This window comes from Eumetopias jubatus, unplaced genomic scaffold (assembly GCF_037043125.1).
Source record: "Eumetopias jubatus isolate StellerSeaLion01/CBP00866 unplaced genomic scaffold, mEumJub1_p1.0 scaffold_1, whole genome shotgun sequence".
In the NCBI taxonomy this organism is placed as follows: domain Eukaryota; kingdom Metazoa; phylum Chordata; class Mammalia; order Carnivora; family Otariidae; genus Eumetopias; species Eumetopias jubatus.
The window spans coordinates 138,598,075-139,109,876 of record NW_028274807.1 but is presented as its reverse complement, the minus strand read 5'-3'; the positions used below and the strand labels follow the sequence as shown (position 1 = coordinate 139,109,876).

Here is a 511,802-nt window from a genome sequence, read left to right as displayed (position 1 = left end):
AATATTGGCAATAGTACAGAAGTTACAGAGCAAAACAATTCTCGGTAACGTATAAAGCTAAGTGACGGTAAACTGGTAAAGCCAAAGGAACAGGCAAAGAGGGGCTGATCGGGCAGACCCCCCTCACAGTGGCACTAATATCAGAGCTCAGCTTATGTAGCAGTCCTTTAGGATCTTCTCACTTAGGAGTACATGGTGCCTTGTGCCTAGAGTGAATGCCAGAGCACTGAGGGCGTAACTGCACCACCTTCTGGAAACAGGCTCTGTCTGGTTGAGCAGCTTTCTACTGCCGTTGCTCATTGTTCCAAAAAGGCTTTCTATTCTGGCTTCAGGTCAAGTCCCATCATGATGGTTTTACAGTCTGCTTTTGGTTACAGTGAGTTTGGTGGAGGGCGGTTTAAAAAAGTACTTGTGCTGGAATTCACATTCTCAAGATGAACAAGAAGCTACAACTGAGAAAATTGTGAGTTTTATCAGTTTACAAGGAAAAGTGCCTCACGTTAAAGGAGGGTTAGAGCAGTTTATCGTGGACTTTTGGAATAGGAAAGGTTGTTGGTGATCATCTCACCCAGACTTCTCACTTTTCACTGAGGAAACTCAAACCCAGAGAAGTTAAATGACCTGTCTAAACAATGAGTTGCTGTTTTAGTGGGTGTTTCATGAATATAGATACTTCGATAGGAATGTTCAAGTTGAGATGTTAAAACTGATATTAGAATCAGTGATTTTTCTACCTATAAGCTTTCCTGGAGAACAAATTTATTGTAATTTGATGACAGATTGTTCTAGATATGGATGCTTTGGTGTTTGAAAATTTTTTTAATAATTTTTTTCCTCTGTAACAATAAATTGTATGTTGATTTTATAGTCCAAGTGAATACGCTCTTCTAAGCTAATAACTGACTCAGGTGACATTCCTTCCTTAAACACTCTTGGGGGAAAAAGAATAAGAATAAACCAACACAAGTCATGATTGGTTTTATTCCACTTAGCGTGTATTACCGTCACATTTTTATATGGCCCAAAACAGTGCTTTATTCCTGATAAGAGGTTTAGAATGGACCTAAACTAATAATGGTCACCTTTGTAGTGTCTAATGAGTGCCCATGACTTCGGTGTCTCTTTCGATCATAGCGGCATCGTTTGCTAGGCCTAGTGACATTGTATGTATTTTGAAACTGAGAGGCTAAGAGGAGCCAGCAGCATTTTAATGTCATTCCCTATCATTACAACACCACAATGAATACAGACTTAGAAGGTGAGACCTTGCTCTCTTAATTTTCTAAAGACTTGCTCTGACAGCAACACAATTGCAGCAGCAACTAGAAATCTACAAGTAAGCCAGAAAGGGCCTCTGAAGAGCTAAAATAAGTATCATAAAGTCTAACCACTGAAGCCCATATTCTTTATTGGGAGAGAGAATTTTGGGTTGTCAAAGTCTGTTATTTACTGATTTTAAATGTTTAAATTGTTAAAGCCGTTTTTGTTAAAAAAATTTCAAAAAAGACAATAAAGTAAAAGTGCTCCCCACACTACACCATTTACAGAAGTCACTGCCAAAAATGTTTACATGTGTTTTTCCAGAGCTTTCCTGGAGATTTTTGTATTCATACATGTACACATACACACAAAATCAGTTTTCATGTATTGGGTCTTTGTCTTTTTATGTAAGTAGAAGTGTATTTTCTTTGCTTGTGTTCTTAACATGTCTAAAGAAATCTTTACATGGTTGGCCATAGATCTGCCACATTCTTCTTAACTCCTTTATTCCCTTATTTACAGATATTTAAGTTTTTCCCTTTTTTGTTATTTCAAACACTGCAGTGAACCTATTTCTTTCACACAATATATGCAAAGATATGTGCATTTTTAATCTTAACCTGTCTACCGTCCCATCATTTTCTAAAGGAGGTACATCAATTTACACACTTCAGTGAGAGTGCTTGAGAGCACCCATTTCCTCCCATTCTTGCCAAAACCACATACTGCAGTTGTGGTAGCCAACTCTCAATGAGCGTTGCCTCCATGTGTTTGTGTTGTCCCTTGCACGCTAAATTAGAGCTGGCCTGTGTGCCCAATAGAATATGGTAAAAGTGACCATGTGGGATTTCTGACGCTTTATCATAAACAACCTTGCTTGCTAATATTGCTTACTCTGGAGGAAATCCATTGCCATGCCCTAACGCCACTCTATGGGGACGACCAGAGGCTCCCTCCAACCTCTAGCACCAACCTTCCAGCTGTAGAAGTAGATTCTCCAGCCTTCAGTGACTAGCTTCATGAGAATGAGATGCCTCGAGATGGAAATGCCAACCCAACCACTACTGAATTCCTAATGCCCAGAAAACCATTATAGCTAATTGATTTTTATAAAAAGACACTTTGGGAGTGATTTGTTTATACAGCATTAGATTACTGTTATGGACTAAGTATTTGTGTCCCCCCTCTCCACTCCCCCTACCAAGGCCTATGTTGAAATCCTAAGCCCCAATGTGGTAGTATTAGCTGGGGAGGCCTTTGGGAAATAGGTTATGAAAGTGGAGCCCTCATGAATGGGATGAGTGCCCCTAAGAGCGCTTGCTTCTCTCTGCTTCCCACCCTGTGAGGACACAAGAGGTCTATCTATAAACCCAGAAGAGGGGAGGGCCTTCACCCAGAACCCAACCCGATTTCAGACTTCCAGCTTCCACAATTGTGAGAAATAAAGGTTTGTTGGTTAACCCTCTTGGTCTATGGTAATTTGTTATTGCAGCCTAAACTAATACAATTAGTAAAATAGCAATGTTGTATTTGCCCATCTCATGGATGAAAAATATCTAGTTTTAAGTTACATTTCCTTGATTAGTTGTGAGGTTAAACAATTTTTCACGTGTTTATTAGCCATTTTTGTTTCTTAAGTTTTCTATATACAGGCATACCTTGTTTCATTGCACTCTATTATGCTTTGCAGACATTGCATTTTTTACAAACTGAAGGTTTGTGGCAACCTTGCTTCCAGCAAGTCCATCAGCACCATTTTTCAACAGCATTTGCTCACTCTGTGTCTCTGTGTCACCTTTAAGTAATCCTGGCAATGTTTCAAGCTTTTTCATTATTATATTTGTTACGGTGATCTGTGATCAATGATCTTTGATGTTACTGTTGTAATTATTTTGGGGTGCTATGAATGGCACCCGTAGAGAAGACAGCAACCTAACAAATGTGTGTGTTCTGACTGCTCTACCAACCAGCTGTTCCCTTGCCTCTCCCTCTTCTTGGGCCTCCCTGTCCCCTGAAACACAATATTGAAATTAGGCCAATGAATAACCCTGCAACGGCCTCTGAGGTGTTCATGTGAAAGGAAAAGGTGCACGTCTCTCACCTTAAATCAAAAGCTAAAAATGATTCAGCTTAGTGAGGAAGGCATGTCAAAAGCAAGGATGGGCCAAAAGCTTGGCCTCTTATACCAAACAGCCAAGTTGTGAATGCAAAGAAAATTTCTTGAAGGAAATTAAAAATTCTAATGAACACACAAATAATAAGAAAGCAAAACAACCTTGTTGCTGATATGCAGAAAGTCTGACTGGTCTGGATAGAAAATCAAAGCAGCCACACATTCCTTTAAGCCGAAGTCTAATCCAGAGCAAGTCCTAGCTCTCTTCAATTCTGTGAAGGCTGACAGAGGTGAGGAAGCTGCAGAAGAAAAGTTTGAAGCCAGCAGAGATTGGTTCATGAGGGGTAAGGAAAGAAGCTGGCTCCATAACATAAAAGTGCAAGGGGAAGCAGCAAGTGGTAGAAGCTGCCGCAAGTTATCCAGAAGACTTAGCTAAGACCATTAACAAGGGTGGCTACACTAAACAACAGATTTTCAGTGTAGACCACACAGCCTTCTACTGAAAGAAGATACCATCTAGGACGTTCATAGCTAGAGAGGAGAAAGCCTGGCTTTCAAGCTGACTCTTAGGGACAAATGCAGCTGGTGACTTCAGGTTGAAACCAATGTTCCTTGACAATTCTGAAAATCCTAGGGCCCTTAAGAACTATGCTATATCTACTCTGCCTATACTGTATATATGGAACAAAGCCTGGATGACAGCACATCTGTTTACATCATGGTTTGCTAAATATTATAAGCCCACTGTTGAGACCTGCTCAGGAAAAAAAAAAGATTCCTTTCAAAATATTACTGCTCATTGACAATGCACCTGGTCCCCCAAGAGCTCTGATGGAGATGCACAAGATTAAGGTTCTTGTGCCTGCTAACATCCATTCCGCAGTCCAGGGATCAAGGAGTCATTTGGACTTTCAAGTCTTATTATTTAAGAAACACATATTTTAGGGGCGCCTGGGTGGCTCAGTTGGTTAAGCGACTGCCTTCGGCTCAGGTCATGATCCTGGAGTCCCGGGATCGAGTCCCGCATCGGGCTCCCTGCTCGGCAGGGAGTCTGCCTCTCCCTCTGACCCTCTTCCCTCTTGTGCTCTCTGTCTCTCATTCTCTCCCTCTCAAATAAATAAATAAAATCTATAAAAAAAAAAAAGAAACACATATTTTAGGCTATAGCTGCCATAGATAACGATTTCTCTGATGGATCTGGGCAAAGGAAATTGAAACCTCCTGGAAAGGATTCACCATTCTAGATGCCATTAACATTTGTGATTCATGGGAAAAGGTCAAAATATCAACATTTAACAAGAGGTTGGAAGAAGTTGATTCCAACTGTCGTGGATGACTTTGAGAGTTTAAGACTTTGGTGGAGGAAGTCACTGCAGATGTGGTGGAAATAGCAAGAGAACTGGAATTAGAAGTGGAGCCTGAAGATGGGACTGAATTGCTGCAGTCTCATAAAATTTGAATGGATGAGGAGTTGCTTCTCATGAATGAGCAAAGGAAATGGTTTCTTGAGATGGAATCTACTCCTGGTGAAGATGCTGGGAAGATTGTTGAAATGGCAACAAGGATTTAGAATATTTCATAAATTGAGTTGATAAAGCAGTGGCAGGGTTTGAGCTGAATTGACTCCAATTTTGAAAAGAAGTTCTATTATGGGTAAAATGCTATCAAACATCATCATATGCTACAGAGAAATCGATTGTTCATGAAAGGAAGAGTCAGCTGATGTGGAAAACTTCATTGTTGTCTTATTTTCAGAAATTGCCATAGCCGCCCCAGCCTTCAGCAATCACTACCTGATCAGTCAGCAGCCATCAATCTTCAAGAGAAACCCTCCACCAGAAAGAGTTTATGACTCGCTGAAAGCTTAAATGATGGCTAACATTTTTTAGCAATAAAGTATTTTTTAATTAAGGTGTGTATCTTGTATTTTTAGACATAATGCTATTACACACTTAATAGACTATGATATATTGTAAAGACAACTTTTATACGCACTGGGAAACCAAAAATTCATTTGACTAGCTTTATTGCAATATTCACTTTATATCTCAACCAAACCCTCAATATCTTTGAGGTATTCCTGAGTAGATTCTTTGATAATCATTGTTATATCCAACTACTCTTTATGATTGCTTTCCTTCATATCATCTTGTGCTTGCTTAATGATTGTAATATTCTATTTCTATAAGATTACTAATTATAAATTTTCTAGAAGTCTCTTTTGTTAAATAACTATCTCTATTTTCTTCTGGATCATATATTGTTCATTTTGGTTTCTCTTTCACGCTATTTGTTTTCTTTAAATGTTTGTTCTGCCATATTTATGATTAAGGACTAAGCTGATAAGAGGTAGCTGGTTTGGCTTTTCTCAATGTGGAGGGTATTTCTTCACCAGGTCCCTCCCCTGGTTGGGAGGGCTGATTGCAGAACTGTCTAAGTGTTGGGTGTGGCAGACCAACAGTGAGCTTCCCTACTGGGTGTCTAGGCATCAAGCAAGCGGACGTGTTGGAGACTCTCATACCCAGTCCCTCCCTGCTCAGTATTCACAGGCTCATTTGTTTCAGGGATTTTCTTTTTTTTCTTTAGGATCTAATATGTTTTTCTTAGATTGAACATCTACATAATTCCAAAGTCAAAACTATACAACAAGTTGGAGTCACGGAAGTCTTGCTTATATCCCTGTTCTCTTCTCCTACCCAACCCACGCTCACAGGTAGCCATATTTACTTATTTGGGTTTATTCTTTTTCTTTACTTTTCTTTTCTTTTCTTTTTTTTTTAGATTTTACTTATTTGACAGAGAGAGCATAAGCAGGGAGAGCTGCAGGCAGAGGGAGAAGCAGTCTCCCCACTGAGCAAGGAGCCCGATGGGGCCTCGATCCCAGGACCCTGGGATCATGACCTGAGCCAAAGGCAAACACTTAACTAACTGACTGAGCCACCCAGGCATCCTAAGTCTATTTTTTTTTTCTTTTTGAAAATATAAGCAAAAAAACCCAAAAAAACAAAACAAAACAAAACAAAAACTCCCCCTTCCCATCACGATAGACACTCAACTATTCTACAGACACTGTTTTGCACCTTGTCTTTTTTTACTTGATGTATCATGGAGATCACTCTATATCGGTACCTTAAGGGCTTCCTCATCCTTTTTACAGGTGCATAATATTCCTCTGAGTGCGTGATAGTTCACATTTTGGGCTTTCTCCAGCCTTTTACAACCAATTTAAAATTATGTGAGTAGACTTAATAAAAAAAAAATCTGGATTCCAGCTTATATTGTAAATTCAATGACACAACAACAATGTGTCCATAATGGCAGCACTTAGCTGAGGCTGACTAGTAGCTGTGCTTCCTTTAAGACAGGACCTGCATTCCCCATTATGGGGGTTTTAGGGACCCATATCCCCTGCCCCCAGTTCCAATGCTAAAACCCAGTAGTAGTCACCATTTACTGTAACACTTGCACTACTGTTCTTAAAAAAATATCGCTCTCTTGTCATGTCTGCCAGGACTGTAAAATCAAAGACTAAGCGGGTTGCATGGTTTTATTTCTTCACTAATTCATTTTTACCTACAGTCACTTATAAAAGTTATCTGCCTGTACATGTTATGGTATGTGATTGCTCTAAAGAGATGCACTATTTTATTTGTTCATATTTCAGTCAAATTTAAAGTAATTACTTCATATTACAAGTTGCTTAAAGCAAGATAATTGGCAAATTGAATAGCTTTGAGGAAGGTTGTTGACTTTGAATTTTCAGGAACTTCAAATTCATCAGTAAGTTACTTAAGATTGTAGAAATCATTCCTGTGATCAAAAACCAAATGTAGGAAATGTACCAATTTTTATATCTTTATTTCTATAATTTGTACCTTTCCCCACTTCTTTTAATTTTCTGTGAGGCAAATACCTTCACTGCTTGTAGTTGTCTTTGGATCCTTGGAATTAATACTCAGAATGCTTCATAAATTCTACCATTTGCATTTTAGGAAAGTGGTTCTGCTGAGTGGCCAGCCCCACCACAGCACTCTCACGGTTTCAAAGGATTATCATGGGTACCTGCAGTGTTTTTTCTCCAGTTAAGCCTCCCCCCACCATTACTTGTTAATGTTTTGGTTGTAAAAATTTTTTAAAAATACACAGAAGTGCAAAGAACAATATGACAAAATCAGTGTACTCTCCATTCAAAAGTGAAATACATTAACATTTTAATTTATTTGCTTTATCTTCTAATGAAAATCAAAACAGCACTTACAAAGTTGAAGTCCCCTATAGACCCCTCTCTCAGTCCCAATCCCCCTTTCTCCTTCCCCAGAGACAACTATAATCAGAATGTAAAAAACAAATTAGAGTTTATCTTATTATTTTTTCCTTTTACTATATTATTTATTAATTATATTGATTTGTACAGTTTTAAGTCATTATAAATAACACATAATGTTCTACAATTTGCTTTTTCCATTACTTTCTTTATCCACGTTGATACATATAGACCTTAACTATCTTAACTGTGCATAGATTCCATCACTTAACAGTACCGCAATTGATTTCTCCCTTACCAGCTTGATGGGTATTTAGTTGATGCTCAGTGTTTATGACAAGCAGTTATTATTACTATTACAACCAATGCTATCTAGATCTCCTTGTGGGTAAGTGCAGTTTCTCTAGGATATATTCTTAGAAATAAAACTCCTGAGTCATAGACTATGCACATTTTCAAATTTATTGCCAATTGTTTTCCAAGATGTTAACTGCCAACAGTGCTATTGGCGATTTACCCAATTTCTGCTTTTCTACATCCTGGCCTGCACATAGTATTATTAAGTTTTATAATTTTTACCATTACGATCTGTGTGAAATAGTATTTTGTTGCTTCACTTTGTATTTTCCCAATTACTGGTGAGCTTGAGTTTTCTTTCACATTTATTGATCATTTGGGTTCCCTATTCTGTCAATGCCTATTCATATATTTTGCTCCCTTTTTTATTGGGTTCTTTGTCCTTTTCTTACTGCCTTTTAGGTCTTTATGTATTTGGAACAGTAATCATTTGTCTTATGTGTTTCCCTCTATATGTGATCCATCTTTTAAATTTGTTGATGATCTTTTATTAGACAGAAACAACATAATACAGCAAAAAGCCATCTTCTCAACAAGATCTACTTAGGAAGATAACAATCTTTGACTTAAATCTTCTTATAAGCCCTGCAGCCAGTCTTATTAGGCACAGGCCTTTGTGCAAAGTAACGGGACAAAGCAGTAACCTGGTGGCAGTATAGAATGATGGTGTGTTATATTCCTGGCGTTCTCGAAATGTAACACTGAATGGAATTCCGTGTGTGATGGCAGCATGCTTATAATTTGGAGAACATTTAGGCTTAGAAAGAGGCAAATGCTTGAAAATGAAGGCATTCTTTGGTGGAAAGAAAGACTGTCATCTGAAATATTATGTCATCCCTCACAGATGTAAAAGACTAAAAAAAGCAAAGAGGGCCTTTGATCTTCATTTAATAAATATGGACTCATCAAAGCTCTTGTACTTCTAGTAAACTTAAATATGAAACAGATTAAATGCTGAGGGAGAAAGATGGTGGGAGAACTCTGTAAAGTGAATCATGAAGTAGTTGAATTTCAAAGATCCACGGTTGAAGAAATGAGCGCTGTAATTTCAGCTGGATTCAAATCCCCTCACGGGATAAGGAGAGTCAGCACTGAACGGCCATGCCATGAAGTCAGCCATCTTTGCCGTTAAGGAAAAATACTGTCGACCTGAAAAAGCTGGGTGGGAGGGCAGCTGCACAAAAGATACAGAACCTGGCTGCCATTTCCCCCTTATCCAGATGTATGGGAATGTATGTCTCCACGGAGGTGTCACCAAGTTCCTGTTCTGCCTGAGCCGCCAGCCAAGAGTGGGTGCTTCGCCTCCTGCTCTCCTTCCACTTCTCCATGGAATATTTCCACGCCAGTCCCTGGATCACAGAGGAGCTGCGGGAATGCCTGCTAACACATAGGCGTGCGTATTAAACGCTCAACTACTCCTAAAGCCTGTTTGCAGTGAGAGAATGGAAATATTCTACATCTGACTTCTCAGATGCTACTCTCCATATCATAAATCCTAAATCATGCTTTTTGGGGGAAACTTTTCATTTTGCTCTGTGAGTGCAAGTTAATTATTGTTCTTAGTTTGCACTGTTATGTTTAAGCCACATTTTCTGATAAAAGCATAATTTTGATTTCACTCACTGCAGAATGAATTGCATGCAGATTAAATTATACCACTTATGAAATAACTCCTGAAGGATTTGTGAATGTATTATGATGGGAATACATAAATAGAAATGGGAAGAAAAGAAATTACAAGATGTGTATCTAATATTTCTCCTAGTTCCCTTTTGTAATGGTGATGCCTCACACAGAGTATCATTCCAGTAGGATCACTCAGGATTTTTCAGGTTATTTCAGGCAGTGTTCCCCAGAGCGCGGACTCTCTCACACCATCTGCGTGGTTTTAAAATGCAGATTCCTGGTCCTCTTGCAGGGAATTCTGAATCAAAACGCTTAGGGTGAGGCTAGTGAATTAGGTTTATTAACAATTCCAATTCTTAAATGAACAAACATTTGAAAACTACTGTTCTAACCTAATGCTCTTATTTTCATGATAAGGAAATTGAAGGTCAGAGAGATTAAGACACCGCCCCCCCCAAAAAAAAGACACAGGCCCAAGGCCACACAAGTTAGCAACATTGTGTTGTTTGTTGTTTTGTTATTTCTTTGCATGGTTATGTGCTAGCTGCTTTTTTTTTTTTTTTTTTAATGGAAAAGGATTAGAATCTTTTTCTGGGTCTTTTCTCTCAAGTCTTAGAGCAGACCAAGGTAACCTCCATAGGCAGAGGATGAGAAAGGAAAGGAAGAGAAAGAACAATCATGTTCTAGATTAACTGAGCCCATTTCTTCACGTCTTATTTCACTTTGAACACACTGCAGTTTGTCGTTCTGTACTCCGCTGAAAACAGAAGATGGCAAGCCCCTTAATGCCAGCAACCATGCCCTGTTGTATTTTTTGTTGTCCCTACTATACCTAGGACAGTACCCAAAAGGGATCTACAGTTGACCCTTCAACAACATGAGGGCTCAGGGGCACCGACCTCTCACGTGGTCAAAAATTCCTGTACAACTTCACTGTTAACCGCCTACTGTTGACCAAGAGCCTTACTGATAACATAGTCAATTGACACATATTTTGTATCTTACATGTATTGAATCCTGTATTCATTCTTGCAATAGAGTCAGCTAGAGAAAGAAAATGTTATTAAGAAAATCATAAGAAAGAGAAAGTACATTTATAGTACTGTACAGCAATTACCCAAAAAAATGCACATATAAATGGACCCATGCAGTTCAAACTTGTGTCTTTCAAAGGTTAACTACAGTAAGAGGCAGCAAAGGATAAGCAGATAAACTACAGCATAAAAGGAACCCAAAGCAGCTTCCCTGCCTCCCCAGAGGACTGCTACTCTTTGGGGGTATGTTTAGCGGTTTTGCCCCAGGACATATTTTTAAAATTTTGCACCCACTGTGATTCTTGTAGAAACTTGTGAAGTGTCATTGAAGATCTGCTGCTCAATTCTTCTTTACCTTTCTTGTTAGGTAGTAGTCTGAGATACATAGGTATCTTTTCATTTTTCTTTAGTCACTGGGACCTGCTCTCTCTCAACCCACATCCTGGTTCTTTTTCTTGATTGTATCTATCAGCATGATATACACTGACTTCCTGTTACCCTAATCAGTTCAACAAGTCATATATTAAAATTGATATATTTAAATTAAAATTTATGGTTAAAATAAAATCACTGGGACACCGTAACAGCTAGTGGCACATACCACATCTTTCTTACAACAGGGTTTGTCATGGTCAGTCTTGTCCTTTCATTTCTTTGCCAAAGAAGTCCTTAACCAAAGCTCCGTTTGAGTCTTCTTTCCAATGCATGATCTCTCTTATAGAAGTGAACATATCTCATGGTGTCTCTGATCAACATAACCACAGACGACTGCCACAGTTGAGCCTCATGCTGAACCTCTCAGAGATGTCTAGGTTCCATGTCTCCAGCCACCCGGCGTCCATTTCCATAGATATCCCATTGCCATTCTCAATCACAGCCCCGCCTCCACAGTGGCAACCTTCTGGTTAACAACTGCATATGTGCCATCTTGATGTTCATGACATAGCCGACTCAGTTATTCAATAAATATTATTGGCATCGTATTCTGTGTTACAGGTTGTTTTAGCTACAGAGAATACAACAACAAATAAGAGAGGAAACTCCCTGCCCTCATGGAATATATACTGTGGAAAAGGAGATGGATTTTAACCAAAATTCACACATATATATATTTTTTAAGTTTTATTTATTTAAGTAATCTCAACACCCAACGTAGGGCTCGAACTCACGACCCCAAGATCAAGAGTCACATGCTCTTCCGACTGAACCACCCAGGCACCCTTCACACATGTATTTAGATAGCAATAAATATGTAGATAGGTATTTAGATAGTGATAAATTACAAAGAGAAAAAGATGTGTGATTATTATTTTGCCAAAACAAAATTAGGCTGATGAAGCAGGAGTGACCTGCTTAGCACATGAACCTAGCCGACTGTCTAGCCTCTGAGTAGAATGACTGGAATTTTGGTGTGGCTTTATTGCTTACACTCACCTCTGCTTGACAGATTATGACTACAAAGAACCCACTAGCATCCTACCGTGATTCTTGTGTATCTCTCACTGCAAGCACTGAATAACTTATACAGGCTGTGGATTTTGCACAGTTCCTTGAGCTGACATCCCCCTTTCTTTGATGCTCGGTTGCCCACACATTACCTTTGTGGTAATGCACCTTTTCTGCCATACGAAATGCTTTGCTCTCCTACCTGTTGTGTTAAGTGATGTTAATTGTGGCCTTACCTGTAAAAGAACCAGCCATTGGCCTAGTGGTGTTGGACAAATATTGATTAGGAGGAACATGGCAGTGAAACCTGGTGCTTATCAACATCTCTCCAACTCTACCTGGATCAAATTTGCACTCTTGCTTTGGTCTCCCGATATCTTGTCAACTCTAGTGCAGTAACCTTATTAAATAGTGTGTAGCTTTAAGTAACTTCCTTCTGTGTTATTATGCAATACATAGGGATAATGATTCCAACCTTTCAAGAATGCAAAGCATAAGCATAATGCTTGAATATAATAGGACTCAATGCACATTAGTGGTCATTATGATTGATCTTCCCTCTCCCTAGAGGGCCAGACCTGACCAAACTGTACCTTCTTCCAGAATTTTGGCTTTGGCCATTACTGTTCACATATTTTTCTCCTCATTCATAATTTTGCTTCACTTTTCACATCTTTTTGTAAATTTGTAGTTCTTATTTTCAAAAATGTAGCAAGAATATTAGAGATTTGAAGACATTTAATAGCATGCAGTAATATTTTATTAACTCGAAAGCAATTAAATTTTTGGATTTTTTTTCTTATTTTTGTAGTTTTTATTTTAATTCCAGTTAGTTAACATATAGTGATAACACTGTATGTTTCAGGTGTACAATATAGTGATTCAACAATTCCATATAACACCTGAAGCTCAGTAAGTGCCCTCCTGAATCCCCATCACTTATTTCACCAATTCCCCCCCACCAAGTAACCATCAGTTTGTTCTCTATAATTAAGAGTCTGTTTCTTGATTTGTCTCTCTCTCTCTCCCCTTTGCTCATTTGTTTTGTTTTTTAATTCCACATATGAGTGAAATCATATGGTATTTGTCTTTCTCTGACTGACTTATTTCTCTTAGCATTATACCATACTCTAGGTCTATCCATGTCCTTGCAAATGGCAAGATTTCATTCTTTCTTATGGCCGAATAATATTGCATTATATATAAATACCATATCTTCTTTATCCATTCATCAATTGATGGACACTTGAGCTAACTTTTTCTTATGGTAAATACATTCATTACAGAAAAAATTAAAATACAGATAAAAAAAATTAAAAATTACCTATAATCCCATTGCTCCAAGATAACCACTGTTAGATTCTGGTATTTGTCTTTGTATAAATAAGTATACATATTTTAAAGTGTATATATATATCTCTCTTTTTTCAAAAAAGAAGTGATCCATATATAATGTTCTATAATTTAAATATGTGTGTGACTCATAATGTGCTTTGCATCACTTTTTATGATTGCACAGTAGTCATTTATACAATGGAATGTAATTAAAGCATACCAGGCTTTTGTTGGATTTTTAGTGATTTAATTAGTTTATTGTTTTGTTGTGGGGTTTTTTTGCCAGTTTTTTTAAGGGAAGAGGGAAATGAAAAGAAAAGGCAGCTCTCAGCAAATATTTCAGAAAAAACATATCAAATACCCGGAACATGTCTTGAGATGATATAGACTCAGTCTAGTTTCCCACACTTTGTTTAGTAACATCTTAGAGACTTTACCAGTTCACTGTGACCATTACCAAGGCACTTAACTCCTTCCTTCTTCCTTCTGTCACCACTGGATACCTCCTATATACCTCATATATGACATATATGTCAAGTACTATAGTGGGAACTGAGGATACCAGCCCAGCCTTCAGGGAGCTTCTTGACTCCTCAGCCTAGGACTAATACTTTTGGGGGAGGAAATACTTAGACAAGCTTTTCTTTTGTTTTTAATATATACACATTATATATTTTTAAATTAATTTTATTTATTTATTATTTTAATTGAAGTACTGTTGACACAATATTGTGTCAGTTTCAGGTGTACAACATAGTGATTTGATAGCTCTATATGTTACCCTGTGCTCACCTCAAGTGTAGCTACCATCTGTCACCACACAAAGTTATTACAATACCATTGACTATATTCCCTATTCCGTACCTCTCATCCCCATGACTTACTTATTCCATAATTGGAAGCCTGTACCTCCCACTCCCCTTCACCCATTTTGCCAATCCCCGCACACCCTTCCCTCTGGCAACCAGTTTGTTCTCCGTATTGGGTCTGTTTCTGTTGACAAGTGTCTTAAGAAGACATTTTTGGTTTATTCTAATATAAGTTAAATCAGCCAGATTTTGTGGTCCATTCATAAGTGGTACAGAGATGTTCTTTAAATTTGAATCTCAAATTTATTAACTAGTCTAAATACATAGACTATCAAATATACCATTTCCTAGTCTTATCTCTTATCACGTGCTCAAAAAACAAAACACAGTCATACTGCTTATTCTCATGTAACATAAAAATTAGCTGAATATCACAAGAGTTGATAAGGACTCCATAATCAGTGGCAGATATGTTTGGCATTGCAGAATGACAGTAATTTTGAAGAGGAAGTGAGATTAAAATAGAGCCTGATGGCTAAGTATAGGCCTGGGGTCCTGGAGCTGTAGCCTGTTTACAAGAAACCGTAGATGTGAAGGCTCCAATTTTTTGGAATTCAGAGATCACATTACATACACTGGCCTCTGTGAGCTGTTTTAAAGTTAATGGCAAGCTATGACTAACTCTGTATTATCCAAGACAGGTGTAGCCCCCCAATCTCCTGCCAAGCAGCCAACATGGGCAAAGTTTGAAACTGTTGACTGTATATTGATAAGATGTAGACAGTGTTCATTGTAGAAGAAAGTATGGTTTCAAAAATACAGTTAAATCTCAGCTTTCTGCAGTAGAGGTTATATGTGACTAGTATTAGTCAATAGAAGATAAATGTGTAAAAATATAACTAATAGATTGCTTTTTTTCAAAATGAATCATTGTATAAATTATGGTAGGCACCATTGGGAATAAATTACACATAGTGTGGATTCTTATAGTCAACGAAACTGATCCAGCAACCATTTAGATGAGCCACCATCATTTTAAATTGAAGGTATTCTATACCAACCCCAAATGCAACTCCTTATCTCCAAGTGATTCCATTTCCCGTCTTTCCTCTATCAATAATGCCACATAAAACTATCGAGTCCTTTTTGTTGATTATTCCTTTAAAATATTTCTATCTTCCACCTATTCCTTTCTAATCCCCGAACACAATCCAGGCCCTCATCCCCACCTAACTGTTTTCCATGCCTCCGGTATCTCCCTTCCAAGATATTCCACATACCATGGCTACCACGGTATGTGATCTTTCTAAATCATTCATTTCATCAGATCAATCCCCAGTTCAAACTCGCCCTTGATTTCCCACAAGTTGAATTCCTGGCACATAGTAGTTTTTTAAGAAATGTTGAATGCCTCATGAACTAACTCATTGGTTGGTTTCCAAAATGTTGGGTTAAGTTTTGTTTAGCTTAAACATGTGATTCACTGAGCTTGAATTCATAACTATGGTACTACGCTTCTTTCAGGTTATTTTCATTTACAACTAATAAATGCACTGTGGCATTGTAAAATGATTGTTGACAGTGAAATAAACTAAGGAGATTAAAGCTTTAAGTACACTTCAATCTTGTGAAATAATTTGGAGTCTCAATCTAACTTGTGCTTGATTAAAACTTGAATCATTCACAATGTGTGTCTTTAAGGTGAAGATACTGATTTCCATAATCCTCACTTGCAAATCAGCCTCATTATTTTCTCTGTCTCTGGGTATGTTCAACCCTTTTTTCCCATTCTTTTATTTTTAGACCTAGCCAACTTGCCAATCATCTGTCTATGAGCTGCTCTTGAGCAAGACCATCACTAAACAGAATTGTAACGTTAGGGTTTTGGGCTGCCGCATAAATGTTTGTAAATCAGTTGAATACATTGAGCATGTGGAGTTTAATTATTTTATATTGAAGAGAAGTTTTACATGAAATGTTAAATGTTTGCCTTTGGAGTGGAAGTGCTTTCTCCTCCTCCCCATTCCCCCATTTCAGATTTCCAAAGGTTGTGATAATTTAACTTCAAGCAAGATTTGGTACGAACTTTAGATTAATCACATAGCCCAGCTATAAATGATACCTACAATCAAAGTTCACAAACGGAACAAGACCAATGAGTTGGTTGAAATAATTCATAGGGTGATTATGGCGGATTGTTTCCTCTCAACCACCCCAGTAGATAACCATTGCTCTTCTTTATCAGAACTAGGTTTTAGAGCCCTAAATATCGGCTGACGGGAGAGTTTCCTTTTTTCTCGGGTTAGTTTTGATCACTACTTCTGAAAGATGTACAACTTGCTGACCCGTGACTGAAAATGAGGGAGAGGAAGTCGATTAGCCAGATCATTTCTAGCTAATATTGAGTGATTCTGGATAATTTGCTCCTGAATAATTGACTGGAATATGCATATTTCTTTGGTTCACAGTTATAAGCTCTTTTAGCTCTTTTGATTGCACACTCCAAACTTTCTAATTGTAGGCTGAGTGTCAAGTTGCCCATGTTCCAAGCAGACTGGGGAGAAATGTGGGAATTTAGCTTATGTTTCAAAGTTATTTAAAACATGTATCATTCTTTGAAGCTGACTTAGACTCTTCTTGCCAATAAGCTAAGTTTAACATTTCTCTCAATGTGCCCGGATGATGTTGCTACTGCAAATTGCTATTGTGTAGATTGGAACTGTAGAAAGTAATTATATGTTCAGAGGGCTGTAAGCCAAGTTCTACTACATGTTTCTTGACAATTTTGCCTCCAGCCAGTGTGATAACACTAGAAGAAGTTACGCATTTTTAAGTACAAGACAACGTCTGTAGCCGATTCTGAAAAGACCCACCAGTGTCCACTAAACAAGTTATTCCCTGCTGAAGTGGAAATCAGCAGGAATAGATCATGTAATACAGGAAAGATGCAGGGAGTTCCTTTGTAGGTCTGATGGTGGGCATTATTTTGTAAATCCTTCAAAATGCACCTGGGGAGCATTGTCTTCTTCACAGCACCTTTCTAGTTTATTTTAGTATTTTCAAGGCTGTTTTGTTCTTTGAATTAGAAAATGTTCAAAAAGTGTATATTGTTGATTTGATTCAGTTTGCACCAAACAATGAAGAGCATTGAGTATGGTGATTGGAGGCACTGCAAATATTTTTGGAAAAGTTGCATATTACAAGGGGTTCTTTTCCTCTTTTTTAAATGAATCAATTGTTCTGATGTTCATAAGTACAGTCTCTAGTTTACCAATGGGTTTTGTCCATAAGTATGTTTTAAAGTCAATCAGTCAAGGGGCACCTGGGTGGCTCAGTCGGTTAAGCATCTGACTTAAGCTCAGGTCATGATCTCAGGGTCCTGGGATCAAGCCCCCCACATCAGGCTCCCTGCTCAACATGGAGTCTCCTTATCCCTCTGCCCTTCCCCCCCTGCTCCTCCTACTCTCCCCCTCCTTCTCCTCCTCCCCCTTGCTCATGTCCATTTTTTCTCTCTCTCACAAATAAATAAATAAATAAATAAATAAATAAATAATATATAAATAAAGTCCATATAGTGGAAAGACCAAGGACTTTTAAGTAAGTCAGGCCTGGTCAAATCTTGATTCTATTTTGTATTGGCTGGATGAATTCCCTTAACCTTTCAGAAGCTCTTTTTACACATATAGAAGAGGAATATCTTCCCCACTGAGTTGGTAGAAAGCTTAAAGAGAATACATATCAAATGCAAAGCATAGAGCCTGGGACGTAGTATTCAATTATTAACGTAATAGACTAGCAGTAATAGACAGAGCTCCAGTCTGTTGTCAGAATTTAGGATTGACAGCAGGATCACAGGTTACTACACTGTGCACTAAAATGAGTTTTTGTAGAATAGCCTAGAAATCCCATCTTACTTAAAACCAAGGTGAACATGTTTTCTAAGATTCAATTCTGAAAAAACAAAGACATTGCAGACCATATTTTTTCTAAAATTTCATAATGAAATTATGAAATTTAACCTAGGGGGGAAAATATGTCATTTTACAAGCCAAAGAAACTTTTTGATCAGAAGAAAGTCATTGAGAATACTGGCAGTGTTTTTGACACTGAAAGTTTAATATCTGCCAGTATCTGAGAAGAAGAAAAACAGAGGCAACTCTAATTCTTCATCCTTTCATGCACAGAGAACTTCAGAGTTCATAGATTCATTCACGGGCATTATCTTAGGGGTCATCCCCACTTTACAGATGGAAAAACTGAAGCTCAAGAAGACTCACTTGCCTGAAGTCACACAGTAAGTTAACAGCAAAACGGCAATTAGAATTAGTTCACTTTAGGACGCCTGGGTGGCTCAGTCGTTAAGCGTCTGCCTTCAGCTCAGGTCATGGTCCCAGGGTCCTGGGATGGAGCCCCGCATCGGGCTCCCTGCTCCGCGGGAAGCCTACTTCTCCCTCTCCCACTCCCCCTGCTCGTGTTCCCTCTCTCGCTGTGTCTTTCTCTGTCAAATAAATAAATAAAAATCTTTTTTAAAAAAGAAGAATAGTTCACTTCGTTTATGGAAATGTTTGCCAAGTATATACCAATCCTAGGGATATGGAAATCACTATATCCCCCACCCTGACCCCCTCTCCCGACACCGACCTTCCCCTCCAGGAATTTCCTCTCCGCATGGACCAGGTCAGGCCCCCTCCTTGCCTCAGTCTGTTTGCTGCTATAACAAAGATCACAAACTGGATATTTTACAAGCAACAGAAATATATTGCTCACGATCCACGAGCCCTCATGATAGCAGGGCCAGGTGAGGGCCCTCACTGGATTGCAGATATTTCCGTTGTGTCCTCGTATGGTGGAAGGGGCCAGAGATCTCTCTGTAGCCTCTTTTATAAAAGCACTAATCCTCGCCCTCATTCGCATGACTTCAGAACCTCCCAAAGTCCCCATCTCCCAATACCATCACATTAGGTATTAGGATTTCAATATAGGAATTTTGGAGGGACACACACATTCAGATCATAGCCCTCTCCCTACCAGTCTATGCAGATCCCAGAAGGCCGCAGAAATGGAGAGGTTTCTTGTTACCCCAACACAGAGCGGTGCCGAGAGTTCCAGAAACTCCTATTTGTATTCTTAACTACATAATAGTTGACCACGAACAAGCGGCTGGTCTGGTCAACTTCTTGAAACACCAAAAGTCAAGGCGTCTTTTTTTCTACAATTCGGCAACATTCTATGATTATTGTTCTCTTTACAAAGGTTTTTTAAGGGCTTTAAAAGTAAAAAAAAAAAAAAAAAAGCCACACAAACTTTGCACTCCAGTTTTGGAGAGCTCTAGCACAAGGTTGAAACAACATGTTTAGGGTAGATGTCTTCGTTTTTAAGAGCAGAAAGTATGGCTTCCTTTCCCCCCTTCTGTAGCGTTCACGGCATTTTAAGAACAGAATCTATGATTAAATAAATTGGGGGTTTTGAGGTTTTCAGGATTCAGATCATGAGTGGGCTTTATTACTTTTCGCCAAAGCATAATATATTACTGGGTTTCTCTTCCAATACCCAAACAGCTAATAGCTTTGTTCAACTGTGTTCTCTTCCCCACAAAGGAAATTCTAATTAACTCAAGCACTTTGATTCACCCTCTGAGCAATTTAAAGATGGGGGTTGTGTTACAGTTGGTCTTAGTTTTTTTCTAATGTCCTTTGTTAGCCTCATAAAAACGTCTATGGATACGAATCTTAATAGATTTCAGTTCTGTTCTATTTTCACATTCCTGCTTGTCCTGAGGGAGTAGTATAGTTTGGTTATTGTTGGTCTGGCATGCAGCTGGAGGAAGAATGTGGAGTTTATGGGAGCAAGGGGCCTCTCTGCTTGTTGGGGCTGCCAGAAATGTGTATCTTGCAACTCCTAGGCTTTGTACAAGACATGTTCTAAAAGGAACCATGCGCCTTGATGGGTGGAAGTGAGCCCGCTGAGGCCGGACTTACTTGTGTGTAACTTTCTTTGTCAGGGATTGCGGGGCCGGGGGTGGGGGGGGGGCACAGGGTGGAGATGGAAACATTATCCATATTCTGGAATATCTTCTCTCCTTTTCCCTCCTCCCATTCTTTTCAAATGGCCTGACTTCTACCCTTAGAGAGAGTTACTGGTTTGGGTTCAGGCACCGTTTTTTGAGGAGTCCTCTTAACTGTTGTTGATCAGAGAGCTTATTTGTCATCTCAAAGAGCAGACGCTAGAACCTTGGCCCAGTTGCACATGGGACATGCACATGAGGAGAGGGATGTTAAGTGCCAAGTTCAAGGTTACACAGCTGGTAGCTACAACCAGTTCTCTTCCTTTTCTCCAAGACTTTCCCCTTGCTCATGGCTTTGCTTCCTTTGATTCCTTTTTTTTTCAGCTTCTTCCTCACTTTCTCCACTCTCCGTCATCCTTCAACCTGTCCCACCCTTCCCTGCATTACCTGCAGTTTGTCGGGGCCGCTGGTGAAACTCATGGCATCAGGCGGATCATCCCGCCTTCCAGCCTCTTCCCACTTTGCATATGCTCTTTCTGGACGGGTGCATCTACCTTCACAGTTTCACCCAGTAGACCTGTGCAGGCATGTTGCAACACTGTATCTGAAACGTTTATACTCTGGGCAGTTCCAGACTCATCTCCTCGCAGCTACTGGGGATATTCACTCACACGTCTCAGACAGAATTCATCTCTCCCAAATCTGCCTCTCCTCGTATTGTCAGGACCTAAGATCCTTGGAGGGGAAGGAAAAAAGACAACAAATCAAAAGCCACGAAACTAAAGTCCTTTGCCTTTTCCTCTCATCCAAAGCTAATTAGAGCCTAGTTCATCAAAAGTGAGGCTGGTGGTGCTTCATGCCTTCATCAGTACCATGATCTAAGGCATTGTGTGCACAAGTTCAGGGTTTCAGGATGGGACATGTTCAATCATTTATTAGGCATCATTAATGATGCCAGATACGGGCTGGGGATAAGGAGTTATTTAGATAAATAATGCCTGGGTGTGCTGTTTTCTTTATATGCACTGGGATATCTTAAACATTTCTTGAATAACTAGTCTCTCTGGGCTATCCACACTCCTTCTAAGTCTGTACACTGACTACCTCCCCTCCTACTGTGTGAGTGATTTGTATTTAAAGCATCATCCTGGGGCGCCTGGGTGGCTCAGCCGTTAAGGGTCTGCCTTCAGCTCAGGTCATGGTCCCGGGGTCCTGGAATCGAGCCCCGCATCGGGCTCCCTGCTCAGCGGGAAGCCTGCTTCTCCCTCTCCCACTCCCCCTGCTTGTGTTCCTGCTCTCACTCTCTCACTCTCTTTCTCTCTCTCTGTGTCAAATAAATAAATAAAATCTTTTAAAAAAATATGTAAAGCATTACCCTGAAGGAATACTTTTTGAAAAGGGGGCCACAAGGAAAACCATCGATTTCCTTTGTGATTGATATAACATAAATGCCGTATTGAATACGGGAAAATCGTATGCTTTAGCCGGAAAAGAACTGTAGGAATAGGTATGATGAAACCTTGCCTAAGGGCTGAGAGGTTTGAGAAGGTTTGGAGTCGTGGGGCAGGTTCCATGTTGTGATTTGACTGTCCCGATTGCTTAGACTTATACCCTTCTCCCGGTGTTCCCAAGGACCTTTGAGCACACTTGCCCTCATCTCTGCAGTTAACATGCCGTGCCATTCTCTCTCAAAAAGAACAACATAATGATTTGGTTTTTGCTTCTTAACAAACATTGTCAAAAAATAAAGGTGCACCTGTTGCAGCTTGGGCTTTTCTGCAGGGACACGTTAAAGTGGAAAGAGCAAGGAACCAGGAGACAGTTTGTGTTCCCATGAACTGTGCAGTGCGAACCAGGTCACCCTGTTTCCCCCGCTTGGGTCTCCTCCTCTGTTACATGTTCTTTTCTGTACTTCATGGCAACATCTTCTGGGATCTCGAACCGAACACTTAGGAAATTCACTGCTCTGTGATAAATACGTTTTCATAAGACAGAAACCTGACTTCAGGTTTCTGTTATTCTAATGCTAAGGTAATTCGTGTGGTTTCTTCTTTTCAGACAGTCCTTAGATTCGAAGTACTTGTATTACTTGCTGGATTTGGAAAATTCATTTTAAAACTATGGTATGGCGTTATAAATTGCGAGCTCTACGCAACCAAGACCTCTTATACCGAATAATGGTATATTTGAAATGGGAGTATTTTACTGGGGGGGCCTCTGGACCTTAAGAAAGAGAATGAGAACTGGAGGAGTGCAGATGATGGAAGGGCCTCTCCCTGGGATGGAGAACATGGAGAAGCGCAGGGTGGGGGAGGGAGAGCGCTGGAGTCTGGGTGGCTAGGAATCATGTCAGAACATGCCTCTCTGTTGCTCAAGTAAGTGTAAAAGAGAAGTCCTTCCCACAGCTTTCTGAACTCTGTACGATGTGGCCCAGCTTCTCCAGCTCACCTCCCACCTCCTTCTCTTTCATCCTCTTGCGCCAGCCTGGCTGTTTCTGGAACACACTTCCACCCCTGGGCCTCAGCACCTGCCCCTCCCTAATCCTGGAATTCTCTCCCCCACCTCGTGACTCATTGCCTCCCTTTCTTCAGGTTCTACTCAAATGCCAGCATATCTGAGGGGCCTTTCCTGAGCACCACAAAGGAAGGAACACACCTCCTCCCGTTCAGCATCCTTTCTCTCCTTTAGCTGCCTTGGGTTTCCTCATACCCTTACTACCTCTTGGTTCACAACCGTCCCGGGAGCTTCTCAAGTGACATCTGCAACTGGCCCTGTACATGGAGGGCGGGGAGAGGCGGAAGAAAGCGGCCGGCCACTCCAGGTAGGCAGCTGGTGGGTCTAACAGCAACGGAACTTCCCTATGAAGCCGGTCTTGGATGGCAGCAATGCGAATGGATCTCCACAGCCACCCGCCAAACTTGAGTGGTTCATAGAGAGGCCTCAACCGGGTTCAGTCACATATACCATGCAGGTGTTCTGAACACTACTTTGCTGTCTTGAGGCTGTGTCCTTGGAGCAGCCTCTGGGAGTGGGAAATGCCAGCAGAACCCACATTCCAAGGACAGGGGTGGGGGTAAGAGCCGCCGAGTGCCTGGGTCCAGCTCATGGGTCAATCAGCTACCACGTCCTCTCAGTGGTCTTCCCAACACCAGCACCCAGTGTCTCTTTACGTCCGTATGTTCCCCTCATGGAAACTTCAGACAGAGAGGAGAGGATACGCCTCATCAGTACTCTGTCTCCAGCACCTAGAATTGGCTCATGGTAGACGCTCCATCCGCAGTTCTTGCATGAACAAATGAAATCAGTTTGAGACATGCTGAATTAGATCGTTTACATGTCGGCGGGGGTCCCCACAAGCAGATGGATCATACGGGTTCATTAGGGAAGTCTGGGCTGTAGATTGGGAATCAGCAGCATATGGCGTGAAATGGATGAGACCAGGCAGCGAGGAAGGAGAGAACACCTGAGAACACCAATCTTGAGGTCCAGGTAAAGGAGAATGGATCTAAGAAGGGACTACCTTAGAAAGAGTAGTGAGATACTGAAAATCAAAGCTGGGGAGGAGAGGCATCCTGGAAGTGAGCTCCAGAGGGTGTCCCAGTGAGGGAATGGCAGTGTCAGAGGCTGCCGAGTGAGACTGGGTCCTTGGAGCAGGGTCCTCAGAATGGTGAGGGGAGAAGCCAGATGGCAAGGAGCTGAGGACTGAATTGGAGGTGAGATGGGGACAGTAGAAGCGGGAGTGAAAGAACAGAGTTAGTTGAGGAGTAACAGAAGCCTATTTGAATGAAGATGGCGGATTGAATTCGTCTGTTGATGGAGTGAAACCCAGGAAGTGAAGGGAGAAGACGGATTTGAGGCTGAAGATGGAGATCTGACCACAGTAGGTGGGAAAGCACCTCTTCTATTGTTGAGGACAGGAAGAAGGAGTAGGCACGGAGGTAAGCAACACTGAGGTGGGATTTAGGCAGTGGGGCAACAATGGAGGACTTCCCGCCTGAGAAGCATGCTCTGTCTCTGTCTCTCTCAGTAAAAGAAGAGGTAATGTGACCTGCTGACTAAAGGGAGAAAGTGATGGGTGGATTTCTAAAGAGACTATCGCGTTTGAAATCCCAGCTCCAGGGCATGGGATGGCATGGTGCCTAGGGAAATCTTCCGAGGGTGTCTGGAGGTGGCCAAGGCCAGCTGGGACTAGAGACCACGATTTTTTTTTTTAAGATTTTATTTATTCATCAGAGAGCGAAAGAGGGAGAACACAAGCAGGGGAAATGGCAGGCAGAGGAAGAGGGAGAAGCAGACTCCCCGCAGAGTAGGGGATGCCTGATGTGGGGCTCGATGCCAGGACCCTGGGATCATGACCTGAGCCGCAGACAGTCACTTAACCAGCTGAGCCCCCCAGGTGCCCTGGAGACCACGATTCTTGTAACAAGACCAGTGTTTTGTATTGATGCTTCCCAGTCTTGATATGCATAGGAATCACCTGGGGACCTTGTTAAACTACAGATTTGGACTCAGTGGGCCTGGGGCAGGGCTGACATTCTGCAGTTCCCACAAGCACCCAGGTGAGGCTGATGCTGAGGACCTTTTTTTTTTTTTAAAGATTTTATTTATTTGACAGAGAGAGACACAGTGAGAGAGGGAACACAAGCAGGGGGAGCGGGAGAGGGAGAAGCAGGCTTCCCATGGAGCAGGGAGCCCGATGCGGGGTTCGATCCCAGGAACCTGGAATCACGACCCGAGCCGAAGGCAGGCACTTAACGACTGAGCACCCAGGTGCCTCTGATGCCGAGGACCTTTGAGTGAAAGGTGGTTGGGGACTTTTTTTTCCAGCCACGCTCAGCAGCCCCAGGGTCACAGAGGACCGGTGGAGAGTGGAAGCCTGGGCTGGAGCTCTGCTAGGTGAGCTCCATAGAAGGAAAAGGGGGAAAGGAAAGCTGAGGAGGTTAAGAGGAGCCTTCAGCCAGGGGCTACACGTCCAACGTGAGAGAGAAGGACTCTGAAGAAGGAAGCAGGCATCTGAGGGGTGGAGGTAAAGAGCTCACAGAACTGAAAGTAGCTCGAGTTGTTAGATTTTCTCGGCAAGACAGATAAAAAACAAGTGATGTAGTTTCCAGAGGCTGATATACGAGTGCACCTAACATTGCCATACACTGGAGGAAAAATAATACTACCCACAATCAGTTCATAGTACTCTCTAAACACACAAAAGTTAAACTGAATGCATTAAAAAATCCTATCCTCTTTCCTTTTAAATAAATGTCTCCTCTTTCCCTGTTATCTTTGCTCTGGATTTTACATTTCTACTAGGCAGATTTTACCTGGGGATTTACATTTACACAGCCCAACATTGCAGAGGGAGCTTGGCCAATCGACATATTCAAATACTTTAGTTCTGGGCAAGAACATGGACTTAAATGATCCGTGAATCTAATCATTCTTCATCAGGAAAACCTGTTACCAGCTTTCTCTGTAAAACAGCATAATTCCATTATTTCACAGTTTATATTCCTTTGGAATAGGGCATCACCTACATTCTTAGAAATCTGACTCTGTTCAGTAAAAGGCTGAAATAATGTGGCAAGCCCACAGCCTAAGTGTCACACTGTCCAACTATACTGTTTTTTAATAAAAAGGACCTTTCATACTTGAATGACATTATTAACAATCTTTAGGTGCTGCATGATGGGAATGAAAAGGTATAATGTACGCCTCCCTTCCCTTGGCTCTATTCAGAGACTGAAATACACGTATGTAACAGTCTTTCGAGCAACAGCAGGCAGCATGCTCATTATGTATCACAATGAATGAAGTGAAGAGTTCATAAGGAACCCACCTTGAAAGGAAAGGTAAATCCAAGTCATTCAAAGCAAAAAGGAGTTACCAGATTATTTTGGCTTTAGGATAATTCGAAAGCAGCTTTTCCAATTAGTGTTAATCCTAATTCTGCCCTCGGTGCTGTATTTCTTTTTCGAAACCTGAAATTTATACTATGAGCCGTTGTTGGTTACCAACCAACACTCATACTGAACAATTTAATTACTGCTTTAAAATCATCATAAATTACTTCAGACATATAAAAAGGCATAAAGAATAATATACAAAATATTCTTTCATACTCCATCAGCTTTGTAGATACTCAGTTTGTTGAATGAATAAATGATTCTCATTTATTATTAAATGCCTTGTCTCCATATTTATAGTATCCTTGGAGTCAAGGACAATGTTTTAAATTTGTCTTCTTTTTCATGATGCCTATATACTGATGGTTACATGGTTGGTATTCAATAAATACTTGTAAGTTGGTTGATTATGAAAGGCTTAGTTTTCCTATGTCTGTAGCGGTCTTTAAATTTGAATTGTTATTTTGTTATGTGCTAACGTCGTTTATTAATACATCCTATTTTTAATGTTTGAATTAAAAATAGGGACTTGTTTAAAATCCCGATTTATAATTAGAGTAAGTCAAAAGCTAATATTGCAAAATGGTTAAGGATAGAGTTTTCTGATTAAAAAACCGACTCCGCCTCAATTTTAAGAGCCCTCCCATGACTACTAGGGATTTCATGAAATCCCGGAAAGTATTCCTACACTGCCCTGTGCATTTATTTTCTGCTTCTGCCTCTACTTCACTGTTTCAACATGGAGCTCAAGGACTGCTTGCATTAGAATTATCTGGAGTGCTTGCTGTATGGATTCCTCACCCTCACCTCAGGTTCCTCTGCATCCCAACCAGGGCAGTGGGGATGGGGGGGGACGCGGCTTGGCACTCACATCTTTCAGCTCTGCAGATGTTTCGTAAAGAAGCTTAAGTTTGAATAAATTGTTGTTGCTGTTGCCTTAGGTCTGGTTCTCTTGTTCAGCTTCCCCTCTTTTATCTTTAGATTTCTGTACCTATTCTTTCTCTTCCACTGATCCCTTCCATACCCTACCCTGCTCCCAACTCCGGCCCTTCCTTAATTCGTCTCTCTTCTTCCTCATGGCTTCTGTGATCCATCTGCCTGCCAGAATGGAAACTTTGGAATAGTCCCTCTTACAGTTCCTCTTGCCTTCCTCACTTCTATCTCGAGAGCCAGAGTCACTGGAAATCCTTCTCTTTAAGATGAGGTGCTGTAAGTCAGGGCTACCCAATGGAGCCTGCCTGCAAGAGAAGCAGCTTGTGCTTGGATAATCAATGCACTAATTCCTTTTTGATAAAGTATTGCTACAATTTTATATTCTGGTGCAAGCTCCTTAACTCTTCACGGACCAACAACAAATGGTTTGTGGAAGGCACTATTCCACCAACCACATTTGCTTATCTATGCTACTGATACATTTTTAAAGCTTTATTGAGGCATTATCCATCCATTTAAGTACACAAAAAGTATATTCAGTGTTGTGCAAACTTTACCACAACCTATTTTATTTTATTTTTTTTAAAGATTTTATTTATTTATTTGACAGAGAGAGACACAGTGAGAGAGGGAACACAAGCAGGGGGAGTGGGAGAGGGAGAAGCAGACTCTCCACTGAGCGGGGAGCCCGATGTGGGGCTCGATCCCAGGACCCTGGGATCATGACCTGAGCCGAAGACAGACGCTTAACGACTGAGCCACCCAGGCACCCCTATTTTATTTTATTTAAAGATTTGTTTATTTATTTGCCAGAGAGAGAGACACTGAGAGAGCACAAGCAGGGGGAGAGAGAGAGAGGGGGAGGGAGAAGCAGACTCCCCGCTGAGAAGGGAGCCCCACGGAGGGCTTGATCCCAGGACATGGAGATCATGACCCAAGCTGAAAGCAGATGCTTAACCATCTGAACCACCCAGGTGCCCATACCACAACCAATTTTAGAACATTTCTTCACCTCAAAAAGAAACTCAATGCTTTGGCTACCACCCATCAGTCTGCCCCACCCCCCTTCCCCCGCCCCCAGCAGATCACGAATCTACTTTCTATCTCTGTATATTTTCCTGTTCTGGATATTTTATATGAATGAAATCATGTAACATGTGATCTTTTGTGACTGGCTTCTTTCACTTTGCATAATATTTTTAAAGTTGATCCATGTTGTAGCATGTGTTAGTACTTCATGCCTTTTATGGTCAAATAATATTTCATTGTATGGATGTATTTTATTTATTCATTTATCAATTGATGGACCTATGAGTAGTTTCTATCTTTTGGATATTGTGAATAATGCTGCTATGAACATTCCTGTACAAGCTCTTGTGAGGGTGTATGTTTTGAATTCTCTTGGGTGTACACCAAGGAGTGGAATTGCTGAGTCAAATAGTAATTCTATGTTTAATCATTGAGGAGCTGTTAGACTGTTTTCCAAAGCAGATGGACCATTTTATGTTTCTATCAACAGAGTATGAGGATTCTGATTTCTCCACATTCTGTCAACACTTACTGTTACCTGACTTTTTGATTACAGCCATCCTGCTGGGTCTGAAGTGGTATCTCATTGTGATTTTAATTTGCATTTCTTTGATGACTAATGAAGATGAACATCTTTTCATTTGCTTATTGACTATCTTTGGAGAAATGTCAATTCAGATCCTTTACCCCTTTAAAAATTGAGTTATTTGTCTTTTTATTATTGGGAATTATCAGAGTTCTTTATATATTCTGGAGACAAGTCACTTATTAGATATATGATTTGCAAAGATTTTCTCCTCTGGTTTGTCTCTTCAGTTTTGATAGTATCTTTGGCAGCACAAAAGTTAATTTTGATGAAGTCCAAATTGTCTATTTTTCTGCTGATGTTCATGCTTTTGGTATTACATTTAAGAATTCCCTCCAGGGGCACCTGGCTGGCTCAGCCGATTAAGTGTCTGCCTTTGACTCAGGTCACGGTCCCAGAGTCCTGGGACTGAGCCCCGCATCGGGCTCCCTACTCATCGGGGAGTCTGCTTCTCTCTCTCCCCATCACCCCACTTGTGCTCGCTCTCTCACTCTGTCTCTCTCTCAAATAAATAAATAAAATTAAAAAAAAATTCCTTCCAGGGGCACCTGGCTGGATCAGTTGGTAAAGCATGTGACTCTTGATCTTGGGATTGTGAGTTGGAGCCCCACATTGGGTATAGAAATTACTTGAAAATAAAACCTTAAAAAAAATTCCTTCCAAATCCAGGGTCATAAAGAATTACCCCATGATTTTGTCTAAGAGTTTTATAGTTTTGATTCTGCCATTTAGGTCTTTGATCCACTTTTTAGTTTATTATTGTATACGGTATGACATCATATTATTGTATATGGTCCAGCTTCAGTTTTTTGTATGTGGCTTTCCAGTTGTTCCCGTACTATCTATTGACAAGACAATTCTTTCCCTACTGAAAAATCTTGGTACCATAGTTTAAAAATCAATTGACTACAGATATAAGGATTTATTTCTGGACTTTCAACTCTATTCCATTGGCCAATAATGTTCATACCTATGCCAGTTCAATACTGTCTTTTTAAAAATTCATTAATGTTTTAATTCCAGTGTAATTAACATACAGTGTCATGTTAGTTTTAGGTGTACAATATAGTGATTCAACAATTCTATACATTACTCAGTGCTCATCATGATAAATATACTCTTAATCCCCTTCACCTATTTTGCCCACCCCCCCATCTTCCCTCTGGTAACCACCAGTTTGTTCTTTATATTTAAGAGTGGGGTTTTTTTTTGTTTGTCTCTTTTTTCTTCATTTGTTTTATTTCTTAAATTCCACATATGAGTGAAATTATATGGTTTTTGTCTTTCTCTATTTCACTTAGCATTATACCTCTAGAGCCATCCATGTTGTTGCAAATAGCAAGATTTCATTCTTTTTTATGGCTGAGTGATATTCCTCTGTGTGTGTGTGTGTGTGTGTGTGTGTGTGTTTACACACCATATCTTCTTTATCCGTTCATCTATCAAAGATCACTTGGGTTGCTTCCATAATTTGGCTATTGTAAATAATGCTGAGTGGCACCAGGATGACTCCATTGGTTAAGTGTCCAACTCTTGATTTCAGCTTAGGTCATGATCTCAGGGTTGTGAGATGGTGCCCCACCCACATGGGCTCTGCACTGGCTATAGAGCCTGCTTGAGATTCTCTCCCTCTCCCTTTACCCCTCCCCCCTTCTAAAAAAATAATAAAATAAAATAATGTTGCAATAAACATAGGGGTGTATATATCTTTTTGAATAAGTGTTATTGTATTCTTGGAGTAAATACACAGTAGTGGAATTACTGATTCTGTTTTTAATTTTTTGAGGAATCTCCATACTGTTTTCCACAATGACTGTACCAGTTTTCATTCCCACCAACAGTGCTGAGGGTTCATATTATCTTGATTACTGTTGCTTTGTAGTAACTTTTGAAATTGGAATCAGGGGTCTTACAACTCTTCTATTTCAAGATTATTGTAGCTATTCCGAGCCCCTTAAATTTCATATGAATTCTAGATTCAGCTTGTCAATTCATACAAAGAAGTGAGCTAGGGTTCCGCTAAGGATTGCATTGAATCTGTAGATCAATTTGGGGATTATTATCATCTTAACAATATGAAGTCCTCCAACCCATGAACGTGAGATGTCTTTCCATTTATTTAGATCTTAAGGTCCTTCAAAAATGTTTTATAGTGGGACGCCTGGGTGGCTAAGTCAGTTAAGTGTCTGCCATCGGCTGAGCCCATGATCCCAGGGTCCTGAGATCTAGTACAGCATCGGACTCCTTGCTCAGCGGGAAGCCTGCTTCTCCCTCTTCCGGCTACTCCCCCTGCTTGTGCTTGCTCTGTCTCTCTCTCTCTCTAACAAATGGATAAATCAAATCTTTAAAAAAATGTCTTATAGTGTTCAGAGTATAAGTTTGGAAGTTTTATTCAATTTATTCCAAACTCTATTCGTGTTGATTCTATTATAAATGGAATTGTTTTCTTAATTTCATTCTTGAATCATTCATTTATAGTTTTTTACTTATCAGGGACACAGAGGAAAATTCAACTGTTGTGGTTGCAGGGAAAACTTGGCTGATAGCCTGTGAGTGAGCATTTCTCAAAATGCACTCCTTCCAAAGCATCAAGTGTTCTGTGTCAAATAATTTTGGAAAATGTTATCCTTCTTAAAGCCTTGTGATACCTATAAACATATAGAAGGGTCTGTGAAGCCAGGCAGCACGTTAAAGCTTTAAATCCTGTAAAAAGAAAAGCTCTTTTGTCTCTTTTGAAGTACATAAACATGAATGCAAATGATTTTTTTATGATGTGAGAAGATACAGAATTTATGTGGCTGAGGTCTTGAAAGACAAAACCAAGCTATTTCATAATTTTGCCTAGAGTAATCATTAATGGTTGGTCATGATATTTGTTGTAAAATGCATTAAGTGCCAGTGAAAATATTTCTTTTTGAATGTGATACTTAACTTCAGCCAGTAAAATTCTGCCCTTTTGTTGAATTTTTTTCCCTTGGATTACATTTTCTAAATAGGTTTCCTAACTAAATGTTAATATCAATACCTGATAATAAGAGTAGGATACTTAAGACTGGAGGAATGGGGCCTTCCTTGGGGAACAATTAGATGCATAAGAGGCACACAGTAATTTTAAATTTAGGAAGGTAAGGTATAAAAAAGCAACATAGCCTGAGGAGTTGGACATGCTCTTGTTTGATTCTTAGATCCACATGTATTATTTGAGAGATAGTGGACCTATCTAATGGCTTCCCTGAATTTCATTAAAATGGTCTTAATAGCTATATCACTTTATCAAATGCATAGTATGGTACATACATAACTCAAATGAAAAGTAGCTTTGTTTCCTAAAGTAGGGATATAGTATTTATTATTCCATTTTTGCATATATATATGTCTTTTTGGATCCTTCCAGTTTGGGTCTGATTTGAAGGAAAACTGGAGTTTGAACTCCAGGACCTGTAAAAAGCCTTGCTTAAAGAGTGGGTCCAAGCATTCCACTCATCTGAACTATACTCAAAGCTGGCCCCGGTAAAATTTGGAACTGGGACTCTTCTTTCCAACTGCTTTCCCTGTAACTCATTCCCTCCCTTCCTCTGAAATACCAGTCTGTCCTGACAAAATCAACTTTCTGGAAAAAGTAATGTGTCAGTCTGTCTGAGCTGCTATAACAAAATTCCAGAGCCTGAATGAGTTATACACAGCAAACATTTATTTCTCACCGTTCTAGAGTCTGGTAAACCCAGGATGATGGCAATGGCAGATTCGGTGTCTAGTGAAAGCTCTCTTCTGGGTTGCAGACAGCCAGCTTCTTGCTGTGTGCTCACATAGTGGTGGGGGCTAGCGAGCTCTGGCAGGCCTCTTTTTTTTTTTTAATTCTTGTTAATTTCCTTTAGCATCTAGTTTATTTCTGAGGAAAGTCAATGAACCTTGGCAATCACCACCCAATCTCATTGTCCTTATAGTTATTCTTGTGTTCCATAGTTTCAATTGCCTGATATACTGACTATGCCAGTGGATACTGTGAGACAATTTGTATATTGTTTTTCTTCTTTTAAGTGTTTCAAATTTTTATTTAAATTCTAATTAGTTAAGGGGCGCCTGGGTGGCTCAGTTGGGTAAGCATCTGCCTTCAGCTCAGGTCATGATTCCAGGGTCCTGGGATCAAGCCCCGCATCAGGCTCCCGGCTCAGTGGGGAGTCTGCCTCTCCCCCAGCACATGCTCTTTCACTCTCAATCTCTCTCTCAAATAAATAAATAAATAAAATCTTTAAATAAATAAATAAATTCTAGTTAGTTAACATATAATGTAATCATGGTTTCAGGAGTAGAATTTAGTGATTCTATTATCTTCTTATCATAAACATACATATTAATATTATAGTTTTGTAGATTGTTTTCCCCTGGTTTGCAACTTCCTCAGGGGCCATATTCAGTTTTTATGAGGGCATTAATTTCACTTCTCCCAAGGCATTAATCCCATTCAGGAGGGCTCCACCCTCTTGGCCTAACCATTTCCCAAAGGCCCCACCTCCTAACACCATCACATTGGACATTAGGATTTCAATATGAATTTTGGGAGGGTACTCACTTTCAAACCATAGCATAATGTAAAATTGGGCCAACAAGTTACCTGTAGCAGTGATGTTCCCAATTTTTCTGTTCCCTCTATGGACTGAAAGGCATTATTTCTAGATAAGGAAATGTTGGAACTTTTGTCATGGAGGCCATGAGAAGGTCTGAGTTCTGTTTTGAATAGGTAATTCTTTCCAAATGTTGCTGGTTTTATTATGTTTGCTTGATGACCAATTCCATTATACCTCCTCTACTTGGTTCCCAATCACCACCGTTCCGGGAGCGGAAAGTATCAAGCTTGGGTTTTTGATGCTTTCTTGGCCTTATGTCTGATGCTAGGAAGTTGGGGTAGGAGGAAGACAGAGAACAGTTAGCTGCAAGGAGAGTAAGTAGACAGATGGAAAATATCAATAGAGTTCAGACCTAACAGTAAAGCCTAACTAGGTGGCTGCTAGTCTTTGTTATTACAATCTCCAATTTTTTTTTGTACTAGAAATAACAATTCTCTAAGAAAATCTGTTGACATGAAAATAGAATTACAGCAAGTTACTGGGGGCTATGGTATTGATTTTTTTCTTTTATTCTTGACTTTCCTGCAATTTAGGTCTATTAGCAAACGATTTTGTGACTTGTCTTAAGCTGATGATTAAAATTTAACATAAAAAAATCAGTCAAGGAATAGAACAAGGGAGCTTCAGGAATGAGAACAAATCAATTCAACAAAAATTTCCCTGGTCCATGGGGTGGTCTTTAAGGAAGAGGGAAAATGTAGGTGGCTTTTTCTGAGGAGAAGTGAAATGAATGGTCAGCTCATTCAGGGCCCAAACAGCCCTAATGCTAAGCTATTTCTTTTGTGGGGACTCAAGGCTCAACTCTCACCAGTGGAAAAAGAAGTTGGATGATGAGATTAGGTGAAACTATGTTTCCCAGAATCATGACTTCCCCCTCACCATGACCTCTGAAGAGGACACTTTAATAAAAGGGTAAGATACCAAAATAACTTTTTAAACAGCAAGGGCATTTTTTTAAAAGATTTTATTTATTTATTTGAGAGAGAGAATGAGAGAGAGAGAGAGAGCCAGCACATGAGAGGGGGGAGGGTCAGAGGGAGAAGCAGACTCCCTGCTGAGCAGGGAGCCTGATGCGGGACTCGATCCCGGGACTCCAGGATTATGACCTGAGCTGAAGGCAATCGCTTAACCAACTGAGCCACCCAGGCGCCCCAAGCAAGGGCATTTTTGATATTGCCAAAGCCAGGCACAAAATGGATCTAGTCACAGGTCTTTCTCCTAATTGTTATACTAGGATATTTTATTTTTTTGATCCTCACTGGCAAACAATGGATGCTCTCATTCAGTGCTGTTGAAAGAAGTCTGGCTGCATTCATTCTTTCAGACGCCAACAGTGTAGGCAAAATATGAAATGTTTAGTATCAAGTTACAGAAAAGAAAGTTCCCTAAAGCTGTGAAAGGGAGAATGTAACTCATTGGTCATATTTCTCAAATTACTACTCTACATTTGAATAATGGTAAGAGTCAAATCCTAGAAATATTTAGCTACAAGGAGGAATTGAATCCAAATTCCTTACATTTTACAGATGAAGAAACTAGAAACCCAGGGAAATTACACTTCAGAACAAATGATTTAACGAATAAAACCTGTAAAAGTGACGCCAGGGCCTCCAAAACAGCTGTGAAAAACATCGTTTGAGATCAGTTCCTGGAGACGATTGAACAAACAAGAAATCTGAAAAAGTGAAAAGTGGGAGAGAGCTTAATTAAAAAAGCAAGAATGTGGCAGTGTGTTAAATTCCTGCGAGAAATTCAAAACCAAGGTACTCGCCAAACACTTCAGGCTTTGGCTCTTCTGTATTATCAGATCCCCATAAGTAGGTGAAGCATTCGTTACATGGTTGTCAGAGGTCCTCTGGGAAGGGTCAGCTCAGCTACTAGGGAGATTACTTCACCACCAGTAACCGAAGAAAGCAGGGAATTTATGGATGAAGTGTTCAGAGAGACAGATTTTTAAAATGACAACCCATAAATGATGCTTGCCTGGACTTAATATTAGAATCACTGGGATTTTTTTTTTTTCTTTCTGTTCTTAGAACTCTACTAGCAATCACTCTTGATTCATCATGTTATTCTCCATCAGGTTATTTATCAGAAGGAAAGTTCTCATTCTACAGATAAGAAAATTAAGAACAAAATAGAAGGAGAGAATCAACAGTAACATGTCCTCTGTTAAGCTTCCAAGGCCTTGATTCATTGTTTAACCAGAGGTCCCATAATCCTCAATAAGGGGAAAATTTCAAGGCCAAGACTGTGAAGGAGTCATTACTTGTTAGTAAGAGGGAGACAATAATAACCCTGACCCATTTTATCTCATTTTTCTGGGAATGAAAGAATGTACTGTAGTGTAGTAGGCAAGTTATTACAATTTCCAAGACATGGTCTCTAAAACCCTTTTCTGTAAGAATGAGCTAATACTAATTCTATTTAGAGCAAATACAATAGGAAACTCCAAATGGGATCATGACACTCCACAGCTTAAAACCCCTTCAGTGTTTTTCATGGACTTTTCAGGGCCAAAGATAAAAATCCCTAACATGTACTAATAGACCCTGCTTGATCTGACTCTGGCCATAGTCTGCTCTCACTTCCTCAACTCTACTTCGATCCATCCTACCTGGCAGTTTCACACATGCTATTGCTAGACTTAGGGCTCAACCTCCTTTCTTGGGAAAACCTTCCCTAGTCCCCACCCTCATGATGTTTTCCCCCACTAATCACAGTTATTTAAGGAACATGCTTAATGTCCTTCACATGCTTTCATAGAGGCATGCTCTATGCCTCCCGTTTACTCCTATATCTATGGCACCTGGCATCCCAGCTAGTACATGGTAGGTGTTCAAATAATTGTGGAATGAAAGGTGACAACAGCTGATTTAAATACCTGATACAAAGTAAATACTCAATATTAACAGCTATGTTAATTTTGAATTTGTTTTACTTTCCCTCTGTTGCTTCATTTGCCTTGTTATCAGTTGTTTGGTGTTACAAGATGTCCACCCAGCACTTGGGGAGGAAATCCGGAGTGCAGGGGACTAACAGTGTGCTACCATATGCGATAGGAGCTTGATACACATCTGTACTCATTGACGATGATGATGGCAAAGCGGCCTGGCTCAGAAAGATCTAGAACCCCGACTTTGGGCCTACTACCCATATAAACTAGGTTAGCTCTCATTAACTATGGTGATACTATATTAGCTATCTGTTTAAAAATTCCTGAAGTTTTCTTAGTTTAAGTGTTTATTACAAATGACTTATTCTGCTATGGACAACTTTAGAAAGCAGAGAAGTTTTTAACTCCTGGTTCTGTCAAAAGAAGCTGAAGAATGTTTATCAGAAATAAGATATTTTTAATACCTAGTCTCAACAAATAGTGATATTCACTGTTCTGACTATCTCCTTTAGAGTGGGCCCTAAAACAACCTCCTGGGTAGTAAACTGATAGTAGGATAGGGAAGGAGATTAAAATCACAAACTCTGGAGGAGACAGAATTGGGTTCATATCTTTACGACTTACAGCAGCATGATATATCATCCTTGGGCATATCAACCTTCCTAGCCTCCATTTGCTCATCTGTAGAATGTGGTTTATAATAAGCAATACCAACGTTTGATGAATCCATCTGACATTGTTGAAAATAACAACATAAATATCCTATTCTAGCAGTGTTTTTCGACAGTGGTAGGAAGGAAGGATTTTGTCTTCCAGGGGATAAAATGTCTGGAGACATTTTTGTTCCAGTGGGGGTGGGTGGGTGGATGGGTTGCGGAGAGGTGGGATGCTACTGACTTCTAATGGGTAGAGACCAGGAAGGCTGGTAAACATCTCAAAATGCGTATGACAGGTCTTCAAAGGATTATCCAGTTCAAAAAGTCAATAGTATTCCTGGCTGAGAGCCTGTTTATAACGAGGCTGCAAAACCCTGTTTATAGTGAAATGGTTAAATAATCAGGACAGTCATTAGAAGAATGAGATGATCTAGGGACAGACATAAAAAGATTGCCAGGACATAAAGTAAAGCAACTCACAGAGTTGTATTTATAATATAATGCCATTAATAACTGACCTCTCTTCTGTGTGCCTGTGTGGGTTTCCACATACATATAAAAGATCTGGAAGGATACATACCAGCTTGTTAATCAGTGACATTTATGGGGGAAAAGGCATGTTGAGGACTGTTTGCATTCCTTAATCGACACACTTTTTAATGGATTTTTACAACCAGAAGGTATTACATTTATAATTTTGCTAACTTTTATTTTTTTATATTTTCAAAAATATTTTGTCAGACAGAGAGAGAGAGAACACAAGCAGGGAGAGTGGCAGGCAGAGGGAGAAGCAGGCTCCCCGCTGAGCAAGGAGCCCGATGCAGGACTCAAAACCAGGACTCTGAGATCATAACCTGAGCCGAAGGCAGACGCTTAACCCACTGAACCACCCCAGCATCCCTAATTTTGATAACTTCTTAAAAAATATTCCGAGCTCATGCAAGTCTCATGAGGACTAATGCAAGTAGATAATGAAAGTGATATGTTGGCCAAGTGCCAACATACAGTAAGTGCCAAAAAATAATAGTTACAGTTATTGTTTTGTTATTAGAAAAAGTCTATTTCTTTTTCTTGAAAATTGAGGGAGTTAGTTCAGGAAGTGAAGGTATGCAGGCAAATATAGTAATTAGGGAATTTCATTAATGATTTTGTAGAACTTCAGATGTGGCAGCGTTTGTTTTTTTAAAATTATGTAAATTTCATTTTGTGCTTATTGAAAGAACTCTTCAATCTTACGCATTTTGTGCACATAGAAAAGGGAAAACACTCATGAAATAAATAAGGCTATCCCTATCACTTCACATTCAGAGTACAAATCTTCTAATCACTAATGACCTCCAAGGCATCGATGTGGTCTTTCCACACACGTTTCTTTCTTGTCAAGTGTTCGTGATACAGTGTTTTTTTAAAGTAAATTTTCAAATCAAAGCATAATATCCATATAGAAAAGTGTACAGCTGGATGACTTTTCAAAATGAACAGAATCCTGTATTCACCACCTAGTTCAAAGAATAGATATTACCAGCACCCAGAATCCTCCTCCCACAGGTAACCACATCCTGACTTCTAGCATCATAGGTTAGTTTTACTTCTTTCTAAACTTTATAGAAAGGGAATCACAAAGTACATAGTCTTTTCTGTTTGACTTCTTTAACTTTACATTATATTGGAGAAATTCCTACATGTTAGGTGTAGCAGATCACTCATTTTCATTGCTAAACAGTAGTCCATTGTATGCATACACAATGTAGCCATTCTATCATTGATGGACATTTGGATTTTCTAGTTTGAGGCTACTACTATGAACAGTGTTGCTCTGTACATTCTTATATATGTCTTTGGTATATATAAGTATGAATTTCTATCTGGACGTAACTAGGAGCAGACTTTTTGGTTCATTACTCTATGTGAGTGCTCAGCTTTAGCAGCAGCTACTAAACAGTGTTCTAAGGTGGTTTTTTACTAAGCTATGTATTACCAGCAGTATATGAGCTTTTCTGTTGCTCCACCTCCTCACCAACAGTTGGTATTTTACTTTTAGCTATTCAGGTGGGATAGAACTCATTTTTAAATTTTAAGTAACTTACTAGAGCCTATTGCTCCCTTAAAAAAAAAAAGTATATGTTTTTGAGTGTATATATTTGTTTTGGTCGAAAACTATTCACCAAATTTTAATAGTAATTATTTGGGTGGTGGAACAATGGGTCATTTTGTTTCTTTGCTTTATATTTATTTCTACTTTTTAAATTTGTAAAAATAAACGTGTTGTGATAACAGAAATAATATAAAAAGTGGCAGTATTTCCCAAAGTCTTTTCATTAAAACATAAATTCCAACGGTGCTAATAGAGATTCCTGAAGATAGTTTCAAGGCTAAGTATGACTTGTTCACTGCAAGATTGCTCACACTTAAAAATGCTAACGTGTTTTCTGAATCCCATATGCATGTGTACTGTATAATAGTGTGCATGGTCTCTGGGACTTATAATTTCCAAAATACCCTTTTCTACCTCAGGGAACTGAGGTACTAACAAACTTTATTTGCAAAATGTTAAAATGGGAGGTCCAAAAATGTAACACATAAAAATAGATCACAATAAAGCAAATAATCCTTATAACAGGAAGTGTCCACAAACAAGTCTTGCCTGTGGGAGTGAACATTTTGAGAATTTTTATGCTGCTTTCAGTGAATTTGAAGTTATCCAAAATATCAATCCAAGAGTCTAGTTCCATGGTACTTTTCTGGTTTTCCTCCTGTATTGGAAAGTTAGCTACTTTGAGTGTTATGATTATCACTCAAAGTAGCTAACTTTATGGGTTATGGCTTTAGATTATAAGGTTTAAAATCCTATAGATAGAAGTCACAGGACCCACAGCATCTTTGGCCTCAGGTTTTCTTTGATGATGGATCCTTTGGACTCCAATAACCAACTTATTTTATAACAAGGTAAGACAAAGCAGATTTAGGCTGGTTTCAAAGAGAACTTCTAGTTGGTCATGCAAATTGCAGATACTTGTCACCATAGTCCAACAATAAAATCTATCAACCAAAGGGTTTTACTGAGGGCCAGAATTATTCACCAGTATTGCCAAGTTCCTAACACGTTGCCAGATATGCTATATTGCCAAGTGTGTTAGCCAACTTGGCAGCATTACAAAAGTGTATGGTTTGGAGTAAGAGACTTGGGTTTGAATTTCAGTTCTACCACTGACTCCGTTCGGTGACTTTCTATGACATTTAGTTTCCTTGACTATGAAATAAGAATGAGAATACCTCTCTCTTAGGTTGCTGACAGTTAATTAAGCTTATATGTGTGAAAGTGCCTGCCCTGTACCAAAGATAGCAGGGTTCTCAATGAATGGGGTTTCCTTCTTTGATGAAATGAAGTGTAAGCATTGGCAAAACGGCTGATCTAATTCCATAACCAAAATGTATTTATTTCTCCAGTTTCACACAATTGGAAATTCATACAATTTCACACATTTGTTATCGCTCTGACCTCCCCCACCTCCACTTCTTTCTCCTGGTACCATAATCTCTTCTTTCTCTCCTCATACCATCCTGTTTTTCATTCTCCAAAAGGAACAATGCTTCAACCAATTCTTGATAACGTTAACGATAAAGTTTAAGGTACTTTACCCTCTCTGTTATTCAAGCAAGAACACTTGAAAAAGCAAAAGACTTAAGGAACCTGACCACGTTTTAGGGCCATCCTTGCTGGTGATGTTTCACTTCGGCGAACTTCTGGCTATGCCTCAAATTGATTCTTTGAGTAATTATTGAACACCTACTACACGCTAGGTAGTTTCTAAGCTTGGCTAGCACTGTGTAGTAGACCCTTTACTGAACAGGCTGGTCTTGTCCTTTTAGTTTTCTCAAAGACTATTTTAACTAGAAATCTGTTTTTTGAAGAGTCAGCGTTCTTGGGCCTTCTAGTTCTTTCCATATTCAGACAGCACTCTCAAAGCAAAGAAGAAAACTAACAAAGATATCATCTGGGCTAATCTGTGCTTAAGTATTTTGGAAATAGGTAACAATTGCATTTTTACTGTTAATTGGTACACTAAGATCTTTTTAAAGTTCTGAATTTTAGTTATCACCTTAGATAACTTGCAGGTACCTCTTTTATTCTATTTCAGAAACCCCTCTAACTTGTAGGCTTTATATCTTAGAGTCTTCAGGTGTAGAAATTCCTTACACTTCCTGGGTTCCCCTCACCCATGACCATTAAGTTTTTAAATATACTACAGAAAGAAAACAACTTGGCAACTCTAGCCTTAGAGTTCCCAGCTCTTCTGAAACAGAAACAGTTGAGTTAGGAAAGCCACTTTTATCTTCTTTCTTTAGATCTGAGTCTTATAAACCTACTGAGTAACTGAATCAGATGCCTCTGGGCAACCAGATTTTAAATGCAACTTAGCAATACACATTTGCTAGGATCATATAATATTCTGTTGGTGAAGATTATGTGAGTGATAGCAGCATCTAATGTCCTCTAAAGCAAGGTTTTCTTAGAATAAAATGCTTCTTTGAAAGACCCAATTTTTCAAATAACTTTTAAAGGCCAAGAACAGCTTTTTTAACTAAGGCACATGCTAATTATATTCTCCATATTATATAATTCAGTAGAGTAGTTAAGAGCCTTGAATTATTGCTGACCTACATCATGTAAAATAACTGAAAATGTCCCTTCTGTCTAAGTAATTAGAGACCTCACCAGAGGATCAGCATAGCTTACTTGGCCAAAACCAATCAAAACAAACTCCTCCAAACCAAAAAAAAGTCAAACAAAACAAACATCCCATACTTATTATAGGGAGAAATTGGAGACCTTTAGCCTTTATCTGTCTTCCCAGTGGTGATAATACTCAGGAATGTGGTGATCACTGATATCTTCATCCATCCATAAACATTACCGTTGGTCCTTAAGTACCTTTTATTTATTTTTTTAAGATTTGAGAGAGAGAGAGAGAGAGAGAGAGAGAGAGAATGAGCAGGAGGGGCAGAAGGAGAGAGACAATCTCAAGCAGACTCCCCATTTAGTGCAGAGCCCAATACAGGGCTCAATCTCACAATCCTGAGTTCATGACCTGGGCAGAAACCAGGAGTCCAGCACTTAACTGATTGCCACCCAGGCACCCCTTAAGTACCATTTTAAAAGTAAAAATATAAAATATTTGGAGCAGTCAAATACTTTTGAAAATCAGTTAATAATCTATTATATTTACTATAGAAATGTTGAAAACCTAAAAGCTGCATTGATGGTAGCTTCCTTCTTTACTTTAAGTTCACTTCTAAGGAAATACAACACATTAAATTACATTTACAACATTTAATACCTGGACAATATTACCTGGACAACCATTTATTGGGTTTACTGTAGGCCAGATATGAATTTTTCTTGTTCTCTGCCTAGCTACTTTGTATATATAAAGGATCCATAAAAACCAATACAGTGGGAGATGCCTGGGTGGCTCATTTAAGAATCACCTTTGGCTCAGGTCATGATCCCGGGGTTGCAGGAATTGAGCCCCACATTGTCAGGCTCCCTGCTCAGTGGGAGAATCTGCTTCTCCTTCTCCCTCTGTGGGTCCCCATCTCATGCTCCCTATCTCTATCTTGAGCTCATGTGTGTGCGCTCCCTCTCAAATATAATCTTTAAAAAGAAAAAACTAATATAATGAGATGGAGAGGTCAAATTGCAGATGTTGAATCTTGAATTCAAACATTAACTTACTTAAATGTTTAGTAGGTTAAAGATTCGTTACCCAACCTCCCAACTGAATCTCAGTGTTGGAACAATACATGATTTAAATGGAAACTCTTTCGAAATTTTGCCGGGTATCTAGAAGTAGAGTTTTGAATTACAATCTTCTTAATTTATTTATTGATTAAATTACATGCTGTGTATAATGTGCAATGATAGGTGTGACTCATCAGGTAAACTGTAAATTAAAGGGCAAATGAATAAATATCAAATTGCTTTTGACTTAAAAGATTAGCTCAAAACTTTGTAACACAAGGTGTGAACTCAAGGCAGAGACCACATCTTCACTGCATTTTGTATTCCCAGGTCCTGAGTACTTAACACACAATAGACATTTAATAAATACATTTTTTTTATTGCTATCATAGGAAAACATAAAATCTAAAAATAAAAGTTCTTAAGTAGTTAGGATAAGCGCCCATGGAAGCTACTAAAAAAGCTTGGTTAAAGGCCTTTATTTTTACAGTTTATAGAACTGACTTTGATTTCTACAATTTTTTATTTTGGCTGGTGTTTGCTATGAGACGGAAATTAAGTCTTTAAATGTAATACGCACATATGAATAGCGTAGTATTCCAAACAAGACAAACCTGATATAGATTTTTAATGTGGCAATTATTACTATAATTTGTATATAAATGAAAAGTATTTGAAAAAGCCCTAGATGGGAAAGCTGTGCTCAAGTTGGGCATAACCAATTTTATTAAAAAGATAATAAATGTTAAGTCTATTGCACACAGTTAAAAAAAATGAAACAAAACAGTTCTTCAGGAGCTGAGATACTTTTGATCTAGATGCTTTCTCCCATTCCTCATGAATTTCTGCCTTAAGCTGTTGATTTGCATGTATATTCAACTACTTTATTTGTGTTTCTTTCGGTAAGTCAGTATTTTCATAATAAGTTACATTTACTACAGTGTCTTCACACTTAGAAGGCAAAAGGCTCAGTGGTTTACATATGAGGCGAGTGAAAAGATAAACATGAAGTTCCATTAATTAACCTGAGTTTTGAATATATTGTTTTAGTCATTCAAAATCTGAGGCTGAAGAGCTTTGAAAACTGAAGTTTGAAAAGGAAACGTTATATATTTTATAGCTTGGCTTCTACTTAATGCATATATCTTTATAAAAAAACCTCACAAACTTTAAAATTATTTACCCCTTTCAAACTTATAAAATATATGTACTTTGAAGTGTAAAGTCACAGTAAGCACAAGAGCAAAAACTCTCATTTTAACAAGGCATAGACAGGCTCAGGGAAGTCAAATAACAAGGCACAAATACTTAGTTGGTCAGGTTCAGAGCCCAGATTAGCCCTGGTCTGCTTGATTTACAAGCTTGCACCTCAAGTTCAAGGTAAAGAAAGGCTTCACTGTTCTAAACCAAAGTCCCAAATATGCCAGAATTACATGGCCACTAGAGAGCTAATTAAGAAAAACTGTTTAAATTATTTCCATGTTTCAGAGTTCTCCACCTCTCTGGACTCAGCAGGCAGTTAAAATATGTGACCTGAGACATTTTTGTTTTCCCTTGAGAGGAAATGCACAGTAGAAGTTCACAAAAACACCTTTTCCACAAAGCAGCAATACGGCTTTTATCTTTTTAAAAAGCTCTCTTGTCACAGCCATTTGGTGGCAATTCATGCCCTCAAATACTCATTTTAGTGATAGTTAACTCCCTTTTAGTCCGTCTCACAAGCCAGCTGATAAATGACTTGAAATTGGGGGCCCTGTTTTTATTTTGAACCCATCACAGAGCCTGGCACAGAGTGGCAGAGTGTGCATCCAATCAATACTTGTTGAATGGAATTACACTGAAAAGCAGGGTGAGCTAAAGCCTTCTTCCATCTGCCAAAGACTTTGGTGCGGCTATACGGGTAATTTTCTTTCTTAGAAAGCTTTAACGTGAATGAAATTATTCCTTAGTGGGCATTTGAAAATTCCACTGAAAGCAGTTTAAAAAATTAAATATGCCCTCGTAGACGTAGCTGGAGAAATGAGAACGAAAAGTGACAGTGGCAAATCCGCATTGTTCAGAGAAGAGAGAAAGGTCAACAAAGAGTAGAAACGGAACCCTCAACCCACCCTGCATTCTTTCCCTGGAACGTTCTCTGTGCATCCCTTATCATTCAAATTCTTTAAATGCAGTTTCCCTGAAAGTGACCGTATCCCATTGAGGGTGAGGGGAGGACAGGAGAGGGAGGGAAAGAGATGGAGGAGGGGAAGGTCTGAGCAGAGGATTCTTTCGACAGCAGCGTCCACTTGGAGCCTTGGGGAGGCCGGGGTCACGGGGCCCTCCTTGCACCAGTGATCTACAACGTCTTGCCTGCGGTTTACAACCGCTCTTTAAAAATACTTTCCCTTTGGGACTGCCCTCGGCTTCTTCCTGCCACCCCCCTTCTCCCCCTCCTCCCCCCACAGCGGCCCCAAGCAAAGAAATGCCTTGGCTTCGCCGGCAGGTCTTAGAGTAAACAGCACGCTCGGAGGATTACAATCGACCCGAGGCCAATTCGACCCTTTCCTTTTGCCGCCCTCAAATGACCCTTGACAGCAGCCCCTGCTCTCCCCTCAAATGGAAAACCCACAGACACACACACAAACAAAAAACCCCAAGTCTTCCCTTCGGTTGCTACCCGCAATGACGTTTCCCCCTCGGGTCCCGCCCCTCCGGGGGCTTGGAATTTTGGGATTGGTCGAGGGGTTGCGGCGAAAAGGCCCCGATTGGGCGCCAAAAGGCTGACTGACAGCGAGGCGGCCACCGCGCCCACCCTCCCTCCCGCCCTCCCTGGTGTGCGAATGTGTGTGTGCGGTGTTATGCCGGACAAGAGGGAGGCGACCGCGGTGGCGGTGGCTCTGTTTATTGTCCTTCTCGGTGTGTGGATGTGAGGAAGTCGGGGTTGCAGCGCGGCCGACAAAGGCGGCCTTTGAGGCGGCGGCAGCGGCGACTCCGGCAACCCGAGCGGCCGGCCTTAGCTGAGTGTGAGGAAGGACAAGGCGCCTTTGCGTCCCCGCCACGTCTGGACGCCCCGGGCTCTCCGGCTGCGCTCGCCGCGCGCACCTCCGGGCCTCGGCCCGGTTTGCTGCGGCGCCCGCCGGCGGGCGAGGAGGAGGCACCGCGGCTCAGGCGCCGCCGTCCTCCCGCTTCCTTCTCCACCTCTTCCTCAGCGGCTGCCCTAGGCCCGGGCGACGCGGCCGCCGCGCCTCGAGTTTGAGAGCGCCGGGCGGCGCGGCCTCCTCCGCGGGCTCGGCCGGGCGTCCGTCCCGGGTCTCGGCGATGGGGCGCGGGGGGCGGCGCCGCTAGGAGCACGGCGAGCGGAGCGGTCGGTGCGGAGCAGAGGGGCCCGGCGGCCGGCAGGGAGGCGGGAGCGGCGGCCGCGGCCTCGGGGCCTGTGAGCTGAGGCACCCGCCATGGCCAAGGCCGGCGGCGGCGCGGGAGCCGGCGGCAACGGGGCACTGACCTGGGTGGTGAGTGGCGGACGACGGGGGGTGCAGGGCGGGGGTCCCGTACGCGGCATTGTTCCCGGCCAGCGGCAGCGGTGGAATTCCGCCGGGCTGTCCCGGGGTGGGGGGGGGAGGGGAGGGAAGGGAAGGGAAAAGAGGGAAATCCGGCGTCCCGAACGGGCGTCCCGTCGGGGCTTCTGCCCGCAGAATCCCCTGCTCCCCGCCCCTTTTCTTTCTTTACCTCTACGGAGGCTCCGGCTGCGGGAGCCTAATGTGCACTTGAAACTTAGGGTGACAAACCATGAACCTGACATGAAGCCCTCGCTTCATCTTTTTTCCTCTTTCTCAGTCTTCCGGGGCAGTCGGGCATAAGATGATGGGTATTGGCAGTAATGCTTGTGTTTCTGTAGGTCAGCACTTTTATCTAAATGTGGCTTAAGAAAATTCCGGAGAAAGGTGTGTGTGTGTCTGTGTGTGTGTATTGTAAATGCAAATGAAACCACTTCTGATGCTCTAACCTCTCAAAGAAGAAAGGATTTTGTGGGGAATTAGTCTAAGGCAATTTACACTTCAGAGTCTCATACGATTGAAATCACATTCGGGATGGCTGTTTCACAGCAGTTAATATGCTGTAGATCGTCCATCTGTCAGGGTGGGATTATTAAAAGAAGCGTTCACCTGCGTCAGCATCGCAGGTGAAACGGAGTGGGGGCCGAATGGAGAGTGCTGGAGAGGTGACTGAAGTGCTTAGTCCTGGAGTTAAAGGATTTCGGCACTCTGTTCCTGCTGGGAAGTAGTAGAGGAGGGAAGACCTAGAGAGAGACGATTCCCACGGCCGATCGATAATTCACCAGCATTTCACTTGCTCAGCATAGAGTTCAGAGCAGGGTCATTTCCTACACAAAAAAGCCCAGCTCAGCCAACTGGCTTGGTTTCCAGGAGAAACATTTAAAAAGCGTTACATTTAACAGGGACTTTCGATGGATCCTCCCTTTTTTCAGAACACCCGAGGAAACTTTCATATTGGCGTTTTTATTATTCTTCATTTTCTCTTTGGGCGAGGTTTAGGGGAGTTGAGTAGCAGTTCTGTTATATTAACAAGTCCTCCTTGTAAAAAAGCATGTTACTGACAGCAGGAAAACATTTTAACCATTTATGTTTGGGTGCCAAGGTGCTTTGCAAAATAACTTGCCAGGCTCTTAATTGTTGAATTTTCTGAATTTTGTATGTTACTCCAATAATGTAGTGTGAACAGACCAGAGCCAGGAGAGAGAAAATGCCAGATTATAAATTAGTGGTCCATGTGGACCATTCCGGGAGGGGGGAATGCATAAATAAATGCAAGATAATGATTTTTAAAAATGGGCGGCCCTTATCTCTGTTTTAGTAAAATCAACCAACTTCTGAAAATTGAGTTAGCCAGATGGTTCTCATTCACTATTTGGAAGTGCCGAGGCCTGATTTTTGTTTCTGAGGACCCCTGATTCTGTAATGGTAAACATTTTGCTCCAAGATTGAATTGGTTGGCATTTGACATTTGATAGCAGTATTTGAATTTACTGTTGCTTAACTTTGTGGGTAAATGACCACTTTTTCTTTCAAGCTCGGTAGGCAACTCATTTACATAAAAAATTCATGAAACTTAGAGGGTCTCATTCAGTATCAGAAAAATTCATTTGATAATAAAATTGACTTATTTATTAAAGATGTTTTCATTATAAAACGAATATGGGAAATAAAGTAAAAAATCACTTATTCTTTTATTTACAGATTATATCCTTTTGTTGAATTAGAAGTTTATAAAAAGATAATCACTCCATTAAGTCCACTTTATGATTTGATTCTTGCTTTAAATTTGTCAGGTTATATGAGCATCTTTATGTCCATAATATACATTATTGATCATAGACTATTTTAATTTTATGGGAGGCAATATAGTGAAGTGGTTATGAGCATGGACTTTTATGTCAGATTGATGTAGATTCAGATCCTTTCTCCAACACATATTGCAAAAGGGGCCTAACCTTTCAAAGCCTGTTTTCTCATCTATAAAATAAGGTTGCATTGAGAATTAAATAACATATGTAGCTGGTGCTGGGCTTAGTAATGTTTTTTGTTGGTGGTGGTGAAGTTCAAGAAATGTACATTCAGAATAAGGAAGTTGGCTTTTACATGAAGTGCTTTTAAACCAGGATGAAAGCGAATTCCTTTGAAAGAATTCAGGGATTTGTTTCAGTGGTCATCTATTCCTGCAGAGGGGTAACTTTGCCTGCTTGTTGAAACTGGTGTTATGTTGCCACCTGCTTGTGGGTAACAGGAAGAAATAAAAGTGGAAATAGTCTCTGATATTCTTTTGGGAGGGGGATGGGTAATGCCATGTGTTGCTGGTATTAACTTCTGTTGGGATGCTTGCCAGCATGTAGTAGTAATATTGTCACTGCATGAAAGTTTACATTTTAATACCTGAAACCACAAAGCAAAGTGGTTTAAGATTGACATTAACTTCTCCTTTTAATAATGTATTTGGTTTGTGTTTGATTTGCAGGGTCTTAAGCAGATTTTTAAAAATCTTAAAAAAGTGAAAAAGATAAATATAGTAAACTATTTGAGTTAACATTGACAGCAGCTATGAAGGCTTCCTGAACCAAGCAGAGTTTCTTGAGTTAACTTTTAGTTCGTGAAGCTTTGATTGGTAGACCCTGTGGTCTGTTTCATTAAGTCATTTATAATTTTTAAATGGTTGTAAAAATTTCTGTGGAAGTACTAGAATATAGTTAATCACTATGTGAATATTGATCTTTTTTCTAGAATACTCTAATTTGGTAGATTAAAAGATATTAAAAATATTAAGCATATAAAAGTGGTGGCCAGAATAATATAAGAAGCCTTCCTCCGTTTATCACATTTCAACAATTACCAACTCAGGGTCACCCACTTCACCTATAAATAAGTATTTATCTCTAAAACATAAGTTTCTTTAAAAAATAAAACCACAATTAACATTGTAGTTTTTTAAAAAGTAAAAGTCAATGGAATATAAAACATACTTTTTTTACTTTATATTTCTAATTCAAAACATAATTGTATATTTAAATATTGTTTAAAGATTTGTATTAAGAACCTTGCTTTAGTGGCTCATTATTCCAAGTCCGAACTCCTCAACTAGACTTTCAAGCCAATTCTTTCATAAACTATGTGCCCTCTCAATTGAAATTTATTTTGTATAGTCTTCATAGTTAAATTTATCTCTTCACTGTCTCTTGAACATCATGGTTGTGGGTTTTTTTTTTTTTTGTAAGATTTTTATTTATTTGAGAGACTGAGGCAGAAAGAGCTAAGAGCGCGAGAGTGGGGAGGAGAGGGAGAAGAGCTAAGAGCGCGAGAGTGGGAAGGTTGAGCAGGGAGCCTGATGTGGGGCTCAGTCCCAGATCCCACGCCTACCCGAATGAGCCAGTGAGCCACCCAGCGCCCCCCTCATGGTGGTTTTTGTCACGTTGCTATGCATGCTTACCTTCCATCGGGAATGCCTCTTTCTCTTTACCGGTCTAAATCTTACTCTTCAAGGCTAGCTCAGAGTCTCACCAAACTTTCATCCTCCAGTTTACACTCATCTTTTTCTGTTACCCTTATGGGCCAAAAAACATAAATGTCTTTTTATGTAACTTTCATGCATGGTAATTTTGTCTTAACAATTAGATTATAAGCTCCTAAAGCCAGAGACCGCGTATTGTACCTACTTGTATCCTTATACTGTTTAGAAAAGAGCTGGTTTCATAATCCAACCTCAGTTATCTTAACAAATTGGATAATTGACATACTAACTTCCTGAAAAGTCTATCATTATTATTTTTTGAAAGATTTATTCATTTGAAAGAGAGAGGGAGGGAGAGAGAGAGAGGCAGGGGGAGGTAGGTAGGGGCAAAGGAGAGAGAATCCTCAGGCAGACTCCCCGCTGAGCACAGAGCCCATTGTGGGTTTGTGCGGGCTCGATCCTAGGACAAAGGTGCCCCCAAAAGTCTATCATTAATAAGACAAGTGATCAGGTAGCGGTGTTCTTTAGATACATTCTCAAGTTACATAATAGCAGTACTTAGCAACTGTAATTATAATTGGTGCTAACTTTTCTGAAGGGAAGTGAGTGTTCACTTGTAGTTTTATATCTATTAATTACTTAGGTCTCAGTAGTTACATTTTACCAAGGACGTTAAAAAAAAAACTCTTTGAGTTTTTTAAAAATAGGACCCCCTTTAGAGAAAAGGTGAGATCAGTATAATTATTTTCATTTGCAGAGAAGGAAACCGGTTTAGAGATTAGGTAACTGTTAATCACCTGGCTAAGGCAGAGATGGGATTGAAACCAGGTTTATCTTTTTAGCCATGATTTATATAGCCCCTAGCCCCCCACTTCAAAAACATTGAAAACCAAAAAACCTGAGGTGCCTGGATGGCTCAGTAAATTAAGCCTCTGACTCTTGGTTTTAGTGCAGGTGATGATCTCTGGGTCATGAGATCTGCTCTCAGTAGGCAGTCTGGTGGAGATTCTCTCTCCCTTTCCGTCTCACTTTACCCCCCCCCCCCGTTTGCGCCTGCACATGTGCGTGGTCTTCTCTCAAATAAATCTTTAAAAAAAAAAAAAACCAAAAAACCTCATCTTTTATACCTGATGTGACAAGATTACAAAAAAGCCTTCTGGGATATCCTTGGTATCTCTTTGTAATAACCTTTCTTTTACTTCCACACAAAAAGCTAGGAAATATCCTTTCCAGGGTATATGTATCTTGTTTAACAACGCTTTTTTAAGATTATGGGCTATGAAATCAGATCACATGGTTTCATAATTCAGCTTCTTCAAAGTACTAGCTTTGTTAGCTTTGGGAAAACACTTCTTCAGACTTCCATTTCCTCATCTGTAGAAAGGGAATCATGATAGCGATGTCTACTTCATGGAGCTCTTATGAGGGATTGAGATTATCCATATACTTCCCATAATGCTGCCACATAATAAGCCCTCAGGGGGGTACACATACATGTGTCTTTTTTTCAAATCATTTGAAAAGAATTTTCCTATCTTTTGCCTCAGAGTGAGTGTTTTTTTTTTTAATGTGAAATCACCACAATAAGTCAACATTCATCACCACACAATTACAATTTTTTTTTCTTGTGTTGGGGACTTTTATTTATTCTCCTAGCAACTTTTAAATACACAGTGCAGTATTGTTTACCGTAGTCACCATGCTGTACATTACATTCCCAGGACTTCTTATTTTATAACTGGAAGTTTGTACCTATTGGTCACCTTCAACCGTGTTGCTCCCTCTAGCCCCGAATTCAGGGTTTTTGTTTGTTTTTAGAGTCCACGTATAAGTAAGATCATACACGATTTGTCTTTCTCTCTTTGACTTATTTCATTTAGCATAATGCTCTCAAGGTTCACTCATGTCGCAAATGGCAAAAAGTTCCTTTTTTTTTTTTAAAAAAAAGATTTATTTGACAGAGACATAGCTAGAGAAGGAACACAAGCAGGGGGAGTAGGAGAGGGAGAAGCAGGCTTCCCCACAGAGCAGGGAGCCCATGTGAGGCTCGATCCCAGGACCCTGGGGTCACGACCTGAGCCGAAGGCAGACACTTAACGACTGAGCCACCCAGGCGCCCCAAAGTTCCTTCTTTTTTTATGATATTCCTGTGTGTGTGTGTGTGTGTGTGTGTGTGTATTACATTTTCTTTATCCATTTATCACTGGGTGCTTAGGTTGCTTGTGTGTCTTGGCTCTTGTAAATAATGCTACAGTGAACATGGGGATGCAAATATCTTTCCAAATAAGTGTTTTTGTTTTCTTCGGATAAATGCCCAGAAATGGAATTGCTGGATCATGTGGTAATTCTGTTTATAATTTTTTTGAGGAAACTCCATACTGTTTTCCATAGTGGCTACACCAATTTATATTCCCACCAACAGTGCACGAGGGGTCTCTTTTTTCCACATTCTTGTCAACACTTGTTATTTCTTGTCCTTTTGATAATAGCCGTCCTGGCAAGTGTGAGGTAGTATCTTATTGGGGTTTTGATTTGCATTTCCCTGATGATTAGTGATGTTTCATGTCTTTTCATGTGCCTGTTGGCCATCTGTATGTCTTCTTTGGAAAAATATTTATTCAGATCCTCTGCCCATTTTTTTAAATAGTTTTTTAAAGATTTTATTTATTTGAGAGAGCGAGAATGAGAGAGAGCACATGAGAGGGGGGAGGGTCAGAGAGAGAAGCAGATTCCCTGCTGAGCAGGGAGCCCGATGCGGGACTCAATCCAGGGACTCCAGGAACATGACCTGAGCTGAAGGCAGTCGCTTAACCAATTGAGCCACCCAGGCGCCCCCTCTGCCCATTTTTTAATCAGATTTTTTCTTGCTATTGAGTCGTTGGAGTTCTTTATATATTTTGGATATTAACCCCTTATCGGATTTATCATTTGCAAGTATTTTCTCCTATTCAGTAGGTTGCCTTTTTGTTCTGTTTGTGGTTTCCTTTGCAGTGCAGAAGCTTTTTAGCGTGATGTAGTCTTACTTATTTTTGCTTTTGTTGCCTTTGCTTTTTGTGTCAGTTTCAAAAAAAAATCATTGTCAAGACCTACATCAAGGAGCTTCTGTACAAGTCTTTAATTCATTTTGAGTTAATTTTTGTGTATAGATAAGATAGGGGTCCAATTTCATGCATGCATGTGTCTGTCCAGTTGTGGCTGTGCCAACACCATTTATTTATTGAAGAGACTGTCCTTTCCCCATTTTATATTATTGGCTCTTTTATCATAAATTAATTGACCATGTATGTGTGGGTTTATTTCTGGGCTCTCTGTTCATTTGGTCTTTGTGTCTGTTTTTATGCCAGTACCATACTGTTTTGATTACTGTGGCTTTTAATGTAGTTTGAAACTGGTGACGGGGATGCCTCTAGCTCTTTTCTTTTTCAAGATTGCTTTGGCTGTTTAGGGCCTTTGTGGTTCCATACAAATTTTAAGACTGTTTTGCTTCTGTGAAAAATGCTGTTGGAATTTTTATAGGGATAAGGACTTTTATTTTTTACTTTTTATTTATCTATTTTTTTAAGACAGAATGAGAGTGGGGAGGGGCAGAGGGAGAAGGAGAGAGAGAATCTTAAGCAGGCTCCATGCTCAGCTCAGAGCCTATTGCTGGGCTCAATCTCATGACCCTGAGATCATGACCTGAGCCAAAATCAAGCATTGGACACTCAACGAACTGAGCCACCCAGGCTCCCCTGTAGTAGGGACTTTTAAACAATATTAATTATTCCAGTCCATGGGCATGGAATGTCTTTCCATTATTTCTGTCTTCAGTTTCTTTTCATCAGTGTCTTAGTTTTTAGTGTATGGGTCTTTCACCTCCCTGGTTAAATTTATTCCTAAGTATTCTTTTTGATTCAGTTGTAAATGGGACTGTTAATTCCTCTTTCTGATAGTTTATTATTGTACAGAAACACAACAGTTATGTGTATTGATTTTGTATTCTGCAACTTTACTGCATTGGTTTGTTTTAATAGTTTTTTTGTGGAGTCCTAAGGTTTTTATTTTATATGTCATCTGCAAATAATGACAATTTTATTTCTTGCTTTCCAATTTGGATGCCTTTTAGAGAAAGTGTACTTTTTATTTTCACAGTGGACATTTTTTAAACATTCCTTATGATCTTAAGTATCTCTCACCTTCTGTCTCTTTCCTTGTCCTTTGGTGTGGGAGGGCATTTCTTGAAGAGCATAGATGGAAGACAAAGTGTTGGTTTTGTTTTCATTAATGGTGGATAGATAGCCTGGCCCTCTCTATTGTTTCGTGGGTGAAATATGAGTGAAAGGAACATCAAAGCATGGCCGACTTGAGGGAGTTTCAGAAAGGGAGGAGATGAAACAAAAGGGTAATGTGAAGTCTGAGGGGGTCGTTTATAGAAGATAGGAGAAGAGGCTTGTTGCCAAGATTTTGCTAGTGCCACTCTTGTTGGCTTGGTGATGGTGAGATTTCTGTGCCGATTATGTGAATGAGTGGCTCAGTTCCTTTTTAGCACCAACTGGCAAACCATCTCCTTTCCCCTCTTTGGCAGCAATTCATTCTCTCACAGAAAAACAGGAACTGGGTGATTGCCCCAAATTGCTGTATCTCACGTGACAACTCTGCATGGAAGAACCTTTTTTTTCTTTTCTTGACAGGATGGTCTTGGTACATATTCAATCTGAAATAAAAAATTTGTTTTATTGCAATGCTTTTCTTTTTCTGGTGGTTGAGAAGTATTTTTTTTTTTAAGAAGTATTCTTGATAAAGGTTGAGTTTTGGATAAAAGTATTAGATCTATATTCTTTCACTAGGAGTTAGCAATATTGCAAAAGTGCTTAAAATAGATTAATATTTTAATACGGATTTTAGGTATTATTTTGATGTTTTTGTTATAACTAAGAAATTCCCAACAATGCATTATTTTGGCAGCCAGCTTTTGAACTTCAGAAAAAGTCAGTTATGGATGGCATCAGATGTGTAAACCACAAGGAAGAGAATTAAAATGTTTTTAAGATTTGTGGAGGATATTTTCATATGGGGTTATTTTACATTTTTATTGTCTTTAGTTTTATGTGGGAATGAAAATGTTGATCTGATTTCTTATATTCTAGTGTTATTAGATGCTGGAATTATTTATTACTATAAATAGCTTGGTGTTTTGTCCACACAAATTTAGGCAGTAAAATAAATTACGAAAAACTTAAATTGTAAGTTTTCAGTTTTAGCAAACCTTAAAATTTATTTAGAATGATTTTGGTAATTGATTATTTTTAAGGGCATATTGTGAATTTTTATTTAATGTGGACTACTTAGTCAATCACTGTAGTACAAGATATTTTACTATTATGAACATAATAAGAAAAGGTTAAATCATTATTTTGAATCAAAAGACCCCTTCTTTTCAATGTTTAAAATGAGCATAATTCAAAAAATTGAAAAGCATTAAAAAAATTAGTGAAACAAGTACTTGAAAAACAAAAAAACTAATACAGCAGCAACAAAAACAAATTTAAAAATCAAACCTGTGTGCCAACATATACTTGTCTCAATTAAACATGAGGATGAGAAGATTATTACAATTCAAGAATAATTTTTCAGCTTCTCAAGTAGAGCTAATAACAATGGGAAAACTGGTGGATTTACAAGTAAACCAAATAATGAAAACCTGAATGTACTGACATTAATGTGTAAAGTTTAGCTCCCCCACCCCCAAAATGAACATAATTCTTTTAGCCTACAGATAACAGATATATATCAGTCTCCTTTATCGTTTGTGGGATTGAGAGTACTTTTGTAAATGTGTAGATAGGAGTTTGCTGATCTGTTTGTGTTCAAGCTAATTTCATGATCTCTCTTCTGAATATTATTAGTAACAGTGTTAAAACTGAAGAACTACTCTGGGTGATCTTTCTTTCCTTTTTCTTTTCTAATCTTTCTTTTCTTTTTTCTTTATTCTTCTTTCTTCTTTCCTAGAGATAGTGACAATAAGAGCTGTAGGGAAGATGATCAATAGATTTTTCTCATTTTACTTAGTTTTCAGGCCCAAGGTGTTTGTATTTATACTTATTCTAGGGATGGGGCCATCCCACTGAGGGGGTGGTGTAATTGCTCTCTCTGTCCCTTCATCCCCATATTTTGATTTTTAGTGGCCTGGACATTATTCAGGGGGCAACTTTCTGCTAATAAAGAGGAGCTAAAAGAGATCATTATTTTAGGTTTCTGTGAGAAAAACTTACCTCTCAGGAGAGAACCTCCTCTTTCTGTTTGCTGCTAGTGAGCCAGTGAGCAGTGCAAACTACCATTTATTGAGAATGGGAAAGTAAAAAGACAAATCTGACTGCAATGTTAATTTCTGTTTTCTACTCTGCCAAACTTGCCAGCCTTACTTGTTTATTTTGGTTTCACTTACCTTTTTGCCTAAATTCTAGTGAGAAAGTTGGGAATGCAGAAATAATAGGTAGGTATTAACAGTGCCACTAGAAAAAAGAAACCTTCAGTTTTATTCTAGTGTAATTATGTTTTCACATACATGGGCTAATGAGCTTTTAAAGTACTTCTATATGTGTTCATTGTAGAAAATTAGAAAATGTGTATCAGAAAAAATGAAAACTTCTATTTCTACTTCTTACAGATAATTTTGATTGATATTCTGTTGGGTATATTTTATATTTTTTCCTCTGTGTGTATATATTATATAGATTTTTTCTGATGAAAATGGGCTCATTTTTTATATACCCTTGCAGTTTTGTTCACCAGTTAAGTTTTAATAAGCTACTAATTTAAAAATACTTGATTACATAATATCTTTACATAAAAGATATAGCAATAGAAGTTTATATAGTCAACACAAATAATTTTTGGTAAAAGTAACTAAAAATATTTACTCAATGAAATATCCAGGTTTAAAGGTATATATGCAAGTTTTAGAAATTATTTAGTATAAACTGGAGTTGAAATATTGACAAAGATCTCAAAACATCTGTTTTATTATATTCTATAAATAATATGTTCCTTAATGCTTTTCATTACTTTAAATAAAATGGTTCCTTTTTTTCTTTCCTTAACATGTGTCATATATTTGGGAAAAAACATTTTGACATAAAATACTTTAAGTATATTGTCAAACTTACTCTATTCCTAGAGAAAATTACAAATAGTAATCTTGTCTGACAAAGCCAACTACATCTCACTTGTTCTCTGATTTTTGAGACATTATCCTAGCAAGAATGACAACTTTTGAACTTGATAGGGATGTGTTAGGTGCAAGCCAAGCATTCCTTATTCTCAAGTATCCATTTGGGAGGAAGAAGTGATTGGTAGTGAGGGAATATGGGAGAAGTTGTAAATTCTTGAAAAAGGAGTGATAAGGGACTTTATCCTTATTTTCCCTACTTGTTGCCCTTTTAGTTAAGTGTAATTCATCAGGGCCAAACACAGAAGCCCCAATTGGGTAAACTGAGTCCTTGATTAAGTCTAATCTTGAAGATGTTTTCTTTGTTGTGGAATTTGGAGTAGTAGCCTGGGATCAGAGAGCTTTTACTTGCATGGTTATTATAAGTTCCTGACCTTTATGCCAATGATTGCAAACAGTTCTGAGTTAAATGGTAAGGAGTTACCTCCCTTTGACTCCATAGCATTTATAGTCTTTAAACACTGCTAAGAGTGTGATCTTAGTCCTTATTATTCTGATGACCCATTATACAAAATCAGTTGTGTTTTTACTTTTGGATTTGTTTCTATAAATTAATTAGCTGTCTCATGATAAAACAAGGAACATGATTAGAAATTTGGAAACTGGTTGTTTTAAAATGTAGTATATTTCTGGCTAGTTCACCATCTAACTCTTGACAGTAATAGACTATGAAGATTTTATGAAACACTTTTCTTTTGTCCAAAGCTATTTTTAATTGACTCAGAGCAGTGTTAATGGGTAACCTTATAAATGAAAGAATGTATAAGAATATAGTTTAAAATATAGAAAATGAGTTGTTTATAATACTTTTTTTTGCAATATTAAGTCTTTAATTTTATTTAAAATTTATGGTACTGGAAGATTATAATTGTTTGAATTTCCATATTACAGTTCTTGTCCTGGTTTAGACTGCTCGAGGTTATGTATTTGATTTTCATTTTTTAAGATTTTATTTATTCAAGAGGGAGAGAGAGAGAGAGCAACAGACGGGGGAGCGTCAGAGGGAGAAGCAGACTCCCTGCTGAGCAGGGAGCCCCCCCATGCAGGACTCGATCCCTGGACTCCAGGATAATGACCTGAGCCAAAGGCAGTCGCTTAACCATCTGAGCCACCCAGGCGCCCATGTATTTGATTTTTAAACATACATTTTTTAAATGTAGACTATGTAATGACTTTTTTCAAATATTAACTTTAAAGATAATGGTATGGCTATGTGTAGGACCTGAATTAAAGTGGTTTATTGCTTGTTCAAATTCATAAAATCTCTTCTATTTGTCTTCTGACTACTTCATTTCTGCTTAAGTTCAAAGACTTGTGAAGATATCTCAGTTTTCATTGTGTCTAATATGTGAATTATTTTTTGACTGTGAAAAAACATACCATTATAGCCATTTTAGTGGCATGTCTTATTTGTCAAAAATTAGGGAATTCTAGAAGGAGAGAGTGTGTTCTCTGCTATTAAGAAGACAGGGTCATTGGGGAGGGAGGGTATGTGCTATGGTGAGCGCTGTGAATTGTGTAAGACTGTTGAAATCACAGACCTGTATCTCTGAAACTAATAATACATTATATGTTAAAAAAAAAAGTAGGAAGGGAAAAATGAAGGGGGGGAATCAGAGGGGGAGACGAACCATGAGAGACTATGGACTCTGAGAAACAAACTGAAGGTTCTAGAGGGGAAGGGAGTGGGGGGATGGGTTAGCCTGGTGATGGGTATTAAAGAGGGCACGTACTGAATGGAGCACTGGGTGTTATATGCAAACAATGAATCATGGAATACTACATCAAAAACTAATGATGTAATGTATGGTGATTAACATAACCTAATAAAAAATAAAAGGGAAAAAAAAAAGACAGGGAAATCTCCAGACCTTGGGAGTTTGAGTTTGTGATCCTTATCTACTATAGGAATGGTTAGAATTAGGATCACCAACCTCTGTTTCCTTGGACCTGGCACAAAAACTAGAATCAGTGGGTGCCTCAGTATGGGGCACCTAGCACTGATTTATAAGGAATTATTGGCATGACCTATAAATGTGTGAAATTTGAGATTTCATAAGCCATGCTTAGTATTTTTAGCCATATCAGTGTATATTAGCTACATTTGTCACTATTTTGTGTAGGTTACTTTTGCCCACCACTGATAATGTAGAAGATTTGAGGACTCCTGCAGGTAGCCAGGTTCAGTTATTGTGAACCTATAACCTGGCCAGAACTCGTATTTCTTGGAAAGTTTTGAGGGCTATAAAAATTAACTTGATAACTTATAGAATTGGGAAATGTTTGTACTTCTGGATTGAATAGATGTAGGCATTTCTAGCTATTCTGGTGACTATACCTTAGTCAAAACTGCAGTTTTACACTGTACTATAAAAAGAACTGGACGGTCAGTAAATAGACCTGTGTTCTCTTTGAGACTTAAAAATCAACCTGAGAGATAATTTTGTCATTAAAAAGAAAATCTATGGTATATGTCCATATACATTTTAGTTTACCCCTTGGTAGGTTATTTAAATTTGATTTTTTGGTTAATTTTAGACTCTTTTTGATCAGAACAATGCTGCAAAAAAAGAAGAGTCAGAAACTGCAAACAAAAATGATTCTTCAAAGAAGTTGTCTGTTGAGAGAGTGTATCAGAAAAAGACACAACTTGAACATATTCTCCTTCGTCCTGATACATATATTGGGTCAGTGGAACCATTGACACAGGTAATTATTTGTTAAATTTTGAGATTAGGAGATGTGTATATGTACTTTTTAGTAAATTTTTTGTGATTGTGTGCTTTGTAAGTACATTATTTCATGTGTCTGCTCATAGGGTAGGGAGAGAGGTGTAAGAGAGGTAGAAATGTCTTCATTTTCTGCTAAAGATAAAACTAGGAGATATAAACTATCAGAGGTAAGAAGGATAGAATAAAATGGTAGTGTGTGAACTTTTTAAAAGTCCTTACATTTATGCGTGGTTTGCTTCAAATTCTAGAATGTGTACATATACACTAATGACTAATGCTTACTATGGACTTGGCTTGCACATATTATCTTGTCTGATTCTAACAATTTTAGAAAGTAAGTCCTGTTATCCCCATTTTATAGGTGAGGAAACTGAAGGTTTTTTTTTTTTTAAGATTGATTTATTTGACAGAGAGAGACACAGTGAGAGAGGGAACACAAGCAGGGTGAGTGAGAGAGGGAGAAGCAGGCTTACCGCTGAGCAGGGAGCCCGCTCCTGTCCTGGGATCAGGACCTGAGCCAAGGCAGATGCTTAAGGACTGAGCCACTGAGCCACCCAGGCGCCCCTGAAGTTTAAATAAATTTAAATAACTTGTTCAGATCCCTCAACTAGTAAGAGCTGGGGTTTAAAGCTAGATCTTTGGCTCCAAAGTCATGCTGTGTTCATACTATTTTTCTCTGTGTTCCTTATAGAAAAATACAAAACATGAAGTAAAAGTGTAAAGTTAAGATTTTTTCCGTTTTATTTAAATATCATTTCTAACAATTCTTGGTGCCTTATATTAATAAGCTGACTTTATAAATAAGAATACAGACTCAATACAAAATGAATAATATCTCAGTTTTGAAGTTATTTCAATTGAATATGCGTATAGTGAAGTTGAGTGTAACTGAAGTAGTGTATGTTTTTCTCTTTGAAGATCTAAGTAATGACAGATGTGGGCTTATACTATGTAAAACTGATGTTAAATGCTTTTTTTACCCCGTAAGTCCTTTTGAATTTTTCTTATAATGCAGCTAATGTGGGTGTATGATGAAGATGTAGGAATGAATTGCAGAGAGGTTACCTTTGTGCCAGGTTTATACAAGATCTTTGATGAAATTTTGGGTGAGTATTTGCCTAAGATTTAACTCCTCTGTGTCCTTTGGTGTGTATGTGTGTATATAAAGCCAGACTTACTGTATAAATTTTAAAGGCATATCTCTGGCTTCTATGATGAATATAAATGTTCTTCAGAAAATTTTGTACTCACTGTAATATTTTCATATCTGTACACATCATATCTTTGTGTTTATCTGTAAAGTGAATGTGTTGTATTTGGTCAGTAATCCAGTTGGTTTATAATCTTGTAAGTGTAGTCGTTTGAAGATTGCATTCGTACCAGTCACCGCGGGGGCATGTTAAAAATAGAGATTACAGGGCCTGATCCTTGCAGATTTGGTGAGTTTGCTATGAGACATGTAAAATTGGGGTTTTCCACCAACAAATCAGGAATTTCTGTTGGGCAGCCAAGTTTAACAACCATTGCTCTGAATGATCTCTGTTTTTTTCCAAATCACATGATGAAATCACAATGAAGTGTGGATGCTTAATTGATTCCTAGGGAATGCTTGCACTTTGGAAATATTTTTAGCCAAGCACTTTCTAGAGACTCTGGGCTCTGCCACCTTATCAATGCCACTTGAAGTTTCCTAGACAGCTGGGTTGTGTGGGTCTCTCTGAGCTTGTTCTGGTCCTTCTTTGGGGAAAGGATAGGGGAATAAAACTGGTTTCTTGTATTTTATACTTTTCACTCTTGCTTCCCAGCTATCCACTTGATTTTACTTTTATGTTACATAGTGTTTATCAGGAACATATTTTTTTCTATGATGTTGAATTTGACAGCTAACTTGTGTTAAAATTTGTGTAGTCATGTGTCTAACCACAGCAGTGGTTAATGTATGCCAATATATTATCAATTATAGTGCCTAGGATTTAGAATTTTGATTTCTAAGGTTGCTGAAGACTGTCTTTCTAATTTAAAAATAACTGATTTTAGCTCAGTCTGTCTATAAAACCACAAGTTTTTTGAAGATCAGGAGAAAGTAGTTGTTTCCAAGATAAAATATAATTAAACTCATTTTTTTTTTCTTTTAGATCTAACCTGGATTAGGGCATTGTAACCTGCAGATGTTTGTTTTTATTTTTATATATCACAAAATCTGCCCTTCCCCTCCCCCCATTTTGCAGTAGAAGACATAACAGTAATTTAGTGTGATATAAAATTTAAGAATATTATTTAGAAAATAAAGTTTTTATTAGAAGTTAGCAGTAATTTTAATAACTATTACCATATATAAATGTTTATATTAAGTAGGGATATACATACAGTTGTCATATATTTATTTATATAACTTTATATATTTTATTACTCATCAAAATATTTAATTTGTAGTTAATGCAGCTGACAATAAACAGAGGGATAAGAATATGACCTGTATTAAAGTTTCTATTGATCCGTAAGTATATTTCAAGTTTAACTTTTTTATGCTAAGTTGTTTTATTCTGAAAGTCCCCAAATACTCCTCAAATGAATACTGTATACAATTAGTACTCCTAAAGTTGCCCTGTTGCTTGAGATCTTGTTATTTTTGCCTCTTTTAGCCAGAATATACTATACTTTTATAGTTTCCTCTGTCATTCATGATCTTTTACTCCAAAATACTTCCTTATGGGAACACTTGGAAACCCATTTTCTCCCTCTTTGATGCTGTGGATATTGTTGAAGGTGTTTACAGTAGTCACTCAGTCTTTCCTTCTTGCCTTTGCTTTGAGAGTCAAGGTTAAGTGCTATTGCTAGTACTAGTCCCAGTTATATTATGGATTAAATTTATTTGTTAGGACCAGTATTTGGGCTTTTCCATTATTTATAACATCATTTGTAAATTAGGAACTGCTGATATTATAGAATATATACCAGGCGTTCAGCTAATTAGATCTCTCTATGGTGATTTGTTTTGGAGAACTGAAGGGGAGTGAAAATAATACCATTTTAACTTAGAAATACTACTCTTACATTGACCCTATTTTTAATAGCATGCCTTTTGTAAAATATTGCATTACATTTACATTTATAATTTTATTAGTAATTTAGAATGATAAGAATTTTCTCTAACATGAAAAATTAACCAATTCAGGTATAGTCTTACTGTCACTAATCTAATTTTAGATGGTATGGTTAAGATTAATGTATATTTATATATGAAAATATAACTTATATTTGGTTATACCATGAAGATAGCTGTATATTAAAATATTACCACATAACTACTACATAACTATGAAGTTCCAGATTTTCTTTTTCTTTCATTTTTTCCCCCCATTTGGATCCTTTCTAGAACGAATACATTCTTGAGGATTTATGTGGTTAGATGCACAGGACATTTATAAATTGTAATTTATGCAGAAGTTTAAAATAGTTTTAAGGAAATTTTAGCTTCAAGATTCCCTTTCTTCTATATTTAGAAAATTGTCAGTTAAAAACAATATATCATTTATTATGTTTTAGGAGAGCTAGCTAGTGAGTAGTAATAGATGTTGAATGTTAGATATCTTTAAGCTATTTATTTATTTATAAAGATTTTATTTATTTATTTGACAGAGAGAGACACAGCAAGAGAGGGAACACAAGCAGGGGGAGTGGGAGAGGGAGAAGCAGGCTTCCCGCCAAGCAGGGAGCCCGATGTGGGACTCGATCCCAGGACGCTGGGATCACGACCCGAGCTGAAGGCAGACGCTTAACAACTGAGCCACCCAGGCGCCCCTCTTTAAGCTTTTTAAAATTCAGAATGGAAAGACTCTGAAAACTAAGGAAGAAGGGGCTCTCTCTTAAATACATTCTTGATGAACATGGTTACAGTTACAGTTGGTTCTTTTTATCTTAATTATTTTGGCCACATTAATCCAACAACATGGACTTAAACAGCTTACATAGAATCCCATCATGACAAAGTGATCAAGAAGTGAGCTATAAAACAACTCTGTAGACTGAATAGTGGCTCTTGGTGCTGTGCCTTACCTTTAAATTTATTACAGATTCTGGACAGAGTAATTCTATGTAACTAATGCCTTTAGTGATTTCTTTCTCCCTTTTCAGTCAATAGCATTTTTGTTGTGACATAGATTATAACTAAATTTATTTGGTTCTTAATGACAATCAGATACCAGTTTTTCTAATTTCTCTCTGTTATTTTAATTAGTTCTGCTAGAAAGTTCTTTTATTTCAATATAAGACAAAAATTCATAGCTACTTCCAAGGAAGAAGGTGTGAATTTTATGTTTTTGTTTATAAATCATTGGTGAGAGACTATTGAATCTTTTTCCTGCTTTTAATTGAAATATATAGTATATATTTTAATATATGTTTGAAATATTAAAATATATATTTACAATTGGCAGTAGACAGGCATTTTGGGAGATGTTGCTGATCCTTATATTTTGTTATTTATTTAATTGTGTTTCTGAATTTTAACCATAACATTTTGTCTTTTGTGAATTTCTTCCCATAAGCTCATTCCTTTTTTCTTTTACTATGTATTAACACAGAATTAATGCTATTTTTATAAAAATGAATTTTATTTCAGAGACAATTTTAGATTTCTTATTTAAGAAGTTATTTAAAAGCAGAATTGAAATGGGAAAACATGCTATTCTGCAGTTTATTTCTTTGACCCAGTTTTTTTTGCTGTCCATTTTTGATATCCTCTGTTTCATTCTTTTTAACATTTTGTATAGGAGATTTAAAATTTTTCTTTGTGCATGTGTGTACATGAACTCTGTGTAAAGGACAGGTTAGATTTTGATAGTTAATGGGTTAAGTGTGGAGGCTATACAGCACAGCTTACCTCTTACTCTTTCAATAGTACTCTGTAATATGGGGATAAAATTTTAATAATAACCATGGTTGTAAAAGGCATAAGAATACATTAGCAAGGGGTACCATGCAGAATTTGGACAGCTCTTTTAGAAAATTAGAGAAATTGGCGCAACTTTTTACAAAGGAGCTTAAAACTCTTTATACGATGGTTAGTATTTGCTGGTGTCTATCTGATTAAAAACAAATGTGGAAAACACATTAACCAGAGTTCTAACAGTCCTTCTAGTTTAACTATTCTTGTTTATGTAAGGTTAAAAATCTTAAATCTGTAGCTTTAAAAAAATAGTACACACTCATATTGAAATATGTATACAGATACATTTTTATTTTTTTAAAAAGTAGGATTATATACTTTTTCTATTTTTATTTGACATATTGTGGACAGCCTTTGTTATTAACTTATATAGATTTACTTATCGTTGTTTAACCTATTACTAGTTATTTTATTATGTCGATATATCATAATTTAACCTCTTAACAGTTAATATTAGATATTTAGATTATTTCCCAGGTTTCTTTTTAGCTTTAAATATTTCAAAACTTTATTTGTAGCTTATTCAAACAGAGTATTCTTTTTCCTAGTATTTCTGTGAAGATTATTGATGGAGCAAAGAATATAGTTATAGAACTCTGAATCATTGTTTAGAGCTTACAGAACTAAATGCCAGATCTGGGAAGAGATTATAGATTGAAATTTTTCAACAGAGAGAGGTGACTTTGATAGAAAGTTCAAATTTCATACTCATATAGACTTATTGAATATGGGAGATGTCAAGCCTTATTTTTTGTAAACTGTGATAAAGATAATGAATTTACAAAATACCTATCTTAATTATAGTACCACATATGCTATGCTAAATTGATGAAAACAATTTTAAAGGTTTACTCATGAGTGTATTAGCTTTGTTTCATTCTGAGATACTTAAGATCTGTAATTTTCCATTCATTGCCTTTCTTTATTTCCTTTAGAATTCTTCTTTATTAATTTTAAGCCTAACGCTGGGAACTATTTGGAAGTCTAAAAAAGTAGTGTAGTATCTGGCCCTTGTTTCTACGGTCCACTGTCTTTAGGAGGCACAAGTGAAAGTATATAGTAGGCAATTTGAAACTGTCACATACTTAAACATTCAGCTGTGTATTCTGTAGAGAGTGTGTATCCACAAGCAATATAATCTAATCATCACCTGGGGTACCCAATCAATAATTTAGTTTTTTTTTTTTTTTTTCCCTGGCTAGTCTTGGTATATAAGGAAGGCTGGGAAACATTGTTATAGGCTGGGTAAAAGACTTAATGGAGAACTGAAAGTCACAAACTGACTCTCAAAGTTAGGGTAAATTTTGGCTAGGCAAAGAGTAAAAAGACATTAAGGAAGGGAAAGACCACTAAACAAAGAAATGGAAGAACTGGGAATGAACATTCAGGACAAGTAATAAACTGACTTGAAGGAAAAGTAGGATACATGTTGCAAAATAGTGGGAATTAAATTTGGCGATAATTAAGGATCTGGATAATGGGCTGTGAACATGCAGTAGAGGGACTTTTAAGTTTGATTTACAGTATTTAAGGTGATATCAGTCTAGACTGGTAAATTGTCATTTGGGATAAAGAAAGGACTGAATACTGATAATAAAAGAACCTAAGGACAAACTAGTAAGTCTTGATGACTAAGGACTCTAGAGAATGATCAGGAGATCTGAATAAAAAAATGCTATCAAAATTTGAGCCTTAGGACATTTGAAGAGTTGAACCTGTATTGGACAGTGAGGGAAGGAAAAGTTTGGTTGCTGATTAGGGAAAGAAGATGTGCTAAAAGTTATTTGTTAGCTTGCTTTCTTCCTTCCTCCCTCCCTCCCTCCTTCCCTCCTTCCTTCCTACTTAATTTGATTTAATTAATTGATTTCCCCCTGGGTATATGGTTTTAATTTTGGCTTTTATAACAAGTTTTTTAGTTGTGATAACTAATTCTAATACCTCTTCAGAGATTAAGGTGTGTATGTGTGAGTGAACCTGTATATCTAACTATGAATCAGATTGTCAAATGGTAACTTTTTAAACCAATTCTTAGTGTTGGTTATGAAGCTGTGTTTCTTTGTAAATTTGGCTTTTAAATGGGTAAAGGCATTATAGTATATACTACTCAGAATGATAGTATATACTACTCAAAATTTTCCATCAGGACTACTGCCTGTGTCAAGTTGCTTTAGCTACAGGAGCCTCTACTGCATACCATTCAGGGTTTAAATGGATGGTTTTGTGATAGGAAAACCTAAAAAACCTAAAATAGGTAAAATCTAGATATTTTAAAAATATTAAAATTAGTTTATGACAGTGATTGCCATAATGCAAACAACCCTGTAATATTTAGGGTGAGAATGGAATACATTTCACGCTGTTTGTCCTTTTCCATATGTACTGCAGCAATAGTTAGGGAATGAAAATGGCAATGGCTCCTGGCTCTGCAGAGCTTGTGGTTTACAGGTGGTGTAATGGTAGAATGAAGCAGGAAGATCCTGGCTAATACAGATGAAAGGAAAACAATCTGGAGCTGACTTCTGGTAAAAGCTTCACTGCTTTTACTGTTTTCTGGGAGGTTGAGAAGAGTTTCTTTTCCTAAGAAATTTTTCAGCATTACCTGTAGGTCTTAGTGGCCCTAATTTGAATTATGACTCGGGTAGAAAAGTGTGTCCTCAGCAAATATTTTCTTGAAAGATGAGTGTCTTCCAATTAGTAATGGGTGGAGTTTTGTTTATAATTACTCAGGTTTGTTCTGGATTACTTTACTTTTTATGGAAGTTAATATGCCTTTAAACCATGGTAAGCTCTAAACTCTGCTTGTTTATTTACAGTGAATCAAATATTATAAGCATTTGGAATAATGGGAAAGGCATTCCAGTAGTAGAACACAAAGTAGAGAAAGTTTATGTTCCAGCGTTAATTTTTGGACAGCTTTTAACATCCAGTAACTATGATGATGATGAGAAAAAAGTAACAGGTAAAGTCTAAATAGCTGATCAGAATTTTTTTTTATACTTCCAACATAAAATTTAACTATTCCTTTATGAAATGTTATAGAAAAGGAAACCTGTGTAGCTTTATTGTGAGAAAATTCTTTTCAGAATTAGTATCTATAAAAAACTATCATGTGTAAGTATTATCTTGATTATAGTCTGACAGAGATATTTTAAAAGCTTAATTGATAGTACTTTGCCTTATGCTACAACTCCTAGAACTCTAACCTGGCTAACAGTTTTGAGTTTCGAATTAGGGTGCTGATGAAAATCAAATGTATGATTCCTATATATGTGAATTTCTTATTGCATAAGAGAACCATGTCTTTTGGTATCAATTCAATTACTTCTAAACTGTTTCACAAGGGTCAAGATTGCAAATCTAGGTTTTGTAAATAGAGTTGAAGTGCTTTGATCAAAACCAGTGTTTTTCTACGTATTTCCATTGCTCAAGTGGGTTGATGGTTTTTATTTATTTTTTAAAGCCAGAGCTTTAGGAAGTGATGTAGATTAAATTTTTGTAATAGAGAAATAACTTTGATAGAAAGGTCAGATTTCATACTCACACAGATTTACTCGATTATAGGAGATAGCAAGCTTAATTTTTTTTGAAATTGTGATGAAGTTAATCTACAAAATGCATGTTACTTATATTACTGTATGTGCTAAATCTTAATTGTATTTTTCTTTAAATGAAAAAATCTAAATATACTCTGAAATATTCAATTGGTGATTGTTAAAATAATGCAGTAAGTGGAACTATCTTGCAACAGACCTGTCCCATGGTAGTTAACAAAGTTCCTAAAATCCTTTTCATTAAATCTTTCACATTTGATTTTTCCTACAGGTGGTCGCAATGGTTATGGTGCAAAACTTTGTAATATTTTCAGTACAAAGTTTACAGTAGAAACTGCTTGCAAAGAATACAAACATAGTTTTAAGCAGGTATGATAGAAATGTGTCTAATTTGTGTGTGTGTGTGTGTGTGCTGTGTTGCTTTGCTAAGATAATAGAACCTTAGGTAAACAGCAATGATGCCTGTATCACTTTTTTTTTTTTTTTAAAGCATTAAGCATGTCAGTAGAGTAAAAAGACTTGAGAATGCCTAGGAGATTTTACATAAATCTTTCTCCTGTTCCTTGAAAATGAAGAGCTTTATTTAATAGACTTTTCCTTTAACCTAGTTAAGCACTACTGGTAATGTCTTGAACCTTACAGACTAATTGAAATGTATCCACTTAGCATATTTGAAAAATTCCTCATTGATTCATCAAGTTCATATTTCAAAATTCTGTCTTATTTTACACTGGTAGGCCTTTGAAAATAGTTTGAAATTTTACATAAGGTAAAGTAATTTGGTCAGGGAAAGCATAATATTTATTTATGTAAAATTCTAAATGATTATGTTGAATTTCAGTTATTTTACTAATAGTATATAAAGTTGTGTGGTTCATTTTGCTTATTTTCAAATGAGGTTATTATGATAGTGTTCTCCCCACCGCCATCTGTGGTTTCACTTTCCATGGTTTTAGTTACCCGCGGCCAACCGCGGTTCAGAAGCAAATGATCCTCCTTCTGACATACCATTGGAAGGTTAGTAGTAGCCTAATACTCTGTCACAGAGCCTACATCACCTCACTTCATCTCGTCATGTAGGCATTTTATCATCTCACATCATCCAAGAAGGTTGAGTACAGTACAATAAGGTATTTTGAGAGAGAAAGACCACATTCATATAACTTTTATTAAGTATAATTGTTCTATTTTATTATTATTAACCTCTTACTGTGCCTAATTTATAAAGTAAGCTTTATCATAGGTGTGTATGGAAAAAACAGTTTATATAGGGTTTGGTAGTCTCCATGGTTTCTGGTTTTGGAACATAGATAAGGAGGGACAACTGTAGTAGTTTTTAAATTTTTTTCATCTCTAATATCAATTTCAAGGATTTGTTTGGTTTGTTGTAAAGCTGGAAATGGATATAGTTGTGGTAAATGAATGTATTTCATGAGTTGAGTCTTTATGTATAATAAAATAGAAGCATTATAGAAATATTTGAGTATTTTTTCTTTTAAAGACATGGATGAATAACATGATGAAGACTTCTGAAGCCAAAATTAAGCATTTTGATGGTGAAGATTACACATGCATAACATTCCAACCAGATCTGTCTAAATTTAAGATGGATAAGCTTGACAAGGATATTGTGGCCCTCATGACCAGAAGAGCTTATGATTTGGCTGGTTCATGCAAGGGGGTCAAGGTCATGTTTAATGGAAAGAAATTGCCTGTAAGTGTCTTCTAAAATAGTAAATGCTTTGTTATTTTCTGGGCAGCTTACAGTTAAATCTAACTACTTTAAGCAACCAGTTATCTTTTAGAACAATTAAAAATACAACACAGGATTCTATTTTACTTTCATTTATTCCATTTCCAGTGCTCCTAATTTCTTGGTATAGATCTAAGTTTCTGATATTAATCATATTTCTTCTGCTTGGAAATCTTTAATTTCTTATAGGTAGGTCTGGCAATAAATGCCCTCAGTCTGTTTGAGAGAGTAATTTCCTTTACTTTCAAAAGATACAGAATTTCCCTGGATATAGAATTACGGGTTTACAGTATTTTTCTTTTAATGTCATCCAGTTGTCTTCTTGTTTGCATGGTTTCTGCTGTAGTTCATATCCTTCTTCCTCTGTTGGTAAGGTGCTTATTTTTCCCTTTGGCTGCTTTGAAGATTTTCTCTTTGTTTTTTTGTTTTGTTTTGTTTTGTTTGAGTATGGTATTCTTAGGTGTTTATATGGGGGTTTGGCTTTGTTTTTTGATGTGTATTTTTTTCATTCTATTTTCTGAGCTTGGATCTGTTTGGTGTCTGTCACTAATTCTGGAAAAATTTTGGCCATTTCTCAAATATTTCTTTTCTGTTCTTTCCTTCTGGCATTCCAGTTATGCACATGTTATATAGTTTGGAATTGTCCTAAGCTCCTGAATGTTTTGCTCTGCTTTAGTCACTATTTTCTCTTTGTGTTTTTCTCTTTGTGTTTTAGTTTGTTTAATTTCTCCTTCCCTATTTTTAAGTTCACTAATTTTTTCCTTTAATATGTCATGTCTGTTGATGAGTCTGCTGATGGCATTCTTCATATCTTCTCTTGTGCCTTTGATTCCTAGCATTTCCATTTGATTCTTTCTTAAAGCTTCCATCTCTCTGCTGAAGTTGTATATTGTGTACCTTTTACATTAGAGCCTTGAACATAGTAATCAGTTATTTTAAATGCCTTATATGATAGTTAAAACATCTGTGACATATCTGAGTCTGGTTCTGATGATTGCTTTGTCTTTTCAGTCTGTTTTTTCTTGCCTTTTGGCATGCCTTGTATGCTTTTGTTGACAGTCAGCCCCGTTGTATAGGATAGTAGATACGGAGTAAATAGGCTTTAGTATCAGGATTTATATTTAATCCGTACAGGAAATGGCTGCGTTTGCAGTTTATTGTTTTTGTACTTAACTAGCACTAAGGTTTGTTGTTGCTTTTGGCACCAGAAACTTAAAATTCTTCCTTGTTTTTGTCTTTTGTTTTTGGGCCTTGCCTTGGAGCTGCCCCTCCAGGAGGGTCTGTCTCTGCAGCCCAACCTGCTGAAATCCACAGTTATTATTGGAGGTCTGTTAACATGGTGGTAGGTTGTAGGATACTTATGTCTGACTGAGTCTCAAGACTTTGGAGTACATTCTGGCCCTCTGTCTCAGGGATTTGGCCTTCACAAGTGTTTCTATCTCTCTTCTAGAAGTAGAGATTTTTCCACTGCCCTTTATTTTTTTCCCCTAACTGCAGCATGTATCCACCAGTATTCTCATTTAGTATTCTTCAGGATCCCTGCTCCTTAAAATAAACTTTTTTTTTTTTCTTAAATGAGTTGGGAGTGGGATGAGGTAGGGCTGGAATTATTTTATTCCAGCTATAGTGATATTTTACCAATACTCTTTATCAGTATCTTTCCCCCTGCAAATTAAGGTTTTTGTTTTCTTTGGTTTTTGTGGATGGGATGGGTAAGGGAGAGGAGTCCAGGTGGAATTCCCAATGGCTGCTATTATTCTCTCCCCTCAACCAGCAGCACCGTGGTGGGGAGCTTTTTCTAGAGTTTCCCTGACCTTCCCTGTAAGAACCTGCTGGAGTTTCTGGAGAAAAAGCCTGTAAGTGTAGGAACCCCTTATGATGACAATCCTCAGGTACTTCACATACCCATACTGTCCACATTTGTCCTACAGCAACTTGTCAAAATTCCTGGTTTAATGTTCCTTTTGGCTTATATGACATTAGGCAGCTTCTGCCTCACTTAAGCAAATTGGTTAGTATTCTGTGTCTCCTTATAGACACCTGTTTCTCTTCAGACTCAGGATGGCCAGCTGTCCTGTGAATTCAGTTTTTTTTTTTTTGAGGGTTCTTGAAAAATCAGTTTGCTGTCTGACCAGCTGTTTTCTTGTAAGGGCAGAAGCTTCTTTTCTTTTTTTTCTTTAAGCCTTCTATATGTCTGAACTCAAACTAGATGTCTACTTTGTCATTTTAAAACTTAAACTCTTGAAAGAGTTTATAATTTACCTGTCCTGGGTGGGGGGATGGGTTAGCCTGGTGATGGGTATTAAAGAGGGCACGTTCTGCGTGGAGCACTGGGTGTTATGCACAAACAATGAATCATGGAACACTACATCAAAAACTAATGATGTGTGTGTGGTGATTAACATAACAATAAAAAAATAAAATAATTTACCTGTCCTTCATAACCTCTCTTTATCAGATACATATAGAAATGAATTCCTTTTTAAAGGGCAGGAATCAAGGAATACAGTGGGGGAAGTCATGAAGGTTTGGATCTGAGGAGTAAGAGCTGTTGTGAATGAGGGAAAATGAAACTGTAAGAGTACCTGATGGCATTCACCTAGTTGAGCTGCCAATATAAGATTGTTTATTGGTTTTGGTTTTCTAATTAATAGGTAAATGGATTTCGCAGTTATGTAGATCTTTATGTGAAAGACAAGTTGGATGAAACTGGAGTGGCACTGAAAGTTATTCATGAACTTGCAAATGAAAGATGGGATGTTTGTCTCACACTGAGTGAAAAGGGATTCCAGCAAATCAGCTTTGTAAATAGTATTGCAACAACAAAAGTAAGTGTGCTAATTCTTTGTTGCCATGTCAGTGATAAAACAATCCTTCATTAAAAACAAAATAAAAAACAATAACAACCCCAAATCTGCTTTTGTGAAATCAAAATTGGCTTATGAAAATGAGAGCTTATTTTCCATGAAAATCACTCATGGTTTATATAAACATTCACTGAGCATTGAGTTTATATGATTAGTGTTTATAGTTGAATACATTTATATTTTATGAATTTAGAATGTTAACACATTCCTTAGTCTGTTCTGAGTTTAGAGTGTATAAAAGAAGGAGTAATAGAGGAGTCTGTTTCGGGGTCAGATTGTGGAACGTGTTATATGCCATTCAAAAGAGTTTGAACACTCTCCTGTAGGCTTTTGGATTTCAAAAGTGAGTGAAATTTTTCTCGTCTAAAAACATTTGTCCATTGATCATAATAAAGTCTTAGGTAATACAAGCATGTATTCTAGAATAATCTAAAGCAGTGATTTGATAATTTGTCACTCTTCAAGTTTTAACTTATTTTTTTAATACTCTTTTTTTTATAACCTAGCATCACTTTCTCAAGTCAACAAATTTTGCATCAGTTATGATTGCATTTTGTAATATGTAATAGAAAGCTAATGTACAATGGCATAAAGATGTAAAGGTTTTATTTTTTCTTCTTATAATTGGGGCCTGGGAGAAGGCAGTCTTAGTTTGGCACTGTGACTCTATCATCAGGGACCAGGCTCTTCCTCTCTTTCTTTTCTGCCATCCTTAGCATGTGGCTTTCATTCTCATGCCTTTAAGATACCTGCTGTCTTCTCTATGCCTCAATTCCAAGTTTTAGGGAGAGAGAAAGGAGCTGGGCAAATGAGTATACCAACTAAATCACTCCCTTTTTATCAGGAATACAGTAGTTTTCCTGGAAATCCCATCCAGTGTATCTCACTAACATCTCTGGCTAGAACTGAGTCAGGTAGCTACCTCTAGCTGCAAGGGAGTCTAGACTGGTTAATATTTTAACCCAACTGGGCATGTTGCCAAGTAAAAAGAAATTTAGGTTTTTTTAATAAAGGGGGGAATGGACATTGGATGGCCAACTGGCAATGGCTGCCACATTTCCTAAGTTTAAATCTTGTGTCTGCTAGTATTCGTTCTCATTTCCATGTTTTTTTATTTGATTGTTTTTACTTTGTGTATAGTTCTATACGGTTGGCTAATTGGACCTAGAGCCAAAAAGACCTTATTTTTAATTTTTTAAAATTATTTTTATTTTTTTAAAAGATTTTTAAAATTTATTTGACAGAGAGAGACACAGCAAGAGAGGGAACACAAGCAGGGGGAATGGGAGAGGGAGAAGCAGGCTTCTCACCGAGCAGGGAGCCTGATGTGGGGCTCGATCCCAGGACCCTGGGATCATGACCTGAGCCAAAGACAGATGCTTAATGACTGAGCCACCCAGGTGCCCCAAGACCTTATTTTTTAAATCCAGCTCTGCAATTCTGAGATTCATATTATGCCTCTGCATAATTGGGCTAATAATATTGACTTCACAAAGTTGTGAAGATTAAATGCTCATTTAAGAAAAAAAAGAATATGTAAGTATTTTGCTACCCTAGCTATAGAAAATCTTATATTCTATTTTTTTGTTCCTCTTTAGGGTGGACGTCATGTGGATTATGTAGTAGATCAAGTTGTTGGTAAACTGATTGAAGTAGTTAAGAAAAAGAACAAAGCTGGTGTATCAGTAAAACCATTTCAAGTAAGTGGTGCTTTATATATACTGTTGAATTATTAAATGATATAAGTTCTGATGTTGACTTTTTTTTTGGGGTATGTTTTCAACAGGTAAAAAACCATATATGGGTTTTTATTAATTGCCTTATTGAAAATCCAACTTTTGATTCTCAGACTAAGGAAAACATGACTCTGCAACCCAAAAGTTTTGGGTCCAAATGCCAACTGTCAGAAAAATTTTTTAAAGCAGTGAGTAAAATTTTTATTATTTCTCAGTGTTTTTATTGAGAGTTGATTTAAGTAGTTTTGACTTATTTATTCTCTTTGTGATTAGTTTCTCATATTAACTGTGAGCATAGGCACCTATACTATAATAATTAGTTGATTTATTTTAATTAATTCTGAAAACTACTAAGGATAGACTTTGTTTTGTAAAACAGTGGATTGTTTTGCCAAGAAAGTAGGGATTCATGTAACTGATTGTGTTTTTAGCTTTTTATTGGCCATTATTCAGCTAGATTTTCCTCTCACAAATGTACACGTCCTTATAGGACTCCTGATTTCATCTTTTGTACTCCTTTCAACTTCATCTATTGATTTTTACCTTTGTATAGTTCTTTTTTGGAATTTTGATAATCTATGCATAATATAAAATTTATCATATTCTACATATTTTAAAATTTCATTTTACTTTGCACGTATTTGGACTGTTTAAACCTTTCTGAAATGAGGTGAGAGTACAAATAAATAATCTTAGGTTTATAACTGAGCCTTGAAGTTAATAATTTCTCATAATCTGTTGTATATAAGCAAGGTTTACTTCACTTCCCTTGTTCAGCAGTACCATCAGTAAACTATATTAAATAAGCATATGTAAAGTGCCTTTAAATATATTTGCACTGGGAATGTAAAGATGAATAAGTCACAGCCCCTCTTTGGAAGTTTATAGTTTGGTGGAGGAGTGTTTTGTAATTGCCATAGAAATAACTTACTTATCATATTCTGGTATTGTAAATTCAAAGGTATGCCCTCACAAACAAAAGTTGTTTTTTAGGTTCTCAGCTTAAAGCCTATAGAGATAGTACTTTTGCATCTAATGAGGAGTTCTGAATACAAAAGACCCTACATTAATGCTTTTGCAAATTTCTGCCGTCATAGCATTCATGATGAAGTGATTTGATTTTAGATTTTATACTTTTTCATTTTGAGTGGATTAAGTTTAGATTTGGCAACATAGTCCACCTCTTTTTATATCTCACGTTGCAGAAAACTATTTCTTACACCTAAAATCAAACTACCCAGTTTAATGAAAAATAAATAGCTCCAACTTGGAGATTCTTCACTCTTCTTTTTGGGTTAACATCTCGTCACACATTGGCTCACTGCATGGGGGGACACAATATATAATGTTGAAATTCTCATGACCAAACTTTAAAGAATAAGGATGATTCATAAGTTCTTGATTATCCTAATGTTTCCTATATATTACTAGTTTTTGTCATAGCAAATTCAAGATTTGTGTTTTTGAGGAATATAAGAAATGTCAGTGTCTAGAATTTCCCAGCTAGTAAATTCATGGGTGGATCAGCTTTTACCATGTTAATTTTAACAAAATTAACTTACAACAAAAGCTATGTATATTTTTCATGGGGTTTATTATAATAGAGTGTTTTTCATATTTCGGTAAGTTGCCCTTTATTCAAATCTGTTTGTATTTCTGTACAGTAGGTTATTGTGTATAGCTGCCTGAGTTAGCTTTACTGTAGTTAGAGTAAAATTTACTAGCATGTATCATTATCATGACCGTTAGTGTTTCTCCATATAACTGCACAGATTCCAAGTATTACATTAATTTTAGCTAAGTGTATGAACTTCTGGCTTGTTTGTATATCATCATTCTTTGATTTTTAGGCTTCTAACTGTGGCATTGTAGAAAGTATTCTGAATTGGGTGAAATTTAAGGCTCAGACTCAGCTGAACAAGAAGTGTTCATCAGTAAAGTATAGTAAAATCAAAGGTATTCCCAAACTGGATGATGCTAATGATGCTGGTAAGATTCAGATTTTTTTCAAGATTTTAAGTGTTTATTTATATGGTTATAGAAAATACTCATTTTCCAGACTATACAATTTTTATGTGTGGAGTATAATTTTACTTCATTAAAATTGCACATGCACTACATATTACCAATTTTTGGGGGATAGGAATTCAGTAAAATATACTTAACATTTAAACTATGCTGAGCATAATGTTACTCTTACAACCTTTTACTGTCATCATTGTGATTATTAATTTTTCTCGCTTCATTTTTCTCATTGGTAAAATTGAGGAATTTGGAGTATATGTCATTTTTAATATCTCTCAGGTGGCAAACATTCCCTGGAGTGTACACTGATATTGACAGAGGGAGACTCTGCCAAATCGTTGGCTGTGTCTGGATTAGGTGTGATTGGGCGAGACAGATATGGAGTCTTTCCACTTAGGGGAAAAATTCTTAACGTACGGGAAGCTTCTCATAAACAGGTATCTTTCATATCTCCACATATATGTGACATTTTAATACTTTATTAAAATTGCTGAGTTTTTACAAGTAAATTCTGACTCACTTTTTATATATTTCAACACTTAAAAAAAAAAAGATTTTATTTTTAAGTACTTTCTACACCCAGTGTTGGGCTTGAATTTACAACCCTGAGACCAACAGTCACATACTCTACTGACTAAGCCAGCCAAGCACTCCTCAACACTTTTAACATACTTTGAATTATTTTTCTTTTTGCACAGATCATGGAAAATGCAGAAATAAACAATATTATCAAAATAGTTGGTCTACAGTACAAGAAAAGTTATGATGATGCAGAATCTCTGAAAACTTTACGCTATGGGAAGATTATGATTATGACTGATCAGGTTGGTTTAAAGGTTGCCACATATTTAAAACTTATCTTTTTCAGAGTGCCCTTTTGATATTTGTTTCATGAGACTTTCTCCAAGAAAGTAAAAGGGAAAATGATTGTACATCAAAGTGGGGAGAAGAAAACATTCAATGGCATTGTTTGTGTGAGGCACATTTTATGCAGCCATCTTTTTGGTTATTTTAAAAATGTTTTTAAATGAAATAAATATGAGAAGAGTAGAACACATGGTAGTGTTGTGGGGTTGAAGCCTACCTATAAGTTGAAAGGAAATGATGAAATTTATAAGCAACAAAGATTAATCAATAGGATGATGGATAATGTTTGTATATGATGGCATAATTTGAGGTGTGCAAAAACTAGGACTTGAATAGTAAAATGACAGTAATTAGGAAAGAACTGGAAAACCAAAAAGGAAGAATTTCATATGCATCCAACTGCATGTCTCATGTACTCTAATTAAAAGCATTTGTAGAGAAAATCTTCCACTGAAAAAGCTGCTATGTAGTTTTAAGCAGAAATTTAGCAGTTTTTATATCAAGATAAGACTTGTGAATACCTGTACTCCATGGATTACTCCTTCCCTTGTTCAGTGAAGTGGCATTATAACCATGTTTTATGTATTTTCATCCTTAAATCATTGTTTTAGTGAAATCTATATAAAACATAAAATGATAGACTAAATCTTCCTATAATTACAAAATATACTATCACTAGCTATATTCATTACTTGAATTTTAAGAAAAAATTCTTTACTGTGTACATCTAAAGGATAATCTTCACTGGTTTTTAAAGTGCAGTTCCAAAATTTGGAATTTTGCCTGTGCTACATTCATACATTTTAAAATTTGGTTATATAAATAATTATGTTTCATAAAATTATTATAGCACTCTTTACTAACATTTATTTAGGATCAAGATGGTTCTCACATTAAAGGCCTGCTTATTAATTTCATCCATCACAATTGGCCATCACTTTTGAAGCATGGCTTTCTTGAAGAGTTCATTACTCCTATTGTGAAGGTACTATTTACATTAATATACTTTTATACTGTTGCTTAAAGAATAGCAGAAAACTAATTTTTTTTTTTTTATTAATTTAAGGCTAGCAAAAATAAGCAGGAACTTTCCTTCTATAGTATTCCTGAATTTGATGAGTGGAAAAAACATATAGAAAACCAGAAAGCCTGGAAAATAAAATACTACAAAGGTTTGTATTTTAAAATACTTAAATTTTGTGAAATTACCACTGACATAAATTTGTTTTTGAGATCATTATAAAATATTTTGAAAGTTTGTTTTAGACTACAAAAGTAGCTATGGCTGATTTTTAAAGAATTTACGGAAAATTTTATAGAAGTAGAGAGTGGTATGATGGGCTTCCCATGCACTCTAATAATCACCATTTCACTGCCAATCCTGTTTATCAAAACTCTTCTCATCTCCTCCCCATTCATTTGAAATAACTTCTAGATTTTATATTATTTCCATAATAGTATGTATCTCTAAAAGAATGTTTAAAGAATGTTCATAATTTATCATACCTTTCTTTAATAACCTTAAATAGTCATTGTTAAAATTCTTCTGATTATAATAAAAATGTTTGTTTTGTTTTGTTTTGTTTTGAGTTCGGATCCAGTCAGGGTCCACACATTGCATTCAGTTTGATAAATCTATTAAATCGTAATATATTGTTTCTCTTTTCATATTTTTTTCCTTGTAATTTATTTGTTCAAAATGTTGGATTGTTTGTCCTGTATAATTTAACACATTCTGGATTTTGCTGATTATCCCTGTAATTTCATTAAGTATATAGTATGTTCCTCTGCCTCTTATTTTCTGTTAACTGGTAGTTAAATTGGAGGCTTGATACAGATTTGGATTAGATTTATGTGGCAAAAACATTTAACAGATGGTATTGTATATTTACATCAGGAGGCATGTAATGTCTGGTTTTTCTTTGTCTATTAAAATTGATCCATTGGTACAGGTGTTGCCAGCTTGATCTGTCAGCTTTTAATGGTTTTAAACAACCATTAATGTTCATAATTTTTGGAAATTTTTTCAGCTTTTTTGAAGAGGAATTGACAAAATTATACATATCTAAAGTGTACAACATGTTTTGATACATGCATGTGTTGTAAACTGATTACCACAATCAAGTTAATTAACATATCACCTCACATAGTTAATTTTTTGTGTGTATGGAAGGAACATTTAAGATCTCTCAGCAATTTTCAAGTATACAATATAGTAGTATTAACTGTAGGCACCATGCTATACATTAAATCCCCAGAACTTACTCACCTTGTAACTGAAAGTTTGTACTCTTTGATTGACATTTCCCCATTTCCCCCTCTCCCCAGTCCCTGGCAACCACCATTTTACTCTTTTAATGAGTTAGAAATTTTAGATTCTACATGTAAGTGAGCTCACGTAGTATTTGTCATTCTCTGGATTTTTTTCAATTTTATTTTTTATATTGTGCAGGGTTGGGTACCAGTACAGCTAAAGAAGCAAAGGAATATTTTGCTGATATGGAAAGGCACCGCATCTTGTTTAGATATGCTGGTCCTGAAGACGATGCTGCCATTACCTTGGTAATCAAGTTAATTAAAAAATTCTTTTCGTGATATCCATCCCCCTTCCTGCCATACCTTTCTTCCCAGTCTTGGTTTTCTGTAAGTCTCTCTTGAACTCTAATGTCCAAACTAGTTAATCTTAGTGTTTCTTCACCCCAGTCTCGCACACAGATTATGCTCTGCTTTCAAAGTTCTTTAATTGAAAGACTTCTGTTCAAGTATATTTTTGACAAAAGCCTATTGGAAAAAAAAAACTCAATTTCTGAGAAATTAATAATTAGTTATTTGCCTTTTGTATAATGAAAGTCATTTAATTTTTAATGTGTGAAATTGTTACCTGGAATCTTTCAGGCATTCAGTAAAAAGAAGATTGATGACAGAAAAGAATGGTTAACCAATTTTATGGAAGACCGAAGACAGCGTAGGTTACATGGCTTACCAGAGGTTAGTCATAAAGAGTGGTGGTCTGGGGGATGAAAGAGACTAAAATTCATGCAGGAATAATGACAGTGTTGCTATATAACTTTTCTCTTAGCAATTTTTGTATGGTACAGCAACAAAGCATTTGACTTACAATGATTTCATCAACAAGGAATTGATTCTCTTCTCAAACTCAGACAATGAAAGATCTATACCATCTCTTGTTGATGGTAAGTAGCTTTTGTTTCTCACTTTTGTATGTAGTTATTGAGAGTATATTTTAATTTCATGTACTCTAAGCTATTCTTATAGTAAAATTTAAAATTCCGAATTTGTTTTTGAGATCTTTTGGTAGGACTGAAATCTTTCATATTCCTTAATTTGAATCTCTTAAACTCTTTTTAAGCTTTTCAGGAAAATTAACCTTAAAGCCAGTTTTTAAAGGTTTTGCCCCAGGTTGATTGCAGACTTTTTAAAATAAAATATAAAATGGGATTTTTATAAATTCTAAAATAGTTATCCAAGACTAAATTTTAAAAACATCTTTATGCCTTAGTATCCAAAACCTAACTTATCGAACTTGCCAAAAAAATATTTGGAAACTGGTACCTGGTAGAGCAGTTTTTTTTCTTCTTTCTGGAAATACTTAATTTTCATTTTATAACTTTTAGCAAGTTGATCTTTGTGTTGCTTGGGTTTTCAGCTAATAGCAGATGGTTCTACCCATCCATCTAAATCAGCTTTAAGTTATATCCCTTCTATGAAGTCTTCTCTAACAATTGCAGTCTAAATTGGTTTCAGATGCCTAAACTTCTCTTCCAGTACTGTGTGCCTCTTATTTTACTTGTGTCAATTTTGCCTCCTTAATTAGATTATAAAATTCTCAAGGAAAGTGGCCATATTTTGTCATCTTGTTTCTACCATGCTCTGAGCCCACGATGATGATGATAGCTAGCATATACTGAAAAGTTTATTACTGTGCTCATTGGCCTAGAGCAAGAAGAATGATAAGGAAGCAGAATGCTTTGCTTGCATTATCTCATGTAATCCTTATGATCACCCTGTTAGGAAGGTAATTATTTCTATTACACTGATGAGGACGCTGAGACTATTGGTTTAGTAATTTGCAAAAAGTCAAATGGTAAATGGCCAAGTTGAGAAGAGTATCCAGATCAGTGAGATTCTAAAGCCTGCATTCTTAACTGCCACAACACATCTCTTCTTTATAAGGGTTTTCTGATTTGGGATACTCTAGTAATATACTTTTTAGACTTATTGATGGTTTGCTGCTACTTTAGTTACAACTGACATTTTGTGTGTATGAATGTTCGGCAACTCGGCAACTCCTGTGAAAGGGATTTGGTGCCATTGAGCAGTTCTTTAAGACCAGAAGGGGTGGTCTTTTACGCGGCACCTCACTTTTGGAATAGACTGAGATGGTATAAAAACATGTTACTATGTACTTACTGTGTTACAGAATCTCAAGTAACAATTTTAGTTATTTTTCAAAAGCAAACTATACCTTTGTTTTTTTCTCCTGAATATATAGAACACTGTAGTCATTAAAAGAAACATTGCAACTATATCTGGAGTAGTATTTTTTAAAAGAGGGTTGTTCTTTTTAAAAATAGGTTTTAAACCAGGACAACGAAAAGTTTTATTTACCTGTTTCAAGAGGAATGATAAACGTGAAGTAAAAGTTGCCCAGTTGGCTGGATCTGTTGCTGAGATGTCTGCTTATCATCATGGAGAAGTAAGCATTAAGATTGAAATCAATTGAAAACTATATTTACTGGCATGAAGAATGATAATTAAGCATAATAAAGTATTTTTTCTTTTATAAGGTCTTTGGAAATGTAAGAGAATCAAGAATTTGGATTTTAATAAAAATTAGGGAATATGTATAGAAAATTTAGAATATTAATATTATATTCTGTTTCTATGCTGTAGCAAGCATTGATGATGACTATTGTGAATTTGGCTCAGAACTTTGTGGGAAGCAACAACATTAACTTGCTTCAGCCTATTGGTCAGTTTGGAACTCGGCTTCATGGTGGCAAAGATGCTGCAAGCCCTCGTTATATTTTCACAATGTTAAGGTAACAGTTTGCTGATACAGTGATATAAAGTTCTACTTGAAGTATATTGGAACTAACTAAATGTTTAATAGAATTGTAAGTATGGAGAGATGATTGGGTGTTCTGTTGAGCGTGAATGCTCCAAAGTACTTGATTGCAAATAGAGTGAAGTTTGTTGATCTCAGTGTTTGTGAATTATTGGTGAAACAGGTCCTAATTAATGTAAGGATTTTTTCTGATCCAACTACTTTTTAGGCTGAAGAAGGGTTTGGGGGTTTAGTCAGAGTAAGAGGAAGTCCATAAAACATGATTTACCAATACTAAGAAATTAGGTGGACTAGTAAGTAATAAGCATGTAAGTAAAATAGGGCTATTTTATTCTGGCTTTCTGCCTGAGAGAAATGTATTTGGTTATAAGTTTAGGTAAATTGTATTGTTAAGTACATGGAATCAAAATTTTAAAAAGCATTTTTCTTGATTTTTGAAATGTAAAGTCTTTATAAAGTTTAATTTTCTAAAACAGGACATTTTTCCATATTTTTTCCCGTTCATTAGCTCTTTATCAAGACTGCTTTTTCCTGCTGTGGATGACAACCTGCTCAAATTCCTTTATGATGATAATCAACGCGTTGAGCCTGAGTGGTATATTCCTATAATTCCCATGGTTTTAATAAATGGTGCTGAGGGCATTGGTACTGGATGGGCTTGTAAACTACCCAACTATGATGCTAGGGAAATTGTGAACAATGTCAGACGAATGCTAGATGGCTTGGATCCTCATCCTATGGTAATTATTTAGAACTTACTGCTTATATTGTTTATTTAACAAATGATAATGTACTACTAACTACAGAGTCCAGTCATTTTAGAAAAGTAATGGAAGCATTTGCATTTTGGAACATATTGTGGACAATAAAGACCTTAGTAGTATGTAACTTGATATGTGCTTATAGTAAAAGATACAAGCTTTGGGAAAAGCCTGGAGATAAGGATTATGGGGAAAAACTTTTTTGAAAATAAAAAATACTTCATATTTCAGGTTTTCAAATATCTAAATTATAAAGAGAATAATGTTTTTACGACAAAATTATATGCAGCTTTGTTTTTGTTCTCAAACTAAGTCGTATTGGAGTTGTAAGGAATCTTAAAAACAATTGTATATATTTTAATGTATCCCCATTTTTTTTTATTTTTGCCCTTATATCATCCACTGTGCTTGTTTTTGCCCCAAACTACCTCCAAGAAAAACTTCTCAAAAAAGTGTCCTCCCTTTTCTATGTGATTTAGGATCATCTGGAAATTTCCTTTTATCATGATACACTTAAAGTGTATTTGTATTACAAAAATGGTAGTGCTCATTATAGAAAATATAAGCAAAGAGGAAAAAAACTTGATAAAACCAGCATATAGAAACAAACTTCATATTTTTATGTATTTCTCTCCAAGTTTTATTTCATTCTTGTATTTTAAAATAAAACACTAGTATGAAAATTGATTGAAGTTAATTTCATTTTTTATGAAAATCTGTTTTTCTCCTTAAATACTTTAAAGTACTTAAGGTTTTTCTAATAGAAGCATAAAATGCTTTATGATTATAGTGTTTTAATCCTTTCAGATATATTTTAGAATATTAAGACAATCTGGTCAATACATGCTTTTCATGTGCTCAGTGTATATATATATATGGGTAGATACATATACATATATATGTAAGAATATTCAAAATATTCAAGCAGGGTATGGAAGGCAAATCATTGGAGAAAAGTTAGAAAGTTAGATTGGGTCCAGACTGTGGAAGACTTTCAATATAACATGCAAGGAGTTTGATTTTAAAGGATTATTAGTCTAGGGGAGAAGGAGGTATAGAGGCAATAGGCTGAAAAAAATATTCTAAGACTAAGAAAGATGAAGTTAAGGTTTTTTGTTTTTGTTTTTAAAGATTATTTATTTGAGACAGAGCGCAAGAGCAGGGGGCAGGAGCAGAAAGAGAAGCAGACTCCCCACTGAGCAGGGAGTCCAAGGCAGGGTGGTATCCCAGGACTCTGAGATCATGACCTGACCCAAAGGCAGACACTTAACAGACTGAGCCACCCGGGCGCCCAAAGCTAAGGTTTTGAGATTGGGAGATGCTGAGATTATATTAACAAAAGCTATGAATTCAAGAATGAGTGATTATTTGGAGACAGACTATTAAGGATGAGGAACTTAGTTTCAGTCATGTTAATCTGTTAGTAGCAGTAGATGGGGCATTCAAATATTGTACTGGCAGTTAGAGAAGTCAGGGCCTTAAGTTATTTTTATTTTTCTCTGCAGCTTCCGAATTACAAAAACTTTAAAGGAACCATCCAAGAGCTTGGTCAAAACCAGTATGCAGTCAGTGGTGAAATATTTGTGGTGGATAGAAACACAGTAGAGATTACAGAGCTTCCAGTTAGAACTTGGACACAGGTTAGTAGAAGTATTTTCGCTGCCTGTCAGGAGGGCAGTGGAATGCTTTCTGGTAAGAATATGATTCCATCATTGTTTGTTCTAAGTCTGTATAGTGTTTAAAAATTCCTGTATACATTTTTGACCCATCCAGTTGAATTTGTGCTTTGAGTATTCAAATAGTAATTTAAAAGTTTAATTTCTCTAAATGTAGAATGACTTAAGCTAGCTTGGAACCCTTATAAATATGGTTAACAAATTCATGTCAGTGTCAGCTATTACAGATCTAAAAGTATGCATGTCATCTCTTGTCAGATGTAGTTGATGTCATCCTCTTCATACTCAGCCTTTTCCTTGCCCTTTGGTGTAGAAGCAACTCAGAACCGTTACGTTGTATATCTTCTTTCACCATTGAGACCCCTGTATATTGTCCTCTGTACTGACTGGGCAGATGATAGGGAGGTTTTTCTTTTTTTCCCACCAGAGTAGGGAATATTTAAAAAATTGCATGACTTGTAGTATGAGAATGTGAGTGTGTGTCAGGAAAAGAATTACTTTTTTAAAAATCTTTTATAGGTATACAAAGAACAGGTTTTAGAACCTATGCTAAATGGAACAGATAAAACACCGGCATTAATTTCTGATTATAAAGAATATCATACTGATACAACTGTGAAATTTGTGGTGAAAATGACTGAAGAGAAGCTAGCACAAGCAGAAGCTGCTGGATTGCACAAAGTTTTTAAACTTCAAACTACTCTTACTTGTAATTCCATGGTAATTGATTAGATTTACTATTAATTTAATGTTTCTTCCATGCCATAAGTAGAACTTTTATAATTGGTTTCATGATGGTTGTGGCTGTAGTAAGTCTGAATGGTTTTCCCCCTGTATATTTGATGAAGAATCTAAAGGTGCATTCCTTTAGATTATTATCCACTACTCTTAATCCCAACTCTGCATTTGTGCATCTGGGCTTGAGCACATGGGATACACACCCTGACCAAAAGTTATGGGAGTGATTGGTGCAGGATTTTCATGTTCCTTATGCTTGTCTCTATTAGCATTTTAATTGTGGAGTAGTCATCTCCCCATAATTCTAATCTATTTATTAAACTTGTATATTTATGTTTGTATATAATTGGAGAGAAAGGTAGAAAGTGAACATGTATGATTACCCTCATTCCATTCCAAATTAGCTTTTAGACGTAAAGAAAAACTCCAGTAGCACAGTGGCTGAGACAAACTGCCATCATCTGCTAAGAAAGAAAGAAAAAAGGAGAAAAAGGATAGAGAAGAAGTAAAATTTTCCTCCAAATTGAGAAAGTTTGAATTATAGCATAATTATAAACAAACAAAAAGAGACAAATACACATCTATTGAGTATGTGGGGGAGAGAGAACTTTAACATTCGTAAACTTAGAATGCTTTTAGTTTGAAAAAAAATTTCTTAGATGGTTTTATAGCCGTTTTGAATTAGAACCTTTTTTTAAAGGATCTATTTTTATTTTCAAAATTATCTTAAATATTTTCATAGTTTTGAGAATTTATCAGTTTCTTGGAGTCACCAAAAGAATATTTACCGAAATGTACTTAATAGTTTTGGTTCTGTTTAACAGCTTTTAGGGGTGGTGTATGTTCATTTAAGTGTGTTATAGTTATTTTACATACTGTAGATGTCCCACAAGTTAAAAATACCAATACAGATTTATGTCATCTTCAAAAACTTTGTGTTTTTCTTAGGTACTCTTTGATCATATGGGATGTCTCAAGAAGTATGAAACCGTGCAAGACATTTTGAAAGAATTCTTTGATTTACGATTAAGTTATTATGGTTTACGTAGGGAGTGGCTTGTAGGAATGTTGGGAGCAGAGTCTACAAAGCTTAACAATCAAGCCCGTTTCATTTTAGAGAAGATACAAGGAAAAATTACTATAGGTAAGATGCAACCTTTAAAAATTTAAACATTAGTTAAAATGGAAAAAAAAATCTTTATTAATAGAAGACATTTTTATCAGTAGAATATAAACAAATACAAATTGAATCTCTTTTCTTGATCCTAACTTTATTTTTCCCTCACATAGAGAATAGGTCAAAGAAAGATTTGATTCAAATGTTAGTCCAGAGAGGTTATGAATCTGACCCAGTGAAAGCCTGGAAAGAAGCACAAGAAAAGGTAATCATTTGCAGAACAAGACATTCAGAGAAGCTTTTAAAAGCAAATTCCAAAACAAACAACCCAATCCCTAAATTTTAAATTCAGTACTGCTATAAAGGTGCCGAGTTGTCTGTTTGGAGACTGAAGTCTTCTGTTTATCCACAGAACAGATACAGTACAGGAATTTGCAGTGCACACCCACCACAAAGCACTTTGCCAGTGTGACTCAACCAGGGCCTGGAGAAATGACTCCAGGTGTGAGAAGGTAGCTCAGTCTCCTTGGCCTTTTTTCTGAGCCTGCCATTAAAGGGTGTTAGTTGTTTGTGGTGGTGGTTTTTGTGAGGTGCATGTGTACTATCTGGGAACTACACTGGTAGCACATAAATCATTTCACACTGGTCTGACTATGGTCATAGTATGGTATCCAATCACTATTCACTTGGTCTGGTTTCGGTTTATGCTGGGAAGACTAAAGACAAAATATTCAGTATTACAGTGTTTATCGAGCACCAAGTATGTGCTCTGCCCTGTGCTTAGATCTTAGACCAGAGATTTAAACCCTGGAACTTCAGATTAAAAGTCTGATGTTTTATTAATTATTCATTTCAGATATCTAGTATTCAGTGAATGGAATATTGAAACTTTGAAATTCTCAAGAATTAGTTTCTTGCGGTTGTGAATAATTAAAAGAAAAACTTAAAAAGGCAATACAACATTGTGATTGAGAACACAAATGTACAAAAGGAAGAAAATTATGGAAATGACTAATTTTTTACTTAACTGGAATGTTGTGTATATATGATACTGATGTTATTATCCTTAAAAAAGTTATTATATGACATAACTTAAAACTTCCTTACATTTCTGAATTCTCAACCCACAATGTTTTCCATATTTTTTATCAACTACATTGACATCTGCTTTTGTTTATATTATTTAAACTTTTTAAAATTTTGAACAGTCAGTATAATGCCAGATATTAGAGCGAGTAAAATTAGAATAAATTATATACTTAGCAATTACATGTTAAGATAATAGGCTTATTTATCGTTTAGGGAAAATGGGGTAGGACAAGATGGGGAATATTCAAAATTAAGATGATCCAAGCACTTTGCTTTCCTTTCAATGTATTTTACTGCATTTTTGAATCCCAAATTATGGTTTATACACTGCTTGCCCTTCTGTATGGACTGTTGGTTTAAACTATATCTTAAAAAATATTAACTAGTAAGCTAGTAAATTTAATGCTTAGTTTTAGAAGGTAAAGGTGTGTAGGGTTTGAGAATGCCCTTCCAGTGGAAGTAGATTTCATGGGTAAAACTTAGTGGTTGGTTTCAATAACTTCATTGTCACCATCAAAATTTTCTCAGCATCTTGGCCATGTGTTCACTTTGGGGATTAAGGTAACAAAAGGAGCTGCTCTTTTAAGAGTGTCCTATTGTATAGAGTTGGAGAAGAGAGAATTATAAAGCAGATGATTATGAGATTAGTTTTTTTTTTAACATAATAGAATTCTGTCGTTGGAACTTGAAAAGTTTATTTTTCTGATTTCTGAAAATATCCTTAGTTATCTTCATGTTAACAATGATAATACACATATATTCATCGAGCGTTCGTTAATAATACTTTGGGTGTCATCAAAGCCTAGAGCAAATAGACTTTTAAAGTGTGGATCTAAACAGGATTTTATGACACCCTAGTAATATTTTAATAGTAGTGTAACAACTTAAATATTCCAAAGAAACACAGTTTCATGAAGAATTTTTAAAAATGGTAGAATTTATTAATTTGTCGTAAGTACTGTTTGTCTAGGTACTTATTAATCATTGATGAACTCAGCAACAGCATTTCTTATTTGGCTATTGTTGCTTAATTGAATTCATAGTTTCGTTTATGTAATGAAGCATGTTGCTTTGCAATTTATATTTTTATCCCCTCTAAAGTATGCTAAACTTTACTTAGTATATATACATTATTTTCCTGAAAATTTTAAACTAAATTGAAAACAATTTTTTTCTTTTTTGGTTGCCAAAAGTGAACTTTTTGTTTCATGGAGTATCATGGTTAACTCAGTCGTTTTTAATTATCTGAGTGCCTTAAATAATTTAAATGCAGTTTTATTTAATGGCTCTTGTTATTTTAAAAATCTTAGAGGTGATGTCACCTATAATAACTTCTATTAAGTTCACTGGATTTTGAAATTTAATACTAGCAAAAGAGGATTTTTTATTGCAATCTTTTTTTTTTTTTTAAGATTTTTTATTTATTTGACAGAGAAACACAGCGAGAGAGGGAACACAAGCAGGGGCAGAGGGAGAGGGAGAAGCAGGCTTCCCGCAGAGCAGAGAGCCCGATGCAGGGCTCGATCCCAGGACACTGGGATCATGACCTGAGCTGAAGGCAGATGCTCAATGACTGAGCCACCCAGGCGCCCCCATTGCAATCTTTTCTATGAGAAAAGACCTTATGAATAAAATTTTAGAATACCCCTCATAATTCTTACTCTAACTTACCAGCTACTAAATTCTTAATTGAACTTTCTCTTCATACATGAGTATTCTTGCTTTAGAGAATTTTTATTAAGAAATCAAAGGAGTGACTGTACCTTAGCATATTTATATTACAACTGTAAAACATTCTCCGTAGGTGATAACTTATTTTGGGTTTCAAATTGTTCATTTACTCACCAGTATACAAATCTGACAAGATGCAGTGATAAAACATTAGTTCTACTCTATTAATTTCAAGATATGTGGTATCTTCTCATTTCATGACTTAGTTCCTGGGCAAAGCAGTTAATTTTTCATCACATTCCTATATAAATGGGGAGTGAATATACCCATTCCTTTTGAAGACTTACTATTGTGTATTTTTAGAAAACTTTTTATAGGAAATACATTTTTTATAGGTAATCTGCAGATAATCTAAAAGAACCCCATCCACCCTTAAGATAGAGTATTAAGAGTATAGCATTTGTGGAATTTTTAGCTCAATATTCAGTAAAATTCAGCATTGATTTAATACTATACAGGACTTTAATATAAAGTTTATTATTTTTTACAGGCAGCAGAAGAGGAAGAAACACAAAACCAGCATGATGATAGTTCCTCTGATTCAGGAACTCCTTCAGGCCCCGATTTTAATTATATTTTAAATATGTCTCTGTGGTCTCTTACTAAAGAAAAAGTTGAAGAACTGATTAAACAGAGAGATGCAAAAGTATGAACTTTTGTGGGTTAAATAATTTGAAACTATTTCAGTATTATCCATTTCTTTTTCTTTTTCCAAAAAGAAGTATTTTGATTTACCCTTTATATATTAAGTTACTGATTGTTTAAATTATACTACTTTCTTATTATAGGGGCGAGAAGTCAATGATCTTAAAAGAAAATCACCTTCAGATCTTTGGAAAGAAGACTTAGCAGCATTTGTTGAAGAACTGGATGTAGGTTAAGTCTACATTAAAAAATATTTGGAAAAGTAATGTTTATTTCAGTTTCTTTTAACTCTGAAAAGGCTAATGTGTTTATAAGCCACATTAGGATTAAACTTCTAGCTATATGAAGTTATAAAGAAATAATTTCTACCTGGAATAGATGAATACAAAAAGTTATATGGAGGGCGCCTGGGTGGCTCAGGTGGTTAAGCATCTGCCTTCGGCTCAGGTCATGATCCCAGGGTCCTGGGATTGAGTCGGGCTCCCTTCTCCTTGGGAGCCTGTTTCTCCCTCTGCCTCTCTGTCTCTCTTTCTCATGAATAAATAAATAAAATCTTTAAAAAAAAAAAAGTTATATGGAATGGGAATTTAGAATAAACTGAGTTCTGATACTTTCTATCAAATTTTCTTAACTGACTTCAAAATAGCTTATTGATTCAGTCTCTTTTCCCCCAAAGAGGTAAGAACAAAATATATATGATTGAATATTGGTACTTTGATTTTTACAAAGTAGAATAGATAGTGTCTTTAGGTTTATAACAGAGAAATTTTAACTTTTTTTTATAATTTAGTTTTCTCCAGGTAGAATTCTGTTTTTTTTTTTAAAGGTAGAGAAAGAGAAAATAAAAACTTTTTCTAAAATTGCCCAATATATCATAGGATCTTAGAGTTAGAAGGGACCATATAGGTCGTTTAGTTACTACCCCCTTATTTTACAAATGAGAAGCTAGTTAGGCTTGGAACTACAACTCAGGTCTTTTGACTTAGAATTATTGTGTTTTTTTAATGTTTATTTTAGATTATATCAGTCGGAAGGAAAGGTTTATTCCTTAATGATACTCGTTTTAATTTCTTATGCAGTAGTGATTGTCTTTTCTTACGAGTTGTTTATGCACCCACCCTCTTCCCTTGCCTCCTTTTTAATTATACTTCAGAAAGTGGAAGCGCAAGAACGAGAGGATATTCTGGCTGGAATGGCTGGAAAAGCAATAAAAGGTAAAGTTGGCAAACCTAAGGTGAAGAAACTTCAATTGGAAGAGACAATGCCCTCACCTTATGGGAGAAGAATAGTTCCTGAAATTACTGCTATGAAGGCAGATGCCAGCAAAAAGTTGCTGAAGAAGAAAAAGGTATGACGTATCTCTTGTTTTAGCTCATTGGTGGATTCCAATGTATATATGTATTTTAATTTTACTGTGTGCTTAAGTCATGCTTTGTTTCTAATATATTTCACTGTGATAGGCAATCATTTGTTCTGTGAGATCAGTTGGTCCACAGAAAGAAAACGTTAAGTTAGGGATCCACATACATGTAAGGAATTACTTAGTTGATTCTGTTTTTTTAATTCCTTCCTTCCTCCCTCCCTCCCTCCCTCCCTCTCTTTCAAGATTTTATTTATTTGACACAGACACAGCGAGAGAGGGAACACAAAGCAGGGGGAGTGGGAGAGGGAGAAGCAGGCTTCCTGCAGAGCAGGGAGCCGGATGCAGGGCTCCATCTCAGGACCCTGGGATCATGACCTGAGCTGAAGGCAGAAACTTAACGACTGAGCCACCCAGGTGCCCCTTGATTCTGATGAGAGAAATACTCTATTCAGCAGCATTCTACCTTAAAATCATGGAATCACAACCAAAAAAGTGTATCAGCTTAAAAATGAAACTTTTAATTCTACATTATGAGCAATTCATAGAAGTCTCATAAGCAGAAAAGGGTCTGTGTGGTTTTCAAAGTAAGCTATTTTTTACTATTTATTTGTTATTACTGTTAGTTAAAAAAAATTACCAGGCACCTCTTATGTCATTGGCATTGACTGGTGCTATTGAGGATTTAAAAGTATGGGATTTACCTAACCCTCCAGCAGGTTGGGCAAGAGTTAGCCAGAAGAAGGAAACACTGAGAGGGCTGTTCAAAGTTGAGGGAAGAGGAGCCATGCTGGTTTGAAAGAGAGAGGCAGATTTTTTGGGGCAGGTTGATTTTAGAATCCAGGGGATATGTAGACATGTCCAGTAGTCTAATTAGAGCTTGGGAAATGAACCTCAGAGTTGGAGTGAGAGGGTTGGAGAGTTCTCTGCCGAACGAATGTTTGAAAGTATAGGAACATTGTGATACCAAAGAGATCACTCTCTTCAAACTGTTCTGATAAACTGACATCTATACTCTTTCCCTCTTACGTAGCTTCCTACCACACACAGGTTCCTCTTTAGGAAATAACTTCTCTCCTTTTCACTTGGTGTTCTTAGCACTCTTCTCTTTACCTTAAATAGTCTCAAGTAACCTCATCTATGCCCAGAGCTTTTTTCACTCACACTGATGACTCTTTAATCTATGTCCCTAAGCTGTAATGTTTTCAGGAGGGCCAGGGTAATAAAGCCACCTGAATGCCCACTGCCCAAACTCCACATATCTGAAGCTGAGCCCATTATCCTGATTTCAAAAAACCTCTTTCACCCCTGTGCCTTATTAGCCATCACTAACAAGTCCAAAACCTGGGACTTGCTCATTTAATCAGTAACTAAATCCTATTGACTGCCTCTGAAGCAGTTCCAAAATCCACCCTCTTATCTTCATCCCCATTGATACTGTCTTAGAATTCCATAACTTTTCTGACAGAAGTGTTCCTCTTAATTAGTCTTCCTGTCTCTAGTGATCTTATCATGACTTCTACTTTTTGCCACTTCATTCATCTCTGTCTAGTCTCTTATTACCCAAGTGATATTTCCAAAAATAAGTGATTATTGCACAAATGCTTAAAAGTTTTCGGTGACTCCCCACTGACTACACACAGACTCTGGTATTCAGTGATTTAGCAACTGCGTGCCTCCCTAGTTTCTGTGTGGCTACTCTTTCCTCCAATCCTAGCAGACTATTTGTAATTCCCTAAATACAATGTGGCGATCGTGCCTCTGTGTCTTTTGCAAACTGGGGTGCTCTTCCTTCCTTCCCTCTCCTCACTTAGCAAACATACATGATTCTTTCAAAACTCAATTAGAAAGGCTCCTTCTCCATGGAATCTTCCCTGACCCTGCACTTGGCAGAGTTGCTCACGTCTCCCCAAGGGCTACTTTTACACCTCCCTCCATATTTGTTATTTGTATTGTAGTGACTTGTCCTTGTGTCTTTCTCTGTCTTTTAATAATCTTGGGGTAGGGAGACTGACTAATGCCTAGCAGTGCATGACATGTGTTGCTTATCTTCCTTCAATAATCTGATGTGTTTCTAGTATGTAGAGGTCTGAACTATAGGAACTTATTTTGCAGGTACCTTATGGTATATTTTGCTATTGGTTTGAAAGTCCCTTTGCTAATCAAAAGCTGCCTTCTTACTTTTTACAGTTGATTTTTTAAAAATTTTTATTGTTATGTTAATCACCATACATTACACCATCAGTTTTTGATGTAGTGTTCCATGATTCATTGTTTGCATATAACACCCAGTGCTCCATTCAGTACGTGCCCTCTTTAATACCCATCACCAGGCTAACACATCCCCCCACCCCACTCCCCTCTAGAACCCTCAGTTTGTTTCTCAGAGTCCATCGTCTCTCATGGTTCATCTCCCCTTCCGATTCCCCCCCCTTCATTCTTCCCCTCTTGCTATCATCATCATTATCATCTTTTTTTTTTTAACATATATTATTTGTTTCAGAGGTAGAAGTGATCTATGGCTGGAAATGTATCTCTAAAGTGTATGGTGTTAATTTTTATTTTTACTTCTGGTTATTTATTTGTTTAATGTGTAGGGTGATCTTGATACCACAACAGTAAAAGTAGAATTCGATGAAGAATTCAGTGGAACACCAGTAGAGGGTACTGGAGAAGAGGCATTGGTCCCGTCAGCTCCTGTAAATAAAGGTCCCAAACCCAAAAGGGAGAGAAAGGAGCCTGGTGAGGAATTGTTACAAAGTTTTTTTGTGAGAAAATGCATATATGTACAGGGCATTACTATTTTTTTTTTACTGTGTTTTTTCTTCTAATAGTTGATGTAATTTCTCAATTTTCATGAACACTTGTTATTTTATAATTAACCTTTCATTATTAACAGTTTTATTTTTACTAATGATATTTTGTTGTTGTTTTGTTTTTAGGTACCAGGGTGAGAAAAACACCTACATCATCTGGTAAATCCAGTGCAAAGAAAGTGAAGAAACGGAATCCTTGGTCAGATGATGAATCCAAGTCAGAAAGTGACTTGGAAGAAACAGAACCTGTGGTTATTCCAAGAGATTCTTTGCTTAGGAGAGCAGCTGGTATTTTGATACATTGTATATTTATTTTATTGTATATTATAGTTTGACCAAGTTAATATTACTCATATAAGTTAGTATTATTAGTATTATCAATGCTATTAAAGTACTAAATTGTTAGTATTTCCGAAGTTACAATTCACGAAGACAAAAAAAAAATGATTTACAGAATGATGTTTTTAGCAAAGTTGGACATCAATTACTCTAAAGTAAACCAAGTTTTCTTACTGATTTTTATTAAAAAGTTTCAGTTATATTCCCTCCATAGTTTGAAGATGTTTGGTAAAAATGTACCTTGGTAGAACACCGACAGTGATAGATCAATAGAAGTGCTTTGTAGTTTTGTTTCTGTTTCATTTTTTTTCCCCCCATGAAAAATTTCCTCCTGCTTTAGGAGTCTGATTCCATGCACATTGCATAATTTATGTAACTGTAGTGCTAGGGTTAGGATGAAGATACCATTTTGTTATTCTATATTGTTAAATATGCAGTTTTATCCTTTGTGAATATTCATTAATTTGAAGTCTTCAAGTACTTAAAAATTGACTGTCCTATTTTATAGATTCTTCTCAAATTTTAGTAAGTCCTAATTAAAATGAATGATACCATATTATGGCTATTTTACCTCTGGGAGATACTTTTTAAATTATATGTCAGGCCTTAAATTCTTCGGTTCTCTAATCACTGGTGATTGACTTTCTTTTCCTAATGTGCATAGGTAGTACAATGTAGGTGAATTAACATGTGTAATTTAAGTTATATGAAAATTTATTAAATTAGATGCTTCAAAATTATATTTAGGCTTTCTCATACATCTAAAATGAAGTATAAAATTACATAGCACCCAAATGTTTTAAAAATTTTATTCCCATAATATATGCTAGAAATTATAAAAGTTATTTGCATTGTACCAATGTGCCTTTCCCCATAGCTGGTACTTTTTATGCTTTATATTAAATTGTTTTAGTAATATACTCAGGTCTTATCTCTATTTTTTTCTCATTCATCTGAAGAATACTGTCTGTCATTTCATAGTAAAACTGAATAGAAGATAGAAGTTTTAATGCAGGAGGTTAAGAGAACGTTTAGCACTAAGACTAGTAAATTGGCCTTCTCATTGTAGAAATGGGAAATCTTAGTAGTCACTTTTACAATGGCTTATATTCCCCACTATTTCTGAGTTCATATTTAAGTATGACAAATAGCACCCTAATCATTAATCTCATTAGTTTATGCTCTCCTTTCCATATGCAGCATTACCCAATTCGCCTCCTGGGAAGAACAAGATGAACACTTAACATTATCAAAATAATTGAGGCCGAAGTTGTTGGCTTTTTTTTTTTTTTCTGAATGCTTGTCTTTTTTTTCCCCTCTTGTGTTAGAGATAGCTGGAATATTTTTCAAATGCATTATTCATAATATATCATGTGGATAAAGTTGGATTTGAGTTTAACCTTCACTTTTATTTTTCTCCTAGCTGAAAGGCCTAAGTACACATTTGATTTCTCAGAAGAAGAGGATGATGATGCTGATGATGATGACGACAATAATGATTTAGAGGAGCTGAAAGTTAAAGCATCTCCCATAACAAATGATGGGGAAGATGAATTTATTCCTTCAGATGGCCTAGATAAAGATGAATATACATTTTCACCAGGCAAATCAAAAGCTACTCCAGAGTAAGTAATGAAGCAACTACTATTCAGTTACATGGTACAGTTATTTAGAAATCTATCAAAGATCCCCTAGTAAACTATATCTAAGAATTTATCATCATTCGAGGTAAGGTCCTCCTCACAAAGGAAAAAATCTAGGTAATATTGCAGCTGTTGACTGAACTGTTGCTGTATCTTAAAGCATGGGACTGGCAGGTTTTTTCTCATAAAGGGCTCTATAGAAAATATTTCAGGCTTTGCAGGCCGTATGGTCTCTGTTCCAACTGCTCAGTGTTGCCATTTTAGCAAGAAAGCAGCCATGAACAGTATGTAAATGAACAAGCATAGCTGTGTTCCAGGAAAACTTTATTTATAAAAATAGGCAGCAGGCCTATGGGACATAGTCAGACAACATGGTTCAGAGAAGTTACTAAAACTTTAGAACTGGGAGGTTTGATTTTCTTCCCTAACTTTGGCCTTGATTGATTTTTCATATTTATTTATTTATTTTTGCCTCTAGAGAGTATCAAACACTAAGGTGTAGGATGTGAAGTTTGTGAGCTATTTCAGGTTTTTTAAATTTATTTTTTAAAAATTTTTTATTTTCAGTTAGCCAACACATAGTGCATCATAAGTTTTTGTTGTAGTATTCAGCGATTCATTAGTTGTGTATAACACCCAGTGCTCGTCCCAACAGCTATTTCAGATTTTTAAAGGAAGTGTTTTACTGTCTATTTTAAAGAAGTGTTTTATCATACGCAGTCTAGGATCAGAAATAGGATTACTGATGACTGACAGAGATTCAGACTTTCTCCTTAAGTTTTTGGCAATAATTTACTGATGTTGAATTCTGGAACAGTTCTGTTAATCATAAAATTTAATGTAGCGATATTTTGAATAACTTTAACTTTTGCTCAACTTCCATTCTCTTACGTTACATCATTGGCTTTTCTGGTGTCTCTGTGTATGTGTGGACACCTGTGAATATGAGACAGAAAAAAGCGTTTGGTTACCCTGTCTTTAACAAAGAGAGACCAGTGAGAGAACTGTAATTATAATCCCTTAGTACACATTATATATCATTTACCAAGGTTGAAACCATATATTTAAATTATACTGTGGTTTAATTTTTCTTTCTAATAGAAAATCTTCACATGACAAAAAAAGTCAAGATTTTGGGAATCTCTTCTCATTTCCTTCATACTCTCAGAAGTCAGAAGATGGTATGCTCATTCAGTCTTCATTGTTTACTTACTGTATTATTGCTATGGCTTTTTTATGAGTAGAAAACAACTTTTTACATTTCCCTCAACATAATAAGGTTTATTTACTCTTCCTGAGATGAGTACCAACTAATTGGTCAAGTAGGCAATATGGAACCATTTAGGTGGGTAGGTAGATATGTGTATGAAGTGTATGGATGTGGGTATAGTGTTTTAATAGAGAAAAAGATAAAGAAATTTTGGAACATGAAATTTGATTTTCATGGCAATATGAATGTATATGTGACAGTTTTTTAAAAACTACAAAGGGACTAATATTCAGATTTGTTATATTAAACCGTAGTAACAAAAAGACTAAACCCTTCGTAAAAGCAAATTTAATTGGGGTATATACTTTTTATTCCCTATATTTTTGTGTGTGGAATTTTTAAGGTCAAAACTATGTAGACTAACTGTCTTGTGTATACACACACACACACACACACACACACACACACACACACACACACACACACACACACACAGGCAGACAGACATAGATCTGGTATATGTTCTGTGAATATAGATAGGCATTTTTGACAGGTTGTCAAAACATTTATATAAAACTATCACATCCAAGTAGACATTTTAAGAGTTCCTGTTTGGGTTTGACAGAGGGAGGGAGGGAGGGAGAAACTGATTGATTAATTGAGTGTAAAAGTAAACTGAAGGTAAGCCTACCTGCCTTTTAAATTGACCTTCAATGATTTAAAATCGGTTTTTAAAAGAAGTTATTCTCTTAGATTTGAACATTATTACTGATACTCCTGAAATGGTTAATAGCATTAGATGTGTAGATACTAAAATAATCACAGTGAGAACCTTTTAATATTCCATTTTAAAATCAGTATTTTTGAGTTGGTCAGTTATGTTTTAAATGATGAACATTTGGGACTATTAAGAATTTTCATTACTCTATGCATTTCTATATTGTTTTACCAACGGAGTTAACATTTTTGAAATATAACATTGTACATCTTTTGTTTTCAGCTGTTATTATGGACTATATGATCACAAAGTAGAAATTCATAAGATCAATTATCTAGCTAAAGACAAGTCATCAGTAAAGAATCAAAATTTAACTATTAGGTGGTCCTTATAGAATCTCTTTACTGAAAAACTTTGTACTTTTTAGATTCAGCTAAATTTGACAGTAATGAAGAAGATTCTGCCTCTGTTTTTTCACCATCGTTTGGTCTGAAACAAACAGATAAGGTTCCAAGTAAAACAGTAGCTGCTAAAAAGGGTATGTACTTATTTGGTGTTGTTAAGCGTTGCATAAACGATATATAGTTGATATTAAAGGAAATTTAATATAATTCGAAACTGCTTGCACTTGGACTTCAGTAGAAAATAGTATAAACGCGTATAAAGAGAATCCCTCTTGTTTTCTAACCATATGAGGTAATTACTAAAAGGTGTATAAGATCTCATTCTTAAAGCTGTTGTAATTATAAAATAATCCCATACATGATACTAAAGATAGCTTTCTAATAAGGTCTAGAAAAGGTCTTTCTAATAGACCTTCTAATAAGGTCTCCTATAGTTGTTAGGTTGTAAAATAGATAAAAATTTTGTCTTGCCTGATTGTGTTATCTATGTAGGTCCTATCTTAACGCCTCATTTGGAATGGTTGGTTAGTTCATTTGAGGTTCTCTTTGTGTCATGTAGCTTCTTTCTTATCCATAACCTTAGGTTGTCCATAAATCTAAGTTGATTTCACTTAATTCTTGAATCTGTTATTAACACCAAGGTACATAGTCTTGGTATTTTGGAAGGTCAGTATTAGTGCTTCGTGTTTAAAAGGTAAGTGTTCCTTGCATAGCAAGTAAATAAACATCAGTGTGGACAATCTTTTCAGCACCTTACAAATGTAAAACAGACAATACCATTGTAGACACACATGTATTAGATGTAGCAGAACAACAACAAAAATCCCTACTTAACTTTGAATGCACTAGGACCATGGTAAGAAATTAACTACAGGAGCTTCTCTGGCCAACACATCAGGTGCCCTGCCCATACCACTTCAGTACATATTAGCCAGTGTTTATATTTCTTTGCCTCAGGACTGACTTTTTGTTACTATGTTGAAATGTTCGTATTTCCCCACCCCAGCCACCCTTTATCAGTGATTGAGAAAAGCTGGTTTGCAAATATATTAGTGCTCTTGCCATTCAGGTGGGCTAACTCTGGGGTGTGTATTTTACAGTGACTCAGGGGTTGCTCATGTTAAGAGAGAAGCTCAGAGATAAGCCCTCAGAGTGATGACAGGTTTCTCTTCACGTCTCGTTTTTGTACTTTTTTTTTCACCTCCCAAATAAGTACTTGTACTTGAGTCTTTGCTTTGGGATCAGGTGGGATCTGCTTCTGGGGAACTCAAACTGAGACAGGCCCTAGTTTCCCTTTATGCATCTTTTTTTAAGTTGTCTTCATGTGAGCGCTTTATAACCACCCTGAAAACCTGGGAGCTGTATCACCTGTTTGAACATATCAACCTATTTCCTTCATCACGCTCCTCACTCCTCTTTAATGTCATGAGTTAGAGTGGAGTATTAACTAAAACGCTAGCATACCACACCAACTGTCCTATTTGCTTGTTTAACCAGTAGTTAAACTAGCCTTGTGTCACTTGCGTAGGTGATCCCTGTGTGAAATAGTTGAAGCCCTCAGTCTTCCTCTAGGCTCTTCCAAAACTACAGTTCCCACAAAATACCATTTCGAGAGGATGCATCCTGTCCCTCTGTGAGGTCATCTCTGTTAACTTCAAATTACATATATTACTATACAAGTTAAATTCTGTAGCTCCAGTAGTTTATAGCGAAAAAGCTCATAGCACTCAGATATCTGACTTGGGCATTTGCGTGGTAGAGTTTTAAGTGCCACCTAACACTAGTAGCCTGCAAACTCTAATGAAGAAAAAGGTGGTTCCTAGAACACACAGCTGCATCGACCTATACTCGCGTTAGGAACTGCCTGCCATGTGGCTCTGGTGGTACATTTAGTCATAAGGACTTGGGGAAAAAGGCACAAAATCTGTGGCTACCACTACCACTTGCTGTTCTAATGAGGGGCCTTCACCCTAGCACCTCAAATTGGGCCTGGGAATACATTTTCCATATAATTAGCCTGTTCTGTTTTTTTGGTAATAGAAAAAGTCTGGTTAATTTAATGCTTTTTTTTTTTTCCAAAGTAGGTTTTACTAATCACACAAGACTGATTTATCACAGTTTTCACATAGACTGTAAACCTGAAAAACCAGGTCTATTTTAAAAACAAAATTCATAAAAACAAAGGCCTTTGGATCTATTGTGTACTTACCTGGAATCTTCGTTTCTTTCCATATAAAAGTGCCATGTCTGGATTTCAACTTTTGGATGGAAGTGAATCAGCTTCTATTCATGGTATTTGAGGGTCCCATAAAAATGTGTTGTTTTTTTTTTTCTCTATTAGAAGTTAGGACTTAACATGTGGTTATACTTGAGTTATAATTAATGTCAAATATGTTACTTTTTTGTCATGACGAGTGCTTTTTAAAAGTTACTGCTCACTTCACTAAAGTTACTTTAATGGCCTTTGTTTAAAATAATCTCACTTGAAATATCAGAAGGCAAATTATTCATGATTAAATAAAAAGTATTTTGTCATCTATGAGAAATTGTTTGCCTTTACACTGGCACCAAGTGAAAGAAACCATTTTGTCATTTAAGGCTACTCAGTTTCATATCAGCAGTAAGGAATTAGGATTCACTTGAGTGCGGTTTGTTGGTAAGTATATTACATTGATTTATAAAATGGAAATTTGCTTAATAGGAAAACCGTCTTCAGATACAACTGCTAAGCCCAAGAGAGCTCCTAAACAGAAGAAAGTAGAGCCTATCAACTCTGACTCAGATTCAGAATTTGGCATTCCAAAGAAGACTACACCCCCAAAAGGTAAGGATTATGTTAACCTAATGTATGCCATGTGGAAAAAAGTCTCTTCTACTCACTGAATTTAGAGAGACTGTATCCTGTTTTGTTTTAAATTGCTTTGCACCTCAGTAAGCAATGTGTCTAAGAATCAGTGCTGAATTAGAGTCCAGAGGAAGTCTAGCACTGTTTTATAAATCAGGGAATTGAGACTCAAAGAGGTTAAGTAAGCAACTTGCACACCTAAGAATGGTTCAAAGACCCCCTGCCCCAGATTCACTGGAAGTAGTTTATTAAAGAGTCAGATGACGGCTCCTCACCAACCAGAGAGTGACTCTCATTGGAGCTAGGACTCTTAGACTGGAGCTTTTTGCTCATCTAGGAAACGGAATCACTGTACTAAGGGACCTGTAAGGGCACCAGCATCAGTTCTCCCTGGCACCCCTTCTTTGCCTCCAGAATCTAGAAAGTCCTCAAAGGTGCTTTTTAAAATATATGTGTAAGACATTATTTTAAGGGTCATTGCTCAACCTTTTATCCAGCCGACAGATATTACCATCAATGTGTTCATGTCTTAAAGTGGTGGTTGGGATGAGGAGCTAGAGACCTACATGGAAACAAGGGAGAATAGGGGCAAAAAAGAAAGAGTCACTGAGGAGGTCAATATGTATGGTATGCATGGTTGGGAACTTTTATAAATTCACAAGTGCCATTTCATTGACTCATTTGATAAACATCCCAAGATCATTTAGGCTGTCTTTACTAATACAGTCTGGTTAGTCATAGCTCTTAAGGAATTTTTAAAATTTAGAATTGCACTTTAGTTCCATTGTTTCACTGGCATCTGGCATCATTGTAGGATGGAGAATATTTTGTCACCATTTGCATGTTACTTTTGCCCTTCCTCCTCCAACGAGAGTAAGCGGTTAGGTAGATGGCAAAACAACAACAACAAAACAAAAACTGCATGTGGAGCTTCTAAGTCTGAGAAGGAATATGAGTTTGACAGATTATTACATGATTAATACTGGGAGTTTATTCTAAGACTGTGCTACTTAAAATGGTTGTTACTAATGTGTGATAAGTAAAATTTTGAGTACACATTCAAACATATAATTTGTACTATGTATTACTTTTCTAGTGATTCATTTTATATTTTTAAAGGTACTAGTCTATGACAAATTAGAAACTAAATTTTTTTTTTCATCACATACAATTTAAAAAGCACTCTTTGAAGACATTTTCTTTTCAGGCCCAAGGACTACATGTTCATAATGCCAGTGTTTTCTCTTGTGTATCATGGGCTTGGTCATTAAAGTTTGTCACCAGGACCTTCCAGCTAGTTTTAAATGTATCTGTGAAATACTTTTTAGTCATATCAATCCCGGAACTGAAATGATGCTGCCAAAACATTTTTCTCTCATTTATATTTAGAGACCAGGATTGCAGTACTGATTGGGGCATGGCAAAGAAGTGAAATATAATGTTGTGGCATTTATTTTTTATATCGCACTTAACCTTGGGAGAGAAAAAAACAAAACAAACCTTTGTATCATTTTAAGGTAAAGGCCGAGGGGCAAAGAAAAGGAAAGCATCTGGCTCTGAAAATGAAGGTGATTATAACCCTGGCAGGAAAACATCCAAAACAACAAGCAAGGTAATTAGGAACATCTTTTTAATGCATTGTTTTATGATCTATAACTGGCTTAGTTGGCTTATTACTATAATGTCTTTTAACAGCTTTAAACCTAGCCTATCTTATGCGTAGGGGGGCTTTGTATATGGTTAAAGAATTATAAAATTCATACAATCAGGACTATTTCTTGGGTAAAAGTATGGCATAAATTAGCCTACTTGATTAAGAGTATTCCATTTCATCCAATGAGCCATAGAAGCTATATGCTACCTGTCTGAAATATTATTTTTCATACCAAATAAAGACTATTTCTTTTTAACTTGGATTTATTTGACCAGGGCTGATTTTTCTCTTTTAACTTGAATTCATTTGACTATGGCTAATTTTCAGTCTTATGGTAAAAGAAAAACCTCAAATGTCCCTCTTTTTTCTCTCTCTCCCTATTAGAACTTTATAAAAATACAAACATTGAGATTTTTAGCTTTCCGCTGCTCTCCACCTTGACCTTTTTCCATCCAGTCATCTTCCATGCCTCTGGTCCATCTTGATGACTCTTCCCTGCATTTTTATAAACACCGTGTGTACTCCATGCTGTGCCTAAGTCTTGTTTTCCTTTCATGAATTGATAGGTACTTACAAATAATTTTTTACTAGTCTGGACACTGTACATATTTGTTTGGCAATATAGAAGTTCAGAAAAAAATAGGAGATCACCAAGGTGGCAGATTAGTAGACTTACTCATTTTTATAAAGGGGAAAAAGGATTAGATAACTGGTCTTAGACTTAAGTCAGCATTACAGTTTTGATTTTAGTAACCTCATTATTTGCAATATTTCTCAAGTGTAAGGAATAATAATTCATTTTAACACTAGTCTTTTTTTTTTTTAACTTTGAGGTTTTAAATTTTTTTTTTTTTTTTTTAAACCTGTCTAGAAACCGAAGAAAACATCTTTTGATCAGGATTCAGATGTGGACATCTTCCCATCAGACTTCACTTCTGAACCACCTTCTCTGCCACGGACCGGTAGGGCTAGGAAAGAAGTAAAATATTTTGCAGAGTCTGATGAAGAAGAAGATGTTGATTTTGCAATGTTTAATTAAGTGCCCAAAGAGCACAGAAACATTTTTCAACAGATAAATTGTGTTGTCCTTTTGTCTTTTCTGTCTCAGACTTTTGTACATCTGGCTTATTTTAATGTGATGATGTAATTGATGGTTTTTTATTATTGTGGTAGGCCTTTTAACATTTTGTTCTTACACATACAGTTTTATGCTCTTTTTTACTCATTGAAATGTCATGTACTGTCTGATTGGCTTGTAGACTTGTTATAGACTGCCGTGCATTAGCACAGATTTTAATTGTCATGGTTGCAGACTACAGACCTGCTTTTTGAAATGAAATTTAAACATTAAAAATGGAACTGTGTACTCTGTGTCTTTACTAAGTAAGATGAAAGTGTAGTAAAAGCTCCCATACACTTTTAAAATAAATATATTTTATTCTTTGCCAGGAGACTCCATGGAAAAAGGTAAACAGTATATGAACATAGAAAGCATTGTTAAACAATCTCAATGTACAAACAGAGCCAGTGAAAGTACATCACAGACTTGCTAATATATCAAAAAAAAAAAAAAATCCACTAGTGCTTAACTGAGAACTAAGAAACTGACACTTGTATCTGTTAACCACTCTACCACAGCTTTCACTCTGCTTCATAGTGATCGAACAAGGTCAAAGGATGCAGATTCTCTGTCCATGCCTTGGGGAGTTCATATTAGCCCCTGGGCATCAAGGAGGCTAGAAAAAACCCTCCATAGCAGGCACGCATCGGAAAAGACACTGGAGTTACATGGTATAGGTGGTAGACCAGTCTGCTAATTGTCCCATGAAATTTCCCTAATGGCTTGTGAATAGGTAAACAAAAAACTTATTAACACTGAAAAGTGTTTCTGCCTTGGAGGCTACCATTACTGTAAAAATGTATCTTTTTTAAAAAAAATCGTGTAGTTATGTCATTAAGTAATAAACCACTGTTAAAGTGACATTAACAATTGAACAAATGACATTTGATTAACTGAACTGGCAGTTACACTGATACAGAATTCTCTTCTGCTAGTGCAGTGAATTTGTATCTTTTGACTGGGCAACATGAAATAGAAGACGCAGTTTGAGAGCGTCAGAAAGAGCAAGGACAGGCTTCCGTACTAACTAAATTAGAATTCTCTCTAGTTTTATCTTGTCATACTGTACAACAGTCCCCTTTCCTTACCTTGATGTCCTGATTGCTCTGTGAAAGCAAGACAGTTATTTTTTTTAGCTTTTCTTAGCCGGACACATAACAGTAGTCTGTTTCACAACCTTGGTGTCTTGGTTATTCTGAGTATGCAAGGCAAAAGGAAAGCACCAAACATACAGTATAGAAAGAACAGAGCCATACTTCTGTATGTACAAAGTCTTCAGAAACTTAACCAGGGTAAATCGTTTCGACTGGGTCTTTGCCATGCAATCTTGAGTGTTCAAAGAGGAAAATAGAAGCTTTTAACTAGTTTCTGGTTGCATGAAATGGCTGATTTTTAGAATTGAAAAAGTCTGTATTTCTAGGTAAGTTAGACAGTGAGGAGTATATATTGATACATATGAAAACTTCTTGGTCCTTCTTGAGTTTTAATATATTTTCAGTCCAAAAACTAAGCAGCAGTAAAAATGTTTTTTTTTTTCCTTGCGTTTTAAATCCTGGAACTGAAGGTACTGGGGAATGTTTGAAGTAGCTGGAAAGTGTCTTATTGCACCAGTGGTGACTGACTGACACCGCTGTTTTCCACTGAGCTGGGTGAGGTGCTGGGACTGTGCTCTGCTGGGTTCCCACTTGAACTTGGGGTCAAGGGTTCATGTCCTTCAGAATTCTCCAGCATTTCCTGAATGAGAGGTGGCATTGATCCAGGAATTTCCATTTTCAAGGTAATTACACGTTCTGCACCTTTTATAAAGAGAAATAATAGAAATCTGGTAGAGACAGGGAGTTAGGCTGAGTAACTTGGGATCAACTTTTCATCTACTTTAAAAATGGTGAAAACCGTCCTACCAGTGCCTCCCAGAGGCTGTCCTGATTTTACAACATTTAAATATCTTTACTTCATCTCTAGGAAAGCAGTGCAGATGCAGGGACTTGCTTAAATTTGATGATTCCATGCCTGAGTCAGTTTCAGGAAAGGTTAGCAGGATATATTTACAAAGAGAAGTTCTTGATAAAAGACCAGAAGGAGCATATCTTAAAACGAGACAGTTGTCAAGGATACCAGTTACCCACAAATGAAGGAAGGGACTTAAGTAATAAATGAGCGGTGATTATCAAGTTGATGTAGCACTGCATTGTCCAGCACAGTAGGCCCCAGCCACATGTGGTGATTTAAATTTAAATTCGTTAAATTAAATACAGTTAGGAAAAACAGTGCCTCAATTGCATTAGCCACTTCTTAAGTGCTTGAGAGCCACGAGTGGCTAGTGGCTACTTGTATTGGACAATGCAGATTATAGAGTATTTCCATAATCACAGTAAATTCTATTAGCACTGGTCTAGCTAGATATAGAGAATGACAGTATTAAGTTAAACAGCCTCATTGTTTTTAAAATCAAAGACCTCACAATTATAATGGCCAAGCACTGGTATCTGCTGTTTGCAGATACTCTTAATCCCATACTAGGGATGAATTCAGAATGGCTCACTAAGAAAATTTCTTAGAAGGAGCTCAAGAATTGAGACTCCTTGTCAAACAAGCTCACCATGTTTTTAAAGGACTTTCTGAAATGTAGAGTTTGTTCCTTGGCTCAGCCAGGTCTTCAGGGACACAGCACGCTAATGGGGAAGGAGAATGACAACAGCACACTTGGTACCAGGGATAGCTGCTGAGTTTTCTCTCTACACGGAAAAACCCTACTCTAGCACTCAACTGTCATACGGCTCTAGGCGCTTCTGTAATTGCTCAAGTTGCCACACAAACTGAAAATCACTAGGCAAGGAATATTTATACCTCTCAGGAAGACAAGAATTCCTTTGCCGAGAAGTGTGCAGAAGTAAATCTGCCTATACACAAGAGAGCGACGGCAACATTGATTTGAGAGAGAAACTGCACCAGTAACAATTGCCCTAAGTACTATTCATTTTCCTGAGGTTTGGATGGTCAGGAAAAACTGCAGTCAAGTTTATATCAACCAGAGCATGTGTGGACAGGAATGAAATGTATAAAACTAGAAAATCAAAAAGCCTGTCACTATATAGTACATTCTCTTGAAAACAGTTTTTCTAGGAGCGCCTGGGTGGCTCAGTCGGTTAAGCATCCGACTCAGTTTTGGCTCAGGTCAATGATCTCAGGGTCTTCGGATCCAGCCCCTTGTAGGACTCTGTGCTCAGCGGGGAGTCTGCTTGGGATTCTCTCTCTTCCTCCCCCTCTGCCCCTTCCCCTTGCACGCGTGCGCGCTCTCTAATAAATGAATCTCTCAAAAAAAAGGGTTTTCTGTTCACTTCGTCACCCGAATTATAAACTCAATCTATTAAGATCATTGAGTAGGGAAAGATGTGAGGTTTTTTTTTTTTTTTAAGGGTGGATATTATTCCTTTTGATTTCCATGAGAAATTCCAAAACAACAACAAAAAAGCAGCTATTATCAAACACGGTGAATGAAAACATCAAGTTTAAAAAAGTCAGGACCACTTCATGAATACAACGTAGACTGTAAAGACATACCTTTAGCACTGATGCTGCGGAGATCTGTGATTTTCATTAAGATCTTTGGAAACATGTGAGGCTTGCTGGGTCGTCTCTTTCGGATATAAATTTTTAGTGCTTCCAGCAGTGGTTCTTGTAGCTTATCTACTTTTGTTGGTTCCTCAAGGTCCTGGCGGTCTAGATGGCAGGAATAAAGTATTAATTAGTATCAGGACACAAAGAGTTATGCACTTGCCAGGCGAGAGGGCTGCTGCCCATTTTCCTTTCTTGTGTCCTTGGCCCTAGTATATTATGACTTCATTAAGTCCATGATTCAGTCACATATACAGGTTTGAAGATTCATGCAACTGCTCTAAGCCGTGATACTTGAAAATGGCCCTCTTGCTGGTCAAAAGCTCATGTTGATGCCTGGTAGCTTTTGTCTTAGGGAGACAATTACCTCTTGTGACCAGGAGGTGTCACTACTGAACTGAATTCAAACAAATCTTGAGCGGCTGGATGGTTTTAAGGTAAATAGGCCCCCGTAATTAAAGCCATTACTTTTTTAACCACTTACGATTCAACCTCCTGTGAGCCAGTAGGGGTCAGTACAAAGAAGAAAGCCGTATTTTATCCCAGTCCTTCAAGGGTTAGGGGTGGGGTGGGGGCGAGACAACCCAGGGACTTGTAGTCCCAGCCACTAAATTCACAAGCAGCACAGGGAAGTCCCTTGCATTGTCATTAAAACGTCCTTGGGCAATTTATTTTACAGTAGTCTGATCCTGCCTTGGAAAAAACTGGTAGCAGTTGGAGAAATAGCATTTTGGTGTTTCAGAGCAGTTTACAACAATATGGAAAATTGCAACAAACTCCAAGCATGCATGCCTGGCTGTTTATTCACATGGCTTTCTCCATGCACCCACAAATTACAAGTTGTTCTTCATGGCGTCTCATGAGGGTTTTCTAGGTAGTTGGTACCTCCACAGATTAAGCAGATGGCACTGAGAAGGCCTGTTTCTGTGTCATCCATTTCCAAAGGTAGGAGCTGATTGGCAAAGGTGAACACAAGGTCAGTCAGAGGACCAAATCCAGCATTGTGCATCTGAGTCCGATTTAGGGTAAGGCCATCTGAAAAAGTCATGGTGTCTTGTTCTGGGGTATACCTGGTGCAAATTCTAAGAATCTGGAAGGAAAAAAAAAACAAAAACATATTCGATGGGTCATCAAAGCCAGCCTTCCCGTACAGCACCAAGCAGATCTAGGAGGGGAAGAAGATGAAGATTTCCAAGGAGCTCTTGCATCACGCGAGGCACACTGCCCCGCCTCTGCATGTGGAATGTCTTCTGCGCCTCTTTCACTGGAAGAGCATAGAAGTCAAAACATGGGCTAACGTTATTTAGAGAGTAAGAAGTGGGACACAAGAAATTCTGAGAAATATCTGTGCTAAAAGTAATTAATTTGACTCAAATAAACATTTACTGAGTACCTACTTATGTCCCAGGCACTGTGCCAGGCGCTGGGGATAAAAAGAAAAAGATTTTTTTTTAAGAGCTTCCAGTCTACAAAAAGAAAAAAAAAAAGGCACTATCTACCATTTCCTGAATGCCTCGCATATGTCAAGTGTTACACGTGCCCTACGTTCAAGCTTTCGAACACTTGAGGAAAGTGAACGGTACTATTTTACAGATGAGGCACTGAAGCTCAGCAAGGTTGAGCCATATGCCCCACGTCACACAGTGAACATGCGGCTGGGTTTGATGCCAACCCAGGTTAGGCTCCCTCTTCCATGATGCCTCCGATCACACAGTCCCCAGCCAACTAGAATACGGGGAGCAGGAGTGCGACTGCAGGGTGCTTGGGCATCCGCAAGGAGGAGAGCTCTGACACAGCCAGAAGGCGATCAGGGGCAGATTCACAGACGAGAGGCAGCATTTCAACTAAGCCCAGAAATACGGTTGGGACTTCTGTAGGTAAGAAGCCTGGGCCACGATGCCACAGTCTCCCAATGGCGTGCCCTTGATATCAAACTCTGCTGGTCACCCTGGCCACACCTGCTCCCAGGAAGTTGCAGCTTTGGGTCTCACTCATCCTGGCCAACTCCAGAACGCCCTCTGTTTATACAGAGTCAATGCGCCTGGTGTTCCCACTGCCTTCTCAGCCCTCACTGCCGGCAAGGAGCTCCACGTATTCAGAGCACTCACCCGCCCAGAAGCATATTTCCGGACCGACCACTGTGACGGGCCTTTCCGCCGGCCAGGTGTCTGTCTACCTTTGACTTTTCCTTCTAAAAAAGCCTCAGAGCCGCATGAAGCAGAGAGAGAAATTTATTCTACCTGGACAGGAGTGAATAACCCGGTAGGCTGAGGGAGCTGTTTTTTCCAGATGCCCGTGCTCAGTTGAGGTGTGGTCACCATGAATGTGCACCTCAGGGTCAACATAGAGGAGGACAGATGTGATCAGAAGGGTCTGTGATCTTCCCGTGACACGGCCATGTGCGGAGGGGGTGGCCCTCTGATGAAGCCCCGGGACTCCCAGCTAGGAGGGAAGTCCCTGCAGAAGAGCCCCCTCCCCACTCTCCATATTCCCACCAGGACTCCTACTGCAAGAACCAGGTCACATCTTTTCGTGCCAGGGGTTCGAGGCAAGGACGTTGCCCCTGCAGAAGACCATCCCATTGGACTGGCTGAGTGACCACATGAGCCGAGGGGCCGGGCACCGGAGTGCACTGGAAAGCTCGCCTGTTCTTGGGTCCTTGCTCTGGTATTCTCTGAACCTCCAAGCCAGGGGCCTAGGAGCCAGCCCTCCTCCTACATGCTGGACTCCAGTGTGGACTTGGACGAGAGCATTAGGATGCCCTGTAAAGTGAGACCATGGGACACCTGCTGATAAAAAAAAAAAAAAAAAAAAAAAGCCCGACTCCAATGTCTTCTTGGTTAGGAGAACATCTCCTGAGAGGAGAAGGGGGAATGATGAGCACTCCCACCTCTAACGTATAAAAGCTACTGTTTTATTCATCAGTGACTACATGCCAGGTACTGTGCTAAGGATTTAACATATTACTTAATTCTCCTATCAACTCAAGAGTTAGGTACTACTGTTATCCCATTTTACAGATAGGGAAACAAATGCAAAGAGCTTGTCCTAGGTCACATAACTGCTAGGTGGCATGATCTGCTTCAGGCGATCTGTCCCTAGCACTTAAGCACCCCACTATGCTGTGCTCTTAACCTCTGCTTCACAGCTGCCCCCTTCTTCTTCCTGCCACTCTCCACACCCCACTGCCTAAGGTGAAAGGACATCTTAGCCTCACTTGTCTCCTTGGCTCAGTGCCTTAGTGCAGTGCACAAACTGAACACTTTTGCTTTTGCACAGTGACCTACTGGTATATAGGAGTGCACGGCCTGTGGCTTGGAAATGGAAAATTTGGCAAACTTCACTTTAGATGAGGGGGCATTGATCTAAATCAGGACACATCCTCAAACTTAATATTCCTAGTATGTGATTGAGTGGCACAGTGAACTGGAAAGCAACCGAATGTGAGTAGTTAACAAAAACATTACAAAGATGCCTCTTCATTGGATGGGTGGCCGTTTTGGCCTCTCAGATATTTGCTCAGGGACCTCTCTGAGCCCGTCCCGCCATTTCCTCTGGGTTCCTGATCGGCTGGCCTGTTGCACTTCATCTTGGTAGCTGAGGGGCTATGAAGCCATTCCTGATGTCCAAGCAGCAAAGGAATTGAGAGGTCCCTGCTTATAAACCTTAGATCCCTTGAAAGCCCCGGGAGGTTAAGTATAGCACCCAAGATCACCCAAGCAATGGTGCCAGGACAGACCACAGGACTCCTAGCCCCCAGCCCATGTCCCCCTTCAACCACCTGGAGGATCGTGAGGAAATATGCCTGCATAGGGGGGTGTCATGTGACAGCAGAGTCAGATGCTTGGTATTTATGGGCTCAAAAATCTCCAGACACATTTCCAGTTTGGAATCAAATAGGTACTAAATAAGTCTTTGCAGCTGTAGCACGCTGCCAAGAAGTGAGTGCACTAGATCTGTCCCTGCGAGAAGGAAAGAAACCAGGATTTGCTGGAAAGGAATGGAAGACCAAGATTTAGGCATTTGCAAGCTGTCAACAGCTCACTTGGAAATCCAAGTCCGCACCAGAGCGCACAAATATCTCTTTTGAATGATTCTAGTCTGAAAGGTGCCCCTCCTCAAAAGGTGGAAAATATTTGGATTCTAATGAAGCATTTAAACTATGTTCTGTTTCCTCTCGCCCTAGAAAGTTCAAAACCCAAACCAAGTATTGATGGGCTGCCCAGAGGGGAAGGCACATAGCCTGAGATGGGAGAACGGTCAATGTCTTCTTTGATCAAGGGAGCCTGCACTCCCGCCCTGCCCAGGCTGGGCCCAGGGGGCGCCAGACAGCGTCCGCAAGGATGCGGCCAGGCCCGCCTCTGGAGAGGGGCCAGGGAGTTTCAGCTCTTTCAAGTCAAACACCAGTGGCAACTACCAAGTGCTTCACCAGTCTTAAAACGCCCTTTGAAACGGGGGTATTGCATCTGGACGGGGGAGAACGCAGGGCCGGCGAGCTGGGTAAAAATAGCCCAGGCGAGCCTGGCTCACGCAAGGAGGGCCCTGCTGGATGGCAGCGGGATTGCTGATTGGCAAACCTGACGCTTCTCAGAGGGAGAAGGACCCTCAGCCTTCCTGCCTTCAACAAGGACAACTGAGTAGCACTCTACCGCCTGGGGGCGCCCCCTGGGAGGATCTGAGCATGTGGGAGCCCAGGGACAGAGATGGAGACCTGCCCCCTTCTCTCCATGTTCCCGTGACCCCCCTAATCCAAGCCGCCATCACCTCTTCTCTGCTGAGTCTGGCCCCCCCGCTCCTGCTCCTGCAGCCAGACCACGCTGTTCAAAATCTCCAACAGAGGGGCCCTCGCCCTTGCTAAAACGCTTCCAGGGGCCTGGAGCTGTTTTAGATCCGTAACATTCACACTTCTTCCTCCATGGCCTCTACCTGTCCCATTACGGCTCCTCCTTTCCCCTTGCTCCTTAACTTCTGGCCATGTCGGTCTTTCTGAATCTCTAGCAACTCAATGTCATAGCAAAGTGTTTGCACCTGCTGTTCCCTCTCCCTTTGATGCTTTTCCCTTGATCTTCATGATTCTTCCTCCTCAGAGCTCAGTTCAAATGTCACCTCCTCAGAAAACACAGTGAGCACACTTCCTAAAACCCATTACTTTCTAACCTATCACCCGATATTTTTTTGAAATATGAAATAAAATTGTTCTAAAATTGAGGTATAGCATGTGCAGTGGTTTTAAAATAGGCCCACAAATTCTTTGCTTCTACTCCATTTAAGGAATAAAGCTTTATTCCCCTCCCGTTGAGTGTGGGCAGGACCCAGTGACTTGATTCTAACACAGAATCCAGGGGAAGCAACGGGTGTGACTCTGGAGAGTAAGTCGTAAGAGGTGAGGCACCGTGGACTCCTCCTCGACTCTCTTAAATCTCATTTTGGGGGGAGCTGGTTGACACAACATGGAAAGGTCCATGTGGCAAGGAGCTGAGCCCTCCTCCCAACAACCAGCACTAGCTTGCCAGGTGCCTGTGAGGAGCCCCCTGGAAGCAGCTCTTCCATCCCGAGAAGCCTTCGGAGGATGAAGCCCCGGCCAGTGTCTTGCCTGCAAGTTTTTGAGTGACCCCGATCCAGAAGCACCCAGCTCCGTCAGTTCCTAACCCACGGGGCCCTGTGAGATAGTAATGCTCGTTGCTTAACACCGCTAAGTTTCGTGGCAACTTGATACATGGCAGTAGATAACGAGCCCAACGTACTGGCCTTGAGCTGTGCCCACGGCTCAAGTGTACAGCTGACTCCATTTGCCCCCAGGTCTGCGCCTGTGTAACCACCCCCCAGATCAAGACACAAATATAGCTGCAGCTCGTCCAGGCTCCCCTGGCATCTCCCGATCCAATCCATCCCCTCCCCCAGATAACCATTATTTCGACCTCGATTCCTGCAGACTAGTTCTGCCTGTTCTTGAACTTGAGGTAAACAGAATCACACAGCACAATCTCTCCTGTGTCCGGCGTTCCCGTACCCCGTGTCATAGTGGAGATGCCCCGCAGGAGTGCATGAAGCCACGGTTCTTTTTCACTGCCGGGTAGTATTCCAGGCTGGGCCACGGGGCCGTCCCTCTCTGAGCCTGCCGACCACTGCCCCCCCGCCCCCCCCCGAAGATGAGCCGGAGCCTGCTCTTCCTCTGACGTGCCCCCTGCTGTTATCTCTAGCATCTGCGGCAGCGGAGTCCACACAGCAGGTGGCTAATGAAGATCTGTTCAATTATTAACGAAGCGGATTCCCTCATCAGAATCTCTCCCACCTCATAACCCCGAGGGGGGCCGCCGGGGATTTCTGAGTTCCGAGGCAAAGGAGCAAAGCTCACATTGCTCACGCATCTCAGTCTGTGCACTAATTGTATCTGGCAAGTCGTGGGCAGATGCTGATCCGATCTGACGATCCTCTGGCGCTCGTGGGAATGGGGAAGCAGTGAGGGTAACAGCAGACACCCACAGAGCCCCGCGAGGCAGCGCCCGCGCCGGGAGCAGGCTCCCTTTGCTGCCGGCCACACCGGCCCTCTAGGAGCCGTGGTTCTCACGTGTTAAGAGAGGTGGGTGTGATTAAGTGTAATAACATATTTTTATTTAACCTAATACATTCAAAATATTTTTGTTTCAACATGTGATCAATATAAAAAAATTATTAAGGAAATGTTGGATATGTTAAGCATTTGAAATTGTTTATTTTACGGGGACAGCATGTCAGACCAGTCTCATTTTAGGCCCTCAGCAGCCACGGGTGGCTTGTGGCTACGGTACGGGACAGCACAGCTCCAGCGCGCACGTGCGTGCGTGTGTGTGTATGTACGTGTCCTCGGTACTAAAGCACTCACAGGGACAATTTGGGCTTACTCATCACTGATACTGGTGATGATCGCTAATTTAAAGGAGCACTGACTGTGTGCCAGGTACTGTGCTAAGTGTTACACCTGCATTAACCTAATTAATCATCCCGACAGCCTTAAGAGCGAGGAGCTACTCTTCTACCCGTCTCACTGAGCAGATAACTGAGGCTCAGGGAGGTCACATACCCTCCCCAGTTTGCACAGCTTCCACGCGGCAGAGCTGGGATTTGAACCCAGGGAGTCTGGCTCTAGAGCCCGTGTCCCCTTAACCCCCATACGGACTGCCTCCTGGTGACTTCCGGTGACAACCAGGGCAACCGCTCCGCACCCAGGGGCGAGGAGGCTGGGTTTCAGAGAGACACGGGAGCCCTCACAATGGCACGGTGGCTGGAGGCGATGCTGCAGCCTGAACTGAGGCTCTGGGCTCCGAGGCAGAGCCCGCTCCTCTTCAGGCTGGGTCTGGTTTCTGCTGAGCCTCCGGCAGGGGCAGGACGGGCTCACGGGGGGACGGCCCCCCATGGCTGCAGACCCACGCGGTCCCCAGAACCCCAGGAGCCGTGGGGCACCTGTGTGGCTCAGTCGTTAAGCGTCTGCCTTCGGCTCAGGTCATGGTCCCAGGGTCCTGGGATCAAGCCCCGCATCGGGCTCCCTGCTCGGCGGGAAGCCTGCTTCTCCCTCTCCCACTCCCCCTGCTTGTGCTCCCTCTCTCGCTGTGTCTCTCTCTGTCAAATACATAGAATCTCTAAAAAAAAAAAAATAAAAATAAAAAAATAAAAGAACCCCAGGAGCCGTGAATCATGCCGTGAAACCACCCGGGGCAGTCATGTCTTCGTCACCAGAGCAAGGTGCTGCTGGCCCTGGCGCGGGAAGGTTTCTGCAGGGCAGCGGGCGCCAGAACCCAGGAGGGCCCCGAGTGGCCTGCAGGGAAGGCCTCCCACTACCTCCCGTTGGAACCCGCCCAGATGCAGCACTCCCAGGGCGGCCCATATTCTGGAATTCCAATTTTGATCGCTCATTCATTTGCTCATCCGTTCATTCCCAAATAGTCCCTGAAGGCCTCCGGTGAGCCTGGCCCCTGCCCCAGCGACCACCCGCAGTCCCCACCCCGCGCCGAGCCGCCAGTCGGGTGCAGAAGACACGGTGACACAGTTCTGTGACCATGTGTGTGTTCGGCGCAGCGAGAGAGACGGGACGGGGTGGGGGGGCAGCGGCTACGAACTGGGTGGCCGGTCAGGAAAGGCTGTTCTGAGGGGGTGGCATTTCAGCTGAGAGGAGGAGTCGGCCAGGAAGAAAGGGGGGGAGGGCATCTAGATAAAAGGAACCCCTGCGGGAGCCCTCTGGGCCTCTGGCTTCCACTTGGGCTGTGGCTGCCTCGTCTGCAAGATGGAGTGAACAAAATCCCTGGAGGGTGCAGGGAGGCCTCATAAAATGCGAGGTGACTGAAGCCTACTACGTCCCAGACTCTGCCCACGCCCCCTGTGGATTAGTCATTTTGTTCTCTCCAGACCCTAAAAAGGAAACTTCTATGATCACCTTCATTTTCCGTAGGGGGAAACCGAGGCTCAGGGAGGGGGAGGAGTTTTCCTAGCTCACAGAGCTAGTAAGCAGCAGCACCGGGTTCGGCGCCCAGGCAAGCTGGCTTCAGAGCCCACACGTGTGACTTCCATCAAGCCCTGGGTGAGCCAGGGGGAGCTGGATGGGTGCGGGGCCGCGCTGGTGCCTGGGAGACAGGCCTGTGGTAAAGGTGGGAGCAGCCCAGGGTGGGTGACAGGGCCAGACTGCAGAGTCTGGAAGGTCAAGGCCTTGCCTGTCCTCCCTGCCATCAAATGCCCCCACACAGGAAGTGCCCAATGATTGTGTGTGTGACTTCTTCCCTCAACCAACATTTATGCATGCTGCATGACACAAATGAACGGTGAAAAGAAAAGCCTGCCCACGGCACATGCCTCCAGTCAAGCCCAGTGAGTCCTCCTGACACCGAGGATGGAAAGTCTACCGGTGATCTTGCTCCCGCGTCCTCTCAGGCCCAGGCCCTCCTGCTCGCCTCCGGGCACATTCACCTCCTCACTGTTCCTCAGCCTGCCAGAGCCTCCCTGCCCCAGGGCCTTTGAATTACACTCTCCAGATCGCCCTCCCTTGTACACCTCCCTGACGACTGTCTTTTACTGTTCCAGCTGTACTTTTCATTCAGGTCTCTTCAAAGGCCACCTGCTTCCCTAAACACGTGACAGAAACCAAGCCATGCCCACCTCAGTCACGCTCCTGGACTGGATCCTGCCCCTATTTTTTTTTTTGTGGCCCGTAAGACGCTGCCTATTCATCTGCGAATTACCCATCTATCCCCAGTTGAAGGGCAGCTCCATGAGGGTAGGCATTTTTGTGGGTCTTGTTCAGGGCTGTGTCTTCCCAGAGCCTAGAATAGCTCCTGGCACACGGCGGGTCCTCAGTGAGTAGTTGTAAAAGGGGGAGCAGAGAGGGAAGGGGGTCAGCAGGGAGGAGCGGGGGAGAGCAAACAGAAGGTCAGGCAGCCCCAAGGGTTGCTTTTTATGATTTTTAAGTTGAGAGGGACTTGATCCTAGTTACCTGCAGAGAAGAGGCAGCTGAGGGGGAGCAGGAGAAGAAACAGGATCAGGGACGATAAGGTGGGTAAGCAAGACGGAGACCGTGAGCACAGGTAGGAGGACCACTCTTGGGGGCTCCCTTTCTTGTCCTGACCACAAACCTAGGGGGCCACAGCTCTGGGGTGAGGGATGGAACGTAAACTTCTACGCACAATGGTTTTGAAGATTTGGCCCATCTTGAGAGACCTTTCAGCTACTTGACCCCTGTGGGAAATCGTGAAGCTCTCCGCCGGGTCCCGGCTCTGAGGGAAGCCTGGCTGTGGACTCCACACCAAGGGGTCCTCACCAGACAGACGCCGGGACCGGCACTCCTTCTGGAGGGTGGTGTGGAGGGAGCACAGGCGAAGGGCAGGCTCTCCCCTCGGCCCGTGACTTGCCACCACAGTGCCAGCCCCAGCAGGCAGCCGTGCGCCCGGGAACAGAGGCCTGTTTCAGGGCACACACAACACGACGCGTTGGTGGCAGTGAATGCGAGGTGCTGGGCCAGAGCTGCCGACCCTTGGGACAACTCTAACTGTCCTTTCTAGGGGCTGACAACAACTTCAGCCCGTGTCTGTCTGTCCTTTGGGTCTGTCTGTCTCACTCTATCCATACATCAATGGCTTTGATAAGAAGATTCTTCTAAATGGCTCAGCCAGTTGATATTCTCATCCAAAAGATGCTCTTTGAAGCTGTGCATTTTTCAGGCTCTTGTGATTAATTGCCTTTGCTACAAATTCTTGGAAATGAGCTCTTATCTGGGGCCAAATAAGTACTCCTTCTGCTACATTTCATATGACTGGAGGTCTCTGCCCTTCCCCAAGTAGAGTTTTTCCCTCCTGAGCCTACTGCATCCCAGCCCCAGCCCCTCAAGCCTATGAAGCCAGAACACAGTGGTTGATAGAGTTTCCTGACTCCCATCTCAGGGTCCGGCATTGTCCCCAGGTGCTTATGACAGCTGTGTCCCCGATCTCAACACCGCTGCCTGAGCATCTACTACATGTTCCATGCTTATACCCATGACTGTATTTAAGCCCATTTAAAGAATTACTTTAGTTAATGCCTTACTGATTTATATTCCTGTTGGACAGATAGGTAAACTGAGACTGGGAGAGGTTCAGTAACTTGACCAAGGTCACAGAAATTGGTTCCTGTTCTACCCCATTCCACCAAGGGGCTAAGGGCTACTTCTTGGATCCATGGGTAAACCAGAGGAGTGCCTGGGTTGCACTGTAAGTGTGGGATGTGGAAGGACAGCTGGAGGTGGCAGGGAGATTTGAAGGGGAGATCTGAGCACCTGACCCTGAAAGCATGGGGTACTGCAGAAACAAGATGCTTCCCTGGAGGACCTCAAAGCCTCCTTCCCATTTTGTCTTTCCCAAAGGGCTGGAGTTGAAGGAATCCCACACTGTCATCACTTGGCAGACAGACAAGAGGAGGACTAAGAAACAAGCAAAGAACCAAAGTCAGAGCCCAAACGTCAGGAAGGCTCCAGGCCCTGCTGGGTGGCTGCACGATGCAAGGAGTCAGAATTCCACCACGTGGCCTGGTGCAGACACCGACCTCCTGGGGCCCCCTCATAGCTCCCTCAGCCACTCTAGGCCTCCGGGGCACCTCTCACCATGTGCTGATAACTCCAGTCTCTACTCATATCTTGGGGGTGTCTTGAGGCTTAGGAGAAATTCACCTGAGTGCTACACTTCAAGCACTTGTGAGAAAGGATAAGGAAGCCCAGGCTTTGTTGTGAATTATTCCAGTAGCTCATTATTTACATTGTTATTGATTTGCCCAGGGGGCCTCTATTAATATCTGATGGCCTGGCTGGTTCTCCGCCCAGGGCACACCTAACACCATCCCCTGTTTATGCTTCTAATCCTCTCATGGCTTCTGGAATAGAAAGATGTGGGTCTTGGGGTTTGGTTCCAGCATTCACCTCACCCAGGTGACTCACCAGTCTCCAGCTCCTCATCTGTAAAATAGGCTGAATCTCTATCCCCAGCCGGCTCACTGAGCTGTGTGAGGCTCAAATGAGCTGACGTTTGTAGATGCTATGGGGTGTGGGTGGGTGACAGGTGAATGCTGCTTTGAGGTTTCATTTTCCTAAATGTCCCTCGGTTTATCCCAGACCCTCTGATTTTATGAGATGAAAAAATACCATATATATCCTCAGGATCCCTGGCACTTGTAGGTACTGAGTAACCCACTGCCACTCCTCCGAAGATCCAACCAGTGAGCAGAAAGACACATAAACGTTCAAGCTCCCTGCACAACTGCCTCATTTGGGGTCCTCTCCTCCTGAGCAGGACCGTGTGTTTAATTACAGTGGGTAACTATATTTGCTTTGCAGAATTGTTTATACCCGAAGCCATGAAAGATGTAATAAAAAGAAAAATCTATGCTTTTAAAGCACTGCAAAAGCCAATTTTACCTTATTTTCTGATGCATTGCTGGGGGCCAGCTTCTCCTCCCACTTCCTCCAGAGGCCCATCGGCATACACCACCCCCCAACCCCGAGGCAGGGTACATCCCTGTCACCTCTAATGGGAGCTGCTTCCCCACCCAAGGAAATCAACCCAGACAGAATTAATCACACCATCCCTGAAGAGGGGATGGGAAGGCATCCGGCCAGTAGACCCACAGAGGACAAGGTGTGACAGCATCCTTACCCTCTCTAGGGCCCTAGAAGCCACAGTGTGAGAACAGAAGAGGGGAAAGAGGCACCAGGGATCCATTCCGTTTGCACAGATGGGGACACTGAGGTCTATGAAAGGAAGTGATTTTCCTGAGGCCCCTGATAGAGCTGGTGTGAGGTCAGAGGGCAGAACCAGGGCACCATGAGCCACCTCCAGTGGGTTTAGCCTGGAGAAGCCTGATGACCTTTCAAAGATTTACAGGACTGGCCCACGGAAGGGGCTTTGGGGGAGCAAGCAAGCCTGTGACCGAGACAGTCTGGGTCCTTCCCCAAGGTCATGCAGTGGGGGTTCCCACACCACGTCGAGAAGAGAGGAGGTTCTGCCCAGGGGGTCTCTGAGCCTCTGGCGGTGGAACTGAGATTCAGGCAGGGAGGATGTGGCTCAGTGTGCAATGGAAGTGGCAGGAGAGGCTGGGGAGACCAAAGCCTCTGGAGGTCTTCAAAGTATCTCCATCCCCTCCCCGCCCCCACCCAATCCCCAACTAAGAGTTCAGAAGGGCACATACCAGAATGTCCAGGCAGGCAGCCTTCAGCAGGGTGATTTGGTCTGCAATGGTCAAGCCGGTGAAGCCTGGCAGACGTTTAGCAAACTCCACAATCTTAATAATGCACTTGGTGGCCAGTTCACTGAATTTGTCCCAGAGGCCCAGGTCCAGTCGGACTCGGTGGTCAGCACTGGAATTCTAAGAGGGAGAGAAAACACTGTCAGGGGTAGTTTCTGAAAAGCTTGACAGAAGATGAGGAACTCGGTGCATTTTCTATGAAAATGACCAGGGAGCTTCCTATTGGGGTGGCTGGGTGTTTAGCTTGGATTCTTTCAAAAATGCTCAATATCATATTCCTGAACCACTGGATCGTCAAGTAGCAGATAAAGGGGGTTTCTCTTTATATGATTATTCCAGCTAATACGTGAAGAAATGATGGCGTCACCATAAAAGGAGTCACCACATTAGAGCCCTGAGGAATTACTGGCTCTAGGCACTGACCATCAGTGGTTGCTAAAATCTTAAAAAGAGGCAATGTCATGGAATCACAGCACACCCACCTATGAAATGGTCAAAGCAGAATGAGAGTGGGCCTCTAGATCGAACTGCAGGAAATCCAGGAGACAGAGGAATGTGGTAAGCTACACCACGGGGGATGCAACTGTCACCATCCAGAAGGCTAGAGCCTCCATCAAACCAATGAATTGGGCTCTTCGACAAATACATTGCAAGGGGATAACAAGAAATGGAAAGAGAAACCTATAGACTTAAAAGCAACTCAACCTAGATGCTTATTAACCTGTAAATGGATAAATCCGTGGCACCCTGTACAATGAAATGCTGGCCAAGGGTAACAGCAAAGGGATCACAGACACAGCCTGCAACACGGATGAGCCTCAGAAGCATCACGCCAAGTAAAAGGTGGCAGACACGAAAGCCTGCACACAGAACGACCCAATTTATAGGACATTCTGAAAATAGCAAAACTATAGGGAGAAAGAGATCAGTAGGGACAGAGGCACAGGAGGGGACTTAAAAAAAAAAATAGGAGACTTACAATTACAAGGTGTAGACCTTATCTGAATTCTGATTCAAATAAACTAAAGAAACTGACACACGTGAGAGAAGTGGGAATGTGACATATTAAGGTGTTTGAGATGTAAATTTTCTGATATGAAAACACTGCTGTTCTCAGTGTTGGCGGAAGTTCCTATCATTCATTGAGAACATCAACATATTTACAGGCCAAATAACACATCTGTAATTTACTTCCAAAGAATATATGATGGGGAGAGAATGTGACAGTGGCGGGAGGAAGAAACAAGACCGGTGGGGAGCGATCCTGGTGTTCGCTAGTCTATTCTCTCTGCTTCCACATTACGTTCACAATTGTTCATAGCAAAGATGAAGGGTAAGAAAGGGACAGTGTGAATGAAAACAAAAGGTTACAATGACAGCATGGAATACGGAGTCTCTAGGCGACCCGAGAGCTGGGATGGTCACATGCATGCTTCTCGGGCGCCTCTGGCCCCAACGCCGGGCGGCCCTGGGACACGGGCAGCGTGATGACGCAGCCCGCTGCGGGGCGAACACAGCCGCTCCTCCAGGGAGGGCCCGGCCCTCTCGCCGGTCAGCGGCTTTTATCCTGGACCCCGAAGCCCGGGTTGCCGCAGGAGCCCTTAGCTTCTGGGAGCCAGAGAATCAATCAGGGGGAACCCTTCCTCGGCACCCCTGTGACATTAGCAGATTTCAGTCCACCTGCTGCCACCTAGTGGCCGGATCCCCTCATCCATTTGCATTCATTCATTCGCTCACTCATTCGCCGCCTCTCTCCTCCCTCCCTCTGTTCCATGAAGGGTTCCTGACCCGTGAGCACGCAGCCAGGGGCTGGGGTGTGACAGCCGAGCACACCAGACACGCTTCCAGCCCTGGCGAGCTGACAGCCTGGCAGAGAAAGCGCCTGCTGCTGTATGGGACTTGCCACGGCAGGCCCTATCCAGGCCGGCTCCAGACCTCACCCAGCCCCACCCAGCCAAGACGGGGCGTGCTCTTAGCTGCATCCTAAGACGCGGAAAGCCCATCTCAGAGACGTGAGCTAACTTGCCATCGAGGGGCTGCAAGTGGATCCCAGGTCGACCTGATCCCCAGCTGACAGGGGTGCCCTCCAGTAAGCAATGCCTCAGTCTCCCCATTTGTAAAGAGGGATATGTGCCACCTGCCCTCAAAGGCTGTGGGGGAGATGAAGTGAGATCCCAGGGTACAAATGGTGCCTGGTGTGTTCTAGGGGTTTAGTCAGTGTTGGATCTCTTTCCTCAGCACCCCTACTTGCCCACGGCACCGCCACAGGGTTCCGACAACAGCAGGGGTCATCTTCTCCTCTGTCCCCACGAGCAGAGGGAGCATGGCCAGCAAAGTCCCCATCTGGGTCCCCACTCCACGGCCCATTACAAGCCTCAAACTAGCTTTCCTCATTTAATCAGTAAGGGGAATGCTCACAGTACACACAGGAAATAGGACGCCACTAAGAACTTGCCAGAAATTACTGAAGGTCTCAGCTTTTGGCGAGGACCAGACTACAACATACCCAAGAAAGTGGTTTTTGTGGGGGTTTTTGTTTTCTTTTTTCTCTTTCTCTAATCTCCAGAGCAGAATCTCTGGTGTGAATGCAGCTGAATGACTATCTTGTATTCTTGCCTTTTTGCCATCCTTCTCTCCTGCCTCTGGAGTCCTTTGGAGCACTGCACCTCCCTCCCTCTGAGCCCTTGGGGTTTGGGCAGGGCTGCCTAACTCCCTTGAATGCAGGGAGGACACTTGACTCTGGTCTGCTTAATCACAACAGGCCCTCCTCCTGGCCACAGAGATCGGTTCAGAAAAGAGCAGGTGCCTGACAGCAGGCCCGTGAAGCTCACGTCTGAGACTTTGGACGGAACAACTGGAGAAGCAAAGCCATCAGTGTGGGCTGCCAGGAGTTTTCCAGGGCTACCAGGTGGAGAAGGCCTTTTTAAAAATGAAGCCAACTCAAAGGAAAGCTGAGGTGAGTCATGGAAAGAGAGAGGGAGAGTGGTTCTGTCCTGATGATACTGAAATGCTGGATCCAGCCATGCCTGATCCACACCATGACCTTCTGGAAAAAGTCTAAGTTGATTTGAGTTTGGGTTCCTCTCGCTCATAGCAGGAAGAATTCGGACTGATGAACAGTCATAGCTGAGAGAGTTTAGGTCTGACAATGTCACATCCTCCCTCCAAAGAACTGTTAGGAGTTAGAGAGGAGGTCCCGCCACCACCACCACCCTCCTGGTCTGATCCACCATCACCACCTGCCTGGATTACTGCAACAGCCTCCTCTCTGGTTTCCCTCATTCCACTCTGGCCGCCTTCCAGTCTATTCTTATCAAAGGAATATAGGGATCCCTTCAAAACAAAAGTCAGAGCAAATCACCGTACTGCTCAACATCGCCAATGATTTCTCATCTCAGACCAAAGGCCTGTGAGGCCTTCCCAGATCTGGCCGCTACTCTCTGGCTCCCTGTCTTCCCACTCGCCCCCAGCTCACTCCAGCCCAGCCTCACGGGGCTTTTGCCACCTGTGAACAAGTGGTCATGCACTTGCCTCCGGGTCTTTGCACGGGCTGTTCCGTCCACCTACATGCAGGGGCTCAATAAATATTTGTTCAATGAATCAATGAGGAATGAAGTTCCCCCAAGACCTTGCTTGATTCCAGATGTCTCAGGACGACGACCATTCTGAGGATGAGGCTCTCGCTGCTGTGGTCTAGGCCTGCTCAGGAGGTCTCTGCTGCCTCTGGAGGCAGGCAGAGCAGAACCACCCAGTGAGTGAAAGGCAAGGTTCCTGGGGCCTGGTGTTTAGGCCTCTGACAAATGTAAACAGCTCAGCAAAGGGAACTGTGTATCCCAGACGCATAGCTTTAGTTACTCACCTCAGTGAAAATCAGCCCGGAGAGTCTATAAAACTAGCTTTCATTTTGAATGCTGGGGAGGAAAGCCAGAAAGGAGTTTGCAGAAGGGATGCCACAGAAGGCCTTCAAAAGGCAGGTGCCATTGGCGCCTTGCGCAGCACCCTCTGCAGAAGGTGGGCATGCCTCCTCCAGATTTATTCCTTCCTCAAGGACCTTGGTGGAATACAGTACACTCGGGGGAACAGAAGATCAAGATGTGTGGCCATTCGGGCTGTAATTAAATTTAATAGGCAGTTTATCCAGTTTGTAGGAAGATGACATGGAAGAGAGGGACAGAGGCGAGCTTACGGTGGGAAATCATTTTACAATGGAGTATCCATCTGGAAAAAAAGACATTGGCCCGACCCAGCAAGTGTGAACGAAACCTCCATCAGCATCATATGAGGTTACTTCATCACACACTGGGTTGCAGGAGAGAAGCCTGTCGTACCTTCTATTAAAAATAATGCACAGCCGTCTTAATGGCATGTAAATCTAACTCACTATTATGCAAACCGAAGGGAAGAGGCAGTTAATAAAACACAAAATAACCTGGTGTTTTATTATCCTGGTTGCTCGATTCATAGGCATGAGGTTTAAAATGGCTTATATATTATCCACTAGCTGCAGCAAACGGATAGCTCTGCTTGTTTGGGTTGGTAATGGAGGCGGGCTCGGGGCGCATGGAGGGAAGTGTGGGTTTTCCGCAGCACTTCTGAAACTGGGGGAGGAGAGTGAGAGGCTGGGGTGGCTGAGGGCTGAAGAGCAGCACGGCCATGGGGGAGAGGCAGGCCCTCCGCCAACTCTCGCCCTCCCTCCCCCATCTCCTCCCCACGGGGTGGGAGCCCCTCTCCAGGCGGGCGCCCCACTCCGCCTTCCCACAGTGCAGTGCGGTGGGGGCCCCTGGAGGAGTCCACCCCGGGGCCGCCATTCGGGGCAGCACAGCCCAACCGCACTAGGAAATCCAATTATATTGGCCATTTTTGTGACGCAAAGGGGATTCCCTTTTCCAACTGCCGCTACTTGCGGAACAAGACCCATAAAGGGAGACGGATTCATGGGTGATTTTGAAGTTCCTGTCTGTGGCAGCTGCTGGATACTACAGTGGTTCAAACAGGGCTGCTCGTGGCTCCTTTTCAGCTAGGGAGGAAACCCAAACTCTTACCAACAATACGGGGTTGGGTTTCCCAAGGAATGCTGGGTGCATCTGCCGGGTGCCTCCTTCCCTAGGCCTGAATCTGCCCCTCGACCACCTGGACAGGCTGATGACCACGCAGACGGGCTGAGGCCCTTTCAGAGTCGTGTTTGCAGGCGGCTCCTGTCATCCACGTTCCATGTCTCGTGGCACACGTGTCCCGGGCCACAACTCCAGGGGGCAGGCCCCCTTCTGAGGGCTTTGCAACCAGCTCCCTCGAATTCTCATGGCACCCTCCGCTGGGAGGGGCTGCTCTCCTCCCATCTGGCTGGGGTGGAGGCTGAGGCCCAGAGAAGTAGAGTCAGTTGTGCAAGACGCTCAGCTGTGAGGTGGAGGGCACAGGACTCACATCAGGCGGTGCGGCCGCAGTGGCCACACTCCCCGCCATTACACCGCCGTCTACCCTCTCGCTCCTGGGGCATCTCGTGTTCTGCTTCCTGGCCTGAACTTTCTGTCGTCTAGAGCCTGCTTTTGCATTTGTAAAATGCAAACTCCCTCCTGGTTGGCAATGCCGGATGCTAAAAGATCCGCGGCATCATTATGAAGAGAACATTACGTGCCAGGCCAGCATCTCTCTGTGGTCAACAAACATGTATCTAGGCACTGTGACAACATGGCCTTAGGAATTTACCAGCTGGGGTCCGTCCATCAGTGGGAGGAGGGAGGCATGGGGGGTCCCAGCACACTTTTAGCATTCTCCGTAGAACCGGATGTTTCCAACAGGTGGGGAAAGGCAGCTGGGCAGTCATCCTGCAACTATGGCTGGAAAGACAGGCACTGTCTTAAAGGCATGGAGCAGCCCATGGATGGAGAGGGTTCTGAGCAATGGGCCATGGGCAATGGGAAGGGGGAAGTAACAAGGGTCTCGAAGGACCTCCCCAAGAGTTTCCGGGAAGTCTGGCTAGAAGCACAATATCCCTGAAGGTAATGTTGTAGGGGTGCTCCTGCACCCCCATTGCCTAAGATTCCGGGACCAATACATGAGACTGGAAGAGCCCCTCTGGACAGCTGCAGCCCCTTCATTGCTGGTGATCTCAGAGATTCAGGGACCTTGGCCGGAGTGCAGGGGGATGGCCTTTGGAATATACCAGCTGGAGGGTGTAGATCAGTGTTCCAGAGGATGTCCAGGAGATACTAGATTTTGGGGTGGTCTCAGCTGCTCTGAAAGACCACTGATGGCTTCTGGAACTCCATGGGCACCTCTAAGAATGAGGCAAAGCCCTGCCCTGCTCACCTGCCAAAGCCTCTGGCCAGGCACAGGGCAGCCAGGGCTCACCCTCTTGGCACTGCCTCTCCTATCTAGAAACCTCACTTGGCTCTCTGTGGCTAACGTTCACATACCTTATGCCAGCTCACAAAGGCCCCACCAGCTAGCCCTGACCTATCTCCTTGGGCTCTGCGTCCAGTCCCTCCTCTGCCAAACTCCATGCCATGCTCATGCTCTTCCCTTGACCGAAAATGTCTTTTCCTTTTTCCACCACCCGATAAGAACCAAGGAATGTAGCACAGTGCCTAGAGGGCATTTTTCACTAAAAGCCAGACTTACAATGTGTACTGCCAGAGGCTTCTAAAGATCACAAAACATGTGACAACATTTGATTTTCAGCCCGACTTCACAGAAGAGCTGCAAGCATGGAAGGGTAAGTGTCCGTGCACTCCAATTCCGCGCTCAGCAGGTGTTATGGGTTGAACCTCGTACCCATCCCCACACCGCCACTGCAAAAGATATGTTGAGGTCCTAATCCCCAGTAACTTCAGAACGTGACCTTATTTGGAAATGGGGTCTTACCACAGATTATCAACTTAAAATGAGGTCATTAGGCAGGACTCATTTAATATGACTAGTGCCCTTATAAAGGGAAATCTGGACAGAGACGGACATGAGTGGAGAGAGGATGACACAGAAACACACAGGAGAAGGCCATGGGACGACAGAGGATTGGAGTCACGCTTCCACAAGCTGAGGAGGGCCAAGAATTGCCCCCAACATCAGAAGCTAGAAGAGGCAAGGAAGGATTCTTCCCTAGAGCCACAGAGAGGGGATGGCCCTACTGACATCTTCATACTGGGCTTCCGGCTTCCGGACCTATGAGACAATAAACTGCTGTTGACTGAAGCCACCTGGTCTGTGGTACTCTGTGATGGCAGCCTGCGCAGATGAATACAGTAGGGATACAGACAATGTGTGTTGGAAAATGAAAAGAACAGTCTACATGATACAGGCAGGGCAGGTATGTTTACTGGCAGGAAACAGGCTCTTATCACAAAAATAAGAACCGGTTCAAGGTCAGTCAACTGGGAGGCGGAAGAGTAGAGATTAGAACTCCGGCCTCATGATGCCCCCCATCTCCCACCCCCACCCCCCAGCCCCCGCCACCAGGTGTGTCTCTCCTGGGAGGCCGACCTCCTGAGTGTCAGGTTCTGATTCTCTGGTTGATTCCAGTGTTAAGTTTTCTAGAATGAAAACCAAGTCTGCAATGGCCGGAACTGCTCACAATATCCTCCCTTTTCTAAAGCACTCGTTTCCTGGAAACCCTCTTTTGGAGGTTTAATGATTCTGTTGGTGGTCATTTTTCTGAGTAGATTAAGGGCTCCTTAAATCTCCATAGCTCAACTTCACGAGGCCCTCGGAGGGCAGCTTATGTCCCATCAAGCTCTGCAAGGTGATGAACAGCCCGCACACGGCAGAGCAGCGGGATGCGGGAGCAAACAGCCCAGACTGGGGTCGCGCTGCCTGGAGACTGCCTCGCTTGCCCACCTAACACTTTACTTTTCCAGAACCTGTGAGCGTGCCTGGAAAAAACAACATGGTGTTCGTAGCACAATCAAGAGGAGACCTGCCCATTTTGTACATCTCTCTGCCAGAAACTGTACAAGGAGCTCTAACACAGTTGTTTCACTTAACCTTTCCAGAAACCCCAAGACGTGGGTACCATACAAACCCCATGCTACAGAGCAGGGGGCCGTGGCTCCTCTGACGAGTCCCAGGTCATGCAATCTTAAGTAGTACAGGCAGGATTTGACCCTAGGTCTATGAAGCCCCCAAACCCAAGCGACACAGTTGCTGGGGTGTGACATCCGGAAGCAGAGTAAATATCCTCAGAGCTGGGATGCTGCTTCCTCTGGTTTGCTGCTTCATTCTGTTTTGGAGACTCATCTGTAAATAGCTGCTGCCTTGCTTTCTCCACTTTCCCTGTGGAATCCCGCTCCCACGCCTCCTGGTTGCCAACCTGGAGGTCACTGGTTAGGACCCTTCCCACAGAGTCTAGCTCTGAATTTTGGAGGTGAGCGCCCTGCCCAGGCCTGGGTGTGGAGGGCCGTGGGGGATACATTCCTGCTTCCCCACCCAGTCTTACTGTCTCAGCGGGCTGGGCCATGTGTCCCAGATCTACCCTAACTAGAAAAGGGAACTACTCTTTCAAAAGTCTGTAGGTGGGCAGCTAGCTGCCTTTTTAATTCCTCTCTGCCCACTTATTCCAAAGGCATCTGACAGGGAGGCCAGGCTAGTGAAGATGGCAGGAAGTTTCCTTGCAGTGGAAGCAACTGCCTGCTAAAAAAAGCTCTCTTTATTAAAAAAAAAAAAAAAAAAAAAAAAAAAAGCTCAACTCGGAACTAAGAGCTTGCCGAGAATGTGTTCTGGCTGCCGTTATTTATTTATACCCCCACCTACTTCCAGAAAGGATTTCAAGTTGCTTACAATAAAAACTGAGCTAGATCTGTATACAGAGTAGAAATAAAGAGAAAAGCCAGATGAGAGACTGTATCAGAGCCGCCTTGATCCCACAAATGGGCAGTGTGCTTCTGGAAGGAGGTCAGCTGCCCTATAGCTAAGGATCATCCTCCAGAGAGGGAAAGCTCTATCTCCATGCTCCCTGTTGGAGCAAAAGAGATGCAGACAGGGGCGCCTGCGTGGTGCCATCTGTTAAATGTCTGACTCTTGGTTTCAGCTCAGGTCATGATGTCATGGGTCGTGAGATAGAGCCCTGCATCCAGCTCCATGCTCAGTGGGGAGTCTGCTGGAGATTCTCTCCTTCTGCCCCTCCCCCACTCACATGTGCATGCCCCAGTGCACACATGCAAAGAGGTGCCGGAAGGGAAGAGGTCCCAGGAAGCACTGGAGGAGGGGTGGGGAGGGAAGGCAGACAGTAAAGACCATCCCTGTGGGCACCTGGGCTCCTCTTGCTGGGGACCCCTGGGAAATGGTTGAGAGAAGGTATCCTGCCTAGGGGCAACGAAGCTGGGACATTCACCCACCAGCTTCTCAGTGCCCCACACGTGAGCCAAGCAGCTCTGGCAGCCAGCGAAAGCCCCCAGGTCAGGTCCTCGGGACTTGCAGTGTGAGCCACGGGACAGGGGTGGGGCCCAGCCAGTCCCTGCTGTGTTCTCTGGGAGGGCTGGGCAGGCAGCCTCACTGGCCTAGAGACAGGTGGAATCAGCCCTGTGGTATAATGAGAATCCAAAAGGAGAGGCTACCAGGTTCCAAGGGATGGCTGGGGGAAGGGAGGGCAGTAGAGGCCCCGGTGAGGCTGGCCAGAATCCCCGGCTGCCTTTTGGGATGGGAAGGAGCTGTGTTGACTAACAGGGGGAGGTCCGTCCTGAAGGAGCATTTTGGTCCCAGGCCCTGTAGGAAGCCAGGCCACACCCGGGCGTGCATGCTAGGCAGATGCAAGGCTATGCCTTGGGTTTGCCCAGCCCTCCCCTGGAGTAGAGTAGACACCATTTCGTCTGGTTACCAGGTGAGTCAGGGCCTGGCGGAATGCCTCGGCCACACTAAGGAAGCCCCACCTGGGGAGGAGGGGAGGAGACACCTGATACCATAGCAAATGATGCCAGGGATTGTCATAAAATGTGTCTCACCTCATGACCTGGCTCCAAAGCTTCCACTTACAGGAAGCCCTCCCTACTCTGACTGTTCTCTTTGACTCTGCCTTTTCTGGAGCTCACGGTTTGATTTAGTGCTGGATAACAGCCCTGCCCTCCTAACCAGATGCCCAATGGCTCCTGCTTCCATTCTGCCTTGTCAACAACCCCCTTGATGTATCCTGGGTATGGTGTGGCTAAAAGGGCTGTCCCTGGACTCAGGCTGTTCATGTTCAAGTTCCACTTACTGGCTATGAGACATGGGGCACATTATTTGGCTTTTCCACACCCCAGTTTACGCATCTGTAATATGGAAGCAACAACACCCGCTTATAACATCCTTGTAGGGAGTCGAAGAATGAATATTTAGAGTATTTAGCATGGTCCCTGGTACATAGTAAATGCTCAATAAATATTAGCTGTAATAATAATGGTGACAACAATAATAAAGACTCCTAACTGCAAACTGTCTCTTGCTCTCTAGTATTTACACATTAAAATACAAATTCCTCAGTCAGTGTTCAAGACTCTGCAAGGCCTTCTTTCTTTCTTTCCCTTTCTTTCTCTTTCTTTCTTTCTTTCTCTCTCTCTTTCTTTCTTTCTTTCTTTCTTTCTTTCTTTCTTTCTTTCTTTCTTTTCTTTCTTTCTCTTTCTTTTTCTTTCTTTCTTTCCCTTTTTCTTTCTTTCTTTCTTTCTTTCTTTCTTTCTTTCTTTCTTTCTTTCTTTCTTTCTTTCTTTCTTTCTTTCTTTCTTTTTCTTTCCCTTTCTTTTTCTTTTCTTTTCTTTCTCCTTCCTTTCATTTTTTAAAGATTTATTTATTTTAGAGAGAGCGAGTGCAGGGGGAGGGGAGAGGGAAGCGGAGAGAGAGAATCTCAAGTGGACTCCCCACCTCCACTGAGCAGAGAGCCTGACACGGAGCTTGATCTCACGACCCTGAGATCATGACCGGAGCTGCAATCAAGAGCCAGACACTTAACTGACGGAGCCCCCCCAGGCGCCCCTGCAAAACTATTTCTCACTTCCCACTCACTCCCAGCACAGTCCCCCTCACCTCTTTCTGTTCCTTTCCCCTGGGCCCATCCTCACAGTTGATTTCCTGATTTCTTAGGTCAGGATGCATGTGCCTTGGTACTTAGCCCCAAACAGTGCCTGGAACAGTTGGCAATCATAAGTATTTCTAAAAGGAATAAATGATAAGCTCCTTGGCACTGGTTAGTAATCACCTTATGTCTCCGTAGCGTCTGATGCACCTGGCACGGGCCAAGGCCCCCAGAGTATCAGTTCACACCCAGTGAATGGATGTGTGGTAGATGGTGCGCCTGCCACGTCACTGTCATGTGCGTATTTCCAGGTCCCATCACAGGAGCTCCTCGTGAATTAATTTTTCTAACCATTTTATATCATCCCCATTCTATAGATGGGAAAAAGGAGGCTGGGCAAAGTTAATAACTTGCACACAGTCACCTGGCTGATCGGTGGCTGAGCAGGAGTTAAAACACATTCATCTGCTTCTAGCGCCCTTGCTCTTGATAAAAGGCATTACCCTCCACCACCTCTTGGTTCACGGACCTGCTTTACCTTGTGGGTTAAAATAAAAGTTCCTTTATGGTGTCCAGCCTTGCCCTGCTCTGTGCTCTGGGCTAGCGGTTACCAAGCTCAGTGGGGGCCTGTCCACTGAATCAAGCCCTCCCCTCAGCCTGGCAGGGTAGGTCAACAGCTTCCCACATGGGTGGGGGAAGCATGCCGATGTCTCTTGTTCTCCTTGACACCAAGGGCCTGGCTGGGCCCCAGAAGGTCATCCTGGGTCTGGCTACTCAAAGTCCAGGTCACGACACCCGCTCTGCTGCCCAGCCTCAGTGGCATCACCAGGAAGCTTGTTAGAAATGCTCCCCACCTCCTCACCCCCGCTCCCCAGCACCGCCAAACCGACTGAGTCGGAGCCTGCAGGGAAGCCCCCGCCCCCCTCCCCAGCAGCTTCCCAGCCCCCGTGCTCACTGTCCTCCTTCTTTTGGCATATCAACACTTCGTCTCTGAATCTTCAGGAGCTTTCATCCTAGCCTTTTTCTAGCACGCCAGGCACCAAACCAGCCAATGTGATAATTTGGATGATTTTAAAAGTACGTTTACCAGCATCTTAGGCAAGCAACATAAGCTACTTAAGGAGGCCAGAATAGCATTCTAGTTATAGTCATTCATTCATTCATTCAACACTTATTGAGTGCCTACTGTGTGCCACCCACAGCGAATTGATGTCAGTGAACATAATATATGCAAAAATCAGTTTAAAAAATTGAAGTACCTAATGTGCCTCCAGCGACATATCCCAGACAGTCGACACACACCACCAACCCTTGATCCCACATTTTCTCCCTCCTACGTTCTCTTTATTTCTACCCGTGGCGAAAGCCATTTCTAATGGAGCTCTGGGGAGCACGGTGGGACCTCCTGCCTCCCCAGGAAGGAGTCATGCCTGTGTTTTCTCCAGCCCTGGCTCAGGGGTTCGACCTCCTCTCTCAAGCGGGACTCTGGCCCAGGGGAGGGCCCCCATAGTGTCGGCTGGACCTTACATCTGGATGGGTGTTTTGAAAACACTGCCCCGCGTCCCCTCCAGGTCTCCACTGGGCTCTGTACAGATGTCTGTCCTGACTCCTGAAACACCTCACTGGTTTCATGTATCTCCCTCACCAGACTGTACATCCCTGCTTGCAGCAACCTTTGCTTATTCACTCACACCGCCAGCGCCTGGCACATGGCCTGGCGCATAATGAGTGCTCAGTTTGTGGTTCTTGAGTGAACGCATGCATGCCTGAGTGGATCGGAGGAAACAGCCATCCTACTCAGGGACTGTCCAAAGACTGCCACGTGGAGGGAGGTGGCCACTGCGGAGCCCCGCTCAGCCCACACACATGTCCTGGGCCAAATGTAGGTGGGCGTCCCCTCCGGGTCCGGGGCCAGGGGACAGGGCAGAAGGGAGCGGGCCTGGACGCGAGGCCCACAGCCTGGCGCGGAAGCGTCTCTTACCGTGGTGTATTTACCCAGCTGGCAGAGGGAGGGGAAGGTTTCCTGGTGGGCTTTGCGGATCTTCTCTGTGAGATCGTCCAGCTCAGCCGTCATTTCATAGCTTTCCGTGCATTCCTGCTTCGAAGGCTCCTTCTTCTTCTTGTTCCTATCATTCCTGACAGCTGGAAAGGAGAGAGAAGGCAAATCAGGGGTCACTAATGGCCGGGGCTGTGCTGCCTGAGCTGGAAGTTTCCATCTCCTGATGCTGCCTGGTCTCACTTGACAGGCAGAGAGGGCCAGGCAGAGAGAAAGGTTTGCCTTTCTGTGTGTGCACCTGCCAACCCACTCTTAAAGAGAGGTGAGGCTCACCCAGAAGGCTGAGAGCCTCTGTTTGCTTGGACTTCCTATGGGGACTGGTCCTCAAAGAGACGATTTTTCCAAGCACATTCCCCCTGGTTGCAGAGGGGATGGCTCACGAGGCATTACAAGGGAACCACTTCGGCCTGGGAGACACGTTGCTGAACAAAACCTTTGTTGCGTCATAATTTGTGATTCCTGGCTAAGCCTTCTGGTTTTTGTTGTTGCTTAGTTTTCCGAATTAACTGACACTTTTGAAGAGATTCATCTTAAAGGTGATGGGATGATGATTTTTGCCCCTTTATGCTTTTCTGCTTCCTAGACTTTTGGTATTAATTATGTAGTCTTTTATTATTTATATATATTACATATTATATACGTTATAAAATATAAATGAAATTTACTGTTATAAAAAGTTATTTTTAGTTTAGTTTTTATTTTCTTTAAAGATTTTATTTATTTATTTGACACAGAGAGAGAGAGCACAAGCAGGGGGAGCAGCAGGTAGAGGGAGAGGGGGAAGCAGTCTCTCCACTGAGCAGGGAGCCCGATGCAGGGCTCAATCCCAGGACCCCGGGATCATGACCTGAGCTGAAGGCAGTCGCTTAAACAACTGAGCCACCCGGCGCCCCTAAAAAGTTATTTTAAAATAACAACTTATGCATCATGAGCCCGTGGCCTGAAAAATGACTGGTCCATTGAATATTCGCTTAGTTATCTGTAGCTGCTTGACTCCGCATCTCATCCAGCCTGGTGGCCCCTCGGCAGGTGTGTGTCTTTGCTTCTGCTGAGCTTGGTGCCAGGCAGAGTCAGGCCCCTGGGCTCAGGGCGGTGGAAGCCCATGCTTCCCCTCACAGCACAGAACTCTCAGATGACTTCAGTCTGAGTGTAATGCAAAGCTCTGGCCCCTGGTGAGGATCTCCTGGGGAAGGAAACTGAAACCCAGAGAGGCCAACAGGTAAAACTAGACCACGCAAGCCTGTCCTGGGGACCCAGGGGTTGCCAGGCTGGATGCCACCTGGCCGTGTATGACACCTCCATGACCCAAGAATCTGTGTTGCAAAATGACCCAGGTCATAATCCGATCTGCCCTAAGAGGATTTGGCCTGCGTTGCCTCCCTGAGAGCACCCAGGGTGATCTGAGAACTCGCAGCTCCCTGGGTATACACTTCGAGGATCCCGAGGCCCTGCCCAGGGCAGGAGCTGAGGGCAGAGTAAAAGGCAGGCATGGGGAGGGCAGGAAGGCGCAAGGAAACAGCTGGGAAGGCATGGTAGTGAACAAACCCAGTGTCTGTATAAGACACTGACACCTGACTAGGCGGGAGGACGGTCCGCGAGAATATTCACCTTTCTTGAGTATCTTAAGCATTGTACTGGGAACTGTGTCCACAGTATCTCACTTAATCCCCTTATCAGGTAGGTAATTTTAAACTCATTTTACAGATGAACAAACTGAGCATCAGATAGACCAAAGAAGGTTTACACAGTTGCCAAGTGCTTTCGTCCCTTGGACTCACTCACTCCTAAGGGAGCGGAGATGTTTGAGAAGAAAACAATACCTCTCCAGATGATTTTCTCCCCCTAGGACTCTGAAGAGACACTGTTCTTTGGCTCAGAACATTTCCAGATCTAAGGTGAGCAGGCAAAGACAGTGTGAAGTAACTCAAGCCTCCAATGTATTCCTTTCCAGGGCAGACTGGCCAAGTGCCCAGACCATTCCTAGCAGAGGCAGGACGTGGGGTGAGGGCAGCATATGGTCGAAAGCAGTTAGAAAGCAAAGAACACAGTCAGCAAAGGAGGGACCATGAGAGAGGAAGAGGGAAGCGCATGGTCGCAGAGATGCCCTGGTGGCTCTCCTCTAGGACAGAGTCTGGGTCCGTGAGGGGAGGCTGTGGCCGGAAGCCTGCGTGAGAGCACTGTGGGTTCTCAGCACACGTTAGCTGTCTCCTCCTTTCCTGGCTCCTGTGCATGACCCTCTTTGTTAGTTAACACAAAAGTTGTATGTAAGCAGTGAGGGTCCTTCTAGAATAGAGCCCCGAGGAAAATTGTCTGGCAGTTCCTTGAAAAGTTAAACATAGAATTACCATATGATCCAGCAATCCCATTCCTGGGTCCGCCCAAGAGAACAGAAAATAAATGTTCATGTAGAACGTGTACACCAGTGTTCCCAGTGGCAATATTCAGAATAGCCCCAAAGTGGAAATAACCCACATGCCCACCAACTGATGAATGGATACCCTAATGTGGCGTATCCATGCAATGGAACAGTCTTGACCATACAAGGAGTGAAGTACTGCACACGTGACAACATGGATGAACCCTGACAACATCATGCTCCGTGAAAGAAGCCAGTCACAAAAGATTCTATTTGTGAGATGTTCAGAGAAAGCAGGTTCATAGACAGAAGGCAGATTGGTGGTCGCCAAGGGCTGGGGTGCGCGGAAGATAGGAAGTGACTGCTGACGGGCATGGGGTTTCTTTGTAGGGAGATGAAATGACGAAAATGTTCTGGAATTAGACAGTGGTAATGGCTGTACAACCTCGTGAACATACTACAAACCACTGAACTGACTACTTTAAAGGGATGAATGTTATGCTATGTGAATTATACCTTAACATCAGAACAACAAAAACTCAGACCCCTGAGGGAGGCCGCAAGCCACCGAACACTAGGAACTGCTCTGACCAGAATCAGAAACCAAGATGGCACCTCTGACCACTTAACACGGCAGTAATAGTAATGCCACTTATTGATTGTTTGGCAAGGGCCAGCCATCACCATAAGCAATAGAAGAATTCTAATTCCCTAAATTCCACAGTGAACCAGATGAGGTAGGCTTTAAAATTCCACTTCTATACTCTCAAAGCTGGAGGCCCAAGCTCCCCCTGTCTGAAAGTGGTCAAGCCAAAATTTCAGTGGGATATACAGAAAAGCAGAGGGAGGAACCGCACTCACGCACACCATTACCCAGAATCCCATCCCCAGGCAGGTCTGGAGGACCCGTGTCGCACTTCTCAGCGTTCTGCTTCTCTGTCCCCCATCCACCCACAGCCGCCTGGAAAATTACCTGGAAAACTCATGTGAGAAAACACAGCCCCAGAGGTTACCTTCGAGGTGGGAGCGCCCCCCACTGAGCACCTACGCCAAGCCAGAAAGGGACAGGTGAAGTCAGGCGGGAAGGGGACCTTGGTGAGCCGTACGAAGCAGGGCACAGAGTGGGGGCCTTCGGTTGGGTTGTGCAGACAGCACCCACCATTTGCAAAACTAACAGCTGTAAAGCCAGAGCTCCATCTTCTGTGCTTTGAGGCCCAAACTCCGAGCACACTTAGCAGCTGACTGGCTGCCAGGGGACCGGTGTGTCATCTCAGGCTCGCTTCCAGACAGCACCTGCCCTCCCAAGGCAGAGCCTCTCCTACTGTCTCCACGATCAAAGGACTCCTGGGACTATCGGGACTCCTCAGCAACGGCAGGACGCCATGCCCCACCCCTCCCCGGTGATAACGCCCCAATTACGTAAAGGGTCAGAAGCGGACGGATGAGTCTTCCAAACACATGGCTTCAACAACTGCTTTCCTCAACGGCTGCGAACGGCCGTGGATGGCAGACGCGGTACCTGGGTGCGGCTCGGTCCAGCTGCGGGGGACTCATGGCCAGCAGCGTCCGGGGCAAGCGTGGGGCAGGGGGTGACACAGGTGCTGCAAGGGGGCCCGGGCTCCACCGCCATCCCAGGGGACCCGGCCCCTCTCCGAGCCTCCCCGAAGGCAGCAGCCCCCTCCCAGAGATGCGTGGACGCCCGCTAGGTGGGAAGCGGTGCGTCTACTGCAAAGGCTTCTGCAGGCTGGTCATACAGGAGGGAGAATTTCAGGCCCTCCCACGTGGAAATGGTGGACCGGAACACGGACGGTTTGTGGACTTCACTGTGAAGCTCATGGCTGCAAGTGGCAGTGATGTTTCTGCGGAAGCCGCCCGGGAGCAGCCCCAAACGAGCAGATGGACGCGTTTGTTCCTTCGTTGTCTGTCCATTCACTCATTCGGATATTTTTTGAGCATCTAGTATGTACCATCTGCTGCGGGGATGAAGCGACGCTGAGCCACACAGACGGTTGCTGCTGCTGTGGAACTCACTTACAGGGAGAGACGGGCAGTATTCATACAATAATAATACTGGCGTCGCTATTATGCTGTGTGCTGTGACTCACACTGGAGTGGTGTTCTAATACTGGAAATGCTCATTACAGCTACCAGAGCAGCAATGGGGCCCTCGTAGAAGCCTTCTATTCATATTCGGCCATTCAACAACCTGAGAGGGAAGCACCCTTATTATGCCTGTTTTGCAGATGAGAAAATCGAGGCACAGAAAGCTCAGTTGCCTGCCCAAGGCCATGCATCCTGCAAATGATGTAGTGGGGATCTGAACTCAGAACACCTGGCCCTGGGGCCTTCCCTCTGAAGGGAAGTGTGCTCTGGCATGTCATGTCACGCACACTCGAGATCCCACCACATGGTGAGAGCTGAGAAGGACGCTGTATGTGTATTATTGGCGTGTGTGTGCAGGAGCGGGGGTGCTGATCCAGGATGGGAAGGCTGATGCTGGGGAAAGGGGAAGTGAGTTGAGAGGACAGATGGGAAGGTGGGTGGGGAGCCTGCGGGGGGGGGGGGGGTCTGGGCTGTACAACTGATGTTCGGCCCCAAAGGCAGCCTGTGATGTTGGTAGCCGGCTTCCTCTTTGAGTCCCACGGAGGTGATGCTGGCTGGCATGAGCACCAGCACACCTGTGACGGATCTGGGGGTGGACAGGCTGCTTTCAGGCACAGTGCATCCCTGGGAAGGCATGGGGAATGGGATGGAGAGGACACATACTGTCACCTCTGCATCAGAGCCCCATTCCAAGGTGTGGGCTAATTACCATTCCACACAGCCCTCACCTCGCAGCCTGAATACCTAGAAGGCAAAGGTCATATTTTGTCTCTCTTTCCTTAGGGCCTAATACAGTGTCTGGCCCCCAGTAGGGGCTCAAAAGCTGCCTTGTGAAGGACAAGGTGAACATGTGACTAAGTGTGGAGTCTGGTCAGCCGTCAGGGCCTTTGTGTGCAACACAGAGCTCACCTGAGCCTCTTTCTTCCAGAAATTAAAGGTCTCATCACCATCTCCAGGCCTGCAGGGCATTCGTGAACCACTCTCCACCCCCGGAAGCATGAGCCAGCAGGCTGATAAAGCAGGTGGGGCATCTAAAGGGTCACAAGTGTGATTTACACACCTGGGAGAACCCGGCCTGATGTCTGCAAAGCGCCTCTTGGACGCAAGGTGCTCCATAAAATATCAAGTATTCTCCTTGTGAGGGCCAAGTGCTACAAATCAGATTTGGTGGCATAAAAGTAACATATTTATGATCCACTATCATATTGCAAATGAAATGAATGTAATAAAAGTGTCACTTATACAAATACCTCTGATGTACGGATCTCGACCTATGAATATGAAAACAGACACCCAAGCACTTTTATTTGAATGTCTAATCATGGAAATAAATGAAGTCATGTTCATTTTAATGTGTGCACTTGTGCATGTATCTAGAATATTGATTTCTGCACACACAATAAACCGTAATGCAGGAAACATGCAAAAGATGTGGATTTCACTTGGATTCAAGAAGAGATGAAAACAACGCTTCACTAAAAATTCCTTGATGTCAAAAAAAAAAAAAGAAAGAAAGAAAAAGAAAAGAAGGAAAAAAGGGAAATACAATTGACAGTGGTTCTGACCATAAAATTCTCTATATTCAGTTTAGCAAAGGAAGCATAATGGTCTATTTATTCTTGCTCGAATATTAAAGTCTGGAATCCGTTCATCTTGGCTCTTCACCTTGCTAACTCCAGGAATAACGGGTCACAGTTGTGGTTTGAGCTATCTGATTGCCCTGTGTGGGGGGAGAGCCTGTAACTAACACACCAATACCTTAAAAGAAAACCACAAAAATAGAGTTTAATCTTAGTTTAAAAATAATTTTCTGAACTCATTATGTAAATGAACTGTAAACGAGTGGACTTGAAGACAGGCAGATCTATGACTAACAGAGACATACTTTTCCCATAATTTCAGGATTTGGGGGTTGGCACTCAAGCACGGAGCCCAGCAGGTCCCACGGTTGAGTTGGGTGGAGTTGGGGTGAGTGAATACTCCCTCAAGATCCGAATCTCCTTAACGGTGGAGGCTGTGCCTTGCACCTAATACCACGCTCGCCACGTAAGCACTAGTAGACGTTCGAACACATACACAGAGGAAGGCGGGTAGTGAACGAGGCTGCCACGAAGGTTCCGGGCCAGTGACCAGACAGACACATGCCTTTCGGAGGCGGCTGAGGGCGGGGCACCGGGAGCGGCTGTTCGGTGAATACAGTCCTGTGATTCAATGGCTCCAACCTGCCAGGCAGCAGCACGTGGGCAAGGACTGGCAAAGGTGATGTGACCCCGCTCCCCCCTCACCCCTCCAACAAATGCAAAGTGCAAGGGATGGCCTAGCTTTCATAGGGCCAGTAACAGAGCAGGGAGCATACTTAGAATTTTTACAGAATATTAAATATTCAAGTCATGGGGGAAATAGTCTGGACATAGCATTCTGAGAGTTTAACAAGGATCTACCAGCCTAGCTCAGCTTCTTAGAGTTATTCAAAGCACTTATAGAAAATCCCTGAAATATCAGAATGTACCAATGCCAAATACCTCTTTCTAGTTAAAGTGGTATATTATACTAATAAAACTTTTTTTTTTTTAAGATTTTATTTATTTATTTGACAGACAGAGACACAGCAAGAGAGGGAACACAAGCAGGGGGAGTGGGAGAGGGAGAAGCAGGCTTCCCGCCGAGCAGGGAGCCCGATGTGGGGCTCAATCCCAGGACCCTGGGATCATGACCTGAGCTGAAGGCAGGACGCTTAACCAACTGAGCCACACACGTGCCCCCTAACAAAACTTTCAAAACAATTTTAAGCACATTTCCCTCTCACTGGTTGCTTTTAGATATGGAGATTTTGGCTCCTCTCAAGTGGATAGCCTTTCCTTTGTCTTTTATTTCCAAATACTTTCTTCCTCTTCTGTCTGGCCTGCCGTGGCCAGCCCTGCCACGGCCATATTCCTTTCCGGGGAGGCCCCGTGTGGTGGCCATCCTTGCAAGGCAAGAGATTTGGAGTTTAGAGGCTCTGTTACAATTGACAGATCCTTTCCTTTGGACACGAGTCTTGTATGAACGATAGGAAACAGCCTAAGTTCAACTCCAGAGATGAGGGACAATAAAACATTCCTGTGTGATGTTTAAAAAACAGGAGTTTTGACAGTGAGCAGCAGAGAAAGTGCGTAGCGCCTCTGAGACGCCTTCCTTCATAATCAGTAGAACTTCTTTGCATGTTCCCTCTGGCAGCAATGGGTTACTTACTATCAGCGACGGCTCTCCCTAAATCCTGTCCATGGGAGGCGGATGTGCCCTTGGCTATCTATCCCGCATGGTGGGGGCTGAGATGAAGGTCTTAAGAGTTCAGCATCTATTCCCATAAGCCATACGTGGGCAGCAAGTTCTTGGTTATATCAAACTGAAGTTTACTGCATAGAAGTTTGTTGAAATTCAACGTGCCCTCGTGTATCTGAAAGACCGTGTGGTCGTGTTTTTTGTTTTTAACTTGGTAAAAATGCAGGCAGTCTCAGATTCAGGAATCTATCATCTTAAAGTCAGGATCCAAACACCTAGGGTGAAGGACTGAGCAGAGATCCAGGCACATGGACAGCCTTTCAAAGCAGCATCTGACTGGGGGGTAGGGGATGACAAAAAGAAATTTCCCAGCAGCAGACTGTTCCAGATAAACCTGTATCCTGCTCTGTGTCAGATATATATTCTTCATGGCAAGTTATAGGCTTTCAAATATTAAACAACGATCTCTATCATGATAAATTCTAATGGTCAAAATTTTCATTCCTACTGTTCTCTAAACCCAATTAATTTTCAGAAAATGAATTGCAGTTCTCCTTGACATGCTTATATTTTCCCTCTTAAAACATTTTTTAAAATTGAAATGAGGTACTTTACTTAGCCTGCAAAAAGCTCTCTGAGAAGGAGGCTCAGCGATTCCTCTTGGGGAGTGTGACCCTTTGATAAATCCTGCACAACTGGAGGGTCAGGAGGTTCCGGGGTCCTGGAATGGGGGCCATGTTTGCATGTGGTTTGACCGCAAAGATGGACCTAATCCTCCATATCTTCCTCTTGAGCCCTGTTTGCACTGACTTTTGCAGCTACTCCCATCAAGAGGTGGAGACCATTCCACAGCCCACGTATCTGGGATGGCTTGTGACTCGCTTTAGCCAACAGAACGCAGTGGTGGTAATGTTATACTGTTTCCAAGCCTAGACATCAAGAAATCTTGCACACTTCTGCCTGTTCCTCTCAGAACCTCATCACTGTGTGTGAAGAAGTCTGGGCTAACCTGCTGGAAGATGAGAGACCATGCCGGGGAGAGTCCAATTAATCCAGCTAAGATCATCCAAGATCAATCTAGAGCCAACCTGCCCGGGAACCTGGGAGAGCGAGCATTCAGGGAAGATGAGCAGAATTGCGTACCCAACCTGAAGCTGACCATAGGCTCACGAGAGAGCCCAGTGAACCCAGAAGTACCACCCCGCTGATCAACAGTTTTGTAGGCAATAATACACGCTTATTGTTTCAAGCCACTGAGCTTTGGGGTGGGTTGTCATATGGCAATAGCTAACTGATACGGTCTGGGTAGAGTGTTTCTGCAATAGTAGCACATGCCCACATGCTCTTTTGCCCCATGGTATGTCTGAATCAATGGTTGCTTTTATTCAGTGGCTAAGGCAAGCAAGAAGACAATTTGCCATTCCTCCAACTCAAGTTTGAAGATCCTACCAACAACTGTTACAACACACAGAAGTTAGGAAATTGTTCTCCATTGTCTTAAATTACATGAAAGGTACAATGGACTAGTGGGAAGGACTGGGCTGAAATTCCAGGGGCTTGAATTTAATGCATCATTTACTACCTGTGCAAACTCAGGATAGTCTCTAAATATCCCCAAGCCTCAGTTTCCTCATCTGAAAAATGGGAACATTCATTTTTTTCCATCACACACAGGATTCTTACATATATTTAGATATGTTAATAATCGCAACCCAGTGTAATATGTACCAAAAGAGTGGGAAGCCCCATACCAATTTCTTACCACCAAACATTTATTGAGTCCTACAGCTACTGAAGATACTAAGTCAAATAAGGCATCCTTTATTCCTCAAGTGAAATGCACATGATATATAGTATAGACTATGAAGGTTTAATATACATGGAATGCTCTGAGATGTGAAATGTTGATGCAGCAGTGGAGAAAGAAAAGAGAAAGAAACAGGGAAAATAAGGAAGGAAGGAAATACAGGAAGGAAGAAAATAAAGGAGGGAGGGAGGAAAGAATTTTTATCCAAGGCAAGACCAGTGCTCCAGCCTGGGGCCCGCATCACTGCAGATTAAGGGGAGGATAGAGGATAGGTAAACTGGACAGTTTTTAAACTTTCAGTGGGTTCATCTCGATGTAGGACTTTCCATGTGAAGTTGGCTTAGTAAATGATGTGACCGTGTTCACCTCCTTGGGATCCAATTTTCCAGATACTGCTTGATACACTCGACGAATCTCTGCCTGTACCATCTGTGTGTCAAGGAGGTGTCCAGAAGAGATGGATAAATGTCTGCATGTTGGCCTGATGTGTGCCAAATACCCTATTTAGGATATTACTGTAGAGAAGTGCCTGCATGTTGTCAAATCAATTTTAGAAACCCAAATCCCCAGAGAAATGGTCTACATATGAGTGCGTGGTTGTATATATTACATACCTAGTTTAAATGAAAAACTCTCACTTTAAGGCATTTAAATGATTTATTCCAGCCTATATATCCCTAAGTGATATATAGGCATCCTTGAAGCCCTAAGGTTCTAAGGGTTTTCAGAATCACCAAATAAGTATATTGTTCAGTAGAGCTTTTATTCTAAATGCAATCTATTAATTTTAATTTTTAGAGAATTGGCAATCCATGTATGAGATATATGCTAGCCTACTATTGGATATAATTAGTCAATTAACCCTAACCTCCTTTCCTAATAATTTGAATTAATTTAAATTTACTGTTAACATTTTTGGAGGCTATCTTAGTTCTCAAAGTTATTTTAAAAAGCATTCTTACAACGGGTGGGAGGGGGGGTTACCACTGAAGTCTCTCTTAATCGAGGGTTTTCTTCTCATCCATCCGTCTGTCCATTCATCCATCCACGTATGCAGTCTATCCGTCCATCCCTTCATCTATCCATTTGTCCATCCACTCAGCTATTCATCTGTCCATCCATTTATCCCTCCTTTGTATCGTTTTCCTCCATCAAGTTGTCTGTCCATTAACCCATCCATTTGTCTAGCCTTTTACTATTTATCCACCCCCCCACCCATCCATTCATCTATTAATTTAATTTTTCATCTATTCAAATAGTTATGGAGTATCTTTAAGAGATTCACATTCTAGTAAAAGATAATCACCTAAACAAATAACTATCATGCAGTGAGCTAGACTCCAGAATATTCATTCACCTATTGAAGCAACAGGAGTACAAAATCTAAGGTGTACGTTGTGAGATGGAACTTAGACCCACAGACGAGGGAGCTGGTAGTTCAGTCTGTGGGAGTCATGAAAAAAGTCACAGGAAAGAGGAATCTTGATCTGAGTGCCCTACAGAAGTATCCTAGGTCTTATTCATCCTGGCGTTCTCAGGGCAGTGTCTTTTCCAAGGACACTCAACAAACATTCCTTAAAATGAATAAGGCTTGAAGGGGTAGGAGACACTCGGGATGATGAGAACGGTATGTGAAAGGCCTAAGGGTTGGAAACAACCTAGTTCTATGAGGGAAGTTAGTTCTCAGAAAGCTTTGAAAGGATGGGTCTCAGTGGGGAGGCAAAAAGAGGTAGGAAGAACATTCTGGATGGGGGGACATGAGGAGATGCTTCCAGAAACGTCTGCATCAGATTTGTAGGACAGGAGGGTGGCTGGTGTGCCTGGAGGAAAAAGTGGAGACTGGGGATTGGTGGGGAAAAAAAGATTAGATTGGTACAATGGGGGGGGGGGCAGGGATATGTAGGGACACACTCCAGTGAAGAGATCTGCTGGGGTTGGTGATGGGCTGAATATGGGGGATGAAGAAGATGACTTCGAGGTCACAATAATATTTTAACGCTGGTACTGGGATATTGACGGTACCCCAAATAAAAGAAAAGTGGGGCAGCTGGTGGGGAATAAGGAATCCAGTTTGGGGCCGGAAGATGAGGAGTCTGGCTTGGGGGGACGTGAGACAGAAATCCAGGCGGCCAGCCCAGAGAGGTTCTTTGAGAGACGGCACTATGGAGCCGGCAGGAGAACGGGAAGTCAGGTTATTCAGGAGTTGAAATCTGAGAGATGACTGTCCCAAGTCACGTGGGGGATGACCAATGCGAGAGAGAGGAAAGAAAACAGGAGGCCTAGGAACCGATCCTTGGGAGTTGCCAGCAGTTGGCGGGAAAGGGAAGGGGACACAATGACGGAAGCAGGTGAAGAGCGGGCAGGAAAACTGGGAGGGCTAGCAAACCACAGGAACCGAAGGAGGAAAGAATGTGAAGCAGCAGAAGCAGCGTGGCCAAGTGTCCACTGGAGCTGACAGTCAGAAAGAATGAAGAGGAAGCAAAGTTCACTGGTTTTGGCAATGGAGAAAGTGGTGACTTTCAAGAGAACGTTCCCAGCAGAGCCACGAGGCTGATGGAAGCCAGACTGGGGGTGGGGGTGGGGGTTAAGAGGAGGCCAGGAAAAGCCCTTCAAAACTCAACCTAGGAAATACACTTGAGTCCAGCCCCTTGAAAACTTGTTTTTCTATAATCAAACCTGTAAGAGAGGTCAGTAGATCCACCCATGTTTACAAACACGAAAAGCTGTGTCAATTTCCCAGAGAATGTGAAACTGTAGAGGGCTCCCTGGAAGTCAGCATGGAGCAGGTAAGATCTTGGGAGATGCAGTCACTTAAGATCTGTCTGGGCAGAGAATGAAAGCAAGAGGGGGCTTTGGCTGAGCAGAGGCTAGAAGGCAGGAGGGCTCTGCAGGCAGAGGACAGAGCAGTTCCGAAGGCCTGGACAGAACGGGCAGCTCTGAGGCTCTGCAGACAGGGCCAGGGCTCAAGGTCAGACTCGCGCTGGACCACAGCTCACAGGATCCTGTGACTCTCGCCAAGGGGACTTGGGTGTCACGTGCACTTGGGTCTCTAGTGGCGGTGACATGATCAGAGCTGCCTTTTCGAAAGGTTGCTCTGTTTGCGGTGAAGAAATGATTGGGGATGGAGAGAGCACTGTAGCGGCCACTAGAAGTTCCAAGTGCAAGAAGAGGGATGTCTGAACTGGGGCGGGACTCCGGGGAGGGTCAGGGTAAGAGGTGTGGGGCTGCTGGGCAGGGGGAAGCGGAAAGGGGTGATCCGCTGGCTTCTGGCTTGGAGAATGAGGGAACAAAGAAGGAGGAACTTGATGTACAGAATTCCCGGTGCCTTCGTGCCTTAAATGTCACATGATGGGGCCAGAATTCAAACCCGGGTCTAACTCCAAACTATATACTGCTCATAAAACAATTCTCGATTCTGTTTGCTTTTTAAAAAGATTAGCGTTAACAAGAATGTAACGAGGACTATAATGAAGGAATTTTCCTACTTGGCCTGGGCTGCCATGGATGCGACCAAGAGGTCACTCACAGGCCACATGTGTGACTAAGAAAAAACATTAGAAATGAAACAGCAGACTCAAGCCACAGCCCGCAACTCAATCTCAGGACGTGAAGTGCCGGCCAGATTGGAGCCAACCGAGCCTTCCCTCGAGTGAACTTATCAGTTGCTCAATATAAATAGATCATCCTAAATTGTCCTCATCTGTGAGGGATTGCTAAAATCCTATTTAGTTCACAAAAATCCTCTTTCTGGCCTACACAACTTTAATTCTCAGGTATTTATTTCTCCAGAGAGTCGTTTGGAAAAGAAATAAAGCCATCTTCCCCATCCTCTGCCTTGCTCCCCGCCATGTACTTGGATGCTCGACATGAGCCGAGAACTGAGTCTCTATTCCCGGGAACGTTTCAGCCGAGGGGTCAAAAAAAAAAAAAAAAAAAAAAAATACAAGAAGTCCAAGAAATGACACACGACGTTCCTGCCAGTCCTGCACAATTCACTTTCCTCTGCCCTTCTTTTAACACCCACACCCACACCCAGAACACGCTTTTTCTCTCCTTTTAATCAAAAAGACATCTGCCCGTGCCTTCCCTTCGGGGCTCAGCGGGGAGAGGAAAGAAGCGCCTAGAACAGAAAGTGGTGGAGGATTCCCACCGCCCACCCGTGGCCCGCTATTTCTTACCAATCTACTCGGTGCGGTGTGGCCATCAGGATAAGACAGCATTTGGGATCTAGTGGGAAGACAGCTCACATCCAAGACACCACGGGAGGACATACAAGGATAGTCCCGGGCTACAGGCTGTCAATTCTGAATGTGGTCCTTAATTTAAAAATATTTACCAGGTGCGCAACTGTGTTTCAGGCACCGTACCAGGCGCTGGGGACGTAACGGTGAACAAAGCAATGTTCTCGGCTTCTTGGGAGATTATTTTCTTCTTGGGGAAGGCCGCCCATAAACAAATGCGTAGACAATATAATGTCAGATAATGACAAGGGTCGTGAAGACAGACCACATTTGGGATGGAGAAGGAGCAGGGGCTGTGGTGTAAGGAAGGGTGGGCAGGAGAGGCCTCCCTGATCAGCAGGGAGGTCAAGGAGCAGTAAGGTGGGGGTCGGGGGCAGAAAGGATCCTATGCACTGCGGCAAAGAGCTGGTCACCGAAATTAAAACTACAAGCTAGAATAGCTATTGATTAATCTGCCTGTTCATTCATTCAATAATCTAACTCAAATCTTTATAGGGGACCTACGTCACCCTGTGCCCCGCACTGTGACAGCTGCTAGAGAACAGAGGGTGAGGGAGGTCGGGGGTTCCCTCATCAAGTCCCAGTCTAGACTGGGGTGGGGGGGGGGCAAACTTTCTCCGTAAAACGCCAGCCAGCAGAGATAGCTAGCAGGCTGCGTGGGCCTCAGAGCCTCTGTTGCCAACTATTGTGCCATTGTAGGATGACAGGAGGCAAGCCTGTATGTCGATGAAGAGCATGGCTGGGTTCCAACAGAGCTTTCTATTTCCAGAACAAGCTGGAGGCCACATTTGGATGTAGGATGTTGAATATAGTTTGCAGTCCCATACTTTAGAAAATGTCCTTGATTGTTAAGAAGTTGTTTGTGCAGTAAATCCAAATCAGGGAAGAAAGCACGTTTAACAAAGAAGAAAACACTTCAATACACACCTTCTCCCATGTTTGGTTTATTTCAGTTATCAGGCAACAGAACCAAAGTGTCCATTGTTTTTTTCTGCCCAGCAACAAACCAGTGTCCCCAGAGACATTTTCTTCTGGGAAATCCCCCTTCCCTTCCCCTGATAATGGCCTGCAGTATTTCCAGATCCCTGGTCCAGAGGAGAGGCAGGCTCTCCTCACCTAACGACGTACGGAATGATGGGTCATTACACCCTGGAGCAGTAAGGGCAAAAGAGACATGGAACACTGGATCCCACCCAATGGGGGGTGAGGAGGGGAGGGTGGCCAGAGAAAAGTGTTCCCATGACAAGGAAGATTGGAGCCGAGCGGCAGCTAATTACGTGAAGAACATTCTAGGCTGAGGGGAAAACAGAACACGAACTTGGGAACAGAAAGAGACCCGGGGACCTGAGGTTGTGGTAGTTCGGAGGTGTTCTGGAGATGTGAGGGACCTTTCAATTCCACCAAGCTTCATAAAAAGCCAACCTGCCAGGTTAGAGTGACATCCAATGACATTCTCCTCCCCAAACCCTAATTCTTCTTCACTAAGTAAGTACTCGTCGTTTCTCTAAAGTCCTTGCACTACTTGCTGCTGTTTTGGAAGGTGGCTTAGTCAAAAAAGGAACCTCACAAAGAGATAAATCGAGTTCACACAGAGCTGGTGGGAAGATGTAAAGATTCTGGGAATTCTCTAAAGAAAAGTTATCTGCTGCCCTGCCTATCATTCCTCCTGGGATGTTGAAGGGTGCACTTGGGTGCCGGGGGCAAAGCTCACCCCACCAGGAAGGCTCCCAGCCAATGGAGAGTCAGTAAGAGTTCAGAGAGCCAGAAAAGTCTATAGATTGCCATCAAAAGAGTTCTGTTTTATTTACCCAAGTGTGTCCTGGGGGGGGGGGGGGAACCACAGAAGATGGCAGAAAAACATCATCTCCCTAGGAGTAAAATTTTTAAATATTTAAGTGCTGTTGCTTTTCATGTGTTTCATAAAATTAATCAAGTGAATTATACTTTGCATATCTTCCTTGGTAAGGTTTCTGTTTTTACACTTTAAAGCTTCAAAACACAAAATCGTACCTTAAAGGTCCATCATTAACTTTTCCTGTCTTGACAAATGACATATGTATTTATATTTAAGCACATCTATTATGGAAAATTTCAAACATACCGAAAATAAAGAAACTAGCATATGTCACGAGCCCCCATCCATTCACAGCCCAGCATCAATTATCGACTTATGGCCCATCATCTTTCCTCTCCACTCCCATCCCGCCCTCCAGATGATTTCGAAGCAAACCCTTGCCATTGAATGTTTTCATCTGTATATATTTCAAACTCTTTTCTTTCATGATTTTTTTTTTTTTTTTCTGAGAGGGAGAGAGGTGGGGGAGAACGGCAGAGGGAGAGAGAGAAAATCCTAAGCCCAGAGCAGAGCCCAACATGGGGCTCTATCTCACGACCCTGAGACCATGACCTGAGCCGAAATCAAGAGTTGACACTTAACCAACTGAGCCGCCCAGGTGTCCCACTTTCATAAGTTTTTATCACACCCTTGCTTCACTCTGGGGCAGAGGATGAGATATTGTCTACCTCAAGTAGACTTCAGTAGGCAGAGAAGTCAAAGTTGAGAACTGCTCGTCTAAAAACACAGGAGGGGAAACCAGAATGAAAGAGACAGTGCCAGTGGCCACTTGACCTTGATGTACTCCAAGCAGAGGCAGCTGTGCTGGAAACATCCAGAACATAAGCAGAGAGAACAAGTTGTCCTACGAAGCCACTGACAGGAGGATGTTCCCCCTCTTTTTACCACGTCCCGTCCACCTAACCACCAAGTCACTTTCAAAGAGAGCGGGCCACCCCTGCCCCCAGCCCCCTCCCTCTTCTTAGCCACTTTCATTATCTTGAGAAACATATGGCATAACTTTGCACGCATTTAAGGTTGGCCAGACCTTAAGCTGGAAAGGAATGCTGGACTCTAAAATAATATTTTTCTCATTAATGCCACTGAATCCCCTGCCCGGCCTGTTCCCCCACTTATCCTGTGATCTTTTGACTGAATTCAGGAAATTGCACAATGAATGGTTGGTTAGCTCCAGAAACTGCCATTTGTTTTTGCTACCATGTACCCTAACTGCTAAGGAGCTTGTGGTCACCTATGATTATCAGCTTCACCTTCTTGTCCCAGAGCTCTCGCCGATGTCCACATTTATTTAGAAACAGGGGAAGGTCAGTGGTTTATGGGACTTTCTTAGGATGTGTCCAGACTTTACAAAATAGCAAGAATTATGAATCACCGTTATTAAAAAGTGCCTGGGCTAACCTCAAAAAGAGGAATGCTGGTGGATGTGGACTGGGCTGTCTTCTCTGAGAACGGCTGTGGACTCCCAGGTCGATAAAAGGGAGATTGAGGGCTTGATCAAGAAAGCTAAGAAACACTCCCTTGAGACACCTTCATCCTGGGAGCCCCACAAGGCCCATCTAGCAGCCTGCTGAAAGAATTCCCACCCCTGGAATCTCTAGCCCTCTCTCACTCTTCATGGGTCACCAAGTCCCCGCCCAAGCCGTTCCCTATCAAGCAGATGCAGAAGGCTCAGATCCCCAGCCCCAGCCCTGGCCTTTCTCCTAAGCATCAGATGTGTGTGTGTGACTTCTCACCAGATATCTCCTGGCCGCTCACTTTGATTGCCTCCTACACAGACTCTTTAGCTGTCCTCTCTAACTCTTCCGCCATTGTCACCGCCATCTCTGTGACTGCAACCATAGCCCATCCAGGGGCCCAAGTCCCAGCGACAGAGGCAGACCCATTCTTTTTTCTTCCTCATCCTTTATGTCTACCGAGGTCCACTTAGTCTACCTACTATTGCTCAAGTCCATTCTCTCTCTGAATGATGCTTTGCAGACATCAGCTCATCTGTAATCGGTAGGAAAATACAATGCAATCAGAAGTCAAAGTACAAATATTACTGTTAGAGCTAAAACAGGCTGTTTCCACAGATATATCCTTATTCTATCTTACTGGGCCCCAATAACATCCCGTGAACTCAGATGACCTTCAGTCCTTACCACAAGGACATCATTTAAAGCTTCTCCTTCCCATTATAAGTATCCTGCTCAGGCTTTGTCCCGAAAACCTTTAAAAATGATTTTTCTCATTAATTTTATAGGCTATCTCCTTCTCAACCCCTTAGGAGAGACAGACACACAGACACACACACAGCCTTTCCTTGAGGCTCCAGGAAATTTCCGGGTGGTAAACCAGCATCAAGAACTGCCATTTTCAACAGTGTAGAGAGTTTTACTGCCAGTGTAGACAGCTTAACTGCAAGGGTGTTTTCACTCTCTCCACCTCCGTTTATTTAAGCAGCAAGTACTTCCAGATGAGAGAGTACTTCCCCCTTTGCTTGAAATGTTTCCAAGTGTCAGGAAATGTTAGTGAACCTGTACTCTGATTGGAAACCTACCAAAATTTACAGTTGGGAGGGACCTTAGTGATCCTCCAGTTATGGCGTATCACAAGTGACCACAACTGTGCGCACTCAGTTACGGTGGTCACGAGAGCTTGGGTTTTAATCTCAGCTCTGTAGCTCAGTAGTTGTGTAAATTTGGGCACTTTACCTGGCCTCTCTCAATGTTAGTTGCATGACCATTAAAAAACAGTAATAATCGAACAGAAGTGCTGAAAAGATCTAGTACCCAAGAAATGTTAGCAAACTTTTCTTTTTTTGGATTTTAACCTCTCAAACCGGTGAGAGCAATTATCTTCTCCCAACATCTGGTTTTCTCTACCCTCCGAATTTCCAATGTGTTCAATTGTATTTCATAGCAGATAGCCGGATGATCTCCTGCCATCCTAGCTTGGATAATGTGTAGTTCTAGAGAGATTAACTCGTAAAATAAGGGGCTCAGAACACAAAACAATAATGTCCCCCAAGATGTGCTCTGACCAGCCACAAATACAGATGGTTTTGGTGGTCTGTCATGATCTGATTAAGCAAGGCTCTTAAGAAGGAAGACACATTCCAAACCTGAGTTAGATCACAGCAAGGCTTGGCCATCCGATCCTCACCTCTGATTTCAACCCCAGCCTGTCCCCCCACCACTGACCTGGCTGAATCTGAATCAGGACTCGATACTCATCTCTGTTAAATGGTATCTTGTTTGTACTGGTCCCTCAGTTGTTTCTGTTGAGATCTTCTGGAACCTTTGGGCCTTCTGAGGTTCTCATCTTACCAGGTTCATACTTGGGCCGATTTTAGGAGGGAGCCTTCTGCCTGAAGCCCCTCCCTTTAGTCTCTAAATGTCTTGAGGCCCGACAGCTCATTGGCCTCCTCTCTTCCTCTGGCTGCCCCTGAAAGCCCTTGCCAAAGAGCACAGTCTAAAAGGGGAAAATCCTGAAGTGCTAATGCTTGTTAGCTTATCAGGTTTTGATACCATTTCATACATGCCAGATCATCAAACTGAGCCACAAGCCGTCACTGAGAAATTCACAATTCCTAACCCAGATTTTGACATGACGAACAGATGAGAAGCCACAAAAATAAAAAGCACAACTTACTCCCCAAAGGGAGTCAGACCCCTTCTAAGGAAAACAACACAACAACAAAGTAAACACCATCAGGTAAATATTAGACTCTAAATATTGAGTCAAACCTCCTCAAAATTAGATATCCCGTGGCTTACCGGGGAACATCTGTAATGTCAGCTGCTGCTACAATGGATATTGGAAAAATATTTAGAACTAAAATATGGTATTCCTCTGGGGGATGTATATCAAAAATGGGGGGAAAGCAGCAATTACCAGAGAAACTCAATAAATAGCTTGGCAACCTGTCACTTTTCTCCAGGTGCACCAATAACATGTATTAAAAAGATTCAAACCTTGTGGTTTCCTCCCAGAAATTTGTGGGGTTTTTTTGTTTTGTTTGTGTTTTTTTTTTTTTTTTTTTGGTCAAAGTCTGGCAAAGATCCATTCAGAGCACCGGCAGGGGAAAAAAAAAAAAAAAACCTTCTTTATGATGCAAAGACTTAAAATGTACATCACATTGAAAGGAATGGGCTTATCTGAGACTTTCCATTGGCACTGCCTTAAAATCAGGGAATCTGAATGCTGGTCCTCCTGTATTATTCATTACATAATTGCTGTGTTTTATTAGAAATATGATCTATTATAACCTTGAATACAGTACATTAAATGACATTGAAAATTAGATTATTCTGATTATTAGAGAAGTGAGAAATGTGCTAAACATTTGTAAGACTGATAATCAATCAGGGTATCCATTTGAGTGTAATAAAAATCAATCTGGAGCCAGTGTGTTTAAATCTAATTTTTTAAGCATGACATTTTCCTCAGAGTTTCTTTCTAAAATGTCATCATCTTCTGCAACGGTGATTGATTCTGTCTCTAGGGAGAAGCACTCACTCCAATTACTTCATCCACTGCACACAAACCATAGTCCACTTCAAAAAAAAGCCAAATGAATCACAGCAATAACAATATATTTGATGGGGAGGGCACAGATTTATGTCACTCAAGCTAGAAAATCAACCCCATCTTTCCCCCCCCCGCCCCCACCAAAGCTCAAACAGATAAAATATGCTACTTAGATCATAACGTGGCTCTTTACTTTCTTCCAGCAGAAATGAGGGACTTTCATACTGGGCTTTTATTTCACCTGCAAAATGGAAAAGACCCTGGCTTGTGTAAAAACATTATTCCCCTTCCATCTTTTCAGAGAAAGAAAAAAATACATTATAAATGATTGTCTTGATTTACTCTTCCTTCACTCATCCACCCTTTCCTTCCTTTCCCTTCCCTTCCTTTCCTTCCCTTTCCATTCCCTTCCTTTCCTTTCCTTCCCTTCCCTCCATCCCTCCATGCATCCACCCATCTGTCCATCCATCCATGCATCCATCTGTCCGTCCGTCCATGTATCCACCCACCTCTTCATCCATTCATTCATCAATAAACAATTATTCAACTCCAACTGAGGTCACTGAGAGACTGGCCAACTTGGGGTTCTTTTTTCTCTTGAGGATATTCAAATATGTCCAAGGTGAGAAGGACGGCTAATGAAATTACATCCAAGGGAGAATTACCCAACTGATCCTACAGTCTGTAGAGGGTTCACTAGGTTGGCACAAATAGGAATGACTGTCCACTAATCCAGCTTGTGCCTTTACACTGGCACATGTGAATATTCACTTTATGGAATTTTGGAATTTTCCTCACAACGGTAGGGGAAGGGAGAAGATGACATTTATTACGCATTTGCCATGACCAAGAACTTGACATTCATTACCTATTAAATCCTCAGTGCTAGGAGGGTACCTCTGCTTCCCCGGCCTTGGGTTTCCATGTGCAGGTCTTTCAGTAGGGTGACACTCTTGACCTTTCACCCTACCTCTTTCTCCTTTCCCCGGGGGAGGTACAGGGACTTGTCCTGGTGGGTCTGAAGGAAGGCACTTAGTGTTTTGGGTTCAAGACCCTCAGGGCCTTCTCGACCTCCATCTGCCTTCCTGCCTGTAGGAAAGGGCACACGGGCCTGGGTTCCATGATATGGAAGTTCCCATGAGCAGGATCTGCCCCGGGAGGAGGCCTTCAGGTATCAACATTGCCTAGAACAGTGTGGTTATTAAGTGTGTCTGATTTGGGGGTGTAGTTTAGGAAGCCCATCAGGGCTACACAGGTAAGCCACATCCTCCCATAAGCAAAAGACTATATAAATTAATTTATAATCATAGGGAGGAACAATATATTGCTGTTAAAAATACTTTTTTGAAGACTAGTAACATGGGGAAATAGTTACAATGTTAAATTTAACTAAAATAATACACACATACGGGAACAGAAAAAAGGGGAGAATAAATCAAAATATTAATAGGGCTTATATCTGGGACATGGGATTGTGATTTATATTTTCTTCTTTATAAATTTCAGTACTTTCCATAAATAAAATCTTTAAAAAGAAAAAATAAATTTCAGTACTTTCCAAATTGTCTGCAGCAAGCCTATGTGGTTTCAATTATTTTTAAAAATGCAGGGTTTTTTTTTTTTTTTTTTTCTTTTGAAACAAAATCGTTTTTCACCAGCACTGTTAAGGTTCTCAGACTCCAAGGTGACTCTTGGAAACTAGTGGCAGACATTTTGATCTTTTGATTTATGCAGTGATTTCTCAACTGGGCCTGAATCCATGAGGGAAAGAGAGGCGTGTGATTCCTGGAAACCCTACCATTCCACCTCACCACCCCCACCTTGTCAGAGCCTGCCAACCACTCTCTTTGCTTCTGCCCTTACCTCCCCTGTAGTCAAGTTTCACACTCGTGGCTAGCTGGGGCCTACTAAAACCCAAGTATGTCACTCTTCTGACCCAAACACCCAACAACTTCCCATCAAACTTGGAGTAGGAGCTGTTCTGTGCAAAGCTCCCTGGGGCCTCTCGGATTCCATCTCCTGTCTTACGCCCATTTGTGTATTCCCCTCTGGACACGCTGGCTTCCTTGTTGGTCCTCAAACATACAGGGGAAGGCTCCCACCTCAGGGCCTTTGCACTGCCTGTTCCTTCTGCCGAGAGCACTCTCCCCTCAGACGTCCCCACAGCTCTCTCCCTCACCTTCTGGAGCCTTTACTCAGATGCCGTCTTCCCAAGAGGCCTTCATCAGAGGTAGAATTTGAAAACCAAGGATCAGTGTATCCACGGATGGGTGCCATCAGACAATTGTATCAAAAATTGTTAATGCCCTACCTCTAACAATCCTATTCCCCTTCCCAGTTTTATTTATCTCCTTATTTTATTCGTCTTCTTTCTTATCCTTTCCCCTCCACTAGAATTAAATTTCTAGGAGGGCAGGAATTTTAGGAATTCTTCACGTGCTTATCACCATCATCCAGAACAGTGCCCCAGGCAACGGGCCCTTGATGAGTCTCGGCTGTTGACAAAGGCTCCGGAATGGGAGCCTAGTACTGGGCAGGGAGGGGAGGCACAGCTCAGTCTGGGAGCTCGTGGCTCCCTCTGTGGGAGCTGCAGCAGGGGTGCATGGGGCAGAGGGACAGTCTGTCTATCTTGAAAGCCCTGATCCTGCTTTTCTGTCTTCACCAGTTACTCAGAGCAGTGCCAACTAACGTGCCCAGGAGAATGGCAGCAGCGAGGGTGAAGAGCGTGTGAGTATCTGATCGCTGGCTGGGCCGGTGGAGAACGATCCATCCAAGTCACACAGCGTTAAACGATCCTAACCCGGGTTCTCCTGTGGGCTTCTGCCGTGGGAGAGGCAGACACAGAAGAAGCCACTGCGGGCAGATGCCTGAGCCACTCGGGGCACCTTTACTAGGCGATGCGTACAAAGCAGACCAAAGAAAGTGGTTTAGGAGAGCTCATCGCTGCCATCATTCCTACGAGGAGAGTGCAAAGGTGTGCCGGGTGGGAATGTAGAGAGAATGGAACGAAATTCCCAAAACTCTTACATCCTAGTTCTTGCAACCAACAGCTCGGGTGAGCTTAATGCAACGAGGACCACCACAGACCTACCAAGGGCTACTGCGTGGAAGACTGCCTTCAGTTTAGAACAAAAATCTAAATATTGCAGAGAGAGGCCAAGAAGAAAGGCAGTTGGAAATGCTCGGGAAGGTAGCAGCCCCCTGAAAATACGGTCCACAATGTGGATATGCTGGCGAAGCACTTCCGGGATGATCATGTCAAGTAAGGCAAACAACCATTTTCATCTGTTTTCCAAATTCCAGACAGGCAGTGATGCGATTTACCAGCAGCAGCAGGAGGAGGGTTCTCTGGTGTTCAAGTAAACAAACACTGGTGTGAGCACAACAAGGGACACAAGGTATGAGATGAACTTACTTACTTTTCCAGGTTAAAGCTGGTTTTTGGTGAAGATAGCTGCTAAACTAGATTCTGGGCAACTAGTTACCTAGAGTCTCCACACAATATGAGGACCTGATTCTTTCTTTTGGGAAAAAAAAAAAAAAGAAAGCACCTTTTTAAAACAACAAAGCAACAGAGTCTCGCTGCAGATTATTTGGAAAATAATGAAATTTGCAAAAAAAATATAAATCATAATTAATCCATGTTCCAGAAAGAAGCCCCTGTTGATATTTTGATTTTATTTTGTTTTTTTTCATGCATTCATATATTTTCTTATTACAGATCACAGAATATCCACATTTTTTTATCTGGTTTTTCATGTAAAATTAACATTGTGGATACTTCTCCATATCATGAAAAAATTGCTTGCAGTGGCAGCATAATGTTCCTTTCTATGGGTGAGAATTAATTTATATGGCCATTCTTTTCTTGTTAGTCCTTTATGTTACTGCCTGTTTTATATATATAATGCTGCAATGAACATCTCTGTACATCATCACTGCACACATTTTTTTTTTATTATTATTTCTTTAAAATAGCTTCCAGGAAGGGGACTATAAAGGCTTTTGAAATACATGGCTAAATCACAGGCAGTTTCTAATATTAACCTTGGGTCAATCTGCCACAGGCTTGGTTCTTGCCCTTCTTTGCAGATCATGGGATACATTCTAGAGAAGGAGGTTAATTTTACATTTCCAATCTCATTCACCTTTGTGGGGAGCAGACAAGCCCTACTCTTTTCAGAAAGGCCCATCTGCTAACCCTCTTTAGCAGAGCTATTACACAGTCTCTCTGGTCATTCCGTCGTTCCAAGGAACATTGCTATCGTCCATCTCACTTAGGTCCGTGCTGCTGGCTTAATAGTTCCCTATTGGGCCACAGATGGCCACTGGTTGGATATAGCAACATAATCTGATTCCAGAACAACTGTGACCTCTTTGGCCAACCTCAGCCTTGCTTTGCAAATAGCCATCGCTCAGAGGGAGTAGATTTGCCAGGCTGCCTGTTCACGCAGAGTTACTGAGACACTCACAGAGGGCCGGGCCCATCCTGAAGCACAGGGCTTCCTCAGCTTCACTGTCTGAGCAGACCCACTGACCTTTGTCCTCTTGAGAGGAGGTGTGTCAAGGGAGAGTAGGAGCTGGGGGGGACTCTAGGTGAGAGTTCTTTATGGCAATTCATAGCTAATTAAGATAGTATTAGCAGCTGGTTCCCACTCGCAGTGAGCTTTACCTTCTAAGAGCCGATTCATGCGCATGTTCAGACCCCACAGCACTCTGGGGACTTCGGGCGGTCACACACCATGTGTCCATCTGTGCATTTCAGGCTTTCTCAGCCTCGGCATGACTGACATCTGGGACTAGATCATTCTTTCTTGTGGGGCCTGACTTGTGCATGGTAGGACATTTAGTAGACTCCTGGCCTCGACCCACTAGAAGCCAGTAGCACCTCCCCCAGCTATATGTAATAACCAAAAATGTTGCCAGACATTGCCAATGTTCCTGGGGGCCAAAACTGCCCCAGGGTTGACATCCACTGGTGTACAGAAATGTCATCGGCTTGAATGAATGAGTGGTAACAGCACAAGCTTAGGAAGCAGACCTATCACCAGCATTATGTGAGCCAGCCACTTAGCTTTCCTTCCCTCTGATGCTCATCTGCAAACAGGGACAATAATATATATGTCACAAAGCTGTAAGGATTATGCAAGAAAATGGTTGGAAAGTACTTGGAAGGGTTCTTGGAAAGCACTGCAGAAATGACAGGTACTAATATCACGGGCTTATCTGCAGACACACTCAAGGAAATGATGACAGGTGATGGCTGCAAAGCTTCATTACATCAAATTCTGGCATTTGGCCAAATTTCACGTGTCTTGAGCCACTCTTAGATGAATCAAGACCCAAGTGAACAGCTTTTTTTTTTATTCTTACAGTAGAAACAGGAGACTCTTTTTCTTTTTTTAGATTTATTCATTTGAGACAGAGAGAGAGAAAGAAGTTGCACGTGAGGGAGGTGGGTGCAGAGGGAGAGGGGCAGGCAGACTCCCTGCTGAGTGCAGAGCCCACGTTGAGCTGACCCCATGACCCTGAGATCAAGACCTGAGCGGAAACCAAGAGTCAGACGCTCGAATGACTGAGCCACCCAGATGCCCGGAAATAGGAGACTCTTGATTGCACCCTGGGAATAGACAGCACAGAGTTGGGGGGATGGGGACAGTTCTTAGTATCAATTTCTCCTCCTTATCACTACCTTAATTTCCTCTGGGGAAATCACCTCTACCCCACTGGGTACAATTCCGATAAGAAGGGACATCCAGGTACCTGCCCCACTCGTTTATTATAGAGGCTGAGAAGACCCAATCATCCCCCCTTTCCTCTGTACGGGCAGGGGGGACTAGTCCCAGTCTGCCAGTGGGACTCTCTCTTGGAACTCAGAATCTGGAAGATGCAATCAGTGACTCGGGTTCAGTCTTTTTAATGGCATTTTGGCCAAACTGTCCCCAAGGAGGCTTCCTTCCCAGCCTCCCAGAGCCACTTGGTTTCAGTTCTTTTCTAAATCTGGTTCTCTATCCTCTAGTCCATCTGTGAGCCCCCAGTAGGTTTTCAATTAATTCCTCTTTGCTTAAGATGGCTGAGTTGGTTTCTGTTGCTTATGACCAAATGACTCTGATAGGTACATACAGAAAATTCTGAGGGGAAAAGAGAAAACTAGAGAAATAGTCAAGGTGAAAGAGATACAGAAAAACTTTCTACAGAAAGAGGAGAATCCACTGTTAGCCGGTTTAAATGCAAACAGAATATGGGAGAGGCATCGTGTTATGAAGAGAACACTTGCTTTTGCTCTTATTACCAGTCTCAAACCCCACAGCTGTGGAGATAGGCGTTTGGCCCATCTAGAACAGAGCCATCACTGTTCTCTCAATCACTGATGTTTGCTGGATCTCTAAAGATTAAGTTTTCAAGAAGAGGGCAGATGGTCACAACTTCCAAGATTATGTATATGCTTTCCTAAGATCGGTAACAGAAATATAATGATTTCAGCCCCCCATAGCCCCCTCTGTTCCAGCTATACTGGCCTCCTGGCTGTTCCCTGACTGCACCGGGGCCTTGAGACCTGCACTTGCTCATGCCTGGAAAGCTCTTCCCTTGGACACCCCCACATGGCTCACTTCCTCACCTCCAGTCCTTTACGCAAGTATCAGCTCCCCAGGGAGGCCTTCCTGAGCTACCTGATCTGAAATAGTAATGCTCCCCCCTCCAGTGCCGGCGCTACGTTCACTTTCTCTCTTGCCTCTTTTCTTTTTCTATAAGCCACAACTTCCTTTCTTTCACAGCCATGCAAATGTTACTAACGAATTATAGCTCTTTTTCTCACTGAACCTGAAGATAGCCTCAGAATCCTTCTCAACAGCGACCTGAGTAGATCCCAGCAACCACTACTAATTGATCGGCATTAACAAAGAAAAATGAAACCTCTTTGCCAACCCTGACCTTAATAATAAGACTTAAGTTAGCTTTCTTTTCCCCTTCCCTTCTTCCCTCCCTCCCTTTTCTTCCTTTTTCAGATGATGACATTTATTTGAAAGCATAATCTAAATCAACTATGCAAAGAGGCATGGGAAAAATGACCACCTTCCATGAAATGAATGGCAGACTCCTCGTCTATTACTATGGTGGTGGTCACAGAAGGACCCAGGAGTCTGTGAAGAAAGGAGCCCAAGAACCATTTTATGACACGCTTATTTGTTTTGCTTTCTTTCCTCGTGACCCTTACAAGTTCTCAGCTACTCTCCTTTGTGTGATCTAGGAGACCGGACCAAATGTGGAAGTGAACAGAAGCACCACTACCTTCATGCATCACACACATGACATATCGGAAAAAAAGGCTCAAACGTTGGCACCAATGAAAAGAAAACTGGTGCCCTCGAGCCCCAGACTCTTGGCTGTGTCGGGCTCATGTTCATGACTCCAAGCTAAACTCTTCTTTTCAGACTGTTACTGGGATATACCTGCTCACCTGCGAAGTCCAAAGAGGATCTTCCGAAAGGTGGTGTGAAAGGAACAGCTCTGATAAACCTGCCTCTGGACAGCCAGGGTCACTCGTCCAGTCACTATACGCATGCCAGGCATTGTTCGAGGCACGAGGGAGACAGAAGTGAACAAAAAGACAAAAGTCTGTGCCCTTGTGTATGCTTAGGGTTGAAATAAGGGTCAGAAGAGAAGATAGAAACAAAAAAGTGGTCAGAGGATAACCAGGATTCACTGTCACAGGGGTTGCGGAGGGGGGGGGAAGAAATCACCAAGAATGCGGGTCCTGAGAGCCAAAGGTAGCTGAGAGGCTGAGGAGCATGGGACGGGACTCAGGACCACCAGAGCAGCTAGATCAATGCATTTATTAACATAGAACAGGGGGTCCGTAAGCTGAGTTTTGTAAAGAACCAGACCGTGAGCTGCCCAGTCTCTGGGACCACGCCTCAGTTCTGTGCTTGTACTGGGACGGCAGCCATAGGCGATTAGTATAAACAAATGGGCATGGCTGTGTTCCAATAAAACTTTATTCACAAAAGCACGTGACCCTCTGGATTTGGCCCCTGGGCTGTCATTTGCTCACCTCTGCATTAGGTCATTAGTAAGCTTGGAAGAAGCCTTTACTCCCTCGGTAGAATGGTTCAGGCAGAGGCCAGAATGTGAGGAGTCAGGGAGTGAGTGGGTCATGAGTAAGTCAGGAGGCCACTGAGGAGAGGAGGGTTCTACGATGGACTGAACTCCAGCCGGCAAGTGAGGAGGGGCTTTTCTTTCTTCCTTCTTTCATCTTTTCTATTACTACTTTTCTTAATTACAGAAGTCATACACGCACAGGTTTTCTGAATTAGTCACAAGTCACATTATAACCTGTGAAACAATAATGTTAACGATCTCCCTCCTACTCCTCTTCCATCCCCGGGCCCCTGAGGCGACCTATATAAAATTTCTGGCATGGTCCTCGGATGCAGCGACCGTGCCATCAGAGGCTGGGATGCTGGGTACAATCAGAGGTACAACCTGGATGTGATGGAAACAGATATCACAAAGGCCACACCGCAAACAGACCTCCTGGAGCAGATTCTAAAAGAGAAGGAGGATGAGGGAGGCAGCCAAAACCAGTGAAATGTCTACCTGGGGAGCTCACTGATAAACTCAGATTCTAGAGAGCTCAGCAGTTAGTTGGGATTTCCTTAATGAGCTGACCATCCCCTGAGGTGTGGACCGGAGGGCTGATGCCTACCCAGACAGTGAGGCTCCAGATCAAATTAACCAGGAAGATTAAAAGACCTAAACTGCTCTCCTTTCACTGAGCAGTGGTTCCTCCCAAAATAAATTACAGGATTAAAACCCTGAAGCAGGTATTACAGAATGCCACTGGTTGGCTGGCTGGATGCTTGACTGGATGGTGGGTGAAGAAAGGGATCCATCAGTTAATAAATTAGTGGATCAACAAAGAGGACAACGGCTAGCCAAATGCAGATGTTCCTATCAAAAAGACTTAGCATCTTTAACTTATTACAACACAGCAACGTGACTGGCTGCATTAGATGAAACAGTGTACGGATGGAGGGAAATGGTCCTTTTCCCATCATCTCAACAGACCACCTTCGAATGCCAGGTTTAGTGTGGGGGGACTCACCCATTTTGGGATGGACATTGACTTAAGAGAATTCAGAGCGTGGCTAGGATGATGAGACTGGGGTGGGGTATTCTTGAAGCCATACCAACCAAAGAACCCCTCAACAAACGAGAGTTTTGCCTTGGGTGGAGGAAGATGATTCAGGAGAGGCACAGTGCCTAGAACTAAATTTTGAGACTCATTCTTAGTATCTTGAGGATGTAGATCTAGGGCCAACAGGTAAAAGAGAGAAGGGGTGGGCATGACATGAGGAAGGACTTTCTAACTGTCCCTTTTGCTCCCAACAATATGCTGTCTAGCATGGTACATTCCTCCCACGGTGCAGGGCTGTCCCAGGTAGTGTGGAGGTCAATGCCATAGGGCTGCATGGTCCCCTGGGTGCTCTTCCAAACCCTGAGCTTCTCTGCCGTTATTATCTTTCAACCATTTTTGCAAAGCACAGGGAATTAGCCAGGTCTAACTGGTTTTCTGAGTTAGGAGAACAATGTTATCAAAGGTTATCTGTTCATAGATCATTCAGGTCAATTGTACACAGATACTTCCTTGGGGGGGAAAAAAAAAGCTTAGGCAAGAGTGTTTGCAGATGAGCTTGCTTTAACTTGTCTGTGGTTAGCAGAGTGAGACCTTGGAAAACTGCTGGCTCTGGGTAAGAAGAACTAGATCACAACATCATATGTGTAACGGGCCAGTTCTTTTTACCTCTCTGAGCCCGGCTTTATTTATCCGCAGGACGGACCTTAACATGCAATCCCCATCTCCCTCACAAAACCATAGGTAGCATCAAACAAGATGATGGATGCTGTGGCAATAGTTTTTCTTAAACTATCTTTGGGGAAAGACCAGAATTGTGTGTGTGTGTGTGTGTGTGTGTGTGTGTGTGTGGTCCATTTCTACTCTATAATAAATACTTTAATAAAGAGAACTTGCTAGAAAAATGAAATGCTGTTTGGATGTTACAGCAACAGCAAAATACTAAAAGTTTCTAAATGCCTATTCTTAACTTCTGTACGTATCTTATCAGGTCTGGTAACAAAACGTTTGTGGGCTGGCTCTGGTCTACAGGCCATACTCTGAATGACACTGCCCTAAATTGTTGGAAAGTATTATTATTAGTTTTTTAAAGAATTTTATTTTTATTTATTTTTTTAAAAAGATTTTATTTATTTATTTGACAGAGAGAGACACAGCGAGAGAGGGAACACAAGCAGGGGGAGAGGGAGAAGCAGGCTTCCCGCGGAGCAGGGAGCCGGATGCGGGGCTCGATCCCAGGACCCTGAGATCATGACCTGAGCCGAAGACAGACGCTTAACGACTGAGTCACACAGGCGCCCCTGGAAAGTATTATTGTACAACAGCATTACTCTCATGTTAAGACATTTAAAAAACCATAATTATAAAGACATCTGTCCCTGATGAGAAGAGCGAACTCAAAATGATGTTTAGCAACCAAAAGGATCCCGGTCTCATTTGATAACCAATTTGGGTTTTAATGATATTTACTGGGTCAAGTTACGGGAAGAATAAGGAAATTCTGTAATTATGAAATGGGTCTAAGCCTCCCGTTCTGTCAGGTGCATTCCAATCTTTCCGGACATTGATGCAGGGGTACTGGCAATTTTACTGACAGCCCTTCCACAGTCCAAAAGGCTGAATTGATTAAGTGTCTGACAAAACAGTTAAAAAGAGAGACATGTGTTACCGGGAAACACCATTTCTAAAAAAAGAAGGGTTATCATTGTTTGATTTTAAATCAAAGTGATTACTTGGAGGCCTCTGAAAACTTCCAGAGAAAATGCCCTGGACACAGGGGACTTTGTTTCTATAAAGCACTGAGGCAGCAGTTTGTACAGAGTTAACTCAATAAAATAACACTTTCTACTTGGATAAACTGACCTAGATTCTCTGACTTCCATGCAGAAACATAATAGGCTGGCTGAGGTCTGGGGAGCCGTCCGTGAGGAGAGCCGAGGGGGTAGGACACCAGGGATGGGGGAAGATCCTGTGTGAAGAACAGCAAGATTCTTCATCTGGATTATGGCTAGAACTTTCATCCTCAGCTTTATGGAGGGAAGGGGCCTCTGCCAGCTTTTCCAGATTCATAAGTAAAGGGATTCATAAGTAAAAAGGGATTCATAAGGGATTCATAAGTAAAAAGGGATTCATAAGGGATTCATAAGTAAAAAGACATCACCATCCAAGGCTGGCCCACAGAGGAGAGCCTCCTGACGGAAGGACTCAGAAATGCACACTTGTCTGTGTGTTCCCCTCGTCCCACTGCATTTTCAGGACATGGTGGCGTGGCATAAGGAACTAAGACCACCACAGCCAAACAGCCCTGCAAGAGCCTCAGTTTCTACATCCACAATATGGGAATTCTACTGTCTGCCCCAACTGTGAAAACCCAATCAATCAGCACAGAGTACCGGGAGCGCACACTATAATTTATAAACCACGCGTGCACACATGGGGTGACAGCCCACTCAGAGTCCATTCAAACACACAACCAGTCGTGAACTGCAGGGCAAGGCAGTCTCAGGGGAAGAACTATGTACAGTTGAAATAATTTACAAGAACATGTGCTCACATTACTCAATTAGCTTGGCATGAGTTTAAAGCATTAAATGGCCCTTTCCAGATGCTTCTTGTTTTCAGCCGCCTTTCTATTAGCAGACCTCTCTTGACCAACCTCCTTTCTTTTCCACTAGGGCCAAACCACACTTTCAACTCCCTGTGTCCCTATGGGTTTGGGGTCTTTTCCTGAGTCCGTTCCAAGCCTCTAACTGCAGCAGCAGCCCCCCCCCTCCATCAGCAAACTTCAGGAGATCCCCGGGGTCAGTGTTTGATCTGGGTGGCTCCCCAGGGAAGTCCTTGACTAGTTTTTCCCATGATTCTGGGAATTTCGGCTCTTACTCAATTCTCTGAACTGGACTGGCCATCTTGCTTAGCAAAACGTGGGTTTCGTTTCTTTCTCAGTCCAAAATTTCACCAAAAAACTCCCCAACTTTCTTTTTCTAGGGCTGTAAAAGTTCTTGTCCCATGGCTAATGAAACGCCCATGGACAGGTCCCCACCACGTACCTCACCAACCTCGCCTCTTGGGCCCGCAGCCACCAGTGAATTTCTGAGATATTATTTCTTCCAGAGATACCCAGCTGCACTTGCTCAGGAGAGCAGGACATCTGCATTTTATTTTTCACTGCACTTCTACTTTTTTAGCTGTACCAAACTAAATTCCCCATATTCGCCAGAGCCCAAAGATAAAACAAAACAAAACAACTGTGTTTTCTGAGACCACAAATGTTATCTAGTTCTGCACTTTGTGAGGAATGGTTTGACTTGGAACATCGTTCATCCCTCTAAATGTCTCAATTCCATTTTGTCTTTCTATAAAGACAAAGGCTTTTCTATAAGCTAGCCATGTAATCGAAATGAATGGGTATAATCTAACTTCCATTTAAGTCCTGAGGAAACTGGGCCTGCTAAGTCTTCTTGGGCATTTACACTTTGAAATGCCTTATTCCGGTGGGAATTTGGCATGGCAGATGTGATGTGATTAGCGCTAGATTGGTATTTTGCAGTTGCCAGTTTGGGGCCTGGCTTTGACCCTAACCAGCTGTGTGACTTTAGAAAAGACATTTAACCACTCTTTCTAGCTTCATGTCCTTAAAATGAGATCAGATGCCTTCCTTGTGTCCCCATCGACTGAAACATGGGTGAAATAGCAGATAGGAAAATAAGTTGGGTGTAGTGGGGGGTGAGGGTGGACCGGGGACCCTGGCATCATTGTCGTCATTTTCAATTGTCTCTTCACTTTGGCTTAACATTTACAGAGGCTTCCTTAGTGCCCAGCACCCCTGTAAGCACTTCTACCAACTGTAGAGCAACCTAATGAGAGGAATCCCCACCTCTCTCATTACAGAGATAAGAACAATGAGGCTTAGAGAGGGATCCCCCCCGCCCAAGATCATATGGCCAGTAGGTGGTGGGAGGCCGAAGCTAAAGTTAGGTCATGCTCCTAAACACCACACAATAATGTCCTCTCTGACCTCATCCCAACCAAATGACCACTGACCTCAACCAAGAGATCTCCAAATCAGAACTCATCAACACTCAATGATAGACAAACAAGAGGACCGAGTTCTATAGTTACTGACCCAAAGCCCTGAGAAATTAAGTAACCCACAGAACATTCGGATGGCCCAGCTAATGGCTAAATTAAAACCAAGCCTGCATCCTGACTTTTTCTCTTCCACTGGGAAACCCAAATCTGATTACTTTTGCCTTCCCCCTACTCCATACTGTTAATACAATAAATCCAACCTACTCTTCTTTTATATCTCCCACACCCACATCGGTACTTTGACCATTTCATTCACATTACTGGTAAGCACACAGAATATGGTTTATGCTTCAGAGTAACACAGGTGGTCCTCATGGAGGAGTCTTTGGAGGGGCTAAGTGGGCACCCTCTCACCCCATCTCAGCAAAAGAAGGAACTTCTTCAAGTTTTCAGTACACTGGGAGCCCTATATTCGTCTGTCATTTTAAAGATGATCGATCCAGCCCAAGCAATCTTGAGAAAGAAGAACAAAGTTGGAGGTATCACAATTCCAGGTTTCGAGATACACCACAAAGCTACAGTAATCAAAACAGTATGCTACTGGCAGACTCATAGAGCAATAGAACTGAATAGAGAGCTCAGAGATAATCTCACACTTATATGGTCAATTAATCTACAACAAAGAAGCGAGAACATACAATGGGGAAAAGATGGTCTCTTTAATAAATGGTGCTGGAAAAACTGGACAGCTACACGCAAAAGAATGAAACTGGACCACTTTCTTATACCATATAGAAAAATAAACTCAAAATGGATGAAAGACCTAAATGTGAGACCCGAAACCATAAAACATAAGCAGTAATCTCTTGGACATCGGCCTTAGCAACGTATTTATGGATGTATCTCTTCAGACAATGAAAAAACCAAAAGTAAACTACTGGGACTGCATCAAAATAAAAAGCCTTTGTGCAGCAAACGAAACAATCAACAAAACAAAAAGGTAACCCACTGAGTGGGAGGAGATACTCACAAATGATGTATCAGATAAGAGATTGATATCCAAAAATATGTAAAGAACTCATATGAATCAACAGCAAAAAAAAAAAAAAATCCAATTAAAAATGGGCAGAGGAGCTAAATACATTTTTTTCCAAAGAAGACATGCAGATGGCCAACCAACACATGACAAGATGTTCATCGTCACTAATCATCAGAGAAATGCAAATCGTAACCACAATAAGATACCACCTCACACCTGTCAGAATGGCTATTCTCAAAAAGAGAAGAGATAACAAGTGTTATCTTGTTAACTCTATCTTGTGACTCTAAAAGTCAAGGATGTAGAGAAAAGGAACCCCGCGTGCACTGCGGGTGGGAATGTACATTGGTGCAGCCACTGTGGAAAACAGTATGGAGGTTCCTCAAAAATTAAAAATAGAAATACCATATGATCCAGTAATTCCACACTGAGTATCTTCCCAAAGAAAATGAAAACACTAGTCCAAAAAGATACATGCACCCCTATGTTTCTTGCAGCATTATTTACAACAGGCAAGACATATCTTGGACATGTCTTGGACAACCCAAGTGTCCATTCACAGATGAAGGGATAAAGAATATGTGGTATAGATACAATGGAACATTACTCAGTCATAAAAAAGAGTGAAATCTTGTCATTTGCAACAGTATGGATGGACCTGAAAAGTATTATGCTAAGTGAAATAAGTCAGGCTGAGAAAGACAAATACATATGATTTCACTTATATGTGGAATCTAAAAGACAAATGAACAAACAAAAACCAAAAGACTCTTAAATACAGAGAACGAACTGGTGGTAGATCATGGAAATGAAGAGGTACAAACTTCCAATTATAAAATAAATAAGCCAGGGAGATGAAAAGTGCAGCATAGGGAATACAGTCAATAATACTATAATAACGTATGGTGACAGATGGTGACCACACTTATCATGGTGAGCACTGAGTATAGAATTGTCAAATCACTATGTTGTACACCTGAAACTGATGTAACATTGTATGTCAATTATACTCCAATTAAAAGGAAAAGATAATCCACTCCTTACCTAAAACAAAATGCAAACCTGAAACATGGCTAGATGTGTTTATTTGTAACATCTTCTCTGAAAAGATGGCTAGATGTGTTTATAAGTAATACCTTCTCTGAAAAGAAATAGAGCTTCTGTCAAGAAAAAGTCTGCATCCAAACAGGTGTGTTTAGCAAAGATGATGCCAGAGGGACCCAGGAAAATCAGTGCTAAGGACACCAGTTGTGTGCTTACATTCAGATACTTAGTGGAAAGGGGGAAATGGAAAAGCACATGAGATTTTTTTTTAAAGATTTTATTTATTTATTTGACAGAGAGAGATACAGTGAGAGCAGGAACACAAGCAGGGGGAGTGGGAGAGGGAGAAGCAGGCTTCCCGCCGAGCAGGGAGCCCGATGCGGGGCTCGATTCCAGGACCCTGGGACCATGACCTGAGCCGAAGGCAGACGCCTAACGACTGAGCCACCCAGGCGCCCCCTTGCCATAGGATTTGTAAAGCAGGGACCTTTCTCTGCTGTTATTTCAGTATAAAAACAAGTTTAGGAACCTGGAATACTCAGATTTAGAAACTGAAGACCCATTCTTAAAAATAATAATAGTGACAGTCATAATAAGTAACATTTATTGAGTTGAGTAGTTACTGTAAACCAGGTCCAGAGAACCTACCCACTGTACATAGGCTCCGAGCCAACCTTCTCTACCCGGGAGGTGGGTACTATTATTCTAATTTTACAAATACTTAGGTTATTTGCTCAAAGTTTTATGGCCAGTGAATAGTGAAGCTTGGTTTCTGACTCATTCCAAAAGTCGATACCCCCCCCCGCATGTTTTTGCTGACAATTGGTCATGAAAGAATAAACTGAACGCTTAATACTACAAGAAGTGAGAACTGAGCTAAACATCATCTGGGGGCTTCAAGTAGCACGTGGTTAAAGCATTTCTTAAATTAAGATGAGTGGAAGACGCGAGGAAGGACTTCCTTTTCTTCCATGGAGGGGCTGTGAGAAGCCCCAGAGAAGCACTGGAAGACTCAGCAGGAGTCAGTCTCACCACCATAAGAGAGAAAAACAATGTTTAATTTAAAATTAATTCCAGAGAGTTAAAGTGTTAGGAAGGATGGCATTAATTTTTGCCCAGGAGGTCCTATTTCTTTAAATCATGCTCTCAGTTATATAACTTAGTAACTTTTAAATAAGACAGTTCCTCCTTAGGGCACCTGGGTGGCTCCGCTGGTTAAGCGTCTGCCTTCAGCTCAGACCATGATCTCAGGGTCCTGGGATCGAGCCCCGCATCGGGCTCCCTGCTCCGTGGAGAGTCTGCTTGTCCTTCTCCCACTCCCCCTTCCTCCCCGTGCGCTCTCTCTCTCTCAAATAAGTAAAATCTTGAAAAAACAAAAACAAAAAAACACCGAACAGTTCCTCCTTTTAGCCTAAGCTTTGTAATTGGTTTTCTTCATTCATTTAGCACTAATCAAGTCCTATGGGTTACTTTTTTTCTTTATGGGTTACTTTTTGTTCCTTTTCTCAGATCATTTTATGATTTCTGCCAGTGACTGAACAGAATCAAACCAACGATGTAGAAACCTGGATATATCATTTGCAAAGTAAGGTCTTATTTTATTTGCTGGCATAGGAATGCCATCTCTCCTCTCCTCCTCACTAACAAAATATATTCAAATATTATCCGGCATTCCATATGCTTGTACTACCCATGGAAAACCAAAAGCACAAGAGGTGCAATAATAATTTTATCCTCTTGTAAAATAACAAGCCACAAGTCAGGCAACTCATTAGACATTAAGTCTGGCCCATTATCTTAACAGTTTAGATTTACTTTAGTACTATTATAATCTTTCTATATTCTATTATTTCCCAATACCAACATACTTATTTTATCTGTGGGGTTTCTTATTCAAAGCTATTAAAACGTTACCACATATCCAAAACTTCATACAGCTTGTTGAACTGTGGTAGAGAGCATATTGTGTTTACATTAACACAATAATGTTCCCCCTATAAAGCCACATTATAATTAAGTTCAATATATTTATAAAAATCGGTAAAGCTTTTTGTTAGTGCATATTCACATGACCTATACAATGACTATGTTAGATATAAAAGTGGAGGTGACCTCTGTAGTATTTTTTAGCAAGTGTTACATTTTCATAAAGAACTCTCTTTTGATTCCTCAATGCCTTTCAACTCACTTGCGGCACTGAAGATAACCTAGCCCCGTAGAACAGGAAATCTGGCATGACCTCACTACTGCCTGCCACCTGGTGTCAGCATGCTGAAATTGCAAGCACAGGACTCAAATAAGCAGCTTCACGAGTGCTAAACCTGGAGAGGCCAGCCTCTACAGAGAAATTTAAATGTCCTGGAGAGCAATGCCTTTTTCCAAAAGACTTAATTGTGTTCTCTGGGAGGAATTCTCTCATCCTGTGGCTCAGTGCCTGGGCCACTTGCCACAAGAATGAAGTTAAATTCTCACTTCAGAGACAGTTATAGGAAGCCTCTTCAGGACTTCAGCCATTTGGACCACGTTCTTAATCATCTGAGAGCTGGATCATTAGCTCTTCTTCCTGGATCTCAGCCAGAGAGCATTACTAGCCAAATCAGTTGGTCAAGCACATTCATGTAATATATGGCAGATTTCAAACATACCTTGCTCTTAGGAGGTAAAGTGCTACAAAAATAAAATAAATTGTCACCAGAGAAACTACCCAAAGCCTCTAAGCACTCTTTCCTCTTTTGCCAAGGTCTCATAAACAGGAGACATTTCTTTTAAAATAAAAAATACTATTTGTTTTTTGAACAGCTCCTCTCTCCTCCTTCCACCCCCCTCTGCTGTTAATAACATCTGATCTTACATTTAAGCAGGAAGAAAATGTAGCCACATGATTTAAAAAGCGTGTGTTTATGACTTGCCATGTTTAAGCACTGCTGAATAAATGTATATTGAAAACATATTTCAAGGGAGAAGCCATAATAAGGGGTTTGGAGATATTCAATATTACTCTACTAATTCATAGCACACCATAATTATGGAATATGTAGACTTTCTAGATGTAAATTATAATCCATGACTCGGTGAGAGCCCTTTACAGCTCCCAACCCCCCACCCCACAACATTACATTCTTCAGGCAAATTGACACAAAATAGAATAAATTATGTCAAAAGCTATATAGAACCATTATTTCAGCCTCAAACATTTCATTAAACCTAAACAGCTCAAAATCTCCCCTCCTCACTCCTACCTCCCAGCCTGTGTTAAAATGAATTAAGTCCAAAGATCATGAACAATGTAGCTTTTCACATTCTCTTTTGGTGGAAAGATTATTTTTACCAACAAAACTGAATCCAGATTTCTGTTCTTGTCCCTTCAGGAAAGACCCCGAGGGAAATTAAATTGAGCTCTTCTTTGCTCCCCAAATTCCTACCTGGCAGAAAAGATTCTTGACCACAATTTTTATAATTTGTAGGTCAAGAAAGTGGCTTTTTTTTTTTTCTCTAAAAGTGTCTGTATCTTTTCTTTCTCTTATATAAAATCTATCACCACAGAAAACAGAAAACAGGAATGCCTCTGGCTGAAGCAGGGATAGGCTAGGGACTTTCCTGTAAGGAGCTGTGGGTCTTCTCTGTATCATCTTTCAGAAAAGAGGTTGGGAAGTTCATGAACTATCACTAAAGGAACCCATTTAGCTACTCAGCACCATGATCTTACCGACATTGCTGGTAACCCCTATACGTATGTATATATTATGTGTGTGTGTGTATATATATGTATGCATATGTATATGTATTGACTTTTTCAATGTATTCTGACCTGACTTCCAACTGCCAGCACTTTGCTTGAGGGCTTTCTTTGGCCTGCAGTGCACATGGTCCAAAGGTCCTGGGAATTAAATTTCCCCAAGAGCAGCCCTCCACCAGAAACTAATGCTTGTTGGGGGAGACCTCCGAGGCTCACATTGCCTCTCATCATGCCCAGATTAAATTTCACTACGCACATGGTAAGTACCTGATAACACACTTTTTATTGCTGCCTTCTCCTCCCTATCTCCCTTCACTTCCCTTCAAGTCCCCAGCCTTCACTGTTTCCAGGGATTATCCAAAAACAAAACCAAAAACAACTGCATGCACACCAATCCTCTGGGCCTGCTTCTGGGGTGCACAAACTAAAACTTAAGTCTGATGACATCCCGAAATCAGAAAGCAGATGCTTTGCTAGATGCTATCCCTCTCTTACATTTTAGCAATTTAATTCGTTCTTTACTACATAGGCTGGACAGAATGCTGCCCCCCATCAAACTCCCCAAAATGTCTATATCCTAAGCCCCAGGATGTGTGAATACATTAAATTACACGGGGGTGGGGGGGAGGCGGGAATTAAGGTTGCAGATGGCATTAAGGTTGCTAATCAGCTGACCTTCGATTGAGGAGAGTAGCATTGATAATCCAGGTGGACCAATCACAAGAGTCTTTAAACATGGAATATGGGGCCAGAAGAGTCAGGACCAGACCGATGGGTGCAGTGTGAGAGAGACCAGCCCTTGCTGGCTTTAAAGATGGAAAAGGACAATCAGTCAAGGAAGACGGGCAGCCTCTAGGAGCTGTAAAAAACAAGGAAACGGATTGTCCCCTAGAGCCTCCAGAGGGGAACACAGCTTTGCCGACACCTTAGTTTGAGCTGAGACTCATTTCGGACTTCAGTCTTCCAGAAATATAAGACAATAAATCTGTGCTGTTTTAAGTTACTAGATTTGCGGTAATTTGTTATCAGGACCACAGGAAACCAATACACCATTGAACCTATAGAACTGGCCACTGTGAAGTAAATATCAGCATGCCTCATCTTCATCCCCCACCCATTTGTTCCCATTGCTCCTGCTCCTACAGAATCAGAGGGGATGCCTTTACCTTGACAAAACTGCACAAATCTTTGAACTCCTCTTGTGTATCTGACCATGTGCTAGGACTGGGGGTTTGAGGGGTGAGATAATATGCTGGCAACTTACAGTTTAGTGAGAGACAGAGCAATCCACAGATGAGCACAATCCAGCAAGGTCAGCGCCAAACTAGGAAAAGGAGGGCCTGTGCGGGCACGTGGGTTAGGGCAGTCTGGGAGGGTGGAAAGGCAAGACGGGCAAGCAGGGCAGGGCGACACACGGAGGGACTAGAGGCCACGACTGCCATGTGAGATTAACCTGAAGAAAATGGCGAACGCTTGAGGGGTTTCAAAAATTGCTTTTCGGTAAACTATAAAAGAATACAAATTTCATATGAGGCATAAACAAAATCACAATATACGGGCTCCGCACTCAGCAGGGAGGCTGCTTGGGGATTTCTCTCCCTCTCTCTCTGCCCCACCCCCCCATGCTTCCCCAACCCCCAAGATAAATAAATCTTAAAAAAAAAAAAATCACGATATAATAAACACGCCATGTGCCTACCATACACTTTTCTTTAACAAGTGTTGCTTCAATTGAGCTATCATTTATACACTACAAAATTCACCCTTTGGGGTAGCTAGTTCTATGAGTTTTAACAAATACATACAGTCACGTAAACACCACTAGGCTCAAGATAAAGAAAAGTTCCCTCACCCCCCCCCCCAAAATTCCCTTTTAAGTACTTTTAAGACAAAGCACACCTTGTCTTCCTTTGAAGTCTCCTGGGCTCCCCTTCCCATTTCCTCATCCTTCAGAAGTAACTCTATTCTCAATCTTGTGTTTATCATTTCTGTGGTTTCCTTTTCAATTTTACCACATTTCCATCCATAAGGAAAAGGCAGTTTTTTGTTTTATGTGGTTTGAAATTTATATAAATGAAAACATCTATAATCTTCTGTGACTTAATCCTATGGTAGGAGGCAACCTAAGATTCATTCATATTCTATACTATACAATTTCATTACTGTATAGTATTTCATAGTTTGAATTTACTTCTGTATTCTACTGTTGTGGAAAATCAAATTATTTCCAGCATTTTGCTTCTTTGAACACTGCTGGCTAGGAACATTCTTGTATACATTTTTCTAGGGGAAGAAAAATACACACCTATATCCAAGAGAGAATATGGCTGGGTCACCAGGTACATATAGCTTCCACTTTACCAGATAATGCTAAATTATTTTTTCAAAGCTGTTGTAGTCATTCACCATCTAAACAACTGTGAAAACTATTCCAGTTATTCCTCATCTCATTCCCCTATCGAACAATTTTCAGCAGGAGAGAGCCATGGTTGGATTTTTTTGCCTCAGAAAGACCACCGTAACAAAGAGAAAATACAAGAAAATGAACATGGCTGAAGAATGTGAAGGACAGAACATTCTAACTTGAAAAGAATAGATCAGATTCATAGACGGGTTCTTAGTGAGGTGCATCTTTATGGTTCTATTTTAAGAAGGCGGCAACCTTCTCAAAGTTGCCAGCCCACTTCTGGAAATGGACCCAGTTAGGTGATTCTATGTTGAGTGGCCTACTGGCGATGTGCAAACAGAGGGGTAGAAACCTTTCACCTCCATAAGGCTGCTCATTTCCAGCTTCACTAGCATAGGGAATATGATGGGTGAGTTACCTCAGTTCAACCCAGAAGAGGACTGGTCCTAGACTCCTGACCCACCACCACCCTAAAATGCAGTTAACAGGGTCTCAGGCCAATGTTGCATGGAGTTGTCTGGCCTCAAGAGGGCGCACCTGAAACTCCACTCATATTCCTGCCTCACCCCTCCTGCGATCTGACTCCGCTAGAGCTAATGCTGCAAACTTGGGCCAACTGTCCTTCAGGGGTTTAATTGACCATTTCAAAACTGTTTGACAAACTTCCTTGAACTCCATGTTGGCCAAGCTCATTCTCCAGAATCTTGATGCTTGGCTTCAAGTCTGTCTTTCTTCCTTCCTCAACATCCACCAGTCCCTTTACTTTCTTTTCTCCTGGTGCCAACTCCCCAGACATTACCAATTAGTCAAACATCAGTGTTTGGCAAGCATTCTCCTCAGGCTTCTGGCTCGGCCTGTGGAGCACCTCATCCACAGGCCTCCCGCCTCGCTTTGTGAGGGGCCTTGTTGCTGCAGCAAAAGCAGTGCTCATTATGCTCTGAATAGGAGAGACTGAGGTAAAGAAACAAACAGCAAGAAATCTGGGAAAAAGGGCTTTTTTTTCCCCTGAGGTTTATAGAGTGAATTGTTTGTTTTTCTCTTAAGTTCTGTGGAGGCAAAGATAATTACCTACAGTTAATTTTTATTCACTCAAGGAGAAATAATCACATTTAGGTTTGTTAGAGGAATGCCAACGACATCTAGTTACCCTCAAAAAAAAAAAAAACAAAAAAAAAAAACCCTCCTTGCCTAGAGACATAGGGTAATAGTTGTTCTTTGTTCCACTTTACCCTGTGCTTGGAAGGATCTGGACTAAATGGTTCATGTATAAGCTAATCCTGTCACACACTCCTGAGGTTGGCTTAGCCCCATTTTGTACTTAAAGAAACTCCAGTTCACGGATAGCTTGGAGCTGGAATTGAACCAACGGCTGACTGCCTTCAAAGCCCAGCTTTCTTGACCACTACCCTAAGGGAATTGGTTTACTGGAAACATACAAAGATCATTCATGATCAACTTTAGTGCTTCTCAGCTGAAGGACTCCCAGCTAGGTCTCCTTGTGGAGGAAATCAAGTCAAAGTGCCCACCACTGGGTCTACATCGGCAGTGCTCACAGGGATCTCTGGAGCCTTTGCCTCACTGAGGATTGAGCTAGAACACTGAACGTTTAGGGCTGTGGTTCAAAATCATGGTCATTAAATGACCACAGAAAACCAGAATTTGGAGGGCTGGCACGTTAGAATAGACACCGGAGGTTCTCACCTACACATCTGGGTCAGCGGGGGAATCATTCCCGCCACTGACCCTCTGTGACCTCAAGCAAGTGACCTGCCTTCTTTACGCTTTAAGTTCCTTATCTGTATAAGAGGCCGGATGGTGTCAACCTCACAGGACAGTCCTAGGGATTATCTGAAGTAACCTATAAAAAACAGCCTGCACACGACCTGGCCCCATGAAGACTTTAAAAAAGCTGGCTCTCTACACACCCTGCTCCCAGGTAATTACACACAATGACCATTCACCCAGTTGACCACTCACCCAGTTGCTTAACCACAAATAAGGTCTTCTGGCAGGATTGCTGGTAAATAATGTAATACCATCACCAGCAGAACTCCATCACTAAAATCATGAGTGAGGAATCACGGGAAAGTAAGGATCCACCTGAGGGAGGGGAACACTTCTAGAAACCAGCGTAAATATCACTCTGTCCTAAAGGCTGAGATTGGCCTGCCAGAATTGCACTGAAGGCCAGAGAACTAGTAACCACCCACCCATCTATCCATCCATCCACCCATCCACTCTACCTGTCTATCCAAACACCCACCCATACATCCAAACATCCATTTTTTCCAACATTCTCCATGTACCTTTTATGTGCTATATCACGTCAGGTCCACCTCCAATTTATTTACTAAATCCATCCACTTCTCTTTATTTTCAAATTTTCTTTTTCATTTTCCTTTATCGTTACTGCCACCATCCTCAGTCCAAGGCATTGTCAACTTGTGCTTAGACTTCTTAACCGGTTGTCCCCCCACTTTCATTCCCAGCTCTTTCCCCAACTCATTCCCCACACAGTAGGCTGATCAATCCGTATTTTAAAGCCACAGATGTGATGTCCCTCAGTGTTCATCACTTATCAATGGTGCCACACCACAATAAGGATAAAATCAAATTCCTTCACGTGGGCTACAAAAGCCTGCTAATCTGGTCCTTGGCTTCCTCTCCAATGGCATGCTAGATCACTTCTCCCCAAGCTCATTAGCCCGGCCCCAGGGATTTCTTTCATGTGGGTTCCCAGAGGACACCAGATTTATTCTAGCCTCAGACCTCTCAAGTGGCTCCCACTGCCTGTAACAGCCTCTCCCCTCTAAATACATGGGTCAACAACTATTCACACTTGCCTCACCGCGGTCTTCTCTCGTCAGCCAATTCTAAGTCCTTTCTCCTACTTATTTTCTATTATAGTTTGATTTTTAACTATACAGTTGACCCTTGACCAACATGGGTTTGAACTGTGTCGGTGTACTTATACACAGATTTTTTTTCGGTAAACACAGTACAGCATTTTCTTACCATTTTCTTTTCTCTAGCTTACTCTACTGTGAGAATAGAGTATATGATACATATAACATAGAAAATAACTTAATTCATGACTTATGTCACTGGTAAGGCTTTTGGTCACCAGTAGGCTATTACTAGTTAAGTTTGGGGGGGAGTCAAAAGTTATACATGGATTTTTGACCGTGCAGGTGGTCAGTGCCCCTCACCCCCGCATTGTTCAAGGGGCAACTGCATATATATATTTCTTTGCCTCCTAATTTAATCTCTACCTGACCTGCAGAATGAAAGCTCCAAGAGCACAGACCATGACTGTGCCTGTCTCGTCTACCTCCCAACCTTCAACACAGACCACAGAGCTTTGCACCTGCTGTTACTCTGCCTGGAACTCTCTTTCCCTAGTATCTGTGTGGCTCGCTCCCTCATTTCCTGCCTGAGTAGTACCTTGCCAGACAGACCTTCCCTGTCCATCCTTTATTAAATAGCTCCCACTGGCCCCAAATACTCTGCCTTATGTTTTTCTTTCTATTTTATGTGCTCAGGAGCCATATGTACTGACTACCATGTTGTACAGCCCAGTTCTAAGCAGTGATGACCATCTAATGTATTACATAAAACTGATTAGTAACATCTGTCTACCCTCTCCCCCACGCCAAACAAAGGCTCCATGACAACAGGGACCTTCTTCAATGTTGATTCTCAGCACCTAGAACATATGACCTATAGTTGGCACACAATAAACGTTTTCTGTTGAAAGACCAAATGGTAAATACTCAAGAAATCTGTGAATAAATGAGTGAACTCATGGAGTCATGAGCCATGTGCTGGGGGCTCAGCAGGAGGTTTATGAAGACAATGAAGTTTAAATTTCTGACCTCAAGGACCTTACTATTGAGGACAGGAGACAGGGGCAACTTGGCGTCACATACGTATTTACCCGTTGTGCTCCTACCTGCATCCCTTCTCTGCTCCTTCCAACATCCCTTCTCTCTGCCCCTCCTGCCTCTGCCTCTCCCTTCAAAATGACACCAGGCTTTAATTTTATTTTGTTTTTGCTTCAAGTGAGTATTGGGTGTTTCACTCCAAGAGAGACAGGAGAAAACAGTCTCCTGGGAATTCTATTTTCATGAAAGATCTGTGAGTATTTGTGTTTTGGGCCAACCATTTAGCACCACAAGTCTGGGGATTTTTGAAGAGCTCTGTCAGAACACTTTATGAGGTTGTGAAATAAATTGAAAGCTGAAAAACTTCCACATAAAGCCTAATTTCGGATTGTATTCCCAGAGCCATAAAAGCAAACCGTCCAAGATGGAGAGAAGAGGGAGGGACTGGACCGGGGCGGGGAAGGGGGGGCTGGTGGTGGCGAGAACTGCTTTTGAAAGTGTTTGTTAGACCATGGTTTTAAGGCTTGCCTTTATGAGATGAAAAAGATGTGTACTAAATTCCTCAGGAGCCTCATCTTTATTCCAACCAAGATGGAGAAGAGGTCAGAAACAATGGCGCTGTTGGCACTTCTCAGATCTAACCCTAATTCCTACTGGGAAAAGGTTCTGGTTAAATTATTCTTTGATCTTCCTCTTCTGGCCAACACCTTGACTGAAGAGAGTGGAAGAAACCAACTTATGCACTGTACCTTTTGTTCAATCTGAATTTTCAAGGCGTTCGTTTAAAATTAACGTTTAGGCTGGGGGCCATGGTAACAAAAGTGGGTCACTGTGATTTGGTTGCGTGTCTTTCTGACTCCATTAGCACTGTCAGGTGACTGTCCAAGCTCAAGCTCCTCAGAAAGCAAGTGCTGGCATCAGCCCCACGTTGTGCGGAGGGGAAGGCAGCATTCCATTTGGCTCTTGCTTCAAAACCCTTCTTAGACAGCTCAAGAATTCCCTTTACTTTTTAAACAAATTCCCTTCCAGTGGCAATGAGCAATGTATTCTGTATTGAGGGCACAGCCGTGAAACCCCACAGAAAATTAAATGTGCATCAGCCTCAGGCATTGCCCACAGGATGCGACGCGACAACTTTGTCAGAGGCAGTTTTCAAATTGTACTTTATATGGGAATGGGAGTGAGAGACTTTTTTTTCTTCTATTGCTAAAAATGGCCCATTTAAAAAAATTATGCCATGTTACTAATAGGTCCTGTGAAAGAGAAAGAGTATAAAAATCACTGCAGAAGTTTTATGGTTATTCTTTCCCCCCTTTCAATTCTGAGAATGTGAGCGAGGGCTGATTTTTTATTCAAAAAGGGAAGTGATAGGTAAGCTTTTTTTCCTCATCATTTTCAAAAATCACTTGTTAAGCAGTTTTTGAGGAAACTGTATAAAGTACATGGGATAGACACAGTCCCTGACTTCTAGATGCTCCTAATTTGCAATTTATTCAGCTCAGCTGGTGAAATGCTCTCCTAGGAGCAGGATGCTCTGGGAATAAGGGCATTCCCCTCAGAATCAGGGCACCCACGTTCTGTTTCGGGCACCATCATTATTAGCCGTTGACACTGACCAAGTCATTTTCGTTGTATACATCTTATATTCCTGAATCTTACAGGATTTTTCAGTATCTCCCTTGCTTGCTTCACATGATACCTGCCAAGATCCCACTACTTGAAGGTGGTGACTGCTCATGTTAAGGACCATTCGCTTTGTAAAACCTGACCCCACACCTCCTTTAAACAGTGACTGCCCAACCTCAACTGTGTCTCTGAAAAAAAGTCTTCCCATTAATAAGGATTTGATTTTTCCTGCAAGAGGAAATCAAGACATCAGAAATCCGGTAGAAACAAGAACAGAAAACCATTTTCCTGGGCAGACATCCCTCAACTTTTCATATGTGAAGCAAAAATGCTTCTGATTAAGTCTGCAGAACTTACTGGAAACCCAGTGATATTTTCAATACATTCAGGCACATTCTCATTGTGACACCACTATGTGTTGGGCACTGGGCTTCTGAACAAAGTTGTTACCAACTGAAACATTTCCATGTGTTAAATCTGAGCTCTGGTGACCAAGAGAACTTTCTAGATAGCACCAAAAAAATGTCGACCATTCAAACTAGATTATGATCATGCATGCATTTGTTCCTTATTCAGTGCCTACCGAGGCCATGCCTGGATGGTCTCTTGGAGACCAACCAGCCTGGCTCTCCTGCTCTATGGACAGAACCCTGAGGCAAGAATGTAGGGCCTTAACTCATAATACCCAACCACACCCCAGGTCTACTACAGGCATAGGGCATGGAGGGCAGGACAGAGGCTCCTCAGGAATGGGGCTGCTGGGGCCTCAGTGAGGATCTGAAGACCTTTCACTTCCCCAGAGCTGGGCTTCCAGACCAAATTTTGCGCCATGGTTGATTCTGGGCCAGACCTTCCCCCTGTTCTCCATCTTTACTTCTCCCCCAGTGTGCCCCCAAACCTTCTTTCTCCTATTCTCCCTCTTCCAAATGTGCTCACAAAATAAGAGCCAACACTTATTTCTTCTAAAATATTAAAAAGTGATTGAACGTGCCACCTTTCCCTGGGAGCTTTATTTTCATGGACTTATAAAGAAAACCTTACTACTAAGTGAAGAACCCTTCAAAGTCAAGGATGGGAAGCCAGTGATGAGTGGGCTTTGCCTGGGACTTGGGGTTGGGGGGATGTGTGAATACTGCCACCTAGTCTAGATACGCCCCCCACTCCTCATGCCTAATCCTTCGGGGTTATTTACACCCATTCTCTTTGTTTCTCCCTTCCCAACTACTGCCCAGAGACAGTCTCAGGATGGGACAAATTTTCTCATGGATTTTTACATCTACATATTCACACGGCAAGCCCTAGAAACTGTAAAGTGCATAACTATAACTTTATTTCTCTTATGCCAAGCCTGCAACTCCGCCTCTTGACTACTTCTGCTTAACATATTTTCTATTACATATTTTCTTCCGCAAGGTAATTAACTTCTTTGTGTCTCGGGTATCTCATCTCGAAAATGGTGTTACTCTTTCATAGCATGTCATGATGGGAGTGTTCAGAGAGCCCCACGTAAAAGGGTGACATAGGAAGAAAAAGCAGCAAGAAAAGTCAATCTTGGCACATCACATTTTCCCAAACCACTTGACAATTCTCTACTTTATTAGGAGCAGAACACAGTATGAATTAGGTTTCACTGTAATTGTGTCCTGGAAGTAAATATGATTTCCAGTGAAGAGGTCTTACTGATTCCAATTAAAGGGATGTTGCAGGTTTTTGTCTCAGATGGGGTGATGTCTGGAAAGGAATCTACCAATCACTGCCTCAATGGCCCAGAGGTACAGATGTGTAATGCCCAGCGAGGTAACTTGCACATGGTCACCCAGCTAGCGAGGGGCATGGCTACTCCCTACGTCTCACCTTTGGGACTCTCAGTGTATTGCCTTTTAACAGACCATGATTAAAATAGGCTACAGAGGGTATATTCATGCCTAATGCACAGATCTCTTCTCCATTTATTAATGAGTTACAGTCCAGCAGAACCAAAGCCCCAGTGGATCTCATTTTTTTTTTTTAACATCCTAGAAACTGTCAGACGCCCCAGGAATAACTTCGGATCTGTCAGCTCCCTGTAGCAGCCAAGTGCACGTGTTGATTCACCCTTGAAGCAGAAGCCCCTGTGATGAGTTTGGATGTGAGGCGATGCTTGATGCACCCCCAGTTTCGTATAATTAGATTTGATCCGGAAACTCTAGAAAAGATGGTTGTATCTTTTAGGTGAGCAAAGTTGGAACGCAAAGTAGGTCAGGAAAGTTCTGCTGGGAAAGAATCTGTACATTTCTCCACTGGAGATGGGCTCTGTATTGTGCACATGGGAAGTCGTGGGTGATGGGATTTGAGGTGACAAGTCCTGCCCTGTCCTCCGATGGGGGCTACCTCGGTAGCTGGGGGCCAATAAAACTCACCACAATTACGTCCGCTGTTTCTCAAGCAGGTGGCTTCATCAGAGTACTTTCACAGGTTTTCCTACTCTTGAGATTTTATTCTCACAAACTCCTTAGATATCTAGTGGAAAGAGTAGGAATGTATATCTTCATATTAAAAGTTATAAAACAGAGGCAGTGGCTGTTCTTCTACCTTCGAGTCTGTCTTTACAATAGGCCCGGACACCACGCTAGTTTATTTAGGGTCTTTGTTTTAAGTTCCTCTTTGATAGTTTAGAAAAGGCGCCGGTGTAGAGTAATATGTTTGTCACAAGTGGATGTAAGTGTTAAAGCATTTCATTATATATACCGTATGCGGTTTAATACAACATGTGACCATTTAGACAAAGAGAAGTCATTCTGGGAAGTACCTGTTCCAACTCTGGTGCTACTGCTCACATTACTCTCTCTCTTACAACTGCTTTCAGAGACAATTTCTAGATAAGAAAATCAAGCTCAGGGGTGCCTGGGTGGCTCAGTCGTTAAGGGTCTGCGTTTGGCTCAGGTCATGATCCCAGGGTCCTGGGATCAAGCCCTGCATCGGGCTCCCTGCTAGGCAGGAGCCTGCTTCTCCCTCTCCCACTCCCCCTGCTTGTGTTTCCTCTCTGGCTGTGTCTCTCTCTGTCAAATAAATAAATAAAATCTTAAAAAAAAAAAAAGAAAATCAAGCTCACATATTCAGTCACTACTTATTATACCTTAAAAAGTATAATAGAAATAAAATAAAATAAAAAGTATAACTCTTAAAAAGAGTTATCAGTTGGATGCTTAAGTTCACATTTGTGTGTTCAAAGAAGAGAGATGGCTTTATAATTCGCTACATTTCTATCCAGAACAAAATCCTTTTAATTTTCCTTCCTCTAACGTGAAAAGATTTTGGGGTGATGCTGATAATTTGTTTATGAATTTCCAGTCTAAAGTTGAAATTAGACGTGGTCTCTACTGAATTACTGCGATATGATTGTAAGGCACATAACCACTAGTAGCTTATACGAGGTGGACAGTAACGAAGGTGCAGTTACAAACGGCACACATGTCTGGCGTGCAACTAAACTCTCGTAACTGGTGACTGAATTAAAATAGAAAATTTAATGAGAGTGAATGGATTATGGCAGGGGCTGGCAAACTCCTTTTGAAAGGACCAGACAGTAAATATTTTAGACTTTGCAGTCTGTATGGTCTCTATCCCAACTACTCAATTGTGTTACAGCACGGAAGCAGCTGTAGATAATATGTAAATGAATGCATGTGGCTGTATTCCAATAAAATTTTATTGATCAAAACAGGCAGAGGGCCAGATTTGGCTTACAGGCTTAAGTCCGCTGACCCCTGATTTATGGCCTATTAAATTGAGGTAAAAATGGATGTGATCCTCAAAAATCAAGATGTCTGAATGTATGGAAATGGATTTGTCCCTTGCTGGGGAAACAGACAAATGCAAAAACAGTGCCGGCGTCTATTTTCTCAACCATCTCTGTCTAAAGCGCTGTCGATACCCAACGTTACTTAGCCTCAAGTGCTAGACAATTGGGAAAACAAAAGTTCTACCTCAATCAATCTAAGAGTTAACCTCTTTTCTTAAAAAAATAGCTTTTCTTCTTTGTCACAAACTAACAAATAATAAAATGACAACACAGATAAGCTCAAAAAATATGGTAATAGCTTTTAACATATTGAGCTATATCTTCCAAGCTTTGTTTTTACAAAGAGGAGATCAAACTATGTATGCACAGTTTTGTTTTATATTTTCTAATTTAACAAGAGGTTGAGTTTTTGCTAAATTAAAAAGAAATGCAGTGTTATCAGTCATCAGGAAGATTCAAACAACCACCACTAATGAGATATCATTTCATATCCAATAGGATGTCAAAATTAAAAAGACTGAAATACCAAGGCTTGGCAAGGATGTGAAACAACCAGAATTCACGTAGACTGCTGATGGGGTATAAATGGTAGGTAAAACCTTTGGAAAACTGGCCATTTTTAATAAAACGAAGCGCACATGCCCCTATGACCCAGTAATTCTACTCCCGAGTATGTGCCTAAGAAAGGTAAGCGTTTATGTCCCCCACAAAGCATGTACAAGGATCTTCATGACAGTTTTAATTATAATAGCTCCAAACTGGAAACAACCCAAACATCCACTGAGGTGAGAACTGTGTATCTATAAAATGGAATACTACTCAGCAAAATACGGAGCAAACAACCGATATGTGCACTGATATTGAAAAATCCTACACACATAATGAATGAAAAACACGGAACACAAAAGAGCATAGACTATGACTGCATGCAGATGAAATTCAACAGGCAAAACTAATCTCTGGCGGGAGACATCAGAACGGTCTACCTTCATGCGTAACCACCACCAAAATCAAGACAGGTAATGTTCCAAACCCAGAAAGTTTCCTTAGTCTCTTTCTAATATCTTGACCTGAAAGGTGTTTAGAAGGATGTACACCTTTATCAAGACTTGTTAAACAGTATACTTAAGGTCTGTACCATTAAGATATGTAAATTATACCTCAATAAAGAGAAAAATTCTAAGATATTATTGATTTTTTGCCTTAAAAGGGAAGATCGAAAAGAAACTGAGGAGATACCCAGAAAGGCAGTATTTGAAGGAGAAAGCTTTTAAACGATAAAATTTGAAATTGAACGCGGAGGAGGGCCAACCCTTGTTTTGAGGTGACAATCTTTATTGACTCTTTAATTTCACTTCCATAATTATTTCTTTTGGAATCTAGGGTCCTACAGATTGTCTTGCTTTTCTTTGCTCTTTTTATTCCAATCTGGAAAACAGATGAGGCTTAACTACGTGGAAGGATGTCCCAAGGAAGAGCAACGAAAAATGTCAAGGACATCCTAAATGACATCTCCCAGTACTCTCTTTATAAGGACTCACGAGAGAAATTCATCTCCAACATCAGTGTCTGGAAAATCTGTGATTCTTCTGCATAATGAGGCTGTTTTCATCTTGTGGACACCAAGAATCCTGCTACTGACTTCATCCCCGTTTTGCTCTACCAAGAACACCAAACCAAATGGGAACCTTGTCTAATATACACACACCTCAGTGGCCTCATCTGACTCCAAAGTTCATTTTCCTCTTTTCTCTTAACTCAATCAGCCTAACATTTTTTTTTTTTTTAGTCCTGTGGTGGTTGTTGTTTAAATTAAAATATAATTCACATGCTATAGAGAGGTCATACTTTTAAAAGTGTGAAATTCAGTGGTTTTTATTATATTCCTGAAGTTGTAATACCTCCTCCCTCAAAAGAATCCCATTAGCAATCACTCTCCATTCCCCAATCTCTCCAGCCTCTCTGGTAACTGTAATATACTTTGTCTCTATAAATTTGCCTATTCCGAACATTTTATATAAGTGACTTCATAGTCTGTAGCCTTGTGTGTCTGGCTTCTTTCACCTCGCGGAATGTCTTCCAGGGTCTTCCATGTCGTACTATGTATCAGTACGTCATTCCTTTTTATGGCTGAGTAGTCCACTGCATGCATGTACAATTTGTCTCTTCCTTAACTGACATTTCAGTTGTTTCTACTTTGGGCTATTATGAATAATGCGCTGCTGTGAACATTCCTCTCAAGTCTTTGTGTGGACGCATGTTTTCATTTCTCCTAGGTAAACACCTAGGAGGCTTGATGGCTTATACAATAAGCTCTAGGTCTAATTTTTTGAGGAACTGCCAAACTATTTTCCAAAGTGGCTTCACCATTTTATCACCATTTTACGCCCCCATCAGCAGTGTGCAAGGGTCCAAATTTCTGCTTAACTTTGCCAACATCTGTTATTGTCTTTCTGATGTGGGTGTGGAGTGATATCTCAATGTGGTTTTAATTTGTATTTCCCCAATGACTAAAGATACTGAGGATCATTTCATGTGCTTAGTGACCATCAGTTTATTTTTTTTGCTTAAATGTCTCTTCAAGGGACGCCTGGGTGCCTCACTCAGTTAAGCGTCTGCCTTCAGCTCAGGTCATGAGCCCAGGGTCCTAGGATCAAGTCCCACATCGGGCTCCTTGCTCAGTGGGGAGCCTACTTCTCTCTCCACTTGCCACTTCCCCTGCTTGTGCTCACTCGCTCTCTCTCTGACAAATAAACCTTTAAAAATAAATAAATGAATGAATGAATAAACAAAATGTCTCTTCAAAAATCTACTGCCCATTTAAAAAATGGGTTGTCTTATTGTTGAGTTGTAACCTTTTTAAAAATACTTTTTTTAAAGAAACAATATTTTTAAAAAAGATTTAGAGAAAGAGAGAGAGCATGTACAAGTGGAGGTAGAGGTAGGGGGAGAGAATCTTTAAGCAGACACCCTGATGAGGGCAGAGCCCAATGTGGGGCTCGATCTCACGACCCATGAGATAATAATGACGTGAGCTGAAACCAAGAGTCATACACCTAACTGACTGAGCCACCCAGAGGCTTCTAACAATACTGTTTAAAACTCCTTTGCATTCTTTGAATATGGCATTGAGAGATAAATATATCTCTATGGGGCGCCTGGGTGGCTCAGTCGTTAAGCATCTGCCTTCGGCTTGGGTCATGATCCCAGGGTCCTGGGATCGAGCCCCGTGTTGGACTTCCTGCTCAGAGGGGAGCCTGCTTCCTCCTCCCTCATTCCCCCTGCTTGTGTTCCCTCTCTCGCTCTCTGTCAAATAAATAAAATCTTTAAAAAAATATATATATATATATCTATACAAAGGGTTGGAGTTTATATTTATCAATCTACAGAAATGCTACTTCCATTAGTTTTGATATGTTTAAAGTCATATTCTATATCCTAAATGAGCTCTGATGTACCATCCCACCGAACCCATGTCTTTATGTCTAAATTTCTGATGCTGAATTGTTCCACTGCCAATGGGTATTAGGAAAAGAAGCAATTTTTACTGTCTTCTTTTCTGTCAGTATATATTAAATACTTTTAAAAATAATAAAAAGGACAAGGAAATTAAGACAGACTTTCTGTAAATCCAGAACTCTTTCTTTAAATGTGAAGAGTCTCACAGAGAAATGACTCTGAAGCCTGTAAAAAAAAAAAAAAAAAAGAAAGAAAAGAAAAAAAAAGTATGTTGTCTATTCTATGAGTCAAACCTTCACAAATTTGCCTGTAATGAATGAATCAAAATGAAAAGACATCTTTGTGGGTTTTTTTTTTTTTTTTTTGCATTATGGAAAAAAGGGGACAGTCAGCTAATTATTAAGTCAGAATCCACACAGCTTCATAAGTCAATTTTGGTCATACTACATATCTGAGAGGAATTACTGATACGACTGCTGATTTAACATTTAAAAATAACAACTCTCATCTTTTTAAAAGCCCTTTTACTATTTGATGGCTGAAACAGTTTTCCAAAACACAACAAGCTGTAAATGGATCCATGGGCTATTAATTTGCAGTGCATGGCACCAAAGGGAGAAGCTCTTTAGGTGCGTTGATGGGATTACAGGTATTATATAACCATCCTCAGAGAACTCAGAGTAAATCAGGGATAACATCCCATCTCTGTGCTCCATACGCATTCAAAGTTGCAACTGAAAAAGGTCCCAAATGAGAAGAAAAGGCAAAGGCAGAAAGGTCAATACATTTTCTGGAGATAATTTAATGTGTTGAAAGGGAAGGGGATTCTTTTAACGAGAGGATATTACACTTCTCATCTGTGAGAACACAGCTTCTGTATGCACAGGATGGCATGGCGCTCTCCAACACTCCTCCCACATTTCCAACTTTTTTTTCTTTTTGACTGAGGATAAGACATTACAGACACAGTTAAGCATATAGCAGTTAAGGATTAGAATGTTCAGCACATCACGAGGCTCCTAGGTACCCCTTGCGAGTCCCAAGAGTGACCACCACACTCACCTCCATCACACTGATTAGTTTTGCTCATTCTTAATATTTATATGAATGGAATTATAAAGAATGTTCTCTTTTATTCTGAGTTCTTTTTTTTTTTTTAAAGATTTATTTATTTGAGAGAGTGAGAATGAGAGAGAGAGAGTACATGAGAGGGGGGAGAGTGACAGGGAGAAACAGGCTCCCCGCCGAGCAGGGAGCCCGATGCGGGACTCGATCCCGGGACTCCGGGATCATGACCTGAGCCGAAGGCAGTCGCTTAACCAACTGAGCCACCCAGGCGCCCTATTCTGAGTTCTTTTATTCAACATTATGTCTATGAGATTCATCCTGGCTGCTGCACTTAGCAGTAGATCGTTCCTTTTTTATGAATATTCCATTATTTGAATATGTCACAATTTATTTACACATTCTACGGCTGATGGATATATGGGTAGTTTCCAGGGCTTGGCTATTATTAATAAGCTGCTGTGGACATTCTTGTATCTATTTTTTGGTGGGTCTATGCACACATTTCTTCTGAAGATGTTCCCAGGACTAGAATTACTGAGCCACCCTGGTATGTTTAGCTTCAGGGGCTATTGCCAAACTTTGGCTTGATTTATACTTACCAGCCACATAAGTGAGTTCCAGTTGCTTTACATCTCACCAACACTTGGTGTTGTTGGTCCTTTGAATGTCAGAGTTTCGGGAGGAGGAAAGCACCCACATTTCAATTTCACAGACATAATTCTGTTATTCAGGCACCCGGAGCCTTGTAAAAGGCACTATTTGTAAAAACAAAATGGGGCTTTGCATTCTGTGGACCTGCATCCCATCATCATGCTGGGGAAAGCCATCTCCAAGAGTTTGCTCAGCCCCAGGAGGCAGGAGGAAGTCCTGATGTCTCTCTTCCAGAAATAACTCACTGGGCCCCATCCACTGGTGGGGGCGGGGAGGGGAATACATTCTGAGCCTGCATATTTTCACATTTCTGAGATCTCAGAGTCCAAGGGCACCCAAGCCAAGTTTCCATTTAGTCTTAAAATTGTTCAAGCGCTTAGTCCCACAACTTCCAGGACACAAAGTAGGAATCCTTCACTCATTATGTTTTGCACTTGATTCTCTTCCTGTCCTCATTAAATCCCCTGAGTTGACAGAGTTTACTAGAAGCAACTTTTATCTTTCCCTTTGGAAGGGCCGTATCATATGACCAGCTCCTAAGTGGATACATTTTGAAACGCCAGTGGAATTCCTTAGTGCTATTTTAAAACAGGTTTAAACAATGTTGTGGAATCAAAACACTGTTTTATAAGCCTGATCAAGTAATGTCATAAAACATCCCGCCCTGAAAAACAAGAAAAATGAGGGACTTGCATTCTGCAACATCAAAACATAACACTTCTGCCCTAAAATTATTCTGAAGATAAAACCATCAGAAATGTTTAAAAGTCAGGTAGGTATTTTATGTTGGTGAAATGAAGTGCTGGGACAATCAAGTGTGAATTTGGGACAAAAACATTCTTCCTCGTGAGGAAATAGGGTGTTTGCTCTCCTCGGTCCCAGTATAAAAAGATGCCTGTCTCCATTAATCTAGTTCATCGAATAATTGCTCAACTCTTTGTTTTCCAGCTTTAAAGGGAGACGGATGAGAGAAATAACCTAACTGTGAGAGTTAATATTTTTCGATAGCAGAGGGAGAAGAAACCGGTTTAAGTGCTCAATACCACTCCAGGAAGAGCAAATTCAGACCATACTCTATGCACGGATTTATTGAGCAATTTAGGTAGCCACCCTCCAGAGAATTGCTGTCACTGGGAGAAGGTACTTAAAGGGCCATGTTCATCGCCCCAGAACACAGGGACTGCGGGGAAATTTCGGGTTGCTATTTTCATGGAGACATTTGTTTCCAAACAAAGGGCTCCCTGCCAGCTATTTTAGAAGCACTTGCATATTTATTCAGTCAACTCTGGGCCGGGGATTGTCTTTGGGCACTGAGGTTTTATCAATGTCTATTTAAAGCAGAATGAAAAACAGCTCAAGATGGAAACACAGAATATTTCCAGCCCAGAATGTGAGATGCTGCCTTTTCTTTCAGGGCTCGTATCTGGTTTCTCCCTCTCTGAAATTGCCACCTGTCTTGCAATCGTTGGCATGCCCTCGTTTAATTGCTGTTTTGTTTTTAGTGGAACATAAAATAATAGTGCGCCTTAACAAATTATAGATTTGCTGAAATATGGTGTGTATGTGTGTACCGTTTTGAGAGAGAGCAAATCTTCCCTGTCAGGACTTATTTACAAGCTCCATCTGGTTACGTCCACCACGGACCCAGGCAACGGTGAGACTCCTTGTCATGCAAGGGATTATGTGCTGGAATTCATATGGTGCACGTTTAGGGAAGGCCGCAAAAGGGAAAAACAGGCTCATCGTGTCAGTGGGACCAGATTTAAATTTCTAACTCTTGGAAAGATCAGACGAAAGTTCCTGATTCAGAATTTGTACTCCTCAATTGCTCATTCCAGAGATATCTATTAGGTACAGGTACTGGGCTTTCAGTTGAGGATTCAGATAGGAATGAGGCTCTGTGCCTGCCCTCAAGATGCTCACAGTGAGTGTAGAGAACACCTGTGTATGTTTTCTTATTTTCTCTTGTAAACACACACACACTGCTACCTACCTCCTGGACTCAAAAGCAAGTCTGACTTTCAAAGTCACCAAACAGAGGTGCCACACTGTAACACATCACACTGTTGAGAGCTGAGGGTGACCCACACCTGCTTCCTGTTACTAGAGAAATGGGGGTGCATACTTAGGAGAAAGGTGGCTTCAAAGAGGCGTGGGAGGTAAAGCTGGGGATGGGCATCACAGGCAGAAAGATCAGCGCACACACCCATGACAGGCATGCTGAGTAGTCAGCAGTGACTAGTGTGTCGGGGGGTGCATTTTGGGGAGCATGACAGGAGGTCAGTGTCCTGGGCAGGCTGGGGCAGGCTGAGCCAGCTGTGCAGGGCCCTGCCCATGATGATACACTTGGAAGGGATTCTGTAAGTGAGGACGGGCCATGAATCCCAGCATGGGATTATCTGGCTCAGAGATGACACTTTGCTTTGTGGGTGTTAGGCCTGAGCCCCAAGGACAAATGTCAAATTTAAGAGTATCTTTTGTTTCGAGTAAATGGACCACTGGACCATAAGGAGCATCAGCTGTTCTGTATAGTCACGAAGGACTCTACTGCTGAGGCCAGAATGGATCATTATCCTAGCAGGAGGAAGAACAACAGGAGCTTAACACTTAGCTAAGAAAGGCCTTCAGTTCCTGCCATAAATTAATTCATGTATTCCTTACCACAGCCATATGAGGTAGGTACTATTGTCATCTTGGTGCCACAGACAAGGAACCAGGGGCACAGAGATGCTAAGTAACCTGAGATCACACAGCTACATGAGTGGTGGGCCGGGACCAGAATCCATACTGTCCCTCAAGTCTGCGCTTTAAGCCACAGTTACCTTACTTACCCCGCTGCTCTTCAGAAGGGGGAGTAAACAGTGCAACTTGAGGTCTCCCCTGTTCCTCATATTCCTTCTACCAGTTCACATGATCCTTGAAATCCCACCAGGACAGATCCACCCCTTCAGTGACCCTTTGTTGTATAAGGACAGGACTGAAGCCGGAGGATCCAAGAAAGCAAGACTCAGCTGCCCACAGCTCAGGATGGGGGAAGGGCTGAGGGGGCCCGAGCAAGACAAAGGCAGGTCAGTGGGCTACTGACCAACAACTGAAGCACTACAGGGAGCTCTGCAGGGGGCTGAGGCTCCCCCAGAGTCCGTTCCATTCCTGCCAAGATACAGGAACACCTGACCGATCAACATGTAGAACCCCCTTCATGATATTTCACATATAGGCCACTCTAAGGATTTCCAATTGATTTTTTTTTTGCTTAAATAAAATTTACAGAACTTTATATTACTGCTGTGAAGGTAAAAGCAGTATTGTCTGACATAAATAGGAGTTAAGAGTAAAAAATAAACAGGGTTTTCAGGTTGACTGCCTCAATAAAGTTTTACTGGAACAAAGCCACGCTCTTTCACGAAGCTTTCGTGCCGCAGTGGGAGAGTCAAGCAGTAGCAACACACACTGAAGGACCTGTGAGGCTTCAACTATGTACTGTCTGGCCATGTAGGACAGTCTGCACACCTCCAAAATAAATAAATAAAACCTCGTCCTAAATAGGTACAGCTGCTTGTCCTCTATTAGAAAGAGGGAGTAGCAAAGGTTTATGAGGTATGAATTAAGGATGTACTGGCACTGAACTCAGAATTTCTCATCAGTAATACAAAGATCGAACGAATACGGAAAAGGGACTGACTTTATCACTCTCCGATTTGAGATGATTGCATACGAAGTTTAGTGCTCCCCCAAATTAGGTTTCTTGTAGGCTGTGTGCAGAATTTACGCTGGGGAAAACACTGTCCTGAACTTGTACATACGTGAAATTAAATAATACATGATAGAAAATGCGATTTGGGAGCAAAGGTGGGTGAAGATACTGAAATGGGGTAGCATTAAATCCACAGCAGATCGGTGTCATTAGAGAAGGGAGGTATAGTTGAAAAGCTCCCAGGAACTGGAATGAGGACCCATGGCTTAAAGCCAGCAGTGTGCCGGCAAGCAGGTCTCTTAAGCTCTCTGAACGTCAGGACCCCCAGGATCCAAATACTATTCCTGTTCCACCTGCCGTGTGGGATGACCCAACGTCTTGGGAGACTCTGCCGCTGGTAAAGCACTCTGGGACCACCGACTGCCCTATTATCACCCATGTCCCTCCTGCCATGTGGCTGACTGCACAAGCAGGCCAGGGGTAAGATTTGGTTGGGAGAAGGGAGATGATGGACTCAGGGAAGGTGGGCCACAGAGTCCCAAATAAAGGGTGGAGAGAGATGGAAGGTACCCTAGCGGCAAACAAAGGAGGAAGCAGGAAGTGTAAGAGACTTTGCTTCCTTGGTGATCCGGTGCCAAGTGGATGCTGCCCAGGACACCCTGATGGCCTCACCTTGAGCTGACTGATGTGGGGAGGGGCTCAGGCGTCCTTTCTAACACCCCAGTTCGGTTTTCCCCATGGAGTTGGGTTCCACGATACCCAGGATCCCATCCCATTCTCTGATTACACATGTCCCAGCATCTCCGGGCAAATGAGCCATCTGCCTCCCAGTTTCCAGTAGCCGAGGAAGGCGGATATTTATTTTAGAAACTATGCCTGCAAGCTTTAACATAATATTTGGGGCTGTATATCTACACAGTGGTGTTATAAACAATTCAAAATGACGAGAGCCTCTGCCCTTCACTTTTCTCCTGGAGGAAGAGCTGGGCTGTGTAGTTATTAAAATAAAAAGCAGCTGTGGCAGCAGCAACCAGAGCACAGAACAGAGCCCATGTCACCACCAGAGGAAGAATCTCCCTGGGAGAACAGCGATCATTATTTAGGACCTACTGTGTGCCACGCAGGGTGCTAAATGCATCATCCTCCTAAGGGGTGATGCATGAAACAATCCAGCAAGGTTGCCCCACGCTGTAGGTTAGCTCCTTGCACTTGAAACGAAATGACACCTCTTGCCAAGAATGCGGCAGCCAGAGGGCAAGGTCGGATTTGAACCCAGCTCAGGCTCACTTCAAAGCCCTTTGTTCCTTTGCTCGGCTCTGTCCTGTGTGTCACGGAAATTTCTCCTTTTTCTGAGGTGAGAATGTGCTGAGCGTCCCTTTTCCAGGAGCCAGGCTGCAGGGAGAAATGTGTTAGTAAAGCTGAAGGAATTTTAATACTTCCTTTGCAGTCTGAGTGTTAATGGGCCTGAAGTCCCACAGTGGCATTGACATCACTGGGCTGCCAGTGCCCAAACGGAATTGGGTTTTTTTAATCTCCTGAACAGATGCAGGAAAACAGTAACATTTGGCAAGTGGAAAGGGACAGCAGATTTTTACTTTCCAGCTTCTGCAACATTTTTAGATACAAAAGTATAAAGTTTCCAGCCTTTCTTTTACTTTTGGGGGGCTCTGTGGGGATTTGTGTGTGTGTGTGCACGCAGGGTGAAAAGGAGAGGGGCGGGGTTAACGCTGCCTCTTGGTGCAACAGAACAAAATGCTCACGCTGAACCTTGGGAAGGCAGTAACAGGCCAGGACGCAACATGGGAACAAATGAAGAAATAAACTAAAATTAGAAGGACATTAAGTGCCCTGATGATGATTTTTATATAATTTCCCAAGTACACAGGGCAACCTACAATATGAATTTCCTCGTTCTAAAGCCAGTAAAATCCAGCCATAGAACCAATGAGCACATCGATATAATTTGCGCCTCAACAGTAGTGATTTTAACCGAGGTTAAGTGCCTTTAATCCAAAAGGTTTGTTTTAATGTAAGTTTAACAGTAGAGGGGAAATGAAACACAGAACAACAGAAAGCTCTCGTGGAGGTATCAAAGTGTCCGCGCTAAGCACATTCATTCTAGCCAATCGACCCGTGGGGACGTTCGTGTCTGAGGGATAAATCAGAATTTAAAGACTTTATAAAAAGCTGTTTTTTAAGCTCAATATGCCCCAAATGAGAAGGTATCAACGAGCACTCAGGGATTCCCAAATTCAGAGATTATTCACAACTGCTTTATTCTACAAATATACTCATGCAACTGTCACAGGGGGCAAAATTGTTGTGAAATCAACGCTGAACAGCATTCTCAAGCAAAGTCAAAGACATGTTTTGCCCACCACTCAAAAAGCATGGCCCACATAAACATAAGCTCAAAGGCACTATGAAGAGGTTCCTTTGTGAATTAGTGCCCGGGGTTTCTCAGAAAGAAAAGCAATAGAATGGGGATGGCAGGCACAGTAACCTCCGCAGTGTTTCTGTTACAGACATGGGGCAAGGGCATCCCATCTGGAAGGCCAGAGGTCCAGAGGAACCTGGTCAAATGTTAGAAGCATCCAGAGCCCACGACTTCCCCTTTATCATGGCCCATGAGTCTTGATTCTGGCCTGTTCCGTATCTTTCATTTTCCTCTTGGCCTCCTGACCCCAACGTCTGGCCCATCCTTGGATCCCCCTTTTTGTCAGTGAGCAACCTGATGGCCTAGAACTGGCCAAGTGAGCCCCAAATCCCACCACTTGTCCATGTTAACCTCTCCGCCTTTTTGGGCTTTTGCCATGCACAGTTACCCAAGATGCCTGCTCAGCTCAACCATTTTCGACAGCAAATCCACCAGAAGATCTAATGTCCTCTAGGGGAGAGAACTGGCAAGAGGAAGAAGATTGGAGAAACCCTGTTGTCTAAACAGGATTAAAAGCATCAGTTCTCACATCATGCCTAGGCTGTCAGTCAATACTAAAGTTCCTCTTACCCAGGTAGAAAACACAATCCCAAAGAAGCTGCAGAACTTGTTCTGGGCCCACAGCAGGTAAGTGAAGGGCTGAGGCATGCATACCCAGAACTGCTTTGTGCCTGACACCTTTTCAGGAAGGAAAGCTAGGGACATGTTGGATTTGGCTGTTGTCTTTTAAAATAGCCACATCGAGGGGCACCTGGCTGGCTCAGTTGGTGGAGCATTGAACTCTTGATCCTGGGGTCATGAGTTCAAGTCCCCTGTTGGTGGTAGGGCCCACTTAAAATTTAAACAAATAAATAGTCACATTTAACCACCTGACCAGTCTAACTTCACTGAGCAAAGCATCATGCTAACCTCAGGGCTACAAGGTGAGGAAGACATGATGCCTGCCTTTTGCCTTTTAGGAGTTTATAATCAATCGAGAGAGGGAGCCTCAGTGTTGTGTGAAGAGTCACACTGTAATAAGTTTGTGACTCATGGGGGTATATTCAAAGCACTACAGGAACATGGGGGAAGAATGAATGACGTGGAGTGTGGGGTGGGGTTAAGGGAGGCTTCCCAGAGAAAATGACATTTCTGCCAGCTCCTGGGGCTCATCTGAAGGAGAAGGCAGTAGACAGTCAATTCCAGGGTACAGCCTCCAGAGAAACATGGAGCTGTGAGGCTCGTGCGTCAGCATGGCCCAGTGTGGCTGGAAGTGGGGGTGCCTATTGGTAGGAGAGGAGCAGATGACAGTGGGAGATGAGATGAGCATGAGCTCACAGAGCAACCACAGGTGGCATATGTGATCACTGGGTGAGCCACCTAAAGCAGAAGTAGGCAAAGTGTGGCCTTTGGGCCAAACCCAGCCCTCTGCTTGTTTTTGTAAATAAAGTTTTATTGGAACACAACCAATCTTTGTTTATGTACTTTCTATGGTTCCTTCTGGGATAGACACAAGGATCACATGGCCCACAAAGCCAAAAATATTTTCTTATTTGACCCTTTTAAGAAAGTTTGCTGATCCCTGGATTAAGGATTTGAACTATTCATTTGGATTTCTGCAATTGACCCAAATGCACATGGTCAGGCTTTCTATATATACTCCTACGGTCTCTATGTGGCATCATCTTAAACCTTCTCCTTCCCCATCATGGACAATTAGTGGTTTATCTGTCTCATAAACTTGTCCAGACATCTCTTTCACAATCCCAAATTTTATGTCTTCCTTTATTCTATTTCTTATTTTAGGGCCACATACTTTCCTCTGCTGACATCGTTCTGAGCCTCCCATCCCACCAGCAGAAGCTCATCACTCAACTGTGAGTCATTTTGCTTCCTTTGCCTCCTCCCCAAGTTCTTCATAAATTTTTGTACCACTTTTAGAATGCTGCTGAAAATCGATTTTTTTCACTTGCTGCGACCGCTTTCAAATCCCGTGCTTTGACAAATAGCTATTCCTCCGCAAAAAGGCTCCCTTAGTTTTACAAAGCCCTTGGAAAATACAAGGTATACCCACCAGCATTTACAGAACAGAAACGGGAAGAAATAATCATGCTTTTCCGATCTGCCACACTAAAGGATTTCTTTTACGAGGAAATCCCCTTATACATTGAAAACCAAATTTGAGCTATAAAATTTAAATTTGCACATGATTTTCTAGGGGGTACATCTCTGATATGCAACAAGGAGTGTGATTATTGTTTAATTAACCACTTGCAATAGCATCAAAGAGGGCAGTCAGAGTTGTAAAAGCTGCTTTTTATGGTATGTAGTACATATTACTACTGGGATCCAAATCCCAGCACTGCCCCTTACTCATTGTGTTACCCTAAATTAATTAACCTCTCTGTACCTAAGCTTCCACATCTGCCCAAAAAAGGGGAAGGAAGGGATTATAACTAATCTATCTAACAGGGTTGTTGTTAGGATTGAATGGGACAAAGTATTAAAAATGGTGAAGTAGTGCCTGGCCTTTAGAAAACACCTAGCCTATGTTAGCTACTACTATAATAGGCTTCTTAGGTTTCTTTCTTTCCTTCAACAGCACAAAGAATAAGAACAACAGCACCGTGGGACCTGACGGGTGTTCCTGAGCATGGAGTAAGTTTTTACCTTCTGTCTTTCCGATTCCCTACTTAGGGATGCTTTCCTCCCACACTCCTGGCCCAGCTGGTTTGGGCGGGATCAACCTCAATGCCGGGCTCCAGGGATTGGCACGTGATCCAGACCTAAGCCAATCACAGTGGTTTACCTCTCCAGCACCCCCAAGGTGGGACAGTTATACGGGGGCACGCGACCCAAGTGAGGCCAATGAGAACCAGGTCCCTGGCGCTAATGGAATGACGGGGACCCGAGCCTCTTTTTGTGTCAGGTAGACTATCAGCCGTCGCTGTTGGTGGCATCTTTAGTAGCCATTTATAAAATCTTCCTGGAAACAAAACCAACGCACGAAGAAACAGTTGTGGGAGGCAAAGGGGAACCATTCCCTGAAAAGGAACGCAAGCCCTCAGGTGCATATGGGTTACTCTGGACTGTCCAGTTCCCCGTGCCGATGTTTGAAGCTTATGCCAACTTTGAGCTGAGTTTTCTGTCACTTGCATCCCAAAAGTTCTGATACATACTAATGAGTCCTCATGACCTACAGCAAGAATTGAATGCAAATCTTGCTAATCTCGGTACTGCCGAGAAAGCATGGCAAGAAGAGGGAAGAACTGAACTGTGATCTTGGTTCTGTCTTTAGCCAGTTGGGGATTGCTGGGAAGACAGTTTCATCTTTCTGGGTCCCGGTGTGCTTTTATGTCAAGTGAGAGAGGTGAGTGAAAATCAATCTCTAAGATCCTTTTTCAGTTCTAACATTCTATGAGTCTCTATTATGCCTGGATTCCTTTCAGTTGCGAATGCTGTGGTATAATTGGTTACTGATTCTCATATTTTCCTGCTTCTTTCCGTTTCAACTTTAAAAATATCCTATTAGACCCTCAGTCTCTATACTCCAAGTGTTTATTCCTTTCCCTTCAATTCCTTCTAAGGAAAATATATTTATTTTTGTATACTTGGGTATAATGATCCCATTTTCTTCTCATTTCTATATTTTTAAATCTAATTAAGGTGATAAGTTCCTTGAGGGTTGAAACTAGAGTTTTCCTGTGGGTGTAAACATTATTTTTTTTTAATTGGCAACCAAGCTGCCAGTTTTTACAGAGCAGCAGGATATGGGTTTTAAGTAATGTAAGCAGGAAATGGGTCTCCAGCCCACACAAAATAAATGCAAAAGTACTGATTTACCCTGAGTCCACATCTGGCTTACTCATTTATAATTTCAGCCTAGACTAAAATTCTCCCACAGAACTTCAGTGTGACAGCCATGTCTACAGAATGTCAGACCAAAAATGTTGTGTCAGGGGATCATCCTGTGAGTCTCACTTACACATATAAAAAAAATCTGGCTATTTCAGGGCAATGCCATGCTTTTCTCTTCAATGGCAGGGTTGGGGGGCCTGAGCTAAGTGAGTATTAGCTCTGTATCTTCACATTCGTTGATTTTAAGTAATTCAAGAGCTCTAAAGTGTGGAGGGATCAAAGAGAACTGGCTGGGATGTGGTCAACTGACCCATCATCCACACACACAAATTTCTGGAGAAAGAAAAAAAAAAAAAACTCTCCCAGGAGGGATTGGCAGGATGCTTCCCTGTCTGATGACCCAGTCCATTCTTGTTCATCAGGACCCTAAATACGAACAAGCCCCCAACTTCAACTGCTTTAAGGGGCACCTCTTGGCAAATACAAGAAAATTAGCTGGAGGCAGAGGTTTTAGGGTTGGTTGGTTTAGCAATTCAATAATGCCATTCAGGGCCCTATTTCTGTCTGTCTTTCCACTCTTCCATCCATAGTGCCTGCTTTGTCCTAGAGGTGACTTCCCTTGGAGTTGGAGGAGAGCTAGTAGGAGCACTTGGGGCTACTTGCTTCCTTGTTCTCATGCATCAGGAACTGTCCCAATATTCTAAGCATGCGTTTTTTGTTCTCTTTGGGTCATTTTATTAGGACAAAATTTCAAATTTGCTCAGAAGTTACAAGAATAGTACAAAGAAGCCCTGTACACCCTTCATCTAATTCACAATTCCTAGCATATAATAATATACAACAGTATATTACAATGCTATAATCTATAGTCCATGTTCAGATTTCACTCACTGTCCCAATAAGGTCCTTTAGAGCTATTTTTCTCTCTGACCCAGGATCCAATCTGGATTATGCATTGTATATAACTGGCATGTCTCTCTTAATCTGGAATAGTCTTTCAGTCGCCTGTCTTTGCCACTCATAATCTTGGCATTTTTGAAGGCCACAATTTTTTTTTAAAGTGGGTTATTTGCTTTCTTATTATTGAATTTTCAGAGATTTGTATATTCTAGATACAAGCCTAAATCAGATGTGCAATTTGTAAATACTTTCTCCTAGGGTGTGCCTTGTGTTTTCATTCATTTCACAGTATCTGTTGAAGAGCAGACATTTCTTATTTTGATCAGGACTAATTTATCTTGTTCTCTTTTATGGATACTAAGCACAAGTTTTGAATTCATTCTCATTGGACTGGCCTAGGTTACAAATTCACACCATGAACCAGTAACAGAATATGACAAGCTGGGACACAGAATAGGATGCCTGGCTTGAGTCGGCTCAATTATTCCCAATCCTGCTGTTTTTTTCCTCAAGCATAGAAACCCAAGAAATGGAAAAGCATATTAAACCCTGGGTACATTTAGGAAAGGTGAAGTGTGGAATGGATGCTGGGCAACATCCTCTAGAAGCTGCTCCAGGAAAAAGCCAGTCCACCAGCCGAGCACCCTCAGAGCAGTGCTGCTTGGTTCTGGGGCCTTTCCCTCCTCAGTCTCCCCACCACCCAATGGCCATACTTTCCAGTTCCAAAATCCAAGAGCCTTTGTCCTGTAACATGCATCTTTGAACCAGCCTGTAAGATCATGGGTGAAGTCCCCGGCTTTTTTTTTTTTTTTTTTAAGAAAGAGCATGCACGAGCTGGGGTAGGAGTGTGGCGGGATGGGCAGAGGAAGCGGGAGAAAGGATCTCAAGCAGACTCCCCGCTGAGCGCAGAGACTGATGAAGGGCTCCGTCTCCCAACCCTGAGATCATGACCTGAGCCTAAATCAAGAGTCAGTTCCTTGACTGAGCCATCCAGGGGCCCTGGTATCTGGCTTTTTGTCTCCTACTTTTAGAGGGCAGGGGCCATGTCTCAGGCACCCCCAGCGCCCCCTTACACCACGAGCCCCGTGCCTCACTCACAGTCTGCCTTCACCAGGTCCCCAAGTCATGGGCTGAATGGAGAAGCAGCAATCACATTAAGTGCTTCACCCGGCACACAAACCTATGTCTTCCTGAGGCCTGCCTGAGCCAAGCCATTTCTTGTCACTTTCATGTCTCCTCCATGTGAAAGCACCAAAGAGAGAAACGTAAGTAATGAGGTTTTTTGGAGTGTACATACTGTCTGTATTAAATGATGTATATTTCAAGTCCCCATTATCAGATAGATGTTTATGGACCGCTAATTTTTAATTTACTAAAATGTTCCCTTTTGCATTAAAAAAATGTATAATTATTTGGAGGAGGAGGTGGCTGGGAGGAAAAAAGGCTAAATCAAGTTTGGAAAAATGCCAACGCACTGAGTTTCTAAATATTTCTCCCACAACAGAAATTTTATGCCCCCCTTCCCTCTGAAAAAGGGCTGACTATTACTACCATTAATATCCATGCCTCTCGTCTTATTTTGTTTTCACGGATACAGGCAAAACTTCTTGTTTCCACTGTCAGGATGGGGGAAATGGAGTCTCTAAGTGGCTGTGCGATACACCTGAGATCCTAGTGGCCCCAAAGCCCACGGGGAGTTAGTACCATTCTGGAATACAAATCTGCCATCCACAACACACAGCTCCTGCCTTTTCCGCAACTGCCACTCCAGTTTTATCTGAAGATCCCCACAATTCTTCTGTTTTCCTGCCCCTTCTGTTTACACCTAGCCTTGGCAATCTATCCTGAGTGTCACGTCTGAGTTCCATGAACTCTGTCCTCCATGACTTGATTTTGGAAGCTGAGCAAATCATATTTATAGATAAGGCAAAGACAGAAAAAAAGTTTTTTGAGCCTCCACTTACATTCTTTGGACATTCCCACTTCAAAGCACTTCTGGAGTCGACAGTATTGGCATCGATTCCTGGTGACTTTATTAATAACACAGTTCTTATCTCGATGACAAGTGTAAATCATGTTCTTCTGAATACTTCTGCGGAAAAAGCCCTGCAAGCAAGCAAGAAGATGAGAAGACTAAGTAAAACTACCAAGTTCCATGAGAAATCAAAACCAGCCTTATCAATGCATTGATTGCTCCGTCTGAGTCATGAAGTGATGGCAGCAGAAAAATTAACTTATTTGAGCCTTATAATCCTTGTGAAATAGTAATAGTCAGCTCTCCCTTTGTTTCAAATCAGAAAGCCCCTTTTAATCAAAACTAGACATGACCGTTATTATCTTGCTGAAGGAAAAATGAATACCAAGCTAATTCACTTGGAGAACATTATGCAGAGCTGGGTTCCCTCCAAACAGGCTTAACTTCATAAGCAGCTCCCTTTCTGGCCAGAAAAATTCAGGTGAGCCCACTATCAAGAAACCCAGTATAAGAGGCATCACATCTGCAAAAGAAATGGTAAGATTCAGGGAAGAATGAGGTCTTCTCAAGAAAGTCTTTTCCACTTTTCCCCCACATATTTAGCTCATTACAACATCTAAAATATGATTTAATTTACAGAGTGTTTAGAAAAATATCCAAGGTTGGAAACAAGGCAAAAAAAGGCCTGCCCACTTAATGGCACATTGGAGTGGTGCTGTCCAAAATGGTAGCCATGAATGACACAGAGCTTTTTAAACGAAAATTAATAAAAATGAAATAAAATTTAAAAATTGATTCCTCAGTTGCACTAGCCACATTTCAAATGCTCAAGAGCCACATATAGCTCAGGGCTACCACACCAGACAGCACGTGTATGGGAGATCTTCATCATGGCCAAAAGTTCTGTGGGGCAGCACTGTTCTGCAGCATTAGCGTTTTGACAAGCTTACCTAAGAGTCATCTGACACTCTTGGGAAATGTAACTTTGTTTGACTTACTATTTACGATGGATTGGACACAGGCTCTGTAAAGACTGTAAAAGGCTGGTAAATTACAAATCTATTTGTTAAGGATAGGTGCAAAGATTTCTGTCTGGCTGAAATATAACCAAAGAGTATTGTCTTATTGCCTTGTAGGACATTAACCGGTTTTGTATCTGACTCTGCAGTCTGATCCCAGCATTCTTTCTTCCTTTCACCGTTATCTACACCAAGCAATCTACCTAGCCACCTAGATATTTTGCTCAAATCCTCCTTTGAACCAGCTTTGCCATCCTATTTCTCTCATTCTTGAGTTCAATAAATCTTCAACTATGTGCTTACTGAATATTTGAATGAGTTGTTACTTCTCAACTTTCTGAAAATTATATTTTGTCACAAGCAGCAGTTTGTCCCAATTTTTGTGAAAAGCTGATGAAATAAAGCAGACTGTAGGCTCATGAGCACATGGTGGCCACCTTCTCCTCTTCGCTCTCCTCATGTCTCCCACATGGTTTTGCAGACAATGGATAATCAAGGGCTGCTTGTTACTCCACAGATGAATGAGCAGTGAGTGAAGGGCATACCTGCTATCTTTTCTCTCTCCTAATTGCCCGACAAAAACCTCTATATTGCTAGCAGTATTAAGAGCAGGGAGCTTTACCTTCTCAACTGTGTTGTGACTTTTACCTACATTAGCAACAATTCTGTTGGATGTTAAGAAACACACCACCGCGTGTGCTAAACAGCACATAAGACTCACCATCTGAGTTCAACTTTCCCTGTAGTGCATTAACACTCCAGGAACCAGAACTAAAAACATTTAGAGGTAAAGCACATTAACAAAGAAAGCTCACGTAACACACATTGTTTAGGATATTTACGTGGGCACCCTAGGATTTTAATGTCTAAATAAACATATTTTTACTGGCATGGTTCAACTGTAAACGCCTGGAAATCTTGTTTAAGGTTGCAACTCCTGTCACATCCCAGACACACACATTTTCCAAGAAAACACAGTTTATTTTGGTACCTCTGGAGCTACAAATATGCTCCAAATCTAAAATAACAGGTTACCGATACTCCGAGCCTCTAATAGAAAATCTGTGCAGAGTGGTCACCTCAAACAATATCTTTTCATGCAAAAAATATACCTACAGGACACTTTTGGCTGCCAGATGTACAAACTCAATTTACAGAAACTGCACTGCTCTCCTGCCAAGAGACACTGACCCAAAGGAAGATCCAGGCTTTTCTGCATGTGTGAAACCAGTGAGGTATGGACAAAGGTGACCTCCTCCATTTATTAAAAAGCCAAATATTCAGTTCAGCAAATTCTTAGTGAGTGACCAAGAGAGGGAGAAAAACAATCTCATGATACACAAATGAAAGAAGAGAGAAGTAAAGAACTTTCTACGTCATTAGTTATCCACTCAGTCTGCTTTAGTAACAATGTCGGCAGAAACTAAATAGGTCTTCTTGGTTTTCCAATCAGATTTTTGGCTAGATATCAGGAGAAGGTCTAAGTTTCAGTAAATCATTTCCACCATGGTAGACTACTTGCTGACTAACATATATGCTGGGAGGTATTTTCATACATGGATTGGGTAAACAGAAAAGCCCTCTGAGGCCAAAGAGAGGTTTGCATTCTACAAGTCCTCCTCCTAGGAGATGTGGGATATTATTTTTTAAGCCGTATTTCCTCGTAGACCACTGCTTTGAGGCTTTAGGGACCTAATGTGTGCCTGTGTGTGACCCGGGAGCCCCATGCCACCTCAATTCTATCAACTCAGTATTTTTACTTGTTGACTCTTCCTTTTATTTTTAACATTACTTAAAATGGAGGGAGACCTTTAGTCTCTGGCTTCATTTGAAAACCAGCACTGACTGTCAATATTAAAAGGCAAATATAACACAAATAAAATGAAAGTCAAGCAAAATAATAATCAGATATTATTTCGCTCTCACTGGATACTGGATCTGCTAAGGGCTGAGAACCCCAGACTGTCACTTCTCGCTGAAAAGGGAGCTAAGCAAATGTTAGAGACAGACTGGCACTGACTTGAGACTTTCTCTTTGAGGAATTCAGAGAAAATGTTTCTCATTATGTGGTTCAGTGAGATAGAGAGCCATGAACCTGTGCCACCTAAAATTGGAAGCCTCATGCTTTGAGAAATAAAACTGCAACCCAATCTTGTCACACGTAAAAATGGGCTTTTGAAGTGCTGAATCCAAAGGGTGATAGTCCTTTAAGCAAGTGGATGGGCAGAGACACATCTAGAGGGGAAAACCCTGAGAAGTTGAGCATGTAAAAGGAAGGATTTGGTCCCATTGGGAGGAGCAGTCTGGGGGGTGGGGGGAAGAGGAAGAGAGAAGAGGTAGGAGGCAGGAGAGGAAGAGCTGTGGAGAGGAAGTCCGGGGACTGGATCGCAGCCGCCTCATGACCACTGTGTGCCCTTGGGCAACTCAGCCCAAGGAGGTGAAGCTCTCTCGTCTCCTCAGTGAGGGGCTTGGGTGGCTGATTTCCAAGATCCTTTCCAGATGTACATTTCTGGGATTCCAAGTGTGTCATCACACCAGAGGGTGACAAGGTGGGATGCCTTGAAAGTGAGAATGAAGGAGTTTCTGTGAGCAAGGAAGGGGTGGTGTTTGAAGACTAAGGAAGAATAGGTGCCCCCCCCCCCCCCCCGTACGGGCAAAAACGGCAATTTGCGAGGGACTAGTCTAGGGTTACTGACACCACAACTTTATTCTTTTTTTGCGGGGGGGGGCATGGGGGAGGGGCAGAGGGAGCAGGAAAGAGAGAATCTTAAGCAGGCTCCATGCTCAGTGCAAGCAGGACACAGGGCTTGATCTCACAACTCTGAGATTATGACCTGAGCAGAAATCAAGAGTTGGACACTTAACTGGCTGAGCCACCCAGGCACCCCCACAATTTTATTCTCACTTTCCTGAAACATCCTTCTCCCAGTAAACCCAGAAAAATTCTGTCTTCAAGATGTATGTCACCTCATCCAGGAAGCCTTCTCTGACTGATCCCAGCACACATAAATGCTTCCTCTTCTAGGTAACCTTGGTATTTGCTTATCTTTCTATATTATTCCGATTCAAGTATAATATTTAAAATATTAAACAATAGTACTGTTCACTTCGGAGGATACATGGGCAACATGGGGGAAAGCCAGGCTGTGGCCAGCGGTCATAGCCTCGGGGAGCCAACTGGGTGTCACAGTACCACCAGCAAGTGTGACTTCTTCCTTGCTGATGCCCTGACAGAGAAACAAGGATATGGAGACAGCTTTCCCAGAACTAAAGTGGGCAGGTTGTTGGGCTCCCACGTGGCCTCAAAGCAGTGTTTAAGGTGCCTTCCCTGGAACCAAGACTGTGGACTTGGGCAGCGGTAGGGAAAGACTGGAGGCAGTGGTTATTCGACAGATGGTAGGAAAGTACTTCAGTTATTTCAACACCTAATAAAACCGTATGGGTGCATATTAGCTGAATATCCCCAGGACTGGGACAGGGAATTTACATGGTAGATAGTCAATAAATAGTTGTCAAATGAACGAATGATGATGCCCTCAGCTCTAATCAGAGACAGAGTGAGAATCCTGGATGTACTATACCTTAATTCCATAAAATATTCCTCCATAGTAATGCATTCCCTGAGGATGATATTGTCTGTACTGAAGAAAGTGAGAAGCTGGGTTTCTCAGAAGTTAGTAGAAGATCCACTGGTTTGACACGTAATCAGCTTAGACAGTCAAGACTTCTGTTGGTTAGCCATGTTAACCATCATTAACATGGATTCGTGTTGGCTAGCTATGATTTCTGTTGTTGATCACAACTTCTGTTGCTTAATCTTGATTTCTCTAATTATGACTTTTGGTGGTAAATCAGGACTCCTGTGATTGGTGAGAAACACAACTAACACTCTAGCTACTTAAATCAAGAAGAGAGATCTGCACCACAAACTGAGTTCAGGGTTTTCTGACCACAGTTTTTCTAAGCTTTCTTACCTCATGCTCTTCTATTCTTGCTATCAAGGAACTGGGATCCAAGCAAATGAGAAGAAAAAAATACTCCTCTGGTGGCAAAGGACACATATGCACTGGAGTGATTTGCTTTGTGTCTTAGTCATAATCCCAGAAGGCCCACTGCCTACTCAGGTCACTTCTGTTTCCCCTGGGGGATATGAGGTACCATTATTCTATCTAATTCTCTCTTACCTACAGTGCAGACACACCCCTAGATCAAAAGGAAAGGTAACCATCTCTTTTAAATCTGAATGTTCTCCTGTCCCTAAATATATAAAATTCATAATTACCTTGGTAGACTAGTCCTATGTCCCAAATCTACCAAGGACATAGAGAAAAGTGGCTCATTGCCCTCCCTGCTTCACGTTTTGATCTGAGGGTAACTTCGGCCACCTTATCTCCTCTAAGATTCTCAAATCATTTCTCTAATTCTGATAATTTTTTTTGTTTTATTCTTCTGTGGACCATGTTTCAACTTCTGGTTTTCAGATGTCATCACATAATATTCCCTACCATCTCTCAAATAGAGTGCTTTTTGTTGGTGTAGAGACTAGCTTGGTGATTAAGAACTGGACATTAGCTCGAGTACCTGTGGATCTGAATTCTGACTCTGCTGCTTACTACATGTGGGATGTTAAGTAAGTTACTCGAAGGCCTGTTTCCTCATTGAGGATAAGGAAATCACCTACACTTCATGGGATTACCTAGTGTACCCAGTTAAGTAAGGGACACATATAAAGTATGAAGCCAATGCCCAACACATAGCAAGTACCCAGTGAATGGTAGCTTTTGTTATTGATGAAACCTTCTCTTTCCAAAGCCCTCTTCTGGAAAACTTCCAATACACATTTTGTATTTAAAATAAAGACTCCCGGATAGGAAAGAACACTGTTCTGAATCTCTGAACAATACAGACTATTGTGGGTAGACAACCTCGTGATTCCAACGGCCATCTCTATATATACTCATTCCCGTACTGATTCATTCATCCAATGCCAATTAACTGGAGTGGATGTGGTGCGTTCTCCTGGGGCATACAAAGATACAGAAAGCATGGTTCCTGCTCTTTCTCAATGTTACCAGGAACATAAAATCAAGTGACTACTCTAGCAGATGCCACCACGCAGTGTGGTAAGAACTTTTAATGGAAGCAGAAAGTGAAAAAGTGCCCAGTAGAGTGCCTGGCACATAGCAGGCCCACTGAAAATATTTACTGAGTAAAGGCCATAAGAATTCAAAGGACTTAGAAGGGAGTTGGCCCCAGATTCCAGCTTTAATGAAGGGGCAGGCTTCGAACGGCAAGCTTTCCCTCCAGGAACAGCTCAGCTTTGCCAAGATCCCAGGTGAGGATGTACAGGGAAGGGGCCGTGGTCCAGGTTGGCAGAGATGTATATGATGGGCTGTGTGTGTGCAAGACACAGCAGAAAGAGCAGGTTGACAATCAGACTAGGCAGGATCTAGATGGCCATGTCGGGCATTTACTGGGGAAGTACTCACTCTTCTGTGCAGCAGAAGGCTAGGGTCAGAATTATAATCTGCCAATATTGTTCAGGAGGCTTTGAATCACGGATTTCCTCATGCATTAATTTAACACATACTACAGTGGATAGTGAGCTCTGGATATGAATACAAATACCTGTACCCCCGAACCTGCCCTCAGGTCTGGTCAGGAATGTAACCCAAGAATCCTTGATTTCTGAAATAACAGCGCAATCTGCGGACTCCCATTTAATCATAAAGTTACTTATGAGAATTCATAGTGCAGTGTTTCGAATGGAAGTAGCTTTTTAGGCCTACAGCCATTCACATCAGGTTCAACAGGTGTGAAATGTGTCGTGATAGTTTGAAGAAAGGCACTAAGTAAAAACTTATTTCTTGGGGAGCCTGGGTGGCTCAGCTGGCTGGGCATCTGCCTTCAGCTCAGGTCATGATCCCAGGATCTTGGGATTGAGCCCCACATCGGGCTCCCTGCTCAGCGGGGAGCCTGCTTCTCCCTCTGCCTGCTGCTCCCTCTGCTTATGCTCTTTCTCTCTGTCTTAAATAAATAAAATCTTTAAAGAACCCCCCAAAAAAGAACCCCCCCCAAACCTTATTTCTTGTATTTAAAAACAACAACAACAACAACCCGGCCACTCGGCACTGTATCAGTCATAAAAAGCACTGGATCAGGAGAAATCCACCCAAAAAGTAACGTGGAAAGCACATCTGTTTGCACTGGGCTTTTGCAGAGTTAATTCCTATCCCATGCAAAGTTCAAAAGGGTAATTTCTCCTTCTAGAGTGAAAGAAGAGAGAGACAACGAGGAGCGTTACTTCGTCGTTCTCCCTCAGTCATGAAAGGGAAAATATTTCCACTCCATCTCGCTCAGAAGGTAACCAGGTGGCCGCCCGCGGTCGTCATGCGCCCAGGCCAGCAGGGCTGGAGCCCAGTGAAGGGCGGCCTCAGGCCAGCGCAGAGCTGCAATTCCCATTTCCAGCCAGAAGCAAAGATGCTGCCAGTGGGAGGTGAGCATGGAATACTCCCATCACGGCTACTTTGGGAAACACGGTTTTCAGTCCAGGAAACACGTTGCCTTAAACAAACAAAAAACACCCTCTGGAGCGAGTGGAAGTCTCTGCGTGACAATGTCTGAAAAGTTATTAATAGCAAGATTTGTGGGGGAGAAAGAGAAAAGTGAAGACCTTTTCACCCCACTGAAAGACAATGGGTGAGAGGGAGGGAGAAAGTAGAAAAACAGCCTACTATTTTGATGACAAACAGAGTTTCCTCCTGAGCAGGGAGGGTGGGCACGAATGTAACTCAAAGGCCACTGAGCGAGTTAGGGAGGGGGCCGCGCTTGGGGCCATGGAAAGGAAAACAACCTAAGATTCATATTCCAAACAAGAAAGTTGAGTTGTCCCAAGGGGTAGAGGCTCAGAGTTGTTTATTTTTTTTTTCTTAAAAAAAAAAAAAATCCTGACAGAACAAGATCCCACTGTTGGGAATTGAGTAAAGATGAATGAATGACAGTAGTGAAGCCTGCGTGCTCTGCTGTTTAGTAGCCCTGGTTTCCAGAAGGTCCATCATTCCACGGTGCCTCTTGCCTGCTAACTGGGAAAGTGTCTCCTGTTCCTTCACTTAGAATCTGACCACAGATTTTAGGCCTGTCTCCTTCCAAGTTCCTTGGACCTGAAGCTTCTTTGGCACGTTTCCTCTTCTCTAGGCTAGCAAGGCAAGCCTTTATCTTGGGAGAGGTCTAGAAAGATGGTACTAAGAAGGCAATGACGACAGATTCAGCAAAAGCATCACCTCTGTGGGAACCAGTCATTCTGGAAGAGGGTGATGATGGCATTGTCCTGGACTTTGTCAGGTGAACCCCGAGAGCTCAACCTCCAGAGACCCAGAGGCCAGTGATCTCGTTCCTTTTAATCCCCAATTAATTAAAACTCCCTGGGAAGTAATACCAATGAATAGGCAGTTCTTAACTGAGAACCTGAACTCACAACATCAGAAAATCACGATCTAAACTTGCAAAGTTTTCAGTGTCCCAAGAAGGGCACCGAGCCATACATTCAGTTCACAGCGTTCTTTCTTTTAGAGTAATATGACCCAGGGAAAAAAAATGCTACTAGGTAACATAAACTGGAAACCAACAGTAAGGAGAGATTAATCAGTTGTATAAAATGTCTTTTAATTTTGGTGAACACATGTCTTTTTAGATTTCAAAAACATGACCTTGGATAAAATAATTTTTTTTAAGTGATCAGCTATCCTATGGGTCTGATTATCATAACTCCACTCTAATCCACAGGTCTGGGGGCCAATAACCTCCAAACACAATTTTTGGGGAGAGAGTTTCATAAGGCAGACCCACATTGATAGTTAAACTGGCTGTTTTCAAAAAGTGAAGGGATCTGTTCTGGGCAGGGCTGGCCTGTTCTCGGAAGGGCCTCGTGCTCGGTTATTGCCCTGCTGTCACAGTCTTGAAATTCTGAATAATTTTTGAACAAGAGCCCAGCATTTTCACTTTGTATTGGGTCCTGCCAATTAAGGGGCCAGCCTGGCTCTAGAATCCCAACTATTCTCTATCTAAAGGTTTCCAAAGTGTTAACCTTTGTGAGGACGTTGGAAGTTTTGGGTAATCTTCTCTGGTTGACCTCCAAGCTAGTTTTAAGACTGTAAATGAGACAGAATTATAAAAGTCTACCACAGTCACACTTACACCAGGATCTCTTTGGGGGTGCTTCCGAACAAGTCCACCACTCTAGGAAGAGCCAGAAAGGAACACCATTTGGGAAGCATTTTATGTTTCACTATTGGGCTTTGTTTCCCACATGGGTAAGGGACTTTGGAGGGGGCTGGGAGGACCAGGAAGAATACGAAGAACTTTTTCAGAATTGGATACAGTGTCCTCCCAAATAGCATATATATTTAGGTGCAAGTTCAGAAGGGTGCCCAGAAGCTCATTCATATACCTCCGAGATGTCTCTGACCCCCACTTGGGAGCCATTGACATAAAGAGTGAATTAGAAAGAAGGTGAAGAATCTGAGGTCAAGTAGTACATCTGTTACCCAGAGCATTTCTGTACAGCAGGTTAAATATTATCAATACTGTATCTTGGGGACCACTGCCCCTCTTCTCAAATTTTGAGTTGAGATATGGTAGGGAGAAAAAACCTTAAGAAAGGAAAAAAGTCTGAAATGGATGGTTTCACTGAGCTCCACATAGCTTTCTTTAAATCTGGTCTTGAAATAAAAAAGAGAATTCACTTTAAACCAACTAAAGACATCTGTTTTCTAGATTACTTGGGTCAGTTATTTTGTCCCCTTCCACGGTGAAACCCATAGTTACCAATTTATTATCAGGATTACTCTAAATATAACTGGGCAAGAAGCCAATGCATTTTAAGTTTTCTAGTTCTCAAATATTTTACTGAGAAAATGCACCAAAATGGCTCCTCAGCTACAGCCCAGGAGTTAGCAGACCCCAGGTGCTTTGAGAATTACTAAATCTCATCTGCACCCAAATTCAAGAACCTCATCTGGACTGAAAGGGGGGGGGGGGTTGGGGCAAGCAGAAGGAGACAGAGCCAAAAAATGCTCAAATATGCTTAAACCCTTTGCAGAGGAGCACAAATTTTTAAATCTCTCTTAGAAGTTTGGTATGCAACATTTCACCATCAACAAAGCCAGGTCTTAGCTCTGTCATGACACACTGATGACAACGTATATCACCATGACAACTCTGCGTATCACATAATTCAAAAGCCTTTCACAGAACCCAATAATCATCATGCACTTATATTCTTTCATAATGCTAAGAAGGACCTCAATTAGAAAAGAAAAAAACAAAAAACGCTTGTCCACAACTTGTTGCCCTTTTTCCAAGGAAATTTAATTTCCAGGGCCATTCTGGGATTTTCTCACTGGAATCTCTCTTGCTTATGTTGTAGGTGGTTACATCCCGAATCCGAATTGAAAAGGAAGAAATCACAGAGGATGTGGGAGCAGGAGGGAAGCTGGTCAGGCATTTACAGTTAGGTCTTCAGGAGTCTGACAACTATAAAATAATGGGCATTTATCAGATGCAGCCTTCTACTTCTCCTCACCACAGACACTGCTCAGACAGTGCAAAAATCTCACTCACAGTTTATTGAGAAAATACTGCTGAAGTTCCACCTCTCAAAATGCATTCTGTCCTTGTATGGAAAGGCCGTGGTGACTTCAGGCAAAGACCTGACACGTCGTATTAGCCCAAACCCACAGCATCTAAACAATGACATCATCGGCAAAATCGTTTAGAGCCCACCGGCCCTCAATGTGGGCCTTCTGTGTACCCGCACTTAGCCAGGTCCCCCAAACCTACAGTGTTCTCTTTCACCTCTGTACCTTTACACATGCTGTTCCCTAGGCCTCAAAAGTCCTTTCCCTGCCTTGTTCATGCCCACTCATGCTCCAGTATAGCGTCAGGCACCTGTGAATCACATACCACCATACCAGCACACACTCTGTTGTAACATTCTTGGTACAATATCGATCCTTGCACCTCTTTCTTCCTGGAAGCAGGAATCCTTGGAGGGTGTTATCTTAATCATCTTTGTGATGGAGTATATGCAAATTTTGTAATTAAAAAGTAACATGTTGCAAGTTATTTTGCTTTTTAAATATCATATGGAGATTCAGTGGAGGAAGGGGAGAAAAAGATGAGCAGAGAACCCTAACTTCAACAAATACAACCACCACCAAAATTCTTTTTTTTTTTTAAAGATTTTATTTATTTATTTGAGAGAGAGAGAATGAGAGATAGAGAGCACGAGAGGGAAGAGGGTCAGAGGGAGAAGCAGACTCCCTGCTGAGCAGGGAGCCCGATGTGGGACTCGATCCCGGGACTCCAGGAGCATGGCCTGAGCCGAAGGCAGTCGCTTAACCAACTGAGCCACCCAGGCGCCCACCACCACCAAAATTCTTTAAGTATAAGGGAAAAGGAAGGAGGAAGTTATATTTTCAATAGTAAACTCCAATATCATAATTCAGACAGCAATTCTAACTTCGTGATTTATCCCAACCTCCCTTCTTTCTTTTTCCAAATTAGCAAGAAATACGCTCAAATTTCACCCATAACTCCTCTTTCTTGATCTTTAAAATTAAAGTTGCTATATAATGTCAGCACAGTGCCTGGATTTGAAATTAAATAGATCCCCAATGTAAAAGGTAAAATTCTTTTAAACAACACGAACTTGTCTGCAATTAAGCACGTTATAGCCTCCACCTCAGCACTGTGCTATATAAAAATCCACTTCTGGAGCTACTGCTGTGTTGAGGACCTTAACTTCTGCACTTTCTGTGCCTATTTTATAAGAGAAAATTTGGCAGAATACACACAATTAATTTTTAAGTGTTACTTCTCTGCGTTTCCATTTCATACCTGACTTTGGTTGATAAAAAAGAGGAGCAGTCTTTTGATTACACTGGAGAGAAGGGGAAAAATAGGCCCAGCGATAAAAGAGGTACCTGCCAATTAGTTAGATTGTTCTCCAGTTTTCAATTAAAGGCCGCCTAATGGATGTTGGGGGACCTGTTTTATTTTCCCGAGCAGAGCTCTTATTTTTAAACTCTTAGCTTCATTTTCCAAAATTGCTGGCTTTAGACAGAAGAAACATGTATCTTGAGTGAAAAGCTCTATGTTCTTCTTCTATTTCCTGTATCAAAATTATATTTCTCTCCTCAATGGCTACTTCCCATTTGGCTTCACAAAGCTCTGTTGCCCAGGATGGGTTTGCTAATGGACAGCAGTCCTTGATGTTGTATCCCGCTCTGGAAGATGGGGGGGGGGGGTCAGATCTGGCTCCTCCAGGCCAGTGAGGCTCATGAGGGAGTTTTGGGGGTGCTTCCTCCTATTTTTGCTCTCTTCAGATGATCATCCCCTGGAACTTTACTTACCCTCTTCAGTTTCTTCAAAAGGACAAGAAAAGAGAACTTAGGAGGGTGTGCTTATGTTGAACCCATCTGAAAGAACTTGCCTCTCCTAAGCATCGGCCTGTGCATGGAATTTGGGAATTATTTTCCTTAGATCAAACAGAAGTAAAAATTTCCTTGGACATGGTTGGCCTTCGTCCTTGGAACACACATGTTCTCAAGATTGATATTTTTATGCAGAGTTTTCTCAAATGAATAATTAGGAGATGGCCACAGGCAGGTGTAGGAAAAAGAGTTGGGCTTCCATCAATCATGATCAAGCTACATTTAACCACCAAAGGACTGAATGACATTTTGTAAACAATTTAGCAGTTTTGTTTCTGTGGGACAGCTCTGTCCCTAGACCTCAGGGATCTGTGAAGGCAACGCCCTTTACTGCCAACAGGAGTTACAGAAGCTGGATAAATTCTTCACGATTGGAACAAACACCCCTTCAGGGCTGCAAAAGCAGCCATGAATCACATGATCCTGGTAATCTGAGAGCTAATGTATCTATGGGGGGGAAGACCTAATGTATCTCATACTAATTCCTATTTGTTTTTAACATCACCTAAAGTTTACGTGGTTCAGACCAAAGACGGCTGCAAGAGACACATCAGGACTGAACATTACACCTTAGCGGGCATCAGAATGGACCTTGTGAAAACACCAGGCAGTGACACAAAAGTAATGTTTGAATCCTGCCAAGAAAACGGGAAGGGCTTTTAGGAGCCCCTCAGAAGGAGATTCTGAATTAATTTGTAATTTCAGGTTTCCTAATGGCTTTTATGAGCTTGCTTACCCAAAGTATTTCAGAGCATCATCTCTCTTAATTTTTTAATTTTTATCCGTGCTGTGCTCCAAAAATATGCCGATCTGAATCATTGCCCCCTCATCTTGTTATCTTAATAGGGGAAGGATAGAGTATCATGCCGGCCATTCCGCATTAGGTGTCCTCATTTACAGATTGAAGAAAAAAAAAAAAAGTGCCGGACATAAATTATTTAAAATCTATTGTATCAGTGTGTGTTCTGTAAGCATTCACTACCGGCAAAGCAGACAGATTATTTTTCACTTTTAATTGTGTTGATACCTTATCTGCTTTGTTGAAAGTGGAGAGTGGTATGTGAAACCGCGTTACCCGCTGAGGAACAGAGAAGTGATGGGGTCTATTATTTAAAGCCAAAGTAACCCATTTAGTGGAAGTAGCTTCTAACACACTGCGAAGGAAGAGGAAACCTGGAGTTGCTATTTACGTTTGTAATGTGTGTCTATTACCGTGTCAAACATGAGCGAGGGTAGGACAGAGCCAGCTTCCTTAAAGAAGCTCTTGGCTGAGGGAGTCCATGACAGCACGCACATCACACCAGCATCCAGGCACAAAGGCACCCATTGTGTGTGAGTGACGGGGCGGCGGGGGGAGATCACCAATCACCCCCACATTCCTCTACCCTCTGCCCTCCACTTCTCAGGTATGTGGTAAAAAGCAACATAAATCAGATGAGATCATCTCTAGGTATGCTTGAAGACGTTGTCCTAAAAAAAAACATTCATGGCAATGAAAATATATTTAGGTAATAAAATTACTAACCTGTGATTGGCACCTGACTGCAATGAAATCATACACAGGATACGAAGATTCATTACTAGAAATTCAAAATAAGCCCTAATGCTTCTCCTCGCTTTTGATCCCCAAAGGCCTTCATCAAAAAATGACCACAGGTACGGGTGCTTGGGTGGCTCAGTCAGTTGGGTGTCCGATTCTTGGTTTCGGCTCAGGTCATGACCTCGGGGTCATGGGATCGAGCCTGGCGTTGGGCTCCACACTCAGTGGGGAGTCTGCTCTCTCTCTCTCTCTCTCTGTCTCGCTCCCCCTGCCCCTCCCCTCACTCTCTCTCTCAAATAAAAAAATAAATCTTAAAAAAAAAAAAATGACCACAGGTACTAGGTATGTTAGTATGCTACCAAAAAGTAGCTCACACTCATCAGAATTTAAAATATTCCTTCAAAAGACAGCAACTCGGAATTCCTTTGGGTGAATCTCCAGTTGAGTGGTAGAGTATATACAGATAATGACTAGCATTGTTCTGCTGTAGCTTTTTAAGCTTGGAGACTCGTCATCACTCTTTAGCTTTTGTATCCTCCACACAAAATCCAGTGCCTACCCAGCTTTCAGTAAATATCTGCTCATACAGATGGGTGGAGGGTTGATGGGGAAATGACTCAGTTTGCCCAATATCCTCAGCCAGAATGGCACACAGCTAAAAAGACAAGCACCCGAGTGCAAGTCTAAAGGGTGGTGGGCGAGTTTACCCTCTGCCTTTCATCTGGCTTTGGGCCGCCTGGAGCAAACTACTGAACTGTCTTTACAGTTCCCTTTCACACATTTGAAGTTATCTCTCTACCTTCTAGAGCTAACAGTTGAGATTTCCATGTGTCCGAACAAGGAAATACACATTCCTATGTCCCCACTATGAGCCTCAGGTCTGTACGTTTTGTGGGACGTGTCTGGTTTGGTAAGAAGCAAAGAGATGAAGAGAGCCAGACGTCTCCCAAATACGGGGCCTTTTCAGATAGAGTCCAAATCCAGCAAACAACTCCCAGCAAAACCACAGTCAATACCAGTCCACATAAATGGACCACATCACGTGTGATATTTGAGAGTTGCACTTCCACACCGTCAAATATAATCGATGACCACACACATCAGTGTGGGTCCAAAGTCAGCCACCACGCCGCACTTACTCTCCAAACCCCATCACCCCGATCCGGTGCGCGCTTCAAATTGAACTCCTGACCTTTCCTACAATTATCCCCAGAATCTAGACAGCCCCGTCATCACCTCAAGTCAGTGGATGAGAGGTACAGCACCAGGGATGCTCTGCCTCTGTTCCCGAAGGGAACGGGAGTGAGGGAGAGGTTCCTGCCTTCCTTTCCATCTGGTTTCTCCAATAAAAGGGAAAAAAATAAATGGAAATGAAAAGTATACAATTAAAAAAAATTACATTTAACTTCCTTTTGCTAATGTCTGTAAGATGATTTTTGGCCTGGCAAGAGATTCCAGATGGGCCGTGTAATGAATATAATTTAATACGAAAAACCGGAGTTCAAAGAAACACATTTTTCCAAGTCAGAAGGTTGTCTCACACTGTTTAATGCAAAACACCGGGACAAGTCATTGCATTTCTTTTCTTACTGCTCACTACTAGCCTTTAAACCTAATATCAGTGTGGCCAGACCCGAAGCCATCAAAACCAGAAGCTGTCACTCGCCGAGATGGGGCTGGCCCCTGTGCACGCTCAGCCAAAGGGCCAGAGAGCACTAACCAAGCAATGTGTTTTCCTCCGGGGTCTCAGAATTTATACCACCAATTACGGCCATAATGAGTGCCCCAAGTTGACTTCCTAGGAGCAAGAATTAATTAAGCACAGTATTTCTTAGTAAAGAATGACATTTTTCCAAACGAGTTCTATAAGGTAGCCGTATTTTCTGAGAGTACTGTGCTTCCATGTACGATCCTTAATTGTTAACACAAATAGAATGATCCAGCAACATGGCTTATGTTTTTAATTTGACAATAAAAGAAAACAATCTTTACTTTTATCCTATTTTGGGGGCAAGGAGAATGCTTTGAGCATATTGCCTGTATGTGAAGCACACAATTATTTACATTAGTAATACAGTATCACTTCTTTGAATGATCAACATCACCACAAAAGAAGGAAGCCAGCGCTGGTATTTATAATCTCTTTCTCACCTCTCAAAAATGAAGAGTTGTGTTTTGAATCCATTTGTTCCCCAAATTGCTTACGTTCCCATAAATTTTGTAGAGAGTTAAAAAAAAAAAAAACCCACACACAGAGGTTAAGGATTCATTTTATAAATTACACCTTAGGTAGTCTGACCCAGAGACTGGCAGACTCCTGCAAAGGGCCAGATGTAAACTTTTTAGGCTAGTTTCTGCCTAGTTTCTTCATACGGTTTCTGCCACGGCAGAGTGGAAGCAGCCATAGACAATTCATAAGTGAAGGGGTCTGCTTGTGTTTTGAGAAAACTTTATTCACAAATACTGAATTTGAATTTCATAGAATTTTCATGCGTCCTAAAATATCCTATTTTTTAAAATTTTTTCCCCAAGCTTTAAAATGTAAAAATTATTCTTTGCTTTCGGCTCTACAAAAACAGGTGGCAAACCAGATGTAGCCTGTGGGCAGTCAGTTTGGCAACCACTGGCCTCACACGGGAGTATATTTTCAAGACATCTGTAAGGCTGGAGAAAACACCATCTCCGTTTCTCGCTCTCACTCACGGACAGACATGTATACACCGTCACACACAAATACCCCTCAGCTGTCAACATCACAGTCTCTGAAACCACTGATGTAGTACAGCAAAAATGTGGCTTCAAAAATGTGTCTAGACCTACGAACCAGAACATGAAGAAAATCTCAGCCTTGAAGAAACATTAGCAGGGTGGTAGGAAAAAAGAGACTTCTGTCCTGCCACCCTTTCTCATGGAGAAAATGCCCACTCTAAATTACACATCATGTCCTCGACTCCTTTAAGGAGTTAACGTAGCCAGCACGGGTCTGGAAATCCCTGCAGCCTACTTGCCAATTAATGTATTTAACTCTAAAGAGCAGGGGCTTTTTAATTTAGCTCATGCATCACCAACAGAACATTTTGGTAGAAAATATTAGGATTTCCAAATAACTTTATAGCTCTGTAAATTGCCAACATACCATCTGCAATTGAATTAACATTTATAACCAAACCGAAATAATAAATAAAGCAAATTACGCTGCAAATATTCGAGAGTGCCCAATATGCACTTGAGGACGATAATTAGCATTTTATAATCACGCTTCATTTTCTTTATCCAACTCCCTGTCACATTAATGATAAAATATTTTAAACTGTGCTCTATCAGCAAACGGCAGTACAATCTCTAGATTAGCCATTAACTAACACAGGGAATGAAAACAGTTTGTGCTGTTGGCATTACAGATCCAAAGAAGTTTTACTCATAATCACATCCTCCAGTCTCCCTGGCTCTTATCTCTGTGGTTTTTTCCCCCCACACTACCAAAATAAGGCCTAGAAAGCCAATGCTTTATTTGTACCATCCGACCCCAAAGCACCACGAGAGCTGAAGGTGCATGTTCTTACCAGCAGGAAAAAGAAGAAATATGATTTTAAATGCTCATTATGCTCATCTGATCTAGAAAACTGAGAGGGTCTGTCTAGAAGTCAAGAAGCTTAAGTCACTCAAATGGAATAACTCTGGTCCTCAAATAATTCTTTCTGAAGTTCTCTCTCATTATGATCTGATGTCCTCAACTGTGGTATGTGGAGTTTTTTTCCCTAGCTTTGAATAAAAATCAACTTTCCTAAATAAATCAGTGAGGAGCAAATATATGTATTTTTTTCCCCACCGAGACTTTCCACCAATTAGCAAAATTTCCCCAAGTTTCTCATTATCTTCCTCCGAAACCACATCTTTTTAAAAAGGAAAAAAAAAAGGTTTATTTATTCTAGAAAGAGAGAATGAGAGAGAGAGAGCATGAGCAGGGGGAAGGGCAGAGGGAGAGGGAGACTCTCAAACAGACTCTCCACTGAGCATGGAGCCCGATGCAGGGCTCCATCTCAAATGACCCCAAGATCATGACCTGAGCCGAATCAAGAGCTGGATGCTTAACCGACTGAGCCACCCAGGTGTCCCCCCAAATCACTTCTTTATAACTGTATCCAGATGCTTTCCTAATTCTCTTCTCCTCTGTGGCTCCTCTCCTGTTTGCACTTGGCATTTCAGGGTTTTCTCACTGCGCGTGATTCCACATCTCTTTGGTACAGTGCTGTTCTGGCTCATACCATAGCCACCAGCCACATGTGGCGACTGAGCACCGAAATGTGTTTGGTCCAAACTGGGAGGAGCTGTAGGTGTAAAAGTAACCGCAAATTTTGAAGACTAGGTGTGAAACATAATGTAAAATCTCTCCATGGTTTTATATTAATTGTTGAAATTGATATTTTGGAGAGTGAGTTAGTAACGAATTCTTGAAATTAACTTCACTCGTTCCTTTTAACTTTCTTAAAAATGTGGCTACTAGAAAATTTTGAGTTTTATATCTAACTGGTATTTGTGGCTCATATTCTATTTTTTATTGGGTAGGGCTGGTCTAGTGGGTCCCAAATGCAATGATGCCTGAAATTTTTTGTTGAGTACTAGCTCAGCTACTGACCAAAATGATTATTATGAAAAGGCCAAACCAAGTAAAGCTTTTGATCAAATAAATCCTGCATGAGTCCCATGAGGCAACTCCAGACATTTCAAAGAGCAGTGAGCCTGGTCTCACGTGGTGCATCATCATATTTCTACTGAGATAAACGTTTGACGAGCCAGACGTTCACTTGGAGATAGAGGAAAAGTGGGGATGATTCTGTGGACTGCAGTGAGCTCAGCCTCCTCACTGGTCCAGGTCCTACAGGAAAAATGAGGGGTCAAAGCCTTACCACAGAGGTAGTCTAGTGGTTTCAGGCTTCGGTCCTGCCCCAGCTGGTCTGGATTAAAGGCCTCTCCCTGTTATTAATTATGTGATCTTAGACAAGTCACACAACCTCTGTGTGCCTTGTTTCCTTACCTTTAAAATGGGGACAGTAATGTTTTCTACGTCATGGGGGTTGTTATGAAGATTAAAGGAGCAAACACAAGTGGAGAGCCTAAAACAGTATAAATGCTCACAAATACGAGCTGTTGTCATTATGACTATTATTAGTCTAACTGGAAGGGTACACAGAAGCTTTCACAATGCGTATGGAAGTGGCAAAAGGTGCAGGGGAAGCTGAAACCAAAAATAGAGATCAGGAAAGCCAGGAAGCTGGTTGTAGGTGGAGCTTGGAGAAGAGTCTGGGAAGTGCCAGAGGTACAGCAAGGTGAGGATGAAAATGACGCTGCCCCGGGCGCCTGGGTGGCTCAGTTGGTTAAGCGACTGCCTTCGGCTCAGGTCATGATCCTGGAGGTCCAGGATCGAGTCCCGCATCGGGCTCCTTGCTCAGCGGGGAGTCTGCTTCTCCCTCTGACCCTCTTCCCTCTCGTGCTATCTCTCATTCTCTCTCTCTCAAATAAATAAATAAAATCTTAAAAAAAAAAAAAAAGAAAAGGACGCTGCCCCTCTAGGATCTCTCACATGAGCCATGCCTATTGCTGGCTGATAGGCTCACGTAGTGACCACAGCTCCCAGGATGCATGTGCCTAAGCGAGGGAATGGTGTGTGTTGTTCATTTTAAGAGTTTATGGATTTCTGTCTCAGGTTATAAAAGCCAAGTACGTGCTGCAGGTTTCTGGACTAGCTTTTCTTTTATTCTGTGAAAGTTTTCCGTAATAGTTTTACTCACAAATTTTTAAAAAATGTAAATCTTTTACTCTTATCCATTGTGTCTCCTTAGCATCTAAAGCAGAAGTTGCAAACTGCTCATCTGTAAGCTGAATTGAGCCAAAAGACATGTTTATTTTTGGCTGAGACAGGGGTAGCCGGCACAGACTTAAAAACTTTTAAATGCGTTGCCAACATTTAAAAGGTAGGAGATTTCAGTTATAGAAGAGATTGACTTGACGTTTCTCCCTAGTGTTTTTCTTGACCATTTGTTGTATGGTGTGAGTGTTTCTTGGTAGGGAAATGTCTGGAGGACCAGAAAAGACCTTGAAAAAGTCACAGTCCCCAAGTAAGAGAGAGATTCACTTGAAATACTGGAAAACTTGGTAGTGTTAGTCCCACATTCTCACCAGGCAGGAACTCTCAAAATGTGGCAGCCTGGGAGCATCACCTGGGAGCTGGTTAGACATGCAGATTCTCAGGCTCCACCCCAGACCTCCCCAACCTGAAACTCAGTGCGGGGGGGGGGGGGCGGGGGCGGGTAGCAATCTATGGGTTAACAGGCCATCCTGGGGAGTCTGATCCATGCTAAAGCTTGAACTCCACTCATCCAGAACAGCAATCAATGAGAAGATAGCTGTTATCTTGGTCATACTCCTCACCCTTCCCTATTATCCCAAATTAGCCTGCCTCATTCACTTCCCTGCCTGGTCCTTCTGATAAGGCACTTGAACTCTCAACTCCAACTGTAAAACTGACTTCAATAAGAAAAAGTAAATATAACCTCTTAATGAGGCTACTTTTTCCAGAAAATGATCCGGCATCATTTTATCCTAACCTTAAATGGACTGGAATACGAACTTTTGTTTAGAATTCGATGAAACATGACCAAAATGCTTCCTTGCCATACTTGCTGGAAGTAATGAATCAGAGAATTTCAAAGATGAACGTTAGTAGCCCCAATTATCATTTGAACCTAATGTGGCTCACCTCGCAGGTGGAGAATCAGGTCTATAAAGGAAAAGAGAAAGGGTAAGAAGCTGGGACCCACTGACCTGGCCCAGGAGCTACGCCTCGCCTGGAAAATGTGAGCGGTGACAGTGCCTCCTTCATAGAGCTGTTGTGAACGTTAACAGAGTTAAAATATATGTCCGGCACACAGAAGGTGCTAGACAACAAGTGCTCTTCTCACTAAAGAAACATTGGGTATATACACTGTAGTGTTTATCCCTCAAAATAACTGTAACACTCTGATGTGATTATCCTCATTCTACAGAAGATGAAACTAGGTTTCAGTGAGGGGTGGCCGGGATATATGAACCCAGGCCACCTGATTCCCAGCCTCAGGCTGAGGGGCTGCAAACCATCAACAGGAATGGCAGCAACCACACCACATCACTCCATCTCACCAAGACTGTGAGCCCGCTCTGAAGGACACACATTTCTCTTTTCCATGGGCATACAACCAAACTTTTGTTGTTCAGGGATAATGGCCAGTTTGGGCATCATTCACGTTCTTTTCTAGCTTCCTGGTCACTGCACTGCTGGTAATGCAAGGAGCAGGGACCAGGAGGAAGCTGAATCAGCCTACTTCACTTCCACGCAGCTTTTATTCAAAACATCCAGGAGGGGAGGGGCTGAAAGAGACAGGGATTAGTAGGACCTGGGGATTCTGTGATCAGTGATAATCCAGCCCTTCCTCTACAATAGATAGCAGAGGCACGGCAGGTGGTAACCCGAGGAAATGTTGTGGCTAAGAAAGAGATTGGAAGGCCTTCACAACCTCACAACTCCGCTCAACCAGCCAACAATGAAAAACCCTTCCACCGTTCTACGGATGTCCCTAAAACTCATGAAATTTGCTACTTTAAAAAGTCATTGCAAGTATTTATTTATGCAGACTTGAACAAAATTCAGCACATCGCGCAGTGTTGTGTTTAAATTTTAAAGAGGAACAAATTAGTAAAGTTTTAATCTAATTTGTAAACAATGAAAATAAAATGGCCAGAGAGGGGCACCAACTGCCTACCACTTGTGTACAGCAAGGCATATAAACGTATAGTATATATACTATATAAACATAGTAAGACACCCCTCATTTCAGAATATGGTATATCATTCGAAAACCAATGAATGCACTGTGATGGATTCACTAAGTAACTTTTAAGTAAATACCCGTGCCTATTTTCTCACTGCCCTTCCCTTGACATACTGTCAAAAAAAAATCCATGTCCAAGTTCAAAGAGGAAAAAAAAAAAGCAGACAGACAGACAGCATTTTTTAAACAGGCCAGCCTTGGAAATATGTACAGAATTTATGCATGTTTCAAGCGCTCTTTCTCCTTTGCCAGAGGGTGTAATTAAAGGCCCACAGACAACTTCTAAACTGAGGCCAAAGAGAACTGCAGTAGAAGTCAGTGGGAGTTCAGCACCCTGACCATGCACAAGAATAGCTCACCCCAAAAGGAATAAATAACTATCCTGGCAAGGACGTGGGGAAGCGCAAGGATGAGAGCATCAGACAACAGAACCCACATTTAGTTAAAAAAAAAAAAAAAAAAAAAAAAAAAATTCGGTGGCTGAAAATCAGTAAGACAATCATTGTATAATCTGACACAAGCCAGGGGGGAGGGCAGAGGGCCGGAACTGGAGGTCAATCCCTGGGAGATGAGCTGCCCTTCTGTTTCGAGATAGTTGGCAGAGCTGGGGTCTCACCTGGGCCTTCTGGTAAATTCTTTCCCTCTCTGTAGTCATAGGCATTATTACACCCTAAGTGCATTTCATTTTTCCTCATTACTTGGGAAGGAAGAAGCCGCTCACAGAAGCTTAAAGGAGGGTGGGTGGCAGATGCTGACCTGCCAGTTAACTCCGTGAGTGATGTCCTCAAGTGCAAGATTAGTGGCGGGAATCCACAGTTCTCTTGGTCTCTCTTGGTTCCCACCTGTTTTTCAAGGTGAGCCATGAGCCTTGGTAGTCTAAAAGATGCATGTTTTCCCTACAGCATGGTCCTAAAAACAATTCACTTACACCATCTGGCAACTAACTAAAGAAAAAGCCTGTGGTTCAAAACAAAACCCAAGGTGGCCACGGTGACATCTCCCTTCCCAGCAGCTCTTCTAAAGTGACCCGGGCTCTGTCCCAGAGGGAGGAGGGGCTATGTCCCCTCCCCCTCGCACCTGGGTGGGTCTGTGACTACCCTAATCAATGGAATTTGACAGAAGGGACTTTATGGCGCTTCTAAGGCTAGGAAATAAGAGGCCACATGTCTTCCACTTTGCTTTCTGCAACCCTAGCTTGTGGACCACTGAGCCACCCCGTAGCAAGTCTGATAATGCCGAGACTGCCATTCTGTCAGGAAGCACAGCCCCAGCAAGAAGCCACAGGTCCATGTTCTGCTCAACAGCCCCGGCTGAGGTCCCAGTCAACGGGCAGCACTGACTACCAGGCGCATTGCTGAAGACGCTTCCCAGACGTGGAGACATGGCAGATGCCGAAGGTTCTCAGCTGAGGCACCAGAGCACGCAGCGCAGACAAGCCATCTCTGCTGTGCCCTGCCTGGATTTTTGTACCCACAGAATCTGTGAGCAAAAAGGAAAAGTTTTCTTTTCTTTTTTTTTTTTTTTAAAGATTTTATTTATTTATTTGACAGAGAGAGACACAGAGGGAGAGGGAACCCAAGCAGGGGGAGTGGGAGGGAGAAGCAGGCTCCCCGCTGAGCAGGGAGCCCGATGCGGGGCTCGATCCCAGGACCCAGGGATCATTGACCTGAGCCGAAGGCAGACGCTTAACTGACTGAGCCACCCAGGCACCCTTGGAAAAGTTGTTTTCTATCTCTAAGATTTGTGATGGTTTGTTAGGCAGCGAGGGTAACTGGAACACACACAGTTTGGATGATTCAGGGTCATTTTAGCCCTATACAATTTTTACCTCAAACACTTTTTTTTAGAAGTTAAACACTAGAAAAAAAGGCATTGCACTCTCCTGTCCTACCTACACAGTAAAGTTATACGAAGCCAGGAAATACTGTATTTGTAAATCCTCTGTAAATTGTGCTATGCCCTGTACTTATAGGATTTATCATTTCACTGGTGTATATGGCAAGCGGTGAAACACCAGTATTTGAAATTCAAAACCAGTTCAACTTGAGGCCAAGAAGTGACCTTAATAATTGATAAGAACACAGTCACCTTGGCAGACACCAAGAGGCCACCTCATCAGGTGGCAAAACCAACCCAAATGTTGGGCTTGCATCATCTTATCCCATGCCAAAAAGCAGGGCAGCAATGGACAGCAGGAAAGAGGCAGCAGGACAGATGGGGTGGGCACCCCCGCATCACTTGGAGTGCTCAGAGGAGAACGCTCCTAAAAATTGGAACGGATTAGGATGCCTACTGAAATTGGCATTCTTCCTTTCTCACCTGTGAGGACATGCTCAGCCAACATTATGCTACCTTCTCCTCCGTCTGCCCCTTAGCCTCTGCCCCGTGATAACTTGGACCTACCACAATCTTTGGGCATGAACGAGTTCTAATCCAGCTTGTTTTCCCTATTGCTTCTAAGTTTATTTATTATCAATGGATTCAACAAACATCTATTGAGTGCCTACATCATGCTGAGTTTGTCATAGGCACTGGAAACACAGAAGTAAATGAGACTCGCAAAGTCCCTATTCTCATGGTACTTATACGCCAGTGGGAGAGAAAACCAGTACATAAGTCGACGATGACATGATTTCAAAGAGTAGACGTGCTGCAGAGGAAGCTCACTCCCCTGCAGGAGCCCCGGCACATGAGGAAGGGCTGCCAACACTTCCATTTCAACGAAGACTCAACAGGCCACGTTGGAGAAATGTTGATCGCACACAAAAGGAGAGTTGTAGGCCCAGGACTGGGTCTCTCACATCAAGACAGGGATAGCAGCTGCCCTTTAACTTCCTGGGGAGTTTTCCCAGAGGGGCAGAGATTTATCTAAAATTTATTTATTTAAAATTTATTTAAAAAGAAAATGAGAGATACATTATGACCAAGTTCAGTTCAGAGAGAGGCAGTTCGGGGTGAGACACAATTTTTTTTCCTAAATCTATCCTATGAAATATGCTTAAGGAACTTGTAAACATTTTTGGCAGAAAAAAAAAATAAAATGATTTTGGCACAGACTAATGGTATTAAATGCAGAAGGCACCGACAAATAAGAGGGTTTTTACTCAAGGGATTTTATGTAAACCCCTTGCTAGGGGCCGAGTTTGATACTGACGGGGAGAGAATTCTTCCATGGCATGCGAATGCAACCGTGTGTATGAGACAAGTGCATTGACAATCACATGAATATGGAAAAAAGAAATAATCTGTGGTGATTCTTGAAGCAGAGAGGGGGGTAAACACTAGTGATGCATACCAATATCGCCCATCTTCCTAGACACACAGAATGGTTGCATTTCTCTATTCCATTTGTATTGGGTAGGGCCATAGAAGTCATTTTCTGAAGTACGGTTGTATGTAGTAGTGACAAGAGACTCCAACAAAGAGAGGGCCTTCGTGATGGGGAGGAGACAGGTGGCTTCTGCATTCTAGCAAGGCTTCAGAACCTAAGATTAACCCACACCACTTTGATTGTGCTCCCAGATGGCTTGAATAAAAAGAAGCAAGTGTTCCAAAGACATCAAGTTTCAAAAGAATCACTTTTTTTCTAACCAATTTAAATTGTTTTATATGTCCTCGTAGGAATTTCAGCTTTATTTTAAAATCAATTATTAACATTCTAAATACTAGAATACCAAAACATAACTAATCTTCAGTTTCCACTGCTGTTCCATGGGCATGCCTAGAGTAACTGACAAGGTCTTAACATGACACAGGCAAAGGTTAGTTCCTCGGAGGTCACTATTATCTCTCATCCAATGCTCTTATTTCTCCTGTGATAGTAGAGAAAAGGAATGCTATTTCTGAGGCCTAGAGCTCATAAGATGGATGAAATAGAATCAAATAATAAAGGAATATCTGGTCAAACCTGACCTAGGCTCACTAGTTCAAAAAATACTCTTTTATGTTTCTTAAACCACCAGATCCATGATATCAGTCCTGTGGACTCTCTCAGAGCAAACATCCCACGCTTGGGGATAGTAAAAGAAATGACTCCATTATGAGTTGGTGTTTAAAAACAAGTACATCGGGCGGTGATAGTTAGACTCAGGCTTGCAGTGGAACTCACAATTGTATGCAGATCCTACCTGCCACAAATAGTTACAGACATAACTACCATATCTGGATGTGCGATATGTACATGAGATTCAAGCTGTCGGTCAACAGGCAAGAATTTGCACCAAATATGCGTTGAAACAGAACCTATGTCCCACCTAACTCTTAAAGCAGGAAATAATCCTTTAAGGCCAAAATACGACTGAATGAGGAATTTTACATTTAATTCCATTTGGGGGAAGTAATCAGAATTCGTGGACTCAATTTCTAATACCCTCTTCCCACAATTTCTGGCAGTGGGCTGCTACCTTTCCTACTTTTTTTGGTCACAATTCAACACAACAAATATACTGAAAACTATTCAAGCATTTTAGCTTAATGTTTTGATGCTATCACAAACATAATATATCGTACATTCAAATGGAATAGATGCCATCAAAAATATCTTACGGAGTACTGCGTCTATAAATTTGCTAACTTAGGGTACCAACCAGTTGCAGGAGCATCTAACACAGCAGGACATGCTTCTGGAAACTAATAAATATCGAAAACATGCACCCCCCCCCCAATTCTATTATTCTGAAACTAATTCTTTATGTTAATGAGGAGTAATATAAATTTGGACAGCAGCTTTCAAAAGTACTTGCTGGTTAAAAGTATGCCCACACACCCAAAGTCCCCAGATATAGCACAGCTCATCTACAATTTGAGTTTGACATATGGATGTGAGATCCCAACCAAAATTCTCATTTCCCTGCGGAACAGTCAGATGATCCCTGCTGGGTTTTTGACTGATAAGGATAATTTTCATGATTTGGGGGACTTCCCAGGCCCGTATGAATAGTGCTGTTGTATACTTAGAAGGCTGCTATTTTCAGATTCAGAGGCACAGAGTCGCTTGATCATTCTAGTTTCTCCAGATTTGTGTAGCCATGAAAATCCTTTAAAAAACCAAAGTATTCTCCCCGTCACTGACCTACCTCAGAGTTTCCTACTGCTCATTATTTTAAGGCTCACAGAAGCTGAGAGGTCCATGTTACATGCCCCAGTTCACAGCTGCAGCCCATATAAAGGATTTTTTTTTCCAGACCCAGAAAAAGCCTCCATAGTAGCGGAACAGGGAGGGTCACTGAAGATTTTGCTTTTCCTTATTGGAATATTTACTTTGCAAATCCACCAATCTCTGTTATAAATGAAGCATTATATTGAAATCCTCTGAGGGAAGAGGTGGCCCCTGTTAAAACTCAAAGGCTGCCTCAGGAATGCCTGAGAATAAGTTCCTAAGTTAAATCTACTCTCTGTGCCTTTTTGCATTTTGACGCGAGTGAGCAGGAAGCAGACGGCCTGGCAGACGGGCCACCTTGACTCTACCAACAAGTTCAACGACAAGCTTTATAAAAACAGTTCTACCTTGTACGCTTATGCCACCTGCACTTTGCTACTTTTGAAATAAAACAAAACCAACCCAAACAAAAATGCCCCAGGCGACAGCACTGGCCACAGAGCCGGTGCCAGAAATCCGGGCAGGACGTTGCTAGCAAAGGAATGTCATCTTTTCAATATGGAACAAGGAACAAGACTCTAATGGGGCAGGGCTGCCAGAACCCCGCTTTTCCCCTCTGCTGCGGACAATGCTAGTATTGTACAGGCAGACAGGCGCACAGAGTTTTACTCCACTCTCTAGAGTTTCTTCAGGGATGAGTTCTAGGGTCCACAGAACAAAGTTTTCCCCATTCTGGCACTGCTTATCCATAGGACACATCTAGCTGCCTCTCTGAAGTGGAAAAACACTGAACAAAAACAAAAAGACCCAGTTCGCATAAGGCGCAAGAGAAATTCCAATCCCCAAGAAACTATCAGGGTAGGAGCAATTCAGTAACAAAAACACATCTACAAAGATGTGTGATTTTCAGGCCATGAGTAGGATTCTTGTGCTTAAGGATACATATGTTTGGTACAACATGAAAACAAAGCAACTGTTTCATCTGGTGCTCCACAGACGGGACAGCAACATGTTTCCAAAGCTGGAGGAAGAATTGGCTTTGTAGGTCCTTAATGAGAGACATATGTCAGTCTCCAACAGTCGGCTTGCTGAAGGGATTTTCTGGGGTCATTCTGGCTATGTGTGATTTTTGCCTTGTGGAATTTAACCCCTGCTAAAGGTCTAGCTGTACTGAGGAAGGCCTTGCCAGTCTCTCAAAATGTCAAAATGGAACATACAGGAATATGGAGATGTTTACAATCATATGATTTGAAAAGACAGTTTGAGAATAATCAGGGAAAAGTCAGTGCAGAAATGTATCCAAGCTGGTTTCCACGAGAAACCACTTCAGTAACAGAATTAGATTATAGATCAAGCGCATGGATGGTAGAACGTGGTCCTGTAGACTCTTAAAAGCTTCCTTAAAAACTGGAGGGGGGATAAACTTATGCCACCTACTTCTCTAATTGGTATGAAGATCAAATAAAAAACTGAAGACAGAAACTATTAGCTCTCCACTGAATTCATTATTTCCTTCCATAATAATAGGTCTCTCCCCGCGCACGTGGCTGGACTAGATCTCTTGCACTTGCTTCTGGTCATGTGAGCAGTTCTTGGTGAATGATGCATGCCACCTCAGGCCCTGGCTTTTAAGAAGCAGGTATGGGGCACCTGGGTGGTTCAGTCGGTTAAGCATCTGCCTTTGGCTCAAGTCATGATCTCAGGGTCCTGGGATAGAGCCCCACATGGGGCCCCCTGCTCAGCGGGAAGTCTGCTTTTCCCTCTCACACTCCCCTTGGTTGTGTTCCCTTTCTCAATGTCTCTCTCTCTCTGTCAAAAAAAAAAAAAAAAAAAAAAAAGCAGGTATGCTGCTTCCCCTATGCTCTCTTTCTCATTCCCGATGATGCGCTAAGGGATGCCAAGCTAGAATGCTGGAAAGAGCCAGACGTCCTAATCCCTGTGTGGATGAGAGAAGAAACCAACCAGGAATGCATACCTTGAACTGTTATGTTTAAAAAAAAAATTCTGTATGAGATATTGCACAATTTGGAGTGGGTTTTTTTTTTTTTTTGTACTACAGCTAAGCTTAGCCTAATTTAATTCCATATGTGAAAGCGCTCTAGAAACATTAAAGAGGCGATATCAATGTAAGATATCTTTATTGTTTCTGTGGGCTTACACAGGTCTGCAGGTGGGAGCAAGGCAACTAAAACAGAGCGGGGAAACTAGCGGCTCACAACTGTGCCCTCATGAAGAAAAAGAAAGGGGCTGCTAAAACAGGATGCCTTTGCCAATTTCACTTTGTATTACTTTTTTTTCCAAGCGTTCACCCAGGAGAAGGAAGTACAGAATTGAAAGCTCTCTATTTAACCTCTCTAGTAAAAGGTTTAGAAAGAGAAAAGGCCGAAACACTCATTTCCCAAAAGTAACTAAATCATCACTGAGGACGGTGTAAATTTGATTTAAACAGAAATGATTTTCAGTCATAATTTCTATCACTCTCAGGAAACCCTGAAAGTATACTTTTATTTCCCTGACAAAAATACATTTTTGTTTTTGTTTGGTGTAACTGTAAGACATGGTCACAATTCATTTTTAGATGATGGTCCCTAGGAATTTTGTAAAAGCAACTTCTTTTGCTCCCCCCCCCCCATTTGCTTTAAATCAGAAAAAAGAGTGTTGATTTTTGGCGATTTTTTTTTTTTTAATTGACCAAAACATGAAACAGGCACTTGAGACATCACTCACTGGGAGGTGAACCATTTTCAAAGCAACAGGTTAACTACGAAATGAATATTGGAAACTGCTTCTCTACTGTATGACAGAGGTAAAACTTTTACCAAAAATGACAGACCTTTAGCTTGTTTGATGTAACAAAAATGGCAAATGAAAGTGCTCCAGATATTTTTAAACAACAAGCAAAGTAGGCATTTCAACAACCGTTTATGAACTTTTAACCATTAGAAAATTTATGAACCATTTAAAACCACTAAATTAAATATACTGTTTTTACCAAGCCAACATGAGAAAAAAAAAATACAGGGTTGCAGGCTAATTCAAAATTCACTCTCCACTTCCTGTTTATTCATATACCAAGAAAAAAAAAAAGACTTTGTTTCACATTTAGGTCTTTCAACCATTTTGAGACAGGAGTCTATCTAAATCCTAGAGGAGAACACAGGCAGCAACCTCTTTAACCTCAGCCACAGCAACTTCTTCCTAGAAACATCACCAAAGGCAAGGGAGGCAAGGGCAAAAATGAACTATTGGGACTTCATCAAGATAAAAAGCTTTTGCACAGCAAAGGAAACAGTCAACAAAAACAAAAGACAACGGACAGAATGAGAGAAGATATTTGCAAATGACATATCAGATAAAGGGCTAGCATCCAAAATCTATAAAGAACTTATCAATCTCAACACCCAAAGAACAAATAACCCAATCAAGAAATGAGCAGAAGACATGAACAGACATTTTTCCAAAGAAGACATCCAAATGGCCAACAGACACATGAAAAAAGTGTTGAACGTGGTTCGGCATCAGGGAAATGCAAATCAAAACCTCAATGAGATACCACCTCACCCCAGTCAGAATGGCTAAAGTTAACAAGTCAGGAAACGACAGATGTTGGCGGGGATGCGGAGAAAGGGGAACCCTCCTACACTGTTGGTCGGAACGCAAGCTGGTGTAACCACTCTGGAAAACAGTATGGAGGTTCCTCAAACAGTTGAAAATAGAGCTACCATACGATCCAGCAATTGCACTACTGGGTATTTACTCCAAAGATACAAATGTAGGGATCCGAAGGGGTATGTGCACCCCAATGTTTATAGCAGCAATGTCCACAATAGCCAAACTGTGGAAAGAGCCAAGATGTCCATCGACAGATGAATGGATAAAGAAGATGTATATATATACAATGGAATATTATGCAGCCATCAAAAAAAAAATGAAATCTTGCCATTTGCAACGACGTGGATGAAACTGGAGGGTATTATGCTGAGCAAAACAAGTCAATCAGAGAAAGACATGTATCATATGATCTCACTGATATCCTTAATCTCAGGAAACAAACTGAGGGTTGCTGGAGTGGGGGGGGAGGGATGGGGTGGCTGGGTGACAGACATTGGGGAGGGTATGTGCTATGGTGAGTGCTGTGAATTGTGTAAGACTGTTGAATCACAGACCTGTACCTCTGAAACAAATAATACATTATATGTTAAAAAACAACAAAAAAAGTAGGAACGGATAAATGAAGGGGGGGGAAATCGGAGGGGGAGACGAACCATGAGAGACTATGGACTCTGAGAAACAAACTGAGGGTTCTAGAGGGGAGGCGGTGGGGGGCGGGTTAGCTTGGTGATGGGTATTAAAGAGGGCACATGCTGCATGGAGCACTGGGTGTTATATGCAAACAATGAATCATGGAACACTACATCAAAAACTAATGATGTAATGTATGGTGATTAACATAATAAAATAAAATTAAAAAAAAAAAAAGACTTTTCTGCCTTTTCAACCCAAAATGATTTCTCAATGTAGAACAACATTTATCCAGAAGAAAAAAAGTGTTTTCTCCTTAGGGCTATGCAAAACTAATGTCCCCTCAGTAGGATCTATTACTGGGAAAAGCCAGAATGCCATTTTAGCTGTCTTGATGTTTCTCCAGAGGGAAGTAGATTCTAGATGTTGAGATTTTTATTTATTTTAAATCACTAAGAACCCACGGTGTTCTTGAGTATAGCATTCCAGTTGCAAGTCCTTAAGAGTTTGCATAAAGACAGTATCAAAGACAAAATAAACCTTTGCACAGAAGGGTTAACTCTGAGGTGGGAGGCAGAAATTACTAAGAAAATGAGCAGCACTTTGGCCATGAAAGGCCTGTTCCTGTTTATAGATTTTATAAAGTTTTCATTAATGCATCATCACCAACCCTATATAATTAGATGCAATTAATTATATCATTAGATAGGATGTATAAAATTATAGTATGTTCATTACCATAGAATTATATACCTGCTTGATTATGTCATTTATCACTATATTAAATACTCTATAATTAGATCTAATTTGTGATTTAAAAAAAAAATCACTCATGCACTGAAGCCCTACTATGTGCAGAGTGCTCTGCTAGACACTGAGACGAGCCCCAGCCCTCTTGGAGTTTATAGTCTAAAAGAGGAAGCTGGTATTAAACCAATGCCTCCATAAATAATAAGTTGATTACAGCTGCAGTAAGCGCTACAAAGGAGAACAATAAAAAATGTGAAAGAAGGGAATCTAACCGGGGGGGGGTTCTGGAGAAATCTTTTTTGAGGAAATGATATGTAATGAGTCCTCCGGAGCGTCTTTAAAGCCTGGCTGATCCCCAGTTGCTTGCATAGGGCTATGCAAAACTAATGTCTACAGAATGGATACAATTCCATTTTTCCGCATAATTCTTCAGAGGCTATTCCGAGTTCCCTTGCCTTCAACTTCTGCCTCGAACACTCCTCTCCCCTCCCTGCTCTGGAAAATGCTGATCCATCTATAAAATCGTCTCTTGTATAAAGCCTTCCCTGAACATGTCAGAGGGATGAGAGGCTCCGTCTCTGCGCTCACCAAGCCCCCCTAGGCATCACAGCACACGGTATACACACTAGTGGTCTCCTTACCCTTCATTCATCCATTCAGGCTATAAATATTTACCATGTCCCTGTTATCCAACAGGCACCCATCTGTGGACTTTATAAATACCGGGATGCAACTTTGGGAACCCAATACATAAAACCTTTCATTTCTACACCTAAAGCCTGTGTCGGAAGGTGTTTCACAGAGGTCTGATTAATGAGAGAATAAGTCAGTTCTCCACTGTTGGTCAATGTTAACAAGCAGAATAGCTCTTTGGGTCTACGAGGGGACCTATTTTGTGGGGTTCAAAAACTAGAATAATGAACTTGATGGCAAGCTTCACAATTCACTTTTAGCCATTACAGAATGCAGACACTGTCCAGTTTTTGTTATTGCCTTTTGCATGGTATATTGTTCTTGGGGCTCAATACTGCAGCCAACCTCTGAAGAGAGGCAAAGCCAGAAATGTTCTCGAAACAGAGCATAACGTTCATGTTTATCCATGCCAATTAAAACCAAAACCAAACAAACAAACAAACAGGGAAAAAAAGTAATTTTAAATGGCCTTGGTCAAATAAAATCATTAAACACATTTATAGTATTTAATAGAAGTTCTAAAATTAAGTGCAGACATCCATCTTCCTGATTGCAAAACTTTTTGTGACAGAGCATACCACTTGCTGTTTGCCAGGAAAAAAAAAAAAAAAAACAACAACAACAAAACAGCCCAGCAGCCGAACACTGTCCCAGAGATGAGGGCCTCCCTTCTTCAGAGGCAAGGAAAACAAAGGCAGATGAGAAAATGGACAAAATTAGCCCTGAGGGACTGAGGGGGCTAGTGGAGTTTAAACTCTTAAAGGCTACTTTAAATAGAAGGCTACCAACATGACCTTGAGCAAGCATTTTCCTCTATGCCCTTGTGGGGAAGGTGCACCATCACGGTGGCACCCAGGGGCTCTCCATGGGGGCTGGACAGTGGCTCCCAAATGCTGGCTTATGGATGGGAAGTTTCCACCCATCAACGGCAAAGAAGAGAGAACAAGAACAAAGCACCATTTGGGAGCGTGCCCGTGGGTGGGCCCTGTAACCATCCCTTCTTGGGAAAGACTGCCTTGTAAGCTCTTCTTTCTTCTACTTTTTGTTATAAAAATGCCATTTCTTTTATGAAATGATCAAGACAATAGGGTTGTTTTTCTTTTTAAATAACTCCCACCTGTTTTTAATTTGTTGCCCCTTGAAACCCCCACTCTAGAAAACAACACATCACTGCTTCCTATCTTCTGTTTCAATGCAGCTAAAGCAGTGGAATGTTTTCCCAAAGGCCTAAGACTTCAATCCTAGCCCTCGAAAAGACTAGCTGTGCGAACTTAACCACACTCCTTTATGTCTCTGAAACTCAGCCTCCTCATCTGTAAAATGGACATCATCAAGCCTACCCCCTACAGTGCTCTTGTGAGAATTAAATGAAATAAGAGTATAAAATGCCCCAATGCCTGGTATAGAGAAGGTTTCCAACAAGGGTACTTTTCTCCTTCCCCCTACCCATCTCTCAACTTATATAAAGCCACACCACATTAGCCATCCCTAGCAAGAAATGAGTACAATACTGGCTACACAGTTTTACCACTGTATTTTCTGTAGGACTGGGTTCAAACTTGTGAATTTGACTTTCACAAATGTGCTGGGGCCCGGAGAAGCTAACAGATACAGCAAAGAAAGGAAGAAATAGCCCTAGATTCTAAGTATTCAGTTTCTGCCCTGAAATGCTTTCCCTTGTTACTCACACAGCTGGTTTCTTCCAGTCATAAGATCTCCCCCTGACTCCCAAATAAATCCGGTGCCCCTCCACTATTGTTTACAGACCATTCTGTTCCTTTTCTTCCAACTCTGAATTGTTTATCATCTGTATGTTATTTATATGAGAGAGTAAGTTCCAGGAGGAACATCTCCCTTCTGTTCACTGTTGCATCTGGCATAGGCCCTGGAACTTAGGAGGTATTCAATAATCATCTGCTAAAAGATGATGGGATGGTGAATATAGGCTATCAGAAGAGACTTACACATGAAATCAGAAGTTAATAGAAGACAGTGTATCATCAAATGCCAGCTCTAATATATTCACCCTTTTGCAAGGTGACTTTGCCACTTACCTCCTTCAAAGGTGGACTCTATTTCTCCACCCATCAGACTGAGACTTGACCATGGAACTTGTCTGACCAACGGGATGTGAGCAAATGTGATGCAACCAGAGGTTTGCACATTGGTGCTTGTCCTCTCTTACTGATGGGAACCCATCTACCACCCTGTGAACAAGTCCAGGCTAGGCTAAAGGATGAGGAATGATAACATGGGAAGAGGATCCAGTCATCCCGTCAAGGACCCAGTCATATGAGGCCACCTAAACCACCCAACCCAAGACAAGCCAGCCAAGACAAGAAAACCTGCACAGAACCATGACAATACATGTCTATTGTTTTAAGCCAACAAGCATTTGGGTTATTTTTTAAGCAAGAAAATCTTACTAAGACAGTAGCTCATAAAACACATTCCACAAACCTCTCCAAAGTAAGATGCTAGGTGCTTCTGGAAGCAGCTCACTCATAAGGAAACTGCTAATTTCTATGACTTTGGATGATAAAGAAGTGGGAGCTGGGTGGGAATAAGGGGGTGGAGCAAAAACAGACAAAAATGGTAGTCTTGAAGCTCCCACGTTGGAGCTCTGGGCAAGTGGCCATCAACCTTAGTTAAACACCATTTCTGAAGCAAGTGGGGAAGGAGTACTGCATTCCCTAGCCTACAGTCCGCCAGAAACACTGGCCTGGCACCCTTGGCATGAGTGCTTTGGATCATCAGCTTTTGAGTTTTAGAAATTGTAAGAAAGAACATATCCCCATGTACTTTAGCAGAACTCAGGAAATGAGGCCCAAGGGCCAAGTGCAGCCCACTGCTTATTTTTACAAATGTTTTATTGGGGCACCTGGGTGGCTCAGTTGGTTAAGCATCTGCTTTCGGCTCAGGTCCCGATCCCAGGGTCCTGGGATTGAGTCCTGCATTGGGGGCTGCTCAATGGGGAGTCTGTTTCTCTCTCTCTCTCTCTCTCTCCCTTTGCCCCTCCACCCCCACTCATTCTCTCTCTCTCAAATAAATAAATAAAATCTTAAAAAAAATAATTAAGCTTTATTGAAACATGCCCATAGCCATTATTTGACATATTGTCTGTGGCTCCTTTCATACTACAGTGACAGAGTTGAGTAGTTGTGACAGAGACCAGACGGCCTTCAAAGCCTAAAATATTTATTACCTGGCTCTTTACAGAAACCATTTGCCAACCCCTGTACTGGAATAATCAGGGTAGGTTCAATGGATTGGTTCGGTCTTAAACTGAGACTTGAAGGAAAGAGGCAGTCTTTATTTTTTGGTATAAAGAAGTGGAGAATTGTTAAAACAGCACTATAAAAAAGAATACTAAGAGTGTAACTGATGTTACATCACTGTGCAAAAGTCATTAAGTTGATAATGTAAACCATAACTGAATGTATATACCACTTACTATGTTCCAGGTACCGTCTATATTCTTCATAATAACTCATTTTATACTCACAGCAATATTAAGAAATACTATTATTATCTCCATTTTTCCAGATGAGAAGAGAGACACACAGAGAATTAAAGAAGTTTGCCCAAGGTCACAAAGTTATCAAGGAGCCTAACTAGAATTCAAATCCTGGTATCCTTACTCTAAACTCCATAATCAATATAAACTATGATGAAGGCCAAAATTGTGCATAAATTCTAGCTATGAGCAATGACACGGTTTCTTAAGGACACATGAAAATCAACTTTATCACTCTATATTGTTGAACCTTTTGGCTAACCACAACACACGTTCACTTTATGTACTCTTTGTCCCCCGCAAAAAACTGCCATGGCTCAGCTGGAAATCCCCTAAACAGGACAATCCAATGGTGCATCTAGTGGTTATGTTGCCATGGTAATGCTGTGATAACACAGTAGCCACTGGTCATTCCAAGAGGTGGACCGTCTCCCATTTATTAAATTCTGAGTCTGAGACAGCCACCGTTCCCTAAGAAAACAGAAGGTTCTCTTTCCCAAACAACGGTCAATAAGGTCATTCTGGTCAGGACAGGCTGAAGCCACTGTGGACATTACTTCTTATAGATATAAACTGGGTTCTATTTGGGAGTTCTATTTTAGAGCAGAGGCTCCCAACCCAGAATAGTGATCTGTGATCTCTAGCCAAAAAATGGGCCAGCCCTTATAGGTCAATCAGGGACCCATGGTGTATCTGCCGGGAGCCCAAAATGATAACATGCCTTGGGCCCATTATAAACAACCAAAGTAAACAGAGGCAGAATTCCAGAAAAGAAGTTGTTTCTTGATTCATTACCTTATTATCACATGGGAGAGATTCCTAACAGATAGCCTCTAACACAATTAACTTTTAATGGACTAACAGAACTTAAATTGATATATCTCTTTTAGAGGACATTTTGGCAATTTGTATCAAAAGCCTTAAACATGTTCAAAGGCAGTGACTTAGAAATTCCAATTCTACTAATTTATCCTAAAAAAATTATCACAGATATACCTCAAGGCTATCCATTAAAGCATTATTTGTAATAGAGAAAAACTGCGATGAACTTAATGAACAACAGGGAATTTGTTAAATAAATTATGATATAACCATAAATTACTACATTACTGTTATAACCACAAACACTATACAGTTGTTTAAATTTTGGTCATGAAAGACCATTAAATTTAAAAAGCAGATTAAAACCGCATCTAACATAAAATTCTATTTTTATAAAAACCAAAAATAACGATGCATATATATATGCACTCATAGAAAAATAGATTTAGCAGAGGTTTTCTCCCAGGGTAGAACTGTGGTGGTTTTAATTTTCTATTTTTTTATACAATAAACTTTGCACTGTTTTAGTAACTTTTAAAAATGGTAACAGTTATATTTAATTTTTTTTTTTTAAATTGTGTTTCTCTCCTTCGGCTGTTACATTATACTTCAGTCTTATGGTTTTCAGTTCTGTGAATTCTACCACTATGTTTTCCCAGTAAGCCAAAATGCAGACCAGTCTTTCTCAACATCCTAGGAGAAAGGCAGTCCACGTTTTCAGAGATCCACCCACAATACAAAAACCCTCAAATTCGACAGCTGGCTGGCCAGCCTTATCGGGCTTATACTTTGTTAAAAAGCTATGCCATTAACATGACTGAATGGCTTCACCAAGTTTATCAAAGTTGCCTGTGCTGGTATGGGTTTTGTTGTTGTTGGGGGTTTTTCCTAAAAAGAGTCAGAGTCCAAAATTAAAGCAAGAGGTCAAGGGAATTAGCTGACTAAGAGCTGATTGAAACAGTGTGTACTGTACAGATTGTGAAACAGCTGAATATCGTAGGGCCTGGAATCTGGCGGGGAAGGGAGATGCTGGGTAATTTCTTTTCCCAGGACAGAATGGGAGCAGGTAAGCTGAGTTAGAACACAACTGCATTCCGATTTCTGGACAGGACACGACTTAACATTTTTTGAAATAAAGGAGTGTCTTTTCATTTCACTTTCAAATGACCATTAGGAAAGGGTTTATTTATATATTGTGCAACAAGTGGACAAAGTCAACCGGGATTTGGCTTCAGCTTTCCCAAATTTCAGGATAAAGTTAAGTAGGTTCAGCTAGCAATCAATAATAAAAGTAATAATTTGGGCACAAATGTTTCGCTTTTCATCCAGCTGCCAACTGGCAGCTATGTGACCTTTCCTGACCACCTTATCTGAAGCCACTGGGGGAAAGGACACTCCTTTAAAACAACCAACACGATCCCAGAGGCAGAGAGATGTTCCCTAAACTAGCCTTGCTCAGTAAAATAATCCATGTTTATTCCAGTGGCTTGAAAAGAGGAGAAAACTCATAATTTCTTTCAGGGGCCGAGCGACATTTCTGTTTGTTCAACCTCTATCTTTAAGCGCCCACGACACGCCAGACATGAGTGAGGTGCTGCACACTCAAGCTAGGATCCTATCCGCTCTGGGTCATGGACCGTAAGGCATTCAGTGTGGTAGACTCCATGTGAAAATGACCCTGTTTTTCCTTACCCTGTATTCCTGCCTCTTATAATGTGACTTTGCAGCTCTTTGCATTAGAAAGTTGAGTTTCTGTTTCCAGCTCCCAAGTATCACTGGCCTTATGACCTATTTTGGCCAACACGACAGCATGCCACATGTGAACCTGGGCCTCAGGAGACCTCATGTGCCTCTGTTCTTTCTTCTGGAACCCTGCCTGTGCAAATAAGCCAGTACCAGCCCAACAGGCATGACAGACCACATGAGGAAGAACCAAGAGTCCCCAGCAACAGGAGCCTTTGGTAACCCCCAGAAGCACAACCACCTAGGGAACCTGCAGCTGACCAGAGATACACAGCGGAGCATAGCTAAGAGCAGGTGCTGCCCCACAGAACCATAAGCTAAACGCAAGGTGGTTGTTTTGGGCCACCCAGTTTTAGGATGGTTTGTTACACTGCAGTGCCTAACCAATCCATATGCTGCTAATAAATGCTAACTCTGACAAGCCAAATACAAAATGCCACGGAGCACCTGATGGGAGCACCTGTAATATTCCAGCATGCTTATAATTACAATGAATCATCCAATGGAGCTACATACAGAACAGATGTGACCAGCTGTACGAGGGACCCTAAAAAAGCTGTATATCTGGGAAAGGGCTAGCTCAAGACAGCCATAGTTCCTTTGAAAAACTGTCTGTGGATGAGTTGGATTTGTCTATGAAGTCATTCTTTGTTTTTCTTTTATCTCTCTCTAAAAAAAAAAAAAAATGCAGCTCTTTCATTCAATTAAGACTGTTGGACTCGATAGCAATTGTCTAGCTTGATTCAAAGCAGCCATAGCCTCTCTGACACATGTTCAGCCCCCACTACTCCGTAGGCTGGAATTTTAAATCCAGCTCTCCTGAATTTATGACGCACGCACACAGTAGCAAGTCCCTACAGGCTGAAAATCAAACTGTAATTCAAAGGCCACAGGGCTGAGGAAACAGCCAGAAGATAAATCCCAATTTTAACCTTGGATTCTCAGCAAGTTGATTTAGGGGACTGTCAGTCATATTTAAAAATAAAATAAAACTACAAAGACAGCAGACGGCATGTTCTGAAGAGAAACAGGATGATGCTGTTCAGGACTCCTTCAAAAAGCTCTTGTTACCTGAAAAGAACTGTTCTGTTATTTTAAGGGCCCTAGAAACATTTGGCCCCCATCAGTCATTTGCAGAAGTTTCTGAATTTTTAACTGATGAAATAGAAGGAAGAAATGCAACCATCAAATACAACCAAGCCCACCACACTGGAGGTGGCATTACAAGACGGCAAAGCAGCCTGCTTCTAGAGCTGAGCAGGTCCCCCCCCAACCCCCACGGAGCACGTGGAGAAGGAGCGCATGCTGGGTGCAGAGGCGCGGGTACTCACCTTACAGCCCTCGCAGGCGCTGACCCCATAGTGGTACCCTGATGATTTGTCCTGGCAGACGAAGCAGGGTTTGTACACACGAGGGGGAGGAAGTGGAGACGGAGGGCTTGGGACCAGTTCCTCAGAGCTGGTGCTCTGTGTTTCAATCGCTGTGGTGGAGATGGAGTAGGGGGTGGGGGGGAGGGGAGAAAAAAAGAGAAAATGGGTCATTTCATGTCTTTTTCACCAGCGAAATCATAGGCCTCTGCCCCAAGTTCAGCAAGAACACCAGCAAGGATAGGCCCACAAAAACATGTGTCATTGTCGGCCCAGCAGTGGGGACACGGACACGGAGCCCTACAGTTCACAGAGCAAGCACATTCGCCTCTCTCCTTCTCGGTGCATCACAGCACTATGAGGGACATGATTTTCTCACCATGCTACCCTCCAGAGACACAGAAACTCAGGGAGGGGGTGGGGAGTGCCGTGACTCGTCCAAGATCAACAGGCCGGTGATAGAGCCAGGACACAAAGTCAGATCTTCACACTGCAACCCCCAAGTTCTTTCTGCTCTTCTGTTTCCCCTAGCTTCTGATTCGTGTAGAGTCTCTGAAATGACTTGTTTGACCCTGCTGCTCACTTAGCCAAAGGTAAATTTCCCAGGATAAATGGGCCACAACAGCCATTGGACAAGCATCTGGGGAGGGCTATGCTGCCATGATGGATGTTCATTAATAACAGCATCGGTTAAGACCTTGGCCACTCCAAGACTGCTCCTTGGACCAGCAGCCTCAGCGTCACCTCAGAGCTTATCAGAAAACAGAGCATCAGGCCCCAGCTCAAGCCTAGGGAATCAGAATCTGAGTTTTAACAAAACCCTCGGATGGCCAAATGTACAATTCATGTTTGAGAAGCAATGGGTTGTAAAGAGCAACAATGGGTTGTTGCTCTTTATCCTAGATTTAAACACACAGGATTCCCCATTTCATTTCTTAACCACCCAAATTCCATGGGAAATAGGAATTCACAGAATTTATTCTCCCATCCCTTCTCTCCACATTTGTGTCAAAGCAAGACCTGGCCCTTCTCCTATCACAGGCAAAAATGCACATCAAGTATGATGGAAATGGGCATGGGGGTGAGTGACCCAAAGTCATCAAATAATGTTCCAGAATCTTCCAACCTCCATATTTCTTTACAATATACAGTATATTCCCCAGAGTGTAAGCTTTCCAGTTGTTCCACTATTCACAGTCTTCCAGACTAGATATTCTACTGACTTTATTGTCCTATAGCCAAACCTTCAGGAAGTCAGGGCAGCTCTACTCCTTACACATATTGTGAGTCCATCCTCATCTCGTAATCCTGCTACCATGCCAGGCCAGTGGGCCACCATCACCTCTCACCTGAGCTACTGCCACAGCCTCATCAGTGGTCTCCCTGTGCCTGTGTGCCTACCCTAGGGTCCCTTCTTCAAATACATAGGCAGATAACCATTCAAAAAGGCAAAAGCAATCCTTATCCCTTACTTGTCTAAGGCCCTTCAATAGCCACCATTTAGATCAAAGTCAATCTCATTACTGCGTTCAACAAGGCTCTTTATGATATGGCCCCTTAGCAACATCAACATCACTGAGTTCATCATTCTCATTTATCAACTTCTAAACACTTGGCTTCTATTCCATCTCTTGAATAGGCCAAGCTCTTGTACCAACGTAAGGCTACTGCACTAACCATTTCCCCTACCTGGGAATTCTCAGACCTTTACATGTCTGGTTCCTTTTCATCTCTTAGATCTTAAAACAAATGTCACCTCCTCAGAGATGGCTTTTCTAAGTAAAATGCCCCTTCCCACTCCTGATCACTACACCCCGTTATTTTATTTTCTGTAAAACCCTAACTAGTATCAAAGTTTAGAATGTTTATATATGTACAATTTTATACTCTACCTCTGTTACCTTCCAACTATGGGTTTCATGAGGCCAAGGAACTTATCTGCATCATTTACAACTATGTTCCAGGCCAAGAAGAGGTCCTGGCACATAGTAGGCAGGTTATCAATAAATATTTGTGAATTAATACATGAACTTTTCCCTGTTCCTTTTGCTTCTTCATCCCAAGTACTAAGTGCCCCTCTAAGGTGTTAAAGGTAACACAATTACAAATCAAATAGCTTTCATATACTCATTTGCTTCCTTAAAAAATTAATTATCCTTTTGGAGTAAAATCAACTATAATTATAGTATTCTCATAATTCAGAAGTATCTTGGAATGAATTCATTAGAGTAATGCAGGTCTAGTAGTTAAATCTATTACAGTCTTTACTGGTCAGAAGCAAGATGTCTGGGATGAAGACAGCCCTTACTCTGTGTAGCTTGGCATAAAGATTGGCATCTAAGATGTTACTAAAGCTTCTCAGATCAGCTATCAAGCTGTAAACGCAAAAGCAGTCCCTACACTAAGCTAACCAGCTTCACTGAAAGCAAATGAGTAATAATGACATCAAGAAAACAGTACTTGTTAAAAGTAGAATAACGTGTCACTCTTTGTTAAAATCTGAGAAAAACATGCAGAGAATCACCCCCAAATCTTCTACTTAGAGAAAAACGTATGGTTATCACCTTAGCATACATCCTTCGAGAACACTTTTCTATGCATATAAATGATTTTGGTTTGTTTGTTTACTAAAGTGGGCTTATACTGCAGATTTTGTTTGGGACTCTAACTTATTATGTCATGAGTTTATGTCCTTGCCCATAAATATTTTTCCTGCAAAACATTCCATTATGTGAACCTCTTTGTAGCTAATCTCAGCACATACCTATTTAAGATAAATTCTCAGAAGTGGAATTATTAGCTCAAAAGGTATGGTTATTTAAAAATGTTTTGTTAGTTTTTAACTCAGGTTGATAAATTGACTTCCAGGAAGGCTAGGTCACTCCCAATATATCAACATAAGGGAGTCCTTCCCTAAATGCCTCCCCAGAGTCTCAGATGGGTTTTATTTGTATGGCTCTACTTCCACCCAAGTGTTTCAACAACTCTGACAGAGTTGTGTCGTCACCACCACGATCAATCCTGCACTGTGTTCTCCAAGGAAGCAATGTGGGGTGTGTGTGTTTTAATGTTCTACTCGCTCATGTAGAACAGCTAATCTGGTTTGTCTAGGAAAGTTGTAAATAGAATTCTGTTAGGGCTGGATTCAGCTGTCAGAGTTATGCCCTGAATTTCAAAAGTGGGTGGTAATTTCCATAAATATGTCACTTCAAATACATGTCCTAAAGGGAATCCAGCATTTCACTCTCCCAAAGAGAGGAAACAGAACTTGGGCGATTTAATACCCAAGAAACTCTGGGCAAAGTACAGGTATGAAAAGGCGGGAGACCTCACAAACCCCAAAACATTTTACAAAGTTTGGTAAAAGCCTTTTTCTATGGATAAGAGTCACTTACAACAAATGGATGAACCCAGAACACTTTTCCTGAACAGCTGTCATGAATGGAAATGTTCTGTTGTAAACAATCAATAGTGATGGCTCTAGACTTTTACTGAAGCTGTGGTGATTTCACCAGTAATGCTATGAACCTTCCCATATTTGTGCAGTGGATGTTCGTGTGTTCAATCATGCATTTTGCTGAGTGACTAGACTACACCAGCCAGGCATTGTGTTACCTGCTATGGATGGTGCATTGTATAATGCCTTAGCCTTGATGGTTTTGCCTGATGGAAAGTAAATCAACAATGAGAATATAATACAGTGGTTCTCTAACCGGTTGTACATTAGACCTACGTAGGGAGATTTTAAACATTCTAATGCCCAGGTTGTATTCCAAAATTATTACGCCAGAATGTCTGGGAGTGGGAGCCATGGTGTTTAAAAAAAAAAAAAAAAAAAGTCCCAGGTGAGTCCAAATTGTAGTTTGGGGACCACTGATATAATACAATGACAGAGCTAAAAGCCTTTTTGAGCCCAGAGAAATCAAAGGAGACTTCCCAGAGGAGGTGACCATGCTGTGTTCTGAAGGATGAATGAATGCTTTCTATTGAGGTTTATAATTTGAATCCTACAAACTCCATACATGAATCCCATACAAACGTAAATAGAAAAAGACATATATGACAAGAAATAATCATCCTCAGAAAAACTGTCCCACTGGTGGTAAAGAATTCAGTGTTAGTGCTAATATATACTCAAATATCCCCCTCCAAACTGATAACCTATTTCCTTTGTGTGGTTTATACCACAGAGAACAATACGAAGCCAAACAGAAAAGCAAATCTCAGTGGTATGGTTGAATGCCAAAGCTAGCCTTAAGCAAACACATCAAGGCAAGTTCTAGAATTACAACCAGGATATGGCATCAATATAAAAGCATATCTGTACTTTAACGAAACCTCTGGACTTTTCAGTAAAATTATACTTTGGCAAAGTTTATTAGTGCTCCTCCTCTCCTTCTGTCCTCCCCCTACCAACACCACCAATAAAGACAGTGGGCAACAAGGGAGGGGGGGCAGCCTCTGGTTCCCCTCCCACTAGCCATTGTTGGTATTTAAGAGAGCTACACAGTGCTTGGCCATTGATCTGTTCACTGTCATCCTGCTTAAATCAATAATCTATTAGTCCCTTTAAATTAGAGTTAGATTCATCAAATGCCCTTGAGAGGTCTCAAACATTTTGTTCCTTATTCCAGGCAAGCACAGTCAGTCTATGGAATAAAATTTTTGCTCGAAAACTCTGCAGGCTCAGCAGACAATGTGTCCTGTATTAGCTCATTCAGCGATCTCAGGCAGGCCAAAAAAGCAGTTTTTAGACTTCCCAGGGGGAAAAGAGGCTTGTGTCATTCAATAAAACAACTGCACTTCAGCCATCCTGATGTGATTTCAGTTTGGGGAAGCAGTCTTTGAGGAATAATTTGGATCTGCTTTTGGCCGCCTGCTTTTATTTATTTCCTTGCTTGCTTATTGACTTATTCAGTTCTGTCTGGTGACTGCATCCCCAGTAAGCAGCAGCCTCCAATGTGGCATCCAAACTGCTAACCAGATGGGCTGCCTTGCTTTGTCAGGGAATGGCCAAGACAGAGGAACTTCTGCTACTCGGGGTTCCATGGATGCTTGGCTCCGTGGATCCCTGCCCAGAGCAGAGTCAGCACCAGGCATGCTGAGGGGGCTTCTTTGGGCCGCACACAGGTGAAAGGAGAGAGTGAGCCCAACCAAACCTGCGCTGACAGAAGCTTCTAGCATGTATCTGAAACCTTTCCATCCCTGCAACATGGAGGTGACTGCCACTAGGGAAACAAAGCTAGAATCACCTTCCTTCTAGACAAATTCCTTACAGGTCTGGTTTGCCTTTCAATGAATGTTCCTCAAAGTGTGGTCCAGATCAGCCACCAGTAACAGAATTCCTGGACCGGGGGGGGGGGGGGGGGGGCGGATAGCGATTTTCTGACTTTCTACACTTTCTATGGTAAAGGACCGTTTCTAATTCCCCTGCCCCGGTCCTTCACGGGGTGATAAAATTCAATAAAAACAAATCCCTGGGGTGGGGGAGGGAACATACACACAAAATTAATTTTTAGAAAAAAAAGGAATGAAATTGAACAAGAGGTCTAAAACGCAAGCGACCGCTTAAAGGAGAAAGAAAGCCGTATTCGACATAAAATGACTCTAATTGCCGTAAAAGTTTCTAACCGCGCGCGGTGTCTGCCCTCCTATCCTCACGTACTGGAAACAGGCAGTTGAGGAACGGGCAGCGGTCCGCAGATGGCACTTTGAGAAGCCCCACTGGGACGGGCTTCGGATCCAGAGGTCTGCAGACCAAACAAAAACAGACGAAAGAGAATCTCCACCGACCGAGCTGGAGCTGGTGTGAGAGCAGAAGACCAGCGCTCCCAAGTGACACAGCTTTCTTGATCGCTGCCACAACTCCGGGGGTTAATTCATCCCCCAAATAAAAGAAAACAAACAAAAAAGAAAGAAAACAAACAAAAAAGCAAGCAAGCATTAACGCCGTTGCCTCTTTAAGGAGACTTGGCACTCACGAACTTAACTCACCTGAGAAAACACAGTATAAATGTCCTTGTTGTTACAACACACCTGAGTGTCATTTAAACACACGGAAAGTCTCCAACAATAGCTCCCTTCACGATTCCTAACATGCTTGGCATTTTTCTAAAGGTTAGATTAAGTAGCAGATAACATTTTTAAGAGAGAGCCCAGTATACTATTTTTTTTTCTTTGTGAGAACTAATTTAATGCTGCCTAAACCATGTTGACAGATTTCGGGATTTTATGTTGGGGCCTGATTAGCGGCAGGCAGGCATCAAACGTTATGAAAGCCCTGCCTTTTTACTAGAACCTTCGATGATTAAGACAGTATTTTAATGCATTCTCTGGGCAGCTGAGCCTTAAAAGAAAAAGGAGTTGTAAAGCAAAAGGCATTTCCTGCATGGCCCCAGGGGAATTTTGAGCCCAGAGCTCCGGGACCCGGTGGGAGGGAGTAATTTCAGCTAATTAAGGGAGAATAGCAAAGTGTTGCATTTGGTCAAAACATTCAGTGGGGCTTCATTTTTGTTGGCACCAAAGAGAGCCGGTCTGGATTTTCCCCCCTTTTTCTGTGGACTCACTGCAGGATTGCAAGGCCCACAGCTCACATACATTAGGGAGAAAGTCAAAGGAAACGCCAAAGTTCAACTAAAGTACAAGTAATTAGAACCAGATTCTCCGCTGCCTGCGTGTGCGCATGCGCGTGCGAGCGCGGGTGTAGACTTTTTATTAAAATATAATTCACATGCCTCGAAACGTTAGAATGGGGGAGAAAAAAAAACCCCTCCAAACTGTCGCTCATTTAATTTTCCTGTCGCCTCATGGCGGGGTGGCGGGGGGGCGGAGGTCAGCTTTTAATCATCTTTCAGGAGAAGCGGTTTGTTTCCACACACATGGAATTTGCAAATCTGTAAATCGCATTGTGAAGTTAGGTAATTGCCAAACAGAACCTTCGCTTTGAAACTGTCTCGCCTCACTCTGCTGCTGGCTTTGTTATTATTAAGCAGCTCCAAGATTAGTCCGGGGTTTGGGGCAGGCAAGGAAGGGAGGGGGTGGGGGGGAGGGGGGAGAAGGAAAACATCAACGCGGGGCTCTGGCAGTCTTGACTCAGTAACCTGCCCGTGACCCTGAAGGAGTGTGTGTTTGCCCGGGTCACCCGGGATCCTGGCCGAGGACTGGAGCTGGGTTATGAGAATCCCTGCTATTCTAACCACACATGCAACAGGTGCTGAACACAGGCAGGGGACAAAAGCAGGGACCGGGGGAAGGCTTTGATTTCGCAGTCCTTAAAGAAAGCCTTGCTTTGCAAAGTTTGGTCCCTGGACCAGCAGCATCAGCATCACCTGGGAACTGGTTAAAATAGACTCCCAGCTCCACCCGCGATAGGCCTCCCGAATCAAAACAAGCCCCCCCCCCCATAATTCCTATGCACGTTAGCAACATTTGAGATACCATAACATAAAAATGTCTTGTTACTGCCCTAACCTCCTGAAAAATCCCAAACAGTTTGCTGAGTCAGTTCGGCGTGGGAACTCTGTCAGCTTCCCCTTTGCACAGGTCCTTAATAAATACTCCACCTTGTTAAGTACTTAATACATTGAGAACTTCAGGCTGTGTGTGTGTTTATGCTCACCAGAAGCCAGAAGCCTTCGTTCTCTCCCACGAAATTCTGGCAGTGGATTGTAGTTGGCAGCGGGTTCAAAGTTGCACAGGAAGAGCCTGAACTAATAGTATCTGCTATTTACTGAGCACTTACTAGGTGCTGGGGGCTGTGCTCCTTAGTTCGGATTAACTCATTTAACTCCTCCCCAAAACCAGGGGGAGGGGAAGGACCAGAACTCTGCGCCCTTAGAATGGGGAATTTAAAAACAACACCACTCTCAGCCTTTACAAAAGAGACTAAAATGGCTTCACAGACATTGCTATTATTTTACAAAAACCCACAGCTTTTTGCCTTCCCTTTTTCCTACTCCTTCATTTATTTTCTTTGCTAGAAACGCCACTGGGTCTGGTCTGATCTGGTCAGGCCTATTTACTCCAATTTGAGAAAAGCAGGATGGTGTACCTCCCTTTCTTTTAATTCACGGTTATAATTTTCCAAACACTGATCTGATTCCAGACATGGTTGAATTCGACAAGATAGTTCGGGCTTTAAAAAGAGAGAGCATGGCTTGGCATCCACTAATCACTCTGTATTATAGCCTCACCTGCCTGGGCTCAGGGCCAGCATTAGACATTATTCCTGGGACTGACTTTGACCATGGGAAGTGCTGTCATATTTTCATAAGGGACCATGACACGTTCAACACCTACATTTCATTTTGATAATATGCTTTCTTGCTTCAAGGAACATAGTCGAAAATTATCTCACAGCTTGTTTGGGGTGACGTTTTTAACAGACGATGCTTTATATCGCTATTTTCTAGGACATGCTAAGATAGCTTATGACAGGATTCAAATAAATTCTCCCTTAAAATCACTTAAGAGGCCGACACATCTAACTACTTATTAATGATGTGAACTGAGAGGCATCAGAAATGGAGCGCTGAATTAACTGAGTAAATGGGGGAACCGGTTTCGGGAGTCACGTATAGATGAAGCTAATGGCGTCACAATATTAAGGTTCCCCTGAAGAGTTTATCTCAACATCAAATGATTCAGTTCAATATTCCCCTTCTAATCAGGATTCCCATAATTTCTAAAAAAGCAATTATTGCTCTAATAAATGACATTCTATTATCTGTTCAAATTTCCTGCACATAAAGTTGATTAAAACTGGAGCACTAAAATATATAGCATCTCAGATACACAATTCTTTGCTTAGGTACAGCTAATATCTAGTAAAACCCATGGTGACACCAGCCTAACAGAAAAGTTATGAGGGGACACTTGTTGGAATACTGTATTAAGGAAGAGAACAATGAAATTAGGCTTTGTCACATGGGGATTCTTGCTATATTCCAAGAGCTGAGAAAGTTCAAGTGTGCTGACACCAAAATTGAGCCCAAACTACCTTTCTCAACAAAATGATGCTCTGCTTACTTGGTTATAAGACGGCTGCAAAGAAGTTTTTTGGTTTTGTTTTATTTTATAGGTATACACTCAGGAGAGGCGTCAAAATAACTCTGAAACCCATTTAATCCTCACTGTGTGGGTTTTCTTGGTTCCTAAAAAGAACTAAAACACCACAAGCCTGCAGAAAACCATATGTAGGAAGTGATGGGAAGGGCGTGGGCTTTCCTGCCAGATGAACCTGGATTTGGATCTCTCTTGTGCCACTTACTAATTTAATGGCCAGTTTTCTTTACTTCTGTCAGCCCTAGTGTCTCTTTCAGGAAAATGCAGATAATCTTAAAAAAATACCTGTTGGTGAAATGGAGACAATATTTGCAACTTCCCTGGCACACAGTAAGTGCTTAGTGATAGCCAACCCTTACCTCCACCACCCTCCCCCCAACATTTCCCTTCTATCTTCCTTAATCTAGGCGAGCGGTTCTTAACCAACACTGATTTTTGCTCCCCCCGCCAAGGGACATTTTGCAATGTCTGCAGACATTGTGGCTGTCATAATTGGGGACTGCTACTGGAATTTAGTGGGCAGAGGGCAGGGATGCTTCTAAACATCCCACAATGCACAAGACAGCCCTGCTCCTCCCTTCCCCCCAAATGAATTATCTGGCCCAGATTATAAATAGCGCTGAGGTTGAAAACACTGATCCAGGGTAAGAATGCTATTTGTGGGGAAACTTCAGGACAAAGCAGTGGGACAGCAGATAAGATGATTTCCTGTGGCGCCAGAGAGGTGGGCCTGGCATCCTAGCCGACAGAAGGTGTAAACTAGGTTCCTAACTCTGCCACATACCAGCAGTCACTTTAGCTTCCAGAGCCTCTGCTTCCCTAATATAAAAAGTGGAGATGGCAAGCATACTTACTACATGGCAGGGTTGATACTTCATGAACTCCATAAAAATACATTAAAATAATAGCTACCACTTCATTATTAGAGTATTTGGGGAAAGGTGGGTAAGTCCTATCTTAATATGACTAATATTGTTACCTGAGAACACGACAGGAACAATCTCTAGAGTCTAGTCAAATAATAACAGTACAATATTAATAGCTAACCTTTGTGGAGCATGTACCGTGGGCTAGCCACCGCCCCCATTCTGTTCTAAGCATGTTCCATATATTAATCCATTGGATCCCCACAATGACCCTCGGAGATAGGTAGACGTCGTATTTTGTCCTTACAGGCAAGAGACTGGGGGCACAGTGATTATGTAACTGTTCAAGGCCATACAGATGGGATGCGATGGGCAGGGATGGGAACACAAATGGTCTGAGGTTCATGAGAAGGAGAGTGCCCCGGGTGTTGGCAGAAGACAATGACATCCTTAGGACCACACAGAACTTCTTGGGCAAGAGGATGGCATAGTCCCTGCCAGCAAGTTTGAGAATATATAGACTATATCTAAGACACACACACACACACACACACACACACACACACACACACACACAGTTATTCCAGCATAAGGACCAAAAGTACAACTGGAAAAGTAAAAAAGAAAGAAACTAAGCATCCAGAAATAATGCCCTCCTTTCTTTCCAGTCAGAGCAATAAAGTAGGAAAGTCCCCCAGAAGCAAACACAGGAATTAGAAGGCGCATACACACCCACTCACACCCACAAACCCCTCCCACATCTTCCCTGCCCTACCGAGAAACCAACCCCCAGCAGGCAGAACGGCAGCAGCTAAGACTGAGGTTCCAGAGGCCTTTGGCAGTGCTCCAAGGGTGTGTGACTACACACTGTTAGGGCAGTAACTCGGGCCAAATGTGGCCTGCACAGCTGCCAGCTTTTGGGGCTAGAGGTGGGGGACAGGGGGGCAGCTCTGGAAGCCCCACCCCTAAGCTGGTTTCCCCTCTTTTGCCAGTGCACCATATATACTCCTTTAACCAAAGCTTAACTAGCAAGAATGAAAGCAACATCCAGAATTCGAAAGCTGTGCCATGGCTCCTGGGTCACTGTCTATAGATTTGGAAAGCTCCAAATGAGGGGCTGCATTACTCTCTTCCCAAGAAGACCAGGGTGGGTGGGAGAGTGGCTAGAAGCAGGCGGATAGTGGACATCCTCCCTGCACCTTCTAGTTGACTAAGAAGGAGATTTTGTTAGTGCTGGAGATGAGAGCGTAACACATCAGGGCAACACGATGCACTTGGGGACATTGACAAGATTCTGAAGTTTCCGTATGGAATGAAGTTTATGGAAATGCTATCACTGTCGTGTTTTTCTTTCATAACAGCTATTTTTCAGTATTTCTGGAGAAGAATGATAGTTTCAAAGTGTTTTAATTGTAGTTCTTAAGAAAGACATTGCTAAAGAAGACTTGAAAAAATAACGATCACCAGTCTTCCAACTGGGAGCAGTCAGTCCCCAAGCTCTTTTTGGATATTCCTTCCTTCAGGGAACTTCCCATCTTTACAGATAAGTCGAGGCATGTGGTTCGAAGTTGTGAATTCTGAAGTCCACCAGTCTGGGCTCAAATCCTAATTCTGCTACTTACTATGTGACTGTGAGCAAGTTACTTAACTTCTCTGAGCTTCAATTTTTCCTTGTATAAAATGAGAGTGTGTCCCTCATTGGGTCATTGTGAGCATTAAATGATAAATCACTGTAAAGTGACATGATGACAAGCAAGAGCACAATGCCTGTCACATAGCAGTGTCACACAAGTTACCATCATTAAGATATCGAGGATCACACTTGTGCTGCTGAATCTCAGTGTTATTAACCTTCCGATCTTTTTTTTTTTTTTTAAGATTTTATCTTTAAGTCCTCTCTACACCCAACGTGGGGCTCGAACTCACACACCCGAGATCAAGAGTTGCACGCTCCACTGACTGAGCCGGCCAAGCACCCCACCCTTCCCATCTTTCTCCTACACTTTAGACTCATGTCTTGATTTGCTGACCCTCCCTTCCATTTTCCTTCCCCAAATAGCTGCCGTCCTTACAGAAGATTCTTTACAAGCTAACACAAGTAAAAGCACTATGTGTCAGCTTTGCCTCCTTATGATCTCTCTCAACAGTCCCTTCCTTCCCAGCCACACAGGCACTAGGCCAAAGAGCTACTACAGACCTCTCTTCATGGGCTTTCCTCGTCCGCCCCCATTCTGTGCACACAGCACCCTCAGAAACAGCTTCTTTGAACACCTCCTGAGGCACTACTCAGTGCTTAAAAGAGCGCCCAGTACACAAGAGGGACTCAGTTCATAGTAGTTGAAAACCAAAGTAAGTGAAAGAATAAAATCTGCATAGAAATTCTCTTATGTGATATCCTATAAATGATGATGTTGTGGCCAGTTCAGTGGGATCTACCAACAGCACATAGTACCTGGCGGCAGAAGACTCGAGATGTGTTTGCTCTCACATCACCCAATTTGCTCGCCTATGACAAGAGTGTGAGGAAGAGCAGGGATTATTATCATTATCAGTTTTTTATTTTTTTTTTAATATTTGATTTATTTGTCAGAGAGAGAGAGCATAAACAGGGGGAATGGCAGGCAGAGGGAGAAGCTGACCCCCCCGCTGAGCAGGGAGCCCAATGCGGGACTCGATCCCAAGATCCTGGGATCATGATCTGAACCGAAGGCAGACGCTTAACCGACTGAGCCACCCAGGCGTCTCATCATTATCAGTTTTCCAATCTCCCTTATTCACAGGAGGAAACTGAAGCACAGAGAAACTACAAGACTTGGTGAAGGTCACACAGGAAATGGCTTGATCTAGAACGGCCTTCCTGAATCCCCATACAGGCTTATTATCAACCAGAAACTAAAGCACTCATTTCTATTCTAAGGCATCTTATTAATTTGTTAGTGCCTTAGGACGAGGTCAGCAAACTTTCTCCGTTAAGGGCCAGGTAGTAAATATTTTCATGTGGGCCATATGGTCTCTGTCACAGAGAGACAACTCTGCCACTGGAGGAAGAAAGCAGTGCTAGACAAGACATAAATGAACAGGCGTGGCACGTTCCAATAAAACATTATTTATAAAAACATACTACAAGCCAGATTTGGCTTAGTTTCCTGACCCCTGCTTTAAGATAAAGGAAATTAAAACTATCCCTTCTTATAGTAACTGGACATGTTCCTATAAAATCCATGCTTTTCTTTGCTCCCAGGGTAAAGATAGACTATGACAGCCATATGTCACAAAGATGTGGGAAATATTTTAAGGACACTAACACTATAGTGCATATAGTACTTACATGCACTATAAATGTGTAAGGTCTGCACATTTCCTTCAAAACTAACCTCGTGTACACATTTTTATTAGTTAGGGAGGTCAATATGTCTATCATAAATACATTTTAAAATTCCTTCCTACATATTCTGTCTATTGGGGTTATTTATCGTGCCTTGTTCCCTGGCCTAGAGCCAGGCAGAATATGGGAGTTTTAATACCTTTAATCCATTACATGGATTTTTTTAGAGCTCCATAAGACAAAATAAAATGCACTCTCATGGTCATATATGTAATAAACCTAATATTCCACTTAATATTTCATGTCCCATTTTATATTTCAGTTGTGATGGTTTCCAGCTTTCAACGTGCAAAACAACATATTTTTCAGCCATCTTTTTGCTCTGATTTTGTTTGTTTAGAGAGCAGACAAATCATAAACAATAAATCTCACTGTGAACTCTGAGGGATGACTATTATTGCTCCCCAATATTCTGAGGAGGTACTGAAAGGCTTGTCCACTGACATATGCCATCCATTTTACTGCGATGTGAACTGGTCATGCTTATTTTTAATCAGACAGTGTTACCTTGCATTAACAAAGAGGTATACATTTATTTTTACAGCTATTTGTATGCTAAAGTGGTCTCCACAGATGGTCTGGTCAATGAACCACACCTCCAGGAATCCATGCCAACGTGTAAGGCCCTTCCTCTTGAATCTGAGCTGCTACTGTGATTTCTGGCTGATCAACAGAATGTGGCAAGAGTAATGTTGTGTGACACATGAGGCTCGATCATAAGAAGCCTTGCAGCTTCCAACTGGGTTTCCGGGAAGTCTTATTCTAGGGGAAGCCACGTACAGAGCTCTGTGACCACCATGCCATAAGGAAGCCCGTGTCCTAAGAGGAGGCCATGTGGAGAGAAAGATGCTATGGCAGCCTCCAGCTGTTCCAGCAAATCTCAACTGGGGAATTGGACACGTGACAAGTCTTCTTGAACGTCAAACCCAAAGGTGAGTCCAGCCCCAGTCACTTCCAACTGCAGCCAAATGAAAGAGCCCAAGTGAGACGGAACCTCGAAACTTAATAATAGTTTTAAGCCACTAGGTATTGAGTCGGTCTGTTACACAGCAATAACTGAAATAATTCTATAATTATTAAATATTATTTTGGTGGAGCCATAAAGAACCTGTAGAAAGGGCTCACTCCAACTCTTTTAGAATCTGATAGACAATAATTTCACATCTCATGTATTGTACACGTTGCAAGCATTCTTGTCAAGTCCAAGAGCAACTGGGATAATTCCATCTAAAAAATTATTAAGAAATTCTGCATGGAAAGGAGTATGATAATTGCTCAGCTATAAATTCCAAGACAGTAATGATTAAAAAAGTCATAGAATAAGGCTCTTAAAAAATTTTTTTTAAGTTGACTGTAATGCAATGGGTCTTTTTTTTTTCTCAAATTGCTTATAAAACTCATTCATATGCACCTGAGCCCACATGTGACCACCACCTGCCTATCACCTGCACATACCCTCTTTTATTTTGAGATGCAGATGTCTGCTTATAGGGTCACTGCATTTTTATTTGTTCCTCCAGGGGACAGACTGAATTCTTCTCCCCACACTGGACATTGCAGTTCAAAATAATAGCAAAAGACCTGCAGGTAATGGGCTATAATACTCACTTGATACCCACTAAAGGAGGGTTTAGATCACTTGCTTTCTGTTACCTTTCGTGAAACATCTGTTTCATATGAGCCAGTTAAAAGCGCATACATCTGTAAATAATAAGCCTGTGTGTGCACATAATTTAATGAATTAGGACATAAAAAGGAATTGAACAGTAGGGCATAGCAATTAGAGTAACTGCCCATTTTGTTAAAAATGTATTGTTTCCAGCTTTCACTTGGAAACCCTTTTATTATTCTATGGGTTCTGAGGCTTCCAACTTTCTTATTTCTCCCTCCCAACAAAGCAGATAGGAGTTTACTTTGCATGGTTGGCAGAAGGATGGCAACCCACATTATGCAAAGCTGGGATGGGAACTTCCAACTGCTTGCTCCTACTTGGGAGACCTGAATTGGATACCACAATGTGCCCGTGCCTGGGAACTCTCATATATATAATAGGGCAATAACAGGGCCTTCCCCAGATGACATAATTCATTCTGTGCACTTGGCAGATAATATGCACTTAATAAATATTAATGATGATGGTGGTTTTGCATTCTAATGAAAATCAATCACAACTTGAAATCATTCGGGGCCCAGGTCAGGGGAACAAACCTTGTTCAAAAGTTTCTCTTGATTGTTGATTTGGTCTTATTTCTATTTACCTTCTTTACATCATTTCTTGGGATGGACAATAAAAAAGGGAGGAGGAGTGACCATGACCTGGGCAACAGGAGGATCATCAGAAAATCCATTCCTAGGATATCAAAACACGTGCCAGAAGTCCAAGAAAACATCCCATATCCATTCAGGCCAGTGTTCTGGCTAACCCATTGATAAGGGCTTGCCATAACAGCCAACTCGAACTTCCCAAGTTTTGACAGCTCCCTCCAAGTTTCCTTCAGGTGTTCGGAGTGACCCAAAAACATACAAATAAATCAGAGACCACTTGAAACGTTCTGAATTTTAAGTTCGTTATTACTGAACTATTCTCAGCGTATTTCCTGAGCACCTACTGTGCGCCGGGCACTGGGTTACAAAGCAGAGCACACATACACAAGCAGGAGAAGGAGCCTGTGGGAGAGACAGCATGGTGTTTTCTAGAACACACAGTGAGCCCTCCCTAGAGTGTGGCCTGTTCTTCTCTGCCTCCCTGAAGTTGAAGATATTTCAATGGAGTTGAATGTAGCTTGAAAATGTTGGACGATACTGTGTGTCCATTGGAAAGCCAAGAGGGCAGGGAGCCCAGGAATGAAATCTGATGCCACCCTGATATGACTGCTACAAGAAAGAGAACTGAAATCCAGGCCACTGGGATTCTGGGAAAATCTTGGTTTAGGTCTGTAAAGTGTTAGTCAGGTAAGTGTTGCTACACGTTTGCCAGGCCCCAAGAAAATCAGTTCCACCCAGAAGGAAAACAAGTTAAACAATGACTGAAATCACCACCCTACTTACTCTGTTTACATCCTCCCGCAGTCTATTCACCATCTACATAAAGAGATAATTAGAGCTCCTTAATAGCCATAGGAAAGAAGAATGGCTAAAGGGAAAGGGAAATCAAGAGAAGGAACAAACATTGAAAAAATATTAATAGCTGGAGTATGGAGAGCTGCGTTGTTCAATACAGTAGCCACCAGCCACATGCAGCTACTGGAAACTTAATAGATTAAAATGAAATAAAAAACTCAGTTCCTCAAACATATCAGCCACATTTCCAGTGCAACGCAGGGCGAGCGGCTACATAATGGACAACGCAGCATTATAGATCATTTCCATCACTATAGGAAGTTCTATTGGACAGCGCTGATAACTAGTCTACCGAGTGGTGCTGTGCTTGAACATATCCAGACTTAACCATAGTTAATTCAGTACTGACCAGGTACTAAGTACTATCCTATGACTGGAAAACAGAAGGGCACAGTACTGGACCTCAAAAACTTCCCAGGTTAGAAAGGGAACCCAGTCAATATTACAAAACAGAAACACAAACACCAAGAGGAGAAATGGGTAGAAACACAGAAAACAAATCTGGTAACTTTAATGGTACATATGATGGTGAGTATCCAGGTATTTACTGTAAAATTTTTCAGCTTTTCTGAAAATATTTCAAAAATATTTTTAGAATAAAATATGGGGGAAGAAGTCCATTTACTGAGTACTACACATATCAGGGTCTTTAAATACACTCTTATTTAAGTCTATGGCAAGCTTGCAAGGTAAGCGTCATGGGCCCATTTTACAGATGGGAACAACTGAGGGAACCTGGAGCTCTAGCTCCCACAGCAGAGGCAGTGCATGAAGAATGCCCACCTGCACTGTATCACACAGTGGCCCAGGGGCACAGGACTTGTGCTGTACCCCTGTAACACATGGCAGCATCTTACAGATTTAGGTCGACTTCCATTCAGAACCTACTATATGACCTCTAGTAAGTCACCTCATTGCATCCATCTGTCTCTCTTTCCCAACATAGATAATTCAGCAATGATTTCAAACAAGCAAACAAAACTGCAGGTAAAACATGGCATATAAAAAATCCAAAACGATCCTGCCTTTCAAATCTATTTGAAATCACTGAAATAAGAGCATTATGGGAGAGACCGATAATCATAATTATTTACGCAAATTTCATTAAGCAGTAATAGTTTTGTTAGGTTTGGGACCCTCTAAAGAAAAGAGACACTTAAAACAGGTGGCAAATCCCAAAACGGCAATGTAACTTCATGGTCTCTTAGGACGCTTTCTCCCCTACCCCCTTCTTTAAAGTTTCGGAAGGTGCAATAGGGATGCTTCACTAGGAGGTACCATCATAGGAATGGTTAGTAGCCCTCTCCACACGGAATAACACGAGAACCCTTATTCCTCGTCTCTCACCTTCCGGTGATTCTTCCGTAAATACAATATGCGTCTTGACCCCGACTCCTGCGAGCCGTGGAGGGATGAGTCCCATTGCAGACTTCAGCCACGAACAGGATGGGAAACAAGGACAGAAGAGGATAAAACAGCCTCATGGTTTCTTCCACAACTTAAAAGGCTGTGGCTTCTATTTGGGAAATAATGTTGTCAGAGGGACTCATGTGAGTTTCAGTTCCTTACTTCTCTCTTTTGCACGTTTCCCCCAAACCAACACAAGCCCTGGTCCTTTCTCGGCATTATTAGGGCATAAGACATTTCCCAGGAATTCTTCCCGCAGCTGACGGAGAGGACAGACTTAAACTGGCAGTGAGGGACTCCGCCCGGAGGATGGAGAAAAGACCTTCCGGGGGTTTCAGCCCCAGCTCGGCGACTCGCGGGCCCTGTGCCTTCAGCCAGGCTCTGCACCTCATCTGAGACACAACTGCCCCGCCCCCCGCCTGTAAAATGGGGAGACTAGCACCTTCCACCCAGGATTAACTGATGATAACGTACCCACAGTCATTAGAGTAGAATTATTATAAAAATAGGTCACCAGCCAAAAAACAGCAAACTCACAGCCCACCCCAGTCCTTCAGTTTAATTTCTGTAGTCAGAAGACGATCATTTCTTTCTTTGAGAAGGCATGCATGTGATGACTGTTACGGTGGGCTAGGTATGGCTGCACCCGCTTTGTCAGTCCGCATCGGCAGGCGGATTGTTTTGGATCTGGGCTGGCCCCCGGGACTGCTTCACCGACAGAGTACACCGACAGCCCAACCCCTCGAAGGCTGGGGCGCTTCCGCTCCCTCCTTCTCGCTGGAGCCCTGCTGCCATGCTGTGGGAAGCAGCGGCCACACGCAGCTCGTCCAGTTGACGGCCCCAGCTGAGCTCTCCGCCAACGACCGGCGTGCACTGCCAGCCATGGCGGGGAGCCTTCCGGGACCTGCAGCCCGTGCAGCCTCAGCTGACATCCCGTGGAGCAGAAGACCTGCCCAGCTGAGCCCAGTCCATCCGCAGACTAACGAGATCATAAATTGTTAGGCCACTAAGTTTGAGGGCGGCTTGTCACATAGCAAGAAGTCATAGAAACAATCCTAAAGAAGAGATTTTTTTTAAAAGCTAATGAGACGCACCCCAAAAGAACATTCTTTAACAAACACTCCAGAAATATCCACGCGGATTCTTCAGGAAGCAACTTTAGAAGGGATGCACTGACTCCACTGCTCAAGAGAAGTTTAAAATGCCACCACGTACGGGCGCCTGGGTGGCTCAGTTGTTAAGCATCAGTCTTCGGAGCAGGTCATGGTCCCAAGGTCCTGGGATCGAGCCCCGCATCGGGCTCCCCGCTCGGCGGGAGGCCTGCTTCTCCCTCTCCCTCTCCCACTCCCCCCTGCTTGTGTTCCCTCTCTCGCTGTGTCTCTGTCAAATAAATAAATAGTCTTAAAAAAAAATGTCCCCACGTACACCACCTTTAGAAATTACCTATGAGGCTTACAAATGGGGAAACCTCTGCCTGCTCCTGTGACAAAAATGTTTCACCCACCTGATCCCTCCTCTGATGCACCAGCTGTGGTTCCAGTGGGTTTTAGTCCTTTCCAGAATCAAAGTCACGTGCAAAGTCCCGGGGAGAGACTTGTGTTTGTGTTATAAGGGGGTGTGTCACAGTGACTCACAAGTACACAATTTCTCCCATACCTTATGAGTCCAGAGAGAGCAGGGACAGGGTAGGAATCATCTTGGTGTTGCCCACAGAACAGAACATACTAGAGTGCCCGGAACATGGCAGACACCCAAGAGGTGTTTGAGTAACAGTGCAAGATCTAATCCATCAGTGAGCGATACAATGGACTACACCCCTGACACATCTTTGGGTGAAGTTGTGTTGTGACAATGCTCATCTGTAAAAATCAACCATTTGTACTAAATCTGGGGGTTTGGTAAATGGATGACACTGACGCAGGGCCAATGCTAAACGGGAAGGACTGGGACCTAGCTTATGAGCCACAGACAGGGGAACCATCGCATTGAGGACAAGAGATACCAACTGAAACAGTACGCTCCCTAACAGCAAAGACACATGAGCCACAGGTGTCATGCTGGAATCAGAACAGAAGGAGGTCTGTCTCCTCGGTGGCTTCTGTACGTTTTCTGGGTGAGAAAAGAATCCTCATTTACAGGATCTCTGATCTTTCTGCAAATCCTGCAACGTAGACCTTATTGTTCCCATTTCCTGTGTCAAGTGAGGCTACTCCCATTACCTCAGACCAGCAGGCAGTGGGAATACAGGTGGAGAGATGCACGGGAGGGTAGTCAACGCGAGTGGGCATGCAGAGGAGAAGCGTTAAAACTCCCAGAGAGTGAAGCTTTTCACAGCCTCTTGGCGAGAAAAGCATTATACCTCCTTCTCCAGAGAGCTCTAGAGAGACAGGTGATAGGATAACCTTTGTAAGAAGAGTACATGCAACTTCTGTCCTCTAGAAGCCCAACACGGGTTTCTGGAAACGCTGGCCCAAGTAGCAGAAAGAGGCCCTGTTCATCTGCATCCTCCAACTTCCTCTGCAAATCCAAACCTGTTCATCCTATCTCTAATTCCTATTGTTCCCTCTGATAAGCAGGGCCCCAGTGAACAATTAAAGCTTTCAATAAATAATCTCTAAGCACATTCATTTGATTGACTGTTATTTGATACAGCAGTTAGTTTCAATGGGGCAGTTAATATTGATCACATAAAGTACTCCAGACAAACATGAAACAGTTCCAGAACTCCATGGATTATTACCCTTTATCTGCCAGTCATCTGGGTTACTTGTAATGGTCACGGAATTTAAAATCAATAATAACAATTAGTGTTCTGTACACCAAAACGGATGAATCATGTGAAATGGGTTTTCATATAAAATCAAAGGTAAGGCAGCCTGCAACATGGAAAAAGGCTCTCTGAATTTCCAGCACACATTTGGCCAGGGACTTTCAGGCAAGTCTTCCAAACAGGCAGCGAGAGAGAAAGAAAAGTATTTAGGAGAAGATGTGGCCATAAAAACGCATGTGAAACCCCTGACAGTCTTAATCCAAAAAGATAAAGCATAAAAGACAAAAAGTGATCAAAACGAGCGCTAACAAACGTAGTAAAATTAATGGGACTGGCAATTTACTTCCTCTGAGATGCACTTCTAGCTACCTTTTTCAGCTTCTGATTCATAGGCATTAATTGTGATTTTTTTTTTTTGGTAATAAAATGGCAACCACGGTATTTTACCTCCATGGCACCACTACTGTAATGTCTGGATAATTAAAATGCAAAGCAACAGAGAAATGTTTCATCATTAAACTGTAACCAGCGCACTATGTGAAATCATCCATTCCAAAGACTTGTTTTTCATCAATTATTTGTTATTTATCTGATGTAAATATAAGAAGGGCTAATTAAAATGTATGCCTTTTTATACAGCTTCTTGTCATTAAAGCCAATGAAAGCATTCTGAGGACCATAATGAAATAATTATGTTTGCCTTTAAGAATTCTCCTCAATAACACATGGCACTACTGAGCTAAATTAAAACATCAGGAACTAAATTTCGCTTGCCTCCATTTCCATTTTAGTTAATTATACCCCCAAGCTTTCCAATAGACCAGACCCTAAAAAAATCTTTTGAAGCTGAAACAGCTTTCAGATCATCAGCCTTTTTATAATTATGGACTTTGATAACAAGACATAGGTACCGTAGCCCCGAAAGCTTTAATATTTTTGAGAGGAGGCATTTAGTAGATGAGGTCTTCATTTGCTCTGGAAATTAGAGAAAAATTGAGATAAATGTGATCCAAATCTTCTTCTCCCAGTTAAACGGATGTGCTCATCTCATCCGGTCTTGTCTGCGTTACTGCTACCAGAGTATTTTGGAATCAGCTAGTTGGTTTTTCCTGACGTGGTAAAATGCAATCTGTGGCGAGCAGTAATTGATCAATAATAACAAAAACCAACATTTCACTCTGTTTGAGTCAAATTAGGAGAGTCACCCCTCATTCAGTACTTAAACTTGCAAACAACAACAACAACGACAGAGCAATCTTCAAGAAAAGAGTAGACTCGGGAACCTATGAACTGGAAAAAAATAACATAAGCTCTTTCATTCGAGTTTCTCCTCCAGACCTCAAATCGCAGAAACTTGCGAAGGCAAAAATAATCTGTGTTTAAGACAAAAAGGAAGACGGGAGAGGAAAGCTGGGCGCTGTCAGGGCTGGTGGCAAACGAAATGGTTTTAGCAGCCCTGTCATATGATGCGGATGGGGGTGGGAACTTGGTACTTAGAAAAGTAAATAGGAGTACCAGGGATTAACTCTGACAATGTGAATTCCCTCCCATTTTGTTATACGGAGAGCTGGTGGGGCTCATGGGTGATAGGATTTGGTGACTGCTGGATAGACCGGCTCAAGACACATCAGAGGAAAACTGTGGACAGCGGGGAAACAAATCGCTATTCCAGGACAACATAAAATTGCAATTATATTCTTGGAATCAGCTTTTAGGACAAGCACTCCCTTCCACCCAGGTGGCTCTTTGTTCTGTTTAGAGAAATCTTTTGGGAACGAGGGACACGGTCACCCACGATCACTCCTGTTGAAATTCACTTTCTTCGTGCCCCCCACCCCCAGCTGGCTCAGTTCATCAGCAGTGGGGGAGGCCTGGAGACTCCTGGAATCCACGGGGCCCTAACGAGAGGAAATGCTTGGCCAGGCTGGGTCGCCCGGCTGACATCAGTTCCTGTTATCCTCCCCTTATCATGCAGGGGACCAAGAGTCTTATCTTACTGAATGGCCCCCCTTCCAGCTCCCCACCCGGCAAGTCCCGAGAAAAAGCAAGTCAGCAGTTCCACTGCCTGTTTGAATTCTCATCTAAGAAGCTCTGAAAGCTCAAGATAAATAATATAATACCTGCAGACTCACCCTTACTACTTCCTAGGGGGAGAGAACTTTTGCAACTTTGTTTGTTATTCATGGAAAGGGGTTTAGGGGTGTGGGATGAGGCGGGAATCATACTTCTTAAAGATGAAGTAAGGAAGCCAGAAAGGAAAAGAGAAATCAGGGCAACATATTGACTGATGAGGTTGTGTTATTAGATCTTACAGATGGGGAAGGTTATCTCATCTCCTATTTAAGAGGTACTTAGGCCAAGCCACTTACAGACAGGATACTGATAAATCTGGAACCTGAGTTAACTCCGCTCTCCATTCTCCATCACCACCCATTTCAACTTTTTAAGATGAAGCTGGCCAAGAACGGATACAGATTTGTTCAGAGTGATTCAGTTTAATAAGTCCACCCCTCCCCCACTCCCAATACACACATGTGCTGGAATCAAAACCACAGTCATAATACTTAAATCCATTTTGCAAGGGATGCTTTCCATTTACAGATCTACAGTTTGCCACAAAAGGAATCCATGTTCAGAAGAATGACCCAGAAGCACAAGGCGATCTTCAGACATAACGAAAAAATTAAGCTTCGAGCGCTCTAACTATATTGACCATAGAATCCAAACAAAGACTTTCTGTGCCACTCCTGGGTTCAAGGGGCAGCCTCAGAAATGTCGTAATATTGAAATATCTGGCATATTTCCATGATTTATGTGGGAATTGTGGCAGTATATCTGAAAGTGGGTTATTCTAGAAAATCAGAGATGTACGATTGCCCTAACTACCCAATAATTTTAAAGGCAAGATTCTACATTAATATCTTTTGAAAAGGTTTTTAGCCAAGATTTTTCTGATTAACCTTCATCAAAACCTCCCATTTCTGAAAGAATGTATTTAATTGATAGTTAACTGAAGCTACAGTAGAACATTTAAAGTATAAAAATGTCATTTAAAGATAAATTTATTGGCACTTACATGTAACTCAAACTCTACAGAAGATTCTTTTTAAGATGTCCTAAAATGAATACAGCGTTTACTGTTTAATAAGTCCTGTGTGACTTGAAGAAACTTGTATATTTTGCATCTTGGTTTCACATCTCCATTTTCCTCCTAGGGGGTAACTTTCCCATTTAAAAATTCCTAGCCTTTTGTAAAAAGAAAAAGGAAAAGAAAAAAATCTGATTTTAAAGATTAGAAATTCCTTGACAGCAGAATTTACAATCTCTATCATTTCTCATAGTTTATTGATGCTTGTAGAATGTACCAAGGGGAAAACGGTAAGATTTTCTTCCCTTTTCATTCATTTTCATTTCAAGATTTTCATTACATCTCAGGGGCTTAACATGTTGAAGGTAAATTACAAGCGTCTGATAGCCAGAAGAACTTTCTTTTACTTTTACGTTTTAAAGAAATGTTCATGACAATACTGACTGGTTATATATGGTCGGAGCCAGGCTTCCAAAAATGAGAAGAAAATTTCTGATTCAGGTCAGTTAACCTATCAGAAATGGCCATTCTGGTCATTTATCTAATAAGGTATAAATAAATAAATAAATAAAATTTTAAAAGGCCTATTTCAAAGTAAAGGCTTTGCATTTGGGCTGGCAAATCAACTTCTAACTGGAGCTTCCAGATAAATTCCATAGCCTAAGTTTAAGCGGACAAAGGTCTACTCCTGTTGTATTTTTTGGAATCTACACTGTATGGTGATAAAATTTAAACTCATGGGTTTTTTTTTTCCTTCTAGGTTGCACATCAACACTTCCCTACCCAAAGTACCATGTTATCAGCATACTGACAAAATTCTAGTATTTTTTTTTTTTTTCCTGCGGAGAAGGAAAACTTTGTGAATCTTCCACTTGTTTTCAAAGGACCCTAACCTGCACTCGGGGGTGTAAGCAAAAGTCCCTTTTCTTTCTTCTTTCTGTTGGTATTAGTTACCATGGTCATGTGGCCGAGAAGCAGAAAATTATGTCCTACTTTAGAAAAACAATTGAGCCTTTTCATCGAAATATTTATTCAAAACCCCATTCAATTCATACGGTGGCTGTCAGTCTTTATTTAGTCTCTCTTTCAGAGAGTATCTTTGATTTTGCCACTTTGACCCCAATTTATATCTCACTAGGAGAGGATTTGGATACTGTGTAATACTTAAAATTCAGGTCCCAGGGCTTTGAGAAGGGGACTTTTCTTCCTTCCTTAATCACACATCACTGTTTGATTTTAAAACAGGTTATTTCTCCTCATTAATGGGCAAAATACTATTTCAAAAAGAAAATTTTTTTCCTTTTTTCTTTTGATGGGCTGAGCAAGGAGATGACAGGGAAGTTGTCACACTCATGATTTCACCGAAAGTAACTATATTTAGACCACAAATATTAGGATTTATCCTATGCCCACTGAGCAATTAATGCTGAAAACATCTGGAGCGGCCCTAAAACCAAGATAATCCGGGAGGCATATGAATAGAAACTTTGTGACTATGATACCTTCCAGGGGCAGTCTTAAATCGTATTATTTATACCACATTCCCTTATAGCCGGTTAATCCTGACTTTGAATTTTTATAACAGGCAATTCACAGGCCCTACTCCAACCCGTAGCTGGTTGGCATGTCATTTTTCTGTTGTTAAAATTAAAAAAAGAAAATAAAAAGAATATTCTAACACCTTTCAAAGACGGCTTCTGGTGTAATTACTACACACACACACACACACACACACACATACACACACACACACACCCCGTAAAAAATAGAATCTCAAAGCAGAAAACACTTTTGGTCGTAATTTAGGACTATTTTTTTCCCCTTGCCCACTGTTTCCTCTGTGTTAAGAGCGCAAACAGATCTGCTTCTCGTCAAAACAGTCATTAAGTAAAATGGAAAAGGTTGTGGTTTTTATGTTCTTATTTATCCAAATGAAGTCCTAATGCTTTTATTTCAAAAGTCCTAACTACCCATGCCACCCTGAACCAAACGCCATGTGGCAGACATTTGTTAGAATTTTTATTTATGCTTAAAAACTTAATCTCTTGAACAACTAAACTGACCGTCATAAAGGGGTTTATGGAGGATAAAGCAACTCTGCAGGAGCATACGCAATTTTTACAATTTATTCATGTAGCCTATAGCTGGGGGTGTGGGATTTAGAACCCTTGTGAAATTGACCACAATAAGCACTAATTGCTCTGCTTACAAAAATAAGACACTGGAATTTCTGAAATCCCTTTGTCAAATGCCTTTATTTACTTTTTCTAATGCAAGTTTCTTTGATTAGCTGAACTTTGCTGTTATCAACACTTCTTGCTTATCGGCTGGCCCTAGGCGAATGACACATTCACCACTCGCTCTCCCTAGATAAGGCAAATCCCTTGTTTAACTTGTTCAAGAACAAACAAAGCTTTTCCCCCTACTCCTACAACTTAATAGGCATGTTTGGAGGGTTAATTACAAAAGGGAGAATGTCTACTTGTAAAGGCTCTATTAGGTCTAATAGCTTTCCGCCAAGGGTCCTGAACATTTTTTTTCCTTCGTTAAAAATATGTTTCACAGAACTTTCTCTTATGAGAAAAAGTTCTGCAGAGCCCCAGTTCCCTGAGATTCCAAGTGAAATTGTTCACACTCTTTTAACTGCTACAGACCAGACAGGTCTAAAAGATCTGTTGGTGGGTTGTAAAATTATTTTGTAACACTCAGCTTCTTTGAATTCTCCAGAAAGAAAACAGGCATTAGGAAAGAAAAGGCATTTGGGGAGCAGCTGAAGATGAAGACGCCTTCTGAAAACTATATTCTTTTTGCCCTGGTTATGGCTCTACGAAATACTAAGTAAGACAGCCAGACTGCTGGCATCAAAGGGTTATTGATTTTTCAGCTACAAACCTGTTGATTTCCTGGCCCAGGAAGCAAGTCTTCATTGCTAAGACAAAGTTCCAGAGAGAGCAGTTTAAATCTAGTCACTGTCCCTCTCTCTCCCTTTTCGTCTCCCTCTTTACATAAGCCACCATGTTATTAGGAAAACTCAATTTCTTCCAGTTAAACTTTGACCTCTTTGAAAACAAAGATTTAAAATGTCATTTTCAGGCTAATGCTCCAATGAATTGTCAAATAAAGTACTAAAAACATTTTGATAGATAGCTGAGCCATTTATCTAAATCACTGTCAGGGCGGCGATGCATCCTGCAGGCTCCCACCACAGCCACCCGAAGGTGGGATTTTCTGGGACTTCTGGTCATTTCTCAAGCCTGAACCACTCTACTGTTGACCAGATGCGTGCCTCGGCATTGTGTCAGCATCAGATAACCAAATAGTCAATATTTTTTTAAAAAGCTGGGCTACTCCACTTATATTTCCTTTCCTTTAACTGATGTCCAGGTTCTGGGATGAATCGCAAGATATGGAAATAATGGATGGGCTCAGCCCAAGGGGTGTTCATTGCCAGTAGTTTTCTAGCAAAACAGCAACTTCTTAGAGCAACAAAGTGACTCGGAAAGGTGGCAGCAGGGTCAATGCTAAGAAATATTGCCTTTCCTTAGCAAGGAAAACATTGGGAGCAGCAGTTTTAACTGGTGGTTTATGAACTTCAGGAGAAATAGCCACCCTAATTAGGCTAAATTCCTTGCAAGGACGATGTCGTATTTTAATTACTTTGGACTGTGGAAACACACAAGGGGGGAATATATACAACTAGCAGCTAATCCAAAGAACAGCAAAGTTAAATTCCCCACTGCATACATCTTAGTAAAAACTGCACAATGTGTCAAACTGCCTTACTTGAAGAATGTTTCAAAGTCCTGTGGTCACACTCTACTTTTTTATTCCCCCCCTCCATGCATATTTTTAAAACTGTTTTCAAGAGACTGTAAGGTTGGTAAGGAGAGGAGTGGGGGGTCAGGAGGGGTTGTTTGGCAAGAAAACATCTAAGGAAATTTTCAGCAGAGGGAATCAATATGCACGCCAGCATATCACACCCTTTCAGCATTAAATCATTAAATCCTTTGTCTTGCTACCAGTGCAGTTTGTTTCCAATGTCTTTATTGCATGCAAGAGAGACAATTCATTTTTTTTTTCTTGGTAGAAGAAGGGAAAAAATAAACCTACATTGAGCAGTGTGCCGATGCTGCCATTCGGTTTGGGTCAATCCACTGAAGCATGCTTTGAGAGCTTTCTCCTGGAGCATGCAGGAAGACGGACTCGCAGTGTAGAAATCCAGGATTTGCCCAGGACTCACTGACAGAACATCCATACAGTCAAACATGATCTCCCCTGCACCGAATGTCTGCAAAAGTGCTTATCCTCTAGGTGTGGAGGCAAATGGCATAGAAAAGTCCACCCAACTCCATCAAACTCTGCCCCTTTTTTGGCACGTAGGCTGTTGGTCTTTTTCCCAGCCCCGAATCATGAATTATGACAGACAAGCCAGCTAAAAGCCTGTAATTGATCCAAATGATCATTTACCATTTTCCAGGCTTGCTCGGCCAATCCAGCCGGGGCGGGGGTTCCCAGAAAGATCCCAAGTTCTCCTTCCAAGCAAATGCCTGCAAAAAGCCTTCCGAATGCGGTCCGGATCCTACCCCGACGATGCCCAGACAAACCCTGCCCGGCTCGCTCGCGTCCTCGGCATCCCAGTCCTCAAACAGCTCGCATGGGGGAATTCTGGTCCCCCCTTTGGCAAAGAATAGACCCTCCTGCCTCTGAACAGCTCACTTCCTACTACTTCTGTCACACAGAATGAAAGATTGAATTGCCTAATATATGCGAGTGAACTTTCGGTGAACCCTTCCCGGGCTGCTAACCTTCAAATGACCCAACGAGTCTGACATCACCAACTCCCAGGATTCTCACAGAGCTTAAAAACTCCCAGCAGCCCTGCAAAAGCAGACAGCCAGAGAGGCAGCGGGCGAGCCCGCAAGCCGCCTCTTTCTTTCCCATTTCTCACCTGAAAAACAATGCAAGAAGTGCTTTTAAAACGGGCAGGGGAGGAGCCAGGACACTGCTCCCGGCTCGCGTTGAGCCGCCAACTTCGCTCCCTTTCCGCCTTTTTTTTATTCGCGGCGGCTTAGCTTGGAAGCGCGGGTCCCCCCGCCTCGCCGGCTCGCCTCCTGCCCACCCCCGCGCCCCCAGCCCACCCTGTAAATTCCTCTGTGCGCCCGCCTGTCTGTTAAATTCCTGTAACTTATGTATTTTTCCACTCCCGAAAAAGCACAGGCAAGCCCTGAACTGGAGAGCAGAGGAGAGCTACTCCTCGGGGAAGCCTTGGGTTGAGAAACTTTCCATTTGATAGCTCTTCACCCCACCCCCATCCCTCTTGCAAAGCCCTGGCCGAAGGGATTGCATTTGCTCTGGAGTAAAAAATCCAGCTTTCTGGATTCATTTACTTTTTAAACATTCTCTCAGGTCTGTATGCAACAGTCAAGAATTAGTGACTCCTGCCCTCAAGCACACACACACAATCACACGGATGTACAGGATTTGATTTCAGGTCCTGATGGTAGAAAACAGCGTGGTCAAGAGTCGATGTGGGGCTCAAGCTGAAATAGATTTCAATTCCAGTTCTACTTCTTACCAGCTGTGTGATCTGGGATGAGTATTTAACCTCTCTGAGCCTCAGCGTTCTCATCCGTAGAATGGGGATATATTACTACCCCCTTAAGTGGGTTGCTGTGAGCACCCCTCCCCCCCCCAAGTGCTTATATGGCACTCAGTATGTATCCTGCAACAAGTACTAAGTCTCATTTCATCCTTTTATTTTTCACCGAGGGAAACAAGCCCTGGGAGGGGAGGCTGAGACCTGTCTGAGGCCCCAAAGCTCAGAACAATGACTAGCACCCAATTCCCTGGGATCCCAGTCCACTGAAAATTACTTTGCTGCTCCCACAGCCTTGTACCCCGAATAGCATGTCGGTGACCTTTGTCATCTCATGCACACACACACACCCCACTACCACCACATAATTAAACACATATTTTGGAAAAACTGGTTAAGTGTGAAGGTTTTATATTTCCAAGGGCCTGTTTATACCAATATTAGCCCCTGCCCAATCTCGGTTATTTATTAGAATAATTTTAAGAGAAAGAGACTCTTTTTTATACTTCCCATATTGACCCAACCTAGAGGAAGGAGAAACCTTTTAGCCTGTCTTAAAACACAGAGCAGGACAGATGCAAAATTTACAAATAAACTCAGGCAGAGAGCTTTCAAAGGGAGAGCCAATCCACGTTGCAGCCACTTTTCACAACTTGCTTCAACAAAGCACATCGAAGAAAGGAAACTGTGCAGGAATGAAAACACCCAACCTCCTCTAATACCTCTCCAGTCTTTACTTGTAATTCTCCCACGAAACAGGGCAGGCAAGCGGGTGGGCATGAGGGACAGTTTCCTTGCCCCTTGCGGGGAAGAGCGCTGCCCCAGTCTCCTTTCTGTGGATAGTGCTGGAATGTTCATTGGCATCCAGGCCTTTTGGAAGCCTGTCAGGGGGCACCCCGCCCCATGCTGAACGGCTGCTCTGTCTCCAGGAGTTGCTAAGTGGCACTCATGGTGTAACATGAAAAGTATGCATCATACACACTTACCAAGTCAAAGATCCTTTTATGAAGGTACATTAAAACAATTTTCAGCCCAGCAAGCTCAGTTCTTGCTATTGAAAAGTCCAGGGCGATGGAGGGGTGAGATTTTGCTGAAACTATGTTTGTTATTCTCTTTCTCTCTCTTTTTCAAGTGGCCATCATTTCATAGCAGAGGTTTATAAAGAAACCCTTTAACTACAAAGACAACACACGTCTTCAGCAAGGAGCACAGAGGAATTTACAAAACATTTAACACACTGTCATTAAGATAGTTGTAAAGATACACAAAGCACCACATCATGTACCAACCCCTGCGTGTGTACACTTACAGTTCCAAATGCTTGCTTAAGAGTCCCTTGGAAACTGGACTCATCCTGTATGTGATAATGGAGGTGACTGAAAAGGTGTCTGAGAAAACCGGAGGAAGCAGCTACGTTTTGAAGCACAGCAGGAAGCATTAAGAGAGGAGAAACATGGCTCCCGGGCCAGGTGTGCGTATTCAGGTATCTGCTCCCCAGGGGAGGGCATGACGCTGCCTGCCCCAGCATCTTTCCAAAGGGTAGGGTGCACCAGTCACAAGGAGATGAAGATGGGGACGGTGTCTCCCAAATTCTGTTTACTCTCATTTCTTTTTCTTTTTTAAAAGATTTTCTTTATTTATTTGACAGAGAGAGACACAGCGAGAGAGGGAACACGAGCAGAGGGAGTGGGAGAGGAGAAGCAGGCTTCCCGCGGAGCAGGGAGCCCGATGCGGGGCTCGATCCCAGGACTCTGGGATCATGACCTGAGCTGAAGGCAGATGCTTAACGACTGAGCCACCCAGGGACCCCTACTCTCATTTCTAAAGCTAGAGGATCAGCCTCATTTGGAAGGGAAAAGACTGCTCCCTAATTTCTACCCTCAATATTATGTCATGGCACAAAAAGAATCATGAAGTGTGCGGGGTGGCGGGGGGCCGGGGGGAGGTAGGGTTAAGAGACTGGGTGTTTTCCTTCTTTGCACGAGCAAGAAAATTTTAAATTTATAATCACCTTGGGGTTCTCTTACCTGTAGAGGAATAAACTTGGGCTTTTGAATGCCCATCTTTTATTTCAATCCGTGTGAACAGAATATTATGGGTTTCTTATAGTGCAACAATACTCACTAGTCTATTCATCATTTCTCATCATGAGTTAATTATGCTCATGGCAACTACTAGAGCTATTATTTCATCCAAATATTAATTTATAAAGCAGCCCCCAAATTTAGCCACATGTTTCTTATCATTTCTTCATCAGGAAATCTAATTCTTATACTTCTGGAAAACCGGTCTTCCTGCAAATTCTTCATCTTAAGTAAAATTTAGGAAGGATATACAAATAAGCCACACTTCTTTAAATAACACATCCATGTACCATAAAGATTAATGAGTAGGTAGAAGGTAAAAAATGGCCTAGTTAATTTGGGGATAAATGAAGTTTAAATTATTGACGCCTCTTTTAAACATTAATCCAACAGTTGGAAGAAACCTTTCCCAAATATTCTCTTGGTACGGCATAAAACAACATTCTGATATGTGTCCTCTCTTCTGTTTTGTGTTTGATCAATGATAAAAGAAACTCTACTAAAAGTATTTCCAACCACAAACAAAAAAAGCAAAAGTTTGAGACCAAAATCCATTTTGTTTCAGAGTAACCGTATATTTGTCAGTGTGACACAGCACATTTGAAACCCATAATCATAAAACAAAAATTTATAGCCAAGGTTCAGGGTCTACATCTGTTTCTCTGGTTTTCGTATAGCAATTACCCACTGGACAATCCAGAAAGAAACACCATGAATCATGCTCTGCAAACATGTTTGAACTGGAGAGTTTTATGAAGAGCAGGCGTCTCTGTGTACCAGTACTGAAGCCGGCCGTGTTCAAAATTGGTCAAATGCCCTGTGATGTCTAAATAAAAAGATTCTCACAGGCGCAGACACATCCACCCAAGTGCAGGCAGACATGGGGGTGCGGTAGAGGGAGGTAGACACGGATCATTTGAGAAGACACACCTGCCTCTTCCGTGTTTTTTCAGTTTGCTTTGTTTTTATTTATTTGTTTGTTTTGTAACCGTTAATCTCATATAAACTCCTCTTGTCACAGTTTTGCCAGAAAAATAGATGGCTAGCCCTGAGTCATGTGTGTGTTCCAGCCAGGAAGCCAAGGCAGGGATGGGCTGCCAGCATAAGGTGAGTGTTGAGGCTGTTCCTGGGGCTTCCATGCCACCAGGCAGAGCAGCTTGTGCTGCTGGTTGGAAGAAGTTCTAACACTCATCAACACATGGAAACTGCTTCTGGCCCTTCCATCTGAACACCTCCTAATGTACCAGGACTGTTGATGGCCATGAATCTTATACCAGAAGACACCGAAGCACTCTGCAAACAGGAATTCGCAGAGTGTATCTAAGCATCCGTGTAGAGACTGGGTCTTCTCAGAATCCCAAGGAACATCTGTTCTTCCTCAAAACTGTTTCTCCATCTTGAGCGTTGGCCACTGTGTCCTTCTTTCATTTGGTTTCTTTCTCCTCCAGCTTCCTGTTTTTTTCCAGTTTCCTCGATGAAGTCTTCCCACCTGGGTACTTACAAACACCATTCCCCAAGACAAGGGGCACACTTCTCCCTTTCTACCCTTGATTTGTTTTCTCTAGCACTTCTCTGTTTTTGCTGTGCATGACTCATGACTTATAAAGACATCTCTTCAAGTCCAACAGTTACTGTTGGTCCCAACTTGAAGCTTAAAGACTTGCCCTGCTGAATGCCTCAGTATGGAATCCCTCAGTTTGGGAGAAACCTATCTTTGTTTTTTTTTTTCCCTCTCATTTTTAAGTTTAGATTTTTTTTTTAAGTAATATACACTCTGCAACAACATGGGTGGATCTTGAGAGTATAATGCTAAGTGAAATAAGACAGTCAGAGAAAGACAAATACCATATGATTTCACTCATACATGGAATCTAAGAAACAAAACAAATGAACAAAGGGAAAGGAAAAAAAAGAGACAAACCAAAAAAAAAAAAATAGACTCTTAGAGATAGAGAACAAACAGATGGTTACCAGAGGGGGAGGGGGATGGGGGATGGGGGAAATAGGTGACCGGGATTAAGAGTACACATATCTTGATGAGCACTGAGTAATATATGGAATTGCTGAATCACTATATTGTACACCTGAAACTAATATAACACTGTGTGTTAGCTACACTGGAAATAAAAAACAAAAACAAAAAAAGTAATACACCTTCATAAAAACTCATAGTCTGACCTAGAAGATATAAAGTAAAAAGTTGCTGGCCATATATTTGTATGTCTTTTCAGGGGGTTGCTTTTGCACAAATATGATAAAAATACATACTGTTCTGTAACATTTTTCTATTTAGCAATACTTCTTGAAATCCCTTCATAATAAACAGTGCATGTAGAACTCTCACTAAAAAAAAACAAAACAAGAGACATCTGGGTGCATCAAAAACTAATGATGTAATGTATGGTGATTAACATAACAATAGAAAAATTTTAAAAAAAGAGACATCTGGGTGGCTCTGTGGGCTGAGCATCGGACTCTTGATTTCGGCTCAGGTCAGGATCTCAGGGTCCTGGGATTGAGCCCCGAGTTGTGCTCCACTCTCAGTGGGGAGTCTGCTTGAGGATTCTCTCCCTTTCCCTCCCCCTACATTTGCATGCACATGCGCACTCGCTCTCTCAAATAAATAAATCTTAAAAAACCAAAAAATAAATAAAAATAAAAAAACAACAAAAAAAGAAGCTGAACAGTATCTCTTTATATTAATGCACTGTAATTCATTTGGCCAATGCTCATATTGAACAACTAGCTTGTTTCCAGGTTTTCAGTGTTTAAGAAGCCCTGTGGGTATGTGTACCAAAATATCTGCTGGATAAAATTCTAGTAGCAGTATTGCCCTATCAAAGACGATGGGCATGATCACACAAATTTGTACTCCAAAATGGTTGTGTTAATAAATACTCCCCTTTTAGGGGTGCCTGAGTGGCTCAGTCGTTAAGTGTCTGCCTTCGGCTCAGGTCATGATCCCAGGGTCCTGGGATCAAGCCCCGCACCGGGCTCCCTGCTCAGTGGGGAGCCTGCTTCTCCCTCTCCCACTCCCCCTGCTTGTGTTCCCTCTCTTGCTGTGTGTGTCCCTCTCTGTCAAATAAATAAAATCTTTAAAAAAAAAAGTAAAAAAATAAAAATAAATAAATACTCCCCTTTTGTTCTAAAATAGGGGAGTAAAAAAGTAAACTTTTTTTCTGTTTAGGATCAGAGGAAATATTTTAGGTTTTGTAGGGTATACAGTTTCTGTTGCAACAGCTCAGTTCTGCCGTCATAGTATAAAGGAGCCATATATGTATATGGGTGTGTTCAATAAAACTTTATTTATAAAAACCAGCAGTGGACTGGCGTGGACCCATGGGCTGTAGTTTGTCCACTTCTGTTCAAAACCATTTCTTAACAATTTCACTGAATTTTATATTGCTTTGTTTCTTTCTCTTTAAAACCCCGCTCTATTCATTTGGATTCTGTTAACATTTTAATCTTCCCTCTCCTTTAAAAGTTTTACCCAGTTCCAACTTGTATACCACGTGAAGAATGATATGGCTCTTTTATTATATTACTTCATCCAGAATCCTCTCTTCTTCTCTCTTGGCTCATTATTTCCCACTTTCCTACTCCACTCTCTTCATGTCCTTAAGAAGGGGTGCAGGATTGCAAATCTCCTTCAAATGAGCCCAGATGCCTCTGTACTTTCTTCCACCACCAAACCCTGCTTTAAAGTCCATTATTTCCACCAACCCCTTCTCCCCCCTAATATATGATGGCAGTATTGAGGAGATGGAAAATATAACAATGACTCCTGAGAGTAAATGCCAATGGCACCACCACGCTACAGCTTGCCCATGACGTCCCTGTATTATTCTGACTGAATTTCTTTTTCTCTCTCATCTCAATACATCTTCCAATAAGCTAAGAGTAGATGTGCCACCTCGTTGGCAGAGGGCTTAAAAGAACAGTGAGACTCTTTTCCATGATGGAAAGAAGCACAAAGGATTCTGAGAGTGCTTTGTAATTATTTCACGTTAATATTATTAATAAAGGAGAATGTCTATAACTGGATGCCTAGCTTAATACCTAATTCAGCACTTCATTTTTTTGAGATCATATGTATGAAGAGAGGCTATTAGTTGGCTCTCAAACTGTACTGTTTAAATTAATTAAAATTCAGTACAACTAAAAACTTTGTTCCTCAGTCACACTAGCCACATTTCAAGGGCTCAAAAGCTTCATGTGGCTAGTGGCTACCATGTTCATGGGACAGCACAGATATAGAGCATTTTCACCATCACAGAAAGTTCTATTGGACCACAGTGCTCTGAAAGCTCAGCTTAGTGATCAGAGAGATGCATGGTGGGTGGCACCATAGAATCTGGACATCTCCTGACTGCATTAGAACCCACCATTTTCCTCTTACAAGCTGTGTGACCCTGGGCAAATTACCTAACCTCTACATGCCTTAATTTCCCTCACCTGTAACTGTGATATTAATGATAAATACATTAAAAGGTTGTGGTAAAGATTAAATGAGGTAATACAAGTAAGAAGCATGGACAACATTGCCTGAGATATAATAAATACTTAGAAAGTGTTAGTGGAATGTCTGTAAGACGAAAATGAAGTAGGGGACACGTAGCGCCAATACTATTGCTACCAGGCACAGAGACTATTCTGTCAGGGAAGTCAATTTTCAATCAGGATGCACATTTCAGCGTCTGGGGCCCAGGAAGATGCAATTAGGACAAGTTTCCCAAGAGATTTTGCTGTATAGGTCTGGTTAAGTAGCACCACACTGAAGCATTTTTATATATTTGTATAAAAGAGAATGGTTTCTTTTATTTTACAAATCAAACACTGAGTCAGAATGGCAACAAATTCTTTTGCAAGCCCCACCCTGTTCTCTCCTGTGGGGGGCAGGACGTATATCACATGACTTGCTGTTTTCTGTAGAAATGGTGTTCAGCCTCAGGAGCACCAAGGCCAATTATGGTCAGTTAAGTGACAAGGACTGTATAAGACAGAAGACTTGCATTATTTATCTATCTTACCTTTCCAACCATCCATCCATCCATCCATCCCATCCTCCTACTCATTCATCTACTTCACCTATCTGCCCACCCAGCCATTTACCCATCTAACAATCCATCTGCCTTCCTAGTTATCTACCCAACTACTTGTCCATCAGTCCATCTACTCATCCATTTACCCATCTACCCATTCTCTGACCCATCATCTACCCATGATCTACCGATCAAAAGTGATGAAGAAAGTATGGCTTTTCAACCAGGCAACATATAGAGTAGAAAAAGGGACAAAAGTAAAGCTTCTCAGATTATGTATATGTATTTCTCTAGACTTCTTGAAAAGGATTTTCTGATGAGATGTACTGGCAGAAATAAGGTCAAAGGCACAGGCCTTAGTTAAACAAGTTTGATAAATCAGGTTGTGGCTGGGGAGCCCCTCAGATCTAACACACAGCTCTCTAAGAGCATTTTAGGATTTGAAATGCTAATGAAGCTGAGTTCTATTAGCAACACAAAAGTTTTTGACTCTGAGGGAAAGCTAAAGGCTCAAAAGGAATTTCCACTGGATTCTACAGGGAAAGGGAATGTAAAAAGTAGCAAATACATCAGAGAGGCCATTGGAGAGGGACTGGAGTTTAAATTCATCCTGGAGTCTGACAGAGAAAAAGGCAAATAAAAAAGCCCAATGTGATTTAATGGAAATTGAGGGTAACATAAAGTCAAGTAGAAATCTCTGTGAAATTTCTGTTGGGGAAACAAGGATATGTATATGTGTACCTTACACACACACACACACACACACACACACACACACACACACACAGTATGAATACATTATAAATATTTTTGATGAAAAAATAATTTTCTCTCTCCTCCTTTCAAACTGCAGAGTATAAAGCCACCTTCTGAACATCTACCTCAACCAAGGGCTTTGAAGACTTGTGTTTGAGAGGGTACCACGGTGTCTTCCCAAATTAACTTTTGACATTTTGTCATTGTTTTCTTTTTTGTTTTGAGTTAGAGATGCTTCAAAAGAGATTAGCAAAGATTTTTCAGAAGCAATACTTCTAAAATGTAAGGTAACGCGTATAAGCAGGGGAGGGCAAGCAAAGGAAAAAATAGAAATATGAAATATCTCCTCTCTCTGTTCCAGGAAATGCAATGATAAAAGGCAAGATCACTGCAGTGATTCCCAAAGCACTGCAATTCTAGGGCTTCATACCTAGGGCTACCTAATGAAAATTTCTCAAGGTCTGGTAAAGTAATCGGCATTTTGATCAAGGTCCTTAGGTAGTTAACCTGCACACTAAAGTGTCAGACTTTTGCTATGATAGGACATTCCATTTGGTGAATGCCAACAAACAGGAAACCCTGCAGAGGATTAGGTGTTAAGAAAGACTGCAAGGACTCGAAATGGGCAGAGCTCTGACTTTGGGTAATCTCATCATCTTTCTGAGCCATACTTAGTCGACTTTCTCCTATATGAAGATAATGTCTACTTCCAATGATAATGTCTAGTTTAAAGGAAGCTAAGGTTGAAGAATGAAGTGAAATAATGTATGAGGAAAATTCTAAATGTCTAAAGTATTATGGAACATTAGGCATTACTATTCACACATTAGGTGAGAATGGACAAAAAAACATTTTCCACTCTTCGATAAACTCTGTGGAAAACTGCTAACTCCAGCCTCCCATCTAATTCGTAACCCCCTTTAAAAATCCACAGATTCTTAGCTGAGCACATGCCTACATACAGAGAGGCCACATTGCCCAGCATCCTTTCCAGCTAGTGTGGCTCTCACGTGACCATGTTCTCGTCAACAAGATGTGATCAGAAGTGCTGGGCGCTAGTTCCGCGTCACTTCTTTAAAAAGTAACTTCCTACCGCCCACTTGCTATGTCCCCCCTTCTGTGCCAACTGGAAAGCCATGAGACCCTGTGTAGACCATACAGATGAAGACAGCAGTGCAGGGGAAGGCAAAGCCATAAGATGCAAGAAACTGGAGACCCTGACCGCCCATTGCCGCCCTACCCACAGGGATTACTTGTCTCTAGACAGTTACACGAGAGAAAAAATAAACTTCTATCATATTTATGCTGTCATAGTTTTGGGCATCTTTTAAAATCAAGTTTAGTCTATATCCTAATTAATCAAATCTTGTTTGATGTGTTTAAAATTGAAAATAGCAGAAAGGATCACCTTGGTATTCCCTTCTGCAATTAACTGCCCAGCCCCTTCAAGATGTGCCTTGTGTTAAAGACCTGCTTTTCTTCCCTAGTTGGGCCAGGCTCCTCTCTCTTCTCCCACTGTGAGGACTGGTCAGTGGCACGGGAACGCGGCGGATTTCCACTACCCTCTGTGCTCCAGATCCAGAGACAAATGGCTGAGTTTTTCATTTGCATTTCTGTGGCACAGACAGAAGGTGAGAAAGCTCCTCAGAAGCTCTCATTTCTAACTCTGGACATTACCAGCGGCTTCCCAGGAAATCCTGCCTTTCGGGCTCGGCTGGTTCTAGCCACCTGGGCTGTGCTTGGACAGGGAGGTAACCCTCAGAACTCTAAGATGGTCCTGTATGTAGAGTAATCTGTGGCAAACCCGAAGGAGTAAGGGCAGGCTAGTATTAACAAAACTGAGCCTGGAGATCTAACCTTCCACTAACAGCTTGTGAGAACTTGTCCGGTCTAATCAGTAACGTGAGGAGGTTGCTGTAACTCCCAGTGGCAAGTACATGGCTCAGGGGCTCCCTACAAGCTTGGGACAGACTTGCTAGGTGTGTTCCTCAGAAAGATCCCAGCAAGGGGGCTCAACGCCACACCAGCTCAGAGGTTGGCAGCCTCCAAGGGCCCAGTCTAGCCTACCTCCTGTCGTAGAATAAAAGGTTGATTGGAGAACAGCACACTCACATGTATTTGTTTGCGTACTGTCTAGGCTGCGTTTGCAAAACAACAGAGTCGAGTGAGACAGTATGTCCCACAAAGCTGAAAATATTTGTTATGATCTGGACCTTTGCAGAAAAAATTGGGTGAGTGTGGCTCCAGGCATTCACTACCAATCTAGTTGAAGTGGGCTTTGAAGATGAAATCTACTGACAATCTTTGAACTGGATAGTATTGAGGGTTTCCTCACTGTTTAAGATTCTTAATTTAAATACCTAAGAACCAGGCGCCTGGGTGGCTCAGTTGGTTAAGCGTCTGCCTTTGGCTCAGGTCATAATCTCAGGGTTCCGGGATTAAGACCCCGTTGGGCTTCCCGCTCAGTGGGGAGCCTGCTTCTCTCTCTCTCCCTCTGCTGCTCCCCCTGCTGTGCTCTCACTCTCTTTGCTGTTCTCAGTCAAATAAATAAATAAAATCTTTTTAAAAAAATTAAAAAAATAAAACATGCCAAATACACCCCTTTAGTGTCTTTGAGTTTATCTTTGCTCTGCCTGGAATATCTCGTTTAGATATAAACATGACTTATTCCATCCCTTTCTTTTGGTCTTTCTGAATATGTTGACTTAATTGAGACACCAATGATCCTAAAAACAAGGCCCCTCGGTCGTGCCAATGACTTTCTGTCCCTTGATCTTCTATTTTAAAATGTATAGCCTGGCAAACACTTATTCTTTATTGTATATCTCCCAAAATGGAAAGTAATCTCCTTGAGGGCAGCTACTCTATGGATTCACTGCAATGACCCTAACTAATAATAAGAACATTACACGACACATAGTAATCCTTCAACAAATGTTTGTCAGTGAATAAACGAGTGAATTTGTTCATTCACAAGTAGCCCTTCTTGGCAGACACTGCTTAGTAGAACCACGTAAAACTTGGTAAAAATTTAAAATTGGCACCAACTATGATCTATGGTTTCAAAGCAATTAGAATGGTCCTGCTATAAGCAAAACAAAATTAGGACTAATTATTAAATGGTATCATTTAAAAACTGAAATCTATGGCATAAGCCTTGTGCTTTTAACTCACTGATAAAGAAGTTCAACCCATATATACAGACCAGAAGTCTTTTCAAAAAATAGAGCAAGCACACTTAGATATCCATTGTAAAAAAACCCAACAAACAAAACAATATGATTTGATCCATATCTGACCCTATACACAAAAATTAACTCAACATGGATCATGGGCCTAAATGTAAAACATGGAGGTATATATAAACTTTTGGAAGGAAAAAAAAACGGGAGAAAGTCTTGTGACCTTGGGTTGGGCTCATGTTTCTTAGAAATGACACCAAACTATGACATAATAAATAAAGTTAATAATGTGGATCTTATCACAATTAAAAACTTCTATTTTTTGAGGGGTGCCTGGCTGGCTCAGTTGGTAGAACATGTGACTCTAGACCCTGGGGTCATGTTTTCAAGCCCCATGTTGGGCATGGAGCTTACTTAAAAAAAGACAAAACAAAACACTTCTATTTATGGAAAGATTCTGCTAAAAGAATAAGAAGATGAATCAAAAACTAGGAGGAAACTATGCAAAACATATATGAGATAATGAAGTTCTATACAGAATAAAGAAACTTAAATTCAAAAATCCCCACAAAGCAAATCCCTTACCCTCGCCCCAAGTCGAGTGAGCAATTTGAACAAAAAGGTCATCAAATATATGGATGGCAAATGAACACATGAAAAGACATCAGTATTATTAGTTACTAGGGAAATGCAAATTCTAACCACAATGAGATACCACAATGCATCTACTGTAATCACTAAAATGAAAAAGGTTACCACATCAAACGTCACTGTGGATGTGGAGAAACAGAAACTCTCATCCAGTATCAGAAGTGTAAAATCATACAACCATTTTTTCCAGCCAAAAATTGGAAACAATCCAACTGCCCCTCAACAGCTGAATTGATCAACTGTGGTATATCCAGACAATGGAAAACTCTTGGCAATAACAAGAAATGAACTACTGATACATGTGATAACCTAGAATGAATTTTATAATAATTATGCTGAGGGAAAGAAGACAGATACAAAATAGTATTTAGCATATGGTTCCATTTACATAAGGAAATTCTAGAAAACTCAAACTAATATATGGTAGCAGAAAGCAGATCAGTGGTTGCCTAAAGACAGGGTTTGGGAAAATAGAAAGGGGTGGGAGGATAGGATTAAAAAAAAACAAACCACATGGGGAAACTTCTAGGGATGGTGGTGGATATGCTCATTTTTTTAAAATTGAAATATCATTGACATATAACATTAGTTCAGGTGTACAACATAATGACAGAATTTATGGATATATTGTGAAATGATGACTACAATAAGTCTAGTTAAGATTCATCACCACACATAGTTATACATTTTTTTCTTGTGATGAGAACTTTAAAGATCTACTCTCTTAACTTTCAAATATAAAACACAGTATTGTTCATTGTAGTCACCAGGCTATATGTTACATATCCGGACTTTACAACTGGAAGCTTGGACTTTTGATGACCTTCACCTATCTCTTTCACCCACTACCCCCTGCCTCCAGCAACCCCCAATCTGATCTCTGTATCTATGAGCTTGGTTTTTGTTTTTAGATTTCATATATAAATGAGATCATATGGTATTTGTCTTTCTCTGTCTCACTTGCTTCACTTAACTTAATGCCCTCAGGTCTACCCATGTTATTACAAATGGCAAGATTTCCTTTTTTTATGGCTGAGTTATACTCCACTGTGTTTATATACCACATCTTCTTTATCCATTCATTCACTGATGGACACTTAATTTCTTCCATGTCTTGGCTACTGAAATAATGCTGTGGTGAACAGTGGGGTATAGACATCTTTTCAAGTTAGTGTTGTTTTTTTTTTTTTTTCAAGTTAATGTTTTTATTTCCCTTTGATAAATACCCACAATACTGGATCATATGGTAGTTCCATTTTTAATTTTTTGAGGAATCTTCATACTTTTTTCCATGGTGGCTGCACCAATTTATATTCCCACCAACAGTGCACAAGCGGTCCCCTTTTTCCACCTCTTCTCCAACACTTATCTCTTGTCTTTTTTATAGTATCCATTCTAACAGGTATGAGGTGATACCTCGTTTTGGCTTTGATTCGCTTTTCCCCGATGATTGGTAATATTGAGCATCTTTCCATGTACCTGTTGGCCATCTGTTTTTCCTCCATGGAAAAAGCTCTATTCAGACCCTCTCTTCATTTTTAAATTAGATTGTTTATTTACTTTTTTGCTATTGAGTTGTATGAGTTCTTTATATATTTTGAATATTAAGTCCTTAGTAGATACATGATTTGCAAATATTTTCTCCCATTTGGTACACGGCTTTTTCATTTTGTTGATCATTTCTGTTGCTGTGTATGTTCATCGCTTTGATTATGGTGATGGTTTCACAGGTATATACGTATGTCAAAACTTACCACATTTTACACTTTAAACATGTGAAGTTTAATGTCAATCATACCTCAATAAAACTGTCATAGAAAACAGTATTTAACAAAATATTTAACAACCTGTATAGTACAGACATTAATCCATGAGGATAATGTTGGCCATGTCAGTGTATCGCAACTGAACACCAACCAGCTGTGGTCACAAAGGTGTTCATGGTTCTCTGGGAAACAAAATTTAAGACCACAATGAAATAGCACAATATGCCCATCAGCATGGCTAAAATTAAAGTGAACAAACAAGCAATGATACCAAGGGTATGCAAAGATATAAGAAATCTGGATTTTCATACATGGCCAATGGGAATGGAAATTTGTGTAACTACTATGGAAAACCATTTGTCAACATCTACTAGAATCTGACATTCTTTGAACTCTACGATGTGGTGACTCCATCCCTACATACATACTCAATAGAAACATGTCTGTATGTTTATGTAAAAGCCATGTGTAAAAAATGGTCATAGCAGCACTGATTATAATAGCCCCAAACAGAAAACTAACAAAAGTACATATCAATGTTAGCATGAATAAAAAAAATATGATGTGTTCATGCGATACAATTCTACCCAGCCATGAGAACGAATGAAGCTCACTGTATTCAAGTGTGAATGAATGCAACAACATAATATTGAGTGGAAGAAAAACAGAAACACACAAAAAAGTACAACTCTATGATTCTATTTATATAAAGATAAAAAACAGGCCTTATTAATCTGTGCTATTAGAAGTTAAGACACCTATTACTCCTGTGTCAGGATTGGTGAATAAAGGAAGGTACAAAGTGGCTTTTGGTGTTCTGGTCACATTCTGTTTCTTGATCTGGGTGCTGGTTAAATGTTCAGTTGTAAAAAAAATCCCATCACACTGTATACTTATGATTTATGCATGTCTATGTATATTGTAATACAGGTGTTAACTTAAAAAAATAGAGTGGATGGGACACATGACTCACAGAATTTTTAAATAAAAATCCTCTTAATTGGTCCTTGTTTTAAAGAAGTTTGAGAACAACTACTCCAGCCAACAATCTTGAGAAGGTGAGGAGTTTGTACTGTAAGCAGGCCAGACGATGGGGGTGAGAGGGAAAGAGGAGGCAAGGAGTCACTAAAGAACTAGCTTTGAATATTTAACTCTAAAGTACAAAGAGCATTTTGATGAAAACTTAGGTCAGCAACTATATAACTAGGTCCCTTGGTTAACAGCAACACCTAATGAAGAAATACCAAAACCTTAATATATCAGCACATAATTTTTATCTTTTAAATAAATATCTAAGAAATTAAATGCAGGAGAGAAAAGGGAATGAGGCATAGAGGACAAAAGAAAAAGCAAGTATCAGTTTTCTTCTAGGTAACTCTCTGCTATCAGTTCTCCACGAAGATGCACCTTGATCACAATGGATTACTAGAAGCCAAGAGCCATTAGATAATTTACAGTCATTTCCAAGGAGTCTCCAGTTCTGAAATTCCCTGTACAGACTGTTTCTCATGCTACCAACAATTCCTCGCTAACAGACACTTTCTAAGACAGACCTGGCTCTTCCACTTGCCGCTTATCATTTCTCCAAAGTCAGCTAGCTGCTCCCACCCTCTTCCTCACCCAGCCTCCTGGAGCTCCTGGGCTCCTGCTGCACAGCCCCTGCTGGACCGGAGTCTTTTCTGTATTGTTCCTGTTCCTTAGAGCTCCACCCCCCGGTTATCTCTCCCAGTAATCTCTGCACCTGTTCGACCTGTTGAGTTTGGATATCTTGGGACCTCCTCTCTGGATGCCGAGGGGTCACCATCCTTTCCGCCAGTAAATTTTCCCTTTTGATAGCAACCCATCAAGACAAAGGGGTACAGGCGAGGCCCTCGAGGGCAACTTTTGGCCTTAATTTAGAGTACTGGTTCCCAACCCAGGCAGTAGTATTCTTTGGTTTCTTTGTGACTCTTTAGGAGATACTTTTGCTTGCCTTTATGATGGGGGGGACACTGCTTGCATTTGAGGGTGGTACTAGAATGTCAGCTGTTCTATGCAGTGAAGAATTACCTACATCCCACACAACTTTTTTTATAGCAATTTTATTTATTTATTTGAAAGAGAGAGAGAGAGAGTGAGAGAGAGCACGAGAGTGGGGTGAGGGGCCGAGGGAGAAGCAGACTCCCCAATGAGCAGGAAGCCCGATGTGGGACTTGATCCTGGGACTCCAAGTTCATGGCCTGAGCCAAAGGCAGACGCTTAACCGACTGAGGCACCCAGGTGCCCCAGACACAACTTAAGAACGTAGGTAATTCATAGAAGTAAATTAACCTGAAACTAGAAACGAATTCTTTCTTATACAATACACACAAACTATTTCTTTGCATGGTTTTAATAGGTACTGGATCTTCCAAGATGCAAGAACCTTGTGCCCTGAGGGATTATATTTTGTATTGCACAGAATTTTACCAAGTCTTCATTATTACAGAAAATCGCTTTGATTCACCAAAATCACACTTCTATAGGTCTGTCTTGTAGCTTCTGCTTTCATACTGGTTCTACATAAGGGTATGAGCATTTGTTACCTCATCTTGACTTCCAGTATAGTCATGCCCAAATATTTACTTATTAAAATATAAATTAATCCCTTATAAATAACTTTTTACTTTTCATTTATATTATCATTGGATAGTATGCTGATTTCTTAAAAAAAGTTCCATGCAGAGAGTATATTATTTCAGAATGGTATAGTAAGTGTTATAAAATATTTAGTATATAAAGGAGATACTGGGTCTGAAAGGGTTGGGACCCACTTATTTAGAGAAACAGCTCCACTTTCCTCTGAAACATTTTCAAATGTTTCTATAAAATCTTGATTCTTTATGCCAAATATAGGCTGACCTTTGCCCAGTGTTGAACTAGTAAATATTTAACACCTGGCTTTCTGTGGGGGAGAAGCCCTGATTTGCAGCATTTGCTGATTTCCATGGTGTAAATACTCTGACCATAGCCAATTTCAAGAATCATCTAACATCACAGCACTGGACACAGAGTTGGGTAGATACCAAAAATCAGCTCCTACGAACTTTTATAAGTAAGAGGACCCCATCACCCATCAGTAATCAAATTTCTGCTTAGATACGACCCCGATGTTTTCTACATTTTCTCTAACAAAGCTCAGGGGAGCATGAAGCAAATTAAGCGAAGAATAAATAAATGGAACAAACAAGTCACACCCGATAGGGGTAACAACAGCTCCCTCTAGACTCAGAGAGTTCACTGCTCCAAGAACCGAAAGAAGTAAAGACAAGCGTGAGTTAAATAATTCTTTATAAAATCAGCTGCAATCAGTTGAGATTCCAGGATAAAAAGAAAGAGCTTGTTCAGACAAGAACTAGGGGACATAGCACTATGTTCCTAGCATTTATTCTGCTGCTGGTTTGAAAGAAAACACTGGAGACACATTTGTGAAACCGTTCAAGGGCAGCACCTGGGAAAGTATCATTTGATTAGCCAGGCAATGGAAATGCACGGGCTGCCGACTAGGCCTACTTTGTTGTACCTTAGCTTGTAAACGGGTGCTGCTAGATCAAAAGAAGGGCAACCTGGGCGCCTGGGTGGCTCAGTTGGTCGGGCGGCTGCCTTCAGCTCAGGTCATGATCCTGGAGTCCCAGGATCGAGTCCCGCATCGGGCTTCCTGCTCGGCGGGGAGTCTGCTTCTCCCTCTGACCCTCCCCCCTCATGTTCTCTCTATCTCTCTCTTTCATTCTCTCTCTCAAATAAATAAATAAAATCTTTAAAAAAAAAAAACAAAAGAAGGGCAACCTACTGTGAGCAGTGGGATAACCCACATTCAGTTGTCCTGTTATTGGTTAATTTCAGGACTGGGGTGTCCAGGCAGTTTTGGCCAGAGTACAAAATCTCACCAGCAGAGAATGACGATGGTTTATGCGCTAAACAGAATGGATGATAACAAGAACCGGACTGGTGTAAATGGTGCTCCAACATGAAAAAGTGATCAAGATCTGCAACAACGGGAAACTGCCCAGTGTAAACACATGCATGTCTGATTTAGAATTTGTTTAGGACCATAATTAGCATTACTTCCATTGTTTCTGCAACTCCTGACAAAGAACACTGACAATTTTCTGGGATGTAAAAGTAAGACCCCATTGTATAAAAGGCACTGAAGTATTTTCTGTACACAAAGGGACATGAACAATGAAGTTTCTGGAGAACAGACATGAGGAGTTGCTCAGCTGGCTTGGATGTGGACCCCAGGTTCTACTGGCTACTTTAAAGCCTGCTTATCATTGGAGAGGACACTAGCGCAAAAGTCCTTTGTAATAAAGAAAGCAAAATTTTATGCCGTCTACAGTCCGTATACCTTTTTAGTGCTTTCGAGTGTTTAGAAATTTCAAGCACAGTCCCAAATTAGAGATTCTGACAGCCAGTGTTAAAAAAGATCTGATTCTGGGGTTTTGCATCTATGAATCCTGAATATTCAAGTTGATCGGAAGAGGTCCTTCTACCCCATGGCACTAGAGAGTTAACACGATCGTGAATAACGTCTTGAGTTTATGATGAATGCATTCCAGACATGCAGAAGTTTACGGTGACTGTCAACTGGGAAAATGTGCAACCCCAGCAGATAATGGCAGATGGTGTGTGATCTGATGAGGGGGAAGAAGGTTTGCAGAACCTTCACGAGCAGATGCTCAACGACAAAAGCAAAGTCAGTTGTATGGCCTCTCAGGAAAACAATAAGAAAATAAAGGTAAAACTTTTTTTTTTTTTTTTTGTCATGTCAGTAGAAGATATTTGTGAGCTACACATTTTTCCTCCAGTCTCAAGGAACAAGGGAGAGCGAGCTCATGGCAGCGGGCTGAGGCCAGAGGGTCCCAGGTCATCAGAATCACAAAGAACCTGCCACACCAGCACTCTTGTTCTTGGACATTTAATAGCATCGTAGTTTCTGTTGTTGTATTTTATATGCCCTGGTGGCATTTATAATGTCATCACTTGCTTTGCCTGCTCTGTGGACCCAGGAGGTCTTCTCATAACAATTCCTTAATGGTAAAAGAACTTCTGGTAATGCTGGGGAGAGGAGACATGAATTCCAACTTTCTTGTGGCAACTGTCCGGAGTGAGCACCAGTTGTCTGCAGCCCATTAAGTGAGGTGCTACTGCGGAGTCAAGAAGGGAGGGGACAAGATGAAAGGGGACAGCTGCTATGTTCGTGTCTTCGGTTGGGTTCTCCCAGAGATGGATACTGAGATAAGGTTTTCAGTGCACAGAGTGTATTTGGGGGATCCCGGGAAGCGGTGAAGGGACAGAGAGCTACAGGGTGTGGTACTGAGAAGGGGTCATTGTGGGCAAGTGGAGCTCAATCTATCTGAGCATCTTGGGCAAGAGTGTAGATGGAACTTAGTAGTTTTCTTCCCAAAAGAGCAAGAAGGCTCAAGGATTTATCCACCAACTTCCCCTCCATTTTTGCTGAGGGCTGTTTAATTTTCTGCCACTTCTAGCTTGTACCGCACCAGAGCCAAGAATGTGTTCTCATGGCCAGGAAAAAAATGCCTTCAGGCGGAGAACTGCAGATATTCACATAAGCAACCTCTGGTGTCTAGAAGGGAGGGTGGAAGGACACAAATAGGACTCTGACAGTTTTCTGCAACTGTGTGCGTTGTCTTTTTAGACATAAAAAAAGGGGTGGACCTTGAAGAATAGAACTAAGATAGGCAGGAAAGGATAGCGGTCACGGGCAGCAGGTGGAGTAGTAGTCTCAAAGGTACGGAAAGAAGGTACCCAAAGTAGAGTCAGGAGTGAGAGTCATTATTGTGCCTTTAGCCGAGAGCATACTACAGTCAAGCACGCCCCGTGTATCTATTATCAAGTATCTTCTCCAGCAACAATCAAGGTATTATTACTTTGAACCTGTGTTTCACGTGACATGTCTCAAATGCTAGCGAGCACTCTGAATTTGAATCCAAGTCTGTTTTCACTCTAAAAACCGTGTTCTTTTGACCATCACACTGTCTGGGAGGCCAGCTTATTCATTTTCATGAGGCCTGCAGCAGATATTACGAAGTTGGTCTCTACTGAGAAACACCTCAGACACTGGACCACTGGGAGCAGGGAAGCACTGAGGGCAGGTGAAAGAGAGAGGAATCCGACGTGGCGGCAAAAAGGTCTTGAAAAGATGATGGTGGAGGCAGCCAGTTGGGTAACTGTCAAACAGTGTGGATGGTACAAGAAGAAAAAAAGAGAGTTGAGAAAGACAGTGTTTACTCCAGAAAGTCTCCCGGGATTGGTGAACGGCTCCACCATAAAGACAGAGAGAGGAAGACAAAGATCAACTCAGAGACGTCAAGACAAGGGGTTGGGGGTAAGTGGCAGCCATCACCACGCCTTGGCAGGAATGACAAACTCAGTTGTTACTGCCCTAAGTGGAGGCAATGCAAAATATTTGAGCATAAAAGTCTGGTGTGATGTTGGCGGCTGTGGCATCTGTCACTCTGCCCACTGCTGTCGCTGATCGGGCTGTGAGGCAGCTGAGCCCTGTCTTGCCTCATTGCTGTTATGGGCTGAACTGTGTCCTTGCAAAACTCGCATGTCGAAGTCTCAACCCCCAGTGCCTCAAAGTGTGACCATAATCGAAGAGAAGGCCTTTAAAGAGGTAAATGAGTTAAAATGAGGTTGTTAGGGTGACACCAAGGGTGTGTGTACACAGAGGAATGGCCACATGAAGAGGCAGCAAGAGGGTGGCCATTTTTAAATCAAAGAGTGAGGCCTCAGGAGAAACCAACCCTGTGGTCACCTTGATCTTGGACTTCTAGACTCCAGTAGTGTGAGACAATAAATTTCTGTTGATTAAGCCACCCCTCTGTGGTATTTTGTTCTGGTAGCCCTAGTAAACTACAATTCCTGAGGAGCACTGTGTTCTTCCTCAGAGCGTATCTTCCCACATAGAGGACAACTTCTCTGACTCACCATGATCCTCTTACTGGAACCTCCAAAGAAGGCTTTGAACTCATACAACAGGTATGTGTCTCTGTGTATCCATGATCTGAGTGTGGCCAGCTCAGGACATGGAAGGATGCCTGGACATGTTGGTAAAGGTTAGAGTCATGCAAACTGGTGGCAATCCCATGAAAAAAGATTATCAAGAAAAAAGAGGGAGCACCAAAGATTATATGTAGTCCTCATTGTTAGGTTACTGGGAGCCAACCGAAGCAGGAAGAGAAGGAATACAGTCTGATATGTGCTACTAATGCTACCACCAAACATGCTTTAACAGCTCCCTTGGCTTATACCATTCTTCTGGAAGATCTTCCCTTTTCTCATCAGTGATCTACCTGTCTACCAAAAGCTGCCTCCTATGCCATATCTGCCATGAAGCCTCCCACAACTAACCTAACAGAACTACTTCCTCATCTCTCTGGACTTCTAGAGCAGCACTGTCCAATAGAATTTTCTGTAATGATAGAAATATATCTGTGCTCTATAATACTGTAGTCATTAGCCATATGTGGATACTGAGAACTTAAAGTGTAGCTAGTGTGACTGAGGGACAGAATTGAAAACTTTATTTTTATTTACTTTAAATTTAAATAGCCACATGTTGCTGGTGGCTAACACGTTTGGCAACACAGATCTAGAGTGCTCGCTGTGCCCACTCCTGGCCTCATCCCATACTGCCTTGGGTAATGGGTATTTCTGCACGTGTCTCAGTTGTCCCGCCATACTCTCTCAAGCCAGGTGAGAGTCAGTATTCTCTCTTAATTATGCATTCCCACAACAACAAACTCAGTAATGGATGGATAGTAATACGTTTAACGTGTTTGTGAGCATATGTTGGTTGCCATTTTATCTTTGATCACTGGTATAGATTACTTATCCATCTTGTAGCTCAAAAGAATCAACTTTTAATGGCTTTCATGAGTCCCACTGGATGCCAGGTCTCTACAGTCTCTGGGAATTAAGACATGGTTAAAATACAGCCTTAGCCTCTAAGGGCTCAGGTCTCACAGAGTAGGCAGAGAAGTGAAGGGAGGGACCTACAGTTTGCCTGAAGGGATGTAAGCTTATACTCCTAGTATTTTTTCTTAGATCCTATGGAATCAATATTCTTTTTCCTCAGATTGAGAAAAAAATATATATATAATAAATGCTGATATGGCATGAAGCATGTTAGGATCCTTGATAAAATGGCAGTCAGCAAATTACATTCTTTGAGAAGCAATCAACAACTGGAGGATGGAAGTAGAAGAAGGATGACAGGAAGTCTTCCAGGATAGAAACTTTGAAAACCTTCACTTGTTTTATGTAACTGTAACATTGATCTATCATCAAAGAGGGTCTTTCTCTTGGTGGGTCACCTTTGAAATACAGAGGTCATGCCTAACTTGTTTGGTTCCCTTCTCTTTATTCCATCTTTACCCCCTACTCTAGGGTCCTTCCCAATAATACGTGCTTAAATGATGTCTGCTAGAGAATGAAAAGGGGGAGAATGTTGAGGGATATTTATGCATACTTTCTTTCTGTACATTGGGTCAGTTCTCCATTCTGTAGAACTATATCCTTTATAAAAATGGAGGATACTAAGTCAGCCATCCGATCTTCCTTTGGTCTAATAAGCAGTAACTCTTGGAAAAAAAGTAGTGGCTCCGGGGAGTCAAAAGAGGATAAGCATTAGCAAGTCAGCTTTCTACCAGGGAGCATGTTACTGTTGGCTATGCAACACTCCAGGCCAGCTAAGCTAACCCTGTTGGAATGTTAAACAGAGTGCAGCCAACACCTTGTGAATGTGGAAGGAAACCATCAGGGCTTTGCCAGGACTACTCATCAGTGAGAAGAGTCCTCTGGAAAAAATGAAGTAACAAAGATCACTGAAGAAAGTGTAAAACAATCTGAGAATCCAATGACATGTTGACAAATATCACTCCTCCCTGCTTTCCTCAAATCAGAATCAAGCCGTGAAAGCCTGAATAATTTCTAAGTAGAGTTTTCACAGTCCAAGACTGGGGTCTTCCTTGTCTTATCAACGACCTCTGAGAGACTCCAGGTGGATTCTGTCCAGGAAAAGAAGAAACCTTGAACTATTCAGTAAAAAGTTATTAGGGAGGCTTTGCCCTTCAACTGTAAGTTTCTGGGGGGAAAAAAGATCTAGGTGGGTTTTTTTTTTTTTTTTTTCTGAAAAAGGAATTCACAGCTTGGAAAACTTGGCAACTTTTTTTAAAAAAATAAAGATGATGGCTAATTTTATAAAAGAAAAAGAAATGGAAATAAAAGTGCTAAATACCAACACTCAAATGTCAAAATGACAAGATTTTTCCAGGCAAATATCAGAACTTAATAAAAAAAAAACAATTGAGACAGTTGTTAGGATGGCAGCAGAGTTTGGGACATGGTCTCTTCGTAGTTCAGAACAAATTAAAACAAATAAAATCACAGAGCTGAAATTTGTATTTTTGTTCTGGTTCTAAAGTTAAGCCAGAGTAACTTTATCCTAGCCTGATCTTCCTAGGTTTACTCTGGTTTAAAGGCTAAGTCAAGGTCAAATTCAGCACTAGTATCTTATTCTCCAGCTGAAATCACATGTACTCAATGAAGCTTCACAAGATTTTACTTCTAAACCATGAACAAATCAATAGTGTTGAATGAAACTAGCCTTATGTAATTAGGTTTTATTTAGCTTAGGGTTCAAATTATGTTCTTTAACCTGTAATAATATCTTCCATCAATTTAAAAAAATTCATGGTCTTTTTCTCCTGGAAGTTGCTGCTGTTCCATTATCTCTCTTCTTTCCTTCTGGGAATCCAAATGTATATGTTCAAACTTTTCAATGTCTCCTGTGTCTCTTTTCTGTATTTTCTATCCATTTAGCTCTCCTCTGTGCTTTAGTCTGAATACCTCTTCCTCACCTATCTTACAGGGTACTTATCCGCTCTTCAGCTGTATCCAATCTGCTGTTAAACTTTTCTACTGAGATCTTCATCTTCATTTCAGCTAATGCATTTTTCATTCCGGAATTTCTATTTTTTTTTTTTTTTTTTTTAGTACAGCCTAGTTTTCTGCTGAAATTCTCCAACCTGTCATTTATTTCTTAAATATCCTAATCACTCATTGATTTTGAAGAGGAGAATATCTGGATCATCCATCCATTGGTCTGCTTCTAATATCTATTGCTTCTTGGTCCTGTTTCTCAATATGTCTGGTAAGTTTCGACAGAAATGAGAGACGTTGCATATGAAAAATTTGGGGGTTTGGATTACATCACATTCCTTCAGAAAGGAATTTACCCTCTCTCAAAGTAATAGGTAAATCTAGATATTTAGAGTTGGGGAAGTTCACCTCAACGTAATTAGGGGCTCAGCTGAGCAGAGAGAAAGTTTTATCTTCCTCAGGGTGGGTCTACTGTGGGGTTCACCTTTTCCTACGGTGTTGTCTTACAGGGATCCCAAGAGGAGCCTGGGATAGTTACAAGAGCCCCTCCTCCTGAATTCTAGTTTTTATCTTTCAGGCGCCATGAGATTCTGAAAATTCCACTCTGCTTTTTTAGAAGTTTTCATTTGCTTGGCTTTTTAACTCCTTGCCTTGTGCAATTGAGAATGGGAAAAATTTCTGAGGGGGAAAGAGTTTGTGGCCTTCCCTTCTCAGAGGGCTTGGCCCCTCAAGTCTTGGGTGACTTAGTAGATCTCTGATGCCTTCAAAAAGATTTTCGTTTTAGTTTTCTCTGGTATTTCTAGTTATTCTCCCTGGGACCATTGATCTGCTATAAGCTACTTTATCAGCCCCCTACATAGAAGTGTTGAATAACTGCGGTTTTTGCAAAAAACAAAATCCCAGAGGCAGAAAACGATCAAAAACTCAACTGGGGAAATTCATTCTATGTGTACTTGCCCTGGGGTTTTAAAATGAGTAAGATAATATCCTTACCCTGGGGGCATTCACATCCTATCAGACCTCTTCTAAGGTATACTTAATTCCATTCCATTCTTCTGATCTTCCTTTTTTGCTCATTTTTAATATTTAGTTCAAGACCACCAATAAGCTTTTGTTGAAAGAGTCATGCAAATATTGAGATCTTCTTTCTCTGAAACCTTGTACTATTTATTATCAGCACCTGGCAGAGCAACATTCCACAAAGCCTGAGTTAATAAACTGTCCCCTATTCTCTGCCCCACATCAGACTGTGTTCTTTTAAAGAGAAGAACTGGGTTTGATGCTTATGCTGTAACCTCCAAGTTACCCAATGTATATTTTTGGATTTTTTTTTTTTTTAATTATGATCGATCCCTGGGCAGACTTCTATACTTCCAGTTATCTTTTGTATGGGAAAGAATGGGGAGAAGGCAATGACCCTGTTTATAGGGCCTTGTCTGTAGAAAAAGGAGAATTGGTGTAACTGTGTCTCTGAAAGTTAGTTCTTGCTTATGCAGAATCAATAATGATTAGCCTCTCCTTTCCCAGATCTTAGGATAGCATTTACTAAGTGCTTCCAGTATGCTTGGCATTATTCTAAGCACATTACTTGTATTCTCTCATTTAATCTTTAGAACAATCCTAAGAGGTAGGTTGTATTATCATCCCCATTTTGCAAGTAAAGAAACAGAGGCATAAAGTGGCAATGGTACAAAAATTCAACCCTAGGGCTCACTTCTCTGGAAATAGCAGCACCCTAACTGAAGGCATTGCTGGTGGTAGACCTTGGTCCTAGCATGAGGCATTCTTGGCGGTGGCCTCTAGCCATGGACAGTTGGGTGGATAGTTGGTGGGAGACTTGCTAATTGTATACAACAGTCCTTGCCTGAGAGATAAACGTTGGGGTTTTCTTCTGGTTCCATCTGACATTTTCTTCTTCCATTTCTAATTCCTTTTACTCTATCAATGAGGACTAAGTCCAGTCACAGAAGCTAGAGTGGCTTAATGAGCTAAGGGCCTACATTTTTTTCCCAGGATAAGAAGTTTGAAGGTGGGCAGTCAGCTTTCTGATGTGGCTCTGTAATGCTCTGTGGGATCCAAGCTCTTCCTCCTTTTCTACTCTGTTAATTAAATGTGTCACTTTCAACCTCACGCTTGCAAGCTGGCTGCTACCTCTTCAGCATTGTGTTTGTATTTCAGACAGGAAGAAGAGGATAAGATACAGAGTAAAGCCAATAATTCTGTTCCCATTTAAATAGCTTTCCCAGAAGCCCCATTCAAGGGACTTTCTCTACATCTAGCTGACCAGGACTACGTCACATGGCCACCCCATATTCATGGAAGATGGGATATTTTACATGGGTACCATTGCTACACTGAAGGAAATCAAGATTCTCTGACCAAGGAAGAAAGGACAACAGCAATCCAAAATATTTGCTATAATTAATGGAGAGAACGTCATCAAACATTAGTGTGCCCAGTAGGCCATATTTCTTGGTTAGCATCACAGTGATACATGGGGCTTGAACAAGGAACACATGTCCCCCAGGATCAGGTTTATGTAGCTATTATCTGTAAATGATCTTATGCTACACAGCCATGATGGTATAGTGAGAAGAGCCCTGAATTCAGAAGCAGGAGAACAGGCATCACATCCTGCTTTTGCCACATACAATCTGGGGGACCTTGGGCAAGATATAAACATCACATTCCTTCTCAGTAAAATGGCCATAAATGCATGTGTCCTACCCACTTCACAGAATTGGGATGACCAAAATAATGAATGTGGAAAAGCTGTGAAATCTACTGACCTAGGCACCTTATTTCTCATGAGATATTTAAAAATTGGAAGTAGAGAAGTATAAATGGAATCCAGCTGATTATTTCAATAAACTTTTTATAAGTTCATCCAAAAATTTATATGCATATAAATGTATGTTTTAACATTTTATATATATATAAATAAGATACTAATGTAAATGATTTTATAACATTATAGTATATACACACACAAAATACACACACACATATATAGTTGTTTGCTTAGTGAAATTTTGTGATAACTTTGTAATGGAATGTGGCAGAATTTATGATGTTCAATTTTAGTACTTAAGCTTCTGAACCCACCTGGTTTGCTTATCTTCTCTGGTTTATCCCATATGGGGGTGGGGGGTGGGAAGAGGCTTGGAATTATCGGTGTATCTCAACATTAAAACTGTCATCTCTCCCAATGGAAATACGGCAACTGTGTTGTGTTTTCCAAGATATATGCCAGCAATATTTCAAAATATGATTAACAGTGCCAATACCTTGTAAAGTCGGGCACATCTTTTCTTGTTTTGTCTTAGTGATGCCGTCTATCTTTGTGAAAGCTGATATATTAAATAGCTTTTTAAAAGCCTTATTGTGGCCTCTCTCTCCCCTTGGTATAGTAGTGTAACTTTTATCGATAATAATGGGAGCTACGTTGGAGCATATGGGGTGGTTATGTGGCTCCTATAGTTTATGGTGATTGACCAGCCTTGAAACCACGGCTTGGAGTTCAGGAGCCTGTTTCAGTTATTTAAGCTCTCAGAGGGGAATGGAAAGAGCCCGGTCATATCCCTTTTAGCTAGCCCCCAAACTTGGAGATTTTCTGCCTTTTTATTTGGGCAGAAACTAGTGCATGTACACATAAACTGAGTGAGATGGAACAACAACAAATTTCATGTAGAATTGTGTGATAGCCAAAATCCAAAATTAGGGGCATTTTCACCCAAAAGATGCACCTTGGCTTTAGGCTGAATTTTAGTTAGAGAGTATATGAAGAGTTTTATAATCTTCAATTAAAGTTCATATATGGATATCAGCCTTTGAGACTTACCCAAGGAAATATATCTTTTCCTAATCAAAAGATCCCACCCATTTTCAAAATTCACACTTTTTTTTTTAAGATTTTATTTATTTGAGAGAGAGAGAGAGAGAGAAACAGCATGAGAGGGGAGAGGGTCAGAGGGAGAAGCAGACTCCCCACTGAGCCGGGAGCCCGATGTGGGACTCGATCCCAGGATTCCGGGATCATGACCTGAGCCGAAGGCAGTCGCTTAACCAACTGAGCCACCCAGATAACCCTCACACTTGTTTTTGAGGTGGACTAATTTTATAGAAAAGGAAATTGAGGTCCACTGAGGTTAAATGAATTACCCACAATCATACAGTTAATTCTAATCCCTGACCATGAATTCGGAAAAGATTATAATGTGGAACTTGACCACCAAATAAATACACACGCATACTTGGGACAGAGTGGATATTCAATAAATACTTTTTAAATAAATTCAATACCGGGTTTTTAAAAAGCAAAGAACAGAACTAAACTAATATAAAATTGTCAAAATTATTCATGTTTTACTAAAGGGGACTAGGAAAAGTCAACTAACAGTCACACAGGGCTTAGCAGGATGGCCAGCGCATAATAAGAGCCGAATAAATATTTGTTGACTGAAGTTCGCGTGTTAAAAGTTTATCATGCATGTGATAAAGTACCCCCAAAGACTAATTTTTTAGGCTATATTACTTTTTTCTTTGATGACAACTATAATTGTGGAACCCAAACCTGATCAATACAATAGGGATATGCATTTGGTTATTGTATTTGGAGTATTCTATTGGGGTATTCGCACTACTTATTTTAAAACCCGTGCCATAGGGCTCCTGGGTGGCTCAGATGGTTAAGCGTCTGCCTTCGGCTCAGGTCATGATTGCAGGGTCCTGGGATTGAGCCCCGCATCGGGCTCCCTGCTAGGTGGGGAGCCTGCTTCTCCCTCTGCCTCTGCCTCTCTCTCTCTCTCTCTGACTCTCAAGAATAAAAAACAACAACAACAACAACAACAAAAACCCATGCTGTATTTTTGGAGGGGGAAAATCAGTGTGTCCACTCCTCACACAGGTACCTCTGGCATTTTTGCATCTCACGGGTGTCTGTATCCAATAGGTCAGCCCAGGCCCTTCAAACTCCTCTGTCACCAGCCTCACTTTGCCTCTTTAGCTCTAACCAACTCCAGTTCCTTGGAGCTCCTAAACATCTGTCCTGGAACCTTCTGTCTTGCTGCACTATCTGCTTCAGTACTCTTCCCCACCTACTTGGCCGTTGTTCAAGACTCAGAGATTTATGATCTCCTTTAGACCTTCTGGAGCTCTCCAAGGCTCTTGTTTCTGTGCCCCCATGCCACTTATGCATAGCCACTATTATTTTAATTATTTTTATGCACACAATTTTCCTTTCTATTAGATTGTGGATTCTGAGAGAGCACATACCCGGACGTTCTATTTATTTCTATATCCATAGCAAATAAGCTCTACTGAAAACAAAGTGGACAGACAATCAATATCTGTAAGATGAATGAATGAACAATGCCCAGCCCTCCCACAGACCAGGCCCCCGGCCCCCTGAATTGGTCCTCTCCTCTGCACGCTGCGATCGTGAGCTTCCCGCGTGCTTGCCGAGCACGGGCTAGCACGCATCACATTTTATCCTCGCTGAAATGCTACTGCTGATTCTCTTACTAGCACCCTTTTATTGAAGAGGAAACTGGGACTTAAAGAGATACTGAGTGACTTTCTCAAAGTCACACAGCTAGACAGAGGGACCGTGCTGTGGAAACAAGAGGGAAGAAACTTGAAGCAAACGGAGCTTTTTGTTAACAAAAGCAATCCAAAGCAAGGTGATCACTAGAGAAGCTCCAGAACAACCGCCCCCCCACCAAGTTTGTTACCATGTAAAACAAGGAAGGCAGGGCAGCTGACTCTGGTACTTGGGGTTTCATCAGGAAGATGTCCAGATGAAGAGTTTCTGCCGCCTCCCGCAGGAAGGCCCTCCATGGGGAACTGGGGTCTTTAGCTAACCTGCATTTGGCACGCCGCTGAGCACAGCCAGAAGCTACTTTTGTCCTCTCCTCTCTCCTTGCAACCAGCGATTCGGTTCTGGGCCATGATTCCCCAGGGTCGTGTATTTCCATTCAATAAAAAGGATCAGTGGCATTTTTCTACCACTAAATCAAAAATCTCTCTCTTCCTACAACTTCAAAGAAAACCCCGGTCATATCCAAAACCTTTCTAGACTTTTTTTTTTTTTAATGCTTAGAAATTCACATGACAAAGGAAATAGGAAAAACCCTTCCCCACCTAGCCCATGTGTTTGTGAGTGTTTACAATGCCATCATTGTTTATGTTGGGTTCTATTCATTTTTGTCTGCAGACTTCCTCTGTACAGTTTAACTACTTTCTCATGCTAAGCTCTCTGCAAATTGTCACAATGGTTAATGGGAAATTCTGTACCAAATACTATTTAATTTTAAGGCATTTCTGGCTGCTAATTTATTACCAACTGCAAATTTCATTTTGCCAGGGCAAAAAACAATTTGTTTGTTTCATGTTGAAAATAGTTTTTCAAAAAAATTCTGATGGTACACTTATCAAGCCCTCTTATCTTTCATTAAACTAATGCTTTCAAGCATAATTAAGAAGGGGCTGGAAAACTAAGTATAATGTAATGCTCTGATATTAAAGAAGACATATCAAAATAAATCTGCAATTGTATCATCACATCAATCTCTACTATGACTGCAATAGTATTATAACCATAATTAATTAGCTATGGTACAAATTACCAATAAATCTTTAGAAATTAAATGCCCAATTTTTCAAAACCATATGTCTTCATAAATTGATTATTTAGAATTTAGAGGCTTTTTAATTAGGAAGAAATTTATGCAATGCTGTATGTAATAATTAGGAATCAGCTTTTTTACAGTACTTTTGGACATCAGCAAAAAAATTAAATCTTAGGAAAATAGTCTGGGTTAATTATAGTATTTCACTGTCAAAAATCAACATATAGATAAAATTTAGAGGTTAATGTGGCTTTCCATTTCTTTAACTTCCACCTAGTCTTCTGTTCAGTGCTGGAATCATTAACCGAGCCCAAAAATCAATGAGGGGGACGGAATCTCCCCAGTGATTTATGCCTCGAAGAAAGTTTTCATTTTATCCAATAGTTTCAGCAAACCTCATCAATCCAGGTTAAACATTTAACACTCCTTTTTTATATTCCCTAAGGTTAAAGCAGGGATATTTCGGAGCCTCGCCATCATTTTGGGTAAGTGATTATTTTGACATAAGACACAAAAGCTGCTCTGTCAGGAGGGTGGGAACATCATTTGGAGTGGAACAAAGACGTTGCTGAAGTGAGACCTCATTATGTGTGTGGTCAAAAACCCCAAAGACATGGGGCACGGGATCTGATGGTGAGTCTCTTGGAGCTCACAGGGACCTGCTCTCAAAGCCAAGGACCTCCTGAGTCCTGAAGCCTGGCTGGGGCTGGGATGTGCCATGGGCCATGCCTTGTCCCCACCTACAGCAGGGCCTGGGTGGGGGCGGCGGGGAGGGAACGCAGAGAAAGTATCTCAAAGAGAATTCTACAAGAACTGGATAGCCTGCCCACACAATCCAGAAACCAACTATTTTCTTCTCCTTGTTTATTCACCTTCTCCCCCACTTCAGTTCACCGAATGTAATCCAGCCAAGGTGTTTTGCATCTATAGGGGCTATAGGAATCAGGCCAACCCGGGTGAAATTCAATTTTGCTCATCTAAGCACTTCCCCTGATGTCTTCCATTTGCATGTCCCTTCCTCAATAAAGAGTTGGATCCTGAGTTCTCCCAAAGCCAGCGTCTCTTTGTCTGTGTAGGAAACAAAATGATTCTTCCTTGCTGGTTCCAAAAGGAGCTAAGCCCCTATTTTCTTTTTCTTCCTTTCGGGTTTTCTCTGTATATCACCAAGCCATTTTTTTTTTCATCTGCGGGTCTTCTGGCAAAAATAGTGAAGCTCCTAAGCATGTGACTCCAGAGTGACAATCGCTAACAGATGCATTTGTACTCGGGCAGAACTGGTCTTTAATTGTTGCTCGTAGGAGAAAGGAAGAGTGACTGTAGCCCGCCGTTCTCTGTTGCTGGCAGATAACAAACTCAAGATGAAGCCACATTTACAGGGGAGAAATTGCTTACGCCCACAGAATGAAATTTCAGGCTTTGACAGCTGCTAGGTAAGTAAATGAGAATCATTTTATTCTGGGTAAGTGCAACACAGCACATCTTGAACAATGAGGAGCTGACGGCCCGAGGGCGGTGACACCCAGGTTGTACCGGTTCAGAAGAGTCTCCGAGGAGAGGAACTGTGGAACAAGTGGCCAAACAATCATCCCCTTATCACAGGATGGCTGCTCGCAATCTTAAGAGGGAGGCACAAGTCCCTTCAAAGGAGAAAATGACTTCAATTTTCCAATTCACAATTCGACAGACAAATACCACGCACCAACTCAGAAAAAAACCCTATTGGAAAGCCGGAGGCCTCGGCCAGAATGCAGGAGCCCTTCATCTCATGCCTGGATGCTTTTAACAGCCTCCCCCAACTGGTTTTCTGACCTCAATATCCACCCTGCAGCCAGAAAAAAAAGGGCTTCTAAAAGGCTACTATGCCCCTCCTGAAAATTCTTCCGCGGCTCCCACTTGCCATCCGAAGTCCTCCTTCTTTGGGCTGAATTACGGGGTCCTCCCACTCTGGCCCTTGTGACCTTCCCAAACTCACTTCTCACCACGAGCCTCTGGCCTCCACCCCTTTCAGAGGCTGTCCCCTTTTTTGACCATGTCCCACTGCAGACAGTAGGGTGATGGCTCCCTTCCCCAGAAGCCTTCTCTGACGCCACCAGCCGGGGAAGGTGCCCTTCTGTCTTGTGCTCCCACAGCCCCCATTGCACCTCTGGGACAGCTGTCTCAGACCGAAGTGCCTCTTTATTTATTTTGTGCCTGGTTTTTTCAAGGTTACGAGGGATAGAACCTCGACTCAAATCAGCTTAAGCTGAAAAGGAATTTACTGGACACTGGGTTAGCTCGCAAAACTGAGGGAAATACCGACCGATCAAGTTTGAGGAAAGCAGAACCTGGGGACCCTCCTATATCCCCGGATGCTGCATCGGGGCCTTGGCCACTTGAGTCTGTTGCTGCTTCCTGCCTCCATCTGTCTCAGTCTCCCTTTTCCTCTGTAGACCATGTGCTGGCTCTTACCAGAAAAGTAGAATCGTATCTGCCAGGTGGGCTCAGGCTCATATTTTCCTTGGTTTTAACATTAAAGGTCTAATGGATGAACTCTGATTGCTCCTCTTTGGGTCACGTGCTTGCCCTAGACTAAGGACTACAACTCTGGTTCGGGAGGAGTTAGGAAGAAGGCCATCCCATTGAGATCTTTCAAGCTCTCAGGTAGAGCGAACACGGAGGACAGAAGATTAGAGTGGGGAGCCAGTGTAGGGATCACCTACTATTGTGAAATCAACAACCACAAAAGCTCAGTGGCAAAATATAATAAGCATTTATTTTTTATGCAATTGCAGGTTGGCTAGAGGTTGACTGCTACAGACCAGGCAGCTCTGCTGTAAGTGGCAGGTCTGGCTGAATAGTTGTTGTGGTACGTTAAACTCAGGCATGTTCTATTAATATGCCTCATTCTAGTGACCCAGTTGAATGAATGGGAAAGCTCTTCTTATGGAAGTCACAGAGGTCCAAGGGAAGAAGTGGAAGCCCATGGTGGATCTTAAGGACTGGGCTCAGAAGTGGCATACTGAATTCTACACTGTTCTGTTGGCTGAAGCAAGTTATGTGGCTGAGCACAAAGTCAAAGGGTGGGTGAGGGTACTGTCCCACTAAGTGAGAGGACCGAAACAGTCACAGGGCAAAGACATGAAGGACATGAAGATAAGGGGCCAGTGATTCCAACTACTATAGGCATGACTTTTCGAAGGAAGGATGATATAATTTCCACAAGAAGGAATAGGGGCCCAGCAAACAAAAACAGCAATGCTCATTACGTTCTCCCTGATGACGCTGTAACTTTTGCACATCAGATAATGCGGTTATGTACCTGTTTCCTGAGGCCCCGTCTCATACAGTGCTTGGCATGGAGAAGGCAGTCAAAAATTATATGCTGAATTTAATGTAAGCAATTAATGGGTTACAGAGGACGGACACCTGAGCCATCTCTCGTAAAGACGTGAAATCTCATTGACGAGGCTGACGTTCATGTAAATAACTGGTGCAAAACAGAAAGAAATACGTGTTCCCTTCGTTCAGCGAACATGCTGCAGGCATGATGGAGAGGGGGAGAGGAATTCCAACTAGGTAAGCTCAGGACGTGTCCTTGGAATGGGTGGGATTGAGCAGAACTTGACAGGGATGGAAGTGACTGTGAGCATTCACCACACGCAAGCCACTCAACTAAGTGGGGGCCCGTGATCTCCTTCCCCTACGTCGAGAGGGAGACAGCATTCTTGTGATTTTCCACATGGGGTTTATTAAGTCAAGTGTCCAGTGTCGTCCAGCTAGAAGGATAAGAGTCTGATTTGGACCCAGAAACCTAGTCTGTCATCTTCTCTTTGTCTTTGTCTCGCTCAGGGACGGATGGTACAGGTGTATGTAAATGTGAGTTGACTATGTGAGTGAATGTCTGGAGCTCAGTTCTCTTTTTTCAAACCTCTGGCAAGTGGAAAAGTCAAGAAAAGGCACTGGAGACAAAGGGGACAGGCTGGATCCCACTGTAAGAAGAGAGAGGGCACAACTCATACATCGACTTGCGTGACTGGGGTGTCATCTATTCAGGGCATGTGGCGCACCACAAGGCCAGGAAGATAAACTGGGGACAAGCATGGAGTGAAGAGTGTATGTGTCACCGTGCCTACAGGTACTTGTTAGGGCCATGGGGGCTACTCAACATACGACCTCACAAGTAAAAGTTTATGATGCATTAAGGCAAAACAGGTTGTAGATGCTATGCAGTACGTAACGATTTGGAACAAGTGCACCTCACAATTTGTTTTACTGTCAGCATGTTGATGCCGGAAAGAAGTGCACCGAATGGGGAAAACAACTGATTTCTTATTTCCCTTAAGCTTTCTGAATGAACAGAGTTTGGCTAGCTGGTCTTCTACCCTTAGAAGCGTAAGGAAGGCTAGACCTTCTAACAGGCTCTGACTGGGAAAGTATGGAGAAAGCTGAGCTACACGGCAACTCACTACTGCTAAACGGATCCCAAATCAGCCCACCTCCTGCCACAGTGAGCTCCTTGCAGAGAAAAGAACCGTCTCAGGTGAGGAGTGCCAGCCTCCCTGCAAAGAAACGGGGAGCCAGTCCCGTGTGTGGGTGTGATTACAGAGCTGGGGTTCTGATGCTTTGAAGGGGAAAAAATGAGAGCTGAGGAACTGGTCCCTACCCCAGTTTCTAACACTCTGTCACCAAACAACCATGTAGGTCCATCACCATCTAGGCCTTTCTCTTTGAAAGGCAGGAATTCAGAGTCCAGTTTATAATTCTTCATATGAGGCCTCTGCCCAACACAGAGGATAGCTCTTTCGTTGTTAGTCTATACACGGCTCTCACCCTGCTCTGTTGGTTAATAGGAAATGACAATACACAAAGCTTGCTCAAAGAGAGAGAGAGACAGAGAGAGAACCACTGTACTGACTTTGCAGATAACAACCAATTTAGCAAGTGTCATGCAGTAAGGGGGCTCTGCTGGGGGCACATATCTAAATAGACATGCGAATATTTGGGGGTAAATGATTTTGTTTGAGAGGTTGAGGGGATAGAGGTTAAATTATATTTTCGTTTCTTATTTCCTTCAGGTAGAACCCATCCAGCACCCAACTAAAAAATGATCTTACAGATGTCTGTGGTCTAATATGGTAGCCACTACCTATACTGTGGCTATTTAAGTTTATATTAAATTAAATAAAACTAGGGGCACCTGGGTGGCTCAGTGGGTTAAGCGTCTGCCTTCAGCTCAGGTCATGATCTCAGGGTCCTGGGATCGAGCCCCGTGTCGGGCTCCCTGCTTGGCGGGGAATCTGCTTCTCCCTCTCCCACTGCCTCTCCCCCGCTTGTGCTTTCTCTCTCTCTCTCAAAAATAAATAAATTTTAAAAAAGAGCTAAATTAAACTAAAAATTTAGTTTCTCATCTAGCAGTCACTATATTGGATTGCATAGATACAGAAATTTCTAGAATCACAAACGTTCTATTGGAAAGCACTGCTACATACTCCTGGTGGCCATCCTCTCTAGCACTGCTGAGCCCCCTAGTTCCATCAAGTGAAAGTCTGGGAAAATTCTTGGCAGAGGCTATCAACACAGGGGCTGCCAAATCCAGGAAGCAAATTACCTTTTCATTTCTAAGATTTAAAAGGGGCCTTCCCATCAATGATCCATGCTCTTTTTATGCTGAGGACCTACAGGCCCTCCTATGTTGTGGTCTGGCAGAGAGATGACACATGGTGAAGTGGAAAATGCCCTGGAACGGGATTCAGGGGACATGGGCTCTCACTTTGGTTCTATGACTAGTTTTGTGCCTTTTGTCCTTATAGCCTCTCTGAGCCTCAGTTTCTGCATCTATGAAATGGAGATAACCAAACCAGTCTGTCTGGTTAAGTAACGAGAAAGGTATAGCATCCTAATCAAATGTAAGAATTTGGTACTTGTGCAGTGACTGCATTGGTAGCATGCCTTCAGGAATTATGGCTCTAAGACTGTAGCGTGGATGATGAGCCTTCCGGATTAGATGCTCTCACTCTGGTTCTTCCTCCTCTTCTTTTTATTTTTTTAAAAAGATGTATTTATTTATTTTGGAGAGAGCGCAGATGGGGGCGGGAGGGTGAGTGCAAGAGCATCTTGAGCAGACTCCACGTGGAGTCCAACAGGGGCTCAATCTCACAACCCTGAGATCATGACCTGAGCTGAAATCAAGAGTCGGACACTTAACCAACTATGCCACCCTGGCGCTCCTCACTCTGGTTCTTCTGTGAAGATTTCTGGGAAGTCTGCCTATGGGTGAAGGTTGTGGCCTCTGAGCTACTGTCTCTTTGAGGATGTCAGCAGATGTCCTCTGTGATCTTGACTCAATTAAGAAGAAAGATGTATGTGACCTTCCCTCATATTCAACAGAGAGCTTCATAGGTCCTGGTGGATCACCCAGTGCTCATCAGGACATAGGCACTGCCACACACATCATGGGTCTATGAATGGGTCTACCTAGGCCATGTACCTGAAAGGGGAACTTCAACCAAGAGGTTTCTGAAGGAGAACAGTGATTTGTCCTAAGTCTTATCAACTTCAAAATGTCCCAAATGTACTCCAAAATGGACAACTTACAAACATCAAACAGAGGTCATTGTGTATTTATTGCCAGGTAACCTGATTATCTTGAGAGGCAAAAGGCACTAATCTTTGAGAATCTTTGAGTCTATGTCTGGACTACCTAGTCTTGCTTGCTTATTCCATGAGACTGAGGACATTCTTTGTCTTCACCCACTCTATGATTGGGGGGTCCTATTTTTTGGACCTAAAGAAATAAGCAATTCACTACTCTATGCCAAAGGAAGATATGATGCTAATATCCCTCAGTTAGAATAGAATTACCCTGTGCCTATAGCTTGCTTGTCTTCAAGCTGCTCCAATAAGTGTGACCATGGACCATACAGAGGCTCACCATGTTGCTGGTGGTAGTGAGGTGGAATGCAACTATACTTTGTATTTTGGATGCTCCTTTAGAAGAGAGAGGATATTCACCATAGGGCGATCGTCCTCAGATTGTAGTATTTTTGAATCACTTAAAGGGTTTGTTAAAGCTTGAATTGCTTGGCCCCACTCAAAGTTGCTGGTTCACTTGGCTGGGGGTGGGTCAGGGATAGGGTTTGAGAATTGGCTTTTTTTTTTTTTTTTTAGAATTTGCATTTTTAGCAGGTTGCTAGATGCTGCTGCTGCTCCAAAGACTACACTGTGAGAATCACTACTTTTAAGACTTTTCAAACTTGATCCCAGGTGGACACATGTAAAAGTAAGTGTATTTCCTAAAATGTGTATTTTCTTACGTCCGATACCAACTCAAGTGACTTAGACAAATAATGCTAACAGTGAGTACTTAGATAGTTTTACTGTGTTACAGGCACAGTCTAAGTGCTTAAATACATTATCTCATTTAATTCTCATAAAAGTTGTGTAAGAGTTGTGTATTGGCTGGGGTCTGAACAAAGGAATTCTGGCACCAGAGGCTAGAACCATTATACAACACTGCCTCTCCCTGCCGCCCCCGTTGCTTTCCCATCTTTGTCCTCCTGCCTGGGTGCATGAGCACATCTCTTCCTTTAAGAGAGCACCACTGGGAGCTTCCGCTAAATGCGATGCTAACAGCCTCAAGAATGTTGGAGGGTGGCCTTAGTCAAGTTTATTTTGAATACCTAGTAACTGTAAGAGAGCACAGTTTCTTATTTGCCTACACCTTGACATTTTGGGAGTCCCTTTGACTCAATAATTATTTTTCAAGGGATGTAGAAGGACTTGACAAAAAGAAAAATGGAAACATGAGTGAAGGAAGAGAAATGGTAAACAGGAAAGAGAAAATAATAAAGCAATAGGAAAAAGGGTAAAAATAACCAGATGGAAAGGTCAAGGTAGATAAAACATGGGAAATAAGGGCTCTACAGGAGAAAAAAAAATCCTAAAAATGAAGTGTGCGTGACAAAAACTCTGGGTAGATGTCACACTAAGAAAATAGAAATATAAAATCTAAGAGTAGAACCAGTCAAGAGGAGGGAATGCAGGAAACAAGGAGGGGAAATTAGGAGAGGGAGGGAATGAAAGATGCCATTAATTGGATTTTGAACTCCAGTTATTATAATTGGGCATTTAAGCTATATCAACATTCTTCTTCATCTTTAGAATATTTTGCAATCTTTGAAAATACAGGAAATGCCATTTGATTTTGTCCCAACTCTGGCCACTCAAGTTCTGGTTGGTTGTTTATTTTTTCTTGAGCAGAAGAAGTTTCACTAAAGGTTGGCATGTGGGATAAATCTTTGAGAGGAAAGGGGGAAATAATTCAGTGGGAAGGAAGGATTCATTATGACAAGGGCCGGGTCAGGGAAATGGCCACATAACTGCATTCCTGAGAGGAAAGGCCTGAGGAAAATGAAACCTGCAGGAAGGCTGTTTGCTCTGCCCTGGGATCGAGTTGGGGTCGCTGCAGAGGCCAGTCACAGAGCCTGAGACTCTGAACATTCTGTTTTAGATTAAGAGCTGGGTTCACTCAAGGGGTACAGTGTGGGGAAGAGTGTGGATGATGTCAGCTCGTCCAAAGGCCCGTGTCCTGCATGGGAGCATCTCATCACTCTGGAACCTCTCTAGAAGGTGGTTGTTCCATTAAATGGGGGCAAAGGATGGTGGGTTGGGGGGTGAAGGCAGCATCCACCTGTTACTCTACCCCCTGCCATCAGTTGTCCGGTTCCTTTCTACACACTTCTCTTTTGATGCAATAGGAAACTCCTGAATTTGAAAATGAAATGCTTGCAGAATTTATTCTCTCTTCCCTCACAAACTAGCTCCCATCCAGTCCTGCGGTATACGTAGTCACTCTTCCTGCAAAGTCTTTCAGAAGCTGTCCTCTGGGGATCCATCTCCCTCTTTCCCTAGAGCTCCCTTGATCCTAGAGGAGAGTTATCTGTGAGTCCATATTACTCTACTTCATTGCATCTAAGACAACACTAAGTCTTAGAAAGAGGCATTGTTATTTCACGTACCACCAAGAAAGAAAATGTCTGCTTACTCACCCACGATACATCATTGGTTATGAGATTTATCTCAACCACAGAGAAGTTAGAATGTTAAACGAACACTGTCAAATGTGGAATCTCCTCTATTGGACTCTTAAGTTATCTGCAAGTAGTGACTATGCCTTATCTCTTATCTCTGAAGTCTCTTATCTCTGAAGTCACCATCAAGGCAGAGAATAGCCTTTTGTATTTCTGAAGCTATCTTGCGAACAGCTTTAAATTGAAGAGAGCCTGAGAGAGAGACAGGCAGAGAGAAAGAGAGTGTGTGTGTCTGCGTTTGCTTATGCCTTTGCATAGGACATTGTACCCATTTTGTATTTCAGTTTTCCCGAGAAATTCAGACACCAGGCAGGGAGTGAATTTTGCGGGTCATATAGCTGATCAGCTCAGAGATGTCATGTGGTCTACTCGCGGTCACATTGCCAGTAGGAGTTAAAAGTAGGACCTTAAAGCTAGGTCTATGTCTAGCTTTTTCTCTATGCTTACTAAATTCAATACATAGTAAAAAGTAGAACGATACAGACCGCTCACGTCTCATTCCAGTTCCAGAGAAAAACCCTGCATTCGAGTAGAGAATGAGGAAAGTTCCTGTGCCTCTGTGTGCTCTAGCAGGGGGTCCCTTACTTGATCTCTGCGACAGCTACCTGTCAATGTGTGTCGCTCGGAGCTGATGGGGGGGAGCTTGTACACACCAAGACTATCTAAACAGGCCATTAAATGGTAGTAAAGTAACACATGGGAACGACAGGTCAATAAATCCCCAACAACTTACGTTGCCTCCAAGGAGCTGGCTGTTGCTGAGTGTTGTTGTGTTTACATAAAATCAATTTTACAAGCGATCTTAAATAATTAGGGAAGACGCCATCATGGGATATTCTACATTGCCGGTAGTATCTTCGGCATTCATCTCATTGATCCCTTTTGTTTGATATTGTGTGTGTGTGTGTGTGTGTGTGTGTGTGTATGTTTCCAAAGCGGCTCTCTCCTCTGATGGCTTCTTTATGAAATGCTGAAATTCTACCTGGTGAGGAACCAGGACACACAATTTTATCAGTATTTTACAGACTATAGACCCTGAAGTTACCCATCAGCCGACTCTTCATGAAGCTTTTTTTTTTTTAAGCTCAGCTCTTTATGTATTTTCCTTTAATTCTCTAATCTCAAGTGCTTAAAACATTTGGGGGGTAGATGAATGAGGGAAAGGGGTAGGTACCATCCGTATTAAACCCAGAAGTTGGAGGGAAAACAACTAGGTTGGGTTTATGACAACAATGAACATTTAGACTCACGTGGGTTTATCTCTTCATCGTCTAGGCTTCTGGGGGATGCTCATTTTCCCTTTATCAAGTTTAAATAAAATGGATCTTTCAGTGACATCAAGCACCCATTAATGATGCATTGCCCGGGGAACAGGATGGAGACAATGCTACCCCTGGGGATGAAATTTCCTTTTGGGACTCCTGTGCCCGTGATTCACAGACCAGAGGCCTCACATCACTTCAGCTGCTCCCTCAGGTAGAAGAGAGCCACTCTGGCTCGTGACGGTAGTGCTATAAATCCACATTTACCATGGGATGCCATGGGTTCCATCTGTTCCCTAAAGTGCCTACATAAACCAAGTCTCTGCACGCCATCTGCAAAGTGCCCTCGTGCATACATGCTGGAGTCTTGCGCTAATGCAGTGTGGTGATTTTGCAACTTCAAATAAGGCTCATTTTAATTGTCATTGTTAAGATCAAATGCTTTGCAGCTGTCTCTATGCTGCAGATGAAAAGCATTACTTTGATGGCTGACGTGATGAACTCTCACGTTCTATTTTCTCATCTAAATTACCACACTTCAGTGCCTGTGTCTAGTATGTGCTTAACAAATATTTTTGAACTAAAAAAAAAAATATGTGACTAGAAAGAGGTGCTGGCAGCAGCGTGGGGAAAATACCAGACTCTCAGCTAAAAAGCCAGGTTCTGGCTGTTGCTTAGCTGTGGAAGAGCCATATGACCTTGGCCAGGAGACTGAACCCTCTGGACCTCATTTTCCCCCTTTGTAAAATGGACATGTTGGATTAAGCGATTTAACCCTAGGTTCCTGCTAGCTCTAAAATCTGGATTTTAAATGTAACGATTTTTCACTCATGGGTAACTCTAATCTCGTTTGAATTTTCCTATCCAAGGAACATGACTCCATATGGAAATTCTGTCCTTCCTTTTCCTTGACAATCCCAGCTAAATCTTTATACAAACCAGCCCAGAGAGTTTAAGTTATCATTAATCACCTATTTTAAATGAAACCACATACTATAAAAGATGACTTAATTAACTCTGGCTGGTAATTTTTATCTGCTTAAGGAACCCTATTTCCTATTACCGTACTTTAAGTAAAAATAAAAAGCAATTTAAATAAAGAAATATCTAACCTACACAGTGCCATGCCTAGCACATAAGAATGCTTCTATTCTGTTAGGACTGTGTTTATATGACCTCCTCATACACTTATCTGCACATTTCTCCCTCTGTCTGCCTCGGGGAGGACAAAAGCAATACACAGCTCTGAACACCGTTTTGTCCAGTCCCCTTTTCAGTATGGTTGGTATTTAATCTAACAAGAAAAGCAAAGAAGGGACGATTAGACGAAGTCCAGGAATACCTGTCCTTTCAGTGCTGAAAAGTTCAATTGCATGGGGCATGTCTGAGAGGAATCTGTCATTAACACAATGTGCTATTTGTCCAAACATCTGTAGGTCACATTATTTCCCTATAAGCCAGTGAGAGCAAAAGCAAAACCAAGACGGTTATTAATCACTTACTCAGTATATCTCAAACAACACTGGAAAAAAAAAATGAACATAATGGATTGAAAGAAGATAACACAGAAGAAAAACAAGGCATTTTTCACTATTGTGAAATGAGCCCACCCAGGTCCCACCAGGGCCATGTTTTATACCCAGTATATTGGGTAGGCTCTGGGGGCCAGGAGGGGTTGGAAATGGGACCAATGCCTAACTAAGGACACCCTGGTAGTGCTCATATCCTCCAGAAGAAAACGAAAGCTCAGATTTGCACGTCTTCAATATTTGTGTTGGAATTGCTTCCACCAGGAAACCCAAATGGATGCAATGAGCCAAAGAGTCCTTGGGACAGCCTGATAGCATCAGACACAGGTAGACCTGGGAAGAAAAATTCAAGTGTCCATTAATGCCAAAGAAAAAGAAATAGTGCAGTTTCCTGGCTATCCACAGCTGTCAAGCTGATACAGAATTGCATAGGTGGGTGCACTTTTACACATCTGTCAGGAAAAGCCTGTTTCCAGATTAAAAAAAAAAAAATCTACTACTCAGGAACAGCACGTGTATTGTTGGCTTTCCCAGGAGGACTTCAGTTTTAGAGTAAAGTGTGGATTACAAGGTGACATGGAGACCTGGTTGTATTTGGGATCACAGGGATTGGTAATTACCCAGAGACAAAAGTTTCTTTTTCTTTCAGTGTTCTCTACACTAGAGATGACACTTTGATACAAATTGGAAGCATGTCTGATTGGACTCCGTGCATCCCACAAACATCAGTGGAGTCCCTACGATGTCCTATGCATCAGGCACTCTTCTGGGTGGTTAACACGGGCTTCCAGGGAGGTAGGACGGTAATATTGTGGTGGGTACCCAAAGTGGAGTGAGAAAAATACCATTTTATGTGGCTGATTCTACATACAGAATTAATAATAGCTTCTCTTTGAGGTTATCTTAATAAACAGTGCAGTATATTAGACCTGCAAAAAAAAAAAAATAATACACTAAGAGCTAACATTTATGGAGTACTCCCTATGGGTCAGGCATGGTTTTAAGAGCTTTACATGGATTAACTCATTTATTCCTCATTAATCCTGAAGAAGGAGGTGTAACATATCCCCATTTCACAGATGAGGATATTGAGCCAGAGGGAGGTTCAGTAATGTCCCTCTAGGCCACAGAGCCAGCAAATGGTTGATAGAAACTTGAATCCTGTGAGTCTGGCTTTGGATTCCATGCTTTTAATCATGCTTACTCAAAAAAAAAAAAAAAAAGATATGGCTAAAGGATTACAGCTGATCACAGACAGAACCTCAATTTTGATCGGTACATGTGTCCCCGCATACAGCTGTTTATGCACAGAGAATTTAGCAGTAAAAAGGGTTACACAGATTCTCTCACCCAATAGGTGAGTATCTATTAATGGCTAGATAACAAAATATAGGCCCCCAAAGGATCTAGGTTTGTTTCAAATGAATGTATTTATTATTTAACTGATATGTGACAGCCCCTTTTAGTCCTCTTGCCCATCAGAACTTTAAAATGGTACTTCTTCAATTCCAACAATTAGTTACAAGAGCCCAAGGACCCAAAAGTAACCAATCACCTTGCCTGACTCAACCATCACCATATCACTGCAGGGCTGCTGGAAGGTGATAACCATTCGCATTAAAGCAACCACCTCACACCGGAAACGTCGCAGTCGAGGACTGATGGCTGTCATGTTGCCTACAACACTTACAGTTCTCTAGACATAAAATAGCCGATTCAGCTCCAACAGTAGGGTGGTAGAAATACATTGTTATTATTGAGAAGGCACTGGCCCACCTACTATGTGTAGGGGCCTGTATTTATTCCCTAGTTCGAAGCTAATGGTTTTTCAGAGGTGGAATATGCTGATGGAGAATAATTTTCCAGGCTTTATGTTCTCCCTGGCAGATATCCTGTAACAGTTTTCGTATCCAGCACCTTGGAGTAATGATTTTTCATTGTTTTTTTGACAACCTGGTCTATTTCTCCCTGCTTTATGTTTTCAGGAAAGGCTGCTCTCAGACTGGAAGATAAGTAGTGCTTCCCGCACTAAATAAAAGGTATGGGTTTCAGAAAAGATACTCAGGAAAACACAGCAAACGTAATATAATCGGAGAGTCTGTTCTCCCTTGTGGAGTTTTTCTGGATGCCGTCCCATTGTTCTTTCCCAGGCAAAGTCCCAGTTAGCACTGCTCAGTGTAGCTAAATTTCTGCTAGAGCCATTAACACCTGAAGACAGACACCTTGTTCACTCTGAAGAGCGCAACATAGTTGTTAGGCTGACCTCATTCATCCCAGAGGGAGTCTGTGGGGGCACATCTTCTGTCTCTCCTGATCCCTACTCTTCTTGCCCCCAGAGGCTAACATCTACTCTGGCTTCTGGTTGGAGATTGATTGGCTGGTAAAAGGAGACTGAGGTTGAGATGCCTACGACGCCCCCCACCCCGCCCAGTTCCCTCCCAGGAACAACAGGTGGGCAGCATTCTACCACAAAGGCCCCAGCTCCTAGAGGTGGCTCCTATCCACTCCGTGACTTGGCCGCTGTGTCCTCCCCGCCCCCTTCAGGTCTAGGCAGGATAATAAAGTCCTGCTATTGCTACTACCAGAGTACTTCTTTGTCTCTTGTTGATCGCTCTTAACCCTACCCACACCTTTATTTTCTCAATTAACTGACCCGTTTTCTGCCAGGAAGATACCTGATACAAAGTCCTGTCTGGAACAACTGATCCTGAGACTTGCTCTTCTGTTTCCTGCTGCCCACTGTCTCTTCCTGCATGATCTAACATGTGAACCTGCGAACTCATCTTCATGTCTGACTATGCTCTTTAAATGCTGACCCCGGGCCCCGGCTTCCACATCCAGCTGTGTCCACTCAGCCTTCCTACTCTGACCATTCACGCTGCGCATGTTTCTCTTTGTGCCTCTGAAGGCGTAGGAAGATTCCAACTCAAACATGACTTTGTCAGTGGCTTGGAATATCAAAACACACCTGAAGACTTAATGTCATCATGAGCCTCCTTCACTGTTTTTGAATGGTTTTGGTTTTTGCATATAGAATGGTTTCCCAGGGACACCTGGGTGGCTCAGTCAGTTAAGCGTCTGCCTTTGGCTCAGGTTATGATCCCAGGGTCCTGGGATCGAGTCCTACATTGGGCTCCTTGCTCAGTGAGGAGCCTGCTTCTCCCTCTCCCTCTGCTGCTCCCCCTGCTTGTGCTCTCTCTCTCTCTCTCTGACAAATAAATAAATAAAAATCTTAAAAAAAAAAAAAAAAAGAATGGTTTCCCAACCATGTACTCTATTGAGCCGTACTTAGCTCTGACTTCTCATCTGTGAATTACTCTGGTTTCTGGCTCATTTTTTTTTTCCCCTGCCTATTAGTCCCCCAACACCTGAGGTGGGACATCAAACCAGGACAAAGAAAAATGGCTTTTCTTTCCGGATAGAGTTCAAGTCACTGATAGGTATGTACCACTGACTTACCAGTTAGAAGGAACTGTGAGAGGTTATGTGGGCCATCCTCTGCCATGGTAGTAAAAGGAAGTCTGTAGTCCCACCAGAAAAGAAGAAAACTCCCAAAATGCAGATCTTAAGACTATGAAGCAATTAGTTCTTTAAGTGCTTCAGGATATTGGGTACTAGCTTATAGACTGGACTTTATAGTGAAAACTGATTAGGGAGGAAACATTTAGGATCTCTCAAGCCTAATAGGATTATGTATTCTAATCTCTGGCAGCTGCTTCTCACTCCTTCTCTTTCTAGCCCCCCAAAAGCAACATCTCAAAAGTATGAGGTCTTTCATGTGCCTTCTAATGGCCTTCATTGTTTTTCTGGACCCTCCTATTCACTGGGCCCTCACTTTCCTCCCTCCCTCCCTTCCTTCCTTCTTTCCATCCTTTCCTTTTTTTTTTTTTAAAAGATTTTATTTTTAAGTAATTCCTACATCCAACATGGGGCCTGAACCCGTAACCCTGAGATCAAGAGTCACATGTTTCACCACCTGAGCCAGGCAGGTGCCCCCGCCCCTTGATTTCTTATGTTGGCTTTTCCTCTGACAGAACTTCAAGCTCAGTCTTGGGACCCCCTTTGCCTCCGCTCTACTCCTATTCTTTCTCTTCTCTCCCTGTCTCTTCCCTCCCTTGCTCTCTCCAAGAAATCTCATCTTGACTATGACTTTCAAAACCATCTCCATGCCAAGGACTCCAAAAGTTATACCTTTAGGCTGACCTCCCTCCTGAACTCTAGACTTGTGTATCTAACAGCCTACTTGAGTTCTTTTCTCCCTTGGATGTCTAATAGGTATTCCAAACACACATATCCACGTCAGGACATGTGACTTTCCTTCCTACCCAGTGCTCTCCACCCAACTTTGCTCTTCTGTTACTCTTCTTCACGTCAGTTAAAGATACCACTGGTCAGCCCATTGTTCAGGCCACAAACCTTCTTTGATTCTTCTCTTTCTCTTGCACCCACATTTCTAAATTGCTAGTAAGTCCTGTGATGCCACCTGTAACACATATTCCAAATTCACTTATTTCTCTCTCTCTGTAATTAGAAACCACGATTTTCCCTTGCCCGGAGCATACTAAGCCTCCTAATTGGTCTTTTGGCTTCCACTATTATCTCTCCTACAAACATTTCTCCTTGGAGTAGTCAGAGAGTGATTTATTTAAGTCACTGGTTCTCATTTGGGGCTGCTGTTGTCCCACAGGGGACATTTGGCAATGTGCGGAGGTATTTTTGGTTGTCACACTGGGGAGAATGGGTTCTATTGGCATCTAGTGGGTAGAAGCCAGGGATGTCGATAAACCTATGCACAGAATGGCCCCCAACACAAGGAACTGTCTGGCCCCAAATGTTAACAGTGCCAAGGTTGAGAAACCATATTTAAATGGAAATCAGACCCTGTCATATACCTCTTTAAAATGCTCCGGTGGTTTCTGCTTATATTTAAAATCCATACTTTTTACCATGGCCTCTAAGGCCTTAAATGATGTGGTCCCTGTATGCTTGCTGAGCCTTATTATGCAAACCTGTCCCCCATTCTTACTGTCCCTCAAGCAGACCAGGCTTGTTCCTCAAGTTACTGAAGAAGCTGTGAACCTGAAATGTCCATCATCCAGATTTTCACAGGGTTCAAGGTCACATGTCGCCTCCTTAGCAAGGCCTTCCCTGACCACCCAATCTCAAATACTATCATATTTCTTTCTTTCTCTGTACTTTCTTTCACACTGTCATATTTTATTTTATTACTGTTATTTTTTCTGGTTTACATATTGCTTCTGTATTGATTATTAGCTCAGGAGAGCTGGGAATATTCTTACCCTTTATCTATAAAGCCACAATAAATGGTTTATAAATATTTGCTGAATAGATTAACTTTATGTTTGTACAGTAAGTGTTCCCTGCTTTGTGTGTCTTGAGTGACCTATTAAAGAACATCTATCTGCAAGAATAATTTTTGCTCCAGGACCAACATTTTTCAAAAACACTTAATGAGCACTTCCCACAGGACAAGTACTCTTCTCATCTCTAAATGTTTATAGTCTTTTCTTCACTGGTCTTGGAGATTTATCCATTCGTTCATTATTTCAATAATCAGCATGTCAGAAACCATGGAAGGTCCTTTGCTCTTAACAGACAAAAAAACATCTCTAGTCCTCCAGAAACTTCTCAGGCTTGGCTTGCCTGCACCACCTTCAAGAGATCAGACATGATAATATTACTTCTCTGCATATGATTTGGCCCATGAACACTGCTGTGAGCTGGATGGTGTCCCCCACCACATCCCTTCCCCCACCACCAAAAAGGATTTGTCCAAATCCTAACCTAGTGAACTGGTGAATGTAACCTTATTTGGAAAAAGAATGTTTACAGATGTAATTAAGGATCCCTAGAGGAAATCATCCTGGATTATCCCAAATCCAATGACTAGCGTCCTTCGAAGAGACACAGAGGAGATACGGACAAAGGAGGAGAGGGTTCTGGGGGCGCCTGGGTGGCTCCATCGGTTGAGCATCTGACTCTTGATTTTGGCTCAGGTCATGATCTCAGGGTCATGAGATTGAGCCCTGCATCAGGCTCCCCGCCCCAGTGGGAAGTCTGCTTGAGATTCTCTCTCCCTCTCTCTCTGTCCCTCCCCTTGCTTGCACTCTCAAAGAAATAAACATTAAAAAAAGAAGAAGAAGAAGAAGAAGAGGAGAGGGTTCTGGAAATGGAGGCAGAGATTAGAACCATGTAACTACAAGCCTCAAAAGCTGGAAGAGGTAAGAAAGATTCTCTTTTAGAACCCCCCAAGAGGGAGCATGACCCTGCTGAATTTTGGACTTCTGGCCTTCACAACTGTGAGAGAATAAATTTCCATTGTTTAAAGGCACCAAGTTTTTGGTCATTCTTGAGGGCAGCCATTGGAAATGAACACAAATACTTGCAACCACATGCACCTAGCACCTCAGCTTGTCCCTGAGATTCTCCTGGCTCTGGCCTTTGCTTTTCCAGTCTCATCTCCAGGTTATGAAACTGTTTTCCATATGCCACCCCTTTTCCCAGGCACACAAGCCCTGCTTGAGTCAGACAAGAATATTTATGTTCTCTAAAAACTCCCTCTTCTTTTATGCTTCATCTGGTCCTTTTGCCTGCCCTGTTCTTCTACCCATTTCCCAATCTAGTTAAGCTAGTGAACTCCTACTCATATTTCAAGGCCCAATTTATATTGCCCTGGTTCCTCACTTTCACTTACGGCATTTCTGGAAGCACTTTACTACGTATGGTATCAGTTACTCCCCTATGGATTCTCCAGAGCTTGGAATACCTCGCTCTACTGTAACACTAATTTTATGCTACTATAATTTGAGGATTAAATTTTATTCATTAATTTTAATGATAAATACAATCTCATTTTAAAAGAGCATTCTAGATAAAGCCAAAGTATACCTTTAACTACCCTTACCCAAAACTTGTTCTCCCCAGAGATATGGTTTGTATGTTCCCATTTTATCTGTATACATAAATCTTAGAAAATGTATATTATTATTTTATGTGTTCTTTAAATTATACAAGTTATATGTATGCATGTGTGACTGTGCATGTATGTGTGTGTGTGTGTGTGTGTGTGTGTGTGTGTGTGGTTTCTCAGTTCTCTTGAGATTACCCTCTAGGTGCTTATCAAAATCAGAATAAGCAAAAGAAACAGCTATGTAGTTAAAAACATGGAAACTGTGTTCTACACCTACTTCCCTACTCAAATGAAAATAATTATAATTGGAGATGTCACACAACCAGTCAAAAAAATGCCATCAGTATTTTGACTATGTAATTAAATCTATGTGTAAGTAGGACTTTACAAGAACACATAACCATGGCATATCTCTGCTTCCTCACTTGTATTTATGAAGCAACGCATGTGGACAGTTGATTCCTCAGTGAGGAATTACTCATAGGGACCATGATCATCTGCCAGAGTTTGTAGGTAAGAAACGGAGGCCAGGGAGAGAAGAGGAGTAATGGATCCCACCGGCTGACCCTTGGGCTAGCAACACGTACAATTAGGCAGACTGCATTTAAACTGTAATGAACACACCTGGAAACCTGCTTGCAATTAGAAAGGGATAATGAACTCATCTATCAAGGCCAGGTCTATATGTCAGCAGCTTAGGCAGCATGACCAGGAATGCCTTGAGATGATGTGGGTTTTCAATGGAAACACATACAATTCCTCATAAGCAGAATGCTGCCTTTTGCATTTGTGTGCAGATATATTTTTGGTCTTTATATGAAAGAGAGTGCATGTGTAACTAAACAACGCATTGTAACGAGCATCTCTGAACTTGTCCGTTTTTATAAACATGATATACATCCTAATTATGGCAAATATGAATGATAACTGCTAAATTTTTTCTCATAAAAGGTGGTAAGCTATTTATTACCACTTTGTTGCCTATTGTTCTGTTCAAGGAATTCTTTAGTTTCTCTTAAATGCAAGAGAAAAATTCTCAATTGCCTAGTCTACAAGTTCCCCAATCCTCACATTCCATGGAATGATTAAAAAAGCAAAGCAATAAACAAATTTAGGGTTTGTTAGAGCTTGCCAACTTTTCATTCTGACAAGGAAGGAAATTCAGAAAGAAAAACAAGTTATTTACTGCCATCTCATTTCATAAAAGGAACAATTTTTAAGCTCTCACCCCCTCCCCAAAAAGGTCAGAAGGACATTCCAGAATAAAGGGAAGTCTTGTGGCTTAAAGAAATTGGGTTTATAAAAAAATGTAAGTTTATAAAAATATTTTCTTGTTGCACAGAAGAGCATTAAAAACTGGATCACCTACAAGCCTGTGGTGGGAAACAACCTTTCCAGCTTGGCTGCTTTCATATTCCTTTGAATCTTCTGAAATTCTCCTGGGAAATCCAATATGGCCACTGTTTCACTGGGCTAGGGGGTTGGTGCAATTCCACCAGCATTTATTGAGGCCCCACTATGTGCTCAGCCCTGAGGTAGGTGCTTTGCCAAAGGACACTAAAGCAGAAATGCTGTCCTATAAGTTAAGATGTGTTCATTCCTGTGCTCCCTTTTGCCATTTCAGCCGGGTGAGTTTCCGACAAAAACCAGAATATGGGGAGAAAATTCTTAAGAAAGTGTGTTGGATGCCATTACGCTGGGTGTTGAAAGAGAATGCTCAAATGCTACCACAGCTTAGAACTTTCTGCCAAAATGATGCCCATGCCAATACTGGAAACACAACTTTCAAGTACACATCAATAAATGAGTCTATCTTTTGCTTTTCCTGCTGGTTATTCCAACCTGAGGGAATGCTGGAGAATCTTTTTAGAATTCTAGTTTCATTGTTCCGACTGACAAGAAGATAATGGTGGAGTATGAACTCTTGTCTGGCATAAAGAGAGTACCAGACAGGCTGCCTCTTTAGGGTCATCCCCTCCTTCTCCTCTCTCAATCAACTTTTTTTTTTTTTTTAATGACATTCTGTTGCTATAATCCTGAGGATTCTACCATAGAGAAGGTAAAAATGGCTAAGTTTGGACCCAACTATGTGCTCACCACTCCGGGAATAGTCTGCTCACTTCATGAGCAAACTCAGGCCTGTGAACTATTCCAGATGTGAGGGTAATATCTGGGAAATGCTCTCCCCCAAGACCCTTGAAATAACCCATTTTCTCTGTCCCACAGAGAGTTCATTGGCAGAGATCCAGCACATGCAAGCAATATAACAAACAACTCTCAATTGAGACTAATAAGAACAAGTCCCCTCACAAAGGTAAACTTCTGAAAAGAGTGGCTGATTGGTGTTTAGGAACTATAAGCTATAAATAATTTGTGCCCTGTAGATTATTTCATTTATTTAGTGATTCCTCCCCCCCAACCATTTTTAAAGGTCTGTTTCCAACAGTGTTCCAGGAATCTTAGTACTGTCTGTGTAGATTCTACAGCCCCTCTGTTAAGCTGATCATTTGCTTCACACAATTAGGACTCAACTGCATTTTTGTGCAGGTACTGAATTAATGGTGAATTTAGTTGTGTCTCACAGGAAAACGTCCATGATAAGTAATCTGTCCTACACTCTCCATAGGATGCTTACATTTCTAAGAGTGTGGTGTTTAAAAAAAATGGCCACACTAAGAATGAGTTCTTGCCATCTATGACAACATGGATGGAACTAGAGGGTATTATACTAAGTGAAATAAGTGAGATGGAGAAAGACAAGTAAATGATTTCAGGTACATGTAGAATCTAAAAAACAAAACAACAAATAAACAAAAAGCAGAAAGAGACCCATAAATGGAGAGAACAAACTGATGGTTGTCGGAGAGGAGGGGGAAGGGGGATGGGCAAAATGGGTGAAGGGGAGTGGGAGGTACAGGCTTGTAGTTGTGGAACGAATAAGTCATGGGGATGGAAGTGCAGCTCAGGGAATGTAGTCAATGGCACTGTAATAACGTTGCACGGTGACAGATGGTGGCTTACACTTGTGGTGAGCAGGGCATACTGTACAGACTCGGTGAATCACTATGTTGTATACCTACAACTAATGTAATGCTGTGTGTTAGCTGAAAAGCAAATAAATAAAAATTTTTAAATGGCCATACTATTTTGGGACACCTTTCCCATAGAGAGGTGGGGTCTCTGTCCCTTCTCTTTGAATAGAGGCACACTGTGGGTATTTCAGTATGGCCGAAGTGTTGCCATGTGATTTCCAAGGTTAGGTCATAAAAAACTGCTGTTTCCACCTTGTTCGTTGGAGCTGCCATGTAAAAAATTTGATTACCCTGAGCCTCCATGCTGTGAGGAAGCCCAAAGTACACAGAAAGTGAGGCATGTTGGTCCACAGTCCCAGTCCTCAAGTCATTCTGTCCCAGGTTTTATACACGTAAGTGAGTAATCCTCTCTGTGATTACAATGCCCAGCCTTCCAGTCATTCCTGGTCTCCAGGTATTGTCAGCAGAGACTCTAGACATTGTGGAGTAGAGATAAGCTATCTTTGTTGCACTTTGTCTGAATCCTTAACTCAGAATCTATGAGCAGAATAAATGGTTGCTTTAGAACACCAAGTTGTATATAGTTTGTTGCTTTATACCACTAAGTTTTGGATAATTTGTGATGTGGCAATCGTAACTGAAACATTTGACATGCTTTCAGTTTGGGGGGATAGAAAGCATAGATAGCTTATTTAGCCTCTTTTCTTTCTTTTTTTTTTACAGAGGACATACAGAGCCTAGGAGCATAGGTGGCCTCATTTTACATATCCTCTCATTCGGAGGGCTTTTTAGGGCCTTTGGGTGATGGGAAACTTCCTTCACATATCCCCTGAATAACAATCAAAACACAGCAGGAGATGGGCAGTATCAAATTGAAAATTTAGTTCTTAATGAATCAAATGGCAGTGATGATAATCAGATACCCCGAGAATGACAGGACTGAGACATATTCCAGAAGTGTAATGAAAGGTGATAACTAAAATTGTTTTAATAGGGGCATGGATGCATTTTAATTATCATAATGATAAAGTACTTATCTATACCTTCTATAAACAGAGCAGGCTTGTAAAAGCTTTTCAGAAACTCTATTAATTTCAGGGCACCTGGGTGGCTGAGTCATTAAGTGTCTGCCTTCGGCTGAGGTCATGATTCCAGGGTGCTGGGATCGAGCCCCGCATCAGGCTCCCCGCTCCGCGGGAAGCCTGCTTCTCCCTCTCCCACTTTCCCTGCTTGTATTCCCTCTCTCACTCTGTCTCTGTCAAATAAATAAATAAAATCTTTTAAAAAAAAGAAATTCTATTAATTTCAATTGTGTAAAGGCAAATGGAGAGGGTACAGTTTCACAATGAGTTAGAGGTTGACCACAGGGCAAGATTACCAGGCATAGCTCCTCATGACTCCCTCTCACCACCTACATCAAATAGCAAAGACCCTTACTCTGCCATTCCAGGCCCTATACAGTATAGCCAAAACTTATCTTCTATTATTCTCTGATTTTACTACCCACTCAAGCCAAATGGATCCTGCTGAACCTCTAACACCTCTGAGCCTCTCTGCATATTGTTCTTTCTGCCTAGGACACGGGTCCTTTATCTTGGGTTCATGGATGAGTCTCAGGATGTGTGTGAGCTTCCTGGAAGTGAAGCAAAGTTTTGTGTAAATTTGCATATGTGCATCATTCTGGGAAGGAGGTACATTAAGACCAGATTTACAAAGGGGACTGTGATCCAAACCTGTTTAAAAACCACTATTTCCTTTTTTTTTACAAAATAACCCTAATTCCCCCACGAATGCACTTACTCACTTATTGACAAATGTTTATCTAGTGCCTGCTATGTGCTAGGCATTGTTCCAGGTATTTGGGATATAGCAATGAACAAAACAAACAAGGATCCTATCCTCTTGGAACTTATATTCTAGCAGAAGGATGTAGAAAACAGATCACTAATAAACAAACAAATGAAAAACAGATATATAAATTATAGAGTATGCCAAAATTTAAGTCCTATGGGGAAAAAAGAGAGCCTATAAAGGAGAATCAGAACGGCTCGTGGGAAGGAATTCAATTGTAAATAAAATGCTCTAAATCGGTCCTATTACGATGACATTTAAGCAAAGCATTAAAGATGGTTAACGAATGATCTATATGGATAGCTGGGAGAAAAGCCCTCAAGATTGGGGGAAAACCAGTGCAAAGGCCCTGACATGGGAGTCCGTCTTGCATGCACGAGAAACAGCAAGGAGGCCAATCTGGCTAAAGCAAAGTCAGGGAAGGAGAGAGGGGTAGGAGATGAGGCTGTGAGGCACTGTCGATCATGTACAACTTTGAGAGAAATGGGAAGCATAGGAGGATTCTGGGAAATGAATGATGGGATCTGATCTGTGTTGTGTTGAGAAGAATCTGTAAGGTATGAAAAGGGCGAAGGGAAAGGAGAGCCGCTACTAGGCTACTTTGATAATCTCGGTGAAAAACAATGGTGGCTTGGCCCAGGATAATGGGAGTGGAGAATTCATCAGATTCTGCATATACTCTGAAGGCAAATTAATAGAATATCCTCATAGGTCAGATGTAGTGTGAGAGAGAAAGAAAGGGGGCAAGGATGATGCCAAGGTTTGTAGCCTGAACAACTGGAAGGATGGTTGCCATCAATCAACACAGGGAAGCCCTTAGAGGAGCACTTTTTGGGGGGCAAGCTTGGGAACTGTGCTTTGGATACGCTAATTTAGATCTCCAAGTGGGGCTGTCTAGTTGGCAGCTGGATGAGTCAGAAATTCCAGGGGAAGGTTCAGCTGGGGATAAATGTTTGGGAGCCATCAATTATAGATATTAAGGAGAGCCATCCCCAGTGGCCTACAACCCTGCTCTGATCCTCTAAGACATTTTGCTATTACTTCCCTAGTGGAAATTTTTATGTTTTTCTTTGTACTATATTTTTCTATTTGCTTTTCTCATTCGCCTTACTGGACAATAAATTGTGTTCCATCCTCACATTGCGTTCCATCCAGCTTTGTATCCCCTGTTTTGCCTCCAAAAAACATCGATTTAAACTCCTCTCTGTTAGGCTTTCATATTTCAATTGCCAAGACCTTGTACATGGATTAAAAGTAATAACTTCATTTTCTTTTCTTCTTACTCAACATTTGCCATAAAATTCAGGCTCTGTTTTCATTTTCTCTTTAATGCAAATCATTAGCAAACCAATTTTCTCTTTAAAAAAGCAACCATTTAGAAAAACAAACACTAAGAATATTTGTTGTAAATAAAACGGAAAATGTGTCAAAAGGCAAAATGCAAACTTAAAAAAGATTTCTCCTTTTAGAGTTTCTCTGAAAATTGGCTTTTGTACTCTGCTCTCACTTAGCTGGGTGTAATTAGTGGCTCGGTGGGTCTCAAGTTTCTTATCCAAAAGATAAAGAAACTTGGCTAGAAGATTCCAAAATTCTACAAATACTTCTTTTCGAGAAACCCAGAATGGCTCTATTAAATCACTCAAATTGCTGGCAATACACCATTTATTCTGCTTAAAACTGTATGTGATCAGCATAAATAACAGTAAGAACTAGATCTTGCTGTCAGTAGTCTTCACAACTCCTTTCTATTAACTTGCAAATAGAGATTTTTTTTTTTAAATAAAAGGAAATTCCCAAGAATGCTATTGGGCATTTTCTGCGTAAGGATTAAAAAGAGTCTTTTTTCTGAGTTCCCGTTCACCATTTTTCCCCTAATTAATAATAGCTAAGTCTATTATAGATGCATCCCATAAAAAATAAACCTAATCACGAGGCAAACAACATTATTCTCTGTGTTCTGGCCTGAGTGTATTTCACGAGACTCTAGGATACCCTTTGCATCACTAAACTGAATCTTGTGATTCTTACATTAAAACTACTTTAGCTAATTATGAGGCTTTGAAAAGTATTGTGTCCATGTTTTGTTTTCTTTTCTGTTCAAGCCTACTAACAGGGGGTTATATTTAATCATGACGCTCATGATTAACTTACACATGGCTCCTCTCAGAACTGGTTTAAGGACACTGTCTACATTGCCTGTAGAATAATGATAATTAAAATAAAAAGGTCGGATGAGGCTCAGTGGTTAGACGTTAACCACAGGTAGAGAAGGGGGACAAAAACAAAGAAACAAACAAAAACCCCCTCTAGCCAAAGAAACTCCTGACAAGAAAAGTTGAAGTGGCTTTGACTGAGGCACTCAATGGCACTGTGTGACAGAGGGGTTAAGTGACAGGAATTCCATCAGATTACCTCAGAGTTGAAAGCCCTTGGAGCGTGGTGGGGAGGCCGGTCAAGGAAAACCCTGGCCTCAGAAGAAATGGACGAAAAAGATGGAAACAACAACAAAACCACCACAACTGGCCCAGCAGGGGCAGATGGCCTCTGAGGACTGCTCCTGGTTGGAGAATCCACATAAGACCCAGCCTTACTCTTTGGAAGCAGACTGATTTTAAAAAATACGTGTGCAGCACTTTGCATAGGTCAGGCAGTATTCTAAGAGTTTCACAAATAATCTACTTTTCCTGCAAACCTGAGGAGGTAAGCAGTATGAGTATCTCTAGTCTCTAGACAAGGGCTGAGAACACAGACGGGTCTTAAAAACTTGCCCCAAGTTGTACAATTTGTCAGTGGCAGAGCTGGGATTCAAACCTAGACCTTCTGAATCCAGAGTGTGTGCACATGGTCACCATGCTGTGCTGGAAGGAAATGGAAAAAACATTGCAAACGAATTTATGTGACTCAAAACTCCTATTTTTTCCACTTCATGAAACTCCTAGGGAACATCCTTCATCCTTCAACAGTTGAGTAGTAGCAAAGCACAGGCTGTTTTTTAAGTATTAGCACCTCTATGTTCCCTAAGTGTGTACAACTCTGTTACCAATAAATCAAACCCAGCGAAGGCAAAATAAAATAACTGGGGCATTTAACTCAGAGTAGGCTACCGGGATGCATGGTTTAGTTCACACTGAGTGGCTGAAAGGTAGGCACTGGGGGGAAACTCGCAAGTTGAGCTTCCCATCCTACAACACATGATGAGAAATAATAATCTGGTTTGCTTGTACCATGGGAAGCTTTCACATGGCCTATGATAGTTCCTTTTCTTCTTTGTACAAAGTGATAGAAAATAAAATAAATTAGTAGCTTACACTTCTGGGTCCAAGAGGATGTTGACACAAGGTTTGGAAATGAGAAGAACAGACCACCCCCAAGAGGAAATTCCAGAGAGGGAAAGCATACTATCAAGGCATACATGATCATAACCTGATTTCGCATCCTTTAAAACCACAGTCTCCTCAAGGATTTTCCTGATTACTGTCTTCAGAAGCATGAAAAAGTTACACAGGATTTTCCTGATTATTGAATGCAAAAAAGCATGAGAAATTTCCATGAGTCACACGATAGACTTGTCTAATTTGAAGTCTACCACCGGGCAGTTTGGAGGGTTACAATTTTATTACTGCTACACAGCAGTTCTGGGAAAAGGAAAATATGTTAGTTACAAGAAATCACATTCTCCAAGTAGACCAGAATCTTTCAATCACTCATTCTCAAACTTTTTTTTTTTGGTGGTGGGAATGGGGAGGGTCATAGATCCCTTTGAGAATTTGAGGAAAGCTGGGAAATATGAATGTACTCCCCAGAAAAATGCATGGGTATAGGGGTGCCTGGGTGGTTCAGTTGGTTAAGTGTCTGACTTCAGCTCAGGTCATGATCTCAGGTCCCCACATGCAAGGAGCCTTGCATCGAGCACCCCACTGAGCCCCACCATGGGCTTCACTCTCCATGGGGAGTCTGCTTGTCCCTCTCCCTCTCCCTCGGCTCCTCCCCCTGCTCATGCTCTCTCTCTCTCTCTCCCTCTCGAATAACTAGAATCTTAAAAAAAAAGAAGAATGCATGGGTATAGAGTTATACTGAATTTTATTTCAAACCTCTCAACTCTCTGTTGTTAGAAACCATGCTATATATTCAGGTCCTAATGGAATTCCACGGATTGTTTAAGGAGGGGGGTGGGGGGATGGGTTAGCCTGGTGATGGGTATTAAAGAGGGCACGTATTGAATGGAGCACTGGGTGTTATACGCAAACGATGAATCATGAAACACTACATCAAAAACTAATGATGTAATGTATGGTGATTAACATAATAAAATAAAATTTAAAAAAATAAAAATATGTGTGTAAAAAAAAGATGATAGTATAGCTCTACTTAAGCAAGGTTTACTGTTGCAACCAAGTCAAAGACCATTGTTCCAAACTCCAGCAGCTCTCTGGTCTCCACATAATCATCTGGCCAAAGGAGGAAACCTAAGGGTAGGAAGTATGGAAATACCAAGCTATGGTTGCCCATCTCCAATGTTAAGAGTTATCAGAGAGGTTGGGGCACCCGGGTGGCTTAATTGGTTGAGCATCCAATTCTTGGTTTTGGCTCAGGTCATGATCTCATGGGTCATGGGATCAAGCCCCATGTGGTGGGCTCCACCCTCAGCAGGGAGTCTGCTTAAAGATTCTCTCCCTCTGCCCCTCCCCCCCTAAAATAAATGAATATATCTTAAAAAAAAGTTATCAGAGAGGTAAGGGATAATCTGAATTGTGATTTGGTCACTTATTTTCACAAACATTTCTGAATCTACTTGGGGTAAGATAAAAGAATCTCAGCAGTAGTTTTACCCCAGAGAGCATCAATCTTAGAATTAAGTTGAAGAAGAGAGAATCAGTTTCCAGTGAAAACCAGCTGGAATCAGATAAAACAGGAAAAAAAAAAGCCTTTCACAGGGATCCCCATTGATACTGCCAAGCATAGGAAGCAAATGTAAATTGTCCATGGTAAAATTTAATCATTCATTCACTCATTCATTACTTATTCATTAATTAATTTCAGAGAATTTCCACTGAGACTCTAGTAAGCGGCAGAATCTAAATTGATGGAGCAGCTCCTGCCCAGGAGTAACAATAAAGTACTGTGGATATTCAGAGCCAGGTTTCCTGCCTGCTGATGTCTACTGAATCATGAGACCAAAAGCCAAACTGTGGGCTCCATGCTATCATAAGTCTGAACATGAAATAAAGGCAGCTGTGTGTTGTTGTTGTTGTTGTTGTTGGTGGTGGTGGTGGTGAGGATGATGATGATGATGACACCTCCAAAGGGCAGGAAGGGTCTTCGCTTTACTTCTGTATTCTAAGTGCCTCACTTAGTGCATAATAAGTGCATGATTAGTGTTTACTGAGTAGATCAAAGTGTCGCTTCTTACTTGGTTGTTCGGTGATTCCAGAACAGGCAGGGTAGTCATGATGATCCCGATTATACAGATGAGAAAAGCTCATTCCTAAAGAAGGTGAGTGGATGCCTAAAAGTAACACAGCTGACACACTGCAGATCCATGTCTAGAATTCAGGCCTTTTCAGCTCCCAGTCCAGTGTTTCTCCCCCTACACACACAGCCCCACAGGGAGGTGGAAAGTAATGAGTGATTTGTGTATACTCCCGAAACTGATGCAGAAAATCATGGAAGCTGAGGATTTGTAAAGCTGCACTTAGTTCTGTTGAGAGCTGCCTGGTAATTTTGTGCTGCTGACATTAAATGGGCAAGTTTTGAGAGAAATGAGCAATAAGCTAATTAGCTACTGAGCTGGAACCACACAGGAGAGAAGGAAAAAGACAGTGAGGGAAAATATCAAGTTCCTTAAAAATTGGGCCAGGTTAAACCCTCAAAAATCAGACATTAGCAATGCTAAAGGCAGACTTACTTGCCAAAGGTGAGGAGAGAAGATAAGTGGTTTCGCGCTAGCTTCAGGTAGACTTTAGTTATCAGAGGCTTCAAGGCTCATGCCAAACCCAAGGGAATCCGGGCTTGTTTTCTTCCACTTTCAGAGAGCCAGAGTGGATGTTCATATCGGGAAAGATAGGGGTTCAGATGGAAAGAGAGAAGAAACTGGGATGATTCCAAAGGGGCTGGAGTTCACATTCTCTCTTTTGCCCATGGCCTTGCCTGGGTTTGCTTTCAAGAGCTCAACTGGACTGTTCCAATGGACAATTCCAGATTCATGAACTTGAAGTTGTGTCTGGGTAAGGGACATGGAGCAGTGTTTTCACACAGGGTGCAAACGCCATGGGCCGTGAGTGGTCTCTTATTTGAACTTAAAACACCCAATTGTGTTCAAGCAACTCTAGGCCTAGAGTCTAAAATGCCAGAAAACTCTGATGTGCAGCTTTAGCATGCTTGCAGAATTTGGGCAAGGTTAATGTAATCAGAAACAACACTCACATTAGTGCTTCTAAAAAACAGTCTTAGCCAGATGCCCTCCCTTGCAACTGTACAGGGCTGAGGCTCCCATGGGAAGAGCTGACACACTCCAGTAGTATGAGCAGGGTGGGAATGGGGGTGTGGTGGGGGGTGGGACAAGGAAAAACAAGAAGATGAGGAGAGAAATAACCAGGACACAGTGCAAGGGAAACATTTAAAATGCTTTTTCAAAGCAATTTCTTAGCCTTGTTAGAAAACACACGAACGCTCTGGGGTGGGTAAAATGGTTGAAAACCACAGCCCCAAGGACCACTGGTACAGGGCCAGGATGAACAGGTTTCTGATAAAGACTCTTTAAAGGGTAAGAAATAGACTTGGCCTTCCAATGAGAGTCCCCACAAATGACAGACATAGGTGACCTGTAAGCAAATCAGATGCGAGCACATAAAATTCATTAAGGAAATCTGATTTGTTTTCCTGTGATCGATAAACAATCAAAAGAGCAAATGGACAGGGGAATAAGCACAAACAAGGATTCTAACTAACAGCACCAACTCTTCAAGGGGGAAAAGAAAACAAGCTAAGCAAGAAAAAATACAGATTGGTAGAAAGCAGAAAAGAGAGAAAGAAAGGTAGGAAGAAAGCAAGAGAACCCCTCCCCGTGGGCGTGAAAGGCAGAACATAATGAAAAACTATCTGCTTAAGCCTCCTCTTAGGAATGAATAGCTAAGGCTCACTAACCAGTTTTTAGCAAGGATGAAGATATTCCAGGTTTAATCAGAAATAATACAGCATTGCACCAGCAGCTCTTCCTTAAAACTAAGGCATAAGATAAAGCGGGGTTCACGTTTCTCCCATCTCTGTATTTGGAAACAGGAGCACAAAGCCAAATTGGCCAAATAAAGGAGCTCTGGGCTCCACAGAAAACCCTCTAAACCCATGATTGATGTCCACTGACACCTCTGAACAATGACACCATGGGAACCGGCAGAGGGTACCCACCATACGCAACAAGGAGGTGCACAGCCCAAGCCCTAGTGAGGACACAGACCCTCGCCATAGCTCTGCATTAGAACAACTTCCCATGGGGCTGTCATTTCTGCCTCGCGGGCATATTCTCAAATACCACGTTTCTATATTCATTCATTCAATAAATATTTTTGCAGAGCCTTCTATGTGCTGGGCAATGTTGTGGGTGCTGGCTCCCCACCCCCGGGAAGGGTTTTTATATTCGATTAACATTTATAGGGGGGGAGACAGACGATAACCAAGTAAACAACAACTTGATAAAGTGTTGGGCGGAGGTGAGTGTTAGGAAGGAAAAAAAAGACAACGGGGTAAGTAAGGGAGTAACTAGAGGGATGTTTTGGCGGAAGTGAAACAGAGATGCCTGTTCAGCAGATACACATCCTCGTGCTCTGAAAACTCTCTGGCAGATAAAGTCAAAGCCACCCTTCTTTCTGGGAGGTGCTGATGTCTACCCTGAGATTGATGCTCTGCTCCTGTTTATGTGGAACAGGCTGGATGTGGATGGAATGCAAAGAGCTCTCAAGGATCAGGGAGTAGAAAATCCAGTCATTGTGTGTGGTAGACTGTCGCTTTGGTGGCCCCAATCGCCCACGCTTCCTGGTGTTTATGTCCCATATAGACTGTCCTGTTGAGTTTGTGCTGGCTCTGGGACCCCTTTGACCCAACAGAATGTAATGGAAGCAGCGCAGTTCCAGTCCCCAGCTTAATCCTTAGGAAGATCTGGTGGTTTCTGCTTTTGTACACTGGGCCTCGTAAGAAGCCCTACTACTCTGCTGTCAGAAGCCCAGCCTTGCCATAGAGTGAGACCGCAAAGAGGAAAACTTCCCCCCCCGCCCCCCGGCCCCGCCACACCACCAACAGCCCTGACCAGCTTGTCAACAGAGGGGAGTGAAGCCGACTAGGAAGTAGTTGGTCACGCGCCATTCAAGCCACCCTAGCTGACCCCAAGGGGAGCAGAGATGAGCTATTCTCCCAAGTACCGCACCACATGCAGAACCATGAGCAAAGTCATAAAAGGGTTGTTGGTTTCAGCAACCAGATTTGCGGGGTAGTTTTGTTATTCAACAATGATTAACTGAAACAAGGATTTTCAGTTTCAGGCTTAATAACTTAATAACTTTTTATGTACAATTTTGACTTAGAAAAAATTTGGGGGGGTTTAGGTTTTTCTTGATTTTGTGGTCTATGCCTTTGATTTTAAGTATCTCGTTTGAGGACATGAATGGCTGGATCACAAATACGGGAAAAAATATGTTCTGACTTAAGGCTTAAAAATAGAGTTGTCTGCTATTAGGAAGACAAGAATACGTTTCTGCTGACCTATTCATCTCACGCGGGCCAAACTTACGTCCTGCCATAATTCTGTAGGTAGGAAACTGAACTGGAATTGACCTCAGTTAGCATTTCCCAACTCAAGTGACAATACCCCGCCCTGGAATTCCTGACAACACTATCAACCTCATACAGCAGCCACTTTCTGGCCATCCTTGGAAAGTGCTAGCAACAAGGTCTTGTCCAAACAGGGGACAAATCTGCCTGGCTTTATGCAAAGGAAAAGGAAAAGCAAAGCAATTAATTCACCCCAGGGAAACATGCTGAGGCCATGAATTCACCAGGTAGTGCAAACTGTCAGCTGCATTCACAGAGAGGATGCGCCATCCTTCCCTTGTCCTCTGGGCCCTTTCCGCCTCCGTTGTGGGGGAAGGGCAAAGGATGAGATGCAGTGTGTGGTAGGGAAATGGAGGACATGAATGGGTAAACCGAAACGTAATGGAAACATTTCTTCTTGATGGCATTGATCTCAACTATATTTGTATTATATATATCAAAGGTCTGGGACAGGATACAACCCAGGGGTCTTCAAGGTGATCTATTACAGTGGTTCTCAAAGTATGGTCCTAAGACCTGCGGCATCAGCAACACCTGGGAATTTGTTAGAACTGCAAATTCTTAGGCTTTGCCCCAGATCAAATTAATCTGAAACTCTGGGAGTGGGGCCCAGCAATATTTTAACAGGCCTTCCAGTTAATTTTGATGTGCACTCAATTTGGGAACCACTAATGTACTGAAATTCAGAAAAAAAAATGAGAACTTCTATGTATATTAATTTGTAATTTAAAAAGGAAAAACCTTAAGCTTTACTAACATTTAAGTGCAACTGACTCTCCTGTTCTGACTTAACCCTTAAGTCTTGTATCATAGGTGATATGAAATTTCCACAACCCAAAGGATTTAAGATTATTATCCCTACTTATTCATTTGCTTTCAGCTTATTTTAAAGTATCACGCTTTACTTATGCCCCTTGGTGGATTTACAAATTATATTACCTGATTTTAATTTCACTAACCTGTCTCAAATGGCCACGTGGCTTCAAGGATTCCTGCAAAGAGACCGCGAAGCTGAAGCAAATTTAGAAAACAGGCAGAGTTGACACTTTTACAATCTGCTCACACTTTTACAAGCTATGACATTGTCCCCACCACAAATATTATTAAAATAATATTTTAGTGAGTACCAAAATTTTAATTTTAATTAATATAATGAAACTATTTACGATATTGTGTACTTTACCTATATCATCTCTTAATATACACATTATTATATGATAATATAAAAATATATTAATATAGGAGCATATTTGTATATACCTGTACATATTTTGGGGACTCAGTCTCGAATACCTTTTTATTTTATTTATTCATTTATTTTTAAGATGTTATTTTTTTTAAAAAGATTTATTTATTTATTTGAGAGAGAAAGAGAGAGAGAGAGAGAGATAGCAAGTGAGCACACAGAGGGAGAAGGAGAGGGAGAAGCAGATTCCCTGCTGAGCAGAGAGCCCGATGCGGGGCTTGATCCCAGGACCCTGGAATCATGACCTGAGCTGAAGGCAGACACTTAACCGACTGAGCCACCCAGGCACCCCTGTGATTTTATTTTTAAGCAATCTCTACACCCAGTGTGGGGGCCAAACTCACAACCCCAAGATCAAGAGTAGCATTCTCCACCGAATGAGCCAGCCAGGCACCTCTCAAATACCTTTTATGGATAGGGTATGCTGATACGCCCTGTTGTGCTCTTTTAAATTGTATTGCTTGGTAGCATCTGGACAGGTACACACAATCAGTTCTGGATATCCTACAGCCAAGTTACATTTTTTGTCCAAGATAAGGGAAAGATATCTACTAGAATAATCGGACTGCTTGGGAATGTGACATATGGGTACCGGTATATAATGTACAAATATGAAATATTAAAAATGGTTAAATTTAGCAGAATCAATGCCATAAGAATTAGCAGAAATTGCTATATAGAAATAGTCCCAGTTAAGATTTAAGATGTTTTATAAATAAGATTTGATACAGCTTTCCTCTATCTCAGATCAGTACTTGATCAACCCTATTTGACAGATGAAGAAACTGAGGATCCAAGAAGTTATATACATTTATCAGAAAGTCGAAGAGAAATAGACCTTGAAGACAATACACTGAATGAAATAAGTTAAAGACAAATACCGAATGATCTCACTTGCATAGGGAGTCCTAACAAACGAAGGAAAACCAAACTCACGGATATAGAGAACACACTGGTGGTTGCCAGATGCAGGGGTGAAGGTGGTTAAGAGGTACAAACTCCCAGTTATAAATAAGGCCTGGGGATGTAATGCACAGTTAATAATACTCTATTTGAAGGTTGCTACGAGAGTAGATCTTAAAAGTTCTCATCACAAGAAAAAAAAAGTTGTAACTATGTGTGATCAATGGTATAACTAGACTTACTGTGGCAAGATTTTGCATTATAAACATAAATCATTATATTGTACCTGAAACCAATATAATGTTATATGCCAATTATGCCTCAATTAAAAAAAAATCTAGAATGAAGCTCTGGAGCACCTGCTGGATCCCACAAACTGTTGTTACCAGGCGATCGCCTAAATGTGGTCTTTCAGCCCATGACTCCCATGAAGATCATGACAGAAGATATAGGTGGGCCATACAAGATTGGAACTCGGTTGGAGACTTGTGGTAATCAGAGAACCTGCATGGATTCTGGGACAACAGGGCGAGCAGAGCCCTCATAGACTAGTTGACAGGAAGGCCAAAGGAGGAGATCTTTCCTGAGAAGAGTCTCATGCAGCATCACCAGCACTATTAATGGGCTGTGCCCCGTGTCTTGCAGGCCACGGATGAACACACACGAATGGCTACAGTCATTGTATTAACCATTTCACAACATCATACACATTCCCTTCCTCAGAAAATACAAATCCTGGAAACTGGTGTGGGTTTAAAGAGCACAGGCGTCCAGGCCTTCTGCTGATTTTACAAGATGTTTAAACATGCTGCAGGCTTCCGTTACTACCCTATCTCCTGCTGCGTTGGGGCCGCTTACGTGGACTCCCTGGTCACTGGGTTTGGGAAAATATGTTTAAATGAAGGGAATTTTATAAACAAAAATTAGATTTTTAAATGAAGTTTTATTCTAAGTGTGCCTATAGACAATAATCTTTGTTACTTGTCATTGGTAATTTTTTTAGAACACTTTCAGATGAGCGAGAATGATGGCCTTTAGATGGGATGGACACTCCACAGATGAGCCAAATCTTTACCTCTTCACAGGCTTAAGATCACTGGTCATGTCTGCCACTGGGCAGTGCGGGGGGGTGGGCGGTGTGTGTCTCATCATTCTTCACTGACGTTATTGAGCTTACATTCCACATTTCATCATTTCTGAACTTTCCTGCCTATGCTTTAGACTCCCTTGTACCTTGATAATTTCATGAAATCTAATTTGCATGCAACTGGCCATGGACATAACCAACTGTCCAATTTCCCATGCTCTGCACCCAGGCGGCCAAGCCCTCTGGGGGAAAATCCAGGGTACCTTCACAGTGTTAGTTTTACCACCTGGTAATCTGCTGTTTTCTTGGTCAGCCTGCTCTTTCATACTCAACAACCACAGTTTCAAATGTTCCTCCCTGTTCTCAAATCATATATCCCTGAGTCTTTCTCTTCACACCAGGCATTACAACTTGTACCTTTTTGGAAGATTAGTAATGAACCATTCTCTCACCAACTTGACTTGAGCCTCATGAGGGCAGAGTCGATGTCCATTTTGCTCACCATGGTCTCCTTCTGGGGGCCTAGTACGGGATAGGTGCTCTCCAGTATGCATCTGAATATTGACTGTTGGATGAGAGATGAGTGACTGCTTTCAAACCTTGACCCGTGGGCCGTGTCCCCTCCCAAATGCCAGCGAGCCCTGTAGAGGGCCTCAAACAGCCTTGTCTAAACAGCTGTGTCAAAACATCCTGTGTTGATGGAGGCTGCAATCAGTCACTTCAAGCTTCCTGATTAATTGGTGAGGGACAGCTAGGGCACATTCTGCAGTGGCTGCAGAGTTTATAAGTGGTGTCCCATGTTAGTCATGGGATGAAGTTTCTAAGGGCAATGTTGTCACAGACTGGTGAGCTTTTCTGAGACACACAGGAAATGGGAAGTAGAAATAAAAAGCAATAAATTCAGTACTAATGCTAATTCATTTACCTATCAGTTTTTAACCACTTGACCATCTAATTAATCAATTAGTTTTGTTTGGATTGTGGCTCCTGCCTGAAAGCATTTGGGGCTGATGACCAAAAAACAAATAAACAGACAAAACAAACCACAAATAAGCCTAAAACTTTTTGAAAATAAATCAGAAGAAATGTTGCCTTTCTCTTCACTCCCTGTCTCAAGAAAATTTAGGCAACTTAGGCTAGAGGATGTTGCCCTTGGGGATATTCTAATATGATTAAGGACATGAGAAAAAGAATCGAGAGACAGGGACAGATTATATATAAATGAAAAAGGTATGGAATTTTTATCTGAATAAGGACCAGACTGAGAGACCACAGGGATAAAGGCCTCAGCTATCCTGGCTTTGGCCAACCTAGACCAGACCATCCACGACTAACCTAGCAGCTGGCCACAGATACATGAGCAAACCTAACGAAGGTCAGACAAGCCCACCCAGATCAGAACCACTCATCTGAGTCCACCTCAAAATGTAGACTTTTAGAATCATGAACAAATTAAATGGTAGGGTTTTTTGTAAGCTACCAGTTTTGGAGATATTCCTTTTATAGCAAAAGCTAACTGATACAGTTCATTTCACACAGGATCACCTTTTGAGGAACAAATGCTCATTTGCTTCAATCTGCAGCTACACCCAAAGACAAAAATCTTATGAAGTTTGTCCTGAGTCCATTTAAATTTTAATCCTTTGATAGAATTTCAAGTAGCTCAACCTCATCTGCCAATCTTACGGCTACTGGACTTGGGCAGAAAGTTCTATGAATTTCTGCTCAGCAGCCTCAGTTGCTTCTTTTTCATGATAAAGACAACAACAACAAAAATATTCCGGAGGCGAAATTTGACTCTTACAGCTCTAAACAAGAGCTTTGGTGAGGTCTGTTTGTTTAGGCTTTTTCTGCTCCTTGGGGGTATTACTACTATTGGCTTTGGGTTGAGAAAACTTCACTTTGGAAGCTTGAATCAGGGGCTATCCTAGCAAATCAACACCCACAGATATTTTTACAAGGTGGTAAGACAAACATCCAAACTTCAGCATGTCAGCTCTCCCATATTAAGATGGTCTAGGTTTGCAAACCAAACAAATAAGCATAAAAGGAAAAAGAAAATGCTTCAAAACACAAATGTATATCCTAATTTACAAACACAAACATGGGAAATACCTTTCAGAGAGCGTGCATGAGAATGACAAACAATTTAAGCTTAATCCCTCAAAAGCTTTCTACTCTCTCTGGCTCCCACATGTATATAAAAGGTTTAAATGAACAAGAAAAACATGTTGGGATTAGGATTTGATTCCAAAAAGTTTTTATAGTCATATAGAATAACGAGGAGTCACACTAGCTTCAAAAGACACACCAAACAAAAACCGATTTTTACCAAAGAGCATTGATACTTTATGGACCAAAGTTATTTTCACAAAATACTTACATAATGAAGAGCTTGCCAAGCTGTATAGATGTTTATGGCTTCTGGGTTCCCATCTTAGAGCTTTCAAATTCAGTTAAAAGGAAAAACCACGGGCTTGTTTACTTGAACTTTAAAATTCGCCACCAAGTATCAAACTCAATACTTCTGAAACACAATGGTAGGCCCACTCCTGACTCAGTTTACTAATTTGACAGTGCTCATTACATATACCCTACTATGGTAAGTTATTTCATTTATTTGCTAATTGACCCAACCACTTGCAAGTCTCTCTCCCATAGACATTGCTCAGAAGTTAACCATTCCTGATTTGTTAACAAGGAAACTTGCCCAAGATTCTCAGAAACTCAGACAAAAATTAATAAACATAACTTTTTCACAAAGGACCAAGTCTTTTCATTTATGTTATTTGATTCTTCTTTAAATAAATCAAAAGTTCTCCACCAAGTTGAGCTTCATTTCAAATATGAGAAGGTAAAAGAAGAAATGAAGGATTTTATTATCCCATTATCCTTGAGGTGATCCATTTAGAGAGGTGATCCAAGTTACTCAGAGGAAGTTTCTGGAATATATTGCCAGGTTCCTGATTCTTGGCTTAAAACTTCTGCCAACATCCTTTCTTTCATCTTCATGCTAAGCTATGCATTTAGAAACTGTCATGGCAAGAATGAAACTCAAACTTGCCTTTCATAACATCTGTGTTTCTCTGCTTGAATTTCCCTGTTCTATTCATTTAGCCCTTCCTTCTGTACACTCCTTTATTATCCTCATGATGTAAAGCAGCAGTTCCCAAACTTTGCCACAAGTGAGCAAGTGATTGGGTAATCATTATTTCATGATTTTCTTGTCCTGGAACCCTTTTTGGGTTATATAAAGAGGGATGTGAACAGTAGCAAAGCTCATACCACTTGGAAAGACACCGCACCTGCTGACATATCAAAAGCAGTAACTGTTAGACTCCATATTTCCTAAAAAAAAAAAAAAATGCATTTATTTATTTATTTAAAGCACTGGGTTCCGAGGAATATAATTTGGGAAAATTTCCTTTTCAAAATATTCTTTTTTTCAATAAATTATTTTTCTCCTTCAGGATTTTCCCTAACTCTTCTCTTCAAACTATAGGAACCATTGGTTGTGATTAAAAACCAAGAGATAAGAGAAAAAAATGAAATCTGTCTCCTCCTCCAGACTTTGTCTCTTCATTTTAGAATTGCACACTTTAAAGACCGAAGGGAAGAAAACTAAGTGTTCTGTTGAGAGAGTATTGACTGAGAATGGCCTGTAGGAATGGCACTCTCCTGGGACAGAGAAATCGAGATCAAGAAGACATCTTGGTCTTGGTCCCCATCTCCAAGATTCTCAGTCTAGTGGAGAAAAATAGAGGAGAAGAAGGAGGTAGAAGTATTCTGAAGCCTGGATCCACAAAAATTTGTAGGATAGCTGCTTTATTCTAAGGTCTTCCCTTCCATGCAGAACCTTTAAATCTGCATCTGAAATTCTCATCTATTCACCCACTCACAGCAACAACAAAAAAGGTGTGCCAAATGTAAATGGGAAGTCAGCCAGGTACACTCTGTATTGTAAGTATATGATTATTTTCCCTCTTAAATCTCTTTGCTGTACTCACGATACTATAGACTGGACTCCTCCAATCATCTTTCAGTGCCACAATCTTTCACCTCAGATTCTTTTATTTACTTCATGCTTTCAATGAGATTTAAGCCCAGGCCAACCCATGATGGCTACCATCTTTGTTTCTGCTCTTCCATCATTAAAGAGACCACAGAGAAAAATCGGTTGCCAGGGCAAAAGAATCTCTCATCAGGTCAGACCGCGTTTAGTTGCAGGTAAGAGAAAACCTAACTACTGAGGCTTAAACAAAGCTGGGTAAATTTTCTCACTGAACAACTAGTCGCAGGGTAAGCATTGCGCTCCTGGTTCCAATCAGGAGAAAGAAGTCTGGTGCCAGTTTTGCCTCTCCCTTTTGTGAGGAAAACAAAGGCTCTTCCAGAAATTCTGTCTTAACACATCTCCCTTTTATCCCACTGACAAGCCCCATGTCACCTGGCTGCAAGAGAGAATGAGAAAGTGAAACTGAATGGGTGCTGTGGGAGCCAGGGAAGAGCTTTTGCCACAAGATCAATCCTCGTTCAACTTCCAAAGATTTTTTGTCATGGTTGATATCCCATTTCCTTTACTGACAAAGAACTAAACTACTGAAATACTGCAGTAAGTCTGTAAATTAAAAGTGTGTACACAGGAGTTTGATGATTAGTTCTCCCTTCCCCTGACACCACGGATAAACTCACCGCCTTCTTGAAGTGAAACAGAGGAGAAATCCAGGACCATCGGACAAACTTCAGGTGATTGCTACAACTACGACTCTGCTTAGCGGGACTGCCTATCGTGCTTATTTTCTACTATTAGCCATTTGTGGATTTATTCATTCAACACATGTTTCTTGAGGTCGCACTATGTGCCCGGCGTTGTGAGAGACTCTATGATGTGGTGGTAAATAAGGTACACACAATTCCTTTTTCTGGGAGGCTGGGGTTTTAATGGAAGAAACAAATAGGATGTATTTAACTACAACTGTGATAAATACTACAGGAGGAAAGTAAATCGTGAAATGCAGATATCACAGGAAGTTAGCATAGTTTGAGGTTCGTCAGGTAAAGCTGTCCCAAAGTACGTGAAAACTGCAGTTTCTAAGCCTTGGCACTACTGACCCTTTGTGCTGGATGATATTTTGTTGTGAGGGGCTGTCCTGTGCATTGTAGGGTATCTAGCGTCATCCTTGGTCTCTACCCACTAAATGTTAATGGCTCTCCTCTCCCACTGGTGACAACCAAAAATAGTTCCAGACTTTGACAAACATTCCCCATGGGGGGAGGGGGCAAAATTGTCCCCAGTCCAGAACCCACTGATTTAAACAAAGACACAAAGATTTGAAAGGTAAATGGGAGACTCAATCACACCAAAAGGGAGAGGTGAACAATTTGTGTTTACCTTTCTGCCAAACCTCTTCCCTTGATAAAATTTCAAATCCCTCTTGCTTTATACAAAGAGCCTTAAAAAATTGCTTCTTCTCAAAGCGTTTGCTGAATAGTTGGAAAATTGGTGCTCAATTCCCTCTATCCATACCCTGAATAAGTAGTAAGTCCTATGATCCTTTTTCACAAACTACAGCATACCCATGAAGTCTGAAAACATAATGGTATTTCACTTTTTCACAGATGGAAGATGTTCTTGAGGACATTGTGCATATTCACCTATGTTTCCAGATTTTATGGATACCCTGGGTACTTATTCCTTTCTTTTGACCACTGCACAGACAGGCACCAAGGGCCTGCTTTGTAGCAGGCACTGTTCCAGACGCTACAGAATCAATATGAAAGAGCTGTGATCTCCAAGAACACCTTCTCTTAATTCACTCAGGTACAAAACTAATTGAGTTGTAGAGGCAAACCTTTCGCGTTCAGTCTGTTAGTTTCTCTTGTCCTCATGTTCTTTCAAATGAAACCAGATTGAGGGGCAAGGACCATCCTATTTAGTTCACAATTCAGCACCTCTGATGTTATAGAGAGAATATCAGAAGATATGATGGATGCTAATTCTGATATTAAGTGATTAATGACAATGACTTTCCACTTGCTCAGGCAACCTGCAACGAAAGTGGCAATTCCAGTAGGCTTGGTTCTTCATAATTATTTGCTGAACCAAATGACACTTGGTTTTCATTTGCTTCACATTTGGCCGATAACTTCCCCAAAGTGAGAGCTCTCCTAAAATTCCCTGCTAGGCTTTTTTTCTTTAGGATTTATTTTTATTTATTTGACAGAGAGCACACGTGCATGGGGGTGAGGAGGAGCATGCAAGGAGGAGGGGCAGGGGAGAGAGAATCTCAAGCAGACTCCCCACTGAGCGGGAGCCCGACATGGGGCTCGATCTCATGACGCTGTGATCATGACCTGAGCAGAAATCAAGAGTCGCCCCCTACTAGGATTTTGATCTACCTCCTTTTTGTGTCTTCTCCCCAAGACAGAGCCTCCCCCTAAAATCTTGTTTGTTTATCACCTGTCTAACCAAATCAGATTACCAAGGATGGGAAGGTTGAAGGGAGGCAAAGTATTGCTTTCCTGCTTTGAGGAGCCATATACTTTACATGAAAAATAAAGTATTTTCTTGCTTTCTAAGTCATGTTTTGTTTTGGTCAGCACCACACATTGATTTACACGTCTAGGCTGCTTATAAAATAAAATTGGAGGCATGAGGACTGATATGAACGTGCATTTCTATTTCTTTTTCCTACAGAAAGGAGCTTGATGCTGATGCCTCATCCCTTGTGCAGTGAAGAATGGACTTGAAGTTTTGAAGAAAACAGTACTCAAAATAGAGGGATGGTTAAATCTAGGAGTCCAGTAATTGGGAGGTTAAACTTTTATTCCATGGAGGTGAAAGCAACTCACCAAAGGAACTCCCTAAAGGAATGAATATTGTTAATATAGCACAATGAGGTAGCTACAACAGTACGTGAAAGTCCGCCCCCTCCCCACCCTGGCCCCTTTTCCTTCCACTGGCCCTTCACAATCCTTTGGAATCAGCCTAGCCTAATGAGTAGGGAGATCAGCACCCACCCCCTACACTCTTCTCCAGAGGAAGAAAAATGTCAGCAGGTACCTGTACTTTAATGTCAGTGACATTCGGTCCCAAGTGTTGGGTCTTGCTTTATGCGTTCCTTCCTGATGGTTAGTAGGCTGAGGTCTTGTTTTTCATATGCCTGTGCAAGAGCCTTTAAACCTACTCAGGACCTCCTGCATGCCTGAAGCTGCTGGTCATCTCCACAGTGGGGCTCTCATTAATTTATTTCTGAGATATTGTCTAAAGCATGGTACAGAAACTTGCCAGAGTTATGTGAGATTCAAGCAGTGTTATGTGGAAACTACTGAGGACAAAGTTCTTTTCCAGAAGATGAACAGGTGGCCAAGCATCACAATATATGTTATTAGCTGGATCCAGGCCTCAGACCTTCTCTGGAAGTGCAACAGTGGAGCCTGGGAATGTAATACTCATCTCTCCCAGCCATGGCAGCAAATGCAGGAATGGAGAGAGAGAGAGAGAGAGAGAGGGAGAGAGCTCATGTACTCGTGGGTGTACATGGTAAAACCAGAACGTCCTTCCTTTGGAAATGCTCTCAAATTAGGCAAAGGGTGTGAGGTTTGTTTTGGTAAGGCAAGGCAACTGAAATAGATCCTGGGAGACTTCTCCTTTAGGATGTTTTGAAACCACTTAATATTTTCAGATTTCATGAGCTCCATCTCTGTTAAGCTATGCTTGGATTGTTATGAAGTAAAGGACATAGAACTTTCAAAGGAAGGTTTCATTGCTTACAGTGTTGGGCAGGGAGATATTCAAATATTTATCATATGAAAGCTAATGGGCACTGCTCCTCAGAACAGACCCCAGCTATTTTCTCACAGACCTGTTCCAGAAGGCTCCCTGCTGTGAGGCAATCACCTTTTAGTGGTGATTTGGGGAAGCTCTAGTGAGGGATTCTTGTGGGAAAATCCAGGTGACTCTGGTTAGGAGAGGGGGATGCTTAGGGTAATAATGGCTATTTACCATGTGGTACACAAATATTTATTGTAATAACCAGAACAGATGTACTACTGCAAACGGCTGAACGTCAGCCTTACTTTCCTGGATGAACTTAAATGAATGAATAGATGACTGACTTATCCTCTTAGGGATAATCGGGTTGTCCTGAGTTCTCCAGAAATCCACAGAAGCTCCTAAGGGTGAGTTCAGTTTGTTGAGTTTCTCCTAAGAACTTTTCTACGGATAAGGCGTTGGTGAAGAACAAGGCAGGCTGACAGCTGCCCTTTGGGCCATATATCAAAGTAACTAGAGAGGGTAAACGACTCCAGCCAAAGCCATCAATAATCGACAGCAGGTAATTCAGTACATATATTCCCAGCCACCTTTCTATAAAGGTGGCAAAGAGAAGGTCTTTCTGTTTCTCTTCACCTATTCAATTTAGACACTAGCCCACCCCCAAATAGTGCCACACATTCCAATCAGGAAAAACAAACAGTTTGACAATAGCCAGGGGACCTTTAGACTAGAGTATTCCCTTGGTAAACATAGCCTCTAGATGCTATCTCTAGCTCTCCCATGGGATGCCTCCTGCAACTCTCAAATTTGAGTGGGTTTGGAAATTACAGGTCATGTCATCTTGTATGACCAAAATATAGCAAGTAAGCCCAAGGAAACTTTAATGTTTTGGTACTTTCCTTACTTCTGTGTGCTTTGGAGTGCTCAATAATGGTGATTTTATTCTTAAAGCCTATGATTCAATGAACGATATACTGTTAATTATTTGTAGAGGTAACTTACAATTTTTAGATCTCATTTTCTTGAGCTTTCAATTTTACCTCTAGGAAAACTCAATTCAATTAAATTAATCCATTTATTCATTCAACAAATATTTACTGAGTATCCACCGCATCATCTACTCTTTTAGGCTCTGGGGATGCAGCAGGGAACAGGACAAACAAGAAATCTATACTTATGGAAATTACATTCTCGGGGAAAAACCAGATTAATAAATAAGCAAAAAAATACTTATAATTTCAGGAAAGAATAAGTAGTCTAAAGACAAATTAAGCAGGATAAAGGGGGGTTGGGGACTTCGTAGCTAGCGTGGTCAGGGAAGTTCTCTGAACAAGAAACTGAAAAATGTGACCAGGAGAGATTAGTAAATGTTCAAGGGAAGCTTTTCCCAAGCACAGAGGACAATAACAGCAAAAGCTTTGAGGTGGGAAGGATGCTGATGTGTCCAAGTCACACCAAGAAATCCGGTTTCTGGAGCAGACTGAACAAAGTGCAAGCAAAGGAGATGAGATTGATTGTTCCTCTTGCTAAAACCCCTTGAGATTTGGCCTTCTGTCAGCTTAGAGGAACTTTTCAAATAACTGCTGTAAGTTCTCTCTGAAGAATGCAAAGCTTCCTAAAATAGCTACAGTGGTGATGGTTAGGATCCTGATTTGGAGAATCATGTTCCTAAAAAAATGATTTATTACTGTTGGTACATGGAATGATTTCCCATACAATTCTAGAGTGAACCTGTTCTGATTTTTTTCTTTTTTTTGTGTGTGGGGGAGAGTAGGGTACGGGTTGGTGGTGATAGTGGTTGACATAACCAAACTGAATACTAACTACAAAAGAGAACAAAATATGCATCTCCAGTTCCCGCCTCTTCTCTTTAGCACCCAACTCCAAAGCTCTCCCTTTTCACACAGTCTCGCTTGTCAATGGTATCCCTTTCCAACAGACTGGGATCTACTGAGCTTCCTTATCAGAATGTAATTTCCATGAGGGTAGGGGGGGTGTTCATCACTGCATCCATGGGGAGTTGCAAATAGTTCCTAAGGATATGTACATACTCTGCCCAGCTTCCTTTACTTCCCTATCATTTTGATTTCTTCCCTTTAAGCCTCACAGGGTAGGACACTACTTGGAGAGAAGAACCACAGGACACTCTGGGGCTCCCAAGCGAACAATCACACTCTCTCATCCTGAACATAATGTGCCACAGACCATTTCTTGGGAAAACCCTAATTCTCCTGGTATTGTTCAGAACATTAACCTTTAGGTAATTGGCACTAAACTTAGGAACAGTTCAGTGAAGTTCCAAGTAATGAGAGAGGCGGCCATATTCCAACGGCTCATGTCATTGTTGAGAATTTGGTCTAAGTATCTGTAGTTGGTGGGAACATCATACTCCTTCCTTCTCTAAAGCTGGGGCATTTATAAGTGCTTGATATCAGAAGAGAACTGTCCCAGGCACTTGTGTTACAGAGAAGTCTAACAGTTGGTTCTTGCCTGCAAAAGGTTTAAAATCTGAGGAAAATGGCAAAAATAAGATACCATTAAACTAAATACTAGGTGAATAAAATAAATTTCATTACCAAAGTGTACTGAATTCTAAAAGCATCTAACAGGAGATTAGAAAATAAGTACCCAAGTATTTGTGGAATTAAATTTGTGTTATTTATCTTGGGGCTATTTCTACTTATTTTTAAATCATATATATTTTTTTCCTGATAAAATAATAGACTTTCTAAATAAAAACAAAAAAGGAAAGAAAAGGAATAGGAAGGAAATAAAAACTATTCATAATCTTTGAACTCAGAATGACCTCTCTTAACATTTTGGTTTATTTCCTTCCAGTTGCTTTTTTTTGTTTGTTTGTTTTTTTGCCTCTTCTTCTTACAGAGATAAGATCATATGCAATACATAATTTTCTTCCCTATTTTCCCCCTAAGGTTACAGCATGTTTGGCATATTTTTAAAAATCTGTTTATTGGCTAAATAATCATCAAATAAATGATTTATTGACTTGACTTTGAAAGTTTATGAATGGCTATGTTACTATATACGCCAACAAAATTCCTCTATTTGGATGCATCACACTCTCTATGGTGCTTTCCTCTGGTCTGTTCTGTGGTTGTATCGGTGACAAAATCAGTTCAAGAAAAGAATATAGCAGAGAACATATAGATAAGGACCTCAGAAGCACAGGCTCAGTATTTGCTTGTCTGCCCTTGTAAAAAGTAAACATGTGGGATTCTGGCTATTTGGCTGGGTTATCTCTTCTTCAGCAGGGCTCCTCTCCGGAAGTAAACTCTCAGTGGCCTTTCAGTCGACAGCCAGAAGATAGGATGAACGCCATTAGCAGTTATGCTGGGGCAGAACCCTTAGGAGGCTACTGCCCTGATGGACCTAGTGGAGCCAAGGAAAGGTAAGGAAGTGCCAAACCCAGCCTGACGTGCAAAATGCTGGAGACAGAGGCCAAGCAAATACACACGGACACATTGGGTTCCGGAAATCTGTCAAAATGGTGGATTGCTTTTGCAAAGCTCTTCATTTCACAATCAGGGCCCTGGAACTAACAATTATCTTTATCAGGGAATTATTTTTAAAAATCCATGGGCTTGGTTTCCTAAGCATTTTGGGTGGCCTTCTAGCACTGCACTTACCATTTCATGATGTGTACGTTACTAGCTAAGATCCAGTGGTAACTGCTGCTTACTGAGCATTTCCCATGTGCTAAGTACCAAGGCACTCCCTCTATCTGCTCACTTAATCCTCCCAACAAACCTACACAATGGGTTTGTTCTATACCATTCCCATATACAGATGAGGAAACGGGCACAAAGGTTGCTCGGAGTTGGCTCCCAAGTATGGGTGGAGCCTAGACTCAGCCGGTGTTCTTCATGCACTACACCAATCCCCTATCTTCCTCCCTCTCTATGCCAAACCCCCAGAAGGAAGACAGCGGTGTCTCATCTTTACACCCTCCCCAACTCACACTCATTTGAAAAAAGAAAGTGACCAACAAATAATATTGAACGATGGAATCGAATCAATCTATGTTGGATATCCTTTTCTGTGTTTCGTTCTCATTTCTTTGCCAAAGTGTATGTTAAAACATATTAAAACAACAACGTATGTTAAAAAAAATAAAACAGTGACAAAAGAAATATAACATGTAACCCCTCCCTCCCCATACCCTGAACTACCATCTCTTTCCCTTAAATCTCCTTTAAGCAATTTATTCTGGTGTCCAGCCTGCCAAATTCCCTATATTAATATTTCTTAGTATATCAATTTTATACTTTATATATTGATATTCTTTATGAGACATGAAGATCTAGCTTTTACATCATTCTCCTCATTCCATTTTAAGTGTATATTTATAATGATATATCAGAATAATTATAATTTCTAATAAAGTTTTGTGAAATCAATAGCGTTTTTAGTACTATTATTTACTACAGAGCCAAGTAGTATACTAGGATTCTTTTTCATTTCTTGTACAAATGAGTTCATAATTACTTATTTTTAAAAATTTGCTTAGTTTTCTACATATCCTTAATTTTCTTTTAAATGTCCCATTATAAGTATTATTTTCCAATAGTCAAAGAGACCAGATAATATATCAACTCCTTTTCACACCCTCTTTGGAGAACTCCTTCCCAGAGCACTTCATTCTCTTGATCTAGCTTGAACCCCTTTCTCTCTAGGCGAAGGGTGCAGTTTGTCATTTGGTACCTTATCTTTCCCACTGTCTAGATATTGCTTTATATTTCTGATTTCCTGTGTTGGATACTCTATTTCATGGATCCTTTCCATTTTGGAGCTAAGTGCTTCCTTTGGCTAAAGTCAAATCCTGAGGATAACATTAGGAAAGTGTGTAGGGGAAATATTCTGAGACCGTGCGTATCTGAAGATGTCTTTATGCTTGCACCGGATAAAAAGTTTAGGCAGGTGTAGAATTCTAGGTTGAAAACCTTCTCCAATCAGAATTATAAAAAATACTGCTTTTATGTTTTTCTCTCTTCTAATGTGTCTACTAAAAAATCTGATGTCTTTCTGATTCCAAATTACTTTCAGTATGACTTTTTTTCCCTTTTCTGAGTGCCTTCCGAGTCTTCTTTTATGTGTTTTTTGAAATATCCCGGTAGTGTTCCTTGGTGTGGATCTTTGTATTTATTGATTTTTCAATTTCTGTACCTAAGCATTTGTTGTGACCTTTCAGTCTGAAACTTCATGACCTTCAGGTCTTGGAAACTTTCTTTTTTATTCCCCTCCCACCCACTTGTTCTCTTTTATCTTTCTGAAGTTCCTAATAGTTACACGTTAAAACTTCTGGGTTGATTTAACTCTTTTTTGTTTCTCCCTCTTATTTTACAATCCTTTTGTCTTTTTATTCTACATTTTTTGAAAATGTCCTGATATTCTCATTTAGCCTACCTATTAAATATTTTCATTCCTATTAGAGGATGTTGTGACTTTCAGATTGTCTCAGACTTTCAGGAGAGACTCCAGGGGTCGACAGCAGGAGCTGCTGATCCTCTAAGGACATGCTAAAGGATGGTGAGACCACAAATGTAACTACTTTGTTGAAAAAAAGTTGGACTTGCTAGGTTGAGATCAGGAAATCAGGGCATTATTTTTTAATACCAGAGTCTGCCGACCATATTATCTTGAGTATTTTCTTCCTGCCTTTGAAAGAAAACTTGGGCCTCTTCCAGGTGTTAAAAATAGTCTCAATTAAGCAACTGTTTCAGTAGACAACTGGGGACATCTTGCCCATCTAGGGGTCCCTTTCAGGACGACTCCATTTCTGCTCCTTTCTAGAGTTTCCCCACATGACCCACGGGAAGCACAAAGATTTGTTCAAGCACTGGTGGGATGGAGTGTGTTCTCACCCCAGCCCTTTCTCCCTGTTCTCCTGTTGGCGCAGTGAGGTACCAATCACTCTGTCCTCCCGCATTTTAGGGAGACATGTGGCAACATCTCTGAGGTTGCTCTAAAAGTTAATTTCCTTTCCCCCAGCGGGAAATGAGCAAGAAAGAAGACACCATCTCTCTCCAGAGAAATCCTCCTCACTCCTGCCCTTCCTCCATAAATCTCACCTTCTCTCACATATGCTTAAGGTGGGTGATGATAAGGAATGAAAAACCATCTCATATTCTCTTGTGGGGACTAAAAAGGTGATCTGGAATCTGCTGATCTTGTATTTAGCCACAGCTGAGACCATGAGAAAATTTGCATTTGATATCTTTTCTCACTTTAGTGATTTTACTTTTTTTTTTTTTTTAAGATTTTATTTATTTACCTGACAGAGAGAGACACAGTGAGAGAGGGAACACAAGCAGGGGGAGTGGGAGAGGGAGAAGCAGGCTTCCCGCGGAGCAGGGAGCCCGATGCGGGGCTCGATCCCAGGACCCTGGGATCATGACCTGAGCCGAAGGCAGATGCTTAACGACTGAGCCACCCAGGCACCCCTAGGGATTTTACTTTTATTTCCAAGAGCTCTTCCTTGTTTCTTCTTTTCAGCTTCCTGATCTTTATTAAAATAGCTTCAAATTTATCAGAGACTGCAAATTAGGAATTTTCATTGTTTTCTTCTGTTTCCTCGATTATCTGTTTTCTTCAAGTTCCTCTTTTGTTTGTTCACTCTGGGGCCTCTTCTACATCAGAAGCTTTCCTCATATGCCCAGTGATTCTTTATTATCTGTTGTCATCGAAAAGTGAAGTCCTAGTGTCTGATGTTTTAGAAGGGAGATAAACTTGTGATTGAACTTACCACATTTAACTGGAAATTCTCTTGGGCTTTGGGGTCACAAATTAACCTTAATTTTTATGTCTTTTCACCACATTAATCCATTCTAGGGCCATGGCTCATGTTTTTTTCCCCCCAGTTCTTCCCCTTGGTGTGGCCCTAAAGGTCCAGCACCAAAATCCGTGACCTCTCATTATCCAGGAGAGTATGACTTTTCTGAAGAGTTTCCAAACTAGAGCTTTCCAAGTTATGGGCAAAATATTTTTCTATCAAAATGGGTGAAAGACAATATAGTAGCTAAACTTATGGCATCTATTTTTCCATTCCATACATGGGGCAATTTTGAATAAGTTGCAAATAAAAACAGAAACAAACCCAACCAACAAACAGCAACAACAACAAAGCCCTTGGGTATTTTAATTGAGTAGATAACCACTGTAAGTTTATAATCACTCCTAGATTACTTTTGTTGAATATGAATGTTCAGTCACAGATGGACAAATTCCTATGTTGTCTACATTTTCAGAGTCAAACTGTGGGAGCTGATTTTCAAAAACGGTCACAGCAATCCCAACCCCACCTCCTGAGTCCTTTTGCAGGATGACTATGCCGTCCCTCCCTGCAAAGAGACTGTGAGTCTAACTGCCCTCACCTTGAATCCGAGCTGGCCCTGTGGCTTGCTCTGGCCAACAGATATGGTGAAAATGATGCTGTATGACAGCCAGGACAAGGTCTCCAAAGATCATGAGGCTTCTGTTTCTGCCCCATGCCTCCATGTGGCTAGCTCTGGGGACTCTGCTGGACAGAGGCTATGTGGAGGAGCACTGAAGCACCTCAGGTGACAGATAGGACCAAGGCCCCACAAGAAGCAAGTCCTTAGTGGATCCTCACAGACAACCTGTTATATACATGGACAGCCTCACCTGAAGCAGAGACAAGCTGTACCTGGCTGCAACCTGCCTGAATTTCCGATCGACAGAATCACGGTCCACGGTTTAAGCCACTGTGTTTGGGTGTAGTTATGCAGCAATTGTAACTGTGACTAACTCACTTTAGGAGAACCACTTAGAGCAAGGGTTCATCATTCAGGCAGCATTTGGAGTAGCCACACTTCTGTGCCCTGTCAGGGAATGGAACCCATAGCTTTCATCTGATTCTTAAAGGAGTCTTTGTCGCCAAAAGGAGTAAGAACCACTGATTTATGGGTCATTCAAAGTTAAACACAGTATCAACAAAGGTTTCCATTTTGTTTTAAAAATAATACATGCTTGTACTATTAGAAGAATAAGACTACAAAATTATATTAAATAAAAGATTATCCCAAAAAGCATGGTAAACATTTGGTGTGTATCTTCCCAAAGCACATATATATCATGAATCTATTTGGAGAAATTAAAATGTGTATTCATATGTGTATTTACACAAGTGCGTGTCTCTATGTGCATATGTATATTCATATATAAATGAAAAAATGAATTGCTTTGCTCAGTAAAAAAGTCAGATCTTTGAAGTATGTGTTGCAAATATCTTACACTAGCTTATTGTTTGCCTTTTGGTGAGAGCCGATTTTGTTTTGTAGTCAGATATATCAATATTTTATTTTATAGCTCGTGCATTTCCTGTCACTCCCAGAAAGGTCTTCTCTTCTTTAGCATAAAGTACACCTTTGCTTTTCTTTAGAACTTTGCATATGAACTTTATTTTTTTCCCATTACAATCATTTAACCCTCTGTGAGTTACCTGAAGTTTATTTCGGGTGGAAGGAATGAAGGAGAAAGCTTGCTTTATTTCTCCTCCAACACATACTAAATAATACACCCATGCACCATCTGAATGACCACCTCACGTACTGATTTTCCCTATGTCTTTGGGACCACTCCAAATTCAATGCTGTTCCACCCGTCTTGCTATCCCACACCACTAGCTCACTGTTTTAACTGCCACTGCTTATAATGTACTTTATTACATGGAAAGAAGCTCTTCTCTTCTTTGTCTCTTTCTACAAACTTTTTTCTTTTCACCTTTATCATCTTTTCATTTTTCCAGATGAGCTTAAGAACCATGGCATCAAGGTAGCCTCCATCCTCCAACTGCCTGCCTCCACAAACTCCCCAAAAAACTTTTTTTTTTGGTCTGGAGGGTACAAACTGAACTCAGCTCATTCTGGGGAGAAGTTAGGACTTTATAACATTGAGCCCCCCGACTCAAGAACAGGGTGTGCCTGTTACACTGAGGCAGATTACCACACAGACACCAGAATACTTAGAAAAACAGCTCCCAAAGAGAAACCCAGAGCTCCTTTGATGGGTTTATACAGCTTATCATTTGAAGGAGGCTATAGATTAAAAAAAAAAAATACTTTTAAATATCAGTGATGGGTAGATACCTCAGTATTTCCCAGGTGAAAGCCTCTGTTCTATAATTATCAAAGTATTTTGAAGGGATTAAGTGAAGAACATCTAGGGTTTACCTAGGTTCTTAATATGTGACTCAAGACTGAAAGAAGAAATAGTTGGATGAATTCACTGGGAAAGAAGCCAAATATCACCTCTGGTCAAAATATGTATGTAAATCCTAGGTTGTAGGAAAAATTCCTTTAGCACTTTGAAAGACATGTTAACATCAGTAACTCTACCCGCGGACCCACATAAATGGAAGCCCAGATTCTGAATATTACCTTGGTACTAGAAGTAAGACATGAGAATTTAGAAAGAATCAAGGAGACATTTGCCATGATGAACACCTGAAAGCAGGAGACTGTTGGGGGGTGGGGGGTGGATAGCACAGTATGAGGAAGCAGCAGGAAGGAGAAGGCGTGGAGAACACTGAGTAGGGGGTTGCTGCATTGGTAATGCCGTCAGAACAAGAAGGCCCTTCAATGGCCAATCTTTAGATTGTGTGTTTTGGCCTGGTAAGCTTCTTTTCTGTAGCCAGAATACTGTGGAATAGTTCTCAAAGATGATCAGACAGGAATTCAAACTGAAGCTGGTGTGAGCATGTAATGCAGAGAAAACAAGGTCTTAGGGGGCAGTGGTGAGACCTTATGAACCATTTAAATTTACTACAGTATTTTGAGGGAAAATAGCGAAGGTGTGAAGACCAAAGAAAACGCCCTAATATGCTTTATGAAAACATCCTGATGATGTTCGATGACAGCACAGAATTTATTATGGAAAAGAATCCTGAGGTTTCGGAATGGAGGATGAGCAGGTTGTAGAGGTCAGGAGACCTTTTGGGGCCGGAAGTATCTGAGCACCCCTGGCCTTGGTCTTTTCTAGATTAATGTATCAAGAGATCCAAAAGCAACATTCCCATTAGCAAAAAGATGGTCCTTATCACTTTCATTTTTAGTTGATTACAGAGTAAACATCCACGGTGTTCCAGAAATAGATTGCTTTACCACAAGACTTTGACCTCCCAAATTCACTTAGGATATCAACATATCCCTAGTTACTTTCTGCAGTGATTAGTTCCAGGCTATGTCACCTTTTCAAAACAATAGTAATAATTAAAAAAAAAAAAAATGGCCCGAGAGTGTATCCTGAACAAATAAACGTCTGAAATCCACAGAGTGCAGGATCCACTGTCAACATTATGTTTCAGTTCTGGAATGTAAAACTCCTTAACTCCACACACCACTGTTCACATCATGGTCACATTACTTTCTCATTGTGACCCATGCCTTTTCAGGCAGGGGTGAAATCTGCTATGGAGGAGAAGGAAACCAAAACTGCCATGGATGCATGGCATCATGGTGACCTGAGTTCTCTGGTCTATAAGGAAAAGACCCCCAATCACAGGCTTGTGTGGTACTTGACCATGCCTCAGCTTTGGCTAGTCAGATGAGCTGGTCTGGGCTGAGGGATGGAGGATGGGCATAAACTCAGAATGTGCTGAGGGGGAGCACCGGTAGGGAATTTATGAGAGTCCTACCCAGAATGTAGCATTGGGTTCAAAACATTCAGGTTCCCTCACCCCTAAGAACAGCACAGCCATGCCAGAAAAGGAAAGCTAATTATCCTCCCCATGAAAGAGATGGATACTCTTAAGAAGTTGCTATGAGGATCTAGTTATTTGGTGGGAATTATCTATGTCATCACATTGGATTCCAGGAGAATCACAGGGCTGAGAGGGCAGAATCACAGGATCACAAAGGGGAGAAAACGTTCACGTCATTTCCCTTATTCTTTATGGCCCCCCACTTTTTGGAAGATAGAACTGTTACCATTAATTTAAACTCACTACCTTTTACAGAAGAATTTTCTTTTATCTGCCAGGCCTGAGAACACAAATATATTGGCTCAATATATCACTGAAAACTATCTTTAATATCACAGTTAATAAGAATTAACAGCTCACTCAGGTCTTCTTAAATCTACCTTCTTATTCAGTGTTCAAACACAAACATGGAGTTCAGGGGAAAGACACAGCACGAGTACCTATAAATGACGGGCCTGGCAAGAGTTAAAACAAAAGGTTGGCGAATGGACACAGAAACAACATTAAGGATATCGCCTGGGGACAATGGTGAAAAACAATCAAAACCTTCCTGAAATTCGCCTCTGTCTTGCAGGTTATGAGAGAGTCTTAAGGCGATAATTTTTAAATGTGGGGGCCACTTACAATTCTGCTAAACACTGTTATAGTTGCCCCATGGTTAGGTGGAAATCATTCTTTCAGGAAGACCAAAGAATGGCATTTTCTCCTAAAGAGTCCCTTCTTTAATAAGGACTGGAGCAGATCCCTGTCATTGTTCTAGATAATGGATTACCTATACATACATTTTCAAGTGTAATGACACTCTTGCTTATTAAAGACCTCTCAGCTGAAGGGGCAGAATATTATGAACTGGCCGAGCCATTCATTTTCTTGAATATGTTATTCAGTATTTTATGCTAAACCAGCAATACACCATCCATTTTAGTACAATGATCCTTATGTTCAATAAAATTGAAGTGTCGCATCATAAATCATTATAGTCATTTATTTTACATTAGACACATTAGCCACTATATTCCATAATCTATTATAATAAGGTGGATTTAAATGTACCCCAAGGAACTGCAATAATAACTTGAGAACCAAATATAGCAATTTATGGATAAAATATGCTTAACCTAAAACTGCACTAGCTATCGTGAGGGCTGTGAACTCCAAATGGAATTTAGTGCTGATGGTGACTGAACTCAGCTACACACAGAGGAGAAAAGAGGGAAAGAAATGGCAGACTAATTTTCCGTTCGTCAGTTTATAAGATGTAGCAGATTAATAATTACACAATTAATCAGTGAGACAGACAAACCATACAGGGGGAAAGCATGTTCAAACGAAACTTTTTCTCACTAATGCATGTTCCAGAACTCTAGTCAACCACTCAACAGGATGCCTGTTGTTACCAACAATAGTGGTGTCCTGGAAATCATCACCGATTCAGAATAATTCCACTAATTCCAAACTTCTGAAAATTCAGACAGAGGCTGGGTGGCGTGAAGAGAAAAGTTTCCATATCTAATTAAAAGTGTAAAAGAGATGCCAGGAAAATGTTTTTATACAGAGAACTCCCTAAAAGCACCCTGAAGTTTGTAGGAGGTGTACTTTTACTTATAGGAGATGATAATTACACATCCTCATCAATTAATGAAGAGTTTTCCCCCAATGATCTCTTCCAGCTAATATTTTATTAGCCTATTCCATTTGCCTGTAGGTCTCCAAAAGCAATAAAATTGTGCTCTGTAATTCAGATTCTTCTCTAATTTGGTATTCCTCCACTTAGTCACAGATAGTGAGGTCTTATTTGTAATTTTAGGCAAATGATTACTATCCATGCTATTGACACTCTTAGGCACCTCTCTTGGAAATCGCAAGTCTACTGATCATGAAAATGAGACTGGCTTTATTATTTTACCCAATATGAAGTCCTTGCTGTTTAGGATTATTAAAAAATGTGTTTATTGCTGTGTTCATTCTGAGAAAGCATGGCCCAGAATTGCCAAAGTCAGTTGTTCTTCAGGAAATGAGAGAACAGATTAAATTTCCTCCTTGAAGGTCACTCATCTATCCTTCCAACCATCCACCCTCCCTCCCTCCCATTCATCCAACCACGTAATTATCCACTCATCAACCCATGATCCAGCCCAGCTAATGAATATCCAACATCCATTTAATGCCTTCTCTGTGCCAGACACAAGGTAGGCACTAAGGAAGGATACAATGAAGAACGGGATACAATGAAGATACAAGATACAATGAAGAACGGGATACAATGAAGACAGAGTAGCTACTCTCATAACAAGATATTTTCGTTGATTACATTATTCTTTTTATCTATGCAAAGATGTTGTGTTTGTGTGTTTTTTCATACCATTTATAATCATCAGTGCTCATGGTTCGTTATGAGTTTTCTCTCAGTCAACATCTATAGAGTTGTCAGTTCCTGCAGAAGTAAAATGCTGAGGGGAAAGACAGGCCCTGTTTGGCCAACATGGCTAACCTTATGCGAACTATTTCTCTCTCTGGTTCTCATTTCTTCATCTGTACAATGAAGGGGTCAACCAGATATTTTCTAGGATTCCTTCTCACCTTCTAGGGTTTGAATAACTTTTGCTGTCCCTTACAATAATGTGTCCTGTTTATGAGAATGTCTCCAATACAGAAAAAATGAAGAAGTACAAAATCTCATCACTGTCATACTGACTAGTTCTCTGTAATGCAATTTGTACTGTTGGGTCTTTTCTTTTTACCATTTACTACCAACACTGAATTCGCTGTTCCCGTATCAATTTACAGTCCAGTTTATGCTCCTAAAAAATTCTTACTCTCTGATTACAGCACAGCACCAAATTTGTTGTCAGTACAATTCATTCCTCTTTCAGTACCAGCACTATCCTGGTATTCTCTTGTACTGATATATCTGAATTATATGTTATTTCCCCTGGGCACGCTTTTCCAAATGAAATAAAATTTCATTTTCCATTTCTAGTTTTAATCCCACTAGATTCCTTGGCTTAAAATATTTACAGATACCACTTTGTACCTTTTTTTTTTTTTTTTTGGTAATTTGGTCCTATCATATGTGTTATGTCTGGTTCTTGTAGGGGTTCTGAATTGTGCTCACTCACAATTATGGCTTCCTTTTAATATACTATATGTCATCTTTTATGTATATGTCAATTATGGAGAAAAATGATCCTTTCTATCTCTGAACAAACAGAGTAGAAATTATACAAATATAAAAAGTACATATGGATATAATGGCCCTGAGATTAGCCTGTGGGCTCAAATAGGTGCCACGTATAAAAAGTTTACTGAAGACAACAAGCATCTATTCATACAAAATCTTTAGGCCAAATTCAGAAATAGACAACATTTTCTGAGCATGTTCTTTTAAGCAGAAAAAGAATAGGGATCAGGGCCCAGTTAGGAAAACAACTCTATTCTAGGAGATCCAGTAGAAAAAATTTAATACAGTAACTTTTCACAAATGTTTGATGAGAACCGAAAACTGAATGGAGCAGTGACTGAGGGGTTAATAGGCGGGAAGCCACTACACACCCCTCCTAGGACTGGAGGGGTAGAAGGAAGAGAAGGTGTTAACAAAGGCCTTACCAATGCCCCCTTTTGGCCAAAACACACTAGAAGTGGGTTGAGAGGGAAGTTGGCAAAACCCACACTTAAGGGCCTCCCACTATGTAGACCCCTTACAAGGCCCTAGTAGGGCCCTAGCAACTTGTGTGCATGGTTCTACACAGAGAATGTGAAAATATGCCATTATAACTCATGGTTCTGACTGCTGTCTCTCGGCTCTGATACCCGCTCTCCATGCTTCCTCTCCAGTTAGAGTGGCCGCCCCTGGCCTATATTTAAGAGCGGGCTAGGGGAAGCTGATTTAGTGGGTGTCTAGTGGGACATATGTATGTGGCTCACTCACTTCTGTGTGGAACTGAGTTCGGTGTGGTTGCCATAAGGACTGAGGGTTCCTGGTATCACTTAGTACGTAGAGGCTGGGGGTGCCTACAGACATCAGACTGTCCCCCACCCCTGAGAATTTTTCCACCTCTTTCATGAGTTTTAAATATACCAGACATTCAGATAGGTAAAAAATGTTGTTCCTGATGTCAGGACAGCCTAGAGTCAAACACAAGTGTCCCCTGTGCCATTTCTCTTGGCTTTCACCTCCGATGTCTCACCACGAGGATGCCAATGACAAACCAGTTCGTGGCAACATAAGAAACTTCAACTGCCTTAAAATCGTACAGCTCTTCTATGAAAGTGACTTGACAGAGGCCTGCCTGCAATTGAAAATAATCCTAAAAATTTACCTAACCACATCAATACAGAGAATGGAAATTTTTCTGAGTTGTGAATAATAAAAAAAATGTGAATTCCAATCAGCATACTGAGGACAGACAGAATTATATTTCTGCTTCTTTCTCCAGAAAATTATTTCCTAGGAAGAAACGAAGAGTATAGAGTCAAAAATTCTAGGAAAAAAAGTATGAGAGAGGTATTTCAACAGTTAACACACAAAATATGATCTTATTTTTAAAGCTTTTAATTTTTTATTTGTTCTGCTTTTTCTCATTCTAAATTTTTAAGATCTGTGATTTGTTGTGATTTTTTTCTCATTAAAAACAAACATTCCCTTTTGTACATAATTTTGTATTTAGAATTTTAAATTACTTTTTTAAAAGAGAGCCCCCAAAGTACATACACTTCAGACCCTCCTGCTGACACAGGAGCTTGGGAAATGTATCTTATAGCGGTCACGTTATGTAACACATGTAGCATTGGGGAAGGGTAGGGAATGAATCTGAGCACCAATAGGCAAGAAATATGCACTACAGGATCTGAAGGGACTCGTAGCTTCTCTTGGAGGGGTAGAGAACCAGGCTTGGAAGTTACACAGTCTGAGATAATGGCTGACATCATACCAGAGAATGGTGGAAGCGCAGATGCTTCCTATAATGGGCACACATATCCCAGCTCGTTGACCAAGATACTGATAATGGGTCTTGAATGGTACCACTGACACATCTGCCATGGCTATCCCCAGAGATAAAATGTGGCTCCCGCAAGACAAGTGGCATACGTGTGTTTCTTTGGGTCATGAGCTGTCAAGTCTAAGTCTAGGTTATCTCCATTTGACTGGAGGACCAGCGTCCCTCATTTGTGCCCCAGATGCAAGGGATGCTTAGAAAACATGTGAGTTTCCTCATTTTCATAAGATGGAATTTCCAATGGAAGAAATAATGTTGAAAGGAAAAATGCCAATGACAACAAAGTCCCAAATATCCAGTAGCATGTCACCATTATCATTCCTTTTTTGTAGAATGGAAATAGAAATGAAAGCATTATGGGTGAAAGCAACCTGCCCCTGTGATAGAGCCCAGAGGCTGCCTCCAGATGTGAGGACACAAATTCACATGCTGGCTGAATCCAATGAGTGATGCAGATGGGTAGGTAAAAAACAATGACACAAATGTGATGAGATCCTTGGTCTACAGGACAAGGGACGATAGGGAGTGGTGGGGACTGTGGCAAACTAGAGAGCTCACACCTATCTACAAGAGACAGTGGCTCCTAACCTCCTGCTAGTCGTGGTCATGGGTAAACACTGGCCAGTGAGACCAGGTATGCTGGTTTTAAAAGACAGGTCAGATATCTAGATTGTATTATAAAATGTCCTGGTTTTTCAATCTTGTTAAAAATTGAAAAAAAACTTTTTCTGATAAGGAAACTAAGACCTCTTTTACTACATGCCTAGATAGTATGGTGGCTGGTATTCAATCTTTTAAAATTTGTGTCCATGACTTCTTTTAAAAATCATCTACACAGGGCTGGTGTGAAACTGGTGCATGCTCCCATTCTCTGTTCTTCCGAGGTGGGACTCCATTCTGTTTTCACAATCCACCACGCTCACCCTCTCTTTGTCTCCCCTGGAGCTGTCCTCCGTGTCTGATGTCTCTCCCCGATGCCCTCTACCTGCCTAGAACCGACCATCCTTCCACGCTGAGCGTAGTCCACTGCCCTCCATGAAGGCTTCCTTGATTACCCTCATCCTTTCTATGCCTCCCTTGCCTCTGACTCTGACCCACAATGTAGCACAGTACATCGTGCCCGGGTATCTGAACGCCGCTCTTACCTAACTGAACTTCAAGTTCAGGGCCATCATGGATACTTCTCCTCTAGTCTGCAGAGGGTCTATTCCAAGGCCGTGCTTGGCACCGAATAGGGACTCAGTAAAAAAATTATTTAAATTATTATTATTAAATTATTATTAAAAATTATTTACATGCAAATTCTGACCTTGGCAGGGGGGTTCCACAACAAACAATATCACTGTATTTCCAGGCTTCTAGAGCTGAACAGCTTCAGATGAGAAACATTTGAGCAGACACAGGTGCTCAGAGGCATAACACTGCCTTGGGAAGAGGTGAGCCTCCTGTTTCTGAAAGCCTTAAAGTAGAGTCTGGGCAACCAACAGCATGAATGGTAGAGAGTGAAACTAAGCAGGAGTGCAAACAGGTAAAGGAAATAGTGGCTCAGACAGGTAAAGTGGTCAACACAAAGTCACACGGTAGGTAAGTGACAAAAGTAGCACTTTAAATCCTGGCTCTCCTGCTCCCAGCCTGGCCTCTCTCTCACCTACTCAGTGATCATCATACATCTGAAGACAGCCCAAGGGTGCTCCATTCTATGCATCGGCCGCATTGTATTTGGAAGGGTCTGGTCTGGTGTGGCCATTGCCCCAAATGTCCAAACCCTGTATTTCCACAAGGACAGAGATTTTTATTTTGCTCGCTGTGATAGTCCACGTGTGTTTCACATAGTAAGTATGAAACGAAGAACTGACTAATGTGATATTTATCAGTGACTAGAAAATTTGAGTATCAGTTAGATAAGCTACATTGCAAAAACAAATACCAAATCTCCTCCACTTACAACAAAGGATTATTTCTCAATCGGGCTTTGTGTCTGTCCCGACTTAGGAGGGGACTCTGCTCCAGCCACCTTATTCTGGGACCCAGAGTGATAAACAGCTTACCATCTTGAATGCTGCTGGTCACCATACCAGAGAGGGAGGTCTGAAGTGTTTTGAATTGGCAGTTAAACACTTAGTCTGCAGTACGTGCCCTCCTTAATACCCATTACTGGGCTAACTGTGCACATACTGCGTGGAGCACTGGGTGTTATACGAAAACAATGAAGCGTGGATCACCACATCAAAAACTAATGATGTATTGTATGGTGACTAACATAACATAATAAAATAAAATTGAAAGAAATAAATAAACACTTAGTCTGGAAGTGACACACATCATTTCCATATTCACAATTCATTGGTCAGAATGCTCCATATGGCTTGGCAATCCTACCAGGCTGCCAAAAGGAGGAGAGTCAGAAATACCTGCAGAGCAGTACCTGTGATTCCCATAAAGTAGCTTTGCTTTAGCCACTTCCCTCCCATTTATAGAAGTTAAGTAGGTTGGAAAGAGAGTAAGTAGTCTGGAAGGAGCCACCCTTCACTCAAATGAAGAGAATTATAGACATTCGTTTTATTCCTTCCCAATTAAGAAGCAATTGTCAGATGTTAAGAAATCAGCCTCCACTGTAAAAATAAGGACGTAGTTCAGCCAGGTATGATTGGGGGCAGAAAAAAAAAAAAAAAAAGGTAGGAAGCCAGCAGGATAATTTCCTATTTATCAGCAAAGGTCATGTAGTTGAAGTTATGGACTGAATGTTTGTGTCTTCCCCAAATTCATAGAGTGAAACCCTAATTCCCAACTCCAAAAGTGAGGCCTATGGAAGGTAATTAGGTTTAAATGAGGTCATGAGGATGGGATCCTCATGATGGGATTAGTGCCCTTAGAAGCGCTCCCTTCACGCATCCACAATGTGAGGCCACATAAGAACACAGCAGAGAAAGTCGTTGTCTACAGACCAGGAAGCGGGCTGTCCCAGCAGAAACTGAACTTACAAGCCCCTGCTTCTGGGACTCCCAGCCTCCACAACTGGGAGAAATACTTGACTGCTGTTTAAGCCACCCAGTCTGTGGTCTTTTGTTATAGCGGCCCGGAGCCAACTAAGACAGTTGAGTTCATGCACAATCTGAATCGACAGTGAGACGTGGTCTCCCCAAAGGCAAATTAAATTCCAGTTTATCGTAACAGAAATATTACTTCTAGAATGATGGAGGTGACGATTCTGTCCAACTCCGAGTTGGTAGAACCACATTCGGAATACTGTACTAGTACCTAGTGATGGATTGATGCATCCAGAGACATGTGACTAGGTTGATAAAGGACTCAATCCTCTAACATGAAAGGAACACAGGGAATGAACTGGAATATTTAACGTGAAGAAGAAAACACTCCGGGAGAAAGTAGTGACAGTTTTCAGTTCCTGAATGATTATGTGTTGAAGAGTCTTCATACTTGTTTCATGCCTACAAAGCAGAGGAATCTGACCAATGGAAAGATCCTGTGAGGGGATACATTTTTACTTGATACAAGGAAGAATTCTGAACAGAACTATCAAAATACAGAATGGCATGTTTTAAAATAGTTTTCCCAATTCTGGAAATGTTATTGAGGGTAATCAAACATCAGTCAGTTGGGAAGGAGGACCAGGTGATTTCTAATTAAGATTCCATTGCACTCAAAAAATCCATGATGTAAAATTCATGATTTCCCCTACTCTTAAGCTAGCTGCTTATGGTACAGCTCTGAAAAGTAGCCACACCTACTCTTGGCTACCATAATATAGGAGAAGATTTCAGAGGAATATCATACTTAGGCCAGGGATTCGTAAAATTGTTTTCTGTGAAGGGCCAGATAGTAAATATCTTAGGCTTTGTGGGCCACATGATCTCTATCACAACTATTCAACTCTGCCGTGTAGTGCCAAACCAGCCATAGGTAATACATGAACAAATGGATGTGGCTGTGTTCTAATAAAACTTTATTTACAAAAGCAACTGTCAGGTTGGATTTGGCTCATGGATCTTGCCACCCCCCCACTGTGGATGCTAAGGAGGATTCTAGTTCGAGAGGCTGCTTATCCAAGAAATCTGTTCTCTGAGTGCCTCATCCACTTTCTAGTAACAAAGACACTGAGGTCAAAAAGTTAAAATGCCCACTCATCTCTGTCCAAGGACAAGGAAACCAAAAAGTCCCTGGCTTAGCAAGGAGTAGAGAGAGAGCTCTGAAAAAACCCACAAATATTTGTGATTATGGCTTGAAAATACAGAAGAATATAGTAAAAGGAAATGGATTTTTAGGAAAGGTATTTTTGCTTGACTTTCAAATCTGGCTCACGGCACACCATTAAGAGACCAAATATTGCAACCAGAGATGCCATTGAGACATCCCTGTGTTGACTGAGAGACTTTTGTGGTTGGTAGTAACTATGTAACAAAGTCAGGACTATGTCAGGAACTTATGGTGCTACATACATTACAGTTCTTACCTAACTGGGAAGAATAACTAATCAGTACCATCAGTGTTTTCCGGACTAGGCTAAGACCAGACATACGTCTCAGACCCTCCTAGAACGCGAAGGAATGTGTGTTAGCATTGGGTGGACCTTAACATGCCAATCCTTAACAGGCCTGGACAATCAGAGTGTGTATGTCCATGGCTCCCACCAAGGATGCAGCCAAGACAAGCAGACAATTAAAACTGACAAATGGCTTTTGATTTGAACTAAGAAAAATGTTCAACCCACCCTACCAGCAGTGTGCTTAGCTCATAATCAGACATTATTATAATGATATGCAAATTGTAGAAACGGCAGACATTCTTTCCAACTACGTTTTCATTAAAGATTCAGCTTTTTTCCCCCAGAATAATAGTAAATGACATGCGAACTTCATATGAACTATAGGTCATGAAAGGATTTAGTATTGGCATTTTTAATCTAAAAAGTCTGGTGCCAGAAAATCAATATGCTTGCAGCATTCGGATGCAATTTTCCTCACGTAACAGGGTCGCTTTCTTTCCTTCTTTCTTCTTCTTCGCCTTTTTTTTTTTTTTTAAGAATGACTAATTCCTGGTTTTTCTATGAAACAAGCCGCTGTATTATAAGGTAATGACATCAATAACACATTACATGTAAACAGAAAATGAACAAAAAATCATTCAAGGCCCTTTTGAAACCAGAGTGCTTTTCATCAGCGCTATTACAGGTTCCATTCACATTATCGGATTGAACCATCCTGCATAACCGAGGTGCTGACAAGTCCTGATTACCCAATAACTCCTGTATCCCTTTCAAGCAGGTTCACGGAGAGGACAGGAATACCAGGCCTTCCTGGGGGGCAGCCAGCCTGCCGCGGAGATCCAATCAGTGAAACCCAACGGCCTCTCTCTCCCCTCCGCCAAAACCAGGGTGCCACAGCACTTCCTGGCATGTGACTGGCCTTTCCTTCGGGTTCTTAATTGTTCCAGATAACAACTGTTGAGAATATAGTCAAAGAGGGGCCAGGCTAAGCCTCCTCAGCTCTTTTTTCCCCCCAATACTTACACGGCTCTGGTGAGGTCACCCGTGTGTCACTAAAGTGCCAGAGTCTAGATCTTGGGCTTTCGGGACAAGAGGGGAACCGGACAGGCCGAATCCCTTGAAAGGTCTGAAGACCCTTCCCTGTCACTGTTGTGTATGCCCCTGGGTGACATTTTCCTCTGTCTGAGGAAATTCTAGTTAGTTGCTACTCAACAAACGGAACTTCTCCCTCCTCAGGAGGTAGAGGTGGGAGTGGACACGGTTGCTCAGACGTGGCAAGGAGAAAGCCAGTAGCCTGGGGGCCGGGGGTTAACCCCTCTGGAGGTGCAGAGCCTCTGAGCCGGGAGAGCCTGTTTCTGTTCTCTAGCCTACTTTTCAACCCTTGCCCGGCATCTGCGGCCCTTTGCTTGCGGTGCAGGCCCGGGCCACAGCCAAACCAACCTAAAACAGCCTTTAAACAAGCAAACTGTGGTTTTGCCTTTTGGGTGGTATATCACCCTATATTTGACGTAATCTCCGGCTTGGGAGAGATCATATTTTTAAAACAAATTTCTTGCCTTCCAGCTTGGCTCTGGGGCACTGCTCTCCGAGCAACGTGGGCTTCCCTAATGAATTCAGGCTCCAGCCCTTTTTTTCTTTGCCCTTCCTTAAAACCTTTCCTCCTACAGTTCAAGTCACACACTGATACATTCGTGAACATAAGACAACAAACAGAGTGCTGGGATCCTTACTGAAATATTTGAAATTAAAATGAGGGTCTGACAGGGCGGGTGGCGGCACATCTTGGTGTCTCCTATGCCCAGAGTAAGGGCGGGACAGTGGTCAAGATTCGAATCCCTGCTCACCACTCACGGGCTGTGTACTTTATGAAAGCCTCCTGACCTCTTTGTGCCTCAGTTTCCTAACATGTAAAACACGTCAAAGGCTTACAACAGTGCCTCCTAGAGAATAAACGCTTGTCAAATGCCAGCTATTATTGCTAATACGAATAGTAAAGCTCTATGGAGAAAGGTTCAACCGTTAGCTAGTGCGTCTTGGCAAAATTTGGTGGGTTTTGGATTCTATCCTCAGGGTGATGGGAATCATCGGAGGGCTCTGGATAGGGGAGTGACGTGATTGGAATTACTATCTGAAAGGGTCGCTCTGGAAGCCAGTCTGTAAGGGCAAGAGTAGAAGCAGGGAGATCATTTGGTGATTATTACAATAACCCAGGTGGGATCCTATGGTATTTTAAATTTGTGGCAGTGGTAGGGGTGGTTAAATTCTGGATGACTTTTAAGTTGGAGCCCACAGGACTCATGGCAGGATTAAATATTGGGGATGAGAGGAAAAAAAAGTCAAAGATTATTCCAAGTGTGGACTGACCAACTGGCACTGATCAAGGTCAATGAAAAAGTCCCAAAGAGTGAGGAGAAAAGACAAGCTGAATAATGAAGAACTAGGCCACCTTCGGCAGTTTCAGAGAGTAATAATACTAGAGCATTGTAGTTGTGACTGATGGTGCGCAGAGGTTGGTAGGTTTGGGATCGTGGGCAAGTTGCGGGGGGGGCATTTAAAGGACATTCAAAGCAGGGGGCAAAGCCTGAACAATGTTGTGGGAATGGAATGAACATTTCATGTCAAGAAAAGAAGAGACTAGCAGAACTGAATAAAGCAGCTTTTCTAGGAAGCACTGAAAATAAGGCTAGAGCCACCAGGTGAGCTGGGTTTGGGAAGGCCTTGACTATCTGTGAGAGTCTGGACTGGCCTGGCTTCTAGGTTTAGCCATGATCTGTGCAGTACAAAAGAGTTAACTTTCTTTCATGAACTGCAGGAAAGTTGTCAAAATACTACCAGAGACACGTCATGAAAACTCTCAGATCTTAAAATTGACATCAGGTCACCTAAAATGTAAAGATTCATCATCTATACAAACACTACTTTGACTCCACTTTTGGACAGTGGAATTCATCTTCCGTGCATTTTAATAACCTGAGTTCCACTCAGTGTGTGCTTTCAGTTATGTAATTAAGAAAGCAAAATTATATCTTGCATATGTACCATTTACTCAGGCTCTACATTTCTAGGTGCATTAAGCATCTACACTTCTATTAACCATTCAGGACTGTAGATGCAAAGCCACTTACACTCTACTTTATGGGCCATTTAAAGGATTGGTCAAGAGTCATTTTTTCTATTTTCAATCTTGGCCTTGGATTTTAGAATGTAAGCCTTGAATAAGATGCCAATTTGCTCAAAGCACCTCTTTGCAGTCTTGACTGCACATTGGAATCACCTGGAGAGCTTTAAAAACTCTTGCTGCTTGGCTGTGCCCCCAGAGATTAGGATTTAATTGATCGGGGATGAGGCCCGGGCATCAGGATGGTTAAAATCTCCTGGGGTGACTCTTACGTGCTGTAGAGTTTGAGAACTACCGCTTTATGCTCATTTAGCTTATTTTAAGGTTAGCAAAGGAAAGGGATGCATGTACTCCTATCATTGAGGTCAAGGGAGTTAAATGTGTCTTCTGTCAGGTCTCTAAGTGCCCGTGCTGGAGGGAGATGGATCTAGGAAGAACTACTAGGTGTTCAGTTTTTTTTTTTTTTCTGGAACTTCTGAGCTGCTCCCTGTTCTCTGTCCTACCAGACACCCCTAAGCCTCAGGACTGCATCGACTATGACTTGGCAGTATTCACAAGCCTTGTCAAACCAGTGGGCACTGGGCTGTTATGCTTCACCTTTGAACCCAGGTCTCGGCAGTATGCAATGAAGAAGCAAACCAAGAGACAGTTGGGTGGCTCAGTCAGTTAAGCATCTGACTCTTGATTTCAGCTCAGGTCATGATCTCAGGGTCGTGGGAATGAACCTCCTGTGGGCTCCCTGCTCAGCAAAGAGTCTGTCTGCTTAGGATTCTCCCTCTCCCTCCGCCCCTCCCCCTGCTCACACACGTTCCTGCACGCACTTTCTCCGGCACATGCACACACATGCGCACTCTCTCTCTCTCAAATAAATAAATAAATCTTTAAAAAAAGAAAAGGAAAAAAACCAAGACCAAGCCAGACAAAATAAAATAAAAACATTCTGCTAGCCTGGTGGTGGCTCTGTGGGGCTCACAAGCAGCTCTATCGAAATTCAGCCAGTGATTGTGGTACGTTGTTATTACAGCCAAGTTTCACAAAGGACACCTGAGCATCTAAACAACCTATTTACCGAGGGAGGAGAGATGAGAACCACCACCATGAAGAAAACCCTTGGTGAGGTTTCAACAGTCTGTGTGTGGGGGGTGCAGGGGGTGCCCACTGGTGTCTGCCTAGCTAACAGTTGTGGAGGATCCATTAGAAAATCTGGTCAGTCAGGCGCGTGTCTTCATTTTGCATTCATTCGGTCGTAGGCTTTTGTTTTACTAAACTCTTTGGGCTAGCTCAAAAACATGAACTCAAGCTCAGCTTTGCCACTGTTGTCAAATATTATGTTCTAGCTTAACTGTAGTTATTACTGAGAAGAAAGGCCCGGGACAAATTTAGTCAACAGGGGTTCACTCATGGTTAAAAGCACTTGAAGAATCAAACGAAAGGGACTCGGCAGGCTTGAGAGGATAAAATCAGTGTCCATTTTCTTTACTTTCTTGGGTCACAATCTCTCTAAGCTCGAGTTTTCCTCCCAAAATTCTGCCGTGCGTGCCTAAAGGCTGTTCTCAGGAAGGACCAAGGAGCCTCCTGGGAAGGAATTCAAGGGAATCAGTGAAAGCTCTGATGGCCCACAGAGGGTTGGAGCCCTTCGAAGGACGGTGTGAGCCCGCCATTCACATGATCTTCCTGCCCAGTCCTCTTAGAAACTGAGAAACCAGGGTGTCAAGAAAAACACAGAAAAAGCTATTTCTCCCTTTCACACACACAAACAAGTTTTGTGACAAATGGAGAACAGGACTTTAACACCCAAACCACAAAAGTGTGGGATAAGAAGAATTAGTCTCACAGGACCAAGTATGACCTCTATGTGGCAGAGCCCAGCTTCAGTGAGGACTTCCTTTTTTTTTTTTTTAAAGATTTTATTTATTCATTTGACACAGAGAGACACAGTGAGAGCAGGAACACAAGCAGGGGGAGTGGGAGAGGGAGAAGCAGGCTCTCCGCCGAGCAGGGAGCCCGAAGTGGGGCTCGATCCCAGGACCCCGGGATCATGACCTGAGCCACCTGAGCCCAAGGCAGACGCTTAACTGACTGAGCCAACCAGGCATCCCTCAGTGAGGACTTCTTTTCAATAGTTTGAGATATAACTCACATAACATAAAATTTACCCTTTTAAAGTATATAATTTAGTGATTGTAAGTGTATTCCCCAAGTTATGCAACCACCTCCATGATCCAATTCCAGAACGTTTCCCCCACTCCCCCTGCCCCCAGAGAAACCCTGTATCCATCAATGGTACCTTGCTGTTTTGCCCTGTCCCTAGCGCCTGGCAACCACTCATCTACTTTCGGTTTAATTGGTCTATTTTGGATATTTCATCTAAATGGGATCATAGGATATGTGGCTTTTCGTGACTGGCTTCCTTCACTTAACATAATGTTCTCAGGCTTCATCTGCCCTGTGCATGCATCAGTACTTTATTTCTTTTCATGCCTGGATAATATTCCATTTTATGTTTACCCACTCATCCATTCATGAACATTTGGGTTGCTTCTAGTTTTTGGCTGTTAGGTATAATTTTGTATGAACTTTTGTGTTCACGTTTTTGCACGAATCCATTTTTAAGTCTCATGGGTGGATCCCAGGAGTGGAATTGCTGGTTCATATGCTTACTCCACATTTAACCTTTGGAGAACTGCCAGACTACTTTCCAAAGCTGCTGCACCATTTAAAAATTCCCACCCACCCCAATGTATGAGGGCTCCGACTTCTCCACGTCCTTGCTAATGCTTTTTACTGTCCAACTTTTTGGTTTTAGCCTCCCTGGTGACTGTGAAGTAATAAATACCTCATTGTGCTTATGACTTGCTTTTGTTTATTCAGCTTGGCATTTGTGTAAATTTAATGGAAGGACTCATGTCCTCTTTTTCATGCTATTTTCTCTTTTTGTACAATTTATGAGATGGATGTTGGAAATTCTGGGTTTGTCCTCCAGGTCTTTTAAGATTCTTTTGATAATCCCTGTCTCATTATTTATCTTCTAGCTTAGGGATTTACTTTCCGCTTGAGTCCGGGATGCAATTCAGCTAACCTATGGAGTTTTAAACTTTAATAATAATTTTTTTTTCCATTTTAAGATCTCTGATTTTTTTCTAACAACTCTGTTTTTTTTGTTTATGTGACCTCCTATTCTGACTTTAGTGATGGGATTCCCTCCTTTGGCTCTCTGAGGCTGGTTCATTTCTTTTTTTCTCTTCCTTCCTTCCTTCCTTCCTTCCTTCCTTTTTCTTTCTCTCTCTCTCTTTCTTACTCTTCTAAATTTTGAAGTCCTTTAAACATTGTTCTAATATTCCTATCTCATATGGTATCAGTTCTTGCATTTGTTAAACCTAGTTTATTTTCCTTAGGATTGGTCTCCCTTGGATATTTGGGGATTCTCAGTTCTGGGCTTACCTTTCACAGGAGGATTTTCCCTTGTGTGTCCTGCACTGTTGTGGCCTGGAGGTGAAGTGGCCTTGTGGTATTACTGGCTCTCAGGAGGTGGTGAGTTACTCTCAGCTCTGTGCGGCAATGTGGAAGCATGGGCACCTTCTGCTTATAACCACGAGGTCTTGTCTACTTCCTCCATTTCCTCTTAGTAGGAAATATACCCTCTTCATGTTTTGGTGTTGGGTATGGATATAGATCTGTGAATTCTATTTCTGATTTCTGCATTCTGTTTGGGAGAGTTAGGAACTAGTGTTTGCATGTGTTCTATCCACAATCTTGAATTGGAACTCCAGCAGAGCTTCAGAATGTTTAAAATTCTGGGATATCAGGGAGTCTTAAGGTCCTGGTCGTGATGAGGACAAAGATCCCAGGGCTGTCCTCAGCATCTGAGGCTCCTGTGGTGGCAGTTCCTGTCACCAATGGCTTTAACCACTTGGCACAGTGGAGGTAGTACCAGATCGGAGAAAGTATCTTTGGCACGGGCCTGGGATCGTGGTGTGGAGTAACAGCCTCCAGCAGCCTCGGAAGCAGCAGAGGCCTCAGCTACCGCCATGACTCAAGATGGCTGAGCAGAAGAGAAGGAAAATGGTTTAATAGGCCAAGCTGGGGAGCGAGATACCAGGAAGCGGCTCTGTATGTGAGACTGGGAACTCCTGGAAAGATCTGGCATTAAAGAGAGGACTAAAATCCTATGAAGAAATTCCAAAAAAGGAGATTGATGTCACAGAAATATTGGCAGGGGCAGCCTGGGGAAATCTGAGGATTATATGACACAATGTATATAAACATTGCCTAACATAGAGTCTTGCATGTAAAAGGCCCTCTTGTGTTCCCTGAAAATATAAAGAACTGCTAGGCTGTTCTTCATGCTCAGGTCTCTGTGCCACTCAGGGCCATCAAGGGCATGTACCGTCAATGCTCATGGGCAGGGACGCATATGGTCTTGGCTCCCCTAAGAAACCATTACGCTCTCTCCGTTTTAAGTCCTTATGATCCTGTTACAGAAAGCTCAGGCTCTCTCCATTCTCTCAGAGATCTGCCCTCTTCCTACAGGGGTCCGTGCAGGATTGTTTGTACTATGGGACCTTATCTCTCCCTGGCTCCTGAATAGGCCCAGGTGGACATCAGACTTGGACAGTCAATCTTATTCCTTCTAGAATTTGGACTGAATGATTCGGAGACTAGGTCATCTTTCCTAACGCTCAGATGAAGAGACCATGTGGGTTCAGGAGCTATAGAGAGGGATTCTGTTTTGCACATGACCATCTTGCGTGCTACAAAATCAGAGTATTGCTCAGCACACGTTCGCTGTCCTTCCTCCACAGAAACGCAGCCTAAAAGTTGTGACACATCTTGCAGCATCTTAATCACTTCTCCACATGGAGGAGAGTATGTGTTTATGTTAGACACAACGCAAGGACATTTAGTAGAAAACGGTGTCGTTTTTGTTATATAAGAGAGTGTCCATCAGACATCACAGCGGCGATCACAGCGCAGGTTAAATTTAGAGCAATGACTCTCAAGGGATTTCATGTGATACCTTCTACCCCGCAACGAGATCTTCCAAAGGCACAAGCTATGAAACTACGGAGACTACTAAAATGATCAGATCATGGTCGTATATTTTACGCCATACGTGGCTGTAATTAAACTGCATGGCAATTAGACACAAAAGGCAAACTGTTCAGGTGAGTTCATTTAGTAATTATGACTTTTCCCCAGTTTTCTTTCTGGGGGTGGTGGTCAAAGGATTCTTGAAGAGGAGAGAGAACAAGAATTAATATTTCCTATTCTTTAACTTTTCTAGCAAAATCTCTCTCTTTTTAATGAATGAATGAATTTTTTTTTTTTTTTTTTTTTGGTGACACAGACCCTTTCATAGGCTGGGGAGGCTTATAAACCCCTTTCTCAGAAGAGTGTTTCATAAGATAAAATATACAGGATTATAAAAGAAGCCAGTTTTATTAAAAGACAATTGAAACAGTTTTTAAAACTTTTGTGATGTAGTAATGGATACCCCTCTTTATTGACTTGTTAAATAGCATATTAGTGGTGGGTCTTAACAACTAGCCCAACTTTGAAAAAGTAATGAGCATGAATAACATTTTGAGATATTGTGATAGTTTAAATGTGCTATGAGAAAAGAAACCATAGACACTGCTAGTAGTTTTGTGGTTAGCGTCCCCATTCATAATCCTAGATTCCAGTTAGGAGTGAGTGATAATGAGGATACAATTTATTTTCTATCAAAGCTGAAAGATCCTCTGAATTTATATTATGAAGCCTATTCTAAGGGGAGAGGTCAAAGCAATTAACCACCATGCTCCAGTAAATGCTCACTCAATGTTAGCTATTTAAAACGAAAACTGCTCTAATAAGTTTTCGTATTACCTAAAACTGAGCTAAGACACTGATTCTGTTAGAACAAGTTACCTTAATGCCATCTGCCAGAAAACTGTTTTAATAATGACACCTTGTGTCATAGACTTTCTATGATATTGACAATGTGAACTGTGTCTCTTCAGATGTACTGCCCTTGTGCAGTGCACATGAGTGCAACCAGACGTGGCAGCCCTAATAGAAGGCCCTGCACAGCTGCAACAGCAGCGGACTCACTCAGATTCTCCAGCTCTCTTCTGGCATTTGGGATCAGGACTGGCCGCTTGCATCTGAGTAAAGGTCTGGTAGCTCCCAGACAATTTCAGGGAGAGTTGAATAGACACTCTGATCTCCCACATAAGGTTGCCTACCATAGTTCTCGGGGAGTCTTTGGAATTTTCCAATTTTCATCCCCAAGCCCTCAGAAAGAAGCTGAGTGGTTTTGCTCCCGCTTGGAATGAGCATCCAAGACCAAGACAGGTGAGGAAGGCTGTGGACATTCCCAGTGTTGGTGTCACACCTGGATCTAGAAATCAGAACGCAGTCTAAACGTAGCACTATGCAAATCACTCTCCCGAGATTCACTTCTTAAACACAGTTGCACCACAAATTGTTGAATTAAAGGAACATGGGAATGGCCCATGCTGGTTCTTTATCACTGTATCTAAGCCTAGTTTTTAAGCGTACACTAGATGAAAAGATTTGGTAGCAACTCTTAATACAATTATGGGAGTGTTTACATAGTCAAAATAGTACTTTTCTAAGCTGCACAAATACATACTTTTGCCCCCTCCATCCGAACCTCTGCTTTGAAGAAAGAACACAAGCTTAGCTGTCCTTTGTCCTATATTACAAAAGAAAAGCCCCTTTCTGTGGAATATCTGAATCATCCACTGGCAGTTTCTCAAGGTAAACAGAGTAAATTAGAAATTAATGTTTCTCATATGTACACGCACACACGTAAGGGGATGCTTGCCTCACCAGGCATTAGAAGCCGTGGGGCCTCTCCATCGTTACAAAAAGCCCCCAGAACAGTGGAAACGCCAGGACAACATCAAAAAATTCTGAAAACAATCTCCTGGATAAAGATAAATGTTCTCTCACTGATTCGTCTTGTCTAATTAATCCCATGCGTGAGACTAGACTGGAAGATGAAGGAAAACAAAATTGGATTGACTCTTGCTTTTAATAGGAGAGAAAATAAAAGGAAAAAATACTTTATAGTCCTGATATCTTAAAGGAAAGGACAAAGACCCCCACAAAGATCTGCTTTTTCCTGCACGTGATTATCTTCTCCTCATGAATTGGGTTTTTGATAAAAGCTGTTTCAGATTACAAGAAAACTAACAAACCATGATTCTTGTGAGTTCATATTGTATTACATTTCTGCAGAGAAGGCAGGAAAGCCTTTGACCAGTCTAAATCCAAAATAAAATTAAAAGTAAACCAGAAGCTGAGGGGAAAAAAAAGTGGCTCTGGGTCCACAGTTTTTTCAACTCTGCGGTGAGGTGAAGGGGAGGAGGTGCTGGGGGTAAATAATTCGATTATAAGCTCCTTCCTTTCTCTAATATACAGTGCTTCAGGTACTGGTCTGACCATTCTGCTGGTGGGGAATCTAGACCACAATTCCCCGGATTTATCCTAAGCCAGCTATTATTATTTTCATAATCATTTGAGAATATAAAGAAAACAATGCATCCTCTCCTAAGAAAGATGTACAGTCACATTAAGCACATATTAATTTGCATCCCATCACAGAGACACATGAATATTCTAAGGTCTGTATATGCAGAACTCTTAAAAGTCCACGCGGGCCAGATAAAGGGACTGGACCTTCAGCCACTTTACAATCCATTGAACTCTTTCTCTAGATGATAGACACACAGGGAATGAGAGCCCTCTACTAAACTCAAAGTCTCCAAGAACTATCTTGGTCCATGGGCCTCCGAAGCCTCTCATGACATGGAAAGAACATCTCCGGCTCCTGTAAAACATCCCCTCCAGAGCAGCTGGGAAGGAAAGCACAGCTGGGGATGGCATTCTAATGAGAGGGCTGGTTTGCTTGACAAATCTCCTGATCCAGTCAAAACAACAAAAGTAGTAGTGCTTCCAACTTATAACCAATAATAACGACATGGACCAGCCTCATGGGTCAGGTTGGAGATCACCCTGAGAATCACTGAATTAAAGAGTGAAACAATTTGGACAGGGAATAAGACTACCCTCCTAGGTTGAATGAGGTTATTTTTCCCCCAGTGATCCAGATCATTCCCATCCTTTTTTCTTCCTTAAATTTACCAGACCTTTACCACCAAATACTTGAAGTACCTGAACTAAGAATTTTGGAGGTTTACTATTTGCCAGGTACCCTGCTAAACACTTTTACCCATAAATTCATTTTAACCTCACATCAAGAGGCAGATACAGTTCAAATCTGAATTTTACAGATGATAAATTGGAGGCACAGGGATTGTAATTTGCTTGAGGTCCCCAAGCTAGAAAATGGTGAATTTACTCCTGACGCTCCTTTTCCCATGGATACGGCTATCTCGGTTTTCCTCTGAGCAGTAGCTTCTAATGAAAACCCTAATTCCCAGCTTCTTTGGGACAGAAAAGGTCATTTTGGAGTACTCCAGGTTGTCTTTCCCTTCAGATTTTCTACTGTGTGTAAGAGGACTTTTCCTTAATTCTGGAACATTTCAGGATGTGTTCCTATTCTGATCCTTTTCTAAGTTTCTTCTTTCAAGGCTCATCTCAAGTTTTGCTTCTTTTGGTATCTGACTGTTCCCTGAGTTTATAATATTAAGTTAGATCATGAATCTTTGAATGTACTTTTTCTTGGACAAACACCTCATCCAGACCCAGTCTGTGATATAAAAAGCCTTGTACATTTATGGAATTAGTCAACAAGATAATCTTTTGAGAAACACCCTTAGCACATGAGGCAAAGCTTCGCCTCCTCCAAGTCCACCACAAATGCTTGTTCTCCCTCTTGATACTTCTGAATTGTTCTTGTGGCTGCTGGTGGTGATGGGGCTGAAGAGTCATGGAACTTGTTCTCAACATGTTCATTCTTGCTTTTGGTAATTTGCCTTATCCTCGGGTTGGTATCTAATATCTAGCATATTGGTACCTTAGTCAGAACTCAGGCAGAAAAAGTCCCATTTCATCATCCTACCACAGCAATAAAACAGGCTGCTGACATGTCAGAACTTAAGGTAGGGCCTGGGAACATTTTCAGTTACTATCTAGGAGAATACAGCCCTGTATCATCAGGCAGATAGCAAGCAAGCAAGCAAGCAAGCAAGCAAGAAAGAAAGAAAGAAAGAAAGAAAGAAAGAAAGAAAGAAAGAAAGAAAGAAAAAGAAAGAAAGAAAGAAAGAAAGAAAGAAAGAAAGAAAGAAAGAAAGAGGAGAGGAAAGAGCGAGAGAGGAAGGAAGGAAGGAAGGATGGAAGGAAAAATAAAGAAAAGAAAGAAAGAAAGGGAAAAGAGGAAAGCGGGAGAGAGAGGAAGGAAGAAGAAAGAAAGAAAGAAAGAGAATAAAGAAAAGAAAAAAGGGAGCCATGATGTTGGGACTGTTTTTAATCCCACTTTACAGATGAGAAAACCGAGGAACAGAGAAGTTCAACTGCCCAACATGACACAGCCGGCACAGCCAGGATTTGAACACTTCACCATATTATTTCTCCAGCATAAGAAGGTTACGTGGTAAATGGAAATGTACAAGTCTACCACTTAGGGCTATATATGGTCCTTTTGGGAAAATAAACAGATTAAGACTGTCTTTAGAGGAAAACACATAGAAATATTTTCTGATATCCCATGACATCATACATAGCACCGGGCTAATGGCCACTCTTATCTACCTCTATGCCACAGTACCCTGATAAGCAGCAGAGCAGGGGAGGGACAGGGAATGAATCTGAAAGCAAATCTGCTCCCCTCCCAATGAAATAAAAAATTTATTTTCTATTTTTACAGGAACACAGAGAGAAAGACACTAGGGAAGCATTAATACATGGCCAACTGGCTTCCAGGAAGTTTCCACCATGGCAGGGCAGATGAGAGGAGAAGCCAGGACATTTCTCCCTCTGCCTTAGGGGTTTCTCCTGTTTGGCTGAATCCTTTCTAGGGCTCTAGCTCCCACTGTTTCAAGGTCTTAGGCTCTGTTGGCCCACTTCTTCCCATTGTCTCTTCAGCCTCGGGGGTGGAAGCAGCTTTCTGTTGACATGAACATCTGTGTTGTCCCAGCTTTTGAGTTTCTCTTTCAGTTCTTCCATTAAATGTACAACCAATTCCCTGTATTAAATTCCTTCCATTAGAAATAGCTGGAACGGCATTTGTTTCTCCTTACTGGATCCTGGCGGAGAGAGAGCTGAAAAGAGTTTAAGACGAGGCCTTGCCGAAGGCCACGCCACAAGTACTAGAGTATTTGGGGTTCAGCTGCCTTCAAAACTTAAAGCCTTCCCTTTAGAACATGCTGTTCCTTGGTGAGTATCCAATGTTTACAATTTAATTCTTAAATTAGTGACAAAATAACAATTAAAAACAATCTCAAACATCTTTGTTTTTTTTTAAGTCCATGGATCCTTTCGGCAAGTTCTGATTTGTTCATGAAATTCTTACCAATGTGGGGCTCTTTCCTGGGAAACAGGCTGAATTTTCCTCAGTGAATCCTTTGGTGAGTATTCCTTCTTACCTCCTCTGAAGTCATTGTTTCTTTGATAACTTGTGCTGAAGCTGAACAGGCTTATTGAAAGGAACAAAGCCCTTTGAACAAACGAGCAGGGTGAGGACGAATGAGCCCTGATTAACCACTCCTGGATACGGCACATGTGAAACTGGGCCCCGGCATTCTGTACGTGAATTGCAGAAATGCAACTAGGTCTTCACGTTGGTGGTGGAGAACAGATGGGAGATGCATGGACACAGCCTTTTGAGCCAGAACTCCTGAGCTTGAGATGTTTCCATCAAACAGGATTATAGGCAAGGGTGGAGATAATCCGGTGATAATGGTTTTAGGCAAACGGGATGAATTATTGCCACAGACACAAACTGATTCCTATCTCTGGATTTTTCTTAATGGAGTAACTCCAGCCTTGGGAAATTATTTTCTTTTTGGTCAGTGTTCTGCAACACATCAGCTGAACTTGGAAAACATTTTATGTTGGGTAATGTGCATTCTTCCGGTAGTCAACAATACAATACCATCAAGTACAACAAAAACATTACAAATGTTAGTAGCAACTAACATCGGGTCGACTCACAATAGGCTGGTCACTGTTCTAAGTGGCTTATTATAACACGCTTAATCCTCTTAGCAGCTCTCGGAAGTAGGTACTATTATAACTTTATCTTACAAATGAGGAAACTGAGCCCAAGGAGGTTGAAGTTACTTGTCCAAAGTGACAGAGCCTGTAAGCAGCAGAACTGGGATTTGAACACTGACAACTCAGCGCCTTACCTGCCATTTTGACTACCGTACTTTATGGTGTCTCCAAGATGTGTTGGAACATGGATAGAGGCATGTGGTGGAAAATTATGCGTAATGTGTTTGATCTGGCCAGGCTGTGAATAATTAGGAGAGCTACCTTTTGGCTCCATGTGACATTCAGGCACAGAAAAGAAAATTCAACTCATTTCATTGAATGTCTAGGATCTTTTTCTGCCTCTCAGAGGATCTTTGTGACACACTGTTCTTATTTTGTGTTACATTTTGGAAGGCCCTTCAGTTTCACAGACCCCAAAGGTATTTCCAGGCTAATGCTAAGGCAAAAGCTATTTCTAAGCGGACAGCCCTACATAGCATGAGACAACTTTTTTTTTTTTTTTTATAACACAGTGCTATGATTAGAATAAAGGGCATGTTTGAACACGCACATTTTGAAACCGACCCTTTATTCCCTTCGTGCCAGTGGGGACAGCTGACCATATCAAAGGGAAGGGAGCTCCTGAAGAGTCTGGTTTCTCAAGACTTTGGTTTCTGAAGATTTAAGAACACTAAAGAGGGAGGCATTAATATAAATCTTTTCTTGCCCAACTCCATCTGTGATACGAAGCTACACAGAGCAATGCAAGCTCCCTCTTGTTTTTAGAAGTACTTTTTCATCTCATAATCTACTTTAAAAAGAAAAAAACTACAAAGGTTTGTTTCTACAGGCTTTTCCCCATCTCCTCTCCCTACCTCAAAGGAAGACAGAGTTTGGCTCCCCGCTTGAGAGAAAGCATATCATTTACTTAGTGATGTGCCCCTGCCTATATGAAAGGAGGAGCTAGTGTGTGTCCCCACTTCACCTTTAGTCTCAATGACATTGGGGAGTATGGGCTCAGTGTGGGGCATTTCTTGGGTGCATCTCCAAATTACATTTTGGGGGACTGGGGTAAGAGGGGGCCAACTCACCAACTGATCACCTGATGCACCTTCCCTTGCTTCATGAAGAGGGGTGAGAAGCATCCCTTGTATTTTTGTTAAGAGCCAAATTCTTCTATTATGGACAAGAGAGCCAACTTCCCTCATCAGCAATCCCCGAAGCCGAGTATTCTGCATGCAAAGGGAGGGGAGCCTGAGAACAATTAATCTCTATCAAGGTTTGGCAAAACAATGGGAGGAAGGCTTACTCCCTCTTCTCTCATATTGGAAACAAAGTCCTATTAAATTGGTAAAATTTTAATGAGAGGAGAGATTCTGTTGAACCCCATAAGAAGGGGAAAGTTAAAGTCCTAGGTTAAAGATTAATATTCCAAGTTCAGAACAAAAGGATGCTCTTTTGTGGCTCTGTGCTTATGCCTCTGAATGTAAACATTGTTCTGAGAGCCATTTTTTCTTTGCCAGATCTTTAAAGGGTAATAAATTAGCCCGTGGACAGCCATACAAGCTGCTACTAGATGTGAATGTGAATGTGTCTGAAGAAAAGGCTGACTTTCAATCAAAGTCTATTGAAAGAATGGTTGGATTTTCTAAAGAAGCATGTTGTGCCTATTAACCAACTTACAAAAGGGGCCATTTCCTTGATTTATGTTTGGTTGCTATAGAGATCTTGCAGCCCAGACTGGCAGGTGAAGCTCCCCCTAACAATCTCAGAGGTTTTTCTTAGTTATCCTCAGAGGCCAAACTGCTGCACTGGGTAAAAGGCAGTGTGCAAACAAGCTGTGTGTGTTTAAAAAAAAAAAAAAAAAAATATATATATATATATATATATATCTCAAACATCTGGCTCAAGCATTTTCACACATCTCTCTTAAATTATGAGTTATTATATGCAAGACTTAGGGCAAGCATTTTTAACAGCCCTTGAAAACATGAGTACAAAGAAAGTTCACTGTCCTATTCGGGGCCATGAATGACTGGTTTCTGCAAGTGCAGCTTACTGCTTAAATTATTTTACAGAATGCACAGGATTCAATGTTTGAATTCAAACTGGTCTTCAAATATGGTTGCAACTTTGTGATCCAAGTGGAGAGAGATATGTGTGTATCTGTGTATGTGTATACTGGTGTATATTTTTGTTGAGCGGGTAGATTAGAGGCACTACATGTAAATTCTGGAGGGATCTTAAAGAAAAGTCTGCCTGGAGCGCCCTTTTTTTTTTGCAGAAGGGGAAACTGAGGTATTGTAGAATCCAGTGTGACATAGGTGATCTGAGGTAGAGTAGACACTGTCTCTTTATCAACACCCTGGCCACCAATCCCTACTGCTGAGCAAACCATAGAAAATTCCAGGGTCAGAGGTGAGGAGAAGGCTTGGATATTGAGGATCAGGTAATTTCACATTTAATTCTTTAGGAAAATATTATCCCTGGGTCAAAGACAAATCAAAATTTATGTTCTGGGGGAGAGCAACGGAAGGGGGGAGGCGAAGGAGGAAGCTGAAGAGTGAGCAGGAAGCTAAGTACCCTCTTCACTGTCAAAGGCCCTTATAAAGAAAACAATGTCCTAGAAAGAGGTCAAGACAGCCCAAGAGGCTAGTTATCAACTGATAAAGCACAGTCTCTTCAAGGAGGTGAAGTACCTAAGGAGGGTCACTTCTGACTCCTGAAACTTGCTACCACATATGTGCCCAAATGGAGCCTCCTCATGTCAGGGGTACTCCTTGTAAAGTCTTAAGAATGTTTTTGGGGAGACCATGAAAAGATCTTCTTCAGTCATGAGGGCATGTTGCCTGTGTCCTTTAACACATTTGTCAGTTTGCCAGGACAGCCATCACAAAATACCACAGACTGGGTGGCTTAAACGACAGTCTGGAGGCTAGAAATCCAAGGTCAAGGTGTTGATAGGGCTGTTTCTTCTCAGCCCTCTCTCCTTGGCTTGCAGATGGTCATCTTCTCTGTGTCTTCACATGGTCTTCCGTGTATGTGTACGTGTGTGTGTGTCCTAATCTCTTCCTATAAGGATGCCAGTGAGGTTGGATTAGGGCCCACCCTAATGACTTTATTTAACCTTAATTATCTCTTTAAGGGCCTTATCTCCAAATATAGTCTGATTCTTAGATACTGAGGGATAGGACTTCAACACAGGAATTTTGGGGAGACACAAATCAGCCCATAACACACAGTTGTAAGATATTTCTATTTGAATAGCCCAACACCTCATCAGTCTGAAGAAGAGGGGAGTGTTCTCCAGAAGGTTCTCTTAAATCCCCCAACCCCGGGTCCCAAAGGGGGATTTCCACAGGCCTACCAATACCTGCCAGAGCCTTTTCCTGATTTCCAGTAAAGCCAGGATTTCTTCACAGCTCTGAGTTGTGGTGACAGCATTTCAGCCACTAAGAATTGCTGGTAGCCTCATTCCCCACAAGGTCTTGGAGTCTTTTGGCTAAGAACTCTTTGCTAGGGGCTGAAAAATGAATCCTTTGGTTTAATTCCAAAAATAATTTATGGCTTATTCCTTTGCTCTCCAGTACTTCCAAGAAACTAAAGGGAGTGGCCCAGATGAGGAAAAAAAAAAAAAAGAAAAGAAAAGAAATCCTTTTCCTCCCTCCCATTCATTTATTATGCTATAAACATTTGTTAATAGAGCAATTATCTTTTGAGTTGTAAAGGCTAAGTAAGTATGAGGAAGAAAGGGGTGAAGGAAAAGAGCAATTCTTCAAGCTTAACGAAGTCAAGTAAAATTATTTCAAGTGGATATGAACTATGGCTAACAGAATCTGCTTTTGCTAAAGTTGAATAAATGAGGATATGCCATTCCACATATGGATCTACACCTCCTTGCAGCTCAGTTTTGTCAGACAACACATACAAATACACAATAAAGACATCTGGGGACAACCCTGGCTGTTTAGAGCAGTAACTCTTTGTGGTTGAGAGGTGGTTGGTAGTAACAGGGAATGTGGATACTCTGTCTCTTTAAGAGCCTGCAGTTCATAAAGTTGTCTTCATGGAGCACTTGCCCAGTATCCACCACTGTGCTTCGTACTTTACAAACATTTCTCACTTCCACCTCACAGTATCTCTAGAAGAGAAGTCTTGTTCATCATTTTTGGCAAATGTGGAAATAAGATCAGACACACTGAGGAACCTGACCAGGGTTCCACAGCGTGGGAGACAGAGCTGATATTTTAACTCAACTTTAGCTCTAATGCCAGGCTCTCACCTACTACATGGCACACGTGAACATCTCTGCTGGTCCAGGCAACTTCATGTACTGTGATGTCATGAAGCACTGCCTCAATCGTGGGACAGTGTAACTGAGTTAACACCTCTGACTCTTTGGATTATTATTCCAGAAGTTTAGGCCTCCAAATACAGGTGAAGTATGAGGAATGAGGAATAATAGCGGGTGTTCTGGTTCTCTGCCTGTTGGAAAATTACCGTTGGATGGGAACTTGCTTAAAAGGCAGGGTTAAGTAGTCGACTCTTGATTTCAGCTCAGCTCACGATCTCAGAGTTGTGGAATCGAGCCCAGCCTTAGGCTACATGCTCAGCATGGTGTCTGCTTGTCCCTCTCCCTCTGCTCCTCTCCCCGCGAGCTCTCACTCTCTCTCTCTCTCAAATAAATAAATGAATAAAATCTTTGTTTTTAAAAAAGGGAGGGTTCAGGAGAAGTGGACAGGTCAGGGAAAGATCAGGGTCTCAAATTTCTGCAGGGACTGTTAAAAGCAGAAATTTTAATCTTTAGGAGAAAAGGAGAAAAGGAAGAGAAGAGCACAGCTCTAAAGGATGACAGATTCTCTTTGAAGATGGAAACTCTGCGATGAATTTGCTTGGCGTTCCTCTTTCATTGTTTCTCCCCTAGGAAATTTTGCTGATGCTCAGGAATGGAAGCCTCTCCGATGGAGAAAGGCTGTCTGAGGCCAGGTAATCATTCACCAAATGGCTCCCACCTGGGGTAGAGTCCCCCACACATGCAAATCGGCCCACATCAGGTCCTGGGCTCATGGGTGATTTCACTGGACGCAGCTGGGATTTGATATCGAGTGACAACAACAGTACCAAGAATATTCTGCACCAAAGACTTGGACCAAAGAAAATAGCATGTTGAGGGTGCCTGGGTGGCTCAGTCGTTAAGCATCTGCCTTTGGCTCAGGTCATGATCCCAGGGTCCTGGGATCGAGTCCCACATCAGGCTCCCTGTTCGGCGGGGAGTCTGCTTCTCCCTCTCCCACTCCCCCTGCTTGTGTTCCCTCTCTCGCTGTCTCTCTCTCTGTCAAATAAATAAAATTAAAAAAAAAAAAAAAAGAAAATAGCATGTTGACTGTGTCCTCTCGGCTTCAGTTAGCTACACAAGTTTTACAGTAATTCCCTTACCAGCCAGGCATGCTTAGGCGAACAAGCAGTGACTAACTGCTTTATAGTCTGCTTTTGAACTTAGTTCCAAAGTCTCTCTAGATCATTTATTTTGCTATTTGTTTATTTTCATATTCCAGAACATCTTAGCCATTTCCGCCCCTTCTTTCCAAGCTGGGGCTACGGTACAAACAAAATTGACTGCTAAATGCAGTATCGCCTGTAATCCACGTGGACAATTCCCTGTAATTGCTTTATAGTATTTGCAGCTTGAATTTCTTTGACAATGTTTTACTAGATTTGCCATTTCCTCTTAACACCAAGTTAGATATTTTTAGCAGTACGAACAGATTAATTTTTATTAAATACGAATTTTATTTTTTTTAAATCTACCAGCTTCAAGGAAAACTTAAGAGTGAGAAATCCACCCCCCCCCTTTGTAATACACACTGAATGTGTAAGTTCATGATCCTACATGAACTGCCTAAATGGTTAGGATCACAGTCCATCTGCTTTTATCAAGCTCTAAGTGAACATGGACAACAACAGATGAAGAGAAATGTTTCTATCACAAGCTACAATCATTTCTCAAAATGTCTATTTGCATCCTTCCTGGATTTAGTTTTCAAGAGAAACTGAAGAGTGGAAAAAAATATGAAATACGGAAGACATTATATTTATGTAGAACATTTTGTAATTTACAAAACGTTTGCCATGCATTTTATTGACTGACAAAAGGGTAGAACCTTTAAAAATGTTTGCTCTCATAAAAAAGCAGCCAGAATCTGTGAGGTGACTCTTAATGTGGGGGAAGGCTGCTGGCACAATGCTAAGGGAAGCTGAGGGTGTCTCCGTGTGGACCAGGATAGATGGAAGCATTTACCATCCATGCTTTCTCCTTCTGCCCTGCTAATGACCTCAGCCCTGGCCTGAGGGACCAACATCCCTTAGAATGAGAGGTTATTTAGCTTTGATATGAGCGCAGCCTTGGGACTCTCCATAGAGAAATTGCTTATTCCAAAAATTTAGCTTCTTTCCCTTTTATGTAAGTGGAAACGTAGGAAGAAATGTAGTTTGGAATAGAGAGTACATGGAAAAAACAAAGCCATGTCAGAAATGAATTTTGGGTAGAAAAAGGAGGATATATTTAATGTTTGCTGGAAAAAGGAGAGCACCAGAGTCTACAGAAAAACACCACGGGTTGTTAACTTTGTTCAAGATGATGGGCATTTCAATAATGCATTTCCACCCAAGATGTGAGACCTGTGTCACTTGTTGGATGCCAATTATTTTATGTGGTTACACAAACACAAACGAGTGAACAGAGTCACACAGAGAGACACCAGTGGCCTCTTTCATTGCTTCTAATTACAGCCAGAAGAAAGTCTTCATAGTTGCAATGTGTCTTTTTCACGTCTCTTATCTCCCCTCAACAGAGCGAATATTATAAGTGATAGGGAGTTTCTCATTTGTGGCCATGGTATATAAAGATTCTTGTAAAAGAAATGCTTTTAAGTACGAATATAGGCTTAAAGAGAAGCCTTGAGAGAGTAATAGTACAGGTGCCGTTATTAGTCACTGCAGTAGAATAATCTCTCTGTGCCTCGATTTATTCCCCTATGTAATTTGGAAATGTCAACCCTGTAGGGTTGATGTGAACATGAGAAAGAACTTTGTTAATTCTTAGGTACTATTAAAATGTTCGAGTGGCCAGTTAGGTGTGGGTAACAATTAAGCCACTTTGGGGGAACCAAAAATCATAAAGAAAAATAATTGGTAATTTGCGTGTAGAGGGCATAAAGGGCAGATGAAGTAGGTGGGACTTTAAGCTTGGGGAGCACCTGAAGCTTTTTAACAGAGTGTGTTAAGAAACAAGAGGTGGTGGAGAAAACAAAATCAATCCAGCAGCATGGTGGATGACACGCTGGAGAAAAAAGAGGCTGAAGAGGAAGCATGAAAAGGCTATTGCACGACTGCTGGAGGAATGGCTGTGGAGACAGAAGAAAACAGACTCAGAAGAGAGTGTAAGAGAAGGATGAACAGTTAGCTAGCAATTAATTGAATGGGGTTCAGTAGCTAAACAATGGCCACTGGTTGAAGTAGAGGGGTTACAAAGGAAACAAAGAGGGAAGCAAAGATAGGGAGGGCAGAAAAATGGCTTTGAACAGTTTGGATTTACACGTGTGCACGTGCAGATGTGCGTGTGTGGTCCTGCAGACACCCATGTCACTGGACATGCATGAGCATGTGTGGATGTATTTGTATGTGTGTATTGGTAGTTACCTAGGGATGGAGACAGAACAAAGAGAAAGCCTAGTCTTCTGCTCAGTTGCCTCTAGTGGAGCTTAGCATCTATAATCTTGCTTCTTTGGCTCTGCCGTTGACTTTGGACATGTTGTCACCCTTTTAAAGGCCCAGTGTGTCATCTGGAAGATGGGGATAGTCATAACACCTCATCTGCATCACCTCCAGTTCATCACTCAGCCTGTCTCCTTCACCAGATAGGTCTCTCTCAAAATGCTCTCCAGCCCTCAACCACCACCCCGGTGGAAGGCACCCTTCTCTCATCAGGGCTACTGCAAGAGCAACTTAACTGGTTGCTCCCAGGATACACTCAAGTTCCCCTACGACTGGTTTCCACACTAAAGCCGGAGTGACCTTTCACGGATATCTGATCACATCACCACCAACTACCCTCTTCAAATGGGTTCCCATTATCACATTTCTTACAGATCCCAGCACAGTCTGGCCCCCATTTACATGTCACACCTACGTCTTCCCTTCTCTCTTGAGTGCAAACAATGGGCCTTCCCAACACGTGACCTAGGTATATATTATTCCCTTTGACTGGATTGCTTCTTTTTTCCCAAGTCACCGAGTTAACTCATTTGTCAGTGTTCAAAATATCACTTCCTTAGAGAAGCCTTCCCTGACCACACCCTGATTTGGGTCAGTCTCCTATGGTAGGACTGTGCACTTACTTCAGGAAGCATCTCAGGTTTTAATTATCCATTCATGGTTGTGATGATTGGGGCAATGCTGCCCTCACCTATTAAACTGGAAGCTCCATGAGGGCTCCATTCAGCTAACACAGTACCTGGAGATGCAAAGGTGAATAAAGGAGTACATGAATGAACATATGAATTAATAAATATTGGGGCACCTATCTCACAGAGCTGCCCTAAGGACTCTTGGTAAACATAATTACTATTTGAACATGAGTCAAGGTTTTGATTTATAATTATAAATATTCCTGAATGAATGTCTAAATGGCTTCACTAAGCATCTTGAGACCCTCCTCTACTTTTTCATCTCACAGGGATTTATGGAGCTCTGAGTATCCATATTTTAGAATGCTGCCTCCCTCATTATATTATCTATTGCTGTGTAAAAAATTACTTGGAGCTTAGTGGCTTAAAACAACAACAATTTATAATCTCAATTTTGGTCAAGAATCTGAACACAACTTAGCTTGGCTCTCTACTCCAGGCTCTCTTATTGGCCACAGTCAAGGTCTTGACTAGGCTGTAATCATCTTAAGGCCTGACTGGAGAAAGATCCACTTTCATCTGTATCTTTGCAGAATTCAGTCCCTCAGGAGAGGTTAGATTGAGGAATTTAGCTCTTCAGCAACTATTGGATGAAAGCTACCCTCAGTTTGTTGCCCTGTAGGCCTCTCCAACATGGTGGCTTGCTTTGTCAAAATAAGCATGATGAGGGGTGGGAAGGGAGAAAGATGCCAGCAAGACAGAAGTCATAGTCTTTTGTAACCCAACCTTGGAAAGGACATCCCATCATTTTTGCATGTGCTGTTGAATAGAAGTCAGTAGGTCTACTCTTTGCATATAAGGGGAGGGAATTATTCAAGGGAGTGAATGCTAGAAGGTGGGGCTCATTGGGAGTCATTTTAGAAGGCTCCACTCACACAAATGCCCAAAGGTAAGGTTACTTGTGACCACGTCCCTAATCTTGTTTGAATGGACCCTAACAGTGCCATTCACAAATTGGCCCCTTAGCAATGCTTGTAGATGTTCCTGATGATGGAATAATCCTGCTCAGTATAGCAGCCCCAGAGCAGATGACCTACTGATCTGCAGCTTAAAATTTCCTTGTTTCTTCACAAAGTATGTCAGGGAGAGAAACGGTCAGTTTGACCCTGCAAGGTCAAACGTACCCCATTTCCATTAAATAAATATTCACAGACTCTAGGGAGCCACCTCCGAGGTGTCAGGTATTACTCTTTAATTTCAGCAATTATGTGGCCTCCTGTCAGATTTATGTGACACTAGGGTTGTGATACAGAGGAACTGAAGAATTTCCACTTGGGGTCAGGCCCAAAATAGAGAGGAAAGTCATTTAATGTTCTTCCTCCTGAGCAGACTGGGTATAATAACAAAGGACCTGCTAAGGAAAAGTCCTGTGCTCTGAGTTGCCATGCTCAGGATTCTGCCTCGTGTCCCTAAGCCCAGCTCTGCTGTCTGGTCTGGTCCACACTGGCAAAAGTTAGGGGTCACTGCCATAAATCTAGGACAAAGCAAAGCCTTCCTGGGAAACTAAACTCTTGATCTTGGTCTTATTGGTACTTTGCTGTGACAGATGAGGTGGAGTGAAACAGAGCCTTCAGAATGAGGAGGCCCAGCGGGATAAGCCTGGTTCAAAGACAGGTGGGACCTACAGCTCATTGCGCAACCATGAACCCCAGCTTGTCCACCCGAAAGGGGGAATGGTGGCCCTCATTCCCATGCACACAAGGTCCTGTGACAGATAGCTGAGTTGGCTTCTCCATCCTCCATTATCTCTCCTTCTGTTTGGAGAAGTTGAAAACTTAAATACTGCATTTGCCAGCTTATCTTCCTTGAGGCTGAGAAGGTAGCACGAAGTCACAGCCACCTTCCTGTGGCCTGAAATGCTGATGAGGAAGTGAGCAAACGTGTGAGTGGCTGCAGGGCCAGCGGCCTCAGTGGGGCACTGGCAGGACATCAGCAACTGGTTCCTGAACTACGGATCCCAGCTAGAGTGGTGTGACCTTCTGCCATGGCTTCCTCTCCAGCAACTTTTGCAGGGATAGGAGAGGCACCCAATTCACTCAGTAAATATTTATCAAACGCCGTCTGTATACCAAGCACTGCCTGAGGCCCTTGGGACTCATCACTGATCAAAAGACTCAGAATCCTGTCTGTGGACCTTACATTCTACCATGTCTGTGGGAATAAATAATAAACATATTAAGCACATATTTTGTATTTAAAAAAAAATTAAGGGCTAGGTAAAATAGTGGAAGGGGAATTAGAAATGTTGGAAGTGAGAGTGGGGAACAGCTCTGAACCAGGCAGCCGGGGAAAGCCTTGCCGAAGGGGTGACATTTGAAGAAAATTTTGAAGGAAGCAGGATTGGCCATGTGGCAGGTGAGGGAAGAACATTCTAGACAGAGGTAGGAGTTACTGCAAGACCTCTCAGCGGGAGGGTGACTGGGCAATTTAAAGGATAGGAAGAAGCCCGTGTGTTGAATCAGGGCAAGGGGGAGGGAGTGGGCAGAAGAGGATGTCAGTCAGGAGATGCCAGGCCAGACCTGCCACTTAATTCCCCTATATTAAATCCCTTTCTGCTTGAAACAACTAGAATGACCTCTCTTTTCCTCTACTAAATGGTTACTGGTACGTGCATACCTTTTGCATAATTTTATCCCAGTCTTTATCCAATTGCATTGAAACTATGCTTTTGTTTTTGCACCCGCCGCAAAGGCAGTGCCTTATTTATCTCTGTACTCCAGATGCCTAGCCCAGGGCCTTACTGAGCAGACACCTGATGTATATAATTCTTACTGCTAAATGAGCACAACTATTTCCCGGCCACTGCCTCTTCCAAACAGGAGGAGACTTCTCTGTGGAAAGATGTAGCCTCCCAATATGGCTGGATGTGTGGGGGATAAAGATCTTCCTCCTTGAAGTAATACATTTAGTATTCTAATGAAGTAATTATAAAAGTAAGTAATTATTGAAATAACCACATCAAGTCCCAGTCATTAAAATCCTCCTAAACAGAGCTGGCATGATGGCTTAGGCCATTAGAAACCTTGGCAACCACCCAACGCCTACAATAGCTTCTAATTAATTGATCTCACCTCTAATCTGCTATTGTTAGCCCAGTGCCATCATTTGTTTGGCCTACAGATCCTATTGCCCCTTCCTTTTGATTGTATTTGTTACTGTACCCTCTCTATCTCTTTCAATTAAGCACAGGTTAAGTGGTTCACCCGCAAGAGAATAGGAGATAATGGCACCAATCAAAGTAATCTCTTTAATTTGCTAAATGGATTACAGGGAAACCCCAGCCAAAGTGAAGTCATAGCTAGTGGCCTTCACTTGAACTATACACAAAGAGTATCTAATTATTAACCCACCATAAGCCAAACTTCATTGTGGATTAAATGCCTACAAAGTTAGCCAGGTATAAGCAGTTTTCAATAGAAGAGATGGCTCTCCGTGACTAAATTGTTCCCATGGTAAAATGTTCCCCACTGGCTCCTTACCCAAATTTCTCGCTTCCCTTAACTTTCAAGTGCACCATGCACGCTCATATACCAGTCAAAGTACTGCCCAGCACTCCAGTCAAGAGAGTGGATTTATAATCTCTTTAAGGACATGCTCTAGCTAGAATTCATTTTTCTTATTTGTACTATAAATGCAAATGCAGTTTCATAGGCACGATGGCTCTGGCTTTTGCTGACTCTGAAAAAAAAATGTATATTTAAGAGTAAACAAGTTTGTCCTTAAGCTGGTAAGTGATCTTCCTTCTCTTTGTGACCCTGCTTATTCTCTCCCTTAAATACACACATGTACACACACACACAAACACCCCTCTGAGACCCAGGCTAGGGTAGAACATACAAAGATCCCGTACCACTAGGATTCTGGATTTGTACATGACCTTGGGTTGTCATGTGAGCAAGCTAGCAAAGAATGTTAAATTGAGTCATTACCCGGTAGAATAAGAACAAGGGGGTGACAAGGAGAATAAAATGGAAGGTGAAAAAATAAATAAAACTCTGTAAACTTATCAGAGATCGAGGGATCTAGATCTTAAGTTGAACCATTCAGTGAATACAGATGTACCTTTTATGTCTTCAAGTCTTCTAGCTTTCTGAGGTCACTGCTTTGTTCCACATCCAACTGAAATGATTTGACCCCCAATATCCCACATTCTGCAGTGAGTCTAGTGAGCTTTCCCACATTTCTAAGCATTCCTGAGGAGGCTTATATCCCAGGTTATTTCCACTCAGCACTCCTACTCTTGACCCATCTCTTAACCTTCTCGTTCTGTCTTACCTTCTGGGGCAATTGGCCTCTCTCTTGTCTTCCCTCTTTAGACCAAAGACTGATGTCCTAACCCCTTATTTCATTTCCTAAAGCACCACTAACACAGGATATATAATTTTACTGAAGCTCAGGGCAAAACTGTCCAGTGGGGTCTTACAACAAAGAGCAGAGTCAGAAATGCCTAATAGTTAATATTAGATATCGCTAGCACCCAACCCTCCTCACCGTGGGGAATTTACCACAGACCATGTTTCCTCATGGGCTCTGGCTAGCCACCATATTTTTCAGAGCCTCTCTCATCTTTCCACCTCCCCCCTTTTGGTACCAGGCTTCTCACGTTGTCAGGGAAAAAATACCAACATTTTTTTCCCCATAGGTCAATAAAACTCTGTCTCTTCTTTAGATTTGCTCTGAGATCTCTTTCCAGTCGAGAATGCCTTTCACTCTTGGGGCACCTGGGTGGCTCAGTCAGTTAAGCATCTGCCTTTGGCTCAGGTCATGATCTTGGGGTCCTGGGATCGAGCCCCATGTCGGCCTCCCTGCTCAGTGTGGAGTCTGCTTCTCCCTCTCCTTCTGCCTCAACCCCCTCCTCCCACACTCATGCTTGCTCTCTCTCTCTCAAATAAATAAATTAAAAAATGATAATATATAAAAAAAAGAATGCCTTTCACTCTCTACTAGCAACTCGGAACTCTGAGAGCAACCTATTCAAATTGCAACTAGCTTATAAAGAAGCACATGTAATTCTAAGTACTTTAAGCACCCACTCTGTTGAAGATGAAGAAGCAGGTGCAGAAGAGAAACAGAACACAGGATAAGGGCTACCTTCTGCTTTCTGGGCATTTATCGTATAGCAGGGGAGGTAATATACACCCAAGAGGCTCTGTGGTGAATGGAAGAACATCAGAAACCAGGGACACCCAAGGTTCAATGTTGGCTTCTGCTGTTTGTAATGTTGTACTCCCAGACAAGATAGGCAACCTCTTTGAGTTTCAGTTTTAAGTAATACAGGGATAGGAACACTCCATTCCCCGCCTCATTTCTAGGCTGGTTCTAAGGATAAAGAAACATTATGGAAATCATACAGCCTGGTACAATGTACAGCATTGCTATGATCACCCTGTGAGAAATAACACACAATATTTAGCTATAAGTGCAACTCCCCACTGGTGCACAATCCTTTTGGGTTCAAATGTTTAAAAAGTTGGTGCCATGGTTGGGAGACTAAAGAAACTAGGGGCGCCTGGGTGGCTCAGTCAAGCATCTGGCTTCGGCTCAGGTCATGATCCCGGGGTCCTAGAATTGAGCCCCGCATGAGGCTTCCTGCTCAGTGGGGAGTCTGCTTTTCCCTCTGCCCCCCAACCTGCTTGTGCTTTTATTCTCTCTCCCCCCTCAAATAAATAAATAAAATCTTAAAAAAATTAAAAATAAAAAACCCACTAAACACTAATCAAGAATTGTTACAATGAAACCACAGCCACGTACCTCAGTATCTCCCTAAATTTCCAAAAGCATTCTTAGCTTTCATATTTGATCTCCGTTAGTTGTGGTTCTGGTTGAGTAGAATGTCACTCTCCAAATATGTTCTCTTATATGTTCCTGAGGCTAAGTTCACATATAATCTAAAAATATACAAATTACCTTATCGATGGGTTGATATTTTGCTCTCTCTCTTTCCCTTCTCTATGAATAAGCTGTCTTGGGTGCCATCCATGTATGTAACTTGCCCAGTGTTTCTTTTTGACAGAGGCTATTATAACCTAATGGAGTTTCAGTTATAGAAATAAAATCTACATGTCAACAGGTATATGGCAATGGCCCCAGGTAGGCACTGGTATACCTACATATTTTGGCTTAGACTGGAGAATCACTGCTATAGATGTCATGAACTATATGAGTTTGGAAGGCCTAAGAGTGGTTAGAGAATATTTCAAGAAGTGTGTTGGACTTCTTAATGGGTACAGAAAAATGGTACAAGATCTTTCACTCATGTGAGTGAAAGATGGCAGACACCAAAGAGAAAATACCATATGATTCCATTTATATCAATTACACAAGCAGGCTGTCAGAATCTTACAGTGGTTATGCTTGGGAAAGGGTATGACAGAGAAGGACAATGCAGGGTCCTTCAGAGATACATGGCATGTTTTGTTCTTAATCTAGTTTCTGGGAAACTGTGTGTTCACTTTGTAAACATTAATCAAGCTGTGCACTTATGTGTTATAGTTCAGTAAAAATGTACACACAAAAAAGGCAGAGGGACCCACACAGGATGGCCAACTTCTATTTTGTTAAGGGCATTACAAAAACAAATAAATAAATTAACCAACCACCAATTACCCTCTATTACCACAGTCTGCACGTTTTAAGAAAGGACAGAATAGCACTAAAGAGTAGGAAAGACATATAATTGTTTACCTGGCATAAATTAACTTTATAAAAAACTCACCATCTTAATATTAGCCATATTTTGCTCATTTCACTCTAGATCTCTAGACCCTAGCCTTTCAAAGGTCAACCCCCATTCACAAGCTGCTATTTGAAAGCTGCTGTTTTGGGCGATCTGGATAAAACCCAGGATAAAGCCCAGTCCTTGCATAGGAATTCTTGTTTCTGACCCATGGGAGATTTCATGTGCATCTTTCCCTTTACTTCTTCAAGGAGAAGCTTAAGTTAATGGTGACCCACTGGGGCCTAATGAGTGAATCAAGATGCTTTTTGGGTGGCTAAAGACGTCCTGGACCCCATTCCCCAGGGTACTCGGCTAGGTGGCCCAAGGGGCTCCAGTCTGCCTTCCCTCCCCCTCCACCAGCCTCCACAGTGCAATCTACTAACTCCTTGACACCTGCCTAGAGTTCTTCCTCACCAACTCCACCTTAAATTATACCTTGCCGCTTTACGCTTCCGCTCTGCTCCTTGGACAGCTAGTCAGTTAACTTTTGGAAGTTCTCCAGTAATATGTGGGTATAGGCTTTAGTACTATTATTACCATCGGCCTTGACTAGAGATACCATCTATATCCTCCTTCAGCTACACAAATATTCATTCATCTATCCCTCTATTCATCTTTTCCCTCTTTTTCTCCCCCCTCCTTTCCTGTCCAAACTCTTAATTTTTTATTTTATTTATTTATTTGCGAGAGAGAGAGAGAGAGAGCATAAGCAGAGGAAGCAGCAGAGGCAGAGGGAGAAGCAGGCTCCCCACTGAGCAGGGAGCCCGATGCGGGGCTCAATCCCAGGACCCCGGGATCATGACCTGAGCCGAAGGCAGATGCTTAACCGACTGAGCCAATCAGGTGCCCTCCTGTCCAAACTCTTAATCAGTCAGAAAAGATGACCAGTGCTGGATCTAGGACACAAGTTTCCAGTTTACAAAATGTTTATAGTACAGACTGCAGTGAAGATGTATTAGTCAAGTGCTCTTGATCCCTAGACTCGAGAACCAGTCATGTGAGGAGAAAATGATCTGACAAAGCTTGGTCTTCACACAGCCATGTGGCTTACTACAAACGACACTGCTCTGTCAATGTCCAGATCTCTGCAGATGGATTTTGAGCTGGCTTTGTTTTTTTCCCCAGGTCTTTCTCATGCTAAGTGTTCAGCCTATCATTTCTGTGACCACCTCTGGCCCTACTTTGAAATTAGAGGGACATTATCTTCTGATACTTTTTCTTTTCCCCAAAACTTTATAAGTAGCAGCCGATGCTCTGTGGATTACTTTGACTAGTTCCCTAGTTACTAAGAGAGAGCAAATGAGGTGTAGAATGAGTCTAAATGAAATTCCTTCTATTATATTTCACTTCTTTTGGTTTCCTATAATCCCATTCCACAAATTACCTATTTATTTATGGAGTTTTTATGATGTATATGTATTTTAAGGCATTTACATGAATTATCTCCTTTAATCATTACATTCATCCCCATGATGTAAACTTCATATTATAAATGCATTTTATAGAGGAGGAAACTAAATGACCAGGGATGTTTTAGTTTCATATGAGACCCTCTATACAGCTCTAACCTTGCTGTACATTTTAGGATAATTTCATTCAATTGAATAAATACCTATAATGAGCCCACAAGGTGCCAGTTACTGAACTTGGGCATTGGAGAGCCAGCCATGAACAAGGGGGTCTGGTTACCATCCTCATTGGGTTTGTAAGGCTATAAGGCATACATAAAAATATTGAATATGTATGATTCTGAGAGTGGTACATATTATCAAAAGGGGCAGAGCATAGTGTCCTCCAGTGGCTGACAGTGTAAGGGGGTAGCTTCTAGGTGCCTCACGCCATGAGCCGGTTGCTAAAATATCCGTAAGTGAATGAGTTAAGACTTTGAGTTCTTAAGAGTGCTGTATGGAGAGCCTGTGAGTACAATAAAGTAATCACTCCTGTTGAGGAGGTGTGCAGGCCCACCGAGAGCACAGGGTTAGGAGCACGTGAGAGCATAGGACCCAAAGACAATTGGTCTTGTTTTAGAAAACAAAACAAAACAGTTCTAAGCTTCCAAGCAAAAGCCGGCCAGCTAAATGATTCTTAGATGGTATTTGAGGTTGATTTTTGGTTCATACCTTTTCCTTTCCTGCTCTGTCCACAATCCCTATGGGGGCAGGACACTTCTCCACCCCATTACTGTCAGGCTTGGTCATTGACTTGCCCTGGCCAGTGGGACGTGCGGAGAAGTGACAGTGCGCCAGTCCCAAGCCTAGGCCATAAGAGCCTTAAATGTTGCCTCTTGCCACCCCCTGCCCCCTGCCCCATCTTGTACTTCTGCTACCATTGTGGGAAGAACATGTAAAGGGGCAGCTGCTGGTCCAAGAGCAAGGAGACATGGGGAACACAACTGAACCCAACCTGCAAGGTGGGCCCACCCCTAACTTCCACTGAGTCCTGCAAGGCCCTGCAGAGTCCAGCTGACCTATTGGAAAAAAAAAGTGTCTGTTGTTGTGACCATTGAGATTTGGGGGCTATTTGTTTCACAGCATCATTACAACACCTACACACAGAATGTGCTCACGTCTCATTTCTAGACAGCCACTCCAGAAATTTGTCCTGGCTTCTGCATTGTCTCAGCAGCCTTGGGAAAGAGAAGCCTTCCCCAGTCACCCTCTAGAGAGAGGCAGACCCCCTGCCCCCAGCAGTCTCTGTTCTTTTCTCTGCTTTATGTTTCTGTATAGTATAGATAACCATTGTATATATGACCTACTTATTTATTTCCTGTCTCCTCAACCCTCCCTCCTTCCTCACCCCAAACTAAAGTCTGGGTTCCCAGAAAGATTCCGATCAAGTTGATCTGTACTGAGATCTGGTCTTCGGCCTTCAAAACAAAAACAAAAACAAAAACAAAAACAAAACTTCCCTGGGTAATCCTAATATGCAGCAGAATCCTAGTATGCAGCAAACCACTGGACAACATGGGTGATGGAGGCTGGAACCAGACTTGACTTGCTAAAGGCAATGGCTGATCAGAATCTTACCAGAGGGTAGCCCACAGCAACGAGCCACACGTGAGCACCTGAAATGTACCTAGTCCAAATGGAGATGGGTTCGAAGTATAAAATACATGCTGGATTTTGAAGACTTCAGTATGAAAAAGGGAGTGGAAACTATTTTATTAACAATGTTTGTATTTGCTACATGTTGAAATAGTATTTTGGATATGCTGGGTGAAAAGACATATTGTTGAGATTAATTTCACCTGCTTCTTACTTTTCTTTTAATAGAGTGATGAGAAAGCTTAAACACACATAAGTGGCCTGGAGAACATGTTCACTGGGCAGCTCTGGGCCCTGGGGTTTCCCAGGCCAATGAGACAGCATGCGCAAAGCCTAGGGTGAGAAGCACCCTGGGGGTGGAGGCTGGGTTACCCCACACACTTTGGTTGTGACATAGAGGGTGAGCCGTGCAGAAGCAGCAGGCCAGGAGGATTCACAGAGGGTAAGCTACTGAGGCCTGAACACCATGCTGAGGGCTAGCCATTTCCTGGAGGGACCTGAAAAGGATCTCTCTAAAAAGCGGGAAGCCTGGGCATTGCAAAGACATTAGGTGGGAGATTATAGGAGGAGACTGGCAGATGCTGAGGAAGTGACATAACTGCAGCAGTAAAGTCAAGTGCAAGCTAAGCTAGCAACTGCTTTCCTATTCTAAAGCACTTACAGGTTGATTCATGGGCAATTTGAACCCATAAGCAGTTACGGTGATGAAACCCAGAGACCAAACGATATCACATTCCTTATCTTTGCCAGTGAGCACACTCTCCCCTCTGTCTGCTGTCACATACACTGTCACCTTGAGAGGTGTTATCCCATCACTGTCTCTGACAGGATGAGCAGGGAGATGTCACTGCCAACAGCACCATGAGATATGTGCGCATCCGAAGATGAATCGGGCAGCCACCAAGAAAGCCAGCCTTGCTTTGGCAAAAGGCAAGAGGGAAGAAACTCAAGTCATAACCGGATGAAAACGTCCTGTAAATACAACTTTCACCTCACTGCCCATTAGGTGATGATTTTAAAGGCGAGCTATAAAAACTTCTGGAGAAGGAAATGAAATGATTGTACAAGTGGGCACCTGGAAATTATTCGGGACATAAAAAGAAACATTAGCTTCTCATGCACGATAACAGAGGCCAGTTAGAGCCCTTTGTTAGACACACAAACATCAGTGATGATTCTACACGTAATATAACATGTGGATCCACACAGAAACCACTAAATATTCAGCTGGATTTGAATCACATTGGATGGAACTGCTTAGTATAGGTCATCCCGTTTTCCCCAGCACATCAGGACAGCTGGGGGCTGTCTGGGGAAGCTCAGGGCTATTTGAGGCTTGTACAGCATCAGCTTAGAGTGGGTATAAAATGCATATAAACTAGCTGGGATGGCAAAAGAGAAAATATTTCTTCCCACAATTGAATATTTGATCAGGTTGAGTAGGAATTGGTGTTTCATAGACTGGTAGAATTCAGGCACAAGTGACAATCAACCCTTTCACTGAACTCAGGGAGACACTGGGGCCCAGGCAAGACAGTGACTCATTCAATGTCCACCACTCGTTAGGTGAAGGGCAGGAAATCCAACCTGAGTCTCCCAGGTCCCCGTTCAGTGTTCTTGCATGACTTGCTACTTGTATCTGACCCAGAGGCTGAGATGTCTTGAGGTAAAACTACTTGAAATGGTAGGATCCAGTGTGAGGCAGTGGTTCTCAACTCTGCCTGCATACTAGAGAACCTGGAGGAATTTTGAAAAACTCCTGGCTGCAAACCAGAGCAATTAATTCAGATTCTCCAGGGTTGAGACATGGGTATCTTCATTAAAAAAAAAAAAAAAAAAAAGCTCTCCAGGCGACTGTAATTTGTAGTTGAGAATTACTGCCTAAAGGGGTACCTGAATGATTTTAGAGAAGACCCAACTTTAGAGAAGACCCAACTTTCAAAGGCAGGACATCACCTGACTGAGATGACTGTCATGTCCAGGCTGATCTAGAGGCCTCTGTTATAGAAGAGCTGGAGAACAAACCAGCATATTATCCTCATGTGAAGACTTCTTTATTAGCCAGACTGACACATGGGTTGCAAAGTCACCTTGCTGGTGGCCAGAGAAGATGATGGCACATCTATGAGCCCTGCCCAGCTGATGCCAGCTTTGTTGTCAGTCGGTCCAACGGTGGATTCTCCACCCAATATGCATGGGACCAGGATGGTACCCGACCTAAGATGCACGAGTTTTTTTTTTTTTAATGGTGAGATCTTTATTTATTTTTAAAGATTCCATTTATTCATTCATGAGAGACAGAAGGAGAGAGAGAGAGAGGCAGAGGCAGAGGGGGAAGCAGGCTCCCCGTGGAACAGTGAGCCCGATGTGAGACTCGATCCCAGGACCCCGGCATCATGACCTGAGCCGAAGGCAGACGCTCAACCGACTGAGCCACCCAGGCGCCCAAGATGCACAAGTTTTGAAAGCAAACATAGAACTGTCCATAGAACTTTGCACAATGATGGAAATGTTCTCTATCTGCGCTGCCTTATGCAGTTGCCACTGGCCACCTCAGGCTACTGAGTACTTGAAATGTTGCAAGCAGAACTAAGAAACTTATTTCATTTTAATTATTTATGTGCTAAGTTTAAATAATCACACATGTTTAGTGACCACTGCATTGGACAGTGGTCCAATGAAAAAGTGGTCTTGGAACTGTCCCAGCCAGGTGGGTGACATAGAATCTGTAGGTGAGAAAGATCAATATTTTAACTTTAAACCATGTGGTTGCCTATTCATCTATACATGTCATTAGCTTGCTCAGCAAGATTGAACATAAAAAAAAAACAGCTTTGTGACAATAAAGGCACAAGTAACATTAACTTTCTTTTTAAAATGCTTTTGTGTATTCAATTTTCCTTTATAAACAAGATCATGGAGTTGAGTGAGAACATTCTGGCTTTGGAACATTATAGTATATGACAAGTTTTAGGAACAGCAAATATTTTATAGCAACTGCCTTGCTCTCAGATGCTTGAGAATCAGGTTGCAGGAGTGATGGAGGTATTGTTTCATCTAATGACAATCTTTCCATGGAAACTCTTCCAAAAGCAAGTTATGTGAATGCCAATATCAACTTACTCTCCCAGGAACACTTAAGCACCAAATTCTCCTAATGCAGAGACCCTTGGCCAAGGAACGTGACTAAACTTTTTTGATGACTTCGTTCAGCTCCAGAAACAGACTCTTTTAGGCCCTGCATTTGAGATGAGATTCCTGGGAAGTCGGTATGCTTATCCTATGAAACATTCCAACAGTCAGTTATTTTTGGTTAGCACTTTATTTTTCGTATGAAAGACCATATCATGCCCACGGAAATGCAAACCTGCTGCTATCTCTATCTTGCTATTTTATCTCATCCTTAAATATTTGACAGAGTTACTTGATTTATTCCAAAATTTGAGGGATAATATATTTAAGCCATAGTCCATCATGCTTGGTGGTTGTAATGACTCTGACCAACCTCACTTCACTATCCTAAAACCAGGGGTTATGAGCGATGCCTGCTTGTTTGCCAGGTGGGGGATTAGCATTCTTTGTATTTCACTGAAAGGTGGAATAGGCCATTCATTTATGGAGTAAAAGAAGATCTAGTCAAGAGGTGGCATAGAGGATGGCGTACGGAGGCAGGTGCCTGAAGGCGTCAAGTTTAAGCCCCGACACCAACTTACCAGTAATGTAACCTTGAGTACTACATCACTTAATTTTTCTGAGATCCATTTTCTTTATCTGCATAACAGCAATATTACCTCAAAGGGGGCTGTGAATACAACCTAAGGTGACATATGTTTTTGTGCTTTGTAAACTGGAAGCATTATCCAGGTGTGAATTATCAGGATGGGATAGTGTGGCCAATTCTTTTCCAAGTCCTGCATATAACCCTTCATTTTGGGGTCCGTGTGGAAGTGACCCAATATGTACACATTTCATTGGCCTCAAGACGGATATTCTTTTTTTTTAATTTAAAACTGATATTCTCTAACGTGTTTTTATTGTGGTAAAATAGATATAACATGCAATTGACCATTTTAACATTTTCTAAGTGAACAGTTCAATGGCATTAAGTGCATTCATGTTGCTGGCAACCATCCCCATTGGCTAGCTCCAGAATTGCTTCCTCTTCCCAAACTGAAACTCTGCTCCCACTAAACAATTATTCTGCATTCCCTCCCAACTACCCCCATCCCAGCCTCTGGCAACCACCATTCTACTCTCTATGAATTTGACTGTTTTCGTATCTCATTATAAGTAGAATCATACAATATTTGTCCTTTTGAGTCTGGCTTGTGTCACTTAGTATAATGTCTCAAGGTTCATCTGTGTTGTAGCCTATGTCACAATTTCCTTTCTTTTTTAGGCTGAATGATATTCCATTGTATGTATATACCATATTTTGTTTATCCATTCTTCTGTTGATGGACAGCTGGCTTGTTTCCACCTTTTGTCTGGTGTAAATAATGCTGCTGTGAACCTGTGTGTACAAATATCTGTTCGTGTCCCTGCTTTCAATTCCTTGGGTTTATACTCAAAAGGGAAACTGCTGGATCCTATGGTAATTCTATTTTTAATCTTTTGAGGAACTATCACATTGTTTTCCATTGAGGCAGTACCATTTTACATTTCCACCAACAGGGCACAAAGATCCTAATTTTTCCACAACCTGAGTTATCTTCTGTGTTTATTTATTTATTTTTTTTGATAAGAGCCAACCTAATGGGTATGAGGTAGATCTCACTTTGGTTTTACTTTGCTTTTCCCTAATGATTAGTGATTTGAATATATTTTTATATGCTTGTTGCCATTTGCATATATTCTTCGGAGAAATTTTTCCTCAAGTATTTTGCCCTTTTTTTTGGATGTTTATAGCAGCTTTATTCACAATTGCCAATATTTGGAAGCAACCAAGAAGCTCTTAAGTAGGTGAACAGATAAACTGCATACATCCAGACAATGGAATACTATTCAGTGCTAAAAATAAATGAGCTATCAAGCCAGGAAAAGACATGGTGGAAACATACACACATACTACTAAGTATAAGAAGCCTATCTGAAAGGGCTACATACTTTATGATTCCAACTATAGGTTGTTTTGTATAAGTAAAATGTGATCAGGCTCACAGAAATCCCAAAAATGTGGAGATGTGCAGAAACCAGAGATAAGGGGCAAATTGGACACCCTACCCTAGGCGTGTGGGGTGGGTGTCTCCATGAAAATCATCTGCGACCAACAAGGAATAACCAGACCCTAAAAACAAAGTAAGCCATTGAAGGTGTTATCACTAGTCCTTGCTCAATGGTGGTATCAAGGAAATGTTAAAAGGATTTAAGTTCCCAGGTTAGCTTTCTATAAAAGACTAACCCTAAAGACCCTCATTGGCAACCCTGTTGGGACCCCTCTCACTCCTGAGAACTTTTTCTATATCTTCACTTCATAAACTTCTATCATTTTACTCACACACACACACACACAAAGTAAAGAAAAAAAAGAAATAAAAAGATCAGTGGTTTCTGGGGGTGGGTGGTGGTGGGGTAGACATGAACAAAGCACAGAGGATTTTTAGAATAGTGAAAATACTTTGTATGATATTATAATGATGGATATATGTCCTTATACTTTTGTCCAAATCAATGGAACTCTACCGAGAGTGAACTCTAAGATAAATTGTAGTTTGGGTGATTATGATGTATTAATCTTAATTAATGTAATGCACCTTAATTAATGTAAGGTTCATCCTTGGTAACAAATACACTATTCTGGTGAGTGATGTTGATAATAGGGGATGATATGCATGTGTTGGTATTTTGCCCATTTAAACATGACATTCTTAATGTCAATGAGAGTATACGCATTTTGTCAAAAAATATTTTAGGATCTAACAGCAAAGTCGTAATGTCCTGAAAAGTAACTGTTAAATGACTCCATATTGTTATTATTCTTACTGTGATTTTAATCGTTATCATTTTTACTGCTAATTAATCTAAAATGATCAAATACTGGCCATGTTCCGGGCACTGAGCTAAGTTGTGCACAACCACGGACTTACTGGATCTTCACGTCCATTCTACAAGCAAGAATTATTAGTATTCCCATTTTACAGTGGAGGAAAACTGAGGCTTAGAGAAGCTAAGCAATTTGGTCAAGTTTCATGTAGCTATTAAGTGGAAGAAGAGGAGTTTGAACTCAGGCATTCAGATGCCAAAGTCCTTGCTCTCAACCACCATCCATTACTACCTCTCCATGATGGATGCTCCTTGGTGATATACTGACAAACCTTATGGGATACGCATGTTAGAGGAACAATAAATAATAGGTTATTGCTCATGATCTTTCATTTCGGAATACTTAAGGAGATTCATGGACTCATTTCTGTGACTATTCTATGTTCTTCTGAAGTGATCCAGCAATATGGCTATCATTTGCTCTTATTTAATAGCCCAAAGATGAGATGTATTTTGGAATATGCCTGAAAAATTATATTCCACAACACCATATGTCATGGATTAACAGTTTGCTAGGGGAAAAAAGGTAAGGCATAATTACTTTTGGTATTCAGTATTCTTATATACTACTCGAAGAGCCATTTGCACCTCATCCATTTCTTTCCCACAAACCGTTATCGAGTGCCTATCATGTGCGAGGTACGATTCCATGTTCCAGGTGTACAAACAGATAAAGCCTTGCTCTAATGGGTGTTGAGGGAAGGTATAACAGGTAGTGAACATGGAATTGCATAAAAATTCCTGTATCAAGTCATGGTGAGGTCTAGGAAGAAGAATAAAGCAGGTAAGAGGAGAGGGAGGTTCTAAGGTGTGGGGAGGAACTGACATTTTAGACAGGGCTACCAGGGAAGGCATTTATGATGAGATGATGTTTGAGAGAAGACAGAATGAAATAAGAAAACGAGTAATGGGTAAAGAACATTTTAGACAAAGAGAACAACCAGTACAAAGGCCCTAAAGCAAGAGTCTCCCTGGACTGTTTGTATAAAAACGAGGAAGTAAGGGTGAGTGGAACAGCATGAAAGGGGAGCTGAAACTCACTAACTCTGCTGTTCCTTGAATTCTGTTGTTAAATTGACAACAACAGAGTTTATCAAATGGCAGGGACCCTGGTGGGACCAGAGCTGAAATATACCACATCTAAGATCTGTGCTGGGAGAAACAATACAAAAAACATTGCTCTTGTAGAGCACATGACACCTGGATTATTTTTCTCTCACCTGGGGGACCATGAATCAGAAATGTTATGAAAAGGAATTATCCAGGGGGTAAGGCACTTCTTGATCCAGATTAAAAATACTATGTGCTTATATCTACATATGCACACACCCAACAGGAAGTTAAGATTAATTTCTTCTACATCAAATGATAAGCCCTTTGATATTAGATACATTTACTCTTTCAAAAAACCAGTGATGGTCACCGAATTTTCTCTATTGGAGAAAGAAAAATAATTCTACAGTTGAGATTTGTTAAAAGATTAAAAGAAGCGTGCCCGAGTGGCTCAGTTGGTTAAGCGACTGCCTTCAGCTCAGGTCATGATCCTGGAGTCCCGGGATCGAGTCCCGCATCGGACTCCCTGCTCAGCAGGGAGTCTGCTTCTCCCTCGGACCCCCCCCCCCGTCATGCTCTCTATCTCATTCTCTCTCTCAAATAAATAAATAAAATCTTAAAAAAAAATTAAAAAAAAAGATTTAAAGAAGAGGATTCATGTGTGAGGGTTCATCTGTGAGTTCAAATACAATTTTCTTATTATAAACTTTTGTTCAAAAAATTTTGCCATTCAAATGGTTGTTCCAAAAAATTTGACATTAGAACCACAGATAATTTAAGAAAAATATAACTCTTCTAGCGTTTATAAAAACCTTGAGAAATCAAAATCAAGAAAATATATTAGTTTCAGCATTATGTGTATACATCTGCCAATTTTCCATATTGGATTTCTATAGTTAATTCTGAATATCTCAATCCACATACACTGGAAAATAACAGTACTTAATTCTATGCCATCATTATATATAATGGTCTGATTTTTACTGTATATTTAAGTAAATGCTGGAGTAACCACAAATTATAGTTCTCCAGCTCATATAGAATGAACTCCCATGCAGATAACTCCCAAATTGGAACAACACAAGTGACTGTATTTTAGAATAATATGCAAACATTCAAAATCTCTTTCCAAAAAGAGTCTGTCATGTTTGTTGCAGAATAAAAATAACCTCAGTCAAGTGCAGAAAAGAAAGGGTCCTCTAGGATCACAGCCTTCAAACACCACTGCCAAGCATGGAATTTTATTCTTAAAAACAAGAGGACACTAAACAAGAGGTGATAAACTAAAGGCACATCAAAGGAGTAAGTGGGAGAGTTGGGGAAACAGTTTAAACATACAGAGAGAGGCTAAAAATAAAAACAATGAAATCATCCAGATAGAGAATTGGCAGCAGGAGTGTGAGGTAGAAGAGAGGGCCGCTATTTGATTTCTAAAAAGAGGCCTTCACTGCTTGAACCATTTCAAACATTTCAAGCCATTCAAAACATGTCTGTGTGGCCACCATTTCCCCACAATGTCTAATATACTGTAGCTACTCAAAATTAATAATGCACTCGATAAATAAAATCCGAGTAAAATGCAGGTGCTTAATCAATACTGAATCAGAATCGAATCCATCTTGAGGCAAGCGTACAGAGGGATGATGGTTTTCACTCTAACTTTATGTTTTTTTGTGATGTCTACACTTTATAAAAATTACTAAACACATTTGTTTTCTATTTTAAAAAAGACATTGACATCAGTAAGATGTAACTTTGGCTCCAAAGTCAGTAAGAGTGAATTCACTGCAAGTAGGTTGTTCAGTTAGCTCTTTCAGACTTTTGGAAGATGCCAGCAACAGAAAACCAAGAGAAGAACTAAATACACATAGCACTGGTCAAGCTTTTTCAGGAAGACATGTCTCAGCCTGTCTCCCACAGAAGGAAACCGAATAGAGGCTTTCCAACACCATCCCTACAGAGTGGAGGAGAAACAGTTTCCCTTTTCACCCAGGGTTCTTGAAGGCATACTGGGATGATGGGCCCCTCCCCTTTCAAGTTGTGCCCACGGTCCTCCCCACTTCCTCAGATTATAAATCCACCAGGTAACAGTTTAGCAAGAGCTTGGAATTCCTTGAAAAATACCACTGGCTTTCTAAACAAAGTTGTTGGTAGCAAAACAGAATCAACCTCCAGGAAAAAAAAATGTGTATATATATATATATATATATATATATATATATATATATATATAGTACATAAACTAACAAATATGTACTATTAGTTTATCCTGCCACTAATTGAACTGCTGATAGAAGTGAAGGAGTTGCCTGAAAACCGAAAACATTAATTTTGTTGCCCTCGTGCAAAACAACCTCCTAATATCTCTTGCCTTTGATGGCTTCTATTACATTCTAGAGCTCTAAGAGAAATAAGCTTGTCAGTACAAAATGCCTTAAAGGGCTGTCCCTCTTCAGAACTGCTGAGAAGACATAGAATTTGTTGACTGAGAGGAGGCAATCAGTGTGTCCCCCAGAGACGGCATCAAAGGCAGATGCTTTAAGCAACTGCAGATTTAATGCGCTTCTTCCTTCATCCTTCCTCCCTGGCACACTGGCCTTCCCCTGGGACCGACTCTCATCAGACTGACAAAATGATCGTGTGTGGACTCATGGTTAGGCCCACGGATTTTCCCAAAGACCAAGGTGGCTTTGAAAGATAATACACAGTTCATTTTTACACTTGGGGCCCTTAGCCTATGTGCCTTAGAAGTTGGCTGGCAGAAAAATCTCATATGGAGCCAGCTAATTCACTCAGTTCTTTCCTTAAACCCAGGAGGCTAAAGGCTATTGAGTTTCATGAGAAATAAACAAAATTTCAAATTAACTATACCGACCTCCCATTTATGTAGACTAGCCACAGAAGGGATTGTTTGGGTTGGCAGAATAAAGTGATTAACTCAGAGTTACTGTCTACTAAGCTGGCTGACACCAAGAAAGTTATCTAATTTCTCAGTTTCCACATGCATAAAATGGGTGACAGTCATTGTACCTACACCAGGAGATTACTGTAAAACCTAAACGAATACATGAAAAGCACTAAAAATAATGTCTGATACATAGTAAGAGATACAACAAATGTTAGCTACAGCAATGACAATAATGCAACTTATATTATTCATATCACATTTTGGTGGACCAATTTTCATTGAAACTTAATTATTGACATGAAGAGCTGTAGTACTGTCCACAGGTCAATCCCTCTTGTGTGCTGATCCTTAAAGGAATTTTAGGTTATCACTAGGGATTTGAATTATCTACACTCTCAAAAACATTTACTGAGCATCTAATATTTTTCTTAAAATAGGAATTCAAAAATGAATAAGACTCTAAGATCAAGGTCAGGAAGACTCAGAAATACACAAATGCTGAAGCAGTATATAAATGTATCAAATATATTGTGCACCTTAAACTTGCACAATGTTATGTGCCAATTACATATCAATTGAAAAAAAACCCCAGAAAACAAAACCCAAATGCTATGACAATATTAATTATGTGGAATGATAGAGACACACATAGAATTTTATGGGAATGTGGGAAGGAACATTGTGGTAGGCAAAACAACAGCCTGTCCAGAGATATGTATGTCCTAACCCCCAGAAAATATGAATATGTCACATCACATATATGTCAAAAAGGAATTAGAATTGCTAAACAGCTGACCTTAAAATAGGGAGAATATTCTGGATTTTCTGGGTGGGTCCAATGTAAACAGAAGAATCCTTAAAATTGGGAGGGGGAAGCTGAAAAAACCACTGAAGAAGTATGAGAAAGACTCAACCAGACACTGCTGGATTTGAAGCTGGATGAAGGGGACCATGAACCAAAGAGTGCAGGTGGTTTGTAGAACCTAAAAAAGGAAACATATCCTATGTGAAGCCTATAGAAAGGGACAAGCCCTGTAGAAGCTTTGATTTTAGTCGTCCAGTAAGACTCATTTAGAGGGACAAATAGTAGTTATGTACAGTGAGAACATCATGGGCCGAGGTTTTAGTTTGGATAAAGATGAAGATGTGATAGTTTCATCGATCCAATGAACAAAGTTTAAGAAGCTGAATATTTTGAAATGAGGCTGCATAAATTTGCAGAGGTCCAGGGACACCTGGCTGGCTTAGTCAGTTGAGCGTCTGACTCTAGATTTTGGCTCAGGCCATGATCTCAGGGTCGTGAGACCAAGCCTCATGTTGGGCTTCATGCTCGGTAGAGAGTCTGCTTGGAGATTCTCTCCCTTTGTCCCTCCCCCTCTCTTTCTCTCTCTTGAAATAAAAAAATCTTTAAAAAATTTTCGAAAAAATTTGCAGAGGTCCAGGTATAGGGAATGTAGCATAATAGGGAATACAGTCTTCAGCCAATAAAAAAGAGGGCCTCAGAAGTCTTTAATCCAGGAAATGATAAGGTCATCTCCATGTTTTAGAAACATTACTAGAGTAGCAAGATGGAGAATGGACTTGAAGAGGGCATCCTAAGAAAAAGGAGACCATATAAGAGGTCTGATTGGGGGGTGGTGGAATCTACGTTAAGGCTGTAGGAGTCAGATGGGAAAGGAAGAACCATTTGAAGAAATACTGGCAGAAAAATTGGCTGCCTATTAATGATGCTTTGAATGTGAGGCATGAGAATAAAGATGGAATCCAGAACAACCTCTGCATTTCTAGGGAATGGGAAGATGAAGGTACCCACAAATGAGATACCAAATGGGAGATGAAGAAGGGTTGATTTAGGGGAAGATGATGAGTTTCTTTTTGAATGATCTGGGATGACCAGAAGGAAACCACAGCTGACAGCCAAAGAGGGGCATCTGGAACCTGTGGGAGCCTGGGCTGATGAGATGATTTGACATCTGGAATGAGAGGTCACCATCAGTGTATGGAGGACAATTTGAACAGTAAGACAGGGTGACATCACTCCAGAATAACAGTGGGCTGAAGGTAGGGGCCTGGGAGACAGTAGCATGTAAGAGGTGTTAAAAAAAAAATGTTCATGAAAAAATGAAGGAGAAATGAGCAGGAAACTGGGAGAACTAGCGAGAGTAGCATCCCAGAGCCAAGGCAATAGTTTCAAAGTTTCAAAAAGCGAAGGGAAGGAGACATAGGGTCAAATGTAGCAGGGTTGAGAAAGATAGTAACTGGATGATGATGATGGTGGTGACGGTCCTGATCATTATCATATAATTATAAAAATAATTATAATACATTATGACATTTATTTAACCAACACACATACCCCATACATCCTACCAGAAACTACTCTTTATAAATTTGAACTTACTTAATTCCTATAACAATCCTACCACGTGGGTACTATTACTAACCCATTTTATAGATAATGAGAAACACAGAGAGATTAAGTGACTCGTCCAAAACTACTCAGTAAGTGATGGGGCCAAGACTCTCTAGAGGTCACTTTCTTAACCACTAAGCACTGCTATCTCCCAATCCTATCTCATTTAATTTTCACCATACATAAGCCAGTGATTAGGTCCTGCCATCATCCTAATTACAGATAAAGGAACCAAGGATTAGCAAAGTTAATGAACTTTGCCCAAGGTCAGCCAGCTTCAGTGGTAGGCTGAGATCAGGCTGAATGAATAGGCCTGTATATAGTAACTAATCAGTAGTAGTCTAATCAGAGGGAGGAGGCCCCAATGACAAGACATGGGTTCCCCCTTCCTCTGTTTAAGGCATGGGTTCTCTCTTCTCTCTTAACTAGGAGATAAGGTGAGGGGCTAATCTCATCCAATCAAGGACTGATCAGTATTTTTCTTTGTTTTTTTTAAAGACTGATCCGTTTTTAAACTTTAGTTCAATTCTGCTTTGTTCTTATCCCTTGGGTATAGATGCTCAGGCTTCTGACTAGGAGCGTGGAGAGTCTCTGTCTCCTATGGGACTGTGGGAGATTCCATTCTGCCCTTTGGGGGTCTGTTACTTTTTTTCCCTTGTGCTAAAGGAGTGAACAAATCCCAACTAAGTGAACTATTTGGTCATTTGGTTCCTATATGAATGGTAAGTGACCTCTGGGACAGTTATTTAAATTAGGAATTCTTTATTGGCTTGCAGCAGAAGATGGAGGCTCCAAAATCATATATCTATGTATTTCATACTCTACACAAAATACTGCAGCTTTCTTCTCTGTGAACAAAGTCCTGCAAAGCCCTACTGTTCTTGCATTCACTGTCTTCCAACGAGGCTTGAAGGAATGTAGTCAGGGTCCCCTATTCCAGGCAACTCTGACCACCGGGTATCAGAGGCTGATCTCTGAACACAGTTAGTACAAACAACAAACAGAACTGAAACTCAGCTGGGCCTTGTGCCCAAGAAAACCAGCCACACATGAACTCACACCATGGGGGAAGGAGAAAGGGAAAAAAGTTCCAAAAACAAACTGAGGAGAGAAAAAGGCAGGCTGAGAAGCTGGCTCCACACTGACGGGACCCCACATGAATGTGTGAGAGACAAGGCCTGAGAAAGAAAAGCTTCCCTAGACTTGCCCAGGAAAAGAGCTCTAATCTCTTAACTTGGAAAGCAATGATGAAGACCAAGAGCACTGACTCTAACGAGAGAGGAAATGGTTCTGGTTCATGTATAAAATAAAGTAAGCTTTGCTTAAAATGAAAAAAAAATCAGAAATGCTTTAACATTTTCTATGTGGAGTCACCCTAACTGAAGCACTTATTTGGAAATGTATTGATTAAAATAATACCTGTTGTAACAGAGAAACCTGAAATTTCAGTGACTTAACACAATAGAAGTTTATTTGTTGGTCATGGAAGGTCCAGCCAGTGGATGGGTGGAGGCGCTGCAATGCTCTGCTCCAGGCAGTCATTTAGGGACCTAGGATAAAGAGAGCTCTATCATCTGTCACATGGAGCTTCCTGGGTTGTTCTGGACATTGACATCCAGCTAGCAGAAAAGGAAGAGAGTGAAAGATTATACAGGAGATTTTATTCACTGGGTCAACAAGTGATATATGATACTTTTGCTTATATACCACTGGCCAGACAGAACTCAGTAGCATGGCCACACCTTAAATACTGGGAGTATTGGGGGATGTAGCCTCAGGCTGGGCAACTACTTTCCAGCAAAAACTCCCTCTGATGGAAAGGGCACACTGACCACTGGTGGAAGCAAGATGTCATTTTCCCACAGGTGTGCTGATCTTTGCCACATCTGTTTACTGTATTGGTTTGAAAAACAATAGAGGAAGAGAAGAAGTAAAATCACCAAATATATCCTGTTCTGCTTAATTAGTGTTTCTTGAAAGCTATTGTCACTTTGGGTGAGACAGTTCTTCAGTTGCTGGACTGTGCCTCACACTGTAGTTAAGTTCACATCCCTGACCCCTGCCCACGAATGCCAGAGTACTTCCAGACACCATGACAACCCAAATTGCTATCCATTTCCAAGTGCCCTTCTCTGGGTTGGGACTACCACGGCTGAAAACCACTAAAAGTCAGAACTTCAAGGTACTGGCCAATTCTTAATTCTTGCTGGATCAGATTACCAGAGTTGTCTCATCAAACAAACCTTCCAGTGGCTTCCACTCTTATTAACATCCCCCTAGAACGTCATGTATTCTGCCTACTTTACCATATCAGATGTGACCATACAACAATGGGCCTGATGCCACTGCAAACATCAGTGCTGCGCATTCAAAGCAGTCACCTTAGGGTGACTAGCCATTTAGTGTAATAAGGTTATAATTTCTTTAAATGTTTTAGAACTTTCCTTTTGGAATCATCTTCAGTGACAGCGCTATGTAGAAACGTGTAGTCACTGACCTTCAGGGAACCCCAGAGGTTCCTGAGTCCAATGTTCTGTCTAGTCTGTACTTTCTATCAAGCCTCTGCCAGGAGTTCCTCAACTTTTACTCATCCAACAGCATGTGTCCTGAGCACAGCACAGTGAAAAGTAAGTTACTGACCTCACAGTTTAATAAGAAAGACCGGTAATATAGGTGGAGCTTTTCAATGTAAGTATGTAAATGCCACAGCTCAGGAAGGAAGGGAATGCTTGGAATACAAATGACGGAGAGATTAAACTGGCTTCAAGACACTGATTTGTGTGCTTCGATGCAAAGGGTTGAGTTTCCCAGATTGAGACACTAGAATGGTAGTAGGGATATCATTAGGCACGTGCTTGGGGAGACCACAGGTATTATAAGGGACCTGGGGATGGAGGAAGCCAAGGGCTAAGGTGCCCGGGGAAAGATAGAAGAGGAATGGGAGGGATGGATGGAAACTGGATAAAAAGAGAAGGTCTGGGAGAACTACTGTGAAACAGAGAGTGGGCCGAGCATGAGAGGGCATGGAGGCAGCAAGCACTCTGATGGACTTGAAGGGACTTGGAGACCAGGCCTTCAGTGTAAACATCTCCAATGATTCAGACCTCCTGAGGAAACTGACCTCGTATCTGACAATTTTCGATGTCCCAGAGGTCTTCTCAATACTCAGCCAAAACCTGCCTCACCTTAGTTCCTACCCTATGCTCTGATTCTACTCTCCTAGACACAGAGATGGAGCATAATCATTACTCCATAGATCAGTCCTTCCAGAATCCAAAGACAGTTGTTTCAGCTCCACGAATATCTCCTCTTCCCAGGCTAAAGTCCCTCTTCATATGCTTTTCCGTGAGTATGTTTTTAATCCCCTTTTCATTCTTATCATAGTCCTCTGTGCTGGACACATTCTACTTGGTCAACATGTCCCTTAAAATATGGTACCCAGATGGAACATACTATTCCAAGTGTGGTTCACCAGCATAATCTTTGATCTGCATTTGAGCATCAGATGAAGTTACCAAGCAGGCATACCACATTACTGAGTCATGCTGAACTTCCTGTCAACCACTGTGAGTGTTGCTGGTAAGCTCATTCCTTATTCCATTTAGTGGCGGATGTTTTTTAAATGTGAGTGTGTAACTTTACAGATACAATTAACGTTTCCCTTGGTAAGATTTGGTCCATTCTTCTAGGTTGTCAAGAGCTTTGGAATAGTCCTTGTCTTATGATGTCTTAGGCAAGCACAATAAGCATGATTCCAATGTCCTCTCTTTCATGGGCTTGATAATGATGTGTAATGATACAAGGCTAAGGCAGAACTCCATAGACTGCCACCCAAGACCTCTAAAAAATAAACCATTTATGTCACTCTTTATCTTCATCCTTGGGTCTTCTTACATTTTCCCGTATTTTAACATCTTTTATTTTCACATCTGGGTTAATCAGAGAACTCCATGAGCAGCCAGTTTAGTTCCTTGAGTTTTTTTTTCCTCATCTGCTCCACTGATTACCCAATCAGAATTTCATTTCTGACACCATTTCCTTTTTGAGAAGACTATACTTTGGGTCGCTGTTCATAAATTTCTACTAAGGTTTGCCCAAATATTTAAAAAATTCTGAAGTTTGGTTATATGTCTGATTATGAACCACTTCTTAATACAACGTCTTGTTTTTTTCTATATAAATTCCAAGATAACATGGATATCTTTAGAGGACTCTACCTCCTTAATCAATTTCTTCTTCATCCTTTAATTCCTCCTTACTTAATGATTAAATAGGCTTCCCTTGTTGCTTTTGCATCCTAGGAGATTGATTATGTCAACAAAGGTGGTACAACCAAAGGAAATGGATTTTCTACAATGAGGGAACCACACAAGAAAAGACAGAAAAGTAAAGATAACAGCATATTCTCCAGATTCTCCATGTATGTATGTATGTTTGGTTCATAACCTCACAAGTAGACAGGAAGGAACTACATCTTTTCTGTAGAATACTGGTTCTTTTGCTTCTATCCGCCACAGAGGGATGGCAAGTACCCAACAGGGGACCAACAAATGTTTTTGAATAATAACAATAACAACAACATGGGTAAATGTTTAAATGCACACAAACTTCCACCTACTGGCTGAAGCAATTAAAATCTTGGAGCTTAGAAGACTATTTATCATAGATATATCTATAAACACAGACATTTACATGCTAGATCAAGAGACGGTTATTAATAAATAAAAGTTTAGAAGAAAAAACTACCTTTAAAAAGTCTCACTGAAAAGTCAGTAAATGAGTAAGAAATAAATATTATAAATGAATTTACAAGCACACACAAACACACATCCACACTGGCCATCACTTGCCCAGACTTCAAGTATAAAAGTAATTCATTTTTAAAGCCCTCCCAAAGTTATATTTTAAAAGACCAGGTTCTGGGAGGGGGGTGCTGTCCAAGATGGTAGCATAGGAAGCTCCTCAATACACCTCCTCCCAGGGTCACACTGAATCTACAGCTATATATGGAACAATTCCCTCTGAAAAAACCTGAAAACTGTTGAACAAATCCTTCAAACAAATGGCAAAAGGGTCACACTGAGAAGAAGAGGAGAAGTAGAAACACGGTCTCCCCCCAAATCCCACTCCCCCAGTGTGGAAAATCATTACTGAGAGGGATCTCACAAACAGGGAGCTTCTGCCTGAGGAGTAAGGGGTTCCTGTCCCAAACAAGCCATTCCAACCCTTGAAACTTGCAATGGACAGATGAGTCCTCAAAAGGTCTGGCTTGGAAAACCAATAGGACTTATATCCAGGAGACATAAGGGCTGTAGGGAACTGAGGTACTTTTATTAAAGAGCTCACATACAGACTCGCTTGCCCCTGGGACCAGCAAAAAAGCAGCAGTTGGAATGATACCTAGACTATATGTGAAGGAGATTCATTTGCTAATCTTACACATCTGCAAGAGGGGCAGGAGTGTGTTGGGACTTTCCCTAGGGAATGGAGGCAGTGTCAGGAGCCATTTTTGCACTTTTCCTCTACCTTGATAGCATTGGCAAATGCACCCTGGCCCTGTACTTTCCCCATGCCTTACTAATGCCAGTGGATGTGCCCAGACCTTGCACTCTCCCACTGCCTCACTAAGCTGGTGGGCATGTGCAGTCCACAAAGGGGTGCCCCTTGATCATCTGGCTCTGGTGGCAAGAAGGGCTTATATTTCTGGGTCCCAAGGGTCTGTAACAATCAGAGACACAGTTTTTGGTAGGCTACCACTCCCAGGGCATTATACAGACAGCAGTCTTCATTTGATAAAGGCCTATATATTTGTCCTAGACCTTCATCCTGAGAAGCAGACTTCAGATTTGCCACACATTTAGAGGCTAGAAAGTTGCTCTCAGGAAACATGGGCTGGGGGATGCCTTCTTTGTGCTCTCCCTATCCCTCTCTCCAAATCATCAGTAACTTCTAGAAAGGAGCTCATACACTTGTCCGGAGGCCCTATATTTGCAAAGTCACCAAGAGCATACTACATCACCCGGTTTGGAGGCCATGAGGATGTACCAGTTGCAATCACAGAGGACTGCATATTTATATTTGCATACTTTAAAAGCTGCTGCCTGAGGGTCTGGCTTCCAATCTGAATGAAACTACAACTGATTAAGATCCCTCCCTTTGGAACATTTTCAACTCTTGCCACACCCCCAACAAATGGGACCTATAAAGAATAAATCAACAGCTAGGGCAAATTTGAATGACAAGGTTTATGTCCTACACAAGGCCATTTCTTCAAGACTGGAAGAAGTAACTGCTTTGCTTAATCCATGGAAACAGAGAGTCAAGCAAAATGGGGAAACAGTGTAATATGTTCCTAATGAAAGAACAAGATAAAAAAAAAAATCTTAATGAAATGGAGATAAGAAATTTACCCAATAAAGACTTTAAGGTCTTTAGATGGTCTAAAGGTGCTTACCCAAACTGGGAGAAGAATGAACAAAAAGAAATAAAATATAAGAAAGTACCAAACAGAAGTCACAGAGCTGAACAATATAATAACTCAACTGAAAAATACACTAGAGAAGTTCAAGAGCAGACTAGATGAAGCAAAAGAAAGAATAAACAATCTAAAAGACAAGGCAGTGGAACTCACATAAACAGAGCAGCATAAAGAAAAGAGTATTTTAAAAAGTGAAGATAGTATAAGAGAACTATGGAACAACATCAGGCAGAGGAACTTTTGTGTTATAAAGAGTCCCAGAAGGAGAAGAGAGAAAAAAGGGAGCAGAAAACTTGTTTGAAGACACAATGGCTGAAAACTTCCTAATATGGGGAAGGAAACAGATATCTAGATCCAAGAAGCCCCGAATTCCAAATAAGATGAAACCAAAAAGATCCACACCAAGACACATTATAATTAAAATGTCAAGAGTTGAAGAAAGACTCTTAAAAGCAGCAAGGAAAAAGAAAAAAAACCAACTTGTTATTAACAGAGGAACCCCCATAAGGCTATCATCAGATTTTCAGCAAAAACTCTGCCAGCCAGAAGGGAATGACACAATATATTCAAAGTGCTGAAGGAAAAATCTTCCAACTAACTATATCTGGCAAGGTTATCATTCAGAATTTAAGGAAAGAGAGTTTTTCAGGCAATAAAAAGCTAAAAAAGTTCACCACCCCTAAACCAGCCTTACAAGAAGAGTTAAAGGGATTTTTTTTTTTAAGCTGAAAAGAAAGGGCATTAATTAGTAATAAGAAAACATATGAAAGTATAAATTTCACTGGTAAAGGTAAATATATAGTAAAAGTAGTGAAATTACTGCCTGTGTGCTCTTCTAGGATTTTTGTGGTTTCAGGTCTCACATTTAGGTCCTCAATCCATTTTGAGTTTATTTTGTGTATGGTGTAAGAAAGTTTCATTCTTTTGCATATAGCTGTCCAGTTTTCCCAGCACTGTTAAAGAGACTGTCTTTTTCCCATTGCATGATCTTCATGCAATGCTCTTTTTTGTCTTTTATTACAATTTTTGCTTTAGTCTGTTTTGTCTGATGTAAGTATAGGTATTCCAGCTGTCTTTTTCTAATCACATGAATTAGTACAAAGGTTAAAACAAAAGTAATAAAATAACTATAACTATGATAATCAGGGGATGCATAAAATAAAAATATGTAAAATGGACATCAAAAACATGAAACATAGGATGGGGAGTAAAAATGTGGAGTTTTAGAATGTGTAAAAACTTAACTTGCTATCAACTTAAAATACATTGTTACACATGGGCTATTACACATGAACCTCATGGTAACCACAAAGCAAAAACCTATAGTACATACATAAGAGATAATGAGAAAGGAATCTAGGCATAACACCAAGTCATCAAACCACAAGAAAAGAGAACAAGAGAATAAAGAAAGCCAAGTAGAACCACAAAACAGCCAGGAAACAATTAACAAATGGCAATAAGTACATACCCATCAATATTTACTTTAAATGTAAACAGACTAAATTCTCTCATCAAAAAAAGAGAGCATGGCTGAATGAATTAAAAACAAACAAATAAATAGACAAAAAGAAACCCAAGACCAATCTATATGCTGTCAATAAGAGGATTACTTCAGATGTAAGGACACATGCTGACTGAAAGTGAAGGATGGAAAAAGGTATTCCATGCAAAAGGAAAACAAGGAAAGCTGGAATACCTATACCTACATCAGACAAAACAGACTAAAGCAAAAATTGTAATAAAAGACAAAAAAGAGCATTGCATGAAGACCATGCAATGGGAAAAGACAGTCTATTTAACAAACAGTGCTGGGAAAACTGGACAGCTATATGCAAAAGAATGAAACTTTCTTACACCACACACAAAAAATAAACTCAAAATGGATTGAGGACCTAAATGTGAGACCTGAAACCATAAAAATCCTAGAAGAGCACACAGGCAGTAATTTCTCTGACACTGACCATAGCAACATTTTTCTAGATATGTCCCCTGAAATGAGGGAAATAAAAGCATCCAAATTGAGAAGGAAAATGATAAACTGTCACTGTTTGTGAACATGATTTTATATATAGTACATCCTAAAAACCCCACAATAATGCTATTAGAACTAATAAATGAATTCATTGAAGTTGCAGGGTACAAAATCTGTTGTGTTTTTATTTATTTATTTATCTATTTTAAATATTTTTTTTATATATTTGAGAGAGAGAGAGAGAGGGAGCAGGAGAGGAGGAACAGAGGGAGAGGGAGAAACAGGCTCCCTGCTGAGCAGGGAGCCTGATGTGGGACTTGATCCCAGGACCCTTAGATACCTGAGCTGAAGGTAGACACTTAACCAACTGAGCCATCCAGGTGCCCCATATGTTTTTATACACTAACAACAAACTATCAAAAAGAGAAATGAAGAAAACAATTCCATTTACAACTGAATCAAAAGAATAAACCATCGAGGATAAATTTAACTAAGGACATAAAGATCTAGACACTGAAAATTCTAACAGAGTGAGGAAAAAAAACTGATGAAGACACAAATAAATGGAAAGATATTCCATGCTCATGAATTGAAAGAATATTGATAGGATGTCCATATTACCCAAAGCAATCTATAGATTCAAAGCACTCTCCACCAAAATCCAAACGTAATTTTTCACAGAACTAAAACAATCTACAATTTGTGTAAAACCACAGAAGATCTCAAATAGCCAAAGCAGTCTTGAGATAAATGAACAAAGCTGGACACACCACACTTCCTGATTTCAAACTATACTACAAAGCTATAGCAATCAAAACAGATGACACTGACACAGAAACAGACCCATAGATCAATGAACAGAATAGAGAGCCCAGAAATAAACCCATGTATATTTGGTCAATTAATTTGCAACAAAGGAGGCATGAATATGCAATGGGGAAAGGAAAGTTTCTTCAATAAGTGGAGTTCAAACTGGACAATCGTGTAAACATACAAAAGAATGAAGCTACACTATCTTATACCATACATAAAAATTATCCCACAATGGATTAAAGACTTAGATGTAAGACCTGAAACCATAAAACTCCTAGAAGAAAACATTGGTGGTAAGCTCCTTGACATCAGTCTTGATTTTTTGGGTCTGACTCCAAAAGCAAAAATAAATGGGATTACATCACACTGAAAATCTTCTGTGTAACAAATAAAGCCATCAACAAAGTGAAAAGACAACCTGCTGAATGGGAGAAAATATTTACAAATTATATATCTGATTAGGGATTAATATCCAAAACATATAAAGAACTCATACAACTCAGTAGGTTAAAGAATAAACCATCCAATTAAAAAACGGGCAGAGGATATGAACAGGCATTTTTCCAAAGAAGACATACAGATGGCCAACAGGCACATGAAAAGATGTTCAACATCACTCATCATCAGGGAAATGCAAATCAAAACCACAGTAAGATATTACCTCACACTTACTAGAGGGACTATTACCAAAAAGACAAGAAATAACACATGGTGAGGATGTGGAGAAAAGGAAACTTCCTGCACTGCTGATGGGAATGTAAATTGGTACACTCACTGTAGAGAAAAGTTTGAAGGTTCCTCAAAAAGTTAAAAATAGAACCATCATATGATCCACCAGTTCCACTTCTGGGTATTTGAAGAAAATGAAAACATTAATTTGAAAAAGTAAATGCACTCCTGTGTTCATTGCAGCTTACTTATAATACTTAAGATACAGAAGCAACCTAAATGTCCATAAACATATGAATGTATGTAAAAAAGTGGTGTACACACACACACACACACACACAGAGGAATGTTACTCAGCCATAAAAAGAATGACATCTTGCCGTTTATGACAACATAAATGGACCTTGAAGGTATTATTCTAAGTGAAATAAGTCAGAGAAAGACAAATACTGTATGATCTCACTTGTATTTGCAATCTAAAAACTAAAGCAAATTAACAAGCAAGACAAAATTCAGATACAGAGAACACAATGGTGTTGGTTAGCAGGGAGGCAGGAGGGGGGTTGTCACTAAAGGGGGTGGGCGAAGGGGTTCAAGAAGTACAAACTTCCAGTTATAAAATAAGTATGTCATCAGGATGAAATGGACAGTGTGGTGACTATAGGCAATAATATTTTAGTGCATATTTGAAAATTACAAAGAGAGTAAATCCTAACATTTCTTATCTTAAAAAAAAAAAAATCTGTAACTTTGGTGACAGATGGTAACCAGACTTACTGTGGTGCTCATTTCACAATGCACACAAATACTGAATCATTACATTGTGTATCTGTAACTAAGGTAATTTATATGTCAACTATATCTCAATAAAAACAAAACACTATGACTCTACACATGTATATGCTCTGTATCCTCAATTTCTCTATCAGGTCAACAAGAAAGTTTGTTCCCATCAGTATTTCCCAGTAATAGTACTTAAAATAACCATATGAATGAAGAATCTCATGTATTAATATCAGAAAATAAAACAAAAACGAAACAAAAGACCAGGTTCTGGTAGTCTTTGGACTTTACAGCTCAACTAAAAAATAAAACTATACTGCATAAACCACTCTGATATGGTATAAAATCTGTACAATCAGAATCTAACGTTACAGTTTTTTCACCCAAAATTCAGCTCTGTAAGAGCCCTTCATGGCAAGTGCTGATTCTTATTCATCAAGATAAATTTTATCTTTTTTATCTTTTATTTTTTCACTAACAAAGTGCATAATAATTAAGGATTTTGGTTGCCAAGGGTGAAATGCTGTTTCAAACTCTGAGTTCAATTGTTTTGTGAATTTGTAATTGCACCCTTTCTGAGGGATGGGGAAGGCAGAGGAGGAAATTCACAAAAGTGACACAAAGCAGATAATAATAGAGTCCCATGAGGAATTCATAATGATATGCAAGGTGTGAGGGAAAGAAATTGTTTTCATCACAAGGAATGATCTCTGATCACCCACCACTAGCCATCACTAGGATGGCTATAGATCTAAGGACCCGCCTTGTATTCTAACAACAGATTAAACATCTAAGTCATGATCTCCAGAGAAAATTACTATTTGTCTTAATACACTGTGTCTGAGAAGTTGGCGGTAAGGATGTTTCAGAGAATTCAGCAGGCACTTACCTTGAGATCACGGCTGGTGACAGAAAAAATGGGTGGGTGTTACCCCAAAGCTAGCTCTACATTTAAACTTGTCAGCAAACTTGACCTCTCCACCAATATTGGGCAGTGTCTAGATTAGTCTGAGAGAGAGCTAGAAGGATGCTAACATTTGTTGAATGTACCAAGTATTAGGAATGGTTCTGGTTGTTCCTTGAATGTTCCATGTCAACCAATTCAAGTAATGATATGCATGCCCAATTTACAGATGAGATCACCAAGTGTGACAGAAACACGGAAATGGCCCAACATTGTAAAGTCAGCTAGTGGCAGAGCCTAGAATCTCTCCAAATACGACTGCACTGTCTTCTGTTTTATCCTACCTCACCTTTCCTTAACATGTAAGGTAGATGCCAAGTACTTTTATGATGTGGCTCGATAGGCACCTAGATCATCCAGCACTCACCCCCTCTCCCACATACACCCTGAGGCCTTGCCTTGATATTACACATATTAAGCATGGTTTTAATGCTCTCCCTGCTTTTAGGTGCTACATTTAAGGAAAGCTGTCAGAGAAGGAAAGACCAGCTGGCCACTAAGTTGAGCCCTCACTGATAGCATTTCCACTATCCTCAATGGGTTTCTCAGCTTTGCAAAACAGAAGTGGGATGTCATTTGTTGATTCAGAGATGATTAGGCTGTAGGTAAACTCATCTTTACCAAATTTGCAAGAAACTGATTATTAACAGAGATGCTCATTTACTAAGTTAAGTGGAGAAGCTACCTATATCCAGAGAGGTAAATCCTGCTCTCCATGGAACTGCTTCTCTGTATAAGGTACCAGAGAAATTAAAGAGGAAAGGAAATATTACTGAAGTCTACTATCCAGGCTATAGAAAAACCTGATGAATTATCTCCATTCCATAGTCAATGCATACCTTTGATGAACTGTACCAGCTACATATAACTTTCCTTTGGATAACAGGAAACCTGGGCAAATTTATAATAATGAATCATTAGATGTCTCTATATCATGCCAACCAACTGAATGTGTTGACATTTTATTTCAGATCATTTCATCATATTTTCCTCAGTATGGAATTCTAGCAACACGTTTGCAAACGTTCTCTTAGGCTGTTAGTCTGGATTGGTTACATTCAGCCATTATGAAATGGATGATGGGACAACTGGATATCCATCCATATGCAAAAGAATGAGGTTGGACCACTACCTCACACCACATACAAAAATTAATTCAAAATGGATCAGAGACCTAAGTATAAAAACTAAAACTAGAAAACTATGAACAGAAAAACCATAGGTCTAAATTTTGGTGACCTTGGATTAGGCAATGATTTCTAAGATAGGACACCAAGATAAAAAAGAAAGAAAAATGGATAAATTGTACTTCATTAAAATTACAAACTTTCAGGCTTCAAATGACACCAGCACAAAAGTGAAAAGAAAAGGTGAAGAATGGGAGGAAGAATTTGCAAATCATATATCTGATAAGTGACTTTTATTCAGGATTTATAAAGACCACTTAAAATTCAACTATAAAAAGACAAATAACCCAATGGAAAAGTGGCCAAAGTATTTGAGTAGAACCTTTGCCAAAGATGATATGCAAATGGTAAATATGCACATGAAAAGACACTCACCATCAAAAGTCAGGAGGGAAATGCAAATCAAAATCACGCTGAGATGCCTCTTCAACCCTATCACATACAGCTAGGATGAACAGGTACTGGAGAGAATGCAGGAAAATTGAACCTTCACATATCGGTAATGAGAATGTACAACTGTGAAGTTGCCTTGGAAAAGTTTGTCCTTCAAAAAGTTACACAGAGAACTACCATATTACCCAACAATTCCACTCCTAAGGGTCACCCGAGAAAACTGGAAAAATATGTCCACATAAAGGCTTGTATGCCTATATGTATAGCAGCCTTATTCACAATATCCAATAAGTAGAAACAACCCAAACATTCATCAAGTAAAAAATGGATAAACAAAACATTGTGTATCTATATGATGGAATATTATTTGGCCATAAAAATGAGTGAAGTACTGATGCATGCTACAACATAGATGAATCTTGAAATACATTATTGTAAGTGAAAGAAGCCAGTCACAAAAGACCACATATTGTATGATTCCATTTGTATGAAATGTCCAGAATAGGCGTAGCCTTAGAGACAGAAAGGAGAATAGTAGTTGCCAGATGCTGAGGAAAGTGGAATAGGGAGTGACTAGTAATAGGTGTGGGGTTTCTTTTGGGATGTTGAAAATGTTCCGGAATGAGGTAGTGGTGATGGTTACACAACTCTCAATGTACTAAAGCCTACTTATTGTACACTTTATAATGGTGAACTTCGTGATATGTGAATTATCTCCCAGTAAAGCTGTTATTAAAACAAATGTACTTCTTTTCTTTTAAGATTTTATTTATTTATTTGACAGAGAGAGACACAGTGAGAGAGGGAACACAAGCAGGGGGAGTGGGAGAAGGAGAAGCAGGCTTCCCGCTGAGCAGGGAGCCCGATGTGGGGCTCGATCCCAGGACCCTGGGATCATGACCCAAGTCGAAGACAGAGGCTTAACGACTGAGCCACCCAGGCGCCCGATTTTTTTCTTTTTAAAAAAGAGTGTATCTGAGTTACTGGCCAAAAAATGTATTCATTACGTTTGGAGAATAATTTTTAAACAATGTTACCAGCCTAAAACAAAGAACTGTTGAGAGTATACATGTCCCCCCACTCTGTAAGACACAGTAAAATGCCACACAGTATTTGGAATGTGAAAGTGACAAGAGGAAAATAAAAGATAAGAGGGAAAAGAAACAGAAAATTTATTAAAATAATATTCTGCTTACTTTAAGATCATTTTATAATGCTGTTTTGGGAAGTCATCCTGAGCAATTGTCTAATAAATGGCACCAACTTATTACAAGACCATTTTAGTGCTTTAGTAACCAAGTTCTCTAAATGGATTGCCCAAAGTATACTGAATATTGTTGTATATAGAATCCTTCTGTTGTGAGGTATTAATCTAGGAAAGCTTTTAACAGTTAAAGGAAATCTTTTCAGATAAAAAGCAAACTTTATTCAATGGAAAGATGGCAATTATGATAATAGCACAAGATGCTCTCTTTCAAGCAATACCAAAAGTACAGAAAAATATCAAATGTGGAAAGTGCATAGTCTGATGAGCTCAATACTGAAAGACTTTTAACCTATGTTTAAAGTTCGGGAGAGAAAGAGGAATAAGAAGGCACAGAATTACCAGAATTATGTTCTTCTTACAGTCTCTAAGGTTTTAAATGAAAATTATAATATTAAAAAGGTATATTAACCGTAAGAATTGATCTTCCAGATGAATAACAACATCTGAATTCAAAACTGGTCTTAGCACTCTTTATAAAAAAAAAATATATATCATGAGGAAGAGTTCTGCTCTATTTTTCTTATGCCCTCTACCGAGTATCAAATTCACTATGAAACGTTAGGTCCCCCAAACAACAGAAGAGTATTGATGTACACTTTAGCACTTATGTTCTCTATTACACCCGCATATGTTAATATTAGTAGGTTAAAGCACCAGTTCTTTCATCAACTAAACTGCATATTGAGGGGGAAAAGAGTAATTTTTTCCTCCTCTCTGACCTCCCCACTACCACCTTCCTTCTCCCTCTCTCGTTCACTAGCTCCTAACACCTCACTCCTTCCTTCTGTTCTCCTGTATTAGTCACATAATGCATTGTTCATGGTTTTTGCTTATAAAGGGTTCAAGGCATTTTAAGAAGAGGCCTGTTCGGTCTTTAGAAAGCCAGTAGAATGAGTATTTCTCCGTAGAAATGAAAAGCTAGAAATCCCCAATCTGCTGTTTTGAGGTAAGAAGAAACAAGGTATCATCGTCTTTGAAAGTCTGTGGAGTTTAAATGCTTGTGATGAGTAAAGTTTGATGGGATGTCCACGTACTACATTACATCTGTTGTTTTTATTTACTGTTTAATTCTAGCAGTTAGCAGTACTACTGGCACAATTATTCTCTGCCGAATGAACATAGCAGGGCATGAAGCTATATTTGTAAGTTCATTCATTCATTTGAGATAACCACATTACAAATACATCAGAAATATGACTATTTCTGAGGAATACACAAAGAGGGTATCTAGAAAGGCCAAAGAAGTAGAGTTAAAACTAAGATCCCCTGAAACAATTCACATGTACTCCTTTCTCAGGATATGTAGAATTGGGGTTGTTGATCTTATAAGACATCTAGAGATAGTTGATTTATATAACCCCAGAGTTGATTTTAATGTGAAAACTAGAAGTGGTGAAAGTCTCTAGTATCTGAATAAGTTTTGGAGTACTTTAAAGCATTTTTTACTCACAGGTACAAATACTGTGGGAAAAATCAGGAGATTTCTATTTCTGTTTTAAGACACAAATAAAAAAGGGAATAATAGTAAAAAAAAGGGCTTTTGTAACAAAACATATCCATTCCATGTACACATCTGTGTGTATGCTTCTTCACTCTGTCCTCTTACCTCATAACCTCACACAAGAGCTGTAATAAGAAAGAGAAAAGTGGTCAACCACATGAAACAGCAGACTTGCTTATTACATTTATGCAATGTTTTGTCTGTGATTTAAGTGAGTAAAAGGCATGATGGTATTACACAGAGGAAAAGGCCAGCTGGACTTCACTATAATGAAGAATGAACACCCGTCGCCTTTGCTGGAATTCTGAAAATACATCCAATCTCTTTTCAGTGAGGAGAAAGACTTTTCTTTAGAGTTCAGTACCCTAACTCACCTCAAATGTCCCTAGATTTTTAAACTTATTATCCTTCTATGCCCAACTTCCAGAATCTTCTCTGGTCTTCTGAGTAAAATATTTATAATGTTTGATGGAGAGAATGGGTGGTACTTGCCAAGATGGAGGAAGTCGGCTGGAGACGTTCTCTCTACATATCATAACCAAAGAGTTCCGACAAAATACAGAAAGCGACTGAGGACTCTAAAAAAGTAAACAATCAATTGTAGGCCAAAAGTGAGGAAAGGAAAAACTTGAGGAATGACCAGTTCCATTGAATTTTCTGGTTAGGATAGCCCAATGGCCTAAGTTGTACAACTATGCAACGGGCATGGGCAACAATATTGAGAGAAATCCCTCTTTGTGGCCAGACAACTAGGAAAGAGGGGATACTGTGAGCTAGAAATTACAGGGGAAATACCTGAGGTTTTGGGGTTTTTTTTGTTTGTTTGTTTTCACTCAGCCCTGCTCTGAGAACAGTCCCAGTCATGAGCTATATTGATGTGGTAGAGACAGTAACAGTGGCGACAGTGCATGGGTACATAAAACACCAAGAGGAAAACCTGCCTCTCGGGCCAGAGGAACCAGAAAAAGAGGTCTCTGAGGGTTGAAGCGTGTGGGAAGACTCCCTATAATTTTTTTTCTTCCTTCTTTTCTCTTGTTGCTTCACCCAAAGGGTGGATTTAGTCACTTGGAAATATGTAAAAGTTGGGGTACCTGGGTGGCTCAGTTGGTTAAGTGTCTGCCTTGGGCTCAGGTCATGATCCCGGGGTCCTGGGATCGAGTCCCACACCCGGCATCCCCTGCTCTGCGGGGAGCCTTCTTCTCCCTCTCCCTCTGCCTGCCACTCCCCCTGCTTGTGCTCACTCTCTGTCAAATAAATAAATAAATAAATAAATAATCTTAAAAAAAAAAGATCATTTAAAAAAATATGTAAAAGTTAAGGGGAGAAACAACTTTCTGTCAAGAGAAACCAGCGTTAAGTGTTTCCTCTGGAAGCAGAGCATATGGGAAAATCACAGGGAAGAGGGGATTGGAGAAAGTAATCCCCTAATTCTATATTATAAACTAATACAAATCCCAGGCTTACTTTCAATCCATGCATGCATGGAACAGATGCAAATTATGGGTTCAGAACATGCTACCCCAATATATAGTACTTTGGCATATTGAATATGTTAAGCTAGAGCAATTTGAGAAATGTCAGATGCAGGAAGGACTCTCTGACCCCCCCCATATTTTTTTTTTTTTTTACCTAAAGCAAGTCATAGAAACAGAAAGTGCTAGAAGGATTCTGACCTGTCCCTTCTCTCCTGAAGGAGGTCATAAGACTTTCTTGTGAGAGGTGCCCTTCTTATACTTGGAGGAAAGGAGCATCCTTATCTCTGTGAAATTGAAAGTGTATAGAATGGAATCCAGGTGAACAGGCCTTGCTAAGTATCTCTCAGTTTACTATTCTTGCTCATATCTTTTTGTCCTACCATGTTTACTCATGACTTTTCACTCTTCATCAAACCTACTATAAAAAGAGTTAGGTTTAATTATTCTTTCAGGTATTCATATTTTTATGAAGGCTCCTGCATCATGTAAAAGTCATTATAAATAAATGTGTGCTTTTTTCTTGTTATCTGTCTTGTGCCAGTCTAATTTATGGAAGTCCAGTCAGAGAACCTTGGAGGGTAGTAGGAAAGACTTTTTTCTTCCCCTACACAAAGGAAAAATAATAAATATAAAAGCAGAATAGAATGAAATTGAAAACAGAAATTATAAAGAAAAATAAAAACAAAACCTAATTCTTTATAAAGATCATTAAGGCTGATAAGTGCCTAGACAAACTGGCCAACAAAGAGAGAAGTCAGAAATTACCAATATGAAGAATAAACGAAGGGATATCACCATAGACACTGCAGAGCCAAAATTTGATAACTGAGATGAAATGTACTCATTCCTTTAAAAACATAAACTATCAAAACTTACTCAAGAAGGAATATATAACCTGGATAACCTGTAGATATTAAAGAAGTTGAATTCATTGTTAAAACCCTTCCAATAACATGCCAACCCAGGAAGTTTCCCTGGTGGATTTTAACAAATATTTAGGAAAGAAATAGAAACAATTCTATCCACTTTCTTCTAGAAAATCCAAAAGGAAAAAGTATTTCCCAATTCATTTCATGAAGTCAGCATTACATTTATAGCAAAACCAGATAAAGACATTACAAACCCAAAACTATAGACCAATATCTCTCGTAAAAAAAAATCTCAAAATCCTCAACCAAACATAGGAAACTTAATACAGGAAAATATAAAAATAATAATATATCACGACAAAGTAGGGAAACAAGGCTGGATCAACATTCAAAATTAATTTCAAACATGGCATTAACAAGTTCAAGAAAAAGAAATGTGGTTCTCTTAATGAATACAGAAAAATCATTTGACAAAATTCAACATCCATTCAGGATTCAAAAACAAAAAACCAACCCAAAATAAAACAAAAAACTCCCAGGAAAACCAAGGATTAAAAATAAATGTCCTTAGCCTAATAGAGGGCATCTAGAAAAATCTATAGCTTACCTTACATTTTAGGTTAAAAGACTGAATGCTTTCTACCTAATATTGGGATGAGGACAAATATATCTGTTCTCACTATTCTTATTCAATATTGTTCTGGAAGTCCTAACCAGTGCTATAAAGCAAGTAAAATAAATACAAGTAAATATAGAGTAGAAAAGAAGAAATAAAACCATCTCTATACACATGAGATAATGGCCTACATGAAAAATTCCAAGGAATTAAAAAAAATACATAAACCTTCTAGAATAGGTGATATTAGCAAGATTTCAGGATATAAGTTCAATATTTAAAAAATCAAATGCATTCCTATATATCAGCAATGTACAATTAAGAATGAAAATTTTTAAAAGTACCTGTTTACAATAGCATTGATAAATACACATAAATCTAAAAAATATAAGCAGTGTGTGTGTATGCTGAAAGTTATAAACCATTGGTCAAAAAATAAAAGAAAACCTAAACAAATGAAGAAATATGCTATGTTCATGCATTAGAAGTCTTGACACTGCCAAGATTATAATTTTCCCTCTACAGACCTATAGATTCAATAGAATCACGTTGAGAATCAGCTTGTAAAGACTAAGAAGCTGATTCTAACAATTACATAGAGAGTCAAAGGAACTAAAATTGTCAAACAATTTTGAAAAAGAAGAACTAGGAGCAACCATACTATCCAATTTCAAGACTTATGAAAAAGCTACAGAAATAAACACAGTATGTTACTGAAAAAAGGATAAATATATAGCTTAATGGAACACAATAGAGTCCAGAAATAGATCTACACAATATGGTCAATTAATTTTTTACAAAGGTGCAAACACAATTAAATGAAGAATTGCTAGTCTTTCTAGCAAATAGTCCATGGAAAATTTGACATCGATATGCAAAAGAAAAACGAACCTCAAACAATATCTCATAGATCCAAATGTTAAACATAAAGGCATGGGACTTTTAGAAGAAAACAAAGAACAGAGTCTCTGTGACCATGCTCAGGCAATGAGATCTTAAACAGGAAACCAAAAAAAAAAAAAAAAAAAAAAAAAATTCCTGATAAACTGGACTTCAACAAAATGAAGACCTTTTGCTCTGTGAAAGAGAGTGTTAAGAGCATGAAAAGACCAGCCACAGACTGGAAGGAAATAATTGCAAATCATATGCCCAACAAAGGCCTTCTAACAAGAATAATAAGGAACTCTTAAAATTCAACAGTAAGAAAGCAAGCAACCCAATTAAAAAATGCACAAAAAACTTGAACAAATCTTTTGATGAGATACATAGATGACAAGTAAGCTTAAGAAAAGATGCTCGACTTCAATAGTCATTCAGGAAATGCAAATTTTGACCACAACTAGATATTGTTAGACAGTAGGATGGCTAATATTAAAAATAAAAGACATTACCAAGTGCTGGCAAGATTTGGAGCAACTGAAACTCTCACACATTAATAGACAATGATGTAACTTTAACATCTCCAAGGAATAGCCTAAAAGTCAAAGGGTACTGATTGTTTCCTAACAGTTTTGCTTGGCTGCAAAGAAGAAAAGCTAAACATCTACAAAGATTTCTGGGATTCGCTTCACAGGAGCTGGGGAGACCCAGTAGTCAAAGGCAATTTGCCTTTGTGCTTCCAAACAAGAAGGACCAAAGTGCGTATAAGTCAAATAGAAGAAACTTTTCTGTTTTCTGAGAAAAATAGGCATTGCCTTGCTGTGCTGTGTCTTGACCAACAGGCTTCTAGTCAAATTTGCCAAGAGTACTGAGTTCTTAATTTCCAAAAGTCTCTTTGGAGTAACCCTTAAAATAAATGTAAATTTGTTCTTGGATACAGGGTTTTAAATACTTGTTTGTTTTAAGGAGGAGGTATCCCCAGGAGCTGAAAGCCAATGAAACAAACTTATAAGGCAACTTTTATATTTTGATAAGATTTTCTTAGTTTTATAAGATTTTAGATGCCGGGATTTTTATAAGATATCATAGCTGATGTTCAGTGCATTAATTATTGCTGCATAACAAAATTTTAAAAAAGAATCTTATAGAAGATTAACTAAATCAGTTTTGTTTAGTACAGTAGCCCTACATGGCTAATTAAATTCAAAATTAAATAGAGTTAAAAATTCAGTTTCTTATCACATTAGCCACATTTCAAGGGCTTAACAGTGACATGCGGCTAGTGGTTACCATGGTGGACAGCACTGCAACAGTAGAGTATAGAAATAAAGACTGTGGCCCTTGGAGTCTGGAAGGTTGTGGTTTCCACTGTACGGTCTTGAGCAAATCTCAGCTTTCTGTAAACTGAAGGAAGAATGCTTGTTATTTGGAAAGATTAAACCAGAGGATATTAACAATAATGACAGTTATTATTGGAAACTAAACACCAGACAAATAAAATTTAACTGAGGAATTGAACTTTTCTTTGAAATAGTCTATTCCAGTTTTGAGTAACAATTTATGTTGGTCAATAGGACATTATTTTTTTTTTCTTCCTATCAGTCTATCTCCCTGATATTTGCAGATTAGTGGGAGAAAAGGCAAGTGTCCCACTTTGATGTATAATTTCATGAAATAGGGAAGGGCAACTTGATCACTATCTAATTTCATTTTCCATGTATCTCTGTGTTCCCAGTGTGTGAAAAGGCATGAGATATGTTGGTTTTGGGGGGAAAATGCTGTAAGCTTCCTGTCTTTAATAATTATAAAATCCCTCTTCTCCAAATAATTATTACAAAACTAAATTATTTGGAATAGAAAGTGTTTATACATAAGAGGGAATGGCGGTAGGAATGTAAGAGGGAAGGGGGATCTTAATACCGGGGATTCCTAGGCTAATACTTCAGGATAAGCATACTTTATTCATTATTTGTTTTTATTCCTTTGGTGTCACTAAGCACCATCACTCATAATATATTTACTCAAGATTCTTCCCCACTCCAGAAATAGGGTTTACAATACAAGTCTTTGATGATCTGAAAAACTATAGTGCACTTCATTACAGAGTATACTTAGGGAGAGGATGAGCTTTAGTTGGGGTGACCTGTCACACCAGCTCATCCATTACATCTCTTGTCACAACTGTTTACTTTTTCACACTGTGCTGGAGCCTTTAAGCAGAAACACTAAGGTGGGATTGGCTACATGCTGTTCTCCTCTTGACCTGCCAGGGAATTAATCTTGAATGCTCAATTTAATGCTTTCTAACAATGACTGCTGGGGGTGAAAAAGTCTATTAAAAAAAAAAAAAAAGGCACCCATTTAAAACATAGATGTATATGTCAGTGAAATTAAGTTCTATCACTTAGTGATATGTGAAATTATAAAACAACCACAAATCACAGATGTGAAAATAGTTTGCCCAAGACAATGACATTTGTTTCAAACTGAGATTTAAAAAAAAATGGCAATAAATGCTGGCAAATCTCTCTAGCAAGGTACAAATTTTTTCTAAAGGTGCACTGGCAGGTCCTGAGAGACCTAAGGAATAGACCCGTCCTTAGAAGACTGAGGCTGAGTTAGTTAGTAGACAGGGGCATCAAGAACATAGAAATGTCCTTGCAGAATTCTAGCTATTTATAATGCCAAGATAACTTAAGAGACAGGAGATAAACAAAGGAGAAATGAGAAAAAATGAAGAGAAACAAATTGCAGCATGGGGAGGAAGCTTTATGATGAGTCAGCCTAACCTCTCTGCTTAGTGATTTGCTCTACCAGAAGAAAAATATTCTTCTAGAGCAAAAGGCACATCAGTGAGAGAGTGTCCTTGTCAGTCTCACTTTACTCCCTGTCTGCATATTTTTGCTTATACTAGCAGTGAGCAAACAGAAAGTCACACTTTGATGACTATTCAACAAAGATCCAACATGACACCTACAATGGTTACCATTCTACTGTCCTGTCTCCCGTAAAAAAGAAAAATTTAAAAAGAAATATAAGCAATCAATACATTTCAGAGAATGGGAATGAAGAACACTACAGACAAATACTCCTCTATACTCTTAAAAAATGGAAAAAAAAAAACCCATGGAATTTTTGATAGGTGTGAAGAATATCAAAGAATCAATACAGGAGATGAAAGAAGCAATAACTAAAGAGGTGAAACGCCATCTGGCCACAGTGAGGAAAGAAATTAAAGAGAGTAATCAAACGATTATTAAGAAAAAGAAAGCCACAACAGAAGCAGCTAGAACTAGAATGGATACTGCTAGAAATAGAGGCAATGACATGGAGGACAAGCATAAGAAAATAATAAATACAAAGAAAGTCCAAAAATCAGTCAAAGTTGTATTAGGCATGGCAGATTTTCCACTCATTGAAATAGAGCATCTTTATAGAACTGGACAAATGATCAACTCAAACAACCATTACCACCACAGACAAGAAACTCTCATATGCATAAGAAGAAAACTTTCTTATGAAAAAGGAAGTTTTATATCTATAGATCCATATGGCACAGCAGTTTTTCCCAAGAAAATAGTTACAAAATAACCAGTGAAATGATATATTCTGGTGAGGTTTTTGAACTATAAGGATAGAGAAAGAAATATAAAGGTATTGAGACAAAGTGTTAAATTAGCTATAAGATATAAAAATCAGGCTGGCCTCAGACCTCCCCATAGAAATACTCACTCGCAGAAGGCACAGAACAATGTCTACTGACTGTCAAAAGAAAAACAAAACTGGGGCACTTGTGTGGCTCAGTCAGTTAAGCATTTGCCTTCAGCTCTGGTCATGATCTTGGGGTCCTGGGATCGAGCCCCACATTGGGCTCCCCGCTTGGCCGGGAATCTGCTTCTCCCTCTCCCTCTGCCCCTCATGCTCATGCTCTTGCTCTCTGTCTCTCTCAAATGAATAAATAAAATCTTAAAAAAAAAAAAGAAAAAAGAAAAACAAAACTAATATACCCAGCCCAGATTTTGGTCACTTTTAAAGACATAGAAAGTCTTTCTAAAAAAAAAAAGTGAATAATTGGAAAAATCTAGTTGAAAATGGAATCTAGCCCATCAAGAAATGGAGAGGATATACAACTCAGGGAAGGGAAACTATAAAGCAAACGGGTGGTCTGTGAGAACTGATCCCACATAAATTTAGAAGAAACTTCATGATCAACCACTATGAAAGTCAGGATTATAAAAGAGAATGTAAATATTATAACACTCACAATGCAAATATAATAACAAACAATGTAGTTGTGATGGGAAGAAATGTAAGTGAGCCACATTCTTCACCTTCCATAGCAAGATGTAAAGGTTACTTTCTGAAGGTATCACTGTGCATCCATATGGAAACTGATGAGAAGTGAAAAAAATAGAAGTATATATATAGTATGATCCTAATTGTGAACTGGAGGGTGTGAGGGGGTTAGGATAGGCAAGAAAAGAAACCTTTTAATTCACACCAACAGTATAAAATTTCTGCAGTGTTTTTATAATTAATACCAAATAAATTCCCTTTCTGAATGGATGAATGTTTTATCTTCCATGCTTACTCAAAATGTCTAGTAGATGATTTGAGTGATTTTACTGCAAAACTTAATCTTCTAAAAATATTTCCATTGTTTTAATTCAAGGTAAAATAGACTTACATTGATTTCTCTCATTTCTTTAATTTTTAAAGATAGTTTCAGCAGATGTAGTTACCTGATAAGAGAGCTCATGAACCTATCAAACTACTATCTTTTAAATTGCACACATGCTCTCTCAGGACTGGGAATCTCTTCAAGCAGTATCCTTGGAGTGTTCAGCTTTTGGAGTAAAAGACTACAACTTGAAACAGGAAATGGGCTAATCGGGTTCATCAAGGAAAGAAAGGCACCTAACCAAATTAGTCAACAATAATCTCTCTAAGGTTAAATGTTGTGGGCTGTCATACAATTGGTGTCTTACACCATGACATGACATCTCATAATTCTCTGAATTATGAGAAAATCACAAAGTATTCCTGAGGTATTATGGATAACTGTGGGTCTTTCCAAAGTCCCTACATTCAGCCTTTTAGAACCTGTCACATCCTGATCAGTTTCTAGTGTGTCTCCTTGTGTTTGATTCACAGAGCATCTGATAAGGAGGGACATGGAGCTTGGGAGAACCTGCCAGAAAAGTGAAGGGAGACACTATTTTTGATTGAGTACCCACTAGCAATTCAGACAGCAGCCAACCTGCTTGAAGACAAGTTGAATGTAAAATCAAATTTATGTCCCTCAGCAGATGTTGCTCGTGTTCACCTGTCATAAATGTATATAGATTTTATTAAGACATAAGGATTGACAGGTTTGCAGGTTTTTGTCTGAGAAAACAAGAAAACTTGTATAGAGAAGTCTATAAAATGCTTGAGAAATTCATCATACAGCTGATTTTAAGTTCCCTTTCGAAAGAGACTGGCCACAGTACTTTTTTTCCTAAGAGAAATATTGCAATGGGGCTGGTTTGGGGGCAAAACTAAATTATCCTGAAGTCAGAGCAAGTTCACTGCTATTTTAAAGTAATTATGATCTAGCTTCATTGTTTGTTTAATAAAGGCTCTTGTATTACCTACTAAAATAAACTACAATAATGTAATAGAAGTGCCTAATTTTATAGAGTAAACATGAAGTTGAATTGCAGGTATTTTGTAACTCTACGGATTATCTAAGTGAACAAGGAAAACACATTTAAAACAAAAATCTAGTGGCAGATCTTTTAGAAAAGTGGACCTCTGTCCTTTATGCATCATGTAAAACCAAATGTTCATACTGGGCAGTTTGCCTAAAAAGGCTACAGTTGTCTTCATCAATTACAGTTATCCATGAACACTGAAATCACCAGGGCCTTAAAAAATGACTTTTATTATGTACCTATTTTCTGGTTTTGGAGGTAGTACACACATCCTTAGTTGGAAGATAACCAAGGAACTTTGCAACACAAAAAGTTGTGATGGGTGCTAGGATGTTCAAATCTAACTTTTTCTTTTTTAAAGTCCAATCAAAGATATCATCATACTACTAAAGCAAATTAAAACAACCTATTAATCAGAAATGACTATTGTCAGTATAGGTGTAGTTATCTCTATTACAAGAATGTGTGTATATGCAAACAGATCCACAACTTTATCATTCATATCTAGATGTCATGCTGCATGTAAAACTTTTTCTTACTTTTAATCAAACACATTAACGTCATGACATTCTGTTTTATCAATATTGCACTTATGAGATACTTTGACATTTGTTATGGCATATTAATTATTGGAAATGTAGAGATTCCAGAAAGTATGGGATCTTAAATGAATGAGTTCCATCTATTTGGTATTGAAATATGGCTAAAGTCATTTTGGCCTACCGATCTATACCTCCATTTGAAAGCATTATTCTTTCATTCTTCCAAAATGAATCCAGGGAAAGGACACCATGCTTATTGCTTTTTTTATTTAAATTCCAAGTAGTTGACATACAGTGTAATATTAGTTTCAGGTGTACAATTTAGTGACTCAACACTTCCATACATCACCCAGTGCTCATCACAACTGCACTCCTTAATCCCTAGCACCTGTTTAACCCATTCCCTCCCCCCACCTCCCCTCTGGTAACTATCAGTTCATTCTCTATAATTAAGAGTCTATTTCTTGGTTTGTCTCTCTCTCTTCTTTTCCCTATGCTCATTTGTTTTGTTTCTTAAACTCCACATGTGAGTGAAATCATATGGTATTTGTCTCTGACTTATTTCGCTCAGCATTATACACTCTAGCTCCATCCATGTTGTTGCAAATGACAAGCTTTCATTTTTTATGGCTGAGTAATATTCCTGTGTGTGTGTGTGTGTGTGTGTGTGTGTGTGTGTGTGTGTGTGTGTGTGTTATATTTACCACATCTTCTTTATCCATTTGTCAGTCGATGGACACTTGGGCTGTTTCCATAATTTGGCTATTGTAGATAACGCTGCTATAAACATTGGTGGCATGTATCCCTTTGAATTAGTATTTTTTCTTCTTTGGGTAAATACCTGGTGGTGCAATTGCTGGATCATAAGGTAGTTCCACTTTTTAACTTTTTGAGGAACCTCCATACTGTATTCCATAGTGGCTGCACCAGTTTGCATTCCCACCAACAGTGCAAGAGGGTTCCCCTTTCACCACATCCTTGCCGACATCTGTGATTTCTTGTGTTGTTGATTTAGCCATTCTGAAGGGTGTGAGGTGCTATCTCATTGAGGTTTTGATTTGCATTTCCCTGATGATGAGTGATGTGGAGCATCTTTTCATGTGTCTTGGCCATCTCTATGTCTTCTTTGGAGACATGTCTGTTCATGTCTCCTGCCCATTTGTTATTTGGATTATTTGTTTTTGGGGTATTGAGTTTTATAAGTTCTTCATATATTTTTGATAGTAACCCTTTATCAGATATGTCATTTGCAAATATCTTCTTCCATTCTGTAGGCTGCCTTTTAGTTTTGTTGATTTTTCCTTCATTGTGCAGTGCTTATTACTGCTCTATTCATAGGTTCCCTTGCACACCCAGGAATCATCACATTAACCTTCTGAAATGCTTCTCTTCATTCAAAGCCCAACTCACAAGCTGCCTTCTCTTGAAGTCTTCCTAACTTCCCATCCCACATTGAAATGCTGTATTCTTCCCTCTGCACCATCAGAATACTTTACTTATTCCTGTGTTAAAGTGTTTAAGCACCTGGCAAGCATTTTGATAAATAATTTTTGTATTAATGGATGGATGGAGCAAACCAAAATTTCATCTAGTGGCAAAGGGACACATCTCAAGTACTGGTTTGGGTATCATCTTGCTGGGTTTATAAAACCAACACAGTTCGGTCATATCTGAATGGTTCACCAGATCTATGAAATTCAGAATATTGCAGAAGCCCGAAGGTTTTTTTATCTTATGGATTCAAATCCTCATGAATGTTAGGTTGTAAAGATAAATATATGACAAAGGCCAAAATTAATTATTAAGATTTTAGATGAACATTATCCCTGAAAACTTAATTTCTGGAATATTTAGTGATTAGGCAGAGAGAATAAATCGTAAAAGCCAAAGAAAGGTTTAATTTAAGTCATATAATTAACAGACTTTGCCATCTGCTGAGACGTCCACTTGAGTTGAGGTTCAATCTGCTTCATATAGAATTTGGCCTTCCTTCATCTGTTTTTCTTGCTTTGGCATGGATCCTAATGCAAGCTACGTAGCTTCTCTTTGAGAACATATCTTTTCCTTGACATGCTCTAAAATACCACTCAATAAAATACAGACTACACATTCCCAATTCTGTTTGAATATGAACAAGCAAGCAAACTAAAATATCTTCCTTTTGTTTCCAGTTCAATTCTGTCCTGTTTGCTTATTGGGATTAATCAGCTATTAATGAATTTATTTTCAATTGCACACTTGCCACCAAATGTTGTGTGAATTGGGGCAGCTCAGTTTTTGAGAGTTGTTTCCTCCTCTTTTCAAATGAGGACATTAGCCTAAACCACCTTGAGGTGTTAACATTCTATGGTCTTCTGTTTCCAAGTATGCCATTCCTTGGTTATGCTTTTATATGTTTAGAAAAATTCTTGGAACTGAAAAGTGCATGATTCAGAAAATTACTAAATATTTATAAATACTTTTAGGGCAAATAAAAGGATAGGGCATGGTAATGTATGCACTTGATTATCTCAAAGCTGGGAGTTCAGGATAAAGTACACAAGATCAAAAAGGTTTTAAAAATGCACAAGTTATAGAGCTTAAAATAAGTCTGTAAGGAACCTGAAATATGTACAGAATACTCAGTCACTTTACAAGCACTTCTATGATAAGTGCTCAATAAGTGGTAATGAATGTAACTTTTCTCTTTATATTTTACCATTCCTTATCTTGAGGGACTGTTCTCTTCAGGCAACTGTTGTGTGTGGTTGATGAACATCTATTAATGTCTTCATTCACTCATTTAACAATGATTTATGAAGTGCCTAGTAAAAGCTGCACTGGGCTTGATACAGCAGATATAATGGCAAGTTGTAGAACATGGTTCTTGCCATCATTTAGCTTTCAAGCTTGCCATTGTGAAGTATTAAAAAAATATATTGGAATAGAAGGCATTAGTTCTCTTTTTAAGCGAGAATACATACTGCCATCTTTATGCCTGTTCTTAAATTCATATGGATATTCTTTCAGCAACTACTTTTAATACCCTTTAAGCTTTTTCCTTATAAAAATAAATCATAATGAAATACTACTCAGCAATAAAAATGAACAAAACATGAATACGTACAACACAGAAGTAAAATAAAATAAGTCAGATATTCCGTTTGTATGGAATTCTAGAAAAGGTGACATTACAATGACAGAAAGGAGATCAGTGGTTACCTAGACCTGGGTGTCTGGGGATGGGATCCCCAGAGAAGGAGCCTGAGGGAACTTTTTGGCAGAATGGACCTCCTGTTCAGTATCTTGATCGTAGTAGTTTTTAAATGATTATATGCTATCAAAATTCATCAAAATATATACTTACGAAGGCTAAATTTTATGGGTCGTAAGTTGTACCTGAATAAAGCTAAAAAAAAAATCCCATAAATTTTTATCCATTTCCTAAAAACCGTTCACATGCAAGAAGTTATATTAGAGAAAAACAGTAGAAAGAAATGGTCTCATTCATTTCTATAGGCTTTCTGACTTTATTCTCAAAATAAGTTATATGCCTCAATCATATTTGCTTTGCTTTTCACAGAAAATGTCTTAAAAAGATATACCATAATCATATCCTTCATTTTATCAAAGGATGACAATAAGAAATCACTATGAACAATATTTCTGCATTTTCAGGGATCTCACTATTGAAGGCAAAGTCTATTAAGTTCTTTAAAGTTCCTTAGATATTGATCCAAATCATTTGATACTAGAAAGTAAGCTGTGAATTGTGTAAGACTGTTGAATCACAGTCCTGTACCTCTGAAACAAATAATACATTATATGTTTAAAAAAAAAAAAAAGAAGAAGAAGAAGAAGAAGAAGATAGCAGGAAGGGAAAAATGAAGGTGGGGAAACCGGAGGGGGAGACGAACCATGAGACTATGGACTCTTGAGAAACAAACTGAGGGTTCTAGAGGGGAGAGGGGTGGGGGGATGGGTTAGCCTGGTGATGGGTATTAAAGAGGGCACGTTCTGCGTGGAGCACTGGGTGTTATGCACAAACAATGAATCATGGAACACTACATCAAAAACTAATGATGTAATGTATGGTCATTAACATAACACAATAAAATAAAAAAAAAAAAGAACGTTTCCAAGCAAAATGGTTTTCATTCTTTCAATCCATCATCCCTTTTTGATTTTGCTACCAGCAAGCTCAGAGATAAATAAATGCTCAATTGCGCCAGCTTTATTAGTCTTGATTTCTGTTTTTTCCATAATCTTTTTTTAGATATAATTAACATACAATATTATGTAAATTTAAGGCGTATGACATATTGATTTGACAGATTTATACTGCAATATGACTGCCATTGTGGCATTAGCTAACATCTCTATCACATCACATAATTATTATTTCTTCTAGTGGTAGGAACAATTAAGTTCTAGTCCCTTAGCAAGTTTAATGTTTATAATACAGTTTTGTTGTCTGTAAGCCCTGTACTGTGTATTAGATATCTAGGACTTATTTATCTACTAGTTGCAAAGCCTTGATTTTTAGTATCATTGTCGCCTACCTTTTTATTGGTGTTCTATGATTGTATGAGTGTCTTTTTAAAAAAATCTTACCCACTTTAAAATAATACAGAGTAAAAATCATAGAAATCCAGAAGTGCTCTGACAAAGTCAGCCTATAAAATTGAATTTTCTCTAAGTATAACTCTTTAGGAAGAGAACAAAGTGGCTCTATCATATGCCCAAAGGAATTCAAGTTGGATATCCCCAGGCCAATAAAGGATCCTGGGATTAGTCAGAGAGGAAAAATTAGAACAGTCTGGGGACAGATGGGCATTAATTTGGATAGCTTAAAAAATAGCTAAACTTCACAGAATAAGAAGAAGGGTAGGGGGTAAATCCATTACATAGAGCCTCTTGGGCCTTGGGCTGCAGCCATCGTACAGCTGCCCCTGGATGCTTTCTGCACTGGCTAGCCCTGCCTCTGGAGTAACACCTTATTAGTGGGATTCACCCTGTTGATGAATTACACTAATGCATCATTAGAATGACAGGCCACACTGGTGATGTATTGCCAAGTAACTTAATGAGAGCAATAGCTCATTCTGATTATACTCTCCTTAAAGGAGGGCTCCGTCTTCAGAAGAACTCATCTACAAGCCGATTCTGCTTAATTACAGGATACAACATACTCTAATAGTAATGTCAAGATGTGCTTTGGCACCAAGTTTTTGGCACTGATCAAAATATAATTTATGGCTCTGCTCTGTACACTTGCAAACACTTACACAGGATACACAGTCTCAAGTTGTGAAATAAGATACCCTGGAATCCACTTGGTTTCTAGGCTGGAAAAAAATTTCACTGTAGATCTCTAAATAGGTGCCTGAAAGACACAAGTTTGAGTACTGTTGTTGATCAAGTTGTCGTGGACGCTGTATGTGCTTCGAAAGAGATGGGGGATGAAGAGGAGAAACAGGGTGTCTTGGCTTTAAGACTGACAGGGGCTGTTTATTATACAAATTGTATCTTCACAAAGACAGATCACCTTCATACTGGTTAGACCTAAGAATAAACCCACCAATGTCTCAGGAGTGTGCATGCTGGGATCAGCCTAAGAAAGCAATAAACACATGATGATGAAGAGGAAGAGGAAGTTTATTTATTAAACTTCTAATAATAATCATTACCATGAATTATGAGTCTACTTTGTGTCAGGCAAGGTACTAGACACTTTTCACGTGGTACTCTTAATCCTGAGAGCAACATCGCAAAGCTCAATTATCCCTACTGTGCAGGTAAGGGGAGTGAGGGTCTGAGAGTTTCTATGATTTGCCTAAGGTCTAATGGAGGGAGGGGATAATTCAGAACTTGAACTGGCCGGAATCATCCACCGCACATCAGCCATCAGAAAGATACTGTCTGGGGCCAGAAAAGAGGATGCTGATCATCAAAGGTTGGAAACAGGGTTTTTAAGACAGAGATCATAGTATATCTTTAATTCTGGATAACACATGCTCAATGCCAAAAGAATAGAAAACTGACAAAGAACAATTAGAAAAGGCCTGGAAATGGGTTGAATAAAGACTGGCAACAGGGAGTAGGACTGTTTGTCTGTAAGAAAAGAAGACTTGACTGAGGACGAGTAGAACTCTTTTCAAATATTTGAAGGGCAGCCACCTGGAAGAGGGAGCTGACTTATCCTCTCTTTTCTCAGCTCTGTAGAATAGGGGTGAGTAGGAGAATTTACTGGGAGGCAGAGTTCAGCTCAGCGTAAGGAAGAACTTTTTAACTACTGGATCAGGGAACCAGATCAGGGCGCCTGCTACCAAAGTACCAACCTCCCCCCCAATGAAAAGAGCACAACAATGACTAGGGCTGGAGGCGGGGGATGGTTATTGTGCATGACGGATGCAGAAGAGATTTCTACTTTCAGTGCATGTTCTGACAAGCTAGACATTAAGGACATTTGCAACCCTGGGGATAAAATAGGTCATTCATTCTTACTTGAAACCACTGGGGCTGGATGTATTTGTGAATTCATAATTTTTTTAGAGTTTAGAAAGGTAATTTAGAGCATATGCCATTTGTTATGTATGATCCCCAACAGAGTCTGGGGCAGCACTCCATAACCAAACACATTTCTCCCAACAGTTGAAAGACTATGAAGATCCTTACATCAGCTCAGGTCAGGTTACACTTGAGTTTCAGGGGAGAGATTTTTGTCCAATGAGTTATGAGAAGTAGTTGTGGATTCTGGAAATGGGGATTTTTAGAGTTGTAGGTAAGTGAGAGTAGAAGCGTAAGAACAGATATGTGTTGATTTCTGTCTCTATGGCAGCTACTGTACCTGTGGGAGAGCAACTCTGCAAGTTGGAGTTGGCCATCCCCTTCTGCAGATGGGAAGACTCAGGAATGGATATACCCTGTGACTTTCCCACAGCTATGCAATAAACGCCAAAGCTTGGAAACAAACTCCTGTCTGTGTGGCTCTGTCCCATGAAGGATGCACCCTCTAAGACTTCATGAGTCTATAGGGTGAACATTTTGCCTCAACTTGAACCTGAGTGTACATTTGAATTTGGCAATAATCTGGATTATTTTTCCATTTCTTAGTGTCACCTCTAAGGTCCAGATACCACTGACAGAATCCAGAACAAAAATTAAAGATACAGTTATTTATATATAACAGTTATTAATACAACTCAGGGCTAGGATCATTTCCGGAGTATACGAATACAGACACGTCAGGCACACGTGTGCCCATCATGTGATACAGAAATGTCATGAAAGCACAGGACTTAAATTCTTCTAGGACATTTTCCACTCATTCAAAATATGGACATAGCACTAGAAAGGTGGTTTTTATTTAACAATGTTCTAAAAGAGGTTTGAGCAAGACCAATTCACAAAGAATCAACTGGAGATGTGGTAACATTTTATCTAAGGAGGTACCTTAATAAAGAAAGATCCTTGTTTCCTAAAAAAGTATTAAGTAACGAACGATGAAGACTATTTCTTAAATAAGAGACAGTGTAAGGACAAAAAAGTTCCCACAACCAGACTGGGAGAAGCATGCAAGAAGTGTGTTTTTCCTTTTGTCCTGACTGCTATGAAGATAATTTTTCTTGCCATTATTACCTGGTTGCTGTTCATATATCATTTTCTGATCGATTCTATTATATTGGTGTCTTGTATCATAAGACAGCGTAAAAAATTTCTTGCAAGTAGACCATAAATTACAACTGAGAAAAGTAAATTTGCAAAGCTGTTGACTGTTTGTGTGTTTGTGTGCATGTGAAGAAAAACAAAACCTAAAGGACAACAATGTCTTATTATCTATCGCTTTACACTCTTGCAGGTGCTATATACTCATCTCACTTGACCTGCATCAGCGACCCCATTAGACAGTCAAGAGCATGAATGACTAACCCTACTTAATAGATGACTGTCCAATATCACAGAAGGTCTAAGTTAGCTTTTGAATGAACGAGGAGCTTGTAACCTCGAGATCAGTTTTTTCTCTTTCTCTTACACACTGCTTTCTCCAAATGAATCACAATACTAATCAAAAGACTTCTGATGACTGTTAAGTATATTGGTTAAAACTATAACAGCTAAGCTGTTGCAAGATGAATTCTCGTATACAGAAAAAAAACTGTTCTGTTTTTTAAACAGAAGAAAATTGTCTCTTAGTTGGTGTCTGTTGAATCATGCAGTGAGGGCAATACAACTGTCAGACTGACTGGTTGAGCTGAAGTTACAGTGAAAAGTCCAAAGGCAGTGCAATGACAATATTCAATTAATGGTTGCACATGAGGGTTTTGCAAAACACGTTAAGCAGTGGATTTTTTGTTGTTGTTGTTATGTAAGATGATACTGATGCATTCTTAAGCTAATCCTACATATATGCCTATTTGATAATTCTCTATAGAAAAAAATGCATTCAAGTCAGCACATTTTTCTCAAATGTCTTACTCTGAACATAGCAGCACAGTTTTTTTAAAATGAGGTATGTGTGCCATGTTATGTAGATTTGCTTCTATTTTTTTTTTAAAGATTTTATTTATTTATTTGACAGAGAGAGACACAGTGAGAGCAGGAACACAAGCAGGGGGAGTGGGAGAGGGAGAAGCAGGCTTCCCGCTGAGCAGGGAGCCCGATGCGGGGCTTGATCCCAGGACCCTGGGATCATGACCTGAGCCGAAGGCAGATGCTTAACGACTGAGCTATGCAGGTGCTCCTTGCTTCTATTTTTGACTCCAAATTATTTTTTCACCATTTCAAGGATCACATTTGACTCTCTTTGTATCAGCCTAAAACTCTTCATGTAGCTGGCAGGGTAAGTATGTAGGAGCCTGCATTGCAAAACCATTCAGGAATACAGCTCTTTGATAAGCTTAACAGGACTTCTGGAAGCCTTGAAGTTGTGGTTTGAGATCCAATACGATTGTCCAGAAAATAGCATTTCTGAAAAAAAAGAGTGAGCATATGCTTTATCTGAAGATACTGATAAAACAGAGTTCGGGCCTGGAAGTGGGGGAGGGCAGTTTATCAGCACGTGTGATAGAAAAATAACAAAGGGACCAACGTCCCTGTAGACCTCAGTTTTGGCACCAAAAGGTGCGATATGTTCTAGTAGACCCCAAACAACATAGTAGTGTTACTTCAAATTGGAAAGACAAAATGGCTCAGGCACAAAAACAACTCAGAGCCATTGGGTACTTATTCTCAACTTTCTGCTTGGACATTCTCTTCCTTTTTTTCTCATCAAAGCAGTCAGAAAATGAGAAGTTACCTTGAGATTTCCTTACTCTTTGCCACAAGATGATGTATGGATACGTATTTTTTTTTTTAACCCAGAGACCATCCTTTTTATTAATTTCAATATAAAGAATCGTTTTTGCACTTGTCCACATGCACTCTGGAAGTATTTGGTTCTCTCCTAACAGGGTCACAGTGCTTGAATACATACTAGGCGCTGAGTACACACTTGCAGGTAAATGAATGGGCTGCTTCATGACAGGCCGACTGCAAGGGAAACTGATAAGATTCGGGGCCTGCATCAGTTGGAAGTTCAAGGGCAGAGGCCAGGAGCCATCCCACCAGAGGAGCAAGGTATGTGTGAAGGTAGGAAGTCACACTGCCTGAGATAAGTAGATACCCAGGTTGGGGCAGCACAGAGACCACTGGATGAGAAGTAAGGATAACTGAGCATTAGTCCCGGCTCTAGCAGCTCTGTGACCTTGAGTCACCTCTCTGAGCCTCAGTTTTCTCTTTTATAAACTTGGAAAGAAGCACCTCCTTAACTTTCTTCAGTATTGTTGCAAGTACCACAGGCAAAAGTGCTCCTGAACATCTCTGCATTGATACAATCAAACCCTATGGCAATATAAGGTCTTAGCAAATGACTTCCTGCTTCTCTCATGAAAAAACATCGACGTGTTGATAAAGTTTTATGTTACTATGGCAGAATGCCCCAGAATCCTCCTTGTCTACTGGATAGAGTTCATCCAGGCTGGGTAAACCACTGGTTGGGATGTGCCTAGCTGCATCTGGTTTCAGTTACAGCTTTCCCAGGGAGAAGTGCCTTTTCTTTGGAAACAAATGGCAATTTCTAAACATGTTTATATTTTATGATGATATGTTCTCACAAATGAAAAGGAGTAACTTGGGAAAACATAGAACAGCACACTGGGAGTTTAAAGGGGTCTTGGGGGAAACAAATAAGCAACATAAGTGGTGGTGGCTGTGGTGTGTGGTATGTGGTGTGTGTGTGTGTGTGTGTGTGTGTTGGGGGGCACGTAGAGGGAGTGCACAGCTGACAACTGTCACAGCATCTCTGAAATGCAGCCAGAGAAAACTGTCCTACCTAGAAGCTGGAGTCCTTCCCACTAGCCCCAGGCCGAGGTGCCCAGGTGTCTGACTGGGAAGCCCATGGCGCTCTGGCTAAAGACGATCCTTTTTAAAAGTTGGAGAGGCTGGTTTGTGTTATAGTAAAGGGCTCCTAGGAATTACCAGTTAACTTTCCTCAGAAAACATAGGGAATGAAAATAAATTTTGTCGAATAATGAAAAATTTCTTCAGGTAGAGGCAAGAAAGGGCAAGAAGGAGAAAAAGAACTACACGTACTGGTGGGCTGAAATCTTTGAACAACCTGTTCCAAAGGGATGACCCCATTGTCCAGGTGTTTTCGTTCCTGATAACCTCAGGCTCAGCTGGGCCTCTGCTCTCAGACTCAGTACATCCCCAGAGCGGTGCTTTTCAGAGGTCAGGAAAGAGAAGGAACTTGTATCCCATCCCTACCACCTGTTGGGCCCTGGGCCTGGTGCTTTGTGTGCATTCTCAGTGAATGCACAGACCTAAGGCAAAAGCTGCTCCTTTCACTTTTACAGATGAGGAAAGAGTCTCAGAGAGGCTTAGGAAGAGATACAAGGCCACACAGCTAGGAAGTGACAGGACTCAGATTCAAACCCAGGTCTCCTCTCGGTGATGCTGAAAATGTGGGCTGGCTCCACTCTGCCACCTTCCTTTCCTTACGTCCTATAACATTCCGGGGCCAGAAAGGAGGGGGAGAACCCTTCAGGCCCTGTCTGTCTTCTAGCCACCATTCCTGGGGATAATAGCTGTTCGACCATAGCTGTAACCATTGTAAGCAGAGAGAATCAGTGGCTACTTCCAAGACAAACATAGGAAATTAGATAGTATGTAACTCTTGAGGAAAATGTCACCACCACCTAAGAAGATGCCTTCCCCCAAACAACCAAAAGTGAATGGGATTGAACCCTTTAGATTCAACTACTGATTCACAAGGAGTGCAGAGGCCAAAGAAAGATGTGAAGCCACACAGTGGGAACACAACCTGCAAAATACAGGCTGAGGCAAACTGTACAGAGATGAAATGTCATCTTCAATAAACCATCATGAAGTAAAAAAGAAATTAAGGGGCAACCCTATAGATTAAAAGAGATCTAAATGAATAATTAAAAAATAAAATTGTTAACTCTGGTGTTTGAAGATGTAAATTTGGGTAATCAAAATATCTGAAAAAAAAAAGCACATAAAGTTGATTACCATCAAAATTAGGATAGTGGTTCCTCTGGGTGGGGAGGGTTGTGTTTGGGAAGAGGCAGGCAGAGGGCTCTTGTGGTATTGGGAAAATCTAGCTTCTTCCATGGGTGGAAGTGTAACTATGCTACAAGTTGTGTTACTATGAATTTTTAGGTAAAACTGTGTGTGTGAGAGAGACTGACAGAGAGACACAGAGAAAGAGAGGGAGGGAGGGACTGAGAGAGAGACTATGCCTCCCTGACTTGCCTCAAGTATACATTTTCAAGTGGTAGTTTAGGGCTCTGAACTCTGAAAGAGTTAGGCCGTGTCCTCAAGTATAAAATGCACTTCTGAGGAGAATGCCTTTTAAAACCTGACTAAAATGAAAATTCTAAGATTCTGTCTTCTTTACCAACGGTCAGCTCCAGTTTGATTTAACAAATACTAGAGACTCATACCCAAATGTCAGGAATGACTTTCTTCCACCCCAGAGCTTCTCCATTTGTAGAAGAGTCCAGGGAACAGTCTTGGGCCTGCAGACCCTGAGACCCAGGTGGCCCCTTCCTGTTCCACCCTTAGGTACCACTGGCTTCTCAGCACCCCATGTTTCCTTCCCACAGCCCGCAGGCCAGAGGGACTGTGATGGTCCAGTCATCAGGAAAGCCTGGCTTCCAATCTTGTCACATAAAGAAAATTCTCTCCTTCATAGCCTTCAACAGGCCCTGTCTCCCCCTCCCCCTCGCCACCACGGACCAGGTGTCCAATTACTTTCATAAATTATGTTCGCCATTTATCTCTTCATTAACGTGCCATATATAGAACAGTTTGCAGTTCGTCAAACCCTTCCACAGATACGCTTCCATTTTCATGCTTTCTTTAAAAAATCACGTTCATGATTTAGATTTAATTGCTCAGTCTACAAAGGCATTGAATCTCAATCTGCGGTTCTCAACCCTGGCTGCGGAGAATCACCTGGGAAGCGCTTCAAACACACTGCTTCTGGGGCTTCATCCTAAACCAAAGGAAACAGAAGCGGGGCTACTGGAGTCTGGGCCTTGGGTGATTGATTGACAACCACTGGCTGGGAGCTTTACCAATTTGGCTGAAATCGATCTGTTCCGTCTGATAGGTGGGTTTTGTTTTTTTTTTTTCCTTTTCAGATTTCCCATTTGGTATTCACTGTGCATCTGTCCCACCTGCCATTTCCTTCTTCCCTGAGTCATCTCTATTGTGGTTGTTGTGGCTTACACGCACCCCCAGAAACAGCCCCTGCAAATCCCCCGACTTAAGAGTGGGATAACGGGAAAGGACTTGGTGAAGGCCACAGCTCTGCTACCTCTTAGCCACAGGACCTTGGGAAAGTGGCTTAGCCTCAGTTCCTGCATCTATAAAATGGGAATGGTGATGTTTTCCTTTCAGGGTTATTGTGAAGATAAGAAGTGATCATCAGAAAGAAACTGGCCTGTAGTCAAGAGCACAAAACATGGGAACCTGGAATCTTATAAACTTGTGCCAGACTCACTTGAGCCTGGAAGTTCTTTCAAGTGTGTTCTAGAATATCCTGTCACAGAGTTCAGGATTCTTCAGTAGGGAGACTTCTTTTGCAGTCATGTGAATTCAATGTGAAAAATATGTAAGACTTAAACACATCAGTATTTATATCATAAATTTATATTTCAAGTCATATCTACTTAGATATATATATTTTTAAAGATTTTATTTATTTATTTGACAGAGAGAGATACAGCGAGAGAGGGAACACAAGCAGGGGGAGTGGGAGAGGGAGAAGCAGGCTTCCCACAGAGCAGGGAGCCCCATGCGGGGCTCGATCCCAGGACCCTGGGATCATGACCTGAGCCGAAGGCAGACGCTTAACGACTGAGCCACCCAGGCGCCCCTAGATATTATTTTAAATGAACAAAAACGCTACTGAACCCCATGACCTCAGCGATCGTCTTCCTGCATGTGACTGACATACATATTATAAGCACTAGTACCCCTCCGAGTTAGCAAGGTGCTCCCCATTAGCAAGAACCCCTCCTGGCGCAGAATGCTTCCAGACAGCCCATTTGCTCGTTGCAGGAGAATGCCTCCAGGGGCACTTCCTGTACCTGGGGAGAGGCGCTGTCTTTGAAGTCAGCAAGAGCTCTGCCAATGCGAAGAGCAAGAAAGCAAAGGAGCCAAGGATAGGGCCCCATTAAAGAGCTTCCTCCCAGCAGTCACGGCACACACCTTTATGCCAGAGTTCAGAGTTCTGAACTTCTGAACTTCTCCTACGCTTGGAGACCTTAAAGCCTCCATAGATCAAGGTCTTCTGTCCTGACTACAAAATCATAATCAAAATAGTGCAACTTCACAGAATTATATGAAACACTCTATATGCATAGTTTTGCTGAGTTGGCTCCTCTGGCTTCCTAAACAGTCACAGTTTTTACTAGTATATCTTTGCTCTGATAAGCCAACAGTTTAGAAATATATCATAGAACTCGTCAATTTATTTCCCAAAGAAAGAGTGGATCATACTGGAAAACGAGGGGTAGCAAAAATGACTTCTAAGAAGAGAAGTTTATCAGTATAAGAGTGGAGACTTCAAAAATGATGGTCACATTATCAAAGGTGTCATTTCTTGCCATTGAAAACAGAAGGGATTGGGGTGCCTGGGTGGCTCAGTCAGTTAAGCATCGGACTCCTGATTTCGGCTCAGGTCATGATCTCAGGGTCATGAGATCAAGCCCTGCCTTGGGCTCCATGCCGGGCGTGGAGCCTGCTTAAGATTCTCTCTCTCTCTGACGATGGACCCTGAAAAACAAACTGAGGGTTCTAGAGGGGAGGGGGGTGGGGGGAGGGGTTGGCCTGGTGATGGGTATTAAAGAGGGCACGTATTGCATGGAGCACTGGGTGTTATACACAAACAATGAATCATGGAACACTACATCAAAAACTAATGATGTAATGTATGGTGATTAACATAACAAAGGATTCTCTTTCTCTGCCTCTCCCCCGCCCCCCCACCCCCCTCACGCATGCTCTCTCTAAAAAGCTAAACAAAACAAAAACCAGAAGTGATTAACCATGTTTTGACATTCTTGGCAAGTCAAAGTCAACACAATTAAAATCGATTACCGCTGCTCCGCCACAGTACAGCAACGCTTCTCTGCTAAACAGCCCCGGTTCTGAGCACTCTTAAATGTCACTCTAGCTCTCACTGTTGCCAGCTGCACCCCTGCCTGTAGCAGGACTGACTTCTAATCTGTTTAAGAATGGCTGTGAGCTCCAGGAAGGGGCTTGGTAAAAACGACTAAAGCTGAGCATATTCATACGCCATGACTCAGCAGCGTCATTTGTATTTTCAGCGGGAATGTGCTTAAGGGGTCACCCAAAGACACATACTTAGGAAGTTCATTGCCGCCCTATTGGCGATGGTCCAAGACTAGAAACTTCCCAGAGGCCCATCGTCAATCAAATAGGTAAATAAACCATGGTGTACTCACATATAACGGAATACCATATGGAAATGAAAAAGAAACAATAGCTATGTGTCACAATATGGACGATCTCCCAAACATAATATTGAGTCAAAGCAGCCAGGCACAAAAGGGCCCAGACTGTGTGATTGCAGCAGGCAAAGTGTAAGAACAGGCCACACAAATCCATCCTGTTAGGAGTCAGGACAGTGGGATTCCTGGGGGCAGTTATGGAAGAGGGAAGAAAAGAGCCCCCAGTACTCCAGGGTACAGGTGAGCTGGTTTTTGACCTGGGTACGGTGACTTGTTTGAAATATTTACTTATGATATATATACTTTTTTGTATGTGTATCACACTTCCATAAAAAATTAAAAATAAAAAAAACGTGTGAGCAATGGAAAAAAAAGCAAAGAATTCTATTTAAATTAAAACTCTGTGAACACTGAGGAAAGCTTGGGAGGTTGACTGATGAGCCAAGAATGAGAGCCTCAGTTGTCATGATGCTCAGGGACATCCCTTACTTCCTTTCTGTGCCCTAGTTTGCGTTCCCAAGTAAAAAAATCTTCTGGTAATTAAGATTTTACTACACATGGCTTTACCTGGAGTTTCCTAGTTAAATTGCTTTGGTCTTTCAGGTCATGTGGATATGGACTTCAAGCTGATAATCAGAGGTTTTAATATATTTTTTTCTTCCACATTCATAAAAAATTAGGAAATCAAATAGTTGGCACAGTCATAAAAATAGCACCAGACTAAGATCTAATTTGATAGATGCCATGAAGATTTAGTAACATGATGCTCTGGATAGTACACTGTCTCATATTTAATAAGATACTCATTTCTTTAGAAATAAAATCAGTATTTTGAGTAAATATCTGTACTCCCATGTTCACTGCAGCATTATTCACAGTAGCCAATATATAGGAACAACTTCGATGTCCATATATGGAAGAAGAGATTTAAAAAGTGGTATTTATATACACATAATACACACACACAGACACACACACATGGAGTAATATTATTCAGCCTTAAAAAAAGAAAATCCTGCCATTTCCAACAACAATGATGAACCGGAAGGGCATTATGGCCAAGTGAAATAGGCCAGCCAAACACAGACACCACAGATTCACTTCTATGTGGAACCTGAAAAAGTTAAGCTCATAAAAGCAGAGAGGAAAATGGTGGTTGCCAAGGGCTGGGAGGTCAGGGAAATATTGGTGAAAGGGTTCAGAGGTTCAGCTATGTGGGGTGAATAAGTTTTGTCGATATAATGCGCAGCGTGGTGGTTAATAATAATATTGGATTGTATACTTGGAATTTTCTAAGAGGAAACATTTTAAATTAAATCTCACCACACACACACACACACACACACACACACACACACACACACACATTATGTAGAAGTGATGGATAAGTCATTTAGCTTGATTGTGATCTTTTCATAATGTATGTGTATATATAAAAACATCAAGTTGTATACCTTAAATATACACAACTCTTTATGTCAAAGCTATCTCAAGTGGTTCAAAAAATACACTTTCCTGTATATAACTAAGACACTGTTAAGCAGCAAGATGTTGGAATTATTGATGCTGAGTTGGGCATAAACAGTTTATATCATTGAATTAATTTCTACATTAGTCTTACTTAACTTATGCAGTTTACCCATTCTCCTTTTAGTTCTATTCTCAAAATACGAGACTAAGGAATGGAATTTAAATAAACATTTCAGCCTCAGCCCACTATTGGCTCTTTGTCCATTCATGTTTGACAACTCATTTCAACTTACTAGAAGAAAACAGAAATGCTCATCCTTCCCACCACCCCAACTGCACAGAAATACCTGACAAAACAAATTGAAATTTAGATAGCACAATATGCTTTTTTCCTTCAGGCAGACCTTATATTCCCTGCAAATGAGACTACCTGAATGGGGGAAATAGGTAGTATAGACAAAATGAGAGAATGACAGAAGAGAGTAAAGAGAAAGAAAAAAGTAAATATAATTTGTAATTGTTTAAAATCATAGGTCTGAAAATCATGACCCCTGGGGCAAGATGTTGTTCACCACCCATTTTTATAAAGTTTTATTGGCAGCCATGTTAATTCATTTATGTATAGTTTATAACTGCTTCTATGTGGCAACAGCAGTTGAATAACTGTAACTGAGACCACATGATATACAAAATAAAAAATTCTATCTGGTTCTTTACAGAAAAAGTTGGCCAACTCCTGGTTTAAATGACATTATATACACTTAGATTTCAAATTTCAGGTTTGAACCATGTGAACATGAGCCAGGCAGCTATTTTATTCCTTGATGCTTCAGTTCTCATGCTACGGTAAAATCCATACATCTTCTCCTATGTGCTAGTGATCATTATTAATAAATTTCCACTAGACCATAATGGCTTCTGCAATATATCACAAAATTTAAGTATATGCAGGGCACCATGCCTTTTGTGGCTTTTGCTATTAATCGCCAAGGCACTGTGATGATATATATTCAGAAAATCTTATTTGTCATGTTTTTGTAGGAATGGCTCAAATGTATGTTAACCAAGAGAGCTTATAAAAATTCCTTCCCTCTGCTCAATGCCCACTCCGTTGTCAGGCAGCTTTTAGGATCATGTCCTGTTTCATGTTCTTGTCACAGTGAAATAAAATATTATCAAGTGCCTTGAACATGTCTTGGTCCTTGGTAATATGGCCATATCCTCAGGACCAATAAAACCAATTGATTTAATGAGTAAGAGCTAATATTCCCTGAGTGTTTACTTTGTCCCAGGCGTGGCTCTGAGGACTTTACTAACTAAATTCATCCTTACAACTCGATCTTAGAGGTATGGTTGTCTTCATTTTAACAAGACGGGGAAACTGGTGCAGAAAGGAAATTCACCCAAAGCTACACACTTAATTAGGGTCTGGGCCACAAACTGAATTCATGTTAGTATTAAAAACCAATGTTTATTGCATAGACATTTATGTGGCAGATCTAGAGCAAGGGTTTGCAATTTTTTTTCTATCAAGGGTCAGATAATAAATATTTCAAGCTTTCGGAATCAGATGAGGTCTTTTTACAATTTCTGACCGTGTGGTGTGAAAGTAAGTCATAGACAATACATAAGCCAATGGGCATGGATGGCTGTGTTCCAAAAATATCTTGTTTACAAAAGCAGGATGCCGACTAGATTTGGCCCACAGCTATAATTTTGCCAACGCTTGGTCTAGATAATTCTGCTAACCTACAGAAGTTATTTTTCTTTGTGCCTAATACTGTGCTGGGTATGTTGGATTGAAATGAGGAAAGGTGTGACAATAATTATCTCTGGAATCAACTAATGAATGGTACACTCTGAGAATCCATTCTCAGCCTTCTTATTTCACAAATCTTATCTGCTAGCTAGTATCAAATTCTATTATCACCTGGCCCAAACTGATAACCTGAGAAGTTATGGAGCCTATTCTGAAACCTCATCTTTAGAAAGTAGAACCAGCCCTTCGGGGAACTGTTGGTAAGAAATACATGAGAAAAATTCATGGGTTAATTTCAGTAGGATGTTGACTCCAGTAATGTACCATCAATGGATTATCAAATTTACCTTGCATATTAAAGAGTTTCTCTCTCTCTCTCTCTTTTTTAAGATTTTATTTATTTATTTGTCAGAGAGAGAGAGAGAGAAAAAGAGCGAGCACAAGCAGGGGGAGAAGCAGGCAGAGGGAGAAGCAGGCTACCTACTGAGCAAGGAGCCCGATGTGGAACTTGATCCCAGGACCTTAGGATCATGACCTGAGCCAAAGGCAGATGCTTAACTGACTGAGCCACCCAGGCATCCCACGAGTTTCTCTTTTTTAACTTGGAAATCAAAGTTGGATATAGGAAGATGGCAAAGGAGAGCAGTATTTTTAGTCACACCACAGGGCAAACAAGTGTGCAAGGTCCAAATGCATTCTGAGGACAAACTAAACTTTTGCCCACATAAGGGAGAGAGATGCTGTTTGCAGTGCCATTTTAATTTGTTTTGAACAGGACTACATTGTAAGTCTGAGAACTCAGCTGCTTTTAGATTTCCAAAGTGATGTGGTGGGGAACAGATCTAGGGATTGAGAAGTAAAAGCCCAAGTCCACTCTACACAGTTGGGCATGCTGCTCCCACCAGAAAGGGGGTGTCCAGCTAAGGGGGTATAGAGGAACTGAAAAGCACTCTCCCAGCCATGAATCTGAGTTTCTGCCTCCCGCCAGGCTGTTCCCTTCTTCGGTTCTCACAAAGGCATTCTATGGTTTACCCCCAGTCTGTTACTCATGGGACTTTGGTGAATCTGTGGCTTAATCGTGACTGCATGCCATGAAGTGTGCTAACACCCTAGGATCCTAGATCCTCGTTGCATCTGTACGCATGTCTGTTAGGAACAAACTTTGGGGTGTCTTCAACGCCCCCCCCACCACGGAATGACCGTGCACCTAAGAAGGCACTCATGCTTTCAGACAGAGAAGTTAAATGAGGTAATAGTGAGCCAGAAGCAACAAAGGGAGAGTTCGATAACTTCTTCTGGTCTCCAGCGATCTTTGCATAACTCACTTGACTCTGCAGTCTGCAAACAGAACACCGGCTGACTGATGAAGGGGTCAAGTGGCTGGGATACGTAGAAACACCAAGCCAAGTGTGGACTTACTGGTCTGCGGACTCACATATATTCGTGACCGCTTATCACAATGACAGTGAGAACAGGTGACACGTCCTTAGCCTTCTGTTTTCCTTTGAACTTAAAGCCCTCGTCTCAACACAGGGAGCAATGATTCATGTTTGTTTTCAAACATTAGACTGAGCCCAGGGTACTTCACTGCTTACGTATTCTGTGCGGGACACTTTATTAAGTGAAGGGTTCCTTGATAAGAGGAAAGGCCTCTTCATGAACTCCAAGGATAATGAAGCAGGCTGGTGCTTCCCAGGAGGGTGGCTGGCCCTGTGTCCAGGTCACCTTCCCTTGCTGGTTAAGAGAAGGTACAAGTTCAGCAGGCTGGGAAACTGGCAGCCAAGTCTGAAGGGTTCAGTGTGATCTCACTGTTTTGTTTAAGAAAGGAAATACAGTTCTTCTGTAAAACAAATGAGGAAAAGAAGATAAAGATGTCAGGTCAGAGGGCTGGGTGAAATGGATGGTGCAATGGACATCTTGTCTCTTTTCTAAGAAAAAGAGCAAAACAAATGGGGAGAGAAAAATGTATTTCAAGAGAATGGGGATAGAGACACCAAGGAAACTACCAACAAAATGGAAAGGCAACTTACAGAATGGGAGAAAGTGTTGGCAAATCATATATCTGATAAGGGATTAAGATCCAAAATCTATTTCAAAAAATCATACAATGTAACAAAAATTCAATTAAAAAAATGGGCAGAGGATCTGATTAGATATCTTTCCTAGACAGACAGATGGACAACAGATACATGAAAAGGTGCTCAAGTCAACATCATTAATTGTCAGGAAAATGCCAGTCAAAGCAACAGAGATATCGCATGTCTACTGGAATGGCTATTATCAAAAAGACAAGAAATAATAAGTATTGGCAAGTATGTGGAGAAAAGGCAACCCTTATGTACTGTTGGTGTAAATCGGTGTGGCCAGTGTGGAAAACAGTATGAAGGTTCCTCAAAAAAAAAAAAACAACAAACAAAAAACAAAAAACAAAAAAAACTACCATATAATCCAACAATTCAACTTCTAGGTATTTACCCAAAGGAAACATAATCACTCTCTCAAAAAGATACATGCACCCATGTTCATTGGATCGTTATTTACAATAGCCAAGACATGGAAACAACCTAAGTGTCCACTGAGGGATGAATGGATAAAGAAAATGTACACAGGCACACGAACACTATTTAGCCATAAAATAAAAGGATATCCTGCCATTTGAGACAACGTGGATGGACCTTCAGGGTATTATGCTAAGTGGAGTCAATCAGAAAGAAACAATACTGTATGGTCTCACTTATATGTGGAATCTTAAAACAAACTCATAGAAACCAAGAGCAGAATTGGTGGTTGCCAGATACATGGGGAGGGGGTGGGAGAGGTGGAAATGAAGTGGGTGAAATGGGTGGATATGGTCAAATAATATAAATTTCTAGTTCAAAGGTAAATAAATCCTGGGGATCTAATGTATAGCACAGTGACTAGAGGGGAAAAATGAAAAAAAAGAGTGGTGCTGATATTTAGGATGAGACTACATCCTAGACTGGGTGGTCAGGGGTCAGGGGAGCTCTTAAGATGGGCCTTATTTGTAAAATTTTTAAATATAGAAAAAAAATGTTAAATGAGAGCAAATGACTTGTCTGAAAAGTCAACAGCAGAAATCCAACTGAGTCACTGAAATAAAGCTGAGCAATCAGTATGTAATTGTCAATATGTGGGTAAGCTTTTTGATGAATCATGATCTCCAAAGGGAATTTATTCTGATATCTGATAATTCAGATTTTCAGAGTATTAGAGTAGGAACTTCTTCCTATTGTAAAATTAGCTTCATCTGAAAGAAATATAGATCTTTGGATCCTTAGGATTTAATTCCAAACAATAAAATATACTATATAAAGAGTCTGGATTCCATATATTCACTCATTCAGCAAATATTTACTGAGCACCTTGATGTTGTTCTGTGTGACTGGAGTACCCTCAGGGAATAAAACAGACAAAAATCCTTATTCTTTTGGAGTTTTTGTTCTAGCAGAGGCAGAGGAACAAAATAAATAAGTAAAAGATGATCTGGTATACTAAAAGGTTTTAGTAGTACAGAAAAAATGAAGCAGGCGATAAAAGGCATCCTGACATTTTTATTTTTGTTTTGTAATTTTACTAGTTATCACCACTTGTTAAAAATGAATACTTGTTTTTTTTCATGTGTTTTGGTACGTATTTTGTGGACTATGTAAGAACATTGAACTGGGAAAGAGGCAACGTGAGTACGTGGGCCAGATCTGCTGTTTTCCTTAAGCAATCTCAAGTTTCTTGTTAGGGTAAGGACACTAAACTTGATCATGTATTTTCAAAGTTCCTTCTCATTTTATCTCATGATTCTGTGACTTGAAGAAAGAAACACTGCTTTCTTAAGAGAGAAGCAAACAACTAGGAAAAGAAAGCTGTCAGGGGCAAATCTCTTCCTTTCATGGAATTCACTGTGATCCACTTATACATGGTTGAGTAGCTCTGAGCCCAAGAACTATCCCATGCCACATGCCTGGGACTACTACAAAGCCACTAAAAATTGATTCCAACACTCAGGGTAGCCATCAGTCAAGGTGAGTTTGAAATGTGGGTGAGGAAAAGTAAAGCCAGGGTTTGGGGAATCTCCTGAAAGATAAGAGGCATGATTGGGGGGTCCATATTTTTTCAGGAAGAATAATGGAGTAATTAGGGTCTCTCTAATCTACAGTGATTCCCAACAGAATTTTTGTCTCATTGGGCTTTCATGCTGCATCCAAACACTATTAACACGGTAATCCACTTTTCTTTAAAATGGTTCCTGAAACCCATATGAAGCTTAGAATGAAAAGTTTTCTCAATGGGCACGGGGCTGACCCCTAGAGATTTCTTCAGTTAAGGCTCAAGATAAAAAATATACTTAGTACACCTAAGCTGGAACTATATCCCCAGGCAAATGACCTCATTATTCTCTGACCAACAAGCAAAATATTCAATATAACACATCAGCAATTTATACATTTTTACTCGAATGTTAAAATGTGACCTGAATGATTTAGGAGTAAAAACTTGAGTGAGCAATAGAGATTGCCTCTTTAGAATTAGAAATTTCACTTGGAGAAGCCTTAAAATATCAATTTAATAAGGAAAGGACACCCGGAATTTAAATTCCAGAGGGAGGTCTTTTACCGCATGGGCAAATGGGACCAGGGTGGGGGTCATCCAAGATGGAATATTTCCAGGGCTGGTAAAGTAGAGTTGGGCAAACATTTAGCTATAATATTAGCCTATATAGTATATAGATATTTGGGCAATTAGATACACTACAAAAGGCATCTGAGGGTAGCTAGTATCTATGCTGTTTTTAAAATATTTGCAGTGATTCATTCATTTTATAGAGAAATGGCAGTGCGATATTTCTCTGATGATCAAAAGGCTAGGTGGCCACGAATTCAAAATTGCTTCAGCAGATGCTGTCCCTGGGGGTGGGGAGTTGGCCAGAGAGCATCTCAACTCCCTGCGAGAGGGCTTTCTCTGGCCCCCAGCACCCATCTCCGCCGTGGGTTTGGGAGCAGGAAATGCTGGGCAATGAGCCTCTTTACTGGAGAACCTCAGTCAGTGGGCTGCTGGGTAAATCATCAAGCTGCTTGCTCCTGGGTGGGGTCACCCAGATGCAGGTTCTACACTGTCTCCCAGAATCCTCCTGAGGAATTAAGTACCAGTTGCCCACATGGTAATTTGTATGATAATGCATATTACCTTGGCTTCCTAATCTTACCAGTGTTAACCTCCACTCCCCTAATTTCCTGCACCACCTAATATAACGAGTTGCCCTCAAATCTTTGTCTCGGAGTCTGTTTCTAAGGGAAGCCAAACTAAGAAGCTGAAAGATGCATCTGGAGTTTTTTTTTTCTTTCCTGGCCCAACAGGGCTCCCCTTGAGTGATGTAATAATAGCGAGGCATAAGAATGTCCCTTAAAAGTCAGGCACTAAGGAGATTTCATCTACAGATATAAGAGATTGTGTAAATCAGAAATTCTATTAATGGTACACCTGATAACCTACTCTACAGGTAGATGCTGACCATGATGAACGGTTTTGAAATGAAGCAAATAGAACAAAGAAAACATAACCACAAAATTCCCCAAGAGGCTTGTTCACATTAAGTCACTAACCAAATAATTGATTTAAAATCGAGTCACAAATACTGAAATACTGAAACACTGATTCTAGGAAATTAACAGACTGAATATATTTCAGATATATATAGCTTTGAGTATGTTATAGTAGTTGTTTATATTTTGATATTATATCACTATGCATGTTTTATGAAAGCATTATGGTTTTTCCTTTAAATATGTGATCAGATTCACAGAATTTCTATATGTAATTGTAATTTAGGTTTATTTAGCAGCCCCCCCCTTTTCTTTTCATTCTGGGAATGAAACTGTAATTTCACAATAAGTCAATGGTAAAATACAATTCACTGAATTGAAATTCACCATCAAGTTAAATTTTTAATGCATCTTTGTTCCATAAAAAGCATTTTAAACTCAATGAACTTTATAAGATGTTAAGAAAATGCTTGGAAATTCAGTAAAGATGAAGAGAACAGTAATAGGAATGAAATTTGATAGATTTATCTGGAGTAAATGCAGAAACTGAGTATAATATTAGGGATAACCAAGCTAATGCCACAAGTCTTTTTTTTTAATCATATTAGGAAATATTACTTTAGCATGTTACTACAGAAACCTACCAACCAAATCCAATGATGTTAAAAATCTATTTCCATAGCCCATGAATAAGTAGTATAAAGCTTTTTACAAATTATAGCATCAGAAATTGAGCATAGAAGATATTGCATATTTTTAAGTGACCTGATTCAAAATTAAGGCCCCCATTGATAAGGAATTAATTAGTAGGTACGTAAGAGATAAATATCTACAGGTAAAACTGTTTGGAAAGGAAATTCTCCTATCAAGAACAACAGGGAGAACAGGCAACAGTTGTGTGATGTAATTTCAGTGGTACTACAAAGATCTTTTGTACCAAGAAATATCTCATCTTTGAAATACTGATGCTAAATATGCACTTTTCGAGTCAGATTTTAATATTTTCAGGTAAAACTTGTATTTCTGTTAAAAGATCTAAGGGCTGTTTAAGATAGTTAATCTTATTAGTCACTTGCCCGTTCGTATAAATTAGTATACTTTTCCACCTCCCTCCTTCAAGCATGCCTGAATGAGAAGTCAGGAGAATCAGAAGAGAGTAACACTGAGTGTTCAAAGAGGTCCAGACCAGCGCAAACATTGGAACAATTTGATACTGGGGTTCACAGATATCAACAATATCCAGCAGTCTAATCTTAATACATAAATATCTTCCTTCAAATTGCATAGCTAATCATCATTTTACTAATTGGTTAATAACATAAATAATTTTAAATGTTGATATATTTTTTAAAGCTAAGTATATAGTATGTAAATGTCATATAAATACATAAAATGTACACGTTGCGCATGTTTTATATATTCTCCATTTCCCTTTTTCCTTTCCCATCTGATCATTTCCTTTCTTACTCTGAAAAGCAATAATCTACATATATAACTGAAAGAAAATTGTTAAAACATCTCCCTATAAAACATATCACAACAGCTGCTAGCAAGAGAATATATTCCAGAGTAGCAGGAACAGATAGGGGAACAAACACTAAAATGATGAACAACGAAATTTGATTATTTCTACTCTTTTTTTATGACAAATTTATTGCTTAGAATGAAATGCTGACAAGCAATTACAATTGAGTTAATTGAAACATATAAAACAATAAAAAGCACAATCAGATTGCCGTTTGATAGAACAGAGAAGTGATTTCTGAACTTTTTAGGGTCTTAATGTTTTAATGTTCTTAACTTTTCACGCCAGTGCTAACAGATTTATTTTTTGCTTTAAAATAAATTTTTTAAAGACTTCTTTCTACACTGGAACAGTCTTTGCGGTATCTAAACACCCAAGGCAGGATGGTTTCCATTCTACAAGAGATGAATTTTCTATGGTTTAAGTAGAATGTAAAATCTTGGGTTTAGGGGAAGGTCGGATCAGTGGAAGAGAGAGGAACAATTAAGCCAAAATTGTCAAAATCAAAAGGGGTGGGTTGATTGACCAAGGGCTAGAATGCTTTTCCATTGTGTGGAATGTTGGCTACAACTGGAGGCCCATCCCTGTAACTCAGTTTCCTTTTGCATATTTGATGATATGGTGAATGAAGCTTTACAGGTTGTTTTTTCCATTTACATGGCCTGAAGCAAGATTTATTAGGAGCCCCTTTTTTAGAATGGGTAAGTTTCATGAGGGACTGACTCTGTTTGATTCACATGTATATTCTAAGTGCCTTGAGGAGTGCCTGGTATACAGTCAATGCTCAGCCAGTGTTTGTCTAATGGACCAGGCACGAAGTCAACCATCCGAGGTTCAGTAAGACCAGTTTATAGACACTTTTATTTCTCAATGGAGGCTGCTTCTTTGATCAGAGCAATTTTTTGTGTGTGGTACAGGATGGTCTGGTGTAGTAAAGATGTTGAACACACTTGGCTGGCACCCGTAAGTTGCCAATGGCAGCCCTCAGTTGTAAATGACAAGCCAAAAAAATTCCTACACGTCTCCAAATTCTTTTGGGGGACAGTTCTACCTCCAGTTATGAACCACAGATGGAAAATATAGATGGTAAAGGGAGTCACTAAATGCTAAATCACTAAAGAACATGATAGGTTCTTTACACGAAGTTTTAAATCTTATTAGAGATGTATTAAAATGTCACATTTAGTGTCTATGTAATATTTTATTGAGTGAATTTATTTTATTTTCAGTAATTTCTCTTCCATTAATCAGGGAGGATTGTTGAGACTTCTGAAGCCCAGATTCCCTTTGCCCTATTTCCGCATAGAAGTGAGATATTCACTGAGTAGACCAGAACATGAAGTTTCAATTACTTCCAATAAAAAGTAAATTTTCAGCAATAATTACATCCTTTAGTCTGCCTATAAATACAGATTTATCATGGATTAATCCTCCTACCTGCTTTCAAAAAAGGGTAAAATTAGACTGAAGCTGGTTGCCAGAGCAAAATTTTTGAATAAGCTATTTCATTCTTGAAAATTTATCCAGAGAAAATGATTTTTAAAAATGGACATAAGAAGGAGCACCTCGGTGGCTCAGTCGGTTGAGCATCTGACTCTTGATTTCGGCTCTGGTCATGATCTTGGGGTTGTGGGCTGAGCCCCATGTCAGGCTCCATGCTCAGCATGGAGTCAGCTTGAGATTCTCTCTCTCTCTCCCTCTGCCCCTCCCCCTGCTTGTGTGCACACATCTCCCCCTAAATAAAATCTTTTAAAAAAATGGACATAAGAAAAAATTTGGATGTGAAAGTTATTATTTACTGCATCAGTAGAAAAAAATAGAAACCACTTAAATGCTAAAGAGCATATAATAATTTACCTCCACTCCATAGAATGTCATACAGAAACTAAAACAATAATTATGAAGCACATATTATAATAATAAAAGGAAAATTTCTGTAAAAAGAATTTTAAGTGCTTTATATAACATACATAAAATGAACTGAACTAAATCAGAAAACTGGTTGAACAGAGTGAACTGGATGAGAGAGAAAAATGTAATGCACAAGGGCAGGAAATCTGGAAAATGTTCACCATTAGTCCTATATTTAAAGTGAACTACACGGGACGCCTGGGTGGCTTAGTTAGTTAAGCATCTGCCTTCTGCTCAGGTCATGATCCCTGGGTCCTGGGATTGAGTCCAACATGGGGCTCCTTGCTCAGTGGGGAGCCTGCTTCTCCCTCTGCCGTCCGCTCCCCCTGCTTGTGGTCTCTCGGACAAATAAATAAATAAAATCTTAAAAAAAAAAAAAGTGAACTACAAAGGTGACTCTAAGCCTTCTAGGAAGCAGCACCAAAAGGGAGATGCGATCACCAAATGAGTCTCCATGGGCATACAGTGATTTTTTTTTTTCCTCCCTAGAAACATGACTGTATGATTGAAAACAGAAAAGATCTTTTCCCTATAATGGCTCATAAAGACAACATTGTTGAATATAGCAAGCAATATCCTCAATAACATTCAATGGAGTAATAAGCAACAGCATGCGATTGTAAGAGAAAGAAAAATAGAACCATAAACAAAAATTGTCTTTGCTTCATGACTACAATGATATAAAACTGTGTATGCATATGGACCAAAACCAAACTTAAAGTGAGGAAAATACAGTTTAACTTCCTAGAGTTACACTTTAGATAAGATTATACTCTGATATATTCTGATGTTCCAATATTGGGACATTGATGAGCTATTTCTATTCAATAAACACATGCACTAAAATAAATTACAGGCTAGAGTATCTAATAATTAACATGAGAAAGTTATCCAAGTTGTAGTGGCTAATGTCTAACTATCTTCATTGTAAATTTAGTCCTTGAAAACAGCTAACTCCCCAATATGATTGACTAATAGTTTTAAAGCAAATTACATTCGTTTCTACCCATCAAAGTTGTTTAAAAGGGTAGCAGGAAATCTGGAGAATAATCAGCTTATGAGGGGCCCCAGGAGGCTACAGTGCTTCCCTCTGTTTGATCTATAAATTATTCAACTATGAGATGTTATTTAGTTGTATTGACAGAATGTTATCAAAAAGGTCTCTGACTCCTATCCTGATATTTACAGTCTCTGGGCAAAAAATACTACCTTTATGTCCTAGAAGAGCCAAAGATGAAGAATTATGTAAATATTAGATTTTGAACACTCAAACTCTTAGTCATTGGTGCACTTCTGCAAAGCTGTTTAAATAAGCACCTCCAGACTTTGAATTATGTCAACACTCAGTCTCTTCCCCCAAAAGACTCCACATTCCCTGCCCCCTTCCTTGCCTGTGTTTACATTAAAAGAAAACCTATACATCAGCAAATTTACCACATTCCTTGACTTTGTAATCAGAGACAACATGGGGAAATTTTTCCCTAAAGAGTTGTCATCAAAGCACACTACTGTGCCTTGTTACACTGGATTACAAATAATTTAATCTCCACTGAGAGCCTGTAATTTAAGGAATGCAGAATTCCTGATTGGGAAGGTATCATTTCAAGTCCTTGGGTAGATGGTATAAGTTGATTTAAAGTCTTCTATTGCCCAGCTTAGTTACTGTATGCAATCCAACAAAGTGGTTTAAAAAACTCCAATGTGGATCTTTCCATTTATTCCCCCATGTGCTTTGGGACGAAAATTCACAGTCATCCATTTGGGGATTCTTTCCTTCACTCACCAAAATTAGTTAGACTCTCCCTGGTGAAAGACATCATCTGAAGTGTAGTTGGAGAAAATATGGGACCCGCACTCAACAAGATGACAATTTCATGGGAGGGAAAAATGTTTAAACCGCTAACCACTTAAAAGGTGGAATAGCAAAAATTCTTTATTAGAGATAGAACACTCATGTGGTGAGGGTCCAGAGGAAGTAAAGATGAATTCGGAGGGGAACTTTCATTCAAAAGAGGAGAATATTCGAAGCACCAGCATTGTGCGTGACAGACAGAGTCTATGTGAGAAATAGGATCCCCCGGAGCTTTTCACATTTTCCCCTCCCACCCTTTGGACTAAACGTCCTCTTCCCACATGAGAAAAACATAAAAGTTGTGCTAGGGTCTTTAATAAATGCTAACAACCTCTCATGAGCTTTGTATTTACAGAATTCTTTTTGTCTTCTATGCACTTGAACACAGGGATAAAGAGAAGAGGAAGAAGATGGGCAAAACCCCAACACAAATCCACGCAAACCAACCAGTTGTCTTCAGGGAATTAATGGATTCTGACTCGATTTATCACAAGTTTCTGAACCGGATGATTTTTTTTTTTTTGATGGCACATCTGGCAACATCATAAAACCTCCAAGTCCCAAGTGATTAGACAGGAATTACTTTTGTAAATCATTTATGACTATTACTGATGTGAGCTCATTCTGAGCAGCAAGCGACAGAAGTAGCCAAGGACAAAGAAAAAAAAATCTGGGGGTGGGGAGATGCTTTCTCTTCAAGATGCCTTTTAGAAAGAGCTGCCATTTATCATCTGAAACTAGAAAATTGCCATCATTAATAGATTGGAATTAATTAAGCATACCTCAAGGAATCACCCAGCAGTCTCTTTTTCATTTGCCTGTTAAAGAAACACATTCTTTAGTTGAGCAGTTGAAGGTTTCCATGAAAAAAATGTGGCACCCTGTGACCTCAGAGAGAACTTGCCAGTTAAATGTCTCCTGCTGGGCTCTGTAATGCAAGTCCACAATAGGATTAGGGAATACTTCATACTTCCCCCCAAATAAAAACAACATATTACTGCACATATCAGGACCTCAATGACCACACCAAAAAAAGGCTTCAACGTTTGGACACATAAAATGTCTCCTCCTGTCAGGGTTGAAAGTGTGCGTCTGGGGGATGTGGCTGGGTGGGGAGGGTCAACGTGCATGGGAGTGTGTTCATGGACTATTCCTTCCAGTGGCCCAAGAAAATAAAACCAACGGAGGAAAATGCATCCTTGAATCCAGTTGCTTCTGCTGAGGTAGCTGTCCTTGCATGACAAAAGAGTCTTTGCTCTCGATATTATTATTTTCCATTTTTACTTTCTCTTCAAGTACTTCACATTCTTCCTCTTCTCACAAATCCCCGCCTCCTTATAAATATCCCACGCTGATGGACAAATCAGGCCTAACTGAAGCTCTATGCAGGGCACCTCCAAGCATTCTTTCACTCAGTCCTAATGCTGGCCCTACATCCAGGCAGATAAAATTTGGGCCAGCAATGCCAAGAGGCCAGTCAGAGGGGAGATGATTTATCCAAAGGTCATACAGCTGGGTCACATGCAGGTTTTTCTGACTTCAAAGTCTATGCTTTTAAATGTGCTGCTCTACATTTTCCATGATCTGGTGCCCTTTGGCTTGGACTCAAAATTGTTCTGTGAGGGAAAACCATGTTCCTAGGAGTGGGGCAGGCCTTTGGCTCCTTGGTCCTTGTCAAGGGAGTATAACCTAAAATTCATGCCTTCTCAATGCTCACAAAAATCCTTGGCCGAGGAAAATAGTTTTTATAGAGAACTGCCTGAAGGCTATGAAGACCATTTATTTATCTTGACACTCTAATATTTATTTTTGGATTAAGTTCGGATTGTGAGAGAGCGATGTACCTGTAGACATTGTTTGGGATCCCTGCAGGGACCTGCTTTCCCTGACTGAGCTTGGGAATGATTAATTTGGCTTACATTGAGGGATGTTATTAAAAACACAAACACACATAAACAGAGTTGGATTTACTGTATCTTTGGGATGTGCTTCTCTAGATGGCTAGGTGACTTCATTTTATGAACCCTATCAACTATATGACTGTGGGGACCCTCTTCTTGGGATAGGTTTTTAGGTCATCTGAGCAACATTTATTATTTCCCTCATAGGATGCATTTTAATGCACTGGCCTCAAGTTGGTTTCAACCCATTTTCCTAATATTTATTTTCTCTTTCCCCAAATACACTTCTTTATAATTTTTTAAAAGTTATACATATAATTTTTCTAAGTTGTCATAAAAAAATTTTTCCCAAATAAAATAGGATATAAATGAGTTAATTAAAACATATTCACCTATTTGTTGTGGAAAAAAAATGATATAACACATATAGTTTCTCATAGGTGGTAATTATGATTTTTATACATAGTGAGGCTAATAAAATTTATAATCTATCTAGAGTCTATTAGCACAGAAGAGGCCTTGGGCATGGGTGGAGTACATGGATACCATATCTTTCAAGAGCTGAGAGAATAAATTTCATACTCTAAAATATTTCCTTGGAAATCCTACCCCTGCAGAGCCTCTACCACTTTGAAGTCAGGACCTTAGCTTAAAAGTTACTATTCCAAAATGCAAATGTCCCTCTGAAAGGTTAATTCCTTGGAAATGAAATGGACTCAGGCATGAACCCCTTTAAGGGTACACCTCAAATACAAGGCTACTGATGTAGGTAGGATACTTGTTTCAGTTAAATATAACTGAATTAACACAATGAAAAGTGTCCCATCTTTCATTTTAGTTAATTCCACAAGCTATTATTTAATGCATTCATTCCCACAACGGACATTTAGTGAGTGTCTACTATGGGCCAAGCACTGAGCAGTGAGGTGTTGAGTGTGCGCATAATCCCTGAATAAAGACAAGAAAGAACATTATAGATAATCCCATGACCCAGAAATAAAAACTATGAATATGCTCCCCAGTCTCTGTCCTAAAACCCACAAAACACCCCCCCAAAGTATACAATATATATCTGCTAAAATAAAGAATATTAAGTATTCTGAACACCTAATTCTTAATAGTTAAAACTTTTACTGTTCTATAAGTTCTATAACTTGTGCTTTCCACCGAGCATTTTCATGTCAATATATGTGTTTCTCCAACAAAATTTTAAAGGTCTGCTTATTATTTTCATTCTCTATTTTAATCAGTCATCTTTTATTAGCAAGGAAGGTTGTCTCTATTTTCTTTTTTTTTTAAATAAACAGGTCTGTGCTACTATCTGTTTTCCCAAGGACGCAAAAACATTTACTTCTCACAAATAAATTCACAGGAGCAAAAACGCAAAGCCATCAGTATGAATATTTTAAGGCCCTTGTCATTTACTGTAAAATTATTCCATAGAAAGGATGTATCAATTTTCATTCTCCCCATCAAGGCTGCCCTGAGTGTGCGTTTCTCTGTAGCCTGAATGACAATGGGATCGTTCTTTTAAATCTCTGCCTTCTCCTAAGTGAGAAATAAAATCTTCATTTGCATTTCGCTTTTAAATTTGCATTTGTACAATTATTTTTAAGACTGAAATTTAAAAAAAAATATTTTCACTGGCCATTTGCTCATTTTTCAGAATGTGAATTTTCAGTTTCAGGCCACTGCCATGTTTCTCTACTCTTCCTGTCTTCTGGTTCTAGCACATTAAGAGATATAATCATAGTTTGTCTTTTTAATGTACACTTAATAACTATAAAAATAAACCTAACATATGTGCATGTGGTATAAAACATACTAATAAATATTTAACAATTAGAACTCTATCACTTCTGCTGTGGGCACCCATGGGCTCCTTCTCTGTCCCATCCACTTATCTATTCTGTCTAATCTCTAGGAGGTATCCAGTACCTTGAATTTGATCTTTATCATTCCCTTGACTTCTTAATGTAGTTTCATTACATATATTTCTCTAAACAACACTTCTCTTGAATTTATAAAAAATATTACCATCCTACATATAGCCAAAAAACTTGTTCAACTCAACACTATGTTTCTATGATCTATCCATGTTGTTGTCTCTAACTTCATTTTCAGTGACGGGTATTATTGAATTTAGTGACTATGCCACCACTTATTTTTGCCTTCATCTGTTCATAAATATTTGGTTGGTATCTTATTTTTTACGATTCACAAACAGTGCTATTTATGTTTCTTAAACATAAATCCTGGTATTCATGTTAGAGTTTTTCTAGGATACTTTACCTAGAAGACAAATTACTCAATAGTAGAAATCTGAATATTCAATTTTATAGGATAATGTGAGCCATTTCTAAGATGATGACATTAATTTAGACTCTCACCAGCAATATATCTGAGTACCTGTTGACTGACATTCTCTCCAACACTTGGTATTGTCACCACACTTAATTCATGTAACTTGTATGCATGTGGTCTTAAATTATATTTCCTTAATTACTACTGTGAAGTTGATATGGTATGTTTGAATTCTATTTGATAGAATGAAATCTATTGTATACTTTTGGTTTGAATCATTTGTCTTTTTCTTCTGATTGTACAAGTTCTTCACATATTCCTTACGTTCTGTCTTTGCCCATTGTGTTTGCAATGGGAGTGCTGGATTCCTGGTGTCAAGCCTTGTCTTTTTCTGCATATTCCATAATACTTCTCTGTTTGCCCAATACCAGGCACATATCTCTGCTTTCTGTCCTCAAAGCAGGGACCAAGAAATTGTGGCAGGTACTAAAGAACAGGTTAACCTTTGCAGCAATATACATATACTTAACCCATTAGGGGAGTCAGAACTGAACAAAACAGTATTATCAATAGGGCTACATGCCTCCTTTATTTTGGCTTTGGTTCTGGAATAAGATTTTTTTTGTGGAAGAAGAAAGAAATCCCAAAATTGCCTATAGGAGGTCAGAACAACAGTCGAGGATGATGTGAAAGCCACTTCATATTTCAGAAATTTCCATTAGAACTCATGGAAATCCCTAATCCCTGTTTTGTCAATTATTCCTTTAAGCCATCCTGATAAAAGAGGTTTACTAAGTGTGCTGAAAGGTAGCTTTCTTTTTAACCATGTGGTCATCATTAAAGTGCAATTCACTTGTATGAAATGTCAAGACAACTTTTTTTCTTTAAGTATTTTTCTTTGGATTGGCCAACTTCACAACCATTAAACAATATTAGAGTAGCTTGGTATTAGTAGAAGCAAAACCATAATGCTTGAGAAATGTACATTATTATACACATTGCTGAAATTAAATCAAGCATTATTAGAGATGGTTTATAGAGACAAAGTGACCTGCAGAGCCCGCAGGCCCTGAAAGGACAGGAAGGTTCAGTTTTTGCCTAAGTTCTCCGACTCTGAGAGGAGCTTGTCTGTGAAAGAGAACCTCGGATACATGTGCATTTCCTGGATGTGGCCTCTTTGTGATCAATACAAAATTATTCAGCAGGCCACAGTTACTCATGAAAGAGAGTCCTTTCGAATACCCAAGTGTAAGGTCACCTCCTGGCGAATTCTGGCTTAAAGGGAAATCTTGGCAGGGTACAAACTCTGGGAAGTGAAAACTTCCATATGCCTAATATGGACTTCTAAGAAATACAAGAAAATACCCGTGCATGGAGAACCTTTACATTTTGGAAGTGAGTGTGAGAATGTCAGTCCTATGACAGCATCGGTGTTTGCTTCTGAGCGGCCAGATTCTGAGCGCAGAGCAGAGGTAACAAGGACTGCTACTATTAATATGCTGTTTACCCTGTTATCAACAGCATAAGTGCTGGTAGCAGGACAGCATTGGTAGATGCTTACCTGTGTCAACTAATGGCCATCTCATCATGACCCTTTGAAGGTACCCTTGTAATTACCCTCATTTCACAGGTGAGGAAACTGAAGTACACAGAGGCTAAAAAACTATGTTCCAAGACCCAGCTTGGGGGCTGAAAATAGCAATCTGTCTTGCCCCAGTTTTAAACACCCCCCCAAATTATCTCCATGAACATCATTTTTGGTTCAACAGGATGAACCTTTCCTAATTAGTATGGTTATCTTTGTCTGTAAGCTCCCCGAGGTTAAGGGCAACATGGGAGCAGTACCTCTTAATAGCATGACATTTTGCAACCCACCACAAAATAATGGCTACATAATTTACTGCTGTCATTAGTGCCCACAGGATCACAGATGACCCCTGTCCTTCATCCCAGAACTCCCTAGAAATTTCATTTCATCCAAATGTTTGCAAAACTTATGGGCATTTGGCAAAATATCTCAACACTAAATTAACAATATGCACTCTCCTTGGGAAGGGGTCATTTGCATCAATACAATGGCTTTCTGAGATTTTTTAACAAACTGAACAAAAAGGAACCCTATATATGCAGATTTTCATATTATTAAATTTATCTTATTATAGAAGAATATAGTGGCCCAGGCACCCACTTTACAAAAGGCAAAGTTAACCAGGGAAGGGTTTCATGAGGCCCAGAATCCTGAAGCTTATACGTGGTACAATCTTAGGTGGCTTCCAAAATATTTTAAAAGGCTTTTGGCTATAAGTAACTAAAAAACCCCAGATATGGAGAATTAATGGGGGTAGATGTAAAGACCAGGACACAGAAAGAACTAACGTAGGACAAAACTAGGTCTAAGTATAAAAGAGAAGAGCACAGGATTGAAGGAAGAGTGCCAGAGTGCCCAGGGCTGCTGGATGAACCAATAACATGATATTTGAGATAATGAACAACCAATAATTATAATAAGATCACTGCCACCAACAAACCCTCAGTGACTGCAACGTGAAATATGAATTTGTAATATGAATGACTCTTCTGGAGGATTCTACAGGTTCCAATATAATAGTGATGAGTAACCCTGCAGAGTCATGGGGCAAAGGGTTTAAAATTAAGAGCAAAACAGATATTAAAGAAGACATGTATAGGTCAAGAAAGGGGGTAGAAATTTAGCATCCGAGGATAGGACCAAAATAAAGCTGGAGGAATAGAGACATTAATTAACATCATTAGAAAACATTAGAGACATCATTAAAAAAAAAATTTGTGGGGTGCCTGGGTGGCTCAGTTGTTAAGCATCTGCCTTCGGCTCAGGTCATGATCCCAGGGTCCTGGGATTGAGCCCTGCATCGGGCTCCCTGCTCAGCAGGAAGTCTGCTTCTCCCTCTCCCACTCCCCCTGCTTGTATTCCCTCTCTCGCTGTGTCTCTCTCTGTCAAATAAATAAATAAAATCTTAAAAAAAAAATCGTGACCACTGTGATTCATGATCATGGACTTATAGCCACCAGAATCAAGGAAGATTGGCTATGAAGGAAAAAAACAACAAACCGCTATCCTGAAATATTACTCATTAGTCCAAGCCAAAGCAGCCACACAATGCAGAAAAAGTCAATCATTGTGAGCATAAAATTATGAGAAAATAGCTAAATTACTAGACACTTTCAGAGGGGGGAAAGATCAAAAGCACAGTGTTTTCCTTCTTCAATGGTAGGAAGGTAGAGTTTCAAATTAGAGTCCTTATTAGTTTCCTAGGACTGCTATGACAAAGTACCACAAATAGCTCTGGATATCAGAAGCCCCAAACCAAGGTGCAGGCAGGCTTGCTTCCTTCTGAGGACTGTGGGGGAAAATCTGTTCCATGCCACTCCCCTAGTTTCTGCTCATTTGCTGGCAATCTTTAGCGTTCCTCCTCTTGTGGAAGCGTAACTCCTGCCTTTACAGGGCACTCTCCCTTTATCTCTGTTTTTGTGTCCAAATTTCCCCTTTTCATAAGGGCATAGTCATATTGGATTAGGCCCCACCCTAATGACTTCATCTTAACTTGATCATCTGAGAAGATTCTATTTCTAAGCGAAGTTACATTCATGCATACTGGAGGTTAAGACTTCAACATCTTTTGGGATATGCAAATTCAATCTATAACAGTTCTGTAAGTTTGTCTTGATAAATCCTAAAATGATGTATCATTGTCTTGATAAATCCTAAAATGATGTATCATTGGAAGTAGAATTTTTTTAATTCAAGTATAATGAATACAGTGTTACATTAGTTTTATGTGTACAGAATAATGATTATATAACACAATGTAATGATTTGAAAATTCTATATATTACTCTGTGCTCATCACAATAAGTGTATTCTTAACCCCATTCACCTATTTCATCCATCCCACCCACTTTCTAACAACCACCAGTTTGTTCTCTATATTTAGGAGTCTGTTTTTTGGCCTTTTTTGTTTGTTTGTTTCTTAAATTCCACATATGAGTGAAATCATGATATTTGTCTTTCTCTGATTTATTTCAGTTAGTATTATACTCTCTAGATCTATTCATTTTGTTGATAATGACAAGATGTCATTCTTTTTTATGGCTGAATAATAGTCCTCTGTGTGTGTGTGAGAGAGAGAGAGGGGAGAGAGAGAGAGAGAGAGAGAGAGCACATGCATATACACTACATCTTTATCCATTCATGTATAGATGGACACTGGGTTGCTTCCATATCTTGGCTATTGTAAATAATGCTGCTATAAACATAGGGGTGCATATATCTTTCCGAATTAGTGTTTTCATTTTCTTTGATAAGTACCCAGTAGTAGAATTACTGGATAATAGGGTAATTCTATTTTTATTTTTTGTGAGGAATCTCCACACTGTTTTCCACAGTGTGGCTGCACCAGTTTGCATTCCCACCAACACTGCACAAGGGTTTCTTTTTCTCCTCATCCTCACCGATCCTTGTTACTTCTTGTTTTTTACTTTAGCCATTCTGACAGGTGTGAGGTGATAGTTCACTGTTGTTTTGATTTGCATTTCCCTGATGATGAGTGATGTCAAGCATTTTCTGGAGGTAGACTCTGACATGACATACAAGTAAGAACTGATTACTCTGATAAATTTACCCAGCAAACCATCAGAGGCATTCTAAGGTGCCCACTCCAATACCTAACACGTATGTGTCAAATAAATATTGGAAGAGTAAATTCACAAATAAAAATACACTTGATTCCCTTTTGCATACCTTGGAGACACTGTTTACACACCAAGAAATTGGGGCAAGGACTGGATGGTTCTTTGCCAACACCATATGCCTTCCAAGATGGACAACATGAAACACTTTCTCACTGTCCACAGGTTTTCTGTATATGGCTTTTCCCAGTGCCATGCCACTGCCCCATGCCCGGCATAATCATCAGATTTGGCTTTACAAAGATTTCTTTGTCCATATCTCTTATAAACTTCCTTTCAACAGCTAGAACATTTACGTTCTAAGTGGTTTAGCCGGCCCTATTAATTATTCTTCACTCATTCATTCAAGTATGCATCCATCCATCCATCCACTCATTCCAGCAATCTTCAAGATATTGTACTGCTTCTTTTAGTAACATATTTTATAACATCTGCTCTACTATCTCAAAATGGAAGTCATAGATAATATAGCCCACCTACACATATAATTTCAAAGAAATCAATATATGGCCCTGATTGCAATATCAAGGATGAATTCAAAGAAAGTAACTTATTAAATAATAGTTATTTCAATGTACAAATGCTCAGGCATAAAGAAGCAGTAAGATCCTTGCCCCCACATGCAGAATTACAGTGAATATTTTACCTACAAATGCAGATTTATAAAAACATGTGGTATTGGTAAGTCAATTATGAAGCATACCCTGTCATCAGTGACATGATTATCTGAAATTGTAAATGACTCTTAGAAACATTCCAAACAAAATAAAGATCTGCCTACTCTCCATCTACACAGCAATTATAGTTCTAAATAATTCACGGTATAATAAAAGCACATAATATTTTGCATTTATATGTAAAATGGAGTTATGGGCAAATTCAGTTGATCATAATTTATTTTGGAGGAGTGTTCTTAACATGAATGTCTGGTGGGACAGTGGGAAGGCAATGAGGATACAAAGTAATTATTATTTGCAACTATCGTGCACAGTGCAAGACGTGCAGCCTCCTAGCCCCCCGCCCCCTAAAATGCCTAGAGTGCTGCCAATCATTGTGACACCCAAAAGCATATCTGCAAATTGTCAAAATCCCTCATCAGCAAGAACCATTGATTTGGTCATTCTACGGACCTTAAATGAGTTTCCACTATATGCCAGGCATCAGGAGAACAGATGAGTAGAGGAGGGAAAGCTAGGAAAACAGCAAAAGACAGCACAACAGGACATGTATAGTAAACTAACATATGCACAGCGGGTACACGGTGGGGAGCGGGTGTTGCAAGCTTTATAAAATCAAGGCCTTAGAGAGTAGAGAACAATCAGAGTTTTAGATCCAAATGATTTTAGGTGATTACGATTTCCCCAAAGGAGTGCAAGATCCTTAAAGAAAAATGGAGTGTTTTAAAAACCTTTGCACCACCTCAACATCCACACCTGACATGGAGGTGTGAGAAGATGACTGGTCAGAGCAAGAAGAATTGAAACTCAGTTAGTTCCATCACTTTTGTCTGAGCAACCTTAGGAAAGTTGGTTATCTCAGTCTTTCTCTATTTCTCTTTTCCAGGTGGTAGATAGAGGTAATGTAGGTAGCACACTAAATAAATGACAGCTCTTTTCATTCTTATTCTTATGGCAAAGTAAAAAAAGCAAGAGTGCTGATAGTACCACTGGCCATTGGTCGGTCTGGTGGCCTCAAGTTCTTGGTGGTGGCCTGGAGATCACATGGCAGCGTCAGTGTCTTTCTCCTGTCTCTTTCTTTTCCTCCTTTCTTCTTTCCTTTTTTCCTTCCTTCCTATACTCCCTCTACCCTTCTTCTCTCCCCCCCCCCCGAAAAACCCTTCAAATGTTGGAGGGAGCCAAAATAGAAAACAGAGATATAAGATAGAATAGAGGGCTGTATCACTTTGATGACACAGCATAGATCACCAGCGCTTCTGTGGTACTGCTTGAGACACATCCTGAAGATGGCCCGGAGGGCAGCCATCTGGTGGCAATTTTACCTGTGCTTGCATTCATCTACCTTGTATGGAGGTTAATCTCTTATCATTCAAGGTTATATGAATGAGGTTTTCATCATTAGGACCAAAATAGTTCATCTGAAATGTACAGGAGCTGTAGATTGATGAAATCATCAAGACAGAAATTTGGAACACATGGAAAGTCTCATATCTCATAGCCAACTCAGAGCTATTATGGTGATTCTAATTTTCAGAGGTTCAATCTTCCTAAGGTCAAAAATGCTCTTTCAAAATGTCTCTGTTTAACTATCTGGTAAAGAGAATATCAAAAGGAAGCTAATATTAAGTCTAAAAGCACAAATCTCTCTTTTCTCCATTTTTTTTTAAAGAGTCAACTATGTATTTCTTTTTTTTTTTTTAAGATTTTATTTATTCATTTGACAGAGAGAGACACAGTGAGAGAGGGAACACAAGCAGGGGGAGTGGGAGAGGGAGAAGCAGGCTTCCCGCTGAGCAGGGAGCCCGATGCGGGGCTCGATCCCAGGACCCTGAGATCATGACCTGAGCCGAGGGCAGACGCTTAACGACTGAGCCACCCAGGCGCCCCTCCATTTTTTTTTTTTTTTAATATTCTTTCATTCATGCTCTCCCTAGGAATAATCATTGGCAGAAGCAAGTCAGAGGAAAATCCATTCCTGTTTTATAATCGCCTCTGTAGACTGAAAGCCTATTTCTATTCAAGAACGCACTTCCAGAGTTGAGATTCTCCTTTGGGCATTGTAGTTAATTTGATGAAATTGAACAATAATCTTTCTGTTTCTAACTCATGTTCACATATTCTTGATCCCTTTGGGGTAAAGTTCAACAAACAGAATGAACCCAGCTCCTCATTGGAACTATTCAAAGGATTACATGTTGTACTCAATCAGAGTCTGGGGAAATTGTCAAGACATCAAAAAAAAAGACACAAAGATTCTTTTATTATTGGGGAAGAGAGGTACTGCCTTCAAGTAATCAATACCTGTCCACCTTTAAGGGAAAGACTCTTGCATAGTGTATCTGTGGCCGTAGGCCTCTGCAAGACCACTGAAAGTGTTTGATCATGCCAAAAACATAAACTTTTTCTAAAACATTCAAGTAAAAGTCTTTGACCTCTCTAAGCCTCAGCAATTCAGGGACGCTCAATGACCAAAGGCAGATAAAATGAGCGAAATTGTTAGACTCAGTTTACTCAAATTCCTAACAAGTTTCTTTAACTTATTTTTATCTGGCTTAAAAAAAAGTGAAGAATACATGCATGTGGACCATACTATTATATTTGGCATCCACTAAATCCCAGCAACATACTAAGCCCCAGACATCTTAAAACTAGAGATGATCCCTGTCCAGTGGGGTCATTGTGTATGCTTAAGGACAAACACAACTTACAGTAGAAAGAAGAAAAGGTTACAAGGCAAAGGCTGCTGGATAATGGGAATTAACCAGTTGGTTTTAGTTACCATCATTCTGCACATATTCAAAACATGATCAACACCTATGGGCCAGTTGTCTTTAACAAGCAATACAGAATTCCAATCTAGCCACACACCCTGCTTTAGACAAGCTGCGTGAACATGACTTCTCTTAGCTTAAGACAAGATATTGAAATAATACCCCGTTTATGTCCTGTCATTGGTAACTCTGAGACTCACAGTCTGTCTCTGCAAAAAGCTGGGATTTTTATTTTTTTAAGTGAATACCCTATTTTGTGATTTTGACAGGAGAGCACTTTGTGATCATTAAATAAGCAGGGAAAAGAACTCTCATTTTAAGATTGTGGAGTTAAACGGAGATCATTTTGAGAGAGTCTCTGAAGCCAACACTGTTAATAATATTTTCCAGCTTACAACAACCTATAAAAAAGCACATGTGTGGCAATAAAACAGAACAAGCAGCCATGAAAGGAACATAAAGAGAGACAGACGGACAGTTGTCCAATTTTCACAGAGAGCTCTGGAACATTAAATTTTGAGCGTTCCCTGGCATAGTATATCAGGCTTTCCTCCTGTTGGGAGTCATGCTTGCCCAGAGATGATAGGATCTCTGCCTGCAGGACAGAGCTGAACAGAGGCATCCACAGTGACTTCCTGACAATGGGGCCCACCCTCAATTCCTCGTGTGGATGAAAACTGATAGCTGTTTCCACAGTAATGCGTGGAACTAAAGAGCTTGTGAATCCTTTAAACGTCCTTCATCTCCAAAGACTCCCTGAAGCATCATGGGAAAGAGATAGCCATGGAGGAGTTGTGGAATTATTTGAGGGGTTAAGTTGGCCTCTTTACCCAACACATTGAGAAAGACATGCACTTAGGAGCCCCAAGATTTGGCCTTGGAATCTGGTGCCAACATTAATCTGTGTTAATGTGTTAAGCTGCGTTAGCTCTTTACTTTTTCTAAGCCTCACAGTCTTCATCTGCAAAATGGGACTGTTGCTAATGGCCTGGAAGTGGTATCAGGATGCTATTAAAAAAAGATTAAGAATGGTATACATTAAATGCTCGGTGGATTATACATTGGTGCTCAATACATGCTAGTTTTTCTTATTACTTATCTTCACTCCCTCTTTTCCTATATGTCTCCAGATTTCTAACCTCATAGAGAACTCCACAATGTAAAGATTTAAGTCAGAATACAAAGACAAGGCCATGCACACATAGAATATGTTTTGAGTCCACTTCTTCCCTGCAAATATTTATTTTCCTTTACATTAGAAAGTTCTGGAGAGCAGAATTTCTGAAAAGTGGCCACATCTTTCCCTCAGAATTGTGAGTGGTCACAAATGGTCAGACCAATGGGCAAGTGCTCCATGCTGCAGAACTGGGTCCACCAGTGGCACACATCAAGGAAAGATGGGCTGTTCGGCTGCAAAGGGCATGAGGACCAGGGGAAAATCAGAACTGTGACATATAGAATCCTCACCTGCTACAGGCCTTGGAGATTATCTGAATGTACCCCTTTCTAGTAACAACTTTTCTTCCAAATTCATACACCACTTTTATCTTTAAAAGATTTGAATACTACTACTCTAAAAGACTATTCTTTTAATAAAAATAGTTTATAGTTGATGGAAGAAAAATTCAGAGAGGTTAAATGACTGTAAATGAGACAGTAGATCAAGGACATTTTTGTATGTTGGAATGGGGACATGTGTATTATTGGAAAGAAGAGGTAAATGTACAGAGTTCAGGTTTGGGGCCTGGAGAAGAGGCTGACCAGAGAATCAGAGGTGGTGGGAAGTGTCAGGAAGGGGAATAATATCAGTAGCTGCTATGGAAATTGTTCTCACTAGATTTTGAGGTAGAAGGTTCTCGGGCCTTTATAATTCCATGGTGCTGAAAGAACCTTGTTACAGGGGTAGGAGAATTTATTCTTTCTGGCTGAGCTGCAGAATCTGGATGTGTAAAGATTATGAAAGCAACATCGGCAAATCCCATAGTCCAATAACATGACCCTCTTTATGGAGTCATTCCCCAATATGCATTCCAGATTAGCTGGCTTTTCCACCCAAGCATGTGTTTTGCTAGTTATTGAGATTTTATAGAACTCGGCTACCTCCCTAAGTAACCTCAATGCATGAATAAAACTTGACGTTTAATTTTAGCCAAGAGAAAGTCTGCATTTAACTTTTAAGACCTTACCCTTTTTCCTGGTCTTTCTAAACCTCAGGCTGTAACAAAAGACAAAGATAACTCCCCGTTCAAGGGCCAACTAATAGACTGCACATTAACAGTGGCTTCTTTTAATGATTTTCATCTGAGAGGCTTCCATGTGCTTTGTCTGTAGCAAGAAATAATAAGATATAAGTTAGCCAATTTTTATGTTTCCAGCCTGAACTTTTGGTACCTCATCCTTTTTCTGCCATTTCTCCAGACACCTTTCTTTAAAAAAAAAAAAAAAAAAAGATTTATTTATTTATTTATTTGAAAGAGAGAGAGAGAGAGAGAGAGAGAGAGCGCGCATGAGATGGGGGAGGGTCAGAGGGAGAAGCAGACTCCCTGCCAAGCAGGGAGCCCGATGCAGGACTCGATCCCGGGACTCCAGGATCATGACCTGAGCCGAAGGCAGTCGCTTAACCAACTGAGCCACCCAGGCGCCCCAGACACCTTTCAATGTATAGTTTACTCAACATCCTCTCCCCAAGGCCCTCAAAAAAAGCCTGTAATCATTTCTCCTCCCTCTCCTGAACTGTGAAACTTCTCCTTTTAAATGTTCAATCATATAAAATTGTCAATATTGGACCAATCCTGATCTAGAAAAATGACAATTGCATTATGGTTCAACCTGGTAGTGATGGCATCTTGTGCTTTATTAGTAACTCTGAAAAACAGACTTGTATTTAGAGGTGAAAGGAACCTTAGATATGATCTGGCCCAGCGCAGTCAGGTACAGGCCTAGCCACAGATTAGAAGATCAAACATCGCCAGTTAGAGAACAGAGCCGGATTACATTTGGGATGATTTGGCTCCTATCCCAATGTTCTTATCTCCATGGCATGGGTCAGAAATTTTTTTCTGTAAAGGGCAAGATAGTAAATATTTTAGGATCTGTGGGCTATCTGGTGTCTAACACTGTAGCATGAAAGTAGCCATAGACAATATGTAAACAAATGAATGTGGCTCTGTTCCAATAAAACTTTATTTATAAAAACAGATGGCAGGCTGGATTTGGCCCACAAGCTGTAGTTTGCCAAGCACTGCTCTATAGAATTCTTAGATCTAAAAATATCTGCAAACAGATGGGTGAGGGATTTGTATATCGAAACTGTGCACAAGTGTTCATGGATGCTAATTCAGCATAAAGATCTTACTATCCTCTGTATTTCCCTTAAAATAAGTACACAAAGTAGCCCAAAGTTGCTGGGACTTCGGGGCTACAGCTGCCTGAGGGTTTGCCATCTGTAAGATTATATCACTCAGGATGGGAATAATATTGCCTTAACTCTTTAGCTACAACTACAAAATATACTTGTGATCTGAGGAAAAAAATATATTAGAATGTGCTATGCATCAGGCTGGCTGACCTGTGGAATTAGATACAGGCACTCCTGGGTGAAATTTTAATAGCTTTAAGAATCGTGTAGTCAGACTGCTTCATGTGTTAGCTGAAAGTCACTTCATTTTACCATTTGCATGTTGGGTGAACAGGGTTTGCATTGGCAATTGGGTCAGCAAGATATTTTGAATACAGGCACTTTTTCTATTTCTCCTGACAGCCAAGAAACTACTTTGGCTATATCTACTTTCCATTTGAACTTGAGAAGCATGGGAGAATGTTATTAAGCAATTTCAAAGACTTTATTGGTCACACATTCTGGTCAGAAATCCAAAACACAGAAGGGAAGAATTATGATCAGGTCATACCAGAAAGGAAAACCAGTCAGTATCTATCAGGCATGATAGTAACTGTGATTGCAATCAACATCCCTGTAGGAAAGTTCTGTCCATCCTATGTCCATCTGTCTGTCCATCCAACCATCTACCCAAACACCCAGATATCTAAACATCCTACTATTTCTGAAGGCACAATACCATTTGCTGAGGAATCCCAGTTAGGTGGAGCAAGCTCCCTGCTTCCAGTGAGCTAAAAGTGTAGTAGAAGGAAGAAGTGAAGGCACAAAGACCACAGTAAGAAAACAATTAAGGCAATACTTCAAAAGAAAAATTTTTAAGTACCAAGCCAATTCTTGGAGGAACTCCTTGAAGACCAGTAAACTTTGAAAGAATTACCAGGTAGAGCTCTCAAGAGCTACTGCTGGGCTGTGAGAGAGCCTGGAAAAGGTGCTCTGGCCCCCTGATGCCGCTCAGTGCAATAAATGTGCTTTTTCACTCCAGGTGACAAACCTGCCAACCTATTTCTCAAAGGCGGGAGAGCTCACTGGCTAACCACGGCTTGTCCCTAAACAGGCAGAACTTTAAAAAAAAAAATCTCATAATATGGATGCTTTCTACAAGTCAGTCATATCAGTTTTGAAGAATTCTGACTACTTTTATTTTATAGTACTTTATACCCAACATTCTAGAGAAGATCAGAGGTAAGAAGCGGCTTAGTACAGAATCAAAAGTGAACAAAGACACTCAAAAAAGCTTATGTGATATGAATTAAATAATTAAAGCTACTACCTATACCCAGGAGAGGAGTTAGAGATTCAAAGAAGACCTCACAACCAAAATTGATCTTAAATCCAGCATTATCATTCCTAATTCTTATGGTAGCATCTTCAAATCCACTGTTCACATTATTTGTCAAGTGGTCAATTTCTTCAAGAATGTTGGTCATATCCACTGATTACTCTTTACATTTACATTTTATAAAATAGGGCAAAATACAACATAGTTTCGAATGGACCAAATTCTAAAACGCACCATTTATCACATTTCAAACGATATTTCTGCAATAGAACTGAAAGTATAATCCCAGACCAAGAGAAACCAAAACCCAGCAAAATGAAAACTCACCTTGGATGTGAACCATCCTGTTCTCTCACGTCCATTAAGCCAACCAACCGAGAGAAAAGAGCAAATTGCAGTGGTACTTACTTGCAGGCGATGGGGTACTGCATCCACTTGGAGGAGGGTGGCCATGGAGGCCATGGAGGGGAGGCAGGGAAAGTCCTCCGATGACTGGTGGAAAGAGTAATGGGTAGGGCGCGGCTGGATAGTGAGTCATGTGTCCATTCACTGCGGGGACAGGACATGCGTGGCTACTGGTGGTCATGTTTCAGGCCTCACACTATGAAAGGTGCTCTGGGGCGGGAACACATCACTTCAGGTCTTGAACCAAAGTGAGGGAGGTAAACTCAGGGCCACCGTTGAGTCTGAGCTGTCTTCTGGGCGAAAGGCAAAACAGTTCAACATATGACCTTGCTTCTTCCCAGCCTGGTTTCTCCGCCTCTCATTCTGCTGTGTTGATTACAGGAAGGATGCCTTTTTGCTCAGCTTCTCAGTTTAAGGCTGGGAAATGCTATCACTTTAAAGATCCAGAGCTGCTAATTCTGTAAGAAAAAAAAATAAATTTCATAAGTCAAAAATATTTTCTTCTTTATCAGGTTATATGAAAAATCTCAGGCATTACTCTAGGTCTCCTAATTCCCTGCTGTTCCCTCATATTCACTACCTTTATTTTCTTAAATTCTTATATTCTAATATAGAATAAAACTTATATACAATTTCAAAGTAGCCCTGACTATCCAAAATTAAATATCAAAGTAGCCCTGACTATCTAAGATTAAATAGCCCACTCTGGGGTAATCTTTCTCGATGTTCCTCACCCTGCTTAAGTTTGCTCCATGGCACTTAAGTTTTTGTGAGTGTTTTCGTCTGCCTCCACCATTAGAATGTACTCACCAGGAGGGCAGAATTTTTCTGTTTTGTGAACCACTCTGTTTTAAGCTCCTATAAGGGTACCAGGTAGGCCACAGACAATAAATATTTGTTGAATGAATGAATGTTTTTTTCTTGCTTCTTTTAGAGAAATTGATTGTTTTATGTTGTCCTAACCTAGGTGCTTCCAAGATGTTACATATTTTATATGAACAAATTCGGGAATTTCAACCCAGCCCCCTTTTGGAATGCGATACACAACAAGATAAATATAACTCTAGGAGAAGACTGTATCCTAATGAAAGGTAAGAGACATAGCCAAAGATCAGTGAAATATTTTATGTCTGTTTCTTATTGTTGACAGTATATACATGTCTTGTAAGAACACCATCCGTTGATCCATACAACTGCTTCGTCTATCTGCTCGATCATCTACCCATCAATCGAATCCTAACTTAACTATTATACGCCAGGTGCTGATGTGGGCACTACAGATATACAGTGTGAAACGATGCTAATGTGACTCCTTGCATCACGGAGTGTCTAGTTTTAACAACTCCTAACTGAAATCACGTTGTTAGAGAGGGGTAAATTGCTCTGCCCCAACAAAGGACATGCAAGGAATGCTTAGCACCTAGGACTCCTTGAGACTGGGAATGGAAGAAGCCTGAAGTTGATTCTAGGGTGGGCTGACTGTAGACTTCACAGGCTCATTTTGGCCCCGATGACCAATACTCAGTGAAAGTCCCCAACTCTGGACTCCACTGAAGGGAAGCCCTGAATGTAAACCCATGTGACACAAAACAAGAACAATATCGCAGGGCCAGCACAGTGTCATTGTCAAGAGCATGATTCTAGAGCCAGACCACCTAGGTTCACATCATGGCCCCACCCCACGGACATTTATCTTACTTCTCAATATAGCAGTTATTATAATAAAATGGGGATAATAATAGAATTTACTTCAGAGGGCAGTCTTGAGGAGCAAGGGAGGAAATGAGGTAACATGAAGAGAAGCTGAGTGCCCGGTGGCGAGTCAACACCGGGTCAAAGTTTGCTATTCACATATGCGTTGTCTCACCAAATGATATGCTTCTGAGAATGAGCTCACTGGAATAGACAAGAGGCTCTGGGGTCAGGGCAGGGAGGAAATCACAGCATAGTCATCTGAGGAAAATATTAGGACTAAAACTTTTGTCACGGAAGAAGCAAAGGTGGGACCCGGGTACAGCTGAGAACAAAGACTCATTAAGGCTTACTGATTTCTCAGTTTGTGAAGTTAGCCAGTTTGATTCCCAACCCTAGAATTTTCTAATCCATAATAACTTCTTTTGTTTACTCTGTGTCAGGCACTTCACTAATGAGCTCTAAGCTCTAGTCCTTACAGCTGTCCCGTAAGGCAATAATTCTCCTCATTTTCCAGGTGAGAAAACAGAGTCTCAGGGAGTTTAAATGACTTAGCCTGCAATGTCACAGAGTCAGCCTGTGGCTAAGTCAGAATCTGAACCTAGATCTGGCTGGTTCTTCCGTCTCTCTGCTTTCCCCTGTACCATGCTGTGCCTTTATGTCACTGAGTGCCTGAGCCGTCCTCGCTGTACCCTACAGGAAAAAGTCCACAAGCTGTTGTGATGTGAGTGGCTGTCCTCACTTAGATGACATTCTCCCCAGGGCCTTGAGTCCCTGGCCTATTAATATTACAAATGAACGTCATCCACAGTGAGACCATATGGTCCCAGGTGCCCCAGAACTCCAGTGTCCCTTACAAAGGAGACCGTATTCCCTGTTGGCTTATGTAACACACTTACCCCCCAAAGTGAGGCCTCTCCCCAAATATCGATGTCCTTTTCACACTTTCAAACCACAACTTGTTTCTCTGATGAAAATAAAGTAAATGGACTATGAGAGGTGAATGTTTCCCTGCTTTCTCTTCTAAAAAATCACATACCATCTAATATATTTAACACTTTCATTTTGTAGTTTGTAGCAAATTAATTAGAAAATAAACAATGCCATTTAGTATTTGCTGCATTTCCACTCAATTTGATTTTTAAATCACACACACAAAGCCCAGCATTGTTAAAAATGGTCTTTTCTATCTCCATTAGACAAACTACCTCATTAACTGGTAGAGCTGACAGTTCAGCAAACCCACCCCCGCAGGGCACAATTCTTATAGTTTTAAAGCTGTTTGTTTGTTTTTACCAACGAGGGACTATTTCTACTTTCAATAATCCTTCATTTCTCTTTGCTTTCAAACACTGCAAATTTTCAGCATCCTGCCTGCCTGACTGAAAAGTCTGGTATCATGCCTAGGATCTTTAAGAAAAAAAAAAAGAGAAAGAAAGAAAGAAAGGAAAGAAGAAAGAAAGAAAGAAAAAGAAAGAAAGAAAGGAAGGAAGGAAGAAAGAAAGAGAAAGAAAGAGAAGAAAGATATAAAAGAAAACTTAAACTGATAATGGGGCAAAAGGGAAAAAAGAATCGGTGTGTTGGGAAAATCCTGTTACGTTGCTGGAAAATTGTTTGAACAGTCCCTGGGTCTATGTTCACATATGTGACTGATTAAGGCTATTTCTGGAAGCAGAGAATTTCCTTTGTTTTAGGCTTCTCGAAAAAAAGATGGTTAGTGGTATTAGGAGTGCTTTTTTTTTTTCCCCTCCATGCCTGATTTGAGTTTGGGCTCATTCAGGGTTCCTTTCTTCACAACCTGAAGCAAAGCAAAGGGAAACTGAGTGGAAGAGGGGACGGAAATGGGGGCCAAGGACTCAGGAGACTCCCTGGGTGTCAGTTTCATCATCTGTGAAAGAGGTCAAGGGAAAAGGAACAGGTTTTAAATCAAGTTTCTCAGACTGTGCTGTCCAGAAAACAAATGTTTTATGAGATATTATATGGAACTGAAAATATTTGAGAGGAAATAAAAAAGAAAGGATTTTTACATAACTGTAGGCACAGTTGATATTGTTCTGCAATAATCCGCCTTTGATAAATAGTGGAATGACAGGAGGTAGTAGGAGAGGTCTACCCACTAACCAGTTGGATGAAATGTGCTCATGCAGTGACAGGGATCCTGGGAACTGTTAACATCTATGCCCGCATCTGTGAGATATTATTTTAGTAAAACACAGTATATTTTCTCCAGTTTAATTTGTTCATGTTTTTGTTCCATTAAAAAGTTTTTTTTAAATTACATTTCAATTTATTGTCACATTTAATTTACCAGAGGTCGTTTCTGTATTTATTTTAGCTTAAATCTGCATGCAAGTTTCCAAGCTTATACTTCTAAACATTTAACATTTGTTTTATAAACATGATACTTACAGATGATTTTTTAAAAAAAGTAGTTCCCTTTAAACCAGTGATTCTCAGAGCTCTGTCCCTAAACCAGCTGTCTCACCATCACCTGGAAACTTAGAAACACAGATTCTCCAGGCCCAAGATCAAACGAATCAGAGTCTGAGGTAGCCCAGCAATCTGTGTTCTAAGAAGCCCTCTGGATGATTCTGATGCAGCTAACGTTTGAGAACCACTGCTCTAGATGTGAGGTTGGCAAATATCTTCTGTAACGGGCCAGAAAGCAAATAATTTAGCTTGTAGGCCATGTAGTCTCTGTCACAAATACTCCACTCTGTTTTTGTACCAATTGCTTGTGAGACAAAAGCAACCACAGACAATCCATAAACAAGTGGACATAGCTGTAATCCAATAAAACGTTATTTACAAAAATAGGCAGTCTGCTGAACCTGGCTCATGGACCATAGCTTGCTGACCTCTGCTTTAGATTAATAAAGAAAAACAGCAGCCCACTTTCCCGATCCTTTAGCTCCCCTCCCTATAAGCAACTACTTGAAACTATATTAGTTGGGCTTTTTCCTGTTACTTGTATTTCTAGTTAATGTGCTTAAACTATTTTTTTCATAATTATATAAGATTTCCTTTACTATCTGTTGGTTTCTACTATAAATATGGTTTAAGTCTCTTTGGCTATTGCTCACATATGCTAAGCCCTCTTTTCTCTCTTATTCCCAAGACGATGTCATCACAATGTAAAAAATGAAAATCATTTACATTATATTTACCTAAATATGACTAGGTAAATATTGTTACAGCTGAGCCACAGGACACACTACATTAACAGTTCTTATAAAAAAATTTTGTGTTTCCTGGAGTTAATAATTGCTTTGTTTATATAATCGGATTATTTTCCATCTATGAATAATTCTTCCCCAACTCCCTGACAATTTTGCCAGACATGTCATATGATACAGGAGTTCCACAATTGGAGACATTCCTCTTGCCCCAGGGCTCATTGGCTGCTTTCCTAATCTCATGCATAAATGTCAAACCAAGACTTTCTGTTATCACTTCTTTCTCTCTCTCTCTCTCTCTTTTCTTTTTTTTTTTGAACCCGTTTCCTGGATCACATGTCTTTCTCTTTCTCGGTTTAATTATTCCTTTGGTGGTTTCTTCCCCCTGAGATCTTTCCCAGAGATGGTGTGCGTGATGAAAATTTTTTGAGACTTCGCATGTATTAAAATATTTTTATGCTATACCTCATATTTGTTTGATAGTTTGGGTAGGTATAAAATTATGGATTGAAGTTAACTTTTTAAGTTAGAGTTTTAAGTATTTTACACCACTTTTTCAAGCTTTCTACATTGCTTTGGAGATTTCTAAGACTATTCTGATTTTGGATCCTTTGTGTGTGACATTTTTTCCTTTTTTGCAAGCCTTTATAGTCTTTTCTTTATCCCCTATGGATCTTTTTTTCTCCTACATTGTGCTAAGCATTTGGTAGAGTTCTTCAATCTGGTGACCCATATCCTTCTGTTACGGGAAACTTAATTTTATACTGCCTTGATAATATCTTCCTCTACATATATTATGTTCTCTCCTTTTGGAAATATTAGATACTGCACCTTCTGAATTATATTTTCTCTCATATTATAACTTTTCATCCATTTCTTCTACTTTTTGCAAGATAACCTCACTTTCAACTTCCTATTACTCTATTGAATATCGTATTTATGGTACTTTATTAACATCTAAGAGTTTTCTTGTTTTTTCTTCTTTACACATTCTGGTTTTTGTCACAAATGGCTTATCTTTTCTTTTGGTATATTAAGAATAGTTTTTTTTAATGTTTTACTCTGCTTTGTATATTGACTCTTTTTTCCCCCCACTTTTTGGTCTCTTGTTTTATTTTCTTTAATATTACATGTATTTCTCAATTGTATTTTCTGTCCTCTTCTAGGCCCACCCATTTATATATGAAAGGAAAAACTTATTGCACGCTCTGTTTTCATAAGCAAACCTTGTCAAGTGGATAAGTTTCATGAAAACGTGATCTAGGTGGGACATTTCTTTGGGAGACTCCCCAAATGTTAGATTTATGGGCTTTTTATTTGGGGCTTGAAAAGTAGCAGAATAGGCTGCCCCAAAATATGACTGTAGGAATTCAGGACATGTCACCCCAAAATAGGATTTGATATATTGATTATTTGAGTTGTAAGCACTTGAAAAACAGTAAAAGTAGGGAGAGGCTTTTTCTAAACTCCCCTTATGTGCCTAAAGACCTAGCCAACCAAAAGGAACACAATTATAAATCCCCTCCATGGGAGTTTTATCAACCAGCAAAGATGGACTCTTCTCACAGGAGAGGAAATTAGATGTCAGCTGCATACCCAGACAAATGGTGTCACAAGCTATCATACCTCCAGTCTATTCTGAGGGCCCATTCAGCTTTCTTTAAAAATTACTTAACTCTCCTCATTAGATGCTGCATTCCCTTCCTCCCCCTTTCCCTATCAAGATGGTGTTTAATTCTGAATTCTAAGCCATCTCAGGGGGTTATTCATTTTTTTTTCTGGGTCTCTCCCATGTATACACGAGGTATACATGTTAATAAACTTTTGTTGTTTTTCCCTCCTTGATCTATTATTACAGTGGTCTCAGCTAAGAAGTCAGAAGGATAGAGGAGAAATTATTTTTCCTCCCCTATAGGCTCTTTGGTAAATTCACTGAGAAATTCTCTAAAGTTCTACTCAGAATGGGGCAAAAAGAAAATGCCTTACTGAAAAGACTTCTGGTAGATGAATGGAACAGTGAGGGTCAGGCTGCCCATGGGCTTACTATTAAATATGGAGCCCTTTACTTCTTCCTCCTGTGTTCAGTCTAACACTGCCTCCCCACTCTACATTTATGCCTGGTGTCCAGAACTCTAACCTTTCTAGTTTAATTTCTTCAAAGAGTAGACTTATCTTTCCTACCAGGGTTGGGTTACAGTAATCACCAGAATGTAACAGGTGGAGAAGTGAATTTAACTACTCCTTGTTCAGAACTCCAACCAATCTTACTATCTCAATCATCACTTCCATCTTTCTGGACATCTGGTGCTTCTACTTTCTGGGACCATCCAAAATCCTACAGTTTGCAATCTCCTTGCTTCTTCTTTGCATCTCCTTCTTCAGGCACTTAGCATTCCGCTTTCTGAACTTCGCTAATTTACTCATTACTGCCCATCTACTTTTTGTCTGCAAGAAAAGTTATTGCCATTTCTTGTCTGCAATTAACATCTCTCATGTTTTTGTTAGTTTTAATAGTTTATACATTTTATATCCCCTTGCTATCATTTTAATAAAGATTTGGGAGGGAATAGGGAAAAACGCATGTTGTTAATCCATTCACTAGAAATTCACTAAATTTTATCATTTATGATATTTCATGACAATTTTTATTGAAATACAATTAACATATAATGTCATATTTGTTTTAAGGTACAACATATTGATTTGACAATTCTATCCTCAGTGCTTACCATAAGTGCAGTTACTATCTGTCATCAGACATTATTACAGTATTATTGACTCTATTCTCTATGCTGTCCTTTTCATCCTTGTGACTTATTTATTTTATAACTTGAAGTTTGTACCTCTTCATCCCCTTTATCTATTTCACTCATCCCCATATCCACTAGTCCTCTGGCAATCACCAGTTTGTTCTCTGTATTTAAGAGTCTGTGCTTTTTTTTGTTCGGTCTCAATCTGAAATTGAACAAAAAAGGTGAGGTTTGGGCACCTGAGTGGCTCAGTCAGTTAAGCATCTGCCTTCAGCTCAGGTCATGATCCCAGGGTCCTTGGATCGAGCCCCGCATTGGGCTCCCTGCTCTGTGGGGAATCTGCTTCTCCCTCTCCCACTCCCCGCTCATGATCTCTCTCTCTCTCTCTCTCTCTCTTTCTCTCTCTCTCAAATAAAATCTTAAAAAAAAAAAGTGAGGTTTGACTTGCCATCATAGACATGCCACAGGGCTGTGTCAAAAGCCTCCTACTAATAAATAAAATAAAGATGGGATTTGACCTGCCTTAGCCATGCACTTGCACACATACTGGATAATTAGAGATGCCATTTAATGCATTGGTGACTTGATATGTGCTTTCTAGAAGACTCCAAGTTGGAGAGAGGACACTTGATGAGAGTCTGCCTTGAGACACAGGAGCCAAACACTTTAACCTGGTGAGAAGTGTTAATTTTACACCATGCTGCCTTTGAGAGTAATCCAAGTGACAGAACAGAAAAGATTTCTGTAGAAAACACTGTATTCATTTCCTCCCAATGAAATTTAGTGACACCATGCTGATGTAGCTAACATAAAACACAAGCAGAAGTGAACAAAAAATAGATTATCTTTTAAATTTCTTGCGGTAGAGCACAGAAAACTCTTCTGTATTTCTTCAGCTCATTTAGAATTTGTTGTGGGGGGATATTTTTGCTTCAACAGACACTAAATGCATATTGCCTCTTCTTCCAGTTTATTTTAGCTCAAACCTCCCTATTTATTTAAGGCATTGGTTCCAGGTAATGCCACTTAAAATTTCTCAAATGCATTCAGCCAAATACCTGTTTTCAGTAAAAATGCCAAACTCAGCACAAATTCTGTCAATTTCCTTTGCTGCTATTCTTGATAGAAAAGAAACACAGCTATAAAGAAGTCAGTTTTGCACGCCTGGTAGTTTTGCAGCCTTTCTTATATCCACCATCTTCATCGTAAATATTACTGATAAAATTATGGTCAACTTAAACCAAGGGGATGACGCAACGAGTAACTCGAATTTGGCCAAAAAGAGAAATGTCTTACCACTCTTTAATTTAGAAATGAAAGAGAAGAGAGTCATTTAGAGAGAATAATGCCATCAAAGAGTCCCTCAGACCACCAAGTGAGCAGAGTGAAAGCTGAATCACTCTGCTGCTTTAGGAGGAGGTCAACTGGCATATTGAAGACATATTTTTAAAAGCATACACAAAATGTCCCTGCATTCCTTTTTGGGCCATTTTTATATGATTCCATCTGCTAAAGAAATACAAAGAGAAAGAAAATATGACTCAGAAAATGATGAGGAAATACAGATATATTAGAAAGCATAAAACTCTAAAATTTTAATTTCATAAATTATAGGAACAGCAGTGTATAGATGAATTTTTAGGGAGTCAACACTCAAACCAAGGTTGTTACATATGCTAGCATTGCCAAACTCACCTCCCAAAGGACCAGCTTTCTCCTAAGGTCTTTTCACATAGATTCCAAAACATAAAGGTATAGAGTATGTATTGGATTAGACATCTGTTAGTATTATGGCTTGTTTCTAAGAGAAGTGACAGCAGACAACTCCTTATACAATGGTTTCCATGCTTTCCATCCTGGAATTCTGCCATAACAAGCATAATGGCTGTATTAGGATTTGGGTCAAGGGAAAGTCAGCTCTCCATAGGCTGGTTAGTGACCTATGAGGTAGCCTAGAAGATGTAGTCTGCCCCTTGGGAGTCTCTACCTTGAATGGTGACCTACCTATCCTATCAGTCTTACTATTGATTGGTTTCAAATGCCGAACACACAAAGACAGACACAGCTGTAAAAGGTAAAAGACTGGCATAGAAATGGAAAGATATACAGAAAATTAAGTTTGCAGAAGCCACGAGGCTGGAGAAACCAAGTAAGCGAGAAATAGGAGACAGAGAAGAACACAGAACCAAGACACTGGTAGATAAAGGGATGAATCAGGTCACAACAGCCATGACTGTGCCTCCAGGTTACCGTTAGTGTCAAGAACAGCATTCTGATTTTTTTGAGGCCCACGTTTCACCTGTTCAACTGTCCTGTATTTTTCCTTCTCTTGCATGCAACAAACTCCCAAATTGTATCACTAGACCTTAGCTCCCAGAAGAACCTTACCATCCCAGTATTTAACTCTGTCTCTTTTGGAAGGATAAAGTGGCCAGTCTTCAGTTGACTATGATAATAGACCACTGATGTAATGTCAACCTACATGTTAGGATTAAGACTGACATGACGTTGTCAAGTAGGATTTGTAAGTGTCCATTCATAAATGACATGGTGCTGGAAAATCACTAAGGAAAGAGACACATTTGAGGTCTCTGGAATCTTGCAGTTTGTAATAATATGGAGATCATAAAAACATATAAAGTATACTTTGCTACAGCCAAGCTCAGTATATATGCATATCCACTGATATCTGAAATTAAATTCATCACATATTTATTCTTTTTATAAAAGGAGAATATAACAGAAGTCAGAGTCCCCAAAGTAGTGAATTTAAATGACTAGTGTTTAGTATTCAATAATATTTAAGTATTACAACATGGTTATAGCTTTTGGGGGGGTCTATCTACTCTAGAAAGTGAGGTCTGTTGAAAAAATATTTTTAACAAATTTATACAGTTGCCTTTACCATGTCAAAACAACAAGAGGAAGAATTTTCCAGGCACATTTGGGTTATCTAGATTGGTCACATAAATGAAATGGTCACAGAGTTTTTACCTTAATAAGGAATTGGGATTGTCAGAGCTGCTACAGAACATCTGGGCACTGTACCCATCCCATGCCCAGTGTAGGTCTACTCAGGTTCTGCCACTAATGTTGATTTCCTTACTTACACGGACCAGCTTAAAGACACTTTAGGTGCTTCTTGTGATGACAAGCAATGTCTCAAATTACTGTTGCTGCCCAATATCCTGTGGCCCATGGGAGATAAACCCTCATTCTCATCAGTTTCTCAGCTGGGACAGGCATTTTGGTATTTGATCAGTTTCCCCTACTCCCCAGTACCATCTGGCTGAGGTGAAGATACTCTACCAAGCTCTCGCCAGCTGCTTCTCCTCAATAGCCAGATCTTATCCTTACGCCTCTAGGTTTTGTGTCTATGTCAATCTGGACAGGCAATCTGGAATTATCACCACACAGTCCAGATCTGCCTCTGCCTACAGTCCATACTTCCTTCATATTGGGCCTTCTTGGAGAGGGATCAGTGTCCATTTTGGACACAGTGTGTCATACTGTTAGCATCTTTGAAAACAAGCTATATGGCCAGACATGTTATCACCATTCAGGTTTTCTCCTTTTCCCACATTCTTTGCATTCTGTGTTGCATGTATCTCCGGAGGTCAAAAACATCACAGCTGTGTTCAGTAGAATAGAGCTTTCAGTTGATTTTCAAAAAATGGATTGGAAATATGCCTGTATTTGATCCCCTCAGCTTCCAGTGGCTGGTGAGGGCCTGATGGTGGGGGAGATGGAACAAAGCCTTTGAGACAATGTGTTCATCCATCAGCGACTCCTTTGTTTACCACCATGGGCCATGCAAATATGTAGCATCGTGTGGAAAAAAGTTTAAGAAGCACTACATTAGAATTATGATACTACAAAGAGAAAGTCAGACCAAATAAGCAAAGACTTTATTTTTTTTTCAGGTGTAGAAGATTGCCTAATTTCTTTAAATTAGATTTGATTGCACTCTAACTATTTATACTACCCGAGAGTGGGTGGATTCAGTCTGTTGTTAAGATTTTCTTTCTCTTCCAGGGTTATAAAAAGGACCTTGGGTCTCATGCAACCAAAACATTGGGAGTGGACTACAAGAAAAAAGACAGACAATAACACATGTTGGAGAGAATGTGTAGAATTTGAACCCTTCAGTATTGCTGGTGAGAACAAAAAATGGTATAAATGCTTTGGAAAACAGTTTGACAGTTTCAGAAAAATGGATGGATGGATGGAAGGAAGGAAGGAGGAAGGAAGGAGGGAAGGAAGGAAAAACGTTACACAGAGCTACCATATGACCTAGGAATTCCACTACTGAGTATATAAGGAAAGTGAAAACATAACCAAGTAAAAACTTGTACATGAATATTCACAGCAGCATTATTCATAATAGCCCAAAAGTAGAAACGACCCAAGTGACCACGAATTGATGAATGGATAAGCAATATGTAGTATATCTGTACAATGGAGCATTATTTAGTCATCAAGAGGAATGAAGTACTGATATATGCTACAACATAGATGAACCCTGAAAACACTATGCTAAGGGAAAGAAGCCATAAAAGACTTAAAAGGCCTTAGATATGAAGGCTACATATTATAGGATTCCATTTATATGAAATGTCCAGAAGATGCAAATCCTTAGACAGAAACTGGAGGGAGGAAGAGGTAGAGAGTGACTTTTAGTGGGTATTGGGTTTCCTTCTTGGGTGATGAAAATATGCTGGAAATAAGTAATGATGACAGTAGCCTAATTTTGTGAATATAATAAGAACCACTGATACAACTTAAAAGGATGAATTTAGGTTAGGCAAATTATACCTTGATAATTACAAAAGAGAGATAGGTACATCAACCAACCAACCAACCACAAATGGGGATAGACTCCATCCACACAGCTTCTACTGATATATTCCTGAAGCCTGAGTCCAGGTTAGCCTGTATATGTGGCTTTGGCCTTGGTGAACTGGGCACAGGGTCCAGTCTTTCCAGAGCATCACACAGCCATTTTCTCAGGAGTGGCCCTCATCTGCAGGGGGCTCTGTTAGGATCAGGCCTGGGTCCTCACCACTCACAGCCCTCATGGACTCCTGCTCTCTACTCACATTTAGGGAACGTCTACTCACCTTGACTTCCTCCTTACCTCTTCTGCATTTTCGTAAATTCATAAATTCAGTTTTTTTTTAAACGTTCTTATTTACTTTTACTCTCCCTGAAAGGGATTTTGTCAATAAACCTGCATTTGTTCCTTAAAACACAGTCAACATTTTGAAAAAAAATAAAAAATAAAAACTAGCTCTGCAAAAAGGTATGCCCCAAACTATGTTCTAAGAAAAGGGGGAAGGCAAAAGAATGCAAGGGTATGATGAGAGTTTTGCATTTTGGAGTGGGGCAGACCATGAAGAAAGTGTGGAGGAGCAGAAATGTTGTCAAGTTACAGTCCTGCATTAACGTGAATAGGGCACCATCTCAATCCATTGGGGCTGTCCTAACAAAATCATCAACAACAGAAACTTACTTCTCACAGTTCTAGAGGCTAGAAGTCCAAGATCAAGGGCCAGGGTAGTCCTGCTCTGGTGAGACCCCCATGGCAGGCATCTTCTTGCTGTGGGCTCACATGTGGAAGGGGCAAGCTAGCCATCTGGGTTCTCTTTTATAAGATCACTAATCCCAATCAGAAGGGCTCCACCTTCATGACCTAATCACCCATTAAAGGCTTCACCTCCTAACACCATCATCCTGAGGGTTATGATTTCAACATATCAATTTACGGGGCATGCAACCATTCAGACCACAGAAGACACAAAAGTTAGGCCTCTGTGGTAGCTGCACTAGCTAAGGTAGACTGAATAATGGCACCCAAAGGGGTCCATGTCCTAATTTCTGAAACCAAGGAATGTTATCTTATAGGATCAAAAAAATCAAATCACATTTGCAGATGTGATTAAAATGAAGGATCTTGAAATGGGGAGATTATTCTGGATTCTCTGAGTCCTCCAATATAATCACAGAGGTCCAGGGGGTGGTATGATGACAGAAGCAGAATTTGGAGTGGTATGCTTTGAATGTAAAGGGGCTAAAAGCCAAGGAAGGTACTGAGCCCCTAGATGTTGATAAAGGCAAAGAAACACATTCTCTCCTCAGAGCCAGGAGGAACTAACCCAGCTGGTATCTTGACTTTACCTCAGTGAAACTGGTTTTGGACTTCTGACCTCCAGAGCTGAAAGGATAAATTTGTGTGGTTTTAAAACCACTAAGTTTGTGGTCATTTTTTATAGCAGCAATAGGAAACAAATATATCAGTCCACTCTGAGCCTTCAAGGACCTACTCAAGAACATAAACCACAAACACTGACATAATACTTATCCTGAAACCAGTAGCCAGTTTTGCCAAAATACAATTATCCCCCTGGGGAAAAACCCAATGTGTGGTGTTGTCAGGGAGAAAATCTTGAAGATGCTCACCACTGGCTTCTAAAACTTCCTACAACACTAAAGCAGAGGTGAATCCAAGTGATGCTAGTTCTAAAGAAGACATGGGCTCAAAAAGAGGCCAGGGGTCAGAGTGGTACCAGGAGAAGAGACAAGAGTGTGCTATCTCTGGTGGCAATGCACAACCATTCCTGAACAGTGTATAAAATGTTAATTTAACTATTTTGCCTTTCTGCTATGTCATGTGAAAATTGTGCAAGGTCTTTTTTTTTTTTTTTTTTTTTTAAATCAGCAGCCTTAGAGCTTCCCTGAAAATTGCCAGGTTGTTCTATTTCTGTGAAAAATGCCACTGGAATTTTGATAGGGATTGCATTCAATCTCTAGATTGCTTCGGGTAGTACAGACATTTTAACAATATGAATTCTTTCAATCCATGAACATGGAATAGCTTTCCATTTATTTGTGTCTTCAGAAATTATACTTTTAAAGCAATTCCAAGGATAAAGAATGGCCATCTTCCTAAATAAACTAATGCTTGCTATAAATTAAAAAGAAGAATTTCAAAGAAATTTTGATCATTAGTAGCAATATTAAAATATGACTATAGCTTCTTTAAGGATCATCTTTGAAAACCAATAGCATTCATTTGAATACACAGCAGAGTTTATAAGGAATTGTAACATAGTAAGATAAGAATTCAAGCCTTGGGATTATTATATAATACCTTAAAATGATTAACATTTTAAAAGTCACAGCATTCTAATAATTGAAGTGTGGTTTTGTTTAATGTGTGGTATAAAGTGATGGTATGATCTTCCAGGTGATATTATGGAAGCCCAGTCCCCAGAATAAGAGTAAGAGAAGGAAAGTCTGTAAGAAAATATAACAGTATTGTCTTAACAGTTGGGCTAGTAATGCATGCGCTGTAATGTTTTCTTAGTTGTTTATGTGTTGGGCAGGAAATCATGTTCAAAGCATTTAGCTTCAGTTGTGCAAATATCATATTATGGGATAAAATGACATTGATCAACTGTTGCGTTCTTTCAAAGTCAAGATATCCACATTTTGGAAAAGTTATTAATTCAGAATGTATCAAATTACAGACATTCTGGATAGACAGTCATCTGCTGTATTTGTTCTGGCATGTTTGATTTAAATTGGTAGGCACATTGCTTTGTTAATTCACACCTTGCAAATAAAGAGGTGAATCTCATTCTAGGAATCAAGTGATAATAAAGCTAATCTTAGAGGCAAAGGATGAAGTCTCAGCTTCATTCAATCTCACTTTCCTGATTTATAAAATGGAAATGATAGCAGTAGTTCACAAAGATCAAAGGAGTTAATGTACATAAAATACTTAGAACTGTGCCTGGCACCTAGGATGCCTTGGTTAGTTTTTCTAAACATTGTTGAGTCCGTGAAAATACCTGATGTCTTTAAACGTATTTGAGTGATGAAGCCATTTATGCTCACGGGTGGCCGGAAAAAAACAAAGCACTTCTCCATATTTACTTTTAGCAAATAATCTATTATCTCCTGTATTCTTTATCCATTCCTCTACTTATATCAGATGCATGTTTAAAGACATGCATACACCCAGATATCCTCTTTTCGAAGTCAGGTTTCTTGACTTAAAAATCAACTCAGGAAGTTTCTTAAGGAAATGACAAAATGTATGAAAATACTGACTGTGATTTTAGAAGCTCCTGCCATCATTTCTAGCCAGTCTGGCTCCAGCATTTCTGCTGGCCAGCTAGCCAGGAGGTGAACTAGAAGGCCTGCCATATTCCTAATTATTATGTCACCCCAGCAATCAGTAAGAGACAGCATCTCTTTTACCCCATTCTCATGACCACTCAGCCTGTTTCTCTATGGCTTAAACTCTATTTTCAGGACGGGAAAAAAAAAATCAGCCTAAAAATTCCTCTGGACCAAAACACCGTCTTGGGCATCCTATGCTGAGAGGGACTCTAAAAATCTGGCTGAAGCATTTTTTTGAATCTGTTGTAGGGATGGTGGCATCTCCATTTAGACTCTGCACATATTTTTATAACTGTTTAATTCTCTCTTGTGGATGAGCACTTAAAAATCAAAATAAAAAAATTAAGTGAACACTCTAAATGCTTCCCCCCCCAATTGGTATAAGAAACTGTGATTGGAGTCCCTTAAAATGAAGGAAAATTAATAGTGAGAAAGCTCTCACTGGTGATGTGAATGAATGGCCACATTTCCATGACATTTTACTGCATCCACTCAAACAGATGGGATTCCAGAGCTAACTGGCCTCTGTTGAGATGAATGAGATTCCACAACTATTAGCACATTGGCATAGAAATGGGCTGGATTCGGTTGCAGAGGCATTCTTACAGAAACAAAGAGGATCACAAAGCTATCCTGTCTCCAGTGCCCATCAATGCAGACCCATTCGTTACTGAATCCCATTCATTCCAGTTAAAGCTACATTCAAGATCAGATGACACTCTTAAGGCATTGCATGGAAATCCTAAGGATTTGATCAGCTATTAACTACCACTGGTGCTGATGTGGCTGGTTTGGCTACAGAAGACCTAATAGCACTCTCACAAGTGGTGATACAAGTCAAAAAAACGCCAGGCAAAAAAATCAAACATGCAGAGAAAAAGCAGCCTCACTAATAAGCAAATGGATGAAGGCCTCTTGTGTTGGCAAAGGTCATCCAAGACATTGAAATTCAATGAAGGGGGTTTTAAGTTAAGGAAAACAGGCAAGCACCAGGGAACCTATCATGTAAAAAGGCTGGGGACCAGTGCCCCCTTGTCTATAGAAAGGAGCCAGCATGGGGTATGCTTTGCAGATGGACTGGGGCAGAGCGCGGGTTGCAGAGCACATCTGGCACACAGGTGTATGGTCTTGTGTTCCTAAACCAGCCGTCAACAGTCACGTGCAGAGAGTCTTATTGCTATTTTGGGTGGAAGCAAGAGGAATTATAGCTGAGAGATCATAATGCTTAAAAAAAAAAAAAACAACCACAATGTATGGGTCCCTGCCAAAACATTCTTTCTCTAGCAGATTATATTTTTAATCCACCTACTTAATTAACTAGCTCCTCAGTGGATCAAATGATATTAGTGAGTTAGAGTAATATTGCCACTGGAGCAGCCATTTAATTCTGGCAACTCTAAAGCAAATTATTTCATAAATGGATAGTTTATTCAATTCAGTTCAGTTCCAATTCAATTCTGAGCCCCTTCCTTGACCAAAGCACAGAGCTAGACCTGTAGGGGAACAGAGCAAGGGAGGAATGGTCTCTGTCCACCATCTAAGGAGGGAATGCTAACTGCTACATGAATTATAGCAACATACTGCAAATAAAGCATATGTGTGCTGGGGGTGTGTGATGGGAGGGGAGAACTGCCCAGAGAAAGAAGGGATTATTTTCACGTGCAGGAAAGCAGAAAAGACCTGATGAAACAAACAGCATAGAAGATGAATATTGAAAGATACAAAAAGGGTTCCAGCAGATAGAGATGAGGGAAAACAGATATATTTGGGGAGTAACATTAGTCCAGGTTAGGCAGAATATAAACCATGCAGAGCCAAGAGAGTGATATCAGTCTAAACTAGAAGATGGTGATGAGAATGGATGGGAGGGTGACGGACATGAGAATAATATCATTTAACAAGTGGTTGAATGAACTGGGTGAGTTTCGTGAATGACTGCTTCACCCTACACTGGATGCTGGGACACAAAACCAAAAGACAACCCCATGCTACACACGCTCCCCAAAGTAGCTCACATCCTGGTGAGGAAATAGGCAACCCTTCTATTGCATGCTTTGGTGGAAGTATGTGTCTAATACTATGGAAGCACAGAAGGTGAATACCTAAATCCAACCGAAGGCTGGTGGGGGAAGGATGACAGTTGAACTGGGGGAAGGGCCTTCCACACAGAGAAAATGCAGGGAATCAGTCAGGGAATAGTGCCAGATGAGACTAGCAAGGAAGGCACTAGATGGAGAAAGACCCTGAATGCGTTGTTATGAAGACTGGGTCTGTCCTCTTGAGGGCAATGGCCAGTGAGTCATTCATTAGTGGGTTGAAAGTAGCAAAGTGATATTTAACAGATTTGCATTTTACAAAGTCAACTTTGGCAGCTGGGTGGAGACAACTGGTGGCAAAGGCTGGGGGCTGGAAACGAGACTAGAGACTACTGCAATGGTCCCACTGCAATGGCATACTAGCAGACATGCTCATTAGCACAAACATGTTGAAACAAGTCAAAATGTAGAAGGAAAAAAATAAGGTATCTCTACCAACATGGCTGGCTCTTCGAAAATCAGCCTGATCACAGAACAGAGTAATTTAGAATGAATATGATAAAAGCAAAAAGCATAAAAGGATAAAGGCTCAAATTGAAAAGGATTTCAGGTTGTGTGGATTCTCTGCATTCTTTTAGCTATCTTTGTAGAGAAAATGGTCTTTAGAAGGCTCAGGAAATGTCACCAGGTTTGGAGCTCTAATTTGCCCAGCTCTCTGACATAACAAGCACTTAGTGAGTAGCTGCTACTTAAAATACTGGGGAAAGTGAGGAATACTAAAACAGACATGGTCTTGCCCAGAGCAGGGTATCACCCCTGCGGACACTAGGACATGGAAGGGAGTGACCACAACACACAATAAAACCTGCTGGGAGATAAATGAACAAAGCGCTTCTGGAGTTTAGAGCAGGGTGGGCAGGAAAAAGAGTCAAAGGGAACAGTTGGTGACAATACAGAGCGAGTCCTTATTCTGTTTTTGGTATATATTTCATCATCAATTTTTTGCATTAATTTTTTAAAAACTTTTTTCATTAAAATATTAGCTTGATTGCTGAATTTTTTCACATGCCTTTAAATTGTGTAGCCCAGATGAGTGCCCTACTTGGGTCACCCTGCTCTTGGCTCAGGAAAAGTTTCATATTTTGGATGAGGCAGACAAATAACTAGGGTTCATCGTGGCCAAATTGTGACTTCCCACTCCTAAATGACTCGAGCATGTGAATTATTCTTCGCTCTTCTCAAGAGTAGGCCGACCTCCTCAAAACAATTTAACCAATAGCAGTGATTAGTGCTTTCCTTTGGGGCAAAGCCTCTAGAGTGAACTACCAGGAGATAGATGATATTATTAATTAGCTCAGATTTTGCATTTTTGTTTCTTCTAAGGGTCATTTCAAATTTAACATAAGTATATATTTTGATTTCCATGAAGATTATTCTTTCCTTCCATAGCCCAATAGGTCTTATGCATTTTAGAGTTTAACAAAAATATTTTGAGCATAAAAAGGAAATTGGAGTTTGCAGACTCCTCCATTACACCCTAAGCTCCCCGGGGAGAGGAGTTCTTTCCAGAAGGTGCTCTGCTGAATCCTCAGTGCCTAGGACTGTGTCCACATCACAGTGAATACTTAATGGGCACTTGCCTGAGTGTTGTAAAATAGAAGATTCTTTAGAACCACAGTAGTAGCCACTTATCAAAACAAGTTAGAAGACATTCGTGTTGTTTAATTATAGCCATATATTCTTATTACTGTTGGATATCGACCCAGTGTCCACAAAAATTCAAGGCATGATTTTCTAACCCAACTTCACTGAACTGGCAGCTTCTGATCAGTCCTCAGTAACAGCAGAGTTTGCACAAATGGACTTGAGTCAGGGTACCTTATATCAACTCTCCATGAAAAAATTATCTCTGCATGTGCTTAGTAGTGAATGAAATTTTGAGCCACATTTTGGCGGTTTATTAGGGACACTTTGATGACTAATGTTATTTGGAAATGTCTCATTAAGAGTCTGGGAATGATGTGCACCACACAAAACATGTCTCTGTTTGTGCCTGTGTGTATAATTACTGGACACATGTCCTGGTGAAAGCTAATTCAGGATCCCTCTCTTCCCCCTGTACCCCCACACACGTACGTACGTACGTGCACACGCCTCGTGTCTATTATTTAAATAGTTCGGATTACGAATGTTAGGCAAGTAGTGAGGAATTCCATGAAAGTAGTAAGGAATAACACCCATGAACAGATTCAAAATTGTGTGTACTTCTCCCCTAAGGAATTTCACTCCTCCTCTCCCCTCAAACGGTTGGTCACAGTTACACTCAAAATTATGTGTAGAAAAAGCTCCTGTCTACTACTAGAGCTTACATATTTTTAGAAGCTTTGGCTATTCTTGGGAAGTGTCATCTAGCTAGTGGCCCCACCTGACCTTATTTAGTTTATGAATTCTGATGAGCACATAGGTCAAAGTGTTACTGCTCTAAGTAGCATTTTAAATGATATTAATATACTCCCATTAAAAGTTAGCTGCCAAGTCCCACAACTGTAGACTCCAGAGGATAGAGACTACATAGAATCTTGTAATATTACAAGTAGTTCTACTGTACCAGGCTGGTAGGTATTTCTCTCTTTCTCTCTCTTTCTGTGTGTGTGTGTGCATAGAGATAGGAGTGTGGAGTAACGTATTTGTTTCCTTCCCCAGGTACAGTGTTTAATTCTATCTAATAAATTACAGTTTACTCCTTTTCACTTTTAGTTCCATATAAATCAAAGAGAGAGTCAATGATTATTTTCCCCTCAGTCGCTTTATCCTTGTAATGAAATTAAATCTCTTTTGGACCTAGGAGGAACAAAAGGTACCAGATACTAATCTATTTTATAACATAGTATTCTGTACCAATTTAAAAATATGCTAACCAGGTTTACTGGGGAAAAGGCAAGATCTATAGCTATGTTATCCTAAAATAAAAAGATAAGTGAGTCGAAAGCACAGCGATTTGAAATCAGAGGGAAAAACCAGCTCTATAGACATCCACATGTCTAGAGAGTATTTAAACTATTTCACTTTATAAACTTCAATGGGGGATGTGATTTCTGGTGTTCTGGCTTATAGAATCACTTGGGAATGAATAATTCATAGGCTTTTTACCAAGTCTCAAGTGTAAATCAGTCAAATATAGCAACATGATATTCATGCTGAATTTTTAAGTACTTAAAACATTTAGATGGAAACTTTCTTTAAGACAGAGAGAGGAAGAATGTCATTTTCCCTCTGCTCACGTTGCCCAGGCAGATTTGCATTATGTACTTTAAAATATCTATACAAGAGGATTTAATTAAACAATAAACCAGTTACAGTCACAGAAGTGAAGAAAAGAAAAGCAACAAAAAACTTTCTCTGTGTTATGTTTTCTTTATTAACATACTGATGTGAAACAGAAAAAGCAATCTAATAACAAACATTCCTTTGAGACATGTTCTGGGAGCAAAAGGACATCCACTTATTGTTCTGCCCATCCGATTGGTCCATATATGGCAATAAAGGTACAATAGACGGAAACAGGAAACAGACTGGCACATCTGTAGTATCTTATTAGCAGCTAATGGATATCTGAGAAGAACACGCATATAATGCTGAATCGTCGGGACCAATCTCCTAAGCAATCACTCTTAATTAGTGGGTTCTGTTTATAGATTCAACTTAGTGTACCCTTCTGTATCAAAGAGATGGAGGCAGCTGGAGAAAAAGAAATGAAGCTCTTAAAAGAAAAGTATTACAAGATGTTGGAGGATTTCTCTTTGATGAAGTGAAACTTAATTTCTTGCCTTTCCCTGCCTGGCATAAAGGGGCTTTCTCCTTTGTGAAGGATTAAAGAAAAGGTAGGGGGGAAAAATGTCCAAAGCGGGCTAGGTGTTAAAGTTATTCTTGTTATTTGCCTTAGGAAAATGTAAAGCAAGTCAGTAAACACAAAATAATCATGCAGGACAAAAATGCTCCCTCAAACTGTAACTCTAAACATTTCCAGGAGGGGCCATCCTCCCCCCTCCAACCAAATCAACGCTTCCGAGATGCAGCACCTGCATTTTGTGTCTGCCAAATTGGAAGCCATGGGGCAAAATGGGTGATGTGACCAGCTGTATCTCCATAAAAGAGAAAACACAAAATGTTTTTCCCCAGCCAATCTACTCAAAAGAGATCTGAGTATATATACAGAGCCTCTGAGCCAATCGCCCACTGTCTGCAAATGGAGAAATATTATGTAGATCAGTGCCCTACCCAACACATACCATGTACCTGCCTTAAAAAGAAAAAGGAGCAGAAATTCCTTCTGGGTAGTGGATGTTCCATTTGTACATTGCTTGTTCCCATGTAAACAGCTGTAGAGGCATCTTTCTTAGAGAGCGCCATCACCGGGATCCTGCTCTCTTGTGTTATTTATTCTTAAACCACTAGAAGGCTTGAGTCTTTAAGCATTGCTCATTATTTTTGCAACATTCTGTTCTGTTCCCATGAAAGTCAGAGAAGTTCTTTCCCGTTCTTGTGGAATTCTGTTTAAAAGGATCATTTTGAATGTACAAGCAGTACACTAATGTACAATCTGAGACTGTTTTATCCCAAGGTTGTACTCTGCGCATGTGTAAGGAAACCAGGCTGGGAGTCTTAGGAAGGTAGAGGAGAAAACTTCTTACTTGTCCAACCACAAGTCAGGATGGGCATGATTTCTTTGCATCTATCTTTCTGAATGTCCAGAACTCTGTATATGAGCCTCTCCCTACCCAAAGTATCTAAGCCAAGAGAAATAAAAAACTTGGCTTTTCCCCCTGTGTTGAGTGTCCAGAGAATAGGCTGAGCAGTTCCAGCTCCAGGCATGGGGCTCTAAAGTAGGGGCTCTAGGAGTTGGTGCTCGAAGGCAACTGGGGCTACAGACAGGGACTGTTCTTTCCTGGGGAGGCCCTTCTTCTTCCTGAAACCAGTTCCAGAATTGCTCTTCTGCCTGTCAAATGAACCAGCCTCTTTGTCGAGCGTTTGCTCTGTGTTAACCTGCTATGTGATCAGTTTTTCAGATCTAACGTTTAAGATTCCTTGCAAATGGTTTTCATGCTCGTGAGTATGGGTGAGGCTGTTATAATTAAGTTTATAAACGGCCGGTTTTTGATAACCTGCTCTTTCAAGGCCTACAGCAGAGTTGTAGACAAAGAATGACACGCACAAATGGAGCCCCTCTTCATGGGAGTGAGAGAGATTGCTTTGTACATGCATTAATTCATGCACAGTTAAACTATATGGACTGTGAATGTGGGAGGTAAGTGGGAGACAGAAACAATCAATTTGAATACTAGATGGTGATTGTCTTCCCTCTTTTGCATTTGTGTTCCAGCACCAGTGTGAAATGGGGGCCTTAAATGTCAATGTGTTCACTTGGCCTATTTTCCCAGGCAGCTTTCATGGAATGTGTATGAGCATCACCCCACTCAACAGATAATAGAAATGGCTCAGAGAAGTAACTTGTCCACAATCAAATTTTCTGGTAAAATGGTGGTCAGCATATATGCTTTCTATTATATACCGTATATGATTCTGTAGGTTATACATTTATACACATGCATTATTATGAGGGACTGTAGATGCCAAACCACACATTAATGGTCTTTATGAATGGTTTAATTTTCTAGGGTAATTTGGACAATACTCAATTGTCAGTAGAAGCATTTTTCTTAGATTTTAGAACTTATTCCTGGGGAAAAAATTTGACACAATGTCACTGTATGTATTACCTACATACTAAATCATCCTCTCCACCCCCCCAACTCCCTTGTCCCTCCTCTCCCCCAAAGGTATTCAAGTGGCAATTAATTTTTCTTCCCTGCTCAAGAGCTTCTGGATGAAGTCCAGAGAAAGGTAATGGGATGGCCACATCGCTGGATGGTTTTCAGTCCATCTTCATTGCATTTCAGAATAAAATTAATTCTTCACTCCCGTCTTGTATCTTTCTCCTGCTTAGAGGCTACAAAGATAGACTAGACATGGAGAGGAATGCTTGAAATGAGCTGAGATGGAGATAAAATAGAAAAGAAAGTAGAGGAAATAGCTCACAGCCCCTTAACTTCAGGGGCTAAACTGTGGTAAGGTAGACATCTAAGCTGTGGTTTTAGAAAGGGTGAGGGAATAACTGGCAACTACTTCATACATAAAAGGGCCTGGGATTACTATTTTCACATATAATCATTTCACTCAATCCTTTTGGTAATGCTGAGAGCCAATGAATTATTATCCATACTTTATACATGAAGAACCAGAGGCATGGAGAAATTAGTATGCTCAAGATCACAAAAGTAGAAAGTTTTTAAACAGGGTCTGAACCTGTATTATCCACTGCACTGGCTGTTTTCATGAAAGAAAAGTCATGGTCATTACTTAGTAATTAGTGATCATTGCAGTGTACATTGTAGAAATGGCCCTTGTTGCGAGTCAAACTAAAAGAAGATCCAGTCTTTGGAAAGGCCAGCTCTCACGGATCCAACCTCACTGATTCAATAAGATCTACTGACCCAATAATTTTGGAATGCAAAGTTATCATTTGCAAGAGCATTTAAAAACTATTTTTGAAAAGTGACTGCCATGTTAGTCAACAACTACCTTTTCTTTTTGAATTTCTGCCCAAGATTAATGGAAGCAATCTTGCCTCTGGTCAGGGCAATTTGTGCCTTTTAAATTTGTCAGTAAAGGGCCTTTCCGGCTGGCTCATTCAGAACGCTGACATCAGTATATGAGGGTGTTAATGGCTCTTAAACACTGCACCCTCCGTAAGAGAGAAAGAGGTCGCTTACATACCCCAGTTAGGAATTCTTTTGGCTGCATGTAACAGAATTTCTGAGTGGTTGAAGCAGTAAAAGTGCTTGACTTTGTTACATACACAACAGTCTGGAGACAAGGCAAACCAGAAAAGGAGTGTAGTTCAAGGAAATCCTAAAAGATCCCAGATCCCCCTGTCTTCTTTCTACCTTCACTAACATGTACGCTTTCCGCCTCATGGTCACAGGTGGTCTCAACAGTCAATGCAGAAAGAAGAGAGAGTATAGAAAGGTCTGCATATCTTTTACTAGGATAACCAGAGCTTTCTCAAAAGGACTCTGAAGATTTCTGCTTAAGTTTCACTGGGCAGAACCTTGCTGGAGAGGAAGCTGGGAAAGTGAGTAGCTTTCTAGCCTCTCTAGGGGAAGCCATATGGGAGAAGAGGGTGAATATGGCTGTTGGCAATGGGCAGCATGTGCCTCACTGATGTACTGACTTGAAAAGAGTAATTTGTTTCAGACTGTTAATGTCACATGTTGTCTTGGTGCAGATTTCAACATACAATTTACCCTATATCTATAGTACAAGAATTTTCAAAGCCTGATATGAAGTTTCATCCATACTCCCTTTATAATTATTTTTTTCAACTTTGGTTGAGAGGCAAGAGATAACCAAACAGTGCTAATTTCATACTAACAGTACTTTCCAATGACTTCCTTTGCTATTCATAGAATGCCTGGGTATTCCACAGTCACTATGACTTACACACAAATGTCAGGTCTCCTATAATTTCTGTGTATCCTCCATACCCAAGATGAAATGGAAAGACTTTTTGGCCTCAACTATTTCCCTATTTGGTACAGTAACCATTTTTCTTTAATATAAAACTGGGACTCTTATTCTGGAAATGAGACCTATCACTTCAACTCAATCCCCAGGAAAATCCATATCATAAAGTGGTCATAGTCACTAGACCAGAACAAACTTCAGAATTCTTACTCCAGAAGTAACTCCTTTGGCCAACATATGGCTTTCCCATAATGTGGCCCTGTCCCAATGGACTTCCCTGACCTGGATCTCCTACCATAGGTGTTGGTAAGAAACTACAGGACAGGTAATATTTAATGGAGGAAAAAGGAAAGGAAGGACAAGTTTCCCAAACTTGCCTAAAGATGATCACTTGGAGTGCTTAGTAAAAATATAAGCTCCTGGGTCCAAACCCAGAATGGAATCAGAATTTGTAGGCAGAGGTCTGAAAATCTGTTTTCTTTTCTTTTCTTTCTTTCTTTCTTTCTTTCTTTCCTTCTTTCTTTCTTTCCTTCTTTCCTTCTTTCTTTCTTTCTTTCTTTCTTTCTTTCTTTCTTTCTTTCTTTCTTTCTTTCTTTCTCTCTCTCTCTCTCTCTCTTTCTTTTTCTTTCTTTCTTTCTTTTTCCTACAAGTGCCTTAATAAATTTTATCACCTATGATTATCAACCCTGACTCCTCACTAGAATCCTCTGGAGAGCTTATATAAAACACCAACAACTGGAGCCCGACCCTAACCAAAATATCAGAGCATGTGGTCCAGCATTATATTTTAAAGAACATCTCTGGCAATTCTACTGTGCAGATCTGACAAAGGCAGGGGCTGTGGCATAGAAATCCATATGTAAGTATAGCAGCTTAGAGAAGGAGTTGAAACAGCCAAAGGAATGCATTCAGGGGTCAAACTATGGCCGACAAGCCAAATTCTGTGTTCTTCCTATTTTGTAAATAAAGTTTTATTAGAACATAGCCATGTCTATTTCTTTACATATTTTCTATGTGTGGCTGCTTTCTGTCCTACCATTGTAGAGCTGAACAGCTGTGACAGATCTTATATGGCCCACAAAGCCCCAAATACTTAGTATATGGCTCTTTATGGAAAAAGCTTACCAATCCCTGAACTCAATGAACATCTGGATCATAGGTAATTAACATATTATAATATTACAGTAACAGTAAACTCTGATTATATAGAAGATATGGTGCTGAGTGCTCTGTGCCAATTAACTCAATCCTCATTTTCCCAGTAAGGAAACTGAAGAGCTAAGAGGTTGAAAAACTCATACAGGGTCACAGAACTACCACAGGACAGGGCCAGGATTTGGATGCAGGCTGTATGACTCCCAGACATCAGCACATCCCTTTTAAATTGAATTAATATGGTTCTTAGGTATGACTTTTGTGACAAGGTATAAGAAGAGCAAGGGTGACTCAAGAGGACAGATGGATGAAAAATCTAAGCCACCTCTTGTCTTTTTCCTTGCACCTAATGTCCACTGGAGCAGTCAGACTGAAAAGGATTCATTCTTTTATCAAGCTTGAAAAATGGTGAGTGCTGAACTGTACAATTTCTTTTTCTTTTTGAAATTTACAATGTTCAATATGACTAACTCTATAAGCTGGAGCTCTAAGAATCACTCAAGGCTCCCAGACATATGGCATTATGATCACTTCCTTGGCTGCATTAAGCCTCACACCCTTAATTTGTTCTGTGATATATTCAATATGTTCCTAGTTTTCCACAGGGTCAGCAGGATAGACAGTTTGCTGGTAAAGATTAGACATTATTCTGGAATCTCCATTTGCTGTGGCTGTTTGTCAGGGGAACAGCGAAGCAGTTGGAAGAGAAGAACATGCAGCCATTAAACTCAGAGGAACAAAGATCATGCAGTGGCTGGTAAGACAAAAATAGCATTTTTACTGTCAATATTTTGCTTTACAGGGATCCAATAAAGCAATTGAAACATATAAATTATATGCTGAGATAACCTAGCCCATGAAAGAGCCTTGGAGGTAGTTTCTGGATCATCTGCCACTCAGTAGAGCACACATCATCTTAGGAGCAAGGACAAAAGTCACACAAGGTCTGTGTGTTTCTCTAATCAGTTTGGATCCCACAATTTTATATTCCTAAAATTAGGCACATTATATACCAACATGCTAATCAAAGTAAATGAACGATGAACAGAGACCTGAGTCATACTGTCCCACTGAAGTACCTCCGTTGGTTTAATTTATTGTTCATTGACCCATATAGCCTTGAGATGCCTGGCCACATGCTCCATATTGGCTGGAAATCACATTCTAGCTTTACTTGTTACCACTGCATACCAGACATTTAAAATGCAAGGCCATTGGTAAGGCTGACAATGGTCTTACTCACCAATCAAAGAGCTGAACTAGGTCTACCTAATGTTCACATCAGTTAAGACAAGCCTGTTTAGCGTCTGGCACTAATGCCAGATACCCAGATAATATCTGAAGCTTGCTCCATTTAGCCAATGAAACTTTTCTTTCTTTGGTCTTGCTATATCACCTGCTGCAGCTTCTTTTTTAATGTTTACTGTGGATTTGATCTGAATTCTTTAATGACAGAATGTTGGTCTCTGATTCATGGATGACCTTCTCCTCCCTCACCACTCTATACTTTGGGAACATCTGTCCTTGTACCCAACCCTAACTCTGCTCTAGAACCTCTTCCCTGATGCTCAGGATTCAGAAAGGACTACTTATCCTTCTTCACCCAAAGGGTGGCAACCTCTTCTCTACATTCCAAGGGAGAAGTAATCATTCATCTGAATGGTTTCCAAGTGAGGTCACAAGCATAGATAACAATGAAGGACCTAACACTTTACAGCTGATGTTACAATCAACTGGACTAGAAAGTCCAGATTTGGCTGGAGAGATTGGAAATGGGATGTTCCAAGCCTCGGGTTATCATTTCTCACAGCACACAGAGCCCCAGAAAGGCAGGAAGCAGAGTGCACCCTCTCCTAAGAATACATTCAAATCCTGCTCTTTATTTGGCAAACTCCTTTTCCCGGTCAAATGGGGAAAACAAAATGGGCTATGTCAAATGCTCTCCAAAT

The 511,802-nt window shown here is 41.0% G+C and overlaps 2 protein-coding genes across 6 annotated transcripts; one reads left to right on the top strand and one right to left on the bottom strand.

Moving 5' to 3' along the window:
* The first annotated feature begins 45,418 nt into the window (after nucleotides 1-45,418).
* TOP2B (DNA topoisomerase II beta) lies at nucleotides 45,419-104,494 on the top strand. 2 transcript variants are annotated; one of them, XM_028099063.2, is made up of 36 exons: nucleotides 45,419-46,101; nucleotides 59,370-59,525; nucleotides 60,564-60,654; nucleotides 61,982-62,045; nucleotides 67,310-67,455; nucleotides 68,319-68,416; nucleotides 69,549-69,761; nucleotides 72,455-72,628; nucleotides 74,266-74,367; nucleotides 74,454-74,591; nucleotides 76,254-76,392; nucleotides 76,708-76,865; nucleotides 77,127-77,252; nucleotides 78,170-78,280; nucleotides 78,362-78,467; nucleotides 79,748-79,857; nucleotides 80,191-80,283; nucleotides 80,375-80,489; nucleotides 81,891-82,012; nucleotides 82,210-82,358; nucleotides 82,893-83,124; nucleotides 84,651-84,785; nucleotides 85,341-85,541; nucleotides 86,508-86,703; nucleotides 86,850-86,941; nucleotides 89,987-90,142; nucleotides 90,285-90,368; nucleotides 91,295-91,489; nucleotides 94,099-94,243; nucleotides 94,444-94,605; nucleotides 96,080-96,281; nucleotides 97,401-97,480; nucleotides 98,655-98,765; nucleotides 101,333-101,455; nucleotides 102,994-103,088; nucleotides 104,002-104,494. In XM_028099063.2, exons 1-36 carry the CDS (start codon nucleotides 46,045-46,047, stop codon nucleotides 104,167-104,169), a joined length of 4,845 nt encoding a protein of 1,614 aa, XP_027954864.1. In that variant the 5' UTR covers nucleotides 45,419-46,044; the 3' UTR covers nucleotides 104,170-104,494. The 2 variants fall into 2 exon arrangements, with proteins under 2 accessions (XP_027954864.1, XP_027954863.1); XM_028099062.2 differs by having other exon boundaries at nucleotides 59,355-59,525.
* A 1,355-nt stretch (nucleotides 104,495-105,849) lies between these two features.
* RARB (retinoic acid receptor beta) lies at nucleotides 105,850-483,454 on the bottom strand. 4 transcript variants are annotated; one of them, XM_028099064.2, is made up of 11 exons: nucleotides 483,277-483,454; nucleotides 355,412-355,451; nucleotides 337,632-337,651; nucleotides 309,638-309,658; nucleotides 242,573-242,721; nucleotides 202,450-202,591; nucleotides 133,548-133,708; nucleotides 120,538-120,714; nucleotides 108,751-108,955; nucleotides 107,812-107,970; nucleotides 105,850-106,046 (listed from the first exon to the last, which is right to left on the bottom strand). In XM_028099064.2, exons 1-11 carry the CDS (start codon nucleotides 483,452-483,454, stop codon nucleotides 105,850-105,852), a joined length of 1,449 nt encoding a protein of 482 aa, XP_027954865.1. The 4 variants fall into 4 exon arrangements, with proteins under 4 accessions (XP_027954865.1, XP_027954866.1, XP_027954868.1 ...); XM_028099065.2 differs by lacking the exons at nucleotides 309,638-309,658; nucleotides 337,632-337,651; nucleotides 355,412-355,451; XM_028099067.2 differs by lacking the exons at nucleotides 309,638-309,658; nucleotides 337,632-337,651; nucleotides 355,412-355,451; nucleotides 483,277-483,454 and adding an exon at nucleotides 270,418-270,574.
* Between the last annotated feature and the right edge of the window lie 28,348 nt (nucleotides 483,455-511,802).

Bases quoted from the DNA above. Each gene is read 5' to 3' on its own strand.
- RARB (XM_028099064.2), bottom strand. From the start codon at position 483,454: ATGACCACCAGTAGCCACGCATGTCCTGTCCCCGCAGTGAATGGACAC. The intron at 242,722-309,637 runs GTAGGCAAATAA...TCTCCACCACAG, and splicing joins GACTCCCAAAATGTCAAGGT to CGATTGAAACACAGAGCACC. The intron at 120,715-133,547 runs GTAAGAGACGCT...TCTCCCTCTTAG, and splicing joins AGCTGGGTAAATACACCACG to AATTCCAGTGCTGACCACCG.
- TOP2B (XM_028099062.2), top strand. From the start codon at position 46,045: ATGGCCAAGGCCGGCGGCGGCGCGGGAGCCGGCGGCAACGGGGCACTG. The intron at 60,655-61,981 runs GTGAGTATTTGC...TTTAATTTGTAG, and splicing joins GATCTTTGATGAAATTTTGG to TTAATGCAGCTGACAATAAA. The intron at 76,866-77,126 runs GTATCTTTCATA...CTTTTTGCACAG, and splicing joins GGGAAGCTTCTCATAAACAG to ATCATGGAAAATGCAGAAAT.